This window comes from Dryobates pubescens, chromosome 12 (genome assembly GCF_014839835.1).
Source record: "Dryobates pubescens isolate bDryPub1 chromosome 12, bDryPub1.pri, whole genome shotgun sequence".
NCBI lineage: Eukaryota > Metazoa > Chordata > Aves > Piciformes > Picidae > Dryobates > Dryobates pubescens.
The window spans coordinates 12699334-13244728 of NC_071623.1; the positions used below are offsets into that span (position 1 = coordinate 12699334).

Below are 545395 nucleotides of genomic sequence, written 5' to 3' on the forward strand. Positions count from 1 at the left end.
TGCAAACATACAAGTGAAAAGCACTCAGATTTTAGATTTAGCTTGTATAAATTCTTGAGGATTCTGGGAACTCAGATCTGAAGTTTACAAAGTATCTCTTTCCAAAGAGGATGTGATTTCAACTTAGTATTTATATCTCCCTTTTGGAGGTGTTCTACAATTCCCACTAAAGTACTTTTGCAAAATTAAAGGAGTTTGTTAGAGAAAAAGGGTAAAAATAGAAATATTTCAAGTTAACATTGAAATGAACTGCAGATTCGGTGAGCTAGAAAGATCAAGAAAAGAAATTTTCATAATGCAGCATTAGCAAGAAGAGGAGGATTTTGCCCCTAAATGAACTTTGTAATGCATGAAAGGAGGTCTGTGAAAGACAAAAAGGGAAAAATCCAGGGATCTAGAACTCCCTGAGCTTTGTGGAATAAAGACAGAGATATAGGACTATGTCTGCTCTCATTTATGACAATGTAAATCTGAAGCCGTGATAGTTACATAAATCTATCATAGTACCAACAGGACTCATGATAGTTCTTTTCCTTTTTTTCTTTTCTTTTCTTTTCTTTTCTTTTCTTTTCTTTTCTTTTCTTTTCTTTTCTTTTCTTTTCTTTTCTTTTCTTTTCTTTTCTTTTCTTTTCTTTTCTTTTCTTTCTTTCAAAAGGTTTGGTGGAATTTTTGGGGTTTATTAGTACGAATTCTGCTCTTTCAATGAGCACTGTTTCCCTTTGTCTCCTTGTTGTGCAATGATGATCTGGAGAGACCTATCCTAAAGATTTCTGTATCACTAAAGGCAATAAGGAGTGTCCAAAGTGGTACTATATCCTCCCATAGTCTCTACTTCTGTGATATCATGGTCACAGCTCTGTCAAGAAATACAGTGGCAAGGACAGAATATGACCATGAAATGGAGTCCATGGCAGTACAGAGCTTCATCATTCTGGGATTGCTTTGTACTATGTTTATTACAACCATGAAATCATGGTAGCATAAATCTCACCACCTATCCTGAACAATTTCATCAGGTTCACTCAAGATATTCTAGGGGAAATAAAAAACTGAGAAGGAAGATAAATTATCCAAATAGGTATTTGAATAATATTTGAGGATAGGATTTAAACACATATATTAGCATATCAAGTTTATTCACCTTTTTTACAACTTTTTTCACCTTATCTTTTGCCAACAGCTATTTTTACAGCTCTTAATACCCATCCATCCCATCAGAACAACCAACACATGGTCTTACCACTGCTCAGTTTCTCAGAGGCAGCTGGGACATAGTCAGGGATGGGGCTGCAGATCATACAAATTGTTCTAGCAGTCTAGATGCCCTCCTTCCCTATAGTTACTTGGACCTTCCTTGTCACAATCAGAACTCTAATGGCAAATGTCCTTACCTGGCTGGGTACCTAGAATGATTGACAGTAACAATAAATGACAGCTAGTGTCTGTGAGTTTATGATAATCTAAATTTGTGTAATACCAAACAGCATAAAAATTATTAGGCAGTCACTCTACCCTGTAGCTTTGTGTCCTACCCTGTCACGGCATGCACAATAATTTCCAGTCCATTTCTCTGCTGTACAGCTCTCTGCTTCTACCAGAGCTGCTCTTTCCCATTTGCAGAGTCAGGGTATAGTTATAGAGAATGCTGCTTGCTCAGCCTCTTTTCACCATTCTGGTATTCCTTCTTCTTCTTCCAAGCATGTCTATAGCATATGAATGATTAGAGGTGGTGGGTGTGTGTGCTCCCAGGAGAGTAGTAAGAGCAGAAGCATTACCCATATCTAGAGGACTGAAGGTGGAAAATACTTTCAGATTCCTTTGGTGTTTCAGAATCTATCAGAAGTTGAAGTCTCTCAGGGACACAGTCCAGCCACACAAGGGAGGTAATTGTGAAAGAAAGGTTAGTAGGGTACAAAAGCAACAACAAAAAAAAATCATCTTATTCACAGTCCCCACTGATTCTTCTGCTAAAGGCTGCATCTGTGGAGGTGCAAAGATACAGTTTTTGACTTAGCATTAGAAATTATTCAAACAGAATTGTCCCTCACAGTGAGATGACATGGTGGAGACTCTGCAAAGTTATACATTGTCAAGCGCAGTCACTTGGAGGTAGAATCCCCTATGACAAGGTTCAGGCATGTGTGTTTGCTTTTGATTGGGAAAATCTGTATATTCTCAAGAAATCCCTGGTAGGGCTTATGCATCTGTGTCCTGGTAACTCAATAACCTTAACAAGAGGCTTTTTTGTTTTCTTTACTTGCATGAAAAAGTGGAGGGAAGTTTGCTCATGAATTAGTTCACCTCCACGAGGCCTTTAGTGTTATTACTGTATTTTATGAAGGACCCATTTGCAGGCTGATCAAATAAACAAGTTCTGTGGCCTCAGATACGAACTATACAGACAGAGGAAATCTCACTCTGCATTTTAAAAGCTGCCTTTGAGCCTATCACAGAATAATTCATTCCAATGGCATGGACATTTTCACAGCATTGAAGTCAGTTTCTACAAAAATCCCAAGACAAAAGCATTCTTACCTTATACAAAAATGTTGAAGTAAAGTTAGAACATTGGATTCCAAGGCAAGAAATATCAATCTATGACAATGTTTTGCAATATGATGACTTTGATTCCATTATACCAAATGCCTTCTCTTGATGTAGTCATATTTTATGACAGATTTTAGTGCGAAGGGAAAGCAGTTGCTCATTACAGTCTTGATTATATGGAAACTGAACTGTATCACCAAGTCAAAGAACAGAAATATGTAACTGCATGTTTAATGCTCACTGAGGTCAATAGCAAACCTCATATGGACTTTAGTAGCATAGAATCAAGATTTCATTGTCCAAATGTTCCTTATTTTCTCCCTGATGGGTTGTAAAAGGTACTACTTTGCATAATAATTGAAAGGTTACCAGGATAGAGATAGCAAATGTATGTGTATAAGCATTGAGAACATTCTCACTGGCAAAAGTAGCCTCCTTCCAGAGGCTGCTACTGAACACAATCAAATGAAAGGCTTTTCTTTTTTCCTTTGTCCCCTCCCACCTTTGTCCTTATCATTTGGCCATCTCAGGGCAGCAATGACACGGGTACATTCACTACTTAATTTACTACCCATCCTTTCTTTATTTTCCTCTCCTCTGTTTCTACCAGCACTGTTAGGGCCCAGACCTTGGGAACAAAGATCCAGGTTAATACAAACACAGACCCACCCTCAGAACCTGCTTTAGCAGGGTGGTTAGACTAGATGATCTGTAGAGGTTCCTAACAACAACTGCAATTCTGTGATCAATGAAGGGCTAGCCTGTGAACTATTAAGGGAGTGTGATCCCTATAAATCTGTGGGCTCTGACAATATCCACCCAAGGGCGTTAGGACAGCTGCCTGATGCTGTTGCAAGGCCACTGTCCATAATCTTTGAGAAGTCATAGAAACGAGGCACATCCTACAAGACTGGAAGAAGGCTGATGTCATCCCCCATCTACAGGAAGAGCAGAAAGGAGGATCTAGGAAATTATAGGCTCATAAGTCTCACTTCGGTCCAACTGCTGAGAAACTCTGTGGAAAGGGACCTGAGGGTCCTAGTGAATAAATAACAAGCTCAATATGAGTAGTGTGCTGCTGCCACAAAGAAAGTCAAGAGGATGCTGGGTTGCACCAAAAAAGGCATCACCAGCAGAGATAAAGATGTCATTATATCACTCTATGCAATATTTGTCAGGCCATACCAGGAGTACTGCGTTCAGTCTTATTCCCTGCTATGAAAAATTAAGTGAATGGGCTGGAGAGGGTTCAGAGAAGGACCAGAAAGATTATCAGATGACTGGAAGGTCCTCCATACAAGGAAAGTCTGAGACACTTGGGTTTGTTAAGGCTTGAGAAAAGAAGCATTGTGGATGGCCTTATCACTGTGTTCCAGTATTTAAAATACATCTACAAAAAAGACAGTCTTACCTTTTACAAGAAGTTACAAGGAAAAAAAGAAAGACAACAGGTACAAGCTACTCTTAGGGTTATTCTGAGCAGATATGAAGAAAAATTTTCACAATGAGAACAGTCAACCAGTGTAATCATCTGCCCATAGAAATGATGGATTCTTCTTGGACACTTTTAATATTCAGCTGGACAGGGTTGTTTAGATTGCTCTTCTGTCAGGAAAAAGATCTTTGATGTCCCTACTAACCAGGTATTCTATGAGTCTATGATTCTGTGATTCTGTGACTCTATTGACTGCATAGTGTGCAATGTCCTGAATTTTCCAGTGTATATATTCACTATGTCCTTAAAGTTAACAGCATGGATGTTTTCTTTGTTCCTCAGTCTTGCGTTGAAGGTTCAAACTCCTGAAACCAACAGCTGTTTTCTTTCTGTATGCATATTAAACTTTGGCCTTGTTTTTTAGAGCAGATACAGGAAGTATAGTAAAAGAGAGCTAGACCTCTAAACCAGTGAAAAACTGAAGTTATTTCACAGACTGTCGCTTTTTTTCTCTAGAGTTAGAAGAGCACCACTGAGAGAAATTGTTTCTGTATCATAGCATCACAGAATGGCAGGGATAAGAAGGGACCTCTGGAGAAGAGCTTGTAGATTCCTGCTGTTAAAATAGGTTTGCCGGAAGCAGGTTGCACAGGAGCATGTCCAGGTGGGATTTTAAAGTCTCCAGAGAAAGAGACTTCACAGTTTCTCTTGGCAGTCTGTTCCAGGGCTCCAACCCCTCAAAGTAAAGAGGCTTTTCCTTAAGTTCAAGTTAAACCTTCTATGTTTTAATTTGCATCCATTGCCTCCTGTCCTATCACTGGCCACCTCTGAAAAGATCCCAGCCCCATCCTCATGACCTCTACTCTTTAAGTATTTATATGCAATTATAACATCCCCTCTCAATCTTTTCTTTTTGAGGCTAAAGATACCCAGCCTCTGCGTGCAAGAGAAATGCTCATCCTCATGGCTGTCTATTGGGTTCTTTCCAATAGTTCCCTGTCCCTTTTGAACTGGAGAGCCCAGAATTGGGCACATTGATCCAGGTGCAGCCTCACTCTACACTTGCCCCTGTTGAACTTCATGAGGTTCACTTCTGACCAACTCCTGTCCAGGTCTCACTGAATTGCAGCCCCTCCTTTCAGTTTCGTATCATCAGCAAACTTGCTGGGAGTACACTCTGTCCCTTCATCCAGGTTGTTGATGAAGTTGAACAAGACTGGACCCAGCATTGATCTCTGAGGAGCACTGCTAGCCACAGGCCTCCAAGTAGACCCTGCACCATTTTTCATTACCCTTGCTGAGTTTTGTCATTCAGCCAGTTCCTAATGTACCTGTCTGACCACTCATCTAATTCACGATCTCTAAGCTTATTTATGAGGATGTTATGGGGGGCTTCCCAGGGCAGCTTGTTCCAGTGCTTGACAATCCTTTCTTTCTCTTATCTTCCTCACTGCACAACTCTTTTTCTGAACAGTCTCTCGTAGGTGATCTCTGCTCTGACAACAAATTAATTTCTTTTGGTTTTCTTTGCTCCCATCCCTTCAGCTGATCTCTGGTCTGTCTTTAAGTTGAGGTCTCTAATTCTTTTCGTTTTTTTAAAGTGAACATACAAGTAGTCTTTGAATGTGTGTTCTTAAAAGTTCCATTTTCTTTTTAAGCATTTTTGGCTTTTTCTTTTTTCCTTCCCCTTACTGGAAATGGAACTTCAAAGCTGGAGACAGTCTAAACCAATCATAACAACCTGTGACTGAGGAACAGGGGTTGGTTCAGAGCATGGGGGCAGCAGGAAATTTTCAGCTAACAATGAAGAGATGGTGTTTTGCTCCTATAGTTGTTTTTATTTTCTTTTTTATTTTTCTTTTTCCTCCTGGTAATATTGACTTCTATTATTCATGCTTCTGATGTCTTTTCTTTCTTCTATTTCTTGTTAATACATCTAGTACTAAATGATAACAGCATTACTGGCCACTTTCACTAATAGTCTTGGCATTAGCACACTGGGTCCTTAAATAAAAGAAGTTGACCAGATTGGATATGTGCATATTTTAATGATCACTCTTAATGATTTTCTGTCTAGGGCAACATTGTTCCTGTTTTATCATCAGCGATATTAATATCTACCACCTCTTTATTTCTATATGTTTTATTCCTCTTCCTAAAAAAAACTACAGCACTAATGTGAAGATTTTTGTACCACATGAAAAGAATTGCATAAACTCTAATCTGCTTCTTAAAGAAATCTTACAATTATACAGAGTGTGAACCAGAGGTGCTAAGAATCTGCATGTTCAGTTTATTCTTGACTGATGTCAAGTTCAGTTGTAATCAGATCCAGTTACCATTTGAACAAAAGAAAGAGTAGAGAAAACCCTGCTGTCACAAATATTTCATATGACATTACTGGAAGGAAAAGATGGAATTGGCCTCTTAATAATGAATTCTTCCTCATATGAGTATCATTTGACCTGTGTATCCTTCAGCAATGATAAATAAGGCACAGGGCTGATTGCTATTGAACTTTGATAATACCTTCTGACGATCACAAATGTTAGATTTTCCCCTTGTCAGTTCATGATGTTTATTTTGGTTTAAGTAGCTGACATGAAGTTCAGTTTAACCTTACACTTAGACAGATGAACCAACTTGCCCGTGAGTCTGAGTTAAGTCCACAAGAAACACTGAAGTACAATGTGTTCTATAGTGGCCAGAAAGTCTGGTTCAACAAGGCTGGTCAACACATATGTGCTGGACTCATTAGGTACCTAGAGTTAAGCAAATGATTCAATGATTTGTCAGATATTGGATTAAGTCATCTCTTCAGATATTATAGCTATTATCTAAGCTGCTGAAGGACTAAGAACTCTTAAATTCGAGGTGGTGAGTAAGTTGAAGTAGGAGGAAAGAAAATTGCTGTCTTCCTCTGTAGGAATACACATTACAGAGCTGCAAAACTGGGTTCATTTCTTTAGCAGGATTCATTACTTTTGAGTGACTTCTGCTAGGGAAATTAAAATAACCTGTGCAGAAACCATAAATCACTTGAGATTTGGAAAAAGATTATCTGGTCTCAATCTTCATTTTCTCTTTGATGAAATCTGAAATAAATAAGTATGGATGTATCAAAATATTTAATACCATTAAGATGTTATTAAATATAATTCTGAAAAAAGCCCTAAAGAATTCCTGCTAAGCCTTGCAGAGGACAAAGATAATCTAAAGACAGCGATTCAGATCATTAGCCAAATTGTCTCCAAAAAGAAAACAAGCATTTGATTCAGCTAAAAGCAGTAATGTTGTTGCAGCTGTAGTGGCTCAATGGTATAAGAGTGAGGCAAGGTTTGGGTTTTGTTGTTGGATCAATGGGTTCAACTGAAAGATTACTGCAATCTCAAATCGCCTGCACTGCAACCCCAAATCTTCTCTTTACCTAAAAGAAAGCTCACAGTGAGAGAGAGTGAAGGGGAAAAAAAAAAAGAAAAGGAAAAAAGGCAAGCCAGCAACAAAAAAGACACAGGAAAGCTGCCAAGGAATAGACAACATACCAGTAGTTAGCTTTGTCACCAAAGACAATGAGAGATGGATCCGTCCCTGTTTTGAAACGGATGGGTGCCTTAATGGCTGGGCTATTCAATATTCAGGGGCATAGCTGTCTGATTTTGATCAGTCTCCACACACAAATGAAGAGCTCATGTGCTCAAGTCTTCTCTTTTATTTTCTTTTTCCTTTTCTGTGTATATATGCACAAACAGATTTCTGCTTACAAACTTAACTGAAGTAAAGCTAAGTACATTGTTTACATAAATCATGGTTAAAGGATGTGGGACTTTGTCCCAAAAAACAATGATTTTGGAAAGGGATAGGGAATAATGGTAGCGGGAGCTGGGGTTGTTTAGCCTGGAGAAGAGGAGGCTCAGGAGAGACCTTATTGCTCTCTACAGCTACCTGAAGGGGGATTGTAGCCAGGTGGGGGTTGGTCTCTTCTCCCAGGCAACCGGCACCAGAACAAGAGGACACAGTCTCAAGCTGTGCCAGAGGAGGTTTTGGCTGGATGTTAGGAAGAAGTTCTTCACAGAAAGAGTAATTAGTCATTGGAATGTGCTGCCCAGGGAGGCGGTGGAGTCACCATCATGGGAAGTGTTTTAAAAGAGACAGGATGAGGCACTTATTGCCATGGTTTAGTTGGTTACGTGGTGTTGGGTGACAGGTTGGACTTCATGATCTCAAAGGTCTTTTCCAGCCTGGTTGATTTTGTATTTTGTATAAATAGTTGTTTATGAAGTCTCCATGCTAAGATGTGCCAAGCAGGACTCCAGCACTCCTTGAATGCGAAACAGGGATGTTAGCAGGATGGAAGGAGAGGATATAATCTCTCATACAGGGCTGAAGAGACCACCACTGGTGAGATGTATATGTTTCTGATGTGTGTGCTTCAAAGAGAATACTACAAATGTAGCAGTTTCAGAAAAGATAGACAATAGTTATTACAGAAAATATATTTCAGAATGAAAGTTTCTCAAAGACAAGGACAGGATGTGATTTTGAGACAATCAATATGTAGACTTCACACAAGAAAACCAATATTTACTTTAACAAAAACACAGTAATAGTTGGTGACTGCCAGTTAAGGCCAGAAATCCAGACTGGATTTAAGGTGTATTTTTTATGAGAGTAGACAGGTAACTATTGAAATAATTACCAAGGAACACAGGGGGGGGCAAAAAGATCCTTTTGGTCATATTGGATATGTCTTTTCAAAAAGATATCTTCCACTGCAGCTGTGAGGTATTACGCTTGATAGAAGAATTTTTTAGACAAAATTACCTGAACAGATTTGTGCAGGAATCATTCAGGCTTCAGACACTGTTAATCTAGAAACCTTGGAACCTTTCAGTCCCTGGCACACATACACTGAAAATAACATCTCATTATAGCATTCCTTTCTGCACATTTTATCTCTCAAAGGAACTTAGCAATCGGCAGAACATTGAAACCACCCACCAAACCCCAACCAAACATAAGAGAAAAGCTCACAGACTCTGGTGAGTCAAGTAATTGATGAAGGAGGAAATAACAACAGTCCTTGTTCTCAAAGGTATTATCAGTTTCTACAGCATCATGAACAACATGAACTTAGCTCATTGTTCATTCTCATTATTAGAGATATTGAGGAACTGATGGTCACTAACAACATTCTCCTGAATAGTGACAAGGAATGCAGGAATGATACATACCCACAGTCAAAATGGACATTACAGAGTACAGCTATTGAATGTATCATCTGTCAGACAGTGCTTTATCACCCTTTATCAGGAATCACAGAATCACTGAATGTTAGGGGCTGGAAGGGACCTCAAAACATCATCTAGTCCAACCCCTCTGCCAGAACAGGATCACCTGTACCAGATCACACAGGAATTCTTCCAGATGGGTTTTGAATACCTCCAGAGAGGGAGACTCCACAACCCCTGCCCCGGGCAGCCTGTTCCAGTGTTCTGTCACCCTCACAGGGAAATAGTTCTTCCTCATGTTTACATAGAACTTGCTATGCTTTCAACTTCCACCCATTGCCCCTTGTCCTGTCATTGGGCATCACCAAGAAGAGCCTGGCTCCATCCTCTTGGCACTTACCCTTTCCATATTTATAGACATTAATGAGGATACCCCTTAGGCTCCTCTTCTCCAAGATGAAGAGCCCCAACTCCCTCAGTCTCTTGTCACAAGGAAGATGTTCCATTCCCTTAATCATTTTTGTAGCTCTGCACTGGACTCTTTCAAGCACTTCGGTGAGGTCCTTCCTCAACTGAGTGGCCCAGGACTGGACACAGTATTTGAGATGCAGCCTCACTAGGGCAGAGTAGAGGGGAGGAGAACCTCTCTGGACCTGTTAACCACACCCCTTTTAATACACCCCAGAATGGCATTGGCCTTCTTGGCCACAAGAGCACATTGATGGCTCATGTTCAACCATGAAGAATCAATAGGAATTGATATAGGAGACTGAGCACAAACTACACAATTATATGTATGAGTTTCTGTTTCTTATTACAATTGTGCAGTTTTATTAGCCTAAGTAATTTCATTCTTTTTGCCTCCAGGTGACCTGGTAACAATTGGCACTAGCCATAATTCAGCAAGAGACTCAAGGGCATAAGTAATATGAAGTATGTGTTTAAAGCTGAACACAAGTTGATACCCCTTACTGAATGTCACAAAGGAAGCTAACCAGGAAGTAGTCATGGTCAGAAGGAAGGATAAACAGCCTGAGGTATCTTTCAGCTTTTCATTTTCTACAATTCTAAGTAAATTTTAGGGACTGCTGGAGCCCAGAGCCTTGGTTTCTAGCAGACCTGGCTTAAATGTCCTTGCAGTTCACATAACAAGTTCTCCCTCCTCCTCACTGTTGCAAGGAGCCAGTGTTGCGCTCTCTCTCTCCTATGCTAAGCTGTTATTATTAGCACATGGAATTTCCTCCTTCTCCTCTGTTTGAAATCTCAGAATTTAATACTAGGAAAAAAACAAACCAAACACAAACCAACAAAACCATCCTGTGACCCTTCTGTGCTATTTAATCTCAATATAGCTATTGGCCAAGGGCCTTTCCCCCCTTTTCTAATGTCTTCATGCCAACCTTAGCCACCAGTTCACAAGGTCTGCTCTCATTTTATGGCCAGAAGCTGCTCCAAAGGCATCATTCATTCCAGGGTCTGTGCCTGTCTCAGCCTTAGGAGCTTGAAGCTTCTTTCATTTGCTGTCTTCTGATGGTACCTTGTTTCACTGAAGACAGTTTCTCATGAAACTCATCAAAGACCTAGATCTTTTTGCAGTGAAGACATTTTTGGTTTGTTTCATGGTGACATCTACCTTTCAGATATGATCTGATCTTCTCACCATTATGTTCTGTGGCAAAGAAGTATTTAGAAGGAACCACTCCATATACTTGATGAATATTGAAAACAGTGCACTGTGATGAAGTGTTTAAGCTGCTTCTTAAAAAAACTCAAACCTTAGTAGAGATTATTTTAGTAATAAGAAGAACAGCAACAAACAAACTAACCCATGATTTAAGCACAAGGGATCGTATTTGTTCTCAGTTTCAACGGCTCCTGAATAAGCCTACGAGCACAATTCAATGAGTTTAGGTATTGGACCACCTAAACATTAAGAATCTGGCCTCAGTAAGGTCATTCAAAGAGTAAGAGTCAGGAGTCTGTGCTCTAAGTGCTATTAATGGCTCTGAGTCTAAGCTCTAAAGGCTTTCAAAGCATAATGCACAGGATCTATTGAGCACCTCAAAAGGATAATAAAAAACCCTCTACATAATAACCACAAAAAACCTGCAGAAAAGTTGTAAGAGCAGATGCTGAACTCTCACCTTTTTTTGTTGAAGCTGTGAATCCAAGGTTCATTTTTCTGTATACCTCCAGAGACATGTAAAGGAACTTCATCAGGGAGAAAGGAGAGCTACCTTGACAAATCTGCAATCTGATTCTTGATGTAATCTGCAGATGTTCATCTTTCCTCCTTCCAGTCCATTCGATGCCACAAGGGGTTTTTTGTACAAACAATAAAAAGTGATCATATGTACCTTTTGGAGTTAGCTCCATATTCACAGGTTTTCAGTCATTTTCTGCAGGCTGTAGGCAGATTCCCAATATCTTGTTTGGTTTGGTTTGGTTTGGTTTGGTTTGGTTTTTCTGGGTCATGGAATCACAGAATCACAGCATTATTGAGGCTGGAAAAGACCTCTGACAGCATCAAGTCCAGCATATGACCTAACACCACCACATCAGCAAACCATGTTACCAAGTGCCACATCCAATCTTTTCTTAAAGACCTCCAGTGATGGTGACTCCACCACCTCTTTGGGCAGTCCATTCTTTAAGAATTGCCTCTTTCTTACCAGTCACTGTTAATTTCTCTTTGTAGGCTCTTAGCATACCTTATTGGCTGTGTAGGAAGCTCAGTTACTTCACCCCAACAGAGCCAAGAACGGGATTTTTAGGCACTGAGGTGGCACAGTTAGGAAGGTCAAAGTGATATCTCTGAATTTTTCATCATGTTAGTACAAGAAGATTTGTGATTTTGGCCTTCAGGTCCCATTGTGAGAATAATGTCAGTAATTCTGATTAGGTGGCCCCTTTTCAAAGAAGAACATGGAATAAATGGATCATTCAAATGAATAGTATTTTATACAGGCATTAGGGTAATTTAAGACATAAACAGTATACAGAGACTGCTCAACAAAATTTCTCTCTTCAACTGGTTTTAAATCAGAAGGAAAAATCAAGCAGAGCATTCATAATGTCTTCCATAGTAATAATAAATAATGTATCTTCTTTGTACACAAAGTCCATTTTGATGCACCTTCCCCACGAAAACAACACAAGAATAAAAGTCCCACTGGATTCAGCAGTTCTCTTGCCTGCCTCCTTTGAAGTGACAAAACTGCTTGTGGAGAGGGCTTACAGAAAGTCAGGGGGAAAGTGAATAAAACCAACAATGAAACCACCTTAATGTGAAGATAGCACGCTAATAGTTTTAGGATTAAGACAGAAGCACTGCTTTTTAGTTCTCTTTGGCTATTGTACCCAACTTGAGAGATGTTGCTGTTTTCCCTTTATTATTTCCCCTTTTTTTTCCTCTTCTGCCTAACAGTACATAAATTGTAGGGCTGAAATTCCATTTCTTGTAGTGTTGACAGTTATACAAATAGACTTTACACGATATAGATAACACCTAAGACATCCTTATACAGAATTATACTTTGGAATGTTAATCCATATAGTAATTGAGATCTCAGTACAACAGGCAACATGATTCATACTCACATCTGCTCTTTATATTGACATTAACAGCTGAGGAAAAGTCCTTTAGTGGCCTACTTGTATAATTCTGTTGGTGGGCAGTGTCATTATAAAGTGTGATCTCTTAGGGTAAATTATAAAATATTTGCACTATAACAACAGCTGAAGGATTTAATCTCATCAGTCTATGTTTGAAAGGTGAAGAGAGAAAAGTACTTTCCTCATCATACTTTTCTTCATCTGTTTTCCATATTCCCATACCTATTTTTCACTTACTAAGCACCTTAGTTTCTCTCTATGTCCTTAGTGTGTTCAGAGACAGCTACTATCATAGAATCGTAGAATTGTTGAAGTTGGACAAGACCAATGAGTGAAGATTAACTAGACTGCTGAAGACATCACAGTAACACTGAAATTCAGTAGGATGTGTATGTCTACTAAACATTTATGTCTTTAACATGTTTCTTTGTTATCTGTAATAAGGTCACTATTGATTTCTAGTTGTATAAACCACAGAAAATCAACCACCCCAGATCCCTCCCTATCTTTTTGGTGAATTGTGAGTTAGGTATACATTGTAGCAATCTTTAGTGTGTACATTCCTTCTCAAAAGCTTTAGCATAAATTACAAAACTACTTTTGAGGAGGAAGTGCAGGGTCTTTCCCCAAACAAGTACTCAGAATGACACAAACTAAATAAATACCCCAAGGAGGGGGAAAAAAAAGTCTCTCCCACATGTAAACTTTTTTCCGTTCATAGATTTTTTGCTGTATGGTTGCTACCACATGGTGGAATTTTCTAATCCTAAAATTAATCAGATGATAGTTGCACAGACCAAAACAGAAGAGCACTGGAGGAATGCAGGGAGCCTGCAGAGAGAATTAAGATGTTTCATCCCTTTCCTTTCAGCTTCCTCAGCAAGACTTGCTCTATCAGCCTTGAGATTCTGCTCATACCACTTTGCAAACCAATGACCTTTAAATCTTTTTCATGCTGACAGACACTGCTAATGAAAGAGGCTAGTTTCATTTCGGAGAACTTATGGAGAGGCTCACAAAGGAATTGTGGCACTTCAATTTCATTTTAGGTTGCATTCATGTACTTAACTCTGAAAAAGAAAAAAACCCCACACCTGCTTTGCTTCTAGAGTGCCTCAGCATGCAAAGGCACCAAAAGTTTTCAACACAGACCTTAAATAGGTGCCTAAAGTTTTGCTACTGTGCATACTAAGATAGGCCACCAAGCTGGCTGAGCTGCATGACTCAGTGCCTAAGGCTGTCAGGAATTCAAAGCTTAGGCATCCCTCTACCAAAGTCCCCTGAGGTCTTGCCTGGTAAGCTTCACAGTACACCTAATAGATCCTGACAGCATGAAGGTCAGCCCAAAGCACAGGAGGCACAGTTGTTTCTATTCAGAAGAAACAATTATTGCAGGTTCCCTTCCTCTCCAGAACTGGTGAGTCTTTTAAAGAGCTTACCAAGGAAGCAAGTCAGTCTAGTTCAGTGGTGGTGATTGAGACACTTGTTCAATTTCTGTTCAGTTTCAGAGATTTTGTAAAACTTGAAATTAAAGAAATAAACAGACTGATCCAGTCTGATCTTGGAAAAAAAAGAAAAAAGAAAAAAAAAGATAAATCCAAGGATGAAATCAGTAGGGTATTCCACTCCCACATCCTAGATTTGTACATTTAATCTCCTGAAATTGCTGTTTGATTAGCATTGCATCTACCAGGTTACCTGTTAGAACACCACATTAGGGAACATATTTATCCTCAGTCAGTGTGTAAGTATACTCATATGTGAGTTCATAGGTGTGGTGGATTGAAATTACCCCCAAAATAAAATTGCCAGACCAGCTCAGTTGGAAAGCAAATGAAGCTGTATGTACAAGCAGACTAAAATCTAGAAATATGAAATGCAATGAATAGGTACAAAATATACAATATTTACATATATTTATAAACAGCACAAGAGCCCCCCTGGACAAAACCAGGGGGGTACCAACAGCTTCCCCCTCCCTGCTCCCGTCCCCCACCCTATACAACGGAAAAGAGTAAGAAAAGAGCAGAGTAGCTTGTTTGTACTTAGCCACAAGAAGAACGCAGCCAAGGTCAGCAACAGCCAAGCAAAGGCTACCAGCTGGTATCTGCTAGAGCAAAGAAGCCAAAAAGAGAAAAATGTTAGTTTATACAACTAACTTTATGGTAGTTATCAGACCAAGGGGATTATTTAGTCCTTACCATTATTTTCCCCTTACATCCAATGGTCATTTATTTACATTCTACCACTTTCTATTAAATCTGTGGAAAATTTTCCTAGGCATCAGCCTAAAACTGCCGCAATATGTATGTAAGTTTCTTAACATGTGACTGTAAAAACATGTTGATTAAACTATATTTTAAATTTCAAGGTGATAGAACATTCAGCATAGCTCCTAATAGGCTTTCTGAGTCTTTGTGTCTGCTTCTGCAAAGAGCTGGAATAAAGATTTTGGTTGATACCTAGCCAATAGGAATGTGATTTCATGACATTTCTTTCATGAAATATTAGGTCTCCATCACTCATGTCACTGGCTCACTGAACTAGAATCACTAACTCCTCCCCAATTAAAACCAAGCATCTATGAAATTAGACTTTGGTAAACCAAATGTAGGGAGGAATCACTGGATTGGCACTACAACATTTCTATATACTTATCTTTTTTATTGGAGGGAGTCTGAAATCCTGATACAAACAGCGACCTGGGAAGTTTCTACTTTGCTTCACCTGAGTTGCCTGAAAACTGCTTTTGCAACTCAACTCTGTGCTAAGTTTATTGTAACAGTCTGGTATTGCTGAATGTTCATGCATGGAAAACACAAGATTCATCTGTCTTGTGTTAGCAGCTGAGCTTACACAGTTCTTGTGTGGTGAAAACATAAGGGATTGCACAATCTCACTCTGTTAGATGTCTTCTTCAGACAATTTCCAACTGTTAACATCTTGAGTACCCTCAGTACATTCCATCATTTGACTTAAGTATTTTTTATTTAATTGGTGGTGCAGCTTACCTAACAGTAATTTCCCCTTTTTATCTAAAACCTTTTTTTTCAGGGTATCGCATCCTGATTTTTCATATCTGTAAAGCAGATAAAAGTCCTGCTTGCTCCTCTACACTTTCTACCTTTTAGTTTAGCTTCCTCTACACCAGCATTACCAAACAAGCACAGCCACAAAGACTAACACCTATGAAAAGTTTTTCTAGCTTATTGGAATCAGCACCTTAAGGAGCAGAAAATCATTTGAAGGAATTCTTTGCCTAGTGTCACTGTTTTCTGTAGAAAGGCAATATTCCTCTGTCAGATTTTCTTATACATTGCTTATGATAACAAAAAGTACCACTTATGATTTGTTTTAGAAACTCTCAAATGCTCAGTATAATCCTCTCCCCATTCTCCAAGCTGCAAGTAGGTTCATATGTAGGTCAGGCAGTGCACAATAACATCTTTCAAACCACTCAGCTCTATTACCCACAGCTCAGCTGCTTGTTCATCAGCTGATCCTTTGTTGTCTCCAAACTTATTATCTATGGTCTACAGGGGGAAAAAAAGCATCCACTTTTCTAGGAGCTAAGAAAAGTCTGTCTCATTCACCATTTTATGTTCCTGAGGTTTCAATTCCTAGCTATTTACAATGCTTTGTAAGAGTTCAGCAAGAACTGAGACAACACAAAATACATATTCTTAAAGTTACTTGCATGTAAGTGGTTTTAAGATCCAGGTATGCAGTGAGACTTAGATAAAGATTCAGCTTTTAAAATGTCATCTACTTACTTCTTCCATATATGCAGTCTTTGGATTTGCCCTTTTGCTGCCAGTAACTTGAATTTACTTGTCATCTGTGTGGTGGGTTTGCACCACATAGAGTTTGGAAATTTACCCCATGGAGTAAAATACCACTCTACACAGAATTTGGAAGTAAAATGAAATTATTATTTACAAAACCAAACCAAAACAAAACACTAGATTGCATATAAAAGCATAAAAGATAATAAACCTGTACCAGAATATATTTACATATAAAAAACAGACAATAGCCCAGCTAAACCCCCTTCCCCTGTGCAGACCCAGACCACCCTGGGCAAAAGGTTATTAGCTAACAAGGTATTATGTCTCTCTCTCTCATTCCCACCACTGTTTCTTACCAGTAGCCTAAACAAAAACTGGAAAGCCAAGCAAGCAGGGTCAGAAGCAGAGACAGAAAGAAGCAAGACAAGGGAGAGAACCACGCTGTGTTCCCAAACTATACAGAGATTTGCAAAACCAATGAAATGGAATAAATGTATCTTTTCTATTCTGCACAGCCCCTTCTAAAAGTCCATCCCACAGGACTCGAATTCTCTGGACAAAATGTTTTTACAATTAGGGCATTAGTTTTAACCTGTAACAGTGTGTTAGTCAACCTTTGCGTCTTTTTCAACATACCAACCATACTAAAAGAGGAAAAAAAATTCTTTTAAAACTTGACAATAGTGAAGTTCAATGACTTCAATAGTTATTCTTAGCACAATGGGAGGTGGTTAAGGTCCCTTCCCTGGAGATATTCAAGGTAAATCTCGAGGAGGCCCTGGGCAACCTGGTCTAGTTGAGGATGTCCCTGCTGACTGGGGGGAGGTTGGACTAGATGACCTTTGGAGTTCCTCTTCCGGCCTGGACCATTCTACAATTCTACGATTCTGTGATTTTTCTCCAAGGAGTGTGAGAGCTTACATAGACACCTGAACATTTGCCACATATTCCAAACAGATGTCAATAAACCTCACTTGTACAGAAATTACTGGGAATTCCTGGAATTACAAATATAGATGTACTATGAGGTAAGGCTTGGGGGTGAGCTGACTTAAGAAAAATATCTTAGTGACTACACAGTGGCAGAGCAGTTGGAAAAAAGGTTGTGCTTTACTTTTTTCTCTTCCCTCTGCTTAATCAGCATCTTGATGTTCTGGTGTTTGGTGTAATTAATTAGAACGTTCTGTCACCAATAGAATGTAATGTGAAATTAATCTTTATTTATTCAATAAAGACTGTTTCCTGTTCCACATCTTAATCACAAAAACAAACAAACAAACAAACAAACAAAACAAAACAAAACTTTTTTTAAAAAGCAATGAAAAGGAAGAGAGAAATATTAAACACCAATTTGAAGGGCAGTTTGCAAGATGATAGTGAGATGGCCAGAAACTAGATCTTCAAGAGCTGACCAACTGGCCACAGGTCTTTATACAAAGGGCAGTCTTTGGCCCTGTCTTCACTCTCTCTTGAAGACAGGATTTTTGGGATAAGCATTTTTCTGTGTTCTCCTAGAGTGCCTGAAAACAAATCAATTCAGTAGGAAGAAAAAAAGTATATAAAGAGAGAGTTTTATCTAAAAACGATGATTTCAAACAAGTTTCTCTGCTTAAATTAATGATTAGGATTACTTCATTTCAAACAAGTGGTGCTAGCCCCTAAGATGCTGCTAAAATCTGTAGTTATTTTAATGGGAGTCATATTCAAAGACTTTGTAAAAAACTGCTGTATGTGCCTTACAACCTCCATCAGTTCTACACAGAGGAGTCTTCTTGGAAAAAACAATATAAAATCTGCTATCAAGCTGCCGCCATTTGTCATGGATGACCACAAAAAAAGAGTGGTCTGGAAATAGGACAGAAAGCTTACGGTCAGCCTGGCTGTGCATCTTTTCTCTGTGGACACAGTGGAAGGCGTCTAATGTTATTTTCTGTTCTGCTGGAGCAGTACAGGAAAACAAACAGCCCTTCAAGACCTCTGTGCCTTCACAGTGGTTCTTACGCACACAGATGATACAGCTGCAGCCAGCTAAATTGAGTTTGGGGCAACATTATAATAGTGTTGTGCTATTAGCGGTCTAGTCCCAAAGCTTTGTCTGGACTCTATTTTATTTTATAAAGTACCTTCAACAATGCTGATGTTAACTCTGTTGTGCTTTTTCAGCATCACATGGGTAGAAATACTATATTTCCACCAGGATGGATTCTTTTCTCCACTCCTAAAAGCAGTTTTCATCATAACTTCTGGCACAAAGTTTGCCTGGATGAGAAACGAGAACAGGCTCAGGAAAAGTGATTGGGATAGTGCACAGAAGGACATGTTAAAAAAAAGAAAGAGAGAGACTAGCCACAGATGTAGAGGAAAAACTAACCAGGATCCTGGGGGAAGGTTTCCAGGAGGAAATAGAAAGTTGCGGTAAGAAGCTATTCACACAGGCCACCCTTGCTGACATAGCCTGAATAACAACAGCTGTTAAGACAGAACCCCAAGTATGAGTGTGTGTGTAAATAAACACTCAAAACTGCCTAAGAGCACATTTGGTCCCAAACTGATCTTTTTAAAGAGGAAAATAATCACCTGTCAGATCAAACAGTAACCACAGAATTACAAAAGAGACTTTGGAAGAAGCATGAAATTTTGTAGCAGCACAGACACCTCGGAGGGCAAAAAACATCAAATCTCCTCTGACACCGCTGGGAGTCTCCCCATTGATATCATAAGTTCTGTCAAGGCTCTACAGAGCAGCCTCCCCATCAGATGCTTTCAGAATCCTGCATCCAAGTGGTGGATTGTCCCTATGGGATGTATAGATCTGCACAGGTGGTCTCAGTATGTACTTTATTACTGGTGTGAGGATTAACAGCCAGTAGGAAGTGGCATGAGTATACATAAACTTAGAGAACCACTATCTCTAATAGGAGGCACCCATAAGTAGGGGAACCTCCATCCTCAGGGAGGATGTTTGTGCTAGTAATCAGCTTTTGCTGAAGGAAGGGGTTGTGTCAATGCGTGTGTGCATGTTTATATGATTATAGCTTCTGGACACTGGCTCTGGAAGGATGTTTAGAAATGTTCAGATATATGTTAACAATTTGTGAGAATCTAGAATTCTGTTGGTGCCTCTAATTTTAATATATAGTTCCTGACCTGTCATTAGTAAATCAATAAATCACTTTGATCATAATTTGATTTAAAGTATGTGAGCTGAGAAGTTTTTCACTGAGACATACATTAGGACTGGCAGCCACTGTACAGGAGACAGAAGATGAATAGAGAACAAAGACAGGTTTGGCAAGAAGACAGAGTGGAATCAAAAGAGATAAGACAGATTGGAGACAAGAGGTGGCTAAAAGAGGGGATTGAGGTGATGCATAAGATTCTGCTAACTTTCTCCCTTAGAGCCTGAAATAAAATCTAGGCTTCCTAAAATTTATATCTACTGTGTGAGAAAATATGTATCTATGGCAGTTTTAGGCTCATGGATAGGAAATTTTCCACAGATCTTGAGTAGAAAGTGGTAGAATGTAAATAAGTTACCACTGTATGCAAAAGAAAAATAATTATAAGGTCTAAATAATCCCATTGGCCTGATATAGTTGTATAAACTATTTTCTCTTTTCTTGACTTCTTTGCTCTAGCAGATACTAGCTGGCTGCTTCCACTGGCTTGCTGATCTTGGCTGCATTTCTTTGTTGTGGCTAAGTACTAACAAGCTACTCTCTGCTTTTCTCCTCTTTTTCTTTCCCTTGTCTGGGGGGCAAGGAAGAGGGGGAAGCTATTGGTAGCCCCCTGCTTTTGTCCAGGGGCTTCTTGTGTTGTTTATAAATTGCAAATACCTGTAAATATTGTATATTTTATACATATTCATTGCATTTCATCTTTTTAGATTGCAGTTTTGATTGAATATACAGCTTCATTTGCTTCCATCCCACTGAGCTGGTCTGGCAATTTTATTTTGGGGGGTAACTCTCTCAAATTAGTTGGGGGATAATTTCAACCCACTACAGTATCTCATCCCTCTTTGGTGTTGGTTCAGGAAGAAAATACTCTTCTGCTGCTGTCATTTACTTAATTAATCCAAGGAGAAGGGAAATGTGGAGTGGGTCTTAAGGTCGCAATTCTGTTTGTATACCATACAGGTGTCAAGGTCAGACATTGATTTGATTTGGCTTCTTTAACATTCCTATGATATTTCAAATCTTAGACAAAATTATTTTGTCTGTGAAGTTAAACTACCAAAATTTAGAAATTGACAGAATCATAGCTACCAGTATGACCTTAGTTTACCCACCTGTTTCACAGAAATTTAGTCTTTAATTACAGGATCACACACTCAGTTCTCTCAGGAGTACTCCTACCTAACTCGGTGCATCAAAAGGACTTAATTAGCAGATGTTCAATATTTTTTTTAGCCTTATTGTTCAATATGTTGCTCTGGGCCTTATTAAAAAAACAAACCCACTGTTCAAGCCCTGCTCTGAGAAAAAAAAATTTAAAAAATCAATTTCCTCCTGGGTGTTTACCCAGAATCTGAGTACTTTGCAGACAATTCATTTATCATTGTAAAGCATATATGAAATTCGAGGCATTATCTATGTATAGGAAATAGGGAGCTAAAACAGGGACTAAAGTAAAATATGTTGGGTGTCCAATGTGAATTGCTTCAGAATGTCAAAATTATATTTTAATGTTACACAATAACTTACATATTAAAAGATTAGTGCCCATGGACTTTGCTAACAAGTGAAACCATTCAACATTTTGCAAAGCAGATCTAGAAGTACAGACCAGGCACCTAAAGATGAAAGTTTCAGAGTTTTCAGGAGGGACAGGTACTGAAATAATTTTTCCAGGTTCAAGTCAAGGTTTAATGAGGCCTTGAGCAGCTGAGTCTGGGGAAAGCTGGAGTAGATGATCTGTAAGGTCCCTTCCAATCTGGGCCATTCTATGATTTTGTTCCTACAGTCCCTGCCTCACTATCTACCTGTCAGCTTCTGAAATGGACAAGGAAAAGGGATTTATAAAAATATATCCCATTCTTCCCTGCCTGTGACAAGGTGCACAAGAATCTGGGAGGGGACACAGCCAGGGCAGCTGACCCAAACCAGCTAAAGAAAAATTCCATATCATATGATATCATGCCCAGTATATAACCTGAAGTGAGTTGACCAGGAGAGGAGAGGACTGGCTAAGCATCAGTCAGCAAGTGATGAGCAATTGCATTGTGGCTCACTTGTCTTTCTTAGGTTTTAGTTCACTCTCTTTCCATTATCTTCCTAAAATAGAAGAGAATGGGAGAATGCAGTCTCCCAATACCACAAATTATGCAGTCAAGTTTCTCATATCTGGGGACACCACAGGGGTCAGCACACCTGAAATGCAGGGGCTGAGCCTCACCCTAGGGAAAACATGTGCCCGACTATGGTGTTCCTTTGTCAGGTAAGGAAGAGCTTTACATAACTTTGTGGCATGCTAGCTAAAGCCAAGTTCTTGAAGAAACAAAAAGTAAGCAGTCTGTGGCTACAGATTTTTTTGTAATATCCAGAGAGAAGACATCAGGGATGCATAGAAGCAGAGGGGTACAGTGTCAATAAAGGTGCTCTGCCATTTCCAAATTTTAGTCCTTTTAATTATATTTCCTCACAGAAATTAATGGGCCATTGAGTATATGGCAGCTTATGTATGCAATATGAAGGAGCAGCTTTTTGAGTTATTGACACTGTTGACTATGAAATGTAAGTAGGAAAAAGCCAGTGCCAACTGCTTACTAGACAGAGAAAAACTTTTGAGCAGTTCCTATTTGACAAGCAATAATATGCAAATCTAAAGATCCATTTTCTATTGCTTTCAGGCACAACTAATCTTGAGCAGCCTGGACAGCCAGTTCTTCTGGATTACAGAACTGTCAGAAAAATAGAAAAGCTCCACAAATTTCTTGATAGGGTTCTCTGTGTTATTCCAGCTGTGTATTCACTAAGACTCTCAGCAAACTTTCTGGTATGACATTTGACAATAGTCTCACATCTATGCCAGGAACAAAAATGCTTTGTGTTTCTAGCTAAACAATGTAAACCTGATCAGTTTTACTGCTTAGTAACTGCAAAAAGAAGAGTAATAATTAAGGAAAGGAGCTACCTCACTGTTATAATATAGTACATAGGTCTTCCAGGATAATTAAAACTAGTTTTTGCATTATCTAGCTTTTCCCACTGTGGCTAGTATGGGGACATTTCCTCTCACACTGTTTAAAAAGGTCTTTCAAAAGGAGGCTCCAGTGAGAGCACAGCCTTGTACTCTCCAAGAATAGAATAGAATAGAATAGAATAGAATAGAATAGAATAGAATAGAATAGAATAGAATAGAATAGAATAGACCAGGTTGGAAGAGACCTTAAAGATCATTGTGTCCAGCCTATCATCCAACACCATCTAATCAACTAAACCATGGCACCAAGCACCCCACCAAGTCTCCTCCTAAACACTCCCAATGAAGGTGACTCCACCACCTCCCCGGGCAGCCCATTCCAGTGGGCAATAACTCTCTCTATGACGAATTTCTTCCTAACATCCAGTCTGTCTTGAACACAATACTTCAGATGTGGTCTCACCAGGGCAGAGGAGAGGGGGAGAAGAACCTTCTTAGACCTGCTGGACACACTTTTCTTGAGGCATCGCAGGATACTATTTGCCTTCTTGGCCTCAAGGGCACAAGGGAAGGTGTAGAAGTTGCAGAGGCATGGCATTACCTACACATATTGAACAACTTCATTTTGAATAACACTGGAATGGCTGAAATGCTCATTCTTAAGTAAAAGAATGACACCTACTGAGGCACCAGTATAATTTAATTTTCAGTGCTGCTGACTACATGTTACACCTAAGCAAAGCCAACAGCTGAACTCTGGGAAAGCCCTGTTACAGTACTGCAGACAGCCCCTGGAGCATTTCAACATTTAATTGATTCCTATAATGTCAAAGCTAACTCAGATTTCATAACTTTGGGCCTTTCTAATGCAAGTTGCCTCCAGTGAATTGAAAGTTATGGGAGAGATTAAGCAAAAATTTAAATGAAGCCTTTCCAAATTATTCCCCTTGCTTTTTGTCAAAATTGAAGCCTTTGCACAAAAGTTCAAAATGTTCTTTTGCTTACTTCCTGAGAATGAATAATACATTTTAAAGTCACTTCATGGGGGTATAAAATTAGGATTATTAATAATACAACATTACTTTGTTAGTTTTTTTCCTTATTTAGAATTCTTGCATTCTTTCCGTTGAGTTGTTCTTTTGTCTTTCCTCCTTGCTGTCACAACAGTGAAGGTGATGTAATTGTCTTGGGCATTCAATATAACCACTTAAAATATCTACTAGCACAAATTAATTTTTAAGAAAAAGTGTGATGTGTTTTTGTTGTTTGTTCAATTAATTATTCACCACTGTTACTAAATAAAAAGCACCTGTTGTGCATTTTCTTGACTTTCATTACATTTTGATTCAGTGCTGAGGTCTCTCAGTTGATTAAAGGAGTGCAATTCACTAAGAAAGTTATTCATCTGCTTCATAAGGAATTAGATCATCATTCTAGTGTTCTTTGGGGCTGGTCATATATCATTTAATCTGATGATTCTAAGAAAAGAATGAAAACGTTTTCTTCCTGCCTTCCATTTCTGTGTTTTCTGCTGGAAATGCAAATTTTGTATATCATACATGGATGTACAAGGCATGGCATTACAGTGCCTTGATCCTTCTGTGACAAGACAAAAAGAATCCTGCCTTCACACAATACACACAGTGCACACCTCTGGCACCATATAAAAATGTGATCACAACTGCTGGGATTTTGTGCTGACCTCTCCCTGCCTTCACAATCACCACATGCAGTGTTTATGCTTTTTGGTTAATGGCTGTGACTGCTGAATATGTCAGAAATGTTTGTAGGGGGATGTTTATGAGTGGTAGAGATAAATTTTTGCAAGAGCGAACAAGTATCAAACACTTTTTTTTTTTTTCCTGAGAAGCTATCAAGTTGGGTTTACTGAGATTAACACATTTTAAGGCCTGATTTTCAGAACTTTAGCTTCTGCCATTTCTGTTGGAGGCAAAACCTGTGACTGCTGAGCCCCCCAAAACACATACTGTTTTGTCAAGCCTTCAGAATAGCTCATCCCTTTTCATAAGGGCAGGTGAACCTTTTGGGTGCTATGGCCATGCCATTGTGTTTGATCAGTTATCTAAGAAATGTGTTCAGTAGCAAATATCCACAGCTATTTAGACTTCCTACATGGCTTGAATTTCTCTTAAATTGCCTTCCCAAGTATATCTGACTATACTTTTTGCAAAGTATATTTTCAATAATACAGAAATACAGAATTAACCAGGTTGGAAAAGTCCTTTGAGATCATAAAGTCCAACCTATCCAATATTACAAAAGAGCTTAAATATATTTTTGGCTAGTGATTTGGGGAGTTGAAGTCTCAGTCTCTCAGAAGGACTTAGAACTCACAATCACTTAAGCATAATTTAAAATGTATCCATATGGTTAGAAATGGTTGCTACTTCCAGCAGGATTAATCTCTTCTTTAATCAGACACACCAAGTGCTACAGCTAACTGAACATGATCCAGCAGTTGCTGTTATGCTTTTTCTTTCCACTGACCAGCAAAATATATGACTGAGCTTTAAAAACAGTGCTAAAGACACTGTTCCAGAAGTCTGTTACATCTGGGCTACAACTATTTAACCAAGGACTCCAACATGCACCTGGAAACTAACACCAGAGTGGTAACAGTAGGTACAGGGTCAATCATTGAATCATAGAACTTCTACACATAGGGGAAAAAAATTTTAATCAGGCTGTAGAATTGTGATTTTTTGAACACAGAAATTTCTGAAACCGATTCTAACAGTACAGATCTTTTCCAACCTGCTTGATTCTCTGTGTGTGTGTGTGTGTGGTACCTGATGTGATGTAGTGGGTTAGCCTTGGCTACCATCATCCAAATGGTCACCCACCCACTTGCTCACTCCTCTCTGATGGGATAGGGAGACTATAGAAGGAAGGCAATAAGACTTTTGGATTAAGATAGTGAGAAGATACAAAGATATTCCCATGAGAAAATTAAAGCCTTAAAGAAAATGGGGAGGGTTTTTTTGTTCACATGACAAAGAGACCCTTCTTTAGATCTTCTTTACAAGTGTAGGTCAAAGCACTAAGCAATCATTTCCCTGACTTTTATCTAGAATATTAGGAAAAAGATGATTTAATGAGCATGCAGAACAAAGAGGATTATTTTGGGTCATATGTTGCCTAACCAGACACAGGGCAGAGGATTCTGTAGCTCAGCTCCATATCACCACAGTGAAAACTTCACAAAAATGTATGTTAATTACATGTTTCAGTTGTCAGCACTAAAAGCATTTCAAGAATGCAAAATTAAAACAAACAAGCAAACAAATAGGTGCCAAATTTTGTGATTTTAAAAATGTTTCCTTCCAAACTAAATGGGATTTGTTTTTCAGTTGGCTGCCAGGTAGTAAACAACTAACTGGCAACTACCCAGGTTGTGTACAAACATGCACTAAAGTTATCCTAAGGCATCAGTGTTAAGGTGTAACAACAATCCACAACTAGATGTCAAGATTAGAAAAAACTGAGGGCAAATTCAGAATATGGCATAGATAGGGAAGGACCCTGAACTGGTGGAGGAAGTAAACACCAAAATAATTAAAAAAAAAAATAAATAAATCCTTTCTGTAACTAAGGAATTTAGGCTGGTGACCCTTTGACAAGAAAGGGAAGCACTGCATTTTCTGCACCATTCTCCTACTAATTATCTTAGCGAGGAGCTGATCTTAGTCAACCAACTCATGGTTGTATTTCATATTTAGGACAGATTCCATGATTAGGGATTATGCCTCATGGCATTCTCATGATTTTGAAAGTGTTTCACTGGGGTAGCTGAAAGCTGACTTTAAAGACCCAGGCTGTCTTACTCTGCTTTCATGTATACAAAGCTAGGAAGGATCAAGGGGACCATAAACTCTGTGGTCTGGAGCATTTGCTTGTAGGTTATCCTCTGCCTTTATCTGTATCTAAGACCATCCCACTACTAAGCCAGGCACCTTAGTATAGCCTGAAAAGACTAAGGTGTGAGACCTGATTAGGAGGTATACATTCCCCTCCTGACAACCACCTGCAGAGCTATTATAGAAGTCTGGTTGTTCTTGTTCAGCAAACCAGAGATTGCAATGAGAAGAAATTTCTGTGGCCACCCAGCCTGGGGCAGGGATGTCATTAAATGATTGTATCTATATATCACTGAAGAGGCCAGAAGAGGCAATATCCAGTCTGCTATTTCTCTGTAGTGTCCATGATGGGTGAGGGCACAAAGGCGAGGATGGAAACTGAACTGACAGACCGCTGGCTCACAGGCAAAAAGGCTATGAATTGAGCTGGAAGGGTAACAGAGCAGCTTTGTACAGCTGAAAAGAGCTGGGAAGGCAGCATTTAAAGTTCAGTATATAACTGGCTCTGAAGGATAGAGCTTAGACAGGAATATTACAAGCAGGGCAAGGGATCAGGGACAGTATTGTTTTCATGTACATACACTCTCACAGTTAATATATTAGCAAGAGAACAAAGACACTAAAGCACAGCAGAAAATAAAAGCCGTAAAGATAACATTATTATTAATATACATATCTGTCAATCAAACACTCTACTGCTAGTTTTAAAAGGTGACCTGATTTCTTGTCCATTAGCACAGCAAACTGCCTTGTAGGGAAAATGAGTCCAGGTCTAGTTGTCTGACTATAATAGAAACTTGGCAGGGGAGAGCTAATAATGGCTATAACTGTGTTAGGAAACAAGGAAGAAAAAATACTATTTTCTAGTCCACTTTGAAAGACTGACCATTTTTATGTGATTAAAAAAAAAAACCAACAAACAAAACCCAACAAACCCAAACAAAACTAAACGAAAGAATGCAGGGATCTTGTTTAGGAATTAGGACAACAATTAGGACAAAAGCCTAAAAAGGTATTGATGTGATTTTAGTACCATTCAATTTCACTTTAGCTCACTGCATCTACTATCAGTAGCTCCTGTTATTTTCCCCACTCTTACTGAACTCTTTGCAATACTCTGACTACAAAGCCACCAAGTACAAATGAGTCATTGACATAAGCAGTCAAAATTAGAACTAAAATTATGTAGCACGCTCTACATGCAAAAGACATAGGTTTTCATTCTGATTTTAGCAAAGCTGTACAAAAAGCTTTCCCTTTTATATGGCATATGATAACATTAAAAGCTAATAAGGAACAATGTCCTATATACCAGTTATTACAGAATACAGACTTCTCAAACTATTTTTCTTTATCTTCAGGACATTTGTGGGAGAAGTATCTGGCTACACTTTGTCTAAGCTAGAAGGAAAACCAACCATATTAAAAAAATGTTTCTAAGTTCCTCTAAATCATGGTTTTAACTCACATTTTGTCTGAAAGAAAGACTTCATAATTTACTTCTGACAAGTAAACCTCATGTGCTAGTGTTAGTTACTAAAAGCACAGTAAAAGTTATTTATTGCTCAAATTCATTTAAAAAAAAATCAGTTCTGTCTGCATTGACTTTATAAGTTAAACCATGGAATAGTTTGGGTTGAAAGGGGCCTTGAAGGTAATCTAATTCCGACCCCCCTATCATGGGCAGGGACACTTTCCACTAGATCAGGTTGCTCAAAGCCCTGTCCAACTTGTCCTCGAGCATGTCCAGGTAGGGTGCATCCACAGCTTTTCTGGGTAATCTGTTCCAGTGTCTCACCATCCTCACAGTGGCAACTTTCTTCCTTATACCTAATCTAAATCTACCCTATTTCAGTTTTAAACCATTACCCCTTGCCCTATCACATCATGCCCTGGTAAAAATTCCCTCCTCAACTTTTCTGTAGTCTTCCTTTGGGTATTGGAAGGCTGCTATGAGGTCTCTTCAGTGCCTTCCCCAGGCTGAACAATCCTAAGTCCCTCAATCTGTCTTCATAGGAGAGCTGCTCCAGCTTGCCGATCATCTTCTGGACTCATTTCAAGAGATTTATATCTTTCCTCCGATGAGGACTCCAGAGCTGGAAACAGTACTCCAGGTGGGATCCCACCTGAGCAGAAAAGGGTAAGAATCATCTCCCTCAACCATCTAGTCACAATAGTTTTGGTGCAGCACAGAACATGATTGGGCTGCAAGCACACACTGCTGGCTCATATTCATTTTTTTATCCAACAAGAAGACCCTTAAGTCATTCTCCACATGGCTGCTCTCAATCCACGTCATTGACCAACCTGTTATTTGTTTGGGATTGCAATGACCCATGTGCAAGACTTTGTGCTTGGCCTTGTTGAACTTCACAAGCTTCACATGGTCCCACCTATCAAGGCCTTTCTGCCAGCTCCTCCTGGCATTTTTACCTGACTTCCTCTTTTTGGGATGCAGGGTTCTTGAGTTTGGAGGAGGTGATCCTTTAATGTCAATCAGATTTTTTGGGGACCATTTAATTCAACAACTTTAACCTATGGTACTCTCCCAAGCAGATCCCTCATGAGGCAAAAATCTGCTCTCCTGAAGTCCAGGGTAGTGAGCTTGCTGTGCACATTGCTTGCCTTATTCCTCTTTCCCTTATTAAGGGCCCCTCTGTGCCAAAGGAAATGCAATCAGTGAAATAAACTTCTGCTCTATTGGTTACATGGGAAAAATAACACCAAACCAATTACATCTCTCCTTTTGCTTTCCCACTTAATGACCCCAGAAGGTTAACTACTAGAAGATAAATCATATGAAACCCATATCACTGGGACAATATCACAGTATTGAAACTCTTGGGACAATAGCACAGTGTTGAACTTCTTGGCAAGTAGAGAATTATTTTTATAGAGCAGAAGGTAAATTCAAGTCAGAGACTGAATTTCTTTAGTATTATTATATATAGGATATATATAGGATAATTACATGAAACTGAAGTAACTCTTACCACTTTCTCCATCTTTATCTCCTGGGCCTTAACCTCAAGTTAATATACGAATCTGCTGAATTTGTGATAAAGTTTTGAGGTAGCTGAATGAACTGAAATTAAAAACAACACAGAACTACCAGAGAAACCCTAGATGGTAATTTGTAAATCTTCTAGGCTATTTCAATTTTCAAGCCCCAGCAGGGGGGAAAAAAACAAACCAAAACAAAATACCTACCTCCCCATACCAATGTCTTCTGTCCAACCATTAACCCACTCAGGAAGCTGGATTTTCTAGCACAGCTGTAGAGAGCAGAGATTTTAAGAAGACACAGTAGCAGTTTAACCTTTATGAGCAATAGGCAGTACTTTCTAGATAAAACAGAGCTGGTAGGTTTGCTGGCACAATTATGATTAGCAATGCATCACCTATCATTCAAGCTGACAGAGAGGCTTTTATTCAAAATTAGTGAGTGGCTTTTTCTTTTTTTTTTTCTGTTGCTATTGGCATCTAGATTCATCCTGGAGGCTATCAGGAGCTCTAAATCTTCATCAGCTGATCCAAAGAACATTACTCTTGCCTATTTCAGCAGGTCATTACTGTTACAGGGTTTAATGAGGACTCAGTATACACTTCAAGAGTTTAGTAAGCAAGAGAAGCATTGCAGAAATTATACTCTTCGTAAGTACAGAAGAAACCTCCCTAGTTTTTATTCTGTCATTGTGGTTTAAAAGTCAGACCAATGAGAAATCCAAAAACATGCAAAAGAGATGGATATTGGTACAACTAATACTACCAAGAGTCCAATGTCAGTGCTGCAGCTACACTTCATGCTCTGACGTCAGTGCCAAGTTGAGCAAACTGTAACACCTGGTCATCTTCTGGTCATAAGAACTGTCCAAGAAGGGCAATGGCATCCTGGCCTGTATCAGGAATAGTGTGGTCAGCAGGACTAGAGAAGTCATTCTGGCCCTGTACTCAGCACTGGTTAGACCACACCTTGAGTACTGTGTCCAGTTCTGGGTTCCTCAATTGAAGACAGATGTTGAGTTGCTCGAACATGTCCAGAGAAGGGCAACAAAGCTGGGGAGGGGTTTAAAGTACAAGCTCTATGAGGAGAGGCTGAGGGAGCTTGGGTTGTTTAGCCTGGAAAAGAGGAGGCTCAGGGGAGACCTTATTGCTGTCTACAACTACCTGAAGGGTGGTTGTAGCCAGAAGGGGGTTGGTCTCTTCTCCCAGGCAACCCCCAACAGAAGAAGAGGACACAGTCTCAAGCTGTGCAGGGGGAAGTTTGAGTTTGATGTTATAAAGTTCTTCACAGGAGTGATTGTCCATTGGAATGGGCTGCCCAGGGAGGTAGTGGGATCAGCATCCCTGGAGGTGTTTAAGAAAAGACTGGATGAGGCACTTAGTGCCATGGTCTGTGATCAGTTGGGCTTGATGATCTTGGAGATCTCTTCCAACCTGATTGATTCTGTGATTTATTACTGCCTCCTCTGTCCCATAGTCACCATCACTAAGATCATATTTGACACATATCATGCTGGGTTTTTTACCATATATATGTATGCACCATGGTCAAAAATCAATGTGGTGCTTCTTAGAGGATTATCAGGGAAAAGTGGAAAATATGGCAAAATCAAAATTAAGAAAAAGCCCAAACAACAGAGAAGCTTGAGAAGAGCCACTAAATGCTGAATAACTTGTTTATCCTTTTCTTACAAGAGCTCCCTCCCTGCTCACAGGGGGGAAAAAGGGTGCATCTAAAGGCTGCAATTTGTGTTTGTGACTTATGTCTCATTTGCAAAAGCACAGACAGTTCTGTGATGTCTCTGGGACAAGGTAGAAAGAAAAATCACACAGCATTAATAGCTGACAGTGAGTACAGAAGGGTTGTGCCTGCTCACTCTCTGTGTGCACAGAAGAGATAGAATGCAACAGCGGAGAAGGAGCAGTGTTCATACGTTCTTACTAGAGACAGAACTGGCAGGGACCATAAAAGGGAAATGCTGCAGGATTGCAGCATAACTTTTAATTGTGACTCAGAGCTTCTGGCATGAGGTCTGCTTGCTTTCCTCCTCCCCACTCCACCTAATGAGAAAAATATTATTAGTCTATTAGCTAACAGCACTAATCATTACTCAAGCTTTTTCATTATATTCCAGTGTTTCATGGGAACAATACACAGATTCTTCTTGCTCCTTGCAGGAGCACCTTTCAGAGCAGAAATGTGAACGTTGTTTAGCATATACTCAGAAAATTGCAGACATTAAAATTAGAGAAGATTCATTGATCTTAAAGTCCATTTCTCTGCTAGAGAAGGCTTAACACCAAAAGCGCACCTTATAGTGTTTCATTCAGAATAATGTTAAAAATATCAGTGGTGAATCATTCTCCAAATTTTCTCAGGAGATAATTCTGCAGCAGAACTTGCTTTTGTTGTTGTTGTTTTTGGTTTGGTGTTCTGCGTGTGAGCTTTTGTTGTTGTTGTGGTTCTTGTTTTCTTTTTGTTTGGTTGGGCTTTGCTTTGTTGCAGTTTTTTGTTTGTTTGGGCATTTTTTGTGGGTTATTCTTCAATAACCTATTTTTTAATTATTTTATTCTTAGCTAAATCCTCCCTTACAGCATCAAATACATCCCTCTGCATATAGCTAACAAGCTGCACAGTTTCCTAGCTCACCAAATCTTTCACACTCACCATAACACTCATACTGCTGCCCACCTTGTCATGCTAAGGCCTTACTGTGCATCAGGACCAGATGTGCATCTCTAAGCTCATGCATTTGACATGTGGGAGGCAGGAACACAGAACTGCAGAAAGCTGCACCCATTCAGCTGCAAAGGGTGCCCAGCAGGTGCCTCAGTCCTGCTAGCAAGTACATTCCCCTCCTCCTCCTGGAAATGATGGCTAATCCTTCTCACATAAACAAACATGACATTTTTTGATACACATTCTCTGTCATATGAACCATTTCACAGAAAGAGTAACTGGCCATTGGAATGGGCTGCCCTGGGAGGTGGTGGAGTCACTGTCCCTGAAGGTGTTCAAAGAAGGATTAGACGTGGCACTTCAGGCAATGGTTTAGTTGTCATGAGGTGTTAGGTGTTAGGTAATAGGTTGGGCTTGATGATCTTTGAGGTCTTTTCCAACCTGGCTGATTCTATGTTTGAACATAGCACCACCCCTGACACTGAATCTGAGCAAATTTGAGAGGTTTCTCGAAACACCATTCCTTGCTTTGTTTAGTCATCATATACCTAATTTAATACCCTTAATCCATCTCCTGAATTCTCACAGTCCTCAAGTAATTTGTTGTTGTTCACTAAATTCTAATTGATCAATATTTTTCTAGTTAACATACTGCTGAATGCTGTCCAGTACTTCAGAAGCAGTCATGAGAAAAGCACTGTTATTGTTTATTGGACCCTTATTTGTGCTTGGCTACATTTATCAGCTATTACTCTCATCAAAAACTCAGAACTCAGGAAAACTATTTCTTAGCATTATAGCCTTCCACTGGAGAATCATTGAAACCAGCATATTTCACCTAAACTCATTGAATTATACCCAGATCCAACAGGTTAGAAACAGTCTGAGGAAACAGCATTCACCAGGAAGTCTCACCTGTTAAAATTTGCTTATATTAATAGTTATTTTAAGTGTGACAACTTTAAAATCTCTGAAGGCCCTGACAAAAAAACAGCTCAGAGGTGATATTCTTAGTCTGTTGGCAAGAGCATAAAGTATTTTCCCAGCACTCAGTGGCTTCGGCTCCTTTAGTTTCCATTTTGCTTTTCTCCCACCTCTTCCTCCAAATGGAGCCTAAGGTGCTTCTGCCATTTAGGATTTCACAGATGAGAAATCCAGGAATGCTGAAAACAGCAATATTAATTAAGAGTCACTGTTTTTCCCTCTTGTGCCAGTTATGTGTATGCTTGTAGAAAGTCATGTAGCTTTCTCACAGGTTTGGTCTTATGGTAAAAGCCACATAATTAATAGAAACATAAATGCCTAAAACTGAGTGGATAGAGAAGATACTGGACATCTGCCACTTTTCTCTGGATAGACCTCACCTGGAGTACTGCATCCAGATCTGCAGCCCACAAACAAGAAAGACATGGACCTGAAGTAGCGGGTCCAGAGGAGGGCCATGAAAATGATCACAAGCTGAGGGAGCTGGGGTTGTTCAGCCTGGAGGAGAGGAAGTTCGGGGGGGGACGTTGGGGGGGGGGGGGGGGGGGTGGGGGGTGTGTAATAATAATGACCTTCCACTACCTGAAGGGGGTCTACAAGAAGGATAGAGAGGGGCTGTTTACAAAGGCCTGTACTGAAAGGATGAGGGACAATGATTTCAAACTACAGAAGAGTAGATTTAGATTGGATGTTAGGAAAAGGTTCTTCACCATGAGGGTAGTGGAACACTGGAACAGGTTGGCCAAGGAGGTAGTTGAGGCCCCATGCTTGGAGATATTCAAGATGAGACTCAAGAAGGCTCTGGGCAACCTGATCTAGTTGAGGATGCCCCTGCTGACTGCAGAGGGGGTTGGACTAAATTACCTTTGGAGCTCACTTCCAACCCAAGCCACAACCCTCTCTGACTGCTAGGAAATACTTCTACACAGAGAGGGTTTTCAAACATTGGAATGGTTTGCCCAGGGCAGTGGAGCCATCATCCTTGGAGGTGCTTAAGCAGTGTATGGACCTGGTGCTTAGGGACATGGTTTAGTACTCACCTTTCAGTGCTGGGTAAAAGGTTGGACTGGATGATCTTTGAGGTCTCTTCCAACCAGATGTTTTCTATGATTCTGTGATCTGTCAATATCTCTATGATGGAGTGTGTGTTTTTCTTCTCAGAGAAGAATCGTAGAATCAATAGGGTTGGAAAAGACTTCAAAGATCATCAAGTCCAACCTGTCACTCAAGACCTCATGACTACTAAACCATGGCACCAAGTGGCACATCCAATCCCCTCTTGAACCCCTCCAGGGATGGTGACTCCACCACCTCCCTGGGCAGCCCATTCCTACAGCTAGCAACTCTCTCTGTGAAGATGTTCTTTTCCAGCTGTGCTTACTGATTCCTATGGATACTTTTTATCTTGTACCTCTCAGGTATATTCCCCCAGGGGTGTGTGAGCACAAGCATACACATTTGTGCATCCATGTTTACATGTACATGCATAAATGCATGTCTGTGGGTGCATGCATATATATTTACAGGTATATGCTACCCAGGTATGTTAACTCTGCAATTTTTCTGTGCAAAGAATTGGAAGTTATTTTTTAGCATTTTTCTTAATGCTTCAGGTGCTGTGATTGTGATCTTGATGAGAAGCACATTTTTCATTTACCAAAAAAAAAAAAAAAGAGAGTAGATTTTTAACCCTTGTGGTCAAAACCTTGAAGACATGAAGTAACCCTAGAGACATGAAGTAAATGAACACCAAAAATGAAAAATACCAGACCTGGAAAGAACTGAGCGTTCTCTAAAATCTCAGGGGCTTAAAATCCCTTGGTTTTTTATGACTTCTAATTTTTATTAATGCTTGGTTTTCCCTGCCTTATGGTCAGTATCTGTGATATCCTCCTGAAGAAGAAAACTGTTTTCACAGGGGAATATTTCTTTTCTTCCACAGCATACAAAAGTAACTATTGTCATGAAACACAATGTATTTCACCTTTCTTTTTCTCCTGGTAGGCATGACTTTAAATGTGTTCTGAAAGTGATATACATGATCCTGCATAAACAAGTATAAATTTATCAGTGTGAAATTTATATCTATGCCAGATGCCACAAATAATAATTTGTGCTTTGATTAATTAGCATCTGAGTTTCCATTAATTTGAATTTTTGCTATTTGTTGAGCAACATATTTTAAAATCTATCTGGAAAGATACTCAGCAAGCTCTAGGTTTTTAATTATTATGAATCACTTTCCTGTGAACCAGAAATTTCACCAGCTGAAGAAATTTAGGCAAATAAAAGTCAGTTAAATATTACTTCTAACACAAATTGTCATAATAGGACACAGAGATCAGTCAAGTGACTCTAAAGACAGCTTAATCTTTACAGGATGTTTTTTTCCTCCTCCATAGTCTACAATGTCCTGTCCTCCCACAAACCTCTCCACCTCTAATATTTTTCTCCTTGGTTAGAATATCACACATCTGTACCTTTGTCCACAATGAGCTCAAGAGAAATTGCAGAGAAGAAAGGGAACAAACTGTATGCACCTGGAAAACATTGAAAAAAGCACATAGGACCACGGGGAATTTGAACTTGCTGCTTCAGAGCTTTGAGACAAATTTTTGCATAGTTTCAAGGGAAATATTGTACAACGGCAGCAATGTGTGTAGATCCTGCTGTTCTGACCTTCCCAGAGAGTCCTGAGGTGCAGATACAGCTTCTTGATTTTCCAGAAAGCACATGACCAACTAGTCACCTTGTCATCAAGGGGCTGGAAATAGCTGCAGCTCATGGCTGGCCTCTTTTTCTGTTCCACCAAAACCAAGACAGCAGATCACCTTGTCATAGAAGGAGATCAGGTTAGTCATTCAGGATCTACCTCTCACAAACCAAGTCACAGCGGCAGTCAGAATCATATTTATGTAACAACGGGTTAAATAAGAAACAAATGTTACTCTAAACCAATCTAAAATGGAGTCCAAATTGAAAGCAATGACTGGCCAGATGTCTACAGTATCACAAAGAGTGAGCACTCAAAGCCTCAGAGAAATGCTGACATGAATAACATTGTGACATATTTTGACAGGGTTTTTTTAGTAAAAATCAATGAAAAATGCTTGATGTAGGTTTCTTTTTCTCACACCTTTGAGAAAACATTAGATTGGGTATAGACTGATTGGTTCAATGGTAGGCATGGGTACAAGAAAACATGAGTAAGAATATATTAACATTTGTGAAACCAATATATTGAATTACCAGGCACAACAACTTGACATATTAGTCCTAAGTAAAAATGAAAACATTAGCAGAAATTAAACCTTACAAGCTTTGGGGAAATAAACATTTCACCTAATCCCCAAATGATCCTAAACAAAATAAAATCATGTTAACTCCATATTTAGGTCAATAGATCAATTTTCTATGTATACTGGGACTCCCAAGATTTTAACCTAAAATTCAGTGTCAAAAATATTCCCTTCAAATCAGAATATTAAATGTGCAGATGTAAATTTTCCTTTCCATTCTCAGAATCATAGAATGGCTTAGATTAGAAGGGAACTCAGAGATCATCTACTCCAATCTCCCCACCCCAGGCAAGGATGCTTCTCAACTAGACTTGACTGCTAAAGGCCTCATTCAAGAACAGAAGAAACATTTTCATACTGCAGTTTTGATGTTTCTTTAAAAAAAAATAAATAATACCAGCTAAATAGTTAAAATATTTTGCCTTAAGTTTTGTAACAAGGAAGATATAAATGCCTACTTTTAGGTCTGATCTTTCTTGTAAAGAATACTTTTAAAAACATCATCTACTTGGAAACTAAAATAATCCCTGCATCTTACTTCCTGTTGTGCCCTCATCTGAATAGTTCAAGAAGTTCTTCACCATGAGAGTGGGGAGATTCTGGAACAGGTTGCCCAGGGAGGTGGTAGAAGCCCCATCCCTGGACGTTTTTAAGGCCAGGCTGGATGTGTCTCTGAGCAACCTGCTGTAGTATGAGGTGTCCCTACACATGGCAGGAGGGTGAGAACTAGATGATCCTAGAGGTGCCTTCCTGCCCTCACAATTCTATGATTCTAAAACTTCAGCACAATATGCAAACCCTTTAAAATAATTTCATCTTCAGAAACCAAAGTGACACATTGCCCACTTTCTGTACAACCTCCTTGCCTGCAGCACAAGCAGGCCCTGTCTGGGCTACTCTGCCCAGCCATCCGGGGCAGACCATGTGCCCAACCAGGTGGTGGCACGCCACCCAGATTTCCTGGGTGCCAGAGTTGCTCCCAGCAACACAATACGGCCAGCTGCAATGCTGAAGAAGTCATGGCATTTGAGAAAGACAGATAGAACATTATCTTGGAAATACATTTTTCCTCTCTCTCTCCTATTTCCTTTTTGCTGAGTTGAAGATACTGTTTTACTGAAATCAGCTCCCAGTCACTTTGAAAGGAAAACTGCAGCTCCCATTACTGCTCCTAAGGCTTTGGTAATTTTGGATGCAGATTTTGACCTATGCTGCTTTAAGCAAATGGAAGTTTGAGCAATTCAATAGCACTGCTGTTAACCGTGTCTATGACTACTCAATGATAAAGAACATAATGCACCTCTCTTTCTTTGCCTATCATGGGCACATTGTTCTTCTGAATATAGAAATATATATTATTTAGTGTTTTCCCATGCAATAGGATGAGGAAACGTATATTGCCCTTGTGATTTAAATGGAAAAAGTTCTTTCATCAAGAGCAACTCATTTTAACATTCTACCTTGCTTTCAAAGAGTGAATAGAGAGTCTATCATATGTGACCAAAAAAAAGAGAAAAGTTGAATAAATACATCTTTACACACACACACACACACACATATGAAGATCACAAGTTGTAGAAGGTATAGCAAATTAACAGGAGGGGTAAATGCTTATTTTAATAATTCAAATGATTACACACTCTTACAGCCTTTATACACCTTCATATCAATCAGCCATGTAAATATAAATAAATAATTTAAGAAATAATGATACTTTGATAAATAATCTTCAATTAATTAAAATGTATGTAAAGATTTTAATCCTACAGTAGAAATAGTTCTGAACATCTGCTCAAGGTAAAGCAATGTGCTCTTGTGTCCAAGAAGGCCAATGACACCCTGGGGTGTATTGGAAGTGGTGTGGCTAGTAGGTGGAGAGAGGTTCTCCTCCCCCTCTACTCTGCCCTGACGAGGCTGCATCTCAAATACTGTGTGCAGTTCTAGACCACTCAGTTCAAGAACGACCTCAGGCAACTGCTTGAAGGAGTCCAGTGCAGAGCCACAAAAATGAATAAGGGAGCGGAACATCTTCCTTATGAGGAGAGTCTGAGGGAGCTGGGGCTCTTTAGTTTGGAGAGGAGACTGAGGGGTGACCTCATCAACTTTTATAAATATGTAAAGGGTGAGTGCCAAGAGGATGGAGCTCTTCTTGGTGATGTCCAATGACAGGATAAGGGGCAATGGGTGGAAGTTGAGGCATAGGAAGTTCCATGTAAACATGAGGAAGAACTATTTCCCTGTGAGGGTGACAGAACACTGTCACCAGTTGCCCAGGACAGGTGTGGAGTGTCCCTCTCTGGAGATATTCAAGACCTGCCTGGATACATTCCTGTGTGATCTGGTATAGGTGATCCTGCTCTGGCAGGGGGCTTGACTAGATGATCTTTCAAGGTCCCTTCCAGCCCCTAACATTCTGTGATTCTGTGTGATTCTGTGGTTATGTCCTAATTTGGCTCCAAACATCTCCAAAGTTCAGAACTAGGGTTTTAGAAGATTAAATCTGATGCACTCAGATTTCTCTGCATTTTACCAACAGACCATGAATAGACATAAATAATTCAAACTTAAATAGCCAATAAATTAGGGGCGAATTTTCTGACACAGTATTGTATTTGTTCATTTATAAGCTTAGTAGTAGATCTCCCAATTATTACTATAAATTAGAGACTTTCTGTTAATTAGTGGCTACCAGATGTCTCTCATGTTGTTTGCTCTGTACAATAGAAAAGCACAAAGAATCATGGAAAAATCAATGCAAGCAAATGAATAAGAGATAAAGAGTTTAGCCAAGGCATGCTCCTTGATTCATGCCCAAATTTACAGTATGCTTTTTCTTTTTTTTTAAATGAAACACAAATTACTGTGATTTATACTGTTCCTTGTACAAAAAACCCAACAGTTGCACGTAATTACATTCTGTCTGCGCTGCACACTGCTTTGCGAGAAGTCATCTGTTGAAATTTATTTATTTATTGCACTATTAGCTTTTTTGGTCTCTAAAAAATGTGGCACCCAGAATTACTGTTTATGTTGCTGTGGTCTCCACATCAATAGCTGACTGTAATCCAAAGTCCTGTTCCTCCTCAGCAATTTCTTCCTTTTAAAGTGAATAATGAAGGGGGAGAAAACTTTTGCCTTGTTCTTGTTCTCCATATTGTGCACAAACTGGTGGAGGAGTGAAGGGCATGCTGCATGCCTTCTTACAAGAGGTTCAGCCCTGTTTTTCTCCACATCTTTGCAAGATTGACATCTATTGCAATGCAGTACAAGTATGTCTGTAGAACAAAACATCTACCATGGAGGATCAATTGCAAATGAGAGCCATTCCTCTTTTAGAATAGCTCCAGTTTGATCTTATGGGCTGATCTCCCATTTGCAGTTAGCACTCACACGGTGCTCCCTCAAAGCAGGCTTTTTTAGTTTTGTTTCATCTAAATAAATGCAGTGTAAGCACTCTGAAACCACTCCATAGCGCAAATCATCTGATGGTAAGTATAGATAGTATAGATATTAACTTCAGGACAGTACTGAACTGAACTAAAATACCGTGGTAGTTTTAGGCTATGCCTTTAAAATTTTGTTGCAGATTTTGAGCAGAAAACTTGAAAAATGTAAATAAATCAATATTGGGTGCAAAATGGAGAACTATCTACTATAAGATTGGTTGTACCGAAACAATTTGGGGGCTTCTCTTCTCTTCTCTCTTCTCTTCTCTTCTCTTCTCTTCTCTTCTCTTCTCTTCTCTTCTCTTCTCTTCTCTTCTCTTCTCTTCTCTTCTCTTCTCTTCTCTTCTCTTCTCTTCTCTTCTCTTCTCTTCTCTTCTCTTCTCTTCTCTTCTCTTCTCTTCTCTTCTCTTCTCTTCTCTTCTCTTCTCTTCTCTTCTCTTCTCTTCTCTTCTCTTCTCTTCTCTTCTCTTCTCTTCTCTTCTCTCCTTGAGTCTCCTCTCCTCGTTTCATTGCTCTGAAGAGATACTAATTTGTTTCTGCTTTACCTTGGCTGCATTGTTTTGGTTAAGTCTAACAGCAACTTTGCTCCTTTCTCCCTTGTGGACAGGGGGAGCAGAGAGACAGCTTCTCTGGTCTTTTGACCAGGGGGTTCTCATGTTGTTTGTTAATTGTAAATATCTGTAAATAGTGTAAATCCTGTATATTTTGTACATATTCATTGCATGCCATTGTAGATTGTCATTTTGCCTGTTAATACAGCTTTCATTTGCTTCTACCTGAGCTAGTCTGGCAATGTTAATGTTGGGGCGGGGGATGGAATTTCAACCCACAAATACTCATGTAGTTGTGCACTTTCCCAGAGAGATTCTAGAAATCTACTTTTAGTGGCTGAAGGTGCTGGGGTTGTTTAGCAGTTATGAATTTATAGAATTAATATGGCAAATATGAATAATAATACAAATATTAATGTTTTTTATTAATATGAAAATTTGCCCAGAACTATTAAATAGGTTGGATGTATGGTTGGAATATATATTTACAGTGGGAATGTACAATACTTAGGCAATATAACAAATTTTAACAGTTTTGAGCAACCTGGGAGGAATAACAAAAAGAGAGAATTCCCCCGTGCAGCCGTGGTGGGCAGACTCGACAAGAACCATTAAGCCAAGGAGGCAATGAATTAATTACTCATGACAAGTTCTACCCCAAATAGGGGGATGCTGCTGCTGTATTAGCCATTGAGGGTTTTGAGGGTGCTCTCATGTGCCAGGCACAGCAGGTTGCCAGCAGGAAGGCCACACAGTCTTTGACGGCTGGTCAGCAGAACAGCAGTGATACAATGCGTTCAGTGAAGGGCTCTTGTGTCCTCCTGGGTAAACTGAGGCATGGCAAAAATTCTAGTTGCAAGGGGAAGCAAGGCTTGGATCCTAAGGCTCGTGGCTTCTCGGCTTGCAGTGAGTAGGGCTCATGGCTTCTATCCCAGGTCTTGGACCAGGCAACTCAAGGCAAGGCAGCTTCAAGCAAGGCAAATTAAAGCAAGACAGGTCCAAGCAGTCAAGGCAAGGTGACTACAGCTCAGCCTGTATTTATCACTTGCCTGAGATTCAATTGGGCCAATAGGGCAACCGAAGCCAGCAAACAGGGATTCTGCCAGGCTGTGGCCATAAAAGGCAGAATCATAGACATGGTTGGGAAGAAGCAGTGGCCAGTATATGTGCTCTTAGCCCAGAAGGAGGCTTGTTTACCAGATGTGTTGAAGCCTGTTCCTTTCCCTTTTCCCACATTCCCCTGACTCCTGCAGGAGGGAAGGGTTAGAGGGGGACCATGTCTAGACATTCCAGGACCTGTCTGGTTTTGTGCTGGGCCCATTTGGCCCTACCACAAAATTAGCCTAGAGAAGAAAAAACCCCAGGAGGACCTTTTAGCTACCTTCTGATACCTGAAGGAATCCTACAGGAAGGCTGTAGGGGGACTTTCCATTAGGGTGTCTAGAAACAGGGCAAGGGGGAATGGTTTGAAGCTGAGGGAGAGCAGGGTTAGATTGGATCTTAGGAAGGTGTTCTTCAGTAAGAGGATGGTGAGACTCTGGAATAGGTTGCCCAGGTGGGCTGTGGATGCCAACTCTCTGAGGGTGTTCAAGACCAGGTTGAATGAGACCTTGAGCAGCCGAGTCTAGTTGAGAGGCATTCCGTGGTTGGAGTATATGATGTCTAAGGTCTCTTCCAACCTAAGCCATTTGATGATTTTATGAGTATAGAATGATTGTGTTCCAGGCATGTTCCTGTGTGTGTAACATCATATAGGCTATGATTATGCAATCTGAGAAGGTAACAGGGTTGCAGAGCCTACACCCAAAATAGCCCACTTTGGTTTGGAATTTGTGTTTCCACCGTCGCTTGTTTCTCACTGATCTTTGTGTGCATGTAATTGAATGCATAATTTATAAGACAGTTGCTAACAGGTGATGCATGATAAAGCCACCTAAGATGGAAATCACATTCTACACGTGGGTTGTTCTGTCCCAACACTGCTAAAAACACAGGGGAAAGTTCACAATTTTGCCAGTGTAGTCTGACATTTTGTTCTCAGCACTGCATGCCATCAGTCACAGTAACTTGATAAGGTGAGCTGACCACTCCATTTAGAGTGTCAAGGAAATGATTACTGGCTTTGGTTTGAAAGGAAAATAGCTTTATTATGAATGCATAATGTATTCTGACTGAAATGCCTGGGATGAATATCATCAGAGCCTTAGGTTCTGAGGGAATTTTGTCCCACAGCTCCCTTCATAAACACTGTTGTTGCTTTGAGATCAGAGAATTCCCTCAAGCAACAACCTCACATATCTTTGTACGCTTTCTACTGCATCCCTTATTTACCCATCTGAATCTTTTCTACAGGTGATAGACACTCTTTCAGTCACAAGAAAGATCAACAACAAAGGGTTGGTATATTTTTTAAGCAAAATAAGGCCATTTAAAGTAATGTATTTATATACAATAGTAAAAATTTTCACTGTGCTTATACCTGGTGCTAGCAGCAGCATTTTTTCCTTTTAGCTTGCAGACTGAAACCGAAGTTAACCTTTCCTTGGATGCTTCATCAGCTTGCTGTAAGTCTGTTCAGCTCTTTTGCTCTTAACAGATTCATTATTGTCACCTGAATTTTGCTCCAGAAGCAGGTAACAGCTTAAATAGGTATCATGTAATTTATCTGATTGCTGGCACAGGAGAAAAAAAAATTAAAATAATTCTGTGGCAAAGCATTTCCAATTAAAAAAAAAAACAAACCCCAAACCACAAAAAACCCAACAAACCCAACCAAACAAAGAAAATTCAAATGAAGGGAGGGACTAGGAAAGAAACAGTATCTCTGTACTGTATTTTAAACACTATGTGTTTGATTTAATGTGAATCATAAATACACACTTAGAGACAAAACTTGTTATTAAGCTATAATCAATCAATTATGTAATTTAATTTTGGACCAAATGTCAGTAGCAAAGTCGATCTGTTTTGTTTTAAATGTGAATATTTTAATAATTTGGGGAAAACTGTATGAGATTATTCAAAATCCTTTATGGAAGAATACATGCACCTAACTGCATGAAGAATAATCAGATTTTCTTTAAGTTAGGACACAAGGAGTCATTCAGTATGTCTGCCTAATATATGGATTTCTGATAACATACTAAATTTATAATGAAGGTGAGAGTTTCTGGCATAATAATACCTACTGCTTGGCAGGCTTGCATGAGAATAAAAGCTAAAGCTTAATGCCCAAATTGATCTTGCCATGCACTACTGGAGCAGGACCAACCAGAGCTGTATTTCTGCTTTTCTCTTTAAATTACTTTCAGAATTCAAAGATTTTGTTTAAATAATAAAAAAGGGGGAAAGGAAAAAAAATATGAACTAATATATCAATAGTAGTTTGTTTAGGATATATGAGAATCTGTAAGAAATATCGAACACAGAAATTCAATTACAGCTGCCATTAACAACATGGCATATTACACTTGAAATAATCCACTCCTGGAGACAGTCAGGTGTATCACATTTATTACAGCATCTGAACAAAACAACAAAACCACAAGTGGAAAGTTGCAGAGAGGATAGGTTAAGTTAACACAATTTTCCATTCATTTTATATCCTTGTCATGAGGATGGACTGACGGGAGAAAAGCACACATTGTACTTCTCATTGTTCTCGCTTTACCCAGGAGAGATGATTGTTTTCCGTCTCACAGATCTCTTAGGGGTTTACAGCTGATTTGTTTTCAAACTAGCAAGACAAAAATCTTTCCATTACATTTCAGCAGAAGATACAGAGAGAAAAACATTTGATACTGAAATGTCCAGTATTTTAAACTTCAAGCCATTTCAGACATCATGTGCCATGCTTGGAAAAATATGTAAATGTGGATGTACTCATAACATAACACAAGTACAGTGTTGACTGCTGAAGATGTAGATAGCGGTAGTCTATTTTCTCATTTCTTGTTACTTTTACTGCAGTTTAGACTGATGTCCTCAAGATTGGTATTAATGTCCAAAAACTACAGCAGCTGAAGGCAGTACATTGCATTGATTTGTTTACTTTCATGTTTTTGCTGTAACGGACTTGATTTCTAGGGCAGCAGATTGAAACCAAGGTTCTGAGTGCTGCTTAAAGAGCAGAGCGTCTGCAGAAAACACCTAGTTTACCACAGTTTACAGAAAAGGTCGTTTTGTCATCCATTTCCATTTTCTGCAATGCACCATGCTGTGAGCATCAGTGTCTATAGCATTACCTGACAGATAGACTCATGGAACCATAGAATTATTTTTGTTAGAAGATACCTGTAAAGATCATCAAGTTCAAAGCCCTGCCATGGGCAAGGACGTCTGTCTCTAAGTCAGGTCACTCAAAGATCTATCCAACCTGGCTTTAAATACTTCCAGGACTGAGGCATCCAAAAGTGGGCAGCCTGTTCTTTTGTCTCACCACCTTCATGTTTAAAAATGTCCTCCTTATTTCTAGCCTAAATGAAACTTCTTTCACTTTAAAACCACTACTTTTCTCCTGTCACTGCAGGCCCTAGTACAAAGGCTCTCTCCATCTTTCTCATATGTCCCTTTTAAGCATTGAAAGGGTGCAGTAAGTTTTCCCTGTAGCTTTCTCTTATCCAAGCTGAACACCACCAACTCTCTCAGCTTTTCTTCAAAGATGTGTTTTAGCCTTCTGACTGCCTTTGCGGCCCTCCTCTGGAACCCCTTTAGTGGGTACCTATCTTTCTTACACTGGAGACGTCAGAGCTGAATGCTGTACTCTAGGTGGGTCTCATCAGAGCAGAGTAGTGGGGGAGAATCATTTACCTTGATCTGCTGGTCACAGCATATCTGAACTACAATGCCTGAGACATCTTACTCTGGAATAACGAGTCATGAAACCCAGCAAATTTCACCATACAAATATGCATGGGTGTAGAAAATCTTAGAGGAAAACTGAAGCACATTTGGAGACTGAACTAGATTTCTTCCATTCCAAATAATGGTGCTATGTATTAGTTTTAAGCAGCCACTGTCACAGTTCTCACCTTCAGGTGAGATTCAGCCTCTTAGCTGTTCTCTGATCTGCGAAACAGAATCTTTGTTTATTTCTGAAAACATCCCTGTTTTCACTTTACATATTTATATATGGGAGAAAACAATGTTTCTCAGATTTCACTTGCAGTGTCTCTTTCTAGCTGGGGTTCTCACTCCATCATAGAAATTTTCATAGACATTTTCATGTAAATTTCCCATTAATCACTTCTTCTGTTATCTTGTTCATCATTTCATAGACTCATAGAATTGTCAGATTGCTCTTCTTTGATCCTGAAGTGATCACTAGCAGCATGACAGAGGGGAAAGACCAAGACTGAGCTTGGCTCTCCCTGCCCATCAAAGTCAGATTGCAGCTTCTCAGAGACATATAACAATTGCTGTCCAAAAGATACAAAATACAGTCACAAATAATCTTCCATCATGTCATTCTATCAAATAAATGCAAGGAGATAACAAAAGAGATTCATGCATATATGTGGACCAGAGTTTTCTTGTTAGCATGGCATTTTGTCTCAAATAATTAAAGCCATGCCTGTAATCTGCCACAGCAGAGTGCTTTGTGTGCCCTCTGCTCTCAGGCTGCAAACAGATTAACATAAGAGAGCAGCTCCAGTCTCACACATAGGTGGCAGGTTGAAACTCTTTTTTTTTCTTCATCAAAACAAAAAAAATCCCAGATAGAGACAGATACAACAGCTATTCCACACAGTGGGAAATAGAATGGGCAGCTTTGTAACTCCTAGCTCTTGTGTCTGTCCTGCATCATAGCTGTTCATTAAACTTGCACAGGATCAGCCCTTCAGCAGATGCTGTTTGGAAACAAATTGTTCGTCTCCTGCAGCAGTTTCAAATAAACCTGGAGGAAACCTGGAACTTTAAATGGTGGCATTTTCTTATTGTTCTCTGCCTTGGAACCCTGACCCTGCTCTGTTTTGTAGCTTTTTGTTGTTTTTTGTTTATTTGCTTGTTTGTTTTCTGTAATTTTAAGTCACACTAGAGCACTGGAAACTTCCAGAAAAGTATGCTTCATTATTTATATTTAACTAAGCAACTAATGATGTAGCCAAAGTGCTGGTCAATACAATAAATTAATAATGTCCAATTCCAAACCATCTTATTTTAATAAGAAAATAAAATATCCAGGATTACTTGATCTTCCCGTGAAACCATAAATGCAAAGGCACTTGCCTAAACCCAGAATTCTAGTGCCTTAGAGAATCAAAATTGAGCTTACAGGATCACATGCATTGAATATAAACTCGAGATTTTCAGAATCAGCTATAATTTCCCCTTGCAATATATTCTGCTCTATTATAGCAGGCTTGCACCAAGCTCCATCTTAAGGAACTTCCTCATTACTGGGTTTCTATAAACTGCTCCTTTGCTATTAGGAACAGTGGTATCAGCAGGCAGACCCTAGTTATTAGCTGACAGTCGTAATGTTTTCAAGAGTAAGTGCAGAAGGTCTATTTCAGAGTCTTATTAGGCTTCAACTGAAACAATCTCATCGGATAAAACAGGCAGTGCTGCTCCTAGCAGAGCTTGAGAGAAGACATGGCTAGCTATACAATGATTTTCAGATGCTTCTCTTTCTCAGAAGCTGCATAGTAAAATAACACCACTAAAATCCTAGAAGGGAGGCTTATTTCATAACACCTGACTTGGAGACACTGGACCAGTCATTGTGCTTTCCACTTGCTTAAAATTTTTTTAGCAGCTGTTAAAGGCCAAAGCAAAGCATTTTTTTGATTCATAGCAACTCACTGTCACTCTGTATCTAAAAGCTTAAGGCGAGTCATCTCTGTGTCAGAAAATAAGAGCACCATTAATACAGAGACTTCCACATCTTAGCTGTCAGTAAATTCAGTTTGTGCTTTCTGGCTAAACAAAACCTTATTCATCTCTTCCTTTAAGCCTTGTCATACGTAGTGTGTTCCCAGAAAACCCTGCAGGCCAGTCTCCCTAACAGCTCTATGCTTTGAAATACCAGTGATGTTAATTGCAGCATGGCATCATATATATTTTATGGCTTCCAGACACACTACACACAGGCAGACAATGTATCAAGAATTCAGACACCACAGAAGATGACAAGTGTAAGAATGCTAGGAGTACAGTTATGTTACTGTGGGCTGTATCTGTGAGCTGAAGCCCAGTCCGCAATGCTCTGATCAGATGGTGAGCTGGTACCAGAGTTTTGTCCCAGATTCACTCAAATGTATACATACCTCTTAGTGACAGCAGCAGTTGTGATTTCAAGTTTGGCAAGGAGAGAGCATAAATATCGATCTTTTATCCATGCAACTCAAATTCACAAGGCTGGTATGAGTGTCTCTGATCAGTTTCTCAGAGATGGCACTAAAATAAAGCCGGTGATAACAGCGCAAAGAAAATTACTCCAAAGTTGTGCTGAGTGTAGCTTTGCTAGAAGAATGAAGCATGCTTCTGAATCACAGTCACACAGAATCACAGAATTTCAGGGGCTGGAAGGGACCTCAAAAGATCATTTAGTCCAAGCCCCCTGCCAGAGCAGGATCACCTACACCAGATTACACAGGAATGCATCCAGGCAAGTTTTGAACATCTCCAAAGAAGGAGACTCCACAATCTCTCTGGGCAGCCTGTTCCAGTGTTCTGCCACCCTCAAGAGTGAAAAAGGTTTTCCTTATGTTCACATAGAACCTCCTATGCTCCAGCTTACACCCATTCCCCCTTGTCCTATCATTGGACATCACTGAGAAGAGCCTGGCTCCATCCTGCTGACACTTACCCTTCACATATTTATAAACATAAATGAGGTCACCTCTCAGTCTTCTCTTCTCCAAGCTAAATAGCCCCAGCTCCCTTCCTCATCATCATCTTTGTGGCTCTGTGTTGGACTCTTTCTTTCCTGAAATGAGGGGGCCAGAACTGGACATAATATTCCAGATGTGGCTTCACCAAGGCAGAGTAGAGGGGAAGGAGGTCCTTTCTTGAAACAACAGCCGCACCAAATCTAATACACCCCAGGATACCATTGGCCTCTTGGCCACAAGGACATGTAGCTACCACATGGAAATACAATGCACTATACATTAAATTGCTTCCTTGGAGCAATACCAAGTATGAATTTTATCTCTGAACCAGAAAACTTCTGCTCTCTTTGTGCAATGGTGAAGTCAATATGAGTTGCAAATTATGACTGCCTCCCTTCCCTGTTCCCCATTTTGCCCCCTGAACATTCATGCAATGATTCATCTCTCTTGGTCAAAGGAATAGAGAAAGGATAGATTAAAACCTTTCTCTCTCTCCAACCACATGCTCTGTTCTGAAGCAGGCTGCATAGAAATAGCATTTCTGGGCAGGCAATAATGTCAAGGAACAGCCAAGCCCCTTGACTTTGAATTCCATACTTCCCAGCTCTTGCTGGTTTATTTCAGTCCTATTTTTGCTGTAGCTGTGATATGAAAGGAATGAAAAAAACCTGAACTCAAGCGTTTGGGGATAACATTTCATATTAAAGAGCAACATTGAGTTTCAAATTTTCTTTTGTTTTTTTTCCTAGAGAAAAAATTGGAAATAAGGATATCTCACAATTTCCAGCTTTTTATTGACTTAATGGTAAATTACTGTTTACAATTTACTAAAATAGTAATTGTCTGAGGTGACAGAATTGCTTCTATACATGCTGCTGTTTACCTGTTAGTTATTTTAAACTAACATGAAGTGTAAGAATTATTATATGCATTATTACAGCTAAATATTTGCAATTTTTTCTTTAATCATAATACAATAGCCTTTCTTCTACTCACAGGTTGTTTTTTTTTTAAGTCAGTGAAAATCACCATTAATATAAAACCCAAGAGAATTCAGGCAAGCTGTCTCAGTAACCTTTCATAGAATCACACCATGATCTGGGTTGGAAGGGGCCTCCAAAGGTCGTCTAGTCCAACCCCCTCTGCAGTAAGCAGGGACATCCTCAAGTAGATCAGGTTGCCCAGAGCCCTGTCAAGCCTGACCTTGAATATCTCCAAGGATGGGGTCTTGACTACCTTCCTGGGCAACCTGTTCCAGTGTTCCATTACTCTCATGGTAAAGAACCTTTGACACATTGAGAGTTGTCTTTCTTACTGAAATATAGAAGAGAGTGAAACTTCAAGTGTGTTTAATAGCTAACAACTTGACGTTCTGAATAGACATGTCTGATTAATTCCAGGAAAATGCATTTTCCTTGAACACTGTATTCAAAGCAGCATGTTTGAGAGTTCTGCACATGAAAATAAAAATAAAATTTAAAAAATGGAGGCATCCTCTGATTCTTGAAACCACTATGATTTCCTATATTCATTTTATTGAATGGTCTTGCACAGTGTATAGAAAGTTGAAAAAGACTCAGTTTGCTGCTTTTCAGCAGATGTATTCTGGTATAGAAAGAAACATAATAACAGAGCTGTTTGAAATAGAGAGTATTTTATTTGCCTATTTTACAGTTGCTTTTGCTGTGGAGGGACTGGCTCTTAACCCATAATAAGTACTAAATTTTAAATGATTGAATGATTCTGTTTTCTTTCAAGTTTTTATCCCTTGTTGAGCTATCGCTTAACAGTGTGGAGGAGGTAATACCTCAAAAATGGCAATTAAGCAACAACAACAAAAAAAGGAAGCTATTTAGAACTTTAAAAACAGAACTTGTCTGCCTCTTTTCATCTTGCAATGCAATTAAAAGAATGTGCTATTCAAGAGGGTATTTCCTGGTTAGGAAGAAGCAAGGCATAAATGAAAAAAAAAAAAAAAAAGAAAAAAGAAAAAAAGTGAAATTACTTCTAGCATTGAGTTGACTGCACTGCAACATCTGATGTTAACATCCCAAGCTCCTTCTGGGTTACTAATTTGGGGGGGAAATTGCCCAGGTGGCCAGGAGAGCCAATGGCATCCTGGCCTGGATCAGGAATAGTGTGGCCAGCAGGACAAGGGAGGTTATTCATCCCCTGCACTCTGCACTGGTCAGGCCACACCTTGAGTACTGTGACCAGTTCTGGGCCCCTCAGTTCGAGATGTTGAAGTACTGGAACATGTGCAGAGAAGGGCGATGAAACTGGTGAGGGGCCTGAAACACAAGCCCTATGAGGAGAGGCTGAGGGAGCTGGGGTTGTTTAGCCTGAAGATGAGGAGGCTTAAGGGAGACCTCATTGCTCTCTACAAATACCTGAAGGGAGGTTGTAGCCAGGTGAGGACTGATCTGTTCTCCCAGGCAATCAGCAACACAATGAGGGAACAGTCTCAAATTGTGCCAGGGAAGGTTCAGGCTGGATATTAGGAAGAAATTCTTCACAGAGAGAGTGATTTGCCATTGGAATGTGCTGCCCAGGGAGGTGGTGGAGTCACCATCCCTGGAGATCTTCAAGAAAAGACTGGATGAGGCACTTGGTGTCATGGTCTTGTTGATTGGATGGGGCTGGATGATAGGTTGGAGTGAATGATCTTCCAACCTTGTTGATTCTATGATTCTATGCTCTGAGTTTAAATTGATTAATAAGTGATAAAAAGGCTAACTGCAGACACAAAGTTACTGAGCAGCTATGGATGTTAGCAGAAGCTTGTTTAATTCTGTCATCTGACATAGCAAAAAATAAAAACTTTTGCCCTGTCTATAAAATTTGTCAGCATTTCTACATGAATATTAAGGCAGGATATTTGTCCTTCAGGTTTTCAGACAACGTCTCTTTCTTCTCTCTGTTCATTAGATTGATAGAATACCAGGATGGAAGGGGCCACAAGGATCATCTAGTCCAAAAGGATAAAGCATTATGGCCCCCAGAGTGATGCAGAATATGGGATTTTGTGCCAAAGAGTAGGGAAAACAGACCCATGAAAGAAGTAATTGAAACTATGGCTCATCAATGAATAATCAACTCCAAAAGCATTTCCTTAGGATGTTGTGGAAGAAACCACTGGTGTAACTACTGCTGTAGAGTTTATCCACTACAGTAGCATCTTGCTTATACTGATATTCATCATGTCTAATTATAAGTTTCTCCAGACAGTCTGAATATTTGCATATGTAAAGTTATTACTTAGAGAAATGCTGACTGACAAAACAAACTAAGCCTGATGCAGACACTAAAGACTATCTTGCTCCTGAAGGTTTGTCATCCTGATCCAAAGAGAGCTGGAGTGGGCTCAGAATGGTAATTCAAGCTAATTCATTTCTATTATTATTTTACTTGAATGCAACTTGATCTGAATGAAATGAAACAATTATTTCAGCTGGCTCACACCTATCTGTATTCCCAAGAGGATGGAGTCAGTCTCTTCTCAGTGATGTCCACTGACAGGACGAGGGCCAGTGGGTGGAAGCTGAGGCATAGGAAGTTCCATGGAAACATGAGGAAAAAAAAATTTCACTGTGTGAGGAACAAAACACTGGAACAGGCTGCCCAGGGGGGTTGTGGAGTCACCCTCTCTGAAGATATTCAAAACCCACCTGGATGCATTCCTGTGTGATCTGGTATAGGTGATTATGCTCTGGCAGAGGTCTTGGACTAAATGATCCTTTGAGGTCCCTTCCAGCTCCTAACATTCTGTGATTCTCCAAAGAAATGAGGCACCTGAATGTAAGTGTGAGGATAGTGCACCGATGATGGATGGTAGGAATTTAGCATTTGTGTACACAGATGCTTGAATGGTCTGCTAATGGGACATTGCCTGCTGTGCTCTAGTTCTTTTATAATAATACATGTGCAGCAGTAATGAGGAATTCTGCTCTAGGATATAATGAAATGGGAATCAAATGAATAATCTGGCAAATATTTTAGCGTCAACAATTAGATCTGTGAGATAAAATATTTATTCCACAAGGTAAGAAGAAGAGTGAGAGAATTACAGTCTGCAGAAAATGCCTTCAAATTGCAAAATGAAAAAGAACTACTTATGTCATCCACTTTAAATCCAAAATTTCGCTGTGGCATTCCTTCTCTGCATCATCTGTTATAAGTATTATTTATCCACATACCCCTAAGAATCAGCTTAGTATTTGATGAACAAATATAAAAACGTGTCTCTGCTCAAGAGAGCTCACAAGGGAAGAAAGCACAGAGTGAATATTGCTTTAGAGTGCTTGTCTTTGCAACCTTAATGCTTTTTATCACAGAAGCTTATGCGTAATAAAAAGTGAAGCTTGAAAGTACATTGCAGTGACGTTCTTTGGATGTCATCAAAATATTATCCTCATTTTATGGGTAATATCCATAGAGAGGGCTCTATAACTTTGTGTTTAAAATGTTAAGTGTCAAGAAGCTTAGGTTGGAATGAAATGGTGATCTATTCAGCAATTCCTAAATGACATTAAAAGCCAACCACACTCGACGTCTTACTGCCTGATTTACAAAATTCATCCAGCCCTAACTTTATGCCTCTAAGGTCCTGCAAACTCTGTAAGGGTGGAACCCTGAGGTTTCTGCTGAATCACTTGAAGATCAAGACCCAGCTACAGAATCTGAAAACTAAGATGACTGGGAAAAGAGGAACAAAAAGGAACAACTATCAGACAATTGAGTGGGGATGTAGTATCAATTACCTGTATTAATTATCTGTAATTTCAGGTACATTCACTTGCTGTTTTTTAAACAAGTACTTCTACAATATTTACTCATAAAAATGAGGTTTTGTAGAGTCACAGAACACCTTCCACTAGATCAGGTTGCTCAAGGCCCCGTTCAACACAGCTTTGAATCCTTTCAGAGATAGATCATCCACAACTGGGCATCTGTGTCTCACCTTTTTCACCCTAAAAATTTTCTTCTCCATTTCCAATCTGAATTTACCTTCTTTCAGTTTAAAACCATTTCTCTTTGTCCTGTTCCTACAGGCCTTGGTAAAAAGTCTCTCTCCACCTTTCTTATAAGCCCCTTATTATATTACAATATTTACAAGTATTATAACATTTATAGTGTACTGAAAGACCACGGTAAAGTTGCCCTGAGGCTTCTCTGCTCCAGGCTAAACTAGATCAACTCTCTCAGCCTTTCTCAATAGGACAAGTGCTCCACCAGTATTCTCAGGTCCTTCTCTGCAGGTCTGCTCTCAATCCATTCATCATTCAGTCTGTACTGATACTGGTGATTACCTCAACCTAGATTACGTCAATCTTGCAGTTGGCCTTGTTGAAATTCAGGAGGTTCGCATTGGTCCAGTTCTCAAGCCTGTCAAGTTCTCTCTGGATGAAAACCTTCCCTCAAGCATCTCAACTGAACCACTTAGCTTGGTGTTTCCAGGATAATTGCTCTTTCAGGAAGCGAAAAAGTAACAGAATACAGAATTAACCAGGTTGGAAAAGACCTTCAAGATCATCAAGTCCAACCTATCACCCAACACCATCTCATCAACTAAACCATGACACCAAGTGCCTCATCCATTCTCCTCTTAAACACCTCCAGTGATGGTGACTCCACCACCAACCTGGGCAGCACATTCCAAAGGCAAATCACTCTTTTTGTGAAGAATTTCTTCCTAATATCCAGCCTAAACCTCCCCTGGCACAGCCTTAGACTGTGTCCTCTTGCTCTGGTGCTGGTTATCTGGAAGGGGACCAACCCCCACCCGGCTACAAGTACCCTTCAGGTACTTGTGGATGGCAATAAGTCTGCCCCAAGCCTCCTCTTCTCCAGGCTAAGCAACCCCAGTGCCCTCAGCCTCTCCTCACAGGGCTTGTGCTCCAGACCCCTCACCAGTTTCGTTGCCCTTCTCTGGACACATTCCAGTACCTCAACATCTCTCTTGAATTGAGGGGCCCAGAACTGGTCACAGTACTCAAGGTGTGGCCTGACCAGTACTGAGTACAGGGGATGAATAACCTCCTTTGTCTTGCTGGCCACACTATTCCTGATTCTGGCCAGCATTCCATTGGCCTTTTTGGCCACCTGGGCACACTGCTGGCTCATGTTCAGGTAAGGATAAAATAATCTTTACTGTAACCTGGCAAGCTCTGATGCAGAATATTTATCTGAGAATCTGATGTGTTTGTATTTTCTTTAGTGTTTTTATGTACATTTAATATTTACATTAAAACCAAACCAAACCCATATCGTACATTAACTGTGTTATCATCAAAGGTTACAGCCTGTGAAATTCTTAGAAGTGGCACTCATGCACCAGCAATTTATTTCTAAGTATTTTCCCATCACCTGTAGGAGAGAAATGCAATGGGAGAGTAATTTTCTGCCAGCATTTTTTGTTGTTTATCAGGCAAAATAAATAACAGTATGGGAGATGAGTAGCATTATAATTTCAAGGACTGACAATCTGAAAAGTTGGACCACAGAACCAGAATAACTCAACTTTACAATAAACCTTCACTGAGGTTCCCATTTCTGATTAACCAGCTAGATAGGGTATTCCCTGGCTTCCTTCTGTGAATTCTGGGGTATTCACAAAAAGCAGATCAGGATGGAAAACTCACCAAGGTTTTTTGAGAGGCTACCAAGTGAATGCAAGAGTGAGAAGGCTTGAAAAGTTTAATATTTTCTATTAGGTCAGTAAAACACATACATTGGAAATGTGGTTTGCTCAATCTGACTGAAAATGGACATCTGAAACGACAGTCTCAAGCTGCACCAGGGGAGGTTTAGGCTGGATGTTAGGAAGAAATTCTTTAGAGAGAGAGAGATTGCCCTTTGGAATGGGCTGCCCAGGGAGGTGGTAGAGTTGCCATCACTGGAGGTGTTTAGGAGGAGACTTGATGGGGTGCTTGGTGCCATGGTGTAGATGGTGTTGGATGATAGGTTGGACACCCAACCTGGTTTATTCTATTCTAAAAACAAATTGTGGACTGCAGAGAAAACATTGTCTCACCAGAATGGAGTAGAGTGGCAGGATCATAGACTCATAGAGTGGTAGGGGTTGAAGGGGATTTCTGCAGATCATGTAGTCCAACTCCCTTGCTAAATCAGGATCGCCTCGGGCAGGTCACACAAGAACACATCCAGATGGGTATTGAAAGTCTCCAGGGAAGAAGACTCCAAAACCTCTCTGGGCAGCCTGTTCCTTTCTCAATCTGCTAGCAGAGTGGGAGGGAAATTATTGAGGAGCAAAGAGTGAATAAAAGCATCCTGTACACAACTACCCCAGTCTTTAAGCTACTTATTGACTCACTGGGAATGATTTGACAGGTGAAGGGGAAACCATGGTGAAAACAGGGGAGGTTTGGACTGGTGGGAAGTGAGGATGGGTGTACAGTGAACGGAGGTGTAACTTTTTTCCTCAGTGCCTAAATTAGAAAACAGAAGTTTTCTTGGAACTGCCAAGAAACTCAGCTTCCTGAACTTGAATCGTTTTTGTCCGTAACAGTACGCAAGTAAAATTTCTTTTGGATTGTGAAGTGTATTTTTGGGTTTCCATTTCATCTTTCTTGCTTTTTGTTGTTCTCACCTCTCCTGAGTAATTCCTTGAGTCCTGTGGAAATGGACATTAAACTACCATGAGAAGTTTTCTATTCCTCAGTTATTTCTTGATTTGGCGTAATTTTTTTTCAGGGAGGGAACAGTGGGCAATGACTCTTGACCTGAAATGGTACAATATCTCATGTTACTTTTATATGGGGTTGAGAAACATCAGTTGCAGTTGCCTTTCTTTACTGAGTAGGCAAACACGAGACAAATCCATAATCTTTGCTTCAAATACAAAAGGTCTGCACCGTCCCTGCTCTGTTCCAAGCTCCCACTGCTTTACGAAGCAGAATTGAAACAGAAAGGTTCAGAGTATGCAGACAACCAAAGCAAACCTGGTTTTTATGTCAGAGGTCTTAATTCCTGAGACACCGTGCTGCCTTTTGAACAGAAGGTATCTCTGCTCTTGGAGGAGGACTGGCTCCACAGCTGATGTGTCAGCCTGTGCAGAGGGAAGAATGGTCTAGTTCAGTAAATCTGGCCTTGATATTCTCTTGCTAAAAGCATTTCTCAGTATGCACAGCTCCCTTTTGCCTCTGTATGGAAGAACAGAGAATGCTGGGCCTAAGGAAGTTCCAAGTTTAGATCCTCAACCCTCATTCAGTATTCACAGTTCAAGTATTACTTTTTATAAAGTTTTTGTAACAGATTCAGCCTCTCACTGGGTTAGAAAAGTCTTTTCTCCCTATTCCAACATCTAGGATACTTGTTAGAGATGGGCAAGCAGCTAAAATAAGTACTGCATCATTCTGCCAAAATGCTTATAATGTAGAAGACAAGACAACAGATGCTCTCAGACAGGCATGGGAGGACAAGGTAAGAACAAGATGTGGCTGGGCACTATGACAGGACAGCTGTCTTTATGAAGTGTTTTCAATGAGTCCTTGGAAATTTGAATTTTAAGAGAATGTAATTCAAAACAGATCCTTGAAGATATTTACAAACAGTCTCTTTGGAGCATGAGAAATGGAGCAGGGTGAAAAGCAAACAAAGCAACAAAAACTACCACAGATACTGAGGTATTCACTGGAATAAAGAATTGGTGGGAGGAACAAATGAAAGGTGACAGCTGAATGGCTGCCTAAGCAAAATGCTCAGCTCAAGGCAGAGCACATCTCAGCTGCGCATATTATAGGCGAGGTAACAGGACACCAAAAGCATAAATGGTGCATGGGCAATGCACTGTTGAATGAGACATCAAGTAGGAGACTGAAACAGTATTACCATTTCTTCCTATGTGAGGATAGTATAACAAGATAACAGTATACTCTGCATGAGGACAAGATTGAGCCAGAACAGTAAGTCTTGCTTCATTTCACTCAAGTTTTAGGTTACTTTTCTGTCAACATTGTGAGATACCCAGACGGTGCTGCTTGAAGAATATTTGTGTGGTCAGGTGCTTTGCAGAACATAGAAAATTAAAACATTAGCTGAATTTCCTTTTAAAAAGTTCACTCAAAACTTCATTATTGCTGAAGTGACAATGGGAACCATAAGCCTGAAAAGAATTGCGCTCTGCACCTGTCTGACATTATCCTCCATCTAGTCCCTGCCTGCAGGGTTAGAATGTTCAAGAGAAAACAAAACAAAACAGACAACAATAAAAAAGATACAAAGGGCATATAATTTCATAATACCTAAATTGATGTTAGTGCTATTTATAAATAATTCAAATTAAAATGAGAGCCACTGCAAACAGAACTGTAGTTTGTTTGCTGTCACCCACCTGCTGGTGAATCTAGCATGGAGCTGTAGTAGCTGCTTATCAGCTTCAAACCCAGAGGGTCCATTATTATTGCTATTATTGCTGTTACTATAATTCTCACCTGGATACTTGCCGCTTGCAAAATGTGGGGTTTGGCTTTTTTTTTTTGTCTCCAACTCTGTGGCAGCTCAGGCTGGGTGCCCTCTGTTACTGCCAAATCAGTTACACCTCCAGTGTCCAGAAGGTCCAACCCAGTAGGTGGATACAGGAAACAGAGTATTTCTACCCATAAATCCTGTGCCCTATAAATCCATCTGCAAAGTAATTCTCCTCCTCTTCCTTCCCTCTCTGCTCCTGTGGGAGATGCTCCATATCAGGTAATGGTGGGGGAGTATCTCAAGGACTCTTAGACTTGGCTGGGCCTAATGCCAGGAGGAGAAAGGGTGGGGAGGAGGAGATGGTCTGAGACCTGGCCAGCCTGAGACTAGTCAAGCAGGAGGAGGGGAAGAAAGTGCCTTGGGGGTTTGGGGTACACCCTTAGGTGGCGAGAAGGAAAGTGTTGGGGGCCTTTGGGTATGCTGTTAGGGCTCTGTATATTTTGGGATATCTTTGACACTATGCTTTGCAATTTCTGTAAAACACTAGTTGCTTCCTTTCCATTTAAACTTTCCATCACTTCCCAATCCATTTGTGTGAGTGTCATTATTTTGTCCCTCCCAGGGCAATAGAGTATCTGTCCAGCCTCAACCAGGACAAACTGGCACACCAGAATTTTCTCCACTGACAACCAGGACATTCATCTACCATCTGACACAAACTGCCTGTTCTTCAGAGACAATGCTGATGACTCTGAATGCAGTTATTTTTACATAAAATATTAGGGATGAAATTCCACAGGAATATTCTTGTATTTGTGTGTCCTTGTATTGCCATTGTCTGAAAGACAAGCTTCTGAAGATAACTTATCTCCCTTCACTATCTGTTTGAATCAATACAAATGTAATGCCCCCACTAATTAAATGCAAAATACTTTTGCCAGTGTCCCACTCATTTCTACCCACTGAGGATTTGACTTTGAAATGCTTCTGGAAACATGTTTTTTCATCACATGGACCCTTTACTCCCTGCACAGACAGGAGGCAAAATAACACACACACCCAAAAAAACCCCAACCCAAACCAAAGAATTCTGGGTTGAGATAAAGAGTTTACTGAGATGATACACTACACAATTACTTTAACAAAAGCAAAAGGAGCAGCAGAAGCCAGCAGTAAAATGGTTTCCCTTGCTTAAGCATGGAGCAGCCAGCACAGCAGAAAAGACCAACAACCCAGGACAGGAACAAGAAGCTGCAAATGGAACAGAAAGCTTCTCATGTTACAATCTGAACTTCCAGACCTGTGATGCTTTGCTCTAGCCAGCACTTTCATTTTGAAGCTGACATGAGGGCAGCATGGTATCAAATATTCACATCATCAGACTCAACTCAACCCATGACAGCTGCATACACAAAGTTGCAAAGCTAAGGCTAAATGAGCAGTGCACTTTTGCCAGGCCCAACTGCTAAAGAAAGAAATTGGGAACAGAAAGGCTCTGTCACAACATGGAGAAAGTTGTGTTGGAAACAGTCATGGATGGGTATAAAGAGGAGCAAGAGTTAGCTGTAAACATAAAATATTCCAAGGAACAGCTTCAGAGTCCTGGGGAAGGAATTTGTTTCTCCCTTGCTCTCATTCATAGAATTGTTAGGGTTGGAAGGGATGACTAGAGGGAGAGGAGTTGCAAAAATGTCTACCAAGTGGTTTCCTGTTTGAATGGGAATGAAGTCAGCCAACTGGCGGCAAAAGTTTGCTTCTTCCTCTACTCATGGAACATATCTTGCTAATAGTCCAAGCAGAATAAACAGACTTTCTTTATACAAATAGGAAACGCCAGGGAAGAGGAGTGACAGGCAAAAAGGTAGAATTGAATCAAAGCTTTAAGCGCTTTTAAACACTTTCCTATTCATAATCGCATCAAAATCAAATGAAATATTTGTCAAGAATGTACATAATATTTAAGAGGAAAAGGTGTACCTTTGTAAGAAGTGTTTTCCCCTAGAAATTCTAGGAATTTTACTTGTATTTTAAAATACAAAAGCTTCAATTACTGTGCTAGCAGACCGTGCCAGCATTATAAAATCAAAGCTGACTTTGAACAGTAAAATATAGGCTACAGAACGCACAGTAGAGTTTCTTGGGTTAGATTTATAACTTCCAAACTAGGGACTAACTTTTAGCTATTTGACAGTTGTCTGGAAGATATCCTCTTCCTCCAGAATCAAAAAGGGAGTGCTCAGTTGATGTTTCAAGGTCCTGACTCCAGGTTTTTCATTTCTCTCTCTCCTATGAACAATTACTATCTTGGGAATTACGGATTTCCCCCAAGACTCAAATGCTAGAGCCTAAATCCAACAAAGTCCTTTCCAATTGTACATGATTAAAAGAAGATAAAACTTGAAGCAGGATGTTCTGAATGGGAGAACTAGATTGGTTAAATCACTTGTACTGCTAAAACAGTAGCTAATTAAAAATAGGATCTTATTCCCTCCTGTATTATCAGGACTTTTATACTCACATTAGGTACTTTTCAATTGACTTCTGGATACTTTTTTACCATGAAGTCATAGTATTTTACAACAACTATTCCTAGTTATTAGGTTAGTGGATTGGAAATATGAATTCCTGAGTTTTGATTCATTTTCTCACAACTTTCTGCTTGGCATTGGACATGCTTGCTTTATTTCAAAGGAAATTTCAAAGAGAATACTCTCTTCCAAAGAAATGGGAATGGAGTGGCCTTTGGAGGGTTCCCTAGAGATCAAAGAGGGTGAAAACACTCTCTTCAATGAGACTTGTGTAGTGATCATTGATGGGACTACTGCATCATGTTTAGCAGGCTGACTGCTAGAGGAAACAAGGAAGGGAGAAGGTGGGATCAAAGAATGGAGCTACAGGGAGTCTAAGTGGGGCAATGCCAAGCATGCATGTGAATTTTCCCAGAAGCAGTGAAATGGCTGTTTTACGACAGCTCTGTATGCAGCATCATGATACAGAGGGACAGTAAGTGATTGATGAGAAAGAGCATAAAAGGAAGGTAGTTTCAGTCCTCACAACTACCAGGTGGTAAATTTATCAGGCTGGTGGTCTTAACACTCTCTTTTAAAAATAGAACTATGTTGCTGGGCGGTTTTTTTGCTGTGCTATCATCTCTTGTGCCCAAACTTGAGTAGTGTCCTCATCATATAAATAAGATACAAAAATGCCTATGGCATGTACATCACAGAGCAGCACTCTTAATACAGCATCACAAGCATTTTGCATTCTGTGAGTCAGTCTGGGAATTCTGATGATCTGAACTGACAGATGTGAACCCCTCCTACATTGTTAGGGATGAAAGTTTGCATAATTAAAAACCAATTATTCCTTAGTATGCATTAAGACTGAATATTTAAAAGTATTCATTTGCCTTTGGAACCAAAGAACTTGTGTTCCTAAATAATTTTGGGGCTTGTAGAAACCTACACATGGAACTTACAAACTATTTTAGCCATGAACATTTTTTAACACACACTTTTCTTTAAAAAACAAACAAACAAACAAAAAAACCCACCACAAAACAAAACAACAATCTAACATTTATTTTCTAACCTACATTTCTGCTAGTTCCATTCATAATAATATCAGCAATGTTCCATCTAATGTTCTGAAAATGGTCTGCAGTATTCAGTTCCTGCTTCCACTCTTCTCGCTCTCTTCTGATGGAAATGAATATCCTGATGCTTCATTTTCATGACAAAGACCATCGCAGAGAATAATACCAACTGTCTTCTCCTGACATTGAATGAGGAAAGTAAGGAGAATAGGGTGAAAATAACCCATTTCTCACTCACATTTTAGCATCCTTATCAACAGGAATCCACAGATAGCTTTTACAGAGATGATATTGGTATGCATCATGTTCAGCAGTGCAAATGTTGCATGAGTTACACTTCAACAACCTTTTCCATATCTGCAGTACCAACATGTATTCAGATATGTCCAAGAGAGTCCTGCTGCAGAGAACAATGAAATATGATTACATTTGTCATAACTGCAATATACCTTAACACCATATGACAAATTAACAACAAAAAAAGTTCCTTCTGCCTTTTCCTCCTGTAGAATGATGCGAAACTGCCATTTTAAAGCAAATTCACTGTAGCAATCCAGTGTGCAAACCGGCTGTAACAGGTTTGAGTTCAGAAAATCCATTTTCAAGGTTGTGCTGCCTCTTGTACAACCACAATGAGTTATAGGAGAGCAGAGAGGAAGCATAGGAACTCTCTCTTGATGCTGCCAAAATTTTGTGCATAACATTAATTACTTTTATTGAACACTTTTAAGAAGGAAACAAAACATTCAGTACCAAGTTGAGTTTAATTGTTTGCTATTCCTTTTTTTTTTCTTTACCATTATTTGTTTGTGTCTGCAGTTAACACTATGTACTGTGTAGAGTGTGCAGCTTTCTCTGTTCTGCAAACTAAGGATAACTTGGGAGCCCATGACTGTGTGCTGGTTTGAGCTTTGACTGGAGTTTAAAAGCTCAAATGCTAACGGATTCCTCCCCCCTCCCTTTTTCTAGTAAGGTAAAAACAAACAAACAAACAAAAAAGGGTAGGGAAGGGGAGAGGTAAATTCATGAAAGAAATAGTCTGGAATCAGTTTGGAAGTAGAAAAGGTAAATTTTTTAACTATATATATATATAGCAATAACAGGGAAGGCTTACAAAGGTAAGACATAAGGATAAATAGGAAAATATACAAAACCAAGTCTGGATGGCCTTGTATTTCCCTGGATGTAAGTGGATTCAGTCCTTTAGAAAGCGTGGAAGAAGCTTGGAAAATAGGCCCCAACAACGTCACCAGTGCAGGAAGCAGCAGCAGCAGCGGCAGCAGCTAATCTCTCTCGAGCAGATGAGGCAAGAAAGAGGAAGCAGTAAATGATGTCTACCCTTTTTATAAGCTTGCTGGAGAGGAAGGGGGAGTGGAATAGACCACCTTTGATCCAGGGGACCCCTCCTTGTGGGAGAGGGAAAACCAAGTCCCTCTCTGTCCACCTGGATCTAATGTCTTTTGCCCTCCTTGGGGCTGGGTCCTTTCAGCCCCCATTTGGGATGGGTGTAACCCAGCACAGACTTCATTTAGTTTCTGTCAATCACATTTCTAAATTTTTAGATCACAGGATATGTGAAAATTGTGGGTTTGCATGATTTAAAGAGAATTATAACATTCAGATCTTCCAGTTGGAGACTTTCTACTTTTGACTTTTGGAAGGTACTTCAGAAACTCAGATATTCCGGAGGATTTTATAGGAAAAGAGTTATCTGATAGTAAGGTTACAGACTATATTGATGCCCCTTAGGGATCATTTAAGGGATCTCTCAGGAGAAACAGAATTCTTTCTGTTCAGATTCTTTTCAGGGATGCGTGCTCCTTACCTCTTCTCCATGTCCCACACTGGAATTTGTTGGTAGGAAAAGGAAGTTTGTCCAAGAAGGAAGCTAATCAGTAACAGCCATTTTGAAATTATATGTAGAAAAACAAGTTTCTCTTTAAACAAGGAAGAACAAGCAAGCAAAGCAGAAGTTTAAATCTCATTGCCAAAACGGATATCAGAAGCTGTCAGGCAGCAATGAAAAACCTTGTAGCTGAGGCAACAGAATAAATGGATGATCGCCCAGAAACAACAGAAGAATCTGGCAGTGCAGCAAATGCTGCAAACATCTGCGTAGTATCTGTGATACATCAGGGCTCTGCAGTGCTTGGACCAATTCCTTTTATCTTCTGAGTACTGATCTTATGCTCTGTCACTGTGCCCACCACCACCCCCCAACGCTTTCCTGTTTTGCATGCTCTAGTCTAACTCTCTTCACTCCTCTTTGCCCAGAGGGTACCACAGAGGCATGCTCCTATACTTTAATGGCTGGAAAAAATATGGGAAAAAGGAGTCAATGGACTGATTAATGACTCAAGAACTGCAAATGTTCCTATGCACTTGCTGCAGTCCACTTTCATTGGAACTGCTTATCCCTTTGAAGACTCCAGAGTACCAAGTGAGTCTAAAAATTTCTTGTAACACAGTATTTGACCTCCATTGACCTCCAGATGAGCCAATAACACTGAGAAAAACTGCATCAGTGGAAAAGTAGGCAAAAGAAGGCAAAAATCACACTCATAATTTGTTTCCAGTAGAAAACAAAATCCTGTTCTCAGACTTCCTGTGTAAGATGTAACTTCTCTTGTTGCGTTATAAAACTGACAAAGTAATGCTCCAAACTTATTTTAAATGCCTCTTTCATAAGCTGAGCACAACTCTCCTGATATTCCTGAATAGGAACACACAAGGTCAAGCCACTTCCTTGAGCTGGCGTTAGAATAAAACTATTTCCAGAGGTGCTGCAATAAACTGGCAGGTATTAGAAGTGTTCCACCTTTCTTCTTATGAAAGAATTGACCAGCAGTGGTTCTTGATTGAATATGTCTTCAGAGTCTGTGTACCATTAGAAATTCTTGCAGAGGACTTTTCCATTTATACTAATTATTTCTAAGCTTCATAAAAATAAGTATTCAGTGTTTCCTATTAGTTCAGGATATTTTCTTATCCCCATTCCTCATATACTAAGTTCGGTAAACTGAGTCAAGAGACTGATAAACTTAACATCCAAGATTAGCACTTTAGAAAGCAACAAACCCCAATTTATTTACCTATCCTAGGTGTTAGCTTTTTTTTTCCATGTGTACGGTGATGTTCTTACTGCTAAGCATGCTAGTTCTTTAAAATGATCCACGCTAGATCCTATTCACAGCCTTTAATGGCACTCACCTTGAGCACGTGGTCTGGTTTCCTTTACATAAAAAACGGCATTTGTGGAGGGTACTGCAAATCTATACCTTGTCCTCACATAGAACAATGATGTGTCCAGAGCATGCTTTCAGATTCAAGAGCTAGGAATAACTCCTAGAAGCTGTAAAGTAAAGTAACATCAGTATTGAGCCTATAATTCACATCAAAAGCCCAGCACATAACATCTGTTGCCCAAAATGGATCTGTAATTCTTTAGCAGCTTGTATAGAATATAAGCAGTCAGGCTGAGTGAGCCAAGATCAAAAGCAGAGGAAGGATGGAGTGGTCTACAGACTAACATTAGTATGAAGTTCTCTATAAAAGTCTCTTTCAAATTGTGCAGAGCATGTAATTTTATTTGAACTTTTGGGAATTTGTGGTGGGAGTGATGAAATTTCATTGTATGTAGGTGGTCCTAGGAACTGCAGAATTTCTTGGGGAGGAATATTTCCTGTTATTTTCCATAAAAAGACAGTAACTATAAAAAAAATAATTAAAAAATGATGAGTATTCAGGGTTTTTTTTTCTTTCTAGAAAATAGTGGTTACAATTTAATTTAACAGCTATTGAAATCTGGATAACAGAATGCAGAAATAAAAGTCTATATCAATACTCACTTGGATGAAATTGGGACTCACATAGCCATGTTGTTCTTATTTGGGCAAATACCTTATCACTGGTGTCAGACTCAGGAACCAGACTGGATCTTTTTATCTCATCTTCTTCTACCAGCCCTGGAGTTCCATCCCATTGGCTGGAATGATATTTTTTCCCAGACCAAAAAGAAACCAAGCTGGCAAAAGTTAAAAACAAGTCATGTTTGCAGTGGCCTTACTGACCAGGAGCAAAACACAAGATTCAGCTCTCACATAAGACAAATATAAAATGGAAGAGGAAACTTTACTTTTACTTCCATAAAATGAATGAAACTTTCTATATCTCAGATTGTTTTTACAACAGTGAGATCTGTGAAGTGAATAAGCTTGATACATGTACTCTTCAATACTAGAGATTTCTCATAATCACTCATACAGGAAATACTTCACACAGACTCTCAGGAACCTTGGAACATGCCAGGTCTCTTTATTGAGTATTTTTCTTTTCTTTCCACTCACTACTGTCTCGTAGTTCTAAAAAAATTTTGAAGAATATCTTGAAGAAGCTTAGTTCCTTGGACAGGCAGTGTGATTAGATGTTTAAGCACTTGATGTCATTGAGGAAGCCTCATTTGATCAAGTTCCTTATCATTTTACTTCACAGGCGGAACAGGATCTATACAAACATACACACACACACACACACACATACATATACATTTTTTATCATTCTGGGACTTCTGCTCCACTGGGACCATTAAGATTGTTAAGCTCTGAAGACTCCACCAGACTAGAAATAGGCACTGATATTGATTCCTTTTGACAATATCTGGACCCTGTTGTATTCTTAAATATTATATAGCAAAGCTTAGGGTCAAGAACTGCTATTGCCAGTACTGAAAATACAGATACTTTCTTTTTTTAGTGAATTAATGGATCTATAACATATTGTATATTTCTTGATTGTTGTTATAAAATAAATCATACTAAATTACAGAAACACTTTTTCCTATTGGCCTCACTGCATGCTAAGTGAGAGAGAAAATAAACAGCAGAAGGTTTACCTCTGTGGGCCAGTATGCTATTTTCAGCAATAAGGCAGAGAAGCCCTGTTGCTGTGGAGGGGGCCATGCTGACAGCAGATCCTAGTCCTGGAGCTTTCTCTCTGCATTTTTCCTTGCACTGGGTTGAAGAAAATAAGAAGCAGAAAACAGGAATAATCTGTTTCCCTAGATATCACCACTGTCCTGAGTTACCCTCTCCCATGACACTGCCCTTCACAAACACTCATGCCAGGAGTTATGACTCTGGGGGCATCATTGCTTTTGACATTACTTCACTTCTTTGTGGGTATGACCTCGTAAGCCTGGAAGTATTACAATGTACAGATTTTCCACAATGCCACTTTCTGCTTTTGGTAGAAAAGGACTTTAAGCTGATGGGACAGTGGAGTACCCATTATATTTCTTTAGCCCTGCCCTACATCACCAATGCTTTCCTCATTCCCTTCTCCCTCTGTTCTTCCATACAGATGGGCAGTTCTTCCCTATCCAGATTTTGTTTCTGCCTCTCACCTCTTTCTCCCCTAATAAGCCGCAAGATCTTCCCATAAATTAGGGAGACCCTGGCTTCACTGGTGATGTGCAGCACAAGGTGGTGGTCACTTGACCTGAAGGATCACAATGATGTCAGGGCCCTTTTCCTATCCCAGAGCAGGAAAAAGAAACATATGAACACTGGCTGGTAGTGGATTCTTAGAGGAAAAAATAATATTAAAAGAAAGCAAGACTGTGGCCATTCCTTCTCTGGCAGAATCTCCTTGTTTTCAGCAATCTGCCATCCAGTGAGCAGCCTGGACTGCTTGTTGGCATAAAATGGCACAAAATTCCAGCAAAAATGAGTGCAAGTTTATGTTTACACATATACTATGCCTCACACCAGACACTGTTTCTTCTTTCTGTAGTGAAAGAACATTGGTTCAAAACAACATATGTTTATACTCATCAGTATAGCCCATAGCCATCAGCTGTCCAAAAAGCTTGCAGATTTCAAAGTGTTTTTAGGTAATCTGTGTGCTTGTGTGTAGTAGCTATACTACACAAGCTACAAACTCATACTGCAAATTACAATGTACAGTTCCCAGCTGCAGGAAAAATACTGTATAAATTAATATAAGGTAAGGATATAAGGTGAGGGGAGAGACACAGTCCAGTGTCATATATAGCTGAAGAGATTCAGCAGCGGACAGAGCAATAAAGCCAACCACTTTCCTGAAAACCAGAATGGTGTAAATAAACTACACCTTTCAGAAAGCTACTCTTTTGATTTCTTCTTTTCCTGTTAAAATAGTTCATTGTTTTGGTGTTTTGTTTTTTTTTTCATATTGTCCCAGTATCCCAAACGATTTTATAAACATCATTTGATATGTGGAGAGAAAATTCTATCAGCTTTAAAATCTAGCCACTTCTGCTGGGTAAGAAACTATAAAATATTATAATAAAAATGGTAAGAGAAGTAATTATCTGAAGCATGCAGCTCACAAGAAGAAAGAAGTCATGTTTTCAACAATTACAGAAATATTGAAGTGAAAGAATAAGAAAGCCCTGAACATATCAAAGCCATTTTTAAAAACTCTAATGAAACACTTCCACAGTCTGCATCAATAGCCAGTTCCCCTCACTGCTTTGTACCTTTACAACCTATTCCTAAATCTCCCTTACTGCACATTAAGTCAGTCTTTTATTGCCCTACACTGCAAGAGCATCACAGAGAACAAGCATTTAGTTACTGTGCTTTTTAGTATAATGTATTCTATAGCAGAAGACTACATGTCCTCCTCATTTATCTTCCCCTTTGTAAAACTGTTTAAATTTGTCCTCCTTTTCTCAAATGTCAGTCTTACTGAAAGTCTTATCCTGATACTCTCCTCTGGATTTCCCTACATCTACATTTCTTTAAAGTGTAGTCATATGAGGCCTCATCAGCACTAAGTAGAGCAGAATAATTTCTGCCCATGTCTTACATGTTGTAACCCTGATATAAGATGTAGTTTCTCCAACAGTTCAATATTTGTAATTCATTTTTATCTTGTCATCCATTAGATCTTATAGAAGCATTTTTACAATAAAAAAACCTAACTACTATATTTTGACATCTACACATTTGATTTCCCCTGAAAGGCAGGACTTCCCTTTACTGCATCTCATCATTGATTTGGGCAATTTCTTCAACTGACAAAGACATTTCTAAGTACTGTGGCAGTTCTTAAACAGTTTGCACCACCTCCCCACTTCCTGTGGTGTTGTCTATGCATTTTGTAAGTCACTGTGGTACTTTTAGGCTATGCCTTTAAATTTTTTCACAGATCTTGAACAGAAAAGTAGTAAAATGCAAATAAATCACTATTGGGTGTGAAAAGGAAAATAAAGATAAAATTTAAAGGAAAATAGGAATTTTGCAGATGTAAAAAGTCCACAGATATTTTTTGCTATTTCTTTCTTTTCTTTCTAAGAAAGTCAATCAAATATTTGCAGGATTTGCATTCCTACAATTAGGATATTTCATTACTGGTTATAGAAATTTCTGGCATTTTTAAAACCCTGGCAAACAATTGACAGAAATATGGGTAAGAAAGGTCCCTGGGCAGGTGGATACCAGTATAGTCAAGCACATATCATATGCTGAAATTAATTATTTTTCATCCCCATAAGATTATATTCTTTTATACAGAAAAAAAATACGGTATTTAATCGTTTTGTTGTCCTCCCTATGAAAAATCTCATTGAATTTCTTTTGTGGAAGGCATTTGTACCAAAACCAAACCAACCAACCAACAAACCAAAACTAAACAAAGTAAAAACCGCCACCACCACACCCCCCCCCAAAAAAAAAAAGAAACCCAAAAACCAAAAAAACACAAACAAACAAACAAAAACCCAACCCCAAAGCAAACAACAGAAGGGGGGTGGGGAAAGGCAGCATAAAAAAAACCCAAAAGATTTCTTACCATAAAATTCATATGAGCTGGTTCAATCCATTCTTTCAAAAATTTCATCTCGCTCCCTCAGGTTTACTGAAGATGTGTTGCTTTTAAAACAGCACTCTTGAATTTTTCCTTTAATTGTTTACTTTTTTTGCTCCCCCACAATCCCTGCTCTTGGTATCCTGTTTTAAGCGCTGTGACATCACACTGCACCATTGGAAAGCACACAGAGATTTGTTTAGACAATATAGCTTTGGGGGAATATTTGTAGAGCTGTCTGTGCACAGAATATCTGCCATGGAACAAAACAAACTCTGCTCTTTTGGGGATCTACATGATCAAGTCAAATGCCAGCACAGACACTTGGTGTGATTAAAAAGGCTGCTGTATCTTTATTGAACTGATTACACAGTTATACAGACTGTTCTGCTAGAGGGAAGTGACATTAATGCTAACACTGATTCTGAGAACTGTTTCTTTTACCCTCAAAAGTTAGGTTTGTTCTACCACTGATGTCAAAGGGAGAGCTAACACTACCACCACAGAAGTTCAGACTACATGAAGACATCACTATTAATTTGATCACCTATAAGAGTGCCTGTTGAGTTAACTTGACGTCCTGTCATATGTCGCAGAGAGCACTGTCATCACACAGACCCTTTCTGCAACACAAACAATGGCAGTCGTGGCAAGACTTTGCAAGAAAATTAATGGAATGAATATCTTGTACCTGATAATACTGACATCTGTATTGATGTTTGATGGCAGACAATAAAAGACTTCCTATAAATCAAAGAATGCAGAATGTCAAGGGTTTGTCTAGGATTTTATTAGCATTAACCTGTATCTGATGCTTGTTGAAGGCAGAACAAAAAAATTCAGTTCATTGCATGTTTTCAACAAGGGAATAATCATCTGTTGGAATAAAAGGTTTGAGGGAAAACTAGAAAAGCTGAGAAATATTTTATCTTCAGGGCACAGGAGCAGAGTTTGATTTGACTTATTTTTCTGACTTGCACAGATCTTAGAAACATTATTTCATTACCATATGCCTCTTTCCCATAAAGTTCCTCCCTTTCCTATAATTTGCCAGTTATTATTTGTTATTAACCAGTTTTCATAGAATCATAGAGTGTTTTGGCTTGGTTTGTGTTGGAAGGGACCTTAAAGATCATCCCTGCCATGGGCAGGGACACCTCCTACTGGACCACATTGCTCAAGGCCACATCCAACCTGGCTTTGAACACTTCCGTGGTTGGAGCTTCCACAACTTCTCTTCACAACCTGTTCCAGTGTCTCACCACCCTCATGGCAAAGAATTTCTTCTTTAGCTCTAGTCTAAATCTACCACCTTTTAGTTTGTAGCCATTATTCCTCAACCTGTCACTACATGTCTTTTTACGAAGTCCCTCTCCACCCATTCTGTAGCTCCCCTGCAAACACTGAGAGGCTCCTATAAGGTGTTGCCAGAACCCTCTCTGCTCCAGGATAAACAACCCCATGTCGCTCAGCTTTTCATCATAGCAGAGGTGCTCCAGCTCTCTGATCATCTTTGTGGCCCTCATCTGGATGCACTGTAACTGTTCCATGTCCCTTTTGTGTTGAGGGCTCCAGAACTGGACGCAGTACTCCAAGTGGAGCCTAACCAGAGAGGAGTAGAAGGCAAGAATCACCTCCTTCAACCTGCTGGCCACACTTCTTTGGATGCAGCCCAGGCTTTCTAGGCTGCAAGCACACATTGATGTTCTCATCAATCAGAACCCTCAAGTTCTCCTCAGGACTGCTTTCTATCTACTTTCTGCATAGTCTGTATTTGTGCTTGAGACTGCTCTGACCCAGGTGTAGGACTTTTGCTTTGTTGAACTTTGTGAGCTAGACATTGGCCCACCTTTTAAGCCTGTCCAGGACTGAATGGCATCTCTACTCTCCAGCATATTGACCACACCACACAGCTTGGTGGTGTCAACAAACTTGCTGATGGTGCACTCAATCCCGCTGTCCATGTCACCAGCAAAGATGTTAAATCATGAACAAAGATGTTAATACAGCAACAGTCCTGCTACCAACCACAGAGGAATATTACACATTTCAGCGAGACCTAGATAGACAGGACAGCTCGGCAGAGAGGAACCTAGTGAGGTTCAACAAGAATAAGTGCAGGGTCCTTCATCTGGGAAGGAATAATAAACTGCACCAGTACTGATTAGGAGGTAATCTGCTGGAGAGCAGCCCTGTGGTGAAGGACCTAGCGGTCCTGGTGGACAACAAGTGCCCTTGTGGCCAAGAATCCCAATGGGATCCTGGGGTGCATCAAGAGGACTGTGTCCAGCAGATCGAGGGAGGTTCTCCTCCACCTCTACTCTGCCCTTGAATATTGTGTCCAGTTTTGGCCTCCCCAGTTCAAGAGGGACAAGGATCTACAGGAGAAAGTCCAATGGAGAGCTACCAGGATGATTTGGGGTGTGGAGCATATGATCTATGGAGGAGAGGCTGAGAGGCCTGGGGCTTTTTAGTCTGGAAAAGAGAAGACTGAGAGGGGATTTAATAAATGTTTATAAATATCTGAGGGCTGGGGGTCAAGAGGGAGGGGACAGGATCTTCTCATTTGCACCCTGTGATCAGACAAGGGTAATGGATATAAAGTACAGCACAGGAGGTTTCACCTCAACGTGAGGAGGAACTTCTTCACAGTGAGGGTTACAGACCACTGGAAGAGGCTCCCCAGAGTTGTGGAGTCTCCTTCTCTGGAGACTTTCAAGACCCATCTGGATGCATTCCTGTGTGACCTGTGCTAGATTCTGTAATCCTGCTCAGGCAGGGGGGGTTGAGATTGATCTTCAAGGGTCCCTTCCAACCCCTAACATCCTGTGATCTCTTGTCTCTGTTTAGACATCGAGCCATGGACCGCTCTGAGTGTGATCATCAAGCTCATTCACTATCCACCAAGTGGTCCACCTATCAAATCCATATCTTTTGTACCTAGAAACCCTCAGGTCCCTCTCAAACTTGCAGCTTTAATGAAAACCTCCTTAGACTAATTGCCTTCTTTTTTTACCTCACATCACCACCAACTACACTTCTTCATTAAGTATGTGTAAAAACTGACAACTTCCTTTTTGATTTTTCTTATTCTCAGGAGTTATCTTGCTGGCATCCAGCAAGAGATCTTAGGAAAAAAAATGTAAGAAAAAGTTTTGTTGGTGAATCCTGGTACAGGATTTCATAACATGAGCACTGCTTTCTTTTGACTTTTGCTGTCTGACAAGGAAGAGCAAATACACTGTGCACTAATCCATAGCACACTGGATGAAACAAAGTTCAAAATTTTCAGAAACAAAATAGCTGTTGTTGTTTTGCACAAGTCTTACAAGACTCTAGTTTAGTTCCTTCTCAGACATCAGCTGAGGAAAGCTTCAGAGTGATTAAAACAGTACTGAGGAGCACGTAGTGACAAACACATCTAACACTGTCCTGAGCTATTGTGATCTGCAGTACGTGCCAGAGTTTCTGCAGGTCTTTATATCAAGAAATCTCTGATCAGCACTTTAAAAGTCAAAATGCCATCAAACTGACCAAGTTTGTTCAGAAAACCAATATAGATGTTTTACACATGCTTTGGTTAATACTAGTTGTCTTTTAAGAATTTGTTCCCAAAGTGTTGGCACTTTTACGTCCTCCTCAGAGAAATTCCAACTATGAACGATTTTTCTTCTGTCTTTGCTACTCTGCCACTTGTGTTAAAAGCTGATCTGTGGTTTCTAAAAATAATCAGTAAGAAGTAATAAAAGTCTGTCTAATATAACTGCCATTCCATCTCAAGTTTGTGAGCTTAGTGTTATTTTTACATGAAAGCCTCACTGAGTCAGAAAGACACCAATAATGAGGGGAAGATTCTTTTTCTGTGGCAAGATCAGTGAGAAAGCTCTCTGTTGAACACATAATGAAGTTCCTCATTAAACTCCTTCTATTACTGCATCACATTTTGGAAAATGAGCTTTAAATAAATCTATAGTATTTTTTTTAACTGTTGGAATCCTTCCAGATAGGGGAGGTGGTAGAAGAACAAGGAAATGAGGTGAATAAAGACTAGTGGATGATTGTGAATAGAGTAGGCACTTCTAGATGGATTTCAGTCAAAAATCTATGGCTCGAAATAACCTGGGTTCTTCACTAGTTGCATTAACAGCGATTGTTCCAAGATGAGCAGCAATTTTGATTGTAAATTAAGGCATGGTGACTCACATGTCTGTTTTTGAAAATCTTTGCCTGAAACTCTGTGTTTATGCAGCACAACATGCAGTGTGGAAGACATGCTTCATTATTGCTGTGAAGTGTGCTAAGAAAAAGCTGGGTTTTCAATATGTAATGGAAATATATGGGACAAGGGGGGAGGTAGGTGACAAAAGAAGAGAGGCAAAAATAATGTGTACCATGTTTACATCACAACTAAGTGCAACTTCTTTTAAAAATCAAGTGATAGAGTATCTTCTTAGGCATCTACATGGCTTCATTGTCACTTTTTCCACACAGTTATCCCATAGCAGAAAACATGGCAACAGTCTTTTGATTTTCTAGTGGCTCTTTAGTAGCCATTATAGTGCCATTAAGGACCACTGCACTGTTTGTTATTCTCACTGCCTTCCTAAATCCAAATATTACCTGAATCATCACTGATTTATGCAGAATCATGACATACTTACCAGGGGTACACTTATGCAGATATGTAGCAAGATTCAGAAGGTTTTCACTTCTGGACTCTCTGTTCACACACATTAGTTACAGTTGTCAGTGTATCAGAGGAAATTATACCAATCCATAGAATCATAGAATCATTAAAGTTGGAAGAGACCTTTAAGATCTAGAGTCCAAATGTAACCAGACTACCATGACCAATAAACTACTTGCTGACCACTTTGCCTTTTGTTTTTTTCATCCATTACTCAGAGGACTATCACTGCACCCTTGCTGTTTCTCACAGAAGAGATGTGTAAATTCACAGTGTTTAGACTTAATAAAACTAATATAGACATTTTATTTTAATTTTTTTTCTATATTTCTAACTTTTGCTTATGTGATTGTCCATGAAAAAGTCTTTTTGATAGGTTCATCTTACATAAATACTACAGGATCATCATGCTGTAATATTGTTCTATAGTACAAGACTAAGTACAATGTGAAGGATAATAATTTGTCTTGGGTAGAAACAAGGGTATAGAGTGCGCTTTATGGAACAGAAACACATTTTTAATGAGTAGGGAAAATGGAAATTTCAGGGAACAATTACATAGGGGTGAAAAAAATAATGGAAACATCAAGGAGAACTGATAATGTTCACCTATTAACACATAAAAAGTAAACAATGCACTATCCTCTCATTTGCATTTGCACTGTGACTTTCTGATGATTGCCAAATCTGAACTGAGGTTTGACACATGCTAAAATTGCTACTTTTAAAATATTTTATTCCTATTTATTATATAATCTTTTCTGGTTTTATCAGTTATATTTGGCATCTCTTTCCTTTATTCTGTACTTATTCTGTAGTTTATTAAAGACTTTAGGAAAAAAAGGAACTTCTGATGGTTTTCCTTGAAGAATCTAATTCTTCAATGTTTTAGTCATTAGCAATTACCCGATTTTAACATAATTAGTATTAATGAATAAGTAAATGAATTAAAAAAAATATTTTCAAAATGCAAAACCTGCAAAATGAATGAAGCACAGGATAGGAAGGACATGGACCTGAGGGAGAGGGTCCAGAGGAGGGCCGCAAAAACAATTCAGGGGTTGGAGCACCTCTGCTACAAGAACAGGCTGAGGGAGCTGGGGTTGTTCAGCATGGAGAAGAGCAGGCTCCAGAAAAACCTAATAGCAGCCTTCCAGTACCTGAAGAGGGCCTACAGGAAGGATGGGGAGAGACTGTTTACAAGGACCTGCAGTGACAGGACAAGGGGCAATGGCTTCAAATTGGAGAAAGACAGATTTAGGCTGGATATCAGCAAGAAGTTCTTCACTATGAGGATGGTGGAACACTGGAACAGGTTGCCCAGGGAGGTAGTTGAGGCTCCTTCCATGGAGATACTCAGGGTAAGACTCGACGAGGCCCTGGGCAACCTGATCTAATTGGGGATGTCCCTGCTGACTGAGGGGAGGTCAGACTAGATGACCATAGGAGATTCCTTCTGGCCTAGACCATTCTATGATTATCAGTACAGCTTTCCCATGATATTAAAGTAATGAAAGGGCATATTTCTTAATGTATAGTTACATTATGGTCAGTTGTTTTGCTTCAATAGTCTTATTCTTTTGTTCTGCTAGTATTAGAATTTTTGGTAAGGCAGAAAACAGGCTTAGAAAATATCTTCAAAGCTTAATTTTGTCATCCTTATTGGAACAATGTGTGTTAATAAAACGTTACTTGCATCATACAGAGCTCATCAGCAACTCTGAAAGAATTCATACATAGGAAAGTGACTACAAGGTGATTTCCCTAAAGGTATCTAGTAAGCCCCTGACAGTACTTAGAGTAGATCCCAAATCTTCCAAAAAAAAAAAAAAAAAATCCTTGTGCTGCCCTGATTAAGAACCTTTCCCTTTTTTGAGAGAGAGAAATTAAGCTTAAGAGGGTTATACACATCAAAAACGAACTGCAATAACCTTGCATGGTGAAAGTGATTTGTCTTTGTCAATGAAAGTGGTTTTCCTTTACCCACACAACAAAATTGTTAAGAGGAAGCTAAGCAATGTATTTTAGAAGTATTAGGAATATTGCAAGTGACTACAGACTGCTTAGATATGCACCATATGTGCACCTAACCATAACGTCTTCTGTTCATGTGCTTGAATGGAATAAGTCTGCTAATGTAATTCCCTCTTTCCTTTACCTTAAAATCTCTTTTAGAATTAGGAAACCACTGGCTCAGTGCTTGCATTTGAGCTTAGGTAAATTCGCAGGTCTCACTGGTGTATTAAAATCTCAGCTTTGCCATTTCATTTGCTGCTCCTTGCATGCATTTTCCTTTCATTAATTCTTGACACAAAAAGTCCTCCAATTTTTAATACATATGCATTTTTACTGTCTCTGTCATAATCATTGCTTCAGGTTACATACAAATTTGCACTACTGTACAAATGCAGCATTGTCACTACTTCTTTTTCCCTGGTCCTAAAAAAAAATAAATAAAATGAAAGAAAGCCAACAAACAATGAAAACAAACCCTGCCAAGCTCCTGATTGGCAGTTGTAGAAGAAGCACTCCAAGAAGTGGCCAAACATCACTTTTCTATATTGGTGTAACTGTCTGAGTTTCAGACTGGTAGCATTTCAGTTAACCTTGAAGCTGGTTTGGTTTGTTTCCCTTTGATTATCTTAGTGACATAATCACTGCAACAGATTGATTGTAGACAATTAAAGTAAGGGCAATATGACGTAGGTGCTCAGCTATGTTCTGCACATATGTAGAATTTTTCACCATTGTGGCAATATCTGCATTTCAATTTGAGGAAGACCTTAAGAATTCCTCTTGAACCTGCACTTGGGAACATATGGAACCACATAATTGCATGGTTTAATTGATTGGGTAGTGTTGGATGATAGGTTGGACATGATGATCTCGAAGGTCTCTTCCAACCTGGTTTATTCTATTCTATTCTATTCTATTCTATTCTATTCTATTCTATTCTATTCTATTCTATTCTAATTATAGGTGGTAGTTAACTGATCCTCCAGGAAATGAGACAATCGTTTTTTAGTAAAAGGTGAAGATCACCATGAGGCTGACTATCCCATACTCAAGCTTACTTTCAAAATAACTATTTGGAAGTGATGCACTCATAGCAAACTACATGACCTCTTCCCAGAGTAAAAAAGATCGTTAAACCCAACTCACAAACATTTTAATAATGCCCATGAGATCTAACAGGGATAAAAGCCTTACAGTGCAAAGTAAAACTCTGGTCTGCTGAACTCTATGACAGGCCTTGATTACACCATTTTCTAGAGGAAGAAATGAAATGTTGAGCCTATAAACAGGACAGAAAGCCACCATTTCTGCTTCTAAGGAAAGAATGAACGAAACTTCCAACAGGGCAAAGGAATTCTCATTTTCATCTAGATTTTTCCAACTCATAAATGCCCAGAAGTCTATATTGAAATCAGTACTGCAGCCACCACTAGAAGGAAGAGTGCCCCACGATTACAGCATACATTTATCTCATACATATAAATAATTTTTGAAATGATATATTTTCATGATGTGGAAATTAGCATAGCTGAAGTGTCTTTTTGTAGCAGCTGCTGCTAAATGTAGCAACAACCTTTTTTCTTTTGCTTTTGCTTTTTATTCCAGCAAATCCGAACTGTAAAATTGGGTAGCTTAAATGCTATTCTGTATGGGAAGAATAAATCATAATATGATTCTGTACTTTATGCTGAATTATGTGTTCCAGCTTGCAGTGAGGTAGAGCTAAGTCTTGTCTGAGAGCAGTTTTCAGAAACAAATACATTTTTACCTGTAGAAGTTAATTTCTACTGTAAATGTTATCTCTAAACCTTCATTTTCTGTCTAGTCTGTATTGCATTTAGAAAATCCTTACTAAAAAAGCCTGTTCTGTTCTCTCTCAAATGTGCTTTCATTGTCTAGCTAATATTCTAACAAATAGCTGCAGAGCATGACTTATTTAGTAACTTATTTGGCTGAATTAAATCTATTGCTGAAATGTGAAAACAGTCAATTAGAGCAAAGAATATTAATCAACATTTGTAAGAAAGGTTTATTAACATTTGTAAGAAAGGTTTATTAAATGCTTTAAAAGTCTCTGTTTATGAGCAACTATAACTCCTTACTGTTCCAAAGCAACAACTTTGTTCATTCATGTCCCCTATCAACATGCCCCTTCCTATGGAAGCAAATGCTGCAACTTGCAGAATCTCTGCATTCCTACTTGGGGTCATGCTGGGGGGCAGGCCACATTTTAGATCTGTATTTCAGAACTGAATGCAGGATTCAGAAGTTTTTAGAGGACCTGGAGGAAAGGAACTGAATTTTCCTGTGATTTCATCTCTTTGTGGAGGTAAGAGATAATATTTCACAACCCTGACACTGATTCCTTTACTGTGAGGGCAACTCAAAAAACAACAACAACAACAACAACAAACCCCAGAGAGATAAACTTTACCTTCCAACAATAAAGAATTTTAAAATTATTTAATAACTCAATGCTTAAAAACTAGAGGCACAAATTCCAATGGGAATATGGAGTCAGTGATGAGAATAAAACTTAACATTGTTTTCACTGACTGTGACTTTATGGAAAGATAAACATTCCTTCCTCCTAAAATGTCAACATATTAATTATGTAAGAGATACATTTTGGGAGTATTTACACAGATTACCGAATATAAATTCTATTTCATGACACCAATGTTCATAACCATAATTCCTCATGAAAAGACATTTTGAAAACTTATTTACTCTTAAAGTGCAATCCCTGATAGAGCTGTGTTACTGAGAAGTTGCTTTGGAAACACAGTTTATTCATATATTCAGCAAGGAGGGAAAAGACAACAGAGAGAAAAGAAACCAAGAAACTTGGCTACTCTTAAAACAAAACCAAACCAACCAACCAAATAAAAAACACCCAACCCCCCCCCCCCCCCAAACAAGCAAACCAAACCAAACCAAAAAAAGCACATTTACAGTTACACAGGTTTAAAGGAAAAATGAATCTGAAAAGCTAAAAATAAAAAAATAGAGGACAGCTTTTCTTTAATGAATGAGCTGAAAGCAGCAAATTGTGTTTACATTGCCTAGCAAACTCTTGCTGAGAACAATCTTTCAGCATAGTCCCATAATGTGGAAGAGCTTTGTACTGTGTTTCCAGCTTCCCATTTTGGGTACACATTTTGTTGTCCATCATGCTACTCTATAAAACCATAGCAAGAACTCTACACTTCTCCCTCACAAGCAATATTTCAGTGCCAGCGAGCGCTTTGGCTCTAGTGATGTTTTTGTTCCACAGAGGTTGCCAGTGCTGCTGATTGAAGTATTGCTGCTCCTGCTGTTCATGTTATTTTGTCCTGTTTCTAAAAGTAGTGGCACAAGTTCTCCTTGTACAATTTAACAAGGGAGAATTATTCTGTGAAACAACAGAAAGAAGCTAATGATGGTCTGGAAGCTATTCACTAATAATGGAAAAAAGTTGTTAAACCAAAAGCCCAAAAGCATTCAATGTTTTAACTGAAGAGTGAAGACTCTATTCAATTTAGTGTGTTTAGGTTTGGCCTGTTTCATATGGACAAAGAACTGAAGAAAAAAACTGCAGGTTTTGCTGGTGTGTTTGAAATAGTTTGTTCCTAAGTGAATAATGAGTGCTGCAGCTTCCCTTTAGAAAACAAGTCAACTCATCCTGCCAACCCAACTTCACTCCCTTTTTCTGTGCTGACAAGCACTGCTTTCATGCCCTCCATGGTAAAGATGGGACCTCTTTTTTCTTTCTTTTTTCCCCCACAACTGTTCTTTTCTCAGTTCCAGCTTCAAGCCAAGTAGCTGTCTGGCAGCAAAGTGTTTTAAAGATTTTTCTTCTCCATCGTCTTCCTCAGCAGTAATTTCACATGACTAAACAAACCAGACCTAGAGAACAGAAGTAAGATTGCCTCCTTAGTGGAGAGAGATCAGACACTGACAGTAGGATGGGATGAAAAGATCAATACTTGACTTTATAACATGCTTTTGCAGGTGTCAGTCAGGATATCAAGCTTTTTACATTGTAACTGAAATAGATGTCCCAAAATACATTAAATACAGAAATATTTTTTAGTTCTACTATACAGAAGTGTCTTGACTACACATAATCATCTTAAAATATCAGAGGAAAGAACTTTTCCAACAGAGTGCTTACTCTAATTTTGTGGGGTTTATTTGAACAAGAAATCTAAGAAGATGATTTCTTGCTGAAATACTTTGCTGGAATATCAGGCATGACATGATGGTATATTTCATTATCTCTTATTGCTCACAAGCATTGATAGAATTGTGCAAGTGAAGCTGGTGCATATCTATAAATATCCATATCTGTCTTTTTCTCTGTCTTTTTACCCATTCACATCTGTTTTTTCATAAAGTATCTCAGCAGATCACTTATCTTAGGATATCTTGTAAGACTACTTGAGTGCCTATTTGAGTTGAGAATCAAGGACAAATGCTGAACTCAGTTGAACTGAATAATAAGTGAAAGAAATGCTGAACAGAATGCTGAAACAGCAGCTCAAAGTGAATAATAGTGAGGCTGGGGTGGTGTATGGGAAAGAGGCCACTGCTTGAGGAGCTGTCACTATGCAGTTACTGAAAGAGAACCTCTGTGTTCTGCAGAAAAGTTTATGTAGATCTTTGAGGTCTCTTCCAACCTTGGTGATACTGTGTTCTTCAAGGTAAGCAAAGTAGTGCTTATAAACTGAAGTCTAGTGTAGAGGAATTAATTATTTGCTGCTGGCTGAGAAGTAAGTGGTCCCCTTACAAGAGCAGGTCTAGGCTAGGGGTTTTTCTTTTCCATAGAGAATTGAAGTAAGACAAACCCTTAACCCTAACCCTTATCAAACTTGTCTTTTCTCAGTCCAATAACAGCAAAGGGCATGACTGCAAAAACACAGTCTTCTAGTTTTCTCAACAGCCTTCATTCAATATTTGTCACTTTCTATTGTAAGGCACAAAGTGCCTTTGCTTTCATTTACTAAGCACAACTTACAAAACCAAGTAATTTCCATAATTTCAAATTTGAATTTGCTAGACACTAGTTGGCTTAGGAGTGGCTGACACTTTTCCAGGGATGCCTACTATGCCTGACTTCCTAACCTCCAAACAGCATGTCTTTAACGGGGAAGGTGATCAGAAAGAAATTCTGTGGTGACCTAGTGTGAGTCCTGAGTATTGCAGAATATTCAAGCACTAAATGTCATCCAGAATATTACATTCACCTGATTGCCCCAAGTTTTGCACTTCTGTTTTACTAGCTGGTGTTAGTGTAAAACATGGTTCAGTCTCATCCCCATGGATTAAAACTGCAGGTAGTACGCAGCACTGAGGAATACTGCTAAAGATATGTAACTGCTTGAGCTGAAGCATGAAACACAGCATATAAAATGACCTCCTTAAAATGAGTGAGAGGGAAAAGTATTCCTAAATAACAGAATGACAGCAATAAAACCAACACAGTAACACAAAAACACCATTTCATTCATCCATCGATCATCAACCTAACATTATAGGTATCAAACCACAGCCTGTAGAATGCTAAAAGCATCATCTGTGTCAACAGAACATGAGAATACAGTCTCAAGCTGCACCAAGGGAGGTTTAGGCTGGATGTCAGGAAGAAGTTCTTCACAGAAAGAGTGACTGGCGATTGGAATGGCTGCCCAGGGAGGTGGTGGTGTCACCATCCCTGGAGGCGTTTAAGAAGAGACTGGAAGAGGCACTTGGTGCCATGGTTTAGTTGATTAGATGGTGTTGGATGATAGGTTGTACTTGATGATCTCGAAGGTCTTTTCCAACCTGGTTAATTCTATTCTATTCTATTCTATTCTATTCTATTCTATTCTATTCTATTCTATTCTATTCTATTCTACTCTACTCTACTCTACTCTACTCTACTCTACTCTACTCTACTCTATTCTATTCTATTCTATTCTATTCTATTCTATTCTATTCTAAATATGCTCCTAGTCATAAGGGACAGCAAATAAAAAGCTTGATTTGAACAATGATCATCTATATTCTGACAAAACAAGACATTTCTGAGAACCCTTCATCTGTTCAAATACACAACTGACAAAATATTCATCTGTGGTTTGTACAAACATCTTCTCTACCTGGAGGATTCCTTATGCTCGGATATTCAGTGCAAATGTTAGCTAAGAGACCAGCTGAAAGTCATTCAGAACTTTTAAAGGTGAATTTACAGAGCAATATTTAAATACAATTTCATTTTGAGAGGATTGTTAAGGAGAGTATGGAAACAGGCACTTAAGAAACATAGCAGGATGAACATGATATAGTGCTAGTCTTCAGATGCCTAGGAAAAATGAAGAGGAAAAACTTGTCCTTTGTGATGCAAGCATCTTTGACCAACATGACTAATGGGTTTGTGGGCTTCCTCATCTTTCCAAAAGACATCAGACTCTATAAGATCTACAACATGTATGTCAAAAAAAGTTGATATGAATCAGGCCTCAACAATAGCCCAAAACACTTCATTTGTAGATTTTCTGTCATTTCAGCACATTTTTCATTTTTGTCTGCAATGTATTAAGAAGTATACAGGAATCATATTCAAAATACATTTATTTTTTGCTGTCAGAAGAGATCATTTTGAATCCATTTAATGCTATTTCATCTGATAAATAGATTACCAAGGTTTACTTATTACAGAAGAGTAGACCTAGATCTTCCACAAGGACTTTGCACCAGTTTGAGACAGAGCCCATTTAGGCTGCTTACTCAGTGTGGCTCCTTAAATAAATTTGACTGAAAAATAGCATCCAGCTGTTGCAGGATCCCTGTTGCCTCATAAATTGAGTGCAAATACTTTTAAACACCTTTCACAGTTCTGTACTGCCTGGACATAGACTGTATTTCCATGTAAGTTACAGATATGCTACCCTCAGCAACATGACAAAACCAGACATCTGAATTTTTGATATCTTCTTCACAGATTCTCAGATTGCATTGGGTTGGAAGGGACCCTCAAAGGTCATCCTGTCCAATGCACCTTGCAGGCAGCAGGGACACCAACTAGATCAGGCTGCCCAGGGCCACACTGAGTCTGATTTTGACTGTCTCCAGGGACAGGGTCTCAACCACATCCCTGGGCAGCCTGTTCCAGTATTTTACTACTCTTATTGTAAAGAACTTCCTCCTTATGTCCAACCTAAATCTACCCTGCTCCAGTTCAAAACCATTGCCCCTCATCCTATTGCAACAAGACCTTTCAAACAGTCCTTCCCCAGCCTTCCTGTAGGTCCATTTCAGATACTGAAATGTAGCTATAAGGTCTCCCCAGAGCCTTCCCATTTCCAGGTTCAACAGCCTGAATTGTTTCAGCCTCTCTTTGTAGCAGAGGTGCTCCAGCCTTCTGATTATCTTTGTGGGCCTCCTCTGGACCCACTCCAGCAGGTTCCTCTCTCTCGTGTTGGGAGCCCCAGAGCTGGACACAGTACAGCAGGTGAGGTCTGGTGTATATATAAGCTTATAACTCTCAAGCTTTTAACTCCATAGTGTTTTTCCATTTGCTAAAGTATAACTACTTCTGCGAAGGAATGATCAAGATATTTCTCAAGCACATGTTTCTCTAACATAGTCGTTGTGTAGCATTCACAAAAAGAAAGAAAAGGACACTCAAATCTCTTAAATCATTCAGAGTTCCCATTACATTCATTCTCAGAAAGAAAAAAACCTTACAAAACAGGCACTCAAATATATGAAATTATCCAGCTTTTCAGCTTTTTGTCCACTTTAACGCAGTGCCTGTCAGTTTCACTATATTTTTATGGATTATCAGAAAAAAAGGAGTAAATTATCTAAACACATTACCATTCAAGAAACCTTGAGAGACAGATAAATATTCTGTTATACCGTAAGAACTTTCTCCCTGCTACCATAAGCAATAGCTACATTTCAAGGTGACCTTCCTATTCTCTTCAGAACTCTCAAGTTTCTTCCAGTTAGTAGCTTGTTGACTCTGTCTGTCTTCCTTTCCTTACTTGCTGACAATACAGATGATTTTAGACAGCTGAAACAAAAAAAAATACCCACCTCAACAAAACACAAAACCCAAACCAAACCAAACAAAAACCAAACAACAAACACCCCAAAACCCCAGAACAAACCAAACCAAACCAAAACAAACTAAACAAAAAAATCACTGGAAAAATAATATTTATAAGATATCAGATATCTTTTGCTTTAAGGAATTTTGTATAGCTGTATTGCCAGGTGTTTATTAATACCAGCTTCAATGTTCATCTTTACAGATTCACAGATTGCATCATGTTGCAAGGGACCCTCAAAGGTCATCTTGTCCAACCCCTCTGCAACCAACAGGGACATCTTCAACTAGATCAAGCTGCCCAGAGTCACATCCAGGCTGATCTTGAATGTCTCCAGGGATGGGGCCTCAACCACAGCCCTGGGCAACCTGTTCCAGTATTCACCACCCTCAATGTGCAGAACTTCCTTCTGATGTCCAACCTAAATCTCCCGTGCTCCAGTTTCAAACCATTGTTCTTCTTCCTATCTCCAGAGGCCTTTCTCAACAGCATCTCCCCAGCCTTCCTGTAGGTCCCCTTCACATAGTCTAAGGAAAAACACTTAGAATTACTGAGAGTGAAAGGGAAAAAACCCACATGTGTTATACAGAACGGGCCCCACCAGCTAGCCTTCTTGGTCACCACATAGTTCATAATTTTCTGGTGGATCTCAAAGTTCGTCATATTGCTGAGTCGCCACACTGATGATCTTTAACACGGTAGCTTTGTGCTTTTTATGGAGTAGTTAACCCCAGCTCATTAGAAGCTGCAGGGGGACTTAATTGACAGGAAATATTAGGAAAAGGATGCCTGAGAAAGAGTGCTCAACCAGCAGGGCAAACTCATGAGTGACAAACTGGCAGCAGACCGGGGGATTGTCCTTACTTTGGGAGGTTTAATTTAGATTAATGAAGAGTGTCCTATGAGAAGGACCAAAAGAGGAATCTGTTTGTGCTTATTGCATATGAGGTTCTTAAAAAACTTTATCTGACCTACAGGTATCCTGTATCTCCATTGTTGAGTTTTCTTCCTTTTATACTGTTTTTTTCTTTCTGTGTTTTTCTGTCTCTGGTATGTTGACCTGGTTATTGGTATGACTGGGGAGTGGGGGTAGGAGGAGAGGTGCCCCTTTTTTTCTGTTTGTTCATTAAAAACTATGCTATTTTTTATCCTTTCTGCTCTGAACTTTGCAATCTGTTTTCCAAACCATCCATTTCCTGACTGTAGATTGTGTACACCTTTGCTACCATGCAAACAGCCATGCAAATAGGCAGCTTGGACTAACTATATCCAGTCTGAAGATCCAATACAGAAGCTGCTTCAGGGACTGGCTGGCTGAAGCAACACTGTGGAATGAGGATTATGGTAGGTTCCTTTCAAGGAGCAGCTGATAGCTTTGCCAGCAGCTGCTGGAACACATTACATGGTGATAGCTGGAACATTTCCAGGGTCATGCAGATTTATCCACACCCACAGCATTTCTCTACTGCACTGCACATCACTCTCACCTTTCAAACCTCCCTGGAAATGCTGAACTAGCTTGAGAAGGAAAGATCTTAGTCCACTGTAAGTGAAAATTCCATGTGTGATTTTCATTTCTTTGCAAGTGTATTTTGTTCAAACTTTCATAAAATCTTACAGAAAGAGAAAGAAAGAAAAAAAAATAGCCAAATAAAACCTTCCTTGATCTGTATACAAACTAAGAAATGCAATTTTTATGCACAGTCTGTACTTGCATACGTATGCATAGATAGATCTGCTCATAAATATGTACAGATGTGGATCACTGAGCCAGCCAACAAAACACAGCCACTTTGTGTAATAGAGCACAACAGCTCTTTAATAGTACAGAAACACTCTGCAATGATATTTTAGGACAGAAAGCTAAATCAGAAGGGGAACTGCTTGAGACTTACAGGCAGAATGTATGCATTTTAAGCTACATTCAGTGTTATTATCTAACCTGAAATCAGTGAAGAATGTGCTCACATTTTTCTCTGAGGAACAGGGGCTTGTTAAAACAGAAACACTAAAGGTATTAAACCAAACTAATTTCCCACAAAACTGAATTTCTCTGCATTTATTCACCTGCAGACATGCACATGTAAATAAAGGGAGCCACAGCTTGAGGAAATTAAGAGGAATAAAAGAGAGCAATCCATAGGATTGGAAAACAAAGATAAGGCAGGAAACTTCATGTATTACAGAAGCACATGGAAAGGAAAGAAAAAAAAAAAAAGAGAGAGAGATTAATTCCCCAGACTGTATTTCGTAATCAGTTTTTCTATTCAGCTATCTACAGTGACTGTAAGTGAAAATGGAAATTTATGCCACTTTTATCTCCTACTGTGTCATTACTAGTGTGTCGGAAAGAAGATAGAAATACCTGTCCTGTATAGGATAGGTATTCTGTCCTGTTACACAAAGATGCTGCCTGCATCTTTGGTCTTAATCAGCAACAAACACTGATGCAAGTGTTGTGTAAGGAATTAATTTCATGTCTGTTACTTACATGGGTTTTTGTAGATTAAGCTGTTTCTTGTCTCTCCCCATTTCCTCACCTAGGCCCCCCATCCCCCTGAATTTCCATGCTCACTTTTAATGTTCTTAAATCATAGAATCATAGAATTGTTAGGGTTGGAAGGGACCTCAAGGATCATCTAGTTCCAACCCCCTGCCATGGGCAAGGACACCTCACACAAGATCAAGTTGCTCAGAACCCCATCCAGCCTGGCCTTAAAAACCTCCAGGGATGAGGCTTCTACCACCTCCCTGGGCAACCTGTTCCAGTGGCTCACTACCCTCATGGGGAAGAACTTCCTAACATCCAATCTGAATCTACCCATTTCTATTTTTGTTCCATTCCTCCTAGTCCTATCATTACCTGACACTTTAAAAAGTCCTTCCCCAGCTCTCTTATAGGCCCCCTTCAGATACCAGAAGGCCACAATAAGATCTCCTTGGAACCTTCTCTTCTTCATACTGAATTGCTCCATCTCCCTCAGTCTGTCCTCATAAGAGAGGTGCTCCAGCTCTCTAATCATCCTCATGGCCCTTCTCTATTTCCCTACAACATTTTTCACCATCTTCTATTTGTATTTAACTAAAATGAAAACATAGACAATGAAGTCAACTCATTTCCTGAAGTGACATTGGGAACAATGAGCTTTGAAATGTGCCTTAGTTAAGGGAGAAGGATAGAACATTTTAGGAAAAGCAGTCACTCTGCAAAGGCAATAATAGATCCCAAGATGGTGCCACCATCAGGGTACAAACAAGCTAGAGGAAAGTAGGACTGAAAAATGCTGGGGTGGAAATGACGTATGACAACCATGGCAATGCTGAAAATGTTCATCTGATCAGTATTCAGGATGGGTAAAAATAAGGGATGAGATAGTTACCAATCAGGTAATAACAGGGATTTTGTCCTGAGCTACTGGAAGTTGTGTTTTTGCACAGGGGATCAAATGATTAGATCACTTTTTTTGTTTCTCAGGAAATTAAATAAGATTCTATATTGGCAAGATTTCATACCTCTTTTCCATCGTGTGTGATATAGACAAAACTGAGATCAACCAAAAAGAACCCAAAAAACTCCCCAGATAGTAAAGTAGAAACAAGCACCAATAAAAATGAGAAACAACTGTATTGGAAGAGATCACAAATCCATGTAACTCACTATGTTTCATTCAGAATAAGTCAATAGCACAGGGCCATTGTCAAACCAGTACAGTAACTGGCCATATATATAGCAATGTATCCCCCAAATATTTCCCAGAATCTAGCTGTCCACAGTTTAGGAATTAAATGACACAGAAGATAGGATGGGAAAGGTGAGAAAGTGTAGTTAATACTGTACACCAGAGGAAAACAACATAGTAAGTAAATAAACAGAGCCACTTCTTAATACCTCTCACTTTGGAGCACAAAGTGGATGGGTTTGAAAATGATAGTTTCTATTTTTCTAAAGCAATGGAAGTTTTGGACAGAATTCCATCAAGAAAGAATGGTGGCACGAGATGGAGAAGGGGATAGTATGACTGTTTATAATAACTACTAAATAGGAGCTGAGGAAACATTCCTGAATGCCTGCATCTGATTGCAGTGTCTTTCTACCTAGGCAACTCTGTAACTAGCTATATTTCTAGCAATCTTTCTCTCTCCCCCTTCCCCCTTTTTTTTTTGTTAAGTAGAATCTGCTTTCACCCTTAATTATATTTTCTAATGAACAAACACAGCAAAAAAAAAACAACAAAAAACCAACACCAAAACACAAACCAATAAAACAAAACAAACAAACCCCCCCAAAAGAGTAACACACAAGAAAACAACAACAACAAAAAAACCCAAGCAACATTCAAACCATTTATTTGAACTATATGAGTCAGCAATGTACCCAGTGGCCAAGAAAGCCAGTGCCATACTGGCTTGTGTTAAAAACAGTGTGGTCAGCAGTGACAGGGAGGTGACCATCCCTCTGTATTGAACATTGTGAGGCCACACCTCAAATATCGTGCTCATTTCTGGGCCCCTCACTACAGGAAGGACATTGAGGTACTGGAGTGTGTCCAGAGAAGGGCAACAAGACTTGTGAGGGGCCTGGAGCACATGGCTTATGAGGAAGGGCTGACAGAACTGGGGTTGCTCACTCTGGAGAAGTGAGGGAAGACCTTATCACTCCCTACAACCACCTGAAGAAAGGTTGGTGCTAGGAGGGTGCCAGCCTCTTCTCCCAGGTATCAATTGACAGGACTAAAGGAAATGGTTTCAAGATGCACAAGGGGAAGTTTAGGCTGGATATTTGGAAATGTTTATTCACAGAGAGGATTCTCAAACATTGTAGTGCCCTGTCCAGGGCAGTGGTGGATTCACCATCCCTGGAGGTATTCAAGCAGCGTGTAGACCTGGAGCTTAGGGACATGATTGAGTGTTGACCTTTCAGTACTGGCTTGAGGGTTGGATAGAATGATATTTGAGGTCTCTTTCAACCAGATTTATATGTGTGATCCTGTGATGATAATAATAATACCATCATTATGATTACAATAAAAATTTACTCTGTATATGTTACATACATCAGAATGTAGGTTATTGAATATATATACACAATATCAACTGTGTGGAATTCCATGTTAAGATGATATACTGACTATATTTTCAAATTATGGAAACAGAAATTAATCACTTTTCTCCAAAGATTAGTATTTCATAACATTTTTATAGTAGAGGGAATGAACACAGAGGAAGAAAAAATGTTTCTAACATCACAAGGGATGGATATCCTTGACTGGTAGCTCCACTGACATTCCCCCTCAATCTCCTTGCTTCTCCAGCTGAATATAAATCAATGTTTGAATTTGTGAACAAATCAAGTGCATAACTTTGTTCATTATTGGATTTTGGCCACAAGCTGATGCATCACTTAATTCAACCTGTGCTCCACAAACAATAGTGTGCAAAGCCTCCATGCAGTATATCTTGGGGAACAAACAACAGCAACAAAAAAAGGCAAACTAAAAAGTCTATAAATAAAGAGTTTGGATTTTCAGCCAGTATCCCCAGTTGTGTGATCTTTTATACTGCCTATAACTTCCCTCACTTTACATAAATCAAATAAAGATACAAATCTTTGAATGAAAAATTCCTCTATGGTGGCTGGGAAAAAAATAGACTAAGGCTGGTGGCTTTTATCAACTTATTCCTTAAAAATTTAGCAAAAGGGCAGTGAAAGTCTAGTCAACTGCTAAATCTCTCGTAACTTTTAAAAACTTCCTTTGTTATTTGTTGCTTCTGTGCTAAGCAATGAAACAGAGCACATATTCCACAGCCTTTGTTTCACATCTCTGCTCTAATAAGCCCCAGCCTAACCCATTGGCTTCTTTATATTACTGTGATTTATTTATAATTTCCACAACAGCTAGGCTGAATTTAGCAAGCAATTTGGTGCGAATGCATGAATCAATAGATCGAAGTACATTCTGCTGAGGCCATATCCCACTACACAGGGCACTAAGTTTTCATTTCAGATTGGATTTCATCATCTAAGAGGGTTTCAACTACTCATGAGGCAAAGCTTTCTGAAGGCAAAAGGCAGTGGCACATACTGGAGGACTTAGTCACGGGACACCCCATCCATGGTTTGGATCTTAATTTCCATGTTAAGAACTGGAGTTTATTTTCCTCTAAGAGGAACCAAGTTTTAACGTACGAAAACCATTCTGGAAATTGAGGCTGCTCTCAGTAAATGGCAACAGTCAAGGGATTAATTTCCAAGCAGAACCACTGTTCTAAACTAGCTCATTAACAGAAACATAGCTAATGGCTACACAAAAACCCTTTCAAAGCCATTTCTGCCAAGGCCGTAAACCAGATACAAAACTAGAGCAGAGCCTACTTTTCTTCTTTGAAACTGCTTCACTTCTAGGGCTTGCCAGGAATAAGTTCAGCTCAGGCAAAAGGACTATAAAAGAAAGGACCTTGAGGATCTCACAGAAAAACTCCTCTTGATTAACGAGCCCTAACCACACAGTCTCTAGCAAAAGCAATTGTCTTTACAGCCTTTACAGGCTTCTACAAGCACATCAGCAGTAAGAGGAAGACAAGGTTACAGTGGGCCTGCTGCTGAACAAACAGGGCAGGGACATGGTGATAAAAGACAAGTATGGGCATAAGGTACTCAATGTCTTCTTTTCCTTATTCTTTACTGGCAAGATCAGCATTGAGCAATCCCAGGCCCCTGAGACCGGTGGGAAAGTAGACTTGCCCTCAGTGTATGAGAAGCAGGTTGAGGAGACATTTAAACAGGCAGAACAAACACCAATACAAGGACTTGATGAGACAGAATGTGCTTAAAACTGCTAAGTGAGCTGAGCCATCCTATTGTGAGGCCACTACAGAAAACTCTGGAAAGATCGAGAGGATCCTGAAAGAAAGAAAATGCCACTTCTTTCTTTAAGAGGAACAACAAGGAGTGTTCTGGGAACTACAGACTGGTCAGCTTCACTTTGGTGGCTGGGAAGGTGAATGCTTGGAAAACATTTCTAAACAAATTAAGGATCAGCAAGCCACTAGGAGCAAACATCATGGATTTGCAAAAGTGAAGTCATTCCTGCCCAACCCGATATTAGGAAAAATTTCTTTATGAAAATAGTGGTCAGGCATTGGAATAGGTCTCCCAGGGAGATGGTGGAGTCACTGTCCCTGGAGGTGTTCGAGAAACATGTGGACATGGTGTTTCAGGACATGGTTTAATGGCAATGGTGTTCTTTTTTTGACAGTTTGACTCTATGATCTTAGAGATGTTTTCAAATCCAAAGAATTCTATGATGCCATGGCAGGGGAATTGGAACTGGATGATCTTTGAGGTCCATCTCAACTTTGACAAATCTGTGATTCTGTGATTTTACTGAATGAGGTAACTAGCTCAGTAGACAAGGCAAGAGCAGTTTATCTTTAGCAAAGCTTTCAACACTCTCCTCAGACACATTGATAAAGTAAAGGATAGATAAATGGACAGTGAGGTGGACTGAAATGAGTCTGAACTGCTAGGCTTAAAAGGTTGATCAACAACACAAAGTCTAGCTGGAAGCCAGCCACCAGCAGTGTACCCCAGGAGTTACTGATAGCATAAATAATGTTCAACACCTTACTGATCTGGATGATAGAACAGAGTGCTCTCTCAGCAGATTTCCAAACACAAAACTGGACAGAGTGCTTGATAGGTCATATGAACGTGCTGCCATTGGAAACCCCTTTGACAAACCAGGAAAAGGAGTCAACAAATCTCACAAAGTTCAGCAAAGGGAAATGCCAAGTCTTGCACCCGTGGAAGATCATCCCCATATACCAGTACACAATGGGCTCTACCAGTTGGAAAAAGCTTTGCAAAAAATGTCTTGAAAGTCCTGGTCAAACATGTTGACCATAAGTGAGCAGTGTACACTTGCAGCAAAGGCTGTGTTTTGGCAGAGTATTGCCAGCAGGCCAATAGAGGAGATTTTTCCTTTCTGTCCATTCCTTAAAAACACCTGAAGTGCTGGATCCAGTGCTAGTCTCAGTACAAGAGACATGAACACACTGTAGTGAGTCTAGCTAAGGACCACAAAGATATTAAGGGACTAGAGCATTCATCATGTTAGAAGAGACTGTGAGAACTGGAACTATTAATCCTGAAAAAGGGAAGACTCAAGAAGGGATCTTGTCTATGAATCCCTGATGGAAGGTGCAAAGGCAGATGCAGATGCTTCTCAGCGGTATACAGTGATGGGGCAAAGGATGATAGGAATAAATCAGAGTATGATAAATTTCACATGAACAAAAGAAATTTTACTGATGATCGAACACAGACAAAAAGTTGCAAAGAGAAGTTGTGGAGTTGCCATCCTCAGAGATACACAAAACTCAAGAGAACACAACACTGAGTGAACTGCTTTCACTGACCCTGCTCTGAGCAGGATAAAAATACAGTAATATTTCTTCTGGTATACCCAGAGTCAGCTCACAGAAAAGTCAGACAGAGCATATGAAACACTATCTTAGAAAAGGACTGTAAAAATATCCATTACTGAAGGAATGGAGAATCGGGGGGGGGGGGGGGAGGAAGCCAAGGATGGCTTAAATGAACTGGAATAAACTGTTCTGACATGGCTTTCAGCTGCAGGTGGGTCTCAGAGCAGATAAGGTTTAATAGTGATAATATCAGGCACAACCGAATCAAATGAAAGTCAGGAGGAAATAACTGACATGTCAGAGATCAGACTTGGAAAAGCCACTTCAAAATCTGGAGAAAGACCAGAAATGTGGGGAGTGTTTTAGAATAAGTGTAAATCAATGTGATGTTTAAGTCACAAATTGTCATTTCACTTCAAAGGGTGACTTCCTTCATGGCTCAGCCTCTGAATTTCAGTGTCTTGCACCTTTTATGAAGTTTATACATATAAGAATAGAAAGTAGGATAATGTTTTTCAAAGCAATTAAATATGCTTGTTGAGTAAGACTGATTTCAAAATACACTTCTATGAACTAAATGTACAGATACAGTACTAGTAAATTACTAGCTGTAACATGAATCCATGCTCCCTTCTGCTCCTTTTTGATGTACTCTTTCTGAAAGCAGCACTCACTGATAGTAATAAAAGTTTTCACTACACCTACCAATTTGTGTGATGACAGGCTCCCACATTTTGTCACCTTGGTCATGAAAACAAGTACATGGTCAGACTGATACCTCATGTGGAGCATATTCCCTTTTCCTTAGCTTGCAAACAGAAAGGAAACAGCCAGAAGAGGCAGCATGCATCAAGTCTTGCCTGATATAAAGGTATGATGTAGCAAGGCAGGCAGTAAGAACATTGCAAAGTACTCTTTGGCTGTGTTTTACAGAAACAGAAAAATAGACCTGTTTATTCTCTATGAACCTCTGCACTCTGAGTAACATAATTTGTCCCATCAAATCTTTTTCAAAAGAGTTCTCAAAAGTTCATATCTGAAATAGAATGCCTCTTAAAAATACCCCTGGTACTGCCAACCATCCAGGACGTAGTACTCTGGATGCCTCAAAATACTCATGTACTCTCTGCCACCATGATATGTTTGTGGAGCAGTGGCTTTATAGCTTCTGCTGGACTCACCCCAGTACTTTCTGTAGTGTAGTTCATTCAACAGCAGATCTGGTTGGTGAGGTTCTCAGTATTGCTTTTATCTGGTGGGGTTTTTCTAATGCTTTTTGATGTTCTGAATTAACACGTTTCCCTTGCAGCATGCTTAACAGTCAGAACCAAATAGACTATAATTCTTGTCACCACACCACTAAAACCCTAACTAGTTTCTGCACTTGCATGTGCAATTAGGACTATCACTCTCTTTAATTGCCCTCTATTAAATAACCCATTCTCACTTGAACTAGTATTTTTCTTCTGGGACTTTCTACCTGATGATATTGACAAAGTGCAGCCATCTCATCACAGTGACACAGAAGGGTTGCAGGAATATCACTTGTGACTGCCATTTCACGCTTCGTTACAGCTGTGCATTTCAAATCATAACACTAATTAGCAAACAAGTCTCTTCTTCACCTGCCTGTGTGATGCAAAATAAGATCACTTGCAGGCTGAGCACAGCCAAATTAAAGCACTTTGCCATACCATTAAATGGTCAGTACAGCAGACTTGTTCTCCCTATCACAGCTGTACCAGTTTGCTCTTGTAAGCTCACCATTTTAGGTACATGTTAGGACAATGTTTTTCCTGCTCCCATTTCCCTCTAATAGCATCTTTGCAAAAGATAATTTTACATGAGTTTGTTATTAGCTATTGTAACATGATCTTGCTTCTGTAGTCATATATTTACCAATATCCACATATTTCCACCAATTTTTAGTCAGAAGCAGTAAAAATGGGTCCACAAGCACCTCTTGTGTGCATATTCATGTACCAGAGAAGGAAACTGCTCCTATTATCTTTGCCTTGCCCATTGACTGGGGACAAGTAAGTGATTTTCCTCACATGTCTATATAAATGTTACCCATCCTGTTACTACATTCACTCACCCATCCACACAAGAATGTGAAATGCATCCTACAGTCTCAACTAAATTTAATTTGAGCATGGCTGTAGAGAATTAAACAAGTTATCACTACCTTTTTTCATGTTAGCTTTGGGGTACAGAGAGTCTGACTTGTCATAGATGGCAAAGCCAGATTCTGAGACAGCTGAGAACAGACCTTAGATTTACAGTCTTATAGCCCAGTGCTCTAGCTGAATAAATCTCTACTTCTGATAAGTCCACAGCAGGGAAGACTACACTGCCCAAAGCTGAAAAAGGATCTTTTAGAAGAAACAGCATCTGTTAATTATTAGCTCTTATGTGTTTTTTTTCACATCTGTGGTTAAAACCCATTTCTGTTGTAATCACTTTAACAGAACACTACTTCTAGAAATATCTTGATCCTACGGTGCCTATGATAAGGATACAAAAAGGAAACAGATTAATCTAAAATGCCAAATCCTTTCAAAAGCCACGGACTTCTTTTTTCCACTTCTCTTAGAACACAGCCAATATATGAACAGTTTCCATGTAGTTCTAGGGGGGGAATCATTCCAAGTGAAATCTTTGCTTTGGGAAAAATTTTGCTTGTTTACTGGGTTTGGGTTTTTTTATTAGTGGGGTTTTTTTTTTTGGTTGGTTGATTTTTTGTTTGGTTTTCTTGTTTGGTTGTTTTTTGTTTGTTTTGTTTACCTGTTTGGGGTTTCTTTTGTGCTTTTTCGTTGTTTGGATTTGTTGTTGTTGTTGTTTGTATTTCTTTCAACAAGGTCCTTGATCAAAATCCAAGAAAACCTAAATAAAACCCCAAAGAAGTAACAATTTCCTGCAAAAGTTGAAAACTGGAAAATTTGCCCATCCTGCTAGTTACCTCCTCAATCTTTCACATCTGGGAATCCTCACTGTTAGATACGGTCTCTTCTCACAGGTAACTAATGATAGAATGAGAGGGAATGGCCTCAGGCTGTGCCAGGGAAGGTTTAGGTTGGACATTAGGAACATTTTTTTCATGGAAAGGGTTGTCAGGCACTGGAATGGGCTGCCCAGGGAGGTGGTTGAATCACCATCCCTGGATATGTTTAAAGCTTGTTTGGATGTGGTGCTTGGGGACAAGGTGTAGGGACAGACTTGATGGAGTGGGTGAAACGGCTGGACTTGATCTCAGAGGTCCTTTCCAGACAGAATGATTCTATAGGATATGCTGAAGTCAATGGATCACCAAAAGCAGATGCTTTCCCCCAAAACACACAGATAGCTAAAGTTACCTATTGCCTCCCCACACCATGCAGTTTAAAGAAACATTCCAGCTATTAAAACTGCTAGGGAACTCTGTGCCTCCACAGCATTAATGAGAGGGTGGTTGGAAGTCACTTCTGTTCATCTTCAGTAGGACTCATTTGTTTGTCTGAAGCTTCATCAAGCTTCTTTGCCATGTAGAGCAGCAGCCATAGCCTTGTCTTTGTCTACCCCTCGAGCTGCTGCTCTCCTCTGATGCAGGATTCAAACACACTAATAGATCTGCCCTGCCTCAGTGCACAGGATGACAGAGGGAAGCACAGCCTTTTGTATGACCTCATTAAGCCCCCTGCACAGCACAGAATGAACACTCCATCACAATGCTGAGGTTGTAGCAGCGGACATGTTCAGGTTATTGCCCTGTAACTTTTGGGTGATGTAAGAGAAAGAAATGTGGTTTCTTAATTTCATGACCCTAAGAATGGTGAAACTGCTAATACTAAGCAAAATGTCCTGCCTTTTTAGAAAAAGCAGGCTCCTTCATGAAGTTGCATTCCATCCAGAAAGATTAATTCACTTAGCCATGTGACAAAGTAACATGTCAAGAAGCAACAGATTATGGCAGCATTTGTTGCCTTTTTGTATTTTCAGAGGGAAGGATACCTGCATTTGTACATCATGGATGTATTTGAATTTGGGTTCACAAGAGCCTAAAACCCAAAAAATAGAACCAAAAAACCCCAATTAAGAACATAAAGGAAGCAGGAGTGAATAGCTAATAAGTCAATCCATAAATCAAAGTATTTACGATAGACAATGCAATCCCTCTCTTAACTGGCTTTTCTCCTTGAAAACAATTTGGATGAACAGGAATTCTTCTTATTTCAGTAGGACCAATGAAAAGTAATCCAAAACTAAGCCTCCCATTTCATAAGAGTCTAACTGCAGTCTAGCAAGGGAGGATAGGGATTTGCCTGTGAATGAGGTATTTTCAGTCATCTTAGTGGAAGTCGAAAGGGAACTGCTGTTCTCCTGGAGGTCCCCAGTCCTTGCTCAGGTGGTTTTGCCTCTCGCTGAAAACCTGTGGGAGTCCTTGGGATGCCATGAAGTGTGCTCCTCCCTGCACAGCAGCAGGCCAAATCACACAACGATGGCTTACAGCCCTGGCCCTGTACATGTGTGTTCCCATTCCCCCAATTTAGGTTGGGGAAGTGGTAGTGTGAACAGCCACAATAGCACAGCTGTACCTGGGACCCTGCAACATGACCACATCATGACTGCAAAGACCAATAATTGTAAGAGAGTGAAGTTACACTTTGGTCATTTTTACAAACGCCTTTCCTATTAACCCTATCACAACAGCTGTACCCAGCCACACAGTATTTGAGTGCATTGTCAGTATGGCAGCAATGACAACTTCAACTTAAGATTTTCAGTACAAGAACACCTCCATTACTGTCATACAGGAAGCTATTCATTATCTTCAGTGAGGTGTTCAAGAGGCCAGAAATCCTGATGCTGGAGGGCTCACACTGCTCAAGCAGTGAGCAAATAACAGCAATAGCATTTTACAGCTGCAATGCCTCATTTGCTTGGGGAAAAAAAGCATCCACAGGAGGTTGAAGAATCAACCTCCATCAATATGTCTTTGAGAAGAGCTATACTGGTGTATTTTTATGCAGAAAAAACCCTAGATTTACCTATGCTACACAAAGTTAAATCCTGCATTCAAAATCGTGCTCTGCTTACCTGCATCACAAAATCACAAGCTGATGCAGTGCCACTTGATAAATGATGGCAGATGTTAGATTTCTTACAGATTTGTTCACTTGTGGACTTAGTCTCCAAATCTGTAATTGGCTCTATCCTTTAGCTCTCTTTATAGATAGCCAACTTGCCAGCCTAGACCAAATCTATTCTCTGTAGCAATATGTCCTAGTTTTGAGCCATGAGCTGCCCAGGGCAAAAGGATCACAGGATCACAGGATGATGTCAGGGATTGAAAGGGACCCAAAGAGCCCAACCCCTCTGCCAGAGCAGGACCATACAACCTAGCTCAGGTCACAAAGGAGCACATCCAGATGGTCCTTGAGAGTGCCCAGAGGAGACTCCACGACCTCCCTGGGGAGCCTGTTCCAGTGTTCTATGACCCCTACAGTAAAGAAGTTCCCCCTTGTGTTGAGGTGGAACCTCCTGTCCTGCAGCTTACATCCATTGCTCTTTGTCCTATCACAGGGAGCAAGTGAGCAGAGCCTGTCTCCTCCCTCCTGACACCCAGCCCTCAGATATTTATAAACATTTATTAAATCCCCTCTCAGTCTTCTCTTTTCCAAACTAAAAAGCCCCAGGTCCCTCAGGCTCAGGGACAGAAAAGATATTTTACCCCTTCCCAAGGAGTAAAACAAAAATGCTCCACACTGGATTTGAAGTTTAAATGGAAATTCTGTATACAAATACAAACTAAAGGTATTCAGGTAAAAGGAATACATTCACAAATTAGGCTCAGTTCTTCACCTGCACCTATCAGGCCCAAATCATCCAGAGCCTTCCAAAAACCTCCACCCCACTCAGCCTCAGTAGGAAAAAGTCTCTCCCCTACAAAACATAGGATAACAGCACACACCCATCCCAAGACTAAGAAAAAGAGAATAGGCTATACCCTCCCTTAAATAGGGAATAGAATAGAATAGAATAGAATAGAATAGAATAGAATAGAATAGAATAGAATAGACCAGACCAGGTTGGAAGAGACCTTCAAGATCATCTCATCCAATCTATCATCCAACACCAGGCAACTTTGAGACTTTGGAAGCTGAAATATTTCAAACTTTTTACTTCAATACTTTTGCATCTTTGTTTCCATTTGCCTGAGGTTATATTTGTTTATTAAGTCCTTTGAATTAGTTTTCCTATGGAAACCTGATAAAAATTTCTTGACCTTATCAATGAGTCCATTCCAGCAAATTTGCAGATTTACTTATTTTTGTATCTCTAAGATGAAGGTCTTGACAAAAGCCAAGAACTGATTCATCCTGAGCTGTGCAAAGTACTGGCACAGACTAACTCTCCAAATGCTAGAAGAATGGAATTCATGACCCATGCTCTAGCAGCTCCAGCTTACTATATATTATATCAGGGTAAGTTAAGGCTATTTTTTATCCCAGAAATCACTGGTCTATTTGCACTAAGCATGTTACTCAACATGGATTTTAAATAGATTTTTGAGTGACCAAGCTAAGAGCACAATATATTTTTTTAAAATAAAAGGTCTATGCAAAAGGTAGGTAGGAAAAGTACAGATGCTGCCTATCAGCTGTCTCGTTCTACTGAGTCAGTGTCTCTCTTCCATTTGCCTGCTTTCTCGTGGAGCTTTATCCACTGAAGCAAAACTGAGTGAGTCCTACTAGAACATTCCTAAGTGAAAAAGCAGTACTGTGACTGGACAGGTTGCAGGCAATACTACAGATTTTATTCCCCCCACCCCCCAAAATATATGAAAACTTTCTCAAGGAAAAATATTTCAGGACATGAATTATTTTTTTCTTAGGTCAGGAGTACAGGGGTTTCCCACCATCTTCCCAGCCTTGCATTTAATAGATTCAGTAGATCTGGGACAGATCCCCAATTCACAAGTGCTCTGTCCTGATGTAGAGCTTTTTGAGCTGCTTGTCTGCACATTTGCCCCTGAATTCTGCTTGTCAGCCTGACTCTAATTACAGAATCATAGAATAGTAGGGATTGGAAGGGACTTCGTTGCTAAAGCAGGTACAACTTGATCAGTTGCACAGGAATGTGTCCAGGTAGGTTTTGAAAGTTACCAGAGAAGGAGACTCCACAACCTCTTTGTGCAGCCTTTTCCAGTTCTCTGTCACCCTCAAAGTAAAGAAGTTTCTCCTTAAGTTCAAGAAACTTCCTTCAAGTGTTCTAGTTTGTAAACATTGCCCCTGGTCCTACCACTGGCCACCACTGAAAAGGTCCCACCCTCAAATGCATAACCTCCAGTCTTTAGATATGTATACTCATTTATAACATCCCCTCTCAGTCTTCTCCAATCTAAAGAGCCCCAGCTCTCCTTGTAAGGGAGATGCTCCAGTCTCCTAATCATCTTTATGGCTCTCCATTTGGCTTCCTCCAGTATTTCTCTCTCCTTCTTGCACTGAGGAACCCAGAATCAGACACAATACCCAAGTGTATGGCTTCACCAGAGCAAAGGAGGGCAAGAACCTCCCCCAGCCTGCTGGCTGCACTTGTCTTAATACACCCTAAAGTACCCAGACACCACACCACTGATCACAACAATCTCTGCTCCATTATTCAGCTAGTTTTCAATGTACTTCACTGTACACTCATCTAACCCACACTGGCTGCCTATGAGGATGTTACAGGAGACAGAGTCAAAAAGCTTCTCAAAGTCAAGGTAGACAACATTTACTCCTCTCCCCTCACCTACCCAGCTAGTCACACCACCATAGAAAGCTATTAGATTGGTCAAACATGAATTCCCCTTCATTAATCCATGTTGAATATTTGTTCTTTTCCTCCACATGCTTAGGGATGACCTGCAGAATGAGCTGTTCCATCACATTTTCAGGGATGGAGGTGAGGCTGACTGACCTGCAGTTTCCTGAATCCTTCTTGCCCTATTAGAAGACTGGAGTGACACCGGCTTTCCTCCTGGCACCTTCCCTGTTCTTCATGACCTTAATTATCCCTTTTATAAGTTACCCTATAATTATCTTCTGTCACAAACCTCCTATTTTGTTTCTCAAAACTTCCATGGGCATCTTTGAAATTTAAATCACCCAAGGTGCAGTATAAAACTGCAATTCCATAGAACAAACTCTTTACTGATTTCAGTAAACTGGTACTTATTACTCAAGGAGTGACTATCAGTATTTATGAGCGAGGATCCTATCTGTGCTCTTTCTTATATGGATCTTCTATCTTTCAGGGATTTTCTTTTCTTATTCCTTTCCCCCTAGAGTAACAACAATATTCTCTGAAGGGGATGGAAAGCAAGACCAGAGTCTTGATGTTTCATCCTAGACAAGTTCTGCACTTGGTAGTACTTTAAAAGAGCTGCAAGTAAACATTTTATTAATGTGCTTTTGCATAAAGTAGGACAAGATGAAGTGGTGAGTTCTATGAAGGAGAATGATAATTATAAATAAAATCAAGTTTCTCCTCCCTAACAAACACCACAGATTTCTTCAGCACAAACAAATCTTGGATTTTTGCCACAGAAAATTTCAGTTTACATAATTTTCTTTCTTTCTTTTTGTCATGTCTCTTCTCCTTCAATAATTTTTTTGTATCCTTTCACAAAATTCCCATCTGCACATCCAAAACATCTTACACTGCTGCTAACTCATCAACTAGCACATCACAAATAATGGTTTTCAACTCAATTGGTCATGCTGAATTACTGTAAGCCAACAATGTTCATGACTGCAGCCTCAAAATGTATTTGCTCATTTGTTACATATTTCATGAAATAAATCAGACTGCTGCAGAATGTGATGTAACTGTTTTATGCACCATTGTGTTCTTTGTATAGATTGAACTTGTCTGAATATGGAGATATTCGGTAAGTTAATAGCCTGGGCACCTGAAAGCCGGCAAACTCATTTTTATACACTGGAGTAATGCAAAATGGCAAGGAGCAGGAAAAGAGAAAATGCAGACAGTTCTAAGAGAAACAGCTCACTTTCTATAAGCTTCCTGAATCATTAAATGCAGAGTGCAGGGTTTGATTTTCTTTCTTTTTTTTTCCTTCCCCTTCTTGTCTGCCTTCTTGAATCTCTAGGAACTTAAATGGGTGCATATCTGCTGTAGTATTTGCAAGGTGACTGCTCTAACTACCACCAGACAGTCTCAGAGGTTCATTTAACACCACTATAGCAACGAGTAAATAATTAAACATAGTGCTCTGTCTCAAAATCCAAAGCTAAAGAGACAGCGATAATAAGAGGCTCCTTGAGCTAGGACAGAGCTTACATTAAATCATTGTGTTCTATTATTTTCTAAGTGAATATTTCTTACTTGCATTTCAATTATTCTCTTGTAACTAAAGCACAAAGACAGGTGTATGGAGTCTACATTCTAATTGTTGATGAAATGAAAAAAAAGGCAAAGTTCTGCATGCAGAGATGTACTAACATTGACACCAGCTAGGGGAAGTTTGGGGGCAGACATGGCAAGGCCAATTCAGCTGACAAGTGAAAAATGTTGTAGTTATACTATCTAACCTGATCTGCACAAAGTCAACCACATAGATGAGCCACTGTTAACATGACTCTTTGCTACTGTGAAAAGAAGGGCTGTATATGTAACCAGAGTAGCTCTGTTGGCTTCTGTTAGCTGGTGATCCCAGCCACCATGATTTGTCTTGTCTGCAGAATGAATGGTGGTAATTCAGAAGGAAAGTGCATTGTGATGTGGTCTTTGGCCCCATTCTTTGTGTACATGAAGCACAAGTACATGAAAGTTACTGACTCCAAAATGAAAGCAAACTGCTTATTAATATATATCTTTGTCCTTGTGTCCATCCAGCAAAGGGCCATAAGTAACAGTATTAGAGTTTGCATCTGTCCTGAAAGAGGAGTTACCTTCTCTGCAGCTCTCTGGAGAGAGGAAGCTATGGGAAACAGCATGCATCTAGAATTATGATTATCTATGTTTAGCATGTATCTCAGGCTAAACTGTAGCAGTTACTCTATCACCCAGTGGCCCCCTCCCCAGCAGAGATGGGAAATTAGGAAAAGGAGGGAAACCCCAGAGGTCAAAATGAAAAATTAATTTAAGGAAATCAACAAATTAAGACCAGTCTCAATACAAGATATATCAAGTTATACTCAGCCCAGAAAAGGTGCAGTAGCCACAACAACCAGGAAGGCAATGGGGGAGAGGGAGAGAAGGGGGAGAGGAACCCAAGAAGGAAGTTCTAGTACAACACTTCCTTCTCCTCAGCAAACTTCTTCCTTTATACCAAGTGTGATGCTTATGGTGTGGGATACATCTGTGAGCCAGCTCATGTCAGCTGTCCTGGCTGACTCAGAACTGCTGATGCCCCACAGCTCCTGGCTAACCTGCAATTCTGTCCCAGCAAAACCAGGATGTTGGTTTTGAATTAAATTTAAAATCAAAGTGCAGGATAATTATTAAACATCTTTCTAGTGTTTTTTACCTTAGTTAGATTGCTAGGACAGCAGTGTCAAGAAAAATAGAGGTTTAGGGGATAGAGTTCCTAAATGCACAGGGGGGTGGTAGCAGCATCCCCTTAGAAAAGTAAGAAGAAATAAAGGAGTGTGTTTTTTGAAAGCAAGAGAATTGAGTCACAAAGATTCAGCTGAGATGCATTTAAAAAGAAAGTAAAAAGATGTGATGTTTTTTAGCATACATTTGACTTCTACATATAACAAGTTGACTTCAACTAGAGTAACATGTTTAAAAATAGATCCATTTCATGTTTTTCTCACAACTAACTGCTAAAAGAAATGTGTATTTTTAGAGAAAACTTTTGTCCTGCAGCCCCATATTTTTCATCCAGTGTCTCAGAACATAAAGCAAAACAGGAGATAGGATAAAGCATTTAAAAATTACTTTGTAAGGATAGGTCATGAAAGCTTACTGCAGGTCACACGATTTTTCTTAATAGAATGTCAGTTTTCCTGCAACATACAAAATTTGTCAAACATTTTCAGTGGCATGATGTGCTCTATGCTAGGAATCTAGAAGCAGGGCAAGGAAGAATTTTGGGTTTATTCATAACAGAATTGGAAAGGAAAACTGAGATGGACTTCACACTCAGAGGAAGATGCCATTTGCTACAACAGAACATCCTGCTGGTGTGCCCTGAGTTTGAGATGCTGAAGAGGGTGCAGTGCTGCTGCCAAAGGGACAAAAGCAGCTATGATAGTTTGTGGGTGACTACCAACAGCATATCCACCACATTTGAATATTGCACCTCTGGAAACACACTATAGTGAGTGTTGACTTCTGTTTTGCTTTAATTTACTTCATCAAAAGCTGACAGATTAATTGCTTCCCATTGGTCATTAACTTCCACAATTCCATCAGCTGTCATGGCCGATCATGTGATTCTTGAACACTTCAGGGTGCTTTATGTATTTAAGGAAACAATAACTAACTAACTAAATAACTAAATAAATAAGAATCCTCCCATAAGCTAATTACATGTTGACAGTGTGACATCTCACCACTGAGTACAGGGATATAATGGATAGGTCTGGCATTCTTGAACAACACAATCACTGTCAGAGTGTCAATGTGTCTGATTTAAAAAAAAAAATAGAGAGGTCCATCAAAGCACATCTAAATAGGAAGCCATTTCCAGAATTACCTGCTTATCCTGATAATTTATAAGTAAGGCCATCTACTGATGGCGAGAATTCCGTGTCTCCGCTGTTTACAAATGTGATGGTAACCTGAGCCTTGGGGCTTAACTAAACTTGAAACAGCATCCTGGCCTGCATTAGGAATAGGGTGGCCAGCAGGAGGAGGGAAGTCATTGTGCCCCTGTACTCTGCATTGGTTAGGCTACACCTTGAGTACTGTGTCCAGTTCTGGGCCCCTCAGTTTAGGAAGGACATCAAGACACTTGAACGTGTCCAGAGAAGGGCAACAAGGCTGGGGAGAGGCCTTGAGCACAGCCCTGTGAGGAGAGGCTGAGGGAGCTGGGGTTGTTTAGCCTGGAGAAGAGGAGGCTCAGGGGAGACCTCATTACTCTCTACAACTACCTGAAAGGTGGTTGTAGCCAGGAAGGGGTTGGTCTCTTCTCTGTAGCAACCAGCACCAGAACAAGGGGACACAGTCTCAAGCTGCACCAGGGGAAGTTTAGGCTGGAGGTGAGGAGAAAGTTCTCCACAGAGAGAGTCATTCATCATTGGCATGGGCTGCCCAGGGAGGTGGTGGAGTCACCGTCCCTGGAGGGGTTCAAGAGGGGATTGGCTGTGGCACTCAGTGCCATGGTCTAGTCATAAGGTCTGTGGTGACAGGTTGGACTTGATGATCTTTGAGGTCTCTTCCAACCTTGGTGATACTGCCATACTGTGACTTGAACTTCAGAAGCAAGACATTAGACATCTATTTCTATAACTCAGAAGGCCTTTAGTATGCTTGTATGCTGTTGGTTCTCTTGTTTTTTCAGACATCACAAGAATCCTAACAGTTTTATGGGATGCAGGGGAACATTGCTGAAATGCAGTCTCACACAGGGAACTTCCTGCACAGCTAGCAACTGCTAGGTATTAACAGCCAAGCTGTAAAGGAAAGTATTTCTTCTCAGGTTTCATGGCTTGGTCACAATTTGGTTTTAATTTTCTTTTAATTATTACACAACCCAATTTTTTTTCTACTCATTTTCATTTCAGGTGACTCATGGGTGGTTTATCTTTGCTGATAGAATAGCCTGACATGCCCCGTGCAGTAAGTAACATGCCAGAAAAAAAGAGACTAAACATGGATGAAAACCTGAGGGAAAACTTATCTGCTGTGAAGTATTCCCACCAGATATCATTAAACTGTACCAAACAAATCTCTTTTATTAGCCTTAAAATGTGAAATTTGCTTAAAAAGAAAGAGCTAACATTTTCTTAGATTAAGATCTTATCTAAATCTTGAAGGCTGTGCTCATGGTACAGGGCTGACTAGCCATTCTGGTGCCTAGAAAGGAAGTCTTGATCACAGTGGGGAATTATGAAATGACATTAAAGAAGGAATGAAACATTTAAGATGATCTTCACTAAAATGTGGAATTAATTCCTCATTTCATTATTAATTCACTAATAAGCATAATTAATTTATCAGCCATCAATGCTGCTATTTGCATTTCTATTAGGGTGCTCTGGATACAGGCAGAATGTGACTTTCCCATTTGCTAATATAACACATTTCAAACGCTGCAGCCAGACAGCGAACTGCTCTTCAACAATGCCACCCAGATTTATGCCACTGGATTATATGGTCTCTCTAAACTGCTTGCTGAGACTGGTAATAACTTATAACACAGCATGAATTACTCTGAACAGGTCAGATATAGGACAGCACCACAAAAGAGCACTTACAGACTAAATACATCCTTTTCTTTACAGGACACCTGAGGGTGTTTCCTTTTCAAGTGATTTGCACTCTTTATGCTGCCCCACCGCTTAGAAGACATAGTACTGTACAACAAAATACCTCAGAAGCTCCAATTTCATTGTTCACGAGGTGGATATATTTGTGTGACACATGCACACAGGTAAATTTCACACTCAGAAAAGAAAAACACAAACTGCAAACAATGCCTACATTCATTTGATAACATTTTCTTGACATTGCCTTTTCATTTCTCAGTATCAGCATCATATTGCCACATGTTCTCCACTGTTAGAAAGATTTCTCTGCATTTCAACCAGACCAAATTTCAGTTTGAAGTTCAAGCATTGACTAGTGCACCTTCCTTCTCTAGATAGTAATAAAGCATTCTCCAGCCTGAAGTGTAGACTGTGAAGTGTGCTAATGCTCTACACCTCTACAGTCTTGTCCAAATGGGCTCATTGAAATGCATAAGTCACATTGTCATTCATAGGTGAGAAAAAAAGAAGTTCAGTGTTTCTAATCAATGCTAGCTTGGCAAGTCCAATGAGTCAAACAAACAATCAATGGAAAAGGCTGATCTATGTCACTGCAATCAGGCACAAACTGCATCTGAATCAGAAAGCATGATTTTTCCATGGCTACTTTTGAAGGGACAATCTTCACAGGTAATCCTGTGCCACATGTGCAGAGGAAATCAATTAATTGATTCTCCCCCTCTACTCCACTCTGTTGAGACCCCACCTGGAGTACTGTGTCCAGTTTTGGAGACCCTATTACAGGAAGGATCTGGAGGTGCTGGAACGTGTCCAGAGAAGGGTCACGAGGATGATCAGAGAGCTCCTCTGCTATGAGGACAGGCTGAGGGAGTTGGGGCTGTTCAGTCTGGAGAAGAGAAGGCTCTGAAGAGACCTAATTGTGGCCTTCCAGTATCTGAAGGGGGCCTACAAGAAAGCTGGGGAGGGGCTTTTTAGGGTGTCAGGGAGTGATAGGACTAGGGGGAATGGAAAAAAAAAAAGATGGGTAGACTCAGATTGGATGTTAGGAAGTTTTTCACCATGCGGGTAGTGAGACACTGGCACAGGCTGCCCAGGGAGGTGGTAGAAGCCCCTTCCCTGGAGGTTTTTAAGGCCAGTCTGGATGTGGCTCTGAGCAATCTGATGTAGTGTGAGGGGTCCCTGCCCATAGCAGGGGGGTTGGAACTAGATGATCCTTGAGGTCCCTTCCAACCCTAACAATTCTATGATTCTAAAAAATTCAGAGAATGAAGAATTCCATCATCAGAAAGTTTTGGTACTTCATTTCATTGCATTGCATTTAAAACCCCTGTCTTTTCCAAGAAACTTTTAAGATCTTTTGAAAGAGGGAGTCAAGCTCATTCTTTTTAGTTCTGCTAAACATTTCACAAGAGAGGAAAGATATTTTTTGCCACAGATATTTTTTTTGCCACAGCCTAGATATTCAATACCGAGTGCTACTATTTCAGAAAACCTTAGGGTATGGCACAGAGTTTCATAGGATGAGGGCATCAGGCCATAGTAAGATGAAAAATGGGGGAAATGTTGAAAATAAGTTTAGATATGACTAAGGGAAATTTTATTTAATTTTTTTTCTTTAATTTTCTTAAGAAAAATCTTTTGAAATGCTGGTGACAGCTATTTTACACCACCAGCATACATCTTTTCACTGTGTTACATCATACATAGAGTCCAGATGATAGCTGTTGGGTGAGCTTAATCTGTCTTTCACCGTCTGTCTCAACTCTGTTTCTTTATGACACAAAGGCATTTGAAAGATCTGACTGTAAACACTTGACATAATATCAAAAATGACAGACGAAAATTCCTTGTGCTTGTTTTCTAGCTTCTGTTTGAATGCACAAATCTTTAAGAAACAAGAGCAGACTTCTCTCCCCAAGGATTTTTGTCAAGTGCGGCTGTTATGCTATGGCAGATTGCAAAAAATAATGAGAGAAACTGGATTCCTCCAAGGACCAAGACCATTAACGAGACAGGAAGCATTCACCTTTAAGTCACTTTCTGAAATACCACGCAAGATCAGTGCTCAGGTTTTTCTATGAACTGATGCTCACTTCCTAACCTTTGTGAAATGAGGTGCTGGCTCAGCCCAGCAAGGTGATTTGGCATGCATCACCTAACTTTTGATACAAAGTCCAATTCCCATTGCTCACTTGCCTGCTTTCAGGGGTGTCTTCATCCTTCTAGACTAGAGCACTACTCACATTGTGGTCACAGGTGAGATGCATTCCCTGTAGTCTTTTGAAGGTGTGAAATGTTCATCCAAACCTGAGAACAAGGTAAGCTAGCTCTGAAAGAAAAGCGAGGGCATCACACAGCTACAACTCCAACACACAATCACGTAGACATCTCATGTAACTACTGCCATCATACAAGGCTTTTCCCTTCTGTTCCACCCTTTCCTTCACAGTAAATCCATACCTGGATTAGAGTAATTGCAGTTTTCTGGAGACTAAGCCTGAGATGTTGATGGAATATGTGGCCTGTTCTGCAGTTGAACATCAGTTTGGAGATTCTGGACTTTTGCTAGCATAGTTTGTCAAGCATTACATGAAAGGTGTAGTCTAAGAGAATGATATTTTCATAGGCAGTACTGCCAATATGGTATCCCTTGTTCTTAAAACCGTTCTCAGCTGCTTAAAAAATACTAGCTGGTACATACACAATCCTTTTTAAGTAGTGGTGAATCATGCCAGTAATCCTAGAAAGGACTACAAAAACATGTTTTGCCCATATCAGAAGAAAGAGCTTCTGGAAAAACTCAAATAGAAGAAGGAAAATCATAGTACATGGAAAAAGGGTCTGGCCACTTGGGAGGAGCACAGGAATGTTGCCAGAGTACGTAGACATGCTACAAGGAAATCCAAGGCCCTCTTGGAATTAAGTCTGGCAAAGGATGTAAAAAACAACAAGAAAAGCTTCTTCAAGTACATCAACAGGAAAAGGAACAGCAGGCAAAATGTGGGCCTGCTGCTGAAAGAAGTGGGTGACCTGGTGACAGAGGATACAGAAAGGCAGAGTTACTGAATGCCTTCTTTGTTTCAGTCTTTATGACTAAGGCCAGCCCTCAGTCCCTGGAGGTAAGAGAGAATGTCTGGAGGAAGGAAGACTCTCCCTTAGTTAAGGAGGACTGGGTTAGAGATCATTTTGACAAGCTGGGCACCCACAGATCTGTGGGCCCTGATGGATACACCAGGGAGTGCTGAAGGAGCTGGCTAAGGTTAAGGTCATGGAGAATGGGAAAGCACCTGAGGACTGGAGGAAAGCAAACATAACACCAGACTTTTAATAGGGCAAGGAGGACCCAAGAAACTGCAGACCAGTCAGCCTCAACTCCATCCCTGAAAGGGTGATGGAAGAGCTCATTCTGGAGGTCATCCCTAAGTGTGTGAATGCAAAAAAAAAGAAAAACATGGTATCAGGAGTAGGCAGCATGGATTCACAAAGGGGAAAACATACTTGACCAATCTTATAGCCTTCTGTGATGGTGTGACCCTCTGACTAGATGGGGTTGGACTAGATGACCTATGGAGGTCCCTTCCAACCAGATCATTCTAAGATTCTATGAGGGAAGAGCTGTGGGTATTTTCTACCTTGACTTCTAAAAGTCTTCTTGACTTTTAACAGTCTCCCATAACATCCTCTGGTCTAGTCTTGTTCAACATACTCATCAATGATACAGATGAAGGAGCAGAGTGTACTTTCAGCAGTGATGACACAAAACTGTGAGGAATAGCTGAGACACCAGGAGCTGCAATTTGGAGAGACATGGACAAGCTGGAGAGTTGGGTGGAGGAGAAGTCAAGAGTTCCTTTTCAACATGACAGAATATACATTAAAAAAATGCTCTCATGGGTCACACGGTCTGTTATGCCGAGTGTTTTACACACTAGAGTGCTAGCGAGATAAAGGTGTAAGAAAAGCATGTGGGACTGGTGACTGTGGTGCCCTTAGCTTCATTCTATTCCAGTTTCTTGGTGCATTAGGGATATTTCAGAGCTGTATTGGGTTGGACGAGCTGGAGTTAATTCTCCTCACAGCATCTTTCTAGTGCTGTGTTTTTGCAGCAGTAGTTGATAACATAGCATTGTTTTGGCTACTGTTGAATAAGTATCCAGGCTGTGTCCTTTCAACATTTTCCCTGCCCCAAGAGTACATTGAGGGGTGGGCAAGATCTTGGGAGGGGACATGGCTGAGCCAGCTGACTCAGACTGGCCAAAGAGGTATTCCATACCATATGATGTCAGCTCAGGTATAAGAATGAAGCGAAAGAAGGAAGTGTGGGGATTCATTCATGGTGTCTGTCTCCCAAGTAACCACCAAGCTTAGCACACGGCTTTGGTGGGCATCTGGCCTCCAGGCTAGGGCCAAACCACCACAAGAGCACAGCCCTACCCTTCTATTTAGTATCCATCTACAGACTTGCTGTCCAGAGTGGAATAGACATCAGGAAATCATCTGTCTGAAGACAGGATGAGCCATCTTGACAGATACATATCCAACATATTAAAAATAATCCCTGGTTAGGAACACTCCTGTGCCTTTTCTCTTTATTTTTCAGAATTCTTTCCCTGATATTTAACCTAAGCATCTTTTCTTGCATTTTAAGCCATTCTTTATTAACTTTAACATCATCAAAGCAGCAGTAAACTTCTCTACTATTCCTAGCAGTCCTAAGTAAGTAATTTGTAGCAAGCTAAATACGCTGTTGCAGCATAATAGTTGAAATAATTATCATCAAAAAAAGAAATACTGTGCTTAAGTTGTCTACACCATGAGTATTCTGTCTACACCTACATGAATACATGAAGGACTGTTCTCTGCCAGTGAGGCCAGTTGGGATGGAATGGCTTGTGGGGGCTAAATGCTCATTCTCCAAAGTAGAGAATCACAGAACTACAGAATTGATTGGGTTGGAAAAGACCTCTAAGATCATTGAGTCCAACCATCAACCTAGCTCCACCATGGACATTAAACTGTGTCCTGAAGTGCCATGTCCACACTTTCTTGAACACCTTCACAGAGGCAGTGACTTCACCACCTCCCTGGGCAGCCTGTTCCAATGCCTGACCTTTATGTACTCTATACATAAAGAAATTTTTCCTAATATCCAATTTAAACCTCCCCTGGCACAATTTCAGGCTATTTCCTCTCATCCTATTACCTGATACTAGTCTGATCCCCACCTCACTACAACCTCCTTTCAGGTAGTTGTAGAGAGCAATGAGTTCTTGTCACAGCCTGCTCTTCTCCAGACTAAACAAGCCCAGTTCCCTCAGCCACTCTTTGGAACACTTGTTCTCTAGACCCTTCACTAGCTTTGTTGCCCTTCTCTGGACATGCTCCAGCAACTCACAGTATTCAAGATGCACCCTCACCAGTGTTGATTACAGGGACACAATCACTTCCCTACTCCTGCTGGCCACACTGCTCCTGATACAGTCCAGGACGCTGTCTTGGCCACCTGATCACATTGCTGGCTCATGTTCAGTCAGCTGTAAAACAGCACCCCCAGGTCCTTTTCTGCCAGGCAACTTTCCAGCCACTCTGCCCCAAGCCTGTAGTATTGTAGCAGATTGTAGGGACCCAAGTGCACTTGGCTTTGTTAAACCTCATACAACTGACCTCAGCCTGTCCAAATCTCAAGCAGATCACCACTCCCCTCCAATTTAGTGTCACCTTCAAACTTGCTGAGTCTGTCATCTGCCGACTTACTCAATTCCCTTGTTCATATCAAATACTGAGCACTGGCGAACACTATTAGTGTTTGGCCACCAACTGGGTTTAACTCTATTCACCACCATTCTTTGAGCTTAGCCATCCATGTAGTTCTTAACCCAATGTTTGCCAGTCTCTAGTCATCTGAGTCCTACCCCCTTAGCCAGGACTGCTGACAAAAGATGGAAATGGCTTGGTGAGCACTTCCACCAGCTCACTGAGTACCCTCGAATGTATGACATCTGGCCCCACAGACTTACGTATATGTAAGGGGTGCAGCAGGTCATTAACCATCTCCTCTTGGACTACAAGGGGTTCATTCTGCTCCCCATACCTGTCTTCCAGAGCAGGAGGCTGGATATCCAGCAAACAACTGGTCTTACTGCTAAAGACTGAGGCAAAGAAGGTATTGAGTAATGGTCATCAACTAAAATCATACTGGTTACTACTGTAATATCTCATCAGCATTGGTAGTTATATTCCTTGCTCTGGTGTGATTTAATTTACTAGTATATAGTCCAACCTATGCAAATCAAAATGAGTTAAGGGGTCAAGCATTACTACAGCCAGCTTGAGTATTGCAATTCTTTTTTTATTTGCTCATTAATTACAAAAATCTACTTTTTCATATACTGGGCCTATAAGTACCTCATGGAATGAAATAATATTAGCTTATACAAAGAAATATATCTTTGTGTGAACTTTCTTCCCGTCTATTACTCATAACAAAGCTTTTATGTGCTTGCAGTCTCCCTTTGATTTTGAGCTTGTTTTCCATCACTTTCCAATTCCAACCTCATATAATTTTTATTTCTTATTTTTGCAGCATTTCTAATAATTGATCTTTCATCTGACCTTTCTACTGAATCCATGCCAGACACTTTTGCCTATATAGCTTTCACAATGGACTTTTGAACCTTTGATGTCTTCTGACCACGCTGGTAAAATGCAGCAGCATATATGATCTCTCAGCACCCAGCAATGTCACCTCACCCTCTGCACCTGTCATTAGCCTTAACACCTTGTTTATCCAGGCTGAATACTATTTTCATCCAGTGCACAGTCTTTCTGAACACATATCCAGTTTCTCCCAGCAGTCTCTCATTGTGACAAGTTCCAGTGACACAGGACTCTTTGTACGTGGCTCTTTTTTTCTCTTTGTTTTAAATATTTTCTCCTCCATGCTCCCAGCAAAGCCCCTCTCCCATTATATCAGTGGGTAGTCATATTTCTCCATAGCCCTTTTCCATTCACTTGCTTTACTAAGAGAAATTTCCTTTCCCAATCACCAGACAGTATTCACACATTCAAATGTGCACAATACAAATATCCCATCTTGGAAACAGAGGCCAAATAACCAAAATTAAGCTCTTTCACTTCATGGGAACCGCTTTCTGTACTGTTTTCTCCTTCAAATACCATTTCAACCCTAGTTTAGCTTTTCTTACTGAACAAAGGGTTTTTCTATCAATTGATAATATGAAAGATTAAAACTTTCCATATCCATCCTAGCTAGTAGCTTATAAGCAGTCTCTTTGTTAGGAAGAAAACATCAATAGATATACAATTTATCTTTCACTCATAACCCAGAGGCCCTTCTCAAGCACTTTGGGAGCAGATTGGCAGTCACGGGCCAGGATACCACCAGCACACAGCCTCAGCAGCCAGCAGTGCAAGTGTGTTTATATGGGGAGCCAAGTAAAATGTGTTTATATGGGGAGGGATCTGGCAGATGTAGACACGTACACAGCTCTCCAGAGCTAGGTACACATCTCCACTTCAAATCTAAACTCGAAACTCTGGCAGAAAATTTTAATTAGAAGTCAAAGGATTTATTTTTTTTATTTCCACTCCCTCCTTCCTCCCCAGTACCCAGACTGTTGTAGTGTTTGTGAGCAAAGGTTACTTAATCATGTTATTGATGGACTTTCCTCAGGAGCCCAGCTGGCACTTAGCACTCCATTTCCTTATCAGGCCCAAGCCAGCATGGATATTTCTTCTCATCACTTACACAGATTTAAGTAAACCGGATCATATTCCACTTTCATGTTTCCTCCCTAATGCAGGAGTTACATAATTCACACTCTTGTGTCCACTTTGGAAGATTGCACAGGCCAAAATACTTTTACACATCAAAGCAAATCTGTGCAGGCTGCTTGTAAATATCTCTGTACGTATAAGCGGACAACCACACTATGCCACAATGAGAATACTTTGTTTCTGGGCAAAATCTTCAGAAGATGAGCATGACTTCAGACATTTTATCTTTGTTTCTTGCAGACAATGACCTAGGAGTACAGACAGATTATGGTGCAGAGAGTGCAGGAAAACTTTCTCTTGGCTAATTAGGTTACTAAGGCACTATTAGGTATGGGGAGGAGATTGACCCAAAGGAATCAATGGTGCTGGAAAAGGTTATACATGTTTTCAGAAAGAAAATAGGAGAAGGGGAAATCACAATACAGGCAAAATAGCTTTTGATAAGCTGCCCTTGGTTGCCATGGTTCCTTTTATTTTTCCTGTCAATAATAATTATGAATAATACCTATATGAGAGTCAGATATAATCACACTGCTTGTTGCTACCTTCACAAATGTGCAGAAATTGTTACTCCCACATCATGTTGAACCTTCCTTCCTCCTTGAATGGAGCATGCCACACTGTGGTACCACTTCAAACAGGTCTTGAAGTTCCCAAACACACTGGGACCTCAGAGTACAATGCTACGGGTTCCCTTGTCCCCTGTACTCAGAGATGTTCTTGGTCTTTTCCCCTTCAGAGCCCAAATAGTGTCTTGCACCCAGTACATGTCCCTACTCAGGGACAATTTTCCAGTCCTTTCACAAGGTCTCTCCTGAGACATTCTCTGCAAGGATGTAAGCCTGGGGTCCCCTTTGCCTACCTGATGCAGCAGAGGCATAGAAAGAACAAGGTAGGAAAATGGTGTAAAATTGTTCCTGTAAGATATGTCAGGACAAAATTGCCTATGGCAGAAGCAAGGGCCATGGACACAACAAAAAAATCCCCCTAAAGCAAGCACCTGAGGCCTTTCAGACCTGGTCAGATATTGATCTCTGCCTGCATTGCAGTGAATATACATCAAATCACAAACTAGCATGCCTAAGAACAGGTAATAAACTGCTAGATTTTAATTCTTCCAGAAATTAATAGAAACACCAAAATCACTTGCCTGGTTGCTGGAAACTGTGTTTAAGAAAAACCCAGGAATCAACTCCTTTCCTTCACATACCTGCCACACTTAAAATTCTCATGTGTCACCTGCAGGACAGGTGCTCAGCAGTATGGTGCCTTTGGCATAAGCTTACATTTTACATTGAGTTCTAAGCTGCATTGAGTTCTCACCAGCTTTGTTGCCCTTCTCTGCACACATTCCAGCAACTCAACATCTTTCCTAAACTGAGGGGCCCAGAACTAGTAATTTTGTATGAATTTAGGGGTTTATTGAGTAAATGCAATTGATTATTTTCTGCTTTTCAATTTCCCTGTGTTGGCAATCCTTAAAGATTTCATCACCTAGAACCAATGTGCTTTAAGATAACTGAAGTTTAGGCATTTGCAAAATTAAAACATGTCCCTTCCCACTTCCTAAAGAATAGACTCACCACATTTTACAGCATATGAAACAATGAATGATTTTATTAGACTAAGAAAACAAAACCTGAGACAATACCCAGATATTACGGATGCAGCAACACAAAGACTTTGATCACAGACATATTTTAGACCAAATTTTAGACATTGTCACTTGTGCATATACGAAAGAAGGGAGCAGGAGAGATTAGAAGCAGCAAGATGTTAGAACAAACATGATGTGTTCTGTTTCTCTTTTAACAATGTAACCACATCAATGCTGATTTATATACCTTCTTCATCTGTAAAAAGTGTTGAAAGGAGCAGCCAGACATTGAAAAGAAAGAAAGAAAAAAAGAAAGAAAGAACTGCTTTCAGACAGCTCAGGAACAGCTCTACTCCACTCTGGTGAGACCCCACCTAGAGTACTGCATGCAGTTCTGGAGCCCCTATTACAAGAAAGATATGGACATGCTGTAACACATCCAGAGAAGGGCTATGAAGATGATCAGAGGGCTGTCCTCTCCTATGAGGACAGACTGAGGGAGTAGGGGTGGTTCAGTCTGAAGAAGAGAAGGCTCCAAGGAGCCCTTATTGTGGCTTTCCAGTATCTTAAGGAGGCCTACAAGAAAGCTGGGGAGGGACTTTTTAGGATGTTGTCTAGGGGGAACGTAACGAAACTAGAAACGGGTAGATTCAGATTGGATGTTAGGAAGAAGTTCTTCCCCATGAGGGTGGTGAGACACTGGAACAGGTTGCCCAGGGAGGTGGTAGAAGCCTCATCCCTCAAAGTTTTTAAGGCCAGGCTTGATGTGGTGCTGGGCAACCTGATCTAGTGTGAGGTGTCCCTGCCCATGGCAGGGTGGTTGGAACTAGATGATCCTTGAGCTTCCTTCCAACCTTGACAGTTCTATGACTATAACATCTATATAGGAACTTGGATCCATAGTCAGACTCCTTTTTGCTGCTCATTACATTCTTCATGATGTTCAGTGTAATTATTACTCTAATTACAATACTAATAATTAATAGTTGATTTTATTGCTTGCTCTCAAAGTACTCAGGGGAATGCAATGTAACATAATAAACAAATACAACATAGAAGCATATTCTTTGAAATTCGTAATCAGAGGGAAATGATGAATAATTTAGTACTTGAAGTTTATTATTAGAAGGATGAGATATCAACTTTTTTTTCCAGATCACAGAGCACTTACTTCAGGAATATAAATGCTAGATATGCACTCAACTAGATATGAATATTTTAAACAGCACTGAAGATTATCCTTCCTCACAGCTGATAGGAGAACTTCATTGTGTGCACCCTGAGACAAAAAGAGCTGTTGCTGTTTGTATTTTTTCTACATGAACAACTTGACTTTACCTATCTGCTTCCTAATTTTCAACAAATGCTGACATATAATTTCCTTTCCAATGAGCCTGTTCTAAAAATTCATCTTCTAAAATATTCTGTGTAACTTGCTTTTTCAGCATGAGGGTCAGTTCTTGTGGAGAAGTTTTTTTTTCATACACCAAGTATTTTCCTGATTTCAGTAAGCTCTTTTTCCCTCTATCTAAAAAAAAAAAATAATAAAAATAAAAAAATAAAAACTTTCTGTCAAGATCACTTGAAAAAGACAGGACAACAAAAGTGAGCACAAGATAACCTGTCAATGCCCATATTTCTGCCCTTTGACTCTATCTACCCTAACACAGCATTTAAGAGTTTGTGTATGACACAGGTAGGGCTTTTTACACTGGGAAACAGAATTCTTCCCTCTGTCATCTTAAATTGCTACTGAACAGAAATGGTTTGTTAAGATCCTTAGGGCCTTATCCTATCTTGTATTTTATGCTCCACTCACAGCTAAAAAGCTTCCTGGAGAACAAGCAGTTGCATAGTACACATCACATATCAAACTGCATCTCTAATTCCACTTTAACAGACATTTGTAAAGTCATAGGCATCTATACTGTAAGATTCTTGTTGGCAGTTTGTTTCTGACCTTGTAGTGGTGGAAGCCTCACAAATACAAATCTGTGCAGTATGTTGTTACTGCCCCATTGCTGTTGATATATCACCACTCCACACAGCTGATGTCATTGTGTGCTATTTTTTGCATTGCAGTTGACTGTCAGATGAAATACTTTACTGCCATTACATTGTTGTTTTTTCTTGGTAATAAATCTTCAGCAAAGATTGTGGTATTTCCTCCATCACTGTATTTATAGGAACCCTCAGCTACCACAAGTAGTGGTGACAGCACTGCACAGTATACCAGCAGCACCCATTGGTAAACTGAGTGGTTTGATTGTTATGTTATTTCTCTCCTGCATTAGACATTTCTGGTTATACACTACAGGGAGGGAGCACTTTGAAAGGAAGAAGAACAGCACAAGATTACCCTTAGGAAGATTACAGAAAGCAAACCCACGATATTGTAATAATTTCTAATTATAATTCACATATCTGTGGAATTCTAGGATGTTTGCCCTGTTTGCTAGAGACAACCCTTTCTATTAGCAGGTGTTGATCCTGCTGACTCACCAGGGTTAGCAATTTTCCCCATGCTGCTTGCATGCCACAAAATCAGTTCTAAATAATTTCTTTTGAATAAATCTAGTACTTCAGAGAAATGTTGCAAAAAACCTTGCTTTGATTAGTGATATAAACTTGAAACTCCATATACAGGCATAAGAGCAAGACAGTAAAACAGCAGCTCACAGACAGCAGAATGAAACACAGGGGAAAATGTAGGGCTCATCTGCAAGTGGTTCACATGTGTTCATCAGGTAATACTTCAGCTTAGTATAAGACAGTTATATAATAAATAGTTAAACTGCACTATTTAAATCAGAGACAGATTTGGAAGAAATGTGAATCTTTCAGAAACAGAGTCATGATTATGACACACACAGCAAAGGGGACATATTTATTTGTGTCCCTTTGGTAGTGAATGTTTTTCTACTTCCAGAAACTAAACCAACATTAACAGAAAATCTTGTGTATGGTTTTCCTCACGACTTTCAGTGCATACTGCACAGAAAGCAAGCTATCACTGTCTGGCAAATGTATAAATACAACAAGGAACAAGTGAGAAGAAAATAAGATACATTGGAAAAAAGCCTAAGTTCACATTTGTGTACAGCTTTATATGGCTTCAAAACATCCAGCTAATCTGAGCTTGGATCAGGAGAGTCACGCTCTGCAAAGAAGCTTCATTTTGGTAGCGTGCAGGTTAAACAACAGCAGGACGCTGCTTCATGCTGGTGAGTCAGCACCACTATGAAACACAGCTCAGCAACACTGAGAAGCATTCAGATGATCAATAAATCCCAAACAATAGAATAATAAAATAAACTTATTACAAAGACTGGCTTTCTTTCACACTTCAGAACATGGAACACTAGAACCTTGAGAGAAGAATAGGAAATATGCAGCAGGAATAGTGTGGAAACCTTACTAGATACCACTCTGGTGTCTTATGTCCTGATAGAAAAGGATTAATATCCTTTTCTAAAATGCTATCATCATACCCTTGATACCCATACACCTGTACTGATTGCTTCAACAAAGTCATTGGCCTTAATTTCCTGTGGTAATGGCTCTCCATTCTGGTTGAATACTGTATGGAGATGTGTTTGCTTTTATCATGCTGGAATTTTCTGCTTTTCGTCTAATAGTCTTTCACCTTATTTTTTGTGCATAGCAAAGCCAGAAGAAATGAAGCTCCTGCTTTTCTTTCACTATGTCATTTGTCATTTTATACATATTTTTTCAGGCTTGTTATTGGGTGTTTTTTTTTCAAAGTAATCAATCCTAATCTAAAACTCCTCTCTGGCTGTTTTCATTGACTCGTTTTTCATTTTCTCTGACACCAACAAACCTACTCCAATTCTGCTATATTATTTTCCCCATGGAAAAGCAGTAAAGAGTACATGCACAAAGACTGCACCACTGATCTATCTAACATCACTGAGTTTATCTAATGTGCTTCTTTTTCTTGGTGTTAAAGATTTTTCTTTTATACACCCATTGGAAGAGGTACATAGTATTAATGCTCATATAAAGCCCAAGCCCTCCATCTGAGTTCCAACACTCAAACACACAAGAAGAAGGTGACCTTTGCCCAAAAGCTGGAAAGGGGACAACAAGAAAAAGAGCAATCAGGTGATTTACTACCATTGTTATGCTAGGTTACAGTGCAGTTTTAGGTTGATACCTAGGAACATTTTCCACAGATTGAGTAGAAAGTGATAGAATGTCAATAAATTACCCTTGGATGTAAAAAGAAAAATAATTATAAGGTCTAAATAATCCCATTGGTCTGATAACTAGCAAAGTTCATTGTGTAAACTAACAACTTCTCTTTTCAGCTTCTTCACTCTAGCAAATATTAGCTGGTGCTTTTGATTGGCTGCTGCTGACCTTGGTTGTGTTCTTGTTGTGGGTAAGTACCAATAAGCTACCACCTGCTCTTCTCTTTCTCTTTCCCCATGCGCAAGGGGGAAGGGAAGGAAGAGGAGAAAGTTGTTGGTAGCCCCCTGGCTTTGTCCAGTGGGGTTCTTATGTTCCTTATAAATTGTAAATATATGTAAATATTGTATATTTTGTTCCTACTCATTGCATTTCATTGCAGTTTTGCCTGTAAATACAGCTTCATTTGCTTTCCAACTGAGCTGGTCTGACAAATTTTATTTCGGGGCTATTTTCTCCACATTAATTAGGGGGTAATTTTCAACCCAAAACATGTACTCTATCCATTAGATTTTAGTAGTACTTACATATGTTCCATGCACCTACACAATTGCTAACAGAGCTATGTCTTTCTGAGATACAACAGGTTGAACTAGCAAACACAATCCTTAGGGTGTTGCTAATGACACAGATTGAGATTAAACAATGTGTTTTTCTTGGGTTTAAGGAGCAAGACAGAGCTCTTTAACCCTTCTCAAATGAGCTAAAGAAAACACTCCACACAAGTAGATAGATGAAAATAATTGTTCAGAACTAACTTTGGGCTCTTAGTGCTCAAGATTATAAAAGAATAAATACATGAAACTGACCTTGATTAATTCTGGGAGATATGAAGACAGGACAGTGGAATAAAAAATACTTACTCTGATTCTCTAGTGTTTGATCACCTTAAATTCATCATATTTTTTTGGTAGGAAAAAAGTTAATGTGAAACAAAAGGAACACAGAAGACCCAAGAATGAAGGCAGGCAGGGAAAGTGCTTGATAAGTTAAAAAATCATATTCAATTAAGTTAAAAAATCATATTCAATTGCATATAAGCAAATTCCAACAAAGAATGAATTAGCAGTAGGCAGGAAAGTAAGAAAAATCTGATTAAATATTGCAGTTTCTAAATTAAGCCATGTAGGATAAACGGAAAGGAAAAGGCAGGCCCATCAGGAAGCTTGGATTCCAATAGCTCCAGTGTAAATCCTTGCTACACTGCAGTTACCCAAGCAGCAGTGCAGTTATCTCCTGTATTTAGTCAAAATCCTCTCCAAAGACCAAATACAGACACAGGTAAATGGCTTGGGATCAAATCAAAGCTTTCAGTGATTTGCCTGCCTGCCCAAAGTGTGTGTACATGTGTCATTATTCTAGCACCGTGGAGAAATTCAGAGGCTTCTCTGTTCTAGACAGACTTCTAACAGTTGCCCTTTCTGTCATTGAATATCTCTCTGAGCTTTTTCTTTAGAGCTAAATAAAGTGGTGAGCCTCAGCCTATGAAGCCGATTATATTGTAGCATTTTAAACAGTGTTCCAAAGCTTTGCTTCTCCTAGTTCAATTATATAAGAGTTAAGAACTTTCTGGGACTTAAGACATCAACACAAATATTTTTGTGTTCTCCAAATGGCATGTAATGTAAGATGTTTCTGTCCCTCCATCTGTTACATTTTCATGATTCCAGGTAGTTCTGAGATGGTCGATAAAACATTTCCTGTGAAAAGCAGCAGTCTTCTAGAAAGGTACTTAACATATTAATTAACTCAAATAGTGTTCACAACCCAGAATAATTGATACAAAGAAGTGGCTACTGCCTAAGCCAAGGCTGCCAAAGGGCAGCTGCAAATTGAGTCACTTTGCTTGGTACAAACACAATATAATCCTGATACCCTTGTATGTAATTTGTAAGGTGATGTGTGACTTTTTAGCCTCAATTGTTACCTCCACACCAGCCTCAATCTAACAAATACCTAAAAAATCAGCAGATATATTCACTGCACCTATTTCATACTGCACAGAAGAATCGACGGGTTTCTGCATATTATCAACATACACCAGTTTTGAATGTTGACCTCTTTATCCTCTCCATTGAAACTTAGAATAACTCACATACAGTTGTCTGTTTCTCAGGGAAGGGGCAGCAGCCTTGGCTCTGGGAGGGTGAAGCAGCACCCAGGGAGCCCATGGGAAGAGAAGAGCTGTCATGTGTTGCAGTAGGAATACACAAAGCTGTGGCAATTTTGTGGGTCTGCTCTATTGGTGTAGTAAGCCCTATGAAATTGCTCACCTGTGTTTGTTTCACATCTCAGATCCTGACCCTCTTAGAGCATCTGATGAGTGCTGCAGGAGCTACTGTAAAATCTCCTTGCTAGTGCTTGATGACTGCAGTGCTGTTCCCTTCTGTGGCATCCCTGGAACAGAAGATAAACTTGTATATCTCTTTAGTTCCTAGCCTATCTTCACAGGTCATCTTGTGATCTGAGACATCTTCATTCATGTGTTGAAGTATTTATTAATCAGTGATGACCTGTACTAAAGCCTCCACTTAAATTAATTTAGAGAATAACACAAAGTGGCTGGAAAATAAACTGGAATGCTTAGGATAAAATAGTATGCAAATGTGTACTTTCATACTAATGGTATAAAAATATGCCACAGGACTCAGCTCAGCTCATACATATATATAATTTGGGAAAAACAGTTCAGTCACTCAAAAATTCTGACAGCAGAGGTATGGTACAACTAAGTGGATTATGTCCAGCATCAAGTTTGGGGACACTTGGGAGTCAGTGCAGTGAAGGTATCCACTGATGGAGTGTTGCATACCATAATATGGCTCTGGTGGAAGTTCTGCATAGGCATGAGTTACAAACTGGATCTTCATTCTTAAGTTACTTCTATAAAATACAAAAAAAATTTCTGAGAACTCTAAAATTATTCAAGTGGAACAAGCCCCAGAAATTCAACAACACTACCTCCTGCTCAGGGCAGGCCCAGATCTCACAGGGGCTTGCACTCCAGGGAGCCTGCAGCCTTGCTGGGCAGCTCCCCCCAGGGAATGCTCCTCCTGAGATCTAGCTTGAACCTCCCAGAACTAGCATCTGTGATCAACCTCCATCAGTGGTCAACCAAGCAAGAAGCAGTTGTATGTCTTCTGCAACCCCCCTTCTGTGGGCTGAGCAAGCTCTGATCCACCAGCACCTCTGCACAGGACTGCTGATCCTGCCCTCACCATCCTCAGGATTCTTCTGGACCTTGTGTGTGCCTTTCCTCTACTGGGATCCTAAACTGGATGCAGCGATCTAAATCTTTTCCTTCTCTGGTACTGACAGTGCCTCTAATCATTTCCGTGATATTTGCAGGCAATGTGGACCAGATTGCATGTATTTAAGAGATTAATTTCTATTGATGTAAGAGCAGAATATGTTTGAGAATCTAGTCTCAACACCTTGTGTGATTGGTATTTCAAAAAACCCATATCCTACATGGTGAGAGCACAAAACAGCAGGCAGAACTGGCAAGCATATGCAAAGCTAGACAGAAGGCTGCATAAAGCCTGCAGCATGTCTGATTCGAGCTAGAGCAGACAGTTCCTCTATCACTTATTTCAGAAGACTTCACACTTGAATTTTGATTTGTATTCTTATATTTCAATGTAAAGAGAACAAGTAGAAGTTATCACATCTATGAAATACTTTTGTCTGTATCAGAAGCTTTCCATTTCCCTAAACTGTGTATTTCTAAGCTGTTGCAGTGATGATATGGAATTACTTTTGAAAAGTCCAGATCTGTTGATTATACAGAAGAACACATGAGATTTCCATTCCTGAAACTCCATCTAAGTAGGGCAAGACACGTCAAAGACCTCTGTTCCAGGAGAATAGCACTGCAAGAGAGTACTCTGTACTAAGAACTAGGTCAAGATGTAAACTGAGATGCCATATTCACTGCTTCATTATCTGTAATTACTTTCAGTGACTCGCTAAGCATTGTAATGTGTTTAGTACAAGGTTTTTTGTTTTAATTTTTTTTTTTTTTTAAGAAAAGAGCATAACAATGGCAAATTCCGTGAACACAGCCATTAGAAACTTATATCCCATTATGTTCTCACTGTGCCCCACTTAATTTAGGAACAACTTCCTTACCATGAGCATAGTGGAACACTGGAACAGGTTTCCCAGGGAGGTAGTTGAGGCCCCCATCCCTGGAAATATTCAAGGTGAAGCTCAATAGGGCTCTGGGCAACCTGATCTAGTTGAGGATGCCCCTGCTGACTGCAGAGGGGGTTGGACTAAATGACCTTCAGAGGTCCCTTCCTACCCAAACCATTCCATGATTCTACGACTCTATAATTTGTTTTGTCACTGATGTTTTGTACATTGTATCTGCTCTCTCATTTCAAGTTATGATATTAAAACTCCATAAATAAATAAAAAAAAATCACAGATATCTGATAAAAACTCACAGAAGAAATTCTTGTAACAAACTAAAAGCCTTAACAAGTCTATGCCCACAGCAGAAAATCATCCAGTATAACAGGAATGGATCAGCAGATGGAGGCTATGGGTGCTGAGGACCTTACATCTTCACTATACACAGTATCACAGTATCACCAAGGTTGGAAGAGACCTCAAAGATCATCAAGTCCAACCTGTCACCACAGACCTCATGACTAGACCATGGCACCAAGTGCCACGTCCAATCCCCTCTTAAACACCTCCAGGGATGGTGACTCCACCACCTCCCTGGGCAGCACATTCCAATGACGAATGACTCTCTCGGTGAAGAACTTTCTCCTCACTTCCAGCCTAAACTTCCCCTGGTGCAGCTTGAGACTGTGTCCCCTTGTTCTGGTGCTGGTTGCTACAGAGAAGAGACCAACCCCTTCCTGGCTACAACCACCTTTCAGGTAGTTGTAGAGAGTAATGAGGTCACCCCTGATCCTTCTCTTCTCCAGGCTAAACAACCCCAGCTCCCTCAGCCTCTCCTCATAGGGCTTGTGCTCAAGGCCTCTCCCCAGCCTTGCTGCCCTTCTCTGGACACGTTCAAGTGCCTCAATGTCCTTCCTAAACTGAGAGGCTCAGAACTGGACAAGCCAACTACACAGCCTTCCCTGTTTTATTTCAGACTAGATTTAGTCTGGTCATCAGGATTGAAGGCTCCCTCTCCGTTCATATGACCAAACAGTTCAAAGGAGTACTCACTGCTTGAAACATAGTATCTGCAGAAGGACTAGAAGTGCGTTGGGATGCACACCTGCAGCAGAATTAACTTCCTCTGCAGAGACAAGTTCCCAGATACCAGAAGATCCCTTCAAGAAGTGGGGGCAGTTAGAGAACCTGTTTTGAAACTGCAGTGCTGCTTTAAGGAAAAATGTAGATTTAATCAAGTATTTCTCTGCCTAGCATGACAAATACTTGAAAGTATTCCAGCTTTAAGTGTTAAGTAATGACATTGTTTGCGGTTGTACACCACTGCTGGTGGTAAGGCTAACTAATGCATGCTCAAGACACTGTGGAGTCATGCTGCAATATGTTCCAGCGTTTAGTAGGATCAGACAAAGACTTTATTCATTCTGCCATAGAATGTTTTCATTGACAGCACAGAATGTTTGATCTAAGCATGTCAAAGTCATGTTTACTCCACTGCATTTAGAAAAAGATCAGATTCAAAAATAGAAAATACTAAACAAAAAGAAAATAAGTAATATATATGTTGATCTGGAATAGCCCTCAAGCTTTTGAGCCTGAAAGGAGAGGTCCAGAGGATCCAGCAGAACAAAGACACACTACTATTCAGAACTATTTCCAGTTATGAGCAACACACACAGCTGCTTCTGTAGCTTCTGCTATAAAAACAAAACACTGCCATATTTTAAAGAAATGGTCCAAGATAATATAGCTGTGCAAGCACAGAATAGCTTTCTACAGTGTTTCAAGCTGTAATATTTTTGTAAGCGATTAAGAGCTGTCTTCCACACCACTCCAGTCAATGAGAAATTTGCATTCAACCAGGATTAGGAACAGAAGCCCTGAATCAAAGCTCTTAAGAACTTTTAAGTCTCATTGAGGTCAATGTAAAGCAAGCTTGCACTCCAGTGCTTTGCTAGGAGGAGGAAAAATGTTCTCTATTTTTATGTTTTGCCTGCTTGGCTAAGTAAACAAAAAAGGCAGTGGAAGTTGATTTTAAATTTTTGCCAGTGCAGCTCTGAAACAGAACTGCTCAGCTGGAAGACATGGAAATTAGCCTGTGGCAAGAGGCTGTAGAGACACCACAGCAAGTGAGAAAGCAGCACAGCATTTATCTTCCACGTAAGCTAATGCTCTACTTCTGGTGCCTAGTAGATGTGAACTGACTCCAAGTCTCCATGTTGTCTGATTTATACTGCCAGAGTATTTAAATATCCCGGTGGCATGCAGGGTTTTGCACAACAACAAATAAATACTTTTTACTTGCAAAGTTTTCATCACAGAGAGCCTGATAAATGCTGACATATGTCAGTCTACCAAATATAACAGAATAGTAGCAAAGTGCTAAAAAGGCATTATGAATGTGAAAAATTTCTGTCAGAGAATGAAGACAGACTGCTCAATCTGTGCAGGCAGATTTAAGAAAAAAGCCCCTAGCTTTTCTGCAACAGAGCAAAGATTCTTCTAAGTGAAAGGTGAGGAGAAAGTTCTTCACAGAAAAAGCACTTGCCCAGCAGAATGTGCTGCCCAGGGAGCTGGTGGGGTCACCATCCCTGGTAGTGTTCAAAAAAGTATTGGATGTGGCACTTGAAGCCATGGCTTAGTTGTCATGAGGTGCTAGGTATTAGGTAATGGGTTGGACTTAATGATCTCTGAGGTCTTTTCCAACCAGGTTGATTCTGTGGTTATATATGTCCATCCTTTATCAGATGCAGGCAGAAACCTAGGAGGGAAAGGCTAAGATACTTAATGTCTTCTTTGCTTCAATTGTAAGACCTGTTGTTCTCTGAGTAGCCTGCCTTCTGAGATGGAAAACTGGGACAGAGAGCAGAAAACCACATAATGCAAGGGGAAATGGTTAGCAGCCTGCTACATCACTTAAACATGCTGAAGTCCATGGGGCTGCATGGGATCCACCCAGAGCTGTTGAGCAAGCTGGCAAAAATGCTCACCAAGCCACGTTCCATCATTAGCAGTCCTGGCTAACCAGAGAGGTTCCAGCAGGCTAGAAATCAGCAAATGCGATGCCCATCTGCAAGAAGGGCCAAAGGAGCACCTGGAGAACTACAGGCCTGTCAGGCTGGCTTCCTGGAAAGGTTATGGAGCAGATTGTCTTGAGTGCCATTATGTGGCATACACAGGACAACTCGGCTGGTCAGCATGGGTGTGGTGGTTTTAGGCTATGCCTTTAAAATTTAGATACAGATTTTGAGCAGAAAAGTAGAAAAATATAAATAAATCACTATTGGGTGTAAAAAGGAAAACAAAAGATTACTCTAAACAAATTCATTGGGTAAATGTCTAAAATAAGATGAGCTGTACCATAACATTTCTTCTCTCTTTTCTCTTCTCTTCTGTCTTGGTTGGTTTTGACTTGCTCAAGGAGTTAATGTGCTTTTGGCTGGCCTTGGCTAAGTCTAACTTCTCTGCTCCTTTCTCTTATCCCTTTTGTACAGGGGTAAAAGAGGGGGGAGAAGCTAGTAGCTTCCCCTGGTCCTTGGCCAGGGGGGTCCTTGTGCTGTTTGTTCATTGTAAGTATCAGTATAGTATTGTAAATACTGTATGCTTTGTACATATTCATTGCATTCCATCATAGAGTGTAGATTTTGCTTGTAAATATTGCTTCATTTGCTTCTAACTGAGTTGGTCTGGCAAAGTTAATGTTGACAGGGGGAAACTTTAACCCACCACAATGGGTTTATGAAAGTCAAGTCCTGCTTGACTAACCTGATCTCATTCTAACAGAAGCCAACCCACTTCCTGGATGTTGTCTACCTAGAGAGCAGTAAAGCCCTTGAAATCATTTCCCACAGCATTCTCCTAGAGAGACTGGCTGCTCATGGCTTGGATGTGAGTGCACTTCACTGAATAAAAACAATGGCTGGATGGCTGGGCCCAAAGAATGGTGGTGAATGGAGTTAAATCCAGTTAGCAGCCAGTCACAAGTTGTGTTCTCCATGACTCAGTATTGGGACCAGCTCTCTTTAATACCTTTATCAGCAGTCAGGAACAGGGGATTGAGGGCACCCTCAGTAAGTCTGCAGATGACACCAAGTTGGGTGGGACTTGATCTGCTCAGGGAGGAAGGCTCTGCAGTGCAACCTGGACAGGTTGAATCAAACCAGATTCCCAGTCTACATTTTCAGTAGAAGACAACACACTTCCAAGCAGAGACAGAACACTTCTTAAGCTTTGGTGGGAATGGAACAAGTGAGATCGTCACAGCTAATTGCTGTGCTTCAAAGCAGTCTGCTATTTCTAGAGTCACTGAGTGACTGTGGTTTTGCTGATTTTGAAACTTCAAGCTCTTAGTACTACTTAAACTTTCACATGCTGTGTTAATGCCTGTGTGCACAACCCAAGCAGCTGACCAAGGTTCATTGCAGAACACAACATAGGTAGTGGTAAGTCATTTCCACCAGGAAAGTTTGTTGCTTTTAAAAGGAAAAGGAGTGAAGGGATTATTTTAAAATAGGAAATAAAGGTAATAGCAGCTGGGGAGGGGGAAGTAGAGAGAAAAAAATAAAAGGAATTTTATCAAAATGAGAGGGACTGAAATACACAAATTTTGATTTTGTTCTGTTTTTTAATTAAATATTTTGTCATGCAAATGTAATAGGTTTAACTAAAATCTGCTCTTGCTTGCTATTGGTAAAAATTTCTCTAAAACTATATGTTCAGTGTGAAAGCAAATTGCCTAATCAGTAGCTGTGAATCAGCAAGGCCATGTTGATCATGAGAGTCTTAAAACAACTCTCTCTGAAAAGGGAAGTGTTGTACAATCGAACTAGCTCTCTCCTGAAAGAGTTTCTTCCTGTATACAAACATTAAAGTGCAATTTACATACCTTCTGCCTAAGTTATCTCAGGGTACAGGAAAATAATGCTTTTGAAGAAATCTGATGTATGCAAAGGGTAACTTTTTTTCTAGATAAAATTTCACAAGGTGAATGATGATGGGTACCTTTTTGACTTCCAACAAACAGATGACTAGGCTATAGAACTGCGTGAATGTAACTAACTAGATTGCACAGAGGCAAAGCAAAGACTAGCATCCAGAATCCAGGATTTTTCCTTTCACTTCTTTTCATTCATCTTTTCCATCATAGCATAAGGAATTCTTTCAGAGAACAATTCCAACCCATTTCAGTGAAAAAAAACAAATACATTCCAAGCCTCTTCAACCAACCTGCTGCAAAACCAGAATATTGCCCCATTACAGAGCTCAACAGTAAAAATCTCATTCTCCTCTCCATTAACCAATCCATTCCCTGGGGTGGTGATGAAAGCAGCTCCCCAGACAAATTTGTTATAATTCTTCTGCTTCCCAAATCCCAATCAATTTTACTCAGCAAGAAGAGGGGGCACATTAATAAAAATTAAGAAGTCCTTCAAATACACAAGAAAAATTACTGCTTATTGCTATTAACCCCACAGGAGCTGATTCTCCCAGGCAAAGGCAGAGGACTCAAGACTGATGTTAAGACAGAGAACCCCAAAATGATGGAACTGATTTCCTCAACCAAAAGCGGAGGAAAGGCAGAGGACTCAAGATTCTTTTATAGCCCGAGTAATTCCTAGGATCACAGAATTATTGAGGCTGGACAAGATCACTGAGATCATCAAGTCCAGCCTATGACCTAACACCACGACATCAGCTAAACCATGCCAGCCAGTGCCACATCCAATCTTTTCTTAAAGACCTCCAGTGATGGCAACTCCACCACCACCCTGGGCAGTCCATCCCAGTGCCTAATCAGCCTTTCTGTGAGGAAGTGCATCCTAATATCCAACCTAAACCTCCCCTGGTGCAGCTCCATACCATGGCCTCTTGCAGCACATCCCAGGCCCTGGCTATGCTTCATCCCAACACTGTTATACCTTCTGCCAAAGCATTCAGTTTCCACGTGGCCTTCATGTCATATATATGGGAGTGAATCATCCAGGTGGTAGCAAAGGTGGGTTTGGCAGGATCTTGATCACCCACTGTGTGATGTGGGATCCAGACACTCTTCTCGGTGACTTCCTTCCTCTCTCCTTCATGGCTTCCCACTATAGGCTCCCATCCTAGTTCCTCCCAAGCACAAGGTGGACTTTTATTCCCTCTTTTTGGGAAAAAACATCCATCCTTGAGGCTATTTTCCCTCTTTGGCACACTCACCAAGGATCCAACTGCTCACTGGCTCAAAAAGACAAAAATAAGAATCCCCATGGCTTACCCAGTAACACGCTCAGAGCAATAGCCTGCAGCAGCCCTTCTGAGATGAGAGCAATTATGAATCCACACAGCAAAAAGTTGTCTGCTTTTTTAAGTGGAGAGAGCTTCCCGTGTTTGCAAAGTAAGGAGAGAAATGGGCTCATGTGGAATAGCAGGCACAGAAATTCATAGGGCTGGCCTCCCAGGGATTTGGAATCATCCATATCTCCTTTTAATTGTTAACATAATTTAAGTGAACAAGACGGCTGACAGTATGTTCTGAATTTCTGAAGAGGATGAATATTTTATTTAACTTTCAAGCAAATCCATCCATCCACCAGGAATTTTTCAGAAAATCAATTCTGTATTCACCACAAAGTCAAACAGCAGGATTCTGCCTTCGTATATTTAGATCAAATGAGTTTACAAAGGAAACTGAACATGCCACAATGCACAAATTCCCATACCAGTGCTTTAAGCCATAAGAGCGATACACATCTCTAGATATGTTTGACTGAGCGAACTCCTGTCTTTTACCAGAGCCATGCTATCTCTAACTTCTCAGGAGGCAATAGCCACCTTAATACTGTGGTGTTCAAATCACTGCTTAGGCCAAGGCTAAAGCACACAAAAAAGACTACTGGTTATGAATCAGATCCAGCTCAATCCCCTCTCCCTCCAGACAATATCAGAGCCCAGGAAATTATTGCATAGGTAAGTTAAAATCATTTTCCATCTCCCACTCCCCTCCTCTATTATCCCATACAGTCCTGCCTTTCTTGCCTCTTGTTATTTTCACAGGAGTCAATAAATTGCTTTGCAGCAATTTTACAATTTCTTCTATTATTCCCTTGTTTTTTTAGCAAGCAGTAAATAACTCTACCTATTATGAAAGTGTTCTGTAGAGGCTAATTGCAGGCACAGGTTAGAATTTCATACAGGTCTTAAAATCTGGAGGTCCATAGCTGCATTTTCTCTGTTCTAGGGAAGAGCAATGTGCTGGTGGGTTTTTTTCCTCCTATGATTTAGAGAAGCAATATAGGGCAAGATTGTTCAATAATGAAACTCAGCAGAGAGCTAAAACATTTGTCTTTATATTATCAAAAAATAACAAAGAACAAGACTGATAGTCACAAGTAATATGCTGTGATTTCAAAAGCATTGCCCTAGATTTGCAACTATACAGAAGAGCCTCATTTCTCAGGCTTGCATTTCTTCAAAAGGTGATAATAATTATTGCTCACATAATGACTGCAGGTTGAAATACATAGATATTTAAGTAGGACAAATATTCTAATTTCTTTCATTATGTGGAAGTAGAGGTATAGTTTTTAATAAACAAGATTTGATTGAAAATTTACACTATATTTTGAGCAGCTTTTAAAAATCAGTATTGCATTCTCCATAGCTATTACCTGTAACAGACTCATCAATCTAGTGGTGCTGAAATAGCTTAAGTGACTCTAAAATACAGCAGCCAGTGTAGGTTTCAATGTAACATAAAGCTCCACACAGAAAGCATTTGAGAGCTTTGAGCATACCTTATTTTGAGCTATTTCCCCCATTCCTTCACAGCTATATGTTTTACTACAGTTCTTGAGCTCAAGTAGTGGAGATTTCTTTGTTGTTAGGCAGTGTTTTTGTAACATTGTCTATTAGCTCTCTGTGGAGGCCAAAAAAGGCAAGACCTGTGGGCTTTTAGAAGGCTTCTTTGAGCAGGTTGAAATGACCACAGGATGAGCAGAAGGGAAAGGGAAAAAAAATTAAAGAAAGAAAGAAAGAAAAAAATGAGAGAAATAGTGCATGTGAGGGAGGAGCAAAGTGAAGGCTTAGTTTTAAATTTCCCACCTTGCTTAGAAGACTTACAACATGCTGAAGTGCAGCCCACACTTAATGGTGTCTTTATAATGTGGTTTAGGGTTTTTTTCTGTGCTACACAATGAAGTTATTTACTTATGAGGAACACTGCTCTATGTCAGCTCCAGCCTAGGAGACCAACAACTTACACTGACCTTGGCAACATTACAAGACCTGCCACATCTAAATGAACTGTTCTTGAATGTCTCCAGTGTATTATGTGCAAATTTGATTTCCTTTTGTGCTGGGCCTGTAACCTTTCCTGGCCTCCTTTTTTTTTCCTGGAAGACACATACTGTTCTGGTACCAAATAGATAGTAAGAAGCTTGTTTTCATAGAAAATGGGACCATTACTTTGACAGCTGACAAAATTCTGGGATGTATTCTCTCTTGGTAATAACTTTGCAGACACTTAATTTTCTCCTGTTTGACTACAAAAATGATTTACAGAGGCAGGAAGGATGAGGATAGAAAGTTAACCAAATTCAGCTTCTATCCACTCTTGTCTGCTAAAACTTTGGGGACAGATTCATCAGCAATGCCTTTCATGTTTCCAGGAATGATAGAGCTAGTAGTTGGTAGGTCTCAGTCATGTCTCATTAGCACTGAATTTGCAGACACTTAGAGCATAATCAGTACTAAGAAATGTTCTGCCTTTCTCTGTCTGATGTATCCTGGAGTGTAAACCTGAGCAGCAGCAAAGGCATCAGGAGATCTTCCAGAACCAAGTATGACAGACTCTGTAAAAATAAAACCCTGAAAAGGACCTGGGAGGGCTTACTGGCCCCTCAGTTTCTATATATCCCTCTTCACTTCTAGATCCAAAATGTGAGTGAGAAGTAGGTCTACACCAGCTCTACTTATATTCCTGTCTTTCCATACTAACACTTAACATTCTAACAAAAATATGTGTGCACAAGTTCGAAGAGATGTGTGGCAAGCTTCAACCATGGCTTGAAGGCAGAAGAGATGTAATAATGTCTGAATTACTCCACTGTAATCTATAGGTGCAGTTGTATTTCTATTTCTGGTACCCACCTGCTCTGGGCAGATGATTTCACCTCTGTGTGCCCTCTTCTGCAGTTTGCCTTTCAATGTCATTGAGCTTGAGAACTGAGACAACTGTGCATATATATATGTGTATATATATATGCAAGGATATGGATATATGTACAGACATACTTCAGAACTTCACACAATGGCAACTAACCTTGCTTATGACTCCTGGCTTCCAGTCCAATGCAAAAACTCATGATTTGGAGGAGGGAGGCATCAAATCATGGGCTGGTGGTTTGGGTTTTTAATTCTTTTTTATGTTGTTTCTGAGAAAAAAGTGGTAGCTTTAAAATACTGCCTGTGGATGCATGCAGTCACGGCTCTAACAAGTTTTTCTAATCCATCTTAGACACAGTGAGGGCTACTGCATGGACACTGCACGTTGCAGCCTGTTTCAGTATGTAGTTCTGGATCAATTTGTGCTGCTGGGCTTGATGTGAGCACATGCACCACTTGTGCTCAGTGCAGGAGAAAAATAATACTCTGAAAGAGTTTTCAGATAGATAGTTTTTAAAGTTCTAGTAGGTCTGGACCCACGCTATCCCCAAGGTGTGCATGGAAAGAGGAATGAAAAAATAGTGATAGAATTGTGATAGCTAGCAAGCTCAAGGGCACTTTTCCTGTGTGATTGCGTTCCTCTAGCATTCTTCTCTGTGGTTTTTAAACAACAGTTAAAGGAAAGCTTTTTGGAGCAAGGAGACAGTTTAAATGAGCATTTGTTTAGATCTTTGGGGCCATAGTGCTGAAAGGGATTTAAAGTGTTATGATGTAGTTAAATAAATGCTGCCACAAGAGCTAAAGTTGCCTATTATAACTGCCTGTGTTGCATTCCTTACAGTTTCCTTTCAGGCTGACATTCTTTCACATATGACCTTTGCCTAAATCTGTATGGGGTTTTTTTGTGCAAAGGTAATCTATTTTTTAATACACTTTTCCTGACCTAAACCATTTTCCTGAACAGTTCCCCAGTAACTACAGTTAGCAATAGAAATCTGTCAGGGTGATAAACCCTATGCTGAAATATACTTGAGCTTTCCAGTGGAAAATAGCTGCAGTGGAACTAGGAGAAGGCTTAAAATCAGATTTTGAGTGATTAACAAACAAACAAAAAAAGGACCTGTCGAAATTTTTTTCACTGTGAGGGTGACAGAACACTGGAACAGGCTGACCAGGGGGGTTGCGGAGTCTCTTTCTCTTGAGGTATTCAAAAGCCAGCTGGATGCATTCCTGTGTGACCTGGTATAGATCACAGAATCACAGAAACATTCAGGTTGGAAAAGACCCTCAGGATTGCCAAGTCCAACCAATAACCCTACTCTACAAGGTTCACCCCTAAACCATATCTCTAAGCACCACATCCAAATGACCTTTAAACACTTCCAGGGTTGGTGACTCAACCACCTCCCTGGGCAGCACATTCCAATGCCTGAACTCTCTTGCTGTGAATTTTTTTTTCCTAATGTCCAGTCTAAACCTACCCAGTCGTAGCTTGAGGCCATTCCTTCTTGTTCTATCAATAATTACCTGTGAGAAGAGACCAGCACCAACCTCTCTACAATGTCCTTTCAGGTAGTTGTAGACAGCAACTCAGCCTCCTCTTTTCTAAACTAAAGAGCCAGAGCTCCTTCAGTCGCTCTTCATAAGATTTATTCTCCAATGATGATCCTGCTCTGGCAGGGGGGTTGGACTAGATGATCTTCTGGGGCCCCTTCCAGCCCCTAGCATTCTGTGATATTTTAACAATATTCATAAAATAGGCAACATTACTGTCATTCTAATCAAACTGCTTAACTGCACAGTAAGAGTGCATACATCTCACTGTGAGAATGGAGAGATGTGCCTCATTCAGCAATGCCTCTTTCTTCTTTAATGGAGTGAGTCTGACTTCTATGTATTGAGCAGGGTGCACAATGGAAGGCGAAGGAGTGTCATGACAAATGTTTCCCTGTTTTGAAGTGACGATGTTTTGTCAGCTTTTTCTTCATCATTATAAAACATTAGGTGTGATTTTTTTTTATTATTATTTCTCGCTCTCTTTCTTAAACAAATTTAAAATTAATATGATGGATTGGAGGAAAAATAAAATCTTTGATTTTTGAACTGACTCCAACCTGAGTACTAGTGGCCAAAGAGGCAAGACTTGAGCCCTCAGTCGCAGTATCGCAGTATCACCAAGGCTGGAAGAGACCTCAAAGATCATTGAGTCCAACCTGTCACCACAGACCTCATGACTAGGCCATGGCACCAAGTGCCACATCCAACCCCCTCTTGAACCCCTCCAGGGACGGTGACTCCACCACCTCCCCAGGCAGCCCATTCCAATGACGAACAACTCTCTCAGTGAAGAGCTTTCTCTTCACCTCAAGCCTAGTCAGGTAGAAGAGGTAGAAAAGTATGGCACTTAATATCTGTTTAATATTATTAATTTCACCCTTGGTTTTGTTCCCAAGTTGGCTGGTGAGAATCTCAAAAGTCACCAGCAATTATCATGTTGAACTTGCAGAAGGAGGGTGAATGCCAGGCACTTAGAGAAGAAAAAGGCAGTGCCAATATTTCTGACAGACAAAAATAGGGAGAAGGAGGAGCCAGAGACTTGCAGATGTATCAGCTTAGCTTCAGTTACAGAAAAACTGTTAAGGAAAGAAATCATCAAGTGAACTATTTTTAAGTGCCCTGAATTAAAGGAAATTAAAAAAAAAAAAAAAAAGGCAAAAAAAAGGAAGCAGCTAAAGGAAATATGCATAAGTCTGACAAGTCTTTCTTTTGCCAAATCTAATTGCCTTATGTGACATGGAAACACTGTGATAGAAGGGAAGCAAAACATGTCGTGTCTTGGCTTCTAGCACTGTTTTCAATGACATGCTCATCGTCAAAACTAGGGGAAGCACAAGAGCAAAGATAGCTGGAAAAAATGTAATCAAACCAAAGTTATTCATGAGCCACTGCCAAAATGAGAGAGTATCCTGAGCAGACTCTCTGGAGTCTGTTAATATTTAATATTTTCTTTACTGTTCGGTGACTGGACAGAGTATTAAAATTGAATTTTCAGACAACAAAAAGGGTTTAGTGGGACTAAACAAGACCTAGTCAGTCTGCTGTATGCAAGCTTTATATCTCAAAATGTCCTTGACACTTTTATATGAAGAAAAAGTATGATGCTGGGACAAACACAGAGATTTACTTTTAGGAGAAAATAGCTACATAAATACACATAAGAGAATTGCAAAATGGTATCACTTGGTTATTTTTGAATCATATTCTGTCTCATCTGCAACCTCAGCTTGCTGCAATGGCTTACTGGGATGCAGAGAAAAAGTCAAGCTTGCACATCATGTGAAAAGAGTCCCCTGCTACACAGGGTATTGATATGGCCAGAGCTCAGTTACTCTGGTTTTCAGCTTCACATTTCTGACCAGTTGCCAAAAGATCAGAGGAGACAATAGCCAGAGATTTGAGGAAGGTTTGCTCTGAGGAAAGACAAATGGCTCTTTAGCCTAAAGAGGATAAAACAACATAGGGGACTGAAGTCTTCAAATATGTAAAAAAGGTAGATTCAGAGGAGCAGGGGGGCATCATCTCTTCTCTGTGTTCAGAGCTGGGAGGACAAGTAACGAGCTTAAATGGCAAGAGGACATATTTCCAAGCAGAGTTAAAGATGGTTTCTAAGGGCAAAAGTCAGAATCAGTTGTCTAAGTAAGTTGTGGAGACCCCTTTGAAAGAACTGGTGGGACTGCCCCCTGCCAGGTGTGATGAGAGCATAAATGACCCTCCTTGGTCAGGAGAAGGGGCTATAAGCCCCATCACTTAAGGGAGGCCCATTAGGACTGTTACCGACTGATTCCTGCCTGGCTCTCCTGGGTGATATAACCACTCCACACTTCCTGCCTGGAGCCCATACTCTGCCAAGGGATGGACAGCTGGCTGGTGGTGGTCTCAGAACTGAGACCAGGGATCCCAACATTACAACTTGAGCATTGCTTTTATTGAGCATGCTTCACTCCAAACAAACTTGCAGCTGGTAAAACTTTGTGTATGTTCTTAATGTGTCTTCTCCTGCTTCCTTACTCATGTTTATTAAATTGCTTCAACTTCTCAGGGTTCTTCTATTCTTAAAACAAACAGCACTTATTGCTTCCTGACTTAATACCCCAGTTAATAAAAATCCAGTTGGCAGACTTAATTTTCTTAAGTTTTTATGAACTGAAACAGGAAAGCCAACAGTTTTATGCTGATGCACAGCCGTTGGTGCTATATGAACATAACCTGTATCTCCTCCTGCCAGAAAATGCTTTGTTGTTGTCACTTAATCTTTAGGTTAACAGAAAATGCTGCCACTGTTTGTTTAAAATCAAATTAAGTAATCCTGCATCAATCTGGAACAAAACTGTTTGGAAGAAAACTGTGACATTTGCAGCAACAGCAAAGAACTTTAAAGCTATGCTAATAAACTATCCTAGACTTCTCCACTTTCAATGAATTTGCTTGTTGTTTAGATACATTATGTTATTGTAATACACATGCAGAAACTGCTCTGGAGCTTAGAGAAAAGCTCTAAAGCATCATTAAATTGAAAGCTGTGAAGTATCACTTGTACATAAAAGAAGAAAAACATGTAGATGGTTACCAGAAGCTTAAAATCTAGCAGCTATGTCATTTCTTAAACACACAGGAGTCGATAGCACATGGCTTAGAGTGATAATTCTCAGAAACCAGCACCACTCCACGCCATGATAAGATCAGAAGTAACATTTCTGCTACCGTAATGCCCTATTCAACCCACTCTCTATTGTTCTTTCTGCATTGTGACAAAACCTTGAGAGGCCTTCCCCAAATAAATTTACTTTGTAGCCTTAATGCTACACCAAAACTTTGCCCCAACCAAGAAAAGGTAAATGAGGCTGAGGTAGCCTTGGCTGTTCTGCTGTCTGGACAGAACTAGGTCTCAGACCTTATCTGATGTGTGGGTGGCTTGACTTTAACCTGAACGGACTTTTCCATCGATTGAATATGGGATTTCTGGAGTGTGAAGGAGTAGAGAGAGGGAGAAAAAAGTCCACACTGGTATGGCCATAACCTCCCAGTTCCCTTCACATTCAGAAAAGCATTAGCAGCTCCACAGCCTCAAATGCCAGAGGGTTTCAGAGTTACAGCAGATGACTGGAGAACGTGTTTAATAATATGTGAAATTTGATTTTCCAGCATTACTGTGCACCTTCAGCAAATGAGTCCTTTAACTTGTAGCCAATGTACTGGGGTCTTTTTACACCTGTGGCTACTGCAAGGTCTTTGAGGTAGAATTTTGATCTCCTTGTTAAAATGTCCTCCACGCTTTTACATATGATTTTAAAAAATGCAATCATGTGGCCAAAGGACCTGAGTGCTTTCTCAGTTGCGCACACTTAGAATAACTAAGCTTTTACTGGCAGAGCTCAAAGCAGAATTTAATCCACACTTCACATTCTTGTTCTGGGAAAGAGTTCTTGTTCTGAGCTTAAAGGGTTCTTGCAGAAAAGCAAGGCTAGTTGACTATGGTCCTAACTGTCATATAGGAAAATCAGACAGAAAAGACCTTCTAGCTGTTGAAGGCGAGTAGCACTGCAAAGGAGACCAACAAACTTGTCATAATGGGGAGGGCAATGAGTGCAAGGTTCAGTCTCTAGCAGCCTCTGGTGGCTATTCAAATATAGATTATCTTTAAAAATGGCTAAGCAAACATTCCTTATTTCACTTGTTTTGTGATTTTGATTTCATGCATTAATATGAACAGTGCATGTGTTGGGGGGGAAATTGTCTTTGCTTGCTGTAATGTCTTTGGTTATCTCTGGAAGTCTCTGTTGGTTTGTTGGAAGCTTTTTAGTAGAATGGATCATCTAAATACATAGGTTAAGCTAGCAGCATGAGGTTAGAGGTAGTCATGATAAGTGAGTAATTCCAAAGGTTAATTCAAATCTTTTGAACAGAGAGTTTTTTGGGTTGACTATTAGCGGTGTCAGATATATCAATATACTGCCTTGTAAATGGATAGCCCTGCCTTTTTCTTTTCATTTTATTGAATACTACTGTTTCATAATAGCAATAAAAAAACTATGGGCAGTACATTCCTAGAGGATTATTTATCCACTTTATACCTCATGTCACTCCTAAAAAATGCAGCAATTTTTGTTGGGCTGTATTTCTTAATCATTACAGCTGTCACCCATTGCAACTGCTGTAGCTAAGGCTGCAAATCACTGTGCATTGCAGCTCCCTGTTTTCACAGACTCATAATTTTCCAGCACAGTCTCCTTTTGGTAGTCAAATGTTCCACATTTGGTTTATGCACACGGAAGTGAGTGTCTGGAAACAGAACAGCACCACATTAATCTATTTTGTGCCTAGGAAAAGGCCCAAGAGAAGGTTATAACTGGCCCAAGTGTTTAGACACATTGCTTGCACACTCCCACCTGGGAGTCCTCTGTACTCCCCCAGGATACTTACACTGGTGCATTGTTCATTTGAAGGAAAATTAGGAAGCTGTAAATCTGTTCAGCACCAAAATTATTTCTTTCAGTTTTTTGAAATATCATCAAAATCCCCCCCTGATTGGGACACATGCAGTGCTGGATCAAGACAAAGCACAGCAAGGGTCACATTTTAGCCCTAAAATCTAAACCTAATTCCTCTGCCCTCTAAAAGAGGCATCTATCATTCCTCCATACACATTGAATTTTTTATGCTTCTGTTTATTACCTGAATACAGAGACTGTCCTAAGTTTTGTTCACTAAACCAACCTAAGCCTCAAGTTAGGTTTTTCCAACTGAAGTATTTCAATTAACACCTCTCTCTAAAAGTGTACATCAAATGATTAATTAAAGAAGGTTTTTTTGATTGTCTTTGCATCATCAACTGATTTGGTTTTGTGTTTTCTTTGCCTCCAAGGACAAGGTATTTTCAAAAGTGGCCAAGCATTTCAGATTGACATTTTTTACATTCACAGCTGACTGAACAGGAAGTCTTTCAGACAATCTTAAAAATACTTGCTTGTAAAGCAGTAAAACTGAAAGTTAGAAAACATACCCTTGCATGTCACAGTGAAGATCATTCAGTATTTTAAATAGGAACTATAAATACAGATATACCAGTTGATAGCAGCCTTGGTACCTGTTTTTAAAGATTCTGCTAGCAAAAAAAACCCCAAACATATGGGAAAAACAGTCCTTAGAACAAGGCAGGAAAATTAGCTGCCTGCCACATAGATGAACAGACTCAAGCACCCAGGTATTCATTTGGTTTGAACACCTTTCTGTAACTTTGGAATGGGCTGCCCGGGGAGGTGGTGGAGTCAATGTCCCTGGAGGTGTTTAAGAAAAGCCTGGATGAGGCACTTAGTGCCATGGTCTACTTAATTAGTTAAGGGTAGGTGATTGGTCAGACTTGATGATCTTGGAGGTCTCTTCCAACCTGGTTGATTCTGTGAAAGCTACTTACTCATTTCAAGACTGTAGCAGCAGATGCATAACCCACACTGAGATAGAAACAAGCCTTAGCAACCCAGATTAGAAGAAAATAGACCTGTTTGGGTTTAGGTTGGAGCCTTAAAAATGTAGGTATGCCTACAGCATGTCTGCAACAGCATGTGGAAGGGAAAGCTCAGAGTATTATCCTGTGGTTGACATATCATTTATTAAAGCATCTTTCATTTTTAACAACTGATGGAGGATGAGATTTCCAATGACATTCTGTAATGAGTTTTGCATACCCAAGGTCACCTTCTATGCTGCTCAGTGCTGGGAGAATGATTCTATGATATGCTATAATAGGGATATATGGTGATCTAATGGGTAAAGCCTTAGAGGAAGACCACTAACCCTGTAACTTAATTTGTAGTCACACAACTCATGTGTTATTGTTCAACATCCGATGGCTTTTTTATTGTTGTTGCCTAGAGTCTGTGCAAAATCATGTTCTATTTTGTTTCTGTAAATCATAGAAGAAAAGGGGGAGGTCACTGACTTCTACATCCTATTAATGTCTTGTCTGATGGAGGATATGAAGCCATTCTTTAAACTAAGTACCTGCAGAAGAGCATTCTAGTTTGAAACAGCTTAATATTAAGTGTGCTCTGAGAAAAGAGCCTTAGCAATTAAATGTCATAGAGAACAAGTGCAGGAATAACTAAATTAGTTTTTCTTCACATGAAAAAATTTCAGCAAAAACTTGTTTGTCTACTGGAGGTATAAGCTAGAAGTGTGAAAATCACTCACAGGCAGCTGTGAGTGCTGGAAAGATCTGCGCACAAAGGACCTGCTCTCATTGCAGCATTGTCCTGCCAGCCAGTAAAATTACTGCTCACGTGAAGCAGCCCCTCCAGAAGACTGTCACAAAAGGCCTGGCTGTGCATGCATATACAACAAAGCTTGTCTACTCTGCCATCTGTTACTGAGACCTCCTGTTACTGCTGAATCATTTTCTTGCCTTGGTTATTTAAGCTTCTTAGCTGGTGTCTTGAGAAATGAGAGTTTGCTTGCCTGTCTTTGCTTAGGGTGTGAACAAGCATTAGAAACTGGCATTTTCTATCACAGTCAGGCTGGAAGAGACAGATACAAGAAGACAAATGTGTCATGCCATGGCTGTTGAAGGTTTTGGATGGAGAAAGAAGAGGCTGACGATAATGGGAGTCTTGCAGAGAAGCCTTGAATAAGAGCAGGACCAGCAACTTGAGAGCCTGCAGCCTGCTATTTTGCAGGCAGAGGGAGAGGAAAAACAAAGTGGCAGCTGATGGAGACAGCTGAGTAAAGAAGCTAAAAGGTAAAAATAGCAGCAGGCTGTCAAATAATCTGCCAGTGCTGGGCATGAGTGAGAAAACAGCATCAGGGTGTGAGGGGAGCCAAGACAGGGATGCTGCATAGGGAAAGGGAGGCAGATGCCAAAGAGCTTCACTGTGAGCCACGTGGATCTCAAAGAAAGAGCTGGTTTAGGGCTGGATTTCTACACCCAGCTACAATTCTATAGAGACAGCTTCAAGTCCCACTTTACAACAACTTCAAATTAAATATTTATATGAATGAGGCCCTTTCACCACTGATATACCTGCAACTATTTTATGCACTTCCTTGAAAGGGACACATGCAGGAATCTTCTGGAGTACAGTCTGTCTGCCCTGAGGAGGAGAGACTTTCTTGCTACTGCAACTGAAACAGGTTACTTATAAATCATAGAATGGTCCAGTCCAGAAGGGACCTCCAAAGGTCATCTAGCTCAACCCCCTTGCAGTCAGCAGGGACATCCTCAACTAGATCAGGTTGCCCAGAGCCCTGTTGAGCCTCACCTCAAATATTTCCAGGGATTGGGCCCCAACCACCTCTTTGGGCAATCTGTTCATGTTCCACCATCCTCATAGTAAAGAACTTGTTCCTCACATCCAATCTAAATCTGCTCTTCTCCAGGTTGAAGCCATTGCCCCTCGTCCTATCACTACAGGCCCTTGTAAACAGTCTCTCTCCATCCTTCTTGTAGGCCCCCTTCAAGTACTGGAAGGCTGCTATTAGGTCTCCCCAGAATCTCCTCTTCTCCAGCCTGAACAACCCCAGCTCCCTCAGCCTGTCTTCATATCAGGAGTGCTCCAACTCCCTGATCATTTTTGTGGTCCTTCTCTGGCCCTGCTCCATCATGGGAGGTGCAGCATGGCAAATGATAAACCTACTACAGTATTGCTGTGTGATAGTGCTGAGTGCCAAGGATTTTCCAGGAAATGCTTTTGGTCATTCAATAAGGACTGTAGTTCACAGGCATCTCTGAAAAATAGCCTGCTCAGCATGCTGACGGACAGAGGACTGAGGTCTGCCTGGTTTTGTTTATTCTTTTTGAATGCCAATACTAGTGAAGGGCACTACAGTGAAAGTCTCAAGCTCTTTATTTATGTAGTAAGAATAACAAAAATATTTTGAAGTGTGGCACAAAGCAGCCTTCAGCAGAGAAAGTAGTTAGGTTCAGCAGACAACCCACAGCATGACCAAGCAAGGTGTCATCTGTGCTTGACTTCTGTTGTGGCTGCTATCAACTGGGGTGTTTGAACCAGTGATCTTAATTGTACTGCACATAATCTTGGCTAAAGAACACTACAAAAATGCCAGGAGCACCTATTCTGTATTTTGAGCACTATTTTGTCTGCATCTTCTTGCTTTCATCTTCTATCTCTGAACTGCCTGAGGTGAAAAAGTCATCCTGTGCCTCTTCAGAGGTAAAAAATGTACAGCTGTGGTTGTTATTGAACTGAAGTTTGTAACTTAAGAGCAGGATGTAAGGCTGGAGTAGGCAGGTCATTTCCTAAACCTGCAGCTCTGCATGTGGGATGGCTATGCCCCTGATCACTGATTCACCACACTGCAGCTCTGCTCACGCTGGCTCCACTCCAGCTTCTCAAAGTCCCCACACCTCCCTGGAGCTGCACCTGCCCAGCACCAGCACTGATATATCTAACTTCTGCAGTCTACCCCAGGACCAAGGGCTGGACTTACAAGGGAAGGTTGCACACCCAACGAAACATCCAAAAATCAGAGCTGGGCATTGAAGTTCCCTGTGGCCAGGGGATAATGGCTCTCAGCAAAAAAGGCCCTAACCATGGGCAGGGGTGGGTATGATGATGTGGCAGCCAGGAGGTGGACACCCACTCTTTCCATAAAAACCCACTCATCCTATTCTACCAAGAAATGGATGAATTTCTGCACTTTTAAAAGGCAGAAGCAAAGGCTGGTGATAAGGCTATGCTGGACTATGAAGACTGACAGGGTTGCTTCTTTTTGAGGATGTCCATCTTTAAAATCCCTCTTACCCAAAACAAAGTCTGAAGCACTGTGGTCAAGCAAGAAGCTAGCATGGTGGCATGGTCTCTATGCACCTCCTTCATAAACTATGCAACACAGAGCAGAAAAAGCACATTTCTCAAGTCCAGACATTAAAGCAGTTCTCACTCCTCCTTGGGATTTTTTTCAAGGCTGTTGAAGAGCTGGGTCAGCAGCTATCTGTTTGGTTGGGCATATCTTTGCTGTTGAGGGATTCATCTCAGAGGTGGGGAAAACTTACCTTAGTATGACTGTCAGACTGAGGTACCAAAAGCTCTCCCCTCCTGGCCTCTGCTCAGATGCCTTTGAGAGACAGCAGTGGGATGCTTCCTAGAAGGCTATACTTAATAGAGCAATTTCCTGCAGCAGATGGCAATCAGTGGCCTAAGTTACACCAAAACACTGAACTTCAAAGCCTGAAAAAACAGCAGCACTGAGGGGAGAGATCACTCCATTCAGGTGCTCTGGCTGTCTCATGGGATATGTACATAAACCAGAGAGATTTAAGTCTTAAGAATGTCAATCAAAAAATCAATCAGTCTGTTCTTCACCTGCTTGGTGCCATAATGAAAAAAAAAATAAAAAGAAAAAGAAAAAAAGAGTTCATGTCTCTTACTTGTCCTTACAGAGGAGCCATAAAGGAAAAACTGAAGTATTTCTGTTTCTTTTTAACTACAAGAAGCACTAAACACAGAGATAAGAGGCCATGTACAGCGTTTAGAGATTACTCCCAGTGGCTTCCCCAGGCTTCCCAGACAATTATCTTGAGGATACTGTTGTTCTGCATGAAAACTCTTGTCACCCACACAGTAGGATCGGTGGCCCTAGTGAACTCTTCATCATGACCTGTTGCTTCAACAGTACATATGAAGTGGCTGCTCTGCTATTAAAATCTATGTGATCATCATGACTTAAATTGGTAGTCTAGGAACTTTGGCATATTTCAGTCCTCAAAATTTGGACTTCTTTCTCTTGAACTTTGAAAACTACAGCCTCCTTGTCCAACCCTGTGTAAGAACTCATGCAAAGACATGCTAAAAAGACCAGAGCATCAGCTGGTGTTAAATTACCAGTGTAGAATGCCCCATCTGCCACTGCTGCACAATGCAGCTGCACAATGCAAAACAGCAGTAAGAACTTGGTGGCTGCTTGCTAGCACAAATGTCCACAGGAACTCAACCACAAAGATATGGTTTTTTGTCTTTAAGGCTGTAATTAATTGGTTATTAATCTTCCTGGCCAGTGGTCACAGGCTGAATCCTCTAGAGCAGCCTGCTAATGTCAAGTCACTGCTTGGAGAAAAGAACAAGAAGGAATATGGGCTGCTCAGGACTCTCTAAATCTGTAGGCAATAAACAAGTCTGAGACCTTAAGTCAGATGAACTGTCAAGCCATAGCAACTATGCTATATGTACAAACTTCCTACAAGTCTATCTTGATACTCAAAAGAATCCTTACAGCACTTCTGCCACTACTTCACTTGTAGTTTGCCACTTAACAGAGATTGAAGTGGAAGAGCCTCCAGCTCTAACTCCATTTATTTCTTTCACAGCCAGGCAGTTAACTGAAATACAGAGTCCTGCAGGGCTTTTTCTGATAAATGGAGAAATCCATGATGAAGAGGGGCATCTGTGACATGAAATCTGAATTTTCTGAAGACAAAAGGGGGAAGAATCTCAGGTCTTCATGGCTTGTTTCAGCCAAGACCTTCATCCCCATGGACTCACTCCACATTTCTCTGTTAATGAAACAGTGGGTCTGGCCTTAAAAACCTCCAGGGATGAGGCTTCTACCACCTCGCTGGGCAACCTGCTCCAATGTCTCACCACCCTCATGGGGAAGAACTTCTTCCGAACATCCAATCTGAATCTACCCGTTTCTATTTCTTTTCCATTCCCCCTAGTCCTATCATTACCTCACACCCTAAAAATCCCTCCCCAGCTTTACATCTGGTGGAGAATGCATTGTTTTAAGGAGAGACTGAAAACTACTGGTTAACTTTATATTTCTCCTTCTACAGCCCAATTCTTCCTCAGAGAGATACTTTTGCCTGGGGGAAGAAGCAAAGTGACATGTCAGAGTAGAGTATTTACATGCTAATGTTTAGATACATGCAATATTTATGTAAAGGAGAGCAGTGAGGGCTGGAAGGTGATATTTATGTCACTAACAGTGACTGGCACCTAGGGAAGAAGCTCTACTGATTCTTCAGGTTTTATTGAACATGCAGAGTGGAGGAGATATCTCATTTTTAACCTATTTATATGATGATCATTATCTGCTCACCAGTTCAACACGTTATTTCTTCATGTTACTTTCACATGGTGTTAAAAATAGTACTCTCTTGAATGCTCTTGAACTACTTTTCTGAGATACAGTTATGTACTGTGTCAGGATACAGCTTTGCTAAATGTATTCTGGTATGGGCTTTAATTACCTGGTATACTTTGTGGAAACAAACCAAATGCTGTGAAATTTTGTAGTGCAGCCAAGTTCTTAACCACCTGACTGTCTTTTGTCCACCAAGTGACATCACTGAATCTATGTTTACCAGATATAGGTCTGTCTGATTTAAGGAGTATTTGTTTTTTTTCCAATTGCTCCTCTTCATTGTTATGAAGACAGTGGTGTTTCTTTTGAACTGCTAGCTGCCAGCGTTCTGCTGTTGATGTGCTTTCATTCTTGGGAGCCATTCACTACTCCTGCACTTGTGTGCTTGCAGACTCTACTCACTGACCGCTTCACCTCCATCTAGTTTTATGGAACTGTGCCACTGCCACAGTATTACACTGCAGTTAAGGCCTATTCTCTCTTTTCTGCTGCACAGCCAGAATTACAATAGCCCTCCTCACAAGGTACTGCTCCTTGGCAATGCGGTTTTATTTTGTTTCTTTCTAGGAGTGATTCCAACCATGTTTGGTATTTATTGATTTTCATTGTTGGACAATGTGGTAGTTTTAGACTATGCCTTCAACATTTTTTCACAAATCTTGAACAGAGAGTAGTAAAAGGTAAATTAATCACTATTGGGTGTAAAAAGGAAAATACAGAACATTTTAAACAAACTAGTTGTACCAAACTAGTTGTACCAAAACAATTGTCTTCTTGCTTCTTCACTCTGGGAGAGAGACTGACTTGCTTCTGCTTGACCTCGGCTGCATTGTTTTGGCATTAACTTTTCTGCTTCTCTCTCTTCTCCCTTTTGTACAGGGGGGTAAGGTGGGGCAGAGAGAGAGAAGCTAGTAGCTTGTGCTGTTGTTCATTGCAAATGCCTGTAAATATTGTAAATCCTGTATATTTTGTACATATTCATTGGATTCCTTTGTAGATTGTAATTCTGTTTGTAAATACAGCGTTCATTCGCTTCCAGCTGGGCTGGGCTGGCAAATTTAATGTTGGGGGTGGGGAATTTTCAACACACCACAGACAACAACAAAGATAGATGTCGGTGTCTGATTTTCCTCACTGCGGTGCTAGGATGGAACTGCACTGCTCCTTCCCCTCGTTTTACCATAATTTTTTCTTACTTTTTACTCTGTGACAAGGATACCGTCACAGTGTTGACAGCCCTGGCAGATGTCTGTGACTGGCGCAAGTGTTCCTTAACACCTGCTGATTTTTTTTCCTCCTGTTTCTAGTTTAAATAAACCTCCATAACCTTGTCAGTTTTCTATGCCAGCTGTCTTGTCCTACTTTCTTTAAGGTGGAGCTACTCTTCACTTACAAGCTTTCTCTTCCCAGATAATTTCATTGAGCCCTCCACAATTATACTTTCGCTCTTCATGCTGCTGTTAGTTCTTTCAGACATTGATCGTCTACCTAGCTGATTCTGTCATTAATTCTCTCTGTTAATAATCAAGTTGGGTTGTTGTTTTTTTTCATTTTGAGAAGTGGTAGAAACTGCAGCCAACCTTGATTTTAGAAGCCCTAAATGACAGGTAAAATCTCCTCCCAAGAGCAACATCACAATTCACTATCACCTCTCATCAGTAAGCTAAGTAAGCTAAATGCAGATTTTCTCTTTGTAATTTATTCCAGTTAATACAAGTCTAGGGAAGGGGTGCAGAGATAATTTGCAGCATACTCTGAAAGTTAGAGAAGGATTATATTGGACCACAGATTGATTATATTTAGAGCCATGAGACCCCCAGTGGCAATATCACCCAGCTGTTCCCTCTTATTTATGGCAGCACAGCTCTGACTTAAAACACTGCAACTGCTCTTGGCAGCTGTAGCACCACAGCACATAAGGGGGGCAAGGGAGAGAGAACCTCCAGACAGCTTCTTTGCAGCCTTTTGTCCTCTACTGTCCAAGGTAAGAGCACAGAGGAGCATTGCAATTCCAGACACTTCTTGGCACTGAACTCGAGGAGTTTGACTTCTCTGACCTGCAAACGGCCAAACAGCTCTTACAGATGTTGCACCCTCAACTAACAATATTTTTAATGAGCTAATCTAATATATCTACAGCCTATTTGTGCCTCAGTACAGTTAACACCATGTTGCCTAAGAATTCATTCTCAACAGGGCAATGATCATAGCCACCATGCTTAGGTACTGCTCTCTAAGGCAAAAGAATTTTCCTTAGAATTAATTGCTATACAGTACAATTTAATTCTGCAGGTGCACACTTGCTTATCTGTGTCTCCCCTTTATAATCTCTCTCCTATGCAATTTAGATTCAGTTTCACTAAGAACTGTTTTATAATGAATAACTGGTGAGACTCAGACTTGGGCAAAGTAGCCATTTTTGGAGGATTGGATTTATTTTGTTGTCTTCGTTGTTGGTTGGTTGGTTTGTGTTGTTGTTTTTTTTAAGACAACAAACAGTGCAGAAAAAAGACAATGATGAATGTGATACAAGTACTAATTAACACTATCCAGGTAGCTGCATGGCTCAGAAAAAAAACCCACTTTAAAATCCAGCGTTTTGTATTTGATGCCAACACTTTCTGCCAGAAGCAATGCAAGGCTGCTTAGTCAGTGCTGTCTGTGTATTTGCCATGCATTCAACCCACTACCCATACACAGGTTCTGAATGCTGGAGCACGCACTTGACTGCCTGGCACATTCATCTTGACTTTCCATGTGCACACTTTTGCAAGAATAAAAATAACTCATTCCTGCATTAGATGTAGATATGTTAACTCCATAACATACCACACGCTGTAGAGAACTGTTGGCAAATGGACTTTGTATGTTGGCAGCACAGGTTGGTGACCTAAGATCTTTGGGTTTGTTTTCTCCATTGGTATTAGCCAGTCAGAAGTGTTTCAGATGTGCCCAATATATTAAACACTGGCTGGTGAGAGGTCTCGAGTGCAAGTCCTATGAGGAGAGGCTGAGGGAGCTGGGGTTGGTTAGCCTGGAGAAGAGGAGGCTTGGGGGAGACCTTATTGCTCTTTACAACTACCTGAAAGGAGGTTGTAGCCAGGTGGGGGTTGGTCTCTTCTCCCAGGCAACCACCAACAGAACAAGAGGACACAGTCACAAGCTGTGCCAGAGGAAGTTTAGGCTTGAGGTAAGGAGAAAGTTCTTCCCAGAAAGAGTAATTGACCATTGGAATGGGCTGCCCAGGGAGGTGGTGGAGTCACTGTCCCTGGAGGTGTTAAAAAAAGGATTGGACATGGCACTTGAAGCCATGGCTTAGTTGCCATGAGGTGTTAGGTAATAAGTTGGACTCGATGATCTCTGAGGTCTTTTCCAATCTGTTTGATTCTGTGATTCCATGATTACACGTATCAGCCATAATACTTATGAGGGAATTGTTTGATGCAGTTGCCAAGACACTCTCCATAATATTTGTGAAGTTGTGGTAGTTAGGTGAAGTCCCCAGCAACTGAAAGAGGGGAAACTTTGCACCCACTTTTAAAAAAGAGTAGAAAGGTGGAGCCTGGGAACTACTGACATGGGAGCCTCACCTCTGTGCCTGAGAAGATTGTGGAACAGGTCCAATTAAGTATGCTAACACACATGTAGGACATGGAGGTGATTCAAGACAGTCATAATGGCTTCACTAAGAAGTTCTGCCTGATCAACACAGTGGCCTACTATGATGGAGCAACTACATCAGTGAACAAGGCAATAGCTACAGATGTCATCTGTCTGGACTTCTGCAAGGCCTTTACATGATTCCCCACAACAATCTGCTCTTTATATGGGACAGATATGGATTTGAGGAGTGGACTGTTTGGCAGATAAGGAGTTGACTGAATGGTCACATACAGGGAGCTCAATGTCCAGATAGAGATCAGTGACAAGTAGTGTCCCTCAGGGGTCTGTACTGGGACCAGTACTGTTTAATAGGCAGTAGGATCAAATGCACCCTTAGCAATCTGCAGATAACACCAAACTGTGTAGAGCAGTTGTCACACCTGAGGGATGGGATAGTATCCAGAGGGACTTGGACAAGCTTAAAAAGACGATCCATGCAAACCTTATTAGGGTCAGCAATTCCAAGAGCAAAGTCCTGCACCTGCAGGGGTCAGGGCAATCTCCATTATCAGTACAGGCTGGGGTTTGAAGAGAGTGAGGGCAGCCCTGGAGAGAAGGACCTGACAGTATTGGTGGATGAAAAGCTGGATATGAGCTGGAAGTGTTCTTGCAATGCAGAAAATCAAACGTATCCTGGGCTTTATCAAAAGATGTGTGGCCAGCAGGTTGAAGAAGGTGATTCTGCCACTCTGATCTGGTGAGACTTCATCTGGAGTAGTGCTTTCAGCTCTTGAGTCTTCAGCACAAGACAGACGTTGATCTGTGGAGTGGGTCCAGAAAGGGCCACTAAAAATGATCAGGGGCTGGAGCACCTCTCCCATGAAGAAAGACTGAGAGAGTTGGGATGTTCAGCCTGGAGAAGAGGAGACTCTGAGAGGCCTTACTGGGGCCTTTCCATACTTAAAATGGGGCTCATGAGCAAGATGGGGACAGGTTTAATTGTTTTTTAATATGGTGCATTTCCATAGGACAAAGAAAAATGGTTCTAAACTAAATGAGGATAAATTTAGACTAGAGAGAAGGAAGGAATTTTTCTATCGTGGGAGTGCTGAAACACTGGAACAGCTTGCCCCCAGAGGTGCTATATGCCCCATGCCTGGAAATATTCAAGATCAAATTGAATGTGGCTCTGAGCAACATCATCTAGTTGAAGATGTCCCTGCTCATTGAAGAGGGTTGAAGTAGATGACTTTTAAAGGCCCCTTCCAACCCAAATAATTCTATAATTCTATGACACTTAAACCTAAATAGTGCTAGGAAAAAAAAAAATCACCCTAAATCCATCAAAGAACACCTTATCTTGGAGTCTGTTTATTAACAGGCCATCAAGAATATTTTTTTTCACAGCCCAGATGCTTCAAAACAAAACCTCATCTTCTGAGATGCTGTTCTTAGAGAAATTTGTGGGTTGAAGCTGTTGTTTCTCTTTTTGAGAATGACAGTTGCAGAGTTTCCTTAATTTGCAGTGTCCATTTTGAGCTTCATTATTGCATAAAATAAGCAGGACTGAGGAGAAGTGGCATCAGAACACAGATACCTTTCATACTTTATATTCACTGTATCAGGCCTGCAGGCTACAACAAAGACACTCAGGAAGTGTTGGGGTCTCATTACTAATAATTCCATTATTAGTAATATGAAAAATGAGCCTTTGACTTTTAGACAGATTGGTAAATTGGATCTCACCGGATGAATTCCAACACTGTTCATTTAATATACAGTAGGAATTTACATTGTTGTCTTAACCTTCTCTATACCTCTCATTTTCCTTTCTCCTTTGGACTTTTTCCAGAAGGATTTGGTGGCATCTTCTGTATTCCTATGATAGATTGAATAGTGAGGTACCAGGTTTTCCACTGATATAACAATTATTTTGTTTGACAATGAGAAACTGAGTATTTTGCAGAAAATAGGTAAATCCTGGAATAAAGAGAGAGGGGGGAAAAAACCCACAACAACCAAAAACACCTCAAAGATACTCCTGACACAGTGCACCAAGCAGTGCTATTTGGACAGATTTCTGTGCAATGACCTTGGCATCCTCACCCTGCCATGCCCTCACCACATTGTCACTGTGCCATGGTTTCAAAATGCAAAATATCCTACCAGAAGAAATTTGACACTATGGGTATTACAATAGCTGCAGTAAACTGCAGAAGAATATGTTTCATGTCAGTGGAAGCAGAAAAGCTAGTAGATTAATTGGATTCCTTTTTAGATGAATCTTCTATGGATCAGCAGGTTTATTCAGAGTTACTTAAAAAACAGTTAACATTCTATTAGTAACAAACTGTGATCTGTGTCAGCAGTAAAGCACTGTTCAGTCATTTATTCTAAAATGAGCAGTCACTGCAGGGAGAAATAAAATTATTAAACCTCTCATAAACAAATAAATAGTAAGGCAAAGCCTGGGATTTTCTGTCTTATTCTAAATGCTAAGCCTTCCTCCTAGGAATATTTATTAATATTGAGCTGCCTTTTTATTTTTTCTTCCCTGGTGTTTGCTATATGCAGGATGAGTCAGAAGCTTCCATTTCTTCTGACAGTGTAGGTTTGTGATTAAAGAGAAAAAAGTGCATGCTCAGATTTGGCTGCTCCCATGTTATTTCACTCAAGTAGGGACATTGTTGGTTCAGCATTATGCGCCCGGCAAACCTGGCTCCAATCCCAAAGGGCTCTCTTAAACTAATACCTTTCTTTGCAGCTAGCAGTAGAAATGTATATGGCCCAATGTCAAAATGTGCTCTTTACCTGACCATGATTACTTTGTGTGCTTAAAGCAGTCTTTACCTCTCAATTCTCCAGTCAGACCAAATCTGCACTGTCACAGGAGTTAATGTTAGGCTCTTAGTATTCTTGAAACTCTAAAATCTTTTTATAACTAGTGAGAACAGGCTTAAAATTGTCTTGCAGCATCACTGATACCATGGCTAGCCAGACATGGGTAGAGCAAGCAATCTTGAAATCTCTGTGGCATCAAAACCCATCCCAAGCTCAGCCAATAGTAGCAGGCATCCTGCACACATTTCTGAATTATCCCTGTGTCATTCTCCTATGTGGTATTGTGCCAAATAAAGCTCATTCAAAGATCAAACAGTTAGAAATTTGATTGCTTTCATATTGTTTTGAAGCTAGTGCTCTGCCTGTACACTCCTGCAACCCTCTAGGGCAGGCTGTCCTCACTACTGGACATGTCACATTAAACCAGAAGCTAGATAGTTGCAGAAGCTGCACAGGATTTTAGTATCAATTTAAATGTGGACTCCATTCCCAGGGTAACCAGTTCCACATTGCACAGAGACAAGTGAGAAAGCAATATAAACAAACAGGTGGTGACGACTATGCTGGTTAGCCAAATAGAGATCATCTACTCCAACCTCCCAGACATGGGCAGGGACACCTCTCAACTAGACTCAGCTGCTCGAGGCCTCATCCAGCCTGGTCTTGAACATCCCCAAGGCAGAAGCATCCACAACCTCCCTGGGCAGCCTATGCCAGAGTCTCACCACCCTTGTAGTGAAATTTTTTTTCCTTAGATCCAGTCTAAACCTACTCTCCCTCAGCTTAAAGCCATTCCTTCTTGTCCTATCACTGGCCACTCTTATGAGAAGTCCTTATCCAGCCTTCCTGTAGGACCCCTTCAGGTACTGGAAGGCAGCAATAAGGTCCCCTCAGAATCTTCCCTTTTCTATGCTGAACAGCTCTAACTTCCTAAGCCTGTCCTCACAACAGAATTGTTCCAGCCCTCGGATCATTGTAGCCATCCTCTGGACTCACTCCAACATCTCTGTGTCCTTCTTATGGTGAGTATTCAAAGTGAGGTCTCACAAGAGCAGAGTGCACTGGTGCACTTCTCAAGCCTGTCAGGATCCTTCTGCACGACATCCCTTCCCTCACGCGAGTCAACTGCACCGCACAGCTTGGTGTCATCAGCAGACTTGCTGAGGATGCACTCAATGCCACTGTCCATATCACTGACAAAGATGTTAAACAGCACTGGACCCAGGACAGATCCCCAAGGAACTCCACCTGGACATTGAGCCATTGATCATAATGTTCTGAAGCTCAGATATAATGGTGGCTTTAAAAGCTTTGGACTGAATTATCCAAGTTTAAATAAATTAAAAACTCCTTCCCTAAGTTGAACTTTCAAGATTTTCCACAAGGCTCAGTAATTCTAGTAAAAAGTACAGAGCAAGGAATGAACAAGACTGATCATTCTGAAAATCATCTAATGCTGCTGCTGAGAAATTGTTTGTCTTTAAGAGATTAAATTATCCCTTGCATTATCCCTTGTGTCCCCACCATAAGAAGGACACAGAGCTATTGGAGTGAGTCCAGAGGAGGGCCACAAAGATGCCCTCCAGAGGTTGCCATGCCAACCTCATGAAGTTCAGCAAGGCAAAGTCCAAGGTCCTGCACCTGCACTGGGTCAATCCCAAGCACAAATACAGACTGGGTGATGAGTAGATTGAGAGCAGCCCTGCAGAGAAGGACTTGAGGGTGGTCTTTCATGAGGCACTTTACATGACCTTGCTATGCGTGCTGGCAGACCAAAAACCTAACTGTATCCTGGGCTGCATGAAAAGAAGTGTGGCCAGCAGGTCAAGGGAGGTGATTCTGCCTCTCTGCTCTGGTGAGACCCCACCTGAAGTACTCTAACTCTAGATCCCCCAACATAAGAAGGACATGGATCTGTTGGAGACAATCCAGAGGAGAGCCACAAAGATAACCAGATGTCTGGAGCACCTCTCCAATGAGGACAGGCTGATGGAGTTGGGACTTTTCAGCCTGGAGAAGGAAAGATTCTAGGGAGACCTCAGAATGGCCTTCCAATACCTGCAGGGGACCTACAGGAAAGCTGGAAAGGGACTATTTCTAAGGGCATGTGGTGACAGGACAAGAGGCAATGGTTCTGAACAAAAGCAAGGCACAGTTAGATTAGATATTATAAAGTTCTTTACTATGAGGATGGTGAGACACTGCAGTGGCTTCCTAGAGAAGATGGGGACACTCATCCATCAAAGGTTTAAAGACCAGACTGGATGAGGCTTTGAGCAACCTGGTCTCATGGGAGGTGTCCCTGCCTACAGCAAGGAGGTTGGAAGTAGATGATCTTTAATGTCCCTTCCAATTCAAGCCATTCTACCCTTTGATGATATCTTGCATAACCCATGAGTGACTGTGTACACATTGGAAAAAAAACCCCACACCTGTAAGTGGTCCAGAAAGCATAGATTATGCTTTGAAGACAAATACCATAAATAAGCTGCACCTTTGAAAATGCCTCTCTGAAATTATCTTATTGCATAATATATGCCTATGGATTTTTTGGAATGTTTGAAACATAGGGTAGAATTTGAAAATCTATCATATGCAGCAGCAAGTGCTGGCAAGCATAGTGTGAAATAAAAATTCTCCAGTGAGCACCATTTGATTTTTAAGCCACTCACCTTTTTGCCACGTGTTGATCCACCTCTGGTGAAATTACAAGGTTTTGAGCATCCTGCAAACCAATTCTATTTTAAAAAAGAAAGCAAAATTTAACAGAAGGAAAATAAAAAGGCAAAGCAAGGAACACAAAACTTTTACAAAGCTGTCACTGCTTTGTAATATAAAAATATATGTCTTTTATAATTAATATTTCCTGGCAGTGGAATCTTCAAACACCACCATAACTTATTTACAACATGTATTCACAGGTTCAGTTGTTTGGTTGTGGGCATTACATTCCACATATAAAGACAGTTAAATGATTTCAGCACAGATCTAACATTTCCAATACAGCAGTTCAAACTGGAAACACAGGTGCTGTGATCTGTGGTTTTCCCACAAATGGGATTCCGTGGCAGATTAGCTGGGGACTCATGACTTGCTCCTCTGTCTGGTATCTTCCTAGATGCTGTGGCTAGAATTCAAGCAGTCCTTGGCTGAAAGAGGGCTAAGGGACTCTCTCTTGTCATGCCCCGGTCACAGTCTGGAGCTTGTCCTTGGCTTGGAGAGAGCTAGGGGCCTCTCTCTCGTGTGCTCCATCACTGGGCTGCAGCCTCTTCTAGGATTCAGTTCCCTAGGAGCTTTTCCCCTTTCTGCCTTGGTCCAGGTGCAAGGCCTGGGTGAAGTTGTTGGTCTGCTAGAGGAGGTTCTTCAGCTGCTACTCAGGCAGCATCTGGCTCTTGTCTCTTTGTGGTAAGCAGGCCCCCAGCTGCTACTTGGGCAGCATTTGGCTCTTGTTGCTGTCTGGGTGAGAACAAGGCAAGCTGCCTGACTTCTTGGCTGGTTTAAATACTGTCCCAAGACAATTAATGCCCTGATAACTGGACCTATGGGATGGAGCATATCAAAACATGGCCAGGGGCACACATAGCTCACAGCTGTGTTACAAAGTTAATTACACATGGTACATGTTTATCTGGACCCCAGGAAGGGTCCAGGTTTGCACATTCAGGGGTGCTTACAATGTTAATCGCATGTGCTATACATTTGCCTTGGCCATCTGGACCCCAAAATCTGTCCAGGTAAGCACTTTTGCAGGTGCTTAGCCATTGTCTGGGCTAGGGAATGTTTGGGGGTATGACCCTTCAGGACACTTTGACACCAAAAATCAGCTGTGAAACCACTGGATCTTTCTGATACATAAATTCTGATTTCTTACAGTTCTAGAATGTACTTGTTTCATTTGTGCATAGAGCCTTCCTAAGAAATCTGTCTGTATTTGTGGTCCCAGTAGCACTGAAGATAAATATTGCAAAAGCTTCTTGTGGTTTGGATACATACCAGATATCATTATTGACGATCTCTTTCCTGTGATGTGTGCTGCATTTGTAAGGCAGATTTTGTTCTTGCTTCAGATTACCTGGTTTCTGACCCAAATGGGGCACACTGCATTTAAAAGGAGATATTAAACACTGCCATTGCTGGTTTATATGTTCCAAACATTTTCTGTAATAGCTTCTCTAAAATAGGCATAAAAGAAGCCTTGAAGCACATTGTGGTAAAATGGTTTTATTGTTGGTCATTTGCACTGACCTACAGAGGTTGTTTTCAGGCCCCACCTTCCTGAGCAAAGATCCTCATTCTGTATTTGTGCCAAGACAGCACTTAATCTGCACCAGGCTTTTTTTCTCTTGTTGTTAAAGTACATTGCACTATCAAAAACAAAGGCACAGTCACAATCACCTCCCATCCAGTGATCTTACAAAATATGTAAGATCACATTACATCGACAGCAAAGAAAGCCTGAATACCCACCTAAAGTCACCTGTGGATGGGAAGAATAGAAATGGAAACACAATGTGAATGGAACTTCTGGTTCATTGGAATTGGTGAGATCACACCTGGAATACTGGGTCCAAATTTGGGCTCCCCAGTTCATGACAGACAGGGATCTGCTGGAGAGAGTCCAATGTATAGCTACATGGATGGCTGGGAGGCTTGAATATCTCTCCTGTGAAGAAAGACTGAGAGACCTCAGGCTGTTTGGTCTTGAGAAGGCTGAGAGGGGATCTTATCAACATCTATAAACACCTGAGGGGTGGGTGTCAAGATGAAGGTGATGGTCTCTTTTTGGTGGTGACCAGTGACAAGGAACAACACAAGGTCCCACCTCAACATGAGGAGAAACTTCTTTAGGGTGAGGGTCATGGAGCACTGGAACAGGCTGCCCAGAGAGGTTGCGGAGTCTCCTTCTCTGGAGACTTTCAAAACCCACCTGGATGCATTCCTGTGCGGCCTGCCCTAGGTGATCCTGCTTTGGCAGGGGAGTTGGACTCAATGATTGCTGGAGGTCCCTTCCAATCCCTAACCTTTTGTGATTTTGTACTTCTGCTTATGTTAGGGGAAAAACAACAACAATGAAACATCACATAAAATCTGGCTTTTCATAGCCATCTATATTTCAATACTCTAAAGCACTCTCTAAAATTTCCTCAACATACATACTGAAGCAGGACCTTTATTTTCATTCTATGTTATATGTATTTATCTAAGATTTAGATGAGGTGTGGGATGAATAAATCAGGATTCTTATCTTAGACAAAGCATTAATTAATGAAACCTCCCAAAGCAAGAGAATCAGAAAGGCATTCAAGCTCTGGACATAGGAATTGTAATCATATCTCACCTTAGCAAAACACTGCAATGCTTGGGTAAGGATTTTATCATGTAAGAGATTGTGGATTGGGTTTGCTTGCTGGGTTTGCATAGGTCACACAGAACATTCATTAACGTTTCCTTTTAGATTCTTACCAGACTAATATCCCCTAGAAAGCCAAGCATTAGCTTGAACTCCCCTACTTTCAGGTATATTTTTTCAACTCAAAGATTTTTTTTCTCATTAGAGCTTGCTGATATCTATGTGAAACACAGAAACAGTTAGGTAAGCATCCAAAATCCATCAGAGAAGAATAAGAATATTGCTAGAGCTCCTTCTGCCCAAAACGTAAAAACATTAGAAAGAAAGACAGAAAGGCAGAAAGAAAGAGAACATATTTTCTTTTTAACTGCAGAATTTATTTGACAAAAGCAAAAATTTAACTGGTCATGACTTTCTCTGTTTAGTCCTCAGGACCAAAGGTGCCCCCTTGATTGGTGAGGATACTCCAGTAGTTGTAAGTTTCAGATTTTCACGTAAAAAATTGCGCTGTCGAACCGTGGCTGATCTTTTGTAACTGCTACTGGAAACAACTTTCGCTAGCCTTTTAGGCAGTGTGGTCTCTGGAGGCAGTCCATTGATTTCATACATCCACTGCATTGATTGTGTCTGAAAAATAATGAACAGAGACATTGTGGGGGGGAAAGAAAAAAATAGAAAAAAGAAAAAATCTGTGAACAAATACCTTGAAAACTTGATGGTGATTCACAAGGCTAAATTGACTTCAAAAGATATTTATCATTTTCCATGTAAGGAGGAAGTGGAATATCACAGAATGAGAGAACACGGAGAAATGAAATCACATTTAACATTTCCAGGGCCAGGCATAACAAAGATGAGGAATTTAGCTTTCTAGCTGATCCAAAATTCATTTTACTAAACCCCATAGCTCTGTATGTGGTTTAAAGGTGATTATTTTATAGTACAATGTGGAAACCCAAAAAGGAACAATAACAAAATGTTTAGATGGCCTTCATGCTTGTGAGGCCCTGGAGGTGATAAAAGATGTTGTACCCACCGAACCGTGTGAGAAAAGCATGTGAGTGAAAAACAACAAAGTGCTGAATCTTTGAAGGCAATTGGAGAGAAGAACACCTGGTAAAATAAAACAGTGAGCTTAGTGGGGATAGGCTATGTGTGGCAGTTTTAGGCTGTACCTAGGAAAATTTTCCATAGATTGAGTAGGAAAGTGGTAGAATGCAAACAAATCACTGTTGAATGCAAAAGGGGACATAGTGGTAAGGTTTTACATAATTCCATTGGTCTGATTACTAACATAAAGTTAGTTGTGTGAACTAACTCTCTTTTTGCTTTCTTTGCTCTAGCAGAGTCTAGCTGGTGCTTCTGCTGGCTTGCTGACCTTGGCTCCCTTCTTTGTTGTGTCTAAGTACTAACAAGCTACCATCTGCGCTTTCTCTTTCTCTTGTCCTGTGTACAGAGGGGAAGGGAAGAGGAGGAAGCTGTTGGTAACCCCTGGTTTTGTCCAGGGGGGTTCTTGTGCTGTTCATATATTGTAAATATATGTAAATATTGTAGATTTTGTACATATTCATTGCATTTCATATTTCTAGATTTTAGAGTGGTTATAAATATAGCTTCATTTGATTTCAACGTAGCTAGTCTGGTGATTTTATTTGGGGGGCAATTTCAACCCACCACACTGTGGGAAAGTGGAACTGTAACATTCATGTATATCTCAATAAATAGACACTGGCTCCACAGGTCTGGGCCACTAGCCACACTCTGTGGCTAGTGGTCACCTCCTCACAACTGGTCTATCAGTCTGTATCTTAGCTCATTGTGGTGGAACTGGCTGGACCAGAACCACTATCTTTCTCATAATGTAGTGGTAACCCTACAGTACAATATAAATATTCCAGGTTCATCCTGTAGGATTTAATTGGAGCTCTGGTATTGGTAATAATGGCATTATCATATGGTGGAATTGTTGTAAGAAAATCATGAACAAAACTAAAACTGAGAGGAAAAGACTCTCAGTATGCACAAGAGAATCTCAGCTCCGTGTTGAAACATTTCGTTTGAAAAATATTTATGTGAATTGGAAATGACACTCCTCATTTGCTTTCTGTTTATAACTGGTCTCTAGGAATGGAGCATATGTTTCTATGTCATGTCTTGTAATGCTTGAGTACTTGATTCTGAATACCTGATTCTTATTCTTAACTACACATTCCATCTAGCCATACTTAAGGAGTATTATTTCTATGCACATGAAGGCTATACTGCTGTCCATCTCCCATATTTCATTCCAGGCCTGAAGCAGAATTCTGGTTGGTAAAAACATATGTGTAACTATTGCAGACCCTTCTGTCATTTTTCTTGCAAACTTTAACTCTCATGTCATTATTCCAAACCTTCAATATTTTCCTGTCTTGACATCTCGGAAAAGTCCCACTCATGGGTTTCGGTTTTCTGTTCTCCTCTTTGTTTTAAGAAAACCCAAACCAACCAAACAACAAACTCCAAAACAAACAAACAACAGATACATTACAAACCCCAAAGATTCCATATGACGTGTCATGTCCAGCTTTGTACTATGCAAAAGGAAGACAAAGCATTGCATGCTCACTTTAAGCATGCGCTGCCATCTATTCTTTTGCACTCAGTGGTTGGAAATCCCAGGTTTTATATTTGGGGCTGCTTTTTTCTTTCAAGGCAAAACTTGTAGGGAAGACTGAATAAGAAATATGCCACGATGCAGGGCTATTAGAATATATTCATAGAAGTGGAATTTTTAATACTTTTTAAAATGCAGAACACTGAATGTAGTGCCTGTACATAGAACATATTTATATAGTGCATGGTACCCACCAGGCTCTATGATTTTGCATCCTCAAAGCAGAAGAATCATGTAAGGAAACAAGTGATATTTCCAAATTCTGAAGCTTTGCCTTTCCACATTTGGCACAGCCCTGCAGTCACACAGCTGTGCTGCCTGTAGTTCTGCAGCAGGTTTGCTGGTGCTAAGCTTTTGCATCATGCTGCCGTAAACTATAGAGACATGGCTTGCAGGATCACCTCTCCTGCTTCAAGTCAGAAAGATTTATCATTACAGCAGTTGTGGTTTATGCAATTCATCTGCCATGTAAAACTAACAACTCCTCAGAACAATCACTTGCAGATATAACCATTACACCCAACATCAATGTCATTTTTCATCCAAGGAAACAAAAGGTCAGAAGGGCTGTGTATACCCTCAAATCAATCTGGAAATCAGCGCAACAGACAGCCTTAAAGCTCATGAGTTTTTCCCTCAAGCATCTAGTTAACAGTCTAGCTTCTGACACGGCTGGTTTGTGGCCCATTTGTTCACCCTAGCTTGAGAGCTCTGCCTCTGCTGTGCTGCTGGGCGTGTCAGTATGCCAAACAGGTTTGGCCTGTAGAGAGGAGCAACAATATCCACACAAATTGTAACAAATTCTCACATACCATAAATCCTATCAACCACCTCCAAGCACAGTGTGTATATTTGTCTAGTTATTGATTGCATTCTGTCAATTAATTACTGTCTAGGTAAAGCACTACAAAAGCCATAGGGAAAAGCAGCCAACCTTTGCCACCACAAACTTTCCCTACAGTCATCCCCTAATTATGACAACATATAGAAATGAATAAAAATATTTTTAAAGTGACTATTCAGTTTTCTTAAATATCAGTTTTATATTTGCCAGCAAAATAAGTTTGAATCAATGATGTTTACCTTTGTTATCTTTCATATGCCCTTCATATTGTTCTGATTGTTACCTTGTCATTCCTAAAGTGTTTTTAAGAGATCCCATTGCAAGAAATTTTCAATTCATGTTGCCTCTATTCAAAACAAAGCAGTTTCCCACCATTAAACTCTGGCACAGGCTTTGCTCTCAGCTACATAATTATTCAGCATTTATACTGTTTCAAATATAGGCTGCATACATTTACAGCTCTTAAATGTCGTCACCACATGACTCTCTAATTCATAGGGTCATAGAATGGTTTGGGTTGGAAGGGACCTCCAAAGGTCATCTAGTCCAACCTGCTCTCCAGTGAGCAGTGACATCTTCTATTAGATCAGGTTGCTCAGAGCCCTGTCAAGCCTCACCTTAAATATCTCCAAGGATGGGGCTTCAACTACCTCCCTGGGCAACCTGTTCCAGTGTTCCACTACCCCCATGGTAAAGAACTTCCCCCTAATGTTCAGCTTAAATCTACTCTTCTGTAATTTCAAACCATTGTCCCTCATCTTATCACTAAAGGCCTTTGTCAGCAGTCCCTTTCCAGCATTCTGATAGGCCCCCTTCAGGTACTGGAAGGCTGCTATTAGGTCTGCCAGAATTTTCCCTTCTCCAGGCTCCTTCAGTCTGTCCTCATAGGAGAAGTCTTCCAGCCCCCTGATCATTTTTCTGGCTCTCCTCTGGACCCACTCCATAGGTCCATGTCTTTATTGTACTGAGGGCACCAGACCTAGATGCAATACTGTAGATGAGGTCTCACCAGAGCAAAGTGGCAGAATTCACCTCTCTTGACCTGCTGGCCATGGTGCAGACTAGCATGCAACTGGCCTTGTGGGCTGCAAGTGCAGAACTGTGGTGCTTCTTGTTAGAAAACTGATTTAAACCAATATTTTGTAACTGAATATACAAGTTCTTCTGTGTTAATGTTGAAAGAATAGGTAACTTCTGTGTAGTTTCAAAGAAAGAGTTTTTAAAACCTCTACTTTAAAAATTGTCAGCACTGTTTTTACACAGTGTCCTCTGAACGAATTGGTTTATTCAAATAAGATTGGTAAGCGTAAGATCTTAATAGATACTTCACCACGCATGCATAGTCTTTTACACTTTCATTATTATTCTGCTAAAACAAAAGTCTAATTTCAACTGAATATTATTCTTGTGTAAAACAGGTAGATTAACTCATCTTTATTCTCAGCTGTATTTAACACTGTGAAATGATCTAGTAACTGCCCTGACTACCGAAGATAAAACCCAGCAGAAGCAGGTGACATGGACCAACATCAGTATCTTATGTCCAAAGTTGTTATTTAAGGAAAGTAAAACACCCTCCAAAATTAGCTAATTGTTTTATTAGCTTCAGTACAAGAGTAAATGCTTTATCTTTCTTTAGTACACCAGATGAACAATTTCATTCAAAGAAAATTTAACCTCATGGTTTTATCTATTGTGTGCAAGTCTCACTGACCTCTTCAAGGTCGGACAGGAGATCTGACAGGGCTTTCAGCCTGAGTATCGGGTTACTAAAAAATCATTTCTGTTCATGAAATCCACACATACTGCAACTTTACTGCCTATAGCGTTAGTAAGTGTTTGAAGTGCTGGGCTATGCTACCTCTCAACTTCATTTATCATCAGCATCAAACAATTGATATAGCCTTCTGCGTAGCAATGCCCTCTTCCTCATTTCTTTCTTTTTTTTTTGCTATATAAATACTCTAGATTGCTCTATAAAAATAAGTTTGTGGCTTGACTTTGTGTGACAGTTTAACCCACACACATCAACAAAAGCTCAGCTGAACCCAGTTGGGGAAGCGAAATGGAGTTGTATCTTACCAGCAATAATGGAATGCAACGAATATGCGCCAAAATCCACAGTATTTACATTATACAAGTATTTACCAAAAAAGAAGCAGCACAGAAATCCTCCTTGGGCAGGAGGATTCCATCTTGCCTCCCCTCAACCTCTCCCCTCCCTTTTTCCTCTGGTTAATTAGTAGAAAAGAGAAAAGGAAAGGTGCTAGGGGAATTTCAGTTAGTCCAAAAGTGTCATTAGAAAGTCAGTAATGCTTATCTCAAGTTTTGCTGGTAAGAGGTCTCTCTCTGTCCAGGACAGCACGCATGCCAGCAGAAAGAGACGGAGAGAGACTGAGAGAAAAGAATGTGAGAGTTATTGCTATGGTACATCTCACATCTGACTAATGAAGTTTGTTTAGAATAATCTTTGTTTTCCTTTTTACACCCAACTGTAGATTTGCTTGGAATTTTTTTAAAGGTACAGCCTAAACTATCAAACTTGGTGAACAACAACTTGCCTATTCTGTTGCTATGTAGCCTGCATCAGACGGGAGCGATTGTTCTTTCCCTGATAGAAGCTCATTGGTTTCAATGGGAAAATGTCATGGGCATCATCACATGAACCCTTTAGACAGGGCCCATCAAGCTAGTAGATAAAAAATAAAACCTAAAGAGCAATAACAACAACCAAAAAAACCCACTCTCATCTATCATCTTGACCTATGGTAGTCCATCTATCTATTGTAAATCATGTGCTATCATCCAAGACAGCTGGAGACAGTCACTGTGAAAATATAGTGCATCTTTGTACTCATTCACTGAAAGATAGACCCTTGCTTTAGATCTGTGGTTTCTGCTAAACAGGACATGAGTGCTACATGAATGGAAAAGTTACTTAACTGTCAACATAACTTGGGCTAGCACTTTGTTTGGCACTGGAACTACCTGGAATTCAGTAATTTTCAAGTCAACCCAGAATTCAGTAATTTTCAGAAAACTCTGGACACCCACAAATGTCTATTTTACTTGAACATTTAATTTTTCAGGGCAAAATTATTCTCTTTTCAAATGATGCTGAGGCTGTAAGTATTTTCTTCAGGATAGGACTGTACAGCCTAACTATAGCAACTCTTATAATCAATATGGAACCTGCAGCAAGAGCAAGTCTACTAAGTTCAGAATCTATGCATGTGCCTGGAAGCTGATGCTTTGGGTTTCCAGGTCAGACATGTTTCAGCAAAGGGAAAGACAGATGAGGTTTCAGACATTTCTGGAGTGGTAGAGAGGAAAGAGAAACTTCAAAAGGTCATTTCTATATGCTTATGCTAGAATATTTGATTTTCAATCAAATTTTTACTTGCTTAAGTGGGTCAAGATTTTCTAAATCAGAGGAATTCTTTTTTATTATACCAAATTTGGAGCAATTCTAATAGTAGCATTGGTAGTAGGATCGTCTAAAGATGAAGGTTTGAATCTATAATATGTACAATGTACTGGAGAAAAGAAAGTCTCTGTGAAGAAGACATATCTAATATAAAAATATTGCATGCATATCCCAGGATCCCTGCAATTAATCTCTAGGCCTGACTCATACACAATTTAAGAACACAGACCAGCTCACAATCTGAATGCCCCTGACAGTCTTGAAGGAATATTTCCTCTTGAAATTAATTAATTCCTCTTATTAAACCCTCAAAATTCCTTATGACTATAATCCAGCAGAAGTGTGAGGAGAGTAATAATTTGACTCACCTGGTTGAAGCAATGGACTTCCTCACAAGGAGGCACCAAGGGAGCTGGGGCTCTTTAGCTTGGAGGAGACTAAGGGGTGACCTCATTCATGTTTATAAATATGTAAACGGTGAGTGCTAGGAGGATGAAGCTAGGCTCTTTTCAGTGATGCCCAAGGGGCAATAGGTGGAAGTTGAGGCATAGGAAATTCCATGGAAACATGAGGATACATTTTTTCACTATGAGGGTGACAGAACACTGGCACAGGCTGCCCAGGGGGGTTGTGGAGTCTCCTTCTCTGGAGATACTCAAAACCTGCCTGGATGTGTTCCTATGTGATCTGGTATAGGTGATCCTGCTCTGGCAGGGAAGTTGGACTAGATGATCTTTTGAGGTCCCTTCCAGCCCCTAACATTCTGTGATTCATCTGCTAAGCAAAATGTTTCTGAAGAATATTTTTAAGAATTTAAAACATAGATGCCTGATGCCACCTTTTAGTAAATGTCATGAGTCATTCTGATATCTAAGTGATGTTCATGACATAATTCACTTAGCCATTACTTTATTTATATAAATAAAGGTATATTTTTTGGTATTTAACCCATACTTATAGATGTCCCCTGATTCATAGGATCAATTTGAAGAACACAGATCATCCATGTGTATTCACTGTAGGCTGGATGTGCCACTGAGTTACATGCTGATTAGTTGACAGAGAAATCTATGTTAGGAGGGCACTAAATGTTGAGAGCATCAGGAATTCTAAGGAAAATGGTATTTCAATTATCATCCAAACAGAGTTAACTCAGGAAAGTCCAACAAAATGTACAAGGCTTCCAAATAAGTTAAAACACAGGAAATTACAGATAAAGCATCCAATATTCCCTGATATTTATTTTATACTGCAGTGGTGACAAGTAAAAATGACTGATTACAATCACTGTATACACAATGAAACTAAACCAAAGCTTTACATAAACTGTGGAAGGGAAGAACAAAGGCAACAAAAATTGAGACAACAACAATTTAATAAGCAAAGCAAAGAGGACTGCAAAGGCAATCACTCACCACCTCCTACAAGCAGACCAATGCCAGAGAGGCTCTGAGCAATTTCTAATGAAGAAGAGGGTTAACAATAATTTTCTTAGATTAGAGAGACTTCTGCAGTTTAAATATTAGATGTTTCATGGCATTGGTTGGAGGAAATGCAATCAATATCAACCACTCCTTCAGGCCTGAGGATGGCCTGAATAGCCTCCTACAGCAGCGATTCGCATATTGTTACCATCTTTTGGCATTATGAAAATTACAGTCTCAATAAGCAGAGCAACCTTTCCCCATGCTTGTGAATAAAAGATTCAGAGTATTGATTTTGCACTCAAAAGCCAGTGTTACCAGTTATTAGGAGATGCTATATTCAATGCCTGTAATGAGCTTTCTGAATCTCTGCTCCTAATCATGCACCTCAGGTCAACATCAACACTGGAATAAACTCCCAAGGGAGGTGGTAGGTTCCCCTGCACTAGACAGTTTCAAGGCCCAGCTTGACAAGTGCTGGGCCACCTCATTTAAATTATATTCTTACCCTGAAAGGTTGGACTGAATGATCCTTGAGGTCTCCTCCCACCTGGTATTCTATGAATCTATGAATCAACCAGTGCTGAGGGACACACAGGTGATCTCATACCATAAGATGGAACTATTTTAATTATCCTGTTAACTTCACTAGATTTTTTTTCCTTTGTTCTTCTGTTTAAGAGACACAATTCAGAATAATGTTAAACTATGGCAATTAACAATTCTGCCAGAAAGAATGCAGAACTTATTTTCACTGAGCTACTGAATATGTAAAAATACCATTCAGTGTTAAGATATGCAAGTTTGCATAGACAAGCTTAGAGAAGCCACAGCTGAGCACTGTGGCTTGCATGCTGCATCACTTATTTCCAGAGCAGCATGACGAATGGTTTTGATATGCTTATCCATAGGCTAAGTTAGCGATCATTCAGTAATAAAGGTGCACAAGTCTGGCTTCTGCAGGGTTTGATAATGTTACCTGCAATCTGAATGACTCTGACATCTATTTTATCATTTAAGGCTTATTCTGTGTGCATTCTGCTTTAGAATATCTCTGAAGTCTCGCCCGTGAATTACAAACCAATTGCTCAGGTCTCCAGCTGAATTCAGCACAGTGCAAGCAAATTAACCATAAGCCAAGTTGAATACACTCTTTTTCAAAGCTTTGCAAGCCTCCTGGCTGCTCCACCTCATGCCTGACCCAGGAAGCCTTTGCAGAGCATCTTTCTGCCCCAGCTGCATTTTGCAGTCCCTGTCAGTTTTCTGTTCAGCTTTACGAGCACATCACAGCCTAGCTCTCAGATATCACTGTGGCTGAGGAAGTCACTTTTTTTCCCCCTGTACCTCTTTATAGCTTATTTAAGAAGCATGCTCTCTTCACTAATCTATTATTAGTGGAAATACTTTTTTTTTCTCTTCAGTAAAAACTGTGCTGGTTTTGAAGGCTATTGTAACTGTGGAAGTTTGATGAAGGAATAATATCCTTTAAATAATGCTTTTCAGACATCATGTCACAGTTCCTTACTTGTAGCTTGACTAGATAACAAAGACACAAACATGATTATTTTATTTACTGGCTTTTTATTCTATTTAATTCTTTGATTGACATAGATATTTTAAGTACTTTTCCATGTCACTTTTGCAACATTAAGATTCCTAACAGCTATCCAAATAATTGCCTCACTTCAATTGTTTTGGTAAGCAGTTGATTGAGAAGTTCTAATGATGGTTAAAGAACATTTAATTGATTTAGTAAATTAATTAAGGTTTCTTGCCATTAATAAATTCTACTGTAAGTATTCATGAATATTAAAGTCTTAAAGAATGTGGGATTCTCATCAAGGCAACTAAACAAAGAAAATTACATGTACAATACTTTGATTCAATGTTTACAACAAATAAGAACAAGATGACTGCAGGATCTTTCTCCACAATTCTAACATTGTGCTTTACTTTACAGCACAATTGTAATGGCCAACATAAAACAGAGAATTTAGACTGTCATCCCTGCTAATTCACACCTTAATCATCACTGTTCATTGAAACACACAAAAATGACAATTCTGACACTCACATTCATAGCATCTAATAATAAATATACATTAGTGTTTGGACTATGAGCTTACCCTCAGAAAAGCAAAGGAAATTTGACAGAAGGAGTGCTGCAAAATTCTTTTACAGCATCAAAAGAAACTTCCTGACTGTTTCTAAAAATAGTCCACAGCTTCAGACTATATATTGGCTAGAAAGGTGCAAGAGAATTTCTTCAGTGTTAGGTCCAACATTAATTATGTTTCATCACCTCCATTATTATTCCCCAGATAAGAGTGATTCAATACTACTTCTGCTATCTAACTACATCTGTCTCCCTCAGGTCACTAATGAAAATTATTTCAACTATTAGAAAGGGCAGAAATGAGTATCTGGTGTTCTCAACACATCATCAAGTCTTATTTCAGGCCAATGCTGAAAATGTAGCAGCAGAATTACAGTCACAGACGCTCTGGCTTACATTAGAACTGCAGGAGTGAAAGTCTGCATGGAGAGGAAAGAGCTAAGTCCAATGTACACAAAAGGACTATTCAATAAGAGCAAAGAGATCACAAGCCTCATCAAAACATTACAGAAACAATACATCAATTAGAGTAAGAATGCTAGAAATATCAAAAACATGCTATGATGGTGTAATATTGGTCCAAATTGTGCATATGAATATTAAGAGACCTCAATGTATTTTTGAGCACATAGGTATAGAAGAACATGTGATCTGATATGTGTATGTAATATGTATGAGTGAATTCCTATGCCCACACACAGTACCAAAGGTGGAGATGTAAAGAGACATCTGTCTAGACCAGAGAAAGACCAAGGTGTGAGCAGATGTAGGTTAAAAATACAATTACTCAAAGCCCATCTGCACTTTAAATTCCTAAAGGGAAATTTTGGTCTACTGACTGAGTTTTTGGAAACCTAATAATAACCTGTGACAGAATCACAGAACCTCCATAAACCATCTAGTCCAATCTTTCTGCTGAAGCAAGTTCGCTTACCTCAGGTTGCACAAGAACACATCCAAGCGGGTTTTAGAAGTCTCCAGAGAAAGAGACTCCCCAACCTCTCTGGGCAGCCTGTTCTAGTGCTTCATCAACCTCAAAGCAAAGAACTTTTTTCCTGAAGTTCAAGTGAAACCTCCTGTGTCTGTACCCACTGCCCCTTGTGCTATCACTGAGCACCACTGAGAAGAGCCCAACCATCATGTTTATTCCTTTTCAGACACATTTATCATGATCAATCTCTTTGATAGTGGTGGAACTTGAGCCAAAGCCAAACATGGCTAGTCCATTTACTTGTGTCATGCCTAAAAGCAGTTCAGTTTGAGAACTACATTAGCAGTTTCTGAGCTCTGTAGATGTATCATATCGCATTATGCAAACACAGAAGAACACAGAATAAATTCAGTAATTTTCTTTTTCAAATGGAAGAGCGATAAGGATTACCTGTTGTTTATCTAAAAAGATTAAATAAATCAAGTAGAGGGGATTAAAGGGCTTTCTTGTTTTACCAGGATTTGGATTTCTCACTAAATTACAGAATCACAGAATACATCTGGTTGGAAGAGACCTAAAAGATCATCCAGTCCAACCCTCAACCCAGCCCTGAAGGGTCAACACTAAACCACATTCCCAAACACCAGGATTACACGCTGCTTAAACACCTCCAGGGTTGGTGATTCCACCACTGCCCTGAGCAGACCATTCCAATGTTTGATAATCCTTCCAGCCTGAACCTGCCCTGGTGCAGCTTGTAACCATTTCCTCTAATCCTGTTGCTTGTCACCAAGAAGAAGAGCCTGGCCTCCCTCCTGGCTCCAACCTCCCTTCAGGTAGTTATTAAGAGTGATGAAGTCTCCCCTCAGCCTCCTCCAGACTGAACAACCCCAGTTCCCTCAGATGCTCCTTGCAGGCCATGTGCTCCAGTTCCTTCACAAGCCTCATTTCCCTTCTTTGGACATGCTCAGCACTACAATGTCCTTCCTGTAGGAGGGGCCCAGAACTGAAAACAATACTTGAGGTGTGCAGAGTACAGGGGGATGATCACCTCCCTGTTCCTGTTCATTGTTGTACAAGCTGTCACTCAGAGAGATAAAGCACTACAGGCATTTGCTATGCATCTTTTTATCAAGATTGCTTTGATCACTTATTTTTTTAAATCAGTATTGCTGTTTCACTCCTACTGTAGCAGCCTGAAAACATGGCTAGCATGCAGTGAATAGATTTAACATGCAAACCATGATCTGTAGAGAGTGTGGGGTGTTTGCTGCTAATTTGCGTTTTTGACAAACAGTTTGCTTGTAAAGAATGTCTTGAAAATTAATTCCTGCAGTAATAAGGACATTTCTACTACTGAAAGAATTAATGTCTTCAAATATTTCCTGATTTTCAAACTTAAGGAAGCTACTTGGCTACAAATTCCTTTTGTTTAATTTAAAGCTTTTTAAAAAGAAGTTATTCACAGCCTGCATCAGGTTGGAATGGACCCTCAAATGTCATCTCGTCCAACCCCCCTGCAGAGAGCAGGCTGCCCTTCCTGGCTTTGTGTTCTGAAATTCTGCCTCCTGCAATTTAGCTTCTAGTGCCTTTGGTCTTAGGTGGTTTAATACAAGTAAAAATAAGAACCTAGGCTTCACATATTCAATTACTTCCATATTCTTCACCAGTTCTTAAGATGATTATTTTGATTTTCTCTGAAAAGTCATTCTGTCATGCTAACCATGGAGTTGGGCTAAATGTACCAAGATAAGTATCTGTCTCTTTTGATAATGGCAAAGGGGTAAGATTAATTCTTGTACAGTCTTCTTTAATCTCATGAAGATTACTAACATAATCACAGGGCATGCATCTGTGTGGTTCAATTATGCCTTTTGTTGTATGTGTACAGGATTCTTTTTTCCCTTCCACTCCTGAAGACATATTGTGTATTGCATTCAGAAAGGCTTACCTCAATTATTAGTGTTGCTCTGTGCTTCTTGCCATACATTCTTGGTTTGAATCCCACCATTATATGGGTTCCCACAGTGCCTGCTGGAAGAAGTTCTCCAGCTTGAGGCAGCACATGGAATTCAGGATCGCTTCCTGCCAGGAAGTGTGCAGTGAATGCCTCTGGGTACCTATGGAAAAGGACAAGAGGCTGTTGTGCCTTTTATAGTATCTTAATACAGTTGATTTACAATTTAACACCTAAGCCAGTGTGTGGAACTTGGCAGCACATGGAATGTATATAGAATCATAGAATGCACTGGATTGTAAGGGATCTCTGGAGGTCATCCAGTCCAAGCCCCCTGCAGTATGCAGGGGCACCCCCAACTAGATCAGGTTGCTCAGAACCCCATCAGTCCTCACCTTGAATGTCTCTAGGGATGGGGCTCTTATCACCTCCCTGGGCAACCTGTTTCAGTGTTCCACCAGCCTCATAGTAAAGAACACCTTTCTAAGATTAAATCTAGATCTACCCTTTCATAGAATCTTTCACAGAATTAACCTGGTTGGAAAAGACCTTCAAGATCATCAAGTCCAACCTATCACCCAACACCATCTAATCAACTAAACCACGGCACGAAGTGCCTCATCCAGTCTTATTTTAAACACTTCCAGGGATGGTGACTCCACCACCTCCCTGGGCAGCCTATTCCAATGGCCAATCTCTCTTTCTGTGAAGAATTTCTTCCTAACATCCAGCCTAAACTGCAAAATTGTTTTAGAATCATGGAATTGCTGGGGTTGGAGGGGACCTCAAGGAGCATCCAGTTCCAACCCCTCTGCCATGGGCAGGGACACCTCACACTAGATCAGGTTGCCCAGAGCCACATCTAGCCTGGCCTTAGAAACTCCCAGGGATGAGGGTTCTACCACCTCCCTGGGCAACCTGTTCCAGTGTCTCACCACCCTCATGGTGAAGAATTCCTTCCCATCATCCAATCTGAATCTACCCATTTCTATTTTTTTTTCCATTCCCCCTAGTCCTATCACTACCTGACACCCTAACAGTCCCTCACCTGCCCCATTTCCCCACCTTTTCCCCCTCAAACCCCAGAGCACCTGGGCTTTGTTGGAGTCTCCTCCCACCCCAGGTGTGGCCTCTTGGCCCTCCCCACCCACTCCCCTTTTTAATCCCCCCCAGGAAAGGCAGAAGCTCCAAGTGAGCCCTTCTGGGCTGGAGGATCCTCCTCTCATCACCGGTGAGTGCCCATGGTGTGCACTGGGTGATGGTGGTGGTGACAACAAAGGCCGGGGGGCCTGGTGGCCCCCCGGCTAGGTAGGGCAATGATTGATGACTACTCCAATATCATCCACGGGTGCTGGCTGAGCCTCCTTACTGGGGCTGAGCTCCTCTGTGTGGTATCTTGGCTGGTGAGGGTCTTGCCCCTGGCTCTGAGATGGGTAAGAAAATGGTGGTGGTGGAGCAGGAACTGTTTAGTCATAATGATATTATGCTTCTCTATTTCAAACAATTACCCCTTGTCTGTCATCACATGCCTTGACAATTAGTCCTTCTTCATCTTTCCTGCAGGCCCCCTTCAGGTACTGGAAAGTCACTATAGGGTCTCCACCAAGTCTATTCTTCTCCAAGCTTAACAACCCCAAATCCTCACAGGAGAGGTGCTCCAGCCTTCTGATCACCTTTGTGGCCTTCCACAGGACTCTCTCCATCAGGTCCATGTTGTGGGCCCTAGAGGTGAACACAGTACTGGGGTCTCACCAGAGCAGAGCAGAATCACCTCTCTTTTCCTGCTGGCCACACTTCATTTAATGCAGCCCAGGATGCAATTGGCCTTCTGGGCTGCAAGTGCACCCTGTTGCCTCATGTCTGGCTTTTTATCTACCAGTACCCCCAAGTCCTTTTCTGCAGGGCTGCTCTCTTATCACATCAACCCCTAGCCTGTATTGATAATGGAGATTGTCCTGACCCAGGTGCAGGAGCATGCACTTGGCCTTGTTGAACCTCATGGGGTTCACCTGGATCCATTTCTCTAGCTTGTCCAGATCCCTGAAATAAATTTCCCATCAGAGTGAAAATCCACTTTTCCTGTTAAAAGTCCCTCACTTTTCCAATCTCTAACCAAATAAAACTGACAAGCTGCTCATTTTATTAAGTTTTATGACTAGGACTTAATTTGCAATCTGGTGGAGTGTTACTAGATTGAGAGTTCTGAAAGTCTTGAAATGAATATACAGAAAATAACAACTTTTTATCGTCTTCTACATTTTTCATATCCCATAAACTAAATACTTTAAGATATTGTAGTAGTAGTAATAGTAATAATAATAATAATCTGGTTCCTCTAACAATATAATTATATATCTCTTAGACCAAAGAACTGCAGGTCTTGTCTAATTGCTAGTTTCATGGCAGTACTGTTGTACCCAAACAAAACACCTGGTAAAGACAATGGCTGAGGACTACAAAACAATCTTAGGTCAATCCCAAACTGAAGCCTGTGCCTCCTTGCCACAGCCTTTCTGAGCATGAAAAGAACACATTTGTGTTTTCCAGTCAGGCATTCTCCCTCTAGTCTTTATATGTGCTGTTGAGGACAACTTTATATCACTATCTGGACAGAAGGGCAATAAAAGAAATTCAAACTACAATTACAGTGGCATGGTCAAAAACCAATCCACAACAGCAGGACAAGTATCATGCATGCTTAGAGGAAACACATTCTCAGTTGATAAAACCTGAAGAATGAAACACTAAGAGCATGCCAAATAAAAGCTGTTAAAATCTGATTATTCATGGATTGCCACACTAGAAATATCACTGCTGTTCAAAGAAAGTACTCACAAAGAGGTGAAATTTAATATTTTATGACAATTCATATCTCTAGGGAAATGTCCCACACTTTCTGGGCAAGTGCTATTCTGTGGTCTGTGGCTTCTTGTTTAAAAATAGCTCTCCTTTGGAGAATGTTCTCACAAAAGGTTTTCCTAAATTCTGAATGTTTTCATGAACACAGGCCATGGTATAAGTTTGTAGAAATAAATAGTGCAAGGGGCAGGGAGAAGGCAAGGCAAGGCAACCTGATATTTAGCAGAGTCATTGGACTGCTACATACCATCAGTGCATCAGCAGGTCTAGCCTAGAATACAGAATTAACCAGGTTGGAAAAGACCTTTGAGATTATCAAGTCCAACCTATCACCCAACACTATCTAATCAACTAAACTATGGCACCAAATGCCTCACTCAGTCTCCTCTTAAACACCTCCAGTGATGGTGACTCCACCATGTCCGTGGGCAACACATTCCAATGGCCAATCACTTTCTGTGAAGAATTTCTTCCTAACCTCCAGCCTAAACCTCCTCTGGTGCAGCTTGAGACTGTATCCTCTTGTTCTGGTGCTGGTTGCCTGGAAGAGACTACCTTCAGGTAGTTGTAGAGCGCAATAAAGTCTCCCCTGAGCCTCCTCTTCTCCAGGCTAAACAACCCTCAGCCTCTCCTCATATGGCTGTGCTCCAGACCCCTCCCCAGCTTTGTTGCCCTTCTCTGGACACGTTCCAGCAACTCAACATCTTTCCTAAACTGAGGGGCCCAGAACTGGACACAGGACTCAAGGTGTGGCCTAACCAGTGCTGAGTACAGGGGCACAATGACCTCCCTGCTCCTGGTGGCCACACTATTCCTGATGCAGGCCAGGATGCCACTGACCTTCTTGGCCACCTGGGCACACTGCTGGCTCATGTTCAGCCTACTGAACATGAGACAGCTTTTCCTTTAGGTGACAGCAAGGTAGACAAAACTACTGAATGCTTGAAACTATGTTTCAAGCCTTGTGACATCAAACTTACGCTGACAGTCTCTTTTCATGGTGTCTAAGCTGTGCAGCTGAGTTTATAGCCCTGGGCCATAAGCACTAATCCTGCTATATCCCGAGTTGCCATCTGTGTGCCACCTAAATGTTGAATTTTTACATCTGCATTTCCCACAAGGACTGCTCATCTGTGAATGCCTAGAGCATACTTACTACACACAAAGAACACAAAGAGCCATCACAGGATTAAAAAGAAGTGATGCCTCTTAAACAGAGTAGCAGAATAGAGAACTCATCAAAATTGTCTGAGGTGAATATGCAAAACCTGTGCCTGGAAATAGAGTCCTGAACACAGGTCTTCATTTTGAACATCACTGCTCTATACACTAGACTTAGGAACATTTTAAGACAACACTTCATCTCCCATGTTCAGTCTGTTTTCCAGCAAGGAGTTAGAAATGACTCCTAATAAGCACTCTGTAAGGCACTGGAAAGTGTGACTTAGACTACAGATGAAATGATGAAATGCTAAGGGAGATGGAACAGGATGCATGCAGAGAAGACAAAAGAAAATAAGGAATTTATTCCTGTGGAAATTGGATCTTAGCAGGGTATGATGCAACAGTAGGGTTTTTTCCAAAGACTGTAAATGACACCTCAAAAACACAGAAAACACAGAGGAAAAGAAGCCATAGCTTCAATCCTGACAAGGAGACCAAACAGTTTAAAAATTAAACTGTCACAAAACTGATCTATAATTGTGCACACAAGATAATTGCCAAGCCAGATAAAAGATCTTGTTGCATCAATCTTGTGACATAGTAATTTTCATGAAAAAAAAATGGAGAAAAACTAATGAAAAAGCTTTAAAAAAACCCCAAAACCTGCATGCTTCTTTACAGCATCAGCACAAGGGACTACAGGCAGCTCTATTTTGTCTGTGTGTTGAGTGCAGCATGTATATATAAGTACACACACACAGACGTGCATGAAAATATGCAGACAGACCTAAATCCTCCTCTTGCCCTTCCCTTCCCTCGCCCTCCCCTCTGCAAAGCCTGGCAATTTAAAACAAAATAATCAAGTCAGTTACTGGACTAAAAACGTTCCTCAGAGTGGAAGCTAAATCCAAATAAAGAAAACAGAAAATCTGGCAAATTAAATTGTACTGCCATAATCTGATAAACCAGCAGGGACTCTAATGAAGCTAACAGTGCAACAGCTAGCAATTAAAAACTTATGTACACACAAACATAGAATTATAGAATGGCTTATGTTAGAAGGGACCTCACACATCATCTACTTCAACCCCCCTGCCACAGGCAGGGAAGCTTGTCAACTAGGTTGACCAAGGTCTCATCCAATCTGGCTTTAAACACCCCCAAGGAGGTGGCATCCACAGCCTCCCTGGGCAGCCTATTCCAGAGTCACACCTCCCTCATACTGAAGAATTTCTTCCTAAGATCCAGTCTAAACCTACTCTCCCTCAGCTTGAAACCAACCCCCCTAATCCTGTCACCAGACACCCTTGTGAAAAGGCTCTCTCCAACCTTCCTGTAGGTGCCCTTCAAGTATTAGAAAGCAGCTATAGGGTCCCCTTGGAGTCCTGAGGGGAGGTTGTAGCCAAGTGTGGGTTGGTCTTTTCTCCTGGGCAACCACCAACAGAACAAGAGAGCACAGTCTCAAGCTGCACCAGGAGAGGTTTAGGCTGGATGGTAGGAAGAAGTTCTTCACAGAAAGAGTGATTTGCCATTGGAATGTGCTGCCCAAGGAGGTGGTGGAGTCACCATCACTGAAGGTGTTTAAGAGGAGACTGGATGAGGCACTTGGTGCCGTGGTTTAGTTGATTAGATGGTGTTAGGTGATAAGTTGGACTTGATGATCTCAAAGGTCTTTTCTAACCTGGTTTATTCTATTTTATTCTACTCTCAACCCACTCTGCACCCAGCCTGTATTTGTGCCTGAGGCTGGCCCAACCCAGATGCAGGAACTTGCACTTTGACTCATTAAACCTCATGCAGTTTGCACAGGCCCACTTCTCAAGCCTGTCAAGACCTCCCTCAAGTGATTGCGCTGTGCCACACAGCTTGGTGTCATCAGCAAACGTGCTGAGGATAGACTCAATTCCACTTTCCATGCTACTGACAAAGATGTTAAAGAACACTGGAGCCAGGACAGGCCCAAGAACCTTTCACAGAGCCTGTAGTGCTGATAAATCCGGGGGGCAGGGGGGTTGTTTGAAAAATATATCTAAAGATGGTGTCTCAAGGAAAAATAAGCAGTGTTTTCAGTGATGTTCAGATCGTTGAGATGATCTCAGATCTTAGCTAGTCATGAGGATAAGTAAATAATTCTCATTCTCATCTTCTATAGTACAGAGATAGCTGGAGATGAAATTCCCAGAACAGCACCTGATTTTGAGACGTTATTATTTTCACTGTCTGTAGATTTATTGTATAATTACAAATCAACAATTATGTGGTTTGAAATGATTAAAATTTAATTCCTCATTTTGATTACTGCTTTAGGTAAAACTGTGGAGTCAGTGTTTACCCTGTCACTTCTAAGCCATGAAGGACAGTGCTAAGACAATCTAAATGCTTTCACAAAGGCATCTGTTTAATGTAGGGGTAGTGGATGCTAACATACTTCATAAATTTCAGTGATGTGTAGAGCTTTGAAAACACTGATGAATCAAGCACAAATTAATTAGCAAATACAAGGGCAAAGGCCATGTAAACCAGAGAAAGCAAAGCTGTCTTCCTACCTGCATGGTCCATAACTCCTGTCATAATAGTCTGATATCACTATCAGACAATATGAGCCCTGCCCTTACTCAAACTATGAACTATGAGTAAATATTCATTTGAATTTAAATAATAGTTGTACTATGAAATCCTACCAGTCAGGAATAGTGGAAATTGAGCTTGCATTTAATAGACATATTTATAATTGCTCCTATCATTTTATTCTAGAATAGCAGTCTGTGCTCATCAGTGCTCTCATTAGGTAATTTTCAGATTAGTAAACTAAAAAAGAATAGCACTTTATGTCTTCAGTTAAGGAAAACCTTAAAATTTATAAAGGTCTTTCTGCAGAAGTTCTAAAATATCCAGCAAATCCAAAAATATAATCCTTTATTACGTTAAGGCTCAAAATAGCCTAAACGTTTACACCTCTCTTCAGACTGGTGAAGGAGTAAATTATTCTTGAGAAATTTATTTCTTCACAAAATTCAGCACTTTGCAAAGCATACACCAAAACCAATGCATTGTGCTTTTGATCAAGTGTGGGCGGTGGGTTTTTTAACAATAAAAAAAAAAAAAAAGGAATAACAAAATGTCTTAATCTGTAAAGCATGCAATTAAGCAAATAAGGGATATGGTCTGAAAATGTTGCAATGTGCTTCCAAAAATAGTTAATCATAACCTAATTACTGCATGCAATTTGTAGTTAACATCTGTTGGAGAACACAAGACATTTCAGTTATTGGTAATGAAGATCTTTAAACTTATTAATGCTAAGCAGCTGTCAAATTCTGTAAAACTATTCATGGTAGTTGGTATGATCTGGACCATTTTCACCAAGAAAAATGACAGTAGGAAAAAAAAATAAGAAAAAATTCAATTTTTAATCAAAACTGATTATGTTTCATACCGAAACCAACTCTGTTTTAATTGATCACTCTAATTTCTCAACTCTGGACATCAGAAAAGGCTCATCTCCAGTTACCACTCTATAGCTTTGGGAAGGCTGTTTCAGAATTAAAGGACTATCAAAAACTATGAAGAAGCTTTGCATGACAAATGACTGTCAGGGAATTTATTATAATAATAATACTTTAATATAATAAATATTAATACTAATAATTTATTATAATACTTTATATTAATAATAATTTACTGCTTCACTAACTATAACATCACTTTCGTTGTGTACACATTGTAAAACCAAAGCAGGAGCTAGGGGTTTTAACACCACAAAATGTAAAGATTTCTGTCTTGTTCCTGTTCTACCCAGGGGCATTACATTTGTAAATTGGTAAGCTGACTTTTCCTGTGAAAAGCACTCGAGGTGACATGGTTAGATGCAGCCTCTGGCTACATGTGTGACATGTCAGGTGTTGTATTAGGAAGGATGATCATAACTATTTGGAAGCTCTGCCTCATGTGTGTCTTTATTGATATTTTTCAACTAGTCTTCATTCAGACTCCAAAAAATGAATCTTAGTTAAGCACAGAATCACAAAACATTAGAGGTTGGAAGGGACCTCAAAAGATCATCTAGTCCAACCCTTTCAAAGCAGGATCACCTATACCAGATCACACAGGAATGCATCCAGGTTTTGAATATCTCCAGAGAAGGAGACTCCACAACCCCCCTGGCAGCCTGTTCCAGTGCTCCATCACCCTCACAGGGAAAATATTTTTCTTTGCAGCTGCCAGTGTGTGGGAGATACTAAAATAAAGTATTCTTATTACTTACTTAGAGTAACAGCAGAATTTTGCAGAGGTAGTAACAAAGAGATTGGCGTAGGACTGCAGGCCTGCAACATGCACAGCAATGTGTGAGAGAGGGTGAAAGAGTGGGGTGCGTGTGCCAAGAACCGAACGAAAGCATTTTCGAGCAGCATACCTATTTCTGGCTCATGGTAATTCTAATGAAATGTACCAGTCATGACAGTAAAATAGAAATATTTTTCCAAGTAGAAACCATAAACTTTTGTTTTGTTTTTTCCTTTGCAATTAGGGAGGGTACAAAAAAACAATGGGCTGCTTGCTATTCTTCAGACAGCATTAAAATTAATCTTGTGTGACCAAGCAATGTTTTTAGTGCAATACCTACACACAAGGAAATGTGCATAGATGAGATAAGGAAAATATTCACAAAGGTGTTCAAGATATGAAAAGTAGGTGAAGATTACTAAGTCTGCATATGCAGTCATTTTAAAGCCTAACTTCATGTTTCTTCTCATCTCACCGGTCTACCATTTTTGTTCTCATTAATCTAGCTTTGTTTCCACAATCTAGTGGAACCTTGGATTTTGCAGGTACCACTTGATGGATACAGTTTGCTTTTGTGAAAGCAGGTGCTGACTGAATGTGTTTTTCTGAAGTGTAGTTTGGGTTTATCTGAGAAGTTTCCTCAATATAACAAACACCCTGTTTGTGATAAACACGTGATGGGAATGAGAGGATGGGGTGGAAAGATGAGTAAAATTCTACTGCATATTGGATGCAATACATTATTAAAACAATCACTAACAAGTAAATGGATTATACTACTGAAAGAAGGCTACATGTTTAAGAAATAAGTAGATAGAATGAACAGGAGATCCACCATCTTGACTAAGCATTCAGAAGTAATGCAATTTACAAAGCATTTCCAAGGGAACAAAGCATTCATAAGTATCTATCCACATTTCATGTGGCTACTGAAGTATTTTCACTTGAAAACAAAGAGAGTACTATTCTGCTGTAGCTAGATATCAATATTTCAGTGTGAATAAATAAATCCAGTCATCAATAACATTCTGTATTGGATTATACAGTAGTAAATAGTCTCAAAACCCCCACTTCTGTATTAATACAGATGTCCTAATCCCAAAACAGAACTGATTCAAAATCTATTAAGATGATATTTTCAGTGGAACAAATATAGAAAGGACTAGTTTTCTCAAGCAAAGCATCACCTCCATAACTTTTATTCTTCATTTCAGTTGCAGACATCATCATAAAATAATGGACCAATAATTTGAGCTGGATGCCAAATGAGTTTCTATGATTTTGATTTCAAAGGATAAAATTCTATCTATTCTTTTTTTGGCCACTCTGTAAACCATTGTCATTCAATAATGCATTTGGTATTAAAGCAAACACTAATGTAAACACAAACATTAGAGGCTTGTACCAAAGCAAATTATCTCAGTGAAAACACTGCCAATTATTTCAGCTGGTGTTGAATTACACCTGCCTTTACAACAAACCCCCAAAAGTGGTCATTTACAACCGTTGAACCATGGCAGAGTTTTCACATTTAACAAGTGAAATCTGCTGATTTTACTCTAATCAATCTTAATGCCATTATAAGAAGCCATTTCACAATATGGGCCCCTCAGTTTATGAAGGATGTTGACTTGCTGGAGCATGTCCAGAGAAGGGCAACAAAGTTGGTGAGGGGCTTGGAACACAAGCCCTATGAGGAGAGACTGAGGGAGCTGGGGTTGCTTAGCCTGGAAAAGAGGAGACCTTAAGGGAGGTTGTAGACAGGCAGAGGTTGGTCTCTTCTCCCAGGCAACCAGTACCAGAACAAGAGGACACAGTCTCAAGCTGTGCCAGGGGAGGTTTAGGCTGGAGGTTAGGAGGAAGTTCTACACAGGGAGAGTGATTGCCCATTGGAATGGGCTGCCTGGGAAGGTGGTGGAGTCACCATCACTGGAGGTGTTCAGGATGAGACTTGGTAGGGTGCTTGGTTGCATGGTTTAGTTGATTAGGTGGTGTTGGATGGTAGGTTGGACAAGATGATCTTGAAGGTCTCTTTCAACCTCATTTATTCTATTCTAATATGTCCCTATTGAATTTTTAAAGCTGAAAATACAGGATTGGATTGCTGATGTGTCACAGCTGTCTTAGGTGCAGGCAATTAAAAAAAAACCCAAACATATATAAGTTTTCCTCATAGAACAAAATTGGTTTTCTGTATTCTCAGTGTCTTTCATTATTTATTGAAAGAAATACTGGGATTTCTCATTGGGATCATGTGTGTGTCAATTTTAAATATATTAAAAGAGAGTGCATTACACATTTATACAGACTCTTAGAGCTTTTGTTTGTGAACAGTATAGCAGCTATGTCCTATTTGTAACTCTCAATCATTCCTGAAGAAACTACATCAAATGTAGTTATGGGTAATGTCTGAGTTTAAGGAACAAGATAGGCTCTCTAACTCTTCTCAAAATAATTAATGAAAAAACTCCACACAGGGCTGGATATATATACAGATTATTGGAAGTTTAAATGGAAGTGCTATTCATAAACTACATGCATCATACAAAGAAATCCACAGACCACGGTAATCCAAGAACCTCCTTGTGCCAAAGTTTCCCCACCTCTGCCAAACCAGGCCAAAATCCAGGCTTCAAATTCTACCTCCCCACACCATACCTCTCTATCCCCATACCAAACCCATGTGACACAGCTAAAATTCATCTCATCAGCTTCAGGCCCCTGCCAAGGCTGCTCAAGGATTCACTCCCCTGCATCTGTAAGGAGCACTCTGTGGTGGGCTGAAGCCAAAAACCACCACAGTCCTAAGAGGCTCATCTGTCTCATCATTGTCATCAGGAACCAGGACCCCCTTGCCCCAAGGAGAAGGACTGGAAGTCAGGCTAACAGCACGAGTTCTGCAACAGCCTACTCCATAATAAGTTCCTGATGAAGTGACTGAGCTTGTGCACTGGAATGTGGTCTCTGTGGTTTTCCAGGTGCAGGTTCCATGGGAGAGACCTAGATGGTACTAAGGGTCCGTACCCACCAAGTGTGACGGATGACCCTGCTGTGTGCCATTATCACTTTGGAATGGACAAATAGAACTGCAGTGAAGAGACACTGATGTCCTGGCATTGCTAAGGGAACCATGAACTTTAGTGAACTCTACTCATTATAATATCATTATAATACAAACCCACATGTCCTGGCCTGAAGCTACCCATCTCCAAGGCAGACCACACATTGGACACGCCTCCTTGGGCCCAGACCACACTTTGGTCACTCCTTCGTGAGCATGCATGGAAGCCCTACTTGTGGGGGACACAAGAGAGGTGGAGTTCAGACATCAACAGGTGTGAAGTTGATGATAAAAGATTTCTCCCTAGCAACAGGAAGTTGGAGTTTTCCTGTGTGCTATGTATGTGTGTGTGAGCGAGTGTGTTACCTGAAGAGTTCTGATGAAATTTTGAAGGAGTAACAAGAAGACTTTGAAGGAAAGTTTTCCCTATAAAGATCAAGAAGGACCAGCAAGACTGTACCTGGACCAGAGAGACATCTTGGACCCTTGCATTATTGGGAGGTATGGACCTCTTCTGCTTTCCCCTCTTCACTCTACCTTTCCCTTTCTCCTTTCACTTTTCTCTACCTCCTATGGGTAAACAATGAAGTTTTGCTGCTGATTGAAGTGAACCCCCTGGCATGAGTCACCTGAGTTTTTGCTCTTTGAGATCACAGCAGCGAACCATCACAAGTTCACTGTTTGGCCTGTGACCTCATGGTTTTGTGGTGTTTACTAAAGTTGCTCTGTGGATCACTGAAATTTCTCATTCAATTTAGTATATAAATGCAAGAGTCCTTAAAAAGATACTTTTTTGGAGCCTGTGGCAAGTATTTTTTTTTTCATCACTGTGCCCCCTGCTAGCCCCCCAGAGATGTACAGCTCTTTGTAAATGATGCTGTACAACCACTCTGTCCTGTAAGTTGCAGAGGGAGAAAAAAACACTGCTGCAGAGTCCTTTTCTAGAAGCTTTCTCAGAAACTCATCTGTTTCCTCTGCCACTCTCAAAGCAGCAGTGCTATGAGCTACTATCCAGCGTAAGAAAGGAAGACAGAAAGTATCTGTGCGAAGGGTTAAAAACGATTCTACCTCTCCTTACTTACCAGAACTGATTGTCTATGGGATTGTGCTACTAATTGTTTACTAAAAAAACCAACTCCAAAGGGCTGGTCATTATTTCAGGGAAGGTCTATCAGATGATGCTTTGTATCCCAATTGAAACTCTAACCTATATTGCAATATTTTATAGTTTTATCATTCATCTAAATAATCTGAGTTACTCAAGCATTAAATTACATCTATAATATACAAGTTTCTTAGGTAATTGCTGTTAAATTCCAGATACTGTATGCCAAGTGCTGGTTGGCTGACTGTTCTGTAACAAAACCTCCACCACCAAGATCTCCTAAGCAAATGAAAGATGATACAAAGCAATACAGAACTTACAGAGCAGTTGTTGGCAGTAATTACACCACGGAGCTTAGTCACTACATGCAAGCATTACATTTTGTATTTTAAATATATGGTGAGATCTCTTGTTATGCTGGAATTTGTTAAAGGGAAAAAGAGAATCTGTCTTCCATCATGGCTCCTTCTTTATATAACTACAGTGATTCAGGTTTTATAATACCTTCCTAGAGAACATTAGGTCTCTTCACTGCTATCAAACACCTACCAGGAGATTACAGTATTGCCAGAGCAATTGCTTCACTTTTGTTCCTGAAACAGCCCATTCTATTGAAGCTGTTAACTTGAACACTGTGATAGGAGACTTTTTCAGAGTCCTCAATAATTATCATCACGACAGCCATCTAAAAGTTGGAACAACTATCCATCTGGGAGGATGCTACAAAAGCAAGCATCTACAGTGAAAGTTGTCAATCAGCATATCAAGCACACATTCTAGATATGTAGTAAAAATATTTAATATAAGCTTAAAGCCCCCCATGAGTTAATTAGATTGTATCACAATTGTCTCAGGTTTGCTGCTTACTGTTTTAAAACCATCTCTCAGTGCCACACAATGCATTCCTTGACTTTCTGCTGTACATAAATGACAGTGACTTTGCTATAGCACTACAAAATCCTGAGAAAATAATGAAAAGTATGCCAAAATCACATTAAAAAATATTTCTGCAGAACTTTTAAAGGAGATTAACAAAATGCTGAAAAATGACACCATTTGTATGTAGAGAAAGGGCAGAGCAGAGATGACTTTGTAACATCCTTACACAATAAAACAGGAATACTTTAAAAAGAATGAACATTTAAGGAGTTTTAAAGCACGGTGTAAAAGATTGGGTTTCATTGGGTATTAGTATAAAGTATTTTGAAAAACAATCTATTAGTAAAAAGAATTGGGGCTTTTATAGTGAGCTTTCAATACTGCAACACATCTTCCTTAGCATTGTATTACACATTTTAACACGCACAAGCGTTTTAGGGCAAAACTTTAAAGCCATGACAGAAACATTTGGACCTATTCCAGAAATCTTCTCTTGAGGAGCTACAGCCTAAATGTAGAATGCTTCTGTTTTCTACAGTGCAAACAAAACTGTATGTCACCTATACAAAACAGCACACAAAATGAATGATGAAATAGCTGCAGCCCAGTTATATCTCTCTTGCCCCAATCTATACTATCTGACGTGTCTGAGTTCTGGCCTCAGAAAACTGCATAAATACTTTATTACAAGTAATTTTACCTTGTCTGGCTTGTAAGGTTAAAGCCAACTATAGATTCCTTATTCAGGCCAACTGCTTCAATGTTAATGACATCATCCACTTCTGGCTCCATAGCAATGAACAGCATTGGAAACTTCCAAACACCTCCTGTGGTGCACTGTACTACAAGAGTTGCTTCGTTCCTTAAAATTTCAGATAGAAACATTTAATGCACAGAATGTTATAAAACATAAACTGAGTAAGTCAATGCCCAAATTAAGCCTGGAATATGTAGAACTATACTAGAAAAATGAAAATACAGATAGCTTTACATTGGAATATATCCTTAATTTTGTGTGCCAGAGTATGCCTCAGTTGCATTTAGACTAGAATGTAGACCAAATAGCACTTGATAGTCACAGCAAAGTAAAGACAATACATAATATAAAACAAAATTATTGGCATAGCCATGAGATTTCATTGTTATGCTGCTTATTCACTGTGAAGTTAAATTTAACCAATTTATTTTAGTTATTATTCTTTATTTACTGTGGTGTTAGAGGAGAAATATGGCCAGAACTTATTAAAAGTACACATTGGAATAAAAATTAGATCTAATAAAGATCTATGAACTTTAGAAAAATTCCAGACTCTGATGTCTTCAGACCATCCAACATGAGAGTTTGTGCTATAAATTCTGAAGATAAAGACTATTTAATTGAAGTCAGTGAGGACTCTACGTGAAGCCTGATAAATCTTAAGTGCACAAAGATTAAAACCAACAAAAACAAACTACAAAAAAACAAAAGGAGGGGAAATAGAGTAGAAATAGAAAGCATTTCCAAATTAACTTCCCCTTTGATGTGGTGACACTCCATGGGCTCAGTGCATTGTCTTTCCTAAAGGTTTGCTCTCTATTTCAGTAACCTTCTCGACTAGTGCAAGTAAGCTCCATCCTGCATGCTAAGAATACCTTCTTTGCATGTAACCCATGCTATTCTGTTGTGACTGCTCCCTAATCTTCCTGGTAATGTTAACCCTTGGAATTTATTGCGTTACCTGTATGTTACTGAAGCTTCTTACCAACCCTCTTCTCATACACATCTGACTGCATCAAAAGGAAGGTGCAACTTCTGTCTCTAAGAAAGTATCTCCCCTTCACAGTTTCTTTTTAAAGAGGTGGGATGTGCTAATGTATATCAAAGCAAATTCCTCATTTTTCATATCACAGCTATAAAAGAGGATGTTTTCCTGTGAACTGCTGTTACCTGGGCACTAGATACTAATTTCTAATTTGTCATCCCATCCAGACAAAAAATATGCACACAGGCTCATCCAGGAAAAAGTTTTCAAGACTGACAGACCATCTTGTCTGTATTGTCTCCACAAACTTTGAAAATAACTGATTTTCATTGTAAGTCTTCCAGTACTTTGCTGCATAGAAATAAATTGATGGACATGCAGAGTAAGGCAAAGTAGCTCAACAGAATCTTCTCACCATCATTGAAAAGGAACACTGTCACTTTTAACTTAAAAAATACAATATTGAAAGCAGCCAGTGAAAAAAAACTAAAATAGTAGATCTCAGAGGAGAAAATGAAAGTAAGAAAACCATTCAGGAAGGTGCTTGTATAGGTAAGAGTGACCAGACAGGACTATATTGTGTGTTCTGTTGGTAATAAGAACAGAAGCTTACCTCATTGGCTTGTTGGGTGCAAACACGGTATTAAAGATCAGTGTTATGATTCCAGATTCTGTATCCTGTTCTCTTTCAACCAGATGCATACCAACCAAAGACTCAAGCTGAGATTTAATTTCATTTGATTGATATTGCAATTCATACACAAATTCCACTGTTGTAAAGAGACCTAAATGATACAACAGAAAAAGTCTGTGTGTACTCTAATGTCACACAATTGGCTGGGTAGAAGTTACAATTCTTTCATTTGTTACTAAAAATGACAAATAAGTACAACTTGTAATTACCCAAACACTTAAGTGATTTTCTTCTGACTGCATAGCAAAATTTTCCATTTCTTAGAGTATGTAGCTTCTGGCGAAATGGAAGCTGGAGAACTTATTTAGGAGATATGAATAGTAATGGCAATACTGTTCTGCCTACAACTTCTGTATAGTGGTGAGATATTTCTAGTTTACCAGACATTAAAATTGCAAGAATGCTTGGGATAATCTCAAAAAGCTCCACAACTCATTCAGCACATCAGTGTCACCAATGGCTGCAAGACTGAGAAACAGAATACAGAAAAATAGTCAAGATGTCATTAGCAGCCTCTTTTCTTATTCCCTGTAGCAGCTGATTAGGCCTAGTAGCAAAGATGTAAAAATAAACAGCTGAGCATCTTGACTCAAACGTCTGCTCGTGCTGTAAAAATGAAAACTGTGATATTCAGTATGCAATAGCAATTTGTGCACAGAAGGGAATATTTCTATGAGGAAAAGAATCTCAAGTTTCTAATTATTTAAAAGTTTTACACATTTTCTTGGTGAGCAGTTATTTAACACAGCCACTAAATCCTCCAGGGGATTTCAGTCTGCATATATCAGGGTAAATTTTGAATGTGCACAGCTTAGTACAGCATGTTGTGCAGAACTCCTGTGTATGAATCCCTGCCTATATAGGCTGGCTACAGAGTGCCAGTCACCTGCAGAGTTAATTCCCAAGGCCTTCAGACACAGAATTCTAAAACAGACACCTCGTATTTCCTTATATGAAAGTCCAAGAGACAATTCAATGTGAGATACTTGAACAAAAGTTTACTTTGGTTTTGCCAGTCTGTGATGCTACCCAAATTTAAGTGAATATGGAGATGACTTCCAATTTTTGGAGTCCTTCCCCCTTTCCTGAAATGTACAAAAGCCTTCTTCCTACTTCATTAGCAAACAAGAAGCTGGAACTTTCATTGCCACTGTTTTTGTAACATACAGACTAATCCTAAGAAATGTAGCAGCTTAGATTCAAATATTTCTGATTCTTTAAAGTGGATCCTTCACAGAAACATCTACACAATTTATGCTACACCAAAGAATTACACAGATGTAAGCAAAATATTACTACCAAAATTAAGGGATTATTGGTCACAGTACCATTCAGAATTGAATGTACAGGATTTCCAGGTATTAATTCACCTGTTATGAATGTACTGCAGTACAACAAATGTTCTTTGTTTCAATGAAATGGAACATGAACTTTTTTCCCCTTACAATTTATATAATTACCAGCATCATGCCACATTGTTCCATGCTTTGTTGTTTCTCTGAAAAATACTTTTATGCCATGCATTGAGGTTCCAACACAATCCAAGGCCTTTAGTAGTCACCCTAAGACAAATGTCAAACCGTGAAGATTCAGACATCAAAATTAATGACTTAATCATAATTAAAATTGTTGTGGGGGAGAAAAGATGACATAATTTGGATCATTCCACAGTGAGAAAATTGCTACTGTTGAGCAGATGTTTCTTTCAGCAGTTGTATTACACATTGCTGCTCGGGAAAAACTTGGTTTATGGTTCAGGTGCTAGGAAGAAAATGTTATCAGTTGCATGACGTAGCCAAAGACATTTGGATTTGGTTTGACATTTGCATGTAGTATCTTTTCATCAGAAGCAATTAAATATTTATATTTTTTCTGCTCTAGGTTGCTTTGTAACATGTTCTATGCTTATATTTAGTTTCAATATTTACAATGCCTAAGGAAAAAAGATGTTTTTATAAATGCCAATATTTGAATGCTTTGTTACACTGGTTCCTTAGCTGGTTTTGATCTACACTGATCAAAATTTAATTTAGGACTGTTCAGTAAAAGAAAAATGTAATTAGATTGTAATTAGATTTTCATCACGGTTGCCCTGATGACTACTATATTATCATACCGTGGGAGGGCTCTGTGAATATGTTAATATATGATTCTAGACGTTTCCATAATACAAATGCTGCCTAAACAAACTGGCAGCAGCGAGAGGCAAAATAAAAGTTTTGAAACACTGCTAGAAATTTGTCCAAACTACTAAAAATTCTGAGTTCTCTTGACTCTTAGATTTTCCAGTTTTGATTAAAATGGTGAATAAGTAAAACATTGGAGACAGAATTAGCATTTTCTTTAAAGTAATGACAAATACAATATAGCATACTATTCAGATATGCTTTGACCCTTTAGCCCAGTTCTTTGTATGCATTCCTCACTCTCTAAAACTACCTGAAGGGAGGTTGGAGCAAGGAGGGGGCCAGCCTCTTCTCTTTGGTAGCAAGAGACAAAACTAGATGAAGAGATTTCAAGATGTACCAGGGGAGCTTTAGGCTGGATGCTAGAAAGTATTTCCTTACTGAAAGGGTCATCAAACATTGGAATGGTCTGCCGAGGGCGATGGTGGAGTCACTGTCCCTGGACGAGCTTGAGGCGTGTGGACCTGGCGCTTAGGGACATGGTTTAGTGTTGATGCTTCAGTGTTGGGTTGAGGGTTGGACTGGATGATCTTTGAGGTCTCTTCCAGCTGGATGGTTTCTGTGGTTCTGTGTTTTGCCGGTTTTTTCTTTAAATCAGTATTTTAGTATAAGTAAAGCTCTTGTTTTATCTAATGCAAGTTAAAATACACATGCAGATATAAAGTATACCCATATCAAGCCACTTCCATTCTATAAACAGAGAGCAGAAGGAAAAGTTTTAACCACATCTTACTCAACACACACATATTTACCAATCCAAACACTGGGAAGGTAAGCATGGCATTTGTATACAACCGGTTACATGTAGGGAATAGAAATTACAATCACAATTGATACTACTTCCTCATATTTCCTGAAGAATATTAGGCATTAGGGAAGGACTAAGAATACATTTTTGAGGTAATTATCCCAAGAGCAATCTTTTAAAGCATTAAACTTTTATTGTTTTGAAAGGCAATTAATCTCAGTCTTTAAGTGTTTTTCTGTGTGTATATAAAAAGTTCCAAAAGATAGTATTCTTTTAGGTAACGTTTGTGTATGCTGAATTGCTGAACCAGCTATGTTTAAAAACCAACAGGGTTTTGAGCTGTATACTCTGAATTGGCTATAATTTGTTTTCAAGTGCTAGCAAGGCCACCTTTTAAAAAGCACTAGAATTAAAGTGCTGAGGAGTTCCTTGGTTGATTTTTTTTTTAATAGCCTCTAGGAAAATGAAAAGAAATATATCACTGTAAAAGAAAATATTCTTTTCTGACTGTTAAGAATGATAATGTGGAAACTCCAAGGATTTTAGACTCTGATCATATAAACTGGACAAAGTGAATGTTTGCGACTGTTAGAACTGACTGTAAAGCTAGTTAATAAATGTCATACATCTGAAAATAAAAAGGCACACCTAGCAGGTTCACATCATAAGAAACACAGGAATATAAGTGATTCTTTTTAGTGGAATGTATGGTGTGTTCAAGCTTCAAAAAAGTTAATGACAAAGGCATCAACAGGCCTTAAGTGTACAGAAGGTACTATGAAGGGTCTGACCTGGAATAGAGTGTCACACTGTGATGAGTGAAGCTTTTTGTATCTCTGTTACAGTTTTAAAAGGCTATGCTTAATTATAAGTAAGACTTCTACAGAGGTTTCTAATCCTGGTCTGGACAAAAATGCCTGAGGAGGGCTGGACATAGAGAGATTTATTTCATTTCATCAGCTCTGCAAATTTCTATTTATCTGAAAGCATGGACAGTTCTTTTCTCTTCCCTCACTCTTGCTTGCTGCTTGCTTCTCTGTGACCTTGCTGCTGCCTGAATAATCTTGGTTTTGGCTGGGTGTGAGATATCAGGGTGGGTAGGGAAGCAGCTAGCTGTGTACGGCCTCTCTGGGCTTTTGTGTCCGGGGGAGGGGAAGAACAGAAGGGGCTATTTTCTGACGTGGTTGAATTGTGAATATATGTAAACATACTTTGTATATGTTTGTTGCCTTTTATAATTTCATATTGAGACCATTTTTGTAAATATAATTTCATTTTGCTTCAAAAAATTCTGAGTTAGTGTGGCAAATTTATTCCAGGGGTAAATTCCCAGTTTGTTGCGGTGCAAATCCAACCCGCAACAATCTCCTTCACATTTTTGAAAAGCCATTAAATATGTGACTTCACTGAAGTCCAACGCACTACAGAACGTGATTTTTCTGAAGGCAAAAATCTAATGGACACTGGTGTGTGAGGTTAGTCTCCTGTGAACACCTTAAAGAGATCTAGCTACCTGAACTCCCTGCAAATAATGCTTAACCTGTAGCAGGCTTGATGACATGAAACTGGCAAAAGGGAGGAACTTTCTAAGGAACCCTCCTTACTTTTATACTGTCTCCCATTTCCAATGAGACAGGAGGAAATTAAAACTGTGATGGAAAGAGATTCAGATCACAAAAATGCTTGTCCTTATTACAGAGGCCTTTCCTTTGATGGATGCAATAAGAGAGAGATGCAAGTGAATTCACTCAATTGCCCTTCCTCACCTCTCATTCAGCAAGCTGCAATCTTTCTTACAGTTATTTAATAAAGGAGAACAGCACAATCATAGAACACAGAATGAAAGCCCAGTAATTCATAAACTTCAGCTGAATGTAAACATATTGCACTCTCTCAATGAATTTTCTTTTCTGAGATTTTTGTTGGTTGGTTGGTTGGTGGGGTTTTTTTTTCTAATTTTTCAAGGTCAGGTATCCATTGCAGCCCTAAAACCTAACAAAGATATCTTGCCCTCTTGATTTAAGTCTCCAATCTGGTAAAACAGAAACTACAGGGTGTCAACTACTCACTTCTACGAGACATCTAATGTTGACCTTCCAAACCTTGTGAAATATCTTTCTTTGTAACTTCCATTTAGCTCTTATCTGACACTTGTCCTTTTCCTGCTACTCCACCGTCTTCCACACACTGCTAGACCTCAGTAGGCAGTGGGGAATGAACATTAAGTATGCAGTTATGCCTTACCAGCAAAAGCAGCAGCAGCAGACAGGATACATTACTGAACACTACATTAAACTGGTTTAATACAGCGTTCAAGTAAATATTCAAGTGAATAGCAAAAGTGAATTATAAGAGTAATAAAGGAAAAATGTGAAAGGAAGCCTGGTAGCCAAGAACATCCTAATGTTTAAGTACACAGTATCACCTGGGCAGTAAGAAATTAATGTCATCTGAGAAGTAAATATCTATTTCTCACTGTAAAATGCTGTAACTCCAGGAAAATAGCAGCAGAATAAAGAACTTGAACAAGAACAGGAAAATACCTGGTCGCACCTGAATATGCCTTTCATTAAATTCCGCCATAAAGGTACAAAAGTGCTCTATGTAGGGCAATATAAATATCAGCATAGGTAACATCCTATACTTCATTAAATGCCAGAAACCAAATTATCTTAAATACAAAGAAACAAATGGATAATCAAGTGATCTCCTTCCATTGATACTGTACTTACTGATCCTCAGTGCAATTCAAGCAAACCCTCACTGCCATTCAGTGTATACATCTTTTTATCTCTTCCCTGCAAAATTCTTTCCATATCTAATTAAAGCTTTTCATCCGCATCTTCAAGGCTTTGCAAAACTCCACTCTTAGCCACATCTTTTTATACCCTGCAACACACTGCCTATTTCCCTAGCAACCAGCTTCAACATTTCTTTTCTAAACGTTATATTACATTTTACTTTCCTGTTTGTCAATTTTTTTTCCTCTTTCAAAACACTTCTTTTAAATAATTTTCCGCTGTAAAGAAAGAAATGGAAAGCACTTACCAGCCCATGCCACCCCAGCCCCCATTACTTGGTTTGTGGTGTGGGGGTTTTTTTTGTTGTATTTTATTTATTTGAGATTTTTTTAAGAATGTTTTTCTAAAACAAACAAACAAACAAACAAACAAAAACAACAACAAACAAAAAACCCCCACAACCAACCAACCAAAACAAAATCCCCACCAGTGAATCCACATCTATGAGGTACAGAGTATGAATCTAGCATCTGCTGGTCTGCATACCTTTCTGCGCTCTTCCTTGCACCTACTTTCTATATATACTGAATCCTTTTTGGACTAGTTACCTTTTTATTAACTGCATCTATACTCCTCTCTTAACACTCTTACTGTCTTTGATATTGGTGCCATGGTTTAGCTGTTTGGGTGGGTTGGATTGGTTGAGGGGTTGGACTCGATGATCTTGAAGGTCTCTTCCAACCTGGTTTATTATTATTTGACATAGTAGCTTGAAACAAAATGTTTCAAATTCAAATGTATTAAACTGCACTGGGATGTAATTCTTACTCTGTAAGACCAGTTTCATTTTTCAATGAATCACAGAAAACTCCTGTTTGAACTATTCCTATATCCAGTACCTTGCTTTTCCCCCTGAAATTCTGCAAAGCTGAGACAAATCACAGAATGTTAGGGGTTGGAAGGGAACTCTAGACAACATTGAGTCCAACTGCTCTGCCAGAACAGGATGACCTAGGGCAGGCCACACAGGAACACATCCATGGGGGGTTTGAAAGTCTCCAATGAAGGAGTTTGCTCAGAGCCACATCCAGCCTGGCCTTAAAAACCTCCCGGGATAAGGCTTCCACAGCCTCTCTGGGCAGCCTGTTCCAGTGCTCCACTACCCTCACCATAAAGGAGTTTTTAAATGAAATTGAAGAGTATATTCTGATGAGTGTCAGTACTTATAATGTCAGATAATTGCTATAAATTTCTTTTGCTATAAATTCTATAAATTACTTCTGCCAGGAAAGTCTGGACCAGACAAGTCCTTGAGGTCTCTTCTAACTTGCTATTCTATGATTCCATAAAATTGCACAGAATAGATGCTATTTGATGGTTTTGTAGGTGGTGGAAAAAAGATACACTTTGCATAATGTATTGCAATGGACATTATGGATTAACATATCTGGAAAATACTATTTAACCATTTCATTATATGAAAAAAAAAAAGTCATTAGAGCCGTATGCAAGAAAATGGAGGAAAAATAAATATAGGTTACAAATATGAATTGAAAACAACTGGAAATTGTTTTTTTCAAAGGGCGATATCATAATTGCTATGTCTAAAACATTAAGCTTTAATCATTTGACCTCTGGAATTTTATTGACTTCTGAACAACATACTATGTCATTTTAGATAGGTAGTACTTAGATTGTTCTCACCTTCTTAAGAAACTATAATAATTTTCTGTTTCAAATGTTATACTTGATACTGGATGAAATTGAATCCTTTAATGCTTGAAGATTTTTCACTTAAGAACGTATACTTATTGTCATAATTTAAATACTGTAGCAGAGTACTAGTCATTTAAAACCGATCTGCCAGTAATTATCATCATTTATGATTACATATCACACATACACAATCACTCTTTCACAGGAGAAAAAATGAAAACCACTTTGGCTGGCTGTTATCTTAGAGCTTTACACTTTTATTTAGGTTATTACTTATAAATTGCAGGAAGCTGAGGCAAGTACCATCAAATTTGATTTCTAACAGGCATCACATTGATCTAGCAATAATGTCATTATAATGTCATTGAAAATCATGAAAAGCACCAGAGTTCTAAATGATCTTACTACCTATGATGTATGTAAAGCATTTTGTTATCAAACTTCTTGCTTGAAAAGATGCAGTGTCCCAAATCCGTATGTACAGAAGCCAGTGTTAATAAATATGAAATATTATTCCTGTGCACAGAACAAGCACTGCACATCATGAATCTGCAAGTCTTTCTAAAAGCTGCCTCAACTTGCTCATTGAATGTTACTCTTGTCAATTCAGATGCCAGTGTGTTAGAGGGAAATAATTCAGCTATATTTAGCGGAGCCTACCCATAGCTGACAAGTCAATAAATATCTAAACGCTACAGAAAATAAAAAGTTAGCAAGTATTTTGATATGCAGCAGTTCTCATGAGGCTGAATAACTAAAGTTATACAATATTTACAGTTCTCCAAAGAAGCAAGAATGTACATTGAGAATTTCACAGCTTTCTTTCACTATATTGATCTCTACCACTTTGTAATACAGAAATATAAAATAATAATATGGCTAGACAATAAGTTTTCTTTCACACCACAGTATCAACAAATGTAAATTTTAACTCCAAGTATTAACTAAACAGTAAGTACATGCTGTGCAAGCTCTTGTCAACAGTTCAGATGCGCTTCTGGTTTTAAAAGCATTCCAAAACCAAAATCTGTTAAAGGTCTAGACAGCAATTACTGACATAGAATAACAGAACTGTTAGGGTTGGAAGGGACCTCAAGGATCATCTAGTTCCAACCACCCTGCCATAGGCAGGGGACACCTCACACTAGATCAGGTTGCTCAGAGACACATCCAGCCTGGCTTTAAAAACCTCCAAGGATGAGGTTTCTACCACGTCCCTGGGCAACCTGTTCCAGTGTCTCCCCACCCTCATGATGAAGAACTTCTTCCTAACATCCAATCTGAATCTACCCCTTCCCCCCCACCAACCCCCCGCCTAGTCCTATTACTACCTGACACCCTAAAAAGTCTTTCATCAGCTTTCTTGTAGGCCCCCTTAAGATACTGAAAGGCCACAATTAGACCACACTGTTCAGTCTGCAAAGTGAGGGGATATTTGGACAAAAATCATTCTTATAGGAAGGATGCAATTCATTTTGATTTATATTTTATATTTTTTCTTTTTCTTTCCATTCTTTGGCCTGAGAGCTTCTGCAACACAATGTACCTGCAAAGCCTCTATATAAATGAGATGCAAAAGCTATGCTTGCCTGCTTCTCAAACCTAATAGATTGCAAGAAGAGCAACTTCTGCAGATTCAGCTTTTACCATCATAAAATGTGCTGCACTCTTTGAGTACCTGTGAAATCCCTTCCCCTTATTTACAGCTATGTTATACACATATTAGGATGTCTTATGTCATAGTTTTTTGAATAATAGCTGTCTCAAAAAATAGGATGACTTTGAACCCAAAAAGAAATGTGTGTTGTTTCAAAGGTGCAATAACTGATGAAGGTAAAACAAAACAATTCATAATTCCTTGTAGTGAGCGTGATTGTTAACACACGCACCTAACAGAAACATTGGGCATGCAGGAGTACCAAGCATTCTTTTCTTACTATTTATATGTTGTACCATTCTCTTGCAGAAAGATCTAATATGAAAAGCTGGTTTATCTCCAAAGAAATTGATTTTCAGTGTGTCTTCAACTGATTAACTGTAAGTGGAACCTATCTTTTTACAAAGCTTTATTACTTCTTTCGAACAAGACCTCCTCCTTCAATCCATTTTGCTGTAGATATTGGCTTGCTGGTGGGAATGCATCTTAGAAATTGGGACAACTTGCAGTTAAATATTTCCTTGCTGTGCTTACACAGACATACTGTTGCCAACTTTAGCCTTTGCAGAAACAATCCTCTTTTAAAGGAGATAGGTTATGTGTGCAAGTCTCACATCCAAGACAGACATCAAAAAAATGTTCAGGTTCAAAGGTCCCTATAACCTCAGACATATTGTTAGAGGAATGTCCCAAATTTGCTACAGGGTACAAATATGGACTGAGAGAAGGATTTGTCTAAACCTCATCTGTTGTCATGGTAGAGCTACATTCAGTGAAGCAATTACATTACTTGCAATGTCCTAAAACAGCATTATATTTAAGCTATTTATTCTTACCATCAGTGTGTTGAATTTCATCTTGGGTGTTGGCTGGACTATTTATATTGGCCATTGCAGATTTTCTTGTTGCAGGTATAGGGGTTGCACCAGGACCTACACCGGTCAGTGGCACTTCTACTCTTCTTTCTACTTTCTGCCTGGCTTGACAGCATATCACAGCTACAGCAAGGCAAAAATCCATTGTCAGACAGCATCTTGATTTTGACAAAACAATGAAATGTGAAAGTTAAATGTGCTTAGAGAATTACAAAATTTCAACAAAGACCAATAGTAACTAAAAGCTTTCCCCCAACCTATGTTTTCTATTGTTCTGTTTAGGTGAAGCAGTTTAAAGTACTGCTAAGTAAACAAAAATCTGTTGCTACAGGTAGCTCACAACAGCAACTGAAAATTTCTCCCTTTCCTGGTAATCATGAAATATATCCTCATTTTAGTTCCTTTGCAAATAGAAATTAAGGCATAGTTTGACACATGCCAATGAAAAGGAAGACTGAAAGGCAAGCAAAGAAAGGATGTTTAAAGCCACTCTGATTCCTTAATTTTAAAATGCTGGTTTACAAACTTCAGTTGTTATGGAACTCTGCTAGAATAAAAAGCATTCTGACATAGGGTTTTCTTTAAAGCATAGCATAGCTTTTCTTTCCAGTCCATTATGTTATTTTAATTTACTTTTTTCTAAGACATGTCTTTTTACATTACAAAGTAGTTGGGGGTTAGCTTATACACTAGTTTTTATAAAGCTTACTTTAATAGTAATGGCTTTTGGTTCTTTCAGTCGTTATTGGCACAGAAAGAGGAGAAAATCAGATGCAAGAACTGAAAGAAAAATGTGTTTTCCCCAAGAAAACACTTAGAATTTTCTATAGTTACAGAAATCAACATGAAATAGAAGAGCTGATTACATACTTCTTAGTTTCAAAGTCTAAACATTATTTTAATCAGAATTATACTGAATGAATCTTCAAAAGCTCTGAATTTAACATCAAGATTTAATGATAAATAATTTAGATTCCTATCTTGGTAAGTAATTATGTAAAGTTCTAAAAGAGAGCAATGAACCCCTTACTTCTATACTATGTTTATGTAGCTTCAACTTTTAGTTCCAGAGCCTGATTCATTATCATTATTTTGGAAATTATATAATTGTACATCAAGTTCAAGTAATTTCATTTCTCTGAGAAAATTAAGCTCTTTTTTCTTTCTTCTTTTTTTTTTTCCTGGCCTTTTCCTGTTTAACAGGGTTTAAGTAACTTATATAGCTCTCCTCTAAGCATTTCCAGAAGGGAGAGCTCCTGAAAAAGTTAAAAATACATCTTTATTTCAAGATGCATGGTTTCATATTTAAGAATATCTGTATTATACCATCTTACCAAGTATTTCAGATTAGTGTGTGCACATGTTGTGTCTTCTCCCAGGCAACCAGCACCAGAACAAGAGGACACAGTCTCAAGCTGTGCCAGGGGAGGTTTAGGCTGGATGTTAGGAAGAAGTTCTTCATAGAAAGAGTGATTGGCCATTGGAATGTGCTGCCCAGGGAGGTGGTGGAGTCACCATCACTGGAGGTGTTCAACAGGGGATTGGATGTGGCACTCGGTGCCATGGTCTAGTCATGAGGTCTGTGGTGATAGGTTGGACTTGATGGTCTTTGAGGTCTCTTCCAACCTTGGTGATACTGTGACACTGTGATTTTCTATTCTACAGCTCATGTTGCTACCAAAAATGATTTTGCCTTTTATTTTGCCCAAACGGCTAAGTAATATTTATGGATAAAAATCATATCCATGTGTGATTTGACTGGACAAGTCCTTGAGCAATCTGTTCTAATTAGAACTGGCTTTGAGCAAGGGTTGAGATTAGACAACCTCCAGGTGTCCCTTCCAATCTAAATTATTGTGTGCTGGCTGGACTCTAGAAGACTTAAATAAATATTCTGAATGATTGTCCATTTGTAGTAACTTAGGTAAAATAGTAAAGTTATAATCTATTTAACACCTACTACATGGGTTGTGACAAGAGATCATTTTAATTGGTCTCATGAGATGCAAAGCCTAGTGACTTCTAGAAGTATATTAAGATGCAAATAGGAATTACACAAAAGATGAATTGCCTGATACACTAGTAAAGCAACTCTGGGTTTTGACATAACAGCTTGTAACCTGCAGGCAATTTTAGTAAATGTCTTCATTAAAAGAAATGACAATGCTAGCTCAATCATTATTGAAAACAATGATTTAAAACCAAAGCAGGTTTCTTGTAAATCACCTGCTTTGGAATCACATATTACAAAGAGATTTTTAAAACGCCTGTTTGCATCATAGGCCTTCTGAATCAAGGCAGGAATGGAATCTGCTTCAGAAATACACATACAAACAACTATTTTAGTTTTCCAGGTCATTTTTCAATACAAGATTTAGCAGTTGGGATAAAAATAATATCCCAACATAACACGCTGATGGCCAAAAGGAGATATGTATTCAAATTATCTGCAATGCTCCTTATATGCAAAAAAAGATTTATTGAACATAAACTACTGGATATCATAGTAGTACATACTCCACAGTTTAGTTTTGCTGTTTGGAAGTATTTAGGGATTTAAAGTGTTTTAAAAGATTTGACATTACAATAGTTTTTGTTTGTATACAAAAGGACTGTCACTATAAGGATTTATGAATGCTAACAGTTTTAATTCATATCTTCTGTAACTAATAAAAACCAGCCCAATAAAGGGGAGATTTATCTCCAAGTCTATCAGTGAATTGCATAACAGCTTTAAACAGCACAACAAACATTCACATAAATATACATAGTTTAAATGCTAATGAGACTTGTTAAAACCATCATTTTTGGCAGCGGTTAATTGCATGATAATATTTTCACAGAATCACAGAATCAACCAGGAAAAGACCTCAGAGATCATCAAGTCCAACCTATTACCTAATACCTAACACCTCATGGCTAACTAAACCATGGCTCCAAGTGCCACATCCAATGTTTTTTGAACACCTCCAGGGACAGTGACTCCACCACCTCCCTGAGCAGCACATTCCAATGGCAAATTACTCTTTCTGTGAAGAACTTTCTCCTCACCTCGAGCCATAGTTTCCAGGTTCCTCCATCCAGCCCTTCTTGTGGATGGGCATCACATTGGCCAGTTTCCAGTCATTTTGGACCTCTCCAGTGATCCAGGACTGGATGGAGAGAGACTTGGTGAGCTCCTCTGTCAGCTCTCTCAGTACCCTAGGATGGATCCTGTCTGGTCCCATTGTGAGTATCCAAGTGGCTCAGCAATTCTCTAACTGCTTCCTCATGGATTTCAGGGGGACTACACTGCTCCCTGACCCCATCTACCAGTTCAGGAGGCCAGTTATCCTGAAGTCCTCCTGCCTTACTGTTGAAAATGGAGGCAAAGAAGGTATTAGTATGTCTGCCTTTTCCTCATCATTAGTTACAATGTTCCCCTCCAGGTCCAATAAGGAGTGGAGGTTCTTCTTGCCCCTCTTTTTAGCATTAATATATTTATAAAAATGCTTTTTATTGTCCTGCACAGATGTGGCCAGCTTGAGTTGTAACTGGGCTTTTGCCTCTCTAATTTTTCTCCTACATGATCTAACAACATCCTTAAGCGTATCATTAGTTGCCTCCCCGCCTTTCCAAAGGCAATACATCCTCTTTTTTCCCTTTAATTCATTCAAGAGCTGCTTGCTCACTTCCCCGGTGGCTCATCTCTTGGTACGTGGGCACAGCCTGCTCCTGTGCCTTCAAGAGCTCCTGTTTGAAGTAGGTCCAACCATCCTGGACCCCTTTGTTCTTCAGGGCTGCTACCCAGGATACTCTCCAAATTAGTTGCCTAAATAAGCTGAAGTCTGCCCTCTGGCAGTCCAAGGTAAGGGTTTTGTTGTTGCTCCTCTTTATTTCCCTGCATATTGAAAACTTGCTGCATCCCAGAGAGCCTCCTATCATCACATCTCCCCCCAGCCTTTCTCTCTTCAAGAACAGCATGTCAAGCAGGGCCTTATCCCTGGTAGGCTCACATAACATTTGTATCAAGAAGCTGTCCTCCATACACTCTAGGAATCTTCTGGACTGCCTCTTCTCTGCTGTGTTAAGTTCCAAGCTGGCAGTGATGAGCTTGGTAAGAAAGGCACCAGGACAATCAAAAAGGAATTCAAGGTAGGGGTTAAACCACCATTTTCAGAGTATGGCCATAATTTGGACTGGTCTTTTTTATGCAGTATTACTCACTTACATTGCAATCCACAACCCATGACTTACACACTAGAAAATCAGGGGATTTTGCCTCATTCCTAAAGGTATTAAAGTAGAAATTAATAAGATGAAAGCTCTAATTAATATCACATCATCGGCATTTGTCTGCAAGTAAAGGGTCCTTAAGAAAATTAATGACAGTAAAAATATCTATTTTTATAGCCTTCCAAAAGTTATTCTTATTCCTTAGTCTGCTATTATATAGAAAGGTATATTAACTCATCAAAATACAAGATGAAAAGATGGTTCATTGTCCCTCATCTACACCTTGAGTTGCAGTCCCACGGAGGATATAGATTTTAAAAGCTCTTCACAATTTCTGGGATTCCATCACAGAATTTTTTTTTAAATAGTTGCATCAAACCTATAAAAATTTACTGTCCCAAAAATAAGCACGATAAAAATCTTATGTAGGTCACTAATCTTTTAATGCAGGTTTACTTCTCAGGAGCAAGTGGAAAACTTACTGCTATTCACACTGCTCTGCATTCTGGTTCTGATTAAGGACTGAAATTCAAGGCTGAGAAAAGCAGTGGGCATCTTCTCTAACATTTTGTACCCTGAACAAAGATGTTCTGGCATAAATACATCCTTGTGTCTGTCTTTCAGTTGATTTCTCTTCAGTTCTCTAACTCAGCATTAACTGGGGCACTGAAGGGCACAAGCCTTGAGATTTTCAACTGCTCCCAGCTCCTCTGTCCACAGCGAGAACAAAATAATAGATCTAGACTGACTTTGTAGGTGGCAAAAGAGAATTTATCTTTAATATGCATTTTTTATCTTTTTTGTTTAAGATGTAGTTTGCTACTGCAAGTTCTTGTGAGCAAGCAGGTGAGAACAAAACAACTATTTAATTTTCTTAATTTTACTGAGTAGGTTTTTTTCAGTCATTACCTACCCGGAACTAATTTCTGTTGCACTGCTTCAGGTATGCCATGAACAGGGTAGATCCAGAGTATTTCCTGAAGTCCACCATTCTCTGCTACAATAACACTGGTGGGAAAATAAGAGAAGAGCATCATTATTATAGATTGTTAAGAAGACTTTTTGAAAAGTAATCTAGACATAAGAGCTGGAGAGGTGCAACTCCATTTTATTGTATGCTGTAATGCTAAACATACCTAAGAAAAATATTAAATCAAATCCAGCCTAATCAGAAGAGTAGTAAGTCACATCCACTTAGTTTAACCTTTTTTTAAATGTTCTGTCAGGATATGAGAAAATTTGGCTTGACCTGCTCTCTCATGTCATGCTTACACTAAAACAAAGTTTATGCAGCTTATGCACTATATAAACAAATCCATATGAGAATTATTATTAACTCAAATATGCTGAAAAATTAGAGGCATCTAAGAGCTGTCATATGCTCAATATTCATAACTGCACTGGCAGCTAGTACTGTACATTTTCTTGATGCAAATTGAGAAAAGGAAGGTATTGAAACAGATAAATATCTTACTCTAAACCTGCAGACTTTGCAGGGCAGAATAAAGGCTTATGTCAGATACATATTGCTCTCAAAATGGGATACTTGATTGCCCTTGGGAGCTGCACACAAATAGCCAAAGGAGAAAATGATGACAGGATTGAGCATCCTCAACTACTTTTTCTTTTCCTATTAGAATAAATTACCTCTTTAAGTCTTTATTTAATTCTTCAGAATCCTCATAAGGCCAGTTTTCGCCATTTTCCCTCATTACATGAATTACCACCACAGCCTCATACATTTTCATTGTATCTGGCGTGAATAACACCGGGATGTCCAGTTTTTCTTTTGGAGCTAATCGAGCTCCTGTAAGATAGAACAGATCATTATGGTATTTTGCAAGCTTTCAAAATTATTCATATCATTTTAATCATGTATTTGCTTTTTTCTTTTTGATACACTATTTAACATTTTATCACAGAGTACCGTTTTTCCTGTGATAGCAAATTTCATTTCACCCTGCTCTTGCTAACAGCCGAGTTTCATCTTATAGTAGTATTTGCAGAGTGTCTTCCTGTAATAAGGCACATCTTGATTCAATGTCCTGAGCAGAGTGGTTCACATAGAGTATTATTTTAGACTTCTACTTACTGATAAAACTTTGAAATAAGACCCAGGGAGACTCTGGCAGCACTTTTAAGTGAACATCCCAAATTTAATATTCAGAGAGCATGTATAATATATATAAGTGAATTCCCTGATTTTCTAGTGCCCTAAGTCATGGGTTGTGGACTGCAACATAAGTGAGTAATATTGCATAAAAAAGACCAGTCCAAATTATGGCCATACCCTGAAAATGGTGGTTTAACCCCTTCCTCAACTACTGAATCTTTATGCAAAACTAATCACATCTATAAGCCTCATCTTGGGAACAACCATTACCATATACATGAACATAAATAAATTATATGTTCATATAAATAAATTTATGTGTTTATTGTTATGTATTATGTGTTATGTATATATAAAAAATACCTGAGGGGTGGGTGTCAAGGGCATGGGGCCAGGTCTTTTCAGTGGTGCACAGTAATAAGACAAGGAGCAACATATACAAATTTGAACATAGAAGGTTTCACCTCAATATGAGGAGAAACTTCTTTACAGTGAGGGTGACAGAGCACTAGAACAGGCTGCCCAGAGAGGTTGTGGAGTCTCCTTCTCTGGAGAATTTCAAAACCCACCTGGATAAATTACTGTGTGACCTGCCCTAGGTGATTCTGCATTTGATAGGGGGATTGGGCTCAATGATCTTTGGAGGTCCCTTCCAAACTCTAACATTCTGTAATTCTGTGATCTCAGCCTAATTTACACTTCCCCAAGTTGTTAATTTTGAAGTATAATTGAATTTTATTTTTTTTTAAGAAAAATCTATAATATTATTATAGCTGCTGGTTTAGAGGGGAAAAAACCACCAAACCGAACCAAACCAGCTTATGTTGCATATTTTCCATTCTTAAGGGCCTTTTTCCAATGACTTGCCAGTCTGACAAGCATCAGAAGATCTACCTATTTTAAAAATAAACTTACAGAAAAAGGACACAAAGTTGAACAACTCTATAACAAAGTCTTTTCACTATCAACCTCTTTGCTTTGAAATGAATTCTTGAATTTTGGCAGAACTGACATCTCAGGGTTAGGGTTTCAGCTTTAATTCTGCCTGCAGAAAAACCTCTTAGTTATGAGTAACTATTTCTGTGTTAAGCTTTCAAGCCTTTCTTGTGATATTTTTTCACACTTGCTACAATGCATACATACAAGTCTCTCAGTATCATTCCCTGAGAATGACTGAGTCAGCTCAAGTTAGCATGCATGGGACAAGCAGCACTCTCCCTCTGACTGCTACTTCTGATAATCACAGACTCAAAATTGTCAGCAAGGAAACTTTATCTTGCACTTCTACTGTCCTACAGCCTAAGTGGTTTCAGGGTGAAGACCTCAATGATGAGAGCTGTAGAGGAGTGGATAATGATAAGAAACCTAGCATGCAGTTTGGGGAAGGAAAAAAATATATATTCAAAAAAAGGGGGAGTGGGGGGTGGCAAGGGGAATGCACAGAAGTTTGAAAATTAAGGTAGACAGACAGGGAGAAGGTAGAATTATTTCAGACAGGAATGACAACAAGCAAAACAGGTCAAGTAAGTCACAGCAAGGGGGAAAAGGGCTTAAGAAACAGCTCTCCAAAACACAGAAGACAGGACCCCTCATCTACACCACTCCCTCTGCTAGCATATAACTATAAATTCTGCTGGGCATTGCAACCTCTATTGAGAACTTCACAACCTTCAACACAAATAGCAGCTTTGAATAATAACATCCAAAATGCCTTGGATAGGTTAACAGTTTATTATTTAAATGAATAAATTGCCCTGTCCATACTGATTATGAATGATCTTGTACTATGTTATGTAGGTACTTCCTATAATATATAACCTCACAGGACTCAGTGTGGTTCAGCATCTGTAAAGCTTTTAGCTAGAACCATTCTTAAGTTAAAATAAACTTACCAAATGAAGATTGAGGAGTCAATCTTAAATCAGGAATGTTGTGATTATTGAAAGACAACCCACTCTTTCTGCAGGATTTCTGTCTCTTTTAGTAACAACACCTCAAGACCTCAAACATAGATCACTGCCTCACAGTATTATGGATGCAACAACGAGTAGGGAATTCTTATCTAAATATGTCTGGGCTTCTTTATGTAAAAAGTTTAACATTTAGTAGTTATGGAAATTAGCAAACTGCTTTGCCCTTGTAATTGCTTAATTTCTGTCCATCCTGGCATGCCCAATTTACCTTTGAAATAATTACTTGAAAAGTCTTGTATCTTGAAATAGCTTTAGAATAGAATCAGCAAGGTTGGAAAAGACCTCAGAGATCATCAAGTCCAACCAATTACCTAATATCTATCACCTCCTGACAAGAATAGAATAGAATAAACCATGTTGGAAGAGACCTTCAAGATCATCCTCATTAAAAATGTTAATATCTAGATGAAAAAATAAACTATGTCTTTCTTTTTCCTTTTAATAAACATTTTATTAAAAATCTTAACCTTCCTATTTGATGCATTAGCTATCAAGTATGTACCCAAGATTTAAAAGATATGCAATATGTAAACACATATCTCTGTCTCCCTCTCTGGAGATATTCAAAACCCACCCAGATGCATTCCTTTGTGATCTGGTATAGGTGCTCCTGCTCTGGCAGGGGATTGGACTAGATGATTTTCTGAGGTGCCTTCCAGCCTCTAACATTCTGTGATTCTGTGATACTGTTGACAATAAGGTGGTCAAAGTATTTTCTGGGTTTTTTTTAAAGGCTTGCAACTAATTTTTAATGAAGTGCCTGAAATAACTAAGCTGACCACACATATTGTTGCCAGGCTTTTGAAAACATCTGAACTAGGACCCATCCCTCTGAAGCAGAACTCAGCCACAGCACTGATACACTATTGCTCTGTGAGAGAAAAGGCAGCTCTCCACCATGATTTGCCCATTTGGGCCTACTCTGGAGTAATTAAAGCAGAGGCCTGTAATATCTTTAAAACAGAAGTGTACTCTTGAGAATATATTTGCAATTAGATTGTCTTCAATCCAAACACATGCATAACAAAATAATGTAATCAACAACAGTGTGTAAGCACTTTTTATCACCATTATGGCACATCCAGAAGTTTCATTTGCAACTCTTTTAACAAATAGAATGGACTGTAAACTAATACCTATTTGTACTGCATATGCATTGCATGTGCTATTTGAATTGTAGCTTAATTATGCCTGTGACAGGACATAGTGGTTGTTTTTTTAAATGCATTTTCATTTCAAACCCATATGATAGCATTCTGGGTTATTCTGGCAGAAAATTGGTTATTAAAGACCATGAAAAGACAAACTTCATAATATTGCTGTTGAAATAGAATGTATTCACATTTTTAATGAAAAAAATCTTCTTCGTAGAAGCTGTTCATAATGACAGTAATTTTTCTATCACTGGGCTTGCTGGCAGCTGTCAAATAGCCAACTGATCATTAACTGCCAGTACAGATTTATTTCCTTATGATTTTGCCTAGTTAATAAGATAGATTAAATAGGCCTAGCTGCAAAAAATCATACATTGCTTTATGCTCCTCTTTCTCCTTTGCATTTAGAGGATGTTGGCCAGCAACTGCTATACTATGTGGACAACTTTAATACAAACCGGTAATATCAAGCTAGTTGCTCCTATTTGCCTGTGGATCTCAAGTACTCTGCTAGAGATACTAAGAACTGTTACCAACAGCTGATCTTCATCTAAGTATTTATCCAACAATGAGTATCTACAAATTCTTCATAAGAAATCCATAGGAAGACTTTTTTTTTCTTTCTTTTTTTTTTCCCCCCCAGAATAGAGCTGCATCAGATTAGGTAAAAACTTTGGGCCTTTCTTCTCCCCTACAGTCTGCTAGGAAACTGATAGTTAGCAGAGTAAGCTCAACTGACTCTACAAAAACCTGAAGACATCTGATTTAAACCAAGGGTTGCAATTAGTGTTAACTGTCTGTCAGAGAAGTATGCAAAGGTCTGTGTCCTTCCCTCTTTTTTCTTCTTTCCTTTTTTTTTAAGGTAACCTGGTTTTAAGCCTTGCCTGAAGCTTCTCCAAAGGCTAGTGGAGAACATAGATTCTGTAAAAGATTCCTTGGACACTTGAGCCTAGAACTCAGAACTGAATGAGACAATTAAATCAAAATGAGTGTATTTCAGATTCCCTGCTTTACTTCTACCACTCACTGTGGTTGAGTTCTGTGTAATTTCTGTTATCCTAGAAAGGATAAGCACTGTGAGAGTTAAAATCAAATTAATGAAGCAGTGGATCCCCATAGTTGGGATATTATTTGGAAGGAATACAGATGGGTAAAAATGCATCTGTTGACTCTACAGTAGCTTATAAAAATGTTTAAGAGCAAGCATTCCAGGCAGTGCCACAGTGATAAAATTGTGAGGGCAATGAGCAAAGCATTCTGCAACATCTTTGAAAAGAATTATCATCCCCTCATCTAACCTTATATTAAAGCCATGGATTTTTCATATTAGACAGCAGAATTTATAGATGTTGAAAGAACCATCTTCTTGATGCATTAAGTTCATTCTGTAGCACCCCAGAGTGCCTCCCACTGCACCCAGAAGATCAGCACTCAGTTCAGATTCCTCTAATTAAATAAGAGAGATGGGATAGTTCTCACTCTGTATTTTGAAGTCTGATAAGGAATCATTTAAGAGTGTGCAGTTTTGGCTTGTTGGGGTTTTGTTGTTTGCTTGGATTTGGTGGTTGGTTGTTTTGGTGGGGCTGTTTTGTTTTTCCCTGATTGTTTCTCCATTTAAATTATTAGTATAGAATAACTTCAGTTAAACCCACAGATATTTCTGCTGGCTAAAATTAGCACTGGCCATATAAATGTCAACCCAGTATTATCAGGTCTGTTTTCTACCATTATCCTCAGAACCTGGAAAGAGCAACCTCCAAGATATTCACAGACAACAGCTGGTGCTGGGGAAGGATTGCTAATTCTTTCTCAGGGAACTCACCCAGGAAAGGAGGACTGGTATCAGGCAGTAAAGGGGGAGATTGACAGCACTCCTAAATACCTGAATATATTAAAAAGCCAGGCCTAGGTATTATTCACTTATTTTGACCTGCTACAAGAGACAGAAGCCTGACCCACATATGAAGACTAAACTTTTTATAGCAGCTCTTCCAAAAGTGGTTCAGTGCTAAATCCCAAGAGTTGAACAAAGGCCAGACAGCATTTCTGCCTCAGCTGTCATTAAAGGTTCATATTTGTTTACAGCTTTTTTAATTTTTTCAGTACTACCAGTGAGGCTGCTTGAATTTTTTATTCTCTTTCCATAAAATATGATCACAATCCCTTGCTATGTGTTCTAATTAATAAACTGAGAATTTAGCAGTCTGTGCTAGTTTTGCTACATCAGTATTATAATTAGTCTCAATGAGTAAATATGAATTAAACTTTCTAAACTGACATCCAGCACACAACAGCCAACAGCCTGCATCTGTGGAAATATATAAACTTAACTGGACCTGGCCCTGGACAACCTGCTTTAGATGACTCTACTTAAGTATGACAGGCACTAGATGTGTAAGATGATCTCTAGAGGCTCCTTACCACCTAAACAATTCTGTGATTCTGCAGGTCTTTGACCATGGTGGATCACTGTGCTTTGTCTTGTATCTGCTTTTAAGAAGACATATAAAATATATTTTTGTTTGCTAAGCCAGGAGCATACACTTACCTCAGTGAACTGCAGGTGATATGAAGAACAGTGCACCTCTGACAAAGGGAAAGGAAGAAGGCAGAACAAGAGATCACCCTGGCTTAACAATTAGCTTTTGGGTGTGCTTAAGGGCAAAGAAGCAGCAGCACATCAGCTATGGAAAAATAGTCAAACGCCCATCAAGTACTACAAGAACCTTACTGGCTAGAACTGAAATGGCCAACGAGCTTCCAGCAGAAGCACAGAGAAGACAATCACTGCTAAACAGGGCAGGGAAATCTGATACATAATGCTGACAAGGCAGAGGTTCTCACCAAGTTTGCCAATGACACTAAGCTTGTGAGATGGATAAAAGGGAGAGCCAACTTACACAGAGATTTGGAGAGGCTGGAAGACCAGTCTAGCAAGAACTGCATGATGCTCAACAAAGACAACTGCAAGGTTTTGCACCTGGGATGACATAACCAGAGAGCCTAGTACAGGCTATGACCTGATACATCTGGAGACCAGCCTAGCTGAAAGGTTTCTGGAGATTCTGGTGAACAACAAACTAAACATGAGTCAGCAGTACACTGCTGCACCAACAAAGGCACATTGTGCCCTGGGCTGCATCCTCTGAAGTAGAGATGTGATCGTCCCCCATTTCCAAACACTTGTCAGGCTGTCCCTAGATTACTCTGTTCAAAAAAAGAGGTGGACAAACTACAGAGAGTCCAAAGGAGGGACACAAAGATGATTAAGGGGCTGGAGAACCTGGCCTATAAGACTGAATTTAGATCTTTTCACCCAGGAGAAGGCTCAGGGGAGACTTTATTAGAATTTTCTCGTACTAAAGGACTGGAGCTCTCCTTTCACAAGGAACCACATGGAGAAGACAAAGGATGATGAGTAAAAGATGCACACAGAGAGGTTTTATTTTGTCCTAAGAAATAAAATTTTACTGAGAGAACAATCAATTACTTGAAGATTTGCCCCAGGGACATAATGGAGTTTCCATGACCAGAGGTTTTCAAGACAGAGTGCTACATAATCTCCTCTAGGCTCCCTTTTCCACAGAAGTTTGGACTAGATGATCTTTTGAGGTCTCTTCCAACCTGGTTCTAAGATATTTATGCAAAAAATTATTTCAAGATGAACAGCTTTCATCTCAAGATGAATGTTCAAAAGGTACATAAATGTCAGTCATGTGTTGAACCACCATGTGTCAATGAAGTTCTGAATGTTTTTGGTGTTTTCTATATCAGAAATTAATCAAGAAGATAATTGGCTGCTCAGTCTTTCATATCCCCCTGGATGTAAAAAGCAAAATCCATAAACTAAGTATAACTCAATCTAAATGACTGTTTCTCAAGACATGTGTTACACTTAAACTATTTGATTCTTCTCTGGGACAAAGAAAATTGGATATTACACAATACAAGTTAGTTCAATTTATATGCATTGAAGTAAATAAAAGAGATAATACAATGAGGATACAAAATGCTAAAGGTTAAGTTAATCTCGCCCTGTGTTTTAATGTTTACATCAACATTTTCATTCCCTCAGTATGGCTTATTTAAGTAGCTGGGATGCAAGACAGATTCCTTTCACAGATGGTTCACAATGATTGTATTACTAGGAAGACTTTTTGCTTCATGAATTATGGATTCTTTCCCCAAAAGTTAGAGCTGTCCTTTCCCCTACCTCTGATCGCTTCACAAAAATCACAGAATGGTTGAAGTTGGAAGGGACCTCTGGCTGACGTGATCCAACCACACGGCTCAAGCAAAGTCACCTAGAGCTGGCTGCCAAGGTCCATGTTTGAGAAGGCTTTTGATTATTTCTAAGGACAAACTCCTCAGCTTCTCTGAAAAACTATTGCAGTGCTTGCTTTCCCTCACAGTACGTATTCTATTCAGCTCAGATGGAAGTGTTTCCTGTCACTGGGCACCACTGGCTCTGTCCATTTTGCACCCTCCTTTTAGGTATTTATATATATTAATAAGATCTGCCTTGAGTCCCAAGTTCCTTTGTTGAAAATATTAAGTCATGCATATGCAGCTCTGATGCTAATAAACAATTTCACAATTGACTGGTTAAAACTTGAAATGTTGCTTTAAGAAATAAATGGCACAAATAAAGGAATGACTGTGTGAGTCTTTTAACTGAAAGGCTTCACATCATCACTATCATAAGCACACAATAAAATGCATTTGATGCAGCATGTTTATAAGATTTGTTTGCCATTTTACAAATCTTCTGTTAATGCAATTTTGCTTACTTCTGGGACAGTCTGGCTTATTTCATTGCAAGATTTAATTTAGAAGAATGTCTTCCTAGTACAAAATAATGGATACAAGTTAAACGTTTGCTATTGAGTTTAAAATAAATGGATTGAGAACAGGGCTCAGTAATTAAATATGTTGTTTCAACTAATGCAATTTGTTTTCTTCTTTAAATGAAGCATGTCTAAAAGGCCAAGCATAAAGCTTGCTTTTTATTTTAAAAATTATCCTTCTCTAACTAATAGCCTATAGTGCAGTTCCAGCCAAAATCAAAACCATTACTTTGACAGAAATACCTATTACATTTATTTATTTACCATTGACATTTATCAGTATTTATCATTTATTTATCAGTAATAAATAAGCTTGTTAAGCACACTGCTTAACAGAAATATTTCTAAGTACAGTAAATAATTTCTTTGGTGATAACCAAAACATCTCTAACTACGAGAAAACTTTCAAAAATACATGTAGCAGAGATCACAAAGATCACACTCTCTTATTGAGAACAAGCAGACAGCATTTTGTAAACTGTGTTCTGCAGTAATACTTCCTAAACTGGTTTCTCACAGAATATCCCTCTTATCTCCAAACCTGTAACTTTGAGTACCTGTAACTTTGAGTGGGTGTATCAGACATGTTAAATCTAAAAATAAAATGGCCTAATATTCATATACATGCCACATTCAATTATCTTTTCCATCTCTGCTATCTCATGAATTTGTCTCAGTAGCATGGGATATCTTTGCAATTTCCACACAGAGGTGCTGGCATGATGGACTGGGTTCATTTTACAGAAAACCAGTTGGCTAGCACATTAGGAAAGATGCATATGAGTAGTAGATCAGAGCAGTAAGAAAACAAGGTTGAATGGCAGCACAGAGCAAAGCATAAGACAAGTCAGAGAAGGAAAGTTACTGTAATAAGAGAGAATAGTTAACAATAGGACTGAAAAAGCCAACAAACACCTGAGGCATCAGCAAAACTGTAACAGGCATAGCCAGTACCTTGCAAAATACAGAATACAGAATTAGCCAGGTTGAAAAATACCTTCGAGATTATCGAGTCCAACCTGTCACCCAACACCATCTAACCAACTTAACAGTGGCACTAAATGCCTCATCCAGCCTCTTTTTAAACACTTCCAGTGATGGTGACTCCACCACCACCCTGAGCAGCCCATTCCAATGGCCATTGATACTATGGGAGAGAGCAGAACTAGTGGAGGCAGTCAGACTGCATTATATGAAAGCCATTGGTGGAAGGCATGCCGAACAGATAAGAATAAGGAACGAAGAAGAATAATCAGGAGTGAAAGTAGTAAAAGTATTCTAATTATCCTATGGACCAGCACTTTTTCTAAAACCTTACAGTGGACTGACAGTTTCCCCTCCATTTTCCTTCCAAATCTATTTGTTTCTCTCCAAAAATCTAAGAGACAGTAGGTCTATCCCATCTTTGTTTGACTACTCTTTATATGTGACATTTTTTTATCATCCTTATTTCCCTGGTGTCAACTTTATGTTGACAAAATTTTGTGAGATCATCCAGCTATCCAAAATCTAGAGCTCTGCATCACAGTAATGTCCTAGATCCAAAGTCATAGAAAGCAAGAGGCACAGTGTAAAGTCAAAAGAAGAAATGTAACCATTTGTGACGTGTTAAAAAAAACACGAAGGTAACAACTCAGTTACATTAGGTTAACTGGTCCTCCCTTAATTAGTTTCATTTTGTTTCTTCACATATTTAAATATAATTTTGATATTCTCAAGAGAGATTAAATGATAACTAATGATATAGAAGAGAGATCAGAAACACAGTGTCACTGGAGAGGGACTGCTGAGGTGAATGGAGTCTATTTATTTCCTTTAGGAACAGGATCTTACATGTTCTGTCCTAGTATGGGGAAAACTAACACACTCAACCTTTTGCTCCTTCTACTCTGTTCTGTTTGTAACAAAACAGCCTACTAGCATTTAACAACCTGCCTAAAATCTTAACAAAACATCAGAAATAACCAGAAAAGTATTTTCAAACCGAAAGAGACATACAAGAAATTTCATATGCTTTGTAAACAACTGTGGCTTTCTTTTTAATGCCCAGCCATCCCCAAGAAAAATACCAAATTTTATCCTTTCCCTCTTAAAGTTCGCATTACCCTAAGATAAAGTACTAGCATGTAAATTAAGACTACCACATCTTAATCTTTTTCTAGACCTAAACACACACAAAAATGTCTTGAGTCCATGGTGGAAAGGAAAATGTAATTGCTGGAGTTCAGGCACAGTTGAATTTTGGACATATGTCAAATATATTATTATTTTGACAGATATATTTTTACTTTCACTATAAACTTTTCTTGGGCATACATATCTCAGAGCCTGATCTCTGAAAGCACAGTCAAGGTGTGAAGCTATAACAGATTTTAATCAAAATCTGCAAAGTGTTGTGAATCAGTAATGACACCGGTGCTGTTACATCTTTCTACTTCTGATATACAAAAAAAAATCGTGCTGCTTGTTCTAAATTTCCAGAAGACATATCACACTTCATAGAGCAGACAGTATTTGGATATATATCTATATATCTCCAATTGATTCTTGTAAGCAAATGGGATAGAATGATTGTCACCACCTCTGCCTTTTCAAAGCTGTTTCCTTCATGTAGTTAATAAACTTTTGAAACAGTTTCATTTTCCCCTTGAGTCACATACATTTATTTCCTGAGCTATGCACTTTCATAGGCACTCTTCATCATTACAGGATTACAGCTTTCTCTACTACAGCAGAATTCTCTATGCGCAGAATTCTCTATGCTCAGAATTCTCTTTCAATTTCTCAGTACTCCAGGAAACAGTGTTGGCAAGAAGAATCCTTCTTGAATAGTAACTTTCAACATCTCATAGAAGAGTAGTTCTGTGAACAACAGAACCCATGTTATAGTACATGTATTTCATAGCTAAATACTTCCTGCAGTTGTAGGAATACTTTTTTTGTTGGAAGGAACACTTCTGCAGCCCAGTAAATACGGTTTCTTTCCGTTACTATTAAGAGACCTTTTACTGGCCTTATGTAGCAGTTTTAGGCTGATGCCTGGAAAATTTTCCACATATCTTGAGTAGAAAGTGGTAGAATGTAAATAAATTACCATTGAATGTAAAGGGAAAGTAATTATAAGGTCTAAACAATCCCATTGGTCTGATAAGAGACATAAGACTGAGAAGGGATCTCATCAATGTGTTTAAATATCTGAGGGGTGAGTGTCAAGTGGAGGGGGCCAAGCTCTTTTTGGTGGTGTGCACTAATAAGAAAAGGAGCAACAGGTTCAAGCTTGAACATAGAAGATTTCACCTCAATGTGAGAAGAAACTGCTTTACAGGGAGGGTGACGGAGCACTGGAACAGGCTGTCCAGGGAGGTTGTGGAGTCTCCTTCTCTGGAGGCTTTCAGAACCCACCTGGATGCATTCCTGTGCAGACTACCCTAAGTGATCCTGCTTTGGTAGGGGGGTTGGACGCAACAATCTGTTGAGGTCCCTTCCAACCTCTAATATACTGTGATACTATGATACTTCTCCATACAGCTCCTGCTCCTAAGGAGGGCTGATTCTGTTAAGCTTAATACCCAGAGGGACACCAGAAGGAAGACCATTACTCCAGAAAAAAAAAAAAAAAAGGTAGATAACAGGAAAGTTTTCCTTTGTAACAATTTTAACTGTTAACAGAGGCTTTTCTGTATTATTGTTGGCTATGAAGGGTATCATTATTGTAAATGGACTAACAACTTTTATGAACCTGTCAAATTAGAAAACAAGATTTTTTTTGCTACTTTGGCCCACTGTGCGTTGTGTGTAAAATCCTACAAAAGCCCAGTATGTGGCAATGCCAGCCTCCGTGCCAACCCCTGAAACTTGCAAGCAGATAATCTCTATGTTCAGACATTCCAAAGAAATTAGTTACACCCTATCATTCAACCTGAAAATAAATCAGACTGAATGAAAATACATGGCCAAACTCCTACATACAAAGTAGAAGAACAAATAAGAGACAAAAGATAATTCTAAATTACTTGCATTTACTTGCAGCTTTAAGAGCTACGGATTCAGACTTTGCATGAGCTATTATTAAAACTGGCCCCTTAACCTAAACTTTTCTCCTATTCAGAGCTTTGCAATTTGAATGTCAAAGGTTAGTCAGAATACTGCTGCAATGAAACTGAAGTACTTGGGTTTTGGCTGGAAGCTGATCATCTTCAGAGAATCACAGAATTAACTAGGTTGGAAAAGACCTCTGAGATCAAGGCTTGAGAGGTCTATCACCCTCAAGTTACTTTTCTCTGTAAAAGTTTTATTTCACAATTTTGAGTGATTCTTTTCCCTTAGATAGCAAAATAAGCATTTCAAAACCTTTGTTCTACTATCTTTTATATGCCACACATATAAAGTAATATCAGATACAAAATAGATCTGTTTGCTCATTTGGTTTCAGATGCATTGTGGTCTTTCCATAGAAATATGATATGATATATTAATAACAGCAGCAGACAACTAGGCACTTAAACCAAGCAATCTTGTCTTCCTAATGCTAGCTATGAGTTCAAGATGTTTCCTGTGGCATAATGGAAATGGAAAAGAAAAAACCAAAAGTCATACACTCCAAAAACAAGGTTTCAGGACTCAATTTACAAACCTTTATATAGGAAAAGAAAATCCCTCAGGGGAGGCAAAGAATATTCATTTATTTTACATTTATTAGCAAGTCATTTTGATAATTATCTTAATCCAAGAGAGGATAAAGTAAATTAATGGCCTGGATGTCATTGGTGTTGGATTTTATTATAGTTTTAAAGAGTGAGTACTGATTAACTGCATCAGCCTCATACAGAGGCCAGAAATCATATGTCCAGGCTGGCAATTCAAAGAATACATTTGATGCTATGTCTGTTATCATTGTCACACAAAACCTACTTCAGAGTTTATCAAGACTGTCACAGAACAGCAATTTGTTTACAGTGGAAGTAAAGAAAAAATATCAGCAATATGTTCTAGCATGAAACTATGTTGAGCTGTCAAGTGCCTTTCTACTTCAGAGACATTTTCTATTTTTATGGCCAAATGGGTGGTTCACACCAACTTGTTCTCATTTTAAAGCAACTTTTTCTGCCATACTGCACTTGTCTTAAGCCCACAGGTCTTAAACTACAAAATAATTAATTTTTCAAACTCTGAAAATTCTCATGTCTACACAGTATTATCTTTTATTATCACTGTGGTCTCATGCTATTTATGGACATCTCTGCTACTCAGTCCTTATGCTACATAAGCACATATCAGTTTAGAGATATATTCAGAATTATTTCAACCCTATGCAAAATATCTGGGACACATTAGATCACCTAATGTGGCACACAGCTACTCACCTCTCAGATTCAGGTGCAGCCACACAAAATACTTAAATTTTGTTACAACTTAACTGAAGTCTCATAATATTTTATTCTTTTAATTCCTGTAGTTAATGATATTTATTATGATTCTTCTGGTTTCCTGAGGGGTAGTTGAAATGTGGCATGAGCTTCTAGTCATAAAGACTTGGTTAGGCATTGTTCATTGGTTCCCATTGTGTCAGCAGAGCTAAAATCAAGTGTGTAGACCTAATTTAGAGCAAATCATAATCAATATTCCAAAATTCCAATAAATGCATGAGCTGGAAGGGAGAAATATAGAGGGATATGCTTGGGGACCTCCAGAAAAAGAAGGAAAGGACAAAATGCTTTGAAGCAGACATGTAGGAGATCAACTGGACTGGAAAGAATACAATAGAATAGAATAGACCAGACCAGGTTGGAAGAGTCCTTCAAGATCATCGCATCCAATCTATCATCCAACACCACCTAATCAACTAAACCATGCAACCAAGCACCCTATCAAGTCTCCTCCTAAACACCTCCAATGATGATAGACTTGCTATGGTAGGAGGCAAAAAATCAAATTACACCTCCCAGCAGAGAGATAGAAGTGGGAAGTGGGAATTAGTATTAAGATACTCTAGAAGGGATCAAGGACTCAAATTATTGGATAGTGTCAGGATGATTCTGGATCATACTGATACACAGGACAGACTTCGGATGACTCAATGGTAAACAGGAGATGCAGTGTGTCAGAACAGAGGTGGCTGCTGCAGGTTCTGTACATCTGTGTCAATCAATGGAAAACATACATAATCCACAACTCAAGAGATGAGATCATTACCAGCATCAACATTTTCATATTAAATGAAAAACCCTATGCCTATAATTTAGCTTTTACTTATTTTTTACACAAATTCCTCACTTTGAATTCTTAGAGAGGTTATTTTTCTTTTGATTCAGAAAAGAATAAAACAGATCATCATTGCATACTCTTTCTTACAACATATTTAAAATGCAGTAGTGGATAAATTTATATTAAAAGACTACATTTCTGGAATATGAAGGAGATACTTTAAGTCAGTAACTGTAACTTCAACTGAGAATAACTTGTGGTGAAATAACTGGAAATGAAAATTTTCATGGGAGTGACTTAGTCAGTTAGGATTATCCATTTTAAATCTGTCAAAATGAGAAGCAGTGAGTCTTCATATGTAAGGGATTTTCTTTTCCATGAGAACAGTCTTTAAAACATCTCATGGCATAAGTGATTCACACATTCAAGAAACGCAGAGGCAAAAGATTTTCCCAATAGCCGTTTGTCACAGGTGTCAACAAAAGAAAAGATGGAGGAAGAAATATAGAATCATAGAGTCAATAAGGTTGGAAAAGACCTCAAAGGTCACCAAGTCCAACCTGTCACCCAAGTCCCGATGACTACTAAACCATGGCACTAAGTGCCATGTCCAGTCCCCTCTTGAATACCTCCAGCAACAGCAACACATGTGGGCAACACATTCCGATGGCTAACAACTCTCTCAGTGAAGAACTTTCTCCACACCTCCAGCCTAAACTTCCCCTGGCACAGTTTGAGACTGTGTCCTCTTGTTCTGGTACTGGTTGCCTGGGAGAAGAGACCAACCACCTCCTGGCTACAACCTCTTTTCAGGTAGTTGTAGACAGCAATAAGGTCTCCCCTGAGCCTCCTCTTCTCCAGGCCAAACCACCCCAGCTCCCTCAGCCTCTCCTCATAGGACTTGTGCTCGAGGCCTCTCACCAGCCTTGTTGCCCTTCTCTGGACATGTCCAAGATTCTCAATATCCTTCTTAAATTGAGGGGCCCAGAACTGGACACAATACTCAAGGTGTGGCCTAACCAGTGCTGAGTACAGGGACAGAATGATTTCCCTGCTCCTGCTGGCCACACTATTTCTGATGCAGGCCAGGATGCCATTGGCCTTCTTGGCCACCTGGGCACTCCGTGTATAAAGATGACAGTGAACTGACCTTCACAAACTGTCATTGGGTAACAACTTAAAGGATTAAAAAACAAATTAACAAACCCCAAACAAAGGTTTGCACAAAAGGTTTATTTTCTGATACAAGGCAGGAAGGAAACGTTAAAAAAAGAGTTCAGAAGAACTGGTGTCTCACTTTCCCTACAATTGGTAGCATTTTCTAAAGTGATATATTGGATCACCAAATCTGATTTAATTATTAGGTATCTTCTTTTTTTATATAAAGAATAATGACTACCAAACTTTAAAAAAATATGATGGCAGCTCTTTAGAGGCAACAGACAGCAATCTTTATGTATAAAGAAAAGAAAGCTTGTGTAGTCCATATCCATTGACGGCACCTGATGTCTTGCCCCTGTTTTCATCCTGAAGCAGTAAAATAATATACTGGAAAATATGACAATGTTAATTCAGAAATGTAATTTTTTTTCTTTTTTCCCTTTTTTAATTGAATCAACACAAGCATGCAGGTGCCTGTCATGGACCTGATGGATTGGATCCAGAGGAAGGGCAGGAAGATGATCCAGGGGGCCAGAACAACCCTGTTATGAGGACAGGCTAAGGGAGCTGGGGTTATTCAGCCTGAAGAAGAGATGGGTCCAGGAAGGCCATATAGCAAATAGGACTTCAAGAAGGCTAGAGAGGAAATGTTTCCAAAGACTTGTAGTGATAGGATGAGGGGCAATGGTTTGAAATTTAAGAGTAGATTTAGATTGGATGTTAGAAACAAGTTCTTTACTGTGAGAGTGGTGAAAGAGGTTGCCCAGAGAGGTGGTTGAGTCCCCATTCCTGGGGATATTCAAGGTCAGGCAAGCCTTGACAAGGCTCTGAACAACCTGATCCAGTGGAGGATGTCCCTGCTCACTGTGGGTGGGTTGGAGAGGATCTTTGGAGGTCCTTTCCAACTCAAACTATTCTATGATTCTACAATTCTATACTTAAAAAATAATATGAAAAAAAGTTTACTAATTCAGAACTCTGCAGATGTTTGTTTCATTTCTTCACTGCTAAATACTCCATGCATCTTTGAGAATTGTGAAAAAGCATATTTCATTATGAATTTGGCTACCAAATAACATTGACCTGGTTTCAGTCCCTGCTTTTTCCTGTGAGAGTGAACAACACTTCATTACCAACATTCTGGTTTTCAGTGAGGTAAAAATAAATTAATCACCACAGAATTTCTCCTTGGTTAGCTAACTAAGTCGGTATCACCGAATGTCTCACTCTCACTCTGAATCATTTAAATATGCTTATACTGCAAATGCAAACAGCACTTCCAGAAGACCAGTCAGGCTACCTAATACTAGATACCCAAATGGAGGGAGTCTGTAGGAAAATAGGCTTCATGAAGATTAAAAAAAAAGAAAAGAAAAACAAACAAACAAACAAACATATACTCAATCAATAACAGGCAGAGGTACCAAAAAAATAGGAAAAAAAAAGCATTTCCACTTAATTCAGAGTTGGGAGAATTAGGTAAATCTGCACATCCAAGAAACAAAAATAACACAAAATTTCATTCTTGAATTTAAAAGGAGAAAAATCAATAATAAGAAGAAACCAATGTGATACAGCTTGTGCTTTTACACTTGAAGAGATGTAAAGCAAGCTGCAAAGACAAGAATCATCCAAAATTTCCTCAAGAGCTACTGACATGCACAATACTGGATCTTGTCTATTTGTGGTCTTGCACTGTTGGTTGTGATGAAACTCATATGCTTGCTTTTGCATGTAGAAAACTTCATGTGTTATTCATACAGGTCTGAATAACAGTTCTTTTCAACAATCAAGTTCTTATTTTCCTATTTAACAGAATAGGGGAAATTGTATACCATGGCTAGAAATCAGGAACTGTAAATAGCCTGTAACAGAATCACAACTCAGCTTGTGGTGTCTGTTGGTTCTATGCTGCAGAGGTAACAAAAATGGCAGCAAACCTCAGGGGTTAATTTATATTACTGGTACTCATTGTGAAAAAGGCAGTGCTACCTGTAATTAATAGATATCAATTTTATGGGCTATTAACCTCTGTTTTATTATTATATTAATCTCTATATGAAGGAGGAAATTATTTAATTTATAAATTTTCAGTGCTTGTTAAGCAAGCAGATAAAAGACAATTCAACATCAGAATTTGTTGCAGTGCCATAGTTTTCACTTCAATGTACAAAAGCAGGGTATTTAATGTTAACACTCTTAGAATACAAGCAGACAAACTTGCATTTAATATGTGTAAGGTACAGGGGGGGAATGAGAAGGAGAGACAGAGGGCTGGCTGTTAATACCACTCCCTGGGTCCTTTGTTCAGGGGGGTGGCTTCGTATTGTTGTTGAGCTGTAATATATATGTAAGTATGCCTTGTACATGTTTATTGCATTTTATACTTTTAGTCTGCTTTTGTAAACATAATTTCATTTTTCTTCCAAATTTGGAGTGGGTGTGGTAAATTTACTCCAAGTGGTAAATTTCCAATTTGTTGGGGTGCAATCAAACCCACAACATTCTATTTCACATTGAAGCTCCTGATTATTAATTAATTGAGCCAAACCCCACGTTGGGCATAGCCTGAAATTGCAACAAAAAGCTCTCATATGCTAGCTAGACTGAACTTCACACCTTAAAGGGGAAGCTATCAGCCACAGCAGCAAGTTTCATGGACTTCTGAGCAGTTGCATGGAATAGTTTGCATTCTATGTCTCCTTCCAGACTTTGTAGCAAAAGGGTTTTCCAAATGCTTCAGCAAACAATTATGAGAAAATTATATTTGTTTACCTTTTAAGGATCTAAGTTTTATTTTGGAACAGTCACAGCTCTGGTATGAAAAAGCTGTAATACACTTGCACCTCTGTTTCTCTGAGTTAAAAGTGGAAATTTGGTATCAAGTACCTTAACAACATGCAAGGATGGAAAGTACCTACTTAAAATTTACAGGCATTAACTCCTTGTGCAAATACAAGCTTTACTTAAAATAGCATATTAACAGTAATATCAGAAATATCAAAGCCCTGTGCATAAACCACTGTGTGGTAAAATTAATGTCCTAGCAACAAGAGTCCCAGAAAGTCACTCTTCCAGCTTTGCTCTCATGACCATTTAAATATGTTATCCAAAAAAAACAACATTACAGTGCAAAGAAATAAGTTCAGTTTCCCTCCACTTAGGAGGTGATGCTAGATCAAGTGATTATGAATATAGTAAGGCACCTTACATATGTTGTTAACATAAATTCTCACGTTAAATGAAGAATTTTTCTGTTGCATGCTTCAACGGGTTTGAGATATTACTCCTTGTTACATTGAAAGGTCATGAATCAAATACTTTAAATCTATTTGTAATGTAAATCTTTGTCCTGCATTTCCCCGAGAATGCCCAAATTATGTCCTATACTCAATATCAAAATTCCCTTTGTTGGCTTATATGTTATGATTTATGAACAGGAGAAGCACCACATTAAAATAGAAGCAAAGACTGAGTTACAGTCGAAGACATCCTCCTCTCTCACACACAGCTAACACAGCAGCAGCACCCGCATTCTTGCTTTCCCGGGTGTGGTGGGTTGAAATTACCCCCAACTAATCTGAGAGAATTACCCCCAAAAATTAAGCTGCCATTTATACTCTACCACATTTTGCTCAAGATCTGTGCAACATTTCCTAGGCATCAGTCTAAAACTGCCATATTGGGTTGGTTTGGGGTTTGATCGGGTTATTTTATCTTTGCATCAGTGACACATTTCAAGAAACAAATATTGCTTAAACCTAAACATTATTGTAAGAGAAAAAATCTTTACTAACATTGATGATTGAATGTATCAACCTGATCTTCATGTAAACAGAAGGAGTTTCAGTATGAACATTGTGAAAGCTGAAAATAAGGTCCTGTATGCATCAAATAAAAAATTAGAAAAGGAAGATGCATCATTGTTTTCCTGAGACGAGGAAAGTGGTACCAGTGATACACACTTTGCAAATAGACTCAGGCAGGTACAATCCCAGTGGCTTTATCAAACCAAAATAGGCCCTGCCTAATCATTCACGCTTTGTGACAGAAAAGTAAATCAGGGAATCCAATTCCCCTTGGTAACAGGAAGATATCAATTTTTAATGAGAATGTGAATAATTTATTCTCTCTCCTATAAAAAAAAAATATTTTGAATAATTTGTTAATCTTACTAATAGCATGACAAAATATCTAGGGAAGAGAATTAAAGCAGCAGAGTACTAAGGATATGATGTTCATTTTAATTAAATTACTCCTTCCCTACAGAGAACAGTTTTAAAGACCTCCACTCGTCAAGAACTGGAGCTGCAGTATTACTGATTCAGGTTACATCTCACGAACAAGGGGAAATGCATAATTGTGAGGTGAACATATACATATCGGCACACTAAAGCATTTATCAAAATAATTAAACACACAAATAATCCCACCTCAATTCACAGCACAGAAATTAGAATTAGAAGGCCTAACGTACACATTTATATTTCCTGTAATTTCTGTGCAACTGAAGCAGATGTTTACATTTAAATTCTTTACTATTTAGGGATTGTCTTACATACCTGAAGGTAAACATACTCAAGTATGCTACTGAATCGAGAACTTCATCCATCAGCGAGAAGTGAACAAACCAAATGCACCTTTCCCTGCCATAAATAATTTGCTTGACTTCTGACTGCAGTTGTTAGCAGCTTTTATTTCAATACACTCCCTATCACAGAATCAAACATATTATTTAGGTGAGCAAAAAATTTATTATGATATATTTAGGGAAGAGGACACAGGAGGGGAAAATGAAAGACCAAAGTGGATGAGGGTGGAACAAGCATAGGAGAATAAATGTAAAAAAGGATAAAAGATGCCACTCATGTAAGCAGGGGCTGGGAAGTAAAGCTGTGTGACAATGCCTCAAGCTTGATGACTATCCTATATTCTTATTAAATCCTATGCCTATCTTCTATGTAAGTACACTCCCAGTGCTGAGACTCTGTGTGCATTAGCCAGTAGTTCAAACTGGGCTAGCCAGCAACCTGGATGGAGCCTGAGTTACAGAGAGATTAAATCTAAAACCTGTCATTGGGGAGAACACTGTTTTGCATGGGTGGACAGGGGTCACCTGCTACCTAGTATCAAATCAGATTAGCCAGCAGAAGGCCAGCATCTGAAGAGACCCATGGTGAGGAGCAGTGACAGGCTAAAGGGCCTACAGACTGAGCACATATACAGGACGGACTTAAATCTGTGTCAGTATTTAGAAGAACCAGCAGACGTGCATGTATTTGTGAGCTCTGCAAGTGAATGAACGTGTATGTTCTACTGGTGAACTTTGAGCTGCACTAGCCAGAAAGTAGAAGCAGACCAGCACTCAGAAAGAGCTATATGAGCCAGTGACCACATAAGGAGCAGATCCAAGGAGTGGTGATGTCTTCTCTCACACACTTTCTCTCTCTGTCTTTTTCTTCCCGTTTTCCCTCTGCTCCAGGCCATTATCAAAACCTTCACTGCTGCACAGGGTTGGCACAGAATATGAGAGTGTGAGAGGAGCCTAAGATCCAGATACAAGTCCTGGAGAAACTGAAAAGCCTATGCTAGTATTTAAAAGATGTGGGGGGGATACATCAATAGATAGAAAATGAGTGCATGTAGGTCCAGTACAGGTGAATCCTAATCAGCCAAACATCAGCAACTGTATCAGGCTGCTCATACTGTTTGTATTTATGTGAGTGCTGATTGTTTTTAGGGGTGGGCAGGTCTGTGTGGTCAGCTGTGTTTGCACTGTTAGTGTGTGTGCATTTGCAGGTCTGTAGGAATAAGTGCTGAGCCTGGTTGCTGCATGGATCAGAGAAGACCATGGCTGAAATTTGATTACAGAAGGGGAAGAGAATCTTTTATGGTCAAAAAGTCTGCTGGATTCTTACCTCTCATAGTCTGACATTCACATTGGTTTCAAGTATACAAAGACTTTCACTACATCATTGCCCTTCTTTTGTGTAACACATCCAAACTCAGCAAGACTTTTTCTCCCCCTGGCAACAATTTTGCATATAATTATCATGCATACTGCTAAACTAAAGCCTAGCCAACACTGACTCCATCAAGAAATAGAAAATACATATCTGGATGCCTTGCGCACTCTGACAGTTTTCCTAACCAATTCAAACTAGTTTCAAGGACACATAGTGAATAAACTGGGGGGGAGGGAAGAGAAAAATAACTAACTTCTATTCCTTGCTGATTGCAACTCAGATTGAGGTTTCATGTAATTCTATGTGAGGTTGCACTGAAAACATTTTGCTATTAGGATAAATACAAGTAGGGCTGGTTGGTTTGTTTGTGTTTGCTTGTTTCTGGTTGGGTTTTTTAAGTCTTCTATCCACTTTCAAGTCAATTTAGAATGTGTCCTTGTGGCCAAAAATGGCAATTTGGGGTGCATCAAGAGGAGTGTGGCAAGCAGGTCAAGGTAAGTTGTCCTCTTGCTCCACTCTGCCCTGATGAGGAATCATCTAGAGTACTGTGTCTGTTCTGGGCTCCTCAGTTCAAGAAGGACAGGGAACTACTGGAAGGGATATAACAAAGGGCTACAAAGATGATTAGGGCAGTAGAACATCTCTATTAAGAAGAGAGACTGAGAGACTTGGGTCTTTTTAGCCTCAGAAGACTGAGGTGAGATTTTATCAATGCTTATAAATACTTAAAGGGAGGGTGTCAGAACAGCAGGGCCAGACTTTTTTCAGTGGTGCACAGTGACAGGAGAAGAGGTAACAAGCTAAAATTTGAACATAAGAAGTTCCATCTAAACATGAGGAGGAACTTCATTGCTTTGAGGGTGGTAGAGCACTAGAACAGGTTGCCCAGAGTGGTGGTGGAGTCTCCATCTCCATAACCATTCAAAACTGCCTGGACACCGTCCTGCACAATCTGTTCTAGGTGAACCTTCTCTGACAGGGGTGTTGGACTAGGTAATCTCCAGAGGTTCCTTCTACCTCCTATTAGTCTGTGATTCTATGAAACACAACTAAAGAGAAGCTACTGCAGACTCAACAGCTGTACTTCTCAGTCTGGAACTCACTAGTCAGTTAGGGAAAGGACAAAACTTAGTCCTTAGCATATATTTGGGGTGGAACATGGATGTGGAGGAGTCTTCCACAGATGAATAAATGGAAGAGAGAGACACGCTGTGATTATTCCAAGAGCAGAGGAGGACAAGAAAAACAAGACAGAATTCTAGAAAAATCTGACTTCTTCAGTTCTGCTGCTCAAGAAACAATTGTTTGATAGTGCTCATCGTTTCCCTCTGTGAATGTGTGGCTGGAAACAAAAGATAAGTGGACATAAATTTGTATAGCAAATATAGAGATAGACTTAGATTTGGATGAAACAAACCTATGTCTAGATTTTTCACTGGGTTTGCTACCTAAACATGTGTAGTCTAGAAGCAAGAACTAGGAAAAAGGGAGGGGAGGAAGTAAGTAGTTGTGTCTTATTCAAGGACACATTCTGGCTCTGTCTTGTCCATTCACAGCTGTTATCAAATAATTAGCAGCTATATAATATTCTAAGTAAAAAATTAATCATCTTTTCATTTTCTAGCTCAATGGAAATTGAAGGAGATAATTTCTTATCAAGTTCTAAAACACAGCAGATATTTTTAAATAGAGAAATAGGCTAAGATAATGTGAAATAACAGCCTCCCTTGAGGCTGATTTGCATAGTTTAAATGCTCTGAAGTGCTCTCCTCTGGATGCTCAGTAACAAATCATGAGATTGTGATGAAGTCTACTGCATGGCCTAGTAGTAAATCTGTGAGACAATTATAGCTTGAAAATCTGTTTTCCATGATAAATCCACATGGGAAGTCTTATGTGGATTTGAATGAGACTGCACAAAAGATGGGTTTCTGATGTTTTCCCCTCTTTTATTTGCATCTCAAATGTATTTTTTCCTCTCTCTCCTTTTGTGACATCAGGAGAGCATACTGAACTAGCTAAATAACTTCCTTATATAGTCAAGGGAATGTACTGTTCAACATCTTCCATTTGGGGGATTTTTAAAAAAGCATGGTAACAGACTTTCCGCTGCTTCTTACACTGCTGCCTTTCACTTCATTGACTTCCAGATTTTTTACTAAAACAGTTGCCTGGATTTGCAAAAACACATAATTTACACATAATTTGTGAAGAAAGGAAAACTCAAAGGTAAAACCAATGCATATAACAGACTTCAAAAATACTTATAATATGCAGCCTGAAAGAGGCAAAGAAAAATCTTTGTGTTTCATTTTTTGTTGTCCTAGAAATTTTCATGTTTTCATATACCAATGTACCATGAACACCTCTTTCAGTGATGAGGAGCATCTCAATCATTAGTTCTAATTCTAACTGTTCGTAAATAGATTTTCCTGCAAGAATAACTTTTTGAGCACAGAATTCCCAACTATTCATTCACATGGTCAGTTTGCAGAAGTGCCTTATAACGTGACACTAAAATGTCCATAATGATTACTGATCACTTTTCCACATGAGGAAAGTCTTAGATGTGCTGTGGCTTTAGAGAGCTCTCAAGGGTTTCCCATGCTGACAGTGGAGATAACCTGCAGTCAAGAATGCCATCAGCTGGAATGCATTGATTATGTCAGCATATCTCTCTGGAGATAAATACGGCTTAGACTGCATCACTTATGCTGTCATGTCATGTCCCAGTATGGGCATCTTCTTTTAAAAAGCATACTTCTCTGTCAGCTATGACATAGAACACTTCTCTGTCATAATGGCTTCACCTGGTGGAGAGAAAGTAATTCAGCAACCAGGAAACTGTACATGGAGTAGGAAAGGGTTCCATGGAACTAAACCTGACTTTGTGCTCTGGACCTCTCCCAGGAAGCCAGCCCTAACAGTATCTAAGGAGTAGCAGCAGGGTACAGAATAAGGACATCTAAAGGAAAAATCTAATCTGCCAAATGAATTTAAAAGAAAAGAGAGAGGGAGAAACAGTAAACAGCAGACAAGAAAGAAGAGTTTCAGTCCTGTGAACTGAACATACCTGCAGCTTGAGAAACAGTACCAGTGGGAGCCACTGATGGTTGACTCCAGAATACTGCCTTCCTGCTCCTTGCCTTCATTCCTTTCTGACCTCATTCCCTCTCCCATGGTCCTAGACATGAAAAGTCAGACAGGTGTCTGACATCTCCCTGCAAAGCTTTCTGCATAAATGGCACCCAGTCTTTAAACAGTTAGCATACCATGACGCAGCATGTTATAGACCTAATTGTTCAGTAAAAGGGCCAGCAGGGGGAGAGAAAACTCAAACCAACAGTCAACCCTAAGTTTCAAGGCAGCCCAGGTACAATTCACCTAGTTTTAAATAATTTAAAAATTGTTTTCCTAAATTAGGTTCTCAAACTCAGTATTTATTGTGGTCAATACACAATAAGAAAGTTGCCCTTAAAAAGCTTAAAACTTCCTTACAAATAAATCCAGACTAGAAGTTATATACACTATCTAGAAGAGGTTAAGGAAAATTTAAATCAAGAATTGTGACATTTGTTTTTCCATATGCTAGCATCTGCATAATCTAATGGGCATCAGAGGTCACTCTGACTAACGGAGGCAGCCTTTGACTGGATAGTAGGCTGTATACCTCCTGATTAAATCTTGTGTAGCATAAGTAATTAATGTACCACAGCTTATTAGCTATTCATGTGAATAGTACATCTGCTGAACAGTTGTGCTTAGAAAAGTGAATACTGGCAGTTTCAAAAGGTGAAAATTCAGGAAAGGCAATAAACACTAATGAAAGAAAATCAAAACTGTAGTAGCAAAATTATGCCAGAAAGAAGCTTTGAATAGATAAAACAGGAAAATACTTTGGCTAAGGAATTTCAAAGAAAATCTGGTGTCTGAATCCTCTGGCATTTCTATGGAAGTCTAATTCCTTCAGTTTCCCTGTGAAAAGATGTGCTGAAAAGAGGAAATGTTGAATCCAGAACCCTGGGGAAAAAAAAACAACCAACCAAAGAAACAAAAAACCCACCCAATACACTCCTTTTTAAAGTTAATATCCTGGTTAGGATAACTTATTTCATTTTTGGTTTGTGGTGAGGTCTCAAAGTTTGTGTCCTTCTCCAATTAATTTCATTATTCGTAACTGTTTATGAAGATAAAATAGCATAATATAATTGTAAATATTCATAATGCATATACATGATGTATATGTACCTGGTTGTTCTGTCTCTTTATTGCTTGGACATCCCTTTCCTACAGAATCCGTTCTTTTAATATTGACTACTTCCTGATCAAAGTATAAAATTATTTCTGCTTGTCATGGATGACCAAAGCTTAGTCATAGAATGAAGATAAAACACAGAAGGGGAAAGAGAGCTTAGCATTTTCAAATTTTTTTTCAAAATAGCCTTCTAGAATGGAGAAATATTTCTCACAGTTGTTTTTTCCCTAGCTCTTCAAGTCATTTTAAAGCATTATAAAGAGACAATCTTCCTAGCAGCTAAGAGAACCAGGAAAATCCAGAATGTAAGCTTATTGGTTTTCAGTCTTTTGGAAGCAATCAAAAAAAGACAACCCCAGACTGTGTGTGCAAAGTTACTGAAAGCAAAAAGCAGATGTAAGTATAGAATTAAAGAATGAAGTCTTGAAATCTAACATTTTAGAGAAAGGGTCTGAGGATTCAAACAAAATGTATGCCATTTCTCAGGTAAGATTAGTTTAAAAGCCAAATTATCCATAAACACAGTGGACTTTATAGGACATAAAAAGTGTACTAAAATACTAAAATGCTTTCTCAAATACTTTTGAATAAAATGTGAAACTATGATAGTAACATGCTTCCAAAGTGCATACACAGAGTTTTAATATCTCCAAGTTGATTGCCATCAAAGTTGTTGAACAGTAGACAGCTTTATGGAAAATGTCTCTATAACAATGTATACATTCATCAAATACATTTTATCTTTCCTTCCGAAGTGCTTGGGAGAGTTAATAAATGCACTAAAGCAAAGTTAGAAGGCAACATTAAATAGCTCATCATACAGATCTCAGGAAAAGAGATGAAAATGGAGCAAGTGACATCACAGCTTTAAAATACAGAAGTTTCTAAATATAAAGCTTGTGTGAAATGTAAAGAGAGATATCAAAAACCCTAGGTTCAGCTAACTGCCCTACTTTCTGCACTTGTCTGATGCTACATGAAGTTGTTCACAACAGACAAGCTTATTGACCATCTGGAATATCAGCTAAACCACAAAATATCATCATAGGCTATTTAAGGCCTTTAGTGATAGGACAAGGGGCAATGGCTTCAAACGAGAGAAGAGTAGATGTAAGGAACAAGTTCTTTTCCATGATGGTACTGGAACACTGGAGCAGGTTGCGTGGGGAGATGGTTGAGGCCCTGTCACTGGAGATATTCAAGGTGAGACTCAGCAAGGCTCCTGGCAGCCTGATCTAGTGGAGGATATCTCTGCTGACTGCAGAGGGGGTTGGACTAGATGACCTTTGGAGGTCCCTTCCAGCTCAGACCATTCTATGATTCTATGATCCAAAATTTAATTCAAATGATAAGCCCAAATAATTTAATTCTTTCCTCATAGTTCAGGGTTATAGTTTCTAGATTTTATTGTCACATCTAAAAATATCAGGAACAACACAGGGAAATACAGAAAATAGTAATTATCAACAGAAAGACTATCTTAGAATAAAAAGAATAGTTGAAAGGGCTGGCAAGTCTGAAGAGAAAGATGTGCATATCTAAAAACAAGTAATTGTGAAGTCTATTCTCTGGTTTGTCTTCTGTTGATATACTAAAAAGTAAGTTACAAATGTTTAATTGACTTGGGTTTGAAATTTCCTACTCCTTCATGTTCTCATTAACAGATCCTTCAAGCCAGGAAAATTTTATTTATAAAGAAGTTTCTCAGCAATTATATATTTTTGCTTTCTGGTACTTCAGAAGCTGTGATTTGTTGTAGAATAAATTGGTAACATAAGTATTGCTAATAGTTTAAATGGTTTTAAAATATTACTTTTCAAGTGTATTCATCTGTACTTATTACAAAACCCACACAATTTCTCATTAAAACTACTTCTATGAAGTCTTTAACAGCTGATGGTTTTCTGCATATTATTTCATAAACATTTTTCTACAGGTGTTGCTCATCTCATCTGTCATAAAATACAACTACATTTACTTGGGTTTAATTTCTTAATTCAAAGTCTTTCCCAGGAATATATCAAGACTACATTACTATAGGGGCCCATTCACTCTCCTGATATTACACTTATAGCGCCTGTTATGAAGTCAGGTTGCAACCTTCTTGTTTATTGTTTATAATCACTTTGCATCACACATGATATTTGTGCTTTGATGGTAAGACTGTTTATAAAAGGAATCATACCTCAGAAGTCCAACTAAACCATTGCAGAAAACAAAAATGACCAATACAAACTCCAGAGGAATGTTACTCTGATTATTACCTACCTATTCAAGTGAAACAAGCAAACTCCATTGACATGGGGCTAACTCTTGTTTTTGCAGTCTTATCAGCTGATATTTCAAACATGGCTCTTTGTGATGAGTTGTACTCCTCAGTTTACTGAACATTGTAGAATTTCTAGATCTCAGGTACCATAGAAGATCACATGTAAAAAAATTCAAAGCAGAACTCAAGAAATTACATACCCCGTGGCTGTTCAAGCAGAAGGTGAAAAGCAGATTCTGTGCTGGTGGACTTGGATAGGACAGACGTACTGACATCACAAATGGACTGCTCCTGATCTAAACCAAAGAAAAAAGAAGGGAAAAAAAAATTCAGGGAAACTCATTGAGAAGTCTGCCTTCTTTTAGACCCTTCCTACCCTCAACACTTCCACTCAGCTTGGTGTCACCTGCAAACTTATTTTGGGTACATTCAATCCCCTCATCCAGGTCACTGATATTGAAAAGACTTGGCCCCAATACTGAGCCCTGGGGGGAAAAAAGTTAATTAGCTTTTACTGCACATTAGGCTAACATATCTGCATTGCTATGGTATACAGAATATCAAATCAGCACATTAAAATACTATTTGCTTAATTTCCAGGTAAACTATGTTTTGAGAATATGAAAGTTCAACTAAATACATATGCCATTATGGAAATAATTTTCCAGGGTATGTAGGGACCAGAAATACTGAGTTGAACTACATTTCTCTTCCTCTGGAAAAAAGGAAATAGGAATTACAGTAAATATTTCTATGGAGACCAAATTACAGCACACACAACCATGTCTAAAGACAACTTAAATGCATAACTCAAATACTTTATTGTGATTAAAAACAAGCAAACATCATTTACAGCTCACCAGTAGCAATTCAATTAGAAAATGAGCATTATATATTAAGCTCATTAACAAATTTACAACAGCTTTTGAAGGACAAGTCTGGGTTTACTTCCATAAAGATGACAATACAAATGTTTTGGGTTTGGGTTTTTTTTAATAATTCATAATTCCACAGCTCACAGAAACATTAGATTATTGTCATGTCAGAACTACTGATGTGTAAAGAAAAATGAAGACTGAACACTTCTGATGCATAAAACCAATCATTAGTCTTTTGCTAAGTCAGTTGCCTTTGTAGTGAAAGTCTCCCAGGGACAAGTTAACGCTCCATAGTAAGCAAGATGACATCACAATTCACTAGGTTTTAGCACCAACACTTAAGCTCTATAAATAATTTCTGATGAAATTGCATTGCAGGTAAGTTTGATTGTTCTTCTGCATTATATTATAAATAGCACATTTATTTAACAAATAATACTTTGGGGTATTAGAGTACTAAATTCTGCTATCCAGCTCTAGATTTATGTTCCACAAGTCAAGCAGTTTGTTTCTCAGAACTGCTCTTGTTGTATAGATCAGAAGAACAGCTTGCATTTTACACTAGAATAAAGCATGCTGAACTCTCTGATGTGCAATGGGAACCTTTACACCACAGGTGTAATTCACACCTACACTTCAAGAGATTATAGAATCAGTTACTTACTGGTCAAATAGGGTGGGTTGCACAGCTAGTAATTCACAGTGCTTCTGTAATTGTCTGAGATAAGTGCAAAGGGTAGGTGGAATGAAAGAGAACAACACAAACGTTTCACATTTTAGAAGGAAAATTGCATAGCTAACTGCATCTTCAGCTGGTCCAGGGATGATGAGTTGACAAACAAGAGCAATTCAGGAGAGAGATTTACCAACAATTTATCAAGGTAGCTCTGGACTGAAGTGCTACCATTCATCATGTCAGATGCTTCCCCTAATTTACATTGCACTCTCCATCATCATCCATGTCATTAATAAAGGTCTTGAATAATATGAGTACCAGTGATGACCCCTGGGGTACTACACTCGTTACCAGCCAGCAGCCGACTGTCAAGATGTTGATCACTGTAATTTTAGACCAACAGTTCTGCCAAGTTTTCAATCCACTCAGCACTCTGTTCATCAAGCCTAGACTTCCCTAGCTTCCAAACAAGAATGCTACAGGAAATAATGGCAAAAGCCTTACTAAATCATGGTATATTACATCCCCTGCTCCTCCCTCATTTGCATATTCACTTATTTCCATATAGAAGGCAATCACATTAGTCAGTCATGATTTGTACTTAACAAATTCATTTGACTACTCCTGATTACCTACTTGACCTTCACATTCTTGGAAATGGACTGCAAGAGGATGTGCAATTGTGGGCTAAACAAACCACAAAAGGATGTGTCCAATGATCCTACTGGGGCTGAGGTGAGGATGGTCAAATTGTTCTTCTCTGTACTTTTCAAATAGGCTGCACTCATCCACATACTCCACTCATACACACTGTCACTGATTGCCTTGATGACTGTGATCACACTGCAAACTCAGAGCCTGGCAATGATGTACTTAGCCTGTATACAGTGGACCCACTGCATTTTGTTGCTGCCTTCACTATTGTCCAGAGCAGAACTCAGAAGTAGCCTGACCATTTACAAATGGATCTCTATTTTGTGACAGTCATGAATGAAAAGCAGTTAAACATGGAAATGTGGAGAACTGAAACAAAGGCTGCCAAAAAAGCCTTGGTCAGAAAAAGTCCAGAGCATTCAGTGATAACACCAAAATGCAATTGATCAGGAACCATTCAGGTAAAAGAATCTCTATGATCTCCCATATTTAACAGGATATGCAGCCAAAGCCATAGTTCAGCATTTCTAATTCCTGTCTCAGAAGGTGTCATTTAAAAGGCATGAGTTCAGTGCAACAAATACACATGAATCTACTTTTTTTGGAGTCACAATTCTTCACTTATTCTATGTGCCACAAACCTCAAATCAGAGTGTGTAAATCTGGCTTTAAACCTTTTTACAGGTTTGATTTTGCTATTCTCTTATGTGTCCCTATTCATGGAGTCTATGCCAGAAACCACTGGAAGGTTTATCTTCAATTTCTGTTACATGTAGATGCAAGTAAATGCCTTGGCACCTGTTTTCTGATGTACATGTTATGAGGGAAGAGGTGGAGAGGTAGTGTACTTCATAAAGTACTGCTTTAATGTGAAATTTACCATTTCGCTCAGTAAGTTTCAGTCATCAAGAAGAATCTGAGACTTCAAATTTGAGGTTCTATAGCATTTGTAAAATCTTGGTGTGGGCAGTGTCTTGTTAATCTTTGTTAGCCCTGGATCTTATTTTTGAAAGTACATTTGAAAATACTACTGAAACATACTTGCTTGGAAAGTCAATTAGAAAAACAAAATGAAACAAAAAGCAAAACAAAACAACAAGCAAAAACAATCAAAAAACCAAAACAAACAACCACAAAACCAACCAAACAAAAAACACAAATGTTTTGTCCTTTAGCTATTGAGCATCTGACAATATAAAATATTTTGGAAAATAAGTGAGGAACAAAGCCAAACCAAAATATTAACTATTTGACTTAGATTTATAGCTCCCAAAATGCACCCCCAGAAGTCTCCTATTGCCTGGTCTGGGTTGGAAGGGGCCTTAAACATCATCTAGTTCTGACCTCCCTGCCCAGGGGAGGGACACCTTCCACTAGACCAGGTTGCTCAAGGCCTTGGCCAACCTGGCCTTGAAAACTACCAGTTGCATTTGCAACTTCCTTGGGCAACCTGTTCCAGCATCTCACCACCCACACTGTAATGAATTTCTTCCTAATATCAAGTCTAAATCCACCCTTTTCCAGCTTAAAGCCATTCCCCCTCATCCTATCACTACAAGCCCTTGTAAAAAAAAGTCTCTCCAGCTTTCTGCAGCTACTGGAAGGCACATATAAGGTCTCCCCGGAGCCTTATTTCTCCAGGCTGAACAGCCTCAGCTCTCATACTCTGTACCCATATGAGAGATGCTCCAGCCCTTTGATCACCTTCATGACCCTCCTCTGGACACATTCCAACAGTCTGATGTCCTTCTTGTGTTGGGAGCCCCAGAAGTGGAAGCAGTACTCCACATGGGGTCTCACAAGAGTAGAGAGGAAGAATCAATATAGTGTAGTTCATAGTCAACAACTAGAGGCATGTATACGTGAGGCTGTATGACCTAAGAGGTCTACTGTGAACAGCTGTTCAAGGCTTGTGTTATTTCTTAGCTCCTACAGCATAGTCTACAGGGGTTTTCTGGGTAGACATAAATGATGATACACAATATCTCTGTTCCCAGGAAATGAAATGAAGCAAATGTAATCACATCCCACTTTTAGTGCAACCCCAGGAGCTTAAATTCTTCCTTCCACCTCACAAAACTTCAAATCCTTGTACCTGTCAGGATGACATCAACCACCACGTTTTCATGAGTTGGATTTTTGAAGGTTATGATGACAGAAGAACACTGGCCAATGCATGCACTTATGCTGGTTGGTTCCATCAGGTCAGGAGGAAGACCAGTTCCCAAAAGGTAAAATATCCACTCTTCAAGCTGCAGAAGAAACATGCACCATTATCTATTTTTCTGACAAGACAGATCTGTACAATTTAAGATATTTTGCCTACTTCTGGCTTCTGGTGCTTTGTGTCTCTTTTCTGTTTTAAGTTAACTGAGGTTTAATGTTTTCTATTCTTCCTTCTTGCCTCAAGCTGTTATGTTAGTCTGAGTATTGGTGTCTGGTAATGAATCGTTCCAGTCTGGGAGATGTTCACATCTGCCCTTTGCATTTAACTTCTGTGCTACTCTGAGCACAGAGTTTTAAACTTCCATGTAGCTACTCAGAGATCCCAGTGTAGCGAATGGAAAGATTTAAGTGGTTGCAAGAGGGAAATTCAGAACACATATATTAGAACCTGAAAGCAAATAAAGTGAGAAGTTCCCTTCTCATGACAAAGGAGGAAGGAAAATAACTATTTGATGGGACAGCAATAGAACTACACAAAAACCTAAAGCTGTTACTCCAAAGAAATAAAGATCATTAACCACTACACACAGATAAATGAAGAACTATAAAAACTAGAAGATATATAGAGTATCATCACAGATCAGACAAAAAGGGAAATATAATTAAACTGATGTGTTAATTTATTTTTCATTACTTTGTTTTTGGCATGACAGTAAGGGTTGCCTGTCTCACATTTACTGTTTTCATGTTCTAAAGAGTAATGCTAATAATGCCACTGATTGTGGAACCTTTAAAGATGAATCAGCAGCAAATGGTCAATGTAACGACCATCATTTAAAGGAAAGCATTTAATTTGTACATTCATGTTGCAGCCTTGAAATTATAACAATACAGACTGAAGTCTGAGGTTAATTACAAACTGCTCATTGTGGCCATTTGGTCTGTTTTGTTCATTATCACCCAGAAATGCAAGCACCACCAAGAGAATAGAAAATAATAAAAAGGAAAACACTGTTATTAATATCTGGAATACTGCATTTACTTCTGCATGGCCTGTCTAGCAAATTAAGGAAAATCTGTAAGAGACAGGCTTCAAAAATCTAACAATGAATCTGGAAATACACACAGTAAAAAGAAGCTAATATATTGAGACTTCTCAGTATAGGCAGGGATAAATAAAATGACACATCATCTGTCCTCAGAAAATAGCTTTGGACAGCAAAACCGCATGCCTTGATGATGTTTTTATAGTGAAACATTCAATCCAACAAGAAAAAAAGTAGACATTTAATCATGCTGAAATAAATTTTTTAGTGAAAGTTATCCAGGGCTACAGAATTTTAATTTAAATTAAAAAAAAAAAAATTAAAGTGGAAAATCTGTTTACATACTGATGTAAAGACTATCCAGTACTAAAGATCAGCATATAAACATAGAATCTGTGTTCTATTTAGGGTTTAGACAGTGATTTGGGTTTAGACACCTGATTTGTGGGGACTTCTGCATTAGTCAAACTAATCAGATTTAAAAGCTACCTCCCTTTAAAATTACCTTTGTTTGTTAGTTATTTTTTTATTTTAAAATTATCTCTAGCCTGTTTGTGGTTATAGATTAACAACCAGGAAGTTAGCACTGCTAACTGTTCAGATTCTGAAGAGAAGGCAAATGATGCTGCTATGGAGACTTTGAAGCAGCACAGGACTGACTTTGATGAAGCTCCTTTGCTGCTCATAGTCAATACAAAACTGTCCAACAGTGACTGAGCCAGCACACCACAGCATTTATGTTCCTGACTCATGTTCTACCTTGCCACATTGGCCTGAAGAAGTTCAATGTAAGCAAAAGGCTGAGCACACTTTGGAGGCTTAAAGGACTGGAACACAGACCTTAGCACGGCAGAAGAACATGCTTTCCGAAAGCTGGATGTGTCAAACTATCAGTGATCTACACTGGCTTGTTATTGACACATTCTGCTTGCTTATGAACACAGTGACACACACAAAAAAACCCAAACCAAAACAAACCAACCCTTTTAATACAGAAATTATGGGGCAATGTTATTCTAACTACAGTTTTCAGAACCAGTGTAAATGTATGTGAACCACCTTACTCATAGTAAGTAAGAATACACTTATGATGTACAGTGAAGAGGTGGGAGGAGCGTACATATTCATATTTAGTGGTCAGTCTGGAAAACATGACAATCAAAAGTTATAAATGATAGGATAGGCCTGTTTTGCCTGTCCTGTGGCTACTGCTCCTCCTCACTGACTGACTTTGTGATAGAGCTTAAGATCATGAATGCTCAGTGCAAGAAATCAAGAGGAAAACATATTTAAAAACCCAGATTCCTAAGGCAAAGACAGGATTTAATACTGGGCTTACTTTCTCTCTAGTGTTACTGACTAACGTTCTACCTTATACCTGGATGCTAGCAATGTGGTAAAAGAAAAGGATAATGCAGATATTTCAGAACTCTGGGTGTGGGCTATGTTCAAGCTAATCTTTCACTTGTGCTGTCCCAACAAAATTAATTTCAGGTTTTCACAATGATTAGCAGCTAAACTGGGATTCACTTTGTGAAAAGCTTCAAACCAGAAACAGATGAAGGAGGTAATAACACAGGGCAGTTTTCCTCTATTCAGCAAAGAAGCAAATCAGAAATAGTTAAGGCTCATCCTGTAAGTACTGTCACTGATTTTAGATTAGTCAGCTATTCAGCTATCAGATAGCTTCAGTGTCCATTCAGATATATTTAATCAGAGAAATCAAGGGAGGGAAATCAATGTTGGGGCTGGGGGAAAAGGTTTACATTGAAAGTTGTGTAAAGCACCCAGTACTGATGAGAAACATTCTTCGTTAAAAGGGCAGATATATTTGTGCAAATATTCACTGACAGCTACCTGTATAATGCTTAGCAAACTGAAACAGTCTGGGATTTATTTAGTAAGGACTGTAACAGTAAAAAATAAATTAACATTTTAAAAAACTTCAAAAGATTCAGGCATGAAACAAGCAATAAGAAATTACAAAGGTTACACCATGATATCAAAAGCTTTAAAGGTGTCTGGACAAAGCAACCAGAAGGATGGGTTACTGACTGAAGTCCACGGCAGAGGAAAACTTGTGGATTTGCCACTACTTGAAAGATGAACTGCATGACAAGATTCAGGTGACAGGGCTCAATTTCACCCTGAAAGGTTTAAATGAATTGCATTGTTTTATTGCTTCAATACTGGCTGAAAAATGTAATTTTGTGTGTGTGTTTAAAAATGTGGATAAGATTTCTGTGTACCATTAGGATTCAGACAAGATAAGGACGTTTTGTCCTTTTGAACAGGCCTTGGCTATATACTATTCATATGAGAATTGCTGTCTCCTTGGTTTTATCCTTAATAAATATTTAAGAGACAGCCTGAAAATAAATTCTGTGCTAACACCACCTGCAAATAACCTGTCAACATACTTTATCAGGGGGAAAAAAAATTGCCACATCACTTCGTCACTATTTGTTTTCTTCTTATAAAATAATATTTGCTTTCACTGTATCACTTAAGACACTACTGAAAACTCCTGGTAGCACTTAACTGGAGTAATTCATAGCTCAGCAGTTTGTTAGGATATCTGAAAGTCCAAAAAGAATACAGGGAAGAAATTGCACAGAAAGAAAATGCTTGGGTCAGCCATGATGAAATATTATCATTTACATCACATTTTCAGTTTTTCATATTGTTTCCAGCTGGAACTTTTAATCAGCTAGTAGGTCATGTTGATAACTCATGTTTCTTTATTTACTTGTTTCTCATTTCAAATGAAGGAAATTCACAGATTCAAAATGTCCACAATTCTAAGATGCTCAAAGTGAAAAACATTTGAAAAGCAAAGAAAGGAAGAATTCACTTTTTGAAGTGTATGACCTTCCAAAATTCAAATCAGAGAAAAAATAAAATTTTGTTTGGGGGTGGGAAATAACCTCAAGAAATTTGATTTTAGAGGTGACAATGCTAAGAATTGCTGGTCATCTGGAGTTTAAAACAGTAGAACTAATTACCAAGCTAAAATTATTCACCACTTATTCTAGCTCCTGGTCTATTATGCCACCTTTTAATACTGCAAATAGCATAACGTCTGTGTAAAAGTAAGGCTAAAACAAATTACAACTTCGAAACGTCTTTGCGTTTGCTCTTTCATCATGCATCCAGCCATTAAGTTTCAAATTGACCTAAGCACTGAAAACCTCACTTACATGTTTATTAAAAAACATTATCTAATCTGAATTCCAAGTCTTGTCTGCAGCAAACAGAGTCTCATACCTGTGAGCATTTGAAGGTTATTGATGCCTTGTGATTGCCTCTTCCAAGGGCAGATGGACAGAATTGCACAGGCACCTCAGTGGTGGAACGAGGAGCAACAATCAGCTGTACAAATATAATAAAGAAGCAAAAGAAAAACAGGGTGGGGTGGAAATCAATTTTTTGGAGTCTGTTTGTGCTTTGTATTGACAGTGAAGATTTGATTAATATGTTCCACCAGATGCATTCTCTCCCCTCAGTAGGCATAGGCTGCTAAGGCAGCCAAGGGTGTTGCAGTAAACAGTCCTAGTGAGAGTCACTGCACGTTCCTTCTCCAGAAATTACAGAGCTGGTGTTACAGACTGTTCACAGGATATGGGCAGTAGCTCTCAAAAATGCTATTCAAGCATGACTTTGGTGTCTTATCATGCTGATGACACTCAAAGGTTATCACATTGACCTCCAAAGAATGCATGGTAGGCTTTAATAAACTAGTGCTTTGTCTCCCTAAATTAACATTGTAAACAGTGCCTAGTTTTCTCTTCATTAAAGCACAATGCTTGAGCCACAATTGCATGGGGAAAAGCAGAGCTGCTGGACACAATGTGGCCATAAATGTTTTTAAGAACTAGATAAGCAGGGAAAGAATGGAATTATGAATAATAAAAAATCCAAGGTAATGAGACAATGAACATCTAGAATTATTGAATGCATGATTACTACATTCCATTTTTAATTAAAAACAAGTACTAGGGTTTTAATATCATACACATTTAAATAAAGCTTGCATGTAGTAAGAGGACACAAAAAGACAATTGATTGGAATTATTGACACCCAAGCTGTATCTTATAAAATTAATATAATTTACAACTAATAAAGGTCAAAACTACACCCTACAACAGCTAGCACTGACAAGCACTTTTATAAAGGAAATGTCAGCCCTGGAAGAACAGGCTGCTAACAGGCAATGAACAGGAGTTATTGAAACATTAATATTTGATTACTACATTTAATGGTTGCAAGTTACCTAACTGCACTAACAAGCCCTGTGAACACTTCCTTCCTCAGGATTTTGACTGCCTGTGCCTCAGCTCAGGGCTGAGGAAGGCTTGAGCTTATAGCACATCAAGGCAGGGACCTCCACCAGTTGTCCTGTCCCACCACACACAGAGTCAGCAAGCAGGACAGGGATGGAGGCCCATTGCAGCACCAGGACAACTGGCCAAGGTCACAGTGCTGAGGCCAAACCAGAAGCCCCAGAGGGTGAGGCAGGGACCAAAGAGTCTACTCCCAGCCCAGGGCATAGGCCCCTGATAAGGCTTATGTTGCCCTGTGGCATTCCCTGACATCTCAGAGCTGGACCCAGGCAGGGACCACAGGCATCCTTGTCCTGTAAGTCATCTTCTGGGTGTGTCTATAGGATACCAGCACAATTACAGACTGGGGATGCAGGTGTACTTTGAACAACAAACTTTCCTGCTGATGGCACTGGGGGCTAGAATGAGTGGAAGAGAGGGGAGAGCTCAGATGTGTTCAGCTAATACAAAATTTGAAATGCTATTTTTTTCTGTTTTAGGGGGCAAATTGTAAAATAATTAGAGTATTGCCATAAAAGTTTGCTGGTTTGAAGGCATTAACTGCCTTGTCTGTTGAAGGGGCAGTACTGTGTTTTTTTCAAACTTTACAAATTTAATTTTACAGTTTCTACTGCATGACAACACACATTTCTGGAAGGGAAAGTAGGTAAGCCTTATGCACAGGACATGTGGCTTGTTTGGCTGCTACAATATCCGCACCTCCCATATGGGGAGCACAGCACTGCTGCGTGACCCACGCTCCACAGTCTCATACCTCCCTATGACTAGAAAAAGGTACTATTGGCATTTCTTTCCTGTCTGCAAAAGGATTCTTACTGTACTGTTAACCATTAGTCAATAACAAATATTTCCAGAATCCAAACCATCCAGAACTCCAGCCAATCTCAATGGAAAATACAAAAGTTGAGCTCATCTATACAACTCTGAGTCCTTGAAAGGACAAAAATGTTAGGCTGCAAGCTGGAAGGGTTTCTGTGATGGAGGATGAAAAGGAAGTGTACATAATAGTACTGAGAGGACAAGTTTATCACTAGAAATGAGTCTCAGGGTAAAAGAGAGTTTCCACATAATATTATTCCAGTATTTACTTGAAGATTCCTGGTGGCTAAACTATCAAATTCTTATCCAGGGGCCCTGCAAATTGGTTGTAACTTCCATGACCATAACATACTTTCATATTCTTACATTAACATTTTACCTACTCACCTAGTTATGCTATTGTTTCTTAGAAAGTTGTGAATATTCTAATACAGCTAGTTTGCTTACAGATTCTCCTCCTAAAATCTCCTGAACACGAACCAACACTGCAGTCCTCCTCAAAACCATTCTGCAAAGCTTGTGTTGTTTTTTAAGTTTGATTGTTGTCATCTTTAAGCTATAGAATCTCTAGAATACATACTTATAATGCCTCTAATCCTGTACTCTGAACCCACAGTAGTACGTAGTTCAATTTGCTTGGAAAATAAGGCACTCTCTTCTATCAGAAAGCATAGAAATCTTACTTACAGGCTGGTTTGGCTCAGTCTCAACTGAAAAATGGATAGGATTGCTGTTAACAATTTCCAGCTTCAGAGTTTCATGTGTAGGATTAATGAGAGGTATGTATAGATGAGCACACCTGGAGAAAATACATGTATGTAATGACTATTAATTACAATGTTTCTTCCACTGCATTTTATTACTAATCCTTTTTTTTTCTTCTTTCTTGCAAAATGACTACTTTTAAAAGTAAGAATTATTTTTATTGCATTGATATTTTTCCACTAGTACAGACATATCTAAATCCATTAATCAACATTATTAATAATTGTTAACAACAAAAAATAGTAGCAAAACCCACTCTAATACTTCAGTCATTTGTAAAGGAAGAATTTGTTTTGCTTTACTTCCGTTGTCAAGAATTTAGCTTAAGTTAGTTTTTTAAAAGGCCTGTCCAGCTCCCTAAATACTAAATAGGGAGAAAAAACATTTTCAGGGAGAATTGGCCCTCATGTAAATCACTAAAGATGTGGAATCCCTTTTCAGTGTCTACAGTAGCAGTGTAGACTTAAGGCCTTAAACCTGATGCCTACTCTTTAGATAGGTGGATATGGAAATGAAACCTAGTGTCTCACATTTATTTCTTAGGCTCCAATCTACAGATTTGTATCTTGCCTTTCTTTCATTATTTCTGTAGATCTAACTTTGGAATAAAATATTTTAATCAGATAATTCACAGTGCCAAGGACAACAACAAAAAACTGGTTCCAAGAAACAAAATAATTTCAAGTATGCCTTATTATTCTCTAGCCTATTCATGAACTCAGTCTGCCACAAGAAAAACACTGGGCATAAATTAAAGGTAAGCACATAAATGATATCTGTAACTCCTTTTTGTCTAAGCAAAGGTTTAAATGAAAAGCTTGCCAATAGCTTTTGATTTAGTGCCACTAGGCAGCCATTCTTTTTCATCACCTTCTAACACTGAGATCTTAAAAACAAACTAGGTGTTCTACACCAGCCATTTCAATGGAGGCTCTGCCTGCTTCCCTCCTTTTTGTTCCTCTGCATGAACTCAAAATATGTTTCCTTTTGTACAATCATTGCATTGTTCATTATAGCACAATGGTAAATCATTATGCTGCACATGTAGATTATGCATTTTAATGAGTATAGTGGCTGTTCCAGAACAAAGATTGAAGTGTACTGGATTTCCTAAATGCTGTACTTTAAATCAGCTGGCACTCAATTTTATAGGCTGCTATCCTTTATCTTCTAATTAAAGAATAAACAAATTTGAGATCTTCTATAGGGAGTACAGTTTTCAGGAGAATTCATAAGACTCCCCCAAATTCCTCTGTTGTGATCAAAACGATATATTATTTGCCTTTAGCAAATATATGTGACCATAAATCACATTCTCCTTATCACACCAAGGGACACAGAAAAGAGATTCAGGGTGAATCAGTAAAAACAATAAATAAGAAATTTTGAAAAATGAGATACATATATTGGTTTTGCTGTAATTTATCTACCTAATGGATACTCCCTCTAGTCAAAGCTGGGGCAGGTCAACTGCCATATAGTTCCACATAGTTATCCTCTGGAAAAAAATTAGTCAGTTAATCAGAGCTAAATCAGTAAGGAAAAAGAAAATATAAAAATCAACACTCATTAAAGGCAGCATTTCAGTCAAGCTTTACAACTGTAATTTCAGGCCCTAAAACCTGTGTGCAGGTGGGCTCCTTCCAATATACACAAGGGATATAAACCTCCAGCAGCTGAGTGCATGGAATCACAGAATGGTTTGGGTTGGACGGGACCTCCTTCTAGTCATCTAGTACAATGCTCCTTCCCCCCTCCTCCTCCCTCCTATTGGAGGCAGGTAGAATTGGTTTTCACTAGTACTCTTAAAGCATTATATCACTGAGGTCTGAACAGCAGAAAGTAGGGAAACACCAGCAAACTTTCACACAAGAACTTCAGATTCACTTGAAATTCCATTTTTCGTATTTACTGTCTCTAGTCTTTGTTTGTATCTGATCTCTTTCATGCATGATATCTGTCAAATGAAAAACTATGTTGGAGATCTGAAATTTAAGCAAATGAAAACTGTTGGAGGTTCCCCAAATGAAGCCTTCCACTTCATCAAAGTTCATTGAGAACCTCTTCCATCCCACACAAGCTGACTAACCATGGTTATGCTAGAAAAAGTTGTTGCCTATGACAGCGAATTCAAGACCATCATGAACATCTTTCAACCTACTGATCTTCAAGGCTCCATTGTAGAGCAAATAAGAAGGAGGATAAATAAAGACAGAGAATATCAAGAAGAAGGTTTCCTAGAAAGGCTCACCAACCAGAAATGCTTCACATATTTTACAACATTTACAGCCCACATCTCTGGAAACGCTGCAAGGAAGAACATCCATTTGAATCTAAACTAATTGGAAATGTTCTTAAACAGACACCACATAAATGAATGCCTGCATTGCCTTTATATATTCAGCATACATTAATGCAACCAATTTACTTGGACTATCTCATCTTGTTAACAGGTAAAGCAGTTCTCAGTAATTTCGCTCAGTGCCATGATCAATTGCCATTGTCCAAAACCTCTGCACTTTGAGAAGAGGTCATTATGCTGAGAATGGAATAGAAATACATTTTTGGAAAAAGGAGAGTGTTGAAGGAAATAAGCAAACAGAAAGCAGGAGAGTTTATAAAAACAACAATATGGCTGATAATGGAAAGAGGAAAGGGAAAAAAAAACAATTCTGTTAGATTTGTGTGGCAGTTTGGGCTGAGTGCCTCCTGCTGCTGCCACACGGGGTGTACCTCTGGTTCCCCAAGTGTCCAGCCCAGTGGGTGGACACAGGAAGCTGCGTATTCCATACCCATAATGTCCTGCTCCCTATAAATCCATCAGCAAGGTCTCACACTTCCTCTTTCTCCCCTTGCTGCTCCCATGGGAGATGCTCCCTATCTAGTAATGGAAAGGGAGTTATCTCAAGACCTCTTAGGCCTGGCTAGGCCTAATGCCAAGAGGAGAAGGGCAATCTCAGATCTGGCCAGCTGAGGTTAGCCTAACAGTGAAGTGGGGGAAGAAAGAGCCCTGGGGGGTTTGGGTGTACTCTCAGATAAGGAGAAGGGAAATTTTGGGAGGCTTTCTCTGTATGCTGTGAGGGACTATGTATGCTTTGGGATCTCTTTTGTCACTATGCTTGTAGCAACTGTAAAAACACTCACTGCTTTTCCATTTAAACTTTCCATCACTTCTGCAATCCATTTGTGTGAGTCTTATCATTTTCCTGCCCCGGTGGGAGGCAACGGAGGATCTGCCTCAACCTGGGAAAATTTGTTATACTGCTTTATGCACATATAAAGATATATGAAAAAGAGTACTGCTAATTTCCTGGTTTACATTCTTGTTGTTGCTAAAAATTAAACCAAATAGTACTTCTTTGTTCTTCCACCACTTTCCACCCAGAGCAGATATTGATGAGGTAATTTGCATATGCACAGGAATTCCAACATGGATCTACTTGCAAAGAGAAAATAAATCTCATTTGAAAAAACAAAACACGGAATTAAATGAATTTCAGATTGTAGTTTTGACAGGAAAATGTAATTAAGGGAGCTAATCCTTTCCAACATACATTTTATTTGCAGGAAGGACAACTTGCTATTCTCAGCCAGATTGCTTGTGCATGTAGTTCATGTGGAGTGTATGTAAGAGGAAGTTATGAATACTAAAGAGTCTGTCTGAAAAGGTTTTATTTCTAACTCCTAACTGTGTCAGCCTACATAGTAGAAAAAAGTATGGTGGTTTTTATTTTCACTCCAGCCAGCCCAGAATTGTAAAGTAAAAATCAGGAATTGGCTGAAAATTATGCAATCAAAATGCAAGATGAAATTTTTATCAAACCAAGAACTGTTAATTTGTCTGCTCTACGTAGCTAATTCTTTTAACACTTGCAGTGTTCCAAACATGTCTACCTTCACAGTCAGCTGGACAGAAGTTTTGTTACTTTGCCTTTTCTAGAGAGGTTAGAAGGAAATAACAAGCATTTGTAAAGAACAACTGTCAGCTATATTCTAAGCTCAGAAAGAGAAAAGAAATAGAAAATAAAGCAAGCCTAGAGATCTTTATGATAAAATCCTGCAGTATTTTCAAAGTAATTTCAATATAAAGACTTCAGAGAAAGTTTACATAGAGGATACAATTCCATTTTGATTGTTCTGCAAGAAGAATTTCACACATACATCTATGAAAATGACCTGCAAACTCCCATAGTACACATACAGCATTATTTTTTGCTTGCTGTTGTAAACAGTTCACGTGTTTTCCATGATACTTCAAAACAGTGCCCAAGTTCAGCACTGTGAAACACATACTTACTTTCCAAGCTCACATTTTACTTCGGGCAGTCTAGTTGGCAACGGTTTCTCTACAATCAACTTCAGTGCATACCAAAACTCTCCAACCGTATCTGACAGAAATATGACACTAAAAACAGATATATAAGCTTAATATAACACAGCTTTTGTGCACCCGATCAAAAATCTGCAGATTAAAATTCAAGAAAAAATGAATTCAACATAGCAAATTCTTTAATTAGCTCCCAGTTTTCCCATAACACATCTTGCTGGTGTCTGAATTCAGCTGCCAAAACTAATAATGTTTACAATTACTGATACTACAACATCTCTTCTTCATCTTTCTTTTTAGCATAAAAAGTTGTTTGTCAGTTGTGTTTGTTGTTTCTTTTTGAAAAAACAAAACTCAAAAGCATTTCAACTTCTAACCTACAACAGCAAGCTTTAATTTCATTTCAATGTCACAATATTTTCTTTCTAGCCATTTTGAAATCATAGTACAAAGACACAGAAATAGTACTGACTGATTTTAAAAAGAAAATTCTTTTCATACCCAGCGATGAAAATCAAGGAATAGACATGATATAGATACACTTATATAAGCATGACAAGGAGCTATGCTTCAAAAGAATACTGAACATACAGGTTTGATATACAATCAAATGTTGTCATGACTGACAATTGCTTGCTGCTAGGTGAGATATGTACAGCAGTATACTCCTGTCTCAGACATCCTAACACAATCCTTTCCTACTGCAGATTTCTTTTTCTGTTTCCTGGTTTTCTAAGTAGCAGAATCATCATAACATTAAACCAGAGCACTGTAAGCATATAAAAATTTACATTAAATGCACTGTGCAAGCCCATGACCCACTAAGGACCAGTTCTTGTTCTAAATGATAGCTAACTATGCCTGATCAATGACTTTATAGTTCCAGACTATCCTTAGTGCCAACAGAGCCTTCAAAGTGAGCATAAAAAAAGCTTAGGAAGGAATCATCCATCTGAAAAGGTGCACCTGCCAGAAACACTTTTACAACACTCTACCCAGCTGCTACCATAACAAAGGAAATAGAGCATGGCTTCAGGAAAAAGAAAGGTAACAGCATGGATGTACCATGGAAGTACCTCTGTCCAGCTGTAATTGCAGTCTGTGGGAGCTATTGCAACTTAAAGCAGCTATTAGAAAGCTTTCTGGTCGGTACTGCTCAATTGTACTGAAAATGTACAGGTGTGATTTATGTCATGGTCGCCTATGTTCCCCCAAGTCCCAACCTACCAACTGGCTGAGCTTAAAGTTTTGCTAGTTAAAACAAAACTTTATCTTGTAATTTGGAATACAAAAAAAAAATAGGTCTGTACTCATGCACAGCTTCAGAATGGATAATTTATACAAATTCCTATGGAAAAATAAATATTTACTAGATTGATAACTGTAGTTGTTCTTATAAATCTGTATTGCTTGAAAGCTGCACTGTACACTGATACCTGCCATTATCCTGGTCTTTGGAAAACTCAACATATGCAAAATGAACAAAACTTTGAAACAGATGGATTTTGGCTTTGTAAATATTTGGTCCTTGAACACAGGACATCTGTCTCTGCCCTCCTGATAAAATGCCACCTCATCTTCCTTCCCAGCCTCCTATTTTTGCCAGTCAATCAATATAACTGAAAATCAGAGAGTTGTTTTTCAATCAGCCCTTCATGTAAATGATGCTTTGCTTACCAAATTCCAGGAAAATAAGTTTTGCCATGCTGCACTTTTCAGTTATTTTCTGAACTGGTTTAGCTGAATCTATGACTAAGAGGTCATCTGTCTTTTTAGTGCTAATTATCACATCTGCATGTTTTCATTGGTGTTTCCAATGTAATGAACAACTTGTAATTTAAACCCTCTCCATATTCATTTAGTAGATCACTGTTGCTTAGCAGAAAATTCTGAAGCTAAATGGATTTATGTGAAGACTGTTAAAGAGTTCTTCACTTGGTTTTAGTTATGCTGTTACAGTTTTGTTCCTTTTCAGAAGAAAAACTAAATCATATTATTCTCTTTATGGTATTTACAGATTTTAAAACTGACAATTCATCTGAAGTATTCAGGAGGGACATCTAATATTAATTTCTAAAACAATGTTCTCTCAGTTCTAGTGAACTAGAATAACCAGGGGTTATTCTACTGCCTGCTGCTTCGGTTTTTCTTCTCAGAGGACAGGTGTTATTTGGGATAAAATATATTTAAGGTTAGGGGGGAAAATCAATTTATTACCTTTTATGGTTTTGGGTTTTTTTTAGAACAGTGTCTACAAGTGATTGAACTTTTAATGTAAGTAGTTCACTTATTTGTACAAGAGTCAGAACCACAAGTATCCAAACTTGGCAACTTACCTTCCATTTGAAGTGCCAACAGCAGGTGGGGATATCTTCACTTGATACAAAAATGTTTGTTTAGGCCCAAGAGTGAAAGTCTTTTGTCCAGAAAGTGACTGATTCTCCAGCACCACGCTCATCTGGAGAATTTCATCTGCAGGATTAGTGATGGGAATTTGAACATCAATAGTATCCTAGGGGGAAAAAAAAAAGAAAAAAAGGCCATTACACATAAAAGATCTTTCTCAGCCAAACATAAGATGCTTATTCCTGGTTTATACTTATGTAAACACAGTCTGCACTTTTGTTTGAGGTGTGAACTAACCCAAAAAGAAAAGCTGTGGCAAGCAACACTTCAGCCAATATTCAAACTGTAAATATATAGAAGAAATAGCCCCATTCTTCCTGGCTGGTCTGCATTCTAACAAGCTACTTGACCTTCCAAGAAATGGTTGAGGCTTGCGAAAATACACGCAACCACATAAACACTCCAAATCATCTCCCAACAACCAAGCAGAGACAAATGATTAAGGCTGAATTCCACAGGACCTGTTCCTATCAATTTATGTTACATCTTAACCCTTAACATAAAACATCACTATAATAAACATTCTGTCTCCCTTTCCTTTTTGCCATTTCCCTTATTAGTGACCTTTAAATCTTTCTGTTTAAAGTCTATGAAAACTTCAGGTAAGGACCATCTTGATCATCTGGAAAACATGGCTGCTATTAAAGATTTATATTAAATTCCAGTCACTATAATAAAACAGAGACAAACTGCAGCCTGATTTGACAAATATGCTTACTTTGCACATTTAACAGCCTTAATATGAACAGAAATTGGGCAGAGGTAGCTCATTCTGCACAGCTGCCACCATGCACAAATACAGGCTGGGTGCAGAGTGGGTTGAGAGTAAGTCTGGAGACTTGGGTGTATTGATTGATGAGAAGCTCACCATGAACCAGCAGTGCACTCATGCAGCCCAGAAGGCAAGTCATATCCTGGGGTGCATCAAGTGTGGACAGCAAGTCAAGAGAGAGGATTCTTCCCCTTTGCTCTTGTGAAACCCTCACCTTGAATACTGCATCCAGTCCTGGTGTCCCCATCATAAGAAGGACACAGAGCTGTTGAAAAAAGTCCAAGGGAGGGCCACAAAGAATGTTAAGCCTACAGAAGACTCCAAGAAGAACTTATAGCTGCTTTCCAATACCTGAAGAGTTCCTACAGAAAGGCTAGAGTGGGACTTTTCATAAGGATATCTAGCAACAGGACAAAAGGAAATAGTTTCAAGCTGAGGGAGAGTAGGTTTAGTCTGGATCACCTTGGACAAGGGTGGTGGGAATAGGTTGCCCAGGGAGGCTGGGGATGCCTGCCCCATGTGGGTGCTCAAGGACAGGTTGGATGAGGCCTTGAGCAGCCAAATCTTGTTGAGAGGCCTCCCTGCCCATGGCAGCGAAGTTGGAGTAGATGATTCACTAAGGTCCTGCCCAACCTGGGCCATTCTATGACTCCATGATTTCATTTTTTGGCAGCCCTGGAAACACTGCTACGCTGGTACCCTATGTGTGTAAATATCAACAGACTTTAGGAAATTAAACACTTTTAAACAACAGGAAGGAATATACTAATGAAGGAAATCCACTGTCACAATTCAGGATGAAGTCCTGCAGTTTCATATACCTATGTTCTATTTAGATATGTTAACCTATACAAAATATGCAAAACCCAACCTCAAATATATGCATTTATTTTGATGCATTTATATTTGCCTCTATCCCTGCTTTGGTCTCTTTTCTTTGCTCTAACCAAGCAGTTTATTTCAAAATGCAGGGCTGGAGATTTTCTAACATCTGGTGATTTTGTTCTCACAGCAAAAAAAAGTGCAATACGAAAGGACAGAAGACAGAATACCTATTAAAATTAACAATACACTAAAAACTGAACATGAAATACTTTATAACTCCACACACAGCTGCCTCACTCTGTTTTCAGTTTGCCTATGATGTGGTAGCCTTCTATATATTTACATATATAGAAAATCATTACTAGAACATACATAAAATACATTTAATGTTCTACAGATGGCAAGATTACACCAACAATTTAAATCATTCAAGTGCCTTGCATCCATAAGATGGAATTTAAATTTGCCATAAAGTATTTTAAAGCTCAGATTAATACTTTCCACCGGTGCAAACAAATTTCTAAATCTATCTACCATTTTATTGCTAAAGGCTTCATAACAATTTTATAGTAAAACATCTACATGCCGTGTTGAAGAAACACTTTTACAGTAAAAACGGAAATATCGGATGGCTTATTCAGGAAAAAAAAGCAGCAACTAGGAAAGAAGCCTTTGTAACATAGTAGACAAAGGAGATTTTCTATTGCCAACATTAGCCCAATGTAAAACAGTGCTTCCTTGCCAGTTTAAAGCCTAGGATTATGAATTCCCCTGGAATTTCCCAGTAAATTTTCCTTGAATTGTTACAAACATCTCAAGGAGCTGCTAGTCCATGGACAGGAATAGGAGTAAATGTATATTTATCAACATAATGTTTCTAGATTGTATATTTCCAGGCCTTGATGGATTGTCATGGAAGCGTAGTACTTGCACAAATAACAAAATGCCCTTGCAATTGCTGAGTATTATTTTTCCTGAAAGTATCATTTTATCAGAAAGACTGCAAAGGAACAACATCATAAGCGAGTTCCAAACACATTTTAGGCACTAATTTAGATCCACATTTCAGTGTTGTGTTTTTTATAAACATTTTGCCAGAAGAAAAAATTTTAAGTTGAAAAAAGAAGGGAACTAATCTTCTTCCTCAAACTGCTTCTTGCATCAAGACTGCCAGTCTCCAAGATAGAGTCATTCTGGTGCAGTATTGCCATGGTTTTATTCCTTTGTGATGCACCTCGTGTCCAGTGCAGGTCATTTTCAATAATGTAACATCAAGTAAAATAAAATGAAAAGTGAATAAGAGATAGCATTTATTCTCTGTGGAACTTGAAAACTGCTTAAACTTCATCCTATATTAACAGCCAGAGCCTATGTATAGGTGTAATACTCTTAACAAGATTTTGTTTCAAAAGATGCTCCCCAAGATCAATCGATCTTTTGTAATACTATGTTTGCTGAAATGTTTTCCTGATGTATTTTATATCAAAGGTTTTCTTTTAATCCCATTCTCTGCATCCTTCTTAGCAGCTGGACCTAAAGTATTTAAGTTCCTAATAGGTAGTTTTACATTTTATTAAAGTATCCACCGCACTGAATTGTTGACTCATCCTGCTCTAACTTCAACAAGATATCCTATAGGAAGTTGGACACATTCTAAAATTACTGTGCATAACACTTCTCTGTGTTCAAACTTCACTAATAATAAGAAGAGGCTGAAGGGCGACCTGATCACTGTACAACTGAAAGGAGGTTGTAGCAAGCCTCTTCTCTCTAGTAACCAGCGATAGGATGAGAGGAAATGGCCTCAAGCTGCAACATTGGAGGTTTAGATTGGATATCAGAGGAAACTTCTTCACTGAAAGGGTTATTGAACACTGGAATAGATTTATCAGATAGTTGAATCTGAATCACCATCATTGGAGGTTCTTAAAAGACACAGATGTGGTACTAAGGGATACGGTTTAGCACAAGATTTGGTAGTTAAACAATGGTTGGACTTGATCTTAAAGGTCTTTTCCAACTGAAACAATTCTATGATCTTATTCTAGCCATCATCAGCTGTCAATAAAATCACTATCTGGCCAAAGTTTTTGACACTAATTGCATTTCTTAATGCTTTAGAATAATTGCTTTCAATTAAAATCCAGTCCCATTAAGGAGATAGCATTCATTCCCCATTTGTTTGCAGCTTTTCTAGTCCATGGATCTTGAGGGGGATGCATTTGTGCTTGCTCCCAGGACTGCCATGCTATTTTTATAGAAATAAATTTTCAAGTCAGGTAAGTGTTAAGAAAGTTATTTTGTGAGGTGTGGTGAGAAAGTGCAGCAGAAATTCTTTCTTTATAGGCCCCTGTCCAAATCATTGCTTTGGACTGACAAGCAACAAGTGCCTTCTTTATCTGTGATGCACCTGATGACAAGCAGGAATGTTGTTTATGCAGAGTTAACTTGCAGTGGTGAGAATACTCCTGAAAAAAGTAGATCTTGCCCTTCTATCTTCCACAGATGCAGAAGGAGAAGAGCTTTCAGCGTTGCCATCAGTGTGTTTACATTTCAGTAGTAGGAGTTAATGTAGGCTCTCGTGCTGTATCCTCATTATTATTCATATGCATTTTTTGGAATAAAGAGGTTCAAGTGAGTTGATCAGCAGAGCTGATGACAGAGTTCCAAAGCCACAATGAACATAGTTCATCCCAGTTTGGGGAAATTAGTTTTAGAAATCAGAGCTGTCTCTTAAACTGTTTGATGCAGCATGCACCTTACCTCACCACTTCTTTCCAAGCACACTTCTAATCCAGACCCACATGTCCACACTCAGTTGGACCTTTCTCACATTGATGATTCAGGCACAGGGAAGACATAACCTACTTGAGGCAGCTAGTCCTTCCAGCTTCCTAGTCACTCATAAGTTAATCTTTGTGGAGTGTACCACCTTACTCACCATACTTCCCTCTCTCCGTGATGTAAACTAAATGCCAAGATAACCCTCTCCTTTCTATATAGAGTTATGACCACAGAGAATCACAGCACTGCCTTTATCTTCACACTCTATGTTTCCATTTCAGTCAGCATATTTTGCCTTACAAATTACCAGCTTGCAGTGAGGCACCAACTGCTCATCAACAGTTAAGTCTTTGTCAGAACAGCAAATTGAAGTACTCAAAATCTAGGACTAAGCACCTTGAGCAAATTATATATTTGTAAAACTTGCTTAGTAAGGAGTCCACTGTTACCACCATTACAGCACAAGAAACTAACCAGAATTAAATAATGTGCACAAGGCACTTAAAATCAGAGGCTAATAGTGCCATGGATTATAGGTGTACATTTACATACAAATTTACATATAAAAATCTTGCTGAATTAAGTGTCTTTTAGCTGAAATGTGCATTGGAGCCTAAGTAATAATGGCCTAAACCAAAATTTGGATGATGAGTTTATAAGCTATTGTAAGAATTCTAAGTTTGCTGACTAAAAATACCACACTATTAACCCCTTCATAGGGACTAGACATTATACCAAGCAAACCAACTAGGAAAACAATGTTTTGCAATAGATGATTGCTAAAGATGTCTTTCTGAAATTGAAGGAGAGGACTGCAAATGCATTACATTCTGTGACTGAAGCTATCTATGATGTCCTCATGTTTCTCCATCATGCATACTGAGAAACCCATACCAAAGTGATATTACAGTAAGTTAAATACAGGTAGGAAAAACTAATGAACTAAATAATACACACATATCTGGACATCCATGAAGCACTGTTTTGAGTTTTGTTCTTCTATATAATGTTTCTGCCTTGGTATAAATAGACAGAAGCAGGTGTAGCAAAGACAAGTCAAATTACAAGAGAAATCGCAATTTAATACAATCATAAAACAAACCAACCAACCAAACCAAACCAAACCAAACCAAAAACCATGACAAGGGGATACAGACTGACTCCAAGACAAAGTAATATCCCAGATTCCCACAGCTGAGAAAGTAATAACTATGCTCACATCTTAATGAGTATTCTTTTGCATTTGTGGCCATCTCTGTGCCCACATAGCTTGAAGCTCAGCAATTGTCCATCCTGAGACCACAGGCAGATTTTCTTTTCAGCCCCAGCAGTGTGAGATGAAGAAATTATCAATTACAGCTACTTTTCACCAAACTCTGTACTGAAGGCTGGCACTTCAATGATGAGTTCAGTTGCCTCAGCCACTGTGTACAGTAACCTGGTTTATCGAAGCTGAATCAGAGCAGAAAGCACAACTGAAAAACAGAAGAGTAGGCTGACCTTTTCCATTACCACAGCCAATCTACAAGAAGGTATCTGTAATGGCATTAATGTAACAAAGGACCACATGCTTCAGAGCATTTTACAGGACAATAATTTACATCTACTTTCACAACATAGCTTTTGGAAAGCATGACTACACAGCTGACAGATTTCAATACGGCTCCTATTCATCATTCTTATAGGTCAAGTTGCCATGCAGATACATGTAGTATATGAGGTGCCGATGACAGAAGACATGGTTTGAATCAAGCCAGTAATTGTATTTATAGTCCTCATTCAACTGGAATATTTTGGGTACCTGACACGTCAGTAAATTCAGACTGCATCTCTCAAAAAGAAACATTTCTCTTCTTTTTCAGAATGTTTTGTCTGCTTCACAGACACCTTCAGTGCCAGAACAAAATACCAATGCCAGTATCATTAAAAGCACTAGAAGGTGTAACAGTTCTAAGTTAGAACTAACCTGTTCTTAGTGAAGGCACAACAGCCATCAGTTACTACTGCATTTTTAGAGAGCCAATTATGTCTTGTTGGCAGGTAACACACAATTCTTCCTCAAGCATTTCATGACACAGAGATGCTTGCCCAAAATCAGACTCAAAACTCACAATCACAATTTGTAACCAGTCCTTTCTTTCAGGAAAGACAAGGAATTGTAAAATTTAGGATACTTTGTTCCCAAAAAGCTTCCAATATATTAGGTAGAGAATTAGAAAAACCTGTCTTTTTTCAAGAGTTTCTCTACATCTACACTAAATCTTACCCATAGAGATCTTTGTGAATGTGAGTTAGGGTAAGTATTCAAGCAAGTATTTGGCACTGAATTATTTATCCAAGGAATTCACTATTAACCCTGGACTTGGAGTGCACACAGTATTACAAAGTTTAATTCTTCAGCTTATTGTATATCCCCATATAATGCTACAACAAAAAGTTTGCTGCAATTATTTTGTGCTGGTCACATTGATTTGTTTTAAAGTGCTATATGAAAGTTACAGTAGTACTGTAAACACAGAACTCCAGCAGATAGACATAACTGCAATAAAACAGACCTTGGGAGTCTAGGAGAGTGCTATGATTTCTTCATAGTCATATTAAAGTTGGCAACTGAAACAACAGAATTACTTCCGGGTACTTAGTCTAATATAATTTAATTCACTCTATTAGCCACAGAGACTGATATTTGCACCATGGACACACTGTCCTGGATTTAAAATTTGGTGTGGTGAGGTTAGAAAGCTCTCTCTTGCATGAAACAACCAACTTGATCAAGCCTATGACAGTGAAATGCAGAGGTACCAGTTTGCTCAGAACTGATCAAGAAGAGGCAGTGACCATCATTGCCTGTATTCTTGAGACTTTCAGAAAGTCTTGGCAAAAAATAAACTTATAATTACCTACTAGAAAGTAGTGATACTATGGTAAAATAGCAGTAATGATCAATTATTATAATACTTCCATCAATGTTAATGACTCCTGCTATACTTGTGGAAACAAATGTTCTACTATGTGCTTCTACTCCCAGCTCACGCTCATATGAGCTAATTAAAAGTACTTCTTTACTTTTTAAAACTAGTAACCAGCTTTAATATTTCATTTTATTCCATTTTTATGACCGTATTAATGAGATAATTTGCTTCCCAGTTATGTCATTTACCATCAAGATACTCTATCAGCAGAGGTAAAATGCTAATTAATTTTTGGCTTAAATACTGCACCTAATGTTGTACCTCTTGTACTCCATAGGTCTAAAAAGACATTTTTAAATAAACATTTTACTTTGCAATTTAAAAAACTGATACCATAATTATTAGTGGCACAAAACATATGGAGGCAGAACAAAGCTGAATTTGTTAGGGTTTGTTCTGAGAATAACTTTTTCTCCTGAATTTTCCAAGAAAAAGAAATTCTTATTGACAGGTGAAGTGCCTTGGATAATAAAAACTTCCTCTCCCAAATCCTAGACACTGGGCTCTTTAAATCAACTTTTATTTTTGGCATATCTCTGGATTCTCAGGGGCCAGAGTATCACTATTACAGTGCAAAGATGATTTCTTAAACTTTCACAGGTTGTCTAGAAACAGAAATATATAAATACAAATCTGAAGCAACAGTCTCTATATGAGTTCTCTAGTTCTATGCCTTTAAGCCATACTATGGCTTAAAAGATAGATAAACTTTAAAAACATCCTCTTTGTTAGTGCTACTTTAAGCAAAGTTAACTTTTGAGTCCTTAAAGGTAGCTTTCAGATTACTGTCTCATGTAAAACAGCAAATGCTGCATTATTAGTTTTGTCAACCATATGTGACATAATGGAGGTGTGTATTCCACATACTCCCTTAGAATTTACTCTAAAATACAAATTACAGTTCGCTATATCACAAGCAATGTTTTTTAATAATATTAACATTTAAAAATATATTAATATTGACTGATATCTGTTACCAGAACCTCTGAAAGAGTTAAAATTGGAGTAGACTGTACAAACACCCATCCCTGCAGTTCTCTGGGTCTCTCTACAGTGTCTAAATAGTTCTATTGTCACCTAGAAAGCAGCCTCCGCTCTCTACACAATGGTTTTGGAAAAGATACGGAAGAAAGTGTTTATTAGAAATCATTAATTTATGACTAAGAATATAAAGCCCTTTAGAATAGAATAGAATAGAATAGAATAGAATAGAATAGAATAGAATAGAATAGAATAGAATAGAATAGAATAGAATTAACCAGGTTGGAAGAGACCTTTGAAATCATCAAGTCCAACCTATCATCCAACACTATCTAATCAACTAAACCATGGCACCGAGCACCCAATCCAGTCTCTTCTTAAACACCTCCAGGGATGGTGACTCCACCATCTCCCTGGGCAGCCCATTCCAATGGCCAATCACTTTTTCCATGAAGAACTTCTTCCTAACATCCAGCCTAAACCTTCCCTGGCACAGCTTGAGACTGTGTCCTCTTGTTCTGGTGCTGGTTGCCTGGGAGAAGAGACCAACCCCCACCTGACTACAACCTCCCTTCAGGTAGTTGTAGACAGCAATAAGGTCTCCTCTGAGCCTCCTCTTCTCCAGGCTAAGCAACCCCAGCTCCCTCAGCCTCTCCTCATAGGGCTTAGTCACTGACATCTCCATATTCCTATATGCTCAATTTTGAGTACCTAGAAGACCCTGTGAAGGAAAAGACTGCTATTACAAAGGTATCTACATGAATCCACAGATTGCATGAGATTGGAAGGGACCCTCAAAGGTCATCTTGTCTGACCCCTCTGCAGTAAGCAGGGACACCTCGCACTGCCCAGGGCCACATCAAGTCTGATCTTGAATGTCTTCAGGGACAGCACCTCAGCCACATCCCTGGGTAACCTGTGCAATCCTCTTAAGATTTCAGTTTAAAAACTTGGGTAAATATTAATGAAGTGTTTCTCAATTGCTATATCCATCCTACAGGCACCATCTGCTGTGTATGAATCACATAGAACAGACTGTTGCATTTTTCTAGAGATTGCAAAAAACAGGAAGGTTTGAAGGTTAGAAAGAGCTGAAACCAGTAATGGAAACACTCATCCTATTGTTAGATCTGCGTACAAACATCTTGCTAAGTGTGAAGATTGTGGCAGCGATCTATTAAAATCACCACTGAAGAGTGCAGAAGGAGTTCATTAGTGGCACAAACTTAGAAACCAATACAAATGGCAACAGTGGCACAATTTTCAACCTAACAAGAACAACTCTTGTGGAAGTGGGGGTGTGCAGCATATGTTTCAGAGTTACATTACCAACTTCTAAGTACTCATGAGGCTCTCAGGGACTTGAGAGAAAGAAAAGATTTGGCAGAGGATAAACAAAACTATTGTCTCTGCTCTTAGGAAACCAAACCAAATCCCTTCCAGGCCCTTAGTTTTATTAAAGCAGAAACTGATAATTCACTATTCAAAACAGACCTTCCCTTCTAGCTTATCTCCAGCTGTACAGATCTTGCTTGCAGCTCACATATTAGGTACTTCCTCTCAAGACAGCCAGTACTATTCTTCAAACATATGGATGGATTAGAAAGTCTCTTGAATCAGTGGACCAGCAATATACACTTAGCATTTTCTCCATGAAATAAAGAGTAAGCATGCTCAAAGCAGTAACTGCCAGCCTTTTAGACATTATACACAAACATTTAAGAACTGGCTTACTTCTTGACCTCCACATACACCCTGATTAAACCCATTAGAATATTTCCAAGTCAAGGCAACTGTTACAGTCCATTTTTCTAAACAATCTGAGGTAATGAACTTGAATTTACCAGCCTAAATTCAGTTTCTGTACTACTGAGGATGGTGATTTAGCATGTGCCAGAGATATGTTAATTTTTTTCACAATTACATAGCCATTATTTACTCTGATTCAAACAAAAAAGGGAAGATTTGGATTCCTATTACAACAGGCCAAACCACTTAAAATAGGTAAGGTTTTAGTCTAAAGTAAACATGTCAACTAAAAGTTAACTGTTTCATCTCATATTCTGGAGATGCACAGCTGTAAGATTTGAATTTCATAGAATCACGGAATCAACACGGTTGGAAGAGACCTCCAAGATCATCCAGTCCAACCTACCACCCAGCCCTATCCAATCAACTAGACCATGGCACTACATGCCTCATCCAGTCTTTTCTTGAAGATCTCCAGGGATGGCAACTGCACCACCTCCTTCGGCAGCCCATGCCAATGGCAAATCACTCTCTCTATGAAGAACTTCTTCCAGCCTGAACCTCCCCTGGCACAGCTTGAGACTATGTTCCCTCATTCTGTTGCTGGTTGCCCGGGAGAACAGACCAACCCCCACCTGGTTACAACCCCCCTTCAGGTAGTTGTTCACTCCAGCATTTTTAAAGAGGATTCATAGGAAAACAGCAATAATATTTTGGAAGAAGAGGGTTATTGCTGCATTTTGTGAGAACAGAAGTACTCCTGCCAAATTAGTCTAGAATAAAAGATAGAGGTTCCTATTACATAGATGGACAAATGTCAACAGAATGGAATGAATAATAAAGATCCCTTCTTCCCTTCGTATTACACAAGGAAAGGAGTTCACTATGCATTGATTCACAATAATCACCAAGGGGAAAATCAGTAGCAGTACCATTGTTCTTCACTGAAACTTAGAAAAATGGCAGGACAGGAAGATGGCAGGACAGGAAGATAACAATTCTTTAAAAAAAATAAAATATTAAATCACAGACCATCACTTGTAAGAGCCTCCAAATGTAGTTTGAAAATTTATACTTAAGAGAACTACATATGTTTAAGAAATTCTCACTGTTTTCTTTCACATTACTCTCATAACTACTTAAGACAAAACCAAGACCTCATGCCTACAGAGTGAATATACAACCATGATTCATCTTGAGTTAAAAATCCAGCACAAGTCCCACTGATTAGGGAGAGAATCATTGCAGCAGTATATGCAGGGAACAGAGTTCAAGCATATTTTCCTTTCAGTGATATTACATTAAAAACTAATTCACTACGCTGGATAATATCTGTACCCCAGATACCATCAGTGAGCAAACTATAGTTTAATTGTACAAGACTACTGCCTTTTTCACTTAGGTATTTTTCATATATATGACCACTCAACTAACATAGACAAAATATCCCTCTAATTACTTCATTTAGATCTAACCCTACATTTTTGTTCAACAGCAGTTTGTGACAGCTCAGCTGTCATCTCATGATCTACTTTAGCTCCCTGCTGTTATATCACAGAACTGATTCATGCATCTGTAGGGAATAGAGGAGGGGTTTACCAGCTGCTAAATATTTAGCAGAAGTTTTTATTTACATTCTAATATTGCTAATAATTTACCTTCATTTAGATACCTTTTTTTTTTTATGTTGCTTTATTGTTATTGTGAGTTTTGATTTTTTATAATGGACCAAACTGTTTTTAGTTAGAGTGATTAATAATTACTAAATTTGGGGTTCTTCCACAAATGGCGTTGCCATGGTTCTTCTACACAATGTTACTTATTATGCTACCAATTGTTACAAAAGCATATTCTAAAAATTGGTTTTAGGGCATGATTCATAACTTCAGGTTACTCAGTTTCTGAGAACATGATCAAAGTCTCAACCATGTATAACAACATTCAGATTACTGTTTAGTTTAGGGTTTATGAAAAATTAATGTACCACAGCTAGCAAAACACTGTGTCACGGTCTTCAACTGCCAAGTTACATAATTACAAAATAATCTTAATTACATGCATTTTTAATTTTGATTAAATATTGAAGAAGGAAAAAAACAATCAAGGAGACATTGACAATTTAAATTTTAAGTTGTGTCTTCTGTAACTCTGGTTCTGTTTGTAACAAGCTCTTTATCTTACACTTGCCTATTGACAAAATGCAGTGCCCACAAAATGCACTGCTTTTAGAGTAAACAAGACATAGTCTCTTTTGACAGGAAAGTTAAGAAAAGTTTGGGTGCTATGACTTATTTATGCTAGCATGCAGTGAGACAAAAAGTAGTAGACACAGAGAGCAAAAAAAAATTGGTGTTGAAGACCCAACATCCACACAGTAGGGGCACCTGTGAATGTTTCGCCTAAGAGCATTTCTATTTCTGTCCCATTAACTTAAAACACCCATTAATGCTCAAAGACCATTAGGGGAGCACCTGGAAAATATTCTCCAGGTAAGTCAAATCCAGAAGAGATGCATTTCATGCATTCCAGGACTGCTGTGCAATATAAAAGGAAGTGCAATAAGCGGGGATGATAAGACACCTGAAAAACACACTAATACTCTGAAGTAAAAGGCTGACACAGATGCACCTTTCCTTGTGGGTTCCATTCAAGTGGTTAAACCATGGAAGTAGAGGTGTCAGAGAAGATGCATGATCTAGGGAAAATTACCACATCTTTTGCGCAATCTTGTACTGTTGCTCTCTGTAAAACAGTTGCAGATCTAAAACTGATCAACAAAAGGCTTCTACCCCCACAGTCCCCAAAGCAAGGTGCCCAAGTGCTAAAGATCTGCAAGATCTTCTATGACTTTTTAGGGTAACCACTCCTTAAGCCAGTATCTCCAAAGCAAAGAAAACCATCACTGAGTTGCCAAGCATTCTACTTCTGATCTACAGTTTATATAACTATTACAAGGCAAAATTATTTCTGAAACTAGGCAAGAACAGTTTGAAAAGTAGACCCAGCAGGAGGACTAATGTAACTCTTACCAGCGCCAGACACCTCCCTATCACTATGCTCACCTGAGACCAAGAATTTGAATACATCATTCTCTGTTTCTTAGCCCTGCAGAAGTTTACAATCAGGGTACTATAGTTCAAGTAAAGAACAAAAATCAGAAGTGATATTTGAACAGTGATACTTTAAATATTTTGAGAAATGCTTACAGGTGTGAATTTTTTTTCCCCACATAGACACATGCTGACATGTAAAATCAACTGAGGGGACACTTCTCCCCTCTTGGCATGTGCTACTGGAAGAAGTAGTCCACTAGTACTCTTAGCCCAGATTTGTATTTGTAAAAATGATCCTGCAGCAAAATACTGTACCATCATTTCTATTCATAGAACCTGTTAGCAGCATCCATTATGAAAGTCAGTATTTCTTAGCTGCTAATAATTCATGCAGAAAACAGGACATCTAGGTGATAAAGCAAATATCCATTTACAGAAGATAAGAAAAATATTAACTCTGAAAATAAAAACCTCACCAAGTACAATTCAAAGATAAATACAATTACAAATCCTTCAAGAATAAAACCAGCATCAATTAAGCAAGCATACAAAATAGTTATTTTATCTTTACAAAAGGCCATTAAGATACACAATTTATTTAATGTGATGGAATCTTTCTTCTAATATGACTAACAACAATTAATTTTTTGAGACTGAAAGTATGTATTTATCTAGTATTACAAGTATGATTAAAAACATTCCAATGATTACTTAAATCTAAATGATAGTAATAATTTGATATGCCTGACGAAGGAGGGTACCGAAAGAGACTTATTCTGTTGTGGACTGTACCGAAACTGCTTGAAGTCTTTACAGAATTCAGCCTTGTATGAGATACAAAATTAGAAGTAGATGTCATAAAAATAAAAGTGTAATTATTCAAATGTGCTAAAGATGACATTTTTTCCTAGCATTCATTTCAGTTCATAGCACAGACCTTAAATGAGGTTTCAATAAGCATTGAGTTTTAGTATTCAGAAAGTGATTGTGTGTGGTCACACCACACCAACAATAAAAAAAATACATTTTCCTTCTAATGAAGTATGTGGCCATTTAGGCTGGGTGCCTCCAAAAAAGAAGCCACAGAGTTGAGACCTCCAGTGTCCAGAGTGTCCATCCCAGTGGGTGGACACAGGCAATAGTGTATTGCTACCCATAAATCCTGGCAGCAAAGTTATTGTCTTTCTCTCTCTTCTCTCTCTGCTCCCATGGGAGAGAGATGCTCTCTCATCTGGCAATGATGAGGGAGTATCAAAGGTCTCTTTGGCCTGAGTAACTTTTTTTTTTCCCTGCACAATCTTGGCCTGTTTAGGCCTAATGGAAGGGTAAAGGGGGATAAAGGGGAGAGCAGTTCAGCCCTGGCCAGCCTGAAAATAGCAGGGGGAAGAAAGAAGACCTGGGGTTTTTGGTGAACCCCAGGTAGGGAGAAAGGAAGTGCTAGAGTTTGGGGGTTTTTTGTCTGGTGTAAAGGAACTTTGCTGTGCTTTGCTATGCTCACCACTATGCTTTGCAGTTTTTGCAGCATATTAATTGCATTTCCATTTAAACTTTCCATAGTTATCCAATCCATTTGTGTAAGTGTTATTCTTTTGCCCCTTTTGGAGCAATAGAGCAATCTGTCCCACCCTAAACTAGGATACAGTAGAACAAAATTAAACATTTAATCTTACCAGAGCTCTGCATTTCACCTTAATCTCTCTTTCTGCTGCTGCAGGTATGCTGTTAATCTTTACGGAGAACCACACTTTGCAATTTGAAGAAATTTCTCCTATGTTAAAAAGAAGAAAATGCCTTATGAGAACCTCATGAGGTGTTCAACCTTAGCAGCATTCAGATCAATGAGAAATTTGGACTTTTAGCAGAAATGCCAATTATTTTTCATATTGAGCAAATCATGTACTGATTTAATTGCTGTCAACCATCTCCATTATCTAATGCCTTCTTGACTGGATCCAAAATAGTAACTAAATCAATATCTAAACAAATTGAAAGGAAACAGAACTTTGGTAAACTAATTTCTTAGACTACCACATTGTTTTAGGATTTTAGCTATCATTGATTCATTACTGTTTTGCTTCAGCAAATACATGTTCAAAAATATTCCCAATTGTTTATTACAATCTATTCCTACCACAGAGTTAAAACTACAAGTTATTCATCAAATACATGAACATTTTCAGTTACATACAATCCACCCACAAGTACATGTTTGAAAAGACAGGTTTCTACTGCAATGCAATTTTCATAGATTCATAAAATGGCTTGGGTTGGAAGGGATCTAGCTCATCTAGTTCCACCCCCCAACACCATGGGCAGGGACACCTTCCACTAGACCAGGTTTTGAATGTTTCATTCAACCTGTCCTTGAACCTCTCAAGGGAGGGGGCATCCATGACCTCACTGGACCGCCTGTTCCAGTGTCTCACCACCCTCATGGTAAACAATTTCTTTCTACTATCTGCTCTAAATCTACTCTCCCCAGGCTTCAGTTCATTCTCTCTCAGTCTTCAATCCATTCTCAGTTGTAATGCCCACTGTTGCTGTGGCAAAAGCATCTAAAAATGCATCATAAATACGTAAGCTGAAATTTGTAGAGTAGGAGAGGCTGGAAAATCAGCAAAACACTAGAAAGGGATGAAGAAAACATTTACAACTGAAGACTAGCGATCCACTTGAGGCTCTGAGAATTTGAGAAAAGTCTTCCAGAGTTATTGTGATGACAAACAAGTTGATATTAAAAACACCAAGAATGCCCAATTCTGCTCATGATGATAATTACGAAACTTGTAAATAACTGAAATTTGCATGAATGTTACAATTAAGGGCAGAAACAGGGAAGTGTTTACTACCAGTAACCATGGGAGCCTGCAAAGACCGTATGAAAATGACAGCAATTTTATCATTTCTGTATTATATTAAGTAAAACTAAATCAAAATTAGTTCATCTAATGTGACCTTTGGTATATCACAGAACTTAAATTCTCTTGTTACACAGAAGTGTTGCTGTGCTACTACTGTCAGGCAATCTGTGTTTTGCTAGAGCATATCTTACAGATAGACCAACTCTTGATTTGAAGATATCCACCAGCAGTTTGTTCTGGCAGCTAATTACTGGAAGACGTTTAAGTATCAGTCCAATTTCTGATTTCCATTAGATTTGCTTCAATGTCCAGCCAAAATATCTTGTAATTGCTTTCTCTGATAGCTTTAAGAGATTTACCATTAAGTAGCGAGCATTTTCCTATATTTGGAATGTAGTCATGAATGTTAATGCAATTAGCTCTTCAATCGCGCTCAGATAGGCCAAAGAGATTGAGCCCAAAGTCTCTCATCACTAGGCTGATCTCCACAATACAAATATTTCATGTGGCAAATTTTTTTGCAAGCCTAAATGGTTGTTCAGCACCTTTTAAAAATGCAGACACAAGAACTGCTTGCAGTATTCCTGTTTGGCAGTGTAATATAGGAGACGAAAATAACCTTCATCCTCCTACTCGGACTTCCCTGAATTATACACTAGAGAGCTACATTATCAGTTCTGCTTTGCCACAGTATTAGTCTTGGGAGTTCAGTTCTGCTTTGCCACAGTATTAGTCTTGGGAGCTTTTCTTTTCTGTTGTGACCCCAGCTCCCCTCAGAGCCACTGCTTTCCTTGTTGCAGTTCTGCATCCTGCACATATGCCTTGATTTATAGACCCTATTTCCAATAGAACTGTGTCTGACTGACCTTAATTACACTAATTAATATATTTTTTCCAAATCTTCAGTGAATACATGCTCTATTAAAGTAGCCTCTTTATTTTATTTTTTTTCCCAGAATAATTAGAGATGTATACTATTTATTGTTTTTTAATCCCATCAGAATGTTACAGTCTTCTAGTCTCTGGAATAGTCTCAATATCTTAAGATCTATAAAAATTACTATGATTGAAGTAAAGACATCTTTTCAATGTCCACTAAAGGATCGTGGAATGCACATGACACTGAATTTAATCAACTTTTTAAAATGAAAAAAAAAAATAGTATACAGCAAAGAGAAGGGTTTTGCAAGAAGAGAGGATCCCTTTACACCAGAACATGTCATCCAGAACCTGAAACAAAAGTCCTCAGCTAAAGACCAAAGGAAAATCAAAAGGTCCCAATAGCTTGGGACATCACATCCTTCCAGAATGTAGTCAGGCTGTATGAAATAGTATAATTCAGGTGGGAAACAACAAAGGAAAATGTCCACGGTAAAGTTCCATTTACACAGGTTATGTGATTAAAGAGCAGGACAATGGGATTTATTGAAGTAAAGCAACACATTTATAAATGAATGTTCCTACAGTTAAGGAAAATAGAAGAGTATAAACTTATTTAAGCAGAAAATGAACAAGGCTGCCTCCCTGTCCCCAAACTTCTAAGAATATCCATACAAAAAACTCTTTTGAGTGACAATTTGCTGAAGACTTTAAAAAAAAGCAGTGGTAAAAACTTTTTCAAACACATCTGAAGCTGGTAGCCTGCCAAACTCAAAAGGGCTGATAGATGATCAGGGTGGAAAAGGAATGCTCTAGCTAGATAAGGCTGCAGCAGAAAATCCAAATTAATTCTTCGCAGTAGGGTTTTTATAGTGGAGTTCTATAACTTTCTGTACCCACACTAGAGCTTGTTTTCAAGGGTCAGAGTGACTTGTCTGAATTAAGGCTTCAAATGAAAACACTTTGGAATAGTCCGATAAAAAATAAGTAGCAAATCACCTGGGCAAGAGAGTCTTTGCCCAACAATTCAGAAGGAACTCATGTATGAAAGTATGATGATGCAAACTGGCATGTGACTCATTGCTTAAGTCAAATTCAGGTTAAAAGAAATTAAAAGGCAGAGAATGTGCCATCAGTTTTTAGACAAGTCTCTGGAATAAGCTGAGAAATTGCAAATGTGAATTTGTTTACGTATTCCAAAGGAAATTATTAAGAACCACAATAAGGGAGAAAAGCCACAACAAACAAAACTATTTGAATTCTTTGACGAAGTCAACAGCTGAGTGAATAAAGGGAGATGTGGTTCACATAATACCCTTTTTTCCGCAAAAATCTCTTTTCAAGATTCTTTTCTAAAGGCTTCTGAGGAAACCAAACTGCAGAAGAGGAAACATTAGAAGATGGGATTAAAGTACAGAAACAGGAAGAAATGGGTAGTTCTCACCATGAAGAGAGATAAAGAGTAAATTGAAAAGGCTTGCTTTTTTGGTATGAGAACCATTTTGTCTCCCTAGGACAGATATTTTAACACACTCTGCCTTTAACAAGCTGATCAACCAGAAGTCTATCCCCAGTGTGTTAGGAGTACTTTCACTTTTTCCCTACTGCACAACAAGTTTTGTGGAACTGCTTTGTTACTTGGCATTACACTGCTATGTCTTCCAACAATTAATACATCTATTACTGCTACCAAGATAGTTTCCCATGTAGACTTAAAGCCTCCTTTGTTGGCTCTTAGCATTCTGTGAGAGACTAAATCTTGTCTCTCTTGATGTGACTCAACAAAGATAAAATCACCTTTGCTGCTTGCCCAGACAATAGCTGATGTATATTGGGCAGTCACCACTGGAACGATTCTCAGGAAGGCGCATAGATAAAGATTTCTCACCAGACTGCAGCTGACCTGGAAATGGGCAGATACCACTGCTATTGATACTCTCTGGAATATACATACCTAAAAACTGTATAAAAGATCTGAGCAACTGCTGGCTCAGGAGAAGGAAAACACAGGAGAAGGAAAACACAGAAGGAAAACATGGTGAAGGAAAAGACCTGGACAATGCCACTGGTAAGGAAAACATGAGAGAAAGAAAAGACCGGGGCAATGCTGCTCTGAAGAAAAAGAGAGAATACCAGGACAGAGACATCACCACATAGCCTGGAAGAACCCTCTCTCTGTGTCCTAAGTTCTGCCTGCTACAACTCATGGAGCTGAAGAGGCTGTTCAGAGGACAGCAATGACCACTCCTCTACAGCCAAAGCTGCAGCACCCTTCCTCTACAGCCAAAGCTGTAGCATCCTTCCTCCACATACTCACACTGTCTTGGGGGGTGATGGGTGTGGTAATATAATTCCTTTCCTCTTCTCTCTCCCTCTTCTCTCTCTCCCTCTCTATTTTTTCTCTCTCTCCTTCTGATCCATCCACTTTATTTGTGTAATAAATAGCCTCGCTGTTGATATTTTGGCCTCATTTGTGCCTCTAATTACATAACACGGGAATATTCAAAAGAACTGAGTCTCTTCCCCTCTCTGGACCAAGACACATTCCTGATCCATTTTTCTGTATTTCATAATTATAATAATCTAGATGTTATAATCTACTTGCTTTTTCTCTTCTTACTTTTATATATAAGCTATTGGGTCTGTTCATGAAAACTGCTTAAAAAATACTGACACGTCTCAAAAGCAAAGCATTCAGATCAAGTTGCTTTCTTTTTAGTTTTGACCTCAAGTATTTTTAGCTATTAAAGGCAATTGAGATAATCTCAATATACTCATGCAGAAACAGAGGTGTCTCATTCCCAACTCACAGAGTGAGATTCTACCTGTCTGCTTCTGTTTTCTGCACGTTTTAAAAATGGGCAGAAAAAAAAAAAAGAGTAGCTACTCTTCTCTCTACCTTAGAAGATGCTTCTTGTAATACAAAGATGTTCCAAGTTGCTGACAGTTTTGAGAAGATGCTGTTTTCTCCACATAAGATGTCTCAATACAGAACATGATGTTCTCAGAATTCTATGAACAACTCAAAACAGAAAATACTATTATAAACACAATTATAAAGTCACCCTTACCTATACACCCACTTTCCTAAGCCTGCATTAACATTTTTAATGCATTTGAAGTCACCTCTTAGGGCCTGAGCACTGTACTTTGATGTGTTGTAAGACAAATTCAGTTTGACTTTAGATCTCTATCTCTTATCATCTTACTCTGGGGCTTCAATGACAGCTGAAAAACTTTAACCTGCTTTATGCAACCATCAGGTCATGATCTTGTCAGATCTCACAAAACAAACGAGTTTTAGTCAGTACTTAGATGGAAAACATCACTAAAAAGGAGTGAGCACAAATCTTCTGAACATAATGCATCTCCTTAAATATTTAATCTCCACTCTCTTCTCTTTTAGTGTCTCTCTTGGTCAGTAGGCTTTCAACCTTGCTTGTTAGGGTCAAGCACCTGTCATTACTGGTTAGGGCAAAACAGCATCTTCCATATGTTAGCTACTGCAATTTCAATCAACATCACATTTTGAGTTTCTTAGAACTTCCTCTGATTATTCTGTAGTCTTTTTATTTTTGTTGTTGTTGTATGGAAACATTAGAAGCACAGAAAGATGTGTACTTTCTATTACACATAGTCACCCTGAATGTGAGGGGAAGGGAAGAACAATACAAAACCCAAACCTTTTTTTATCCAATCCTTAATTATGAGTCAAAAAGAAAATTAAATGTACTAATATTTTTCTGCAGTGAACACATTTGTGAATAAAATGATCTATGTTTACAACCCAAGGCTACTAAACTACACTTCACATGAAAATTGAACATCAACCTTCAATACACTCTTCAGGATAAAAGTTTCATGTTTTTTCTTACAGAGAGTTGAACATCCTTTTGTAAATCTGATCAAACTGGTGTCTTGTCTTACTTCTCTTCAAGTGATGCAAATAAGCTGCTCCTCTTCTGTGCAATCTATTCATTTTATTGCACAATTAAAAAATTATTACCAAAATTCCACCTAAATTGGTGCTGTAAGCTATATACTTTTAATCTTAGAGGTCGCTGCCCATGGCAGGGGGATTGGAACTAGATGATCCTTGAGGCGCCTTCCAACCCTAACAACTCTGTGATTCTATGATTCATACCATGCCCTGAAGAGTTATCAGTTGTGAAATCTCCTTCCTTATACTCACAAGATGTTTCCTCTACTCAGGTGGATGAGAATACATAGCTACTATATCAGCTGCAAACTGAAATTTCTGTTCTCCCTGTTCCTTTTCCTTTCCTTAAAATTACTTTTGATCCTGTCTGCTACACCAGAATTGAAATGTGATGCCAAGCACCAGTGGTCATATATTGGCTTAAAAATAGAGAAGATTCTTCTCTTCTGATTGGGACATAGCTGCCTATCATGGAGCCGAGTTACACATCACTGATGAGGAAGGAAGATTTAGGCTTGGACTCCTGAAAAGCGTAGACTTCTACAGGTGTTTTGGGGGAGGGATGGATACGGGCACAACAGGGAAACTCAAATTGTACCACTAAATAAAATGTGAATTTGTTTTGTTTAGAATACTTTATCTTAATTTTACAGCCTTCTCATATTGGCAGCAACAGTGTGATCACTTAAACAAAAACTGAATTAAAGTGGTATTTTTAGATTCAGTGTGTGCTCTTTCCACAGCATTTGTACTTAATATTTGCAGAGCTAATATAGCAATAAAATAAAATTACACTCAATTCCAGGAGAAAAAAAACAAACAAACAAACACAAAACAACCACAACATCAAAAGCACTCTTAGTTGTGTCATTAAGGGTATGTTTTGTAGCAGTATCAGCCAAAGAAATAATGGAGACTGATTTCGTGTTTCAACAAAGCACTTTCCAGTCTGGTAGTTATCCAAATTCTTTTTGAGTGGATACCTTTAATGTTATTCTCATCATATATGACTTTACAGAATTTAAAATACAAATTAAAGAAGATAATTTTATCCAGTTCCCTACAGCATGAACATGTGTAACAGCTTTCAGTATGTGAAGAGCTCACCACTACTAGTACAGGATAAGTCAACATTTAGACTTCATTTTACTACATGTAAACAAAATACCCATGAATATCCAAACCCCATTTCTGAAGGACAAGAGCTGTCATTCATGGAAAATTATTAGTTATTAAGTATATGTCATATTTATTCAGGTTTTTTCTCTTTGATTTAGAATAAGTTTTTATATATATTATTTGGAACAGACCAGCTGTTAAGCATATATGATGATTTATGTTTCTTATTTTTCAGTTTTGACTGTCCTTAGCAATATGAGAATTACACTAAAAAGTCCTAACATTTCTTCTGTAGTCAGTTCCTGACAATTTAAGTTTCTCTGCCATGTTAAATTCACAACATTTTTTCTTTTTCTTTCTACAGAATTTTCATTAATTCAGACTCATCATAAACTTCAAAGTTTAGTCCAGACACAAAACTAGTTACAACAATCTGTCCAAGGACACAGAAATTCTTTACAATAAGATGATATTTATTTGAACAGTGTCTCTAGATCAATCTAATTGGTTCATAAGTCCCAGGTAAAAAATGCAAATTTTCTGTATAATTAAATCCATCACTCTATGAAAACTATTTACAAATAAAATCCTGTTTTAACTGACTCTAGGTATCTCCCTCCACGTTTAGCTTCCAAGCATAGAAAATCTATACATAAGTTGAGGGAGAAAGTTCAAAATTATGTAAAAGGCAAAGTTAATTTTTACTATGTGACAAGAGTCAAGGGTGTCAAGAGGGGACAGCCTCTTCTCAGTTGCACCCTGTGATAGGACAATGGGTAATGGATATAAACTACAGCATAGGAGGTTCCACCTCAACATGAGTAGAAACTTCTTCACTCTGAGAGTCACAGAACACTGGAACAGGTTCCCCAGAGAGGTTGTGGAGTCTCTTTCTCTGGAGACTTTCAAGACCCATCTGGATGTGTTCCTGTGCAACCTGTGCTAGATTCTCTGGTCCTGCTCTAGCAGGGTGGTTGGACCCAATGATCTCTGGAGGTCCCTTCCAACCCCTAACATCCTGTGATACTGTGATCCTGTGACAAATAGCTTATCCTTGCAAAGGCAATGTTTCTACACTTTCTTCTTCCAAGGAAATTCTTAATTCAGCATTTTCTCACTTAAAGGGTTCTATTTTTTTCAATAAATGTAAATCAAAATGCATAGCTTTTAAGAATGCTTTTGCATTCCATAGCAAAATAAACTTTCGTCTCAGCTGCATTTTATGCACATGAACATATTAAACAAACCTAACATTTCAACAAATATTTATTTCGTGTACCACAACATTCCTTGAAATATTTTTTTAAGTATTCCTCAGATATTAATCTTGTTTGTAGAGGATATGATGTTACAATTTGCTTAGAGCAACTTTCATACATTTAGAGTGTGCTTACATTTTGTATCAAATCTAGGTCATAGAGATGGACCGTACTAAAGTTAAATTGAGGTTGGAAGATTGCATTAGTTTGTCCACCTAAACTGGAGCTGGCATATGAAAGCATTGCACTTCAAAATGTTGCAATTTAAAACTAAATTATGATGCCTTCATGTGTAAAAACGTATTTTCTATTTAATTAATTGACAATTTTCAAGTTCATATAATACACACAGGCGTGATTAGTAAAGAAGGCCATTCTGCAAGAGGGAAATCTACAAGCCAGTGTAAGGTTCCTTTTCTTTGGAACTTGTCCTAAACCAGATAATGAATAAGTCTCCAAAACCTTTTGTCACTTGGGGAAATCTGAAAACCTAAATAAGAGTACTTTTATAAAATATAAAATCAAAACCCCATTTTAGCCTTTGGAATTAGCTGTGGTCCCCAGGAAACAAGTGTTTGATCTCTTTATAAGGCAGAATCCCAGAACCTCTCTTTTTTTTCACTTCCATCTTTAAAGACACCTTCTCAAGCAAAGATCACCATCTTATGTGGAAACTCAAATACCACCAGCCTGTGAACTTTCCCTAAACTTTCTCCAAAACTGCAAGAAGAGAGAATTTTAACAGTGCAGCCAGCTTATTTCAAAGAAACAGATGACTAATGCTGTTATCTTCAATTTTTGAAGCTCAGTCTTCCATACTATTAATACCACCACAATATGATGTCATAACACCACTTCTCAGCTAGACACCTTTACTCCATAAAGACAGTTCCTCATCTCCCAGGTTACTGCTTCAAAAAAAAATTATCCAGCAGACCTACTCTGTCTATAGGACTTGGAAAAAGTAAAATATCCCCTTAACCCTTTTCTTGTTGCTCTTCATAAGCTCTCAATACCTTAATATGATGAGGTTGCAGCTCTCCCTTCTTTAAAACTGGGTGAGAAAACGTAAATATGGCAAATATGGTTCTTCCCATTCTATGAGGGCTTTTTTCAGCTTCTCTTTGTATTGCGTACCTTTCCTGCAATATAGTCTGGCCTTCTATCGGCTATCTATTGGCGACACACAGACCTATCCCCACACAGGGGCAGAAACTCATGGTCTGATCTGGTTCACATATTAAACTCTGTCTCTGAGGAAATCACGGCATGAGGAGTGAACTCAGCGCATATACCAGTATGCTATGCAGATACCATGAACTTCTGACCCTAGCCAATACAGATGTAATGAAGAGATCAAAATCAACAGTGACACAGGCAATTTATTTGGCATTAGACTCCATCTCCCCTCATCTTTTCAATCTCAGCCTGCATTATGACATATATGAAAACAATGTATGCAAAGCTGAAGAAAATTCCAAATGCTGAACAGAAATTCTGCACATTTTAGTAAGAGGTGAAAACTCACTGGACTTCTAAAGAGGAGGGGGAGCAGGGTGCAGTAGACCATTTTGCTATATTAATAGCTGGGGAAATAAATTTTTGAAGAATAAATTTGAAGGATGGTCAGAAACTTTACCATAGTAGGTCTGCAATGTCAAGCACATTCCTTGACCCTGCCGTCTTTTAAGAATATATTGCCACATAGTGAAAGGAACCCCAGACTTGCATTATAAGACACTGCATACTCCCTGAAGACATAAGATGAAATGGACACTAAGGAGATGAAAAAAAAAAAATAAAAATCTACTGTATAAAGAATCTGTCATGAATGAGCCACTGAAAATAACCAGAACACCTTTAGAGATCACTGGTAGGTTGCAAGTAGGAAGGTCTGTACGTTTAGGAGTGGCTTGGACACATTTGTGTCGCATGACTTGCTCAAAAATCTGCCCTTACAGTATTATTTTGTCTTTTACTGCCTGGCTCTATTATTCTTACATCTAGAAAATTAATGTGTTTCAGTTGGTTAACTAAAAAAATCAGACCATCATCACAGGCAGAATTTTTAATAATTTATAGGAAGACTGTATTTTTCCAGTTACTGTATAATGGTTATAGAAGTTTGAATAGCAAGCAAGAGGAAATAGAACTTTTTAATTATTAGAATACATTTGATATAATTGAAGATTATAAAGCAGAGTGATTTGGTTGCTTAGAATACTAACACATTTTAAAAATACTATTTAACTTCTAATGTGAAGATAAATTATATGTGTTTAACAATGTTATTTGATTACTATAATTGCCTTAGTTCAAAGGCCTGGCAAACAAAGAAGATGGGGCTAAATAGAGGAGATACTTAAGACAAAGTAGTGCAAGAGTAGAATAAGCTCATAACTACAAAGAGGGAGAGAGACAAGTACAACTGAAGAAGAAATGTAAAAAAATCCCACAAAGCAGCTAATTGTCATGCAATTATGAAAAGACCTATGAAAATACACACACTTAAAAAAGAACCCTCATTAACCAGTATGAATTTGAAGGTCAGGAAATAACAATTGCTTAAAAAAAATATTTTTTTTTCTTTCCTGAGAAAGATTTTTAAGGAAAGATAATGATTGCAATCTTCACACAGCAATGTGCCCTTGTGGCCCAGAAGGCCAATGGTATCCTGGGGTGCATTAGCAAAAGCATGTCCAGCAGGTCTAGGGAGGGAAGTTCTTATCTCCCTCTACTCTGCTCTGGTGAGACCACACCTGGAATACTGTATCCAGTTTTGAGTTCCCCAATTCAAGAAAGACAGGGATCTAATGCAGAGGGTCCAACAAAGACCTACAAGAGTGGTTAAGGGACCTGAACATCTCTCATATGAAGAAAGACTGAGAGAACGGGGACTGTTCAGTCTGGAAAAGGCTGAGAGGGGATCTTATTAATGTCTATAAATATCTGGGGGGTGGGTGTCAAGAAGAAGGGGACAGGTTCTTTTCGGTAGCACCCAGTAATAGGACAAGGTATAATGGATATAAGCTACAGCACAGAAAGTTCCACCTCAACTTGAGGAGACACTTCTTTGCTGTGAGGGTGGCAGAACACTGGGACAGGCTGCCCAGAGAGGTTGTGGAGTCTCCTCTGGAGACTTTCAAGGCCAACCTGGATGTGTTCCTTTGTGGCCTGCCCCAGGTGATCATGCTTTGACAGAAGGGTTGGACCTGGTGATCTCTGGAGGTCCTTTCCAACACGTAACATTCTATGATTCTCTGACTGACGAGACTCCTGTTAAAAGTGATCTCCCTGCCCCCGATGAAAAGAGTTACAAATGCTAGGCTTTGACACATGTGAAAAGATTCAGAAAAAATTTACAATGGTAAGGGTAGAAGTAGGACATCACATGGTCATGCAGTCTTCATTACTTAAGAGTTTTACAGAACAGCCTAGAGGAATTATTGCCAAAATCAACAAAGGAACAAGTTACATCTACCAGGTTATACCTAATTTGTGTTCCACAAATGCCTCAGCACACCCTCATTCATAGCCACAATCTCCAGCTCACATGAGACTAGAATTCTGGGTACTCTTAAGCAACACGGTGCTAGAATTGCAGCCCCAAGCAGATGCAACCACAATTACACTTACATCACTCAGTTTTTTTAACACCATGAACACAAACAAGTTATGTACTAACCTTCCGTGCTCCCACATTTTATACAGCTTTTTAAATTACTCAAAATGTAAAAAGTTTTTCCAGTGGTCTAAGGTCTATTGATTTTTCTCCACTTGCCAAATCTGGCATTATTTCTATTGACAATTTTTGATTCTTTCTTGTCTTCTTCTCCTTTCTCCCCCCCCCCCCCCCCCACCCCCCCCACCCCCCACCTTGTTTTTGACTTGTTTTACTTTTAGAAAAATCCCAAGCTAACTCTGTCTCTGGGTATTGACCTGTAAGATCTCAGATAATTAACAGAAAGATTACTTCTCATTCCTGGCATATAAAGCTGTTAAGGGTGATCATGGAAAAAGAGCTCTTTAAATTTTCCAAGAGGCTCTCTGGAGGGTTTGAAAATTCATCAGTAATATTTAAGGATGCACACAAAACTGATATAAACAATGTCATGTAGCAGAGGATGGGAGAGAGAACAGAAGAGAAAGACATCATAGGTCAGAGTAGTAAAAAAGGGAAAATAATTTCTTGATAAAGTTACAAAAAGGGATGGAGTAAAATAATCCAGGGATTTTTTTTGGTTTGGTTTGGTTTGGGTTTTGTGTTTGGGGTTTTTTTTCTGTATCTTGGCATAAATAGTGTTCACTGGCTAGATTTAGCACAGCACTACATATTTTAAGAGGGCATAAACTGTGACTTATGCTGGGAAATCACTTGCCAGGTGAACAGCTTGGGTAAGCTGGGAAACAGAGACATTTTAATGCTTGAAAAAGTAAAAGCCAGCTCAGGAGTTGTGTACACACAGTCATGGTTGATATACCCCCGGCACAGTAGGATAACTTATACTGAGATGATTTCCAGTCAAGAAGTTCCTTAAAATGATACTCAGGTGTTTTCTAGTTCCACATCAGGATGAATACATAAAATACAGATATTTATATATATGTTACATTGCTTTAAAGAGAGAAAAATCTAATTGATCATAGTTTGGTGGGTTGTTTTGTTTTGCTTTTCCTTTTAATAGTTTATTAACTATTAAACCTTTTGGCTGCTAAGAGCTCTTTGACAGATAATATTTAGCATCAACTAAGTGCTGCCAGAAAAATTCAAATATGAAATTAACATGATTTAGAACTGGTAATTTTAGAACAGGACACTGGGATGGGGGCAGGGGGGAAGGGCGTATCAATGTGTAATTAATACCTTTGTGAAATTCTATCTCAGTAAAACACGTTGTGGAATGAAACATGTATAACAGTACATTAGTGAAACAAAATGTCCTGTGACAGGCAGAAGATGAAACTAGCAGCCAAATAAAAGGAGAAGAAAAGCAGCATGTATTCTTAAATCTCAGAAGCCTTATTTATTGTAGCAAACCTTTCATTTTTAAGTCTTAGCAGCTAAGACCTGTTAGAGTGTCTTTAACAATCCTTCAGATGTTGTGCTCTCTAGGTGTATATTTCACCAATATATATGTATTGATATATACTCCCAATGCTTAGATATTTTATTATAGTCGATGTAACAAACTTAATTCTATATATTCAAATAAGCTTACTGAAGACAAAATTAGTCCAATTTTATACCGGTGTTGTCACACAGAGGCATGTAACTGCTCTTACGAGTTGCTGCACATGCAAGGTCTGTAGACACTACACTCTACTGAGCAGCACAGGTCTTTCATTTGAAAGGCAAATGCCACTGAATCAACTGAATTACAGAAATTACCATAGAATTTAGGAGCTACTGTAAAATGAATTGCTGTATTTCCATACAAGTTCTATGTATTTCAGCTTGGAATTCAGCAGCCTTAAAAAAAATATTGAAAAGACCTAAGGAATGGTGAGCACCATATATCCTCATTTTCATTAGTAGTCAAAGCTTTAACCCCTTCTAGCCACTAGGATATTATTTAACTTTCCTGGAACAAATGAGAATTTCTACCTGAACCTTTAACCATAAATTAACTTTGCTTTTATTCTATGAATTTATATGAGACTTCACTGAGAGCTGATTTCCACACAGGGTTCACTTTTAAATTTTCTGCTATACAGTAGAAGGATTACTGTATGCAACTTTATTTTTTTAAAAAAATTTAAATCTTAAGTGTAAGAATCACCAAATCACAGAATCATAGAATGGCTTAGGTTGGAAGGGACCTTAGAGATCATCTACTCTAAACTCCTCACCATGGGCAGAGATGCCTCTCAATTAGACTCAGTTGCTCAAGGCCCCATCCAGCCTGGCTTTGAACACCCCCAGGCAGGAGGCATCCACAACCTCCCTGGGCAACACATTCCAGAGTCTCATCACCCTTATACTGATTTTAGCATAGTATCATAATGTTTTCAAAGAGTAATAACAGCACTTATGTGTATTATAGAAGAGGAATTCCGAATGCAAGCCTACATCTTCATATTCAGAAAGAAAGTGTATCTCCCTTATGAAAGAAGTAAAGCTCATTGAGCATCATTCAAAATGAAAACAAACAAAAATCTCCAAATGGTAAAATTAATGCTTCTCAAGCTTTGTTTTCAGGGATAACTTCCAATTTCTAATATAAATGCAAACATCAATTCTGACAAATGAACATTAAATGAAAACAAATGAGCTTTGACCTAAAGATTCAAAATATATATGACACAGGAATCCTTGTACTACTTTCTGACTTTTTGCCTGTTTAGCTCTTTGCCTACCTATAGAAAAGTGAGAATCATATGAAAGATCTTTGAGTTCAGATCTACAACACAGCACTTACAAATCATGCTTTCAATGAACCCTGCTGTGAGACAGAAGACATTAGACAGAATAATAAATAAAACCCAGTACACAGTCTCTCCATAAATTCACTGGTTTGAAATTTGGAACGCCAGTTGAAACAGAAGCATGAGAGTGATATTTCTCTAGTTTCCTTGCAAAATTCTAGGTCAAAAGTTCACTGGAACAAAAATTAATATACTTTAGTGTTAAACAGAAAAGGAAAGAGCAAGAAGCTTTTAGTGCAGACAAATATGTGCTCAGGACTCGAAATATCTCTCAAAAAATCCCACCTGAAAAAAACAACAACCACAAAGCACTACATTTATTAAAAAAAAAAATATTTGGGGAGCTATGAGGTCACTATAGACAGTCAAATTAATATTCAGTATACAGTAACATAATTATTCAGTAAACAATAACATAAAGTCTGGCAGGATACTTTATAGTAAAGGAAAAGGATGTGCCAGTTCATTGCAAATCAGTTCAAATTTTGGATGTGAATTGAAGTGTGATATTTAACAGGCATATGATGACACCACAACATATCATCTAAACTATTTTCTCAGCTCACAGAAAAGCAAAGTGACCACTAGCCAGACACATTCTAGTATCTGACATCTCATTTACGTATTGACTGATTGTTGCTGCATGTTCTCTAACGCATATGTATAAACTGCCTAAACAGAAAATTTAACTTCTTGATACATGCATCCTCTGCAAACAATTGTACAGTTAGAACTCACAGTCAGTGGCTTATTAGCAAATGCAAATACTGCAATAATACATTTTAATTATTTTCTGATGCATGAAAGAAGTAAAACGCAGGAAAACAGCGCTATTCCAGTCCTGTCTGCTAATATTATAACAACATTCAAATTATTTTTGCATATTTATAGTCCTGTGATTTCCTTAAAGTATGATGAATGAAGGCTCACTGGAATTCATACTGGGAATTTAACCTGACAGTTCACAATGATCTTTCTGGTTTTATCTCCTTCTATGTACAAAAGGCAGGGTCCAAATATCGAAGACAGGGAACTTAGAGTTTTTGCAATACCAGCAGCAAATGCGATTCAGGACAAGAGTTAATAAGGGTGAAAGCAAAAGGTTATTATTTAACTTACTTGTTTCCATTTTAAAACTCATTGACGTTGCTAATATCTCTGATAAACTAGCTTTCCTATTCAAAATTGTCCAAGCCAGTTGTTTTCTGGGGGTTGCTTTTCTGGAATTTTCTAGCTAAAGGAACCCAGAAACATGTATTTTGCAGTAACTGTTTTCTAGTAATTTGCAGAGAAGCTGTAGCACATCATTTAGAGCAGAGGATACCACTGTTTTGAAGGAGTCACCTTACCTATAGAAATATGGGTTTTACTCTTTCTGTGAAAATCCACCCAAATTTTGCCAAGTTCATTATCTCTGAAAATTATTTTGTTCTGCATATATATGTATATATATATATATATACAGAGAGAGAGAGAGAGGGGACAGGTTTACCATATATATAGTTTCACAACGTATAAAATGCCAGCTGTTTTTTCACTAACAGTCATTCCCTAATATTTATAATTCTACGAGTATGCCAAGAAGAATTAGGACTCTACTGTGCCCACAAAGAAAGGAATGAAAATACTTTGAGAGACACAGTAGGCACTATAACAATGGACAATAAATAGCTATTGCCTACTCAGTAAAAATGTCAGAGTGGTCCTTTGCTGCTTAGTTAGGCAAGCCTACCTCATGAGACACTGGATGAGAATGCAGAAATATCCAGTCTGCAGGATAAATTAAAATCCAGAATTATATATGGGCCATTAGCTGCTATAGAAATACAAATCCTTAGCAAATCCAAGCAGTAGACTACCAAATAGCCAAGAGGATCTAAGACATGAGAGAAATTCTTCCATTAAATAATGAGATGACTTAGAAAACTAAAATTACCAAATCACAAAGTGTCTTCAGGAATAACATTGTTACAGCTTCCAATGCAGACAATGGTAGTAGCATGTGATGCAGACTTGTCCAAAATTGAAAGAACAACACTACTTGTAATAGAATTATGATAATACTTGTGGGGAATCCTCATGGTAAACTAACAAAAACCAAAATTAGATTGAATAATGTATTCTATTTTTTCCTGTTGGAAATTAATATACTCCCTGCCATCTTAAGAGACATCATTTTGACTCAATCTAATGTTTTAATTGGTCTATCTGAGCTGCTTAGTTTAAAGAAACTTGCAAAAAAGAATGAATTACAAAAAAACTTTGGTCTGGATGTATGAATCAGTTTATATAGCAGCTTAACTGTTGTATGCCATGCCAGGCTCCAAAAATGCATGCACAATTTTTAACTCTGCTTCAGACACTGAACATACTCCTCAAAGGAAATTGTTCTCACATTTAAGCAATAGGATATTCCAAACAATAGCTCTAAGACAATCTTGTAAACACTACTGTAATTTGAATGTGTCATAATATTTCCATTTCTGTAATAGACTCAAGTAATAATTAAGATAGAAATAAAAACCCCCACCACATTTATTTGATTCAAACTCCACTTGCTATGAACTGTCCAGCTCATCGTGATTCATGCCCAGTTACTAGCCACACCCTGAGTACTGTGTCCAGTTCCGGGCCCCTCACTACAAGAGGGACATGGAGGTGCTGGAGTGTGTCCAGAGAAGCACAATGAGGCTCATGAAGAGCCTGGAGCACATGGCCTACAAGGAGTGTCTGAGGTAGGTGGGGCTGTTCAGTCTGGAGAAGAGGAGGTTGAGGGGAGACCTCGTTGCTCTCTACAACTACCTGAAGTGAGGTTGGAACAAGGAGAGGGAAGCCTCTTCTCCTTGGTGACAAGCGATAGGACTAGAGGAAATGGTTACAAGCTGCACCAGAGGGAGGTTGAGGATGGATATTAGGAAATATTTCTTCACTGAAAGGGTTTTCAAACATTGGAATGGTCTGCCCATAGTGGTAGAGTCACCATCCCTGGGGGTATTCATCAGTGAGTACACCTGGGACTTAGGGCTATGGTTTAGTGTTGACCTTTCAGTACTGGTTGAGGGTTGGACTGGATGATCTTTGAGGTCTCTTCCAAGCAGGTATATTCTGTGACTCTCATTGGGCTATAAAGTCTGACATTTTCTTGCTTTCTGGACCCATGCATATTTTCACAGGTCACAGCAAGAGAAACAGCATGAATAGAGGAAACTGACAGGGACCTTCCCTTTGTCCTTTCCTCACTCCATTATATTCTGTTCTAGACTTGGCTATACACCTGTGAGAAACTGGTAAATATTAGTGTCCTTTTTCATGACTATTATGTGCTCTGTGAGTTTATAATTCATCACTTGCTACGGGGTAAAATCAGAATTGCCTGCAAGCATAACAAAGAAGGAAAGGCAAAATGATGACCCAGATAAAGAGCATCTCAAACACTCAAACCCAATAGCAAGGGCATTGGCTGTAAAGAAACTACTGGTCTGTTGTTAGCTCATTTACTATTTTGTTTCCAAAATGTTATTTTTTATATCACTCTGAATTGTTCTGTCACATACTACCAGAAAGGGTTTACACTTAGACCTATCACATTAGCCCTGTTGCCAAGGGCCAGATCAGGAGGGGAAGAAAAATTCAGTATGGTTATGCTGTGCTGCTTCAATTCAGCAAGGTGCAAGTCACACCTGTCATTTCACCAGTGAACTTGACAGGGACAAGCAAAAGTCCAAACATCTGACCATTTAATCATGACAAACACACCCATTATTTTTTCCTTGGGATTTTGGCCTTTTTCCCACTAGAATCCATATTTATTAAATGGGCTTTTAAGTGACAAAATTGCATATGTATACAAATATCTAAGGTCTGCTAGACATGACAGAATGAATGTGTTTCTCAGCAATATAGTTTATAGAGACTATCAGAACAAGCAAAAGGCAGATCACAGAATTCTTTTAATTAGGTCAGAAAAATCTAATCTGCTTATATGCAAATGCAATCCTACATGCTATGACATCCAACAGAATACAGATGTGCAGGTTTACAAACAGAGCCACTTATTTGTGGCTAGGGCAGGTGTAAGACTCTCAACACGGCCACATTAAACCACCCGCGGCATGAAGGATGATGCAACCTATAGTTCAGCAGCAGCATTGCAGTGTGAGCAATTACAGGCTGCTTTTGTTATTAATTTTAGATGGGATACCACGCTTCATTTGCACAGCTTTTTAATTGCACACATACCATGCCCCACAAAATGCCATGTGGGCCACAGGTCCTTGAAGCATTGCTAGATCTGAATTGTTTCAAAACAACGTGTTAGTTTATTAGGGGAATCAAGCTGTTCTGAGTCTCAAAAGGGCACAGGAAAATGCATACCACTTAGCAGACTGCAGCACTGCAGAAGGGCTCCTACTGAGAATGCTAACAATAATGGAACATTCTTTTCAACAAAGGAAAAAAACACTGAAATAGTCTAATCTTTAATGTTTTACATATGCCAAACCACCCCCAAAAGCTTGTATACACTAGTATAAGCATAGCTGCAAATGTTAAAATGCTATTAAAACCATAGAAAAGCAAGCCCTAGTTGTATTTTACATTTTCAAATATGCATGCAGTTTACACAGGGATTATTTTCTTTCAATATTTCTTCTACATCTTCTCTAAATTTCTCTTTTTTTGATTCTTAAAGAGGGAGACTCAATTAAAACAAACTATTCTGAGGGTGGAGCACAATATGTTTATACGTGCAGTGTGTAGATTAGACTGCAAAACAGCTTGACTGCACAATCAAAATTTATGAGCTGGATAACTCTACACTATTTTAAAGCTTATTCCTGTTCAAAAGGTAATCATTCTTCCAGAAATAAATATGCATGAGATATATTAATCATATTAGTGCATTAATACTGAATATATTCTAACATTTACCATGGCATACTCAGTTCTTATGATGATATGATTTACCATGGTATACTCAGTTCATTACAATGAAGAAAAGCAAAGGTTTATTTTAAACTGTTACCATGCTGAGTACTCTTTCACCTTTAACGGTTGCTGGAACAAAGAAATTCTTTCATTATCTACATTACACAAATACCCAAGTGTACTACCACAGATGTTCAGGTCTCAGGGATTGATTTCAAGCCTGGAAGTCTGGGAGGAACACATTTACAAGGTACCTTTCAAAGGCATCAGTTCCTCAGTGAACCCGCTTAGAAGCAATTGACAGAAGACAATGGGGAAGACACTTAACTGTCACAGACATATCATGAGAACTACAATAACAGACTAGAAACTGTCACCTGTCATTGAAAGCCTAGTTGAAGGATAAATTAGCTTTAAACAGATAATTAGAACAGGCTTTGCCAAAATGAATCCTTGACCTAACCACTCTGACTACACTTTATTTTTTCAATCATGGTTTGTTCACAAATAGTGTATCTTTTTGATGCTATGCCTTTTAAGTACAAGGAAAGTAAAACACTTGGCAACATCATAAAAATGTAAAGGCACACCACGGGGGAAGTATTACCACCGGATAAAGGCAATGCTTACGGCAGCCGTAATAAGACAATGGCACGTGCAAAATTTCCATGTTGTATACACAAATATCCTGCACCTGCAGCACTCAGCACTGTGAGGTATCACCATCGGCATGACTGCTAAAAGCTGTTGCTTAAGCGTCAGCGCTGTGCTGAGGATTGCTGCTGGAAAGAGTGAGGGATTTGGGAAGAGGAGAGGGAGATAAGCAGTTGCAGTGCAAGTCTTGGCCATTGCAGCAACTGCAGCAATTTCACACTCTCGACTCTGCAGGAGAGCTGTTGGATCACACTCCTGAGGACGGCTCAGCTGGTCTAGCAGAAGCTGAGCCCAGCATCCTTCCTGTTGCCCAGATGCTACACAGCAAAGAGCACAACACAGGGGCAGTAGTCCAAGGGTAGTTCAGTTTAAGAAGATATCACAGACCCCACAGTAGAGTATAAAAATTTCCCCTAGTTTGAGAGGAGCTTTTGCCAAGTGTAGGAGGCTTCACAGCATTTAGTCAGAGCATGAAACAAATATCTATTAAAGACTAATATTTATTTAGGATTTTAGCACCTCAGTATATAGGAATATCTAAAGATAATTCTTACATGAAAACCAGCTGCATCCTGCCTTCAGTCTTAGCAACCACTTCGCCTTATTTTACTTTTGACTCTCATGAGAAAAAAAACCACCCTGGGACCTCTTCCCTCAAAAGACAGAAATACTCTTTGGAAAAAAACTGAAAACCCATGTCAGTTTAGAAAGGGGCAAGCCCCTGTCACTACATTTGTTTTGCAGAGATTTTTCTATTTAAGTTTTGGTTTGTTTTCTTTTTCCCTCTGCTCTGGTACAAGGCAGCACAAGAAGGATTTGTCATAAGGATTGCTATATCAATGGTTTCTACTGCAAGTCCTAAATGTGCTTGTTCTTAGCTACATCTGAATGAGAAAAAAAAAAAAAGCAATGAACACATTTCAAAATCATTAGACTTTTAGAGGAGAACAATAAGTGATTTTGCAGATAACATGAAAAGAATAGGTGAAAAATAATCTAGAAATTATCTTCTCCTATGGTCACAGCTACAAGGTACTTTGGAGAGGGGAAAAAAGAAGAAAAAAGGTAAATACATACTTACATAATGTGTGTATGTGTGTGCTGGAAGATGATATTGAAAAGGTGTGTATAACAAGGCAGTGGTTTCTAGCATGTTTAAAAAGAGTATTTTCAGTGAGTGATAGCAAGACAAAGATTTGGTGTACTTGAGCTTAGCATTAGAGATTGTTTTCTAATCTTATTCAGCTATGGACAACCTCACACTTGTTTTGGCCTCTGCAAACTCAATTCTGTATATTATTATGCTCTACATCAGGAGTCCACTATTTTCTATTACCCCAGAGCAGTAACAGCAGCCCTGGGGACTCTCAGTTCTGACATACACCACTTCAGAGTGTTTGGATTCTGCTAGTGGTGTGCACTCTGCAAGTAAGAAATTCTAAATCTCAGAACTATACATCAGTCATTCCCCTCTGAAAAGCTACAGAGTAAGTAATTTTTATTGAAAACGACAGAAGAAATATAGGCAGAAAAGAAAACTGTGTAGGATAAAACCAAGACTCAGCTAGGATGGTACAAGCTAAAAGCACATAGTGTTATTAGACTTAATAATAAATATTATTTATTTGGCTCCCAGGGAATGTTGCTGAGAATACAGAGGATTTTAAAGGGATGTATGTTTTTTGTTATAAACCTTCTCTTTTTCATACTTTCATTTAAGTTTTTTTCTGTAAGGGTAGTGAAACACTGGTACAAGTTGTCCAGGGAGGTGGTGAAGGCTCCATCCCTGGAGATGTTCAAGGTCAGGCTTGATGAGGCTCTAAGCAGCCTGATCTAGGTGGGGATGTCCCCGCTTACTGTAGGGTGCTTGGGCTAGATGATGTATAAAGGTCCCCTCCAGCTCACTGCATTCTATAATTCTATGATTTTATGAAGCAAGTTCAGAAAAAGACTACTAGTATCATATAAATTAGACCACACTTTGTTACCTTCCATCTCTTTTTAGTCATTTTCAGCAGAAATTTTTTCCAGTTGTACAAATTAGAGATGTCTAGTACAAATTAATGTTTATGAAGGAAGATAAGGGTTTGTGAAATGGGTAGAAACAGCTGGCTGACTTAAAGGTGACATAGAAGCTTGGTATTCCTAGGATATGGGCATTGAAAGAATATACCTTATGTATTGGGAAAAAAGTCCTATTATTAAGTGACACTTTATTAGGGAAAAGTCATTTCATGTTCATGTTAGGTCCATTTTAGAAAGCAATCCTAATGACACCCTAACCTGTGCTAGCTGTCATGACATTTAGTTAGTATACAATGACTGCTGTGCTAGAAGTCATGACATTTAGTTAGTACAACTTACTAGAAAGGTGTAGGTTACAACAGGACAAACATAAAACTCTACAACAGAAAAATAGTGAAAAATACTAAGATAAGATGCAGTAACTTGACACAGCCATATATAAGTTGTGTAGATTGCTCCAGTTACCAATGGGACCTTGTATGCTGGAATAATTATATCTATGTAAATTAGTATGCAGTGAAAAATGGAACTGAGTTGGAGCTAATTAGTCTGAGAACTTGCTGAGCTGGTCGAGGTAATCACCCACCAATGTATTTGAAAAAAACATTCAAATGCATAAATGGATCAGAAAATTTGGGGAACCAAACTGAGAAAAGGCTTATCAGTAATAGCAAATGCAGAACAGGCATTAGGCTTTCTACCTTAAAAAAAAAAATAAATCTAAAAACATGCTCTCGATTCGTATCAGTGATAGACACAGTACTGAGAAATCCACTCACTTAACCTTCCATTTTCCTTCCTAACCTTCCATTTGCAGTTACTTCCAATTAGAGCCTCTACTAGGTCTGGACTAATGATTCCTAACTTGGCAAATCCTAAATATCTTATATGCTGAAGTGTTTGATTTGAAGAGAAGAATCATAATTAAATTAATTATCGTTTGTAGGCTTTCAGTAGAGATTTGAATACTATCTCCAGTATTTCTCTTACTCTTGATATTTCTTTTATCATTAATTTGCCCTAGCATCTTTACTGCATTGTCTGCATATATCACCTTAACACAATCTTTGTTAAAATCCTTCTGTAAACTTACAGCGAGTCATTGTGTGAGTTTTAATGTCCACCAACTTCCATGCTGTTGCACACGAAAATTCAGTTTAAGAAAGTAAGAAAGTGCAAGGAAACATTCTTGGACCTTAAAAGACAGTGAAAGCTAAATGCTGATTAAGTCTTCTTTTGCTAATTGCTTTCTTAAGGATTTTCTCCTATTTCTATCTCCCCATGTTGGAATTGAAAAAAAAAAAAAAGAAATCAATTGTTCAACATTACTACTTATTCACAACACTAGTGCTCCCCTTAAACATACAAGATCCAAATCTGTACTGTCTTCACAGAAGCTCTTTATTTATTTTTCTTTTTTTTTTTAATTTGACATTTTTTTCTTTTAGCTTTGCAAACCCTCCACGTAATATTTCTAGACTTCTTCTAAACCCCCCATTCCTCAATCTGTCAATCATTCCCTTGCCTTTTGATTTTTCACCATAGTTTTATGACTGTTGTAACAGTCTTCTCCACCTCATAAGCATTATGGAAAATCCCTAGTTCTTTGGTCACCTCCTTGTCCTTCCAACTATTTTTCCTGTCCTTTTGAAAACAGCAGTTGGGCATGTACAGCTACATTATTATCTTCCACTTCTGTTCTAGTTTAAACTCACACTGTATTATCTGTCTGCTCAAAAAAATATCATTTTAGAAGATTTGATTATATGTAAGAGCTACATAGCTGCAGAATACATTTTACTATCTTTTTTTGGTTTGGTGTTTTGGTTCAGTTTTGGGTTTGGTTTTGCTGTTGTTTTAACTACAGCTGTGAAGAAGAACCAGAGTGTACACAAAGCTAAGCACACCAGGTGTCTGAGGTGCATAAAGACATGTATCAAAATTCACATAACAAATCTAGTAGGTTTTAGAGACAAGGTCTATCCATTGCTAAGGTTTTGGCTTCTGAGTGGTAAAAAAGTTGACTGGAGGTGTTTTAATACTCCCCAAACATAAACCTACTGCTACGAACACAAACAGTCACTTCATTTCTCTGAGCTGCTGCTTCTTACTTCTGTCCTGTCTATACAGATTGTAAATACTCAGGACTGCTTCACATCTGAGATGGGATACTAATCTCCACTCCTCTAGGTACTATTACATATAGACACTAATAGACTATAAGAGAGCATGCTTTTCTCATATTCACATAGGATTAACTAGGATTATTTATTATTTATTAATTATAAAATTAGCTTTTCATTCTTTTTAGAACTAGATAGATTCTGTTGAAGTGAAAATACAATTACAAAGAAGACAAAGATTGCCAATTGCAAGCTCCTCTCAATTTCCTAATATATAAATGTTGATTAAAATAATGTCTTTTTCAACTTAAAAAGAACTTTCCTTGATAGATTTCTTTGTGAGAAATATGCATTAGTCATCTAACATAATGCTTGATATTTTAAATAGATTCCAATTTAGGTCTTAAAAGCATAAAAAGAAGAGTTCTATAGTCAAAGCTTTGTTCACAAATGTAAAGAAAATGGAGAAATTAATGTAAAAACAAAACAAAAAACCTACTTTGGTCTATTAGGTGTGCACATTTTTTAACCAAAAACGTGTTATTCTGGAATACTTAAAATGTCAAAAATAATGCAGAAACAGTTTAGAATAGAACAGAAGGTGACAATTTGAAAGTGCACCAGGTATTCTAAAATTTTCTCTCAATTTAACAGGCCAAAAGACCATCTATGACTCACAGTCAAAAGAAAGGCTTTTTCCTCGCAGTGGAATGAAGAGCAGTGACGTGTGTTTCAGAAGCAGCCTGCTTTGGCATCAGCATTGTTAATATTTTTGGATACTTTGAAAAGAAAGCATTTCATAAGTGGTGCCACTCTCAATCAACAAGTAACATTCAGTGACATAGTTGCAAAAAAGGAGAAAGAAAAACTAAGCTCACCTTAAAATGTCATTAAAATGTCTCCAAAATCTTAAAAGGAGGCATTTCATTTATGCCTGTATTAAATATTTGATTTAACACTGGTTTCGGGCATCTTGCCTGACACATTAAACATACAGTTAATTTACAAAGAAGTTGTGACACAAGCTTATGTAAACTGCCAATGAGTATAATACCAAACATACCCATGTTTGCCACATCAGGAGTTTGTGGTGTCTCTGCTGACAGTTTCTGAAGGGCCTGTTCACCATCTGTCTTCTCTGGTGAGCTGTTATGTTGAGCCTGTTGTTGGTCTTCATCTTCAGCAACAAATGAAATTACACCTAAAAACAAATCGGTACCAGGTGTTATATTAGCTGGAGCATTAGCTTTATAAAACAGACTGCCAGACATGTATGAGTAGTATTTCCTCAGTTCAAAACTAATAAAAAATGAAGTAAAATTTCCACTCCAGGTGTCAGCCATCCAATTATAAATTAAGGTAATAGAAATTAAGTCTTGAGTGAGTCCATGGAAATGAATCATTTTTTCTCAAAAGAAATCTGTTTTTCTACAGACCGGTAATAAGAAATACAAGCAAACTCATGTCTTAAACATTATAAAACAAGGTGAACAACAACTGAATCTTTCTTTCCAGTGTAATTTCCTAGATGTAGTCTTCATTGTTCCTGTTATTGTTTTCAAGTCACAGTGTCTGATTTTAGTGCTAGCAGATAATAAATGTAATAGTTACAATATTGCCGCAATACACTTTTGCATTGATGTTAAGTTCTAATCAAGTACTTAGGGAAGATAAAATACACACAAACTGTAAACCCAGAATTTTTAAACTGGCAGATCTCTATTTAAATCTAATTTTAAAAATCTATCATGCATCTCCTTGTCTGGAGATACTCAAAACCCACCTAGATGCATTCCTGTGTGACTTACTCTAGGTGATCCTGCTCTAGCAGGGGAGGTTGGACTAGTCGATCTTTCAAGGTCCCTTCCAACCCCTAATGTTCTGTGATTCTCTGATGCATATGGTTCCATTAAATAAAACTAATGTTATTGTGGAAGACTTTTTATACCAGCTTTCAAATAAGTAGGTTTTGTTTCTTTCATTATGTGTCCCTGACATAGCATTACTATTTCACCTAAATAACTGTCCCTCAATATTTCCATACACACTGGAGAGTTTGAAACAGAAATAAATATATCCTGCAGATTTAATTGTTGCAGATTTAATTCTTGCCTCATAAGCACAATGAAAAACCAATTTCAGGAGGAGACTGATGTTATGATGTTATACAGTAAGAAATTTTCCCACTTGAGATCAGAATTTCTGTGGTCTCTCAAGGGGAATGTAACTGTCTTATGAAATGTTAGGGAAAATTAATCATAGAGGAGCTTGGTTTAATTTCAAATGGAGAATTAATGCAATTTTATGAGAGTCTCAGAACTACTTGATTTGAAAATACATACATTTAATGCTATTTTGTGTTTCTCCAGCACTGAGTGGGATAAATGTGTGGTAAGAGATCACACGACAGAGAGGACATGCTGCTCTCCCTGTATAGCTGAATTTAGCACCTTACTAGCAGGAATAGCTAGAGCTAAGTAGCAAGGCTCATGTGGGACTTGGGAAAAGGAGCGGTAGTGAGGGGGAGAGGCAGCACCACCATGGTTACATCTGGCTCAGGAGGCCACAGTGACTTCAGCAGCCAGAAGCTGACGAAGCTTGCTATGCACATACCCAGGCCAACCCATCTCATTCACAATACTGGAGGCTTAACTTTCCTCCCCCAATCACAGATTTCTGCAGAAGGCAGTATTCATACTTCTAAACATTCTAGTTACACTCCATTTCAGGGGAGATCAGTCTAATAAAATGGCTGTATGGTTAGTTTTGGTAATAATACTATGCTAGAATGATGTTACTCTTAAGAGACACAAAAAACCATGATAAATAAAGGAGGCAAATAAAATATAATTAAGGGAAAATTCTACCAGGAAGACTATGAAAAGTAAAATCTGTTCATGTATGCTCAATGAAAACTATATGAGGTGGCAATTCCATCATGGCAAACATTGACAAATCATGTCTGCTAAGAAGGATTATGTTAAATCATTACAGGGAAGCAAAGCCTGTCATCTTGACATTGCCACTGTCTATGTGTGAACAGTAACTGGGTAGCACAGGCACGAAACACTGAAGCTGAAGGGAGGTTGGATTAGATAATCTGTAAGATGTCTTCCAACCTAAGATGTTCTATGATTATGTTACACTTTATCATACATTTAAAGTAATTATTCCCTACAGTCCACGATTCCAATGAAAACAGAGGTTTTTCTTTATCAAGTCTTTGTACTTCAGAATATTGTATTGCTCATATGTTTGTGAGAGAGAAAGAGGAACAGACACAAGTATTGACCTTTGGAACATTTTTTTTCATTAGTAAGTGGGGGATGATAAAAGAAAATGTAACTTATTTGGCTGTATAAAAACATGCTATCAAAAACATCAAAATAATTGGCTGAAGAACTCTGAATAATTATTTATTTGCAGCAATTTTTTGAATGCTTGAAAAGTTCCAGAACTGCAAATTGCTAATACTCAAGAATATTTCAAGAGCTAGTGGAAGAACTAGGGTAACTAAAAGCCACTTGAATTGCAAAACCACTGTGCTGATAATCTGGCAATCACAAGATCGAAATATGAGTGAAGAATTTCACTGTAATTGCTGACAATCAGCTTCCCTTCTTTATGGAAAACAGATCTCAAGCAAAGAGAATTAATAACAATGAGGTTAAAATCTTGATCAATAAAGATAGCTGGATTGATGTAATGTATTCAGACCTCTGCAAGGCACTCAAATCTGTCAAAGTATTTCAATAAAAAAATAATCAGTTTTGCTACAGATGGCATATGTATTTAAACTCAGTTTATCAGCTTAATTATAAACTATTCATAAATTGTCTTTCATAATTTTCATGGGCACCATAATATTTACTACTGCTCAAAGCTATTTAAGTTTTTTATTAGGAATTTTTAAAAAAGAAGAAGAAAATCACTGCTAGCAAGAAGTGCAAATAAATAATAATAAAAAAGAGTATTAATTTTCATTTCAAGCTAAATATAGAACACAGAATCCTTATCTGTAAGAACACTTAGTACATAGCATGCTCTGTATGACTGGATTCTTTACATTAAGGCAGAATATTTTCCTAGGCAGTATTACTAAGCGGAATGCTCTCCTGGTTTGGGACAGAATGGTGCATTCCAATGACATCAAAAATTACAGATTTAAAATAAAATAAAATAAAAAAATAAGGGCTTTACTACAGCAAGTGTTTGTCTTCCAGTTGCAAAACATGCTGCCTCCCTACAGAACTCACAGAACACCTTGTGATACCTTATGATGTCTTCCACAAAGGCAGCAACATTTTGCATACGTTATGGTACTGCAAGACAGCATGGGGTTGTTGTGGCCAAAGTGCAGCACCCGGCACTTGGACTTGTTGAATGCCATCATGTTGGACTCTGCCCATCTGTCCAGCTGGTCAAAGTCCTTCTGGAGAGAGACCTTCTACTCTCTAACAGATAAACACCTGCTCCCAACTTGGTGTCATTTGCAAATTTACTGATGACTGACTGAATCTCCTCATTCAGATCATCAGTAAAGATATTGAACAGAAGTATTACAACATTCCATGTCTAAATCCAATGAAGAAAGAAATATTCAACTTTTTCCTTTCTGTGTAATTTAAATAGACTATGTAATTTAAATAGAGTGTGACATTTAAATAGACTATTTGAAAGCTATGTACTGTACATTATTACTTTCTGGTGCAGAGATGATAAAAGCCCACAGTATCCCAATATTTTAACTGGACAGAAGAACAGAAGGCTATGTGGCCATGGAACTCATAACAAAAGTCTGAAAATTGATGATGACACATGTAAACTCTAATGAGTATCTGTAAATCTTACTACTTGGTGGTACACTGGGACTAAATGAGCTGCTCCCTGCATCAATGAAAGGGAAGTAGAACAAGCTTGAAGACTCACACACATGAGAAATGAGCAAGTGGCAAACCACACTATCAACTACCACTTACAGATAGTGTCATAGCATTTAAAGAAGTTAGTTGTTTTACTTGTAATTCTTACTGTCTGTTCTTAATGTCACAATGAAACCATGATACAAAAGGACACAGGGTTTGCTTCTCCAGCTGTGCAAGGATGGATGGAAACTATATGGTAGGGACCATTTTGCCTGATGGTAGCATGTATAAATAAAGCTGCCTTCCTTCAATGAACTCCAGTGATAACAGCAGTGGAGGTATGCCAGAGCCACTCACAGTAAGCAACCAGAAGATCCTTCTAACTTTGTTTTTATGATACGTGAATTAGACTCAGTTTGTTAGGGTGTCTCAGTTGAAGAGGAAGTGCTTACAGCAAAGGTATGGACAGGTGCTGGAAAGGCAGCAATGGCTGCAAGAAGCTACTGGAATGGTTTTCCTCTCACATGTGATTTTATCATTCTGTTGAAACTAGGATGATCAGTAGATCAATTTTCAGAATTCCACCACATGAAGAAATGGACAATATTAATCTTTAGATTTCAATCAATTGTTGAGCAAAACACTATTATAAAATAGTGTTAAACAAAGAGGTTTAATCAACTCATTTACAGGGCAGAATACATTGGCATGAGCTTCACCATATCATTAAAATCATCCTCCAGCTGCAGTCTGAGAGGCTATGGCCCTTTCTCATCCATGTAAGCATCAAAAGCTCCAGATAGCATGGAGAAGAGCTGCCGACTCAGTACAGATACAGTTTAAAAATAAATGACAGGTGATACGTAAAATTAGAAAGCTCTTTTCCAAAAGCTAGATTTTGGGGGGGGTTTAATAAAAGGACAGTGACTATAACAAGTGGTTTTTGTTGTTATTGCTTGTTTGGGGGTGGGGGGGTACAGAAAAAAATTTAAGCATTATGAGATTTGGTCTACTCCAAAAAAATTTTGTCCTATTCTGTGGAAAGCAGAAATGTAAGTTTGATAAAAGATAAAGTAAAACCTAAAGCAAATTGCCCAATTACTTAGAAAACAGGTTGCTGAAGGATTTTATATAGAGCTAGAAACTTGTGTGAGATGTTTATTAGCTATTATTTCCATGTTAGAGCTGTCATATAGCTACAAATCAGCCAAAGCATGTATTATTAGCCCTGTATTGGAATGCCTCCAAATGGACTTCTGAAAAGAACTGGGCCCATTTTTAGCATAGCTATCACAAAATAGCAAGAAGGAAAGAAAAAGAAGCATAATTTTGCAACCATAGAATTTAAGAATCAAAATTACTTTGAATGTACACAAAAAAATGCATACCATTTGCTCAATTTATATGGTAAAGGTTCTTTGACAAGAATTTCATTGAATATGACAAAAACAGTACTACATCACCAAGGCTACAAAGTTTTATACTTACAAGTCAGGGAGTTCTAAATCTGAAATTACCCCTGGGCACTATGAGAAAGCCTTCAACTAGATATCTAAATAGTTGCTCTTTTTTTGGTGTTTAGCTTATACTTTACCTGTAGTATCTTGAACCTAGAAAGGACTAGCCTTCCTGCACCCTAATTAATTCCCACTTGAATCACCTACATCTGTAACCCTCAAGCTTCAGTCTGGCTGCCGAAAAATCCTAGAAGTGCTAAAAATGCATATATGTATCTCAGCTTTGACATTACAGTTTCCCAAGAGTTGAAAAATTCTGCTTTGGGGAATAAATATGACATCCCAGACTCACAGAATATGAAGCAAACAAACTTCTATTCTTTTTAAGCCACAAAGTAAGTACTTCCTAACGTTAACTTAGATTGGACACCTGGTAGTTAGGTTTATATCACACCTAACAGCAAAATCAGCTGCTGCCTTTCTAACCTGTGACAGCGGCTTTTCTTCTCTTGACTCCACTCCCTCCTATAGCAGCCAAATCATTAGAAAGCGTGCACAAATTTCCGTGACATGACCAGAATTGTCCCTGCTCCACAGGAAGAACGAATATGATTTCCTAAGGGAGTGATTAAAGCAAGCACTGAGCCAGGGGGTGGATGGTGGATAACTAGGCTCCATCTCTTTTCAAAGGATAACTTCAGCCTTCTATCAAGTTGCTTTAAAGTGTAAAATAAATGAACTGTTTTCTGCAAAAGTGTGTACGTGTCTTCCCAGCCTTTGAACCAATAACTTTTTTGTCAGGTTAGAGAGACTGACTGTTCTCTCCTTTTCTCACTTAGAGAACATAATAATACTTCTGAACATAATGGAAAGCATTGTAATAGAAGTTAGGGGACAGACAGAACATAGGAGATGTCAGTCTGAACATGGCATTTCTGTCCCTTTGAAAGCATGGCTTTTATCACCTGGTATTAATTTGCTGTATGATAGATCCCTTGGAATCTCTTCTATCGAAAATTTCAGTACATATAGAATAATGTGATTTTCTAAATCATAAAAAGAGAACATTCCTAAATCTTAAAAGCTTTTTAAATCCCAAACTGAAGTCCAAATGAAGCACATCCTCAATATTTCCTGGTGAACATTTTTGACAGTCATCATTTTCACTGCAAACTGACTCCTATTCATATAAAGTGAATTTTGACTCTGGACAATAGATTTATCAAGAAGGCACTGAAAATATCCTGTGGCACTAGACCAAGTTTTGTTACAAGCATTCATTTATTTCTACAAATGATCTATGATTTGGAATGGCATTATTACTTACCTTTTACACAGCAGATACTAAAACCAAAATGGTCAAAAGAGCAAACTAGTTTGGCATCCTCAGGGATAAGTCTTAATAGCTTTTTAATGTTGAGAAAATGATCTGTCATTAATCTCAACTGTCTAAGAAGGTAGCAGAATCAAGTGTTTGGAGTCACATTATACACTATTTGTTTCGGAACAAGAGATATATCTAATATCAGAGATAATTTTGTTTCAGATGTTGCTCAAATCTAGCTTTCCTGAGTACTATTTGGTTACTTTAAGTCTCTCCCATTCCCATAATTCCCTCCCAAACACACTCATACTCTGCTCTGCTGAGAGTTACCACAATAGCTACTCTACAAAGAAGAAAAAGACTGACTGCACAGTCTTCTTCACACAATTGTGTTTTTCACACTATCTGGTAAAGAATGAGCACTATGGAAAGGTAGAAGTGTTCCTAAATATTTGAAAATCATTAAATCTGAATTGTATAAAAAAAATAATTTGAAATTATTTTTCAGAATAAAATATTATATACAACATTATGATAGCAGTTAAAAGCAAGATTCTTGATAGTGTATCAGAAGAATGCCAGTATAAACATGGACTGACATAAATTATTAGCCTCTACACATCTGAAAGAAAAAATCGAGTTCACTAAGTTTTCTTTATGTACTCTTGCCTTGTGGTCAACAGATGGAACTTTAATCAAGGAAAATAATCAAATTATCAAATTCTGGTCTCTGCCATTAAATCTTCAGTTCTAGTAGTGCTAAGATACCTGCAGTTATTCAACTGATTTTTGAAAAGTAAATTTAGACCCAAGAACTTGGTGATAACTCAAAATCATTACTTCTTAATGAGCTGATTTTCATGGGACCAATTATGTGCATGAAGCTGCAGGTATGATGGCATTTTTGAAGGGCCTGACTACATATTTAGCAGTATTATACCTTTACAAATAAAAATATGAGCCATCTTAAAACCCAGTATCATCAAGTGTAGCCTTCACAGGATCACAGCATGTCACGGGCTGGAAGGGACCCAAAGAGATCATCAAGTCCAACCCCCCTGCCAGAGCAGAACCATACAGGAGAAGATAATGTTGAATGGAAACACAAGTATTAAAGGTAAACGAATCTAATCTGCTAATTTATAGGGATTTTATGTATCTGCCTTCTACATTGTACCTTGAAAGATGCCTCTTCTCCACGGAGATACACTCAAAGCATAAGCGACTTTGTCATCTGGTTCCACAGTAACAGTAGGTAAACCACCCACCATTGAAAGATCTGAATACACCTGGTAAAGAGAAATAACAAAAATCATCAGAATGAAGCTCCTGTTGCAAGAACGCTACACATACAATATCCATTCTATTTGCTTTAAAAAGAAGACTATAAAGTAGGCTGTTGGTAAGTCCTAGTATTTCTGCACATGAAAAGAATATATAAAGGGCTCAACATGAGTGAACAATGTGCTGTGGTGGCAAAGAAAGCAAACAGGATGCTGAGTTGCATTAATAAGGGTATCACAAGCAGGGATAAATATATCTTCCTCTCTCTCTACTTGGCACTGGTCAGGCCACACTTTGAGTACTGTGCACAGTTTTGGTCTCTGCTATAATAGAAGAATGCAGACAGGCTGAAAAGGGTCCAGAGAAGGGCCACAGGAATGATCAGAGGGTTGGCAGACCTGTTGTGTGAAAGAAGGCTGAGAGAACTGGATTTGTTCAGCCTTGAGAAGAGAAGGCTTAGGGGACACCTCACAACCATGTATAAGTACATAAAGGGAGGCTACTGTGAGGAGGGAGACTCCCTTTTCACAAAGAGACACACAGTAAAGACAAAGGGTAATGAGCACAAGTTGCTACTGGGGAGATTCAGATTGGATGCCAGAAAAAAAAAATTCACCATTTGAACTATTAGACATTGGAATAAACTCCCACAGGAGGTGATGGATTCCCCTACATTATACAGTTTCAAGGCCCAGCTTGACAGGTGCTAAGCCATCTCATTTAAACTATATTCTTACCCTGAAAGGTAGGACTAGATGATCCTCCAGGTCCCTTCCAACCTGGTATTCTATGAATCTATGGGTAATTTAAGAGTGGTTGTGGTACATACAGATCATATCAAGTGCAAATGAAGTCATTGCTCAATGCAAGTAAAAGTTTCTTGGTCAGACCATGGAACTACTTACACATGCATACAATTGCCCAGTCAGGCCCTTTCTATTTTACATACATTTTCTTTAGAAGTGTTACAAAGAGGTTTAACAGTCTTGATGCACCTAGCTAAACAGAGCAGAGCTAAGTCTGGTTTTAACATAAATTGCTACACCACAAGATACATCAAGAATCCTAATGAATCCATTTAACATTACAGGCACTTGAGGTTCCAATATGGCATAATATCTAATTTTATCCGTCTACTTAACTGTAGATATATTACACATCTACTAACACATTAACTATACATCTGAGAATATTTAGACAGTGAAAAATACAGATATGTAGAAGTACACATAGGAGAGAGTCCAGATATTTCAGATTTTTGTATGAATAACTTCTTGCAAGGATGTCATAAATATAGAGGAAAGTTTGGAGTGAAGCAATGAAAGAATTTATATACAGTGAGCTTTAACTCACCTTCCTTCTAATATCAGATAGAGAGCTATTTCTTACTAGAATGCATTTCTATGAGGATTGTAAGAACAGGACACAATTTTAGTCTCAGATGTAGCATTATAAAATCTTCCATCGTATAATAATCTACAAAAACATGTTCCCATTTGTACCTGAATGTGCCTAATAAAATCTACTAAGGGTCATTATTGTTAGAAAACTACGTTTTGAAGTAAGAAAATAGAGCATAAATAGAGGCTCTTCTATAAACCAAAACCCCTCCTTATATCTATAAGCCATCAAACACAGGAATCAAGATTCAGAATTATTTTGACCAGTTAGTGTGAAAGGCAGTCCACAGCAGTTACCCTAATTTGCAAGGAAACTTCCTATGCCTCAACTTCCACCCATTGCATCTTGTCCTGTCATTGGGCATCAGCAAAGATATATGGTACAATTTTAAACTAATGCATCAATCACAGCTTTGAAAGCTCATTCTGCAGAAGGCCATTTAAGATTAATGGGAATGGAAAGACAATGGTCAAATTATAGTAAAAAGCCAAAATCTCTTCCAGAGTTGAAGCACCAAATCAGCACAACTTAAAAAATGTCAGCTGAAACTTTAACATCTGTTTTAAATAACACTGAAAATACAAAGTTACAGAGTTTTACATTTTTACTGGAAAACCAAGCCTTGAACAAATTAGGCACCTTTGTAACTGAAATTACTATCCAAGGTGTAGTTAGAAGCAACCATCAAGACACCAGATAACCATTTGTAGCTAGCAGACATTTGTATATACAGACAAACAAAAACCAAAGCAAAACAAACAACAACAGAGGAAAAAGGGGGGGGTGAGGGAGGGGAGGAAGGAACCACACAACATCAAAACCAAGGCAAAATGGTCTAAAAAATATTGTCATGAGACTGACAGAATGGATTTTTATAGAAACACTTTGCACTTCCTACTCTTATCAGATGATCTGAATCTAATTTTACAGCCACTAAAATCCACTCATGTTGCAGTCAGTAGCGTTACATTAATTCAGCATTAGTAAAAGCTGTGCTCTCTGGATGACATTATATGGGCACAAATTCTTCATGATTTTTTTTTTTCAGATCTAGGAGTAAATTAATCATGAGAAAGACTATTTGTTGCAATATCCCTTAGAAGAGCCATGGCAAGCACAGTGGAAGTACTTCCCTAAGGTTTACACATAAATCAGTAGAAACAAGTTCATAAAATTGTTCACATTTTTCAAGGGAATTTATGGAAATTGTCTTTTTAATCATGAGAATCTTTGTGGGCACTGTGTTTTGCTTAAACTGATGGAATTGTACATGCGACCTCCACTTAATTCCAAAGGCATTTCTTGTCTGTCCAGCTCTCTTGGTACCTACTAATTGTTGCACAGATAAGCAAACTACTGATACAAAAATTATTGCTGCTCCAGACATGAACACACCATATATATGGCTGAAGTGGGAATAGCACTATTCAGAGAGAAAAGAGTTTTCTTAACGAAGGAAAGAAAGAAATGTTTCACTCTTCCTCCTCCCAGGCTTAACTTTCATTTTAAATGGTACAACTTTTGCAGCGGTACTCCAATTTTGGTTGAAGCCGTCAGATAAACACATTGAGAAACAGAGTAGCATGTATACAATGTAATTATTTTTTTAATTAAATGAGGTTTTATTAAGTTTATAGCTTAATATATTCAGTTATTAAAATGGAATAGCAAAGCTAAATTTACATCTCAAAGGCAAAGTTACCCATGCATTAATTAAGCTAAATTATTTATTGCTAGGTATTCATTGTGCAGTGACTTGTTTATGGACATGGCTGTAAATTACTATGCTCATCAGCTACTGGCACATCTTAGGCAATTCTTGATATAGGCTGAGCTTTATTACTTTAGTAAATGGAATATTTATGGTTTTAAAAAAATATCACTTATGTCCCAGTTTATCTATGAGGCCTTCCCTTGTCGAGTAAATACACTCTGTCAGTACAGGGTGTACAGGACAAATCAACCAACCAGTGCAATAACAAAAATATTCCCAAGCCAACAAAATTACAGAAGATAACATCAAAAACATTTCTAAAACTATTAATTTTTTAATTTCCTTTGTTCTGTCTCCGCCAAAGCTGGTAAGTTTTCCTCTACCTAATCATCAGTTTAGGTACAGGACAATGAGAAGTGTTGTCCCAATAGGAACCAGACTGAAAAACTACAAAATGTCTTTCCACAGAACATACAGTAAAACCATACACTGGAAACATATCCATATGCTATAAACTATAGCTGGGCACAAATACTCATGGATCACAAGAGTAAATCTGCAATTGCAGTAATACTTGCTATGTAATCCATAATTTGCAGGTTCTTTGGCAGAAAAAACAGTTGTCACACATTATTGGAAAAATTTACCTTGTATGTTAACTTGTTCTTGGTGTAATTGGGCACCCACAAAAATTTTTGAGTGAGCTTTCTCACTTGGCAATCTATCACAACATGATCCTGTGCCAGGGGTTTCTGTCCTATTCCTTTAAGGCTAAAGATGGTCTCAGTGCCAGCTGTATCATTGCGCAGAATAAGCCTTCCCTATGACAAAGAAAGAACAAAACATTTGTCAGCACTGTGAAAGTTCCCTGTGGCTTGAGACCCCATGCCTGGAGATACTGAAGGTTAGGCTCAACAAGGCTCTGGGCAACCTGATCTAGTGGAGAATGTCCTTGTTCACTGCAGGAAGGTTGGACTAGATGACCTTTGCAGGTCCCTTCCAATCCAAACTATTCTATGATTCTGTGATTAATCTCAAATCCAGACAAAAAGCATGCTTACTAGGAAGTGCTTTTATTGACTTTTCCAGTTCTTAAGTTAATTCTGCTCTTAAACAGAGAAGAAAATAAAAGAAACAAAAGCTTTTCTTTTTCATTTTTCTAAATTATGAAATGTAACAATATGAAGTCTTCATATTTCTAGATTTTATACTTCTTGACTGCTTTCTGGTAAACAAACACCCAGGAAAATATGATCTCATACATCCTTCTTCCTTATATAAAACATAACTTTGCCCAATCATTTCCATCTGTCTTTCAACCAAAAGGTCCTTCATATTTATTTGTTGTCAAAGGACTCAGGGCATTTGGATTTTAGTAATTTTATAATACTGGATTTCTAAGCTACATTAATGTTTGGGTGGTTAAGGATTGCTAATGTTTCACAAACCAATTTCTTTTTCTTCATCTTTGGTAACTCACATGTTTGAATAGCAAGCTGCAGTCAAAATCTCTCAGCTAGCATAAAAGCAAAATACTTCTACTGCTTATTGCTAAAGGCATCATAGCCTTTGCTTTGCTCTCCATTTCAGCTGCAAAAGCAGCTTCTATGTAGTGGCTTAACTTGCAACAGATATTATTTTAGGAAAGAAAGTATCCATCACATGAATTCATTTGTGATGTATGAATGCAGTGGGAAATATTCAACATTACTAGTGCACTGCTTAAGTAATGAAATAAGATTTAATGTATGTATTTAAATTCAGACTAACACGATGTACATATTTATGATCAAAGTTCAGAATCTCTACAGAGTAATTAGTTTCATTAAAATGGAGGTTATGACAGGAGAGCAAATAAAAGAAGCAATAGAGCATGGTGGAGAAATCTGTCATGCCTAACCTTAAGCTTCGCAAAGTTAGTTCCTTTAATTTTTCACTTCAACTAGTAGACAATCTTTCCACTTCTTACTCTCAAACAGATGTTTAGTATTACTGACTGCTTAAGCACTTTTAGAATTTGAACACTGACATAATTTTATTGACAGAAACATCATCTCCAAATGTTGAAACTAATTTTCCTCTTACCATTGTTACGCACTCAGCAATAGGATGGAACGTGAGAGGATACAGAGCTGTTTCACCCAGACCCACATTTATTGTAGGAGGACCGTAAAATCCCTGCCCTTCCAAAATTGCTTCAAGTGTCCAGTCCCTTCTGGACATGTTACTCTGAAATCAAAGAAAATACGTAAATTAGATTGTGCATTTAAAGCTCTTTACATGCATTGTGGCTTTGGCTTGCAGTTATCAAATCACAGCAAAGTACTCACTTTCCCAAAGCGCTTCTGAGGAATATAAAACAATGTATATTAACAAATAATTAAGCTCATAATAAATCTCTTGCTCCTGTTAGTCAAAGGTACTAGTAGCAACGGCATCACCAGCAATACTGTCAGCAGGAACACTTGTTAGAGGAATATGTACATGATACAGATAATAGCCAAGATAGAATTCATAAGTATCATTACAAACATTTATAATGCTGCTTAATGCTTGCCCAAATTCTTTCCCATTTCCATCTGTAGAAAACCTTAGTGTAACCCTTTCAAAGTGCCAGTGTGGTATACTAGCATATATTGCCCCATTTGGCCATTGTTGCAGGATGAGTCATATGAATTAAGGACTCATGTTTCCATAGGAGTTTTTGTGGTATTGACAGTATTCAGTTCTCATAAACTGGTCTTTTAAGAGATTAAAGATTGTAAATTGTTATTCTACCCCATAATTCCACTCTCTCTTTATAAGCTGCCTATATGGCCAGCTATTTCCTCCCTTCTCTTTCCTCCCAGGAACGCACAAGCTCTTATCTCTGGTATGGATTTCAGACCTACCTGCACCCTTGCGTGGTCTGACTAATTTTTCCTACACAATTCTGGCCTAGTTGCACCTAACACAGGGAGGCATGGTGGGGCAGAAAAGAGCACTGAGGTCTGGGTATTAAGGTATTGTTGTGGTGTGGAAGGTGTTTCTTGGTATGTTGTATGTGTTATGGATTTGTGTATTTTATATGCTTTGTATGCTTTGTACTGTTCTATGCAGTCATGAATTTATAATTCTTTCCAATCCAGTGTGAAGTTGTTTTCTTTAGCTCCTTCAAGAAGGGCTAATGAGCATCTGTCTAGCTCCTTACCAAAGACAAAAAAATGTGTTAAAACTACAGATGATACACTGCATATGCTTGCCATATTTCTATTCTTTGTATGTAATCTGGTCCTTCTGTTATACTCCTCAACATCTCTCCTTTTTTTCCCCCCACAAACAACACATTTATTCCCTAGATTAAGCAACTCCTTTTTTCACTTTCAGTGTGATAATGCTATCAAATAACAGATTAACAACTGTCAGGATAGAAGCGAAACATTAGAAATAAGCCCATAAAACCAATATATTACTTTAAGAACTGCCAGAAACCAGTGTCCCCAGTACATTTAGACCCATGTCCAATATTTATATTAAAAGAATTAAAAATGTGAAACACCAAGAGTAAAAGACTGTTAAGTAGGATTTATGTCTTTCCTTCTTTCAATATCATACCGAATATGAACTTTGAGTACTGTTACTTAAGTCAGTATTCACACGTGTTTGTGCATTTTATAACTGTAAATTTTATCAGTTTTGACTGAGAGCCCAGTTTTTAAAAATCCTGAATTTTGGTTTAGTTTCTAGTAAATAAATGAGCTTACAATTGGAATATCCTGAACCAGTGCCTGGTAAGCTGGAGTTACAAATTGAAGCTGTGCTTCAGCGTGATCTGTGTTCACTACACATTCAATCTCATAGACACGGACATCGTGAGAAGACTTGAGAAGAATCTGACAGTGATAGCAGCCAGCAGAATGAGGAACAAATTTTACAGGAAGCTCAACTGCATCACTTCTGTCTAAAACAAAACAAAACAAAACAAAACAAAAATGTAAAGCTTTTCAGAAACACTGAATTCCCAACCAGAATCTTGAGAGAGTTCCAATAAACCTTAGTTGAGTTTACCCAGCAGAACATACAACAATTTAAAACAAATGGTAGAATTTTAGGACCATTATCACATAAGCAGAGTCAAACTTTGATCTTTACAAAAAAAGCAAAGCAAAACAAAACTATACTTAAGCATCTAAACAACATTTTGTGTTTCAGTAATGCACAGAGAGATGTATTAAAATTGTACTGGTTTCAGATAGCCTGCTCTCATATCATCCCACCCCCACAAATTGGGAGGGAAAGTAACACAATAACAACAAAATCAAACCTGGGTTGAGATAAGGAGTCTTTAATGAGATGTTACAATGAACAATTACCTTAGCCTGTTTCACAGAAAAGCAGAGCAAAAGCAGAGGCAACAGCAGAAGCCAACAATAAAACAGTCCCTCTCAACACCCAAGCAAAAAAGACCAACACCCCAAAACCAGAAACCGGAAGCAGCAACCCAAAACAGGGACCCTCTCATGTTACAACCTGAAGTTCAAGCCCCATATGATACTTTGCTCCAACCAGCATCTTTGTTTTAAAGCTGCCATGACAGCAGCATGGTATTGAATATTCATCTGCAGATCTAACACAACCCTACTCTATTAAATCTAGTAGAAAAGTTTAATGTGCATGAACATCTGTAAGTATTAAAAAAAAAAACAACTATAGTATTTACTGTACTTTTGTCATCAGTTACCACAAGAGATCAGAGACCATACAGTATATTTGGCTAATAGTACCCCAAACAATGACAGGAATTCTGTAAAGATTAGTAGTTCTTGTGAGAGTTACTAATTAGACTTTTCCTATGTCAAATTTTGGATTGAAAGTCTGAGTTTCCAACAATACCGTGGGTGTCCAAGTTGGAACAGAATCATAAAAAGTCCCTTTTGCCCAATCCACAGCATAGAAGAAAAACTCCCCACATCTTTAGACACAGCAAGGTCAAACTAGTCTGCTGCAAAGACTTCTTCCCCTGCTCATGTTTACAGGAAGGATCAGGCTTTTACATCATTTTAACTTCTTCAGTAGCCTTTGCAGGACCACTTCTCAAAGGAGAAGGGAAGGCAAACGAGGAATTCCAGTGACTGGCCACGAAAAGAGTTCACCAGTCCACTTCCCAAGTGTCTTTGAAAAAACCTGGAAAATTACATGAAGATTGCAGCTTTAAAGACTCAACTGTAACAAAGACAATTTATTTTTGCAGTTTTCCAAGTTTAGAAACCAATGCCTAAAGCTGGAAAAGGAAGGTCAAAGACAATGTAATGACACAACAGATCCTTACAGGTAAAACTCCAAACAAATTGCTTCTCCCTTAGGGGTAAACCTGACAAAGTCTTGTAGAATTTACCCTTCTTCCTTAATTTGGAATATTTTCTGACAATATGTATGACAACTGGACTCAAACTATTCTATTATCTGCAACCACAGTGACCAAATGTTGAGAGTGCAATGAATCTTCATTTGCGATGCTCCTCATTCTGTTCCACAAAGTGGTAATCTTTGTGCGTTGAGTTCTCACCTCTCTGAAAATGAACATCAAACTACAGCTTTCTTGTTGGCACATGTCATCACTACTACAGGTTTTTCACAAAAATAGCTCGAGTTCAAGAAACGAATCACACAGAATGGCATTATTAATATTTCAACGTTACTAGGCTATCAAAAAGATTACAAATTGCACCTCAGGTTTAACCCTCTCCAAAATAAATTAGTTTGCTCTCCTTTAAAGACAAGATTAATGGCCTGGTAATTTTTGAATTATTACTTCTTTTTCTATTTTGTCACTAAGTTATTATACCCATGGGCTACCTTCCACAAAATTGACCTGAGTTTGTCAGTTACGTAAGAAATAAAAATGTCCTTTCGGTTCTTCAGGTCATTAGTACAGCCCCTATTTTTTTCTTCTATCTACAAGAATGACTTTGGGGTTTGGAAACAAGATGTTTATTTAAAATTGAAATTATACATTTTAAAATTTGAGACCAAGTAGGTGTTTACAACAAGTATTTGAAAGAAAGATAAGACTGGAAGCTCCAAAATGCTTCTGCATAAGTTTTACTTTCTGGCATTAAATGGAGATTGTAATTATGAGCAATTAGAGTTATCTGTCACTGAGTTTGACCCCTATTGCAAATGTACAATTTGAAACAGACATATCTCCTACCGAAAAATTCTAAAACAGAAACAAGAATCTTGTTGCCCATTCTATATTTATAACATATAGCTTAAGATTACTTTTGCTAAAATATTTGTTTCTTTTGCATTGCAACAAGTACATTGAAGAACAGTCAGCTGAATGATTGAAATATTAAGATCAACTGCCACCAAACTGCAAAAATGAAAAGGAAAGTAAATTGGTGATGTTTATTCAACATGTATTTTCTTCAGTGAGATAGTTTCTGAAGTGAGACAAACTCTCCAAACCAAAATGATTGCAGAAATTACTTGCCTGTGAATTATAGGTGAAGGGTTTGGGGGCTTTTCCTGCAAAATGTTTTTTCATGCCAATTTTAAATACCATAAAGTAAACTTAACATGTTCTTTCCTTGCCCAGTCTCCTAAGATACTCAGTTAGTAACAGTCTAGGAATTAACTGAGAGGTAATGAAAGCAAACCATGGGGCCACAATTAGCCTAACAATATCTGTGACAAAAGTAGTAAGAGCAAGCAACAGGCAATATTTACATTCTTTCTATTTAACAGGAAGCAAGAGCCTGCATCCATGGAAGTGAATGAGACTGCAAGCATTTCACCAGCAGTGAAAAGTCAGGCTGATGGACACAGAGTTTTGGTACAGTTCCCTGCCCTAGACAGGTTTGTTGGAGAGAGATTTCACACAATATAGGTAAAGAGTTTTATCTTACAGATTTGTGTTAAACAAATGCCTATGTGAAACACTTAATTCTGAATCTGAGTAGATGAACTGGATTTAATTTGAGAGAGTTGTCAAAACAGGGCTATTTGCAAAAGCAAAATTTTTGATGTGTAATATCACCCCATGTTCTTGGAAAGATAAATTACAGCATGTGGGTTCTGTTCTCTGGCAATTGCCGGGCATCTTGTGCCATTTACTTATTGCAAAAGATCACCATCTGGAATTAACAAAGTCTATGTCTTCTGGTTCTTAAAACATCATGTAACTCATCATTTCAGATCTGTCTGATCTGAATTTGAAGTTAATCCTCTAACTGTCTTAGCCAACAAACAGCTCTTTTGACATTAAAATGTAAGAATAGGCATATTTTAGAGGTTAGTAACAGTGGTACTTTGTAATCGCTGTTTACCCATGTTAAAAACTGTGGGAGGACGGAAAGAGCAAAAATAGAATATCCATATCACTATCTGTTCACCTAGTTTCTGAAGGTAGGAAACTATCAGTCTTCAGCAGTTAGTCAACTGCTTGCACATTTTTCTTTATTCAGCAATGATGATTCTAAAATTCTCTGACACTGTGAATGCATCACAAATAAACGCTGAAATTAATTTGAAGGCTGAATTTTCAATTACAGGCTGTTAGAAGGTTAAATAAGCAACCCTCTTGAAGAGCTCAGACTCTTCTGACTTTTGTTGATACATTGGGTCTTCAGCTTAGCTCATCTGAATTAGAATATAAGTCTACTCAGTAGTCTTGAGGAAAAAAAAACCAACCATCTTTTATATCCTTTAATCCATTACTGGCTTTAGAGAAGCAGTACCTTTTAAGCCTCACAAATGCAATGTCTCAAGACTGCACCAAAACCAAAGATAAGCCTTGATGCTGACAGTCATGCAAGCAGATGTTCACTGATGAAAATCTAAATCACATATAAGCATCCAGACCCATAAAGGTTTAACTTGTCAAGTAAGCTTGAAGTGTTTGCTGTCTATCCTCACATTCTTTTTCTAGGCAGCCTCCAGGTTTCAGTGAAGCTTCTGAATCTCAAGGCTGACCATTGAATGAGATAAAGAATACTCTGATGAGTTTTCTAAAGATTAACATCCTTCTTCACCACAGCAGGAAACTTAAGCACATGTAATCTTAAGAGAGAGGCCGTCCAAAATTCTTTCACTATACAAAAAAACCCTGTGGCAAATAAAATCATTCTCACTGAATTCATAGTGCAGTTATTAAACACATCCATTCCAATATTCCAGTCCCTCTCCCTTTTGCAACTCCAAACCAAACTACTATTAATACAGATACAGCAGAAATAGATATTCAATAAATAAAGGTGGAATGAAAACCTGTATCCCCAGTTTTCAGAGCCACATTTTGAAACAGAACTTTACCTTTAATACATCCTTTGTATGAAGGAAGAGTAAAAATGGAATGCTACCACTTACACGTTTTAATCCCATTTGTGCCTAACTATCCTGGATGATTAAAGCTACTACATGAAATTAAATTTTTATTTCTACACCATCAGTTAAACCATAGAACTGCCTCTGAAAGTTAACATGGTAAGGAGCTAAAATAAAATATCAACATGTAAGCAGTTAAATGGAAAGATAACAAAATTGTTGGTCTTGGACAGTTTCTATATCAGTTTGCTTTGAAACATTAAGACTTTATTCAGGAAGAAAAGAAAAAAAAAAAGAAAAAACACTAAAATGTATTCAAATTTGAACAGTATGTGGACCATGGAATTCTAGGAATCAACAACAGAATGACTGGTAATGCTCTATGGAACAATAAATGTAAAGCTCCAGGAAATGTCTTTGAAAACAGAAGTAAATAGAGATTAAAAAAGATCACACACTGATTAAACCCAATGCTGAGAAAGTATATGAGCGAACACTTACAAGTCATAGAAAGGAGAGAGGGGTAACCAGAGGTCATGAAAAAATATTAACACAGATTTTAAAACTCGTGATAGAATTACCTAGGAAATATATATAGCAACTAGAAAATATTACTAACATGAAAAAGTCCATCTGCAGAAGATTGAGTGTAGGCAAATATTTTTATCTAGTTATCTGGTATGACTATATAAAACAGAAAAAGAAAACACTGAGAAGTAATTTTTACATCTGACAGTAAGAATGTCTGCCAAATAATGATTTAAAAATCAGGTTTTGATTGTTATTCGTTGTTCACTTTATTTATTGGAAAACCATGGCAATGAAAATACATCACATATTTCTAACTATAGACTATAATTTAGTCTACATAAGAAGATGACTGAAATCAGATCAGCATTATAGACTCAGTTACAAACAACATTTTCATAAATCAACACAGAATCAAAAGCTATCAGGTTTGGGGTTACCATGTTGCTGCTGAAGATGTGGATTTGGGGGCAGAATACAATAACTGAGACACTGCCTGCTAAAGAATGCAAATTATATGTACCTTTAGGTAACATTCTAAAGTCTGGTATTTCTTTATCACTTTTAAATTTCCAGTAAATATCAGACTAAAACTGAACAGTTGTTCCAATCTGGGTATTTATTGGGCTCCTCTAAATTAAATTATATGCAATTAAGTGACCGAGTAGAATGCATTTATATTGTACAATTGACATAATGTTCATTATTACTGGCAGAAATGGAATTTATATCCTGTTATGTTAGAAAGAATACAAACAATAACAATAGTAACAAAATCTCCTGTCCTAGAGGCATAGAATATGAAGAAATAAATTCCCCATTCCAATATCAACACATGAAAACATATGATCACAATACAACTATATCTTGTTATTTCCACATTTAGCCTAGCCCTTACTCTTATTAATAGACAATAAAAAGGAGATTATGAGGAAAAAGTAGGTCAATAAGTATCTTAAACAACTTTGTTACATCAAATCCTGCTCTATAATCATGGGGTTCCATGTAGTGTGACAGTTGCTTAATTAAACCTGATGATTATGTTGCTGAAAAGCTTATCACAACCCTCTCCTCATTTTCTCTGATTCCATTAGATGCCAGAAATTTCTTGAGAAAGCAGGATACAAAAGGCACGTTTAGTAAGAATTAATGATGGGAGCACTGTACTATTGTAGATGCACTACAACAAGCCCTAGATTATAGGGCTGCATCAAAAGAAATGTGTCCAGTATGCCAAGGGAGGTGATTCTGCCCCTCTTCTCCACCCTTGTGAGACTCCACCTGGACTATTTGTCCAGCTCTGGAGACTCCTGCATAAAAAGGACATCGAGCTGTTCAAGCAGGTCCAGAGGTGCGAGAGTATCTCATGTGATCATACTGAGAGAGCTGCCATTGTTCAGTGTGAAGAAGCCTCAAAGGAGACCTAACAGCAGCCTTCCAGTACTTAAAGGGGGCTTACACGAAAGAGAAGGAGGGGCTGCTTAACATGGAGTGTAGTGATAGGGCAAGGAATAACAGTTTTATACCAAAAGAGTAGGGATATTAGAAAGAAATTCTTTACTGCAAGGGTGGTGAGACACTGGAATAAGTCACCAAAGAAAGTAGTGGATGCTGCATCCCTGGAAGTATTCATAGCCAAGCTGGATGGGGCTTTAAGAAATCTTATCTAGTGGAAGGTATTCCTGTCTATGGCAGGGAAGTTAGATGATTTTTAAGGTCAAACCAATCTGTGATCTATGATTCTATAGTCTAATATTAACAGTTTTAAGACCCTTTTGTTTTGTACTGGCAGTCATTCCTCGAGCTTCTAGGTTCAGCCACCACACAACAATTTGTCCATTAACTTCAATGTCACATCTTTCTTTTAGCATTAACCACAAAAGGAATGACTCCATGACTAATAAGGGATTACAGTAAAGAGTAAGAGAAAGATGGGAAAATACAGGGCTTAGGTCTTGCACTGGCTTAGCTCTGGAAACACACAAATACAAAAACAGGTGAGGCAAGATTGTTGAAGTGCTTCTATGGATGCTTTATCCAAGGAAATCAGCAAGTTATTAGTTTGGTGAAGCAAAATTCTCTGTTGCTAAAAATCTGGAGCCATTGTTTTAATTCCACTTGACTTTTTAGCCTTTTCATTCTTCCATAACACACCACCAAGAATAGGGCAACTTATTTCTAAGTTAATTAAGCCTAAGATGAGTTTCTAACATGTTCAGTTCACTATTCTTAGGTTTATAAAGCACTCAAGATTTACTGTCAGTTACCTTTCTTTTGAGGTATATAAATGGATTGAATTATTTCCCAGAGAGACTAAAACTCCTAAGGATTTGAGACACTGGTGAACAATCACCATGCTGTGTGATGTGATCTTCTTAACAAATTTTTGACACAGCAGTTACAAGGTACATTCTGCATACCATCAGGAGGAGCTTTAAGAGGATAGGGATACTCACAGCATAGTTCAAATGCATAGATGAGAACAAAGAATACCTAACAATCTCAGGAGGAAGCAGAGCTGGTTTGAGGATTACACTGTGTCCTTAGGCATTTTGATAATGGCAGATTTGCTGGATGATCTGCTTCTACACACACAGCAAGTACAGACTCCCTGAGTTATGTAATACTGCAAGGTTCTGCACCTGGGCCAGAACAATCCTCGCTATCAATACAGACTAGGGAATGAGGTGTTAGAAACAGCCCTGTGAAAAAGGACTTGGGGGTGATGACAGACAAGAAGCTGGACATGAGCAGGCAGTGTGCACTTGCAGCTTAGAAGGCCAAGCACATCCTAGACTGCATAAAAAGATGCTTGGACAGCAGATCCAGAGAGGATTCTGCCACTTTGCTCTGCTCTGGTGAGACCTCACCTGGAGTACTTTGTACAGGTCTGGAGCCCTCAATATAGGAAGGACATGGACCATCTGATGGAGAGGGTCCAGAAGAGGGCCACAAAAATGATTGGGGGTTGGAGCACCTGTGCTACGAGGACAGGCTGAGGGAGCTGGGGTTGTTCAGCCTGGAGAAGAGGAGGCTCCAGGGAGACCTAATAGCAGCCTACCAGTACCTGGAGGGGACCTGCAGAAAGGATGGGGAGAGACTGTTTGCGAGGGCCTGCAGTGACAGGATGAGGGGCTAGAGAAGGGCAGATTTGGATTGGATATCAGGAATACCAGATCAGGTTGCCCAGGGAGGTGGTTGAGGCCCCTTCCCTGGAGATTTTCAAGGTGAGGCTCAACGAGGCCCTGGGCAACCTGATCTAGTTAGGGATGTCCCTGCTGACTGCAGGGAGGTTGGACTAGATGACCTTTGGAGGTCCCTTCCAGCCCAGACCATTCTATGATTCTATGACTATAGGGGCTGTTGCTTGAACTGCTTGGGAGAGAGACAGAATTCAAAGTGATCGTGGGGTTGCTTTTGTCCTGAGGAAAATGTTGTGGTTTGTCTTTTTCAAATTCTTTCAGAATTTCCCTAAATTTCTCAGGGATACCAAACCTTTAACTTCTGTATTAGGTGCTCTGCCAATACTATGTACTGATATAAGACCATTTCTTCAATTCCTATGATTCTTCTCATGGGCCCTTTCAGCATTAAGAAAGAGCTCACACTGAGGTAATAATTTTGTGAGACTGGAAGTTCTTTTCACCAACCCCTTTTTTTCCAAAATTACCCTCTTACCTAGTTCATCATGCAGACTCTGTCTTACATAGACTACTACATGTTTGGTTACATAGTTTATAACTATGTAATAATTCCAACTGAATGATTGCTAACTAAACAAATATTTTATATATATCCTTCTAAATTACAGATGAATAGTTGACATTGTCCAACAAGTACTGGCTCCTGAGGGCTCACTTTCTGATGATTCTCCAGCAACAAATTAATAACAACATTTGCTGCAGCTTTTCAATTTGGTCCAGGTATTTACTATTTGAGTCCTGCAAAAATATATGGTTTGGGTTTTAATCAAGTTGTCATGATTCACGTAAGGTAAAAATATCTTATTCTTTGTTGGGTTTTTTTTCACATGTAACCCTGCCAAAAATATAATAGGGCTATTTAACAAGATCTATTTTACAAGAAAATGTGTTCAAGTGGCATTGTTTTTTACTTTCTAATTCCTTGTTGGTAGATTTCTTAAAATATCAGCTGGACGTTTTCCCTGCTGCTGCAGTCTAAGTAATTCTGATCCAAGGCCTGATTTTAATTAGTTTGCTTCCACCTGTGTTTTTCTTCAGTAATGTAAGCATTGTCATTTCTTCAGAGAAGCATCTGCTCCCATCCTAAAGTCACCACCTTGGCTAAAATGCTGCTTCTTTTTCAGGTAATGGAGTTAAATTTTCAGATGAGACCTGTTTTGTCTTCATCAACAGGAATACCACCTGGAGACTTCTGTCACAATATTACATTTTCTAAGAGCCTCTAAATATTCCTGTGTTTCCTCATGAGCACAACAAATACAACGATTGGTCTTTATGCTGAGCAGATCTTTGTTTTTATACTATCATCTGGTTATCTCAGATTCCCTTTTTAGCTGTTCTTTAGGTCACTAAATCTCTCTGTTCACTATCAAAGCCCTATTTAGTTTTTTTACATCATCTTGACATTTCCATTCCCTCACATAACAATTGAAGTGTCCTAGAAAGAAGATATAAAAAAATTGTGTTCACCTGCAAGATGATTTACTTTCTGCCTTCCCATTGCTTATTCCCTCCTTCAGATACTATTAAAATTTCCTTTGATGGAGAAAGAAGCAGCACAGTAAAATAACCACTTCTTTAATGTAGCTCCTTCACTACACGCTAGCAATTAATATCTAACATTGTGAGATCTGTTTAGTCACTTTTTCACTTTAAAAATAACCTGAGGTGTTGCTAAGCAACACACACCTGCCATATGGTCAGTTAACACTCTTTGTTTTGAGATCATGAAGGAGGTCTTGTTATGTCCTTATCGGATGTGTATGTAGATTTCGCTCTCCCATTTGCTATTCCCCTCTTCCATGGTGTGATCCAAAGAATCCCTCACACCACTCAACAAAGCCATAATGACTTTTTTTAATTCACCTCTTCATCAATTATTTCAAACACAGGCAATTATTTTTTAACTTGACAACAAGAGGATTTTAACTAGTTTTTAAATATCCTGTCAATCAAGAAATGTTTCAGCCTTCAGCTTGTGTTCCATCTTGAAGGTGTATTCTATTCTATGTATCTCCTCTAGAGCTTCTCCTGACTGCTAGTCCTGTTGTCACTCATCAGGCTAGTCTTGCTCTTAGTAGTGCAGTAAGTATTGTTATCTTCATAAAAAGTGCCTAGTAACACCCTAAAATGTTTTAAAACACAGATACTGTAATGTGAGCAAAATTAATCTGTAAAAAATATATTTGTCAGAAATAACCAAGAAATTCCTTATTTTTATTGCAGAAAGGAAACAAAAAACCACAAGGGATAAGACCAAGTAGGAAAACAAACACACATTACTCATTCTAAAGACGCTTGGAGAAGTAAACTGCAGAAACATGCAGAAGGACAGTGTTAAAAGAAGTGATGAAACAAAAGCATGGTGGGCTGACTACAAATCAAGCTTTGCTAAATTTTCTAAGCAAGCCACTGCTTTCATTAGAAGTAGCAGCACCAAAAATTATTTGTGAGGTAATTAGATACCTATGGGACCTTACATGAGCTGTAATACAACCCCTCACAGATATCCAGCACATAAATATAAACCTGCATTTTTATCACAGAATCATTTAGGCTGAAAAAGACCTTTAAGACCATTCAGTCCAACCATTAACCTAGTAGATCTAAGACCACCACTAAACCATGTCCCTAAGCATCACACATGCACATATCTGAAATATCTACAGGTGTGGAGACTCCATCACTTTCCCAGGTGTCCTGTTCCAGTGCTTGACAACATTTCAGTGAAGAAACTGTTCACTTCTTAGAAGAAACCAACATCTACCTCATACAACTTCCTTTTAGGTAGCTGTAGATAACAAGATGTCCCTGAGCCTCCTCTTCTCCAGGTTAAACTACCCCAGCTCTCTCAGCCATTCAAGTATTATTAAGAAATGTTACCTTGAGTGATTTATAGATTTAAACAAAGCATTAGAAAATAAATTAATACATTTAAATTAGATATTGAATTAAATTAAATATAAAATATATAAAGTAAAATAAATTGATGAGTAAAGGAGGAATCAAAATGAAAAGCAGAACAAGAAAGCAATTAAGATTTCAGTATAAAATTTAAGATACTAGAAAAATTAGGGGCAACAGTCAATATCACTGTGAAGGATAATGCACCACTTTTCATTGCCAAGGGTCAGGAAGGAAACAGCATACAATTAGTTGACACCTCCCTCTGGCAGACAGGCAAACAGGAAAAGATAAACCACAATCTGAGCACAGGTCAATGCTGAGTGAGAAGTGAAGTGAGAAATGCACACAAAATCTGTCAGATTTCTTTTTTTTTAAAGTAATGTTTTCTCCTTTAGCAAAAGTTTCCTTTGAGAAAACTAAGCACAAGTGGAAATCACTGTTTTGAGCTAATATGGTAGAACTTGGGTAGTAATAACAAAGACAAGGTTGAGTATTTGATCAGCAGCAGAATGAAGAGAAAGATAATTTGCTGAATCTTTTTAGGATAACCTTAAAACCCCAGATTATCTAAAAAAACAAACAAACAAACTGTGTGTCATCACATATAAGACTATTCTTACCTGCATTCTGAGATGAAACACCTTTTGCTGATGGAACGTTTAAATTAACTCTGCTAGATGCCAAGACTGGAATAGAGAACTTCTCAGGAACCTCAAAGAATTCCGGCATGCTCACTTCTACACTGTAGTCCACACACTTCAGCTCTGGGGGCAATTTATAGGCTTTCAGGAGTGCATGTCTCTGCAAGTGAAGGAATGATGTGCACATATGAATAATCACCTCATAACTTCTGGAAAAGACTGACACCCCAAACCAGAAACAGCAACTGGAACAGGAAGCCTTCATGTTACAATCTGAACTTCAAGCCCCATGACACTGCTCTAGCCACTATTTTCATTTTGAAGTTGGTCTGACAGCAGCAGCATGGTGTTGAATATCAGCAGCGGATTCAACTCAGCCCAATACAGACTTCAAAAAGACTATTTCAAAGAAAAGTTGATTGTTCTTAAGGATTATTACTAACAGTAATATGGTCAAATTACTAATCAAATGAACTGGGTTGGGGTTCTGCACTGGGTTGGTGTTTTGTCATTTTTATTATGTTTATATTATTATTATTTCTCTTGTTTTAATACAAAACTCACATTCCCTTGCAGATCTACAATCTCCCATTGCTTTGTTTTGACCATTAATACACCCATCCAATATTAAACAGAAAATATAATGGAATTTGGGAACCTCATAAGCTTAATTGCTTGTATGGTGTTTGAAACAATGAATACCAAAAAAAAGATTGCTATTGAAGATTTTTATTCTGTGAAGAACTGTTGGAATGTATGTGACTGAAAAATGCTCATCAAAGCAAAATATGAACAGTTCTTTTGTTCCTGTACTTGCACCACTTGTATGGTGCAAATATAATTTACAGAAAAGACAAGGAGCATTGTTATGTGAACTGAAAACCTGACCTCACTATTTATCAATTTCTGAACTTCACCGATATTATTCTCTCTCTCACACACACAAGTTAAAAAATCAGTAAGTTTAAATAATTCATTTTTCTCTGATAGGACAGAAATAACAGACAACTTTACAGTGCAAGAATAAATTACTTCCTTCTGACTTGTAGTGGGAAGCTTCAACCCAGGAGAATTATGTGTATTTACCATAGATTCATATAATCATAGAGAGGTTTGGGTTGAAAGGGACCTACAAAGGTCATCTAGTCCAGCCCCCCTGCAGTAAGTAGAGACATCCTCCAATAGAGCCCTGCTGAGCCTCATCCTGAATATCGCCAGGGATGGGGCCTCAACTACATCCCCAGGCAACCTCTTCCAGTGTTCCACCACCTCATGGTAAAGAACTGTTTCCTGACATCCAATCTAAATCTGTCCTTCTCTAATTCCAAACCATTACACCTTGTCCTATCACTACAGGCCTTTGGAAACGGTCCCTCTTCAGCCTTCATATCGGCCCCGTTCACGTACTGGAAAGCCACTATTAGGTCTCCCTGAAGCTTTATATCTACACCTGATTTCAATAATTGGATCATTTTCCAGTATTGAACAGAACTCCAACATTATTTAAATGTTTGGAAAGTCTTAATCAACAAAAATAAATGCAAGATGACAATATGACCTCAATGAACATATGGAAATTATAATTATCTTGAAGAGATATCTTATGATTTTTAAAAAGTCAGTGAAGTGTTTAATTTTAGGATCCTTCTTCTTGCTACCTCATTTTTACAGATGCATTAGGAAATAAAAGAGACTGATGGTTAGTGTTACACAGTCTGGGAACATTTCAGGTGTTTCCTGGTACCTTGTCACAGACTAAAGGTATGAAAATATTTTTAGTGAGAGACCCAGAACTCTTTGAAGGGGGAAAAGAAAAAAAAATCCTGCCAGCACACACAAGACTAAACCCTATTATCTCAAAGGGTAACATTTCCAAGAAAAGAGATAATGTCTAATAAAATTCAGGTTAAAATTGCAGCTGCTCTCCTCATTTTTAGTATTTTTCAGGGCAATAAGTGTTAAATAGAATTTAATACCTTAACTGATCATCAATTACAGGCCTAAGGCTGCTGTGCTGCCATAAGACAGATTCCAATATGTACTTCATCAACGTAATGGTTCATAATATCCCAAGTGTGGTAGTATTATTACCAGTTAAGAACAGTATTTGCATTCACTTCACAGAATTTTTTAATTATTTTTTTTAAGAATTTTTTTTTTAAGGATTGCAGGGTATGAAAAACATCAGAATTATATTTTTTAAAGACTGATCAATTTTCCAAGGTATTCTCTCCAATCTACCATCTCTATATTCTGATACACAGTGCTGAGGCACCTTACTCTTCCCTCGTGTATTACTGTTTTCCACATCCTAATTTAGCCAAATTTCTTCTTTCCAGGAATTAACTCCTGAAACCATTCCTCATGAATAAAAGAATTCTGTCATCTCAGTCTGGCAGAATCTTAGTGACCAATCATGTTTGACACCTCCCTTAATCCCATAACAAAAGATAAGTGATGTAATATAAAAGACATTGGTCCCACTTATAAGTCTGACAAATTGAAATCAGACCACAGATACTTTTGTGAGAAGTTCATTCCCATTCAAGGGCACTTAGTGTAACTTTTTAATTACAGTATCTTCTCTCTTCAAGGCCACTGTGATTCTTCCTCAAAAATACCCTGACTGTACTGGGGGGAAAAAAAGGCCAATTGTCCAAACTGAGCTTATAGCTTTTCCATAACCACATGCTAGATCACAAAATCCTTAGAAGATCAGAGCTGGACCTATGCATGATGAGATTCTGCCACATCAGCCAAGCACAGAAGCCACAGGTTCAAATACACAAGGTCTCTGGTTATTTTCCATTAATGAAAACTGACACTCATCACTACCACCATGATGTTCTAAGATAAAAATACTCAACATTGTTCAGTCATGTGGACAGCAGGACAGAAAGAAAAACCCCAGTGTCCTAATCCCTGAAATTGGATAAAAATACAGACCTGTTGTCCACGTTGCAATGAGCCATGTATTCAAAGGGAGGTAAAATGGAGTGTAAATAAACACTTGTTTGGTCTTAACTATGGAGATACATCTGGACACACAGGGAAGTGCAAGCTTCAGTTTTGAGATTCTTGTAGAACAGGACTTTCTTTCCTATCACAATGTCTAAATATACAAGATGTCTGGTGCCACTGACTATGAAGAAAGAGTTTTATGTGTACAAACTGGGCCTAATCTGTGCCTTGCTTTTATTCAATTCCCTCTACTTACTAACTTTAATCAAAACATGTTCTTCTACATTCCTTCCCCTTTCTTCCCTTGTGTCCCTTTCCTTCCCTTGCTATCTATGTTCACCTAAACTTCCCTGCTATAGCTTTCTCATATTCATCACTAAGGAAGGCCATTTGTAATTATTCACAATAATGCCAGTCCCAACCTTAACAGTGGCAGAGTTGAACCCTATATTCCCATTACTCCTACCTAAAAAACCTTTAGGAGGAAGCAATTTAATAAAATACTCAGAAAGCAAGAAATTAACACACTTGCATACTTAAAAAATAAAATTCAGGAGTTTTCTAACATTTTTCATTAAGTCAATTTAAAAATTCAGTCAGAATTGCACATGCAATCAAGTTATTGTTTGTTTTCTGAGGTTTTACAGGGCTTATATAAGTAAAATTAAATAGCATAAGACTACTGATTTTAACTTCTCATTTTCCTTTAAATAGAGAAATCTGTGTCTTGGAATTCTTACCGCTTTAGCATCCTTGCTTCCTATCTCTTAATTACTTCTTTAACTGCTTTCTTAAATTTTGATGCTATTTGGTTTCACATTTGTTTGCTTGTTTTTCTTGTTGTTGTTAAAATTATACCAAAGTTTAAGAATGAGAAAAATCAATTAACAAACGGTTTGGATTATTTTGGCAGTAGAGGTTACTTCTGAGAGATAGAAAGGGAGATAGAAGGTTACCTACTTAACCCTGTGGTTAATAAATCCTTCAGTGTCCAAGATTGTAAAAAAATATAATAGTAACATTCCATTTCTTGCAGAACTGTTTAATGAGCTAATTTTAATTTATAAATTAAAGCTTCTTTCCATTGAATGTCCATTTACAAGCTCCTTAGACTTGTTTACAGTGCTCAGATTTCACATTACCTAAGACTGTCCTGGCAGTAACTCTATTTAGCACAAAAAAAGCCCCAACAGGATAAATAGGTTCTGATCAACAGTGCAGCTTTTATGGGAAAGAGATTTAAAATAGCTAACTAACTAAATAAAGCACATGATTTTTTTATTACTTCTAATCATTAAAGACAATCAAAATAGATCTCTTTTTCATACAGTAAAAAAAAAAAAAAAAAAACCACAGTAAAAATACAGTACAAAAATAGCTAGGACTTTCAACCACATGTATAGAATGGGTCAAGCTCAAGTTATTGATTATACATATCCAGTTTGACCAAAAAAACTACAGCCTACCTTCATTACTGCTTTCTAAGTGATTTAAGTAAATGTGTAAAAATTTTGCCAAGAATGGAAAGCATGCAATTACTTTGTTGTGTACTCTGTACTTGTTATTGAATTTGACAGGCAAAAAATGGCACAAGTAGTACTAATGTTAGAGCATTTTCCCTACTGTCTATGCATTATAGAACACAATGAGACCTGCAGGAAGTGAATTGAAAGGTGGAATAGAAATCAAATGAGAGTAACAAATTTCTAGAGATTCTAGCTTTATCTCTAACCTCCAACATATAATTCAAAATATTTCATGAACCTAAATAATTCATTAAACCACAGGAGATGTGATGTTTGGTGGTGGTGGTGGTGGTGCAGTTTAGACAATGAACCTATAACCATACTTCAGCTCACAATTTAATTCCAGAAAACTTGTCCCCCTCAAAAAAAGTTTCTTCCATTAATGACACCAGAGTTTCTACATTGTCACTTTTATAAAGACAGGACGTGGAAAAAGCTTAAGAACACTTTGCAGAATTTTATCTGCACAACTGTTTATCACATTAAGATATTTTTAATGTGTAAAGTCTTATCTACATCAGTATATAGCACAACTTCTCCACTACATTTTTCATAAGCAATTACAGGACTTTCTGTATATCATGCATAATATTTCTCTCCACATCATAGCCACACTTCTCATAATTTATTCAGTGTTAGCACCCATCGTTATGCATTTTATAACTACTCTAATTGTCCTCCACTCTTCTAAGATACATTTCATTTCAGAATTCATATTAGGTCTTAGCACACCTATTGATACAAAGAGTGTTTCTATTATGTTCTTTCTTGATTACATTCACAGCTTCAGAGCAGTCAAGTCTTTCATCAAGTATTTGCTAAATGACTATGATACTAAAGTACTTCAGTTATGAAAAGTTTATCAAATGCTACTACAGTAGTGAACTAGCTACAATCCAAAAGGAAAATATTTGAGTCTAGATTACATGCTTACAATTCTTTTCCCACTGTAAACACATAACAGATGAAATCTACTCTGTCCTTTTTCCTCACATTTAATTTGTTTCATATTACCTTTTAAACTTTCCTGTAAACAAAAAGCATGAATTTAGCAACATTAAGACACCAGGGAAAATTCTCCTCCCCTTAGTACTGGGAATTGCATATATTACTGGCTGCCGTGCTGAGGGAATGTTGTAAATGGAACTCTGGAACAACACAGATGGCCAGAAATCTGTCTGAGGCAAAGTAACATCAGGTTCAGAAGGGACATTAAAACCCAGAGTGTGGCTATTAGCCATGGAATGTTACATCTGAATTCTACATGACACAAAAAAACCCTTGCTTATTTGACAGTATTGCAATTATACGTTTCTTCTCTAGCAGTAATTGAATGTCTAACAGACTATCCTGGGAGGACTTTTTGTTTCCAGATGTGGAAGTCTTGGGAAAATATCTCTAGCTTAGAACAATATACAAGTAGAGAGCTATAGCTTAAAAGGACAATTTCTGATTTTCCAAAACTGGGGTTTTTTTACTGATTGCAAGACAAGAAGACATCTTTCCTGCTCTTTTATTTATCCTCAAAGTGTATTCCTCAAAAAAAATAATAAATGTGTAAAATTCTTGTTTGGGAATGTTTGCTTCTTACAAAAATGTGCATAAGGAAGGATAATAATAAATATATCTATTACACAGAATGTGATAGCTTTTTATTCAGTGGGTATTTTTTCAGAAGCAAACTGAAGTAAAATATTAATGCTCCTTTTAAATGCAGATAGGATTTCTTAAAGGAAGAACTTCATAATAGCATGGGGTGAAGAAACAGATTCAGAGCGAACGCTTCAATATTGCAGGATCTGAGGGGATTTGGGATTAGTGTCAGAAAACAGAATGTTAAAAAAAACCAAACCCATAACTTCATACTATTTCCTGAAACTTAAAAAATTCAGTCCTACAAACCAAGAACAGGCAAATAATTGCAGTAGCAGATCACTCTGTTTCTCACCTCTACTCTGGACAGCCCTAACAATGCAGTTGCTACTCGAACACTACTGCTCTGCAGAGTCCCTGTGATCTTTCTTCTTTCATATTCAATAGTAGACATCTGCTGTTGTGCAGCAATGGCCAGAGCCCTCTCTCTTGACTTATTGATCAATGGAATACTCAGATTTTCTTCAAGAACCTGACCAAGGCCACATTTCAAAAATAAAACTGGCTTTCCGGTACTGGGACCTGTTAAACGAAAAACAAACAAACAAAAACAAACAAACAAACAAAAAAAATCTTCAAACAAAAACTGCTACTAGTATAACTATATAGAGTATTAAAAATCTATAATCTCCACATAAAAAGCTAGTTATATAAATAAATAAACCCAACAGAATACAAAATTTCATTGATGTTTAATTATATGCTGTTAGTCATAGAATCGTAGAATGGTCTGGGTTGGAAAGGACCTCCAAAGGCTATATAGTCCAAGCCCCAGTCCAGTACACAGTATTTACTACAATAAGACTTTTAAAATGTATAATCATAATGGAGAAAGAGAAATAAACACAGACTAAAATCCAAACCAAAATTTGCTTTTGATAAAAAATAAGAAATTCTAGAATTTAGTATTACTGCTCATAAGACTGTAATTACAGTTTTAAAAAGTCTTTCTGCAACCTACTCAACACAGACACTATTTTACCTCTCCAGGTGATATTGCATCCCTTCTAAAAGAAGCCAGCAGCAATTATTTCAAATAATAGCTGCAGAGTTTCTGAAATAGGTCTGAGAGCAGTTTATTATTGGATGTGCAGAAACAAAAGGGTTGGATGGCCTGTCAAATTGCAACACTGCATACAAGATTTGTGAGTTAAAACTAGAAAAATTATAGGTAAACATAACTTCTCTTGGTTTATCTTGCTACAATTCATATTATGAAGCCAAAAATAAATCAAAATAAATGAAAAGGTACTATGTTGAAAACAATACAATGAAGTCTGAGTAGATCATTAACAAGCAGCTGTTGCTCTGAAGAGAATGGACTGGCAAGCATTAAAAGACATATCTGATAGTTACACTGTAATATTTTTCTTATACTTCACTGTAAGCAACTGCTTTAACCAGATGTATTTAATTTTAACAAAAATGCTCAGGAATTAAGAGTATTTGCAGAAGATAATGGTGAAATTTTACTCTCTTCTGTTCAGTTTACCTTCTAATGTACTGCTGACATGCAAAATATTTGGACTATCCATTGGAAGTAGTTCTGAAGGCAAAGGTATATCTCCTGTTCCCTCTATTAGGTATATGAACTCTCCAATCTGAAACACAATATATACATCAGAATACAAACCTACATACACAATTCACAGAACAACTCATGCAGAAGGCAAAGTCTTAAATATAAAACCAAAACTCTCCTATCAATAGTTAAGATCTGACTTGTGAAACAATTTACATATTCAGGAGACCTGCTATTTAAAAATGATGGTTAAAGAAAAGAAAACTATCATTTGAAACCCTGGTATGACATAAAGTACCTTTATTTGTGACTATTAAATCTGAAAACTCCTTGTATAATTTAACTGGATGACAATACCCTGACCCATAAATACAGCACTAAAGTAAATTCTAATTATGTGGTGTAGCTACATGTAATTAAAACATATTCACAAGCTTGCTTAATTGCTCATCAGTGTAATATTTTGGTTTTTTTTAATAAATGTTTACAGTAATGTTGAGTCAGTAACGTTTCTCTAGAAAGAGAAAAAAAAGAGAAGTCAATACAGGTCATCATCAGGTACAAATTAACAATTAAGAAGAAATAAAGTGAACTAATGTGAATTATTTCATGAAAAATAATTTTAAAACCTACAGAAACTTAGAAGTAAATTTAGACACGGCCTGGGAAAAAAGGAAGATAGTAATTTATCACAGAGGAAAGAATAAATTTATTAGCAAAGAAATAACACTTTCAATCATAGACAAAAAAATTAATGTGCAAATACAATATTTCAAATAAATAAATATATAAATAAACAACTCACTAAGAGTTTACCGTTTTTAAAGGTCACAATCAGAAAACATCAAAACTAAAAGATAGCTAAATTAGATATTTGTATATCTATCTGAACTAGGCAAAAGATTTAATAGAGATGTTACTATTGCTTTGATAACTTCTTTTTTTACAGCAGAAACTTAATTTGGGGCAACTTTAGCTTCCACTGACTGCAAGGTAAAGGATCAAATACTGCTGCAACAACTGATAAAATCTGTACAGAAGGTCATCTCTATTGCCATAAATCACACTCTGTAAAACTCTGCACTAAAAATGCATATTTTGTCTTCTTTTCCCTTCATTCCAGATATGAAGAAAATAATTTATTCTATAATGTAGACAATTTGGCAACCAGTGGAGTGTTTCCCCTTTATTAGTAGTCAATAATATAAGACAAGCCTGCTTTTTATTTTACCTTTATTCATAGTTTCATCAGATATTTATTCTTAAGGCTGAAAGCACTGCAATTATGTTTGTGACCGAGAAGAAGGAAATCTATTCAGCTCTGATGGCATTTTGTTCCCTTCCTTGATTCAACTGTTCAGACAAATCTTCTTTGAGAAGGATTTAAAAAAAAAAATACAGCAAAATTGGTTTCCCACACACAAAGTAATAGCCACTCCTGGGAACCCATTTAAACAGAAATTATTCCTGTTTGACACAGAGATTTGGATCCATAAGGACCGTTAATAAGCTTACAGCATATACAACCGGTGTCATGAATGTACTGGTTGCTAGGATGCCATTCTACTATCAGTTACTTTTCTTGTCACTGCTGACATCAATATGCTTACAGGTGGGAAAAAAACATCCCCATTTTTCTCTTTGCTTTGAAGAATTGTTGCTTTTTGAACTCCATATAATGAAACCCCTCTCCTCTTTCTTCTGAGATTTTTTCCTGATGCTTGGAATAGGATGGATATTTTGCTGTATTTTAAGAGTTTAGCTAGTATCCCCAGAGGTTTAGGGCTTTATATTGCCATTTTCCATCATCTGCAAACAGGATAGTGGCAATATTTTGTAAGGCTTACTGCTAATAAAAGTAGTTAATGAAATAGCTGTTGAATTGCTGTTAGCTATTTATCTAATCTTACTGGCATTTCACAAGACTAGCTACCAGGAATTTGCAGTTCTCCACAGAAGTCAGTAATTAGGAAAAACAGATAGCAAATTGTTCCCTTAATAAAGATTTCATTTTATATTAGACATTTACCTGTGAGAGTCTGAACTGACATTATTGAACTGTGACTTAATAAATTATTATCATTGAAATCATGGGTTGTTCACATTTTAATTCACTTGCAGAAACAAAGAAGTGACCCAGTTATGTTTAACAATACATAATTCTTCTCTGAAAGGAGGAGAACAGGGACACTTTCCACTAGACTAGGTTGTTCTAAGCCACATCCATCCTGGCCTGGAACACTTCCAGGTAAGAACAACAGTAACTTCTCCTGGCAGCCTGTTGCAGTCTCTCACCATCTCTATAGTAAATATTTTTTTCCCAAATTTCTAATTTAAATCTATTCTATTTCAGTTTAAAACTGTTGCTCCTTATCCTATCACTTTATTCCCTGATAAAGCATCTCTCCCCATCTTTCCTATAGTCCCCCTTTAAGTACTGAAAGCTGAATAACCCCAACTGTCTCTGCCTGTCAACTAGTTCTTAGTTAAGAATAGTGACTAGTAGCTAGGTGTGTCAATTTAGGTGTTTATTCTCCACCACTGGAGCTGTCAGAAATGTTCTTTTCTCTTTCCACCTGAAGTATGTCTGTACCATAGTTCTGACTACGTTTCCTATATTTGCTTTCCTTCCATTACCACGTTTCCATTTCCCTTCTCTTCATTAAATTATTTAGGCTTCAGGTTCTATACTTAACATATCATGAGTCTTCTCTTACTAGCCAGGGCATATATTTCTGCTTCTAATAAAGAAATGCCAATTACAGTGGTTTAAAGGAAGAGTACAACATCCTAACAAGAAAAAGAAGATTCTTCCTAGATTTGTGCTCACAAACCATTTCAAAAAGTTAGTACACAGATCACCTTATAGTTGCATACATGTATAAAAAACTTTCTCTTAAACTACATACATCACCAATTTGCATATTCATTTACCCTCTTTACATATTATTGACATACAGTGATTCTTAACCAATTAAGCTACCACACAAAAAGCACTCACAGAACATTCTATTCTTACCAGTTCATTAACCAGAATGACAGTGCAGTAACGTTTCTCCAGATTAAATGGAAGGAAGTGAATATCTAAGCCTGCAGAACCTTTCCCTTCCAAGAACAGGTCTTGCATGGGACTGAAGAACTCAGGCAGGAGGTTAGATTGGTAAGCTGTTAAAATAAATTTAAATGGTTGTTTAGACACACAATCACAGAAAACATCCAGTTGGAAGAGACCTCCAAGATCGCCCAGTCCAATCCTTGAACCAGCACTGAGGAGTCAACAATAAAACAAGTATCTAAGCACGAGGTCCACACACTGCTCAAACACTCCAGGGATGGTGACTCTGCCACTGCCCTGGGCAGACCATTCCAATGTGCAGGGCTTGCAAAATAATGAGGCTGTCTAATTTTAAATACAAAGATACTCTAAACAGCCTCTATTAGTCAGTATTTAATGCACATTGATAACCAGTAATCAGTATTTACTGGTATCCTCATGTAAATTCACTGCAATATTGCATGCTGTATTATTGAAATACATTTTGCTAACTACTTGTAATCTTCTTCTGTCCGCAGAAACAAAAGTAGGGAAACCAGACAGTTCTCACCACCAAAAACTCTTTAAGGGTGTATAGCCCATATGCAAATGACTACTGCCAGAGAGAAGAGTACAGTTAACTACCATTTAAACACGCAATCTTGCTCTCAGTAGCAATGGCTATGTTACATTATAGTTTGAAACCCTGCAGGACAGACAAAAGGTAAATACTGGCAAGATTGCTTCTTCATTAGTGTCACTTTCACAAATACATTGAGCTGAGTAGGGGCTTTCTTCATAAAATACTAAGAAGCTTAGGGTTCAAACTGGCACAGTTTGACTACTTTCCCACTGTGTGTTTTCAGCCCTAAACATATTTTAATAAAGCAGACCCCCTTAGAACTAGATTTTCATTCAGGATTGGCTGGCTTCCTGTGCAGTTCAGTGAAAGTGAAGGTAATAAAAATGAGTGAAGATCACATAAGAAACCTACACCAAACTCTGGCCTACTAAATAGACTTGATTCACCCCTCAAAACCTGAAGATAGGTATTGCTACTACCTACCTTTTCTCTCCATAGTCCAAACTGTTTTTGAAACAATAAAAATACAAATTTGTCAATATTTATGCTTTAACCAACGGTTAAGTCTAACACCAAGAGGAGTGGAGTCCCACTTTTACCCTTCCATCAAATAAGGTAAGGCAGTACTAAGAGCAACTAATTTTTGACTAAATAGGACACTATCTTCCAAACTCATCTTCAGTTCAAGTGCTCCTCATCCAAAGTATGTCAAACTGTGGAGCAGACTGAACTACTCTTGTGAGAAGACCTCTCTCCTCACTTTCCTTCGGGATTCTGGGGAATTAAAAGAACTGACAAAGTAACAATAAATAATATAGGGGCTTTTTTCTTTACTATTTTCTTCATTTTTATTATGGCTGCTCCAAAAGACAATATACTATTCTTAATTTCTATTGTTCTCCACTTGGGACTCTTGCCTCCATGCTTTCTCGGGTCAGTGTGGAAAACACATACAGAAGACTCTTATTCAGGTTTTCTTCACCATGTTATTGACAGAAGGGTGGGGAATTATTCTCAAATAAAAATGTAATTCTACAAGAAATTAAAACATAATTTTCTTTCCCAAGACCCAAAATGCCATAAAAATTATCTCTGTACCTCTAACCTGACTGAAGCCATTAAAACCTTTGTAAGCTATTCACAAATTGGTATAACAATTGTAGCTCTCTTACTAAGGTACATAATTTTTTCTTTTTAGGAACTGTGTATTGGTTCCTAATTACATTCAGAATACAATGAGATAATTGATATATCTAGGAGGGTTAGATTATTATGGTTATAAATCTGCCTTCCATGTTACCTCATGAGAGAACAGTAATAATTTCCAAGAGGATAAAATAAATTCCATAAGGGCATTCCGACAAGTTTTGCTCAAGTGGACTTGACGCAGCCTTCAGAAAAGGCTGTAGCTCTGGATTCATATAATTTTAACAAAACTGTTGACTGACACTCCATAAGAAATAAGATCAAGAAATGCACAGCTGAGGAGTACTTGCAAAAATAAGTTACATAAGCTGCAAAGGCTCCACACCAGACTCTCACAAAGCCAACCCATGGGCACTTAAAAAAAAGAAGCAAAATAGATATCTATTTTTGTTTTCCTTTTTCTTTCTTTTTTTTTTTTTTATGGTTAAATCATCAAGACTACACTGCAGACTTGGGTATCATTTCACTCAGTTAAACTCTCCTAGAAATCCATTACTAAGCGTACCCATAAATAATAATTACTGAACAGACTTTAGATGTCAAAAAAATTGCCTATGTAAACAATCTGGTTTCTACCTCTATAGAGGTACTTACAGCAATTTAAATTGTTCTCTTCATTTAGATCTTCAGGTAGCACTTCATTTTTTAAATTCAGTATTTTCTTTTCAGAACTAAAAGGGGAAAAAAATCAAAATGAAAGCAATACTCTGAAGCTGGATGGTTCCATAATGGATAGCTTCATTCCACTTTTTATGAATAAATTCATAGATTCATAGAATACCAGGCTGGAAGGGACCTCAAGGATCATCTAGTCAACCTTGCAGCGTAAGAATATAGTTTAAATGAGAGGGCAAAGCACCTTGTCAAGCTGGGCCTTTAAACTGTCTAATGCAGGGGAATCCACCACCTCCCTTGGGAGTTTATTCCAATGTTTAATAGTTGAAATGATGAAAAACAATTTTCTGGCATCCAGTCTGAACCTCCCAGGAGAAAATAAAATGTTTTTAAGAAACAAAACAACAATACAAATCATCTACCTACTAATAACATTAAATACCACCTCTTCTGCTGAAGTTAGTGGTTGTATTTACAGCAGAGCCAGAACATGCTCCCTTCAAATAACCAGTATGTCTGCAATATTCCTATAAGCAAAATTCCATGTAAAAAACCCCAAACCCTACAATGCAAACAAACAAAATTTTCCAAAATTAAATAAATAAACCCAACCATTTTGCCAGTCCAAAGTACTCCAGCCCAATAAAACTTCTGTGGGACTTCAGTCCCAACTCTTCTCTTTATCATTTCAATATCCTATGGGGATAGACAAAGAATTGTTCCCTGGCACACTATGAAGGGGCAAGGCCTTGCATTCCTCTGATACTCCTATTTCTCTTCTACTCAGTCTTCCCAATTTTTCACCCTAAAACAACACTATAGGAATACATCTAAATATCTGTAAACCAAACTCAGTTTAGATAGATTGTGCTCACCCTCGGGTTTACATTTATAGCCCTTGTGGGCATGTCAGTCTTCCTTTGCCACTTATCAGAACACACTTCTGAGACCAGATGTCATTTTCTTAAGCACCACTGTTTTGATTGCAGCATTTTGATGCAGCATTGTCTTATAGCAATGAATTGTGAAACCTGAATGCTCAGGAGACACTTTTGATAAACAGATCTGGTTTATTCTTGAGAAGACAAGACTGAGAGAGCATCTCATCAATGTGTATAAATATCTGAGGGGTGGGTGTCAAGTGGAGGGGGCCAACCTCTTTTTGGTGGTACACAACAATAAGACAAGAAACAACAGGTACAAGCTTGAACATAGAAGATTTCACCTCAATATGAGAAGGGTGACAGAGCAGGGGAACAGGCTGCCTGGAGAGGCTGTAGAGTCTCCTCTGGAGACATTCAAAACCTGCCTGGATCCATTCCTGTGCTGAGTACCCTAGGTGATCCTGATTTGGCAGGGGGGTTGGACTCAATGATCTCTGGAGGTCCCTTCCAACCTCTAATGTTCTGAGATTCTGCGGTGCTGGAAGGCTGAACCAAGCACCCAGTTAAGGTGTCTGACACTGATGCTCACAGAATTGGTGTTGGTGCAAGTGTATGTAAGGAACAAGCTCACATCACATCTTTGTGGACTCCTTGTTGAAACACTTATGGCGGTAGGTTAATTTGTTGATTAATTTTTTATGTATTTATGAACAAAGGTGTTTGACTCAAGGGGTACCAAAAAAAAGAAGAAAAAAAAAGAATCCCCAATAAATGCCAAATAAAACTAACTGAAGTGTAATAGAAAAGAACAGTTATACCGAAAAACAAAAACCTCTTTGCTTATTCCCATCTCCCTCAGCAAATTTTACTTCAGCACATTTCCTTGATATGATTTTATATCTTTTTTTTATCTTCCTTCACAAATAATTCCTGTTATTGTTCATAGGAGATAAGTGTAGTTGTGCTTAAGGAAGGAGAGGGTTTTCTTAATTTACAGCAAGCACAATGCTCATAGATGCTGAAAAATGTACTGTAATATATCACCAAAAAAAAAATACAGTGAGATTCAGCTCTAGACTCAGGTTTAATACTACCTACATATAAAAGTCATTCTTCCCTCGCAGCAAAATTTAATGAACCACATTACAGCAAACAATTATTACATACAGTACTTGATAGCTATTGGGTCTCTCTTAGAATAAATAGTTAGTCTTGCTGAGCTAAGAAAAAAAATCACTAGTAAACGGACTTGTAAAACCCTCAGAATATGCTACCCTGGAGATTCATTTTAATACTTATACTTAAAGGCTACTTTTCAGAAAGGAAAATAATCTCTGAGGTATGCTAGTACTACATACTATTTATTCTGTACTTATTTGTAAGTAGCTCATAAAAATACAGATTTTATGTAAAATGTCATATTTTTCATTGCTTTATCTTTGAATCAGAATGCCAAGTCATGATTGCAAAAAAAAAGCCACAGGAACTACAGCAGAAGAATCATTGGAAAAGCAAAAAATTCATCAAAAGCTGCATGAACATACAAAGTACACATTTCTTCACTTGGATGAACTATACTTTAAATAAGTCCTATTTTGAGAGTTCAATAATGGAGAAATTCATTGCACTGATTTGACATGATATTGCACATCTCTCTCTACCATTTTTTTCTCACCCCAATGAACAAAGCAGCTTCAGATAAGAGGGAGAAAGAAATAAAACTGTGTTGTAGCAGACATAAAAGTTGCATCTCATTCTTGTGTAACAAAAAGAAACAGCATCTCATTCAGTAACAAAACCAAAGGGAATATACTTAAGATCAGGAAGGTATAATAGCATGGTTATACTCACAGTCTGACTCAGTACCTTCACTTTCAGTACACAGAGGAATAAGGAAAAGGATTAGGCAGAATACCTTAAAGATGACATAAAATAAGCAGGAACACATACTGTTTGTATTGGTATGAACTGGGAGATGAATGGCTTTAGAGCAGCCCTGTGGAAGAGGGCCTGAGGGTGCTGATGAAACAAACAAAAATATTAGATATGAGCCAGCAATGTACATTTGCAGTCCACAAAGCAAATTGCATCCTAGACTGCAACAAAAGAAACATGCCCAGGAGGTCAAGGGAGGCAATTCTCCACTCTGCTGAAGTGAGATGCTACCTGGAGTTGAGGCCCTCAGTATAAGACAGACATTGACCTGTTGAAGCAAGTTCAGAGAAGGGCCATGAAAATCAGAGGGCTGAAATACCTCTCCTATGAAAACCAGGCTGAAAGAGTTGGAGCTGTTTAACCTGAAAAAAGAAAGGCTACAGAAAGATCCTACTGTAGCCTTTGAATACTTAAAGAGGGGGCATAAAACAAATATAGAGTCAGACTTTTTACTGGGACTTGTAAGGGATGGGACAAGGGATAACAGTTGTAAACTAAAAGAGGGTAGATCTGGATTACATTATTCTTTATGGTGAGTTTTATGAGACATTCTAACAAGTTATCCAGAGAAGCTCTAGATTTCCCATCATTGAAAGTGCTTTTCCTTTAGTTTTAGTATACTTTTACCTGTTTTACTTTTTCCTAGTTTTACAGAAGAAATCTATGAAGGAAAATTTGGCTATTAAATGTAACCTTAAACTTTTACTCTCATTAAATACCCTTTTTTTAATGGGTACCATACAAAATACCAACACACTTTCTCTGTGCTGAGCCATGTCCAATGATGGACACAAATTTTTAGTTCTCAAACCTTTTTCATTCTCACCTTCTCCTTTAAACTTGACTATCCATGATTCTGATTTACATCCTATGTCTTCATGCCCACAAAGCTCTCTTCCTGTTAATCTAAGTTTGTTGGTATTTAGCTCACCGTCTAACAACTGGAGGCAGTGAAAGCAGAAATACCTTCTTTCAGACTAAAGAATAGATCTTCCTCTTTATCTTTCCTTAACTCTCATTGAAATTGCTCTCTGATATTTTATTCTTTTACATTTTATTATCTTTACTAAGCTACTTTGAACTCTCCTTCTACTTCTGTATTTCCTGTCTGTGGTCAGCTAAATCTAGATGAAATTGTATTAACTTATGTCAGTATATCCATACTAGTAATCCTTTATTCTCTTCTTGCATCTCCAGAAGCCTATCGAACCTGTACACTTTACAATACAGTACAATTAGAATTCTAGAGTACTTATTTACAAATAGAGAGTTGACTTAACTGTTGCACCTTTAAATATCTCCACCTCCTCTATGCCGGGAATGAGAATTAATCGTGCTGCACTGAGCTGTAGCTAATTGTCAGCATTTCAGTCACCTAAGTCACCAGTTTCCCATATCCTAGCACCAATAGAATCATAGAATCAATAAGGTTGGAATAGACCTCAAAGATCATCAAGTCCAACCTGTCGCCACAGACCTCATTACTACTAAACCATGGCACTAAGTGCCACGTCCATTCCCCTCTTGAACACCTCCAGGCATGGTGACTCAACCACCACCCTGGGCAGCCCATTCCAATGCCTAACAGCTCTCTCTCTGAAGAACTTTCTCCTCACCTCAAGTCTAAACTTCCCCTGGTGCAGCTTGAGACTATGTCCTCTTGTTCTGGTGCTGGTTGCCTGGGAGAAGAGACCAGCCCCCTCCTGGCTACAACCACCCTTCATAGCTCACCTTTCAATCCCAGTTTCTCTACCACTTTTCCCAATAAGCAGAATTACACACCTTTTTATTTTTTACACTATTTTTATCTTTTCTCCAGTGCTTAAGTCATCTGTAAAATGTTTTTAAACGTTACACAATTCTACAATCTTTCCATGCCCTAACCTAAAATTCTTTACAACAGGCATGCAGATAACTATACACAAAGATGTAACACTAATAGAATTGTATCATTCAAAAAATTATAGTTAGCAATTGCCGTGAAGAACTTACCTGAACGTTTGCTCTTGCGTTACTTGCATGGCTTGATATACTTGCTCTGGCTGTATTAAATTACTTGTGGATTTCAGCAAAATGACCCTGGGGTATGGCAAGTATATATAACAATCACATTTTTAACTTACAGAACAAAGACAAAACTCAGTTTATTCTAACTTTTAAATGAAATTTTGGTAAAGAAGTTTATTAATTTCAACTTTTATCTTATACCCTGTTAGAGGTGACTATACCAAATCCATTCTGGGTAGAAAAGAGAAATTTAATTTGCAGCCTCTGCAACATGCTTATTAAACAGATCAGTAAAAAAGGCCAACCTTTTAATGGAAAAGTTTCTGGTAAATAAATGAATGGCACAAACCAATGCTTAGGCTCTATAAGACTAAAGACAAAATATGGAGTCAGACCACATAAACAGATTTTAAAGGGGCACAGTACTCTATTTCATTTGTATTAAGAAAACAACATTTATAATAACTCTGTAGTTGTTCAGTCTACAACACATGCAAATGAAAAATTAGATTAACTGATAGTGGTGTGGGCCCCAGGGCAAAAGCATGTGTTTTCCTTTTGTGTGCCTGAAAATTTAAACAGCAGGAGAAGGCAGACTGGGGGGAAAATGGCCATCTATTAATTAATATCCTTTGTTTCTCTTTGGAATTTGGCTGGACCTCAGCCAAACACAAAAGTACAAGCAAGGTTCATGAACTTCATTTGATTAAAGCTCTGGCTTTATGGCTAACACTGAGATGGATTTCAATTAAGGCTTATTTATGTTCATTATTTGTTATGATAGCTTCCACTTCACAGTGCCTGCAGCAAATTTGTTAATGTAAATCTCTATAATTCAGCATCAAGGTTTTACATTTTTAAGAAGAAGAAAATTATGGAAGAGACTTGATAAAACAGCACGATCGTTAAAGACGTGTCTTTACAACATTGTCTACCTGAATATGCCACCAGTCCTGAAGGGATTAGTAACATTCAGGGTAAGTTTTTTCAGCTCATAACATGGGGATTTGCATTTTAATATATCCTAAAAGACAAAAAAAATCTACATCAATATGGAAAAAAAAAAGTTGCAAGACTGTATTCATGTATAATACATAAAAACATAGGGAAATATTACAATAACACAAGCCCTATGAGGAGAGGCTGAGGGAGCTGGGATTGTACAACCTGGAGAGGAGGAGGCTCAGGGAGACTTTCTTGCTCTCTACAACTACCTGAAGGGAGGTTGTAGCCAGGAGGGGCTTGGTCTCTTCTCCCAGGCAACCAGCACCAGAACAAGAGGACACAGTCTCAAGCTGCACAAGGGGAAGTTTAGGCTTGAGGTGAGGAGAAAGTTCTTCACAGAGAGAGCTGTTAGGCATTGGAATGTGCTGCCCAGGGAGGTGGTGGAGTCACCATCCTTGGAAGTGTTCAAGAGGGGATTGGACGCGGCACTTAGTGCCATGGTTTAGTAGTAATGAGGTCTGTGGCGACAGGTTGGATTTGATGATCTTTGAGGTCTAGTCCAACCTTGTTGATTCCATGATTCTATGATAATGGAGGAGGGGGAGGGGCATACATGACTTATTAATGTTTATAAGTATGTAAAGGGTGAGTGCTGAGAAGATGAAGTCAGGCACTTCTCTGTGATGCCCAAAGACAGCACAAGGGGCAATAGGTGGAAGTTGAGGCATAGGAAGTTCCATGGAAACATGAGGAAAAAATTTTCACTGTGAGGGTGACAGAACACTGACCAGACTACCCAGGAGGGTTGTGGAGTCTCCCTCTATGGAGATATTCAAAACCTGCCTGGATACATTTCAGTGTGACCTGGTATTGGTGATCCTGCTCTGGCTGGAGAGTTGGACTAGATGACCTTTCAAGGTCCCTTTCAGCCCCTAACATTCGTGATTCTGTGTGATTCTGATTACATAGACTGGAACCATGTGTTTAACCACTGATGACTACAGAATTAATATAATTTAAATTCTATGCTTTGTTGACAGCAAAGAACAGCTAAAGACTATTTAAACATGCATTTAAATTTTAAATATTCTTTCAAATGATAGCAAAAGGCCAAGGATGAAGCTATCTTCCTTTTTACTTCTTATCTTTACATGTCATCTATCTTTTCCTCTTGCTTCGACCTTCATTTCTAACATTATAATCTATTGCTAGAGTGGAAAGAGAATCACATAAAAAAATAAAAACAAAAAAAAAAAAAACCCAAAAAAAAAAAAAAAAAAAAGAAAAAGAAAAAAAAAGAGAGCCACATAAACACCAGCTAAGTTCAGAAGAGGACATATCCAGATCTGCTCACTGTTTGGTAATACATGTATACCTCTGCTCTATTTCTTGGGTATATCTTAAACCCACAGACTTTCTAAAGTTAAAAAAAAACCACAGATAAACCTAGCAGCATCTAAGAAAAATATACTGTCTATCTACAACAGACACCTGAAGGCACTGGGCTGAAGCATAACATTGCCTCTGCAATGGAATTCCTAAAAGCATTCGTATGGTGAAAGGGCTTTGGATTTATTTTCAGAGCAATCAGTGCAAACATTTTAAATTTATTCAGGATCTAAGTGTGATTTATACCCTTCAGAATCTATGGTACTCCTGTAGGCTTTTCCCTGCAGGCACATGGACTAGTATTGGATATCTGAAAATTCATGTGTCAGTAGATAATGCTGATTTTCATTTGTATTCTTACCTCAGTTCAGTTTTGTTTGACACAACACACAGATTAACATTTTTGTGACACTATTAAGCATGCACACAGAAACTTACAGCAGGCTCAATATGCTTGACTTCAGATTTCAGAGAGAATGTCAGTGAGACACCTTGAATTCCACCCACATGCTTTGAGATCAGTAGCAACACTGCTTCAGCAGGGCGCAGAAATCGACTAGTGAATTTCACATTTATACTTGTTTGCCTCCTAGGAAAAATAGTAATAATAACAGTAGTGCAAATAGGCCCAAAATCATGACTCAGAAATCACTCTGAAATGTCATTTCAGGAGCACCTTTTAGAGCCTATGGAAGGGAAGGGGATTAGAAAAATTCTTTTCTTCTGAAGTACTTTGTTGTAGTTCAATCTTCTGCTTAAGAGCACCTTAAAACACTCTAATAGAAGAGCTATATAGATGGAAAAAGAATAATATTGAGTCCTTTTGCCTTTTCATGACCTCAGCATGTAGCTTGATTTTTCTTCCCACACACTCTAGGTGTAGGAAAACCTCTTTCTTTATAGTATTACCCTAAGTTAACAAGTTTTAGTCTGGAAAGTAGAAGACTTAGAGGGGATTTAATAAATATTTATAAATATCTGAGAGCTGGGTGTCAGGCGGGAGGGGACAGGCTCTGCTCACTTCCCCCCTATGATAGGAGACAAGGAGCAATGGATATAAGCTGCAGCACAGGAGGTTCCACCTCAACACAAGGGGGAACTTCTTTATTGTAAGGGCCACAGACCACTGAAACAGGCTCCCCAGAGAGGTTGTGGAGTCTCCTTTTCTGGAGACTTTCAAGGCCCTTCTGGATGCATTCCTCTGCGACCTGAGCTAGATTGTATGCTCCTGCTCTGGCAGGGGAGTTGGACTCCATGATCTCTTTGGGACCCTTCCAACCCCTGACATCCTGTGATCCTGTGAAAAACTTAGTGTGGCAGTTTAGTCTGGGTGCCTCCTATTGCTGCCCCACAAGTTATGCCTCCAGTGTCCTGAGGGTCCAGCCCAGTAGGTGGACACAGGAAATGGTGTGTTTCGTACCCATAATGTCCTGTGCCCTATAAATCCATCTGCAAAGTCATTCTCTTCCTCTTTCTTCCCTCTCTGCTCCTGTGGGAGATGCTCCCTATCGGGTGATGGTGGGGGAGTATCTCAAGGTCTCTTAGGCCTGGCTGGGCCTAATGCCAGGAGGAGAAGGGGGAAGCAGTCTCAGACCTTGGCCAGCCTGAGATGAGCGTAGTAGTGGGGAAGGGAAGAAAGAACCCTGAGGGTCTTGGGTATACCTTCAGGTGGGGAGAAGGGAAATGTTGGGAGGCTTTTGGGTGTGCTAAGGGGACTCTGTATGCTTTGGGGCATCTTTATCACTGTGTTTGCAGCTTTTGTAAAACACTTACTGCTTTTCCATTTAAACTTTCCATCACTTCTGCAATCCATTTGTGTGAGTGTCATTCTTTCACCCCTTTCAGGGGCAAGAGAGGATCTGCCTGGCCTCAAACCAGGACACTTAGTTGAACAGGTTTTTGCAAGTTAAACAATCAGACATCTTGCTATTCATGTTGTGAGGCAGGTCTAGATGTTCTTAACCAAATTCTCATTAAAGACTGAGAAAGACATGAGGAAAAAAAAACCCTTCAAATAATTAGTAAAGTTGAGAAATTGAGAGGTGGAAAAAACCAATAGCTCAAGTCTCTGGTGGGAAACTGGAGAAGAGGAGGCCACATGGAATGAGATTTTTGACTAGGTAAGAGTTAAGTTTAGACTTGATTGATGTTAGCGCTGTAACTATTTAAACAAAATGTTTAGTGGCTGAAGCTTGCACTTTAAAGCTCTCAAAATCAGTCTCTAATTTTGTGAATGATGTCTTAAGGTTGCATGAAGGTCAGAAAAATTATATTCTGCCTTTCTACACACATAACTAGTGCAGAAAAAGCCTTCTCCAAACAGGTACTTTTGTATTTGCAAGCAGCATATCTCAAAATAGATACCAAAACCTCAGATGACTGGTTTATACTTTCATTGTAATCATTCTCTGTGGTTTAAAACATTTCAAAATTTACCTATAGCAAGAACTTAAAATATCTTAATTTACTAAAGGCAATGTTACTTAAAAGATATTTTAAAGAAATTCTTAAAATATAGGGAAATGTTATATTTATAAATGTCAGATTTGTTCTTTGTCTTTCTGGAAGAGAGAGCAGAAACTAAAGTAAAGGAGAAGCCTCTCCCTAACACTAATCAGCCTCCTCCATTAAACAATTAATAGGAACTGTGCAGCCTGACAAACAAGAACTAAAATAGAGGACAGAATTGTGTGATTTATTGGTTTTCCAATAACTGAGAAAGCAGAAGCAATCAACTAGCAGCGGTAGGTGAAAGATGCCTATTATGTACTCTAGGTGTATAGCCTTAACAATTCTAACAAAGGCACTTTCTATAGACTTACAAAGAAACTAGCAGACAGCATCCTCCTGGAGAAACTGCCTGCTTATGGTTTGGATGGGTGGATGCTTCTCAGGGTTAAGAACTGGCTGGATAGTCAGACCTGGCCCAATGAGTGGTGGTGAATGGAGTTAAATCCGTTTGGCAACCAGTCACCAGTGGGGTTTCCCAGAGCTCAGTACTGGGCACACTTTTCTTTAATATCTTTTTCTGGATGAGGGAATTGAGTGCACCCTGAGTACATTTGCAGATGACACTAAACAGAGTGAGAGTGTTGATCTGCTTGAGGGTACAAGACTCTGCAAAGGAGATCTGGACAGGCTGGATTGACAGGCCAAGGTAAGTTGTATGAGGTTTAACAAAACCAAGTGCTGGGCCCTACACTTGGGTCGCACCAACCCCATTCAACACTACAGGCTTGGGAGAGAGTGTTGCCTGGCAGAAAAGGACCCGGGAGTGCTGGTTGACAGCCAGCTTAACATGTTCTAGCAGTGTGCTCAGGTGGACAAATAGACCAAAAGCATCCTGGCCTGTAACAGGAATAGTGTGGCAAGTAGGAGTAGGGAAGTGATCATGCCCCTGTACCTGGCTCTGCTGAGGCTGCACTTTGAATACTGGATGCAGTTTTAGGCCCCTCACTACAAGAAAGACATTGAATTGATGCAGAGTGTCCACAGAAGGGCAACAAAGCTGGTGAAGGGTCTATAGAACAAGTCTTTCAAAGAACTGAAACATCTGAAATTGTTTAGTCTGGAGGAGGCTGAGGGGGGCATCACTGCTCTCTACAGCTACCTGGAAGGAGACTGGAGTAAGGTGGGAATCCAGCTTTTCTCCTAGTATTAAGTGATATGATGAGAGGAAATGGTCTGAAATTATGCCAGGGTATTAGGAAAACTTCTTTACATAAAGAGTGGACAGGCATTGGAATAGGATATCCAGAGAGGTGGTGTGGTCACCATCCCTGAAGGTGTCTAAAAAATTGTGTGGACTTGGCATTTCGGTACATGGTTTAATGTCCATGGTGGTCTTAGGTCGACAGTTGGACTCGATGATCTTAGAGGTCTTTTCCAACTGAAACAACTCTGTGATTCAATAGAAGAAGGAAACATAATTTAGGAATTATCACTTCTCACTATGTAGGAAGGCCATTAATGGAGTCCTCAAGGTCCTGTGACAACTGGAAAGTAAGGAAGTTTACTGATGTTCCAAGTTGATTCTGTTTGTAAGGACAAAGGTTGATGGTGAAAAGATCATAGGACCACAAAATGAGAGACAACCAAATGTCAAGACATTCTGTATTTACATAGGGTCATGGCCACCAAGCCATTATAAATGACCATTGATAACTGGGGATTTGTGACATATAGTTTCATGAAAACACCCACTAAAGCAAATGAAGTGTTAGGAATAATTGGAACAAGAACAAGCAACACAGTTCACCATTAGGTCACTAAATTCTATCCAAAAAGCTCAAATCTACCATTTCCACGTCTTTAATCTCAAACAGGTAGAGCAGAATTGAAAATAGCTCACCAAATTGCAGAAAGGATGAAGGAATAGAATTGCCCAGTGTGATCTCTAGGCTCAACAGCTGTGATAAAGGAGTGTGATGCTGCTCAGAGCTCTTCCTAAAACAAGTCTCAGCATGAAAGTTTGAAGGATCAGTGATGAATTCTGGAAGTTCTGAAAGTCTGGCTCTTACAGAGCCTCCTGCTGCAGAGGCCCCAGATATTGTCATTTTTGACAGTGAAGAGTTGCTAAGGCCCCCAGAGTCTGAAGCTCCTAAGTCACCCTGTCATTCAAAACATCCTGGAAAATGTATCCTGGGACTTCTGAGTCCCAGGGAAGTACACTGCCTGAGATATCCACTTCCAAAGCCACTTTAAAGATCAACTTTTAAGAAATATACTCTACTTATGTCACAAATAGGAATGACAGGAATTGGAGTGCATGGAACACTCTGCCTGATCTTTGCCCTTTGGCTCATGCAACAGCAGAGAAATTTGATTTGAATTGTGAACTGTTGCCTTCCGTGGCAAAGCCAGCATCACAGAAAACACAAAGTTGCTCCTTTTTTTTTTTTTCTGCTATTCATCTGTGTTGTGGGCTATGTAAAGTGGCCAAAAATTCAGCTCATGGAATTGTTCTATAATCTTGTTCATTCTCATATTACTGTAACTACCTCCACCCACACCCATTTCAGGTGATACACTGTAAGGAACTAAGCCTCTAAATTTATCAGTTCAGTGTGTAGCCTCTTTCAGAAAAGCCTCTTTCAAGCAATCAAATTCTTTCTCTTTTATTTTTTATACTGCAGTGGAGTAAATAAATGATAAAAAGTTATTTGGAGGAATCAAACTTGCAGAATTTAATGCGAACAGAAATCATGAGATAACACAATCCAATGTAGTTGTACACTGCAGACCATTAGATGCAACCAAATTATCCTTCAATTGCTTCTGATAACTACCATTTGGCAAAAGCATTTTACTGAGAAAGCACCCTGTATTATCTGAGACAGAAAGCTGGATTAAATAACTTTCTGAGGTCACATCCTGACTATTTCCACTGTCCTGTGATTTGCAAAATCTCTACAGTTAAAGAAGTTGTCATACAGATTTTCTTCCCCTTAACAGTGAATTACTTTCACTACTTCCAGGTTGAATTTTTGCAACTTCATCTTCAAGCTGTTGTTCCTATAAAAAGCTCTGCTGTATATTGTTTGCAGTTAAACAGGTCCCTTTTCCCAGAAAGGTATTTTTAAATATTGATTAGGTACCTACCATCATTTCTTTTGTTAAGATATTCAAACTAAGTAACTTACAGGCATGTTGCCACCACATAAGAGGGCTTAGAAACCTTCATGTTATCACTGTTGTGAACTCCAAGTCTATATGGCACAGTGCAGTGCCCCAGAGAGTGGGAGTCTCGGATCAAAGATTAATTACATTGCATGCAAGATCTGACACTCAGCTACACTGGGAATGTTCTGATGCATCCCAAAACCCAGACCAGAATGACAGTACAGTCTTTGGAAGATCTCCCTGGTGTTCAGCTTCTTAGGATTAAAGCCAGTTTCATCTTGGCCAATTAATACAGAAATAATAATTCTTGACACATAATCAGTGTAGGTGGCAATGTAAGAAAAGATCAGGAGCTGCCCTGTGTGGGACACAGACAATTCCAGTTGGCTCCATAATGGGCTCACCACAGGACACAGCTGAGCCCATCAGATGAACTGGTGGCACCCCTGTGTAAACATATTTAAGTAAGGGCAATATGTCAGAAAGGTGGAGGAACAAGGAAAAAGAGTAAGAAACAGCATTGGGAACATCAAGGTCAGAGATGGAGAGGGAAAGTAGGTGCTACAGCTGCCAGAGCAGCTATTGCCCTGCAGCATGTGGAGAGAACCACACAAGAGCAGATATCCACACTTGCCCCATGTCAGAGAAGTTGGATATTTCGTAGAGAAGCTGTGATCCAATGGGCAGTCTATGTTGAAGTAAATTTAAGATCTTTGGCATCTCTATCTAATGCTTTCTAGTTCCTTCACTTTTAAATCAGAAAGTTATTAATATGCTAGACAATACTAATGCTTAGAAAAAAAATAATCATTACTTACTTAGGGGCAATGGTGACAGTGTTTCCTTTAGGTAATGAGAAATCATTAGCATCTCTTCCTACAAGAACAGCATTGTACATCAAGGCTTTGCTGCTTGGGTTTTTCAGACACACCTACAACAACAAAATTTTATTCAATTTTTAGAGTACAAAAGGTGTATTCTGCATCTACAAACTGAAGATATCACAATAAGAAAGGAATTCAAATAACTAGGTAGATCATTTATCTTCCTAAGGAGTGTAGACTTCCCACAGACTATCCAACAACTTTTTTAAGACCTCATTTTGCAGCGTACACTGTACTCTTGTTCCTACTAATCTCTTATTCCTATCTTTGATCTCATATTTTTCAGATTTGTAGATTTTTTTTTCCACTCAGCAGTAGAATTGAGTATTCCAAGCATGACAAGAAAAAAAAAAAAAAAAAAAAGAAAGGAGATGTATGCTCCCATCTTCCATATTTAGTAGTCAAATTACATGAAACCCACTCATTCTTTGTTGTAGTGGGTACATGTGGTGGGTTGAAATTCCCCCCCCAACATTAACTTTGCTAGACCAGCTCAGCTGGAAGCAAATGAAAGCTGTATTTACAAGCAAAACTGCAATCTACAATGGAATGCAATGGATATGTATAGATATACAATATTTAGAGGTACTGGTATTTACAATTAATAAACAGCACAAGGAGCCCCTGGTCAAAGACCAGGGGAAGCTACTAGCTTTTCCCTCCTTGCTACCGCCTTATCCCCCTGTACAAAAGGGAGAAGAGACAGAAGCAGAGAAGTTAATACTAAAACAATGCAGCCAAGTTCAAGCAGAAGCAAGTTAGTATCTCTCCCAGAGCCAAGATGCAAGAAGAGAAGAAAGGTTGTTTGGGTACAACTAGTTTTAGTCCCTTATCTCTTCCAATGGGATTGTTTAGAATTGTCTTTATTTTCCTTTTTACACCCAATAGTGATTTATTTACATTTTACAACTTTCTGTTCGAGATCTGTGAAAAAGTTATGAAGGCATAGCCTATAAATCACAGTACATCACATATGCATACACATGTATCCATATATTATTTTAACCTTATGCTACTACAAATTTAAATTCAATAGTACCAGTACCTGTTTAACAACAGTTGCATGTAGAGCACCTGTAAATTCTATAGTCTTCTTGGGTAAGTAGTGAGGGAGATTTTCATATAGGTAGACACACAGAAAAAGCATCATGACCGGATTTGGATCACGGAAGTCAGTGGCCTAATAAAGGAAATAAGACAATGAAAGCCAAACCTGACATTCAGTTAAAATTTTGTCTGTACAGTTTAGAGATATGAAGATGAAAAACAGAATAGTTGAAGGTAATTCTTATTGCACATATATTTTCAATGTAACTTTTAATAATTGGATTAGGCCCATAGATGCATAAGGATCTTGTCAGAATCTTGAAGACCACTGACATGCTCCGATAAAAAACCTAAGCTAAAAATTAAACCCACCCACAGTTCAACCCAAACAGATTTCATTTTATTAAAATAAAGCATAATAGAAAACATAACCAAAATTCACCAACTGGACAAACACATGTTTTTATTATCTTAAAAAAAACAACCAAACAATCAACCTATTACAATCTGTTGATTTACCATTAAAAAAATACCATCCAAAATCATCCTAGGTGCAATTTTGCAACTGTTTATGAAAACATTGTCACTGTCCAATTAATAACTGCATTTTTATTGCAGATCACAGAATCACAGAATATTAGAGGTTGGAAGGGACCCTGAAAGATCATCAAGTCCAACCCACCTGCCAGACAGGACTACCTAGAGCAGGTCACATAGGACCATTTAGATTATGTCAAATTGCTTTACAAAAGGTAGTAAGTATTACTGCATTTAAAAAATTTGATTTCCAGAAATTAAATGCAATAGCAACTGCAAAATACTCAAAGCTTTGGTCCTTAGTGACTCTGGTAAGTCACTGAAGAGAGGTAGAAACTCCTCCATTAACTATATATGTACTTTTCAGAAGGTTAAGTAGTGAACAGATTTAATGATGTAAGAGACTTCCCACAAATAGAGGCAGGAAAGATGTGGCTACAGATTTAAACAAATAAGATTCTGTGCTTCCTAAATCAAATTAATTAAGTACTTTAACACTTTATGCTATGTAACTTATAAGGTTGTTATAATAAAGCTGTCTATAAATACACTAAATAAACTTTTACAACTGCAATTAATTTCTTTCAAATTAAATATCAGGTCACACTGAAAAATATACACAACTTGGGAATAGATTTAAGCTGTAAACAACTGCATTAATATGTCATCAACCCATTAAAAGGTGCTTCTTTTATTCAAGGCATTTCATTTGAATCCCTTACATAACTGAGAGTCATTAAATAGTGCAGAGTTTTGAAAAAGAACCTCCCTTGCCTAATGCCTAGAAAGTGACTATCATTCAAAATACTCTCACCTTACAGGAGAAAACTTTGCCCGATTCTCAGAGAAAACAAAATAAAACAAAACCCTGATATATTGTGCTGCTGATTTCTACTGTCTCTAAGCAGCAGTAATCTCAGCCCTTCACTCTGTTCTAAAGCTTCCTTTTTCACACAGTTTCATCATATCATGAATTTGCAGCTGTAATCCACTCAGAGAACAGAGTGCATTTTCATTTGTTTCAGTATTGACCTGTACATTACCTAGAAGTGATGTATATATATATATATAAAGTCAATGTCTATTAGATCTACACTGTTATGTGAGAGAGACAGGAAACAGGTACAAGACACTTTTAAATCCCGGAAGTTTATGTTACTGAAACAGATGTACTAGGTTTTGAACTAACTAGGAACTTGACAACCTCTAGCAGATACTTACCCTGGAGAGGAGGAGGCTCAGAGGAGACCTTATTGCTGTCTACAACTACCTGAAGGGAGGTTGTAGCCAGGTGGGGGTTGGTCTCTTCTCCCAGGCAACCAGCACCAGAACAAAAGGACACAGTCCCAAGCTGCACCAGGGGAGGTTTAGGCTGGATGTTAGGAAGAAGTTCTTCATAGAAAGAGTGATTGGGCATTGGAATGGGCTGCCCAGGGAGGTAGTGGAGTCACCATCACCACAGGTGTTTAGGAAGAGGCTGGATGGGGCACTTGGTGCCATGGTTTAGTTGATTAGATAGTGTTGGATGATAGGTTGGACTCGATCTCAAAGGTCTTTTCCAACCTGGTTAATTCTATTCTATTCTATTCTATTCTATTCTATTCTATTCTATTCTATTCTATTCTATTCTATTCTATTCTATTCTATTCTATTCTACTTCACATTCAAACATAATAGCAATAAGGAAAAAGAGCTTTCTCTATTCAGCAGCTATTGAAAGTTTAGCATCCATTTCTAAGGACATGATCAAAGACACCTCAATTGATATAAGGTACTTTTGTAACAACAGCACACATCTCTCCAGGTTAGCAATAGTCATAGCAGTGACTGCTGTATAAGTTTAGCTTACACAGGGACAAAAAAAGCCTTGCATACACATTGTAAGCACAAATGTATTTGCTGATTCAAACCTAGCAAGCTGTGAGTAAATACAGTATAAAAGTTCCTTCTCTGCATATGAGCTTCCCTTTATAAGGAAGGTCCTGAAATGTACCATGGAAAATCCAGCAAGCCTGCAATGAGTTAGATGTGAAGCAAAATTCCAGTAGAAGAGTGTACAGTGATACTGTGAGATCCCTTCTGAGAACAGGGCAATCTGACTGAAATCTGCCAGATGTGATGGTCCAGTGGATGCCTTGGTTACTATCTTTTCCAGGTAAGTTCAGAACGTAATATAAATGGTAATGTGACACTTTTAAGGAGGTCAGATTAATGCAAAAATTAAAAGGAACTGCACTCCATCTAATGAAATGTGACATTAGTTGAAATATATTGACTAAAGAGCCCAGGGTTTTGGCACACCTACTTTTGTGATATGTTTTTTAAACTTTGCCCCTTTTATTGTTATTAAATTGATCAACAGTTTTGATAACACACCTTGTTTATGGGTGAATTTTGTTATTACTGTACCTTTTTAGGACCAAAACAATGTAAACAATGAGGAAAAAGTTGTATCAGCCTATTTTTTTTGTTGATACTGTCAGTAAAGCCTCACTTTAATACTTATTGTCAACACTATTAAAATTTCCAGGGATCTCTGAGGATAAAAAATATTCCTGTACATTATTATTTCTTCTATAAATGACATTGTACCAGTTTTTCACAAGGCCACACTTTCAGCCCCCACATTTCTTATTTTTACGACCAATTATATTCTTGTCCTCAACAAGATTAGATGTTTATTACCTAAATAGAGCATTAGAGGGGAAAAACTTCATTAAATCTTTTAAAATTGATTCTTATAAGGCAATTTTCATAATGAACTATCTATTCCAGAATTTCAATACCATCCAGCATATTAATTAAGGGAATGAGTGCTGTTTCTAAATCAGTGGGATGAAGAAAACAGAACAGCTATTGAGTCAAGCACCTGCTCTTTGATGTGAGTCTGTGAAGAAACACTGTTTACATCCCTCCTTTCCTTTCAACAGAACACTCACATTTATTTCCAGCTTCTTAACACTCTTCAACTTTACATGAACATCTTCTATAGGTTTGAAAATATCTTCCCTTTTATTTGATCCCAAGTATAAATGTCAGTATTGTTGACCCCAATTTTAAATCAGTCAATAGGAAATTGAGTTCCTCTACTGGCTATCCCAAATCACTGCATCTTCTCTCCTAATCTATCCTTGCCACATATATTCCTTTCATGTCACAGCTATCCACCCTCCTATCTTGTAATATTTTACTTTGGGCTTTCAGTTGGATCTTCTTCAAATCAAAGCAGTTTAGAACTTTAAAGTATCAAACATAAAGAAATAAAAACATAGAAAGACACCATTAATACTCCAGGGTTGAACTGTCAGTCATGATTAGAAAGTGCAAACAAAGAATTTTTTGCCCAAAGTACTCCATTTTAAGCCTACACCTTAATCCTTAAAAGGATTTAAAAGCTTTGAACTCTGTTAGAGGCATTATTTAAACTTGCAGCTGAAGTCGTCCAGACAGTTTAACTTCTCTATTATTACAGAATCTCAGATTTTTGAAGCGATCAAAGGTGTCATCCATTCCAGACCTAATAAGAGTCTCAGCTTGTGCTATCACAACCATCCCTGCATTAATTAATGCAAAGCTGTCCTGAAAGCTGAGAATCAATGATTGCCTGATAGTCAAGTATTTTGTCAATACTTCTGAAACGTTTTAGCCTGCTAAATTTAAGAGATAAGATTATCAGAAAAATCCCAAATTGGGACAGTTCAGCAATAGGGATTCATTTATTTCACTACTTTTCTTGCTGAAAAGCAAGAAGCTTAAGAAATTTCTACAGTAGTTTTGGAGGTCATATATGAATTTTAATAAATTGTGTAAAATGTACATTCTCTCTCTTTTTTTTTTCTTTTTTTAATACAGCCTTTGAATGCACAATGTGAGGAAAAAAAAAACAAACAAACACAACAACAACCCAACAACAACCCAAAGAACTAACATCCTAGTGTACAATATATAGAAAATTTGAAGCTCTAGGCCAGTGGGGGAAACAAACCCACCCCACAAAAACACCCATTAAAACAAACAAACAAACAAACAAGCAAATACAAAAAACCAAACACACACCCCCCAACCAGACAGAGATGTAAACCATATTGCTAAAAATGTAAAAATGACCCCAAGTGAATCCATATTTCACAGGAAACAAACATCAACGTTATCATATTCCTCCCAAAAAAGAAGCTGACAGCTTCCAGTGTTATTCTCACTAAGAGTCCAATGTGTGCATCAAATCTGGGACAGAACCCTTCTGCACCTTTGTGATTAGATAGGTGCACATAATCATTACCAGACATTCATATATATTTTTCTACCACTCCTTTTTATCTTTAAAATGTTTGATGTTGTTCCTAAATATTATTTTTTTCCTAAAGTGCCTTAGAATGTAATAATAAATTCCATTCAGGTTTTCACTGAGTGATTTATGATGCTAGAATCTGAACTGAATTAATCTTTTGTTTAGCTAGTTTTATACGTGTGTGATTCTACAAAGCAAGAAATTATCAAAATTACTTGTAATTAAACACACTCATATGAAGCAGTAGATTGGTTTCCATTATACAGTAGCACACCATGAAGCAAAACTATTTCAGTAAAATGTCATTTTACACTGATGTACAATATTTTTGTCACTAAAGAAAAATAATAATAATTTAATGTTATATTAAAACTGCTAGTATATAATCACTTACCTTTATGCCTATAGCCAGATTGACAGCATTCATAGCATTCACAAGTATCACACAGTTGTGTAGGAACTGTTCAGGAGTTCTTGGATTAGTATACATTCTTACAAAGTGAGTAGCAATCTGGAGAAGACAGAGAAATCAAACTCTTGATTGATCACTAATCAAAATTACTATATTTGGGGTTTCACTCTCTCAGTTGGAAATTTAGTTCTTATGGATTGCTGAAATCCCCCATTAAATCCCCCATATCCACAGCGGAGGGAAAGAAAATACTGAAGGTATTACTTCAGACTTGCTAAATGTTGGGGGTGCAGAGTGCTGTCTTTTTTAAAAGCATATAAGACAACAGTTCCAAAGAAAAATAAGGCCTGAATAAACACCTTTATATGAATAACCTCTACAAAACTTGTACAATATTAAGACAAGTCCTTACCAAATATGGACAATAAGTCGCCAGCTGTGCTGCCAGTACCAGACCATCTAGAAGATCTTGGTCAAAATTAAGTATCCATCTCATTGGTGGCACTTCACCTGAATTAAAAACAGAGCAAGATGAATTAGACTCTTGTTCCCTGAGAGGCCTTATTTTACTCAACTGATGTGATGACTGTTTGAAACAAGAGAGTAGAGAAAAGAATAGAAAAAAAGAAACCTCCATTCCTATGTAGAACTTCCCAGGCATAATTCCTTTCTGGACCCACTGCAAAAAACATGAAAAACCTCACCTAGAGTATTGTAACTATTATTAGCTACACTCTGGTAGAACGTGTAAGAGTATTCATCACAATGGAAGGGAAAGCAGGTACATTAAACTTCACCTCCAAGACCAGGAACCTAAACAGGTACATTATTTGTATAGGTGTAACATTCACAGGATACTGAAACTAGTGAAAATTTTCATGAATCCTTTAGAGTTGCAACCTTGATGTGCATAAAAATGGAAAAACTCTTACTGATTTTAAGGCCACATTAAATTATTTGGCATAAAAGAAATATAAATGACAGATAATAGCACAATTCCTGCAGCACAGATCACTACTTCTACAATTGTGTTACAAAGTCCTATGCCTCAGAAGTTTGTTTTTTATATTTATAATGTTTTTGTTTAAAATAAAGCTAAGCAATTATAGTTTATTACCATTTCTTATTTGAAGCACTCCATATCTTATATATTTAACACAGAGTTTGAACAACACTTTTGTTCTTAGGCATCATAATAAACTATAGGAACAATATATTCATTAGAACACTCTCAACCTGAGTCATTCTCTAAAAAAGTTACTGACATACCAATAACTAAATGTGTAAAATAACACTCTGAACCCTCAGAAGGATTCAGTGTGCTATCAAGAAAGACGCCACACACCTGTTCTTAAATTGTCTCTTTTCTTCTGGAAGGCCTTAAAGTGCCATTTCATTTTTGTCATAAAATGTAACAGATTAAAGAAAAGAACCAGCTTAATGAAATGCCATCCAGAGGAACCTGGACAGGCTGAAGAGGTTGGGCTGAGTAGAGTTTCATGAGGTTGAATAAGGCAAAGTGCAAGGTCCTGCACCTGAGTTGGGGGAATCTTCAATATCAATAGAGTCTGGGGAAAGGTGAAATTGAGAGCAGCCCTGCAGAAAAGGACTTGGGGCCACTGGTTGACAGGAAGTTGGCCATGTGCCAACAATGTGCACTTGGAGCCCAGAAGGTAAATAGCATCCTGGGCTGCATCAAAAGAAGCATGTCCAGCAGGTCAAGAAAGGTGATTCTGTCGCTCTACTCTGGTGAGACCTCACCTGGAATATTGTGTCCAGCTCTGGGGCCCAAACACAAGAAGGACATGGACCTGCTGGAGCAGGTCCAGAGAAGGACCACAAAGGTGATCAGAAGGCTGGAGTACCTTTCCCATGAAGACAGGCTGAGAGAGCTGGAGCTGTTCAGCCTGGAGAATTGAAGGCTCCAGGGAGCCCTTATGGCTACATTTCAGTATCTGAAAGGGACCTACAGGAAGGCTGGGGAAAGACTGTTTAAAAGGGCTTGTAGCAATAGGATGAGGGGCAATGGTTTTAAACCAGAGCAGGGCACATTTAAGCTGGACATAAGGAAGAAATTCTTTACAATGAAAGCTGTAAAATACTGGAACAAGCTGCCCAGGGATGTGGTTGAGGGCTCATTCCTGGAGACTTTCAAGATCATACTCGATGTGACCCTGGGCAGCCTTATATAGTTGGAGATGTCCCTGGTGACTGCAGGGGGATTGGCTAAGTTGACATTTGAGGGTCACTTCCAAGCCAATGCAATCTGTGTATCTGTAAGAAGAGAGACAAACTCTCTCCTCCCTTTCACAGAAAACAGCAAGTTTCTTCTAGAACATTTTCTAAAAATCAATCAGTTCTTTCAAAGCAATATCTAAAATATAACCTCCTTTACTGAAGAAAGTTTTCATCCAATTTATACTTCAAGTGACATTTCTTTTATTGTCATTGCTTTATGAGTATGAACAGAAAATTAAATCAATTCACATGCCATACAAAATAGTCATTACATGTATTTTTTGGTTTTAAAATCTCAAATCCAGTACTTCAGAGTTAGAAAAAAATACTTCTTCTTCTGGAAGTTTTCAAATGAAAATTAAAACATTCATTTATAAATTTATACAGAAACAAAATATTTCATTTATTTTTCTCATTGAGCATTTGTAGATAGAAGCAGCAGCTTTGTCATGTGACTCTAATAATTTATTTTTATATTTTACAATAGTATTTTGTTTTAGAAGTCCAGATTCACTGAATATAAAATCATTTACAGCCTTTAAAATGTCCCTGAAACACATTTTATACCAATTACTTAATACATAGTCTCATTCCTAATTCATCCTGAATGCAGAAAAATTGTATTTGTTTATGTGGGAATATCTTCAAATTTAGATATTTTCTCTCTGTTCTCCCACAAAGTAAAGAGCAATCTCTTCACAGTGACTCTTTGGGTTGGAATTGGGGGTTTTCCTTGCTGAATCTGTAGCATGCAAGAATAGAGTTTTTGCAGTGTTTTGGGTGTTTTTCCATAATCTTTTTTAGTTTTCAGTAAAATAAAAATTAATGTTTCTACATTTGCATGATTAGATTGGAAGCCTCAAGATTTTTTGTGGGCTATGAAAAGTAGTTTCCAAATGGAGATAATCAAGCCAATGTCTTTAAAAATTCTGTGTGATCCATATGTTGGCAGAATAACAAGCAACAGGAATCATAAACTTCTTTATGTCAAATACTGTCTGTTTCTTTGATGGGTAGCAGATACTGTGGACAAATGAAAAATACTATTCATTTTAACTTCAGTACTAAGGTCACATTCTCTCTCGTAAAGAAGCAAGGAAAAGGTAGTCTAGGAAAAAGGTAGTTAGATGAGGCACAAAACTCACTGAAAACCAGTAAACCTAACTATCAGCTGTCTACAAACCAACCTGCAATGTCCTAGATTGTATAGTGTTCAATATTTTAATCTTCAACTCGAAAAATAGCATAAAACTACCTCAGCCCAATCTGGAGATAATTTGAAGCAAGTTAAAGAATTGACTCTGGGAAGAAAAATAGGTTGCAAGAACTCATGAGGAAAGGACTATAAGTTCTTGAGCAACTGGAGTAATGATCTGAAACAAATGGGATGAAAACTAATCATGATGTGTGCAGTGTATTACACAATTAATTCATTACATAAGTGCTAGATGGAAAATTGGATAGACAGAAATTTTACAGAAAAGAATCTGGAGAGAATAGCAAATCCCATTGCAGAAAAAAAAAAAAAAAAGGCAAATACTTGATTAGGATGCAAAAACAGGGGAGCTGCATCTTAAGGTAGACTGATCCTTTCACTTCTACTTAGTTCAAGTAAAGTCCCACCTGGTATAAAACACAATAATTGGCACCAACCTCCAAGAAAGACATGGTTCAACTAAGAGAGTTTACCAGAAAACAAATGAGCTGTGTACAGAGTAATACTGAAAGAATGGAATTGTTTTGCCAAGAGGTGAGAGAGGGATTAACTGAGGAAGAACATAATTTGTGAATAGGTATAAAGTCACAAAAAAAACCAAGGAAGATCCGCTGTGCACATTTTAGAAGAGAAAGAATTGACTTAAATCCTAGCAGGGGAAATGTTTGGGTTATGTTAGACAATAGGAAAATACTTCCAATGGAAATAAATGGAAAGATATTTCCTAAAGTGGACCATGGAACCTCTTTTTCTCAGATATTTTAAGAATGGCAAATACCTGTCTGGTATACTACAGATATAGTTCATTTAGTCTTTGCATGTGATAATGAAAGATTCCTTCTGTTCTCATTCTCCCTTTCTTCTGTGCTTTACTGTGAGGTATCTTCAAGTTTTGCATTTATTAGCTGATCCATCAGTATGCTTTATCTCACTGACTCTAACTCACTGGCTCACTATGTAGTAAAGTAAGCTGGTAACAAAGCATCTCATTCAAGATAGATGGTAGTGGTTTCATTCAAAGAAACACCCCAGAAAAATGCCTAATTGGGTCAAGAGTTCCCAGCCATCTCCAAAGCCATTTTTCCCAATGTTTATGATGTCAAACAATTCACTGATTCAAAATAGCTAAAACACCCCATTGCTAATAGTCAAAATGAACTCTTTAAAGCTGTTGGCCCCTAGTACAATCTTACAGAATTATCACCTTCATCTCAAGTAGTCTTGAATTTCAAACCAGGAATTCTCAAAGTATGCATAAAGGAAGCACTGCTGTACATTTGCACAGTTTCTCTAAGCATCTTCTGTGGGAGGTAAAATACTGAGCTAGACAGACCTTCAAACTATAGTGGCATCTCATCTTTAACATAAATTATTGCAGTAATGGTAGTTTGTAATATTATAAAACAACTTCTTATTCTGGGATCTGAAAATGTCTTGAGGTAGAACTAATCTACAGCCATAATAATGCCTACAGTTCTGTTTCAATAGCTTAAATCTGGTACTGAATAATACAAACATTTACAGAAAAAAATATGTAGCAATAACCTTTTCTCTAAGTGCTGACATTAGAACCAAGACAAGGTTTAAAATTATGATACTAAAATAGGCAATGCAAAGTATGAGGGATGAGAGGAAATGTGCCTTTGAATATTTTTTTTTTAGTCTGTTATGTTTTCCCTAAAATGTATTTAGGATAACAGAATGATAATGTATCTGCTTTTGGTGTGTAGAGTATGTGAGGCTATATTTATCTTAACATGAGAAACAAGAGACTTGTAGACAAATTACAGTTCCTACTTTAGACTGGATGCCACAGGCCTTGCTCATCAAAACTGGTAATTACTCTTCTAAAAACTCCTGAAATACCAGGGGCAGATAGATTTAATCCCACTGTCAATTTGTAATAATTCGAAGTAGAAAAGTTCAAGAAGAACCACATGGGGCAATGACAGAAAAATGGATGCACAGGGGATATGTCTCATTTATTCCCATCTGTTGCCAAAGGCTTTTACCCTGAGGCAATGAACCTTTCTGCTCATAAAAAGAATTTCTAACCTTCTTTCGCTATCTACACAGCTCTATTTTTATTTATTGTGTTTATTTTTGTTTATTGTTATTATTATCCCAAATAACATCTTATATTTACAAATTCCTTAAACTTTTATGCATAAGAATAGTTATACTTTACACCAGCCTCCACTTTGTTGCTCTTCAACAGAAAGTTGGTGGTGTTTGAAAGAGGCAGACGTGGTTATGAGCAACATGGGTTAGCACCAGGATTTGGTAGTTAGAGAACAGTTAGACTAGATGATCTCAAAGGTCTCCTCCAATGCAAACAATTCTATGAGTCTTGTTGGAAAGAGAACTAGTTTTAAAATCACTGAATGGTATGAAAATCCTCTAGATTAGCATGTCACTTTCAAAACTATTTTTCTATCATTGAAAATTAATCAGATGGCAATATGTGTTCACAGCACATCCTGGGCTGCATCAAGACAATCATGGCTAGTAGGTCGAGGGAGGTGATTCTTCCCCTCTACTCCACTCCAGTGGGATCCCACCTGGAGTGCTGCATCCAGCTTTGGGGCCCCCAGCATAAGAATTATATGGACCTGTTCAAGTGGTTCCAGAAGAGCATTACAAAGATGTTCAGGAGGTTGAAGCACTTCTTCTATGGGGACAGGCTGGGAGAGTGAGTTTATTCAGCCTGGAGAAAAGAAGGCTCCAAAGAGGGTCTATAGTATTCTTCTAGTACTTAGAACAGGAAAGATGGGGATGGATTCTTTATTTGAAGGATAGTGCTGCAGTTTTAAACTGAAAGAGGATAGATAATAGGAGGAAAGTTTTTTACTGTGAGGGTAGAGAGACTCTGGAACAGGTTGCCAAGAGGTCTGTATGTCCCTTCCCTGGAAGCAATCAAGACGGGGTTGGATGGGGTTTTAAACAACCTGGCCTAGGGAAAATGTCACTTCCCATGGAAGGGAGGTGTGAGGTTTCTTCCACCCCAAAACATTCTATGATGATATTGTTCAATTTACTGGATGTGGTACTCCCTAATATCTTATATTCAGTGTGGGATTATCTACTCTTTTCAGTATTTTCCTGGGACACATTCAAGAAAAACCCTTATTTCCCAATATCATTTATCTTACCATGGTAATAAACATAACTAAAAAAGGAGAGACATACAACTTCTCACATGGCAATTTAATTCACTCATTTACACATTTTTCTTCTGTTTAAGAAATTATTTAAGTAGGCTATGAATCTCATATTTCACATATAATTAAGGTCTCTGCATACTAGGCAAAGTGGCATTTTGCAGCCTTATAGCATTTGGTCTTAAATTTCAACATGGTTTTCCATTTTATTGTCACTGAGACCTGCTACAAGCCTGCCCTCCCAAAACAAATGCCAAGCTGCTTTTAAAATGTATTTCTTTTTTAGTAGCAGCAAGGGCGGAAGATGTGGAGATAAGCACACTTCTTGTTAATGTTCTCTCTAAGCTATTGACATCTTAATTCTTGCAAGAGAAGAGTTCTGATGAACGGCATAGTTATCTTCAACTTTAGAAAGAAGTAATAAAGATTTGTATTTAAAACTTCTCTGCCCTGCAGTTGCTTGGCTCACTGTCACATTTCACTTTAAGTAGCTTAGGTATCAAAGGAAAGACTGAGAAATGTGGCCTGGGTAGATCTTCAGTTATTTAGTAGGAATGGATCACCCAGGAGCTCCATGTTCAAGACATATTGCTAGCCAGGGTTAATTCTTCATTCAATGTAGTGTTTGGATAATAATATGCAGGCACATAAATGTTAAGCAAAAAATGGTAATTGCCCTCTGATCCAGACTGTAGCAGGAATAAAGAACTAATCCTTCTCTTAAAAGTAATGACATTAAGCAAATACTAGCAACAAAAATTGACATTATTTGGGACTTTCAGTTGAGTTGTATAAACTTGTACTACAATTTGACATTTTTCTTATGACACTTTTAACTGCTCTTCTAAAAATGCCTGTTTAGATGTTTAATTAAATGCTAACATGATTAAAAATGTGAAAATATCCAAGTATAAATTTGATGATTAACCTTAATTCACAACATTTAAAGGACCAACAGCACATCAGCATATTACATCTGCTGAAATCTCTCTAGTGTATGACCTTAAAAAAACAAATTCAGTCTAATGACCCCTGAAGTACATTACTGGAGACCAGCCTTCAGCCAGACTTCATGCCACTGATCACAACCCATGAGCCTGGAAGTTCAGCCTAATTTCAGTCTATCTCACTGACCTCTTGTCTAGCCTGTACCCCACCAGTTTATTTATGATGATGTTATGGGAGGCTGTAGTAAGCCTGTAGAAAACTGAGACTAACAACATCCACTGCTTTCCACCTGTACTCTAGAGCTAGTCTTGTCATTGTGGAAGGCAATCAGGTTGGTCGAGTATAATTCCTCCTTTGTACATTCATACTGACTACTCAATTCATTCTAAGGCAGCAAAAGAAAAAAAAAGTAAGAGGAAAGTGAAGGCTAAACCAGAGGATTCAAAGAGACATTGTGGAACAAAACAGTGTAAGATCACAGCTACAGAAGCTAAGAACATTTATAATGTGCTTATGATGCTCATAATTTTGATTTTTCTAATTTTTTTAAACTATTGTATCTTTAGCAACACTCATTTTTATAATATTTGTGAGAGAAATGGAAACAGGAGCAAAACAAAAGGGTGTGCTTATATGCATACACCAAGCTCTTTGTGTGTCCTCTTGCACACAAGAACCAAAATTCATGAACCAAAAAAGCTATATACAGGTCAATATAGCAAGGCAGTAACTAACTTCCCACACACAGAAAGCATATGTAATCTCTGCCTTCTCATTCCAATCTGACACTTCTCTTAAAGCAGAAAAAATGTAATTAAGTGAAATTGTAAAAGATAACTTTAATGCAGATAAATGTCCCTTGGCAGCAGCCAGAAAATTTATCTTCACCTGTGACCCAGAGCTAAATCTGCAACAAAGTCTGCACAAATGAATATATTAGCCTACTGAGTTATCTATCCTGTGAATGGTCTTTCATACAAGTTACTATTATTTGCTGATAACCCAAATATTGTAATTAAATTGCTCTTTTTAAATGCCAATCATTTGGGTGCCTTTAACTTAAAGTAAAAAAAAAAAATACAATTGCTGATAAACACATGAGCATTACCAAAAAAAAATAAAAATCAAACTAAACCAACATTTTCAATAGATATTCCACTTGGAATGAGACATCTGGATGGTTTTTTCCCATTAGTGTCCACTAGATGTACACTTTATGGTTCAGATTCACTCCTTGCATCTTTAGACATTGTAATTCAATTTAAAGTCCATGTTAAATAAGATGCATTTTGACATCCAAAATGCAGTTTTGAGTTCCCACAGGACAGAACAAGGCTAGCCATGCCTCAACATCTAGAGTCTACAATAAACAGAACAGAGAGTGGGGTTTAGGAATATATCCATGCAGCATTTATGGTGAGCCACAACACTGCCCAGGTCGCTAGCCATTCTCTCTGCAAGTTGTCATCTATATATGGGAGACTCAGATAATACCCAGCAGAGAGCTTGCAACTGTAAGACGGCTCCACTAAAAGAGGAACTGGACACAGATACTAAGAAAATAACACATTGTAAACACTATTACATACTGCAGGCATGGTATTTCTGCTCAGGAAGCTCCCTGAGTTAATCATAAGATCAGACCCAAAGTATGAGTTGACAGCTAGAAATTTATTCCTATTGGATGTAAGAGGCATAGACTGACCTCTCAATCTTACCAGCATAATTATTTAATACAGTTGAGAATACTTAGTATAAGTTGCTTCTAAACAGTAAAATTAGAAAAGCAATGGGATATTCAAAGCATATGGAAGGTAAAGAATATGCCCAAATGAGACTTCTGGAAGATGATATACAAACAGATAAGCCATAATTCAGACAGGTCAGAAATCACTCAAGGCAAAAATGACAATGTTTTCTATCTCTGGTTTATGAGCCATTCTTGGCTTCTCCCTCGATCATCATCAGACTGTCCTTTCTTCATGTTAACTACCCATCCAAACTTAGTTCTGAAAGAGGGAATGAAGTTAGGGTCAAGAAGCAAAAGGAAAAAAAAAAAAAACACAAGGAAATAGAAGCAACAATTACTGCTGGTTGAACAATTTTGTCAGATCTGAATATCAAATCTGCCTAGGTCAACCATAAATGGAACAGTTCATTTTGTTTAACATTATTCAAGTGATCATCGGGTGTCAAACTGACCTCGCAAATAGGGTAAGATTTACAATCTGAAACCTTGGTCTCCATTACCTTCCTAAATGTCATTAGAATATAGGCAATACAAAAGTTATTCTATATGTTCTGAAAAGCAAGGTCTCAAACACACCACTGTAAACACAAATGATAACAACTCCATGCTACTCTGAACATGAAAATTAAGAGAAAGTGATTGTTGTTAGCACTTCCTTAACAAGATCATTACTGGAGAGAAGAAAGTGAGAATATTCACCATACCTCACCTTTATGCCTAGTTAGAAACTAACTTTACCATTATGCCTAATTAGAACACACATAACACAGAAGATGTTTCATGAACAGCGCTAGTCAAAAGATGCTGATCTTGGGACACAGAAACACAAGGAAAGGAAATAGTTCTGCATAGGCAATAACTTGCCTCTCAAAAATATTTTGAGTGGCAGACTGTCATGATATCCCTATGAATAAAAATCCCTAAAGTCTACAAAAGGAGTATTAGAATATAGTGAAACAATTCTTTCACCTTTCTGACAGTCTTTCCATACAGTTTTTCGATTCTTCTCATAATGTTCATTCAGCCAGGTGAGGATGGTTCGTTCATGTGGAGAATATATATTACTGTTTAAAGATTCTGACTTTATTCTTGGCGTGCTCCTCACTTTTCCCAAGCTGAGCAGGTTAGTAACGTTACATGCAGAAACACGAGGAAGAACAAACACCTGAAATTAGAAGCAGTGTCTTTAAGCACAAACTGTAAAGACACATTTGAGTGACTCAAAAAAAACCCCAAACCCAACCAAAAAAAACCCTCAAAACAATGCAACCAATTCAAACTCAAAAGGTTTTATAATTCAGAAAAGGTTTAAGACATTATACATTAGACATACAAGTATCACACACAAGAGAACAGATTTGCTGAGGTTTTTAGTAAATTCCTTTGCTTCCTCACACAAAATCCAAACTTAAGCTTCCAAGTGGTCTTTGGAGTCTGGAAAGGCCCCAGCCGACTGAAAACTGGCAAATATTATTCCAGTTTACAGGAACAAAAAGAAGGAAGAGTCTGGTAATTATAGGCCTGTTAGTCTCACTTCATGGCCTGGTAACATTATGGAGAAGCTTATTCTGGGAAAACACTTGTGAAATAACACAGTAATTGGTCATAGCTAGTTCATGAGGGGAAAGTCCTGTTTAACCAATTTAATTCCGTTTCATTAGAAAGATAAAATGTCCAGCATACAGCTAGAAAGTCCAATTGAACAACTGGCTGATGTCTTGAACTCAAAGAGTTACAGTAAATGGGGTTACAGTCTGGCAGCCGGCCATCAGTGAGGTTGCCTCAGGCTTAATTTTAGGGCCAGTGCTCTTTAGAGATTGTATAAATGATCTGGATGCAGAAATTGAATGTACAATTTGCTGATGATGCTAACTTAGGAGGAGTAGTGGATTCCCCAAAGGGCAGAAAGGTGTTAGAGTGAGATCTGGATAGACTAGAGAGCTGGGCAATCACCAACTATATGACATTTACAAGAGGAAGTGCCATATTTTGCACCTGGAACAGGGTAATGTTGATGTACATACAATATTGGGGAGAGCAGCAACTCCCTTAAATAGCCCCAGTGATGTCTAATTCCCTGATCTACACATACATAAAGAAAATGCCATTTCATCTAATCAGAATGAAACAGCTTGTGCCGCTTTTGTAATTGTTTCTCTTCACATTAGTTTTCAATAGCACATTTTAACAGGTACATTAGAGAAGGCATCAGCTTCTCAGGCAAAGTGTTCCAACTTTTTAATCACTCCATTTGCTGCAGATGGAGAGGATCCCTCTTACATATGGTATGATGCAGCTATAGCCATGTGTGCCTTCACAGTCACACAGTTACATTTACAAAGCCTCACATTTACATCTGATTTTTTTTCTTCTTTCCAGCTGACATGATGTCATCCATTGCTTTCAAGTTTTCCTGAAAACCCTTTTATGATATACTGATAAACAAAACCTAGTTAACTATCAATGTACTCAAAACTTAAATTAGAGCATCCATATTTAATTACAACTTAAAAAGTCACTTTGAAATTCCTTTTTTAACCCTGAAGCATTTCAATTCAGGAAAATCTAGTTCCATGCAGAGATGGCTGAGCTAACTTAATTAAATTATTTGGATTTCTCTCCATGGAACTTCATGTATTTGCACAGAAGTGTCTTAAGGGAAAAAGAATCTCAAACTTTTATATCAGATACAACTCTGAAGAAAATAACAGCTAAAAATCCACTCAAACTATTTCATGCTTTCTCAAAAGGTAGTGCCTTTGCCCACTGATTTATTACAATATTCCTTCATCAGTATAACCTGATCAAAACTGGAAAGAGTAATGCCAAATACATCTAGAAGAAAATAGGAAATGCTATTTACCCATGACATATTTTTACTGTCTCTTAGCAAGAAAAGTCCTATGTATGACTCCTCTCACCATAAAAGTGTTTCTTGTGCTTACAGGGGATTTCCTGTATTTTCTCATTTTTGTGCCTGCTGCCTCTCATGTCACTGGGTACTACCGAGGAGAGTATGGTCCTGTCTTCTTTAATCCCTCCCACCAGGTCTTTACACACATTGACTAAATCTCCCTTTGAACCCTCTCTTCTCCTGGGTGAGGTGTTTCAGGTTTCTCAGTTTCTGCCTGTATGACAGATGCTCCAGTCTCTTAAATCATGGAGCCCTTCACTGGAGTCACACTCCAGCATGTCCATGCCTGTATTCTACTGGGAAGACCAAATGATAGTTATATTTTTTATTCATTGTCTGTCTCTTAGAAAAGAAAGAAGTATTTGGGCTTAGGCATACAAATTTTACTGACCACTGGTGAGCACATCAGGCATACTTTAGATAACATGATTTAGACATCCAATATTTTTATCTAAACCAAACATTTTTATCTAAAACCAGTAAAAATAAAAATTAAAATGTTATTCCATTTGATAAGCCCAAGTTCAACTCTATCTTTAAAGGAATTGAATTCATTATCTCAACCCAGAGGTCTGTTTTGGTGTTACATTCCATCTGGGGGGGTGAGGGGTGGGGGTGGAATGGGGGCTTCTGAGAATGGACTGTGGTTTAACTCCAGACACAGGACAAACTTATTAACACACTGCTATAGTTTCATACCTAAGAAAATGAAAATTTTCTCACTTTTGTTCTCCATTAGAGAGAAATTATACACTTTATTTGGCTTTATAGATCTGTTTGGAAAAATTATAGAATCATAAGATGGTTTGGGTTGGAAGACACAAAGGTCATCTAGTCTAACCCCCCTGCAGTGTGCAGGGGCATGTTCAACTAGATCAGGTTGCCCAGAGCACTGTCGAGTCTGACCTTGAATATCTCCAAGGATGGGGCCTCAGCTATCTCCTTGAGCAACCTGTTCCAGTGTTCCACTACGCTCATGGCAAAGAAGTCTCTTGATTATACCACAGATCATTTTCCAAAGGTTTTTGCTATCAGTACTTCAGAATTCAAGCAGTAAATATATCTACAATTCACCTTGTATATCTGCAGTAGCACATCCATCCAAGCTCGTTTGCTCATTGTCTCAAATGTGCTGTCCTCCAGAATGAATAGATGCTTGTCTGAGTTTTCCACACCTCCTGTTTTCAACTCAGCCGTGTGACCCTTCAGATTGGGATTTATTTTCAGTATTCATTTCAACAGTTTGGATAGGAAATTTACAAGAAGACAACAAAGAATCAATGGCATAAATGACTGATAATGTTTACTATAGTGTAATAGTGATCAGCACTAGAACTATTTGCAGTGTGCTGCTCTTTCAGGATTAAGAAGCACGATACAGAACTGACAGGAGTTGAAAGCAGCAGTCATGACAGAGAAGCAACACAAAGGAAGTTTTTTTTTAATGTTACAGTCAGTAGAATGCAGTAAATTTAATTCTACTTTGAGAAAACATATCTGTGGAAATGAATCACAGGCATCAGCAGTATAGAAAGGAATGGAACAGAAAAAACAGGAGATTAGGGTGTAAATGTTGGTGTACCAAAACAGTCACCATGACAGCAATACTCATGGTCCACAGAGAACTTCCATTAGTCTTCAAGGGACATAAAGTATGTGCTCTTTGTTTACATTTAAAAAAACCCAAAACTAAAAATTAAACAGAACGAATCAACACCAAAAGAATCCAAACAAACACAACTTACAATTTGCACTTGAATCCATTTCTTGTAGTCATCAGGTTCAAGCAGAAATTCTGGCATAACATGAGGAAGATAGGCTCCTTTGCTTCTGAAATCATAAAGCAGGAAAAGTTCATATGGTAGCAAGATAACTATTTTTAAGACCAGTCCAACATTTTCAACTGGGTCAGCCTAGCATAAGCTCTTCTAAATTGTAGCTGAGTACACTTTGGACTAATGATGCAGTTCTATTAATTACTTTAGATAGCTTCTATTTATGAAGCTCATGTTCAATTTCTATGCCTACAACTAATTGCTAAAAGCATATACAGCTCTGGACAGACTGGCCTCATCCATAAAGGATAGTCAGAGAAGTGGGTGATTCACCAACCCACGAGGTATTTGAAATTCATGGACTTGCCACTCAGGGACATGGCTCAGCGATGGACTGGGCAGTGTTAGGTCTACAGTTGGATTTGATGAACTTAAAGGTCTTTTCCCACCTAAATCATTCCATGATGTCTGTTATTCTCAGACAAAAAGCTTTATTTAGAACATTATGCAAATGATGGGTTTTAAATGGCTTTACAGCATCATCAGCACTAGGTGAGGGATGGTAAAAAGAAGTAGAGATGCTGTGTATCAGGGTTTCTGATGATCTCTAAGATATCATGACATTAGGCTTTCTCTGAAGTTAGATTGTTCTCTGTTTCACAATAGTGACAGCCAAGAAGGATGAAGAAGCATTTCTCAGCCTTTTTTGATTTGCACAAACTTTAAGAGTAGTTCGGTATCATGTGACAAGATAATCTTATCAATGAAGGTAGCCAACAGCTAAATCTGTTCAGAAGTAGCACTTCTATTTCTTAGCATATTATCAATATGAAAGACTAAGAGATTACAAAGTCAATCTACAAAATTTTTGTTAAAGCTAGTAATTACAGGACAAAGAGCATCAGCGGTATGGTAAGATCACTAAAGACAAATCTTATCTGACTCTACTGAGTCTAAGGAATGAGGTTGAAAGTCACCTTCTTTCATTATTAAGGGAGCAGAGTTCCTGCAGAAGGCTTGCATTGGCTATAACCCTACCAAAGGACACCTCATCTAGTGTAAACTTCAGAGGGTTCAAATTACAATTCTTAACACATAAATCTTAGATCACAAAAGATAATGGAAACTCAAAAGCTACTGTATATTGTTCAGCTGGAATTATGCTCGAAATACAGTCATTTAAAAACAAACACAAAGCAGAAAGAAAAGATGCAGGACTGAATATTTTCTCGTGTACTTACTTAAGAAAAGTGAGCAATGCAGAATGCTCACAGTGGAGCTGCAACACTCGTTCAACTGGATCAAGGTGCGATGACTGGCTTGACGTAACGCTTGGTAACAATTCTCCACTCAGATGGAATAACATGTCATTCAAAGTCTTTGTATGTTTGCCAAGGTTTTGTTTAAAACCCTTTTCTTCTGAAGAGCTTGTCTGGGCTTTACACACATCTCTAAGAGAGAAAGAGCTTCCCATAGTATCCTTTTAAATGAACAAAATGAGCTAACATTTTATATATAACAATGATAAATCCAATAAACCACAAAGTAAAAGCAGCAGCAAGAAGGCTAAAAAGTACAGCACTGTCTCCTCTTTACAGAACTTTCATAATATTGTAAGAATTATGAACTGCATGGAATATTTAGTAAGTACATGTGAAAGATTTCATAAATAAATTTGTATTTGTCACTGCTTTCTGCCAAACATAACTCTCCTTTCTATTATATTTATAAATGCCTACGTGCTCCTGTCCCAGGAGATTGCCTCCCTCACTAGTCAGCAGCAAGCTAAATAAGATCAACTAACTGATACCACTAAGACCAATACATTTCCAGGGTATTTTCAAAATGGTTATGAAATTTACTTCCCTATCTGTTGAAAAAGACACATTGTTAAAACATTTATGCCACCAAAGAAGGGACAACTGCTAGAATTGTTCTTGTTCTGAGAGGAGAATCAATTTCAGTTAAGACTGACGTGAAGTTTGAATTGCATATTTAGCATACACTATGTTAGATCAGATCATCACAGTTGGAAATACATTTGAGAAAATGAAAAATAGCACCTGAATGGCATTTTCCTATAAATAGCAGATAGATACTACAATTCTCATTTACAGCTGTGCATTAGAATGTGTTTATATTCCTCAGATCATATCCAAAACACTTTAGTGTATACGTTATCATTTCATGAGGCTGGTGTAAGTTAGCTCTAAGCAGATATTCATTACCTTCTTAGGGAATATGGGATTGAAATAGGATTTTGTCCGTTGGGCCAACCAAAGAGAGTGAACCAATTCTTAACAGCAGTTCGGGTTTTCTGAAAAAAGATGTACTCCTCTTTACCTTCACCAGGAAAAAAATATAATTTACATTTCTTTTCTCTCCCATCACTTTGACTGTCACTTTTACTCTCTTCGCTCATCTCCGCATCACTCTCACTTTCAAAAGTAGTTTCCAACTCTGCATGGTAGACAAAAAAAAAAAATCCAGAAAGATTTTCTTATTTCCTTATGTGGTAGTTTTTGGCTATGCCTTTAAAATTTTCACAGATTTTGAGCAGAAAAGTAGTAAAATGTAAATAAATCACTATTGGGTGTAAAAAGGAAAATAAAGATAATTCTAAACAATCCCATTGGAGAGATAAGGAACTTCAACTGGTTGTGTCAAAGCAATTTCTCTTCTCGCTTCTTCACACTGGGAGAGATACTAACTTGTTCCTGCTTGACCTCGGCTCTGATTCTGTCTTTTCTCCCTTTTATACAGGGGAATAAAGAGGGGCAGAGAGGGAGAAGCTAGTAGCTTCCCCTGGTCTTTGACTAGGGGCTCCTTGTGCTGTTTATTAATTACAAATACCAATACCTGTAAATATTGTATATCTGTACATATTCATTGCATTCCATTGTAGATTGTAGTTTTGGGTTGTAAATACAGCTTTCATTTGCTTCCAACTGGGCTGGTCTAGCAAAGTTAATACTGGGGGGAAATTTCAACCCACCACACCTTATTTTTAACTAGAACAAGACCAGTGTTTTTGTTCTTTAACACACTATTATTTTCAGTACACACAAAAAAAACCCTGTCAGACAATGAATGATCAACTTATCCTAGGAGTAAACAATGTAAGTGACTTGAACACATCTTGGCAATAGAACAAATTATATTCTTGGACTGTAATTTCACTTTAAAAATTATTACCCAATCAGAAAAAAAAATAATTATGTATGGCTTGCAAAACCACAGGCAGCAATCTTAAAGAAAAAGCCTTAATATACAGATCCAGTAGCTAAAACTTCACCAGCTAACCAATGTTAACTTCCCAGCCCAATCACATAGCATGGGTTGTGTACAGTGTATCAGGTATTGCAAAGGCATAACCAAACCTACATCCCAATCTATGCCTTTGGACTTTCTTCCCCTTTGTTAGGCCCTCTGTCTCCTAAGAAATGACTTGGTCTAAAGTTAAGATTATCTATTTTAGCAACTACTTGTTGTTACCAACATCGACAAGAATAATAATATTGCATAAAATATAACAATGAAAACAATCACTTTTCTCCATAGCACAAGTAAGTCAGATGGTTCCATCCTTAAAGGTGTATTTTAAAACCACTGTTGCAGTTTTAATGTTTGTTGAAGCGATGTGAAAATAAAGCTATCACAGTAGATAGTGAATAAAAATTCTTGTTACATTTTAAGAAGATTAAAAATATATAGTGCAATATGGAGAAAAGAGATTATTCCTTTATAAAATCATCACACAGTCCTGAGTGTGTGCAGGCTGACAACATTACTTTTCCCTATTTTGTCACTGCTACCTTTGCCAGTTTGTTGCCTTTTCAGATGTGAAATTGAATTGCTTTTTGAACTCTTCTTATGTTATTCTACTACAAATGAATCATGTTGGTAAAAAGCTACTATGTAATTTGCTTAACTATCCCTATTTGCCTTGGCAATACATTAGAGAATGATCACATCAGCAGATGTGTAAGCGTTGAATCCTAGCAATGGTGAAATAACAACAGCAACATTGATTGTTCTAACTTATTAGTCTGGAAAAGACTGAGGGGATTTAATAAATGTTTATAAGTATCTGAGGGCTGGGGGTCAAGACGGAGGGGACAGGCTCTTCTCACTTGCACCCTGTGATAGGACAAGGGGTACTGGATATAAACGACAACACAGGAGGTTTCACCTCAACATGAGGAGGAACTTCTTCCCTGTGAGGGTCACAGAGCACTGGAACAGGTTCCCGAGAGGGATTGTGGAGTCTCCTTCTCTGGAGACTTCCAAACCCTATCTGGATGTGGTCCTGTGCAACCTGTGCTAGATTCTATAGTATTGCTCTGGCAGGGGGATTTGATTCAATGATCTTGGAGGTCCCTTCCAACCCCTAACATCCTGTGATCCTGTGAACTTCCTAGTTAGAAAATTAGCAGCGGAAAGAGGAGATGTCAACAGCTTCAAATACTAGTCGCATAAGAACCTTACAGTAGACCTCTTAGTTCTTGCTAATGGCACCCAATGACAATGGTTGTTTTGTATAGTGCCTCATAAGTGCCATAAAAATGTCAAGGTCTAACCTAAGAACATAACTATAACCTTGCAGAATAGAGCATATTTTAAAAGTGTATACCTTTAGTTAGTTTATGACTACAGAAATAATGTCCTTCTGAGAAACTAATCCCTTAGGTTTGTTCAGTAATTGTTTTTCTGCTGGTTTCTCTACAAACAGGTTATTGCAAGTCAGGCCTTGACATTTTGAGGGTTTTTTGGTTGGGTGGTGGGTTTTGTTTTGTTTCTTTTTTCTTTGTTGTCATAGTTGTTTTTTATTGTTGAGGGGCTTGGAGGTTTTGTTGTTGTTTTTTTTTGTTTTGTTTCTGTCTGGTTGGGTTTTAAATACTATGACTGATCTCCCTTCTACTTTATCTGCTAAAAGGAAATGAGGGTTTCTGCTTTTATACTTTAGGCCAAGTTTCCCATGGTGTCACAGAAGAGAACAGCCTTCAATAATTCATTGATTATATGTGCATAAGAATTTCAGGCAAAGCTTACAAATATGAAAAATATCTCTTTAAAGCAGTAAACTGAAAAGCAGCACAAAGTTTTTACATGAACAGCTGCATCATACCTGATTGAGAATCTTCACAGGCTGAGTCAGTGGTTGCACCAAAGGAAGATGAGAAATTACTATGGGAAATTGATTGTGGAATACAACGTGGGTGCAGAATATCTTCTCCAATACTGCTTTCTTCACTACCTATAAAATGAGATCACAAGCTGCAGCTGAGAAAACACATTTTATTGTCTGTGCCCCAACAGTTTATAAAGTTTACAGCTTAAGCAACACTCTTATTTTAAGTTAATGTAGTCTTAGAATCCAGTCTTCATGGCTTAATCTATTTCAGACCTGAGGAATTACTTGCTCACCTAAAAAACTTGTCTGTTTCATCAAGCTGTATCTCAGATGCCAACAACTCTAAAATATATCTCTGTGTGTGTATCTATATCTATATATAGATATTAAATGAGCCCCACAGATCTCTTCCAACATGAATTGTATAACTCTCCTAATCTCGTCCCAAAAACACAGCTATACACAGACAGGCAAAGAGGTGAGGGGGAGCAGGAGGCAGGCAGAGATGGGGCCAGGGTGGGAAGATATGCTGTAGATCCAAATATTTATAGTCTCACATCACAGTCTTTCAAAAGTCTTTAAAATATCAGTATGCTCTTCAGCCTTCAGGGACAGTGATTAAAGAAACCTGAAAACTATTCTAAACAGGCAAATAATGATAGCATTTTATCACAACATCACATGGCTCACTTCTCCTTTGCTTTCTTCAAAACATACACAACTGTTGTCCTAGGACTTACTGATTATGATTTTCTGACAGTATAATTTAAATTACATTAATTTACTGTCAGTTGTTTGGGCTGTTTTATCTACTCCTACTTCAAAAAACTTCATGACACTTTCTATAAGATCTAGGCTCATCCCACATTTTTCAATAAGCATCACCTAATTGGCTATATGGTTTCCTCATTTTCAACAAGAAAACAGAAGCTACTGCACTATTGTTAAAAATGTAATTGCAGTACCCCTTTGTAATTAATGAGGAAAAATACTATCATGATGACAACAACCCTGTTATCATACTGAAAAATACTGGTCATACTACTGGACAGAAAGTAATTTTAAGAGATAGAATGTTGACTGCTTACTGCTTCTCAAGATAATTTCTTGATCAGAGTTGTGAAATGCCAAATATGGATATAAAGTAAGAAGGCAATTCTCTGCTGTTGCAGCAACTTGTATCAAGAACCTGTTCAAAATAAAAGACAAAATTGATCATTTCTTGTTCAGCCATGATAATCAAGATATTTCAGCACAAAAATAAAAGACAGAATGAAGGTGTCTGGAAAGCTACTTTTCCATTCTGGTTCAGTAGGAGAGTACACAGATGGGACTCCAGATGCTGAAAAGGTTAAGTTTAGCATATTATTTCCACTTCATAGTTTTACTATGAGAATGTATGTATCTGAATCTGAATGTCCAAGACTTAAGGGAGATTTCATGAAATAAATTAACTCTGCCTTTCTGAAAAGAAAAAAAAAATATAAAAAGAAAAAAATTAGAATTACAGCTGACATTTCTAAGTGTCCTAAAAGAGAGTGTTAACTGGCCCAGCCCCTGGAGATATTACAGATCAAACTCGATGTGGCCCTGGGCAGCCTGATCTAGTTGGAGATGTCCCTGTTCACTGCAGGGCAGTCGGACAAGTTGACTTTTGAGGGCCCCTTCCAACCTAATGAAATCTGTGAACCTGTAAATATATCCTGTAACATTTGACAGGGGAAGTTTTCTTGAAAAGCAACTTCTATTTTGGTTTAACATTCATTCTATGAGACTTTCCAAAACTCACAAAATAAAAGTCTCCAGAGACAGAGACTCCACAACCTTTCTGGGCATCTTGTTTCACTGGTCTGCCACACTCAACGAGAAGAAACATCTATGCATATGCACAAAATGTGAATGTGTACATTCCCAAACCAAGTGTCATAGAATCACAGAACCACCAAGGCTGGAAAAAGACCTTTAAGACCATCAAGTCCAGCTGTAACCCAGATACCATGACCACTAAACTATATCCTGAAGTGCCACATCTACATGCTTCTGGAACACCTCCAGGGATAGTGACTCCACCAGCTCCCTGGGCATCCTGTTCCAACACCTGACCTCTCTCTCAGTAAAGAAGTTTTTCCTAATATCCAATTTAAACTTCCCCTGGCACAACTTAAACCCATTTCCTCAGAATTCAATATTTCTTCTACTTTTACCAAGCCATTTAAAGACACAGAATAAATGACTACAACAAAGAAAAGTTCACCAACTTCCAACTTGTGACTATTGTGATAAATGACAATTGTCATTACTCTGCAGGCATACATTGGGTTTATTTCATATAGCAGAACTAGGGTCAGGGGTGGCAGCAAGCTGCATGAAAGTTAATGAAAAACATACCTCTCAAGTTATATGAAAGTGACTCAGATGTCTGTGTTGTACTCTGCTTTCCAAACTCTCAGTTTAAGGTGAGCACTTCAGTCAGCTCTAACCTCAAAGCTGAGGTGAGATTTGGGCATATGTCATATCATCATTCATGCTCTGATTTGCAGAGTTATGAAACACAGAAACGTGTGTTTGAGAACTGTAGTACAGCCTAACTAGTTACCTAAATTCAATAAGTGATACTAAAGCACAATCTGGAATACAAAGAACAGCCATCACAACAGAACAGCTGTACTCAAATGCCTCAGACTCACAGTGCTGCTGCAAGAGAAGGTCCTCTCTGTTCCATGTTGCTAACAATCCAACAAAGGGCATGCCTCTTTCACTGAGAAACGAATACAACCAGCCAAAAGCAAATACAATACAAATACATTCTTATCTTAAAATAATTAAAACTTCAGAATGTTCATAACATTAAAAAAAAAAATAAAGATTGGACACTAAAGCACCTATGCTGACTGAACAACAGTGTGAAGGAACACCAGGGAACTGCAAGCAATAGTCATGAGTAGATCCCTATTACAGGGAACACAGAACCTCATTTACCCAACCTGACCCTTCATCTAGGGAGGTTTGCTGCTGGCCAGCATGCTGCTGAGAGATAGATGCAGCTTACTTGACCCTTGGCCCTGTTACTCTTCCACTTGGGCATTGGTGAAGTTGACAAAGAGACCTGTAACTTATCAGGCACGACTTCATGGTTTTGGGGACAATGATCAAGGAAATAGGGCACAGATGGTTTTCTCTTCAATCATGCTGGTGAAAGAAAGAGCCTGAGGATGAGTGGATGGTTCCTGCAAGTCATAGTCAACAACTAATTCTACAGCTTTATCATACACATTTCAAGCACTGCAAAATAGGGCACCAGACAGAGAAGCAGGCATACTTCCATACAAATACAGCAAATAGATTACAAAGACCTGTACATTCTGCATGTGCCTAAAATTACCTGGCACCACTTTATTTATAACACCATTCATAAAGTGACATTGCAAAGCCAGAAGTCTTTGCAATGTTTGCAGCAGAGCTTAACTAAATTACATAAAATTCTGCCTTATTATATTAGTATGAAAGATATCTGTACTACTAGCAAATGTGAAATTACTAAATGTGTTAAATTATTCAGCACACTGAGTTTTTTAATGCTTAATAAAGCAAGCAAAAAATTTGTTAGCTACATGAACCATCATTGCCACTGCTATTTCAGTGTTTATTCTCTAATGCATGTTTCCAAAGAACACACAACAGGAGAATGGCCATTAAAGATATTGTGTTTGCCAACATTTGAAACCTGCTGATCACCAAAAACTAAAGCTCCAACTGTGATGATGAAAAAAAATACCATCCAACACTCTATATAAAAGCAGTTTGTTCACATCTCTTAAATTAACTCTGATTTGTTTGTTACTTGCAATGTTTGTGGAAAGACTAAAGAACCTGAATCAAAACATATTTATCCTTTTTAATTTGCTCTATAGCATTTCAGACATTTTCTAAGCAGAAACAAGTAATTTGTTTTCTATCAACGTACCCTAAATGCTTTAGAAATACAGGCACAGTTAAATAACCCTTCTTCAGCAGTGTTCATTAACAGATGCAGAGTATCACTAACAGTTTCTAAAGAGAGAATCCAAAGCCATTAGGATTTAAATGACAAATTTCTGTAGTAATGTTGCTTGGGCAAATTAAAAAAAAATATTTAAGGGACGCTCACACTGATAGTTGCAGAAACAAAACAAACTGCTTGCAGAACTGATTAATGCCAAAAGGAAACTTGACATGAGTGAGGCATTTTACAGATCTTTCAGAAAGGGGAATTATCTACATGTAGGGAATGAGGAGATGCAATTTAAAAATATAAAACTACCCTCCTCCCTCTCCCCAGAAAATCTTTGAGAGATCTGGAGATGAGAGAACTTGGAGGGAGCAGAAAAGATAACCCATGCAAGCTCTGCCACTTCTATCCACCAATGAGCAGTTCCTCAATGCTGAGGGGCCCTTATTCCTTGCAGCAGGAGCTCAAGCTTCCACAGCAATCAAAATAATGTAATAATGAATAGCGACAGACACGTGATTTCACACAATATGCCAGACTTAGAGATGGCAAAGTACCACGTTTTTAGTAGCAGCAGCAATGTCAGTTCTTAATTCCTGAATAACAGATGCTTCAGCTGGCAGGAACAATCAATATGTAGAAAGCCACAAGCACAGAATAGAATAGGAGTGATTAATGGGTTTAGACCATCCTGGCTTTCAAAAACACTCCCAACTTTCCAAAGTAAAATGCCAATATATTATTAGATCAGATGAGAAGCAAAGAACTATGCAAATATCAGGAACTCCAATGGTTTCTAGCTCCCTGCTCTCTGAATTTAAATGATATTCAAATAAATTGACATCTGCTATTCTCTAAGGCATGCTAGTAGAATATATGTATTTAACATTTACCAGCAGTGCCTATTAAAGAGCTGCATGGGTCAGGTACATTTCTCAACAGCAAAAGGGAACATAGATTTTTCCCTCCATGAGATCTCATGTATGATCAAAGTCTCCATACTAGGCAACTTTTAGTGATGATGTCTCAGTTGCACCATGTTGTAGTTGGTGGCTAAGACCCCTAATATCCTTTATTCCTGAAGTTTCAGCCATAAACAATGTGAATAACATCAGAAATAGAATGAGTTTCCTCAGCTTCCCAGCAGGAGAAGGAAAGAAATTGGAGAACTGTAGGATGAAGTACAGCCGTAGGCAAGAACCTCTGCACATTTGTGTCATCATTGATAACAGCAATTTATCTACCCACCACATGCTGGGGGTTTAGGGTATTTTGCTGCTTAGAGCACCATTTCCTTTGATTGTGTGACATCCACCTGTTGTTTACTACTTATTTTTTAGAAAGAATAAGCTAAATGTCATTTCAATAAAGATAGTGGAAAACTTTATTTCCTGCTAAATTATTTATCTAATCAGTACATTAGAAGATATAACAATAATAATTAGAGACTATATAGGCATGCCAGGTTGACAGAGGCTTTTTATAGTTTAGTTTTTCAAATTAAAGGAAATAAATGTCATAGCTAAATATCTCTTCCCATTTATTAAATACTTGCTCAAGACATTGTTGGATTTTCTGTTATCTTTTAATTCTGTATTCCTATCTGCCCTGTGCAGGGAAGTTTCATTTATTCTGCTTTGGAGTCAAAGGAGCAAAAAGGAAGAATGGAGATTAAAAATAACATTAGAAATTAACTGCAAATTCTCATTTAAGGCAGTCATTAAATAAATACTAATGCACTTTCTCACAATCCATTTAATGGGATCTGTGTATGAGTCAATTTCGTGCATAAATGACAACCACACGTCTTCAGTTTTCTTTTACAGCTACATAACATGGGTTTGCTATAAAACAAGACTGACCATTGTCTTTCAAATGTTTTCTGTGCTTTCTTTCTCCTTTAAGAAAAAAAAAAATATTATTATCTAGTTGGACTTCATATGGATGATGCAAATCAATCCTATTGAAATTTTAGACCGGAATTTTGAAAAGCAACATAAGCAATGTGAAGCCTAAGGTTTAAAAAAAAGACCAAAATAGGGTCAACATTCAGGCTTTGAGATATACCTGCAACTAGTTTTGCTTAGAAGGCTCCTCTTCTAAGCAGTTAAAATAAAAGATGTGATATTTTACCAATGTATGAAAATAATTCTCCATCCCAGAGCACAGAATACAAGTTGAAGTTCAAAATGTAGTTCAAATAATTTAAAAATACATATTACTACTTTGAAAATAGAAATAAAAAGAGACGATATGTGACAAATTAATGCATCCTCAGCAACTGCTACTGTGAGATTTCGTGGTCTATTAAACAAATCAGGAACCTATTCAAGACCAGTTAGCTTTTATAGGTCTTATAAAAGGTTATAGATTTCATTGGCTTTAAGATCTAAAAGGCTTCAAAATCTTATCTTCCTAAAAGACTCAAATTAACAAAGCAGTTCATTTTCATTAGTCGCACATTCCAAAACAAACTGCTCAAATGCTTAGATAATTTGTTGAACTAGGTTTTCAGTTTGAAACCATTCTGTAGGTCTTCTATTGATGAGGGAGAGGCAGGAAATAAAGGCAGATATGCAGAGAACAAATTGCAGCTACAGATTACTACAGAGTGGAATATCAAAGCACACACAGTAAACAGTAGTAAGAAAACCTCAGTCTGCATAAATTACCACAGACTTCATTAGAATAACAATGATATGTTCAGGATTAGAGTTAGAGACTCAGGCACTTAAGACTTTTTCAGTTGAAGGAAATCAGTATTTCTGTTTATGATAAAAATAATTTCTTCCAAAAGCCAGTATGAACATTACTGTACTGACTAGGCACAGAGTCAAATATTCCAAGGCAAATAGAGGAAAAAAATGTTAAGCACACAGCAGAAGAGATTGTTTCTCTATAAAGAGGTTTGAGAAGATGTTAGTGCATCAAATAAAAACAGTTATTAAAACTAAATATTGTGCCTGCTCAGCAGCAATATTTCAGACCTCATCATAAGCTTAAATTACACTTCCCTCACAATTACTTCAAGCTTTAGCACACACTTATGAATCACATCCCACACAATGATTAACTCTTAGAACTAAATCAAATGAATAAGAAATAGATTCCTGGCTAACAATCTGACAGAGAAATATAAAATACTAATTCAACGAGAGGAGCAATAATTGAAAGGTCCATAATCCTTACATCAAAATAATATAAAATTCAGTTTTATGTAGGAAAAAAAAATATCTAAGCTGTAAGGCAGAGATATTTAATCTTCAAAATATTTGCTTTACTGAAAACAGTAACTGCAGGAATTAATTTTAGTCACAATAGTGTCTATCCTTCCTCCTCATGCACACACCTGTCCATCTCACCAAGAAGAGACAAGAATAGAAGAGACAAATGCCGAAAATGTTTAATTTGATCTCATTTTACTAGGGGCAGGGGAAACCTTCTGCATTTGTTTTCACCATTACAAAACTTTAAAATCAAAATAAAATGTGTGATTGTTTATTTCTTCATCACTAAACAGTGTTTTAATGAGATTAATTTTGATATGAACACTGCATCTACATTGCTGTCAAACTTCAAATGTTCTGTCCTAGAGGAATTTCAGTCTAACAGGAATTAGACCACATAAATTCCTAAGTATTTTTCATATGCTTATATTCCCAAATAATTTCAATACTTTCAATAACTTCAAATGCTTGCTGATGTAGCACACAGGACTGCATTTGAGGAAATACATAACCAAATAAATAACAACATAAAGCACATCTGGCCCTTGTCCCTTCTGTCAGTGCCTGCTTTTGCTGATCCTGCTATCCAGGAAGGCCCACTAAGGTAGTGCAGAATACACTGACGAGGGAGGGAGAAGACACCAGCAGTTTTCCATATTTCACTATCCACTTCTGCGTCTCATATATAAGAATTATGTAAGACAGCATCCTGTATACTGTTCATACAGGCAGCATACTCTGTAAATTAAAAAAAAACAATTAAAAAAACACCCAAAACAACAAAGAAGAATTGTTGCATAGTTCCTTACTGTAAAAAAATAAACATAATCTTTTACTTAGAAACAGTATCTCCTAAATTACTCAGAGGCCCACCTGAAAGAAAGCCAGGGAGGGACTCTTTACAAGGACTTGTAGTCATAGGAAAAGGGGGAATAGATTGAAGCTGAAAGAGGGAAGATTAAAACTGAATTTGAATTGCACACACTACCTGTTTTCTTCTTCATCGATGAAGAATATATTCCCTAAAAATGACACTGGCCTAGATGATCTGAAGCTGATGTGACAAATTATTTCCTTATTTGTGCCATCTGATGAAAGAACAATATCTTGACCTTCTGTGAACTGTACAGTAAAAGGACAAATCCTGCTACCATCTTCAAGTTCAAGCTCTGGAAGTTCAACCTGAAGTCGTGATTGCCTGTGTTAAAAATAAACAGCAAAGGTGTTTGTGCTCACAGGACAACAGTAATGAAGTTGATTCCCAGATTCACACATTTATAAACCTGCTTTTCACAGTTAAATACAGAAGAATAACTTCCATTTTGCAGTATAAATCTGATGAAACCAAGAATTAACATTCCTTTAGCATTTAGAGGCTACTTTGCTTTCTACATATAAAACCTGAACAGTTTTACTGATCCACAGTAGTGCAGCATCTGAGTGAAGTGCAATTTCTAACTGTGCTACAAAAGCCATAAATACTACTTTCACACTTTAGGTTTCCTAAACTTAAATTTTTCATTGACAGTGAATGATCTGCAGTATTATTAGACAAGTTATAGCAAGTTTTAAGGTAGAAATATTAGGGGGAAAATTCGTGAAGCTACTTAGGATGCTTTCCCCAGTTATGTAATTTCAGTTTCCAGTTCTGAAATAAGAATAGCAGGCAGTACAGGCCCATATGGAATCCTTTCCCTTCCAACCACTGAGTTGCTGACAAATCCCATGATAAATTACAATAACTCAAATCAGGTGAGACAATAATAATTTGAAGGTGAAGTTAATTTCACAAATTTATGTCAGCTTTTGCTGCAATTGTGATATTGAAATGATACCTATGTAAGCATAAGAAACCAATTACTGCACTTCGCTAATTACATACAGAAACACTGTATCTTAAGAGACCAGGCGGGGGGGAAGGAAACATATTTCAGAACATAGGTATACAACAGTGACTGGAAATATCAAAATATTCAGATGTCTATAAAATTGGAACAAGTGTGGTGCTGAGCTGAGCTCTGCTAGATGATCTCCAGAGGTCCCTTCCAACCACTAGCATTCTACATAATATGAAGATTAAAAAAAGGCTTTCTTATAAATTCAAATAATAGGATAAAGAGGGTGATCCATACAAAGATCAAAAATACATGGATTATTCATTATATTAAGGATAAAAAAACCACAACAACAACAAAAGGCCCACACCATCAAAACCCACAACCTCATCAGTTGTTCGAACAGCTAAATTTCAGAACAGTGCTTTGTAATCTGTGGAGCAGTGAAAATAAACAGAAATATTTTATCTGATTATAACACAGAAAAATAAATACAACTTAGTATGATCTAAGTATCTGCCTAAAGTTAACAAAAAAAAGATATATCAAAAGATGGTCACTTCATGAAGCAGGAATATTTTGAGGACAGAACATGGGCTTATTAAGTGTACAGCATTATTCATTCCATGAATTTTCTCTTAAATATATTGGCTGTTTCCTCTGGTAAGCATGCAATTAATACTAACCTACATAAACAAAAAATAATTCATATTTTAGGAAAATAAAAAAAAAAAAAAAAAAAAAAAAGAGAAAACAAACCAAGAGTTTATTCAGGAGTTCTGTAGCAAATGTGTTTTGAGAATTTTACCTTAAATAATCTTCTGGAACGATAGTGATGGCTGTTTCAGTTTTCACATCCAGAGGAACTGGCATCAGCATTATGAAAGGGGGATCAAAATTTATTTGTGGTGACTTTGCAGTGCCAGACAATCTTATTTTGTAATGTGGTGGATTATCATTTAGACACAGTGACATTTCAGATGTATATATCCCAGGGTGAGCTGTTAAAAAAGATTTTAAAAAATAAAAATAAAGTTAAAGGGTTTGGGTTGTTGTAGTGGGTTTGTGGATTTTTTTAAGAGAAGTCAGTGCTGTTGATTTCTCACTCAAAATATAGCTTAACAGGCAATAAATGTTTTATATCAGAAGGACTATGTAAGAAAGTTTAGAACACTTTCTGGTAGCAAACCAGAATTTATATTTTTTTAAAATTTCTCAGAAATTTTTCAAAGTCTGAGCTCTTAATTTTCTTTTTCAATATTCCTTTATGCATAACATAAATGTCAGGTTTTAAGAATTGCAGTCATGTTATGAAATTACAGTAACACAGAAAATGCTGATTTTATAATGGAATAAATATCAGAAGGACCTGAGTGCCAAGATAAGAATAAGCCGGCGCCTTTTAAAACAGCAATCCACTACGTTTGAGCAGGCTACTCTAAAACCCATACTCTGCCATGCTAGCCTCTCACAGGCCAGGAGAACAGGTTCTACCCTCCACTGAGAGCATCTCCCATTTTATTGTGTTCATGCCATCTTGCAAGGCAGTTTTCTCTAGGATGGAAAAGAATATTTCCTTTCACTGATACAGGGAGCAACATCCTTCCTTCCACAACCAATAAACTACCCAAATGGCATTTTAAACCATGCAGTGCCACTTACCAACTTTTCAGTCATTCCCACCTGCTGAAAAGCGAGCAAAATAAACAATTTTGAGAGCCAACTAATGAACAGCTCCTGTATTTAGAGACAAATCTGCATGAAGTGTTGTAAGACAACCCCAAAAGTTTAATCTTCTAATTTTCAAGAGTGACACCCTTCCTCTTGATTCTCCTGTCATCAAATTAATAAGCATGGAAACATCCTTACTTAATACTTAAGAAGGAAAGAGATAAAATATGAATTTGTGTCTGCATGAGCATGTGTGTCCTGGCAAATAAAATACAAGTTCTTCTGAAGATTAGCTCAGATAACTATTTTCACAACCTGAGAAAGAGCTACCATTATTTATATACACAGAGAAGAAAAATTAGGGTCTTGAAAATATTTATTCCTTCCTCATAAGAGCCAGCTTCTTAATGGAGATGGTAATAGAGAAGCTTCATGGTAGCGTGTCAGCTGACAAAGTACTGTGACAAAGCTTCATGGAAGCCTGTCAGCTGACCAGAACATAGCCTGTGAATCCCTTCGCTTTGGACCAGAAGATATGAAATTTGCAAGGTGAAAATACTGATGAAATGGCAAATTGGTAGAGTATTTGCAACATCTGGCTGATTTTCAGTTAAATGGAAATCAGCTTTGGGAGACAATAGTGCTGAAAAGGCTAAGAAGCTTGTGCTTCTAGATTCTGATACAGCAAGAGCACATCTCTTTCTGCCACTTAGCCCTTTTATGAGGAAAAGGTGAAAGAGTATCAGAAAAGTGCCATGGAAACATGAAGATCCACTCAGGGTATTATTCTCGTGCTTGTAAGAAAAGGTGTTCCGTACAAGTTATTTCCATATGCAAGATCTACTGTCCTACAGATGTTCTCTAAAACATATTTCTCGTATCCTGTCTTCACACTCATGTATGACATATGACAAAGGAAAGTGAAAGGCTCCAATCAATAAATACCATAGAGATGCAAGACCATGAAGGGAAAAAAACAGAGCCTATAATCAGTATGTGACCACCACATCACCAGTATGTCACCACCACATCAGTACTAAAGGAATATGCAGTTTTCAGTAACTCTCATTTTAAAACATTCCTATTAATCACAGCTCCAAAATTAAACCTTCAAAAGTTAGGAAATAATAGTGTTATGGTTTCCTCACACAAACTTTCCATCCATGCTGTACATAATTCTAACAAATCCATTAGCTACATGATCCCATCCATTTGCCATAGAATCCCTGACATTCAGAATGTCGGAGACACAGCACTTGTTCTGCATCACTGATCACTCTGTGTGTGGCTCCACACATTCACTAACATCAAAAATCTGTAAAATAGTCCTGGTTTTAAGGCACTGGGAGGTCTCAAATCACAGAGAAGTCTTCCAGGAGGACTAGACAGTCTGGAAGATACATCCCAGAAAGTGTAATCCTTGTAGTTAATTCCAATAATGCTTTCATCCCTATAAAACTGGCTGCCGAGTTAGTTTCTGTCTCTTTTCTCCATCCTTTTGGCTCTCCAGAGGGATTCTTTATCCAGAAACATGGGCCTGTTTGTGGCCTGCAGAGTCCTGACTAATTTGTCCTGCATACTGTTGGCCTGTTTAGACCTAATGGAAGGGAGGCAATGGGGGGAGAGAAGGAACACTAGGGCTTGTGGTTCATGCGGCGGGGGAAGGTTTTGAGAGGGTTTCATTTATCCTGTATATGTATTAGGTATTAAGGATTCATGTGCTCAGTATATTTCTGTATATTTTTTAATACAATTTTCTGTATTTCTCTCCAATTCAATGAGAGTGTGTTATTTTACTCTTACAGGGGAGTAAAATTATATCTGTCCACTCTTTAAAAGACGACAAATATATGAGCCAATAATCTAGTGTTTAAGGCAGTGTCATGGTTTAAAGCCAAACAAACCGGTTAACCTGTCTGTTTCCCCAACACAGTAGTGAGGGAAAACAACACACAAACATCTCTGAGTTGAGACAAAAAAGAGTGAGACAAGAACAGAGTTTACTGAGCATCTCAGATAATCATAATACAAATACACAGAACAAGCAAAGTAGAAAGCAGCAGCAAGCAACAGGCAGAAGCAAGTGAGCTAAAAGCCCAAGCCAGAAAACTACTCCCCCATCTCTCTGTGTCCTGCTGCCATCACAGCAGAAGAGAGCCAAAGCCCAAGAGCCAGAACCCAGAAGCAACAACCAGAACAGGAAGCCTCTCATGTTAGAATCTGAACTTCCAGCCCCATAGTACTATGCTCCAGTCAGCACTTTCATTTTTGAAGCTGGCAGGACAGTATGAATAGCAGGAGTAGATAAAAACTCAACCTGTGGCAGACAGAAACAAGAGGATGTAGCAATACTGCTCTCCTTTTAAACAGACACACAGACAAGAAAAAAAAAAGATTAATTATTTCATTAAGTATTGTTCATTCGTTCGTAATGCCTAAAACCAATGTTTCGGTATACTTCATGTTAAATAGATTAATGAGAAGTTAATGAGCATTATGTCCTGAACTAACAGCTGAACTAATGAATTTATTCTATTAATCACACCTTTCATGACTACTGCCGAAGTTTGTGCTGCTATTACCATTCTGATATACCACCACCCATTCATATAGGGCAAGCAACAAGCAGTTCAGCAGATGGGAAAATTTTCCTTAGGGAGATTTTATGGTTATTTACATATCTGCCAATCTAAATTTGCCAAAGATTAACAAAATCCATGTATTTATAAGGGAAATTTTCTACCTGTCTTTTCTAGGTGTATTCATTATGAGAGATAACCTCTCAATAAAGTAATGCAATTACACAAAGAATATACATGTGCATGTATTAATTAGCTGCTTCACTTTCAGTCAACCTAGTTCAGAGTGCTGAACTCCCTGGGATACTATCCCAGGACCGGACTTTATGCAGATTCCTTGTTTAAAGAAACAAACAGATTCTATTTCATCTGAAAGTCAGTTATACACTTATGCAAGTTCTCCAATAACACTCTGACATTTCTGGAGGAGAAACATTTCCAGTTCTCACCACTCCACTCTACTTGTTTCAGCTGCAATTTATACTTGCTTCCTTGCTGCTCTCCAGCAGTACAAAACTTTTTACTGATCTTTGTTTATTGGATGAGGAGAGGGAGTGTGTCTGGTGCTGTGTCCCCTCCCCCAAGAAATCTTAATTGTATCATAGTGCGCTAGTTTTGAGCTCTACCTTTAAAATTTTCAACAGATCTTGAACAGAAAGTGGTAGAATGTAAATCAAAGACTATTGGGTGTAAAAAGGAAAATAATAATAAGTTTTAAACAATCCCATTGGACAGACATCTTCCATAAAACTTAGATATGTACACTATCTTTCTCTCTTTTCCATTTTCTCACTCTGGGAGACACTAACTTGCTTCTGGCTGGTTTTGCTGACTTTGGTTATGTTCTTTGTTTTGGCTGAGTACCCTAACAAAATAACTCTCTGCTCTTTTCTCTTGTCCCTTTGTGCCCAGGCAGGTAAGGAACAGGGCCAGGAGTTGGAAGCTATTAGCAACTCCCATAATTTTTGGCCAGGGAGATTCTTGTGCTGTTTATAAATTGTAAATACCTGTAAAACATTGTAAATACTGCATATTTTGTACTTACTCATTGCATTTCATTGTAGATTGTAGTTTTGCTTGTAAAGGGGCTGGTCTGGCAATTTAACGTTGGGGGGAATTTTCAACCCACCACAAAGAGCTTGGGAGAGTGTGTGGGAAGAAAGTTAAAACACTATCTGCTTTTCTCACCCTCTTAAGTTTGTATTAGCTTATTATTCAATTCCTACACTTGTGTCCCAAATAAGCATTTTTATTTTAGTTGCCTGGGGCTTTCTGAAATGTCATTCCATATTACATATATACACCTTCAGCACAAATGCATGCCAGTGAAACATTCATACAAACTTCAAAGTAGAAAAGTCACAGGTAGTTAAAACGTAAGGTAAGCCCTTAAAACTAAACTAATAATGTACCCTAGCAAAGTGTTACAGGTCATAGCTGTTTAATATCATTGCAGGAAAAAAATGTTAGAAGATGGATGTTTTGATGGTCATCAGTGTCAATTATATAATCCTCAAGTTTTCCAGGGAGCATTGACCTCATGGCAATTCATGTGTTCATTTGTGGGAGTGACAAAGCACTGGAACAGGCTGCCCAGAGAGGTTGTGGAGTCTCCTTCCATGGAGACCTGCAAAATCTGCCTAGGTGCATTCCCATGCAATCTGATCTAAGTGAGGCTACTTTAGCAGGGGGTTGGACCAGATATCCCCAGAGGTCCATTCCACCCCTACCATTCTGTGATTCTGTGTTTTCCATGCAGAATGCCAGGGCACAGATTTATTGTAACTTACTGTGCTGCAGTTCACACAGGTCACAGGATGTTAGGGGTTGGAAGGGACCTCCAAAGATCATCGAGTCCAACCTCCCTGCCAGAGCACGACCATAGAGTCTAATGCAGGTCACACAGGGAACACATTCAGATGGGTCTTGGAAGCCTCCAGAGAAGATGACTCTAGAACCTCTCTGGGGACCTTGTTCCAGTGCTCTGTGACCCTTACAGTAAAGAAGTTATTTCTCATGTTGAGGTGGAACTTCCTATGCTGGAGGTGACATTCATTGCCCCTTGTCCTATCATAGAGCACAAATGAGATGAGGCTGTCCCTTCCTTTCTTACACCCAGCCCTTGTATATTTACATACAGATAAGTATTTCCACATCACAAGATACAGTGAACTTTTTCCATCTACAGTTAATGCATTATAGTACAGTACAGAGGAGGATCATACTAACATACCTTCAGTTCTTGAGAATCTCTACAAAATCAAGCATATGTTTTTTAACAGGAAGCATCATATTACATTGAATTAAGTAAATTCTTGCATTTAATTTAACACAAGCTTACTACAGCATTTTGCACTCTCATTATTATAAATATTGTGGCCTATTTAAACAAATTAATGCACACTCAAAGTTCATTTCAAGGCTTGCTCACTCCCACATTCTACTTTACACTGCAAACCTATGAAGGCAATTAGCACATCAATTTATTAACTAAGTCTCCTGTGTGAGTTTTCATGTATCTAACGTTCCTTTACAAGAAAGAGTAATTATATTCAGTAAAGGTGTAGTAAAAGAAGCTATAAATCATGGGAAAATACTTAGAAGATGGAATTAAAGGCAACTGATTTTTTACAATTATTTATGATTTTCTGTAAATAAAAGATATTGGAATACAGCAAAAACACAAATAGCTTCAAGTGACAAATATTTATTAGTCATATTTATGTATAAACCCATCTACATTTACACCTACAATTTATTCAGTAATTCAAAATACTAGCTTTTATTTGTATGCTGTTCTCTGCTTCACAGGCTTTCCAACATGGAAACAATTTTAATACATTCTTGTGACAAGGATCTAAACAGAACATCCATCACTTGGATGATCATTCCATTCATTCATTATCACATGATCCCTCTCAAGCTGCTCCACAGAAGAGTATTAGCATTTAATTTATTTTTTCCTCTGTCTTAAACACCAGAGTGGTGCTTAGAAGGAGGAGAAAATGAGACAGTATGCTCAACTGGGTCCTAAAATCACAAGATATCTGCAAATATAGATTTATTATTCTTGTCTACCAAGTCTAATTTTGCCCTGAGAAAATTTCTTTTCCAAGCTATATACATTAACTTAATGAATGCAAAATGCAGCTATTATATCTACTATTAGAAGAATGATTCTCAAATTCAAATGCAGACAAGAATGTTTAGATGTGCTCCTCACAAGTGATTATTTTAATGCGATCCACAATTATTCTAACCATAGGCACACTCTGCACAACCATCACATTAGAATGACTTCTCAAAGTTCCAACACCTATTTCGTAGGCTTTATTATCTGAAACATTGTAGGGGAAAAAAATAATTATACCCTATTGAAAGCAAAGTAGAAATTTATGAAAGGAGGCAAAAAAATTAAAAGAAATAGAGAGTTATAGTAAACTGCATGAGTATTTTTAAATTGCATCTCAAGGAATAACTTTCTGTCATTCTAAAACTGTTTTAACACTTTCCAGCCTTCTCTATTTCCTATCCTCATTTCACTACATTCTTACTCCAAGGACCTGGTGTCATGTTTCCATTCCTTCATTATTTTTCCTCTGAGTTGCATTTCAACAGAGGTCTACCCTTTCTGCTGCCTAGACACACTTAGCAGATGTGCTTTGAGCAAACCCCTACATCCTTCATATGTAAACTAAGATTCCAAATCCCTATTTCTAAAACTGAGTATCTGAAAACAGCTTCCATATTTTCTCCTACAATATTAATGTGTGTTTAGTTCAATCTTCTTGTCATGCTGCTTCCACTTTTTAACCTCTTCTGATTTTTATACTCCAATATTTTCTCACACCCTGGAACAATACATTCCCTCAATTTACCTAGTTGCCTGGGATTTTTTTTTACTTTGTATTGCTCTGCAAAGAGATTCTTCAAACAAACAAACAAAATCTGTCAGCTTACTTTGTTCTGATAACCTAATGTGATTTTATCAGCAAAACCTGACTCAGGACCTCCATAGATGAGATGAAGGTGAGATCATATCATGTGGTTCCACAACCAAGGATTACATCAAGTACAAAAAACCCCACAATAATTCTTTTTTTCATTAACATTTTTAATGGGTGTTCAATAATGGGGTTTTTACTATTTACTTGGGAAGCATGTAAGGAAAAAGGACACAGAGTGATGCATCAAAGCCAGAAATATGCTCTAAATATTTTTGCTCAGCCTTCCAACAGTAAATGGCATTTAACTTTCCTCATGCAATTTGTAATAATATATAGTTTAACAACGTAATTTAAATACCTATTCCTAAAAGGATACAATGTTTACAACTGTAAACATCGACTGGATCAGAAAAGATCCAGGTATTACATGTACAAAGAAATACAGCCTCAGAAAAGCCAGTGCTTGCTACCCAAAACAAAAATGTAGAGAATTTAAAACAAACAACTTTCTAAGTAATCCTGAGAAAATTACATATTAATTACTTATCCACTTCATGAAGCAAAAACTCTAAGTCAATGTGATTTTTCTTCAACCATAAATTGAAAACAAACAAAAAGCTACCAATGAGACATAAAACAGAATGGGAAAATGTTTTGAAGCCTCTCTAAGCAACCCATGCAATTAAATACTGCTCTTGCTTATTCACATTTGCAGAGCAACATTTAATACAGTCTTCTCAATTTATCATACACAATTTTAATCCAGAGATGTTCACTTGCTGACTCATGGTCAGATTGAACTGCAAATCCCACACTTTTCTTCCACTTGAGAATGCTGGGGCCCCAAAAGAAAACTATCCAAATGACTGAGTTCTGTAGGCAGCAGCAGCAGCATCATATGCTGGTGTGCTTTATCAACTCAAATACAGTGTCACATTACTTTCTACCCTAAACACATGACTGCAGATCTTGTAGAATCCTAATACTAATGTTCTGCCATTCCTCCTCTTGTGTATGCAGTTGATTAAGATCTCCCTGCAAGCTCATAAGTTTTGTAGAAATCTATTTTACATTTTTTACTTAGGGTAGACTACTCAGAAAATCCTATTTTCTATCTCATTGAGGAGGGAAATCTCCATTCTTATCTAAATTATGGTTATTTAGGAGAAAGAGTTCACACATACTCCAAGTACTCTTGGAAAGCTTTAGTATCTGTCACTCAACCTAAATGCACATGAAAGAGCAATGCTGAAAATTATTCAGCTATCCCAGACTTTGATGTTTTATATGTGTAAAACTTGATGCTTTTTATGTGCAAACCAGACTTTTAAAATTATGCTATCAAGTAATTCCATGCTTTGTGTTAGGTCTGCAGCTGTCTTATTTTCTCAGCACAACAAACCTTTCTTTAGGCACTTCAGTTTGTTATTTAGTCACATTAATCAAATCAAGTGCAAGTTAATCAAAACAAGTGCTAGTTATGATTCATTGTAAAAAGACATTTAAACAAATCTATGAAAACGGCATATTGACCAAACTGTCTGAAGAAGAATTTAGATAATTACTTACTAGGGCAGAAGCATACAGTAATACTGACTTTTTGTTCTGGATCAAGAAATCCAGTCTGCGGACTAAATTTAAAAACATAGTCTTCTGTATTTTTGCCTGCATCATCACAATCCAATTTCCATGCCAATTGCTGCCTTGAGATATTCTTCAGATCAAGCTTCTGTAAACATTTGCAGAGAAGGGAAGACATCATGAGAGAGGAAAAGCATGAACACCATGACATTTTACATATTGCTCATCCTAAGGCTTGTTTTTGCAATCAGATCAGAGTGATTCTCCCCCTCTACTCCACTCCAGTGAAAGCCCACCTGGAGTACTGTATCCAGTTCTGGAGCCCCTATTACAGGAAAGATCTGGACATGCTGGAGCATGACCAAAGAAGGGCCACAAGGATGGTTAGAGGGCTGGAGCATCTCTCATGTGAGGACAGACTGAGGGAGTTGGGGCTGTTCTTTCTGGAGAAGAGAAGGCTCCAAGGAGACCTTATTGTGGCCTTCCAGTATCTGAAGGGGGCTTACAAGAAAGCTGGGGAGGGACTTTTTAGGGTGTCAGGTAGATAGGACTAGGGGGAATGAAACAAAACTAGAAATGGGTAGATTCAATTTAGATGCTAGGAAGAAGTTTTTCACCATTAGGGTGGTGAGACACTGGCACAGGTTGCCCAGGGACGTGGTGGAAGCCTCATCCCTGGAGGTTTTTAAGGCAAGGCTGGATGTGGCTCAGAGCAACACTTTCTCTCACCACCACAACAGACTTTCAAATTCCATTCTTTCAGTTCCATAAGATGGCAGTAGAAACGACAACAAACATTTTTCATTCCTTTATCTCAGTGTTATACTTTCAATATATATATTGAATATATAAAATACAGATGATATATATAACATATAACCTCTACAGCTAGGAGAAGGCTTTGATTTTTGTATTATCATTATTTTCTGAAAATACTTGAGAAGAGTTTCAAGTGTTTTCATCATTGCCAAAAAATTGAACTTTTAGACTTTACAAACAAAGCCTTTGGGAATTAGAAACAATAAATTGTGTTTTGGTATGTTTTGCATTCATACAGCTAAATTACATTTCAAAACAGAATGGCTGTCGCAAATTGTCCTGTTTAGTGACTCTTTACCATTAAACCATAAATGATGACCAGGAACATTCTGAGGGAGTCCAGTTGGAACAGATCAGTATCATACAACGTACTTGGAGAGCTGTGGACCAGCACAGCACTTCAACTGCATTCCTGCACTGTCACTGTCTAGTTAAGTAGCATAGGCAGAAGCACAAAGCAAGCTATTTCTTGCACAATTCGTAGCTAGTTTCTCATGGTGCAGACACTTTCTCATGTATCAAAGTCAGGACAAGCCCAATTTTGAGTTTTGAAGAATTTTATAGTGATCAAAAGACATACGTAAAATCAAAAACTGAACAAAAAAAATCAAATATTTAAACTATATATTTGGAATATGACTGAATTTTGACTTCCACATTTGTATTCCTTTTCCAGTCACTCTTCAGTAATCAAAAGCTATATCCAACAACACTCGTGACTACATACCTGAGAATTTAGACTGTGAGCAGAAGTATTGAAATGTTTGCCACTTAAATGTTGTACAAATTTAAGTTCCATTGAGGACAACTCAAATGGCGACTTAAGTACTGTTGGAAAAAAATAATTTATTTATACAGCATTATTTTGACAAATATTTACTCAAAGTGCCTTCATAAAATCATTGTTTCTGTACCTGTTTAACAGAAATTTTTCTCCCCTTGTTTTAAAGCCCTCTTTTCTTTCTGTTTCCATACTATACATACAATTGCTGTAACTTAGCTTCCTGCCTTATTCTATACTTTCAGTCACTTTAAAATTTAGATTTTTATCTACCTGACTTAAAGCATCTAGGCTGGGTGTTAGGAAGAAGTTCTACACACAGAGAGAATGATTGCCCATTGGCATGGGCTGCCCAGGGACGTGGTGGAGTCACCATCACTGGAGGTGTTCAGGAGACTTGATAGGATGCTTGGTTGCATGGTTTAGTTGATTAGATGGTGTTGGATGATGGGTTGGATGCAATGATCTTGAAGGTCTCTTCCAACCTGGTCTGGTCTATTCTATTCTATTCTATTCTATTCTATTCTATTCTATTCTATTCTATTCTATTCTATTCTATTCTATTCTATTCTATTCTATTCCTATTCTATTCTAGCTCTCTCTCTCTTACATATAAAGATGCACAGATGAATTCATTTAAATTTGTGACAATATTAATCAGAAAGGACTTCAAATATTTTATTAAAACCAGAATTTCTCTTCATTTCATACAGCTGGTACAAAGAAACTGTCCCCCCAAAAAAATTAAGTGAGGATTTAGAAAAACAAAGGTATATGTTCCCACAGCCTCATTTAACTTCTTGATTAAACACTGGAAATTACCCTAGCAAATATATAACCTCCCCCTATTAAAATCCGCAAGCTTGTTTAACAGTCAGTAAGGAAATATGTTGATCAATTTTCTTCTCCCCTAAAAAGGCCAAGAGGATTTCCTAATTACCTATTTCACATTATGTATAAGACAGTAGTAGCTGTATTTCTCTAAAGCACAGGCATATAAACTCTATAAACTAATATTGTTTTAAAGTAGGAACCTAATCTGCTGGAATGCTTCCAGCAATACTCAATTAATGTCTAGTCATGAAGCCCTCAGCTCTCACTGAAATTGCCTGTACAAGGAAAACACTGCAAAACTGAAAGACTAGGAGGGAAGGGGAGGAAGGAAGAAGGAGGGTATTTTCTATCCCACAAAAACAAACAAACCTGTGAGATTATTTTTAATGTCAGCTCACATGAGATCATACCTTGATAATAGTTCCTTCTCCCTTACATCTGGCTAAGGCAGGGCTTGTGTCTTTTCTAGTTTTTTTGGTTGGTTGGGTTTTTTATGCTTTCAGTATTTTCTTATATATCAATAACCAGTCTCCAAGGGAAAAGTTATGCAAGTATTTAAGTAAGAGACCTGCTTTCCTTCTCAGGTGCTTAAACAGTCTACAAACTTTGTTTAAAAACAAATAAATAAAATAAGAAAAAAAAAATCAGAAAAAGATCCATGATGGATTGAAAACATATTGGCTACACTGAAGATAAAAGACTGGATTGACTACTGCAAGATTGCAATCCTTTTCTCAGGCTGTATGAGCACCAGATATGACCTATTGATTTAATTGCCAACTGCACTGTCTTATGCAATCTGAATCCCAGTCAGCTTGAAAACTGTCATTGGTGGGGGAGGCAGTGGTGGGGATGCAGGGGAAGGTGGGAAACACATGCCAAAAAGTAAGCAGTAGTGAGAATTAGGCAAATCTGTTAAATTTGCAAGGTGCATCTTACTCCATTTTTTTAAAGTGATAATCTGAAATGATGAAGCAATAACAGACATAATTCTTAAGTTGTCAGTATGTAATAAAATTATGAAGTTCTAGTTGCCTGCTAGTTTGGCTAGTTGCCTGCACCTGGATGATTACATCAAATACTGAGTGTTCAAGACATTTATTTAGACTTCTTGCCCATCACCACAGTTTCCTGTAAGAATGTAATTCGAATGCTCAAATATAAACAGAAGCCACACTTTATTTTTTCAACTCTTGTATAAAATTTAGAGTATTACATATCGACTTTAATGCTATGATTACTTGTTGTTGGCCTATGTGTGTACTTTGAATAAATTCTTTGTGGCAGAAGTACAAGTTTGAGACAAAATTTAGAGAACATTATCACTTGTTGATTGTATTGATTCATTATTCCTTCTTCTGTTATTTCCTATTCAGGAAAGGGAAACAAACCTTTTTTTTTTTTCCTTCTTTTTTTTTTTTCCAGGCTACAGAAATCATGAGAAATCTGTCACTTTGATTCGTAGAGACATGCTTTCTAATAATCTCAAATACATATGTACATTTATCTTTGTTTTATGTGTTCTTATACCAAATATATTTAGAAATGTTTAATAGGAATTTACTTCCACCACAGGATCTAAAGAAGATTTGCCAGATTTCTGTGGCATCTTCTGAAAGATCTCAAATGTAAGACTTAACTTAAAGGTTTACTGGGGGCAGGGGAGAAACAAACACACAAAATAAACAGGCAAACAAACAACAAAACACACCAAAAAAAAAAACCAACCACAACAATGACCCAAAAACATTCCACAAACAAAACCTAATAAACTGGAGCTGCTTTTACCCTATATCCAACACCTATTATTCTGTGATTATGCATTTAATTTGCTATGTCATTTTTCAAGCTCCCAAAATACTTAAACATTACCCAAACATCATTTCAGGAAGACAGCACTCAATTCTCATCTCAGATAAACTGTGACTGCTTATTAAAAACTGAGATCAGGATAGCTAACAGAATCAAGCATTCACACATGATTTTAAAGATCAGACAGGAGACTAAAACACAACAAAACACACCACACACCACACCAAAACACACACCCAGAGAAAAATCATGTGAGATATCAGTTCTTTGCTGCAGGCAAATAGCCTGTAACTTTGGCAGTTAATAAAGCCTGGCAGGCCAGAAGAGCACAGTTCTGCACATAAAAGAAAACAGAAGCAAATGGACTAAATTGCCACCAATTCTCTCAGATGGGATCACAGCCACTTAGAAGCATTTTAAAGGAGTATTATATATAGCTAGAGCTCCGAGTTTTGACAGGGTAAAACTGAAAAAGATCATGAGTGACGTGCTATTTTTTTAACACTTCTCAGATGAACTGCTGTAAATATTGAGGTCAGCATGGTAAGGTCTAATGAAGTACTAATGAAAGAGAACAAACAAAAAAATGTCTTTTGGTAAAGTGATTTTTAGGCAAGTGCCGAATTGGGGTAAAGAAAAAAAATTCCCAGCATGTCATAATTTTGTATAGAAAAATCAGCTTTACATATATTTAAAAACACTAAATCTGAACATTTTACAGGTTTCCAAGGCACTTACAAAGTATAAAATTATCAGAAATTTTTCCGTTAAGCAATAAGTTTCTGCAATTAGAGTACAAGCAAAAATCATCACTATAAATACAAGTATCCAGCATCTGCTTAAGCCCCTACCTACCAACTGCTTTAACTTTACGGAATGGAATGGCCACAGTCACTGCCTGTGGCCGAGGAGCAACAACGTGCTTTGCAGATCCAACAGAAGCTTCAAGGCTTGGCTCTGTCGCTGGGAAGTCAGCCCGAGGAGTATTAACTGGAAGACTGAAGTCATATGCTGCCACCTAAAGGACAAAAACATCATTCGTGGTCACTTTCCTAGAGAAATACTAAGCACTTCTTGAACCCTCTGAGCAGTATCACTATTTCAGAATAATTATTGAAAATAGTTTAGGACCGGAGCATGATATTAATAGGAGACAGTTTATTAGCACACAGTATCAGCCTTTCAAGTAAGCAGTGACAAACCATTTTTTCAACTACCAAGGACAAAAAAACCTGTATGCCCCAAAGGTATCAGGGTTACCAACACAGCTACAGACAAGGTTTCTGTTGAAAAGAAGTTGGAGTAGTGACCTGAATGTGTAAGGATAAACGGGGGAAAACAAAGGCACCTAACTTAAGAAAGCCTTTCTCAAAGACTGAAAAGGTCAGCTGCTACAGCACAGTGAGAAAAGGGTGAAGCATGAGTTAAAAATTAAAAAAACCCTCAGGGGAATAAAAAGATTCTTTTTGAATGTTTGTCATTGAATGCCATCAAATTCTAGAAGTTCAAATTCCAGTGACTTTGATCCCAGTTGTATCACTGCAATCACATCCCCAAGTAAGTGAGGGTTGGAGTTTAAAATATAGCATGTTTTACACACAGTCCTCTTTTTAAGCAGATTGTGCTCTTGAGAGGCCGAATTTATTTCACAGTGGACTTTCAAGGATCCATCTTTCCAAGGATCAGCACACCAGACCAGTATCCCTTTCCCAAAGCAGCTATTCAAAATTTGGTTTTCATCCCCACTATCAGGAAAATTTAGTTTAGTTTTACTATGTAACAAGAAGTTTATTTTGCTAAGAATTGAAAAATGTATGGATAACCTTATGTTAGCCACACCATAACAGTTCTGGGCCACTCAATTTAAGAAGGATATTGAGACACTTGAACGTGTCCAGAGAAGGGCAATGAGGCTGGTGAGAGATCTGGAACACAAGCCCTATCTATGAGGAGAGGCTGAGGGACCTGGGATTGTTTAGCCTGGAGAAGAGGAGGCTCAGGGGACACCGTACTGCTCTCTACAACTACCTGAAGGGAGGTTGTAGACAGGTGGGAGTTGGTCTCTTCTCCCAGGCAACCAGCACCAGAACAAGAGGACACAGTCTCAAGCTGTGCCAGGGGAAGTTTAGGCTCGAGGTGAGGAGAAAGTTCTTCACAGAAAGAGTAATTGGCCATTGGAATGTGCTGTCCAGGGAGGTGGTGGAGTCCCTGTCCCTGGAGATGTTCAAAAAAGGATTGGATGTGGCACTTGGAACCATGGTTTAGTTAGTCATGAAGTGTTGGGTGATAGGTTTGACTTGATGATCTCTGAGGTCCTTTCCTACCTTATTGATTCTATGATTCTATGATTGTCAGTGGAAATGAAAAACAAAGTGCTGCTTCGTAACTCCCAGTTAGCTTCTAGTGAGCCATAGGTATAACACCAGAAAGACAAAGTAAATGTTGGCTAAAATTGTCATGGCTTTCTGCAAGTACTTTCCAAATTTCATTGTTTCTATTATTCCCTATTTTTTATTTCATATCATCCAATTTGGAATAGAATATACTTGCTTTTCAGGAATTTGTGCCACTTGTGGATTAAATAGGAACAAGGCAATGATAGTGCAACTAAGACTTCTATGAAAGGTGACAGAAGAAAAAACAGACTTCTGCAATGAAACCACTGTTAGAGTCCTTCAAATTCTGTTTTCACCTTGAAAACCACTGACATCTCCAGAAAGGACTCTGGCCTATAAAATCTGCATGCAGTAAAACCTGCTATATAAAGAGCTGATGAATTATTTAAAAGCTTCCAAAATCTGCAGAACATAGTGTGCCATGCTTCACTTTTACATATATGATAGTAAGTAGAAGATGTAACTAACAGGAAGAACAAGATTTATCCTAACCCAGGACATGAGGCACATACCTATCTGCAACAGAATCAACACAGAGCTTAGGTAATGAGAAGCAAGTATGCAGCACTTAAAGTGTTTGGAGTTCCAGCAGGGTTTGTAGCTCACAGGATCTCCTGGTGAGCAAGATGTGTGCTGAGCCTTGTGGAACAATGTGTGTGTTTGTGCTTAGCAAGAAGGAAGCAGATGAGGGCAAGTTTTTCTAGCAAGATCACCACAGGCCCTTGGTTTATACTGACACTTCAAATCTGATAATGATTTGAGTGTATAACACAGAATTGGATTTTCAATATTAATGTGCTGAATGTCAGTTCAGATTTTTTTAGTAACTAACACTCAAGGTGCATCATAAACAAATCTGAGTAAAATTCTCCTGATTTGATTAACATACTCTTCTATTTTTGGCATCTCAAGTCACCCACATCAAAGATTTCATCACATTACACCTTCAAGGTATGCTCTTGTGGCATAAAACCACATAATTGAAAATTAGACTGCAAAAGACATTTTCCTCTTAGTGTGAGAAGTTCATTTCATTTCAAAGTATGTGTGAAATACATGATCTCACATCACAAACAGTGACTCCTTACAGTTTTAGAGAAACAAGTGGCTATCTTATCCTACAGTAGAAATTAATAAGCACTGCATTTCACGGCTGTGAAATTTGCATTAAAAACAAATAAATCTAACAGCAACAACAATAAAAAAATCACCACAAATCTTTTACCATTTTTACCTAAAACCCTAAAATAAGTCTGATAAAACAGAGCTAAATACCCATGTATTTGGTAGTTAGATGTTAAAAATATGTAAGTAAAACTGTAAAGTGAACCAAGATTATATAGAGAAAAATATAAATAAGTAAAATCACATGGCTGTAGATCTAACATTTTGTACAACAGACACAATCAGAATATTATCAGAGATACAATCAGAAGATTATCTCACACTCCATGTATTTAGTAGTCCTAATAGCTGTTAAAATACACATGCAAGAGAGCATTGTAAAGTGAGCCAATACTAGAGAGAGAGAAAACAAATAAGTAAAAATAGATCAAACATTTTGTACAACAGTCACAACAGAGAAACAATCAGAAGATTCTTTCAAGCTCCTTCGGCTACACACGAAGTTTGCTATATTTCTTATAGTGTACCCAGCATATATCTTTAGAATCATAACAAGCCAAATGCTGCATAAACAACCAACTCATCTCCCAAGCATTATGGGTCAGTGTAAGGAGAACAGAGATAGGACTGCACAATCTGGAGACTGCTCCCAGCCCTGACAGCTCCTGCAGCCAGCAGGCACTTTCCTACATGAGTGATTCTAACATCTGAACCACCATTGCCAGGAACTGCAGTATAAAAGCACATAAAACCCTTTCCATCCCTAGCATGCATGACGTACATTATACAATAACACTAAGATTTTAAAGCTTGCCAACATTAAAATACTTAGTCTACAGATATCATTATGATAGCTATAGCGATCATTACATCATTGGCTATGTAAAACAGCATAGTCTAACACTGCAGTTTTTCTTAATCAGTGCTGTTATGTTTAGTAAGTTGAAGTCAGACAACCAAAGATGGAATCCCTGGATCCCTTTCCCACAGCAGCTATTCAAAACTTGGTTTTCATTCCCAGGAAAATTTGCTTTAGTCTTACTATGCAACAAGGGTTACATAGGCTAAGAACTGGGAAGCAAAACCAAATATGTGCAAGACCCTTAATTCACCACGTGTAGGACATGATGTTCACCAAAAACCTATACTAGCTTTGAAGTATATTACCCCATCAACCATGACAGCTAAAATGATATTTTGTGTAAAATTCATGCATAAAAAACTAATTCAGGTATGATTCTGAGACTGAGGGGGCAATCTGAAAGAAAAAAAAAAAATTCAAAAAGCACTTTAAAAGCAGTTACTTCATTTCTATCTTTACTAAGTACCCCAATGCAAAACTGTACTTTACTAGCTAGTATGGAATACAAAATATAGTCTCAAGGTTGAGTAGATGTTTTGCTGTCTAATCCAGGAATCATATAGTTTATTTAGTAAAAATAATGTGACATGTCTCAAATTACAGTGCTTGTGTTCACAGAACAACTTCACAGAGAACTACAGAGAACTTCACAGAGAATCAGTAAGCTGGTTTATGATTTAAAATTAAGTTAAATCATCTGTAAAGGATAATACTCTTGTATTTACCATGTAATAACATACAGACTGGTCAAAATATTGGAAGCACTAACAAATTATTGAATTTGTGGAAAGGTTGATTTTAAAGTTTGTGTCTTTATAGCACTAATGATACAGAGATTCAGCACTGATACAATGAGAGAAAATGTAAGGAAATTTAGAAAGAAATCAGGTTGATTTGAATTTAAACCTAACTGCAAAATAAAAGGCCTACACCCTGAGGTTCTATAGAATATACATTCTCAACCTCAGATTTAACATGAGTTTTCCCTCAAAGCATGCTAAAATCTTTCATTAAGCCTAAATTCTCCATCTTTATATCACAGCTAAGGAGCTTTCCACATCAATAATGCCACTAGTGTTTAAAGCCATTGCTCAAAACACTGAGAAAACCTAAATCTTGCATTTGTATATGGTCAGAGATGATGCACCAGCAACACCTTGTAATTCCACAGCTGCAGTTTTTCCATACAATTCATTTTTTTATACCACAAATTCTGTTCTTTCATTTAAAAAAAAAAATCATTAAAAATGCCAAAAACTCTGCCAAAACCACTTGTCATTTCTCTACAAAAAGCTGAAGTAATAAGCTTTGACAGGTGTGACTTGCTCTATTTATCTCAATCAAAGGCTTTCACAGGCTTCATTATTACACAGCTGTGTATTCTGTCTTTTTTCCCACGATGCTGGAATTTGTTACTTTCTAGTAGATTTAAAAAAAAAAAAAAAAAAAGGAAGAAACAAAAAAAGAAGCCATTTTGAATCACTACACTCCTGCACCTGGCTTTACCTGCTTTCCTTGCCAGACCATGCATGACGCTGCTGCTAGCACATGAATTATCCTGCCTGGAATAACACAGTAATGGTTAAGGAACAAAGCTGAGGGAGAATAGGTTTAGACTGGATCTTACAAAGAAGTTCTTCAGCATAAGGGTGGTGATACTCTGCAATAAGTTGCCCAGGGAGGTTGTGGATGCTTCCTCCCTGGGGGTGTTCAAGGCCAGGTTGGATGAGGCCTTGAGCACCCATGGTTAGAGTAAATGATCTCTAAGGTCCCTTGCAGTCTAAGCCATTCTATGATTCTATGAAATATTTAAGGCAACCATATGCTGCCCATTTCTTTGGCACAAAACCAAAAGAATGAGGTGCTGCTCACCATCATCTGCACAAGCAGGTTACAGAAAGAGGAATGGTCAGAAAAGCTACGTTTCTTGGGCAGAATAATTTAAAAAACAAAGATAATCACTCAATCAATCAACAAATAATATTATTAGTAATTGCTACCTCTCTGGATAGGGATGAGGGAACTACAACAGATAGCTATGGAGTTTTGGAGTTGGGTTTGGTTGGGTGGGTAATTTTGGGCTTTGGACTGAGAACCCTTCCTAGACCATCATTCACCTGGCTAAATCTCCTTGGACTGCAATGGAAAACAAACTAAAGATTAAAGTTATATCAAAACAGAAGAGGAAGCATCATACAGCCTGTATCCAAATATATTATTATGAAGTATTTTCTAGCTTACCCATTTCTAGTTTACATTTTGCATACCACTTTCACTTACAGCTCTGACTTTCACAGCCAAGAAAAGCACAGTTAAGCCCTCCAGAGAGCTGGAGAAACCTGTCACCTCTAATACCTTCTGAAAGAGGAAGGCACAGCATTCAAGACTAAATTACCTGGAATTAATAATTCAAGTAGTTTTAATAAAATTTTAAAGGCTATTAAAATAATTTTGTGCTTTTGTGATTTTTTTTAATCAATGTTTCTGAACTACTTTGGCTTACTTTTTCCTTTGTTCTAGCATCTACTTTTTTAGCAATAACATCAATATAGTGGGGTTCTGTTGCATTGTAAAGTAGTGTTGTCAGTAATGACCGCAACAGCAGCAGGAAGTTATAGCAGAACCAGAAGGCAGACAGAAAAGAATGTGACTCAATGGGATGCAGAAGGCTTGGAGCAGCTGGGAGGTGAGCTGGTAAGAGCAGCTCTCCAGAAAACTGTGATGAGATCAGAGAAACAGCTGTTCAAATGCAGAGGCAGGAAACAGTGCTTGCAACCATGAAATCTGAACAGGAGAAGATTCCTTTTTTCAAGACTGGAGAGTCAAGAAAGAGAAGGAAGAAATCTGGTGAGAAAATGGGGAAATCTAGATGAAGTAGAATGATAAAGAAGTTGGATTCAATGGGAAATAGTTTATCAGTCTCTACTGAGAGTTTCTGATCACAGTAAGATATTCTGGTACCTGGAGCACTTTCTTAACAGAACTATGCTTTTTATTAGTCTTCTAATATACAGTTGAATAAAGGGAAAAGCTAAAGCATCCTAGAGGGTACGTATATTTCCAGATGCTTCCTTCAGTCATGCCATACTGGCAACACATTTAGTTTTCAAAGTTAACTTCATTTAACATTAGTCAGTCCTATTGTTGGCAATACTGCACTAACTCTCAGTAATGTTAACAGTGTGTTGCAAGTTGTTAAGTGTATTTGGGCATGTCTTGCCTAGCAATAAGTAAACTACCTCCACGACAGGCAGGCCATTATACACATGGAGCAGAAGGAGAGCAATGGTTTCACAGTGAGCCTACTCATCACCAAGGGCAAAAGGAGACTATGAGCACATGAACAGAAGGGGAAACTAAACCAAAACCATCTTATTGAAGCAGCACTTTAGTTGGTAATGAGGTATAAGGTGCTCCAGGAAAATTTCTCTTTTGAAGTTCTCCTTTTCCATTACTTCTGGAGGAAGTTGTACTCAAAAAAAAAATAAAAAAATTATTCTCAACACTGCCAAAACACTTGGACCCAGAGTTTGAAACTTTAAAAAAGGATGACACCAAAAAAAACCTACAGAGAAACCTGTAATCAACAGATGCAGTTCATCCTACACTTTTTTTTTTGTAAGAAGAGAAGTCACAAGACATATCCAGTAAAATATAAGAACTACTTTTTCTTCCAAACTTGTATCAGAATCAAAGCAAACTGTCAACTGGTATAACCTCATCTTCAGTTAGGTTGCCATACGTAGTGGTTTGAGCCTCAACTGGAGTTTGAGAGCTCAGATGGTAGCAAAATCCAAGAATTCCTCCCCCATGCCCCCCCCCCCCCCCCCCCCCCTTTTCCCTGATAAGGAAAAAGGAGAGAAAGGAAAAAAAGGGGTAGGGGAAATGAGAAGGAGGTAAATCTACCAAAAAATAATCTGGAGTTGGTTTGGAAGTAGAAGTAAATTTATTTTAACAAATTATATATATAGCAGTAACAGGGAGGATTTACAAGGGTAAGTAATAAGGATGAATAGGAAAATATACAAAGCCAAATTTGCATGGCCTTGTATCTCCCTTGATGTATTGGATTTCAGTCCTTTAGAGATGCATGGATGCAGCAGGGAGATCAGGCCCAACCACATCGCAGAACCAGGAGGCTAGCAGCGGTTGTTGGCCCTTTCAAATAGGCAAGGAAGGAGCAAAGAGAGCAAATGGCCACAGCGTCTTCCTTTTTATAGGCTTGCTGGACAGGAAAGGGGAGTGGAATAGAGCACCCTCCACCCAGGGACCCCTCCTCCAGTTCCTCTCTGTTCACCTGGATCAGGTTTCTTTTGTCCCCTGGGGAAGCAGGGCTCTCACAGCCCTCTCCCAGAATGGGTGTAACCCAACACAGGATACCACAAGGATAAAATAACAGTTGGAGATGCTCATTAAATTGAGTGGGCCAGAACTGGACACAGGACTCAAGGTGTGGCCTAACCAGTGCTGAGTACAGGGGCAGAATGTCTTCTCTGCTCCTGTTGGCCACACTATTTCTGATGCAGGCCAGGATGCCATTGGCCTTCTTGGCCACCTGGGCACACTGCTGGCTCATGTTCAGCCTACTGTCAACCAGCACCCCCAGGTCCCTTTCTGCCTGGCTGCTCTCCAGCCACTCTGACCCCAGCCTGTAGCACTGCATGCGGTTGTTGCGACCAAAGTGCAGCATCTGGCACTTGGACTTGTCCATTATGTTGGACTCTGCCCATCTGTCCAGCCTGTCAAGGTCCCTCTGGAGAGCCCTTCTACCCTCAACACCTGCTCCCAACTTGGTGTTGTCTGCAAACTTACAAACTTTCAACTAGAATGAAAAATTTGAAATGCTGTTGCGTACTCAGGATTTTAAGATGAAAAAGGTTCTTTAAGAGAATGCTGCTATGGTAGGTTGCTTTTGTAATTGAAATAAACTTCTCTGAGGATTTCATTGATAAAACAAAAATCAAAACTAATTAAATTTTGAAGCTTGGCTGTAAGAAAAGCAATAATCTATACCTACACCTCAAAAAGTTGAAATACATCTTTTCTTCACTTTTATTTTTCATAAGGGAAGTTTCCCTTTCTACATTCCAATTTCATCATTTTCAGGGGGGAAAAAAAATCTGTCATGGAGGGAGTATGAAAAACAATCCAGTGTGCACTGTGTCAGTGCTGGGGAGGGAGAAGGTAGCCCTGTCCCTTCATCCCTTGTCCTTTCTAGTGGAGCCAGCCAGCTTGAACCAATACATTATCCACCCTTTATTCTATACCATCTACATCACACTCAGCAGCAATTAACACAACAGACTTCTCCATCCTCCTGCATCACCCCACCAGGTACACCCAGGTCCCTGGGTAAAAGCAGTCCCACAGGTGGGTTTGCCTTTACCAGAAGCAGGACTAACTCAGACTTTTGTCCCTAGGATATTCCTCATGTGTACCTTGGGAATCTCCTTCTACAGCACATGGCAGTTTGGAGTGGGCAGGGCCAGCTCAATTAGCAGATCCTCTAGTGTTAACCAGCCAAGTGACTGGTACTAGATATGCATCCCAGCTTTTGGAGGACACTCCTCCAATTGCTCTCAGGATGGTTTTTAGCAGGACATTGTAACGTGTAACTTTCCCAGCAAGTGATGTGTGATAGGGGATGTAATACACCCACTCAATGCTATGTTCCTTGGCCCAAGTGCCTATGAGGCTGTTTCAGAAATGAGTCCCATTACCTGACTCAATTCCTTCCGGGGTACCATGTCACCATTGTTTTTCAAGGCCTACAATGGTTTTCCAAGTGGTGGCATGGGGCACTGAATATGTTTCCAGCCATCCAGTGTTTCTACCGTTGTAAGCACATAGTGTTTGTGCTGGCAGGTTTGTGTCAGTGTGATGTAATCAATCTGCCAGGCTTCCCCATATTTATATTTCAGCCATCATGCCCTCCCACCCCCCATAGCACAGAGGCTTTACTCACTTGGCCTGTTTGACTATAGCACATTTCACATTCAGAGGTAAGCTGTGCCATGGTTTGATGCTAGATCACCCCTGATACTCTCTATTCACCATTTTGCAATCAATCACATACTTCCCTAACACTATATCTAGTCTAAATCTGACTACCTTGCTTCTGAGAATGTCGCAACAGACAGTGTCAAGATACTGAAAGGCATGACATTTACTGCTAATCCTCTAATTCAAGACTTGCTATGCTGTGGAAGGAAACTAATTGATAAAAAAATGAGCACATTGACTCATGTTCTGCCTGTGAAGAAAACATTCATCAGTGAATGTGCCAGAAATACACACCATCAATCATTTCACAACACCTTGTCTGCACAATCTAAGCTGACAGTAACAAGAGGAAGGACATCACAGTGTTTACCAGACACAGCCTATAATATGCAAATTCTATTTGCTTGATGCTTTGAGCAAATGAATTCCCTTTCAGTCAATAGCTAAAGTTCCAGAATGGGAGGAAAAGTAAGAAAAGAAGAGTATCATTAACCCATCCAAGATGCAGTGTCTCCAATACTCATTTATTCCTTTCAGGAAAAACTGCAGCTAATGCAATAGGTTTACATCCTGTGGAAGTGATCTCCAGGTGCTTGTTCTGAAGCTGGCTCATAATATCAAAGACTAAATTTTCTTTTCAGTTCATTGTTCTCCAAATACATGGAACCCCCCAACCCTCCATTTCTAAAGCTTTGTTCAACAGGTTCAAATTTAAGTTTTCCTATAGCACTCCCTGTTGAAACCTACTGCCAATAAAAGGCAATTTTCCTCATGTAATAACCCACAAAGTCTCACATCAACTTATTTCTCTCAATTCAACCAGAATTCACTCTTTCAACAGAAAACAACTTTGTCAATCTCTATGACACACAAAACACCTCTACTTTTGCAGTCCCTTGGTTATCTGAGAGTTAAAGCACAGACAGGTAAAAAAAGAAAATGCTGCTAGTCAGCTGAATGATTTAATGACTGCACAGTAAGACATTTCAATTTAAGTTTATACCTTTTCCATTTTTAAATCATTGAGAAAGTGTGTTTTCTTTGTGTATGTGAAAGCAGCAACTGAGATATAAAGATTAGAATAGAATTAACCAGGTTGGAAAAGACCTCCAAGACCATCAAGTCCAACCTATCATCCAACACTATCTAATCAACTAAACCATGGCACCAAGCACCCCAGTCTCTTCCTAAACACCTCCAGTGATAGTGACTCCACCACCTCCCTGGGCAGATTATTTCAAGACTTGTTTTCTTAAGAATTGGATTGTTACTACAGAACTACAGCATGTTCCAAAATGCACATCTAAGACATCTGTGATTTCCTGACCATAGAAATGCCATAAAGCCTTATTTTAATTCACCATAATCAGCACTACCCCATAAACCTACCTCTTTTGGCGTGAAGGACAAGAAGCACTGCAAAGCTGACTTTCCCTTTAAGTTAACCAAATATGAATAAGGCTTTGAAGAACAGCAGTCAACCACTGTCAAGCAAAAATCAGAATTAAATTACAGATGTTATTACACTAAATATCAACTTGTAATAGTTGCAGTACTTCCAAGTTATTTCCAACATAAGGCGTCTACAGATTTGTATGACAAACATCCCTCAAAGTTATGAATTAATATTGTATTTCTCATAAGGATTCTGGAGGTAATTTTGAGTAGTGTTAAATCACCAGCAACTTTCATTAAAGTTATCGATTTGGGAGAACACAATCTTTCAGAAAAATCTCACTGTCATTTACCTTTGAATAAAAGTGTTAGGCAAACATAGTTAATAACAAAAACTAATACTACAAGGAGAAATACAGCTGGCTGAAACTGTGCTTTTTTCTAAATGACTTTTAGGTATAATCTACACAACAGGAGTTTACCAGCAAGGCTTGTTTCATTTTTCAAACTTTCACATCCAATTCATGGCACTGGCAGGAGCATAGGTTTCTAACAGATAAGGAAACATTCATCTGACATCAGCATTCATCCTGAAACACCAGGATCAGTATTCATCCACTATTCACCATTTAAACACTGCTGGACCTGACTGGATGTCCTATTACTTGTTTTGAGCACAAATTCTGATCTAGAAATCATGTGCAATGAGTTGATTCCCAGGCTGGCTGTTGCCTGTTATAGTCAATTCTCTTCTAAGATGATTGAATAGGTGCCCTCACCTTCCCTGTAAAGTTCAACACAGGGTAAGAAAACCTTTCTGTTCTTGTCAGATCATCATCCACATATACTTCTACATAAAGATACAACTAAATATTATAATACTGTCTTGCAGAATAAAGAGTCCTGATTTCCTGAGCCTTCAGGGACAACAGGAGGCATAAGCATAGCTGCAAAATTTTCTTGTGAATAAAGATGTTGGAACAGCAAAGGAGATGCCAAGACTTAAGTAGAAAAGGAATGGGCAACAATGAGTGAAGGATAAGTATCTGCAGTGCTTCTATCAAGAAACAAAAGAATAGCAACCTAATTCCACATATTGCCCCAGTGTCATTCTGAGCTGGACATCATGCAGAACAGAGCTCCTGTGATTAACAGGACATGCCTGTACCATTAGGAAAAAAGTCCAGATTCTTACACTGATCAACTGAAGGACAAAGATTGTCAAAACAGTGGGTAAAAGTTTTGGGGCTTTGGTTGATTATTTGTCAAAGTGTTTGGGGTTCTTTGGTTGGTTGGTTTTGGAGGGATTTTTTGTTTAGTCTTGTGTTTTTTCTTTTATTTTCATTTTTTTCTTTTTGCATTTATTTTCAACTTACGTTTTTCTTTAACATACCTTAATAACTAGAATGGGCAAAGAAAAAGGAACTCAAAGACTTTTTTTTTAATTAGGATTTTAAACTAACTAAATAAAAATCAGTCTACAGGCAACTTGACATTTTCCAAATGCTTTTTTTGGGCAAATGTCCCTTTACAGGCAAACCAAAATGTCACATTTCAATTTATATTAAGTAGCACTTTCAAAAATAAGTGGTTTAGTTTTTCTTAAATCAGAACATTTGCATATCAGAAATAGTCTGACAAATTTTCTCTCAGCATTATCCATTTAATGAAAATTCTGATATAGCAAAAGCAAATACCTGAATGGTCATTAGCATTCAACTTGAAGTCTTTATAGCTAGAAAAATCAAACTCCACTCTGGTACATGCTTGTCCTTTGTTCTGCAGCAAAAAGGGAATTGATTTTGTAGAACCAAGATAAACATCACCAAAGTCAAATACATCCTGTAAGTTTAAAGAGAAAGAAAAAAAGAAAAAAAGTCCAAGGACTGTAAATTAATTTTTTTAAATTGAATATTATGTACAAAATAATTGTGCAAAGATTCACAATTTATAACACAATAACAGACTTGGTAAATCAGTTGTCTTGCACAACCCTTAACTTAAAAATCTTTCAGAACATAACACATAAGAGCTGAGAATTCAGTAGGTAAGTCCAGATACACCATCAGGAATTTTTCTGTCATTCAGTAAACAGATTACTTTTCCCCTTTCTGCACCTTTTCACTAATCTTCAATTACTTAAAAGAATCCTTTCCCTTTTAACATACATTTTGCAGATTGTCAAATTCAAAAGCTAAAACTGTCAACTATCATTTAATACAATTGTTATATATACATTCAGTTTACTGTCTCTTCCCAAGTTCTTCAATCATTTTCTCAGGAAGCTAGTATAGCAAAAAGTGAAAAACAGAATCACAGAATTAACCAGGTTGGAAAAGACCTTTGAGATCATCAAGTCCAACCTACTACCTAACACCATCTAATCAACTGAACCATGACACTAAGTGCCACATCCAGTCTTTTTTTAAACAGTTCCAGGGACAGTGACTCCACCACCTTCCAATCACTCTTTCTGTGAAGAATTTTTTCCTAACATCCAGCCTAAACTTCCCCTGGTGCAGCTTAAGACTGTGTCCTCTCCTCTGTCACTGGTTGCCTGGGAGAAGAGACCAACCGCCACCTGGCTACGACCTCCCTTCAGGTAGTTGTAGACAGCAATAAGGTCTCCCCTGAGCCTCCTCTTCTCCAGGCTAAACAACCCCAGGTCCCTCAGCCTCTCCTCATAGGGCTTGTGTTCCAGACCCCTCACCAGTCTCCTTGCTCTTCTCTGGACACATTTGAATGTGAAGTAGGGATGAACCACTATGACATTTAGATAAAGCATACTATCAATCACACTATCAATAACACTATCAATCTAAGCAATTGCTACAATTTCTTCATACTTACCAAGTCAATGTTTATTTCAGGGACCTCTACAAATCCACTAATCCGAAGCACTAATACTCCTGAGTTTCGGACTGCTACCTAAGGGAATGGATGACAGTGTGATTATTGACAAAGTCATTTCAACAATTATCTTACCAAATCTGATACAATTACATGAAAAGTTCAAAAATAAAAACAAACAAACAAACACCTACAAAACCTGCTCCACAGAGTGGAGAGAGACATTCAGCATAATTTGTAATGAAAATATGATGATACCTCTTATAATACAATACATTATTGTTATGGAAATATAAAGAGGTGAAGAAAATGCCTTCAGTTTCTAGATCATACATATACATGTTCCAGTGAGATGATGTTTTAAAAAAGAACAAATTATGCCTCTGTGGTACACTATATATGGGAGAGTCATAGCTGTCAATGAAACAAACAAACAAAAAACTGATTCAAAAATCCAACAAACAATTCAGTTTTAGGAAAGGCCACTGTTCTGCAGACAAAAAATATGTTGCAGGAGGCTGTATCACTAGAATAAAGAGTTCTCTTCAATGGGAGTAAGCTGAATGGATCTATACAGCAGCTCTGAAGACTGAAAAGTATACTACAACACTAACCACTTGACAGAGGTGTTAGTACAAAGTAGATACTATTGTTCTTAGCAATGCTAAATCTGTTTTAGAAGAGAGAAAAGATCAAGGGATACTAGGTTTATGCAGGCATAATGGAAGGCAGCCACAGAACATGGAGGTGGCAAAGAAGAGCCCTATGACAGCATCCTTTTTTTCCCCAATTCTCTTATCTGACCAAGGACAAGTACAGGGATCAGGCAGTCAGAAAACAAAACAGTACTAGATGTTTATTGCGCTGCTGTTACCACCTCAAATCTATTAGTAAATCCATCTCTGAGATGATCTCAAAAACAAGTCAAGAAATTAAAGACACCGCAGTATTTCAGTCCTACTCCTCTAGAGATCAGAAAGCCTGCAGATATGTTTACATATCTTCTGAAAGCAAGCACATAAGTTTCAACAGCTTGCCAACAATATAATATGAATCTGCTAAAAATGAGAGGCTGTTTTGATACATCAAAGCAAGACTGAGACAAAATAACAGAACAGGTTCCAGCAGCCATTAATTTTTCTTCTTTTTTAAATAGTTTGAACACTGGAGATAAAATCCAAAAGACAGGCAAATGTACACACATAAGCACACATCATAACACTCAAAAGACAAAGTTCTTCCAGTTCTGAATACCTCCACTCTTGTATCAAAACTCATTTTTGCGTTCAGAGAAAAACAGATTTTGAGAACAGCACAGCCTCCCACAGGTATCACCCCTTCAGAAGGGGTGATCTTCATGCCGGGTAGTGGGTTGGAATCAAGAACCTTCAAAACACAAACATGAAAGATGAACAATACTGAGAGGGAAAAAAAACAAACAAACAAAAAACCACAACCCATAACATGGAACACTGGGGAGCAAGGGGAGCTGGTTTTGCTTGGTTTGTTTTTTAACAGCAATATGTCTATCACAAAGCTTTTATATTCTTACAGGAAATTATAAGAGGGAACTGCTTGAAAGAATCCAGCACAGAGGCACAAAGATGGTGAAGGGAGTGGAACATCTCCCTTATGAGGAAAGGTTGAGGGAACTGGGTCTGTTTTGCCTGGAGAGGAGGAGACTGAGAGGTGACCTCATTCATGTTTATAAATGTGTGAAGGGTGAGTGCTGGGAGGACAGAAATAGGCTCTTCTCAGTCATGTCCAGTGATAGGACAAAGGGCAATGGGTGCAAGCTAGAGTATAGGAGGTTCCATGTGAGCATAAGGAAAAACCTTTTCACTGAGGATGACAAAACAATGGAATAGGCTGCCCAGACAGATTGTGGAGTCTCCTTCTCTGCAGACATTCAAAACCTGCCTGTATGAGTTCCTGTGTGACCTGCCATAGGTGATCCTGCTCTGGCAGGGGGTTTGGTCTTGATGATCTTTCAAGGTCCATTCCAACTCCTAACATTCTGTGAACATATAATGCTAACTTGGACGTAAAAGCTTGGGGCAAAAACATGGGTAAACAAAGTAACAGATTCATAATCATGATGACTGTCACTTTCTTCTATTGTCATGGATAGAACTATGAAATAATTCTTGCACATCAGCTGACAATTTCACATTCTGGGTTTTAAATTTTAATAACTTCCTGGGGAAAAAAAAAAAAAAAGGCACCCAAGCTTCCAGATTTGTCATTTCTTTTGTTGTATTCACAACCTAATACTGTAGATCCTCATACTGTATAATTCAGTAATGATACTAGGAGTAACCTACAATTAGTAAGGACAAAATATAATTTCTTCTCTTCTAATGCACTAATAATTCTCCAACATTTGTCCAATAACTGAAAACACAAACCCATAACGTGATCTGATAAAACAAACTCCTCTCCTTCTCCCACCCCTTCAAGAAGTAAAATATTCTCTAAGTAATTTTAGCTTACTTGGAAGTATGCATGATTGTATCCTATGTTTTGAAGAATGGCTGTCTTACAAGTGGATAAACCCATTGGACTATGGCTGAAGGATATCCTTTGTTCCATAAACTGAACTTTAGTAGTACCAAGCTATAAAAACAGAAAACAAGCATACTAAATAACGTACTACTAAGTACAAATAAATGATTCAGCCTAATTTTCTTTTCATTACATAATGAACTAATATACTTGTGGGAAAATGCAGATTAGAAGCACTGAAATAGACAAACAGTTTAAATGCAAGACAAGGTTTATGCAATGCATTAAGCTTACCTAGATTCAAAGTGAACAGGCATAATTCCAGAGATATTTCTGGGCTAATTACAAGACAAATAAAAATATTTTAACTAAATGTAATTTAACAGCACAGGTCCCATGATATTTTTTAGTCCTAAATGTGTGATTAGGACAAGATACTCCAGAGATTTTAATAGGAGTAGGAATACCAACATTCTAATTTACACTCATCTGGGTTTACATATGGCAATTTCCAAGGCTTCAAAAGAAAATGAAAAGGGAAAAAAGGGGGGAGAAGCTGTTGGGGAAAAAAAGAAAAGATCAAAGAGAAAGCAGCCACATCAAGAGGGAAGGGAAAAGTTTTATTTGCTCTCAAAATGGAAGCTCTACAGTAATAGCCAGTAGACTGGGGGGGGGGGGGGGGGGGGGGGGGGAAGTTTGTCTCCTTCATACTCCCTGGCATGCAACATAAGATAACAAATGGTTTGCCTAAGCTGAACTGTTTAGAAGACTATCCAGAACACTGCTTTTCAAATTACCAAATATGATGCTAAAATAAAAATACAGAATAATGTTACAATCTGTTGTTACCCTGAAGTTCTGCCCACACTCACCTTGATTTTTATCCTTTTATTATGGACCTGAAGAACCATCATACCACCTCTCAACCTTTGTTTGGATAAACTAAGCAAACCATGAACAATTACCACTTAATATGTAAGGACCACTAAGGAAGTATTAAAAACAAGAAAAAGGCAAATTCTCTTTGTCTTGCCTTTTCACTGTCTTTGGAGTAATATGCTTTTGTTAAATATATCAAATAAAAGCCATATGAAATATATTTCTATTATCATACACTAAAAAAAACGAATAATTTAAGAAATCATTGGTTTAAATAAAACCCACACATTTTGCTTCTTTGAGTTTGCTGTTGGAACTGTTACCTTTGCAAGACACTTCAAGTTAATTGTGTTTCCTTCACGCACACACAGGTTGAATTCTCCTGTCTCTGGAGAGCTGAACCCCGGATACCAAAGAACTTCACATTCCAGATCACTATAGGCCTCCACAAAGCCTAAATAAATGACATACTTTACATGTTATAGCATTTATATGTAAAAATCATATGATTCTTTGTATAACTAGAAATAATTTAAGCACATTGAAGTGCAATCACCTTCTGTTGCTGTTGAACAGTACATTGAATTAAGTAAAATTAGTTTCTGAATTCTCAAGATAATCATAGAATAAACCAGGTTGGAAAAGACCTCAGAGATCAAGTCCAACTTATTACCTAATACCTAACACCTCATGACAACTAAACCATGATTGCACAACCTGTTTATTAGTATGCTGTAGTAAAACATATTTAAGTTGTTTGGTTTTTTTAAACTCAACATTTTTCAAATAAATAAATCAAAGAACAGATGATCTTTCTTGTAGATTAACAACTTCAGGAAAGGCCATATACATTTACTTGATTGAAGCAGAATCTGAAGTTATATCAGCAGAGATATTTTTCTTAAGAATCAGAGCATATCAAGCCTCCTGATCCAGCCAAATCTTGTTTTAACTGTGTAATACCAATTCAGTTAGCAGTTGGTACTTTAATAGCAGAGCTCAAACATATTCCTGCAGAATACTGCCTTTGAAAGGAGAGAAGGTAAAAGCTAATGTCTCACATACTTCTAACAAATATTGATCCATAATGAAACTGGAAACTAATCCCAGACTGAATTCCATTCCTGTCACTCAGACTGTCTGCATCAACTTAGCAGCTTCATTCTTCACAAAGTGCTTTTGAAATATTTCCTGTCTTGATGAGCTCTATGATATTTCTAACTGCCATTAAATAGCTGCCTCACTTCTGAAGTATCAGCAGTCTGTGCTGAGAAAAATGGTTACATAAACACTGCTGGCTGGACTCAGAATCAACTAACCAGACTGTGTATGCCCTCAGGGTAGGGCTTAGACAGGGAGTGCTCTAGGATATCAACACTCTGATCTGATACAGCTTTTGGGATACACTGATATTGACCCACATCTAAAAAAGACAGGTGATAGCACCAGCTGAATGTTCATCTTATTCGATAGTATTGACATTACAGATACATGCACACACACTGTACTTGCATAGTATACCTTTGGCTGGGTGTACAGAAAATGCATTTCCTCTATCTGTAATTACAGGCTTCCAAGCGAATTCAGCAGGGTGGTTTCTGGGATTGTGTATCCTGACAGTTGCTCTAAATTCTTCTTCTGCCAGGTACCCCGGAACAGGCTTTAAAATCAGTTCCCTTGCAGACAGCTCAAGTTCAACAGACACTGCTTTTGCAACTACGAGCACATGCCCAAGGTGTTGGTTGTTTATTGTGTAAGTGAAAGATCTGTGACATAAACATATACTTATCAATATTTTAAATGTATTTATTATGTTGTAATCAGAGTAAAAATCATGTGAAATATATTTATTAGTAAGAAAATATTTAACAAAACAGTAAAGTGTGAACACACCATTCAGACTGGTAAGACAAAGCAATTTGTCAGTATTGCACACAACTTAAATCACGTCCCTTGTGGATATCTTCCCAAAAGATGACCAGCCTCATGCAGACATTCTACAAGCATTAGTAAAGTGAGAGTTCCATCACCACACCAGAAGGCTAGAACAGTTTGCCTATACATTTACCCATTAGCTGTGTCAAATATCTGAGCAGAGATGCAGTGGTGCAATGTTATGCTGGAAAGAGCACAGTGTTTTCCATAAGATTTCTCCTAACCAATACACTGTAATAGAAAACTTTTTTCTTCAATAAACCTGTGGCTAGGCTATAAGGGCTTTTGACAGAACACTTTGCAGTTTGTTTTTTTAATTCCTAACATTGCTAGCAAAATTTTGCAAGCTATAACTGCATTAATTATTGCAATATCACCATAAATGAGTGTACACCATCAACACTTACCATAATTACAACGAGTTTAAACCAGCCACTATTCTTTTTTTATTTATTCTGCTACTGCAAAGAAAATATGAAAAACAAGATCAATATAAAACTCACCTTTTAAACATTCCAAGAGTATTTGTCTCAAATACAATTGGAATATGAGTCTTTGTCAGAGGAGGCACCACCTGAGACAATGGACTTGTTCGTTGCAGTTCATGAATTTCAATATCAATTTTTATCCATATATGAACTAACAAGTTATTGATGATGTGCAGTTTTCTGTCTGTTATAGAATATACACAAACATCACCAAAATCCATGGTAGAAGGACCTGGAATGAATAAGAAATTATTCTACAAATCTATGAATCTTCATGTAAGGAAGCATAACTACTAAAATATTATTATCAAAATATTTTAGTTTCTCAAATGAAATAATTAGTCAGCTAGAACAATTCTGTAGCAGAATAAATTAATACCAAAGTTTGGAAGTAAACACCATGCACGTTCTGTGAATGTTTTCAGTAGTACAACCCCAAAGCCAGCACCAACATTTCTTTTTTAATTCTGTCTAGTTCAGCCAGCTATTAAAATAGGAAAAGCAATGTGGTAGTTACTAAGGGCACTATCAATAATCATAAACACTTTCTTATTGATTGGATATTTGAATGGCTAGACAATCAGAAATTCACTGAGAATTTATATACTCAACCTGATGATTTGCTCCCTGACCACTTGATTTAGTTACTCATGTCATTTCATGGTGACAGAATTCTCTCACTATTCTGTTTAAAATGATCAGAGGGCTGGAGCACCTCTTCTACAAAGACACACTGAGAGAGTTGGGGTTGTTCATCCTGGAGAAGACTCCAGGGAGACCTTATAGCAGCCTTCCAGTACCTGAAAGGGGAGGGACTGTTCACAAGGGGATAGGTAACAACAGGATTCTATGATTCTATTCTATGATTCTACAAGGATGGAGGCAATGGTTTTAAACTAGAGCAAGGCAGATTTCAGTTTTCTCTGAGTGTGGTAGAACACTGGAACAGGCTGCCCAGGGAGGTGGTAGAGGCCCCATCCCTGGAGACACTGAAGGTCAAACTGCATGAGGCCCTGAACAACCTGACCTAGTTAAAGGCTTTCCTACTCACTGCAGGGGGGTTGGACAAAGGGTCCCTTCCAACCCAACACATTCTATGATTTTCTGAGGACCATAATGTTTTAGTTAAACACTACCTTAGAAATTAAGCCACCACCATATTTAGCTATTTTCTGTTGAAGCCAAACAAATATGAACATGAATTGTGTTACTAGTAATAAGTGCTTTTAGAGCCACTACATGCATTTCGAATTAGAATTCTTACCAATGACTATTTGATGAAGCTGCTTGGATGTCAAAGTTCGACTACAGTCTTCCTTCTCTTGAGTAGAAATTGGCAAAGCACTAAGCCCACTTGTAATCTGTGATAAGCACAAGACATCATCTCAGAGCAGGGTCAACATTCTTTTGCTTTTTTATATGGAAACATGTTTTCATTACATTATTACTCAAGTATTTAACTTACTTCTTTGACTGAAGAGTTGGAACCAATTGCCTCCAATTTTTGACTAGTTAATAGGCAATTCTCATCTAAAGGGAGCTTTTTGAACTGTAACTTCTCCTTGTGAATATCTGTGACTGAGATCTTTGGTGACAAGAGCCCTTCAGCTGGTTTAAGGCCTATGTTCACAGGATTATTATAAATATGAAACTGCCTATAGGGGAGGGGAAAAAAAAGGGGAAAAAAAAGAAATCTAGAAGTTTGTATATTCCATGATCTACACATTAAGCTATTTAAGATTTTTAAACATGTTATATATTATTTTAAACCCCCACAAGTACAGAAAATGCCTTGAAAAGTCTTCTATTATATTATTCAGGCAAGGATTACTATCAGTTACACATTTGTGGCAATTGCTTAGCTAAGCAGGTTGCAAGCTATACCATATTATATCATATCTAAAATACCTTTTAAAGAACAACTGAAGTCAAGCAGTTAAAAGTTACCAAAAAAGTTAGAAAGAAGCCTTTAGTTATATATGTCTGAACTGGGCCATTTAAAACCTAATTTTCAGAACAACTAACTTTTCTTGGTTGAAGTTCAGCTCCAATTTCATCTACAACCAAGAGATTTGAAACTTCCAGAGATCCTACAGATATTTTGTATCAAGCATTCAGAAAATCTCTACTATTTTTAATAGGAACAGTGCAATTCTCCTGATACCTGAAACGCTGCTTTCTGGTTTTGATTTTTATGCAGCATACACTGGATATTTGCATTACGGTGCATATATGCACCATGTATTGCATGAAAACACACCAGTTCCTTTCAATAAACCCTACACCATGAACACACACAAAAATAAAATAAATCCAGCTCTGCAGGCCTTATCCAAATCATGAGTGGTATAAACAGAGCAAATTAAATCAAGATTACAACAATAATCCACTGGCATTAATTTTTAAATAGTGTGTCTTGCAAACGTGACACTTGTAAGGTATTACTCCTCTTGCTTTAGAAGCTTTACAGCCTCTTATTCTTTTTTTAAACAAAACCTTTAGTAATAGAGCTGTCAATTCTGCTTTTTCCATTATGTTATTCCACAGCATACCAACCAAATACACAAATCCATTAAGTGAGAATTTATTGCTAGAAGACAATACAATCCTTTCATCTTACTTGCTTCATTCCACAAATTATATCACAATTTCTATACTGAATCTATCTCTTTAGGTGTGCTAGACATAAAAGGAGAATCCAGAACATGTTATATTTTCACAACAATGTGCCTTTGAGGCCAATAGAGCCAATGGTATCTGGAGGGCATCAAGAAAACTGTGTCCAGCAGATCTAGGGAGGTTCTTCTACCCCTCTACTCTGCCCTGGTAAGACCACGCCTGGAATACTGTGTCCAGTTTTGGGCTCCCCAGTTCAAGAGAGACAGAGACCTGCTGGAAAGAGTCCAATGGAGAGCCACGAGGATGATTAGGAGACTTGAGCATCTCCCCTATGAAGAGAGACTGAGATCCCTGGGGCTGTTTAGTCTGGACAAGACTAAGAGGGGAGCTCATCAATGTGTATAAATATCTGAGGGGTGGGTGTCAAGTGGAGGGGGCCAAGCTCCTTTCAGTGGTGCACACTAACAAGGAACAACAGGTTGAAGCTTGAATATAGAAGATTTTACCTCAACATGAGGAGAAACTTTACAGTGAGGGCAGCAGAGCACAGGAACAGGCTGCCCAGGAAGACTGTGGAGTCTCCTTCTCAGGAGACTTTCAAAACCCACCTGGATGCATCCTTGTGTGGACTACCCTAAGTGATCCCGCTTTGACAGGGGGGTTGGGACTCATTGATCTCTGGAGGTTCCTTCCAGCTTCTAATGTACTGTGATACTATTAACCACAATCAACTCTGAAAACTTGGTGTCTTATTGTAAATTCATTTTAATTTCATGTCCAATGTCTCTGTCCCTATATTTTACCCAGGAAGGAATCTCTAAGTTCCTGAAAGAACAGATACAGAATCAGAATCACAGAATTAACCAGGTTGGAAAAGACCTTCAAGATCATCAAGTCCAACCTATCACCCAACACCATCTAATCAACTAAACCATGGTACTAAGTGCCTCATCCAGTCTTATTTTAAACACTTCCAGGGACAGTGACTCCACCACCTCCCTAGGCAGCACACTCCAATGGCCAATCTCTCTTTCTGTGAAGAATTTCTTCCTAACATCCAGCCTAAACTGCAAAATTGTTTTAGAATCATGGAATTGCTGGGGTTGAAGGGGACCTCAAGGAGCATCCAGTTCCAACCCTCCTGCCATGGGCAGGGACACCTCACACTAGATCAGGTTGCCCAGAACCACATCCAGCCTGGCTGCAAAAACCTCCAGGGATGAGGCTTCCACCACCTCCCTGGGCAATCTGTTCCAGTGTCTCACCATCCTCATGGGAAAGAATTTCTTGCTAACATCCAATCTGAATCTACCCACTTCTAGTTTTTTTTCCATTCCCTCTACTCCTATCACTCCCTGACACCCTAGAAGTCACTCACCTGCCCCCTTTTTCCCCTCAATTTCCAGAGCACCTGGGCTTTATTTGAGTCTCCTCCCACCCCAGGTGTGGCCTCTTGGCCCTCCCCACCCACTCCCCTTTTTAATCCCCCCCAGGAAAGGCAGAAGCTCCAAGTGAGCCCTTCTGGGCTGGAGGATCCTCCTCTCATCACCGGTGAGTGCCCATGGTGTGCACTGGGTGATGGTGGTGGTGACAACAAAGGCCGGGGGGCCTGGTGGCCCCCCGGCTGTTAGGGCAATGATTGATGACTACTCCAATATCATCCACGGGTGCTGGCTGAGCCTCCTTGCTGGGGCTGAGCTCCTCTGTGTGGTATCTTGGCTGATAAGGATCTTGCCCCTGGCTCTGGGATGGGTGCAAAAATGGTAGTGGTGGAGCAGGAGCTGTTAAGTCATATGGTATTATGCTAATTACAGTATTTTTATCTGGAAGCCCTTTGAGTCTGTTCTCATCATTCAGACCATTTCTTCCTCCTCACTGCTGCTTTTCAGAAATAAGGAAGGAAAGAAGGAAAAAAAGCAATAAAGTATATCTGGAAAATGTATTCACTTATCAATCAGCTCTGAACAGGAAGCCCTCAGGAAGAGGGGCAGGTTGGAAAGTGAGAATCATAAAACAAATTTCATAGAGAACAGACAGGACAAGACTGCATCTTCTCCATTGTAGTTATGTTTCATGGTGGTAAGTGCAAAGGAAAAAAAGTTCAAGCTGGCTTGGAAATCTCAGTCACACTTCTCTGCAGAAAGAATCAGGGTAAGGGACTCTGTGACAGGTGAATACCCATCCTTCATACAGAATTAACCAGGTTGGAAAAGACCTTTGAAATTCAGTCCAACCTATCAACTAAACCATGGCACCAAGTGTGAGGTGTTCTTGCCCATGGCAGGGGGATTGGAACTAGATGATCCTTGTGGTCCCTTCCAACCCTGACTGATACTATGATACACCCCATCCAGTCTCTCCCTAAACACCTCCAGTGATGGTGACTCCACCATCTCCCTGGGCAGCACAGTCCAATGGCCAATCTCTCTTTCTTGAAGAATTTCTTTCTAACATCCAGCTTAAACCTCCCCTGGTGCAGCTTGAGACTGTGTCCTCTTGTTCTGGTGCTGGTTGCCTGGGAGAAGAGACCAACCCCTCCCTGGTGTACAGGGCCACCCCTCCACCCCTTCTTCCTTGCCTGTCTCTCCTGAAGAGCCTGTAGCCGTCAATTGCAGTGCTCCAGTCATGTGAGTCGTCCCACCCCATCTCTGTGATGGCAACTACATCACAACTTTCCTGCTGCAACAAGGCTTCCAGCTCCTCTTGTTTGTTACCCATGCTTCATGCATTAGTGTACATGCACCTCAGCTGGGCTGCTGGTTTCACCTCTGACTCTAGCTTATCGCCCCCAGACTCTTGCCTGAGGGGACTACTTTCAGCCCCTTCCCCCTTTGAAACTAGTTTAAAGCCCTGTTGATGAGAGCTGCCAATTCCCTTCCCAGAATCTTTTTACCTTTGGGGGACAGGCCATTCTCATATACTGTGACCTTTCCCCTCCTTTGGGACAGATGTACTCCACCTGTTGCCAGCTGACCTGGTGCAGTAGAAAGTTCTCCAAGATCAAAAAAACCAAAATTCTTTTGACTGCACCAGCCTCTAAGCCACTTGTTAGCTATAGCTGCTGATCTGTTCCTTATGGTATTCCCTCCTGCAACTAAGGGTATTGATGAAAAAATTATTTGAGCACCTGACCCCTCAACCAGATCTCCCAGGGCCCTGAAGTCATTTTTGATAGCCCTGGGAGTTCTGGTTGCAACATCATCATTCCCTAACTGCATAACTAGTAAGCGATAGTAGTCAGAGGGCTGCCCCAGGCTAGGCAGCCTTCTGGTAACATCATTAACTTGGGTTCCTGGGAGACAACAGAGTTCCCTATGAGATGGGTCTGGCCAACATATGGGGCCTTCCATTCCCCTCAGACGGGAATCACCAATAACAATTACCCTCCTCTTTTTTTTGAGGGAGCAGGTCCTGATGCCAGGGGAAGGCTGCTTAACCTTAGGCCACTTTGCCTTAGGCTGTTTAACCTTAGGCTCTTTAGCCTCAGGGAGAGCCCCAGATGGTGTGTCCTCCAGCATCAGGATCACCTCACCCTTGATCTCCAGTGCCCCATACCTGTTTTTCAAGAGTAGTGGGGAAGGTGAGGGGAGGCAAGGAGACCATAAGCATTTCAGCACGGGAGAAATTTATCTATATGACTGGTATCACTAAGTTGATTCTGCATGTATATACACATTTTTCACATAAGCCTAAAATAGTTGTTTAAAGAATAAACAAGCTCTTACCTAGCGGCATCTTTCTGCAAACGACACTGCCTTACATTATAAATGAAGTATGAGTAGGATTCCTTATGTGCTGCTTTTGATAGTTGTTCACAGTCAGTATAAGAAAACTCTGGATCTATATAATTGTATCTCTCGGTCTTCGTGAAAATAGTCCTAAATATTTAAAGAGAATTATAGTTTCTCCATGTGGGTAAAATGACTCTGAGTCTTGTTAGAATGAAAACACATCAATTTTGCTACCTGTATGTTTCATTGTAAACATTCTTTTTATCACAGCTGATTATTAATATTTGACCTTGTAAAGGCAACCATAAAAATGAAATATTGAAACTGTAATAGCTGCACATGTAGTTTCACATAAGAAAAACAACTTAGGAAATTTATGTGCAAGAGGCTCAAGGTTAAGTAGAATGGAATTAATTTTAAAGACATTTCAGCCTGGAAAATAAAGAACAAAACCAGTAAACTGTCATATGAGTAATCCATCTTGATCTACTATACAGGATATGCAAAGGTGTGGGTTTATATCTTACTTTTGCATTTTTTTTACCTGTATTTTTCATTCCGGTCACTTGGCCTAATGCTGGCTGCACGGTCATTAGGAAAGGCTATAAGTGCATCATCCTTACACTTCCTGTTTATCCGGTGAGTATGAAGTTGTGTTTGCCTTGATTTCAGCATTGCCACGGGTGCTGTATCAGTGCACTGTCCTATGCCATCAGCTACAAACCATCCAGTTGCATTGGAAATCATTGGTGTTAGACCTTTACATTCAAATAAAACATGTTACATACATTCATACTAATGTTTTCCACATAAAACTCAAAGTTTCAGAAAAATACGTTGCAATTGATACTGGTCCACCCAGCACCGCAACCATCAGTCACCCATTCCATTGTGTTTTCTCAGATGTAGGGAGGAGGGCATTCAGACCACGCAAACAGCCAACTGCCTTCCCTGGCCTGAATCACAAATACTAGAGTCCAAACTACCACTACTATGTCCAGCTGTGATGCCTTGCCTTGCCCATGTACATGACTGAAGACTCAGACCCAACTCTGTCACATCACTGTCCAAAGCATCCTAAACCTTGTCTTACAAACTGCAAACACAGGCATGATTTTTGAGAAACTCCCAAGATATTAACAACTGAAGAAAAGAAACAAGGAAACAAGGAAAATAGAGGAAAAGAAAAAAAAAAAAAGGGGGGGGGGGGGGGAAGAAAAGGAAGAAGGGGAAGAAAAGGAAGATTTCAGATCTCTTTTATGCTGATTTTAGAAAAGTACTTTATTAAAAAGAAAAATTGTGACAAAAATTAGATCATTGTTTTTGCTCCTTTCCCTACATAAAGGTACACATTTAAAACAGCACTATAAGTAAATAAATTCATTCTTCAGGTGCCCTTTGCTCCATAACCTCTGAATATGGTGGAGGGGGTGGGGGGAGGTCTATTATCTTAGCTATTGCTTTATTGTTTTATGGGCATACATTAAAAAAAAAAAAATGATTAAAAAAACCAAGCATTCCCTCAACTCAAAAAGATATATTTTTTAAAACAAACAAAAAAATTAAAATACTTTTAAAATGTTAAAAATTTACTTTACAAAACATTTGAATCATTCTCATTTAACTTTTTTTGTCTCTTACCAGGATTAATTTTGAATTGAACGGTTTTGTGTTTTGATTTGCACACAGCAATAAAGCTCAAATATATTTGGTGAATGGACTTTTTCTTCAAAATCTCTACATTATTTTTCTCTAGTCCTATGTCAATTATATCAACAACCTGCTTCACTTTAAATGTTCCTATTTGATGTGGGGAAAATGAAAATATCACATCCTGAAAAAAAAGAAAAAAGAGAGAAAGGCAATTATGAGACATATGAGGCAGAAAAGCAAAGACAAAAGTTTTCTGTAATTCTCTTGTTCAAGTGAGTCACTTTGGCACTTCACGCTTCTAAGAGAGGTGGGATCTGCTTTGAATTTGGCAGTTTCTTCCATTAAAAGAGACATTGTTTTACTTCAGTATTTGTGATTTATTGGAAGTAGTGAAAAGGATCTTGCAATGGGCTGATTTTTTCCAGATTTAAAATAACATTTCATGCTTACTGGAGTACAGGAAAGAGCATTAAAATACTCTGCATAAGCAGGCAAAAATCATGTTCGGCTGGTGTTAAACATCGAGGCCACTGAAATGAACTTTTCTAACTAACTTTAAAGAAGTTACTCCCGTGGCCACTGTAAAGTAATCTGCATATCTACATAATCTAAGAGGAAGAGGTAGTTACCTTTGCAGATTTTGCTTCAATTTTTCCTTTTTCAGGAGAAATATTGAAGTGAGCCATCTTGTGGAAGCGGAATGTTACTGGAAGCAACTCAGATTCATTTTTAAGCGTGCACAGAACTTGTGTTTGTTCACCAAAAAAACAGTCCATAAACTTAAAAACTGGTCCTGGATTAAAAGTTAGCGTGACAGGAATCCCAGAACCTGTCAAAGCTAGCTCCGTGGGCCGAGGATGTTTCGCTGTGTTAGACAAACACAATACAAAGAAACCTCAAACAGCTGTTGGCTTACAAATAGAAGAGTCACAGAATGGCTTAGGTTGGAAGAGACTTTAGAGATCATCTACTCCAACCTCCCTGCCATAGGCAGGGACACCTCACAACTAGACTCAGCTGCTCAACAGTTCATCCAATCTGGCCTTAAACAACCTCCCTGGGCTACCTATTCCAGAGTCTCATTATCCTTGTACTGAAGAACTTCTTCCTAAAATCCAGTCTAAACATAGTCTCCCTCAGATTAAATCCATTCCCCCTATTCCTATCACTAGACACCCTCATGAAAAGTCCCTCTCCAGTCTTCCTGTAGGATTCCTCCTTGTATTGGAAGGTAGCTATAAGGTGCTCTCTGACTGAACAGCCCCAGCTCCTGCAGCCTGTCTTCATAGCAGAGGGGTTCCAGCCCTTAGGTCATCTTTGTGGCCCTCCTCTGGACTTACTTCAACAGCTCTGTGTCTTTCTTATTATAGCGACACCGGAAGTGGATGCAGTATTAGAAGGGATGTCTCACAAGAGCAGAGTAAAGGGACAAAAATCACCTCTCTTGCCTTCCTGGCCACACTCTTGATGCAGCCCAGGGTACTGTTGACCTGCATGAGCACATTGCCAGCTCATAGTGAGCTTCTCATCAATCAATACATGCAAGACTTTTTCTTCATGGCTACTCTGCACCCAGCCTGTATTTGTCCCTGGGATTGGCCCAACCCAGATGCAGGACCGTGCAGTCTGACTTGTTACCAGTTGGCACTGCATGAGTCATACTGCAGTTCTATAGTTGCAAAATCAAAATAATACAATAGAATATGATTTATAATGCAGTTTTCTATAAAACTTTACACAGACTTGTTTAATTACAATGGCTGTTAGGTAACATATTCCCTCATTAAGGAAACTGAGGGCAATCGAATAGTCACTGGAAAATTCACAAAACTGGTATTAACAAAGTGCTGCTGACTTGCAAATGGCTGAGTTTGGAGGGGTTTTATGTTCTCCAAATATTTGCATTTATAATTAGGTTCTAGATGTTCACTACCCACAGCTGTATTCATGATACACACAATTCCCTCCTCCTTTCTACCCACTGATCAGAGAGGTTTTGGTGCTAAAGTATTAAAGCTGCAGTTTACAAGAACTTTTATTTATTGTTTCCCACAAAACTGCTGAGATTATATTTTTTAATGAAGATCAGGATACATTTTCAGCATCTCTATATACATTTCTGATGGTGACTAGACATTTTTTGTAGTGTACCTATGATCGCTGTGGCGTCATCACTGAGCATCTGCAGATAACCATCTTTATTCCCAGCAGCTTCAAATCTCAGAAACAGCACATAATCTTGTTTTAGTGCTGAGGCATTCACTCCAAAGTCCCTCTTAAATATGCTGTAAGAGTCACAATCTCTAATTCAAGAAGGGGAAAAAAAATTAACAATGATTTAAAAAAAAAAAGTTAAAAATCAACACCACAACAAACAAACCACCACACCCCAACCCACAGAAATTCATCAAGGCTTACTTTTCATCATCTAGTCTGACTTCTTTGCTGTTGGTTACAGTTTGAATAAAAATGCTCTTTAGAGTGCCTTTCAGGAAATGGAACAGTAATAAATGTAAGCTCAAAAAAAGTATGAGAATGTTCCTTTATACTTTATTTTATTTTTTTTTTTAGTGGAATGAAAGATCTTCAAAATGTTTCAGTTACTTGCTGATTAAATACACATTCTTTCATAATGCTGAACACATACAGTGTATGTTTCTGAAATAAATCTGCAGTCATTAGAAAGGTACTTAATTTGAAACTGTAAAAATCTCTCAACAATCCTGAGATTAACCAGATTTAATCAGAGCTGCAAAAAGTTATTTTAGCAAAGTCTAATAAATTTTTATTCTCACAAAGGAAGTTCAGCCAACTGTTAGCAAAGTACCTCCCAGATTATCACTTCAGACTTTGATTTCACAGTTGTAGTACCATGCCAAGCATCTTCTTCTAACACATAAAAATACATGAGTAACATAATGTCACAAAGACATTAACTTTCAATTATTTTCTCTAATACAGTTCTTTACAGAACACTGTAGATCAAAGTGTGTGTGTTTGCATGTGTCTAATTTGGATCATTCACTCACTTTGGAGTAAAGCACAATGTAACCAAATATTTTTCGTAAGGCTGCAGGGTTCCTTGATTGGGAATGCACAAGATCAAGGTGGAAACATCTACATCTCTTGTTCTATTTTTGAGGCTTAAGTCTTGCAAAACAGCATCTGTACTCCTCTGAAGATTTGTCCCCTAAAACAATCAAAATGTGAATAGTTCAGCCTGTTCTGCTTCCCCATTTCTATTTGGTTTTGGTTTGAGGTCTTTTTTGTCCCTACAAATGCATGTCTTTCACAACAAGTAGAAAGACAAACAAAACAAACAGCACTGACATGGTGTCATATCACATGCTTAATTAATCAATTCCATGTAAATGTTTTGAATTCCCCTTTTTTAAACCTGATGCTCACTCAGATGATTTCACTGAGACAAATAAGTGAAACCACATCCTAGAATACCAAAATAGTTTTTGATTACTCCCAGTAAATGCTAAAAAATCTAGCAGGATTCCCGGCAAAATGGCTCCAAAAACCCCAAACCAAACCAAAACAACCCAACAAAAGAAAACATTCTTAAAGTTAAGATGTCAAACAGTGACACAGAAATCTGAAAAACTTAATTCCAGGGTTAAATTATAGTAGAAAATTTGTTGGCTGGACAGAAGTTTCAGAAAGCCTATTGGTCAGGAAATAGTATGGCATAGTAAACAATACAGAAGATGATTTTTGGGAAGCAAGAAATGAAAAAGCAGAAATGAAAACAAGTTTTCAACTAAAATAAAAACCAGAACAGTTTCTTACCATCTCTCCTCCAATGGCATTGTCTTCCAGTACTGCTACCCAGTCCATGCACTCAGGACTGTCATTGTATAAACATATTTGTTCGGTTTTTGAAGATCCAAAGTAAACCGGTCCAAAGTTAACACATTCCAGTACATTTCCACAAGGCACTCCTAAAACTTTAAGGATTTGTTGAACCACAATAGCTCTGATCTGTACTTCAGTGCAATCATGGCCTTCCAACTCCACTCTGTCAGTAAGAGTAGCAAGGAGCAATGGGTAATGCAGAAAACAGTAAGAAATAATCAATTTTGGAGAGGGGGAGAGTAGAGCATGGAATGAAGAGAGTGTACTTAATAGTGTGGTACCTAGCAGAAATACTAATCATCAGGAAGAATCGCACATTACATGGTGGAATTTTGAAGGCTTCTTCTTCTAAAATGTTTGAAACAATGGGAATGACATCTCAAGAGAATCAGAGATGTCCACAGATGATACACTGTCCTTATTTCTGAGCATCTTTGTATTTAGATACCAGATCTGGCATATACTTAGCAATTTTCCCTCAGGCAACTGGAGCTAGAAGTTCATTTGAATAAGCATAAAAGAACTGCTGCTGTTCCCACCTGAATGTTTGATCCTGACAATAACACAAAACACCAAAAGAACCATACAGACATTGTACAAATCTGTTATTAGAATTCACAGAATCACAGAACATTAGGGGTTGGAAGGGATGTCCAGAAATCATTGGGTCCAACCACCCTGCCAAAGCAGGATCACCTAGGGCAGGCCACACAGGAACATGTCCAGGTGGGTTTTGAAAGTCTCCAGAGAAGGAGATTCCACAGCCTTTCTGGACAGCTTGTTCCAGTATTCTGTCACCCTCATTGTAAAGTGTCTCCTCATGCTGAGGTGGAACCTCCTGTGTTCTAGCTTGTACCTGTTGTTCGTTGTCCTATCCCTGGGCACCTCTTAAAAGAGACTGGCACCTTAATCAGGACACCCACCCCTCAAGATATTTATAGATGTTAAGATCCCCTCTCAGCCTTCTCCTCCCGAGAATAAACAGCCCCAGGGAATAAAGCATGATTTTTTTCTTGTTGCACAAACCAATCAAATGCAGTAATCTAATTTGCTGTTCTAAGAGAATCTAACTTTTTTTATAGCCTCTGAGACAAAAAAAAAAAAAAAAAAAGTAATTGTTTTGAATAGTCACACATGTAACCACACAAGGGATCTGGGAGACAAACTCAGAATATCTTCTTTCAACTTCTGAAGGACAAACAGGGGATTTTCTAATACAGAAATGAAATCTGAAAAAGAAAAAAAATTAGATCACTCTGAAAATAATTTTATTTGCTCATAAAATGTCAATGCTTAGAGGACAAGGCAAAGAAAAATAACTAGGGTGTTTTCATCAAAACTGTACTATTTCTCCAAGTCAAATACAGAGAGACACATGCACACCTGTACACACATATTTATATATTCGTGTCAGGCTTGACAAGGAAACTCAAGATTTCTTTTAGTCCAAAGCATATAGCAATGACTAATAAGAAATGTAAAATTCACTGACAGAATCATGTAAAATTTAAGGCAGAAAGTGAGTGAAGGATAAAACAACCTACAAAAAACATGAACAGGAATAACAGAACTTTAAGTCATGCACCTTAATAACCTAAAAGCAAACCAGGAAACAGCCCAACCCCCTCAAAAAACCTCAACTACATCCTGTTAACTAGTGTAAGGGAACAGGATTTAAAAGGACTTTTCAGATTGGTATTCACCTCTACATTCTGGCATTTCCTAAAAAGACAATATTCACCATTTGAAGAGAGATAAGGTAGGCATTTAAAAAAATAATCAGTTCTTGGAAGATTTAATGGTTGCAAATAAATTCCTCCATTTAAACTAAGAAACAAAGGACATCATAATGTTTCTGAGACTCCTGAAACACAACGCCAAAAGAAAAATAACAAAGTACAGCAACTGAAATAATTAAGGTACACATGTAGAAAGATACCAAAAGCTCTTGCTTAGTTGTATACAGAGAAGGATGCAAACATCCTTTACGAGGAAAGGCTGAGGGAGCTGGGTCTCTTTAGCTTGGAGAAGACTGAGGGATAACCTCATCTGTATTTATAAATATGTGAAGGGTGAATGTCAGGAGGATGGAGCCAGGCTCTTGTCAGTGATGTCCAATGATAGGACAAGGGGCAGTGGGTGAGAGCTGGAGCATAGGAGGTTCCACATGAACAAAAAGAAAACCTTTTTTACTGTGAGGGTAACAAAACACTGAAATGGGATGCCCAAAGAGGCTGTGGGACATTCAAAACCCACCTGGACATGTCCCTGTGTGACCCACTCTAGGTGATCCTGCTCTGGCACGGGGATTGGATTAGATTGGATTAGATGATCTTTGGAGGTCCCTTCCAGCCCCTAACATTCTGTGATTTCACACCATTACAATTTATGAGAGATCTTTAATAAGATAGCCAGGTATACAATTAATGCATCATTGTTCTGTGGAGATAATCAAGTCAACAAAAATAAGTGTGAAAGACAAAACTGACACCTAGGAATTTACCTATTTTAGACAATATTTCATAATAATGACTAGAATTACTAACTGATAACATTTTCATTTAGAGAGCTGGATTCCTCCAGTCATGCACTCACTTTAACACCTCTTTGATGATTCTGGGTACATCTGTGCAGATATCCACTTTAACCATCTTTACAGATTTTGGCTCTACAACTCCACTGGTAGGTTCTACATTAAGTGGGACAACCCCTTCATATGATACTTTAAATCTACCTACAAGAATAATAAAAACAGAATGTTACACAGCATGAAGTTACAGATTTAAGTTCTTCTCTCGCACATTTGGCATTGTAAGACACATAACATAGAAATTCACAAGCCATACATTTTCCTATTAAAAGGGGAAATGGAGTTAGTCTTTCTCAAAATTATTTCCAACAGAGTAGATCGTTACTTCCAGGATTTCTTTACTTAGCAGACTCACATACCCAATGACACTAGGCAAGTTGTGATTGTAACAGAAAAGGTATTCACATTCCAAACAGAAGTGTCTCTATCATACAGCAATTGTAAGCAAAATTTTGTGAATTGTGGGCTATTTTATACACAGCTCTAGGCAACAAACACAACTAGAAAGCCAAGTGCATACTGCAGGGAACAAGAGTCTTCATTGTTTGGTATGTATTTTAGTATATTGCAGAAGAGAACAGTGAATATTTCTAGGCTATAATTTATTTATTTTTAATGTAAAAAAGTGTACTGTATACTTAAAGAGCACCACTAATTATCTGACACTGTAACACAGCAAGAAATTGTTTCAAATATTTTAGAAATAAAATAAAAGCACTGTTTGACCTCAGATGACAAATAATCTCTGATAGGAGATCAGAAACAGGAACAAAGGACTCATTGTGTGCATGGGATGACAAGTGAGATGAAATCTTGAGTCACAGGCTAGAATACAGCACTTCCTACTGGTACAGTTTACGTGCTGCCTCTTAGTGCAATCCTCCTTATTACACTTTACAGAGACTATAGAAATATAGATTCGGTAACTCTTATTCTGTCTATCCTAATTACATTCTCCACTGTCCATCTCTTTCATTCTCATTTTCCCTGTGTCCGTGTATAATGCAGCAGAGTTTGCAACTAGAAACAGCTTCTACACAAAACAAGAAATTTCACATTGTGCAAATAAGTTGTACATGCATACTTAATGTAGGTCATTTCTTTTTAGTATTATTATTTCATCAGAAAATCCTCAAAGAACTTGGTATGTACGAGTAAGAGTTGATTAAACAAACTGAATATTACATCTTCAAGTTGAGCTCACTAGAAAAAAACAACTTTGCTTTTTGGAGGAAAAAACCTGCAACTAAATAAATAAATAGAATAAAAATTGTGTTCTAACCAGACATCCTTTTTTTTAATTTATGTATTGCAACCTATCTCCGTGTTTCTGCAATCATGTAGTTTCTCTGAATGCAATATTTCTTTTAGAAATCTGTGAAGCTAATACTCACACAGCCTTGGCCCAATATAAATAAGGATAGCTTGTGGCACAATAAACAGCTGTACAAGTGAGGAATAATTAACTGCCTAAAATTTGTTCCTTAAAACTCATTACAGTTGACACACTACTTCTGGAGAAAGGTGTCTGCAGTACTGTCCAACAGAAAAGGCAGTCAGATGGGATACTTGGAGCATATAAGCATGCCTAAGCTCCATTCTCCATGTTTCTTATTGAAAGGGTCTCTCACAGAAGTTTAAAGATGAGCATGGTTTGAAACCTGTAGCATTTCAAAAACTATAATATCAAGACAAAAGACCCCCTCGTTATCTTTTTGTAACAAACATGGTTCAACTCCTATCCTGAAGATTCAGCTCTGAAAGTACACAGAGTGTGTAGTAGTTTTAATAGACACCTACTGGGATCACAAAATCTTTAATAAAGAGAAAAAAGCAAGAGCAGACTTGATTTGCTACTCTTTGTGTGGGGAATAGTAAGCCAGTGAGCAACTGTTATTTTTACATCTTTCAGATGGGACTCAAAAGCAGAACATTTCTATAATTTGGCAAAGAGCTAAATTATTTTTTCTTCCCCAAGTGGAAACAGAAGCAATGGGCCATTTATACCACCTTTAGCTGCAATCCTCATAATCTTCATAACCCAGAACTTCAGTCAATTTCTATTGGCTACTGAAGTAAAATTTACTTAAAACTTACTTAAAATTACATTTTCCAAGAAAATAAAACATTTGTATCATTTAATGCATACTAGATATTTACCTGGAGATGATCCACGGTTAGCAATACTAATTTCTTTACTAATTATTTTACTGTTTGCAATCACTGCACCAAAATTAATCTCTGACTCAATTTCCAGAAAGCAGCATGGGATTAATCTGCAGAGAAAAGACATCATTTATTTTCCCAAAACTTGAAAATACCTTAGGGTTTATTTTTTTACAGAAAGTAATTTGGTTAAGCACTGCAGTGGAAGAAAGTCACCACAGAATGTTAGGGATTGGAAGGGACTTCCAAAGATCATCCAGTCCAGCCCCCCTGACAGAGCAGGATCACCTAGACCAGATCACACAGGAACACACACAGGCACATTTTGAATATCTCCAGAGAGGGAGATTCCGCAACCACCCTGGGCAGCCTGTTCCAGTCTTCTGTCACCCTCCAGGGCAAAAAAATTTTCCTCATGTTTCCATGGAACTTCCTATGCCTCAATTTCCACCCATTGCCCCTTGTCCTGTCATGGGGCATCACTGAGCAGAGCCTGACTCCATCCTCTTGTCACTCACCCTTTACATATTTATAAACATTAATGAGGTCACCCCTTAGTCTCCTCTTCTCCAAGCTAAAGAGCCCCAGCCCCCTCAGTCTCTCCTCATAAGGAAGATGTTCCACTCCCTTAATCATTTCTGTGGCTCTGTGCTGGACTGTTTTAAGCAGTTCCCTGAGGTCCTTCTTGAACTGAGTGGCCCAGAACTGGACACAATATTCCAGATATGGCCTCACCAGGGCAGAGTACAGGGGAAGGAGAACCCTCTCAACCTACTAACCACACCCCTTCTAATACACCTCAGAATGGCACTGGCCTTCTAGGCCACAAGAGCACATTTCTGACTCATGGTCAATCTTCTATCCACTAAGACCCCCAAGTCCTTTTCCCCTTCATGGCTCTCCAACAGGTCAGTCCCCAACCTACACTGACATATGGGGTTGTTCTTTCCCAGGTGCAAGACTCTACACTTGCCCTTGTTGAATTCCATTAAATTTCTCCCTGCCCAACTCTCCAGCCTAAGTCGCACTCAATGGCAGCACAACCCCCATAGTCTAAAACACACACTGTATATTTAGAGATAAGCAACGTAGGTTTCACGAGCATCCAGTTTTGTTAACATGGAAAATTACTATAAAATCCCTCATATAAGTAGTTCAGTAAGCAATGAAAACATTAAGAGTAGATGTTAACTTGTCTAATGTTGATGCAGAATTCAACATTATCACAACCAACTTGCAATTAAGCAAAAGAATCCTGAACTCTTTCTAGGATCTTAGAAGGCTATCATCCTTTGATTTATCACCCAATTGATTTAACTAGCTGTTGCTCTGGAAAAACAAAAACAAACCAAACCAAAACTAAACACAAAATAAAACCAAAACAAACAAACAAACAAAATTTAAAAGGACAGAAGAACCCACCAATCTTATTTTTGTAAGTAAACTTTTTTTTCCCCAAGCCAGCTGGCAGATTAATTACACAGCCATAATAGACACACATTAGCAAACCTTCAACAAGGTTAAACTGCAAGTAGTAACAGCAACATACAAACTTTTGGCCATCATACCCAAGCAGAGGAATATCAATGAAGTCATCTTCTATTAAAAGACGTAGTCTGTCTTGAAGATCTTCTTCAGTCTCAGGAAAATATTCCACAAAAGCTGTAACTTGAAGTCCAGATGCAATAGGGTTTCGTGGATTTTCCACAATCAATTTAAACTGCAATTAAAAACAAACAAAAAACCCCAAACCAAAACAAACAAAATAAACAAACAAAAAACCCAAACACATAAATACATTTTTAAGTTGTCAAACATTTCTAGACTAAGAACATGTGGTGCATTTTCAGAAGAATACACAGATTGACTTAGCATTCACAACCAACTTGAAGATCTGCAGGATTTTATGAAATTTCTCTTCCTATTTACTGAAGGTGATTGACTTTTTACAGTAAAAAACAATTAATACTAAGCAAATGACACAGACAAATTGGTTTAACAAAATACCATTTGTAGCCTCTCCAAGAGAGCTCTAAGTTTTTCCTACCAATATGCCTTCTGAAGCAACATGATATTAAGTCAGCTATTAGCCAATACAGAATCCTTCTAGCACTTGAGAAAGTAACAAGGCTTAATTCTCAGTCCAAAGCAGCAATAAAAGGAGACAGCATAAGAGTTTTCCCCGGGTCTGACTAACAATCAGCTGTTGTCAGTAGAAAGTCTCACTGTACATTGAAAATCTGCTTGAAAGGCCCTTGATACCTCCAGTTTTGGGGGTCAAATGAGAGAGAATAATACAGATGCTTGTACCCAACATTGTCTGCACATCTTTCTTTGAACAGAAGATAAAAGTAACATAGCAGCATGGAGTGGGAAGTCCAGTCGTTCCCACATTCTTAGGAAACCCTCACAGCATGTTCTAGAGCTTCTTCTGTGTTTCATTCTCCTTACGGTTCACAGCACTATGTGCAATACTTTTCTGCTCTTTATGTCCAGTTTAATTCATGTTTATTTCTAAATGAGAGTCACTCCAATATTCTTTCAGTTTTCTAATTTGTGTCCAAAATATGCAAACATCTACTTTACTTCTTGTTGATTCTGTTGTCTAAGCATCTTCTTCTGTTCCTTCAAAATTTTCTTAGTATTATAAACTCTCAGCTAAAGGAGATTCCTTATGTAACATACATCATGACTTGATTTTGTAAAAGCAGACATGCTTTAATTCTAAAGCATGCAAAATTCACCTCTTCTCTAACGAGAATTAATCAGACAGGCATATTCATTCTATACAAGGGAAAAGGAACATAGGGTACTATGAACTTTTAGTGATACTTAAGGAGAAATGCTTTATGAGCTAAATTCCTTGAAAGGCATTTCTTGGCCGTGCACTATGACAGCTCAAGGAAGGTTATTTTTCAGTTCTTGTGCTCTGTTAATGTAATGCCTCAGAAAATTTACAGATGAATCATACACTTCAGAGTCATGTAACCTTAGATAGTAGCGTCAGGTTTGAGAATGGAAAAGGGCAACAAAACACACCTTCCTGGAACTGAGCATGTGAAGTGGAATATTTTCCTCTAACTCTAATACTGATTAGCACAATAGCATTAAAATACTTGGCAAAAAGCATAAGGTACAGAGGTAAAACCTCACTAAGTTATGATTGAATAATCTTTTCTATAATTGACTCTGCCACTTCACTTCTGAAGCACCTGAAAAATTGATAAGGCTGATGGAAATTAATAAAACAGACTCAGCACAGCCCTACCAAATCAGGCACTCTCAACAGTGTCAAATTAATTCCAAAAGTCTCCTGTTACAGTGCAGTGACAGCCGTCTACAGCACACAAATTAACAAATTTTAGGCAGGGGTGTAAAATGCATACAGAGGGATGGTCACTCTTGCCCTGAAACAGAAAGGCTGGCTATTTAGTGAAATTCTTCAAGGTACTTCCAACTATCTGGTAAACATTTTGATGACTAACCTGGAACATACTTATTTGTAGTTTAAGCCCCTGTGAACACAAAGCAACATCAGCTTCTGTTCAGCCCTTTGATCCTAATTTTGACATAATTAGCAGATAATAAACAAGCTAGATGAAAGGCCAATATAAAACTACTAACCACAGATGGATTTTGCTGGACCAACATAATTTACATGTTAAAGAATAGACTGGTTGGAAAGCTGCATTTGCCTTAAAAAAAAAAATGGTTAAACAATGATTTTTCAGGAACTAATCAGATGAACAGCCTCATTTGAAGCTGCATGTGAGAACATTTTTCAAGTATCACGGAAAAGAGACCTACATGTCCCCACAAGAAGGTGATAAACCAGGACTGGCTACCTCCTTCAGAACTGTCAGACAACTTTGGCTTTAAGAACTGTGTCTTATTCTTCCCAATGTATCCAGTTACTCAACTACTTAAAATTAATTTCCAATGCACTGGGAAATTCCAGTCAGTCTCATAAGCTGCTGAAGGATCCGTGGTAGTATTTTCCATTCGCAGTAGCTGAATGCAGACAAACATTCACACCTGCCCAAGCAGTCTCTGGCACAGGACAAAAACCCATGAACAGACATCACCCGACAAAACCGCGGAAAATGAAAGCACCTCGAGATGCATTTCTCCTTTGGCAATGTTCTGCATCTCAAGGAAGGCCTGGTAAGCACAAAGTGAGTGGGCTGCGTACCTCAGGGCAAGCCCAGGAAGGAAGGATACAGACCCACGGGACTCGGGCCTGGGTGTTCGCACGAGGCACTACCGTTATTCACGCGCTCCGGAGCGGTGCGAGCCGCTGGACAAACACCCACAGAGCCGGCAGCTGACTTGTGGAAGCACAGAGCCCGGCAGCGTGACACCCGCCAGCACGGGCCACGGGGGCAGAGGTTTCCCTCCCGACCACCCCTCACCTGGGGCCGGGACGGCGGCAACAGCTGGAGACGACAGCTCTCCACCCGCAGGTTCTGGACGCTGAGCGCGGCGCGGTAGCGGCCCCCTGGCACCGCGTCCCTGAAGCACAGTTGGGCCGGGGCGATTCGCACTCCGGCTACATCCCGCCACCCACACGCCATGGCTGTCGCTTTGCCCAGGCGGCCAGCGCCTGGAAACGGTCGCTTGGCAACGGACGCATGGTGCTGATTGGAAGCAAAAGAGCGGCTCTCCCAAACCGACCAATCGAAAGAGGAGAAGCGGGATAGAGGCGGGACGAGCGGCTCGGCTCGGCAGGCGAGCCGGTGGCGTCTGCGTGTCTCCGGCAGCGCAGTCTGGTTGCCCGAAGGAAGGGTGTTTTAACTCAAAACGGCAGCGTATTGTCCCCAAGTGCTGAGTCTGCCCTTCTACACCCTCACACACTGCTTCCTCGGCAGGTGCAGGGGTCCTGGTAGGCAGAGCTATGGGAGTAGGTGAAGGACCGCTATTTCATGGGCATCAGGTCGGGCAGGAGCTGTAGAGAAAGAAAATCCCCAGACCCGTTCGTTTTTTGGAAAAGGCCATATCCCATTGGGCTGCATTAACGAGTAAAGAGATTCGTGGACCGATGGCCCCCGTGGGGTTCAGGCTTGTCCACCACGGTCCTTTTCGTTCACTTGCTGTGTTTCCCTGCTGTGAGTCCCTCTCCCAACAGCCGCCTGGGACGGTGAAGAGTAATAGAAATGGATGCTCCTTCGGCTCTAGGTTTCTTACAGCAAAGATGGATTAAGCTGAAACAAAAATGGCCTAATATTTCTTCCAGACGTGCAGGCACAGTCTACACAAAACCAAAGCAGGGCAATAGCACCCCTGTTTGTCAGTGGGAAGCTCCATGTCTGCAGTGTCTGCAATATCTGATCCACATAATGAGAAACCTTTGAAACTTTATACAGACTTGTGCCAAAAAGTCTCAAGTTCATTATATATCTTACTTTTGGTTATTCCTTAATTTTCACATTAAAGTAATACAGAAATATTCTTATCCACCATCATGGACAAAACAGACTTGAGGAGTTTAGTGTAACTTATTATGAATCAAATTAGAGCACGATAATGAGAAATAAAATTAGATCTTAAAACACTTTCTCCCCACCTCTCCCTTCTTCCTAGGCTCAATTTTACTTCTGAATTCTCTACCTCATCCCCTGCAGCACTGCAGAACAAGGAATGGGGATTCCAGTCAGTTCATTGTGCATTATCTCTGCTGCTCCTTCTTCCTCAGGGGAAGGACTCTCTACACTTTTTCCCTCTTCAGTGTGGGGTCTCTCCCATGGGAGACAGTTCTCCATGAACATCTCCAATGTGAGACCTTCACAATTTCTTCAGTTCTTCACAAATTGCTCCAGCGTGGGCCCCTTCCATGGAAATCTGTTCTTCAGTAACAGACTGCTCCATCATGGGTCCCTCACAGGGTCACATCTTGTTAGCAAACCTGCTCCAGCATGGGCTTCCCACAGGGTCATAGCTTCCTTTGAGTGTATCTGTTTACTCCATCATGGGGTCCTCCATGGGCTGCAGGTGGATATCTGCTCCATTGTTAACCTCCATAGGCTGCAGGGGGAGTAGCTTGCCTCAACATAGTCTTCACCACAAGCTGCAGGGAAATCTCTGTTATAGCACCTGAAGCATCTCCTCTCCCTCCATCTTTGGTATCTGCAGGGATGTTTCCTTTAAATATTCCCACTCCTCTAACCAGCTGCAGTTGTGAAGGGTTTTTTTCTGCCTTCTTATGTTGTCTAAGTATATTGTCACAGACATGCTACCACCAATGCTGATGGGCTCAGCACTGGACAGCAGCAGGTCTGACTTGCAGATGGCTGGCATTGGCATTGTTGGACATGGGAGAAGGTTTCTCTTAGATGCTACCCCTGTAGCCACTACCACTACCAAAAACTTACCATGCAAACCAAACACAAGCATTTAATACTTTAGCAAAACCATTAGAAACAAAAATTGATTACAATTTTTTCATTTGATTTTAGAACTTACTGGAGTACAAAAGAATCAATCCTTGGAAGATCCCCGCCCTTCTTCTGACCTTCCCAAGGCTCTGCATTCCCATCTGTCTCCTGGACAGGTCACTAGCCTTCATTCTGCTATCTGAGATCCATATAGGGCTATATAATAAACCTGACCTGTGAAACAATCCAGGGTGAAAGCACTCATGTATTCATTTCTTTTTGGGTGTCATTGGAAACAGGTTGCCTTTAAGCAGGATAATTTCTTGGCTTACCCTTAGAGCACTATGTCATGAAAAGCTGAAGCAACACTTGAGAGGGTGGTAACTTTGTGAGTGGGGGCCTAAGCATGAAGCAGAGAGAGAAATTTTAAAAACCAATTCCATCATAAAAGAATTAGTAGCAAACAAATTTGCCCTATTTTCGCTTGATTTGATGTAAACATATCCATAAAAATTCTTATCAGTTTAACTATACTTTTCAAAAACAGGTTTTAACTGTGATTTAGCTTGTGTATAGAGGAGCCAAGTTCTCCATTAAGAGAGTCCTCATCTCTCTGGAATTGTTTAGATTTGCATTCTTCCTCTTCTGCAAGCCATTATATCCAAATGCTTAATATTACAATCATGATATCTCATTATGAAATGATGTTAGATAATTGACTCTGCTCCTTCCTTTCCTCAACATAGGCTGGCTTCATAACAATTTTTTATTAGGCACCTAATAATCATCCCCAAAGGGAAAACTGTTTTAAAGGAACATGCATACTTTGTTTTGATGACAGAATCCTTTATAACTAGTGCCAGGGTACAGATTATGTATATTCTTTTTCCTTTATCACAAAATCTGTGTTCTGTAAAAATCATACAAGCACATTAAACCTTCACAGAATCACAGAATGTTAGGGGTTGGAAGGCACCTCCAAAGATCATTTGGTCCAACCCCATACCCCCCACCAGAACAGGATCACCTATACCAGATCACACAGGAGTGCATCCAGGTGGGTCTGGAATATCTCCAGAGAAGGAGACTCCACAACTCCCCTGGGCAGCCTGTTCCACTGTTTGTCACCCTCACAGTGAAAAAAAAAATAAATAATAAAAAAATAAAAATAAATAATCCTCATGCTTACATGAAACTTCCTGCACCTTAGCTTCCACCCTTTGCCCCTTGTCCTGTCATTGGGTATCACCAACAAGAGCCTGAAGAAATTCATGCTATTTTACAGTGCAGTAAGCTGTACAACTCACATTGCACTTACCTTAGCAGCCAACTTCTCAAAACTGTGTTACAGTGATCAGAGTGAAGAGTATAACCTTATATATATCTCCACCACACCTCAGTATCTGAGACACTTTCAAATATTACGAGCCAGGCCTGAAAACGTTTGGATACCTGTTGCTCTGACTATCCTCCCAGGTCCCAGGCAGAAAACCAGAACAGCATCATTAATGCCTTACATTTAATAGAGTGGGATAATTTGTTTAAAATTAAATAACCCCTAGCTTATTTAGATCTATCCTGTGGCCATGGGCAGTGTAAAATGAGATGAAGAATTAGAAAACCAGCACCAGTCTGTTTTCCCTTGCTGCACAGGGGAAAACATTATTAGAAAACATGTATTAGAAAACAGTGAGACTTGAGACACCTGTCTTACCTTCCCAGGTTCTAAATATTTGCCCACTAAGCCATCTACTAGATCAGAAGTAGCTCTCACTCATCTAGGAATCACTAACCCAAACAAATCTCTTCAGAAAGTATTCAAGAGGTTAGGGGGGCTAAAAAAACAACCAGCAGTTAAAATTATCATGGGGTGGTTTATTTGTGAGTAATGCAGCAACTGGAAATGTCAGTGATACATGAGATAATTCATTTGAAGGAACTGCTACTCGTTGCTGCAGTCTGAATCCAGAGGAACTGTGATTTGAACTGTGAGTGCTGACCTATTTATTCTACTTCAGGAGGAATAAATATATGTAGAATACACTAGAAAGAAATAGGGCTACTTACTGATAAAACAAATAAAGTGTGTGTGTGTGTGTGTGTGTGTGTTTATATCAGCTTTTAGGAGTTGGAAACACACTCCAGATAATGATGGCTAATAGGATCTATTCCTTTGCATTTAATCTTGCAAATTGCTCAGCTTAATGGAAAACAAAACTGTTTGAAATTACAGATTTGGACTCTAATTCTCTCTAAAGGTCTCTTCACTAAACAAAGCATTTTGTGAGAAGCAGAACTAATGAAGATTCTATTTGGTTTCTTTGCTCAGTTTAACCATCAGTCTTCTTAAAATGTGTTAAGACCTGCCAATCTCTGAGATGTCCTTCCCTCTCAGATTGCATTGAAAGGAGCAGGACCAAAATTATTTTTTAAAGTGATTGACAGAGGGATTGTCAGTTAGACAAGGCAATCACAAATGCCTTAATGCCTTTCCCTCCTTCCCTCTCTCTCTCTTTCCTCCCACCCCACCCCCCCCCCCCTCCAGCTTTTTCTTTTTGGAATGACTCTGTAGAAATTAGTAAATGAAAAACCTGTCTGATAAACATACACAATCTCCATTATTTGGCAATATGGTTCAGGGCTCCAGGAACCACACACTAAGCTGTTATATGTATGTATAGAGCAGAAGCAGAGTGATTTTATCAGTGTAATCCTTCAGCTGAGTTAAACAGCCCGAATAAACTGACTAGGAGGGGAGTCACAGTCCTGCTGTTAACAGAACACCACTGATTTGGGGACCAAGGCACGTCGTGCTAAGCTGAATGTTTTGGTCTTGCAGTTAGTCCAAAGATTTCAGCACAAAAGTACAAATGTGCCTTTTATCTATTGCGGTCTGCTCCAATGGAAACACTTTCTACATCTGGTATCTTTTTTAGTCACAGTGTGTGAAAACAGCCTTGTTCATGAAAAATTTAGCAACTCTAAAAGCATTCATATCCACTTGTGGATTTCCTGTATTAGACAAATATAAAAATTACTGAGTAGAAAAACATAATCATTGAACCATATTGAGAAACATGGTGAAGAGGTACATTTCTGAGCTGGGCAGATCATCTCTGATCAAAACAGAATATAACTCCAGAGAAACTACATACATACAGGTGATAGGAAATTCAGAGAAGGGATATTTCTGAATACCTCTCATATAAATCAAGAGTTCTTTAACAGCTGTCTGAAGCTTTTAAAGATTCCCTTAATCATTATATTTACCATGCCGAACCACAGCAACAGACTTTCCCAGCTGATATAAAGATATCAACAGCTATTGGCACTCATGAATCAATAACAAATTTCCACTATGCACAACTAAGATGTATTTCCTAACATTACTAATGGTGGGATTCATCTAGCCACACTTCACTGATGTAAAATCAATGTCTAGTCTGAGTTTCCACTGTGGTTAGGAGTGACATAAGTACTACCAGAGGCTAATCATCCTCCTCCCCTCACACAGGCATTTAAAAACTAATTCCACAGATCACATTGGCTTGAGGCAGTAATGATAAAATTATTAAGGAACATGTTCAGATATTATTGAATTTGTTTTCTTTTGCCTGAGGGCTGAAAATTACTGCCTAATCATTTTGTGGTACAGTTATGTGTATTTTTATTATATATGTATCTTTTACATTTCTTATGCCATTTATCCAATTTACTTCCTTAGAGTCTAAGTGCTTAGCAAGGTAAATTAAATTTGCATTGTGATTGTCTGGATCATCACCTCCTGGTTTTCAGCTTTTTAGGTACTCAGCCTTCTGACCTTCTTGATGTTTTTATTCCCTAGACTTAAAGTACAGCTGGAAACCATTACCAAACGGATATGTCTATTTACTTTTAAAATAGATATGTCTATTCACTTTAAATGCAATCAGAATGTGGTTCAGTAAACCTTCTATGGTTACTTGTCGCATTATCAGTCCACTTTACCTGAAAATACTCTCTCTAGTCCTCATGAAGGTCTTCATTGCTTATTTTATTACACTAGGAGACCCCATTTGTCTTCACAAGTTGCAAGTTACTACCCAGTTTAGCTGGGTCTTTATCCAGTGGTGGCCTTGTAAATCAATAGCAAAGGTTCAGAGTTGCACTAAATGGGAATTAGGATAGAATGTATCTTGGATGGTATAGAAGATACATACTCTGAGGAATTCATGCTGCTCAGTAGATTAATGATGTATTGTCTAAACTTATGCTTTCCTTTATGAATTTTACACTAAGGGTTTTTTTCAGGTTGCTATTTTAACATTTAATTAAATACTAGGCAAAAAGCAGGAAAAAAAATGATCAATCATCTGACCTCAAGTATTCCATTCATTATTTTATATGTCACTGTGCTAATATTTCTTGTTCATCTTAGTCTTGTATTTATGTACTTTTCTTCACTTAAGGGTTTCTCCCTTTATCTAATCACCTCCTATTTTTAAATGCTGCGCTCTACATGTAAAGCTGTCTGTAGTTACTTTTTTTTAATGCAGCTGAATATCCTCTATGTATTGGTACTTTTCATAAAGCAGGCATCCATTTCTCTTGCTGACTGGTCATAACACAGAGGTTCCACAGGTCTTCAGCTCCTCTTTTCAAAATACAGTACATTCACCTTATCAACACTATAGTTTGCCTGCAATCAAGTGGCCTAATTTATCATCTACGGATATAGTATGTCTATTGATTATGGTATTATTAGATCTGTTTGTATTTTAGGCTACATATGATGGGCATTTTGCACTTTCTAGTTTTTCCTAATCTTGGTGAAAAATATTTAATGTACTAGATAAAAAAAAAATAGAGAAGAAAAGAGAAGAAAAGAAAAGAGAAGAAAAGAAAAGAGAAAAGAAAAGAGAAGAAAAGAAAAGAGAAGAAAAAAGAAAAGCGAAGAAAAGGGAAGAGAAGAAAAGAGAAGAGAAGGAAAGAAAAGAGAAGAAAAGAAAAGAGAAGAAAAGAAAAGAAAAAAAAGAAAAGAAAAGAAAAGAAAAGAAAAGAAAAGAAAAGAAAAGAAAAGAAAAGAAAGGAAAAGAAAAGAAAAGAAAAGAAAAGAAAAGAAAAGAAAAGAAAAGAAAAGAAAAGAGAAAAGAAAAGAAAAAAGAAAAGAAAAGAAAAGAGAAAAAAGAAAAGAAAAGAAAAGAAAAGAAAAGAAAAGAAAAGAAAAGAAAAGAAAAGAAAAGAAAAGAAAAGAAAAGGAAAGGAAAAGAAAAGAAAAGAAAAGAAAAGAAAAGAAAAGAAAAGAAAAGAAAAGAAAAGGAAAGAAAAGAAAAGAAAAGAAAAGAAAAGAAAAAGACTTGCAGGTAAGACACTCGCTGACACTCAAGAGCTGGCATTTTTTAAACTCAGCAATAACCTTTCCTTCAGCAATTTCATTAAGCACCTATATAGCATACAACAAAATTACACCCATCAGTGCTGTAAGACAAAAAGAGAAACAAGCAATGCATTAAAAAAAGCAATTATCCAGTGGGAATAGAGGTCACCAGCATCACCAGTCTTGAAGGCTGTTCACACAGAGCTAATGGTTTAGGGAACTATTGAGAGCTGAATCTCATTTCTCCATTGTTATTACCTTCTATTAACTGAAGAGGGATCCACATTCCTGAAATTACAGAAACTGTTTCAAAATGCCCTAGATTAATTCATAGCTGGTGCAAGTTCCTGTATCTTGGATGTGATGAGTTCCTCTCAACAGAAAGCTTCCACTACTGCAACATCACCTGTCATAACAACTCTTACGTTTCTCTTTTGCTAATGGTTCTGTGGCTCAAAGACTTGTGCCCCAGCAGCCATCAAGGCGGCCGTTTTATCCCAGTACAGCAGATGGTGCTCAAACCACCCCGGCTGGGCAGAGCCAGCAGAGAGAGATGCTCCTATCCACAACCAGCCTGTGCTGGCTAACTTCACAGTCCAGTGCTGGCCCAGCCAGTAAATCACACTCAAAACATAAGTGGAGCAAGCCACAGTGAAAGCATATTTTCACTTCATGAGTCAAGCAGTGTGCCCAGGTGGCCAAGAAGGGCAGTGGCATCCTGGCTTGTATTAGAAACACTGCGGCCATCAGGAACAGGGAGGTGATCAGCACTGGGGAGGCCTCTTATTATGGGAAGGACATTGAAGTGCTGGAGTGCGTCCAGAGAAGAACAAGGCTTGTAAAGGCCCTGGAGCACATGGCCTACAAGGAGCATCTGAGGTAGCTGGGGTTGTTCAGTCCGGAGAAGAGGAGGCTAAGCGGAGACCTCATCACTCTCTACATCAACCTGAAGGGAGGCTGAAGTAAGGAGGGGGCCAGCCTCTCCTCCTTGATGACAAGTGACAGGCTAAAGGAAATGGTTCCGAGCTGTGCCAGGGGAAGTTCAGGCTGGTTATTAGGAAATATTTCTTCACAGAGAGGGTTCTCAAACGTTGGAATGATCTGCCCAGGAAAGTCATGAGGTCACCACCCCTGAAGGTGTCAAGGGGAATGTAGACCTGGTGCTTAGGGACATGGTTTAGTATTGACCCTTCATTGCTGGGTTGAAGATTGGACTGGATGATCTTCAAGGTCTGTTCCAACTGGATATATTCTATGATTCTGTGATTCTGAAATAATTTTGCAATATGCATATGCCTAAAACTGTAGACGCACAAATATTAAAACACATTACAGCGATGATGTCACCTAAAGAATTTTTTTCTTTCACCCAAAGAACCATCTGTCTGTGTGCTGGCACATCTCACATTTTCTGAGAGAAGACATGGTTTTATTAGCTATATCTGGGCACTGTGTGGCCTCTTTAGCAGGTCAGCAAGGGCTAGATGCAGTTTGAAATTAAAAGAGGTTCCAAAAACTTTACAGCTGCTTTCCCATAAATTGGATATGCCTGTATCCCTGAGATCCAGCTGCTTGCATATTTGGGGAAAGAAAATGTGTAACAAAATTATTTGCAAGACCACTATGGATTCCTGGGAAATAAGAATTCCTAAGCTCTTACTGGACATCATAAATAGCTTATGGTGGATGAATGCAATCGCATTTACAGGCAAAAGGCATTTCCAACTAGAGAAAAAAGTCCCATTTAAGAGGTACTAAGGAAATTTGGCAGGCTAATATATACTTTGATCATGGCTTGATGAATCTGCTACAGAGAGCAAAACTCAGTGTCTTCCAGCACTCTGCTGAAAGGAGATCCACTTCTGCTCTCACGAGTCCTACTTGGCACTGCAGTGATGGACCTGCTAGATATAGTCAGGCATTTGTGTATATGGATACACTGTGAGCTACTGTGGTGTGACATTCTACTATTTGTATTTGTTTCAATAAAGCATTGCCCTTAGCAGTGTTTTTTCCTTATGTCTCCATGATCTGTGTAAGAGCCATAGCACACTTTCTGCGGAGTTTTCTTGATAAACATTTCAGGGTCTCAAATTTTTGAATGAAGCAGTGTTTGAGGGCAGTGTTTTTATTCTCTTCCCCACTCTCAACTGTTAATGAACCTTGTTTCAAAATTTGTCTTTTATTTGGTAGAAACCAACGGTCTGCAGACCATAACTCTCCATCAGTACTAAGATGAGGCACTTAGCTGTGCATATCAGCCACAAGAATGGTAATGCACTAAAGATTCGTATGCATGACTTATTTCTCATTTGTCATCCCTTGCGAGGCCTCCCAGCCCTGGGAACAGCAGCACTAAGCTGCAGTGATCAAGAAAGTTACTATATTTATGACAGTGCTCTTATTTTCTCTGTTGCCAAAAGAGTGATCGGATGTCACATAGCACTTTGTACAGCTGAATTCTATTAGTGCAGTATTTTGATATTTTCAGGCACATTCTGAAAATAAATTCATCCACCCAATCCCATTATCTGTAGAGGAAGTACAACAACGTTTTAATACTGATTTGAAATTCACTACATTTGAATTAGCTGCTCATATTTCATAGTGGCATATTTAACTCAAATTTAGCTTTCAGCATCTGCTGGAATGTTTCCCTGTAAGTTCTTACCCACAGGGGTAGAAGCAAGACTACAAAGTTTTCAGGTTTCTAGCCAAAGACACAATAATCATCTCTTTATGGTAACACTGCATAACTCCTCCATCTTCCTGTAATACTTTCAAGGACTCCAACTATCCACAGTATTTAACACATCTGTTACATCTTGCCACAGATTGTGAAGCATTTCCTGCTAGTCAGCAAAGTTGCTCTTTCATAGCTGTCAGTGATGTTTCATAATATTTAAGACAAAAAAAATCAAGGTTCTGTGATCATCTAATTAAAGTTTCAACGTTATAAAAGCCTTGTGATTTGCAAGATCTAATTGTTTCTGTAATTAGCTGGAGTTGTATTAAAACTGATCCTTTAGAGGGTAGCAGGACTCTGCAGAGGGACCTCGACTGACTGGACCGATGGGCAGAGTCCAACAGGATGGCATTCAACAAATCCAAGTGCCAGGTGCTGCACTTTGGCCACAATAATCCCATGAAGAGCTACAGGCTGGGGTCGGAGTGGCTGGAGAGCTGTCAAACAGAAAGGGACCTGGGAGTGCTGATTGACAGCTGGCTGAACACGAGCCAGCACTATGCCCAGGTGGCCAAGAAGGCCAATGGCATCCTGGCCTGCATCAAGAATAGTGTGGCCAGCAGGAGCAGGGAAGTCATTGTCCCCCTGTACTCAGCACTGGTTAGGCCACAGACCAAGGCCTTTAAGTGATACCTAATAAAACTGATTATTTAATTTTCAATATGACCCTTTGTTAGTTATTGCTCTCTTTGTTAGCTGTAAGCCCCTTAGCTATCTTTGACAAACTCGTTGCTTTTAGATCCATCCCTTCATGGATCACTTTGCAAATTTAACTTTCTCAATCTGTTTTTCTTCCTGCCTTCTGCCTTTATGCTGTATCTTCTTTCTTCCTTCTGATTTTTCTAGTTGTAAGATTTAATATTTGATTCAGTATTCTATATTCACTTATCATCATTCTTTCTCATTGTCACTATTTTGACAGTTTTCTTTTTTGTTCAGCAATTTATCTGATATCCCAGCCTGCCCAGAGCAGCAATTTTTTTATTCATTTGTTTCCCTTTTATTTTTGATCTTTTCTTCTCTTTCCTCTCCATGACTCAGCCTGTGTTTCCCCTGCTTTGTGCTTTTATTGTATTTGTATCTTTTTGCTTGTTCAGCATCAATGACTGGAACTTTCAAAGGGCACAAATAAATAGAGGCAGCTTCTGTGCTGAATGGGATGATGTCAGCAATAAAGCTTCTGAAAGCACATTTCATTCCACTGACTTGCTAACAACTAGGAATCACAGAACAATTTGGTCTGTTATATCTCTAAGATACAGCTCTTGAATTTGTCTCCTGCAATTTGTTTTGACTTTATTCCACTTAGATCCTGCAATTATATGGCAAATTGGTGTAGCTATTCAAAACAAACACATTACATGATCCCTCATGAAACAATTTAATGTCAGCCAGTAATGATGAAATCACCACTTTAAATTAATTAGTAAGTTAACATCATTGCAGTTTGAAAAGCAAACCTTTAGTTTCAGTTTTGGAAACATCTTTCATGCTTGCAGCAATGCAGGTTGATTTCAAAGTGCCATGTCCTCATTGCAAGAGTAGCTACTGTGTGAAGTTAGCATAATACTGCTTTAATCTCAAGGATTGGAAAACCCACACTATTAATTCTTCATTGCCTCTCTCTGTTGCAAGTATAATTTAATAAAGGATATATGTCCTATTTTTCTGTTCTGCTCAACCTCTTTGATCTCACAGTTTCTTCCAGCTCTAACAATCACATACTACATCCTCCCAGTCTGTTCAGTTTTCTGAATATCAACATGATATATGAGAGGTGTATGTGAGAGTGAGATAGGTTTCATGGCAATTCCAGAGAGAATACTTCAGGTTTAGTAGGACATGAAAAAAAATATTCTGTCCCAGGATTTCAGAAAGGATCACAGTTGTTGATGTGATGTATAAGATAATTGAATGGTGCTTTCCAACCCAGTTTCTCCTGTAATACTTTTATTATACTTTACTCCTAGATTATTTCTGTTGGTGACAGTATTAGATCTTTTAGTCTGATTTCCACCATAGCGCAGGCTTTACATAAATACTTTAGTAAAGGGCAGTAACTCCTAAATAAAATGTCCATAATGTCTTCTAAGAGATACCCACGACTGATTTTATAGTATCAGCAGTGGAAACCCTCTTTTGACAATTGTTCCTGTTGTTTATCAGCCTTGCTGTTAAAAAAAAAGTCACAAAATAAAAATGTACCAGACTGATACTTTGAATGCTTTTGGCCTTAATAATGAAACACAGGTTATTGTTTGGCTTGCTTCCTCTGAGAAGCTTTGAAGTTTTCACATTGTTTTCCTTTGAAAGTGCACATAGACTGTTGTAAGGGCACATTCTATTTGATAAGTTAAAAAGTCCAATTTTTTCAGCATCTCAGGGTGTATTTTATTGGGTTATTTCTGATGAAAAGAAATTAATTTAGTGCTGCCTGCATGTTGACAATCACACTGTGAATGTCTACTGGATGTTGTGTATCTTCATTCAGTGCTCAACTCACTGGTTTAATACTTAAGGACTCCTGAACATGTACTTCTTGTTCTTTGTGTCTCTTACTGTATTCAGGCACACACAGAAGTGTCACAGTGGTTAGTGTGTTCCTGAAAATTGTGAGAGTAGCAAATCAAAGGAAAATATCTGGTCTTTATCTTATATAGGTCAGGAATATATCTATTGTATATAAATATAATGTACATATTTAAATCTCATTTGTGGACACCAACATAAACCCGGGTTTGAGAGATTACATAAATATATATAAATCTATTTTGAGGCCACCAAAAATCTAGATTGACAGAACTACACAATTGAAGGAGCAGTGGTCAGGGGTATCGATGCATCAACTATGTAGCAAGAATGTCTGCTACAGTAAAACACTTTCTTCAGTCGCAGAGTCATGTTTGTGATTCTTCTGTGCCCCCCACTGTTCTTTCAACTATATTTTTGTTGATATCACAACTGCATACACTAGGAATTTTATGTGGAAAGATAAAATCACCTCCATATTCCCTACTCAAGAGTTGTGGGCTTTATGCACCATAAACCTTTTTTTATAGTGCACCACACAATGCGACTGCACTGCCCCTCTGCTAAAACCCCTCATTATTTTCTAGGAAACAGACTGCCCTGCTAAATGAGATCTACAATCTTTTTCCTTGTCATATGTCCTTCTAGAAGTTTGTATTAAAGTAAAACATGTGTTTCACTGACCTCAGCTTTCTCCCTTGTAATCCAGAATATTCTGTTTGGGTAACTTGTTTTTCACATGCTTCACCACTTTGGACCATTCACAAATGTTAACACCATTGATTTTATTTTTTCACTTATTTCTGCTTTTTGGTTGAAATTTATAAAGAACACAGAGGTGATGAAAATGAAACTGATTAAGAACTAGGACTAATCACTAGAGAACCTTCCTACAAACATCATCACCAGTGCTAACTTCCTCCTGACAAGTACTCTTTGAGTCCTATGAGCCAGTTCCTAATCCCTTTAAGATGTACTTCGTCGATACTGCAGAGTTCTAATATTTTTATCAGCATGACATTTATAGTACATCAAGTGTTTTACAGAAGTCCACAAGAAGGAAATCAAATAAATTTGACAAAGACTGTTTTTCATCAAATCATGTTTAGCAAACTTAATAAACTCTTCTCTTTTATGAAGAGGATCTTTATTTTTCCACTATTTTGCCTAAAAAAATGATGTTATCTGGCAAGCCTCCAGTTACCTTCTCTTCACCCTTGAACATTCTGAATACTTACAAAATACTAGTATGTTTTTGATCCTCAGAGTTATCCTCCTGCAAAGACTTACTCAAATCTGAAATTTGAGGGAGACAATGCTAGAAATTATCACTTTTATGAATCCTGAGCATGAGCTGTCTAGCTTTGCCAACATGAAATATTCTTCTGCTAATACATACCATTTAACATCCACATTGGCTACTAATAGCGCAATTCATCTCACCTAAATTCACCTCAGATTAGCTAAATTGCCTAGGATTCCACAACAGAGAAAGAAAGATAAGTACCTACTATAGAACCATTTGATTCCAATTCTCCTGAAGACAGTCAAATAAATTAAACATGCATCAGTAACATTGCTGTAAATACACAGATATTAAAAGGACTAGGTTTAAAAAGCATGGCAGATACACACACCTATATCCTTGTACATGGTTCTGTGTAAAGGGAAGGTCTATGTGACCAAGCAAACACTGTTTACACCATTAAAGACTATTATTGTGATGACTGCTGAAGGAAAACAGACACCTTCTGTGGGAGCTGCTTATGCTCCCCCTAACTGAACAGGTAGATCTATCATTAGACCATGCTCATACGCACTGCAGCAAACACCACCAGCTGTGCACCCTCCCATTCTGCAGTACTGGGTGTGCAGAACTGAGCACTGTGGTAACCTGTAACGCTACAAACACAGGGACTGGTTTGCTGTCATTAAAGGCAATATAATGTGCTCACCTGGCCTGCTTCATCACCTGAGGTGTGGTGGTAATTCGGCTGAGAGTCTTGAAGAACAATGTGGGCAGCACAGTCAGTTAAGCTCTTCCTGAAACTCTGAGGGAGGGAAAAGAGACATTCTTTGTCTCCTTCTGAATGCAATCCAGGCCGAAATACCTTAAACGTGCTCCACAGAGAGAAATTGTTGCCCGTGCAACGGAACAGTAACCAGTCCAGTAATTGAAAGAGTACATGGAGTACAAGCAACAAACTGAAAGGATCACAACCTTTGTCTTGCCATCTCTAAGAAGGGAAAAAATTCTTCGTAGATCCATGATTTGATGAGGTCCTAATCTGCAGACAGAGCCTGTCTTCGATGGGCAGTTAGGAAATGTAAAATGTATTCCTGAAGGCATGGATATTAATGTGAACCAAGGTAGCCAGAGAGTTTATTGGATGAGCACTTCAGGCATTGGGGTGTTTGGGAAGCAAGCTGGAAACAGGATGCAAGTCCAAGCATAATTATGAATGTGATGCAGTAACAGAAGGATTAAGGACAGCAGCTATGTTATGAAATTTGCAGGAAAGGAACACCAGCATGCAACAGAGTGGACACTTTGTAGAAGAAGGAGTGTGTTAATTCAAAAATCAAGTGAGGCAAAGGCTACAGTCTGGAATATACTATGAAATAAAAGGAAACATCAAAAAGATTTCATCTAAAAAGAATCCACTGAAAAATAAATTGGCTGTAACAGCAGACAGGGTGCAAACTGTAGTTAAAAGGAAACTAGAAGCCATTGAGAAATAGCAAAGGAATTAGGGGCCTCACTAGACAACTTGTGTGGTTGTTATATGTACCCAACCCAGCGATTATTGACTATCTTACCATTTACATCAATGATAATTAGACTTTATATGATATCTTCATTATCATTAATAGTCCTGTTAGCCCACTGACTTCTAGGATCTTTCATATATTTCCAGAAGCACCTTGGCTGGAAATCACCTAAACAAAAATATATCAGTGTTATAGACTTTCTGTGTAGATGTAAAACTTCATTCTTCAAATTCTAAACTAAACAATTTATACTTTGTTAGTCAGGTTGCACATTTTCAAGATTTCAGCTAAGACTGACATTCAAAAAGCAACTCTGCTTACAGCTAGCAGTGTTGTGCTGTTTTCACTTCCCTTAAAATCAAAGTCTCAAGAAGCATGTGTCAATTAAATCACAGCGGTTGCTCCTAGGATCATGAGTACAACAGACAGTACCTCATCACAATTTTAATTGTTATCTTTTTCTGATTTTCTTATTTTCCTTGCTCATTCTGCAGGAATACTCCACTTGTCTAGAGCTCAGGGGTTGCCCTGCTAAATGGGATTTCTTTTTCCTTGAGTCATAAGCTATCGTTCAATATTTCCTCTGGACATGGCTTACTTGGGAATTCTGCATTGCTAAAATGCCACATTATATAAAGGCATCACAGCTGTGTGATAGCTCTTTTCACAGAAGTGGCTTCCTTCCACTTTGTAAATGGGTGAAAAATAACTGAGCAGTATTGGTTTCCTCATATGGGGATCCAAAAGGGTCCTACAGAGTTAGCTTGTAGCCTGGACCCAAAATCTCCTACACACTACAGCTGAGTTTGGTTTTGAGACAAAAGAGCATTTGCAATTGGTTCTGCTAGCCAGCTGTGCACTTGTTGCTCTGCATTAGTAACCATTACCATATAAATACCATCTAACATTCAGCTTTGCCAGAATCAGGCCAGACTGCTTTGTACCAGTGCTGGACCTACACATGCTCACAGACTGTCTCCCTGTGTTCATATTGCTTCCTCTTACTGGGCAAATATCAACTGCTGTTGGAATCAAAGTCCTCAAAAGCTTAAATTTCCAAAAGCAATATAGAAAGTCAGAGGGTCTTTCAAATCTGGAGTAGAGAGTTACATATGGTTCAAATTAACTCAAGTGACTATTCCATTGAATATTTTTAATTATTCAACTGGAATCTATGCTGAGCAAAGCCTATTTAAGCAATGGATTGAGAAATATTTGAAAGGGAGAGGTAGTATTTTAAGTACTTTATTAGGAAATTTAGGTGTAGTGAATGGAACACTGAATACTGTAGGCCTTGAAGCCATTTGGGAAAAATTACCACTGACAGGCAATGATGTGATTAAAGCCTTCCTACAGAGAAATGAAAGACTACAAGTTTAGGACATAGCCAAGGAGAATTAGAGGGTCCAGAAGAGGGCCATGAAAATGATCAGGGGGTTGGAACACCTCTGCTATGAAGACAGACTGAGGGACCTGGGGCTGTTCCACCTGGAGAAGAAAAGGCTCTGGGGAGACCCAATAATGACCTTCCAGTACCTGAAGAGGGCCTACAAGAAGGCTGAAGAGAGGGACTGTTTAGAAAAGCCTGTAGTGATAGGATGAGGGACAATGGCTTCAAACTAAACAAGAGCAGATTTTAATTGGATGTTAGGAACAAGTTCTTTACCATGAAGGTAGCGGAACACTGGAACTGGTTGCCCAGAGAGGTAGTTGAGGCCCCATCCTTGGACATATCCAAGGTGAGGCTCAACAGGGCTGTAGGCAATCTGATTTAGTGGAGGGTGTCCCTGCCGAGTGCAGAGGGCATTGGACTAGATGACCTTTGGAGGTCACTTCCAACTCAGACCAATCTGTGATTCTTTGATTCTATGATTCTATGAATTATTGCTTCTTGAAAAACCTATTTCCTCATTAGTTTCAAATGCTATAACAATAGCAGATGAATCTCATTGCAGTATTACCAGGTCATTGTGGTTGGCCAATACTAAGATACATTATTGCAAGGATTAATAGAAGGAAAGTTGGTCTAATGAAGAGTAAAAAGGCCCACTATCTTAAATGTATGTCAGAAGCTGTACGCCAGTAGCTTTTCTTACTTTACTGTGTTGAGCTGTATTGCAAAAACAAGAAAGGACCTCATATAAACTGATGACCCTTGAACAAGTAAAATCCATCCCTAATGGAAACCAGGTGTTCCTCCCAAAAGAGCTGACTGGGTAGTTTCAAAAATGTATTAGGATGCATTCTCGCTGTAGAGAAATGGAAGAAAATATTCACCATAAAGAATTGTTTTGATCCAAAACTCAGCTGGTATGGCCCAAAAAGCTGAAAGCATCTATAATTGTGTCTTCAGAATAAGATCATCTTTTAACATTGAAACCCTCATCTTATAAGGATATTGTCATTAATTACCAGGTTTTAAGTGTACATCCAAACATCATTCTCCAATAAGAATGACTGAAAACAATGCACAAACAACCCCAGTGGATAACAGCTGCTGTAACAGGAACAACAGGACCTGAATGGAAGATGTTGTGAAAGAAAAACTTTGTATTATGAATGCATAGTAAACCAATCAGTGACACTATCTCTTCAAGCCAAAAAGAAAACTGGAATACATCAGCAAGAAATTACAATATGGGCATCAGAGATTAAGGAAGTCTCAGTGGGACAGGCTGTTCTACAGTCCTACAACAACTAGTTTGTTACGTGGACTATTTAATCCATTATTGAACTATTAGCAATGCAGTCTGTGTACTACAGTGGTAATTCATTACGTATGGTATCTCAAGGTTATTTTCAACAAGGTACTGGAAAATCAATACTTTATGAGGCAAATCCCAAATGTTTCCTCAAGAGGCCAGTGATTCTGTGCAGACTAGGGACCGAGCAGTTTGACCAACTGCGCTTTTAAGGAGCATATCACTATGAAGTGCAGAATTATTGTAGCCTGAACAGAAGCAAATAAATTTGAGCATAAATTTTGTCACATGGGTGACAAAGATTTTTATACATCTATGCCTATATCCTTGAAAAAATGCTGTGTAAAGGGAGCTTTCAGGAATCCTAAAACATGAATGCATACATGTGACAGTTTAGGCTGTGCCTTTAAGAAAAGAGAGCTGCAGAATTCTCTAGATGAATGTTTAGGTGTAAAAAGGAAAACAAAGATTAATTCTAAATGAATTTCATTGGTCAGATGTGCGATGTACCATAGCAAATATCTCTCACATTATTTTCTCTCACTCACTCCAGCTTCAGTCTATCTGACTTTTCGCTTCTTGGCCAGAGAGCATGCAACTGACCCTGGACTAAAACTGATAAGAGAAACTAACTTTCTTAACAACTGCTTTGAGCTAATGAATTTCACTTAATATCCTTTTCTCTCTCTTTCTCCTTTTTCACCTAATTAACTACTGGGAAAAGGGAAGGAGGAGGGGAGAGGTTTGGGGGGAACCCGAGGTGGGATCCTCCTGTGAGAGGGATTTCTGTGTTCATGTTCTTTCCTGTAAATTCTTGTATAACATTGTAAATACTGTATTTTTTGTACATATTCATTGCATTCCATTGTAGAGTGTAGTTTTGCTTGTAAAATACAGCATTCATTTGCTTCTCCGGCTGAGTTTAGCTGTGCTTTATGTGGGTGCGGATGGATTAAACCATCTCACCACTACAATACGTGACTCAGTCGCTGATCCTAGACTAAGAGCATACTGCAAATTGCTGAGGCTGTCAGAAAGCCACACCTCAAAAAGACTGCCAGAATATCTTAAACAGAGACTATTATCTTGACAGCTGATGCCAAGGGACCTTCTCTGTAACACCCAGTCACTGATTCTATAGGGAGTCACTGTAATTTAACCACAAATAGAATCAATTGAAGATTCACCTAACACAGGTGGAAATATCGTTACACCATGCCTGCATGCACTGCAGCAAATGACCCCAGCAGTGCACCCTCTCTTGTTGCAGCACTGGGTGTGCAGAACTGTGGTGGCTTTAGGCTGATACCTAAGAACATTTTCCACAGATCTTGAGTAAAAATGATAGAATGTAAATAAATTACCGTTGGATGTAAAAGGGAAAATAATGATAAGGTCTAAATAATCCCATTGTTCTGATTTGTGTAAACTCTTTCCCTCTTTGGTTTCTTCACTCTAGCAGATGTTAGCTGGTGCTTTTGCTTAGCTGTTGCTGGCCTTGGTTTCATTCTTTGTTGTGGCTAAATACTAATAAGCTGCTCCCTGCTTTTCTCCTTTTTTCTCTTGTCCCACATGCAGAGGGGAAGGCGGGGGGGGGAAGAGGAGGAAGCTGTTTGTAGCCCCCTGGTTTTGTCCAGAGGGGTTCTTGTGTTGCTTATAAATTGCAAATACATATAAATATTGTATATTTTGTACATATTCATTGCATTCCATATTTCTACATTGTAGTGTGCTTGTAACTATGACGTCATTTGCTTTCAACTGAGCTGGTCTGGCAATTTTATTTTGGGGGTATGTTTTCTCCAAATTAGTTGCGGGGTAATTTTCAACCCACCACAAGCACTGTGGTAGCCTATACTGATACAAACACAGGGACTGGGTTGCTGTCACTAAAGGGCAATGTAACATACGCACATGGCCTGCATCCTCACCTGAGGCCTGGTGATAATATGGATGCTAAAGTCCTGGGTACCCAAAGTTGGAATAAACTGCCCTCTAGAGTACCTGCTTTTGACTGAAGAAAAGGATTTGCTTGACACAAATCAGAGTTAGTAGAATTCCCTTCATTCTAGAAGGCTGAACTTTTCCACCCTCATGTGTTATGACTAGATTCCTCTGCTTCTTTTCAAACAGAAGACAAAAACATTTATTGAACAGGTTTTCCTCTTGATCTTAAAAAAAATCCATCTGCTTTTGGCAATGGATATCAGTTGTATTTCATACTCTCCTTAACACCCTTCAGAAGGTGTTATTTTTGTCCTCAGAAGGCATTTGCTTGGATATCTTTATCTCTCCTTATTGACATTGCCTTTTTTCTAACTCATTGTTCAGACTCATTAACATTGCTATTTTATGTTGGGTGGGTTTTTTCCTTTCTTCTATCTCATTTTTTCCTTTCACATCTTCCTGCTCTTATCACTGAACAAAAACTGGCAAACAGTACTTAGTTAACTTTTTCTTGGTCAAGGAATCAATGCAGCAATGAATTTATTTCACAACTTTAAGGGCTGTTATTTGTCTTAAACTAGTTTACCTCATCTTTTTTTTCCCACCTTTGGAAATCACTTAGCTATTCAAAGCATATATATATTATTTATTTTATATGTGTATATATATTTACACATATATACTTACACATATACACACACACACACACACATATACAGTGATCACATAACACTGAATGGAACTACTCATAGTTCCTTCATGAAGAGTACAATAACATCACTGGTCCCAAGGTAACCATCAATATCAAGTCCAGAGATTATTCATTTATCTTTAACTGCCACACTGGAGTTCAAAATAGACATGTGATTAAGAAATTAGGTAACTCATCCTGACTATATTGGATCAGGCACTGGATTTCACTTACATCACAGTTAAATTTAGCTACTCCTGTAAACAGACAGCAGGCAGGTAGGGGATCAGCTCTCTTTCACCAGTCAAGTGAAGCTTTCTCACAGAAGCTGACTGCAAGATACCACAATTGCTGTGAGACATCCACCAAACTCTCAGCAATCTCACTTGGAGAAACAAGAGCTTTTCCTGCAGGAGCAAGAAGAGCTGCCCAGAATAATATTATGGTTGGTGAAAAAATGCTTCACACATCTGAATGGCCTTGTCCCTTTGGACCTGAAGTGAATAGGAAAAAGAAACAGAAGAATTTTGGAGCATAGCCTTAATTTCAAAGATGTTCCTTTTGAGTTTTGTGGGAGGGAGGTAAAAAGGTAGTCAGCTCAGAAAGATCAAAGGCCTACAAATATAAATCCTGAAGTGCAGCAAGTCAGATACACCCAAATGAGATAGAAATTGCTAGCTAAATTATTTAACAGTATGAGTAATGTTTCAAATTTGTGCTGCCACTTTTTATGGCATCTAAATCAATTTATTTCTCAAAATAGATCCCAGTGCTTTGCTGCAGTAACTGGAAATTACCTTCACCTCTTCTGTGCTACCAGTAAAAAAAATGAAATTAGCTTTATCACTTCATTAGAAGTTTCAGCAAACGATGTAATTAAGGAAATTAAGGAAGAATAAATTATCTGAAACTATGAAAGTACCAAAGCTATGTTCATCTATCTGAGGCATTACAGAAACTTTAAAATAAGCCAAGTGATTCCTTGGTTTTTTTTGCTAGTGGCTTTCATTTCACAGAATGAAATAAATAATGAAATGATGAGTCAGCTGTAACTTTCATCACTGAAACCCAGGTGGCCACAATGACTGTGTTTTCCCAGTACACCTACGAATGTGAGGTTTGCATCAGAAAGACATATTGTCATTGTACATAAAATGACACTTTATTCTTCTTCCTACAGAAGAAGTAGTTCTACAGAAGTCTGTAGTCCTCTACATCAGGATCACAGAGGACTTTAACAGAAGAGCTGTAGGGAGTCCTGCCAAAGCACTTTACAATATTCTCTGTCTCAAAACTGTCTCTTCCCTTCTGCCAGAGGCTATTTTCCTCCAAGAGGAGTTGGCAGGCTGCAGTATGTGCACATGCTTCAGCTCTTCAGAGCAAAGACGGGCTTAAGCCACAATTCCAGGGTGCTAAGGGAAGGAACTAAAGAGTGCTTACTTCTGCCAGCATTGCAACAGGGTGGCAACCTTTGATGGGTCTGAGTAAGCCAGCTGGCCACTATACGGTATCCTGTCCCAGACAGATATTGCCCACATTCCTCCTGAGGCTATACATCACAGCACTGCACTTACAGCAAAACTACTTGCACAAGGACACGAGTACCTGAAGTGGATGAAAAGGCATGCTGAACTAATGGGTCAAAGGCAGTTTGCCTTTGATTAGAAAAAGCGGGGCTAAGATATCCTGCTGGAGGCTGCCAGAGGGAATTGGGAGGCCCTGAGCAATGCTGGCTAAGGGCCTCTATGCTTTCACACAGCTGATGTGCATACATGATGAGCACATTGCTGTCACATCAAGTAAGTTAGTGCAGGCTCACTCTGCATGTGTGCAGACCTTTGTGGAGCAGCTGTACAGCATGCAGGCAATAGCTGATATTCCTGCATCAACTGTCGAGGGTGCCAAGCATCTGGAAAAGCATCTGGAGTGAAAATAAAGGAAAAATCAACTTCCAGCTATTTCTAGGGGACATAGTTCAGAGTATGAAAGAATTCTCAAGACCCCTGAGGGACTTGAACCCTGGGATTCAACAAGGCAGCTATGAAAATCATCGTTCTAGTATCCCAGCACAGAAGAGGTCAATAATCTGATCCACATGTACTGATTTCTGTAGAGCTGGAACACAAAAGATACAGAGAGGCCTCTTTTGTTATGGCAGTCCTGTTACTGGTATTTTGATAGAGTTTATGAAGCATTATGTGGTAACAAGAGATGAATTATGTGCATGTGTTCTTTGAGAGGCACCATCTCTGCCTTCTGCTTGATGCTCTGGTGATGTAAGGAGTACAGCCTGTGCGTGAACAGCTCTGTTGGTAAATGTTGCAGGTGTCTGCAAATCTGAGATAACATTTACTCTACAATCACACCTGAAACACACTTCAAAAAGTAGACCAGCATTATTACAGAGTCATATTATTGCTCAAACACACATGCAGATTCACTTACTTTAAACAGTATGTGTCCTTACCAACACAGAGAAACCTACATGACACTAGGATCACAAATGCTTTTCTCCTAGATCAACACTGACACTTTAGCATGTTTGTTTACAAAACTTAATATTCTTCTATATATACAGCACTATTTATTCAATTGGCAAGACCATTTTGGACACACTGTGGGTAAAAACACATTTTCACTTGAAGAATAGGACACCACAATACTGTAAGTTCCAAAAGAACTTACATGTCAGCAGTTCAAGTCAAAAGATGTGACTAGTCAGCTTTTAGCATAGTTTCCCAGAACCAGGGTGGGGAAAGAAAGAAAAAAAAAAAAAAAGAAAAAAAGGAAATGCAGAGAACAGCTTGAAACACAGCTGAATTTGTTTTAGAATAGGACCCTCGTGCAACACTGAACTCGGATTGCATTAATGCTACTGGCATTTGACAAAAGATTACAGATCGTTCACATGGAAAATTATGGTAATAAAAGGTAAGCTGTGATTCTAAAGTGCTACAATGGCATTAATACAAATTCATATGTGGACACTTTCATCTAATTATAAGAGGGCTTTTTTCCAGCTTTTGCATTAGTTCCTTCAGAAATGATTTCAGCCAGACCAGAAAAAAAAACACTCTCATACTGGAATATGTACCTATACAGACAGTTACATCAGTACAGTTCTGTTAGCTTCATTATGCCTCTGTGATTCCTGGAGGCAATTTTTAGGATGGAAAGGAGCTGTGGTTGCTGCTATTATATTTAATTTTTATTAAATAATTGTGGCTGCAGATTCAGTATATTAGAAGACATCCACCTACATTTGCATTTGACTAACCAGTGAGTTTACATACCACACTTGCTTGGAAATTCAAATAATAGTTTCTCAGTTTCAAAAAACACAGCTTTGAACAGCTGTAAGGAAAAAAAATTAATACAGTTAATTGAAATTTTAATTATTTCCTTAAATGAACAGTTGTACAGATGTGAAGTTTAAAAGATTACTCTTTTTCCTAGTCCGTAATCCTTGGTGATAGGTATATATAAATCTCAAGGATACTATCCAGATGACAAAGTACAGTGAGGCATGTTAATTGGTTTTGATGGTTTCAGCTGAAACACCAGTGTTCAAAACTGGAACTTCTGTATTCAGTCCTACTCATCCTTTACCTCTCTGAGATATAGGCCATTACTCACCCAGTTAGCTGAGTGCAATTATCTGTATGACATCACTATAAATGTAACAAGCAAAACCAGAAGCAATTAACACTGTACCATTCCTATTTGAAATAAATACAATAAATGCCACAAAAGACTATCATCATTGTTCCTAACTCATGTCATGTTATCTGGGAGTTTACAATCCTACACATCACTGTCATAGCTAAACAAATTCTAACCCAGATTTCCAGCAATGATGACCTTAGTGTGCTTCATGAAACATCTGACCTCTGTCAGGAGGTTATGGTTACTATTATTATTTTGGCTACAAAACTAAGGACTGGCTTAGCCAAGAGATAGGCATGTGAAGAGGCCTCTTCAGGAATCAAAACTGCGCGTGATTCTGACGTTGACCAATCTCTTCTGATTTGTAAGCTGCATCATCCCAGGAGATGAACTGCCTTTGTAGTTCATAGGCTGAAATTCAACCTTTAATATAGTTTGCTCTTGATTTTTAAAATCACTTTCAGGTTTAGCTCTGAGGCCTTCAAGCAACTTGAAGAGTACCCTGAGACTACCTGAAGGCATTAAACACTGACTTGACTTATGTACAAAAGTCTAACACCACCGAGGAAGCAAACCTTTAAGTGTTGTGCCCAGGTGAAGACAAGCACAACTTGCACATCTTAGGAAATCAAGCGATTTTAATGAAGGCAGAACTGCAGTGTATTGCAATAACCTACAGCCAGGACCCAGTGAGCACTTATCTGCAAAGCATATTCCACACCTCTGCTCTGTTCAGGCTGTAATCTTTGTGTTCACTGCACAGAACAATGCTCTTTGAATGATTATTTTATTTTCTGGCTTCATCTGACCCTCAGTCCATTCAGCCTAAGAGATTTCCCTAACTTAAAAACAAACTCTCAAAGTATAAGAAAAATGATTAATCCCTACAAGCTCACAGTTCCCCATGGATATTTCTCTTGTTCTAATGATTTCCATTACCTTGATAAAACAATGCATTAACAAAGCAACAATAAAGAAGGAGAGCATATTGGCATTCTAATAAGCAGAATTGAAGAGTAAATATTATAGTTCAATATATTAAAGAATTAAAAACTATAAGTCTTTTGGAAAACAGAAAGATGTCCTATGAAGAGATAAACAGGTTGGTTCTACTGAGACTGCCTGAGCCAAAGAATAAATTGCAGCCAGAATCCTGAATTTAGTTCTGTGCCTACAAGAACAAGGCCTTTGCTATTGAATTTCACACATCCAGGATTTCGCATAACGTGTGACCCTCCCTGTAATGCAGAATAAGCAAAATTATTATTCCGCCTTTTAGCTATAGATTCTGTTTTGGCTGCTTTTAAAAGAATGTTTATCTCTGAGAGCTCATCTCTCTCACAGAGCCTCTGTTGACACCCCAGCTTGAGCACAGCTATCCTGGCACAGCAGCCTAGTGAAAAAGCAGCGTGCACTCATTGAAGAGGGGTTTTCTGTCAACTTGGTTATGTTTGTCTCCCCTGCAACATTGATCAAGCCAACAAAAGCTCTCTTCTGCAGCACGGCTCTATCAGCAAGGGAGCACGATTATTTTCACACTTGCAGCTGAAATAATTCCACTGGCAAAACTCTGCAGTGCAGGTCAAATCTGAAAAACAGCTGAGGGAGACTGTATGACTGATAATAAATAATACATGCTCTGAAAGCCATTGCAAGTTATTTAGTTTGTCAGATTTATCGGGACATAGCTGGCCCATGACAGGTTTTCACTCTTCCTGATAACCCAGTTTCTGTGCATTGTGCATAACAGTGCCAGATAATAACAAAACAGAAACCATTCTAATGAGCTCATACAGTACCATTTGTACAGTGTGCATTTATGACTGCAATCGGTTCCCTCTAAGCTGCCAAAGAGAAATCTCACAGCTGTAAGCGAGTTTGCTGTTCACTTTTTAAGCACTGTCTCTCCCCTGTGTACAAAACAGGCAGCACTTCTTTAACTCCTACCAGGATTCTGAAGGCAGACACGGTCCTGAGAGACTAGCTACACACCATCTCCAAGCTAGAAGCTATGTAAAGCTGTTGTCAAGGGACAGAGCTAATAAACCCTTTGAGAGTATATCAGCTAGAGCTCAACAATGTGCTAAAACATCAGCTTGGCTCCCAGATGACTTAAAATGGGATGAGAGTGAGTTCATTCCTGCCTGTAAAAGACTGTGGGGTTGCTTAAACCTCTGGAGAACTGGATGCTAGCTGAAACTTCCCCAAAATACTTTAAATGTTCAGGACATCATTAAAATCAGGGGTGGGGGTCTGCCAGACAGCTGGATAATCTTTTGCATATTTGGGGATTCATCTCAATACAAGCAGCTGGACTAAATTCTGCTACAGATGGGGCCATGTATGCTATTAAAAGATCTTGGGTTTGAGGTCATAAGATTATGCAAACTTTGATTGCTTACAAAGAAATTTTCCCATATCTGGTGTTTGCACAACACTGTTTCTTTGGAAAGTTTCAGCCCTAACAGTTCAGACATGTCTGAGAATAAAGCCAGGGAATCGCAGTGCTTTACCCATGTGAAAATACAGCCCTGTCAGCCTTTCCACTGAGCTTTCTGTTTTCTCCAGGTTTTTGTGCAGAAGCTTGACCTTTATTTAGGGGTTATTTTTCTGTCAGGGAAGGGTGTTTTGCAACCTGCTGAAAATCTGACAACTGGCCAGTGAGGGAAAAAAATAAATCTCAGATTGCACACACTGGCAAAGGCTCACCAAGAGATTAACTACAATGCATAAAATATCTAATGTCACTGAATAGCCAAACCACTTGCAGCTCCTGCAACTGACAAATTTCATGTGTGCCTCCTACGGGAAACTGTATGTCAGAAGACTTTGTATCTTCTGCTCCTTTGCTTGGGCATTTAGCCAGAAGCTAGAAGATAAAGGAAACTCTATGTACTCAGGAGGGAATTAACTTTAGTAATTTAAATCTTAGATTACTACTCTACAAAAATCTTATCAAAATTCACTCTATGAAGGCATTACTGAGAATTTCTCCTTTCTGAAAATCCCAGATAGCCATCTTCAGATGGGACACATATGACCCTCTGGAGATTACTATGTTCCTCCAGCAACTAGAAAGAGAAGTAGCTTATATTAGATGCCTAATATGTAAATAGTTATAGAAAAGCAGGATGAATCACACTTTAGACAAGCCTTGGTTATTGTGCAAATTGAATGGGCAGTAAGGCTGTAACTGAACAACAAGCACAAGAGGCCATCAACTGAGAGTATAAAGACTTCTGCCATTCCTGACTTCTGGGATCTTGACACAGATCTCAGCAGTGTTCTAAGTGTTCTTGACTAGGTAATGGAGCTCCTGCTGCTGAGCACATTTACCTTGTGATGCCTGCTATATGTGATCGTTCACAAAATATGTGCAAGCTGCCCTCAGCTCCTGACTGTCTGTCCCTCGGGAGAATCTGACCCTCACAGCACCTTCCAGTGGCCTGAAAAACACTTTGCTGACATTGACAAGTTTTAGATACCACCATATTCGTGTGTAAGTCAGCCAATGCTTTTGAAAGAATTACTTCCTTATCACTTTCTGCAATTATTATAAAATATTGTGATTTTATTAAGAATGTTATTAAGAATATTTGTTGTTCCCTTAGGCTCTCATGGATTGCATTCATTTTCTGAGAAGTATGGCTTCTAATTAAGAAAACGATAAGAAGTCAGATTCTGATTCTTACAGAAGCCTAAAAATCTGAATGTCTAAATGCTAGCCATAAGGCAAACAAGCTTCTTATGATGTTTTAGAACATAATATATTAACTTCTGATTGCATTAACTAAAAGGAGTTACAGGTGTGGTTGAAAATCAGATATTTTGGTATGTTTAGGGTCCTTTAGGTAAAGGGAAGAGATAACTCTTTTTCATTAAAGTGGAGAGTATTTACCACTTCAAAAAAACTTACTGTGGGCTAGGTAAGGTGGTTTCCCAGGGCATGTTTAAAAGAGAAAATTGTCTGGGTCTTAAATTATAGAAGAATAAAAATAGGCAGATACCCTCTCAGATGAACATTGATGGTCTTGACTTGAACCAAATGTTCCTGTGTTTGTTTCTTAAATTGTTTTCTCTATGAAAATAAAATCTTCATTTTTCATCCTTCAGTATTGCAAGAAGGAACTTAATCTTGTTGAAGGGTTGCTAATGTTTCTGTGTGTATAGAACAAATACAATATCATGGCCAATCATAGTCTCTCGGTTTCATTAGGGAGACATGCCGGGCATAGCATCTTGGAAAACTGTGTGGTTTCTTCGTTTGGTTGGGGTTTTTTTGGTGGGGGGGTTAGGTATATAAAGCTTACAGATAAGTTTAGAAGAAACTTGGTCATTACTTTATATTCATTGCGGGGCACAAAATGCACATAAGAATAAATAATGGAAGAAAATATTAACATCTCAAATGGCAATAACTTCAGAAGCCATCTTTAAGAAAGAAATTTGTCTTGAGCAATATGAATTTTAACCTGGAAGTTTCAAGAACTAATGATCTACATGACTTGAACTGAAATCATTAACCAAATTAAACTATAGTATAAATTTATACAGAGTTCCCAGAAGAAATCAAAGTTCTTTTATATTATCTTAAACAGCAAACACAAGTGTCTTCATGAATTTCTCATACTTGGCAAGAATTAAACCTAAGAACAAATTCACTGACTTTGAATCACTATTCAGCTGCAAAACTAATTACTTCCTATCTGTATATTTTAAATCCTTTACTTAATAATCAGCATGTGCTGGAAAGCAATATACACAACAGGAATAGGAGTTATTTTTAACATGAAAATTCAGTATTAAATGAAGTATTTTTACAATACAGATATTTTTACAATAACTGTTTGCTTAATAGAGATCCAAAAAAAACCCCATGACTTGAGACTACTAAACAAAAATGCTTATTTTCCAGCCAAATCTAAATGTCCCCATATGTCACATTATTGCTGAATAATTGAGCCTAATGTAGTATAAATGCAACTATAGAACCATTCAAATGTCTGCTTATTTGGCCTGATACCAAGTTTTTAAACAAATTCTTAAAATGAAAGATGCTCCACACTTTATTGATCATTCACCCCTCTAAATTGGATTTCAAGGACATATGCAGAGTGTTGTGTTAGCAAAAAATACACTGTTGAATGAAAACATAATCATTTTGATATCATGAGTTTGGCAAAGTCACGACTATCAAGAGGAAAAATTACAATTCTAGAGGGAAAAAATCCCTGATACACTGATTTAAACTGGTTTCCTCTTAAAAGCCTTCCTTCTGTCTCCTTACCTATTAAATCTGATGGTATGACAGTACAGATTTCATGGCATTCTTCCTGGGGAAAACAACAATTGCTGTTTATCAAATACTTTCAATAAAATACTATTACTAGCACATTTGAAAAGCATGATAACACTTCACTTTCACCCTCAAAGTTTCATATTTTGCTAGCCCTGAGTTTTGAAAGGGCCACCCCACAGCTGGAATGTAAAAGCTGACAATGTACATAGTGCTAGAGGGCTGGAAAGCAAAATAAAATGTGCCAGTACAAAAACTGCCACTGAGTGTTTATGTAAATGTGTTTCAGTTGGCACTGCAGCAGATTAGAAAGTGCTACAGTAAACCACCAAAGTTGCACTGAAGGAATGATATGTAACAGCAAAGGGCTGCGAACACGCTGCTGCTCTTTTGAAGGCTGCTGGTGGGAATGCTCTAGATCCTGCCGTTTCTTGGCAGGAAACTGTTGAGGGAAGCTCAGAGCCAAGAGACAGAAAGCCTCCACTGCAGAATACAGTGCACTGCCCATAGAAGCTGTTTATAAAGTTAACTGGCTAATTCATCAGGACTGTACACAACAATAGCTAAAGACATAATATTACATTTTATCACACACCTCTGGTTTTCCCTCATCCTTAATACCTCACTACAACATGCAGTGGCCTTAGAGTGATGAGGCTATCTTCAACTAACTTGTAAGGCATACCTGTCACCTTTCTGAGGCATGATTGATGCACCCAAGCTCTTCACAGACAAGACACCAAGGATTTCAATTTGCCAGTCAGATGTAGGTCAGCATTCCATTTGATAATAGAGACCAAATATGATGTAAATTGAGAGATTCTTATAGCAAAAATTAAAAAAAAAAAAAATAGGATAGAACCTTTCTCAGGGTTGCTGGATATTACAAAGTTAGAAAAAAACACAAGAAGGGTGTGCACCTTTACCAGGTAATTAGCTTGAAGGTTTAATCTACTTTTTCTCCTGCTCCTGATCACAAATCAATTATTTGCTACTACAGCTGTTAGCTATATAGAAACAAGCTGGCATCCTACAATTTCCTCGGATATCCAGAAACACTAGTTAAGACAAAACAAACTGTGAAGGAACACATGCGAGTCACTGCCTCTTTGCAATGCTAAGGATAAGCCTCAGAGCCAAAGGCGGATGATTACATCATTGATGCTGATACAAAAGCTCAAATGTTGCGATTTTGTGCCGGCTTGGGTGCTGTCAGCTGAAAGCCTCTCATTCACTACATGCTTGCTCACTGACACGAGTTAGCACTTCACCAGGGAGTCCTCTGCTTGCTGTCTTTCCCCAACACTAACATTGCTGCTTTTCAACAGGTCAGTTTGGTTAGCCACTGATAGCTAGTTGCTAATTTAAGCTGGAGAGCAAGTCCAATGTGGGCAAAATTTGGATGTCAGGGCCAAGAGTGCCCAGCATCCTGCAGCACTTGACCAGGAGCAGCTCTGAGGTGAAGGTGGTAAAGAAAGCCACAGGGAAGCAAGGAAGAGCACAAGAAGCTTCATTGGTGGTTTCTGCCTTGGGCCAGGTAGCCTCTGGGAGAGGTTTTTATTCCCTGTGCCACCCACTGGTAGTATGGTGGCATTCGTCAGATTGGCATTCATCAGGACCTGCACAAGGGTCCTATTCTGGCAAGATGCTTTACAGGAATTTGGTTGCCTAGTGTTTTTCCTTCTCAGAGGCAGGTCTTGTTATTTCCCTTTGTTCAACCTCATGAGACTTGTGTTGGCCCACCTCTCTAGCCTACCAAGGTCCCTCTGAAGGGCAAGACAGCCATCTGGTCTACCAGTCAGTCATGTCAAGAGACCTATTACACTGCCCAGAAAAGAAGTGAAGTTTTCTAATAAGGTCTCTCATTTAGCAGAATTATAGCACAACAGAGGATTTTGTCACCATTGTGTTGTAGACGAACTCAAGACTTATGTACTTGGCATGACTGGGCAGAACAAATACATTTGTCCTTAGACTTTTGTTAACCATCAGAAGGCACACAGTGCTGCATTTTATAAGATCATGTCAGAAGAATTCCAACAGCATGACATAATAAAGTGTTGAATAAGTCCATTTCCAGTTTTTTATGTCAGACTTTGTTACTTGGGATATGTGCTCTTTTTGTATGCTCATTTTGTCACTAAATGTGTTTATCAAATATGTGTCACAGACAGCAAAACAGCCTGTAAGAAAAAAAAAGCATTGCAAGGATGCAGTTTCATCTAGATGTTCTGGAGAGACATAATAAACCACAGAAAAGAAATCTGAGTTGCTTGTGACATTACAGGGATGCTGAGATTGCTAGAGCAACCCTCTTAAACATAGCTCCTTATTTATTTTTTATATCAAATGGACTTTAAAAGCTTTGCATGGTGTTATAAAATAAAAAGTCACTAGTCTATTTCCCATTCTTCCTCTCTTCTTAAAGGTACATAAATATATTCCAAATTCACAGGGTATGCACTATGAATCCACTTTCTGAATCCAAAATCACTTATTTACATAAATATCATGGGGAGCGGAATTTTTCTAACAGTTGTCAGACTCCCTTTGAAGAATGGTTATTATTTCATCAGCTATTTGTTTTACTTCCAGGATGTTAGTCTGCATGTTCTCACATCCTTATCCAGCAAGAAGCAGAAGCCCTGATTAGAAAGTTGTTTATTTTGTTGTCCCAGTAGGGATCTAAGCACAGGATCATCAGTTCTAGGGTGTAACTTGTGGACCCATGTCATACAGTGCTGGGGGGTTTGTAGTTGCTATTGTGTAGGGAAGACTTCACAGCTAAAGCACCCAGTTTGATTTTAAATATTTCCCTTTATGCTTCAACATCATGGAAGAAATTCTGAGAGATACAAATGCTCATGATCTGAAAAATAATTATGATACTTTCATTAGTCAAATGGAAGTCACTAAGCAACTGAAATAATCACTAGAAAAATGAAGGTATAGTACCTATATGCAGCCAGCTCTTCTTACTGCAAGGTATAGAGCAGAAACATACTTGCAATTACTTTGTAATCACAGAGTTTTAGATCATCTAGTCCAACCCACCTGCCAGAGCAAGATCACCTAGACTAGATCACACAGGACCACATCCGGGTGAGTTTTGAATATCTTTAAAGAAGAAGACTCCACAGCCCCCCTGGGCAGCCTGTTCCAGTGTTCCCTAAGGGGTGGATGAGGTCACCACTTAGTCTCCTCTTCAAACTAAAGAGCCCCCATTCTCTCAGTCCCTCCTCGTAAGGAAGATGTTCCACTCCCTTAATCATTTTTGTGGCTCTGCTTTGGACTCTTTCAAGAAGCTCCCTGAGGTCCTTCTTGAACTGAGGGGTCCAGAACTGGATACAATATTCCAGATGCAGCCTCACCAGGGCAGAGTAGAACCCTACTCTTGACCCACAAATCGCATCCCTTCTAATACACCCCAGAATGGCATTGGCCTTCTTGGCCACAACAGCACATTTCTGGCTCATGGTCAACCTTCCATCCACTAGGACCCCCAGATCCTTTTCCACTTTGATCAACAGCACACTTGTGTGATCTATAGCAATTCAGGTGAATACTTTCACATACGCAAAACGGTGCTTTCTAAACGATTCACAACACAGCTAGAACACACATCAAATCCTGACAGTGTTTGGGTAAGCGAGTATAGCAAATCATAAATTAATTTGTGAAAGCACAAAGCCATTTAGATGTGAGTGGTCAGTCATTCAGAACACAAAACATTCCAGTGTTGCTGTGCTGGAATAATAAAGGATTATAAAAAAATCTCAAATATTTGCATGGAGTTAATGTATTACACAGTGATATTTAGGTGATGTAAATTCAAATAATGCAGCAAGCAACTGTTTAGTGAAGCCTGTCTGCTGATGTGAAGATTTTGTGAGGCAGTGTTCCAGTGCAAAGGCAAGGTTAGGGGTCATTATGAGGAAACACACCTGGCTCTTTGGGAATGTCACCCATCAATGTTGCCATTACCGACCAACTCTCCTGCCTGATTAAGGAGCAACTTTAATGGGCCCTAAACAGAAGCTAATCTAGCTCTACATGGCTGAGAGGAATGCTGCTCCAGTCCAAGAGCTCAATGCAGAGACACTGTACGGGAGAAATGGCTGAATACACTGGAAATTGTTGTACCCATTCCCCACAGCACTTACTGCTTCATTGTGCCACCCAAACTTCCCGAACTAGACAGTGAAACTAGACTAAGGGATAAAAGGAGAGGGGAAAGTCTGTGTTTTCTCTCACTATCAGACTAGCACTGTCACTGCTGAAAGCTGTCATTTGTCAGGAGATGAGATTAAGGCATGGAACAGGAAATGGTGAGCAATGAGGACATTCGATCTGTGTCTGACATGGCACTTTAGAAACTGCTTGGGTTTACCTTTGCTTGCTTTGATGACAGGGAGAGAACAAAACAGTTCCTTATGTGAAAGTGTGACATACAGAGAAATGCTCCAGTGCAAGTTACAATTTAGCTATGCAAACACAACCCAGACCACAAACAGGAAAGCTTAATAGGTGAATTTGAAAGACAGCACTCATAATAAACCTGCACTATTCTTAGCAGTAAATTATACTTTATATATTTCCCCTTTGCTTGTTTCAAGGAAGTTCTGTATCTAAAAGTATCTTTACTTGCATCTTATCATGCACATTGAAAAAAAATAAAGAAGAATGGTAAGGCACACTTTCTTTATATGTGTATGCTGTGCTAAATTGAAGGTATGTACTACATTCTACAGAAAACAGCATACTACCATAGCTACTGTAATAGTCACAACTCTGCTTCCTTCCATTTTTAAAAAGTCTTGCAGTTCTTTTACTGAGACAGGCTTTGGACTTCCACCTCCCTTCATCTGTTCCTGTTCTTGGCTGCATGATAATAATAATCTTACCCCAGAAAGATCTGGCTGTATTCTCACTTTTGTGTCTCTTTTCTTCAGGATTTAGGAGTGGAAGTCCTGAAGGTGCTGTGGAGTTGGAAGCAATTGTGTAATTGCCTATGACAAGTCTATGATTCTATGACAATCTTTTTAATATAAAATGACTGTTTAGCCTTAAGAGATGAAAGCAGGTAAGACATAAAATTTAAAAAACTATTTCTATACCACAGTGGAAGAATGGGAAGAAACTGAGGGTTAAGACTTTTATGAAAACTGAGAGTCATGAAACTTAAGAAGTTAAGAACTTTAGGTGGGCTTACTACTGTTTATACAATGTGAGACATCCCCAAGAAGTGGGACCCAAATGTTTTCCCACCTCATGTATGGGAGGCAGAATAGCAGGGATTTTGTTTTCAAAAATCCTACACAGCAGATCTATTGCCCATACTAATGGGCCTCTTTCTGTCTAGCCATTCCACCTTGGAGCAAAGATACCTCTCTCAATGTAAATTTTATCAAACTATGTCCTTTAAAAAATGGACTAATTACTGAGGAGAAAGTCTGTATAATTGCAACATTCCCCAATGAGTTCTACCTAAGGATTGGTCTGATTTTATGCCTCTACTTCTTTCAGCTGTGCTCTTCCAATAGGGTTGTGACATTTGTTGTCTTCTGTCCTCCAATTCCTTTTTCACTTTTTCCTTGCCCTTTTGAGCTTTTGGCTCTGAGCCTTCACAAACAAACTGTGCAATGTGTCTGGAATCAAGGAAGAAAGTACTACAGAACTACTAAGTTAAATATTGTTTCCTAGCCCTTGTAAAGAAATTTTTCATCTATTGCTTTTCCTGGTTCTTTCCCAACCACATGCTATTAAGTTAAACAAATATGGTCAAATACTGCATATTCAAACAATATGTAGCAAGCATTCAAAAATTCATACAGAAAATCTCTGTCTTCTGAAGAAAGGCAGATGCAAAACAGGACTCTTTGAGTCCTAACCTACAATGGTATGCACTTGCCTCCATTGTCCAGCCAAACTGCAGGTAGATTGTTGAGTTCAAAGCATCCATGTAGCTTGTACCTGGCTGAGGGTTTTGTTCATTCCTTAAAGATTAATTTAACAATTGTCAGAGTTTCTCTTCTTTTCCACAAGTTTGTGAGTCAGATTTTGTGTCTTTTTTTGCCTATCCTGATTAGCTGCCTTTGATAAAGACCTGCCAAATCTACTTTTCTTTGTTTTCCTGGCTTCTACCTTTCAAACAGCTTTGCCCCACAGTAACTGCAATTTTGCTATACTTTCTTTCAATTCACATGCCTCCTAATGAATCTGAGCATCCACACAAGCTGCTGAACAGTCACCTTTCCACAGATATTTTAGGAGGTAGTGGCAACAGATCCCTTTCTTTCTGCTAAAAAATATCTGGTGATTTTTCAGGCCTTACCTATACATAAGCCTTTGATTTTGGCTCTTTTCTTCCTATCATGCACACTTCCTGTTTCCAGACTTTCAGAGATCTGAAAGATGCATATGAGGGAATGTCGCAGGTACATGGAAGAGCTGGGCATTTCCTCACAAATAAATTTCAGGGGGTTGTGTGGACAATGGAGCTTACCTCTAACCTCACAACTGAGGAGGATCACAGTTTTCCATTTTGCCAATACCTTGGTTTATGAGAATAACAGAGAATGGTGACCCCTAGAAAGTACTTTGTCATTAGGTATCATGGCATTAGAATCAAGTGTCAAGACACTGAAGACAATGCTAAACCCTAGATTCATAATGGGACAGCCTTGGTAGCATTGGGAGCTGGAGTCAAATATAAGCTTTGTGGCTCAGCCACACACATCCTGAACATACTTCAGACACTGCAGCAACCTATGGCCACATCTCTGCATGAACAGGTGCTTTCCCCCTTTCATTCTCTCTAACAACAGCAATTCACATAGTAGAAGTCAACATGAGGAGAGAAGACTGGCTCTGCTTGGGTATTAGGAGACAGCCAGAATGAGCCACCCTCACTTACCAGCAGAGACAATAGCATTAACAGTACCTGCACTAGGCTGTGTCAGGAAGGAAGATAAAGTCAACCTTTTACATGAAAATGCAAAGAATCACATCAAATCATCCCAAGGAAGACATATTACTCTCTTAAGCAGCCTAATGAACCTTGCCACTATTTTATGTTCATGCCATGAAAATTTCAAGTGGTATTATTTTAGTACAAACTTGAGGCCACTATTCTGAAGAATATTCTAGTCTAAGATAGAGAGTTTCTAAAATTTGTACCTTTCCCATGATTTATTCAGTGAAACATTTTTAAAGTTGCAGCTGAGTCATAAAATGCCCAGCCTTTTATTGCATTTAAACCTAACTGGTATCTGTATATTGAATTACAAAATGTTTTCTTTTAGAATACAAATCATTAGTGATTTATGTGTGGACAACTAAAAAATCCAACAAAACCAACAAACATTCTGACAATTCATACCAAACTGCAAACAGAATATAAAGGTATATGGAGAGCCACGAAAATGATCAGGTAGCTGGAACACCTCTCCTACAAGAACAGGCTGCTGGGGTTGTTCAGCCTGGAGAAGAGAAGGCTCTGGGGAGACCTAATAGTGGCCTTCCAGCACCTGAAAGGGGTCTACAAGGGACTGTTTACAAAAGCCTGTAGTGATAGGACAAGGGGCAATGGTCTGACATTAGAGAAGAGTGGACTTAGATTGGATGTTAGCAACAAGGTCTTCACCGTAAGGGTGGTGAACACTGGAACACATTACCAAGAGAAGTAGTTCAGGCCCCACCCCCAGAGATATCCAAAGTCAGGCTTGACAAGGCTCTGAGCAACCTGATCTAGTGGAGGATGTCACTGCTCACTGCACGGGGGTTGGATTAGGTGACCTTTGGAGGTCCCTTGCAACCCAGACCATTCTATGATATATGTATTGCACTAACAATTACGATACCATAACTTCAAATGTCCCTTTTGTTCTAAATGCATCTGAGTCTTCTCTGAATTCTTTCTTCACAAGAAGATGTTTCTCTGAAGATGTTTTTCTAGTCCTAAAAAAAAAAAAAAAACCAAACTACTTTTCTTCTGGAACATTGAAATTGAGCTAAAAATCTGAAAACACTGCCTATACAATTTCACATTTTCATCTTCAGTTTTGAATTGATATCAGCAAAACTTAAACATTCCTTTGAAATCATCGAAATCCCAGCATTTGAAAATTTTGCCATGCAATTTGGGCAGTCCTTTAACATGTCACTGTTCTCTTTGCAAACATTTTACTGTGGTTGCAGACAAAGGGCAACTGAGACAATTTAGAGTCATTTTAAAATAATTTTATGTTCTTCCAGTAATGAAGCCATCTCAGTATAGGTTAGTGTTCAGGACAAGCTAAAATATGATTTTTGTAATGTATGAAAATTGCTCATACCCCAAGGTAATTTTTGAACCAAATGACTCAGGAATAATCTCTTTTGTCTCTGCAGATGGCTGAAAGTATATTTCACTTATAAAGATGATAATTCTCAAGAAATCAAATGGGTTTACAACTGGAAGGTACAAAAAACTGTCATTAAGTATATAAGAATGCACGGTCCCCAAATATAAATCTTCCTGTGACAAATGTATTACAAAAAAAGAAACATTACTTGGGACATTCTTCTTTTCTTCTCTCTACACAGTTTTTGCTTTTACAATGTGTCTCTCTGCCTTCTCAGCCTCAGTGTAAGAGCATTACCCTGCTAATGGTGTATTATGTGGGACATAATACAATTTTATAATTTTCAAAGCTTCTATCCTCCTCTCAGCTTTGATATTTGTCCTATAGAGTTTATAAAAATCAATGCTTTATACAAATTAAAATCTAATTATGTAGGTATTAAAATTTCTGTTTAGCTGAACCATTCTTTTTTCTGATATTTTCTCCTTCACATACATGACTGAATGGATAGGATTGAGGGCTTTATTGAAATACTTTTAATATCCAACTGGAATTAATTCTGCAGAGTAATTTCGACTATCAGTTCAACAACAGTGGGAAGACTACCCTCTGTAAAATCTGTTTTGTTTAGAAGAGTTCGTGCAAAACTCTAATGGAGAGTACTAAAGAAACTGAGAAAACTGTGAACGAGGAAAGCTACACTATATACGATACTAGTATTGATGTCTATTAACTACCTTATCTTTTTCTCTCTCCTTAAGCTTGATTGTAACCCCAACTGATTTGGCTATATATGGAATTCATACAGGACCTAATGACGACTGTTGTCAGGGCCTCAGCAAACTTTCAAAGAGCAGATGGATTTTGTCTGCCCTTGATTCAAAGGATTTGAATTCCTAGGTAATGCTGTTAAATCACTGTCAGACATACTAATGTAATTCTTGTTGTTTAATACCTGATGGTCTGAGAGTCAGGTATAACTTAACGTGTGGAAGCTTTAACTCTTAATTATAGGTCAGGATCCATTAAAGAAGTAGAGACATGTCTGAACTACTGCAAACTGTGTCTCATCTTTCTGTTCCCTAAATGTCTCTGTGACTGTACTATTACCTCATGACTTTTTCTCTGGCTTGTCAGTTGTCTGTTAATATAAAATCAAAGGCAAAATGTAGTGGTATACCTCATGGTAATCCACTAAAAACTGAAGTCACAGAGCATTGAATATGAAGGCAGCAGCAATGTAAACTTCAAAAAATACTGCATATAGAGAGCTTCACTTCCATTTTCACAGAATAAATGGTATTTTATGCTCCACATCATTTAGACCTCAGTCTCTCTTCTAGCAAGCAAGCTTTGTGAATCATTCTGAAGGGCACTGCACCACTGACAACAGCACCTTTGAAACCAAGTAGGGATTATTAATTGACTGTGAATTTCCTGAGCAGCTTTATCCTCTTTCCATAATGCATCCATTAAAAACCCTAGGGGCAAAAATTGAAGTACTAGTCACAAATAAATTGGGGGGGGGGAAGCTAAGAAATGCATCAGTTTCGTATGAATGATCAAAAGTTGGGTAGCACCAATTCTAGTCAGAAAATAAAGACATCAAAACAAAAAACAACCCACCTTTAACTTTTAAGGTGGAACTTCAGGGTTTTAGGTTATCTAAAATGCCTCTACCAGGCAGTTGTAGGGGTGATAGATCCCATCTCGCCCAAAGGGGCAGACCTTTGGGAAACAAGACCAGGAGGTCCACTGTAGCCACCCTTGCAAACACAAGGAAGGCAGAAATCATTAACTTTCGGTATCAGTTTTAGCTCTCCATCAAAGGGCGCAGTTGAGAGAGGAATGCGACTTTCCCTACCACAAGAAAAACCTTCGTGTATCTATACAGTCAACCTGAACCAAGTCTAGAACTGGGAATGCCTGGGAACCATTTCGGCCAGGCTGCAGTGAGACACTCGCCGCCGAGCACACCTTTCCAAAAATTAGGGGTGTCTCTTGCGTCCCGGACCACGGTCGAGGGGAGATCTCCAATGGGAGCAACGGAAAAGGTCACCCTGTGACGGAGAATAGGCCAGCGCCCATTTTCCAGACTCGTTAGCCTCCAGGGCTCCTCAGAAGAGAGCCTCGGCTGAAAGGGAAGCAGGACGCCTGTGAACCGCCTTCAGCACCCGCTGACCCTCGGGCTCGCCCTGCCTCTAGTCCACCCTCCGCTCGCGGCCCCTGGCGGCGGGAACGGGGAGCTGCCCGCGGCGCATGCGCGGTGGTGTTGCCTGCTCCGCCAAGCGCGCATCGGAGAGTTCGGGGGCAGTCAGCGGGGTGGCGGCAGCGCAGGGCCGGCAGCGCTCGGCCACCTCCGCTGTCCGCATACCGTCTACCGGCGGACCCTCACCTCGGTTTGCAGCGGTGAGTGCGGAACGGCGTGGCCGGCGCCTCACCGCCTAGGGGGCTTCTGCTTGTCTCTAGGGCTGGGCCGGCGGAGAGGGGCAGCGCGGCTGGTAGCGGGGAGCTTGCCGGGCCGTGGCGTCCCGGGAGCGGAGCGGGCAGCCCTGCTGTGGGGGGAGGGTCGGGGCTGGTGGTCAGGCGGCGTCCCCTCTCCTACCTGTGCGGGCACCCACACACACAGGCGCTGCCGCTCCTAGGGGGTCCCCGGAGTGGGGCCGCCTGGAAGGAGCTCCTCGGGACGCCCTGGGGTGAGCGGGCGGGGCAGGGCGCGCTTGGCGCTGCCCGGCGGGTGTTCGTGAGGCGAGGGTCGCTCGTGGGCTGTCGCATGTGGGGAGTGCGCCCAGCAAACCCTCGCGGGGCGACGCGGTGGCCCTTCGAGGGGAGAAAGGGAGAAACGTGCCCAACGCCCTCCTCCCCTCGCCGGGCTTTGGCGCCCGGGCTGGCGGATGCTGGCGGAGCCGCCCGGAAAACTTCTCTCAAGGGGGTTTGTACCATTTCCAGTTAAGCCAGGGAAGAAAATGTTTTGATTGTATTTAACAAAGGAAAAAATCCTGCTGACTTTCTTTTTTCTTTTTTTTTTTTTCTAAGAGGTTAATGGTTGTCTTTAAAACAGGCAGCTAATAAATTTTTCTCTTAAGTTTTACAAAAACAAGACGACCAATAAAACTATAAAATAAAACTACAACCGTCTGAAGTTTTCATATTCCTGTTAAAACTTTTTGTGTGTGTGTGCCTTTGGCAGGCTCCCTTAAATAGTGTGTCAGTTACTAGGTTCGCAGTAGCCGGGGCAGTCACTCCTGCTGAAGCTTGTCAGATGCTGAGTAGGTGTATTGAGGTTGTGAGCCTTGTTCTCCAGGGGTTCGATGCACCTCTCATAGGCCTAACCCTGGTAAGGGAACAGTATCCAAGGGAAACGGGAGTTACACAGGGGGCCTCAGTTGAAAATGGGATTGAATGTTGCGTTGGTTGAGGAGTGGAAGAGCAAGCAGTGGCTGGGTTTGTTGGGATGAGAAGAATGGAGCCAGTGAGTAAAGGGAAAAAAACTATAAGCATATAAAAACGCTTGAAAGAAGTTTTTGCAACCCCGTTGTCATAGATAAGTCTGGCAAGAGAAGAGGGACAGTTATGCAGATGTCAGCGTTCTAGATTAAAATCAACACTTTAAACTTACTGTAGGCTGATGCTGTTACTGAACAAGACCCTGGATGCGCTTTTTCTGCAGCCTTGCTACTCATTACCACCTTCTGCAGCATTTTCTCCCCATACTGGCACCATTGTTTGTACAGCAGTGGGGTGAAGGGGCATGATGACCCACCAATTCACATTAACCTCTTGAACATTTTTTCTAATGAACCTGGTAGGTACTCAGGTCTAGTTCTCTGCACTGCCATGAGAATGCTAAATCTAGCTCAGGGAAAGATGCATGATGGGGAGGGATTTAACTTTTTATATATAAATTAATAGGTCTGTGTGTAAAAACACTGAGGGATTTTTATGTACATACGTGTATGTATACACATACAAACACGTACACCTGTGTGAAGGAGTTGTGTAACTGCAATGCTCAGAAGAGTTGTGTTGAACAGAGGGAGTGCCATTGATAAAGCGGTTGTGGGGGAGGTTTTACAAGTGCAAGAGGTGACTAGGACTCTGTGTTGACATAACCAGTAACAGTGAGTTTGCAAGAGTATTTCTTGATGGACCAGGGGTGTGAGATAAGAAGCTAGAGGATAGGCAATTGTGTGTGAGAGTACTACATGGAAACAGATGTCACACTTCAACCTCTTTCAGACAAGAACATTTCTGGGGTTTGGAACAGATTAGGATAGAGTCTAGAATTCCTGTGTATCTGAATGCTCCTGGAATTAGGAAATAATAGGAAATCCACAGGCAAAACATGGATTAGCCCTTTCACATAGAAGTTCATCCAGAAATTTGCATCCAGTGAATACTACAAAATAATGTATTGGCTCAAATGACAAAGTACTGTGTCTGGCTATAGCACGTGTAAGTATTGATACTATAGCATGGTGTCATCTGGAACAGGTTGCCAAGGGAAGTAGATGAAGCCCCATCCTTGGAGATATCCAAGGTCAGGTTTGACAAGGCTCTGCGCAACATGATCTAGAGAATGTCCCAGCATCTGCTCACTGCAGGGGAGTGACTAGGTGTCCTTTGGAAGTCCCTTCCAAACCTCCAAACCATTCTATGATTCTTTTATTAGAGGAGAAGAATGGAAGATTTTTAGATAGCTCAATCTCTTTGTGCCTCTAGATTGGACTGCAGTTTTCTATTAAGCAATAACATACTGTTTGTTCAAAAAAAATTCTGGTTATACTCAAGATACTAAAGAGATGAAGTATTTTGGTGTTATCCTTATTACTTCAGTTGTGTGACTGCAAGACTTAGTTTGTGGACATGACTCAAATCTATGTTCAGATTCTGTTTTGACTATAGAATTCTAAAGTTTCTCGTGTCTTCTGTTGTCACCTTAATATGTCAGTACTCAACAAATCCCCCCTGACAAAACTCCTGAAATAAGGAAATAATCATCCTCCCATGCCACATGAAGAATGAAAAAAACCAACAACTATGGAGACCAAATGTGGTCCAGATAGGATCCAGGGTTTTTTTTTCAGTGTTGAGTTCAGCACAGGTGCAAATAAATTGTGTATCTGCTTGTGCAAATCAAGCACTCAGGATTTGGGAGAGGCACCTCTAAAATAAAATCGATGTGGTTACTGTCCACATTAAAACAGCATTTTAAAGTAATTTATATAGAGTCATGAATGAATTATGTGGCAAAAGTGGCGATAAAATATGTCAGGGCGGTGCTAACATATTTTAGACCACAGTATTGTGAACAGTTTTTGTTTGCTGTATCGTTTTAAACAGCTCCCTCTTCTGTAATCCTCTCTCCCATCATTTTGTCCTACCTACCTCTGTGATCTCCCTCACTTGTGACAGACTAACGGTTTTCATGTCTGGCTGGTGAGGTGAATCACAGAAATAATCATGTTGAAAAAAGAAATACCTGGCTTTTGACTCTTACCTGGCTCTTACAAACAGCTGTATGAGCGGGGAACAAGATATGTGGTTGGTACTGTTTAACCCCAATGTGAGTGCAGGGAAAGAACTAAGCCATTTTGCTTCTCCACTTCCCTCTTCCATAATCCCATAAACTTTGTGCTTCATTTTTTCCCATTTACTCAACAAATGTCACCACGTCCCTATAGGCAAGAAGTTTATTTTCTTGCACCCTCCTTTTAAGAGCTTTTACTTTCAGTTTCTCAGCTTAATTCTGAAGTTTGCTCCTGTTTTTCATCTTGCTCTTTCATGAATTCTTATCAGATATGTTTTCAGGATGCTGTCATTCTCTGGCTTGTGTTTCTTTGATGTTTTGTGGGGGTGGTTTTCACACGTGCCCTCCCACCACCCCTGCTTCCTCTCCCACATTACAAACACAAGCACTTACCGAGTGCACTAAAGAACAATACAGTACGGGCAAGGGAGTAGATTAAATGACCTAATGTCTGATATCTGTTCTCCTGCCAGCTATTTTTGTTTGAGTTCAGATGTCGGTAACTGTTTGACCTTTTGAAATCTAATCTGACAATACTCAGCCCTTTCCTTATTTACCTTTGTTGTATTTACTGATTCTTGTTAAGTACAATTTGATACACATTTATGAGGCCTGAAATACTCTTAGCCCATTTTCTTGTTGCCAGCAGTTTTGACGGTAGTGATTTAGCAGGTGATGTGTGTTTTAATCAAAATAGCTGAGTAGCATTACTAAAATAGCTACATTTCAAAAGCAAAGCCTGTCTTGAGACTGGAAGTTAAAGAAATTGTATAATCATCAAAAATCACACCATTTGTTTTGGTATTTGATGAAAGATGTTTTATGTGTGTCTTGGGCTATAGATTGTTTTTAATAATAGATAACTGTTAAATGTATTTAACTCTGGATAGCAGTTCATCTGTTGTATCTGTTCAGAAATACACTCGTAAAATTGGCCAAGAAACATTTGCACAGTGCAGCATACTGGAGTTAGCATCCAGGGCTAAGACTCCTGGATAATACAGTACTAGAAGCCTGTTTTCAGGCTGAGAATGTTGTTCTGTGATGGGTTCATTTGTGGGTTTTTTGTTTGTTGTTGTTTTTTATGAGTAGATGTCATTACACAGGGAGAGACCAACTGTCCTGCAATTACATCTTGAAAGTTTGAGATCACTTGCATTTGTGCATTGAGATACACTTGCTGTGTATCTGCTGAGTGGAGTGTTCATTTTAAATCATTTGAATGGATCTTCTCATGTCACTTCTGGAAAGACTTTTGAAAGTTGGCATCTCATGTTCAACATACTTTCTGTGTTTCCACATGATGGTCAGTCTGCCCCAGTATGATTACTCCAGCAGTGGCCAGATGAAGTGATAGTAAAATCCAGGAAGAGACTGTAGTGAAAGTTAGTATTGAAGTAGATTACCATAGGTAAAACTTAAGCCTAGTTATGTTGCCTGAAACTGCGAGATTTATGTGCTTGCCAGAACTCTAGGGTATGTTTGTTTACACCAAGTTATACCTTATTGTAATTCTGGATGTTCTTGTTTTGCTCAGCCCTTTCTTTTCCTATAGTATAAGAATGAATGCCATGGACTGGTTTCAACATTTACTTCACAGCAGTTCCTCATCAAATCCCTAGTGCTAAATTAACTGTTCACTATAACTGTCTAAACAGTGTAATATTTATTACAATTATCTGTATTTCTAAATGTTTACTGTGTGATGTTGAAGAACAATTCCTTTTTGGCTCAGTAAGTGAATTTGTTAGGTCACTGGTGTGAGGCAGTTTATAGGAACGCAGGAAAAATCAGGAATAGTGGCTTCATCAGACGTGAACTTTTACGCCTGCCTGTATCTCCAGGCTGTTTACTGACCTTGTGTGTATTCTTCAGCTTTTATTTGTAGAGTATTACTCTTCAAACTACTTGTTAAATAAAGATGAGAGGAGAATCAACTTTCTTTTCATCTTTCTGTCTTCATTATCATGGCTATGGGTAAGGCACCTCAAAACCAGAATATTATCTAACACTCTTGCCTGTCTTCCTATAGATTTTCTGTGTGGCAGCTGAAATTAGCACAGTCCATGGCATTTTATTTCGGTACTGATGAGCAATTCTGAGTATCAGACACAAAATGGGCTCACTGTATAATTTTTTGTTTGCTACTGTTAGTTGTCAGAGTTGTGGGCAGCAGCAAAATAAAGGCATAGCTTATTCTGGTGAGCTGAGTGTCTGGCTTTGTAAGCAGCTTAACTGATCTAAGCTTGTCCTGCTGCCTGAAAACAAGAGTTCTTGCTTTTCCCATCCATCCTTGCTGGGTTTTGCATTTTGACTGCTCCAGTTGTGCTGGCACAGCACTCTTAACGCTGTGCAGTCAGCCAAACCTGGGAGCTGAATTGTTTTAAAATTAAACTAGTCAAACTAAAGCAAGCATGCACACATACACAAAAGGCTTTCCACTGGGCTAGTAGCTGCATCTTTTGTTGACTCAAGGCAGGAAGTGGGACTATGGGCTGTGGGGTGACATGGGCTACCTGCTCAGCAGCTATAGCTGGAATTGATTTAAGTGCTAAATCAGAAACCATCAGTGAAGCAGCAGTGTATCAATATCTTTCCCTGCTGATATCTTTGAAGAACAGCACCAAACTGTTCAAGGGGGGGAAAGACACTAGGAAGTCCCTCAAGAGGGCCAAGAACCTGATGAACAAATCTTACAGTCAAACACAGGAAGAGAGAAGAAAGTTGAACAAACATCTTTTTTGGAAAGGCTGTTTATGATGATCTGTGAAGAAGTCCCCAACTACAATCTCATTAGATCCGCAGTTGTGTCAAAAAAACAGAAGTGTGAGAGCACTTTCAGTATGACCTTTCCTTAGAAACTCTTGGCAAAGGTTTGATCAAAGTTTTCATCTTAATATAAGGAAGACATTTTTTACAGTGAGAATCATTCACAGGAACAACTTTCCCAGAGATACTGTGAAGTCCTCATAAATGAAAGTTTTCAAGATGCTGTTGGACAGGGTGCCAAGATAGCCTCATCTAGACTCTGATTCCCATGAAAGGTTGGACAGGATGATCTTCTGAGGTTCCCTCCAATCTGGACTGCTTTATGGTTCTTTGAATTTTTCATGGGGGTGATTACACAAGAAATACAAAAGGTAGAGATGTACCTGCTGGTGGGCAGCACGTCTGGGAAGGTTCTACAAAGACTTCTGCAATGTATTACATAAATGAATGCAAGAGAATTACCAGACTTTAAAAGTAGCAGTGGCAGTTTTGTTTGCATTAGAAGACTCAACCTTCACACTTTGTAGGTGGTGGAGTAGAAGTACAGCTTCTTGGGGATGGGAGGGGAACACCCTTTAAATTTTGAAAGAAGCGTTAGATTCTGTAGAGGATCTTTCAGTTGTGAATGAAGTTTTCAAGAATTAACTTAATTTTAATCCCACATGTGCTTTTGTGACAACCAAGATAAATGGTATCTTCAAGCATGGTTAATTGCCCCTCGATCATCTTTGTGGCCTGCCTCTGGACTAGCTCCAACAGCTCTGTGTCCTTCTTACGATGGTGACAAAAGAATGTCTGAGAAAGTGGTCTCTGTTTTGGATTAACTAGATTTCTGAATTTACATGTATGAAAACCAGGTATAACATATAAGCGATAACATTCAGAACGTCTCCATTTTTGCATTTCTAGTAATTCTTACAGAATTATACCCATTGAAAATAAAATGATACTTTATTTCACTCTGTTGTAGTTTGAGCTGGGTGCCCCCCTGGTGCATTCACTTCCTGTGTCCAGAAGTCCAGCCCAGAGGGATGGACACAGGAAATTGTGTATTTCCTACCATAATTCTTTGCACCACTATAAGATCCAGTGCGGAGTCTGGCACTTCCTCTTTCCTTCCCTCTCTGAGACTTGGTAACTGGGGGAGAGATCTCCTGGCCATGGGCCTGATTGGGCCCAAGGCCACAGGGGGATGGGCAGTCTCAGGCCTGGCCAGCTGAGACTAGCCCAGCAGAGGGAGGGGGAAGAAGGAGCCCTGGGGGTTTTGGATGCACCCTCAGGTGGGGATGGGATCTTTCTTTGTCACTGCGCTTTGGGTTTTCTGTAACATTCACTGCTTTCTATTTAAACTTTCATCACTTTTGCAATCCGTTTGCCTGAGTCGTTATTTCTGCCTGTGGTGGGGAGGGGATCTGCCCCAACCCATTACACACTCCTATTAAACCAAATGTAATCTATGTTACTGAGACTATAAGGTAACTAAGGAGAGAAGCAAAACTACTTGCTTTAGTAGCAGATACAGTCCAGGGAGTTCATACTTCCTGTGGGCATCTTTGAGAGCAGAGGGGTAAAGGAGGAGAGAGAGGTACAAAGCTCTGTTGTGGAACACAGAACTGCATCAGTCTATGTTGGGGGCTCTGATCTCCATTGAAGGGTGGGTAGCAGTGGTAGGAAGGGAGGAGAAATTCCTTGACTTCTCTTCAAGGCTGCAGCCAAAACATTGTGTTTTACTATACTTCAAATATGTATATCAGCTGGGGTACCTTTGTGTGTAGGTTTGTTCAAATCCTGCTTACAAAACATAAGTGCAGTGCAGTAAAATAGACAGGCATAATGTCACACATCTTAGTGTATGTGGAAATTCATGTGATGTGAAGAGAAATGGGCATGGGTGTTGTGAGAGAGGCAAATAACAGTATTCTGGTGGTGTACACCTTTCTGTGCACTCTTTATGCAATTTCCCAGTGTGACAGAAAACTTCATAAAAATCTGTAAGAGAGTTGTGCTTCATTATCTTTTTGCTAGTTACCATGTAATTCAATAAGATGAAATATATATTTATGACTCTTCCATCACTTCTAGGCAATTTGGGTTTTGGTTGACTGGAAAATCCCATTAAAGCATGCTCTGAAATGCTGTCATATGTGCCTTGCTTCAGGGGAAGAGAGGCAGCGTGGAAACTTGTATTAAAACATGCTGATGTTACATAAGTATTTGGAAAAGGAGGCTTGCTTTGCACATTTCTCTAACTTAAAATTTAGCACTTCACAAAGAAAGTACTTTTTATTGTTTTCTGGTGTTTTTTTTCTAAATTGAATGAGGTGCAAGACATTGGCCTACCAAACAAGTGCTAAATGCAATTTCTGTACACAGCAGAATATTTGTTTCACTTTTGTCTCACCTCAGAAAAGCAAAATAAATTTTATCAAGCAGACACCTTTTTTCAATCACTCTGGTGTTTCTGATTTTTTGCTCTTAGATTGAGCCCTGTGCTATCCTGTGTATTCAGTTTCCATCAATATTTAACTTGAAGACAAAAGGCAAGCACATAGACTGCTTCAGAAGTATCTTCCACAGTGGTCAGGATTTTTGTTCCAGGGGTTCGTTTTTTGATTGGTTGGTTTGGGGGTGTTTGGTGGGGTTTGGGGTGTTTTTTTCTTACTCGAGGAAGAACCTCACTTTACCTTTGTTTTTGTCAAAGCAATTTTGTAGCTTCACAGGAAGTTTTGCCAGACATTCAGTATCACTCCATAACAGCCCGTGATTCTTTGCTGAGGAATGATTTATCTAGAGCTTCCTTCCTCACAGCTTTTTGCTGCTTTGAGTGTAGTCATCCAGTACACATTGGGTGTATCTGCAGTAGTGTTCTGGTTCAGATTAGGAGTACGCTTTGAAAGCAAAACTCCCAGTTGTAACCACTTGCTGTACTTTGGTTTCCATCGCAGAATCATTTCAAAGCACTCAGACTGAACTGCTTTTGGATGAAAGTAAACCAGAAGATACACTATTGGAGCATAACTGTTGCAATCCCACTGCTACAGAATGTTCAGCTCAAGGAATGGAATTAGAGATGTCCCCAAGTAAAATTCTCAAGTCTCTTTGTTGTATTAATGTTGGGTCCTCAGCACCAACTCTTTTGTTCTTATTCACTCCGGGTGCTCTGCATTCCTGACTAATGTGAATGTAGTATGGATAAATATAATGCACTTAAAGGTCGTTATTCATGACCACTAGACTTGCTTCAGATAGAGTACAGCTATCCAAGTCCAAGTTAGAATAGACAATACCAAAGTAGCTGACAACTTGAGTTTGATTTGGAAGCTGACACTTAACCAGTAATTAGGTCAGTGAGCACCAGAGCTATAATGAAGGTGTTCTCCTGTCTGGTTACCTTTTGCCCTTTCTTACTTTCTTAATCTGAGTTCTCCTCCATTCTCTAACATTCTTATTCTTGTGACCCAATCACTAACCCAAATCACCACAATAGTGTTCAGCATATTGCAGCTGCCCAAAGCACCCTGCTCCCTGAGATACTACTCTGATGTGTAAGCGCCAGTGAGAACATGAATGGGTTTTCTATGCTCTTCTTGGTCACAGATTTTTGTGGAAAACTTATGGTGGCACAGAAAAAGAAATGTCAGATTTAGTTAAAAGGTGGTGTGCAGGGGAGAGTGGAACAGAAAGTAGACTGGATAAGTAACACAGTATCATTACTTTTATGTTCAGACAAAATCAGGATGAAAACAATTCCTACTGTGAGAGCTTTATTTAATTTTTCACCATTCCCACTTGAAAAAGGAGGAAAGGAAGTGGTTATTACTATGTCAATACTGAAATGGATTATTGAGTTAAATATTCCCAATTCAAATTCCCAAAGCATAGTGGTATTACCTAACCTAAAGCAGTATCTTTTAACAGTAGCTTGCAGAAGACTGAGGTGTCTGAAATGCCGCTATGTAAGCTGCTCACAAAGGCATAGTCTCCTGAGGATTTGTGCAATTCTGGTTTCAATACAGATAGTTACGTAAGTGTTCAGTTATGCCTCCCAGGAACTGCCCCAGATGGTCCCCATGTGCTTTAAAACAATGTAACTCACTAAAATTCTCCATCATCAAAGGGAGTGTGGTTACTTCTTCTCCCAGATGTGTCCTATTCACCAAAATGTGTGTATCAGAAGATTGGATTTGTCTGGTTTTGGTGGGGGGAGTTGTAGGGAAGAGATAGTTTATAGCAACTTGCCATGGAAATAAACAGAATAACCATCCAGCATATTGTCACAGATTTAAAACAACAAACCCTGAGTAAAGAAGGTGTAATGAAGCTGAGACAGAAGCTTGGACTTCAGTGCCAGCCAGCTGAAGTCGTGTACAGCTGCAGTCACAGATTCACAGAATGCATAAAGCTGGAAGGCACCCTCGAAGTTCATCTCATCCAACAGCCCTGCAGGCAGCAGGGACATCTCCAACTAGATCAGGTTGCCCAGGGCCACATCCAGTCTGATCTTGAATGTTTCTAGGAATGGAGCCTCAACTACATCCCTGGGCAACCTGTTCCAGTATTTTACCACTCTCATTGCAAAGGACTTCCTCCTTATGTCCAGCCTAAATCTACCCTGTTCCAAATCAGGAGGAACCACCTCCTTGCAAACAGGGTGGTGGTCAAGAGTTGTGGACAACATGCTAGTTTTATAAGTAATGATATATTTTATTGGGTTTAAGACCTAATGGCAGCCCACTAAATACAGGTTTCCCTTAGTGATCTGATCTGTGGTTTCAGGGCCATGTGTAATCAAAATTAATGATAATATTTTATAACACTGTGATTGGATAGCATCCACAAAGCAGAGGGTTGGCTTTTTTTAAGTTCTCTGTTCTACTCTTCTTATCTCATGTAGTCTCAGGTAGGACAAATCTTTTGTCTGATGCAGTAGTTTATGAAGTGTTCTATCTCTCTGTTCCCACTTGAACTCCCTGGAAAACCTTGCTGTTGCAGGGAAACAAAACTTAATAAATACAGCTTTCTCCCATATCCCTAAGCTATGGACTTCCTGTTCAGAGAGAAAGCAATATTTTCTCTCCAGCATTTGAATCCATGTAAATTCTTTTGTGCACTTTTCCTTGGGAAACATTCATTTGAAACAAATAAAATTGCAGTCTTCTGTAATGTTTTTTTTCCCAGGGATATGAGACTCGTGGTGGAACTGGGATTTTTATGTAGGCACACAACAAATTTTGAATAAATGGCAGTCAGATAATTGTCATCTGTCTTTCTGTGTAATTCCTTAATGTTTTCATTTTTCTTCTAAGCCAGGCTCCCACAGGAGTAATTAAGTAGTTGCACTTCACCTGGCTAGGGTCTCTAGACTAGAAAAGGGTGTTTATTTTTAGACTGAACATATACTAATGTTTTGGTTAGCAGTGTCCCTTGAATGTACCTGCTTTCATAAAAAAGCTCCAGAAGAACTGAAATACTTATAACTTCAAAAAATTGTCTAGCTCTATATGGCATCTGCATGTAAACAGCATCCCAGTGGTCTCATTAATGTTACAGATTACAGTAAGAGTAAACTTAACATCTGTATTCCTTGTTGTACTTGTACTGAAGAATGAAAAAAGTCAGTTCCTTCTCCCCTACCTTCCTACTGTAATGCACATTTCTCCACAGCTGTGACAGGAGCATGATGGCCTTGCAGAGTCTTAAGTCCCTGTTAATGTAGCAAGTGAGAAACAATGAGGGGGAAATATTGCAGCTGGTTTACATTATCCTTATTTCCCCTCTTTTTGTAATCCCTTTCCTTAACAGCTTCCTTTGTTCTTGTATTCTGCCTAGAATACATGACAGTCAGTGAGTGGGAACAGTGAAGACAGTTTAGACCTATGTGTCCTCCATCAGATGGTCTGTCCTTTAAGGGTACGTGCTGCACACAAGTTTCCATTTAACTTGCAGATAAGATATGTACCCAGAAGAGCTGTACCTGCCAACCAAGAGTGGTTATCTTAACAAATGCAACAAAGTCTTGCAGAAAGATTATCTTGAGCCAACAACTTTTAATGCTGAAATGAGTCAGCCTCCCAATTTAAGAGATACACTGTGCTGCCAGAATACGATTACCACCTTTGGAAATGTGTATAAAAATATTTTATGCTTACTGTTTGTACATAGTGAATACAAGGTTTGGGTGCTTTCAGGACTGAAGAAAGAATACTTAGCTGTGAAAAGAAATGTACAGCTTGTTTTGTTACTTCAAGATTGATTCCTTAAACTTTCATGCAAAATATTTCTCCCCAGTAAGATGCTACAGTCCTTTGGTGGTGAGCAGTGTTGCTGGTAGATAGCATGGGCTTTGTTGGTATGTCTCCTTTGCTGTCTGTTATGCTTTAGAATTCATTGTATTTCCCATATTGTCTGCTAGAAGTGGATGGTTGATTGTTTCAGTTTTGTTTCGTTTATTACCATTACACTGACGGACAAGTAGGCAGGCAGAAAAGATTATTTGTTGATCAGGTATGTCAGCTGGCAATTGAACTCAGAATTTGACAGTCAGCTTGGCCATAATGCTACCCATGCTGTCCACCATGTTTTCTCTTTTTCTGCAAGCAAATCTAAGATTTATAAACTCTTGTAGGGTGTGGAAGGAATAATACATAGAAGATAGTTGGAAGAGGGATTCCTGAAACAGTAATTACTGGTGTTACAAGTAAGATACTATCTGGGGGGTTTTGGTATTGTGTTTGTGCATATATGTGAAAAATACTGCCCTGACACCACAGAACCATCATAGTCTTCAGTAAGGTTCATGAAGACTTAAAAGAAGTAAACTAAATAAGGAGCTGAGTAGAGGAATAAATGAGTCAGTAGCAAGTCTGGATGTTCCTGTCATGTTGCCAGCCCTCTTCATTTTTATTAGCTGGTTTATTAAGGTAAAGAAGATTTATATACTTGTCTGTGTTTGAGCCCTTTTTCCAAGCATCCTCTGAACTGTTTAGTCAGTTGAACCAAGACTGTCAGGAGAGCAGAGGACTGGAATATAATTGAGCTCCTTCCTTTAGGGAAAAGGGTAATTAAGTAGAGAACAAAGACCCAAGCGGTTCCTCTGCAGTGGGAGAATCTCTTCTGTCAGTGTAATGTCCATGTAGTGACATGTGGTAAACAGGCACGTAGTGATACACCGTTGGCAGTGCCCTCAATCAACCTCTTGACCTGGTGGCTATTTGGGTGTCATAGCAGGAAGCTATGTTTTGTATAAGTTTGGAAATGAAGAAGTTTGGGGACATACAGGGAGAGAAGGCAGAGGAGCATAAAGAGACACATTTGTAGGAAAACAGACATAGTTCCAAGGAGCTCTGAATCTTGTAGTTGCTATAAGAAACTAATGAATGTTGAAGGAAATTTCTGCACCACAGCTGCTGTAAAGCTGTATTTGTAATATTTCTTAGAAAAGAATACATTGTTGTAATAAAGGAAGGGTGAAGAGAAACATAATTTGTTAGTTGCTGATTCGGTAAACTTCTGACAATATCTCATTATACAGTTGCCTCAGTTTCGACTAAAAATGAATAGTCTTTTCCCCTTTTCTTCTCTTCCATGTGTTTTCCCCAATTTCCCAATTTGTCTATTCTTATGTTCGTTCCTAAAGATCATGATGTTCCAAGCACCTCGTGCCACATGCCAAGCCAGTGTCAACACTACTTCTGGTGAAGAACATTCCATAGCAGGGGAGAGGCACATTAGCCCCTGCTCCTGCCACAGTTCCCAGTAGACAGAGCCATCTAGTTGTGACTTGACTTGGATGTGTGTGTTCTGCTGGGTTCTTCTGTAATGCTGTTGAAATCCACACCCAAGTTGTATGTTAAAAGAATGAAAAATTAAAGGCTAACTGAAATGTAATGCAGAAAAGCATCCCCATCAGAAAGGGGAAACCAGGCAAGGTGGATTTTGTTCACTGCTGCTCAACAGAACAAGTGAGCATTTATGGGGTTTGCTCTTCTGTTGCTTTGAATCTTATTTGAGGGGATGTTGCAAACTTTCAACCTATTAAAAGAGGTATATATGTTCTGAAGAATTTTTTTAAGCCTTCTGCTTCTGTTACCCTAAAATACTTAAGAATAATAAGCTAAACACTATTGTGGTGAGATTTAAGAGTAGTCTCATGTATACAGTTTATTCACATTTATTTGTCTTAACAGATACTTGGTGAACTTACTTTAAAGTCATTTTCCTCCTCTGTCCCACATGTGTGGTAGTTCCAGCCCTACAATTCTAGGGGCTAGGATGTCTTAATAAAGCCCCACTTTGGCAGCAGTCCTTACAAGTGCTGCAGTCTACTCTTGCAGGATGAAGTCATGTAGGACAGCCCATGCTCTAAGTGGTAACCTTCCTTCTTTGTTTATTACAGTAGCTGTGGCCAGCCTCTGAGTACACACACCACTTTTTTTATACAAAGAAGTTTGTTTATGAGGTTTTGGGTTTATGGAGAGTGAGGACACTAGGATGGGATGATACGTCAATGTGTACCATGGCCTCTGTAGTAGAATTAATGTTAACTTGTAGGAGTAATTTATTAGTTCTACCAACTTGGTTAGACAGTTGTACCTTTCTCATTCTTTGCTGAAAACTTTTGTTTTCTTAATGTTTTTCCTATACTAACAGACTCCAAGAAACGGAGAACTCAAACTACTGTTGCAGCCTTCAGCTACACTTCTTGTTTGCTTTCTGCTTGGTGGGTGCAGTAAGCTTCAGGCACTTTCTTGACTGAGAGCATCTCTTGTGTGTTCTCTTTCCAAGATGAGGTATAAACTACATGTAAGTTCTTGTAGGGCAGGTTGGGAACCTCTCATGTATTGCAAGTTCCTTTGCCAAACTGCAAGTCTTGTTCTGCCCTTGAACTTTATGCAGGCATCCTGTCTTTGATCAGTAGCAGACTCTGGGTGAGTCAGTATGTGTTCATTCTGATTTGAAAAAATCTGATCCATAGACTGAAGATAATGAGTTAACTTGATCTCTGCAGAGTGAATTTAAGTCTCAGATAAGGTATAACCAATTGCAGTGGAGGATGTAAGGTCTTTCAAGTTCAGTTAGGTAAAACAGAGGCTGCAGATATGTTTAAAATGAAACATGCCTTCTATTTTATGTCAGCATTTTTGCATATATTCTAAATATGGAAAACTTCAAAAAGGTTAAAGCTTTCATCATTTCATAAGAGTTAGCTTTTTTCACATAGTACTGTACTACTGGAATTAGTCTGCATGCAGTAGGAGCACAACTCAGGAGTTAATCTTGATCATTGGGTTTGCACCAACTGGTACAATGTAATAATATTTGGGAATCAAGAGAACTTTTCCAAGTTCATCATAATTCACAAACTCAACAAGATGTTTCCTCTTCTTACAGACCCGGTATTTGCAAGTTCCCTGCCCTGACAGTAATCATGGATAGTGGTAAGTTTGTTAACTTCATGATGAGTGCACATTCTTTTTTATTCCCTATGAAGTGAGCATTATCACACCCCAAAACTGTCCTCTACTTAAAATCCCCAGTAGTTTGCAGAAAAAAAAATGCTCTGCTATTGAACAGGGTTTGGTGTTGTATATGATAACAGACCTTTGCCCACATTAAACTGGACTGGAATCACACTGCTTTTCCAACAGAAGTATTATGTGCAGACCATGGTAATCATCACACACTCATTTGTGGACCTCTTAAAGCTGGCAGCAAATTGAAGAACTCAGAAAGGAATTTCCAGTCTTGAGTACTTAAGTTTTAAATGTTCTTAAGCTTGTCCCAGTAACTCCAGATTCTCAGAAGTCACTTTTTAAGCAAATGATCAAATTCTCCCTTCTGCCCTGTGCAAGACAAGTAATTTTACTAAGATCACTTACAGAAAGACTGAAATTTATCCATAGCTGCAGCTTCACATTTAAGATAAACATTTATTTCTAGTACTTAGTGGTGGGTTTAATCTGCTTGGGTGTTGGTAAGGAATCAGAAAGGAAGCCTCAAAAATTACTTCTGTAGAGCTGGTTTTGATGTCCAGGATGCCATGGGATTTGCTTCACCAACACTTCTGTGTCTCAGAATATTTCTCCTACATTGCTTCTCCTTATTGCTTCTGTCACTAAAGACCTGCAGCCTGTTTTCTTTGCCTGTGACAGCTTCTGCTGGCAGGCTGAGACACATTTATCCTCCTTTGTCCTTGCCTGTCTTTTTCTGATTCTGATTGAATTTCACCTTGCTAGAGTATCTGTTTGCTATTACAATAGCACACAGGTTTTCAAGAGAACTTATAACAGATTGATCTGATCGTATTACTACTCACTTCAATAACTGTAAGTGAAACTAAGGTTTTGGAATGATTTTTCTTTGTAGTTTTCCGCTACATGAAAACTTGCTAAAAGCTAAGTCTTTTACAGTTACAGAGCACAGGCATGTCTGAAGAAATAAACATGGGTTTAAATGCATTAAATGTGGTAGTTGTAGATCTTTATCTGTATTCTACAACAACTGAAGGAGAGGAAGACACTTGAGATGATTTCTGTGCCTATCTTACATAACGCCAAAATCAGCATTTTTCTTTTTCCTTTATCTGATATTTGCTAGTTAAATCCCTTGAAGTGGAAAAGGGAGTTTTATATTGCTTCATTGCTTTAGTCTTGTCACGTGCAACTCTCCTCTGATTGTTTACAGCTGTGTAGTAACAGCTGTAGTGAATTTGGCCATGCTGTGGCTTGGTTAGGTGGGCATCCAACCCAAAGCATTTTTTACATGCTCCTGTACAATTATGACTGAATGTCTACATGATGGTGGTCTTGGAATACTAAGAAGTCAAAGTGGTTTCAGCAATATGGTTCCATTATCTCTTTTTATAGGATTCATCAGGCAATGACTGATTCTCATTAAATAACTGTACTGCAGTCAGTATCCATCAAGATTGCTCTGATCAGTGTAGATTTTTATGTTTTCTTGCTACCTAGGTAATTCACTTCTCAACAGGATTTAAAGTCCCTAGGAGTGGCAGAACTTTAAAAATGTCAAATCAAAACAAATTAATATGCTTCATTTTTTTCCTAGCCTTTCAGGGTCAAAAGCCATTTCTGGTGTGGAATAATCATGGATCAGTATTTATCAGATGCATTCAGAACTAGTATGAGGTGTGGCTGATTTTCCTCTATAGGCTTTTTTGTCTCTGTGATGTGTTTTCTATAGTGTATTCTGAAAGAAGAAAGACAATTTCTGAATATGAATTGCTAAATACAAAATGGATGGATGCCAGCTGTGAAGTGAAGTTCCTTAGGTTTTATCTGCTGAATGAAGGGAAACTTGATTTATAGTGCATTGTCTACTCTCGGGTGACTCCACATATGGACACTTGTAAGACACTCTAGGCTGTTGTTTGCACAAATGCACAGAGGAGGAGTTTGTGAGAAGTGGCTAGAGCAGTGGCAGTCTATCCCCATGCCTGGCTGCATTCTGACTTCCTGATATGAACAAATCTTTCAGCTCATCACATTTAGATGTTCACTAAAGCATGTTGAAAGAAACCAAGTTCTTCAGGCCAGGGGGGAAGTCAGAACAATTGTGAAGTGGAAAGAAGAGATTTTGAATATTAATTTCTGTGTTACTTGCTCAGTAAAGTTACACAGTGGAAGATGCCTGTTTGCTCACCTGTAGTGCTTTAGAAAACTAAAACTGCAGTGGGTGCAGTTGTAGAGTTCTACAGTACCACAAACACTGTAATTTGTGCAGTGCATGCACATACCACGTATATTCAGCTGAAAGCATAGGAGGTTTGGAGTTTAATCTTCAAATCATCATTTAATCCATTGCAAAATGAAAGTAATTGTCTGATGATTTGCAACAAAGTACACCACAGAGACTAAACAAAATGAAATTAGAGTAGATATGCCTAATTGTGGTAGTAGCCTCACTGCTGAAAAATGCCACCACTTCTGTCTATAGCAAAAGCATAGTGATATCTTTGTAGACTTGTTGCCATCCTCTTTTAAAATTCAAAATCAGATATTAAGGGGGGGGGGAAAAATTAACTAATTAATGTAAAATTATAGATAAATCAGTGCCTAGACCAGGCAGTCTCTGTCCTTCAGCAGGCAGTGAGAACTTGTCTTCATGGCATATCAGCAGTCCCAGACTCGCTGTAAGTGAGCTGATGCAGAAATGATTGCATAGGTAAAGAAATTGTGTGGGAACACATCCTGAGCTGTGTCAAGAGACGTGTGCCCAGCAGGTCAAGGGAGGTGATTCTCCCCCTCTATCTACTCTGCTCCCATGAGATTTCCCCTGGAGTCATCATCCATCTGTGGGGCCCCTAGCGTAAAGACAAGGACCTGCTCGAGCAAGTTCAGAGCAGGGCCGCAAAGATGATCAGGGGACTGGAGCACCTTCCCTATGAAGACAGGCTGAGAGAGTTGGGGGTCTTCAGCCTGGAGGAGAGAAGGCTTCTGGGAGATGTTAGAGGAGCATTCCTGCACCTAAAGGGAACTACAGCAAAGATGGAGAGGGACTTTTTTGTCAGGGAATGTAGTGATAGAATGATGGCTAATGGTTTCAGACTGGAATAAGGTAGATTTAGATTAGACCCTAGGAAGAAATTCTTGACAGTGAGATTGGTGAGATGCTGGAACAGGTTGCCTAGAGAGGTGCATTCTCCCCCTCTGGAATTGTTCAAGGCCACCTGTTGAATAGGGCTTTGAGCAGCCTGATCTAGTGGAAAGTGCCCCCACCCATGGCAGAAGGGGTTGGAGCTGGATGATCTTTAAGGCCCATTCCAACCCAAACCATTCTAGGGTTCTGTGGAAGTGGCCTGGGTGTATTAGTATGGCAGTGCATTGAACAGTTAGCTGACAGGGAGAGCCCAAGAGCAGTGTTGCACTGACCTGATGTTCTTGCTTCTTGGTCTAAAGTACCTGGAGAATTTCTACATCATTTACTGCACATTCCAATTCCAGGTAATTCAGCTTGCTAGATTTTGGAATGTTCCAGTTTCTGCATATTAACTGCAAAAATGATTGGGTCAAGGTTTTTGAGGGTAAGTTGGATCATTAGAAGAAAGAAAAGAGATTACTTCCAGCTTTCTTCCTTGAACAAAAAACTAAGGAATTCATGTAAAGAATGCCTGTGTCAGAAAACATTGGTTGACTTTTGGAGATACTGTATTTGATTCATCAGCTAAGGTGAGGTTTTCTATACAATTCAAGAAAGTAGAGGCTACTTCCCCACACACCCCAAAAGGGGAACTATTTCATGGTTGAGTAAATGGAGCAGGTCTGCTTCAGAGTTGGTTGAGAAAACTGTCAGACTTAAAATTTGATAAATATAGCTGCTCTGGTGTGTGTGAGTCTGGGTAATTCTCATAAACATTTATATCCAGAACTTCAGACATTCTGGTTATGATGCCCTCAGGCAGTTGTAAATATGTTTTTGAATGTTCACAAGCAGGATCTCTTTGTTCTGTGTCATCTTAGTTTAAGAAGTCACATGAGCTGAGCACGTGCCTCTCCTGAGCACTCTTCTCAGGAACTGGCTTCAATCTTGATTAGGCATAAATGACTGTGATGCCACGTTGAGGTCCATTGCATTTATGATGCTATAGCAATAACCACTGAAATTGTAAGCCCAGCTGCTTACAACAGTGAACAAAATTAGGAAAGGCCTTTTATCATAAAAAATAAAGGGAAAGACTTTGGAAAAACTCTTTATTTCCCAGAGCATGTTTTCGTTGAGCAATTTTAGCACAAGGTTTTGGAGATCTATTTTGGAAGTGACCTTTGTTATCTCTCTTCTCATTCAGTATTCTTAACAGAGGACAAAGCCAATTCTTTGTTAAAAAGATACCCGAGAGCCAACACGTTTCTGGAAGAATTAAAGCAAGGTGACATCGAACATGAATGCAGGGAAGAAATCTGTAGCTATGAAGAAGCAAGAGAAGCATTTGAAAATGAGGAAAAAACGGTATGTTTTGGTGTGTGCTTAGAGATGGATGGAGTCTACTGATACTAAATTGTGGGGTGTCCTTGAATGCTTGTCTGTTTTCCAACTTTGTTTTAGATTTGTTTTTCTTTTGAGCCTTTAAGTAAATGAATACAGTGGAGATGGACAGACTGCACAGCAGTAACTTGTGAATCCTTTGTCCCAGTTAAAATGAATTTGAAGGAGTAGAAGTCTCAAAGATAATTATGCTGATAGTTGTTGTGGAAAAAAAACTTGCAACTGGGAGGAAAAGGAACACAAATTAATAATAGCTCCACTTGAGAAAAGGTGGACAAAGATGTCATTGGTTTGGCAGCACTGTTTACCCAAATAACCTATGTACTGGTTTTCCTGTCATCACACCCTCAAGTCTGAACTAGATACCATGAATGCAGTTGTTTTGCTTGGAAGGAATAATTGGATTGGAACTGTTGTGGGGAATAGATAGAAGGAGAGGGCACCAGCTCTTTGCTTTCCTCACTCCTGGAATAACTCATTTATTGGTTATGTTCACATTAAATGAGTGAGCAACTCAAAAAGCTTTCCATCTAAAATGATACCTTGAAATACACCCAGGTGCTCTTGTAGCTGGCCAAAGTGTTTGGTGCCAAGACTAAGTCTGAAAATAAGGAAGACAATTGGACTTCTTCAGTCCAAAATCTGCAAGCCCTCCAGAGGCTATTGTTAAGCAGCACTGATCTAAAACCTGGAAAAAACATTAATTTCAGTGCTAACATGTGTTGTGCAAGGGCAGTGATACATTAACTTCAGGGGAGTGAAGCAGATACTGCCCACACAGTTAATGGTTGCATAAGTCTGTTGGCTTCTCCAATTAAAAGAAGTTTGTGGGCTAATGGCTCTGCAAGCAATAGCTGCACATCATACCAAACATATCTTATTTTGTTTCCCAACAAATAAAAGCAGCACATAGGTTTTTGATGGTGGTATCTGACCCATTTAATGCAATAATGTCAATATTTTTTAATTTTTTTTTTAAATTCAAGACAGATATGGATGATATTAGGCCTGAAGTTGAGGATAAATGACATTTGGAGGTCCCTTCTGGCCCAGACCATTCTATGATTCTATGATAAATCTAAAGTGAAAAACAGGTGCTAGAAAATGTGATTCAGAAAAGTTACCTTCCAAAACAGCTTTTTTCCCTTCTGTCTGGCTTTTGGTTGGTTGGTTATTTTTGCAAAGAGAAATTATATTTGCAAAGCCAGTGAGACAATGAGCAAAGTAGTACAGGGAGCATTGCAGAGTTCTTCCAGAATTTAGACAGATGAGGCATTCCAGTCGTCAGTGGCTTAGCTCTACATCAGAAAAGGAGTGCAGGCATACTGAACATTTTAATTTCTTGGTGTTTTTTTTGTTGGAGGTCATATCTGGGTAGATGGATGTGGCTGGAATGAGAACTTCCAGACTTATTAAAATGAAGTGGTAGGACATGCAACATCTCTTCAGAGCTGCTGCTTTGAGGTGTTAAGGTGCATGCACACACATGATTTTTACCTCACAAACTTGGCTTGGTGTGGCCGTTCCTAATGACAGCTCATTGCATAATTAAGAATAGTGCATACAATGACACAACCCTCTGTAAAGGTCTAACACAGAAGTCCAAGATGCTGGGGAAAGCACTGCCGAAACACTGCCTCACAATTCACCTTCTTGTTCCCTATTTAGGAACATTTTGTGTTTTAGAAGATAGCACTTTCCTTGCAGGGTATTTGGGAAATGGTAAAATAGAAAAAGCTTCATTCCTACTCTTGCCATAACCTTTATGTCACAGTGGAGAAGCTGCTTCTGACCTTTTATTCATTTCTACTACTGTATCCTTCTTGCCTAGCTGCTTTATTCTGCTGTTGGTAGCTTAATAATGGGCTGGGCTCTGAGAATGTGCTGTCCTGCCTGTGCAGCTTCTTTTGCTTATAAAGGCTTTACTTAGTTCATTGTCCCCTCCAAGCAGTATCCATCCTTAGTAAGACTTAATGTATGTGTGCCAGAAGAAGGAAATGGGTGCAATAGACTAGGATCACAATACACTTTGTTCAGAGTAAGATGCAATATTTTCATAGATAGACCAGAATTCAAATAGAGTCCATAGCTTATTTATCTTACAGTAGCTTTGTTTCATGTAATTTCTTTTTGTATTTATTATCTTGTCCACTTGGTTCCTTGTTTTTGAGTCTCCTGAGGAGGTGTGCAGCTTCCAGATTTGTAATATTAGAATAAGATCAAGCTGTTCCCTCAAGCTCTTTTCAATGCATGAGGTTTTCTTGGAAGTTAGGATTGTGTAAATTAAGTGTACATGCATAGCTGTCATGGAAATATTGAATGCCTTTAATGTTGTATGAGCTTGAGGATTTTGATAAATTCAGAATTATTACTTGAAATTCTGAAGTTAATTATAAGGACAACACTATTGCATTAGTAAGGTTAGAGACAGCAGGGAATAATTTGCAGGACTTTGTGGATGAATTAAAATACAGAATTCAGAGCTGAAAAATGTGATGCATGCAGGGGAAAGGGAACATGCATTATATATATGATTGGCTCTGAACTCGCCTCAGAAACAAGATCTGAATTTGAATCTATGAAGACTTGAATTTAATGCTCAGCAGTCAAACAAAACAAAATAAAAACCTGAATGCTAAGAATCTGAAGAAAGGAATAGGGATCAAAATGCAGAATGTAACCCTATCATTGCATGCCCACAGCTTGAATGTGTCTTGTACATCTCTTATCTCCTAAAAAAAGCAAATTGGTAGCTCAGGGAGGACCAGAGAAGTGTGACAGTTGACCAAAGATATGAAAAGACTTCTGTAACAATGGATTGGGAAAGATTTGGATCAGGGAATATGGGTGATGTCTGTGAGTAGCATGAAGATTGAGCTGAGGTCAGTCACTTGCCGCCCTTCTGTCAGAAGAGCTAAAAAGGCCTCAAAGGAAACTAGAAGGTGCAGGTTCAAAACAAATCGAACGATCTCTTCTCACCATAGATAACAGAGCTGTGGACTGCCTTGCCACAGGATGTCTCAGATCCTAAGAGCTTGAATAGGCTCAGAGAACAGTGATTTAAGTGAACAGAAGATAAATCAGTCTGGAATAAAAGGGGTCGGTTTTGGCTGATGAAAGTTCTTGAAGCACAAACCTGTGGAAGCTGGGAGAGTTATCACTGCCTCCTTACGTTTGGACTCTTCTTTCATCAGTCTCTGATGATTGTTGTCAGAACGAAGGTAACAGATTAGGTGAATCCTAGGTCTGATTTAGTAAAGCTGTTTATTTGTAGTAGCTGTAGCCTGCAGGCAGCACTGTCTGGGGTCACCGGTTAGTTGTCTAAGGTTGTTAGGAGACTGAAAAGATTTGTTCAAAGCTAACTGTGCCAATCTGTGATTGGAGCACTGATGCTAATTTTACTTCCATTAACTCGTTTTTTAAAATTACATGACATTAAGATTTTACAAGGTAGAAGTCATAGATCTTCATTTGCTTCAAATTTCCTACAGATTTTAAATAGCAGAGACGTTTCTCTGTAAAGCTCTGTTCTAGCATAACATTACCACTAGAATGCTTAGCGAGCAACTTAGAACTTGACAGCATCAGATCTGAAATGATGTTATCGAGTGAAACTTTTGGCATCAGTCTGTGTGTAATTATGGATGCTGGATAAAAACCCAGAAGAGAAGAGGTGAATCTTTTCCTGCCACCTGAAACTGAGGACAGACCAGAAGAAAACAGTGTAGCAGGCATGCTCACTTCCCATTACTGCTTCATCTACATCCTCTGCCTACTGACTACCAAGCAGTCTTCTGTCTGGTATATTATTAGTCCAACTTTAAAGCAAGTCAGACAATTGACCAAGAATGATTTGAGACTGACGATGCTGCCAAATGTAGTAAAGGACTCAGCTGAAATTCTCAGCAGGGTGTGAGTCTCTTAATCTTCATGTGGATCCCTTATTGATTCAGCATTCAGATCCAGTTGACTAACCCAGACTGCATTCTAAGTATTAGAAATAAAAGGGAAACAAAAGTCTTGCAAATCTGTGTAGGATGCCCTTGAGAATTCCTTTTGATTACTTAAAATTCTGTTTGCCAAAGCAGCAAGGGACATTCAGAAAACTAGTTCTTGGTGAGAATACCTGTTAGCTGTTTTCTAAGGCTTTTCCACTGTGGTTATCTAATTCCATGGCCTGCTTAACTTAGTTTTTCATCCTTTTAAGGCATCTGTGCCTGGTGTTCCCAGCTGTACAGCACTCAAGGATAAATAATTACTGGAGTCTCTTTCATAAATCACAAGTTAATGATCTTGTCCAGTAGAAGCAAAGTCCATTTTGGTGGTGGTTTAAGAGACCAGCCACTGTGGAGTGGATGTTTGTGCTGAGAGTGTTCCAACTTCTAAATTACTCTTTAACTTTCTGTTTGAGTTCTACAGCTACTTCACAGGTTGTCGGTATTTCCCTCTCTTGTTGTTGTTTTCATTGCAGTTTGTACTAACCTCACAGTGTGCAAATTAATCCAAGTTCTCCATGGTTTTGTTGGGCACAATTTGACTTTGACCAGGTGACTTGTCCTTCTCCTGTGCCTTCACTTCACAGTTCAGCATAGCAGTGGCATGGCAGAGGGGGAGAGTTGCCTGGCAGCTGCACAACTCAAACCTGAAGCATTAATTTCCTGCTGTTCCTGTCAGTTCCTCCAGTCTGGAACTAACAACCTTTGTGCTCCTCTTTGAAATACGGCTTGCAAAAATGCAAGGATCTAGTATGATAGTTTTTGGTTGGTGGGTTTCCATGAGGTTGTTTTCTGCTTTTTTTTTTTCTTTTCTCTCAGAGAAGGCAATTTACAGTTTTGTTGCTTTTTTGGCTGTTTTTTTCAAGCCACTAAATAGATGTTTCCTTCTTAGTATTTTTCACCTGAATGCAAGACAGTATCTCTCTATCTCTGTAAGACAGTTGCACACCTGAAGCACTGTAATTTTTGATGGGGGTGTGTATGTCTAAACTCTCTTCCTATGTCTTGCATAAAAATGAAAGTGGACACTATTTGCATCCTCAAGGCAGTTTAAACTGCTACCTTAAGCTCTTTATGCACCTGTCTAGTCGTACCATCAACTTGAACGGCCCCCACAGCCACATAGCCTATTCTGAACTAATTGCCTGCCACTCTGGGAAAACATCTGTTCTGCTGCTTTGCCATGTTGCACAATGACAAGGAGACATGCTGGTATTTCAGCTTTCTGAAGAAGGTACAGAGATGTTTTCTCAGCTAGAATTAACATGGAAACAATACTAAAATACCAGCCACAACCTACTACCCTTCCGCTGGAGAAGTCTGCAACACAAAACATATTGCTGGGGGGAAAGTGTGACTTCTTCCTTTTCATCAACACTACCTTTCTCCTCCACACACTCTTTTTAAATGGCACACACCTGCACAGTATATTTGATGACTTTCAGTAAATCTTTACAAACATTGTACCATTTTGTTCCTTTGCTGCCATTGAGGCAGCGAAACAGTGAAGTGCAAAGTTTGGTTCCAGCACAGACAATAGCATTTCATAATCCTAATAAATCCTCTGCTGTTTTTTCAGTCCTCAATATATTTATTATTTGTTCCACTAAAGAATCTGGTTGGTTGTATTCAAACTATATGGAAAGGTAATAGGTAACAGATCCTAATCTCTGGTGATCTGGTGGGGAGAGGTGAAGTGTTTGGTTTTGTTGGTTCTTATGCAGAGATCCCAAAAGTCCTCAGTTGTACAGCTAAGGTAATTTGTTAATGTTTAGTTTGCCCTCTCAAATATGTTGTTCTAAAGTTGTCATGGTTGATATGGGACTCACTGTAATAATGCATCAAGGAAGGCCCTTTTAGTAGAGAAGTATCTAGAGAAGTTAGTCCATCTTCCATGACTTGCGTATTTCGTCTGAAGTCAGTTCTACTTAACTTGAATGATTTGGACCTGGGTTCACATCATAGAGGGACACTGTGAAGGCTTGCTTGTGATGTCAAGCCTTGGAACTGAGGGAAACCTCCTGATCCTGGATTGCTGTGGCAATTAAGGCTTTTTAAAAATCATTATTAATTTTTATTTGTTCTGCCTGTATATTTTTTAAAGCTACAGGATAGGCAGTTGCTTCATCATGGCATTGCTTTTAATCCCAGTAAATTCTGATCTAGAAGCATCAACGTTACAAGAATGTATTTTGCCCAGGGTGTCCTGCTCCTGGCTTTGCACAGAGCAAGCTTAGCCACCGTGCTAGAGGCCATGCTGCTTCTGGACCTAAGCTGCCTCTGAGATCCGTTTCCTGGCATTCTCTGTTTAGTGCTGCTCATGCAGCAGCAGTTCTGAACTCAGAAAAGTGGTGGATCTGACTTGTTTGTGCACACAGTCAGTCTATGACCTGAATATATCATTTACTAATAACAGAACAATAGCAACATCACATTTGTCTGGGGACTGTTACATAAATACTTGCATGTGAGATGGGTGCTGTCATTCCAAATAAATGCTGGCATGAGTATGAATGGGTCAGGTCTCTGCATTTTTAAAGAAAAGAAGGGAGTTCAGAGCCTCTGTTAATGGATTTGGGCAGAGGGTGTTTAACTGTGGGATTTGTTCTGAAATTACACATGACTATGAAACAGTGGAAGAGTTTCTTAATAGGAGAGATCTTATTACAGGTGAGGGTGACTACTTTTTTTGAGACAGGTTCTTCTTTTCTTTGTCTGTTCTTCCCCCACTAGCATTCCCTGCAGAGGAAGTTGGATGGAGCCATGATCTTTGGGGCTGGTGCTTGTGGCTATTAGTATAGAAAAGAATGCTTTCAAGTGCTGGTGTCCCACTTCATCTTTATATTCACCTCTCACTTTCTGTTCCATTTATCTGCAGCTGTGTTGTTGACATTTCTAGAATACAATAAGCTGTGTATATTCTTAGAGTGCTTGAAGCCATTTTCAACTCTAAACAGAGGATCTGAATCAACTCATAATAAGCAGACAGCAATTGCTTTGTGAGCCAGAGGGTGGGGGCAGTTGATACAACACAGTTGTGCTTTGCCAAAATGGTCTGTCAGCCCAAAACAGTATTTCCCTGTCAGATGCATTAGTATCTATATTAGTTCTATACAGAAAGAGTGATTGCCCATTGGAATGGGCTGCCTGGGGAGGTGGTAGAGTCGCCGTCAGTGGAGGTTTTCAGGAGGAGACTTGATGGGGTGCTTGGTGCTGTGGGTTAGTTGTTTAGGTGGTGTTGGATTGGTTGATGGGTTGGACACGATGATCTTGAAGGTCTCTTCCAACCTGGTTTATTCTATGTATTCTATTCTATTCTATTAATTCTATTCCAGTTTTAAAAGAAACAAACCAACACCTAACTTTTACCTTGAGTGGTGCTGAAAAGTTTTGATCCAATTGGCTGATGTGCATGCTGATTAGATTTCTTTCTTTTTAATGTTTGTCACCTAGTCCTGTGTGTGCTGCACATTTATAAACAGGAAGTGCAGATACAGGAATCTTGAAAGCAGTGAGGAGCTGGTTTTAAAAAAACACACCCCTTTTGTATAACTAGTCACATTGGACGACAGTTGGAAAGTTTATTGTGTGTGCTTATCCATTCCTGTTCTTACTCTAATCATCAGTATTTGAAATGCCTTTTTATTTTCCCCTCATTCATTTAAAAGAATTTTTTCCTCATTCATTTAAATGAATTTGACTACAGTGATTATTTATTTATTTATTTGCTTTTAACAGTTTAATAGTTCTGTTGAATAGTTCTGACTTATCCTGTCTTGCTCTTCTAGAAGGAGTTCTGGAAACTCTACAAAAATGGACTTCAGGGAGAAAGTAACACAGGACATTCCTGGTATTCATTTTACCTTGCATTTCCATTAATCATTGGCCTTTTTGTTATCCTCATTGTCGTTTTTGTCATCTGGAGATGTCTGTTTAAAAAGAAAATGCGTAGACAGTTGGTGTACGTGCACAGGGGAGCCCACGAAGCCATGGGTGATGGTGCCGTGGCTGATGGCAGAGGTCCTCTTCCACCGCCTCTCAGCATTGTTCATTCCCCACAGGAGGAAATGTATGAAGTCAGTGGGCTCTCTCCAGGAGGTCTGAGCTATGCAGATGGACGATCAGACTCAATATCCACAAGGCTCTCAAACTGTGATCCTCCTCCTTCATATGAGGAAGCCACTGGTGAAATCAGTATGAGAAGTGAAACCGAACAACATTTAGATCCACCTCCCCAGTACGAAGACATTGTGAATTCCGCTTCAGCCAGTGCAGTTGCACTATCTCCTGTTGTCACCAGTACTAAGTAAAGCAGGAAGAATGCTATGGACTTTTAAAAATTACTAATCATTTTGTAGCACTTTATCTTATTATGCATTTCTATAATTTAACAGACTTGTACAATGAACTTCACTTGTGTTTAGACTCACTTGTTCCTTGGGTTTGGGATTTTTTTGGGCAGGTCTTAGAAGGAATCTGTATTGAGAGTTTAGTGCAGGTACAATGTGGTGCTCTGTCATACTTCTCAAAAGTACCTCTGATTTGAGGGTAGTCACTTGTTTTATACCAAACATTGTCCACATTCCCCACAAGATTTGTGGAATCGTCCTCCGCTTTCCTACTGCAAAGTGTTAGAATTGCCTGAAATTTGGAATCCTTAAGCAACATTTTAGATAGCTATTTACACTAAAGGGGACTGATTTTTGCAGTATTGCCTCTTGTTTCGGCTTCTTTTCCTCACTTGGTTTTTTGTTACGTGCTGCAGCCTATCCTGGACCCTTGGAAGGCTGAGAGCTGTATGCCTTTGTGTTCAAACCAGACTCTGCTGGTGTAATAGCAATAATTTCAGAGTCCTAGCAGAAGTGCATTCTAAAGCTTTTGCTATTACAACTCAAAATTCTGTACGTGTTTAGAATCTAACAATTCAATGTGGTAATTAGCAAATTTAATAGTGTACATTTTTGTCTGTGTTCTGCTTTTCCTCTCCCTTCCCCTGTCTGTTGGTAGTTGTGTATTCTAGAGGTGAGAAGTGTGCATATGTTAACTTTAGACTTGAAAGTTCATGCAGCAGTAAATAATGAAATACTGAAATACTCAAGAGTGGATAAAATCCTAATCATAGTCTTCCTACCATAGTCTTCACTGGGACCAGGATATTATCCATAAACATGTAAGTCCAAAGGTATTACTTTCCTTTTTAAAAGGGAAGAAAAAGGGAAAGCATTCAGTGTGTGTGCCTTCCCCCCCTCACTCCCCCCAACTATGAAATAAAAACTCCTTCCTCAAATCCTGATTCTCTTTTGCCTCTTGAGTACTTCCATGTACCACATGTGCACCTCACGGTGGTGGCTGTGGGAATCCTTTGTAGAGTATACAGATGCAGATGCCTTTTTGCCTTTTCTCAGTGAATTATATCTATTCTTTAGCCATTCCAACAAGGTGCTTCTGTTGCAAAAGCAAACAATAACACTGCTTGGATTTTTCATTGTCTCTAAGAGCAGCGTAGTGCTTTTATCCATGGCATGCATTCCTGCAGTGCACTCTGTTCTCCATGCACACAAGCCTTTTTTTTTCACATTTTCCACAGCTCTTAGGTTGCAGGTACTCATCAGAGGTGCTGGGAAGCACCTTAGTGCAGGCTGGATCCAGAAGTTGTGTGGTCAGCCTGGCTCTGCCCTCTCCAGCTGTGAGCTGTGGGGCCCCTTGACACAGGGCAGGACTGTGAGGACCCACGGTGTTATATTTCCTAGAGCACAACACAGGCATAGCCCCAGGCATTAGTCTGGAGTGACTTTTTCATGGAATAGAGCCTTGTACAGAATTTCAAACACCTGGTTTAGATGCTAGTGACAGTTATGGTGGTGCAGGCTGTAGTGTGGCAGTTGATTTTCCTAACTTGATTTAAAAGTTCATTGCTTGGTTTAGCCTCTAAATGTTCATTTCAGTTTCCTTGCTGCCCACACTAAGGTGGCATGGCATTAGCTTTAGTATTGTTCTGTGTTCTAATCACTTAGCACCAATTGAAATATCATTAGCTGTGGAGGACTGCTGTGTTATGTTGGCTTTCTTACAACAGAAACTCAAGCTGCATCTTGCTCCAGACATCCCAAATGAAGTGCTAGTGCCATCTGTTTGAAATTACTCTTAATGTCTGAGATGTGTGGTGGTGTCTGCTGCCTCATGGGGGCTTGGCCCATCTTTTCCCTAAGGAGTGTTCCAGAAGCCTGCTGAAAGGAAATGTCTGGGTGTATATCTGGATACTTCTGTCTGAATTTGCTATATTGTATTGACAAATTAAGGAAGGGTTTTATGATTAATTTTATATTCTCATTTTTGACAGAATAGGGAGCCTCAGTTGTCTGCTGAAGGTCTTCAGTAACAAAGGCGATTTGTATTAGAGCTAATAGATGAACTCCAGGCCTATCTGTTGTCAAAAAGAGAATTCTTATTTTGATTTATTATATGTAATAGATATTGGGCAGATAAGTACAGTTTATTTTGGACACTCATAGTAAGAATTGCCTGGATCATGTTTTGGGGCCGTCTGATAGCTCTTGTGTGTCCTGAATTGCCACTTGTAGAAGTTAAAGCTCCTTTTATACTGAGCAACAATTAATATACTGCTTTAGGCTGACATTACCAAGTGCCTCATCTCAACATGCAGGAACCACCTCAAAAAGAGCTGGTGTTTAAATGTCCATGCCATATTGGCATCTCCTGTGCCTGCCAGCACAGCTGGTAGTTTTAGCAGCAACTTTCTTCTCTGTCTGAGTATCAGACTTTCCTGTAGGAGATGCGTGGAGATCACTCATTGCATGTTAGGTCGTTCAGCAGCAGTCATCATTCCCTAAAGAGAGGGGCAGTCTGTTAGAAATGAGCTGGCTTATCTTTCTTTTAATTACTTTTTATTCCACTCCCATTTTGAACAACTTTATGTTTCTGGCTCCTAAGTTGAATATGTTGCTGTGTCCTCTAGGTGCTTTCACGTGCAATACAAAAAGGATACTTTGCTTTCAAAAAACCAACAAAGCAACAAAGCCACAACCAAATATCTACAGTGATCTAGAAGCTGAATTTACTAGGCTATGCCTCTTCCCTGTACATAAGCATGAAAGCCATTGTGGAATATAAACCTGTGTCTTGGTGAATAAATTTCATAGCTAAACAAAACCTTGCGTGGGACAGTTGCCCAAATGAATCTCCTAAGAGCCTTGAACAGCTTTCTCCGTGTTGGAATGATAATGTCAAGTTCCAAATTATTTTGTTCTGTTCTGCAAAATATGGGAAAATAGCTTAGCCTCGTGGCTGGCTTTGCTAATCTGATTGAAAAAAATAAAAAGTCATTTGTACTGGGGTTTTTATACAGCTTGGTTTGTTGGTTTGGTTTTTTCCAGGTCATGTTATTGTTTTATCTATCCTGTAATTGGATTGCCATGCAATAAATACTGTACATGTATAGTCGTACCTCTCTAAAGGTTTTGCAAGCCTGAATGCAGTGCTTATCCGGAGTGATTGACCTAAATAGTCAGGATACTGCCTTTCCCACCTGGGAATATAACATTAAATTTCATCTTATCTTAGGACTGAGGTGATTTATCTACTAAAACTAACTTAAATATGTGTCACTGTTTTAAGAAACTATGGAAATTATTTGCTTAAATGATACTTAGTGAAGGTTGTTCTGTCTTCACTGGATGTAAATAACCTCTGATTACAGTATTGCATATTTCCAAGGGGTTTGGTTTACATTAAATTATCCTATTTAAACTTTTTTGCCTATGTTTATAGAAAATTTTTTGTAATACTTGTTTTTCAACATGCTAAATAAAATTTTTTAAGATGCCTCTAATGTTTCTAAATGTCAATTCTGTACGATTACAGTGAGGATTAACTGTGTATTTCATAGAATCATAGCATCAACCAGGTTGGAAAAGACCTCGGAGCTCATCAAGTCCAACCTATTACCTAATACCCAGCACCTCCTGGCAACTAAACCGTGGCTCCAAGTGCCACATCCAATCCTTTTTTGAATACCTCCAGGGACAGGGACTCCACCACCTCCCTGGGCAGCACATTCCAATGGCCAATTACTCTTTCTGTGAAGAACGTTCTCCTTATCTCCAGCCTAAACTTCCCCTGGTACAGCTTGAGACTGTGTCCTCTTGTTCTGGTGCTGGTTGCCTGGTAGAAGAGACCAACCCCCACCTGGCTACAACCTCCCTTCAGGTAATTGTATAGAGCAATAAGGTCTGCCCTGAGCCTCCTCTTCTCCAGGCTAACCAACCCCAGCTCCCTCAGCCTCTCCTCATAGGGCTTGTGCTTTATGTGGTGTTGCTTTAATTTCTTTCCATTGTTATATGTACTTAGTTGCAGTGAATCGATTTGTTATGTTAAGATGTAGTTACAACTTTACTTTCAGGTAAACTTGATAAGCTTTTAAAATTCAGGCTCATTTTTAATAATTTCTGAATTTGCTTTTTTATTTTTATTTTTTTAACCAAGTTTTTATTTTTTTAACCAAGCATTGATTGTAGCCATAACCAGGTAACAATCACTAGCAGAGGAAAAGCAGAAATTATCCTCTCCTACAACAAATTGAAACAGCACATTCTAGCAAAAAATCATTTAAGTCAGAGGACTTAATCTTAGAGTTGGCTTCAGCCATTTGCAATAAAGTGATTGCAACATTTTTTATGAGCTCTGGGATTGATGTATTAATAGCAAAGAAAAAAAAAACAACCCAACCTTGCACAATGAACCCTGCTGGAAATCCAGGATCTCTTTCAGTCTGGAGAAGACTGAGAGGGGATTTAATCAATGTTTAAAAATATCTGAGGGCTGGGTGTCTAGAAGGAAGGGACAGCATCTTCTCACTTGTGCCCTGTGATACAGGGCAATGGATGTAAACTTACAGCACAGGAAGTTCCACCTCAACATGAGGAAGAACAACTTTAGTGCAAGGGTCATAGACCACTGGAACAGGCTCTCCCGAGAGGTTGTGGAGTCTCCTTCTCTGGAGACTCCCAAGACCCATCTGGATGCATTTCTGTGTGACCTGCACTAGATTCCATGGTCCTGCTCTGGCAGGGGGGTTGGACTCGAACATCTCCAGAGGTACCTTCCAACCCCTAACATCCTGTGATCCCCATTCCAGTCACGATCTCACTGGTAAGTAAGTTAATATGTCCCTGGTGTTTTTCACTAGCTTACCTAAGGGCTGGGGTCTGTCGGAGGTGTTCGTGAAGCCCAATAGGAGGTACACATCTTGGAGTTACATGAATATAAATGCCATCTTCCACTGGTCATTACAAAAGTGCAAAGATAGTCATCTGGAGCAACAAAGCATGTGTGACTTTCCAAGTCATCATGTGCATATTGTAACACCTTAGTAACCTCTTATTTGTGTAGCTCAGACCAACACCATCCAAGCAACATTCTCTGTTGGGGTAAGTGGCATTTGCTGTGCATATACACGTTCAGTGTCCTGACCGTGCATCCCTTCAGCACCGACTGACGTGTCTGCATATGGTTCAATGCATGATTGCCTCTGCATGCCTGGCTTCCAGCTATTGAAACGTGGCAAGATATAATGATGAACTGGTATCATGAATCATGGTGTCTGTAAAAATAAAATCAGCATGCCAGGTTGCTGCTGCTGAATGTTAATTAGTTATTGTTTTCTAAGCCCTGAACACTGTTTTGTGTTGCTTCAAATCGTACTGATCTGTTCACAGAAGCGCAGAAACATTCAGGTTGGAAAAGAGCCTCAGGATCACCAAGTCCAACCAATAACCCTACTCTGCAAGGTTCATCCCTAAACCATATCCCCAAGCACCACATCCAAATGACCTTTCTATCGTCCTCATAATGTGAGCTTTGTAAATATTTCCTGGTGCTACTTGCTCATTTTTAAGAAGAAAAGCCACATTCAGCTGCGAGCAGTGAGGTGACATCTGTACAATTTCACTGCTTGCTGCACACACATTTGATTGATTTGCTACAGGGTAATTGAACTTTGAGCTTTGCCAGAAAAGTTGAACTATGCTTTTCTCTTGCAGTGGGGTCTTAGTAATTGTATTTTTGATTTGGCAGCCGGTTACTGAATGCTAAGTAACAAGTCAGTGCAAGAAGGCCTTACCTGTGTTCTCATAAGTGTATCTGATGGAGCATTTATTTCCATTTAGCTCTCAGCAATGTTTGCTGTCATACTAAGCCCTGTGTTCTCTTTTCCTGTCCTGTCTCTGTTACCATGCAGTAAAAACACGCTGCTCTGCCGTTTTCCTCTCTGTTAGAAACAACAAATTCTTAAGACTCAAAAGCAAACCTTTCAGTGTGCCCTTTTCCAGGGGGGAGACTTGTTACATACATAGCTGTGTGTCTGTCGGGGTTAGCCAAGATTAAAGTATGATGGAAACAATCAGAAAATTTGTTTTGATGCTCAGCAGTGAAATCTCTGCGTAAGGAGCTCTCTGTATCAGAGTGCTGCCCTGTTCTTTCCCATGGTGTAGGATGTGTTCTCCCACAGAACAGGCCCTGGACCAATTCCATGGGTCAGAGGGTCACAATTTAATTTTTCTTTACTTTCTTACTCAACTGTCCCGGCTGGCAATGGTGCACAAGGATTTAAATTGTTCCCTCAGTGACTACAAGTGAAAAACATTGGTGTCCAAGTTATCTTTTCTTCTGTTTTACCAGTTAGAGGAATGGGGACAGCCAGAAATAGACAAACAATGTCAGCTTCTGGCTATGTGGCTGGTGCTGCCAGGAGGGATTTGGTTGTAATGACAGTGTGGCATTCTTTTAATGCAAGGTCCATATATAAGAGTACCTGGGACCTAAGCTTGCCTGCTTTGCTCCATTGTCCCCTTACCTGCAGCAGAGGTCCAGAGAAGAGCAATGAGGCTGGTGAGGGGTTTGGAGGGCATGGCCTATGAGGAGTGGCTGAAGGAGCTGGGGTTGTTTAGTCTGGAGAAGGCCAAGGGACATCTTACTGCTCTCTGCAACTACCTGAAAGGAGGTTGTGGTGAGGCCAGTATTAGTCTCCCAAGTAACTAAAAATGGGACAAGAGGCAATGCAGTTTAGATTGAACATTAGTATAAATGTCTTTACTGAGAGAGTGGTGAGGTGTTGGAACAGGCTGCCCAGGGAGGTGGTGGAGTTGCCATCCCTGGAGGTGTTCAAGAAATGTGTAGATGTGAGGCTTTAGGATATGGTTTAGTGATCACAGTAGTTGGGTTACAGTTAGACTTGATGATCTTACAGGTCTTTTCCAGCCTTAGTGATTCTGTGAAACACAACCAAGGGCCCAGATGCAGGCATAAGGCAGCTATGATGCAGTGAGGCACAAGCTGGTACTACATGTGAGTTTTAAACTTCCAACCTTAATAGATCCACCACATGTGGATCATTTCCAAGATTAAAACCACTGAAGAAAGCCTTTCTTGCCAGTCAAGTGATACTGTCAGAGAAAACCATGGACAAACCAACCAGCTCAAAAAAATTCCCTGTCTGCTACCCTGAACTGTCTTACAACAACTCACTTATTTCACTTTGCCAGTAGAACTGATTTGGGTTTGGGTTTGGTTTTTTTTCACTTCTTCCTTTCATTTTTGTACCATCTACTCTCATGTTCATAGTTCTGTTGTAACCATATGTTTTTCTTTGTAGGTAGATGAAGGTAAAATCTTTTTGCCTTCTGAAAGAAAACCTCACATCTGAGTCTTGGTCAGACTAGTCTTTGTCTATATACTTACCTCAAAAGAGTTTCAAATGAAACCAAAGACTTCCATGCTGGTGGCTGCTGCATATCCCAACAGTGATACTTAGACCTCAGTATCCCCCTCTTGCAAGCAGGCTTGCAGGCTTGCATTGCTGAACGTGAGGTTGGTGTCTCTAAGGGTACTTCTTCCATCCACCCACCCTGTAAAGCTGTGTTTTGGATCATTTCCAGCTCACCTACCACGGCTAGTAAAAGTGTAATAAAGGCTGAGCACCCTTGCACATTCATTTGCTAGCAGCGTAAGCAAATTCCTCTGGGAAAGCACCAGACAAGTGGGAAAGGTTGAAGGCAACTATCGACTTGAAAATGAACACAGCCGCCTTCCATGAAAAAAATAAACACATGCTGACCCCAAAGCTAAGCCTGACTGCTGCCCTGGGGAGTCCTGCTCCATCAGACAGGGCTTGGCACAGGACCAGCGATCTGCGGCATGGTTGCTTGTGCATCGTGGGCAGCAGCCTGTCTGCCAGCATAGCAAGAGACGTGGGCTGGGAGAAGTGCCAGCACCCTGACACTCAGCACAACTCAGGCAGCTGCCCAGCAGCCCTGCTCTGGGCTTTGCCCACAATAGGCACATTGTAAGGTTTGAGGTTCTGTTCTCTGCATGTGGGAGCTCACCAAAATCTGAAGCTTGAGGACAAATCATTGCTTTTAACATCTGCACGCACCAGTATAGGTTGGGGACAGGACCTGCTGGAGAGCAGTGAAGGCAAAAAAGACCTGGGGATCCTGGTGGATGGAAGGATGACCATAAGCCAGCAATGTGCTCTTGTGGCCAAGAAGGCCAATGCCATTTCAGAATGGATTAGAAGGGGTGTGACCAGTAGGTCGAGAGAGGTTCTCCTTCCCCTCTACTCTGCCCTGCTGAGACCACATCTGTAATATTGTGTCAAGTTCTGGGCCCTCAGGTCAAGAAAGACAGTGAGCTACTTGAAAGAGTCCAGCACAGAGCCATAAGGATGATTAAGGGAATGCAACATCTTCTGTATGAGGAGAGACTGAGGGAGCTGGGGCTCTTTAGCCTGGAGAAGAGGAGACTGAGAGGTGACCTCATCAATATTTATAAATATGTAAAGGGTGATTCCAAACCCCTCACCAGCCTCATTGCTCTTCTCTGGACATGCTGCAGGACCTCAATGTCTTTCCTATACTGTGGTGCCCAGAACTGAACACAGTACTCAAACTGTGGCCTCACCAGGGCCAACTACAGGGGGACAATCAATTCCCTACACCTGCTGGACACACTGTATTTGATCCAGGCCAGGATGTTGTCTGCCTTCTTAGCCACACAGGCACACTGCTGGCTCATGCTCAGCCAGCTGTCCACCAGCACCCACTGATCCTTTTCCAATGGGCTACTCTCCAGTCATTCCTCCCTGTAGCGTTGCTTGAGGTTGTGACCAAAGTGCAGGACCTGGCATCTGGACTTGTTAAACCTCATCCCACTGGCCTCAGCCCATCCATTTAACCTGTCCAGATCTCTCTGCAGTGCCTTCCTACCCTCAAGTAGATCAACACTCACACTCAATTTAATATCATCTGCAAGCTTGCTGATGGTGCCCTTGACCCACTCATCCAAATCACTGGTAAAGGTATCAAACAGAACTGGCCCAAATACTGGGCCCTGGGGAGGACTGCTTGTGACCTGCCACCAGCTGGGTTTAATTCTGTTGTTCTCTCTGATAATTTTTTTCAGCATTATGAAGTGTTATTTATAGCTCAGTTTCCCTTTTCTTATCGATTGGTGCTGCCACCTTCATTACCCTTCAGCCTTTCCAGAGAGGCAGCTTGGCTCTCTGGAAATGCTACCATCTCCTCCACTGGCAGTAGAAGTGTTTTAAAAAGGGTTTTCTGCCCTGCATAATGGCTTCAGATTTCAACATTTACTGTTCTGCATCATCACAATGCTTGACAGTCTCAACACTATTCACAAAACTGTAATACCAGTGCCAAAACATACAGTGGCTTGGGGCTGCTAGCTAACCCACAGGCAAGGCTGGTTCTGGCCCTGACCTTGCCATTCACCCATGGCCCTGGAGCAAGGATTTGAACTTGTGTTTCCTCCATTGCAGGGTATTAGGCTGCTTTGCACATTATATTAGGCTAGCAGTCTTCAACTTTTTCCAACTTGAAAACCCTCTGGAATGTCTTCTAGCATATGCAGATTCCTGTCTGTAGGGAATTTAAACTGCTTACCATAGACTCAATTTATTTAATTAGCTTCTTATGGATTGCTGGAAAGCAGACCAGTGTTTTTCTGTTAAGAGATACCACAGGGTGCACATTTGAGCCACTTTCCTGTGGTTTTTAGCTGCTGGTGACACCAACCTTTCCACTATACTTTTTACATCACAGACTCCATCTAGAACCTGAAAAATCTTTGCCAGTGCAGTTTTTGTTTCTCATTTTTGTCAACACCAGCATGGTCCCATGAGCAATTTTAGCTTCACTGACTTAATGTCCAGCATAGAAAAAATTATTCTAAAAAGGTCATGAGCAGCAATAGTTGATGGTTTTATGAATGACTACAGTGATGACTCCTAGCAAACTGGCTGAAAAAAGATCACCCAACATTGTTCATTTGCCCAGAGGTTTCCAGACTGCTGAGTAAAAGCATGTTTATGGGACTGACTAAACCACCTGACTTCACCACTACTTCCTGCACCAAACTTTGTGCCATGCTGCTGAAAATGCTTCCCCAAGAGTGACATTAAAGGTATAAGCCCCTCTCAGGCTCCTGCGGGAGATAAGACACATGCAAAATGCCCTCCCAGGCAGTTGAGCAGCATCACCCCACGTCACCAAAACATTCACTTCCCCCTGCCCTGCCCTTTCCCAGCAGCACTTCCATGCCGGGGGCTGCAAAGGGTAAAGACCATTTTGCTGTCAGGCACAGGTCTTCACAGTCAGGTGCAGCCTGAAATCTTTCCTAATATCCAGTCTAAAACTTGCCTTGCACAATTTCAGGCCATCTCCTCTTGTTCTTTCACCTGATACTAGGGAGAAGAGGCAGACCTCTCTACTTGAGTGATCACTTCTTTCCATGTGCCTTACCCCTGCAACTAGAGGAAGCAACATTTTAGCTGGATTTGTGCTGCAAAGGAAGTTGGATGAGCATCAAAAGCTCTCCAGGTCCATTAAGTTGCATCTCTCTCTGACTTGTGTGGCCTCAATTTCTAGAGGGCATGTTGCAAAAGCTGCATATTTTTACAAGCCCTTGAAGGGAGTATAAAGAAATCATGTGAGTGTGCTTGTGAAATGTCCCTGCCACCACTATCCTGTGCCTGCTACAAATTGTTTTCTTCACTTTGTTATCTGAAACTGCTGGCAGGTGAGTTAATTAATTTTAATAGACTGCTACAGGGTGGGTTTTGCAAGTCTAATAATTAGAAGGGCATTCAGAAATGTTAAAAGGTCTCTTCTAATGCCAAATCTCAAGAAAGTGCTAGAATTAAATAATGGTCTTGTAGTTTTCTTCTAAGAAAAATTAAAATAAAAAAAAAAAAGGAAATGAGGAAACAAAAGAAGAGGCCAGGTCAGCTGAAGCAATTACACTAATAAGAGTACAGGAGTGTTAGAAGTCCTCTAAATCGCTTGGGTTTGTTCATGTGCCCAGATCGCTGATAGTTTTCTAACTTTATTATCAGTGTTTGTATCTAGTGATGCAGACTTCTCTGCTTTGACTTGGCCTGCCTTTGTCCCGTGGCTGGTATCAAGGTACCATGAAAATCCACAGTGAGGAGAAAATGGGAATATTGGACTAGTCACGCAGTACCAATCACCCTCAAGACCAACCGGAGATCCTGATCCTCTAAACTGGATCAGCCAGTGCAGCCACTCTTTGTATCTGTGTGAAAGAGTCAACCCAGGCAGAGGGTTACTTTGAGTCTCCTTGGCATGCAGTGAGGCACCAAGGAGGTGTACATCAGGAATGCTGAGGTCATCCCAGAAACCTTGCACAGATTTTCTTACCTGATAGTGGTTTTCATGCCTTAGGATTTTTGAAATCACCTCTCTGCTCCTTTGGTGGTGTGTATAAGGTTGTCCTGACAGGACAGGTAGATAAAGCATCCCCTAAACCCAAGAGATTTGCAATATTTTTCACGTAGGAGAAAGTAATCTCTGTCATCAGCGTGTCTCCCTGTCATTTTCCTTTAAGGCTCTGTAACAACAATACAGTTTGGCCTGCCATGTTTCACCTTAAGAACTCAACAGAGTGGCTGAAGTTGGAGCTCTATACATGTTTATGTATTCAGGTACCACTCTACTTTGGGTATAAGAATACCCCTGAAGTTAGACTGGCAAGTTCCTGTACCTGCCTCTGGCCTTAGAAGATCCCATTGAACGGTTGACTCTTGGTGTGGTGGAAAAGCACTGGTAAAAAACTGCAGAGAGTTACATCTTGCAGTATTTCAGGTAAAATCATAGAATCATGGAATGGTTTGGGTTGGAAAAGATCTACAAAGGTCATCTAGTCCAACCCCCCTGAAGTAAGCAGGTATCTTCCCTTTAGATATGTTCCTAGAACCACAGAATGGTCTGGGTTGGAAGGGACCGCCAAAGGTCATCTAGTCCAACCCCCCCTGCAGTCAGCAGGGACATCCTCAATTAGATCAGGTTGCCCAGAGCCTTGTTGAGCCTTACCTTAAATATCTCCAGGGATCGGGCCCCAACCACCTCCCTGGGCAGCCTGTTCCAGTGTTCCACTACCCTCATGGTAAAGAACTTGTTCCTAACATCCAATCTAAATCTGCTCTTCTCTAGTTTGAAGCCATTGATCCTTATACTGTCCCCACAGGCCTTTGTAAACAGTCTCTCCATCCTTCTTGTAGGCCCCCTTTAGGTACTGGAAGGCTGCTATTAGGTCTCCCTGGAGTCTTCTCTTCTCCAGGCTGGACACCCCCAGCTCCCTCAGCCTGCCTTCATCTTGAACTGAACACTCTTCAGAACACCTTCTCACAGACTGAGCTCTCTTTCATTCTAGTCTAGGTAAATTTACAATGGAAGTTTTCTTTCACTTGTGTGTAACCATCAGAAAGATCCTTTCAGCTGGGTAGTTTGACTAACCTTACAAAGAACAGAGTTGATCTAATCACATCATGTTGGAGAAGCTTTGTATTTAGAAGTGGAGAGATTAAAAACACACAAGTCTATTCTCATTACATCTCTCCAATTAACCATTTCCATCTTTTATCTGTTGTTGAGCTTCATTTCTATTGCTGATAAAACTAATATAAGATAAATCATGAAATACTGATTTAGCCACTTGAAAACTGCCATTTCATTCAATCCATCCACAGCACAGCAGAAGGAAAATTTTATTGTAGGCTGAATGAACCTATTGGCTTTAGCATGCCACAATGAAATTGTAACAAAGCAATAAAGTTGCAGGGCACATTTCTGCCATCTGTTTCAAAATGGAAAAACAAAGAACATTTTGGTGATGGCCCCAAACAATAAATCTGGATTGAGAAAAGAAAAAACAAATTGGAGCTTGTAATGGAAGGAACAGCCAAAGGTGTTTCGCATGCTCCTGCTGCTGCTGCTCAGCTGCAAAGCTCTCCCAAGCGTTTCTTGTATTGGGCATCCTTAGCTGTTAAGAGTCTGCAGGGTTAAGGGCTCAAAAAACATCTTGAAGTCGTGAAACACTGATTCAACAGACATTGCCCCTTCATATCTTGTCTATTGTTTTGATCACCTTTTAGTTTTTGGACTGAGCAGGAAGGAAGGTGGTCAGGGTCACACGGTTCCACGATCAGTCAGCGACGTGAAACAAAGTTAAAGGTCACAATCTATTAGCTGGAGGCAAAGAGGAAACAGTTTTGTTCAATCTTCCATCAAAGCGACGTAAAATCCATGACCTGGACCCTGTGTTATCAGAAAAGGAGGGAACTAGATTACTGTAACTCCAGTAGTATGTGCAGGAAAGGTGTTTTCTTTGGGAAATCTGTGTTGGCCAGTAAGAGGCTTCTGATATTCTGGCCACTCTTCAGAAGTTTCATATTGTTATGGATGCCCTTATGTTTTAAAATACCCTGTGACCTTGAAGAAAGGCTGCTGAAATCTGCAGATATGCAATGTGATTAGGATGGGTAACGAGTCCTTTTAAAAAATGTTTGTTGTAAGGTTATAAATGTTATGGCAGATCTACCTAGTAAGAAGCAAAACCCACCTTTATTCTTTGGTGGGTGGGATGCCTAGTAGGGAGTTTCTCCAGTTTATTGCTATTTATTTGTGACTCATTTCCCACAACAGTCCTCTCTACTGTACTCGGATGACTTTCCATAGTGCTGTCTGTTCAAAGGCCAAATACTGACTTTTGGGGAAGGACAAGTGAAGACAAGAGATGTCAGGGTTGTTGAAGCCACTAGTTTCCAGTCTGGCTACAGCACTGTGCTTGCCTTGGAGCACCTGAGCAGACTTTAGTGTAAACCCCGTCTCTGGTGTATCTTCTTTAGTTCAATGACCTGTCCCTAGTCCCGGTTCCTCAGCATGCCAAAACATGGCAAGTACACACTCCCCTACAGCCTCCCTGACAAACTGCTGCTTTGCAGAGCCAGGCCTTCATATGTAATTGCTGTGACTCCACCATCAGCTTCCATGAAGGAGGTTTTCATCCTTACCCAGCCGCCTCCATTAGCCACCTAGTTACCTGCCTGGCAAAAATTGGTGCCTGACAGATTTTAAATGAGAAGGATGAAAGCAGCTGGGTTTGTTTATGTTTAAGCTGCACAAGGCACAGTTTTCTTTGCTGCTGCTGCTTCTTTTTTTTAAATAGTGTTCACCAGTTCTAAGATGAGAGCTTGAAAAATGCCATTAAAATGAAGAATGGTCCCAAGGTAATAAAGAAACAATCTTCTTGCTTTAAGGACTTGAGCTGAAAGCTAAATGACTGTAGTGGTTCTGATTGTAAAAACAGTGGGAAATTTAATGAACAGTGACCCCATAGGAAAGTCAATCTGTCTGTTAATGTTTAGTTTTGTCATTTCTTCTGGAAAAGAATAAACTTCTATTATCTAATCTATTGGTTATGGAACCTGAGGTCAGGCTCCCATTGAGCTTAACTCTGCCGATCTGTCTCAGCTGAAATTACTGACCTGCCTTGTGTAATAGGTAAACAACCCAAGCAAGAAATAAGGACACAGGTGCTCAGGGAAACAATTCTGGTTGTGGAGAAAGGAAATTGCCATGAACTTGACTGCAAGAGTTCTAAATGGCCTGCATTAAGAACATGTATTTACTTAATGCAGGTAGCAGAAAGAGGCACATTGAATGCTAGCTGTTATGTTTTGTGACCATCATGTTTGTGTGGCATTGTACAGCAGCTCATCTTGTGAGAAGGGGACTATGTGTGGGTAGCATGTGACTTTAGAAGTGGCTGAGCTGACAAAACCCTTCTTTTTCACTCCAGTGAAATATTAGGCATTATCCAGAGTCCAACCTCTACACAAGCACATCCCTCTCAGTGTTGAATTTTAACTGGGGATTTATGAATGAAATATTAGGAAGAAATTCTTTACAATAAGGGTGGTGAGACACTGAAACAGGTTGCCCAGGGAGGTTGTGGAAGCGTTCAAAGGCAGGCTGGACAGGACCTTGAGCAGCCTGGTCTAGTAGGAGGTGTCCCTGCCCATGGCAAGGAGCTAGCTGATCTTTAAATTCCCTTCCAACCCAAACCATTCTGTGAATCTATGCTGTGAATACTACATGTCACACAAAATCTCTATTTGCTTCTTTATGATGCCTTAATAAAAATTGAATAGCCCCATTTACATATGTGTCTCACAGATAAAATGTCTTTAAAGTCTACTCAAGTTTATATTTGCTTAAAAGCTTATTGCAGTTTATGGTCAGATATATAACAGAAGTAAATCTTCACAAGTGATAGAGCTTTTTAGGTTTTTTCTTCCCCCCCCCCCCCCCCCCTTCTCTCTTTTTTGATGCTGGCTGGCATTTGGTTCTGTGGGCTGGAAAAACTACTTTCCCCAGTAGTAATGTCCTTTCCCATTAAGCAAATCTTGTTGATGCAAAGGAAATTTTCCAGCTGGCAGTTTGCTTTTGCTGATGTACAGTGAAAAGTTGGTAAAAGTAATCTGGGGAAGGCCACTGTTTTCATGGAAATGAATGAGCCTGTAAAGTGTTGTACCAGTCCTTAGACTGTCCTGGCAATGGGGCAGTCTCAGGGCAGAGTCAGGATGAGGACATGTGGCTCTTTAGGCTGGGTGCCTCCAAAAAGTAGCCACAGAGTTGAGACCTCCAGTGTCCAGTGGGTGGACACAGGCAATAGTGTGTTGCTACCCATAAATCCTGCACCCTTATAAATCTGGCTGCAACGTTATTGTCTTTCTCTTTCTTCCCTCTCTGTTCCCATGGGAGAGAGATGTTTTCTTATCTGGTAACAATGGCCTGGGTATCTTTGGCCTGGGTATCTTTTTTTTTCTCCTTGTGCAATCTTGGCCTGTTTACCCTAATGCCAGGGTAAAAAGCAGGGGGGCAGTTCAGGCATGGCCAGCCTGAAACCACCCTAGCAATGGGGGGAAAGAAAGAGGCCTGGGGTTTTGGGTGGCTTTTGGCATGGAGTAAAGGAACTTCAGTATAAAGTTTAGACTAGGGATTTATTTGAATTGCTATACTCACCATTATGCTTTGTAGTTTTTGTAGCACCTGTGAATTGCTTTTCCATTTAAACTTTCCATGACTATCCAATCCATTTGTGTGATCATTATTCTTTTGCCCCTTTTGGGGCAATAGAGCAATCTGTCCCACTCTAAACCAGGACAGGATGGTGACTAGGGACCATCACAGACCTGAGGACTGCCAGGCAGGGCTGGAAACATGGGGTAGCTCTGTGACCAAGCCAGAGGCCCACTAGATGAAGCTAGGGCAGCAGGGTCTGCCCCTAGCTCAGGGCAGAGTTCCCCTGCTCTTTCTCACTGACTTTCCCTAGCAGAATTCTCCTTTTCATTGCTGCCTGTTGCCTTCTGCCTCTATGCATGAGTGTGACGGGGCAGCCAGGAGGATAGCAGCTTCCCAGCCTGGCCCTGGTATGCCTTTTGCTTCCTTGGTATGCCTGGGCACAGTCCTGATGCACCACTATTTTTACTCATGCTTTAATCTGATAAGCATTCTTATCAGAAATATCTTCTCTCTCTTTGCCCTGGCTGCATGATGCACGTTCAGTGTGTGAGGCCAGCAGCAGCTGCTTGGTACACCCTGCACTAGGGTGTAGCCAGCTTCATGCTGCACCACTTCCACCACACCTTTTTTTCTGAGCAGAGTTCCTAGTGTCTTTTCCTGAAGTAAATTTGGGAACTACAGACTTTCTAAAGACTTTAGCAGTTGGACTCAGTGATCTTAAAAATCTTTACCAACCCAAACAATCCTGTGATTCTATGAACTCTTTCAAATACTTCTTGATGGGGAAAGACCAGACTTCTCTGTGTGTGCAGGGTGAGTCCAAGCCAGCAGAAAAGCCATGGGCAGAACTGTAAAGGTAACAATGCTCCCTGCCTGTCCACGGTGTCCAAATGAAGAACAAAACAAGAATAAATTAATTATGCAGGGCAACACAGCCACAGGATCATTAGAGACCGACCTGTCCTCCCCTGCACAGAAGTACTTGTTTCATCCAGGCAATTCTCCAAGCACAGTGTTTCTCTCTGTCCTGCTGAGAGTCACCCCCTCATCAGTCTCTGTGGCCTGAATGACTATTTACTTTCCACCATCTTCACTTCCACCCTCAGAGGGTGGCAGCACACCTTTGATGATGACAGCCCAGTGCATGTGGCTAATGCAGTGTGTGCAGGGGGCCAAACACGTGAGCAGTGATTTCATAAACAGTGAGTAATCACACTACTTACTTCCTCCATTCCACAGAGCTGCCCAATGCTTTACAGCAATTAAGGAGTGTGATATGTGGGAGAAACACTCATAGTAATGCCTATGCCATGCTAAAAATGCTGACCCTTTTATGGCTGTACAGGGCCTGATACAATCCAGTTCCTGTTGCTGCTGCCTGCCCACACTGATGCACTCAGCTGCAGGCTGACTGACCGGTTTGCTCTGGAGGAGTCACTGCTGCCAGGCCTCCCAGCATTCCTGCAGCATCCTCCCTGCCTTCTTCTCCTCATCATCTATTTGCTGCTCATCCTGCAGCAAATAGCACAGTAGTAGCTTGTATGGTCCTCTCATTTACCTGTCCAGATCTGGGTAAGGGCTCTCTGTTCTCCTTTCTAATGGCTGGTAACACTGCAAATCACTGCCAGAGCCCTGGACCTGGCAAGTAACTTCAGTGTAACACAAAGGGAAGACAAATCACTCGTCTAGAGCTGAATCACTCAAAAAGAAAAATATTTCAGCTGCATCTGATAAGACAGCTGCAAAATATGCAGAGCCTTTTGGAATATAAGACAGAATATGAAATATGTGGAAAACAACATTTCTGGATGGCATTATCAAAATTGTTTAGCATATGGTTAGCATTTTCCAGTCGAGTGGAAAATAAACCTTTTATAGACTGCAGTAGGAGCAGTGATTTGCTGTCAGTGGCACATTCAAAAAGCTCATTCAGATCAACCAGGTCAGGAAGTGATACAGATATTTGTTAGCTAAGTAAGGGAGGTTACAGACCTGAGGGCAAGATACAAAATAAGGTATTTAATTCCAAAAGGATCAATGAAAGTAAGGACATGAACCTATTGAATTTTATTCATACTCTTAGCCCTATTAAAACGACTGATAAATCCCTGAGGATGAGTTGCAGCACTGACTCTCCAGTTTAGTTGTCTTACAGAATGTCTGAAATAATAAAAAACCCCAAAGTTTTCTTCTGGTTATTTAGTTGTCCTAGATTGGATAGCAGCAGAGGGCTGCATTAGCTTTTGTGAGATGAAATAATTTAATGTATGCTGGTTGTATGTTAGTGCTATAAGCAAAATATTAAGACTTTAAAAGAGTAAATGCTCCTACTATAAACACTGTGCATATACTGGAGAATCAAATCCTCAGTTCCAGAGCTGGATCCTTTTTATATGTTGCTATATTGCCCTCTCGTGGGGCCAGCCTGGAAACAGCAGCTAAAGGTGCCAGAGCTGCCAACTCTCTTCCCTCAGTGTCACAGGTTTTCACTGACGGCCAGCCGATGTCCTGCCTGAGGAGAAAGTGTTGAGAGACCTGCACGTGGTAAAAATTTAGTTGAATAAGTCCATTTTCCCTTAAACCTTCTGTCTCTGCATTTCTGTAGCTCCAAGGCTAAATCCCTACTGGAACTGCAAAGATTGTCCCACAACGCCAAATCAATAAGTAGTTCAAACACCACACAACTCCTCTTCCCACTTCTCTTTCTGAGGGTCTTGATGTAACAAACAGTTATTAAAAAGCAGGAGAATGGACAACATTATTTTGTGGCACAGTGCAGAGATGAGGGCCATGTAAATAATCAGGAGGCTGGAGCACCTCTGCTACAAGGACAGGCTGAGGGAGCTGGGGGTGTTCAGCCTGGAGAAGAGGAGGCTCTGAAGAGACCTAATAGCACCCTTCCAGTCCCTGAAGAGGATGGAGAGAGACTGTTTACAAAGGCCTGTAGGGATGGGATGAGGGGCAATGGCTTTGAACTAGAGAAGAGCAGATTTAGATTGGATGTTAGGAACAAGTTCTTTACCATGAGTGTAGTGGAACACTGGAACAGGTTGCCCAGCTGAGGCCCTATGCCCAGATATATTCAAGGTGAGGCTCGACAGGTCTCTGGGCAGCCTGATCTAGTTGAGTATGCCCCTGCTGACTGCAGAGGGGGTTGGACTAGATGACCTTTGGTGGTCCCTTCCAGCCCAACCCATTCTCTAGGATTCTCTCTACAATTCTATGAAGCTTATGCCAGAAGTGAGGAGAGCACACTAGGGATGGAAGTCTGCAGACTGATCCTTTTTACCTTACTGTGTATGAATGATGCTATCCATGACAAAGACTGCTGCAATTGCCTCCCACATTGCTATATTTCATCTCTATTCTATGCTGTTCTTCTGGGAATTTTAAGGGAGTGTTTTCCTGTCTAGCCAGGGTACTTTTGTCACCCACACTCTGAGAGCTGTCTGAGTGCCTCATACTCTCTGAAATATTTATCCTCTCACTTTTCTTGTCAGGTAAGGAAATTCTTCATTTTGCAGATGACAAAGTGAGGCTCGTGGATTAATTCTCAGCTCCAAAAAGAGATTTATGCATGCAAAGTGGTGCTTAGGTGGAATTTAAGAGTCTGTAACCAAAATGTACAGAGTGAAATGCCCTCTTTCAGGGGCTGGAGGAAAAGTGACAGCAGTTTGACTCCTTGTTATGAGTCATTTACTTCTGTACATGAAGTAGAATTTCCTAAATAAAACTGCATTCAGATAGGACTTCACACTCAGGCTGTACTACCAGCAATCAAATTATGCTGGAGGAGGAGGGACAGTTTGCAAAGCTCACAGAGGGGAAGGAATCAAGGAAGGATCTTGTCCTACCCTGCTGTGACTAGCTGCCTCTCTTTTGTTTCAGGCACTTGGGACACCTGCATCCCCAGGGAAAATCTTCCCTGAGACACTTCTGCAGTGTCAACAGGCATGCTATACACAACCTTAGCTTCACTGAGCTGGCCAACTAGGTTTGTGCTCAATTTCTGAGGCTGTTTGGGGCCTGACATCCCGTTCAGTATTCATTTCACAAGCCTGAACTCTCCTGGAGTTTAGTTAAAATGACTTTATCATGAAACATGATGCTCTGCTTCTGTCCAATAAACTAAAGTGCTACTCCAGGAAACACAAAACCCTAGGGTCTTCTAAGCCCTTGCAAGTTGGAGCCTCCATCTCCCTGAGGCATTGCATATATGGGGTAAGAATGATCCCCATTACTCTTGGGCTATGGTACATCTGAGAAAGACAGCACCAACAAGAGCAGCCATAACCTGGATCTCAGTGGGCTGTGTGTTTCCTGGGCCAGAACTCTGGCACCTACTCCCGGGGATTTTTTCCTTTGTTTTATAAGCACTATATTTCAACTTTCTAAGCAGACAGAGGAACAAGAGAACATCCCTCCCCAGGCCAAGTGCCTACAACCAAGGCTACTGATCCAGTTCCCTGTGGGGACCCCTGCCTTCTGCTCCCACAAATTCATCTCTTTTGATGACAGAGCAGTCTGAATTCAGTAAGATGGAAATTGCCTCTGTATAATGTGCCTCATAAGCTGGCAGCTAACACAGGTTCCTGTAATGCAGAGCCATTGGTTCAAACATCAGCAAGGGTGATGATGCTGGTTTAGGATTTAGCTCTCACCTCCTGGGCATGTTTTGTAATCTTTGGTTATGGAAAAGAACAGGCAATACACCACAGGCAGTGCTTTCAGAGCTCTGAATCCCTGTCTTCCTAGGGGAACATCAAAGGAGAGGTTTCATCTCTCCTGGTGTTTCTGTCTAATTTAAACCCCCCCATCCTCAGCAGTTTGGCTTTTGGACATTCTCAGTTGGGTGCCTGATTTTCCTGTCTTTGATGGAATGACTGTCACCTCACCGAGTTACCCTTGCAGATGGCATGGCAAGGTGGATGCTGGCAACAGATATGCCACCTCCTGTACATCGCAAGTCCTACAGCTGTACCTGATGCAGAATGCCTGCTGAAGCATTCTTGACATGTGATAACAAACAGCCATGCTGGACAGGCTGATTTGGGGGGTTTCTTGCATTTATGGCAAACAGTGATTCTAGAGCCCACCTCTCCTAAAATATTCTGTCTGAAGGAGATTATTCACATTGCTTACTAATAGCACTTAAATTTAGGCAGCTGACATAGACATCTAAATTAGGAGACCAGCCTGCCTCATTTCCCTTCTATGGTGTGTGCATAAAGAAAATCTCACACAGAAAAATTTCAAAGCTGGAGCTGAAGGTCAGGGGCTGTTTTAAAGTCATCAGTGGTGGCTTATGTTAAAATGCAGCACAACATCTGGATTTCCCAATTTACCCTCTAAAGGACTCTCTCCTCTGCAACTGTAAGACTAGGCACATATAGGACTAGGCACTTCATTTCACTAAGAAATCTATCTGTCTCCTAAATGTGGCTGTATCATGAGGAATGCCATTAGCACTTTTCTACTTGCAAGTGCAGCTCAGCAGTAGAGGAACATTAGGAAACAGACACTCTTTTCTCTGTAGTCTGCAGGTATCTTCTTTTGAAGCCTCATTCAGCAAATCACATGGGAGCTGGTTCAAAGCCCACCCAAAGATGTTCATACCTGAGTACACGCAGGTCGGTATGCAGATGTTTAAGGACATCTCTATCCAGCAAAGCACATGAATGTGTGTTTAAATCCCGCTGAAGGCCAATTGCCCTACTAAGCACATCACCGAATTGAGACTTTGAAACACATCACCACCTCTGTTTGGAACCTCTCCTCACTTTGGCACTCTGCTGTTTGACACAAAAAACCCTAAAAAAAACAACCAAAAAGCCATATGGAGCTAATCATGCACATTTTGTCTAGCAGACAGGCATTATAGCAGATTGTGTTTTCCCTTCAAGTGATTGTCCATATGAGCATGCAAACTGTGGTGTGCATATAACTAAACATGCAAGACAAGATTTTTAGCCCTAACAACATCCTTACTGATGTACCTCCTGCTTAGCAGCATAATAATTATAGGAGATGAGCACACTCATCACTGTCTATCTACCAGCCAAACCAGGCTTTTTTCCTCTTCTTTTCTTTCTTTAAATCTTTTGTCCTGCCCTCACACAGACCTTACTCTTTTTTGAACTTGTTTTCATCCTTATTTGCTTTCATTTAATGATTTGACTTTCTTCCTTGTCTCTTTGCTCCTCAGAAACATACAGTAGAGTTCAGATTACAGGAGAGAGATTTCTCTTTCTGACAGCTATGCTACACACTACTATATCACCTTTACTCTGCTCTGGTGAGACCTCACCTGGAATATTGCATCCAGGTTTGGAGCTCTCAATACAGGAAGGACATGGACCCGATGAAGTGGGTCCAGATGAATGCCATGAAAAAGATCAGGGGTTGGAACACCTCTGCTACAACAACAGGCTGAGGCAGCTGCAGTTGTTCAGCCTGAAAAGAAGGCTCAAGAGACACCTAATAACAATCTTCCAACACCTGACGGAGGCCTAAAAGAAGGATGGAGAGAGACTGTTTACAAAGGCCTGTACTGATAGGATGAGGGGCAATGGCTTCAAACTAGAGAAGAGTAGATTTAGATTGGATGTTAGGAACAAGTTCTTTACCATGAGGGTAGTGGAACACTGGAACAGGTTGCCCAAGGAGGTGGTTGAGGCCCCATCCCTGGATATATTCAAGGTGAAGCTCAACAAGGCTCTGGGCAACCTGATCTAATTGAGGATGTCCCTGCTTACTGCAGAGGGAATTGGACTAGATGACCTTTGGTGGTCCCTTCCAACCCAGACCATTCTATGATTCTATGTTCCTGGAAATAATATGATTTCCTGAAACTTCAGTACTGGCTTACAAAGAAACAAGAGAGGATCAACATTGTAGAATTTCTGCCAACCATAACTCCAGGGCTAGAAAGAAGGCATCAATCACCTGCAAATCAGCCCAGGAAAGTGGTTCTCCATCACTACTGATTCATGCATGAGATGAGATCTCTCTTTATCATTGAAGTATATAAAGAGGTTTGAGTGATCTTCCTTTCCTTATCAGTGACTCTAAACTGGCATAGTTGGTCTCTGCCATGTGATAACAATGAAAGAGAAGAGAAAATACATGATTTTTGCTTTCACCCACTAAAGCATCTCCTTTTCTGGATTCCAGGGCACTTCTCAGACATTTCCTCCTGTCCTTAGTCTTAGCAGCAAGCACCGAACCTCATACCTCTCAAGAGAATTTAGATCATTCTTTTATTCTTTTCTAATGTTGGGTGGTTTTGTTTTGTTTTGTATTTCAAAATTATCAGTTTTATCCTCAACTTCTGCATTCCAGAACAAGATCTGGGGGGAGGGGGGGAAGTGTATTTCCAAATCACAGCGAGGTGTGCACCAGGTCACTCCAGTGCAATGTCTGCCATGGGCCTTTCTACGGTGCTGTTGCAGTGGTTTTAAAATCAGGAAAGAGGGAATTCCCACTTCAACAGAAAATCTCTCTTTTCATTGTTAAGCCATTCAGCCAGGCCAGCAGTGCTCCTCCAGAGCTATTAAGGTCCATCAAAGTCATCACCCTGTATGTTCAGACCAGGTATCACAGTATCACAGTATCACTAAGGTTGGAAGAGACCTCGAGGATCATGGAGTCCAACCTGTCACCACAGACCTCATGACTAGACCATGGCACCAAGTGCCACGTCCAATCTCCTCTTGAACACCTATGTATGTCACACATTGTTTTGAGACAATGGAGTCATTGGGCTCTAACAACACAGCAAATATTTTTATTTATAATCATCAGGCATGGACTTCTTTTCACCCTTTAAATACATCTCTGTCTAAAGGACAGCAGTTGCTGATGAGTTGTTTCAAGGCAAAGCTCTTAATCCTTTCCTTTATTCAAGGTATCACTTTCATGATGAGTGTTTTACAAGCAAAACTAGATGCCACTGTCACTGCAGTTCAATGCTTTGCCTCTTCAGTCTTGGTAAAATCTATGCATAGAGATTGCCCAGGGAAAAGCATCAGGCAGCAGAGGATCATCTTGAGAGCCTGGAGATTTTCAGTCCCCAAAAAGATGGGACTCTGAATGGTTCACAAAGTCCAAGACCAGCATTTGACCTCTAAGAATACAACCACTGAGCATAAACAACAATGCATACTACATTTATCGTGCACTGTGGTCAGTCCAGAAGCCAATCATCCTCCATGACAACATATCCACACAATCTGGAGATATAACCATTCATCTAGACATCACTACTGCTGGAGGCAATTTGTATGTACCTACTAGCCTCTCACATCCTCATACTCTACAGAATGGCTTTGGAGGCATACTGAAGGATGCAATCTTTCATTATCCCCACAGCATCTATCTTCTTTAACCACCTCTTTCAACAACTAATTATCCATGTACATGTTTACATTGGAATCAACCATTTCAAAGGCTGAATTCTTGGGCAATGCAACTCACGGAGACAGACTGCAGTCTGTTTTCTTTGGTGCTACTTAATCACCTTCCTCATCACTTTTCTGGGTACTCTTTTCACCAGTTTCAACTTCTGCAGCAAACAGGCTAGACAACCAGCCCTCTTCATCTCAAAAAGAAGGAAATTCAAATCAATGACTCTTCCCTCTGAAAACAGATTCCTTTAGGATTACCTACCAGCAGACTCTCAGTGTCAACCACTTTGACAGTCCCCTGCCTGAATATATTCCCTCTTGTTATAGCATGAACTTTAAAGTATCTGGAGGAAGTATGCTTCAAAACAAAACTCTGACTGAGGCAATCTGTAACAGATGCCTCAAGGCTAGAATGTAGTGTAGGGATTTGTTCACCCTTAACAAAATTGGATTTCCTGTCCACTGAAGTGCTTGTTTATGTATCAGTGCTCTGTGCCAGCTCTCCCTGTCATATTGAGGCCAATGATGGCCAATGTTAATTCTACAAGCAAGAAGAATCAAGAATTTCCCCTTTGTTGAAAAGTGGCAAACCTCTGTATCTGGGGTGTGATGTCTCAGCCCAGTTTTCTGCAGTCTCTTCCTCTACTACTCAAATTATGGATCACATTACCATTCTTACAGACAGTCCAAACAGTTCAAGACAACATAGTCATAACATTTTCTATGATCAGAGATTTCCAATGATCAGTTTTCTTATGACTTGGAAAGGTAGAAAATCCCAGACTTCCAGTAAAGCTATTTTGGGAAGAGTGGCTTCATCTGAACCCCAAGACCCTGCATCTCACAGCACTGTGGCTGGAAGAGTCTTGGGGTGAAAGTATGACTGATGGATATAAACTCTTTATAAAGAACATAGAGAAGTCTACTAGGTATGAATGAAGGCCAGTGGGTCACGTTTTTGACGTGATATATGAATGTGCCTGTGACACACAGGGAGATTCTTTCAGCATGATCCTACTCTACTTATTGAAACTTAAGAATATAGCCCTCCTCATCAGTTCATTGAAAGTGCATCTAACAGCTGTAGTCATCTTGCCCTTTCCCACAGAAAAGTGCATTGTTTTTTCAACCAACTGTTAGATCTCTTCAGAGTTTCTCTGCCAGTCAGGCATCTGCTCTCTGACTGGGACCTAAATTTGGTTCCTGCAGTGACATCAGGCCATACATTTTATCTCAGTATGTCTAGCGTCTGTCCTTACCTTTCTCTCTCCTAACTTCAGAGAGGAATATTGGAGATCAGACTGTCATGATTCTTACATGGCTTTACAAGCTTTTCCATGGCATGACATTTAATTTCAGATATAAGCAAAGCTGTTAATCAAACTGATTCTTATTCCTACCTAGATTGGAAAAAAATCATCTTTCTCTGGTTGTTACTAAGGCAGCCTGTATCAACAACAGAGGCAACACAACACAGACAAGTTATTAAATGTGTGTGTGTGTGAGGGGGTGTTTAATTCAATCAGGATACAGCTCTTCCTCAGTTATCCCCAATACAGAGAGATCATATGATAATTACAGTAGCAAGCAGCTTGTATTTGAGATGGCCCAAATGTAACACTAGTAGAATATATTACACTATTTATTATTGCTGAAGGGGGCATGCCTCTCTATTTGAGTTTGACCACATCCTTCCCAACAGAGCCAAACACGTGGCTGCATGGCCCTGACAATCTCTCAGATATGGTCTTGACAGTCTACCAAGCAAGGCCATTCACCTACAGGGCCTTGATGATTTACCAAATACGGCCAGGCATCTGCTTACTTGGCCTTTCTACTCTACTGAACAAGGAAAGCTAAATACATCCTCACCACATTTCAACCCCAGTAATGATTATATTTTGTCTAAGCCACATCTTTCACTAATAGGCATATGTCAGAGTATCACAGTATGGTAGGGGTTGGAAGTGACCTCTGGAGACCATCTAGTCCAACTCCCCTGCCAAGGCAGGGTCATCTAGAAAAGGTCACATGGGAACACATTCAGATGGGTTTTGAATGTCTCCAGAGAAGGAGACTCCACCACCTCTCTGCACAGTCTGCTCCAGTGCTCCATCAACCTTACAGTAAAGAAGTTCCTCCTCATGCTTAGATAGAACTTCTTATGTTCCAGTTTGTGCCTGTATATTTTGCTAATGGTTATATATTAGGAATAGATGCATATTCCACTAATGAGCAGATACTAGTAATATCTAAGTTCTGGTTGGGATGTTCATCTAGAGGTTAGCTTTGGTTCAAGGACTATTGCTCAAGCCACAGTACTTCAAATGTTTAAATTAGCATGTAAATACTCATTATCACTCATGTGGTGAGTTTCATCTGGTTTCATCTAGAGTGGGGCTTTAGGCAAATGGCAGATTGTTGGACTGTGTAAGTCAGATGCCAATAAAGATCAAATAGTAAAGTTTAGCACCTCACAAAGCACACTGCTTTCTTACTCTTTGAAAGTGATTGGTTTAGTTCCAACTCAAATTTCAGTGTCTGTCATTGTGCCATTCTTGTTCATGCCACAATATGAGGGCTACAAGGCAAACTTGTCCCAGCTCTTCTCTTTTAGAGCTTCTTAGCATGAAGCATGATGAGAATTTTATTGGCAGCTGTTTGGTCTCTGTGAAAACAACACCTTCATCCCAAATCTTGCAATTGAATCTATACATTATGTCGTGACAGTAATTTGCACACACACATTAACACATCTAGTACAGATAGAGATGTGTGTATATTACTTTCTACTGAAAAAAATAGATCTATTTTTCAGAATATGCTAATGTATTTTAATATATGTAAGTGTAAAGATTTGCATTAATCCTTGTCTGTAAATCAAAAAGAGAGCGAAAACCCAAGAGTAATACAGGCAGAATTTCTCAAATGTGATCTGGTCTGCATTAGGAATAGTGTGGCCAGCAGGAGCAGGGAAATCATTGTGCCCCTGTACTCTGCACTGGTTAGGCTGCACCTTGAGTACTGTGTCCAGTTCTGGGCCCCTCAGTTTAAGAAGGACATCGAGACACTTGAACGTGTCCAGAGAAGGGCAACAAGGCTGGTGAGAGGCCTTGAGCACAAGCCCTATGAGGAGAGGATGAGGGAGCTGGGATCGTTTAGCCTGGAAAAAAGGAAGCTCAGGGGAGACCTCATTGCCCTCTACAACTACCTGAAAGGTGGTTGTGGCCAGGAAGGAGTTGGTCTCTTCTCCCAGGCAGCCAGCACCAGAACAAGGGGACACAGTCTCAAGCTGCACCAGGGGAGGTTTAGACTCAAGGTAAGAAGAAAGTTCTTCACTGAGCGAGTCGTTCGTCATTGGAATGGGCTGCCCAGGGAGGTGGTGGAGTCACCATCCCTGGAGGTGTTCAAGAGGGGATTGGACGTGGCACTTGGTGCCATGGTCTAGTCATGAGGTCTGTGGAGATAGGTTGGACTCGATGATCCTCGAGGTCTCTTCCAACCTTAGTTATACTGTGATACTGTGATACTGTAAAGTAGTATCCTGTGCATGAAGTTTCTCTGTGTTTAAAGCTGCATATCACAGCACTCTCCAGTTCTCTAAATTAGAAGAATGGATATACACTCTGGGAGACTCCAAAGCTCTTTGTTCCATCAACATTTTAGTTCTGACTTGTGTTGCACTGATCCTACCACAAATACTTCTTCAGTACGGAATATCGAATGCCAAGAGAAGGTAAAGTTGAGGAACTTAAATTTCCCAAGTGCAAGATGGATATGAAGGTAGGAATTTATGGGAGGGTGAAAATTTGAAGCATTTTTGCAATAGCTATCATTTGGATTAGACAGATGATTTTAGTGTGAAGTGGGCTTCCAGCAGAGTGAGATGGAGAAGTTAAATTTTGATTTAGAGATATAGTTTAGGAGATAGCTGTACTTATGAGTGGGGGTATAGCTATTTCCTTAAATGTATATGTGAGAGAATAAAAAGTTTATGATATCAATGTTAGAAACAGATTCTTATTTTGCAATCCCAGTTGGGAGTGAATGAATATTTTATGAACTGAAAAGGCAGTTTGTGTTCACTTGGCACAGTTCACATGACAGATGATTTGGAGCTGGCCTCAATTTGAACTGCAGGATTAGCAGTGAGCGAGACAGGAATTGAAGGAGGTAGGTGTGTGTGCTTCCCTGTATGCTTCAATACTTGGTCCTGAAAACTCTCACTGAAGCTGCCAATTTTATATAAAATACTTAAATACATAGTAGATATATTCATAGAATCATAGAATTGTTAGGGTTGGAATGAACCTCAAGGACCCAGTTCCAACTCCAGATCAGGTTACTCAGAGCCACATTCAGCCTGGCTTTAAAAACCTCCAGGGATGAGGCTTCTACCACCTCCCTGGGCAACCTGTTCCAGTGTCTCGCCACCCTCATGGGGAAAAACTTCTTCCTAACTTTCAATTTGAATCTACCCATTTCTATTTTTGTTCCATTCCCCCCAGTCCTATCACTACCTGACACCCTAAAAAGTCCCTCCCCAGCTTTCCTCTAGGTCTCCTTCAGATACTGGAAGGCCACAATTAGGTCTCCTTGGAGCATTCTCTTCTCCAGACTGAACAGCCCAACTCCCTCAGTCTGCCCTCATAGGAGAGGTGCTCCAGCCTTCTGCTCATCCTCGTGGCCCTTCTCTGGACACGTTCCAGAACCTCCAGATCCTTCCTGTAATAGGGGCTCCAGAACTGGATGCAGTACTCCAGGTGGGGTCTCACCAGAGCAGAGTAGAGAGGGAGAATCACCTCCCTGGACCTGCTGGCTATGCTTCTTTTGATACAGCCCAGGATGTGATTTGCTTTCTGGACTGCAAGTGCACACTGGGGTGGCTCATGTTGAGCCTCTCATCCATCAGCACCCCCAAGTCCCTTTCTTCAGGGCTGTTCTCAAGCCGGTCACTGCCCAGCCTATATCAGTGCTTGGGATTGCTCCAACCCAGATGCAAACTTGTTCATTCTGTCAGCAGTTAACTGCCTTAGTGACCATACTATAGGCATGCTTAGTCCCTGACTCTGGCCACTGCAAGAGCTGAACAGATTTGCTTCACTAGGAACAGGCAACAATGACAAGGCTTGTCCTTGCTTCATCAGGCTGTACAATCAAAGATGGGGAGTAAACAGTCATTTGAGAGTAAGCAACTATTGACCCAAATCTGAATCAGCCCTATTAATCAAGTCATGAAAAGCGTCTGAAAGCAAATCACATGTCATTTTAAAGTGGCATCAAATAATGGGAAGGTTGGGTTGATTTTCAATATTTTCATTCTTCAGCCACTTCAGTGAGAAATCAATCATTTCAAAAACCTGAGTGGTTTAGAAAGTCTCAACTAGCTTTCGATCAAAAGAGAACAGGAATGTAGCACAAACTTTCTATTTTTCAGGTGAGTTATGTTAGATATTTTATACTGCTTTTTGGTTTGATTTGATCTTTCTTGACAACTTTCTGCCTATGATGTAAAGTTCTTCATCTGGAAGAAATATTAAATCATCTCCCTTATACAGAAGAAATACAATGGTTGGGCTTACGCCTGCGAGCAGGGAAACTTGTGCACTCTCTGAGGACGTGAAGAGAACAATGTCTAAAGGAACAATTCTGGAATGTTTAAATAATTCTAAAACATGTGCTAATCTTGGTTCTTATAGAATCATAGAACCAGAATTGTTTGGGTTGAAAAAGATCACCGCAATCATTGAGTGAAATCATGAACCTAACAGCACCATGGCCATTAAATCGTGTCCTGAATAGTCATGTCTACATGGTTGTTTTTTAACATCTTCAGGACAGTGATTCCAGCACCTCCCTGGGCAGCCTGTTCCAATGCCTGGCCACTCTTTCAGTAAAGAAATTTTTCCCAATTCCAAGCTGGTACAAACTGGGGCCATTGATCTGCTGGCTTTTCCTGTTTATTCTTTCATCACTCCTCACAACTGGGAGAATAGAGGAGAACACTGCTTGTGCTTGCAATCCCTTAATTAGTCATCCCAAGGCCATGAAGTCTCTCCTAATTGTCCTTGGACTTCTTGTCATTATTTCATCACTGCTTTTCTGGAAGATCAGCAGTGTAAAGTAGTCTGAGGGCTGGATTAGGGAAGGAAACTTTCTCCTCACATCACTAACCCAGCACACTTCCCAAAAACATGGGTCCAGCCTGCATATCTGGGCTTCTGCTCCCTTCAGAAGGAAGTCACCCATGACAATGATGCACCTTTTATTTTTTAATGAAGAAGTTTTGATGCAGGGTCTAGACTGACTAAACCTTGGCAACTCCTCCAATCTGTGTGATCCATCATCCTTACCCTTGTTTGCTTCCCTCTGCAGAGCAGTGTCTCTGTTTTGCAAGGGCAGCAGGGAAGCTGGGGTCGTTACTGGGGACACACACGTGCAGTGCCTTTTGGACCAGGCAGGAACCTGCTGCCATTGCCACCAATCTTCTGAATCACTGCATTTCATCAGGCAAGAAGAGGGCAGGGATCTCTCCATAACATGAGCTTTGTTTGCCTCTTGGGTTTGTCTCACAGGGGGCAAGGTGTGGCTCCAAAACTCAATCTCTCTCTCACATTCCCTGAGCATTCTCAACCTATTTACCTCCACTCAGAGCATCATCTTTTGGTTTTTGTGGTGGGTTGAAACTAAAACTACCACAGTTTTTCCAAACAATTTGTTGCTTCTGGTTATTCAGAACACCAGAAATCAAAAAAGGGTTCAAGAGCATGTGTGTGTGTTTGATAAACACAATAAATAAAATCCTATTTATAGTTCACATTCTGAATCTTTGCATTCCTTGCAATAAACATATAAAAGATGTTTTGCAAATAAGCATGACAGATCATTCTTTGGTTGCTTCACTTCTCACTCAATAAGGTTATGTAGGCTGAAGAGAATAAATATGCAACTGAAAGTGGTAAATTTGTACACGTTATTTGAAAAAGCTCAATACTAAAGTCTGGAGGCATTCAAGTAAGTCCTAGTTCAACTTGTAGAAATAAAAATTCATTTCTCTATGTCTGACTAATATTTTATTATTGATTTAGCTATATTATTGTTATTTATCATGGGAAATTGAAATATAATAAAATTACAGTAAGGTTTCAGCATATTTTTCACCTGAGCAGCCCTTCTCTTTATGATGAAAAACACGTCCTAGTCTGCCTACTCTATATAGCCGAGAAATTGCCACAGACACCAAAGGCACATGGTAGATCATTAGCTAAGGCAAGAACTGAGATGAGTTTCTCTGATTTGTGGATCTCTACCCTAGCCACCTGATTAGGTAACTTCTATTCCAGTAGCAAATATTCAATCTTTATTATGTGCACTGCAGTACAATCTAGAAAGCTACAAGCAGGGGACTGAAACAGACTCTTTTAGGCACTCTTGTCATGGTAGGGCCAAGTGGCCTTAGCACAAATCCAGACAGGTGTCTAGACATCGTCCCCCTCTCCCCGCTCCTTCCTGCAAAAAGCCAGGGTAACATAGGAAGAGGAACTAAGGGGACAGGACCATGAGTGTCTGGTAAACAACCTGTATCTGGGGTAAGGGCATGGGTTCTGGCCACAGCCTGGCACAACCCCTTCTCATTGGGTAGCTATGTGCTGGTTTCAGTTGCCCTATTGGCCCAGTCTAATCTTGGGCAAGATTTATATACAGGCTGATTTCTAGTTGCCTGTGCCTTTTCAGCCTTGCTCAAGCCTCAAGCCTTGCCTGCTTGAACCTGCTTGGACCTTGTCTGGCTTGAAGTTGTCTCAAGTTTCATAGCCCGGTCCAGAGTCTGTGACAAAGTCACGAGCATACACATCACAAGCTAGGAGAGAAGCCATGATCTTAGGAGTCAGAGCCAAGCCTGCTTCCCCTTGCGACCAGGCTTTTGCTGTGCCTCAGTTTCCCCAGGACAAAGCATGCTGGAAGCATTGTTAACAGCCCGCCGTCTGCTGAAGCCAGACCAGCCATCAACGACCACGTGGCATTCCTGCCGGCAACCTGCCGTGCCTGGTGCATGAGCGCCCCAAAGCCTCTAGTACACAGCAGCAGCACTCCCTACTTGGGTACAACCAGTTGTGAGTAATTAATTCATCGCCTCTTTGGCATAACAGTTCTTGTTGAGTCTCCCCGCACTGTGCTCGAGAGCCATGCTGCTCCCAGGGTATTCTCTTTCTGTTGTATTCCTCCTGGTCTGCATAGAATTGTTAAATTGTTATAGTTACCCAAATCCTGTGCATTCCCACTGTAAATACATTCTAACCATATATCAAACCTTTTGACATGTTTTGGCAATTTTCATACTAATATAAGGTTATTAATATCTTTATCAATATTGCCATATCATTTATAAATAAAGGAAATATTGTATCCTTTAACAACTCTGAAACACAAACCAAAAATACAGTATAGCAGGGAAAAGTGGAAGATGAATGAGCAGTGTACAGCAGCATATTTTTTTCTGAGGGCATTTTCCCTTGGTTTTCCACATATCCCATCAATATTACAGCCTTAAGATTAATCTGACAGCCTTAAAGTCTTCTCTCTACTCTTTGGACAACTGATGATGAAATATAACTTCTGAAGGGAACAACAGACACACAGAAGCTACCATTCAGTACCCAATACGCAGCAGAACCACAAGTGTTGATTCCACACTTAAGTCAACAAAATCAGTAATGGCTAGAAAGGCAAACATCATTCAATTAGAGTAGGAAACTACAGCCTTTTTCTGATGTCATATTTAAAGAGAATGGCCTCAAACATCACTTAGAAGACTGAGGAAATATTAGCTTGCAGCCCTCTGTGGGCTCTGTTCAGCAGGGGCCATCAAACACTTAAAGTGAGAAGAGTGCATGAATATCTGTTAAATTTTTGCAAGATTTTGTTGTGTCTGTGATAGATAACAGAGCATTAACATCATGGCCAGCCTTATCTGCCAGGACCAGCACATTTCATAGTGGAAACTAAATTTAAGTTATTCTTAGAGTATGACATGATAAGCATTGCAGGGACCTTTGGTAGTACATGTCCCTGCACTTTATGAATGCTCCCAGCTCTGAAAAGCAGAAGAGCCAGTGCAAGTAGTGCAGCTTAGGAGTCAGAGTGATTTCACCAGCATGCCCACTCTTTCCAAAAGCAGGATGCACCAAAGGACAGACCTGAAAGACAGTCTATACTCCTGCTCTTCCTGGCCCAGTCATGTGGATGCTTTACGTCATTCTATGGGCATTAACTTACAGTAAAAAAGCATTAGTGTAGAATAAATGAAATGCATTTTCATTTCTGCATCCATTAAAGGCAGCAAAATTCATGACAACCAGAGTCCATATGTAGAATTGAGAGCACTTGTCATGACAGCCTTTAAAGAAAATACAATATGCATCTTTAATTCTGGGAAAGTGCTACCACACTATAATATCATTGGCATTTTAATGAGAATGCCTCAAAGGAAAGAGTAACAGAGAACTTGTAAAAATGCTAAAAGATTGCTTGTGTGTGCAGATGTCAAAGGGAATAAAATATAACTCACATAAATTCTTGTTTTGTCTGTTTCCCTGTTTCCCTTCCCTTCCCTTCCCTTCCCTTCCCTTCCCTTCCCTTCCCTTCCCTTCCCTTCCCTTCCCTTCCCTTCCCTTCCCTTCCCTTCCCTTCCCTTCCCTTCCCTTCCCTTCCCTTCCCTTCCCTTCCCTTCCCTTCCCTTCCCTTCCCATTCCTTTCCCAGTTCTGCAGGTCCCCAAGGCCAATGTCCTAAATACCTCATCTGACAATTTGTAACAGAGAAGCCCAGTTTTTTACTGGGACACAAGAATTTTCAACCTCTCACACAGTGGTAGTTTTGAGGCCCACTGAGGAATTCTGTGCTGAGTGTACTAAGCCCAGCTCTGCTGGCTGTGAGCCTGGCAGCACAGAGCCGTGGCATTGGCATTACAGGGATGCCTCACCAGATGTCTCCCTTGTATCAAATTCTTAAAGTGCAAAGTTTTTTTGTTGAGGTCCAATTAGAAAATCTTCCAAGAACTCTGTTTTAAAGCTGTTCTACGTGACTATGTAAATATTGCTGCACAGTCATTTGTTCAGAAGGGAAAACAGTTTTAAAGTGGGTTCCTCCATTTTAAATTATAATGTTCGTTAAAAGAACATCGTTTGCTGATTAGAGAGATCGGCTTGTTTAGCTGCAGTGCCTGAAGCTTCACATTTGATTGCATTCATTTTAATCACATAACTTATTTTTATCTTATTTTCAGTAACATGGAGTTTGTTTCAAATGCATTTATGAATTCTTCACTTGTCTCAGTTATATTACTAATTCCTACCATCATAACAATCCAACCTACACAGAGGGGAAAGTGCTCAAAGAAGGAAGCACATTTTGAACTGATTTGAACAAAACAGACTAAATGTCAAGTCTTTAATCCCGTTTATGCTGCCCTGAGGGACAGGTTAGATATGTCTCACGTGTCTCTGACATGAAAGGCCTGTCATGCCTCGCATGCTGAGAGTGACTAGTGTACTTGGCTCAAGTCACACTTTCTCTGGCTATGGCTACATCTCACTTGTTTGCCATGATTTGGCATGTCTTCTTTCTTACTAGATGAAAACTAATCCCCAGAGGCAGCCAGCTCCTCCATCTGCCATCCCTTATTCCTCTGGCCTACAGGACACAAGAAAAAGGACTAAGCAAGGGAGTGTCCCATCGTAGCACACTTTCTGGCTCCTGTACATAGAATACATAGAATAAACCAGGTTGGAAGAGACCTTCAAGATCATCGCGTCCAACCCCTCAACCAATCCAACACCACCTAAACAACTAACCCACGGCACCAAGCACCCCATCAAGTCTCCTCCTGAACACCTTCAATGATGGCGACTCCACCACCTCCCGGGGCAGCCCATTACAATGGGCAATCACTCTCTCTGTATAGAACTTCTTCCTAACATCCAACCTAAACCTTCCATCTCCTCTGTCTCACGATCAGTGTCTCTCCATCCTGTGCATGGGAACTTACTCTTTGGGAAAAGAATTCTTTGAGATTTCTGGACTGGCAAGTTAAGCACCAAAGAGGGTAAACACCGAACAAAGCAAGACAGGAAGAAGTTTTGGTGATGGGAAGAATTGCTCCTGGCAACTCACCTTCTACAAAACTTGTCTTCTCTCTGCAGCATGCTAGAGGTGGAGATAGCATTTCAGAAATCTTCATTTTCAGCCAAGGGTTACAGTGGGACCTACAATTAATAAATAATAATTTTACAGACAACAGAAATAAACCTCTCTTCCTAGCCTCATATATTTAAAAGTCACATCTGAGAGTCATGAAGTGAAGAACGGGGATCCAAGGAGATAACAGGACATAACACAATGGCAGCAAGTCGTTGCCCAAGTGCCACAGAGCTCCTTTCACAGTCCACTTGCTGCCTGCCCACTAGTGAGCAGGGAGTGCTCACACTCTTCAGGACTTGTGTGCCAGGGATATGTGGGTCCAAGAGTAGAAGCTTCACTACCTTTTCCCAGAAGTCAATGGTATTTGGGTGCTATTTTAGGAAGAGGTCATCACCAGGCCATAAAATGCTTGGAACATGTCCTCTGTCCCTGAGAAACTCCCTCTGTGGCAATGGTGGGAAGGATGCCAGTGGAAAATTCCTCTGCATAGCAAGGTCAGATATACTGGTTTTCTGTCTTTTTTAACTGCCCAAGCAGTGAAAAGCAACTGGAGTGACAGCCAAGGCTGATCCAGATACAGCCCCAGGAAGCATTATGCAACAGTAGGATCTTGACCTCAACAGGAGTCCAGGACCTTAATGCAAATGGAAGTCAAGCCCGTTGAAAACATCAGTCTGATCTCCTGCTGAGACAGGGTTGCTCTAATCAGAAGAAATATTTGAAACTTAATCTCCCGGACACAATATCTCAATCTAAAGGCAAATAGGGGAATATGTGACTAAGTACCACAGCGTGTGCCTCTGAGCTTTCCTACGCCAGAAGGTGACAAAGAGGGAAGCATCTGTACATCAGTTAACATGCAGAGGTTTATTTTCTCCAGAGTAGGTAACAAGCACTGATATCTGTGAAAGTCACTGTGCATTGAAGAACAAGCATCCAAATGTGGGGCATCCAGAAAGCCAGCCAGTCCAGCTCTGCCAGCATCAGCAGCTGTAGCTCCAAGCATAAAGACAAAGCTTTTATTGCAGTGACTTAGGATGATCGAGCCCAACACCCTTTTCAAAGGAGAGGCTGCTACTCAAACTGTGTATGCCCCATTCCAAAAAGCTGATGCCTTTCCTTTGTAATTTGGCTCTGACAGTAGGGAACAGAGGAGAGGCAACAAAAGGTGGCAAATGCAGGCATTTTTTTGCTAAACTAGCTGTGAGTTTGTAAAATTGTGTCAAGGTCCTTCTTTGCAAAAGCACTGAAACCAATGAATTGAAGGGAAAAAAAAAAAAAAGGCTGGCTTTAGCAACTGCAGAGTGGAAACAAGAAAACAAACCAAGCAGCAAATGAGTAGGTATAACTGGATTTGTTAGCTTTAACCAGGTGTAATGATATAGGCAATATTCAGAGAAAGGAATGGTTCCATTTTAAAGTATTTTCAGACTCACCAGACCAAGCTCTATTTTCAAATTTAAAGCATGAGGTTACAAATACAATGTATGTTTATGTCTAACTAGGACATATGTGCAATTTCCTTGTTTCCTTTACCTACATTGCCTTTTTCATTAAAGAACCTGAATCACCCAGTTTACATAAAGAACTCATAATAACTACGTCTGTGTAGAAAGGCAGTGACTGGGTTTTGATTCTGTCTTTCACTAGTGTCACTTTATGAAGTCTTAAGAGGTTTTCAATGCCCTTCAAACAGCCCTAAATCTTAACTTACAAAAAAGTGTAAGGAGCAAATCCTGTGTCGGAGTAGTATAGCTTCGATCCACTCAGGCACAGGCTTTGTAACAAGTATGTGAGCAATACTTTTGGCCTAATTTTGTAGTATCCCATGCAAATTTTTGTCTTGGTACCTGAATATTTTGGCTTATCAACAAGGAACTAGAATGTCTCCCTGCATTATTCAGGAAGCTGTAATTATTTTTTTATAACCCACATCTTGTTTTTTCAGAGGCACTGGAATGTTGTAGCAAGGAGGGGACAGACTCTTTGGTGGCAAGCAAAAGGACTAGAGGCAATGGTTGCAAGCAGCGCAAGGGGAGGTTCAGGCTGGATGTTAGGAAATACTTCCTTCACAGAGAGGGTTATCAAACATTGCAATGGTCTGCCCAGGGCAGTGGTGGAGTCACCATCCCTGGAGGTGTTTAAGCAGCCTGTGGACCTGATGCTTAGAGACGTGGTTTAGTGGTGACCCTTCAGTGCTGGGTTGAGGGTTGGACTGGATGATCTTTCAGGTCTCCTCCAGCTGGATGTTTTCTGTGATTTGCAAACTGATGACTAGAAAAACAAAAGTGCTTAACAGCATTCTGAAGCAATTTTATACCATTATGCTGCATATAACATGCACTGAGAGCAGTGCAGGACTATTCATACATGGAAGATAAATCCCAGGTGTAAACATTTCTTGCACTGTAGCTCAGACATTTGAAAGTACAAAAAGCAAGATATTTTTGTTCAAAGTACAATAACAATACTTCACATTATTCCACCACTTTAAACCACTAATTAAGCTGGCTCCTACTAAAAAACCCCAACAAAACAGAGTGCAATATACTTCACATTTCTGTTACCTCTTCCTTGGATGCCAAACAAGTAAAACAGTCTCAGCTGCTACAGATGAATCTAGCACAGTCTAACACAGCTTCTATACATCCCATCAGACTAACATATAGCAATGAAATGAAGACAGATGGTGCACTAAGTGCAAGAGCTGTAAAGGAATGTTAACAGAAATTGATTTTGAAATATTCTTGGCACTTTCCCAAGAAAACATTATCACTGTATTAAAGGGGGGGGAAAAAAGGTAAGAAGAAGAAGTGTTCCGTTCATTCAGGATTCCCAAGAATTAAAAACTCTGACCTCCTTAGGCATTTTCTCCTCTGAGACCTGTTTTCAGTTCAGTTGCAACATCTACATCAAACCCCCAAACTTTTACAAACTTTTGAAATTTAGTAAGCCACAGTACTCGAGTACTGTGTGTAGTTCTGGGCTCCCCAGTCCAAGACAGATACTGAGCTCCTACAGAGAGTCTACCAAAGGATGACTAAGATTATAAATGGAGTGGAGAATCTCTCATATGAGCGCAAGCTGAAAGAGGTGGAACTGTGCAGCTTGGAAAAGGATCAAGGAAGGCTCTCACCAGTGTATTGAAATACCTCAAGGGCAGGTGCAAAGCGGACAAAGCTAGCATCTTCCTGGCAGTGCCCAGTGAGAGGACAAGAGGCCAATTATGCAAACAAAAGTACAAGAGGCTTTATCTGAACATCAGTGTGGTGGGTTGAAAATTTCCCCCAACACTAAATTGCCAGACCAGCCCACTTGGAAGCAAACAAGGCTGTATTTACAAGCAAAACTACAATCTAAAATGAAATGCAATGAATATGTACAAAATATACAATATTTACAGGTATTTACCATTTATAAACAGCACAAGAACTCCCCTGCCCCAAAACCAGGGGAGCGAATAGCTTCCCCTTCCCTGCCGCCCTCCTTACTTTCCTGGACACAAAGTGACAAGAGAAAGTGCAGAGAATTGTTTCATTAGACTTAGCCAAAACAAAGCAATGCAGCCAAGGTCAGCAAATATTGCCAGCAAAAGCAAGTTAGCATCTCCCAGAGCGAGGAAGCCAAAAAAGGAGAAAGTTTTCATTACTAGCTCATGTTTATCTGTCCAATGGGTTTCTTTAGAACTTATCATTATTATTTTCCTTTTTACACCCAATAGTGATTTATTTACATTCTACAACTTTCTGTTCATGATCTGTGGAAAGTTTTAAAGGTACAGCCTAAAACTACCACAATCAGGAAACATCTTTTTTTTTTTTACTGTGAGGATGACCAAGCACTGGTGCAAGGTGCCCAAGGAAGGCTGTGGAATCTCCATGCTCAGATATTCAAAAGCCACCTGGACATTGGTCCTGGGCAATTGGCTCTAGGTGACCCTGTCTGAGCAGGGAAGTTGGACCAGATGACCTCCAGATGGTCTCTTCCAACTTCTGCCATCCTGTCATCTTGTAAACAGATCAAGAATTGTGCTTTTAAATGTGTCAATAAAAAATAAAATGCTGAGGAGACTGCAGTTTTCTTGAGTACCAACCTCATTAATTTTCAATGTCTTAAATTAAGCCATCTGTTTCATTCGTTGAGTGGACAATAACTATAAATGCAAAGTCAGGTTACTTTATGTTTTCCTAGGTCTGCAGTTGTAAGGGATAATTCATCAGCATCCCACAGAGAGTATACTGCAGATTCATAAAAACACCTAGACCAGGCTGTTCTCACTTGTGCAATTTTGCATGACCCAGTGTTCCTTAACCTAGGCTACTTTGCTCTTTAGGTTATGCTCAAAATAGCTGGAACAGAAAATTCTCAGAAAAAAAGCCTCACATTAAAGTTTTCCTTTTTGCAAACCCAGCTTGGCCGTGTGGTTTTGTTAATTTGATCCAAAAAGAACTTGCCAAATAACAAAACCAAAAAACCCCACCATTATGGTATTTCTCTGTGTGTCACCATGCAGGTGTACATATCTTGTAACACACAGCACATCAACTGGGATGTACATCAAATATGTCAAGCTAAGAGGTTTAGATCTGGTCAACATGCATGGCCATGAGAAAAGAAAAAACAAAAGAGAAGAAAAGAGAAGAAAAAACAGAAGAAAAGAGAAGAAAAGAGAAAAGAGAAGAGAAGAGAAGAGAAGAGAAGAGAAGAGAAGAGAAGAGAAGAGAAGAGAAGAGAAGAGAAGAGAAGAGAAGAGAAGAGAAGAAAAGGAAAAGAAAAGAAAAGAAAAGAAAAGAAAAGAAAAGAAAAGAAAAGAAAAGAAAAGAAAAGAAAAGAAAAAACAAAGGAAAGGAAAAGAAAGGAAAAGAAAATAAAAGAAAGAAAAGAAAAAAATAAAGAAAATAAAAGAAAATAAAAGAAAAGAGAAAACAAAGGAAAGGAAAAGAAAGGAAAAGAAAAGAAAAGAAAGAAAAGGAAAAAATAAAATAAAATAAAGAAAAGAAAAGAAAAAAGAAAAGAAAAGAAAAGAAAAGAAAAGAAAAGAAAAGAAAAGAAAAGAAAAGAAAAGAAAAGAAAAGAAAAGAAAAGAAAAGAAAAGAAAAGAAAAGAAAAGAAAAGAAAAGAAAAGAAAAGAGAAAACAAAGGAAAGGAAAAGAAAGGAAAAGAAAAGAAAGAAAAGAAAAAATAAGAAAAGAAAAGAAAAGAAAAGAAAAGAAAAGAAAAGAAAAGAAAAGAAAAGAAAAGAAAAGAAAAGAAAAGAAAAGAAAAGAAAAAAGAGAAGAAAAGAAAAGAAAAGAAAAAACAAAGGAAAGGAAAAGAAAGGAAAAGAAAAGAAAAGAAAGAAAAGAAAAAATAAAATAAAATAAAGAAAAGAAAATAAAAGAAGAGAAAAGAAAAGAAAGGAAAAGAGTAAAGAAAAGACAAAAGAGAAAAAAGAGAAAAGAAAGGTAGTTCCAATGATTCAGAACTTGGAAATCTTCCACACACATTAGCATGTATCTAACTCCCTAGCATAGCATTAAAAGGTAACTTGTTTATGGAGGTATTATCTTTCCTCAAGGGCATAAACTCATTATCATCATTAGTTGTATCTAAGACCTCAGGACATTTTCTTATCAGACTTACAGCCTGAAATACCAACAAAGTGTGTTATAACTCTGTGCCTGCAGCCGTGCTCACTCCCAGAGCTGCAATGGGCCCAATCACTCTCCCCAGCTCTCTTCTTTGCCTGCAGGTGCTGTGGGATGAGGCCCACTGGGGGAGGTCCTTGCCCCAGCAAGTAGAATATTTTTATCACAGAAATTACTGAGCTTGCTGGCAAAAAGGCAATAGGAAAATGTACATAGTAAAAGTTTGTACAAATGTACAAAGTAAAACATCATGGATGGAAACGTTAACTGCTTTCTGGTTGAAAACTCTACTTGATTTCAGATACTGATTTTTGTTTCTGTGCTCTGAAATGCTTCCAAATTCTGGCTCTGACTGAAAAAAAATTAAAAGTTACAATTAAGTTCTTGGATATCACACTGACATCAATTCTAGAAAAGATGCAACCAAGGAAATTTAGAATTTACAATGTATGTTGTACTGACAGACTAATTAGTGGGATGTTTTGCTTCCCTGTTCCATTAGACAATGTCAGAATCATGCAGTTCTCTAACAGAAGACCAACTACTGCTCTCCAAGCATATAAGAGTACTTGGGATTTATTAGTAATCACCTTAAACATTAAAAAATGGGCATAATCTGCTGGACAAAGAAACTGCAATGAGTACCTCTACCCACACTTTCAGTATCTTCTAACATGGATCTTTAAGCTGTTTGCTGTATGTTCTCACCCACAAAAAGCAAACCAACCAAACCCACAAAAAGCTTTCTAGTCTTGTTTTCTAAGGAAGCAAGATTTGCTTGACAATGCATGGCTGTCCAAGTACCAAGTTCAGCATTTTCCATGATCCTCATAATTTTTCATCTGTTGGCCAATTTTAACCAAATCTGGTAATAAAGACAGAGTTTGAAAGAAACTAAACTTCTGTTCAATTCCTAAGTTTCATGGGACAGAAATTCAGTGCGCCCTTGGAGCAAAAATAACTTGGTACAGCTCCTTATCATGGGTCAGCTGTAACTGAACTCCACTCATCAGTTGCAGACACCTGTCAAGTCCCTTAAGCCATGCTTGTCACCAAGCGTATCTGGGATGCAGTGACCAAGGTGAGCAATGCTAGTGTGGAGATGCCTGGGAATAACATGGTGATAATGGAAAGAACAAAGAAAATCTGTAAGACACCACACCTTATTAGCTCATGGACCAGCTAATACCATACATGTAAATCTCGGAGCAATTTAAATATCTGATATTTGATACAATCTCTTTATCTTCTAATGTGTGGTTTTCCTTGTGATGAAACGGCAATACATGCACTAAAAGTCATACCAGTTCTGCCATGCAGAAATGGTGTTTATATTATCAACTATATACAAGTAAGAATAAAAGGTTGACTTAAGAAATGAGATTCCACTGTGCAATGCCAAGAAGCCCTTCATTTGGAAAACAGGTCCTCATATCACTTAGATATCACAATTGATAGTCATGGCACAAAAGACACGAAAACTTTTGTATAGCTTTGTAGGTGGAGTCCATGCAGAATAGGATAACTCAACATGAGAAGTGAAAAGCACACTTACAGTAAGCAACCAGAATATACTGAGCAACCAGGGACTGCTGGAGCAACGTGGCTACTGAATGGCAATGCTGTGAAACCCTTGGGGCTGTCTCTGCTGCATGACTCGTGGTCAGGCTGCTCTCTGTTTTGGTTACTAGCATGGTCTTCGCAGCACACTGACAATTTCCTCTTCAAGAACCCATAGAAGGGAAGGTACAAGAAGGGCATACAAGGCATACAACCACTTCTTTCTAATGCGGGCATGAAATGGCTCAAATTCATTCCCTTCTGCCAAATGCCCAGGGGAAAGCTGCTTATCAAATATGAGGGACAGAAGTGACATGATCCTGCCCAAACAGGCAGGGACAGGAGCTAGTTACAAAGCTGACCTGCAGTGGCAAAATTCTCTGGGGAGAAAAATGCAGCACTGGGCAGTGAGGGGTATGATAGCTGATTTTAATAGGCAGGGTGGGAACAAATCTTGAATTTAACAGAGTGTGCTCAAACCAGTCTGAAGGCCCTCTGGCACAGAACTGCTAATGTGTTTACACCACTAAGTACACTCCTGTTACTGAAGCACAGTCTATATGGGAGTCCAGTGTTTCACAGTCAGCTCAGGAGAGGTGTGAGATAGTGGGTAAGAACAAAACTGGCAACCATGTGGGTATCCAAAAATCCAGAGGCACAATAAATTGTTACATCACTAAAAGGTTTACAAGACAAATGATAGACTAACCTGTAAGTCATTTATTAGGGAATGACTCCAGCCCCTACACTACAAATGAGGACAGACTGCTGTGATCTGCTGGAAATACCTGATGCCATGGATTCCCTAGAGGAATACACAAATAAACAAGTAGAAGTGAACAAGCATACCCATACAAGAGCACCAATAAGTAGTTAGCCCTATTTTAAGCAAGGGTTGGACTAAATGACCTCTTAAGGTCCCTCCCAATTTGAATTATTCCATGACTCCATATTTTATCAATATGCAAGAATGAACAGTTTGGAGGCTTCTGCTCCTTCCTCCACCCAACATGTCAGTAAAATATTCTTCCTTGTATAATCTGTAGTTTATTGTCCCTTCCTTGGCTTGCTGCATCACATTTACAGAGCTAAAGGCAGA

The 545395-nt window shown here is 39.0% G+C and overlaps 2 protein-coding genes and 1 non-coding gene across 3 annotated transcripts; 1 reads left to right on the top strand and 2 right to left on the bottom strand.

The window, feature by feature from the left end:
- Positions 1 to 21897: 21897 nt before the first annotated feature.
- On the bottom strand, positions 21898 to 22060 carry LOC128897636 (U1 spliceosomal RNA). Its single transcript, XR_008462502.1, has one exon. It is a non-coding gene; the product is annotated as a U1 spliceosomal RNA (small nuclear RNA).
- A 136118-nt stretch (positions 22061 to 158178) lies between these two features.
- Positions 158179 to 433837, bottom strand: CFAP47 (cilia and flagella associated protein 47). The gene is given in 66 exon segments (XM_054165734.1): positions 158179 to 158400; positions 171123 to 171291; positions 185181 to 185342; positions 186836 to 187007; positions 196801 to 196962; positions 201968 to 202062; positions 202702 to 202861; positions 231197 to 231292; positions 235300 to 235456; positions 239684 to 239788; positions 242267 to 242378; positions 246642 to 246749; positions 249008 to 249183; positions 263884 to 263981; positions 289489 to 289626; positions 297249 to 297360; positions 301118 to 301291; positions 302556 to 302699; positions 304214 to 304410; positions 316036 to 316216; positions 322492 to 322718; positions 323689 to 323797; positions 326738 to 326883; positions 329136 to 329212; positions 333968 to 334054; positions 334918 to 335006; positions 336450 to 336612; positions 342757 to 342869; positions 343868 to 344002; positions 349089 to 349205; positions 349519 to 349616; positions 359389 to 359584; positions 362408 to 362536; positions 363070 to 363163; positions 364350 to 364559; positions 365337 to 365568; positions 367689 to 367700; positions 368255 to 368365; positions 369334 to 369431; positions 376446 to 376655; positions 378101 to 378293; positions 387059 to 387218; positions 388617 to 388717; positions 392172 to 392334; positions 403092 to 403186; positions 404795 to 404939; positions 405948 to 406025; positions 407202 to 407333; positions 408441 to 408563; positions 409655 to 409785; positions 410853 to 411097; positions 411770 to 411986; positions 413019 to 413115; positions 413220 to 413409; positions 418099 to 418251; positions 418649 to 418862; positions 419746 to 419938; positions 420387 to 420622; positions 421909 to 422042; positions 422787 to 422947; positions 423556 to 423784; positions 426217 to 426355; positions 428372 to 428497; positions 429947 to 430097; positions 432790 to 433143; positions 433817 to 433837. Coding segments are annotated over 66 exon segments (9774 nt in total).
- Positions 433838 to 468881: 35044 nt separating this feature from the next.
- On the top strand, positions 468882 to 502538 carry PRRG1 (proline rich and Gla domain 1). The gene is made up of 5 exons (XM_054165735.1): positions 468882 to 468890; positions 472903 to 473207; positions 488488 to 488534; positions 492902 to 493062; positions 500882 to 502538. Exons 1-5 carry the CDS (start codon positions 468882 to 468884, stop codon positions 501401 to 501403), a joined length of 1044 nt encoding a protein of 347 aa, XP_054021710.1. The 3' UTR covers positions 501404 to 502538.
- The last annotated feature ends 42857 nt before the right edge of the window (positions 502539 to 545395 follow it).

What these genes read in the sequence shown, in the direction of transcription:
- PRRG1 (XM_054165735.1), top strand. An exon ending in GACAGTAATCATGGATAGTG is followed by an intron (nt 488,535 to 492,901) that starts GTAAGTTTGTTA and finishes CTTCTCATTCAG; the next exon opens with TATTCTTAACAGAGGACAAA. An exon ending in TTGAAAATGAGGAAAAAACG is followed by an intron (nt 493,063 to 500,881) that starts GTATGTTTTGGT and finishes TTGCTCTTCTAG; the next exon opens with AAGGAGTTCTGGAAACTCTA.